The sequence below is a fragment of the Megalopta genalis genome, chromosome 6 (genome assembly GCF_051020955.1).
Source record: "Megalopta genalis isolate 19385.01 chromosome 6, iyMegGena1_principal, whole genome shotgun sequence".
Taxonomy (NCBI): domain Eukaryota; kingdom Metazoa; phylum Arthropoda; class Insecta; order Hymenoptera; family Halictidae; genus Megalopta; species Megalopta genalis.
This window is the reverse complement of record NC_135018.1, coordinates 4,154,379-4,571,077: the sequence shown is the minus strand read 5'-3', so window position 1 is coordinate 4,571,077 and position 416,699 is coordinate 4,154,379. Positions and strand designations below refer to the sequence as shown.

General features: G+C 41.6%; 3 protein-coding genes across 10 annotated transcripts; 2 read left to right on the top strand and 1 right to left on the bottom strand.

Moving 5' to 3' along the window:
- Positions 1-1,189: 1,189 nt before the first annotated feature.
- LOC117223796 (transient receptor potential cation channel subfamily A member 1) lies at positions 1,190-7,768 on the top strand. Of its 2 annotated transcripts, none has more exons than XM_076522702.1 (9): positions 1,190-1,734; positions 1,808-2,063; positions 2,814-3,016; positions 3,103-3,321; positions 4,934-5,262; positions 5,346-5,619; positions 6,071-6,265; positions 7,121-7,374; positions 7,501-7,768. In XM_076522702.1, exons 1-9 carry the CDS (start codon positions 1,351-1,353, stop codon positions 7,676-7,678), a joined length of 2,292 nt encoding a protein of 763 aa, XP_076378817.1. In that variant the 5' UTR covers positions 1,190-1,350; the 3' UTR covers positions 7,679-7,768. The 2 variants fall into 2 exon arrangements, with proteins under 2 accessions (XP_076378817.1, XP_033332207.1); XM_033476316.2 differs by having other exon boundaries at positions 1,192-1,734; positions 6,071-6,361.
- Positions 7,769-12,972: 5,204 nt separating this feature from the next.
- Positions 12,973-406,559, top strand: LOC117223795 (protein pangolin, isoforms A/H/I/S). 7 transcript variants are annotated; one of them, XM_033476315.2, is made up of 12 exons: positions 12,973-14,460; positions 14,612-14,690; positions 56,751-56,854; positions 365,157-365,391; positions 377,330-377,417; positions 381,053-381,148; positions 382,311-382,448; positions 386,548-386,633; positions 386,736-386,866; positions 387,970-388,135; positions 393,511-393,580; positions 399,470-406,559. In XM_033476315.2, the coding sequence occupies exons 1-12, from the start codon at positions 14,311-14,313 to the stop codon at positions 399,927-399,929; spliced, it is 1,803 nt and encodes a 600-aa protein (XP_033332206.1). In that variant the 5' UTR covers positions 12,973-14,310; the 3' UTR covers positions 399,930-406,559. The 7 variants fall into 7 exon arrangements, with proteins under 7 accessions (XP_033332206.1, XP_076378816.1, XP_033332204.1 ...); XM_076522701.1 differs by having other exon boundaries at positions 12,980-14,460; positions 365,157-365,304; XM_033476313.2 differs by lacking the exons at positions 12,973-14,460; positions 14,612-14,690; positions 56,751-56,854 and adding exons at positions 359,431-362,459; positions 396,159-396,399 and having other exon boundaries at positions 399,470-399,609.
- A 661-nt stretch (positions 406,560-407,220) lies between these two features.
- LOC117223777 (uncharacterized) lies at positions 407,221-413,751 on the bottom strand. Its single transcript, XM_033476276.2, has 2 exons — positions 413,629-413,751; positions 407,221-412,914 (listed from the first exon to the last, which is right to left on the bottom strand). The coding sequence occupies exon 2, from the start codon at positions 412,905-412,907 to the stop codon at positions 407,379-407,381; it is 5,529 nt and encodes a 1,842-aa protein (XP_033332167.2). The 5' UTR covers positions 412,908-412,914; positions 413,629-413,751; the 3' UTR covers positions 407,221-407,378.
- Between the last annotated feature and the right edge of the window lie 2,948 nt (positions 413,752-416,699).

Here is a 416,699-nt window from a genome sequence, read left to right as displayed (position 1 = left end):
AAATTGTACTTTACAATCGATCTAAAACTGACTAGCACTTATTCGTAACATTTTTTCGACCGTTAGAAGTGTGAAAAAAATCATGGAGAGATTTAAGCTACCTTGATAAACATATTTTTATCTTATTTCTTGAATATAAGATGAAATATCTTGAAAATTAAACGAAAGATCACAAAAATCGCATTGTTTTTAACGCTCTGGAACAGGTTTCCCTCTTAAGCATGTTTCTCTCTACGTTCGTTACATGCATGCGCTAGTAACGGTCGTGTAATGACAATGAGAGCTAACGAATCAGTTCCAGCCGACGTCCTAGACGAACCGTTAGCCATTGTTGACAGATTCAACATCGAATGTGCATACTCAAGCGCCGGTTTGTTCATGAGTATTCAGCACGATGTATTGCCGTTGCATTCGTAAGTAACGGAGCAGTAGCATCTGTAATGCGATCTAGAAATAACGGAGAATGCGCTAAACATAAAAGGATAAAGTACAATATACTATTTATATCAATCTTTTATGCAAATGAGGATAGTGAGGTACAACCAAAAATTACCATAGAACTTGGAACAAATTTTGTACTAGTGAACAGAGGACCTAAAGAGATATCCACGAAACATGAGGAAATACAGTAAATTCTCCTCAGTCGTCTCTCAGCTTCTAAACAAAAATGGATAATTCGGGAAGAGGAGATACGATTATTCGAGCCTCGCGGCTCGATTTTATTTTGACAATGGGCGGCTATAAAAACGAGCCGCGAAAAATTGACCACTTTTGTATACAATCTGAGGGACAATTGGAGAGAATTTACTGTATTGGGAGGAAGTAATTCTCACAAAAACATTAAAAGCATGATCTATCTAATTTTTGTGTGAGACCATATTTCGTTAAATATCGCGGATATTATTGCAACTAAAGAGATAATATAATAACAAAGTTGAAATATTTCTCAATAAGGAATTCATTTATCAAGTATGAGTTTAAACATCTTTATTTATTAATATAATACAGTAAAAGTAGTAGTTTTTGGTTAATTCATCAATTCAAATGTTAATCTATTTGTTCAACTCAACAACAATACTATTGTATTTATTCAAGACAAAATAAAATTGTGTATTATGTTTGTCTAATCGCATGGCCCAAATAATAAGGAACTGATAAAAGAACTGTTGACTTACAATTAGGTTGACGCAAGACTTGGTATAGAGTACAATCACAGTCTTCGGTTACCACATCCTGTCATGTCTAACTAAAAATTCAACGATATCATTTCAGTTAGTAAAACTAAACGACTGAACGTAAACGTCTAGAGCAGTAGGTCGCACATTGTTCACGCGAATTTAAAGCACAAAAATGGATATTCAGGACGAAGACCTTCATAAACTAATAACCGACATGGTGGATGATAACATAGAATCAGTGAACAATATTCTCGCTACCAAATTTGACAAAAGACTTCTGCACCAAATTGGGCGACTGCACATCAACGTGGTTCACATAGCAGCTTGGCGAGGTAGAATGGAATTACTTGAATTATTCCACAATCATGGCGCTGATATTAATGCGACGGATGCGATCGGAAGATGCGCATTGTTCTACGCTGCCAATCGTGGAGACAGTGACATGGTGAATTGGTTGTTGAAACAAGGAGCATACACGGAAAATAAAATTCGTGTCGAGAGGTGCTACAGGAATTTCAGTGATTTGTTCTTGGCTCAATGCCCCATAGGCCATAACGTTAGTCTTGAGAATCATTTCAAATTATCGTATTCATCTACCGAATGTTCATCTATCGAACGTGCTTTTCTAGTTACCGTCCCCCGAGTGTTTAGAAAGAACGGCCTTGCACCAAGCGGTGCAGCACAATCATTCGGACGTGGTGAAAATTTTGGTGGAAGCTAACGCTGACGTGAACGCTAAAGACGAACGTGGATTCACTCCGTTACTCTTGGCAGGCTCCAATGATGAGATTCGAAAGAATCCCAAGGAGATGTCCAAGTACGTCGATATTGTCAAGTCTCTCGTGGCAGCGAATGCTTCAACGGACGTCTTTCGCAAAGATACAGGTGGAAACTACAATTCAAATAATACGGGAAGCTAAAATCGAGAGTAGTCAATTCATTTTGCACTATACAATTACGCAAAAACTATTACGTTTACAACAGAAATATTTATACGAATAAACAATGAGAACCCGACATAGCGTTGCAATCGTTCCATGCACCACAACATGGGGAACATAGTAACACAATATTTTCTTTGGATTCAAATATTTACTAAAATAGATAGTAACTGTAAATGGAGAGAAGTTAAGTAAGCAAAATGTCAACCAAAGTCTAAGAAGTTATACCATATCTATCCGATTACAGATAATAGTTATAACAAACGTATAAATCACGATGCTTAGTACCATTTTTCGCATCCCCAACCACGTTATTGATTGGTCCATTGAGTGAAGCACAACTTAATAGATTACTTTCGTTTCGTTACTTTCGCCCTTAATTACTTTAACTTTAATCTTCCTTAACCCCTTGCCGTACTCTTTAACGAGTCTAACTCTTAATAAAGATTTCTAGTAGCAACCTGTCAAGTACGAATGTTATTCTGTTCATTCAAGTTCGTCTAAAATTCTGTTCTTTTCACCACGATATTTAAACATTTAAAGAAATGTAGGCACACAATAAATATAAATTTCCTTCTCCTTCTGAGAAATTATTGTAATCGAGAAACTTCTAGTCATTATGACTGTAAAGAAAATGGTACAGCAAGGGGTTAACAAAACCTTAAAACATAGAGTAATGAAAGTTTTGGCATAGGTACCACAGTGTTGCACCGCGCAGCAGAATTAGGAAATGCGGAGGCAACGCAAATATTGTTGGACGGTGGTGCATCGCCTTATCATCAATGCATAAGATATGGGAACACTCCCTTGCACACAGCTGCCTCAGTTGGTAGCTACGGCGTGCTGTTAAATATTCTGAAAAAAATGTACACGTCCCAAGTCGATATTACTAATCACGTACGTATATATTTAACGCTGGGAGGCAAGTCCATTTGAAACTGACTTTGTGTTCTGTTCACTTTTTTTATTTCGCCCGTAATCAGATGAAACAGACAGCTCTTTATTTGGCTGCATGCGAAGGTCACGATAAATGCGCCAAAGCTTTAATAAATCATGGGGGCAATTTGGCCGCAAGAACAGATTACGGAGAAGCAGTTGTGGACGTCATATTCGCGCACATAAGGAGACCAGAAATATTTCTCAATGACATCCTGGATTCGGGAGTGCAGATGGTGAACAAATCGACGGGTGAAAATTTAGGAGTAATTGCAAAATATACATTTAAACAAAGTTTACATGCACGGGACGTTTCAGAACTGGTAGTGCCAAAGAAAGGGGAATGGATCTACATGCAAAAATAAGTCGTGAAGAAAGAGTAACATTTTCGTTCGTATTCAATCGTAAAAGAAATACTTAGGAATCGATCATTTTGACTCGTTCGATAGTTCATGTGTTAACACATTACCGTCCGGATGACTAAAAATAGTCATTTTCTTGACTAATTGTAAAATGCCGGATGACTAAAAATAGTTATTTTCTTGATTGACTGCAGTAAACAAAGTAGAACTACTGTATCTTGCTCAGAAGAAGTCCGTCATTTCAGCAGAGGGGGGCAAGGGGGTATTTTCACTCGTTCCGCCTGACCTGCATCCCCGTATAGTCTCCATTCTTCTATGACCTCACGATACCACTTCTATTCGTAAACGAGAAGACCTACAAGCTAATCGACGAGAGGGGCAAGGGAAATCGATCTCCCGCTCCACCTATTCACGTCTCTTGTTTAGCGCCTAACTAACAATAATAATAAAAAGTCTAAAAAAAGTTGGAAGTGGTTAGGTGAAGCGAGCGACCAATTCCCCTTGCTTCTTACGTCGTTTAGTTTATGCGTAATGTTTCATTTTCTCGTTTCCCGATATTAGCTTCAGGTTCTCAACGTTATACGTTTACACGTACATAAATATAAAAAATATGTGTACAGTGCTATAATCCAATGAAAAGTTAATCAAGATGCTAATTAGTAATCAGTAATTACAAATAATTATGTGTTCATCGGAAGAACCTGAAGATGATGCTTTAGGAATAAGTCGACGCTCTTGCATCTTGCATTTGTTGCGTCTGCTTAATTTTGTCTCTACGACCCCTGACTCCCCTCGTGCGCCTTACTCACCCGTGGTCGCGTAAATGAAAGACACACATCCACATAGAGCACAGGCACACGCGTCTGATGTGGCGAAAATGGCGCCACGGGGGAGCGAGACGCTTACGGGAGTCAGAAGTCGTGGAAATTCCATGTACGTGCTAATAGAAAAGCCAATAATCTGTCAATAAGGAAAACGCGGTTACCTTACTTCTGCGAGGCGTTAGAATGATTAGGTTGGTGGGGTGGGTCCTACACTTCTTTCAGCGAACTCCTTCTGAGCAACGGACAGTATTTACATCTAGAAACATTGCAAATGTAGCTCATCACAGATGCATATATCTTATAACACATGCATTATCACAGATGCATATATTCAATAAGGCAACATATCATATAATTTAATTTAATTGTCTGATATTTTATAAGTTATATCCATTTTTGTAAAGTGATGCGACAACCTTAAAATATACCAGCCCGGACCGAATTGTGTTAACAGCAGGTGTAATCGCCAAATATTTAAACTTGATTTTCTTGAACACGAGGTGTCAAACGAACAAATGTCATTCTCTTTTTACTACTTATTTTTGTATGCGTTTTTGCACATACAGTTCACCTCCTATCAGCTTGAATTACCAGATCCGAAACACCCTACATATCTCACTTACAGTGGTCAGTAATGTCGATACTATTTTCTGTTTGTTTTTTTTTCGTTTGATTACATCTTTCTGGTGCAGATCATCGTTAATTTCAATGTCCTAACACCGGAAGTTGAGAAACAAATGACGGTTGTCATGTCCCTCATCGCTGCGGCATCCAACGTTGAACAACTGACGATTCTGCAACACCCATTGCTCGAAACATTCCTCTGCCTAAAATGGTCAAAGCTTCGAATGTTCTTTTTTACCCTTATCCTCGTTCACGCGATCCATGTGTTCTCGCTTACTGGTTACACGATAATGTTATTGCAATACGAGATGCCTTATACTCCTTTGAGGGTGATTTTAACTTTCTGCTCGTCAGCCCTTCTCCTTCACAACCTGGCGCAGGCGTTGATGGTGCCAAAGTAAGATAATTCCTAACATTCCCTCAATTGTTAGCGACGTTCATAAAACAGAATTAGTAAGGAAAGATCGATTACCGTTGCAGATATTATCTGAGACAGTTCGAGATGTGGATGTCATATGCGTGCGCGATTATAACCCTGGTGATTTCGTTGCATGGCGTTCCCGTGACAGAAAATCCGCCAGTGGAAAAATCATCAACCGTCCCCGTGCACACTGCGCACTCAGAGTGGATGCTGCATTCTCTTAGCGTAGCAATCTTACTTAGCTGGATACAAATGATGCTGATAATCGGCCGTCTACCGACGTGCGGATATTACGCACTCATGTTTTCCACGGTGCTCAAGAATTTTTTCAAGGTGAGCGCAAGAAACGATCGACGCATGGGGGTATACCAGACGAAAATTAACGAGTGTAACGACGTCACAAGAACTCCCAATTTTCCCTCGTGACGATAGGCACGGTGGAACACGCGCCGTGAATAAAAACCAGACACATTTTAGCCGGTAAAACGTTTTCACGGCGAGCCTTAACAGGGGCAACGTTAACCCTGATTTAATACCGAGGGTGGGTTTTAATTCCGTCTGTGCGACGGAAGATCCGCATTTAGTCTCGGCGAAAGGCAAGAGGGAAGAGGCTCATCCCTTCGACGAATATCGTTAGAAATGAAAAGCTGGGGAGGACCAGCGTTCTAAATGTCTCCTCGGCGATACGGCTCCCATCAGGACCCACTTGCCTACTCCAACACGCGAGCCCACCACCCTCGCGATTATGACAACGTGCATCCAGGGCTTTTTACTTCCTTTTCAGGTTCTCGTAGCGTTCATCTTTCTGATTGTCGGATTCGCGTTGAGCTTCACCGTTGTGTTTCACCAGAACGACCAGTTCAGCAATGCCTGGCTAGCCTTCGTGAAGACCTTGGTAATGATGACGGGCGAGTACGAGTACGAGGATCTGTTCCCGAACAAGAAGGGGGACAGTTCTCCACTACTATTCACCAGCAAGGTCGTGTTCCTTGCTTTCATCATGCTTGTTAGCATCACTCTTATGAATCTGATGATCGGTCTAGCGGTCAATGATATCCAGGAACTCGAGAACCAAGTATGAGACACGAACTCTCTGCCTCAAGTTCAAGCTATTATATCCATCGTTTATGTCAAAATAGGTTTATTAGGGGGAGGTTCCGGTCTAGGAGGTTAAAAAGAAAGTCATATTTCGATTTTTTTACAACAAAAGTAAATAAGATGATAATCTGGAGTTTTCGGCACTTTATTATGTATCTTTTAACACAAGATACAACAACTTATATAATTTCTTTCTTTTTTAACCAGTAAGAAAAATTCTCTTTAGACACTGGGTCGTTTAGCTCCTAGTCTGCAATTCTGAAACAGAGCAATGAAATGTATTCTTAAACTGCATGATATTTTTGAGGCAATCCTTTGTTTTATTATTTTCTGGCATTTTAGAGTCAAACATCACTTTTTTGTTGTTGTTAATTTTCCACAATTCCACATTCCTTAAAATTAGCCTAAATAGGTTCACTGTCAGCGGAAAAGTACACTCTTCAATTAAAAAGAAAATCTCGCTTGTATTGATCAATTACATTTCAAGATATTTCTCCCACCAGTTCGAGAAATGATGTTTCCAGAAAAACGCGTTCAAAGTTTTACGTGGTGAAAAGAACCCATGCTGCATCTGCCATTTAAAGGCCTGTAACTTTGGTAAAATTCTTAGAATTTTGAAATTTTCTTTTAACTACATATTCTTGAAGCATCATTCAAAGTGAAAAACTATCGTACGAAAGTATGCACATTGCCGATTCATATGCACTGATGTAATATGTAATGATTTCCACTGCAGGGTCACATTGATAAATTGCTGAAGCAAGCCGAGTTCGTGAGCCATTTGGAGAGGTTGATATCACATCCAATCTTTCGCAGCAGTTGCTTGCCTGCCCGGGTACAATTGTTCCTCAACTTGAGACGCAACATTCCGAACACATTTCATTTCCATTATCACAAACATAATTCCGGCGAATTAGCGGCAAACATTTCGGCGTACCAAAGAGAGGCATTAAGCTTGTTGGCTTTCAAAAACTCCCGCAATAATAAATGGTAAGCAAGTTATCGCATGTCCGATGGAGAACTTTCGTCCAGTATCGATGAACCGGGAACACTTTGCCCATTAATTAATGATTCCGCTTTAATTACAAACTCTAAGAAAGTGTGTACTTTTTTTAGTTTGATAACGAGCGACGAGAACAAGAATAATGATAACGACACGGAGCTTGCGGCGGTACTTAAGGAAGTGTTGTTACAATTACAAACGTTTTATAGTTCTAACACAATGCCGCCAAGATATACAAGACTTTCTGACAGAAGACATACGATGCATCGAAGAAAAACTATGAATGTATAGATTATAGGCAAGATGAAAAATTTAATTAAGTATACTGTTCAATTTTATAAATTCGTGCACGAATAAAATTGTATTGCAATGTAAGGTCAATATTGACAGAATCCCTTTTCTTTTTAAAAAGTATTCCTCAAATTTCTGGTAGACATAAATTTGTACACTGATAAGATAGATAATTCGGAAAGAAACTCAAGTATTTCACTTTTAAACGGAAGTAAATTGACTGGTATAATACAGTTTAAACTAAACGTGCCATTTTTTAAGAATTTAATTAACTTTTTATAAAACATTTTTTAGTTAATTTCGTGATTACAACAGACAATACTGTGAGAAAATTGTTTTTCAATAGATTATAAAGACTTATATTGTGTGTCATAGATATTTGTAATACTATTTCATTAAATTTCTATTAATTATAATATATAAATTGTATGCTCTCTCTGTAAAATACTGCATAGCATCTGATTTTCAGTTTATTGGTAAAGATGATCAACCAATTTCCGAATCTCAACTTTTTATTTTATGCTATTATTTACGATAACAGAAGTATAGAAAATGCATTGTTTAAACATGATTTTTTGCATTTTTGTACTATTTTCTGTAAGCGAAAATAGTTCTCTGTAAGCGATTGTTATCCTTAAGAAGAGGGCGCTGTATCTAGTCCTGAACTTCTGATCGATAAGCCAATCACTTTGAGTAACAATGTATTCTCCTACTTTCTGAATAGTCTCATTCATCTATTTATTTATACAATCGAATAGATATTTCGAATAAGGGCGTTATGTTTGAAATACAGATTTAAAATACAGAATAATAGTTATTAAAATACAGACAACATTGACCCTTATCCGAAGTTTCTATTCAATTTTCTGTACTTCTACAATTGATATATGGCACCAAGTGTCGATATCATCAACATCTACTATTACCGACGCAGTATGATGATGAATTCAATATATATACTACTGTTACTCCACCAGATGCCTCTGTAAGATCATTTTCACAAAATAAACTTGAAATTAATATTTAAAAGAAAAGTGTCTAAAAACCTATGCAGCATATTCACTGAAAGATGTAATTTCTTTTATTTCCCTAATTTTAAGTCTCTTACTTCAAATTAAGTGTTTAAACACCGTTAAATCGAGAGTTAGATATTAAAAAATTATCCTTTATACATATATTCTAGTCCATATTATGGCACAATTTTATTAGTAATTTGCACACAATACATGTAATAGTTTCGTTTTCCATATGATTCATAATTGTTAATATAGCGTCCAAAGTTTTCCAATAATCTTACTTTTATCTTGAACGATTCCTAAAACGAATTGCATAAATGTTTCCTTTTTGCAATACCTTCATTGAACGTAAAACAATAATTCTGTGTGTATTCTCTTCATAATTACGTTAAACAACTGAAATTTCATAGAAATCAAATATTGTACATGGAGTACAGAAATTGTAAAGTGTTACTTAATTATTTATTTCCGATATCAATTGCTCTAAAATTATTTTGGAACGTATTTCTCTTAATTCCAGCGTAAAATACAAAATTCTGTACAAAATTCATTATATATTAGTTGAAAATTTATATGTCGCAACAAGAAGATGTACTGCTACTAATCAACAAAATTTTAAGTGAATAATGTGCTTTCATTTTTTAAGAGACAAAAATTATCAACTATAATCATCAAGTACAATTCTCGCTGGTATGCACATGAATGCTTAGACTTGTAGACTCCATACTGATTGTGTTGCGAATATGGTTATTCTTATACAATACCGAACAAAATATGGGCACTCTTTAAAACGCAGTATCTATTTTATAACTTGAACTAAATAACTAGATTTTTTTTTAAATGATAGACTAGTTTACTACACAATGACTATAATGCTTTTTTTTTAAATTTTGCTATTTGTATTAGGAATGACAAAAAGGATAAAAATACTCATGTTTTTTAACTTTTTTATCTGAGCCTATAACGAAAATTTAAAAGATACGTTTTGTAGTTTCTGGTCACTTGTATGCGTACTGAAAATTTCATCGAAATCGGTTAACGCAAAGTCAAGTTACAAACATTGAAAGATCTTAAAAACTGCAGATTTCTCACACTTATTGATCGAAAATGTCAAAAATTGGGACAAAACTACGATGTTCGCGATCTTCAATTCTTTACAGCTCGTCTCAAGATCGACCGATTTCGATGAAATATTCAGCATGCACTTAAGTTGCAGAGTTCTACAAAACCCATGTTTTAAATTTTTGTCATAAGATCAGATGAAAAAGTTAAAAAACGAGAGTTTTTTATTTTTTTGTTGTTCCAAATAATAGCAAAATTAAAAACGAAGCATTATAGTCATTGTCTAGTAGACTAGTCCCACTATCATCAAAAAAAAAAATTGTAATCGTTTAGTTCAAGTTTTAAAATAGATATTGCATTTTAAATAGGATCCACATTTTGTCCGGTACCGTATGTATGTTTCACCAGATCACATCGTCGTCGATCACTTCGAAATTACCAACTAAAGAATCAAAATAAAAAAGGGAAAATAGTATATATAAGATCAGCAACATGTACAAAGAAGCATGTATATAAACACAGCAATATCGCCCGTATCTATAGAACCATATTTTTTAAAACCCTTAATGTAGAGATGTGCCATTTTTCAACTTCCTTGGATCACATTGGATGAAAAGAAAAAAGTTAGTAGCATTGTTTTCATTATACATATCGTAAGGATGGAAAGAAAAAAAGAGGCATCGCGGTATAGATTAAACTTAAATATGTTCAATATGTAAATAATATATGTAATAATAATAAATATGTAAAATTCGTCAAATAAAAAATATATGTACAGGGAGAAGAGAATCTTCACTAATGTGCTGCTAACAGAATATATTATTAACGATTCAACAAGGAAGTTGAAATTATGAAACAGTTTCTCAAGAAAGTCGCACCTTAAAGTGACTGCGTTATTAGTGGATAGACATCATTTGCAAAAATAAGTTAACACGTTAAGCGCGGAGCCGATTTTGCTGAGTTTTCCGTTGAGGCGGCAGGCCAGCATTATTTTTTACATCAAACGATAATTAAGCGTTCTAACAGAAATGGATATTGAAAAGGTATCACGATCTTGTGAAGATTGCGTCTGACAGAGTCGATTGTAACGTTATAATCGACCCTGATTGACGGTTTTATAATCGTCCCCGTCTGTGCTTTCAAACTCTGATTATAAATTGTTATTAACACGTTAATAACAGTTCTTCGTTGAGACGGCAGGCCAGCATTGTTTTTTAACTTTTATACTGCCGGTCCTATGCGTCAATGACGTCCAAACGATAGGTTCGCTGTCAGTTCCTAAGAAATGACACCGCCCTAAAAAGGTACACTGTCAGCCCAAGAAGACTGAAACCGACCAAACGGAAAGTCCACTATCAGCCCCAGAGGGCTGACGCCGCGCTTAACGTATTAAGTACAACCTTATTTCTTCTATAAACAATTCGAATTATTTGAAAACAATGCAACCATATTCATACGTGCTTCTAATGCTATTACTGTTACACGTTTCACCTATTCATTCCTTCATCCTATTCATAGACATAATGGTAATAATGTTGTTTTTTGGAACATGAAGGTACAATTGATAGCGATAGCGAAATAGAATGATACCTACAGTCAGTCAAAAAAGATTTCGGTGCTAATTCTACTTCACGTAAGAAGTTCAACTTCTAAACAAAAATAGGGAAGCTCAGCTAGCCTCAGCTTCTAAACAATAATCAGGAAGAAGTGAAGATACAATTGTTGAAGCCTCATGGCTCATTTTTATAGTTGTTAAAAATCGGCGACATTAAAACCGAGCCCCGCGAGAATTGAATAATCATATCTCCTCTCTCCATTTGAGAGAATTTATTGTACATTGTGTATTTCCTTTCGGGATTCAAAGTATGGACTCTGAAATTCTTTGTATTATACACAAGCTGCGACTACGGCCAATGTGCTGTCTTGTCTATCGCACAGGAATTTAAGAGTGTACAATTTCTTACGCTACATTGAATTTTGCCGATATGTGTACGTATAACCGAAATCCAGAACCGAAAAATAACAGTTATAGAACCAATATAATACCGGTTCCCAAGAACCAAAATCGAAACCGATATAAGCCAGAACAGATATCCCTCATAACTGTTATGAAGTTTTTTTGGTTTTCTGTTTCAATCGGAATCGATATACTAAAACAGTTTGAAAGAGCTATCTCCAGAATCTTTTTAATCCCTGCTAGTCAATCTATCATCTAAAAAAAATTCAGGTTATTTAATGAAGTTTTAAAAAAGTTCTTGCGTTTTAAAAGGTGTACTGTTTATACCAGTAGCTGAGCCACGGGTAGCGATAACAGTAGTGGTACTGATAATAATGGCAAATTTCGTATTGACAGAAGGTATGTGCATAACAAGGCGATAGAGATTGCAGTGGGTGCAAGCTGTAGCAGCAGCAATACGCAACTATGGCGATGATGACAATAGCGATATCTTTGATAGTGACAGTAAACTACGTATCTGAAAGGAACGGGAGGAATTACTGCGATATTCATGATAGTGTTGGCAGCAGCAGGGGCGGTAGTATTAACAATTACGACAGCGACGTCTTTGGTGAGGTTGGGAGGGGTTGCAATCGTGGTGGTGATAGCGATAGCGTTGACAGTTGCAGCTGTAGCATGTCTAATAATGTTGGCATATTTGGTGGTGTTTGGTCCTGTTGAAGTAGTGGCGATAACAGTGACAGTGTTGGCGATAGTGCTGCCGATACCGGTAGCGATATTCCTGATAGGGGTGGTAGGAGGTCCAGTGGCAATAATAGTTACATGCATGACGGAAATGATTGCGGTGGATACAAGCTGAAGCAGCAGATATTACAGTGGCGCCTGGTAATGGTGTTGGCCATTTTTGTTGTAGCGTCGGATTTTTGGCGGGGTTTAGAGTGGTGGTGTAGCGGAGATTATGTTGATAGCAATGGTGGTAGCACCGATAGCGTTCATATTGGCAACAGCGTCGACGGTGGCGGTGGCGGCAGCGACAGTGACAGCGGCGGCAACGGTGGTGGCAATAGCGTTGACAGTGGCGACGGTGGTGGCGATAGCGTTGACAGTGGCGACGGCGACGACGGTGGCGGCGACGGTGACGGTGGCGGTGGCGATGGCGGTGGCGGTAGCACTGGCGGTGTACTTTCTACGACGAAGAAAACGTATCGCTGACGAAGACAAGGCTAAGAGTTCGGGTTCGCTCGTTGTGGCTCGGGAACAGTCGTATCACCGCCTTGCCTGCCATGACTGGCCGGCCTCGGCCTCGCGGGGGGTGAGGTACCGCGACTACGAGGGAAGCTTCGGCGGTGAATACGGCGTCCTGATTGGTTGGCGCGTGGGAGAGCCGCCCGCCCGAGCTCTCTGTGGCCGGCAGTCGGCACCGAGCATCCAGACAGAGCACATCGAGCCATCGGAGTCGGTGTGATAGACGGAAACACGCACCTCGGGACCTTATCACGGGCACGATGGCCGTCCGGCGCGTGCACCGTCAACATCAACAACAAAAAACAACAACGTCGTCACCGTTGTCGGGGTGCGGTACTCGTCGCGCGTGTAATCCCCATTAAATCTGCATACACGGGAATTATAGAAGCCACATCGTGCACTTGACAAAAGTATCGTGGGCCACCATCGTGCGGATACGTGGCGCGCAGATGGTGCACGCAATAAGAAACGAAAACAGAAAACGAGATCGCACGACGCACGGAATTTTCGCTACGCGCTTTAACCCGACGTACACAATCCGCCACTATATGCTACGTACTACGTCACGTTCCACGATATTACCTCCTCCTTGCCCTCTCGTTTCCAGCGCCCGTAACGCACCTCCTCTCCTTCTTGTGCGTCGGCCTTCCCACGCGGTCCTCGTATCATCGGTGAGATTACGTTTCGGTTAGTACGCGAGAAAAACGTGGCGCGACCGTTTTGAGCGTTGCTCGTTACCGTGCGTCGTCTAATTATCCTCGTCGTAACGCGTAATTTCCGCACATCCGTATATTTCGATCGTTGTGTTTTGACTGGTGGTGCATTTTAATTATATTCGTTGATCGCGCGTTCTATCCGGTGCAACGTTCTTGTGCCCCCCCCCCCCCCAAATTGTTCCGGGAAGTGTGTAGCCTTAACCTCCTCTGTCAACGACGGTGGCGACGGTAGTGTAAAGGCAAAAAGTGACGGTGACGGTGAACCATTATTTCTCTGTGTTTCATTCGATTGTATTCTATTCATCGTTCTGTGCGGCAAACAGTGAGACAAAAGGGCCCTGGTGTGTCTTTTCTGACGGTGGCAACGTTACCGAGTTACGCAAAGTATCATCCCGCGGTACAGTAGTCGCGGCTCCGTCGGATCGCTCGCAACAGCTCAACGTCGTCCCAGTCGATCGGAGACAGCGGTCATAGTCTCGCGGCCGGTTGCTGGATCGGGGGACCGGCATTCGAATTTCCCGCGTCGGCCGGTTCCGGCCGCCTAACCTCTCGTTAGTCCGGCGGACACACCTCTCGCGATAAATCAGTGGACAACGAAAGACAGGAAAGACGGTGGCCGTCGCTCGGCCAGCAATAATGCCGCACGTGAGCAGCAGCGGCGGCGGCGACGATCTCGGCAGCGAGGACGAGGTCAAGGTCTTCAAGGATGAGGGCGAGGACGAGAAGAGGTCCTCCGAAAACCTTACGGAGGAGAAAAGTTCCCTCATCGACCTCACGGAATCTGAGGTGCGTTCGGCAACTCCTTGTTTACCCGCCAATGATTCTCCATGCGAATCGCCTAGCGTCGCCTACGACCAATCGACGTCTTCCTTTATCCGTCTTCAAGCTCGTGACAGCCTAAGGACGTCGCCATTAAGTGCGTGCATGTGTGTTGCAGGAAAAGGGCTCGCTCGCCGGTGGAACTTATGCGACGACAGGCAAGACGTCCACGAGATCCGACCTCAGCCCCGTTTTCGGTAAGTCGAACCGAACCTTTTCCGTTACTCTAGTTTTTATGGTAGCAAAGGGAAAGAGCGTATCGTTATACACATTCTAGATTCTCGACGTTGTTAGCCTTTTGCGGACGACACATGCGGGAATCTGTGCGGGGATGTGTTTCATTCAGAAATATATGTTTTTGTTTACCGTAGTGAACGCAGTTTCAGTGTCGAGTATCATTCGATACTGCAAAGAATTAACTTAGAATTTACATTTACCGTAAACCTTAAAAACGCTTCGATGAAGGAACACGAAGGGTTTCTTCTTCCTATGAATTGAATAACTATTTTATTTCATTTGTGCTAATTTAATTTTGTACATATTGTACTTTTAAATGAAATGTGCAACTATAAAAGCGTTGACTGCGCCACCGAGACTGATAATAGTTGATAACATTCAAACAATTTAACCTTGGCTCAATCGACAATTCAATGCTGTATCATTTTGAATAACCTTAACAAAATCACAATTGCAGTTATATTACAGTTTCGATTCCAATTCAACATTACAAGATAGATCAACGCTTTGATATATTTATTTTCGAATATGTTCTCGCATTGTATTCGGGTGGCGGTTAATATTCTTTGAAGTTAATATTCTTCAAAATAAATACCCAACCTCGCAGAGAAAATAGCGGTCTACTTGCTAGTTCGTTCGTTAAATACCTGGTAATCCATGTGTATAATCCAAATAAACTTATAATACGATCAACCGGAAGTTCCACGCTATTATCGCAACATCCGGCGGTAGTAGTTCGAAAGCGCTTCACCAAATTGACAATTTTTCGTGCACGCTTGGCAAAGAACTCGACTCCACGGAAAAGCGCGATTTCAGATACGCGATCGTATCACCGATAACGAGATCAGAAAGTCGTCAGACGTATATCTCCTGTCGGACGTTTATCGTTGGCTCGGCTATGAAATCTGATAACGTGTTATGATATTATATGCGTGTCGTGGGGGCCAGCTCTGATTCATATAAATTAACGTCATTGTAGGTGGTTATCTTACGATCTTGTAACGTAATCTACTCATGGCAAATCGCTTTTATGTCCTAATGATAATTTAGACGCTCGATTCAGTGTTCCAACGTTCCTGTCCACGCCGCGATCAACGATATCATAGCGGGAATAAGATTATCGGCGTCGCGTTATCGTTTGTTGCACCGTATCTCTAGAAAACTACACTTTCCCGCGTTATTCCCCGTGATCTCGTTGGTGCATTCCCATTGAAAACGCAACTACCGGCTCGTCTCTTGTTAAATACACGTGCGTTTATCGTAGCAACAATTATTCTACCCGTGTTGCGACGAGTAATTGGAATTTCGCGACGGAACATCGATAAAATGCCGGTTTCATATATTTTTTTTTCACCATATTCTCGTTCCGGCGACATTACCTTGTTACCGTCATGATAGTTGCGCCGTGCCGTTTGAAAATATCAACAAGAAAACTCTGTTGGTGCTGAACCGTTATTCTGTAACATTTTAGCGGCACTTTCTGCGTTTGCTGCGAAAAGCCGCTTACATTGTTAATCGTTCGAGTCCTAAGCAGCGCGATCTCACTGTTTAAATTTCGTGTTGAAAAGTCCCAGGAGATTTGAACGCTATGAACACAAACGATGATGCGCTCACAGACTGTCGAAGTAGCGCGCTCAACTTTACTATAATGCACGTACATCGCGTAGCTGATTTTTTTTAATGTAAATAATACAACTAACACATTTTATATTTCACTGTTGTATTCTTAATCATTTTTATTGAACAAGACTTGAAATATTCATAAATTAATAGTACGCATATTAAGACACGCGCTATCATGCTGTTCGGCATTTTTCGACCATGTTTGTTCAATGACCCCTGGGACTCAATAATTCAAATATAATTCAAATTTCTCATATAATCTGTAATAGATAAACTATTTTATGCCGCTTTAGAAGAAGCTTCGTTACATTTTTATCTAACGTTCTTGTGCAATGCAGAAAGTTTATGGGAACCAGGGAAATATTACTTGCAGTGAAATGTTTGAAAATAACAAATGTTTCCATGATGTAAATAACTGCGTAAGGTTTCAGTTTTCAAATTATCCACAGTTATTTTCATTCATCAAATTGTGATCAAACCGTATCTGTGAATTCCTTTCGGTATACTGCACCCAGAGTCCTAATGGCGACTCCGTTTTTTTGTTCGTGGAAACTGTCGAAGCGATCGCATTTTTCGAAGAAAACTGCTAGGCTTCAATGTGGCCCTGTCCCTGCTTTTACAAAGGTACACAATACCGTTTCTATCTGTCGCTTCCAAATATGGCGACGCTTGGGTTCCCAGAAACGGCAATAAACTGCGTGCCTCCCCGACGTGTATCGCTCAAAAAAATTTCGTAGTTTATTGGCATTCGAAACACAATGATCTTCTCTGTTCCATTTTTTGCCTCGACACGATCTCAAAAGTTTCAGAAGTTTGTGCACAAAAACAAACATCTAGACATTTGAAATTTCAGAAACAGATCGGTAGTCCCTTGATATTTCCATTAGGAGTTGCATAGCGCTTCATAGTTCACATCTATGAATTTTTAATAAAATCTTTAGTGAACTATTCCATTACGATAAATACTCGTAAGATGAATTACATAGTTAAGTTAAAATAAAGTGACAAGTAAATTTACATAGTTTATCAACATTTGCAATGAGATGCAGTCAACCGTCCCATAACAAGGTTAATTGTTTGCGCCTTAAAAGGAACCTAGAACTAATACAAATCAGGTTAATCTGTCCCGTGTTTATTCTCCGAGTGCTGTGTCGTACATTAAGAGAAATTTCAAAACAATAGAAATTTAAAAAATTTGTTTAAAAGTATTTTTAATGATTCCATATAACGGCAACCAACATTGAGTATTTTTGTAAAGGACAAATTCCAACAGTGCTCAAAACTTGTCAGACACTCATATACGTCTGAATGCACGTCTAAAGTGAACCCTGTCACGATGGAAACAATTTTGCTGTCGATATGAACTATTCCTAAAAAAGAAAAGAATCGTGTTATTGGACTACCGTGTTGTAAACGGACTGTCGCAATGTTTTCACTATGTTGAAACTGTGTTCCCAAAATCATAAGAGCGCCTGTACTTTGAAAGAGACACGCAACTTTGTAATTCATAAAAGAACATTGTGCAAAATTATTGGTATCGGTAAATGAAAAATGAAAGGAAAGTCTAGTCAGTTCGATAAAACATTTTAAAATTTCCCATGATCATTTTTCATCTTCTAAATTATTTACTCTTATGGTATAGTTCCTCTATACATTTTAATACTCTGCAGAGAGCAATATTTATTCTCCAGAAGGTTGATTCGAATTTTAATGCGGCAACAATTATGTATATCGAATTATAAAAATTTCTCAACATGCGTTTCTATTTGTAAAAGGTTTACGGTATTGGCAGAATTTATAAACGTTTCGAAAATTCATTATAATTCTCTTTCACCGTTTAGCACGTCGCGTATTCAAACGAAAAATAACTGAAAGAATGGAAAAGTAATGACGCGACGAGGGGAAAATCGAATTGGCGCGGTTAAAAGCGAAAAGGGTTTTCGGCGAGAAACCGCGGTGAAAGTTAATTCCAATTAGCCGAGGGAAATTGACCGAAGTTTACGGAACGCCATTATTCTCGCGACAGGTTTGAAACAAATTGTAACTCGTTAACGACGGCTATACAATGAAACACTCCGGATCTGCCGGCTGCTCACTGCTTCTTCCTCCCCGTACCGACTTTGTCACTGACAAATCGATGTCGTGCCGGCGAACGCGCTGTCACCGTGTTGCCAAAACACTTTAACAAGTTACAAACTGTTTCACCAAGATTTTGACTTGCCCGATGCTCGAACACGCGGGACAACGTGCTCGGAAGCGTCGAGGAATACGCTTAACGATGAAAGAAAATATCTGGCAGTGTCGCTTGATCTCGCATACTTTGATCGCTTCGCGATGTAAAAGGTACTGCGAGGGTTTCGCTCGATTCTGTAGTAATCCGATTAACACGTTTGAGACGGCACTGACAGTTTGGACAGAGTTCCAAGGTAAGAAAAGCCATAAATAAAGCTTGAAAAATCGTCATCGATTGATGCGTCGCTGCTTGTTTTGATGTTCTCAACTCCTGAGTTACGTTTTTGATGTGCCGCGTTTTTCTAAACATCACGCTTGACACTTTTACGACAGCTTTAATTATTCTAGCTTTTACCGCTTGGTAATTGAAGCTGTTGACGCTTGCGCTACGTGGCCTGCGCCGGGTCATTCCTGACCCGGGAATCGAATTTTTCTCAACAATTGTCGAAGCGATTGCGAATAATGTCCGAATTTGTTTATCAGTTGTATCGGAAACAAAATAGAGCAACTCTGACGGGAACAATGAAATTTCGCAGACTTGAAGAAGAGTCAAAAATATTCGATACGTATCTCTTTTCACATGTCGTTTCAAAGTTTACGAGCACTTGCCGTCCTTCAAAACTTCAGCGCTTAACTTCCAACTTTAGAAATGATTACGGATAGAGAAGAGTTTGATCAATAAAAGTAGAATGATGTTTTACATAAAATGCTGGAACCAATATAAAATACTTCCTACAAAATTATTTTAGTGATATTTACTTGAAAACTGTGCGGGTGACTAAAAAGATTTTTTATTATAAAATCAACAGTACACGAATATTTGTATTATAAAATCAACAATATACGAACATATATTTGTGTATCTAGTTCATTGGTTAACACAACAAATTATTTTTCCCGTAGCCAAGAATAGATTCACTTGAATTTATAATAAAGAATGTTGCATTCTTCGTTACACACATAGTCGCGGTATTTTGGCAAACGAGCATAATTGGTACAGTTTTTCAACATCATTGAAACCATCCAATTTTTGTTGAACACATTTTTCTACATCTCCGAGTTATCGCACAAGGAATGGAACGATATAGGCTGTTCTTACCACTAAAACTTGCCTTACCACGACCAACAAAATATGTGCGCACTATTTGGCTGTTATTCAAGGTCACAGAGTTTCATCCGAATCGGAGTCGGATCGTTGATGTCAGTTGCCCTCGAGAATGATCATCCGTCTTCTAGTACTACAAATTGCGGTTGTAGCCGGCGTAAGTGATTCCTGACGATGTATTTTAGGAAAACCATATGTTACGTTAAACGGCGCCCTCATACATTGTCAAGTTCCATAAAAGTGTAATCGAATCCGTGGAGTGTTAAATTATTGTAATTTGTCTTGTCTGGACGGTAGTCGCACGCGGCAGCCAGCCACGACACGAAAATCACTTTCTGTGACGTACAATTACGCGCAAATAATGCGCGCGGATCAGAATTCGTTGCACTCGCCGTCCGCCGTGGGAGGGTGGGTGAGTGTGAGTGAGTGACTGAGAGGGAGGGAGAGAGAGAGAGAGAGAGAACCAGAGTGAAAGAAAGAGCAGGGTAGAGGGGACGGGAAGTAGAGAGGGAGAGAGAAAGAGAACGTGCAAAATATTACGTCGGGATCCGTCGTAATCGCTTAAGTGGTTAATTATGGTGCTTCGAGGAAGGCTAGAGGAGGCTGGAGGTGGGATTAATCTTGGCATCAATTACTTCACTGGACCCTTTTTTATGCAGACTGAAACTAGTTTTCCGCTAGCAGCCTCTCCTGAATGGGTGCGTGATACGTCCGATGACGGACTTTTTTTTTCAATTCATTAGACGTTCCACTGAATGTCTATGTACCGCAGTATCCCTCGTTAGTACCTAGCATTATTTTCTTAACGATTGTTCGATGAAACCTTCCGCTTTTCTCAGTAAAACGCACTTCTTTTTCAATGCTGCCGGATGCTCTTTTAAACGAAGCGTGTATGAAAACACGCGGATCCTGATTTTGCAGTGACTTCTTTCAGTATAATGACGAAGAAATTGATGGGTTGGAGAACCATGAAGTTTTATTTAGAATATTTATTTTTAGAAATGTCCCAGAACCTTTTGAAAAGTTTATCTTCCTTCTAAAAGTAGTTATGATAGCCTAAAATGCAAAAACAAAAATACATAGTTTATATTGTGATAGGTATCATTTGGAATAGAACAAATAAAGAATAACGAGAAACTTCGATATCAGAAAAGTAAAATTTCGATCGATTGTAAACAGATTTTGTATACCTTTTTAACACTCAGAACTGATGTAATCACACAGTGATGTCAATGTTCCAAATTTATTTATCACATTTCCGAAGAGTATTCTTATCATGATTGAGAGTGCAATCAAAAGACTCTGATTTTTTGAAGTCTCCTCGAGTTGTTTCCCTCTGGAATCACCGTATTCAGCAATTGCCTCGGACATTCCGTATGTTCTTTGTATTCAGGTTTTCTGAACGGAGGACCGAAGGGCCGAATTTTCGACCATAATTTAGAAGCATTGCGTGTTCCGCACCGAAGGTGCACTAACGATGTATCGGTATAATAACAGAAAACGCAAAGAAAAACGTTCTCTCGCCCGTCGTGACAGTGCGTGCTTCTGGTTGCCAGGTAATTTTAAAATACACGAATGCGTCCAAAATTGCGTCTTTCGGCGGTGCGCGGGTATCGACACGGTAAACCGTGCTTCGGGAAATTATTATTGCATACAAACAAGAATGCTACAACGCCCCTCGGTTCCCGTAAATTTCGCGTTTCTGAGAATTTGAATGGGAGCAATGCCTTCGTGTTATTATCGAAGCTCATATTTATTACGAGTTACCGAGTGCTCGACAATTTTTAGAATTCTTACGATTTCCCGGCGATGATTTAAACAAATTGGCAATAAATTCATGAGACAATAAGCACGGTGAAACGCAGGTGCGTGCCATAATGTTGTAAGTAAACCGCTTGTACGGAATTAATTTCCGGAGGAAATCTCACGACCCGAGTATAACTGTACACATATGTCGATCCGATGTACGCATATGTCTTTTTTTCAATCGAATTTTATTATATTGTAATGGTAGCTTTGACTTGATGCATCTTGATCTGTCTTGTGGTTAATCTTTTCATTTGTAAAAGGAAACCAAATGTTGGAACATGTGTACTGAACGTTTTCAGTCCGATGAATCTGTCGTAAAATTACATCCTCATGAATTTCAATGAGACGTTCTTCGACCATTCTGTTGCGACTTATGTCAGAAATATGGCAGAAAAAGTATACAAAAGCGACAGTTGGATCCCATTTATCTGGAAACAACTGAAGTACTGTTTCGTATTATGAAAAGTGTATTATCATTTTCGATGAAACAATAATGTAGATTTAACTGTTAATCTATAAAGAATCGAAGTATTCAAACACGGTATAATTGTCGGGGTATCATTAATCTGGGTTAAATAATTTAACTAATTTGATTTGTGAGTATCGAATTAGGATCGAACTATACTTAAAAAAGTATTTTTAAATTTTGTCGGATTTCATTATGAATTGTATCTTCTATTTACGAATTGAGTAGCAGTCGTATTCATGGAATTCTAGAAAGTCAACTAATACACTTGTGAGTTGCCATACTAAATGATTAATATTTATGATTCCATCTGAAGTGATATTTTCTTGCGGATCGTTTATTAAAATTCATTCAAACGCGAACGCGAATTCTCGTGAACATTTCTCTCTCTCTCTCTCTCTCTCTCTCGAAATTCTCGTGACTGATCGACACGAGACGCTGACTCGACAAACGTTTTTATTATTATACTTCTTCTGCAGTTATTCAGATTCGCCAGATTAGCTTGGTTCGTTGCACTTCCAATACAAGGGTCTAACAACCACTGCCAACTATCGGATATGCCAAATTTGACACGGCTATGTCTAAGTATGTTTATCTTGTGACGTTATCCATGCAGGCCTTGATCGCGCGAGGAACATCACAATACAACCGTACCGTGAGAAAATCGTCGTCAAGTTGGTTCGGGATTACGAAAGATCACCCACGAGAGAAAATTCCGCGGCTCGTGTTATCTCCATTGACGACACCAGCAAAATAAATATTAGAGAATTACATGACCGGGTAAACTTCCGTCACTTCTAAGCATACGTTTAGTAACTCCTTCCATCTCTTGGCCGAGGAAATAGTATTCGCATCAGTGTTTTTCTTTCGATTTATCAATCGTAATGCGTGAAGAATCCAATCGTGCATCGTTGTCTCCAGATTTTTCTGTACCACTTCATTTATCGAATCCTAAACGTGACCAATGCATTTTATGATAATTACAGGATTAAAATTATTTAAACTTCGTACGATTTCTATTGTGATTTATGCTTGAATATAATGAACTTTAATCAGAAAATTTCTCATACCGTACATTAATGTATATGCACCGCAGCCTGAATATACCGTCGCATACACGACCGGTTGCAGTTCGCGACCGATCCCCATTTCTCACGCGCATCGTTTGCCGCTTTCCTAAACCGCTTCTACATATATGTCAGAAATTTGCAGGGTGCGAGAGTCGACGCTGTTCCGCGAATATTCCGGTGGCGTGAAAAAAGGAAGAATTAAGTTCGGAAACACGAGCGTATCGCGTCGGAACGCATTCCAAGTGGGTCGCTCATTTTCCGCGAGCTCGAGCTCTCTCGAGCACGATATTTTCCGTGCTTTCGTATCCGGAGACTCGCCGCGGCGCAGAGCGGAGCGGAGCGGAGCAGGGCAGAGCAGAGCAGAGCAGAGCAATCCTCTGGTAGCAGCCGAGCTGGCAAAAGCGCGCTCGCCGCCCTGATATACACTTTGTCGCTACTTGGAAAGTGCCTCCGCCTCCGGATTGCACCTCGCCGCAAATATCGTATGCAACCCGGTTGCGTCGACAGCGCCGTGCTCCGCGACGTGGAAAGAGAAAGAGGGATTAGCAGGGACGAGGAGACGGCGAACGTGGGAGAAGGAGCGGGAACGAAGGACCGAGGGAAGAGCCATAAACGATGTGTCTCGTTGTGCGAAGTAATTGACGAGTTCGCGTGTAGGCGGTTGGGCGCCTAGATCGCCTCGAGCATACCGTAGGCTTATCCTCGGAGACGAAAAACGAAACGAAACGAAATGAGCAGCCCTGATACCGCGCCGCGCCGCGTCGCGTCGAGAGAGGAGCAGAGCCGAGCTGAACCGAGCCGTGTCGTGCCGGGAGAGGCGGAAAGGGCAAGGAGGTAGGTTCGCGCGGGTCGACACATACACCGAGCCGGAGGAAACGAGACGAGAGAGACGGGCTGCGTTCGAGGAAAGAGACCGAGAGAAATTGATAGAAGAGTCGGTTAGTCGACAGGAGAAAGAGAGGCTGATAGAAATTGAGAGTGGGTTAGGCGGCGGTTGGAGAAGGAGATAATACGAGTGTGCGCGCGATAGAAAATTAGTGAAAGAGAGTAAAAGAGAGAAAGAGATGGAGCGATAGAGAGAGAGGAAGGGGGGAAAGAGCTGCATCACCCTGAACTTGCCCGAATACCTTCCTCCCTCCGAACCTTACACTGTGTATCCGCTCACCAATGCACATGGCACCCAAGCGAGTTCTTCTATCTTCCCTCTCGCTCCGTCTTCCCCGTCTCACTCCTACCCTCCTCTTCACGCCTGTTTCCTCTCTCTCTCCTACTCTCGTTCCCGGTCTCACTCGTTCCTCGTTCCTTCGCTCGAATCTCGCTCTCGCCCTTTCAGACCGCTTCCTTTTCTCGTCTTACTCTTCGCCTTCTCTCGCGGAGTTAACCCACCCATTTCTTACGCTCTGCATCGTATACCGGGTGTCGGCGTAATATCCGAGGATATAGATAGCACCGAACGACCGTCGGACGGGACACGACGCGCCGCTCCGACTACTTCCGGTGCGATGTGGACCAGACGGAGTTATTGCTCGTGACCCTCTATCGCCCTGCGGTAGGTGGAGGAACGGTGGATCTGTGATTTAACGAGGCTACCAGGAACCCCCTGCATCGAAATAGACTCGTTACCATTTTTTTCTCGACGACTCCACTCGCGATCCTTCAGCCACGTTTTATGTGTTCTAACCGAGTTTTGCGGAATGAACGCGCACGGTGGTAAACCTCGCGAGCAGCCCCTTTTGGCTTACGATTTCTATCGATGTTGCTCTTGCCAAAGTCTCATACGTTTTCATTATTTTACGAATTTGTCATAAACGTATGCGTGAGTAGTATAGTGGAGCTCAATTTATACAAAACGGTAGGAGGACAGGTAAGTCCACATAACCGGCTTGTTCACTCCAATTATATGAATTACCAGTGGTTGTTCGGATAAAGAGCTCGCCTAGATTCAGTTAAACAGGTACTACAAAAATCATTGTTCATATCGACGGAGTACAGTGTACTTGCATTTGAAATGAGGCACCTTAGTTAGTGAATGTATCTTTCTGAAGTACATGTGAAAAGTTCACACTCGTGCGTGCCGATAAGAAAAGAGGTTTATTATAAAGTGTCCTCGAACAACAATATTTGTATAGTCGAAGCTCTTTTGTTTTCTGTATTGTCCAATTGCTCCTCTGAAAAGTTACAATTTGAGAATATACGATAATTTATAAGAATCGCTCGAATTCCCTAACCAAATAATACAAGAAGACGCTTCGAACAGTGGCGGAGGGTGTTAAATAAGAGCCAGGGTAAAGTAAATAATAAAGAAGCGAGAGTGAAGTTGTTCGCGTAACGGCCGTTCGGTTTCACGAGAATTATGGGAACACCCGGTATATGAATACAGACACACCGACTACAGTCAGCATTATACACCTACCCTGACTCGCCTCTACCTACCTACCTGCTCGCTAACGAGCCTACCTGCCGGACTTCTTGCATTCGAAGAGGTTGCCCAAGAAGAGGGCCCCAACCCTGGGCCCGCACCCATCCCCATAGGGTCGGCAACTACACCCCGCGGTGGTGCTTGCATCTTCCTTTATAAACGGTTAAACAAATTTCCCTGTAAAACGGCGTTTCTAGAAAAGAATACGGCCGCGGGAGAGGCGTCACGAAACGGAGACAGGGGTCCAGAAAATATGTTTGCTTTTGCTTGGCGTGTTTGTGGTCATGCTCGGATCTCTCGCGCGAGAGATCGGAGTTTTTCGAAATTTTATAACCGAGCATAAATTGAATTTTTTGACACCGAATTTCGGTGCTCTCGTGCTGGCGTTTACGATCTATTTTCGTTCGACGATACCCGTCGTTTCTTCGAAATGTATGGCGTTTGTAGGTTTCTACGGTGACTTTTAGAATTGTTTATAACGCCGAGCGAAACGTTACCCGAAGAATCGAACGAGCCTCGTGTTCCATTCGAGAAGAAAGAGACAGGAAGTAGAGAAACACGCCTTTTCGAGTCTCCTGCGGATTCCATTCGAACGCGTTGCTTATTTCTCGCGAGCGGCTCTCGTTGCTTCGGTTTGGTCGGTCGACGGGACGTACCGTGGTCGATATCATCTAGTCAGACAAAAGCGAAAAATTTGACCGCGAGGAATTGTAAAACAATGCGGCTCTGAATTTATGAGATTTTTAGTGGTGCTTACATCTCACGGCCCCTCTATCTGCAGATAACTTTGGTGCACAGCAAATGTTGTTAACATTGTTATGTCATTAATTTTCTTTTGGCGATGGATGAAGAGTTTTTTTGCGTTCTTTCGGTGGCGCTGTTTTACGTTATACAGTAATGTCTTCCTAATTGACGCTCAGATTGTCTACAAAAATGGACAATTTAGGTAGAGAAGATACGATTATTCGAGCATTTTGGCTCGTTTTTATATTTATTGGCAATTGGTAACTATACAAATTTATAGTTATAGTATTATGAAATTTGCAAATTTTATGATTAATCTGTTAAATAATTTCATCCTATTGTTATCTATATTTTTCTTTCCGCTGCGTATTTCCGCTTTCAAAGAATCATTTTGTGTTCTCTAGGAAGTAAAAGTCGCAGACAATAACGTCCTATTGAAATCCACCCTTACCAACACAGTTTCTAAATAAGTGAAACTATTTTTTTACACGAAAGTGCTTTCAAATATATTAAATTTTATTCACCCAAATAAGCTGTTTCAACTGTTATACTACGTCTCAATTATGTAACCGCTCACACGGCAGAGTTGGGTACTGTTCGAATTGTTTCGAATTAATATTTATCTAAAGTAATTGTCCGAATGAATTCGTTTTAGTTGACTATTTCATTCGAATAACGATTATTCATTATTTGCCATAAGTTATTCTATCAACTTATTCGGATAATCTTTTATTCGCAAATTATAAAATTATTCGAATAATGATGTGTATAATTGATAATGACTGTTTCTGTTTTCACGTAATTTTATAAGAATATATTTATACGAATAGATTCACAGAATCAGTTCAATTTTAACTGCTTATAAAATCAATAAAATTGTCGATACTTTCCTGTATCCGTAGAAAAATGATTTAGTTGTGCATCAACGGTCAATCCATCCAAAAGTAACAAACTTTCCGATGCAACATTTCAAAAAAGTATACGGAAGAAATAAATCGATAAACTATGGAAACGACACTTTGTATTCTATCATTTTTATTCAAATCGATTATTTCTCGTATATGAATTCCTGTACGAATAAATTCTTATTCGAATAAAATCGTATTCGGATAAATTTTTATTCGATGGTGTTGAATAATATTTTATTCATTAGTCTTTATCTCTTATTCATCGTTCGAAAAATTTTGCCTAGCTCTGTCATACAGGATCAACGGAATGCAAAGTTCACGCTACCGACTCACTGACTTCCCATTATCGACGGACGTCCAAAAATCTGCGGGTCCCTGACCCGCGACACGTGTTCGTCAGTTGCTTTATTTTCAGTACCGTTGTCACACTCGCGAAAAATCCGTAAGAAGCAAGATCCCGCAATCGTGACCGTATTCGGTTCGCGTACACGTTTTCACCTATCGGCAGGGAATCGGTCAACAGACTTATCGCGAGCTCCGAGTGCGTCGACAAACATGTTGAACATTCGCGATTCGCGATAACGTGCAACGATACGACGTGGACAAACATTTCCGTCTGGAGGACCACGATCCACGTGCCGGCAGCGTCGTTCACGTGAGATCGGCGTCGAATCGCTAGAAAACCGTGCTAGGCGCGTCGAACGCTTTAGCAGCGCTAATACCCAGACGCGCGGCGGTAATCGCGTGATCCGATCAACGCCGATAACAAGATAAGCTCGGATACGCTCATGCGATGGGTAGCCAGCCGGTATCGCTGGTCAGTCTTCTCGCGAAGGGTCGCATCTTTCACCGTGAGGTCACGTAGCGACGTGATTTTCCCGGTTTGAGGCGGATTTAGCGGTGATTGAGTGTAACCGTCATGCGTTCCGGTGACAGCAGCATCTTTGATGCTTCTTTACCATTTGTGGATGGTTCTGGACTGCTAAGTGGCTATCATCTTACTAATGATAGCACGTACATACTCGTTTATCCCTTGTTGACTTTATTTGTCTATCGGTGTTGCCAAATCCATATAAACCTGGAATACAAAATATCATCTACGACAACAATTACATATTGCACTTAGAAATGCAGCTACGGTTTATAACAGATTGACATGACGGTGAAAATTCACCGTGATGGAAAGATGGAGAATTAACTTTAGAAATTTCTTCTTTGATAATGAAACACTATGGTTGGGTGTGATCAATTGATATACCATATGTGGAACGTACTATTTCTTTAGTATTGGTGAAAAATGCGCTATATCAACATGAGAGTACAGTTGGAAATATTTCATTCAAATAACGAATACAATTTCATTCGAAAGACTAGTCGAATAAAATTTTATTCAAAAAATGCATTCGGAATGTTCCAATAAGATTTTATTCGAATAATGCCTAACTTTGAGTGACGATTATGAAGGTGCGAGTCCTGACGACGAAAAAATATTTGTCGACTTTGCTATTACAGTACAGTATCAGAACTATCTAGGCCGAGGCAACTTGTTGTACAAGTCGGTAAAGATTCAATAAAGTCAGTAAAGACATAAATTGTAACTAGTTCCAAAACTATTTCAGTTAACTGAGTTATCATTAACTAAAGTAAAATGCTTCTTTTTGAGCAAATTTGGATTTTTCTCCAGTACCATTCCTTTGCGTTTCTTCATAAATCACTGTCACATTCCCCATTGCGTCGTATCATTACAAAAAATATCGGTGTCCCTGGGCGCGATCGCTTTCAGCACCGAGGATGTCCAGGACTCGGTTTAAATAACGTTGAATGGCGTGATCTCGTAATATCGCGGCGCGGGACGCATGGCACGCGCTGTTTACACGCGATCGGTGTACTTTGACAAGATTAATAATAGCCGGAATTGAATAACTTATTACGCGCGCACGTAGCTGCAACCGCCTAGTTACATCATGGATAAACATTAATGCTATTTAAAGGTCGAGATCCGTTCACTGTTGACACACGCGCTCACGATTCCCGGTTCACAAGAAATTGAATTCCGGAATGCGAATGATGTTCTTCAATTATGATTTGTACATTCCCCATCGGCGATTTCCTTGAATAAATAATATCGCGTTCCAATGCGTCCGGACAGCGATATGGATAATTCGTAGTCACTTATTGGAACTGTAACGGTCCGGGACAAATGTTTTATTATATCGTCGGATAACTCGAAGGGAGAAACGGCCGCGTCTATAAAGAGCAACGTCGCGTGTCGTAAAGTTCTATTCGCGAGCCGTGATGACTCCCTTTACGCTTTTATAATATCCGCGATCATCAAATTACTGGCTATGGTACCCTAATAAACGTATTAGCGTTACGACGCGCGTTTTATTCGAAACAGCGGAGAGCCGAGAATCGGAGTGAGGCGTGGAAGAGAAAGAGAGAGAGAGAGCGAGAGCGAATGGAGGAGAGAAAAAAGGGGAATCATGCCAGCGCAGAAGAATGAAAAAGCAAAGAGGCACGTATGATAATCAGGCATGCCCCGAAAATACCGGTTTCCCTCCCGGACCCGTGGTTACGATTCAGGTTTGTCCTGGCTGTTTCCGAGGCTCTGTCGAAACGATTTTCGTCAAACAAAGTCGTTCGACCGTACGGCTCTCCAGTCAATTAACGCCAGAAGACCGTCGTCGACCTGTTGTCAAGCCCCGCCGCGCTTCTCCCGAGAAACAAGAAATTTCTAAGGGTCGATCGACGAGACAAAAAAGCTGCTGCAAGAGAACGCCCGCGTTCTGATCAATCGTCGCCTGCTAATTGCTCCACTTCCGTCGGTTGACAATTTGTGATTCGGTTGCCGCTTTTGGTCGTGTTATCAGAGCGTCTACATTTCTTTTTTTTTGTATAAATATTAAAAATCGAAAAATGCTCTCTGGTTAGACCACATCTTCAGTATCGTTCTATTGTCTGATCACCATACATACCATCAAGATTTAAATATGAATATTGAACGTGTGTAACATAAATTCTTATATTTAATTGCCCGATTCTCAGTGGACTCGACGTTCACGTATGATCATGAGTATATTTTGACACTGACATGCCTAAACATTGTCTCTTGAACATAGACGGTTAGTGCAGGATTTTTCGTTTGCTCACAGAGTATTGAATGGCAGAGTGTTAACAGCCCCGGAATCTGTCATCTTCTTAAACTGCGAGTATTCTTGTACAGGAATGTATAAACAGCATCTTCCGACAGAATGCATTTAGTATTATTTAAATATTGTTATGTAAACATCTCGCAGCACTGTGTTCGTTTGTATACCCTTTTAGTTATTGTTAACTAAGATGCTTTAGCCCGTAAATAAATATCATTATCGTAGTTATTATCTCCGCGAAAGTTAAAGCATCTATTGAATTAGGAAAATACGTCTTAGTATAGTCGAAGAAATTCTGGACCGTTGCGAGCAACAGGGACACGGCAAGGTTTAGGACCGAACGAGAGGAGCCAGCAGAACGGAAAGAGGAGAGCAGAATGGCGTGGATAAAACAAGGAAGGGAACAGACAGAATGGAAAGAACGAAAGAACCGAAGATGACTCGTGCAGGAGGAAACAAGACAGGAGGGAAGCAGAGAATAACGAGAAAGGACTAAACGAGGACGGTGAACGAGGCGCGCAGAAGCGGAGAGCGAGAGCGCGCGGGCACCCGTTGAACGAAGGTTAGCAATCTGCGTAGTGTTTTACGACAACTATAAATATGGCTGTAAAGCTCTTTGTTTAGAACAGCTAGTCCGGCTTTCGAAACTCTGCCCTTCTGCTCGGCTCGCGCGGCCATTTAGGCTCGGCCGTGATGCCTCCATGCGAGAGCGATATTCATTTTCGGAGCTGCTTTCCGATCGAGAAATTTATTCTGGCTGGGAGAAACGGAGGATTCGAATTGGAAGGGAAGAATGGAAGAGCGATGCGGTTCTCGATCCTCTCGGAATTGTTGGTGTTCGCAGAGAAACGCGCGCGTTTACATGTGAAAATTATCGACGACTGGGTCCATTAAAAAGGAGGAAAAGAAACCGCTCCGTTCAGTGGCATCTGCTAACCATATGCTAAAATGACTGAGCCCGGATAACACCCTGTCACGCTAATGTCAGGTTAAGCGGCGAGAATGATTTACAAGCGGCGAGTTGGAGCGAACCGGCAACGTTACACCGTTCTTTCGGAACGCTGGTTTGGTCGTTCGTTGCGTGGCTGGCTGGACTGGCTGGCTGGGCTGCCTGGGCTGGCTGACTTGCTAGCTCGCTCGCTCGCTCGCTCGCCTCGTACCCATGATAGTCGTTACAACAACGTTATTGCTCGGGCGTAATTAACGTCCGCTAGATACGCCGCGCAGATAGGTTAAACGCGCGAGACATGTCGCGTGGACACGACGCGTTGAAATAATTTATGTCTTCTCCACGCGATCGATTTGCGCGACGGATGCGCCCGTTCGTCGATATTCGATAAATACAGGGTGTCGCGAGATTTTAGCGTTCAAACTTCCGGTATCCTTGAGGTCGATATAAGATTAAAATGTCGTGTGTAATAAAATGTGCAAGAATGTTTCATTTATAACCGTTAACTGCGGACGTTGCTGAATTTGCGACAACAATACGGGCACGAAATTTGTTAGACTTTAGATTAAAGTTCAACTAACTTGATTGTTGATCGACCCTCATAGTTGCGCTAACGATTTCAGGATAGTACTGTGTTTGGTTTACAGGGTAAATCTAACATTTTAAAGATGCATATTTCACCGTATTTCTCCATGACAAATTGAAATAGCTGTCAGCATTTACTATTTTTGGATTCTAAAAGTATTCTTTAGACATTCTAAAATGAGGGTGAGAACGGCCTTTTTCTTAAAATTGCACACCCTAAGCGTACGATAAAGGATAACACTTGCGTAACAAAATTGTGCAAGAAGCGTTAATAGTTAGCGGTTTGGATTTTACGATTAATATACGAGCTATGTTGGCGGATTATCAATTGTTTTCGCGCTTGAAAGAAGCACATTTACATTCCGAAAGGTTGAAACCGAGACGCGGAGAATTACATAAATCAAGACACCTCGAAAGGCACCACTTTTATTTCTCAACCGAAGTTGGACACAGACGATGCCCACAAATCAAGTTTCACCATAGTGAAATAAGACCGTCTTTTTCGTATCAATTGTTTTAAAAGCGATCATTTATCGAAGCCAAGCTACGGTCTGGTGCTAGAGGAGCAGTTTACAGCGAATCATATGTGCCGGTGATTTTGAAAATGGTGTAAGTCATATACATTTCATTTCAAGATATTTAGACATTATAGGACAAAATGTTTTATAAATTGTATAATCATTCAACGTCAAATTTATATATCGGTGTAAAATTTTTGAAAGTAAAAAGCATGAAAAGCTTTGCTGTGCCTTTGATTTGTGTTCAGGTCTAATTTACTTTACATTTATCGAATAAGACATATCGAATGAATTTGTTCAAAAATAAACCAAATAAATGATTTAAAAAATCTGACCTATCTTATTCGATAAATATATGTAATCATGCCCGAAAACAAACCAAAGGTACAGTGCAATCGGTCACCGCGCACAGTAACTGGCTCGACTACCCTATCGTTCCGTAATATCCAGCAAACCGGAACGGTCGGTGTACATCAAAACGAATAGAAAGTGCGGGAAGTATCGGAAAGGCATAATAAAGGGCGGGAGAGACCCGCGAAAAAGGTGATACGGCGAGGGAACAAAGGCGAGGGCGGTGAGGAGGGCCCGATCAATCGGATCCTCTGCCAGCCGACGGTCAGTTAACTAGGACTAAATAAGGTAGCCGGCCGGTCTCGGTAAATAATTGTATCTCGTAAAGCGACTAGGTAACTGAGGATTTATATGGGCGTAGCCGACGGGGCCGACACTTGCTACTTCGGTACACGACGGCGCACCGCACACCGGCCTCCGCTCCTCCCTTCCTCCGTCTTCTCCTCCTCAGCTGTTGCTCTTCGCCGTCGCCTCCTTCTTTCCTCCTCTTTTTCCTTTCCTCCTCCAAACATAACCTGCGAGTACCGCGGTGCACACGTGGCACGAGACGGTTGCCGAGGAGACCTGTCCCCTCTCCCACCCGCGCTGTTCAATGTTGTATCAAAGGCTTAACTTCAGTTATGCAAATGAATCGATGATAACCGACCGAACGACTAATTATGTTTGCAAGATTGTTGTTGCGAGTCGCCGATTTCTCGTACGGAGGTCGAGTCCTCGCCCGATCACGTTCACCGTGGCTGGCCCCATGGGCGCCACGCCGGATGGGGATGGATGTCCCGTGCGTGATACTGCATCGGAATTTCTTAGATAAGCGTTCGTTAGACGCGAGAAATTTGCTCTTAACACATTAAAGGCGGGGGATCTTGACGAAAGTATGCTAGGTAACGCGGCGACCGCCCCGCCTCGTTTTTCGTCCTAGAGCGGGCGATATTTTGTGTAATCGTAAAAAAATTTAGACTTAAAAAAGTTTATTTAAACTCTTAAAACTAAAAGAAATATTAAAAAAGAACTAAACACTAATTACAAAAAATGTTTTAAAGTACATATTTATGAGAAGTCGAGATAAATCGTAGCACTACGACTCCCGCCTTTAACCCCTTAACGCACAGTTTTTTCTTTAAAAACCGGCCAAAAGAAATCAGTTTTTATATACTGCGCTTTTGTTCCATGGAAAAAGGTTATATTTTATTCTTGAATAAATAAGTGTTATAGCTTATAATCCCATGTAAATGATAAATATCAATAGAACGATTTTTTTTCTTTGCTTTCACAAAGCAAGGTTATTTTCAATTCTCGATTATATTCGAGTGTGAAAAATTATAGCAGCATAAAATACAACGCCGCTCGAATTATCTCGAGTGTGCACAGTTTGGCCTGTTTAGCGCGCCCGAATTAACTCGAGCGTACAAGTTAAGGGGTTAATGTGTTAAGTTGTTCAACGGTTTACATTGCGTAAAAAGATCTCAAGCGGGTTTTGTGATTTTTACAATGGGAAAAGCTGACGAGCGAAGAATTTGTCTGAATTTTTGCATTTCTGACGACATTTCTCTTGTGCCGATTTCTAGTGACTCTACGTTCGGTAAACGTTCACCAACATAACCGGTGGTGAAACGTGGGTTTACGAGTACGACATGCAAACAAGTCAACAACCTTCAGAATATCACTTTAAAAACGAACGGAAATCCAAAGTTTGCGCCATAGTCGCACAAAAATCAAGGTCATAGTCACTGTTCTCTTTATTATCGTGGTGTTGTTCATTCGGAATATTATAATATTAATATATAATATTCTTGTTTATAATATAATAATTATTCTCATTACAATATAATATTAGTAGTCAGATTTATACAAAGACAATTTTGCAGCATTTTAATGTTGCGCCATTCGCATCGATCTTGGTACGCGAATCAGAAAAGGTATACTTAATTATATTATATTTTTCCAACAAAATAAGATTTCAAGTATCATTGCTTTCTGTCCCAATTTTTAGAAAAATTCATCATTGTCACCGATTCATACGCATAAAAATGTTACATCATCGATATGATAGAGACTCGTTATTCATATATTGGAAGAGAACTTGTCATTCTCCGCCCACTGTATTCGTAACTAGACTGTGCATATGAATGCAAATATCTGCCGCTAAGATTTAACACGTCGCAATAGCCGTTGCATATAACTTGAATCCAAAGTGGTCGTAAAAATGTCAAGTTTGAAGTCTAGAAACGAGTTGCACGTCAAAGACCGAGCTCGAAAGCTGAAGACATCAAAACGTGCGACGTCAGTCGCGATGCCAATTCTCACAATTTTATTTATGACTTTCCTTATCTCGAGACTCGCTTCGAGTTGTCAAAGTTGTACCGAACTTATTCAAGAGGAATTTATGTACCACATACACAAAGTTACATTAGAATCCAAATAAGTCGAAAAGTAGTAACAACGGATTCTGAAAAAATGGAGTATGTTACAATCTCATAAAATTCGCAATCTACTTGTTGGATTGTTTCAAAAATTATTGGACGCTGAAAGTTAGTCATTAATGTAATCTCGATACGCTTCAGGACTGATAACATGCTTGCCTGTGATAAAGAAATAGCCAGAAAACGACAGGGCTTTTGTAGTTTCTTGACAAAAGTGATCTTTATTCAGTGTTGTTTTCAGCATAGTTTCTGGAAAAGTTTATGAAATTCTCAAACGAGAAGGTGTTAACCCCTTGCCTTGCGATTTATCTTCGAAGAAACCTGCGGGTGCGTACAATTGCATTTAGCGTAACTCTGTGTGCGACGAGTTATCACATAATGAGATAAAAATATACCCGCAGTCTGATCATAATAATTTTCTTTAACAGTCAGAAGAAATTTATATGCTTTTTAAACATTTCAATATGCGGTGGGTGTCGGCCGTCGAATTCGAGCTTGGCACAGGAAATGTTTTGCGGGCGAATCTCGTCATTTTCATTTAACAGTTCAATTGACGTCACAGTCTTGTTTCTGTTGCACATTACACGTTTGCATCAGGATCTCTTTCGATTTATTCCCGCTAACGTAATAAAGTTAAAAAGTTGCCATGCCGCGCATCGTTGAACCCTTTACTCCCACGCGGCAGCAAAAAATAGCTCACGCGGGAAAAAGAAAAGCTTCGATCGTTGATCAACGATCTGGGAAATTAATTATCGTACACGACGAAACCACCCGGAGATTATTAGTCACGGCTTGTCCGCGATCCGCTCTGGCTGCGAGGGTCCTTCGCGTGTTCTCACTGATGAGTTCACGCTTGTGGGTCTGCTAATCTTGTCTACGTTCAGATAACGTCCCATTCCGCTGATAACATCGCGGCTAGATTCCGCTTTTTTAAAGGTGCGTCATCCCTATGCGCGCCAGAACATTAATCCGGCAGCCGTGGCGATAGATCATTTCGCAGGCGTCGAATTTTTTATTCAGTGGAAATCGCTCTACCCGTACTCCGGCCGCCGGAAGTCACGCGTGTACGTGTCCTGTGCCACGCGTGACCATCCTCTTTTCTAGCTTCTATGGTAGATACCGACACTGCGTCTTCATCGTCGTCTCGATCGCGCATGGCGCCCGACAGCGGTTCCGATTAACACAGCTAACATTTTCTGATCAAAAACCAGTACTTCGTGGCTTCAGATTCGATCAAAAGCACGAAACAATTACTCAGTTACTCAAAATCTAGCGATTAAACTTTCAAAATACATACATATTTAGTATTGGAATTAATTTCTCCCGTATTCAGAACGAAATTAGAATTAAATATTGAATTGATCGTGGAATTTGCGGATCTAGTAACCGATTTGAGACGTGTGTCTGTGAAATGAAATTACAACGACCGAAACAAGTGGTGATCAGATAGTTAAGATAAAGCGAATAAGCTACGATGTGCGCACAGTTTCTTGTTTCTTCACCAGCAACTACAGAATCCATGTGGGTGTCTCGAATTTTAGTTTTGTTTCCTTTTTCCTTTTTTTTTTTAAACTCGAGAACAACTAACAGAATATGCGGATTATTGGGCGATATTCTATATTTTATTGATTTATAATTAGCCAGTGTTTTATGAACTGCTACCGTGAGAAACCGCAAGAGCGGAAGAATATTTCCGTTTGAATAACTGCGTTAGTTCGACGAAGTTAAGCGGAAAGAATTCACTTCTACAATTTCCAATATGCCCGAGCCTTCTGTTGCCTCCCTGTACAAAAACAATAAATTAAAATATATTTTGCAATATATTTTGTTCGTTACAGTTTAAAGAACTGCGTTGATTATCCGTACGATAAAGCTTCAGCAGACTTCACGAGTGAAAAGAAACATGAGTAACGGTTCTATAAGCGATCATTGCGAAATTCCCGTGGAAACAATGGTTCTTGTATCGGGCGGCGCGCGCGAACCTACGCGTATTCGGAATTCCTATTGAAATTCCGTTGGCCTCTCCTCGAAACTGGTTAATTCTAATATGTCCATTCTCGAACGATTCACCGGAGCGAAATGGGGGCCCCGAAGGAGTCCGCGGCGCCTGAGGAAGGAGGCCCCTAATTTGGGACTTTATCGTCTTGTTATCCTTGCACCTTATGATGCTGATGACCGAGCTCTGGATATCTCTCGGTGTCACTGTGCTCGCCACCTTTTCGTCGACAGTCAAAGAGGAGCCTCTCGCTACGGGCCGAGAATGCGCCAATACAACCGACTACTAACGCGAATATGTACGCGTGAAACAGGGCGAGGAGGAAGGTGGGGGATGAAGTCGCGTACACAGAGATCGAAGCACGAGAACGAGAAAAAGAGAGAGAGAAAGAGAGAAGGGAGAGATCGTGGGAGGGAGTAAAAGATAACGAGAGAGAGAGAGAGAGAGAGAGAGAGAGGGGGAGAGAACGAGAGAGAGAGAGAGAGAAGGGTACGAGAGAACCCGAGAGAAGAGAAACGGAAAGTGAAGCGAGAAAAGAGGGAACGAGAGAGTAGTATTCTGGTAAGAGTGGGTGCCCGTGTGTCTCCTTGCCCCCTCTCCGTGGACACAGGCCCAGTGGGGCCCCTACCGCCGCCCCGCAGTCCCCCTCTTCACTCGGGCTGCCCGAGGCCAAGAACGCAGGGCCGTAGGCCCCAGTCTCGGTGCCGCCGGTTACTCGTAGCTTTGCGGTGTTGCCGAGTCTCCTCCTCTTTCGATCACTTGCCCTCGCACTCTCGTTTCGACGAGAAGGGCCTACTTTTGCATAAATTACTCGACCGTGCTCAGCCTCACCAGCCGTTTCGACGAGTCGCACATATTCGCACGTTCTTCCATCCTTTTGGCGGGAAAGACCGTTTCGTTGCGACGACGACGGCGACTCGCCCGATCTGTGCATGTTCACGATGCTTCAAGGGAACGTTTCCTTCGTACGTCTTCTCGGAACGCTTGACGCGTGTTTTCTTAGGGAATATGGGCGGACGACGCTATAGTATCGCAAAATTTATCGAGGACGATCTTGTCACGAGACCCGGTGGCGCACAGCTGCCAGCTCCAGCAGGTGGATTTGTGTGCTCGTTAGCCTGTAATGGAGATTGCCACCTTAGATTTCAACGACCACCCGGGCTTCCCTCGAATTCTCCGTTTCTACAGACTTCGTTTCGATTCCGTCACTCTTCCCGGGAACTATACCTGCGAGATTGAAGTTAACGTGTGCTGCCTGAAATTTCAGGTTTCCAGCTACAATTCGACGCGTTAACTGCTCGACCATAAAGACCTCACAAAACCGAAATAGTCTATTTAATGAAACAAAAATCCTAAGTATAGTCATTACTACGTCAGTTCTGTTTCCTGTTGATTTCAACCGAATTTGGTGTGTTCGTTCTGTCCACACAAAACGTAATTTTCGAATTTGTATATCCTACACGAGATTCTTATCTCGATGCATAAATACAACTGTGATGTTGAAATAGATAATTATAGCTTTGTTTGTTGTTCTTGTTTCTTTCGTTTTATATCGTCATTGATCACGCAATAGAAATTTTCATATAATTTTGCCACAAGAATGGATTATATTTTCGGACGTAACATAAAGCATAAGAAACATCAAACCTTTCTAATTCAATGATTTTTAGCGAGACATAAACCTATTGTAATAGGAAATGCTGATAATGGTGTAACACATTTCCTGTTATATTGTAACACTTTGCACATTCATGTAGAAACGAAATTACGTAAAAAGCAACGAACGAACAAATGAAATAGAATAAATTTTTACATTTCCTACATAACCGTATAAAAAAAATATATAGCACAACATAACTTATAAGAGTATTCACTTAGGCAGGCTCTTTATTTATGTATAGATTAATTATAATATTAGTAAATAAATAAATTAATAAAATAACATATACTATATTTTCAACGTATAAATTGTAGCAGCCCCGTCGTAACATTTATCACGAATTGACAAATTAAAAATGGAATTTTCGTGGGTCATTTACATCTAGTTTATTTTGCTATACGACTAACAATTTACATATTGTTAAAAAATCGCTTTAGACGATGATTTTATCCTTTATACATGCTTATCTGTTTTCTAAAATCGAAATACAACGGTGCTCGAGCGAAACCAACGAGCTGCTAGACGGACGAGGTTCAGTATTTTGATATTTCGTGCGACTTTTGAAGCAGATCGTCAGTTTGCTCATCGTGCACTCGGTCGTCGAGATTCGACTCCGTAGAACTGCGAGTGGTACGAGCGGATGCGGGACTCGGAATACATACTCCTTTCCGCACGGAAGATCGTCAGACCGAAAATATCGCGTATGCACGCTCCGAGCGAAATTCCTCGGTTGGTTTATTTCTTTCTGGAAATTACCGGCAGTCGCGTTTCTCTGCGCGGACGTGTTCGCCTAAACAAGGAGATCGCGCGCCACCCTTTCGCGTGTTCTTTTCTCTTTTTTCGTTGCTACGCCTGTGAACCGTCGTCGCGCGTCGGTCGATCGTCTCCGGCAGCCAGCGCGTTGGTTCGAATCCCGAGGCTTCGTTCTGTTCACGTTTCTGTCAAAACTCGGTGCTCTCTCGTCGGATCTCGTGACCGGCTACCTGAGGCCGCGCGATGCCCCGAAGAGAACTCCGAGGAGGTCCATATTGTGGGCTCGATGAGACGGATCTGCACGGTGTAGTCGCAGGAATCGCCGAGTCGAGGAATCGTTTAACGCGACACCGAGTTTCCAGGCAGGTTATGGACCTCTTCTGAATGGCTGTGATCTCGAATAATGGACCGCGAGTGCCACTTAAATTGGTATATCGGCACTCGAAACCTTTTCCTTTCGAGGTCTGCCTCTCGGGTTCTTTTTTGTTCAGGTATTGTTAGAGGTAAACGGTGGCGACGATCGAATTACCGATTTTATTCCTGCGAGACTCGCGGAGCAAAGCATTCCTCTTGGCACTCGCTCCTGGAAATAAGGAAAACGTGAACCCCCGAGCTTCCTCTTTCTCTCTTTGCTGTCACTCTTTGATCGGTGGACTGTCCAAAGAGATCTCGCTCGATTAAAAACTCATCGCCGAGCAATAACGGACGGTTACTTTCCTTTCTTCACCGTTATCACGGACAACGTCTCGCTCTCGCTTTCTTCTCGTGGCATCCCCCGGTTATCTCAGCTTTATCTCGCCCCATTACCGTCATAAAATTCTCAGCTATGAACGGTGGGAAGAACGATTCGCTTTCTCGTGTTATTGCTGCGTTCCACCGTGCTCTCCTTCTATCTTGATCTTTGTTCCGTGGAGTACGCGCCCCGCGAACCTTATAAATCCCGCCTGAACGTGCGCCATGAAATTCTTGCAGTTACGATTCGCGTTCGATCGATTTTTGAAAATAGAATGTAAATTGCATCCTGTGCAAACGTCAAGACGTCGTGTATCTAAAAAAATGCGATCAGTGTTGAGCAATCGAAATGTCTTATTGTAGCACGCGTAAGAACAATTGAAATTGTTCACTTCCAAGCGAGAAGGTGGTGAATTTTTGTACTTCGTTGCAGATCAGTCGTTGAAATTTCTGCAAAAATTTTCTTCCTCCCTGTAACCGTGGAACGAAGGTACCGAAGTCGCTTCGATTTAATAATAAATTGAAGAGAACAGTCAAAGTTTAGCTATGAAATCTGTGTAAATTCATGTGACTGTCTATGGTCTCTTAAATTCTGTATGCAAAAACATTTGAAACAGAAGTTCCTTGGTGATGATGATATCACATGATGGGCTATTTCGATTTTTACTATTTTTCTCACATCAAGATTTGTAGATTGATGCACAATATTTTGTGCATCTGTGTGCATCTTAGTGTCTACCTAAGATAAGATCGATGCTACTACGCATACATTTTTTTGTGTTGTAATTATTTAGAATGTAGTGTAAATTGGAAACCTCGATATTCAATGTATATATATTTATAGTTGAATTAATTTCACGAACTGTTCGGTAACAAGTAAAATACCGGTATGATAATTGCGTATATGTTGTGCGCGATGCAAATAACTTGTAAGACGACATGTTTATGGATATTGTCTTCTATGTAACAGGAAGAATATTACAAACGTGGTTAGTCCTCAGGATTTAAAGATGATTCAAAGAAGAATAGTGAAAACGAAACATTCCATAGTGCGATTCTTTGATACTGTGAAACTTTTGTTTCAAATCTTCACATAATAAAGAGCAAAACTTGGAAGCAATAAATCGAAATGTGGATGATGGAACCCTTAATACCATTTGGTTGATTTTAGTCCGATTTGGAGGGACGTTAAATCCAAACGGAAAACTTCCGTGTACGTTAATGGAAAGAATTCGCTGGACAATTTGACATGATTAATCGGTCAGTATTGCTGGAGAAATACATTTATTTATTAATTTTTAAATGGGTTTAACTCTTTCCTGCAATGACAAATTCAAATGAGAAAATATTACACAGGACCGTGGTAAGAGGCTAGTAGTCACAATAATTCTAAATGAAAAGTGGAAGTTAAAACGCATGGGGATCCGCCAAATCTGTTTACATTGTAAAATATTCTATTGAGACTGTTGAAATGACCATAATCGGCTTTAGGGAATTCTGGCCGATACATCAAATGGTGTCTCAATAAGGTCAGCGATATATGGAATTTGGATACAATATCATGACACCTGTAGAAACCATTTAAAACTTTGAGAGCAAAAAGGAAGTCAAAAAGTATTCTACGACGCTCAAAAAAGATCGAGAGAGAGAGAGAGAGAGGAGGGGAAGTGAGGGAGAGAGAGTAGCTTAAGATGAGTTATAATAGAAGCGAATAGTCATGACCACAACAGGGCATATTACAATTTAGCTTACGGGATACCATACGGAACAATCGATGTTGTATACTTTCGAGTTTAGAGCGAAGATAGCGATGGTGAGATACCCAAACAACAGAACATTATTCTAAACACGAACGAACTAGGGAGCAAAACAAGATTCATAAAGTATTAACGTTATTGAGATGCTTTGAGATATACATATGTAGGGATTCGGTTGGCGGGAATTGGGCGATTCCGGCAATCGTAGATGGTGTTTCGAAGCTGCGTGGACTGGCCAAAGCAGCCTTGGCAGAAGGCGCTGGCACGGCACCCATTGTCCGCGCCGTCTCTTGTTACGAGACGAGACGAGCCAGCGGGAGCGAGAGAGACCACCGCTCAGGAAAGAAAGGGAGAGAACGAGCGGGAGAGAGACGGAGAGAAGCAGTCGAGCAGAGAGGCAGCCAGGCGGCGGTCAAACAGGCAGACCCAGGCTCTTTCCTCCTCGTTCTTTTCCGTCTTCTTCTTCTCCTTTCGTCCTGCTCGTCCTCTCTTTCTTTTGTTGCTTTCCTTCGCGCGGGTCTTGCCATGCCGGGGACCGTGCCGAGTCAAAACCACCTATGTGCTTGGCAAGGAGGCCCCCGGCAGTAGGTCTGCTGCCTCGAGGCCCCTGGCCTCTTCCACCGACCACCTTTTTCTCTCTCTTCCTCTCTCCCTTTCTTCCTTTTCTCTTTCTGTCTCTCGACGTGTCTCTCTCGCCACGTTCCTCGCGGTAGATTGCAACGAGGCTCTCCCTCGGCTGGGTCCAACTTGACCTCCGGTCAACCCGGGGCCCTCGACTTTTCGTACGCGGTTTCAACGGGAACCGATGACAGAAATTGAAAACTTTTCGAGAGTTTTAATTCCGTTTGGCCCACAGGAAATTTATGCGCCCGGTCGGGCCCGAGTGGGCACACCGTACGTACACCGGAGTCAGTTTCAAGGATCCTCTTCCGTTCGATTGAATTATGGAAATCGACTGGTCCCGCGTTTGTGTCCGCGTCCGTCTCCCCGTCGGAAAGATTGCGCGCGCGCGTGTTTTGTAATTCGTCGGGAATACTCGTGGAATCGTATTTCTCAACGACGTTTCGTAAATCGCCGAGAGCGCGCGCGACTACTCTCTTCTTTTGGTTATCCTCGGCAGATGCGATCTCGCCGGATTTCGTTTCGGCCGGCGTAATCCTCGGAACGACTTCCGGCTGGCCCGGCAGATTTCATCGCGGTTGGGAATCCAGACGGGAATCGACGAGAGCGAGTCCCTTCTACTGGGAGCAGCTTTTGATTGCTTTGATTTCTCTCGGTGCTGTCGGATTCTAACTAGCACGTCGCGGGGCCCCGGCTACGTGACACGCTCCTCCGGCCTCGGGGCCTGTCAGGAATCTCCGCGGGTCCCATTACGAGGGTGCGCCTACTTGGCCGTCTTTTATACGGAGAAAACCCGTTCCGTTGTCTCGGTTCATCCAGCGCACGTGCGCTTTTCCGACCGTCTTTCATCCCGCACGTCATCGCGGAGAACTAGTTTTCGCCCGTGCGCCTTTATATTATGCAAATCCGCGGCCACGATAATAGGATTCCAGTCTTCACCTCGCCGAATAAATAATCGTACGCGCGTGCACGCTTTCTAATGAACGCCGACCCCGGCCCAGCCTGAAAATCGTATCTCGTCGCTCTTCCTCAGCTTTTCATCGAACCGCTGCCGATATTGCTGCAGTTCGTCGATCCATCGTGCTTCGAGTACGAACGACCGGACCCTCCGAAAGACTTGGTTCCGTCGTTGGTCGAACCGGCGAAGGGGACAAATAGATTTCCGGGGAAATTCATCAGAGTCAACAAGCACGCCGTGACCACGACACTTGTTGCACAAACCAGCCAGTCCGAGGACGAAGTCTCCCGGTGCCCCTTCGGCTCGGCTCGAGGCTTCTCTCCCTGGTACCCTCTAATTTCTTGTACACGGACCTCCCGCGTCGAGGGTCACCAGGTTACACGCCGCCACGCATTCCCGTTTCGGTGTTTCACCAAAAGCGTCTTCCGCGCTAGAAACCCGACTCCTGAATTTCTCGGAGCCATTCACCAAGCCCGTCTGTCTTCTACCCGCCTGATCGCAGAGATACCCGCGCAAAAAATGCCTAGCGTGGACCGATCTTTCGCGAAACTTTCAATACCAACTGGCCAGACTAAACAAATATTTTTAATAAATTTTTTTTTCGTATAAATATGTTGCCTACTTATCGAAGGGAGCTGAGAAAATGTACCTCGGGGCCGATAGTATAATAATATACATTTGGTTTTAAGTTATCAAGACGTTTATTCGTAAAAATTATAATAGTACATAAAAAAAGACAAAATTGGAAATACAGTATGATTATCATGTCTTTTTCTCATTATTCAGTTTCGCAGTAATTATAAACTTACAAATTATTTTTAATTTAACGATCAATATTTTTCGGAGGAAATTCTAATTAGAGATTTAAAACAAGAAGGAGGGATGATACATTTGCTAAAAAAGTATTGGAACAAAAACTGGTATTTCTACTTAGAAAAATAGAATAATATTCATACTCACCTGATCGTTACTAGAAATCACATCATGTCGACACTTTCTTAATTATGATTTTGCAAAGAAGCGCCATTTTTCTGTCCAAATAATTTAATATATGATTATTTCAAGGACATAATATAATACGTTGAAGATTATTGTTTAAGTAAGTTATTTGGACAATGCCTAAATCTATTTTACTGTTGAAACACTGATACTTTGAGTCTGGATTAGGATTTCAATTTTGTGCAAACGGTCCTAGAATAACAACCTTAGTCAAAATATGCTTGCGATAGAGTTATAGAGCCGAATAATATCCAATAAATTTGGATTTCCACTTTCAATGTGCATGTAATTTTGACTCGTCCTGTCATTCTTTGCCGCCACCGACTACCGTCCTTCAAGAGCCGTGACTAGCAGCCAATATTAGAGGCTTTTAGAAGACGGACGTTGGTGAAAAATGTTTGGCGCAAACAATCGGCATCTGCAGCCAAGACGAGGCACTTGTTGCACAAAGGATGCCCGGGCAGTGAAAATTTTTTCCCCCTGATTTCCGTTCGACCAGGAACAGGACTCCCCGCGTCGAATGGTCACGGAACGGTCCTGGCCGAGGGACATAAGTACTGATTTCTATTGACACAGGCCAATAGGTTGCCAGGCTCCAGTCTCCACAGGAATCTGTGTCCTTTTGGCGATGCTGGCGAGGGAGTGCTGCAATCCTTGGCCCTTTTTCCTTCAACCGTTTACTCCCGTGAGAGTCGGGCAAGCCTGATGAATCCCCGCAAAAAATGCCGTAGAAATCGTATTCCCGGCACGTTCACGAATCTGAGAATAAATACGCATTCGTCGAAAGCACTATCGAGTCGGCTGAAAAATGAACATCGCCGGGGAACGGTGTCGCCGAAACATATTGTCAGCATCACGCTTTCTGCCTTTCTGCAATTGACGAACGAGTCCAATAGATTCCGAACGTTTTCTCAGTATTTATTTCGCAGTTAGGGGAGAGTGGGATAATTGCTGACTCCTTAGCAAGAATTCAAATGAAACGAAAGCTGAGAAGGAAACAAGTTCATTTATTGTTTATAATTATAGCTTAACTGTTCATTTATAAACCACAATAATTAATATTGATAGCCTTTTGCAATCAAACGGGCTTTTAAGAAAAACGAAACCTTTAGTGTTTGTAATTGCTTAGGAATATTAAGGACATGTGTACGGGGTAATCTCGAACAAGTTGCTAATGAAATCTATTTATCGTAGAACTTGCATAGAAAAGCTTTAGATCAGCTTTCAGCACCGCTGCAGTTTTCATTTGCCCACGAATTACATTTGTAACACATGATCCAGTCATTGCTTGGTGGGTTTTACAATTGCAATAAATACAATAAAATTAATTATTAATCTTTCTTTTGTCATCTTCTTTGATAATTCTCTTATTTTTTATATTGTCATTAACAAATCTAAGATTTCTGACTTCTTTCGTCCTTAATCTTTTAGTCTTAATGTTTTTATGTCTCTCTTACTCTTAACTTCTACAGCTCCTATTGAATCCTCCAGTTTGTACTTCGTTTCTGCCTTTCTTGTATAATTCCGAAGCATCTGAAAACATTTGAGCAAATTTCTAACTAACCTAAAAATAATTTATTGATATACGTGGGTAGTATCGAACGTTCGAGACTACCCCATCCAATTTATTCATGATAACCCCGTTACGTAATAAGAATAAAACATAATTTATCTTAGAAATTCGAAAGGTGAAACAACAAAATTTGTCGGTCTCGTTTGAATTGTATTTATTACAATGTGCATAAATCTCAAATAAATATCACTCACTACGAAAGCTGTACGAAATATCAGCATTGCGAAAAATTAGATAAAAAGTAACTAAAAGTTTCAATTGTATTTACCTTGAATCGTGTTCGCTGCTTCTGTCTTCCGCTCGTCTGCTACCGAACTCGTTGAGACTTGTCGAATGTTGTTTTAACCTATCTGCTTTTCTTATTTAACAGGCAGAAGTTGTTGCATTGGCGATTAGTTCGCGTTCGCAATTACCCTACCCACCTGCAGGCATTTCTCTTGTTACCGTCGATTCGACTGGCAACGGTAGAAAGAATAGCGATGATTTAGCTGGATTTGAGAACCGTCGGGCCACGGTGCCGTGTCGGCAGGTCGGTAGGCAGGCGTATAGCGTTGATGGACCAGAGCTAATCTAAAAATCGCCGGAACTTCACAATTATAGTAATTTACCAGCCGACAACAAGCTGTACACACAAGCTTGCCCATAATGGCATTAACGGCACGCTCTTTCGATCCGTGTCCTTTTTAGCCGGAATCCAGACCTGATTCGAGGCCCGAAACCAACCCTGGCTTTACGATCGAGGTTCGACGCGATCCCCGATCCTGCGCGATCCACCGGCGCGGTATAAATCTCGGGCCATCTTCTGCCGTTCCCACCGGTTCTCGATCTTCGCAGAAAGAATATAATTGTTCTCGTTTTTCCTCCGTTCTTCGACCGCGAAAGAGACGGCTGGCACCGTTTAGCGGAGAGTCTCCGCGCCAAGCATCCGGCAGCCGGGAAATTTAGACCCGGAGAGGCTCCTTGTCCAGTGTCCGTGGTCGCAAACGATGCCGTTGTCCCCGCGTTATGACGACCGTCGACGTCCCCTTACTGCCAGGTTGTAGCATATAAAGCAAAAGGAACAGTCAGATTTATCGTTTGTACCCGAGCGCTGGCTCTGACGAGTTTTCGTTCTCATCAAACGAAAATGATCCGTGCGCAGACAATGCTCGCAAGAACACTCCGCTCGAAATCGAGGCACATACTTGGAACCATGCGAATCCATAATAATCTCTTCGCAGCTTCCGCTCTTTGCCTCTATCTATTATGGCGCCAGCTTTCCACGAATCGTCGCTTCAGAATCGCCGTTAACTTGGCACATGGACCCGTACGCCGCGCGGGTCTTGTTGCGATTTCCCCTCTGATTTCCCACCTGGAGATCCAATTTGTGTGTAACTTAAAAATTCTGGAATTTTACCCTTTGCCATGTCGCCGTGTTCTCGATTGCGAGGCGACCCTCGGTTCGCCGTGTATTAACCCGAGAAAGATAACCTACGTCGCAGAGGCGCCTGCGAAGACTGTTGATTTTTGTTAATTTTTCATAGAGGTCTAGTGATTTAAGTTTAAAATTACTTAAAATATAAAAAAATATAATATAAATGCATTTTATTTTTACAATAATGCCAAACCTTTAAAATGACTAGATTAACTTAAATAAATATCCATTGTTAGTATAAAATTGACGCCTTAGAAAAGCATGCGCCTCTGAAGCGTATGGTTATCTTTTACGTACGTTGTCATATGGTTATCTTTCTAGGGTTAAATTAATCTAACTTGTGAAACCGAAAGCAGAGAAAATTGATTGCTTTTCGAACTGCACGCTTTTCAAATCGTAATTTTATGCTGAACGGAATGTGTGTTGTAACATGTAGGCATAGGTATAAGGTACCTGGCCTGACGACTAGGAATATTTTTGTCGAGATCATACATTTTAGACGTAAACGTGCAACAAAGTTGTACATTTATTGCCGCACAACTTGTATGTCATATAATTACAGACATCTAAACATATTGCTAGTTATATTTAATACTAGAAATCAAAATAAGATCGTAATTTCTAAACAAAATTTTGCTTGGATCTGACGCAACTTTGGCTGCAATATCTGCACGAATGATACAGATACGATTGTCTTCCAACGAAAATTGACTACAATAGCTATCAGGTGTAGAGTTTCAAACATTTTTGTCATTTTCTTAAATAAGTTATGTTTTACACTGATGGCAATACATTTCATAGTAATCCTAGTTACAGTAGTACGTCGATTCTTTCTATCTTTGATATCTAACTTCCTTATTATCTAAATACAATGTACATGAAAATAGCTCCGTCTGAGATAGTGCGTCTAAAAAAAGATTTAACCTGTAATCGAGACTGTTCCGTTATCCAAACGCCCTCGTCCTCTTAGTTAGTCTTAGTTCTAATAGCAGAGTTAACAATTAGTCACCGTTTATATATTAATACGTTTAGTTTAATAAATGGATTGGTATGCTTTGGTATGCTTACTCGTTACACTTGTTCTGCCATTTCTCACATACTCTCTCTCTATTTCTCTCTCTCTCACACACACACATAGCCTATATCGTTACATATTGTATGCCTAAACGTTTCATGGAGAGAAACTTCATTATTATCAAAAACTGTCTATAACTTTATATAAGTAATATTTTTTGGAACCACGTTTATATGACCTTCTTTTCATTGTCACAAGCAACAGAATACAGTACCTAAGTTTCATCACCTACTTTCTTCGTATCCTGTCACAACTATTGGTTTTATTTGATTTAAACGAACAAACTAACTTTCAGCAAACGCTTGTAGCTCGAATTAAATTTTGTAATCGATCTAAATATCATATTTTCACGAATCATGGAGATGTAAAGCCGTCGATTATTATGTTCGTCGAAAATATTTCTCCGAATCTAATTGCAATCAGTAATGAATGCTATCGTGTGGCGTGGTTCGAAAGTCAATATCGTGATTGCCCACAAGATAGAACGACTATGAGTATAGAGCGGAGTGCCAGAAGCTGGGCTTCTGCAAAGACCCCGAGCCACGAGGCGCGTATAGAGAGTTCGCTGCAGCGAAAGCAACAGTCGGACGAGGATAACAACCTCCACAGCCTTGAACCTGCTTCCTAAATCAATTAGCTCCGACAGCGGCGCAGCTTTCCGCAAGATTTCCTGGAAAAGAATCGCGCGTCGCCGTCGCTGGCAAAAAGAAACTCGGCCTGAAACTCTATCCAAAATTCGGCCGAGCAGAAAAAGGGAAGCGTTGTCTCGCGGCGCGGTTGTGCGAAGCCGGGCTCGTTCCTCTCATTCCGAATGCATATCCTGAGTGCACATGTGCGCCACACTCCTCGCGCCAAAGTTTATTGCCAGTTCTTCCCCGCCCCCTCGCCACCGCGACTCCCACCATCCTTTCCATCACGATCAGCGACTCAGCGTGTGCCTCCTCCTCCGCTCGTCCTGCTACGTTCCATCGAGCTTTCATGCAACACGCTCGCACTCGCTCCAAGTTCTTGGCCGTGTTCTCTCGCTCGCACTTTCTCCCCTGGCCACCGCATCCGTTCCTCTCCCTTCGTCACGCTATCGTTCTCTCTTTCGATTCTCTCCTGCAGGTTTGTTTACTTCGCAGTCTTGTTGGAATAATACTTCAGCACGGTAATTATAGATACTCCGGGCACACAATGCCCGACGACTTCGTCGCGCATTTGCCCGACCCGGCTTGACTTCACCCGAACCGACTCTGTGAGCAGGAACAGTCTTGTCGCTCCTCGGAACACTGAAAATTTTCTATTTTCGACACGTGCTCTCGCAGTCACGGGAAATCCGTCCGCCCCTCGATACGCTCACGGCGCTTTCAATTTCCGCTGGAAGATTCGTTTGGAACGACGCTCCTCCGTTTGTTCGCCAGTTTCTGGCCGAGTTCACCGGTTTCTCTCCTGTTTGACGTTCGATATCCCCAGATGGACAAGAACAAGCCATTCGGCGCCCACCCTTTGCCACGTAATGTCTCGGAGTGGCAAACTTGACTATTTGGAACCTTTCGTTATGCTATTCGTTATTATATTGTTTATTGACTTATGTAATAGAAATTTTATATCGATCTTAACCAGTTAGCTGTTACGACCAGAGTGCAGGCATGAAAATTAACTTCGCACGAGAACGAATGCGCAGAGCGTCTATCGCGTGAACATTGTAAAACCATCTGCAGTTCTGCGTCGCGTCGCTATCGTAGTTTCGAATTACGATGTTCACCCGGTAGACGTCCTGTTTATGCGTCGTCGTGCTTAGTTAATTTTCATACCTGCACTGGTTGTATAGCGTGTACGCAAAAAGTAAGCGATGACGAGTATACTACACCTAACCCGGCCACTACATATGTGTATACAGTTTCTCATAATAATTATTGATATCTTTTTATTTGTTCGTTTTATTTCGTCTTCGCCTTCAAATATTGACAACAGCTCGATATTTACGAATCTATTTTAGTTTCCGATAAAATTGTAATTTAAACAGCAAAGTTTTACGCATGGCGTGCACACCGATCATAACGCAAAATATTGCGATTTCCTCAACACAAGTATGTATACTCGTCAAGAACAGCTAACTGGTTAGGGCAACGGAATTTTATTTCCCACCGTTGCGTGTACAAAGCGCAAAATTCAATTAAGCGCTTAGTACGGTTCTCAGTCCGAAAACTCAAAATTAATAAATTACATGGCGAGAAGTTAAGCAACTCATACAGGAATTAGGATCGTGTAAAATGTTCATAAATGTGCTCTTGCGATGTGTACTTGTGTAACGCATTACAAACCAGTCGTTCTTACTGCCGCCTGGTAACTCTAGTGTTAACTGGTCGTCAATTTAATAAATCGTTTCATGATTCGGAAAATTGCACGAAATTGTCAGTGCACACAGCGCGATAAATCTTGATTCCCACAGTTCCTGTCTTTCTTTAAGATGAGGATTTAGTATTCCTTGAACCTCTTTGTGCGATGATTTGCTGATTTCAAGTTCACAACGAGAAATACTATTTCTCAACTAGTTTTGTGCTGTCATAGAGTAGATAAACTTTTATGATCATTCCAGCAATTTGTGATGGATACCTGAATATATTTTCAGCCTTGAATGTTATACAGTCCAAATTTTATTTTTGACACGTCATTGTAAAACGCCAACCGCTCCTCATTTTTAACTTTTGAACGACGGACATCTTTGAGTAGTTACAGCAGCCATAGCTGAGTTCATTCAAATCTTTACGATTAATATTCATTTGTATATCTTTAAACCCGTTTTATTCGGACCAAAGTTAATCTTTTCATTCGACTCAATATTAATAGTTGACAATTACAAATGACTGCCACAAAATTAGGATTTAGATGGAATCTTTATAGCTCTGGGTCAAAATGGACCTGACGCCCGTCAATAGAGGGTTAATACACATTTCCTTCTACTTTACAAATTTCAACATCTTCTCATGTAATATGTGGTTTAATGTAATTGTGGGATATGTTTCTGACAGCATGCAAAGTTTTTCCAATAACTATTTCGGGTGAATAACTATTTTGGTGTTTAAGACTAACAGTTTTCGGAAAATATTTTTCAACGCGACATGCAGACATTTACAGAATAAATGCGATTTCAGACTTTTCACTGATTCGCAGATCACGTTTTATATTAAATTCTGTGTCCCATTAGGAATCGCTAACCATTTCAAGCACGTCTTTCTGGTATTCCATTTTCCAACCATCCAATTTACGGAATGAACAATTTGCTGCCACCACACCTTGAATTTTATCGCGCTCGATAAAACTAAAGTTACGTTTCTTCCCTGGCTCGTCTCAGAAAACTCGACAATATTCAAATCTCTTTTAGTGCTACGTTATTAATTACTAACTTGCGGCTATTATGCATGATCAGGAAGATTTAAAGAATTAAAAGATGTCAATATATTATTTCTAATTTGATAAAATTATTACAGAGAGAAAGAGCTCACTATTTAGAATCTGTTTCTTGTAATCGAGGCGGACAATTTTTATTTTGCATAAACATCCGCGATCCGTCAATTAAAAACAAAACCTTTGTTAAAAAGTATCAGTTGATCTAGCCTAACGTGTCTGCTTAAGAAATATTAATTGCTTCGTCACATTGACTGTTCTATCAACCTAAAACAAATGTGAACTTTCCATTATCCAAATAAGCTTCGCATGAATAAATTAGTTCAATTTAAATCAATTCATACACGACACAATGTATTATAAAAACCAGTGAACAGTAAGAATCGCAAAGAGTAAGAATTGTTGAGAACACGAAAACATGGAAACGTTTCCACAGAACGCTTCAAGCAGAATGCTTATGGTTTTCAGTGTAACGGTTAAAAACACGCAACCAAAATTTCATAGAGTTCGAAGACGGTGACAAATTCGTGCAGTTTTTCGGTGATCCGAGCCACTGAGCATTTCGAAGCGGGAACAAATACGCCGCGACTGCAGCGTCACTTTTATCGCTGGAGTTGACAAGCTAAGCCGAATCCGTCGAGTGTCGACTCATAAGCAGATAAAACTTTCATTAAAAGCGTAGCCTATTTGCTGAGGCGAGCGGCGCGCAGCACGGAACGGAGCGGCGCGACACGCTCGCGCCGGCCCGCTCCGCAGCTCGCGGTTTTCATCGACGCAGTCACGATTAAACAAGGAACGCTCGCGATTCCGGCGAAACTCGGCCCGGTATGCGTGCGTGTGTCGTGTTATTTATAGAGTCGCGTAGCTGACAATTTAATCGTCCGCAGTCGTGTGAATTGCGCCGATCCGTACGGTTCGTTCGGCGCTGGCTACCGAGCGAAGCGGAGAGGAGCGTGAGCGCGTGTTCGTGTCTTAATAAGTCGTGGCGAACGGCCGCGGAGAGCTGTGTGTGTCTCGCTACTCGGAAAAGGTCAATGGTCTTGCGTCGGGGGACGATCGAGATCATCGCGGAGGAGCCTCGAACGGAGAATTAACTCTTTCATGGTCGGTGATGCTCGCACGATTCCACTCGAGTCAAGTCGTAGCCGAGTCGCGGTCAACTCTGCTGCACCCGCGCGTGCAATCTCTATCTTGCTCTCTCTCTCTCTCCCTTTCACTCTTTCTCTCTCTCCTTTCCTCTCGCCATCGAAGTATTAATTAAGCACGCGGCTCTCCGACTGATTTATCACCGTTTACCGCTAGAATCGGTCTCGCGTTGCTTTTGTTGCGGTTCGTTACGCCGCTATTACGACCCATTTTCGAACGTCGATAAGAAATCAAGCGAAGCTCCGTCGGAATTTCTGATCGCGAGAGGAGAGGCGATCGCGGGAACCGATCCGCCACGCCGGTTCTCGCGTCAGGTGTTGCGAGGATATAATGCTCAGGCGTGGCTCGCAATCGCCGCGACTATCGAGCTTCGCAGAAACGCTTATCGTGGTCGTACACCGTCGTTCCCCTTCCTCTTCGGGCTGCGAAAAACACGATGGATTTTTGCACGGGTCCGACCGCCTCTGTCTGGTAATGCCCAGAGCACACGGGCTCCGGGACCACCGCGATCATACCATCCCGTCGTTACATTACTCGATTCTCTAACGTTATTGCGGCTTTCAATCTATCGCGGTCGGGCTTAATAGCCTACGCTCGACCGCGAAAAACCCGCTACCGGCGCACGATCCCGGTGATACTTCACCCTCACGGCCGGAATAATGGCGTTGCCGATCACCTAAAGATCCTCGTCGGCAGGTGATAAGATCTAGACCCGCAGGGTGGTGGGAGTCGCGCGATGGCTAACTCCCGCCGGTCGGCCTGGTTGGCCAGATCGGGAGACGATACTTATCAGTTCGAATCCTGAAAGCAGGTTTCTGCCTCTTGAAACGATCGAATTTCGCGGAACAGACGGACTCCTCTCTCTCTCTCTCTCTCTCTCTCTCTCTCTCTCTCTCTCTCTTTCTCTCTCTCTCCTTCCTCGACCGCTGGTAGTTCTCGAGCGGGACAGGATCCGCCTTGAGCAGATCCGGACGACGACGCGACGCTCTCCGCCGCTAACCGAAGATGATCGGTATCGCTTGAAGTTCTCCACGCCGATTCTTGTTGCTCCACGCGATCCAGTTTGCTGGGACGGATAAACTCGAAACATTTTCTCTGGGAGTCGGCATCTATCCTGAAAGTTGAGAAACGCAGGAGGCACCGGTTGGTGGAAAAGACAAGAGGACGATCTGTGTCGTTTGCTGCTCGTTGGACGATTCTCCTTCGCATGGGCACAAAATTAATCCTTTGTACTCGAAGCTATTTTATCTCTAAGTCCGAAAAACAGCTCTCCTGACTTACAAATTATCCATTTTGTATGAGCTTGTGTTGTTGAACTTCTTAAGGTGCAGGTTAAATGAAAAAAATCTATCTGCGCATTAGATTGTATTACATAGTTATACTTTCTCTTCTAATTTTAATAACCATGGGTTCCAGAAACATGTGCGATCAGTGTTCACTGCAGAACTAGCTACGCAAAGAGTAGGGTGGCGACGCATGCGCAGGTAGTCCCGCACAGCGGCGTGACGCGTCTACCGGGTGAGCATTGTAATTCTGAACTATGATGAGACAGAGAGGACTTACACGCGTCGCGAACGTAGTTCAGAATTATGATGTTCACGTGGTACACCTACCGCGCCGCTGTCCGGGACTCCCGCGTATACGTCACCTACTCCCACTCCTTGCGTAGTTAGTTTTCCTGCGAACACCGTGCGATCCAGGTGAACGTTGGTCGCCAGGCCGGCCAGCGATAAGTTTTATCTTTGAGTATCGTGATGCACGTACGATGAATACCGACCGGATATGTAATTTAATTGGAGCGTTCAGACGACGATACTGTACCGCGGTACTCTCTTTCTCATGTTAAACGCTGTATCGCATACGCATGTTGCGATGCACGTATCTTCGCGTGAAACGCCTCTAAGAGCAGCCGGATACGTGCGTCGCGATATCCGTATGCGATACAGCATTTAACCTTTTAGGTACGGCTGAATTCTGCGCGAGGCTATTTCTCTGGACGGCAGAGTCTGATGTGTACTGTACAGAGTCTGTGTACTATATATACAGGGTGTCCCAAAAATGTCTCGCAATCCGAAAGTGGCGGGTTCCCCAGGCCACTTGAAGCAACTTTTTCCTTTACAAAAATGTTCTCCGAGGCATCGTTAACGAGTTATTAACGAAAAACTGTGACCAATGTGAGACGAGCTCAGCTGGCGCGAGGCGACCGAGCCAATCAGCGGAACTGGGATTCGACCGCTCGACCGTTGGCTCGGCCGCCTCGCGCCAGCTGAGCTGGGATTCGACTGCTCGACCGCTGGCGCTGTTGGCTCGACCGTTGGCGCCGTTGGCTCGGCCGCCTCGCGCCAGCTGAGCTGGGATTCGACCGCTCGACCGCTGGCGCTGTTGGCTCGGTTGCCTAGCGCCAGCTGAGCTCGCCTCTCATTGGTCATTTTTCGTTAATAACTCGTTAACGGTGCCTCGGAGAAAATTTTTATAAAGGAAGAAGTTGCTTCAAATGATCCGAGGAACCCGCCATTTTCGGATTACGAGACATTTTTGGAACACCCTGTAGACTGTTGTAAATCGATGTGAAGACAAAAGAAGTGCGAAACAATGCATATGAAGACGATTATTTGATTCAAACGATGAGCGAGTGAGCTGCTAGAGCAAGCCACTATAGTTGCGCGTCGTGCCTAAAAGGTTAATACGAGAAAGAGTATCACGATACTACTGTATCGTAATCTTAACCATTGAATTACATGTTTGGTCAATATCCATCGTACGCGCATCGCGATACAAGCAGTTATTAGGGACCCCGTAAAGAGGATGTGCAATAAATTCTCCCTAATTATCTCCCAGCAAAAATGGACAATTTGGGAAGAGGAGATATTTCTTGTTTTTATAGTTACCGATTGTCAACGACTATAAAGACGAGCCGCAAAGCTCGGATAATCGTATCTCCTCTTTCCAAATTGTCCATTTTTGTGTACAAACTGAGGGTCAGTTAGAGAGAAGTTACTGTAGATAGATATATTTTCCTTAGTAATAATCTAAAATATGTAAAAAAAAATTATGAATGAATTAATAGATTTATTCTTCCCATAACCTGATAATTCTGATAAGTATATCTTATGCACGCGAAATTAAGTCTTGTATATCATGCAACAGTTTTAACAGTTCTTTGAATATAAGCAATTTTGATAATGTAAGTGCAAATGGTTAAGTTTCTTTTCGGAAACACTTCTTTTTGATAACGTAAACCAACGTGACAATGCTCAATGATCAGTAAATCGCAACGATTTTACGATGTTTCACGTGGACGTAGAAAACTGCAAAAAGAAATGTAGAAAATGAGTACACAGGCGTCTTTCATATTTTTAATTATTTCTTGCGCCAATAGTAACCTTTAGCAATATTACGAGACGTTTTCTAGACATGTTACCTGTACATAAGCAATAGAAGCTTGTTTCAATTTCTGTCTGATAGATTCCCATTTACTAATCGGGTGATTAATATCCGTGACGTGATCCAGGGAAGAAATAAATGAGAATCGAGGTTGATTTCTTTTCTTATTTTTCGGTGAATGGGATGCTTGACGTGTTTCTTGTTGGTTTTATAGGTAAGGTGGATCCGACGCCGCATACTTCGTCGTTCAACATGGGCTACCTCGTCTCGCCGTACCCCTACCCGAATGGCGCCGGAGGACCTATTCCTGTTTCAATGGTGAGTCGATGTTTTTTTCTTTATTCTTTTTTTAAATTCCCGCGTTCTCATTAACGAGGATAGAGCGAGTATTAGGTAATCTTCACTATGTTACACGATTGTGTTAAAATACCAACAGACGCGTATCCAAGAGATTTAGGTATTATCCTATGTAGGAATAGTCCGCGTAACAGCAACTATACCAGCGGTATTGTTATATAAAAAAGACAAAAGTATAAGTCTTCTGTCAAAACTACTCATATAAATGGAGCGATGTACTTCCATTCAGATTTGACTATTATTTTTCAATCTACACAAAAAAAGAAGCAAACTTTCCGATGGAATGTTTGAAACAAGGAATGTGGAAGAAATGAATCGATAAACAATAAACGAACACTTTAAATTCTTTCATTTTTATTCAAATCGATTATTTTCCGTACGAATTTCTGCACGAATAAATTCTTAATCGAATGAATTCTTATTTGGATAAACTTTTATCTATAGATAAATTGTTATTCGATTGGACATTTTTTTCTATAGTGTCGAATAAAATTTAATCCGCTGGTCTTTGTCTCTTGTCCGTCATCCGAATAAAATTTTGCCCAACTCTGCATTCTTCAAATAAGCAATGCTGACTAGAGAACTTCAAACGTAAAATCTTGCGACTTTGTAACAACAGTCGTTAATTAGCTTTCGACTAAAAAAGAAGAGCAAGTATCAGCGTGCGAATTCAAATTCCCTGTTGCAAGATTGTCGCATAGCGGGCAGATTATTTATCAACCCGTCCGTAAATGATTCCGCAAAGATAAGCAAAGTGTTCCCCGGTCCTATTAAAATTTTAATTGTGAGGATCGTTTTCGAAACAAGAGCCGCGTCGCGGTCTCTCTTTTGTTTGCGGAGAGTCCAACTCCGAGGCGTTCACTCCGCACCCTTTGAATCGTGATTCCGGTATTGATTTATGATGCCCGCAAATTGGATTCACGATTTATTTACGAGCGAGCGTTCGCGCGCTCGCGGCCCCATGACAAAGTGCCGCTGGAAACTGCGCTGGAATTGTTTCTCTTTCCGCGATGCTCGCATCCATGAGCTTTTAAATAATTAACCGCCTTGTGAGAGGAACTTGGCGCCTTCTAACAACCGTGCACGGGATTCCTCTTTGATATTTCCATTGCGCGGCGGCCCTTGTTAACGCGGCCATCGAACTTACCCGGTTCTGTAAATTTCTGCTGATTTTTATACCGTCGATTACTAAGTTGCCGATATTCGAAATTGCCACTTGTCCTATTGAACTGATACGTATACGGCTGCTAAAACTAGTTGTCTTTATTGATAAATTAATTTGTACAGATTTAGCAAGTGTATGAAATTTAGGTAGCCGGAGGCATGATCGTTTTTTATGAACGATCTTAAATTTTAATTTTTCGTTTTCACAACTAAATTGTTTTGATTTTCTAATATTTGTACGGCTTCTGGATTGACAGGCAATGTGTTAACTGTTATACATCTTACTACTTTTCAATGGATTTGATCAAAATATTTTTTTTTTAATTTTGATACAAGCTACGGAAGCTAAGCTACGAATTTTGAATATCCTCATATCGTAAGAGGTATTTTCTCAGTACTCCTTGTAAGGAGGTCAATGGCCCATGCTTGCAATGTTTACGATATTTTATTGGATAAAATCATGTAACCAAGTGGTTCTCAATCTTACCAAAATCACAAGAACAATGTTTTGATTACGAAGAATATTTGTATAAGGAGAGTGCGTACGAACGTATCTTTTAATAAAAATTATAGAACGCAGATTACATATCGCAGTAAACGCAGAAAACATTGAACAAAAAAGAAATAATATCTGTAAAAGTCACGATTCTACTTAGTGCCAATAGGAGAATTTTTTTTACTGTCAACTTCATAGCAAGCAGATTGTGAGCAATCATCTTCTACCCTTCTTGGGATGAATTAAATGAAGAAATGAAAAAAAATTTATATTAACATTTAATTTTTTTCATTTTTATTTCTTTTTATAATTTCGTTTAGTTTGATACGAGTGCTGCTATCTATTGTTTATTTATGAAGAAATCGCGTATATTCGACTCATCGACCGAATGATTCTACGACGATGTGTTTGCACTACTCGTTAAAAAAGAAAAAAACAGTGCACTTACATTTATTGGCTTCTGAACCGTCCAATTATCATCGAATCGAACAGGTTGCGAATGGGAACCAGTAAATATTTAGAGAACCCGATTTTATTATATTTCACGTGTATACGAAGTCGTCATACTTCCTACGGAGCAGCATTCAGCCGTCAAAGCAGGCTATTTTTACCGCGCGCGCACGTAGCGCGCGGTGTCTAGGAACGGCGAGAAGGGAGCGAGGAAAGTAATAGAGCCCGAGTGGGAGCAATTCGCTAAGCTCCGGAGTTCACGCTACTCAAAACCGATCCAACGAAAGTAGACTGAGGGTATCGCGGCGTGTCAGGCGTGCAATTAGCGCCATTAGCGATTACGCGAATGGAATTCGCTCGGCGGTCGAGCGTGGCCCGGCTTCGGTTCTCCCTTACACGGTCTCTGTATCAGGAAAGAGAAAGACGGCGCAGCGTTCGTGCTATCGGAGCCGCGCTCGAAAGAACTTGTTTTGCGAATGATTGACATCGAAAGTACGTGGTACAATAGCGATTTAACGAGGAGCAGCATGTGATCGGAAGAGGGTAACGATGCTACCGATGGTGTCGAGCACGGCTTTAAAAAGTTGAATCGATCCGGTAAAATCACGAGGCCTTCTCTTCCTCTTTCTTGTTCTCTTTCTCTCTCTTTCTTTCGCTCTCGCTCATTCCACGTCGCGTTGTCACGGGACGGCATGAATGAAATTTGCAGATTCACGTGTACGCGTATATGCTCGCGGAACGAGCCGCATTGTCACGTCAAATGGATCCGCGCACACGCGTGTCGCCGAGCCGGGCGGAGCCGCGACACGGGCTGTTTCGACGGACGGCTAATTTGACTGCGGTGAATCATGGCGTTGCTAAATAGTGGGCAAAATTGGGCCGATCCGGTGTTAGAGTGTACCGCGCGCACGGCTGATCGACGCGTTGTGTTGTCGCGACCGCGCCGTTGCGACGCGCGCACACCATTTTCTGCGCGATTCCATCGCGCTTGGGCTCATTCACGCAGCCGCAACTCTTCACGGTCGACGAGCATTTATCTTCGCAGATCGAGCGGCGCCGATAGATCGGGAACGGCCCGCGTAGATCGGATCCGGTTCGATCGATTGATTGTCACTCTCGCATTCGTAATCGCTCGTAAATTTGTTCGCACGTTATGTCAGAATGAAAAATAGCTGTACGTGTATTTATCAGACGGCTAATAGCATAACTGGATGGATAGGTTTTATGCAATTACCGCGTAATACGGATAACGTAATAGAGTGAGAAAATTATTAACTCGACAGGTGGTCTTCGTAGATGCACCGGCCGAAGAATTTTCATCGCGTGCGGATGCTAAGAAAGAATCGCCGACGAAACCTGGATATTTTAATTTGCTGGTATAGATATTTACAGGATCGCGTGAATAAATAAGGTTCCCTTCGGTTACATGAGATCCAACGTAAACGTATGCGGTATACTTGAATCGAAGAATTTTCTATTTAGTTAATCGGTCGCTGGATTTTCGCGAATATAGAGAAACGTTCGCGTGACGTGTTGTTCCCAAATTTTGCCATGTAACGAACTTCTATTATCGTAGTCGATTAGCTTGTGATCTGTCATCTTATATTTTTATTAAGCGATATTTTTAGTAGAAAAACAGGACTGTAGGAAATAGGGAGGATATGCGGTGGATTTGTAGGCAGGCTGGAGTCTGTACATAACTGGTTCCCGGCTTTTTCTTTCTCAATTACTGGAATTGTACGAACGTTTCTATGAGAAGGTTTCTTATAAACTTCTTTACTCAAGCATATATTTCTAATAAGAATTGTACAAAGTTCGAGTAAATTCAATATTACCATTGTTATAAAACAATATCCATTGGTCGCGTTCAATACTCTGTATTTCTAGTATTAAAGACCTCTTTTACAACGTCAAGTTTCGTAAAACTTTTCGTGCAGTTCCAAGCTACATCTGTGACGTACAAACTATCAACCAAGAATGTAGATGCATAAAAATCATTGATAGCCCTCTACGAAGCGGTAGATTGAAAACGATGTACGCAATTGAAACCCGAGGATTATTGCTTGCAGAATTAACATTTCTCGCAGTCGATGAGCATCACGACACCTAGGCAGGCTATCAATCAAAAGGTAAAGGCGATCGATTCGAAACGCGTCACGTAATGCTGTCTAGAGCGATTAACGGGCCCCATAAGACAGATTATCCAATAAACTGCATCAATAAGCGTGAAGCATCGTTCGCAGCTCGACAAAAGTCACGCGACGGCTCTTTTCCACGTCGACGAAGCGAGCCACGCGGTACGGGTATCGCGAGCGATCGCGATCGCGAGCGCAACTCGCAACGGCTAGGCATAATTGCCCGAAGAAACTCGTTGTGCAGGCATTAGACTGGCATCGGTTCCAGAAAGCCAGCAGCCAATGCTCTTTCCGTGAATTTTCTAATGGAATCGCAGACCGATCGTTGCCGGCCGGTAATAAACCGTAAATAAAATTAGACCGCGTTGCCGATAAAGGGTTGCGTGACGTAGCCAAGAACTCGAGAGTGCCTATTGAGGCTCTCTTCAACTCCTCGGAACTTGATGAACCACCGGCCTACCCAGGATGGTCACCGACGCTTCCGACTCGCTGCCTCGCTGCGTCGGTATACATCGTCGTTCTCTTTCTTCTTCTTCTTCTTCTTCTTCTTCTCCTTCTTCTTCGTTCATCTTCTTTGCCTTTCTCTTTCTCTCTTTCGGTGGCTCTGCTCTCTTGGATACATCCTCTCCCTACCAGACTCAGGCACCCAGTCTGGTTTCTCTTTCCTTTGTCCTTTTCTCTGTTTCTCTCGGCCCTCGCCCCCTCCCCCTCCCTCTTTCTCACTCTCTCTTTTTCTCTCTCGCTCGCTCGAACGGTCCCGTACCTTACCTCGGATTTACCTACCTCGGGCACTCATCTTCTACCATGTCATTATGTCGTTATTTCCGACAACGAGCGTGTCTCGACTAACCCTCGTACGCTTACCTCCAACAGAAATGGGCGCGAAAGCAGTTTCGCCCGAAATCCGACTACAAACACGGCTCGTGAATGAACCCCGCTCTCTCTGCCCGTCGCGCCAGATCTTCGGAACCACGGGATCACGTCAATGGGAACGCTGTAGCGATTATTCTTTTTCCATTTTCTCCTTTTTCTCCTACTTCTTCTTCTTCTTCTCCTTCTTCTCCTTCTTCCTCCTCTCTTTCTTCTTTTTCTTCTCGTCCCTCTTCTTTTTTACTCGGAATCTCCGCGACGACGCTAGAAACGCTTCACCATGCTTCTTGCCTCGCTAAGAGGACCCCATTGTTCTCGCGAGATTACTCGCCTCGCGGTTTTTTGGCCCTACCCGCTGGTAGTTCGTGCTCGTGCCCGTACTCGCACTCGTACTCGTACTCGGTAACGGACTGATAATTCTTTCTTTTTCGTGGGCGAGAATTCGCACGGCGGAAACCGGCGCTTCGTGCGATTTGCGTCGCATCGATTCGTCGCCGGTCGTCCATTTTGCAGCCTCTGCATTTACAATTTTTATTGACTGCTGCACTTTTATATTGAACTTTTATGAAACGGTGTCTCTTGTAAAGGCAAAATGATCGAATATCGTTGCGATTTGTTAAAAATCATTCGTCGGAAAATTTGTTACTTTCGTGTAGATTGATAATTCTATAATCTATAATAATTCTATAATCTAAAAAAATAAATCTATAATCCTAAATGTATTCGTATAAATATACTCTTATAAAATCAGGTTCAATAAAAAACAGTCAACAATTATTCGCATTATTATTGGAATAATTTTACAGTCTCTATTCGAATAAATTATTCGAATAATTTTATAATCTCTGTTCGAATAAGTGTGCGAATAAAGAATTATTCAAATAAATAGACAAAATAATTTGTGACAAATAATCGTTGTTCGAATGAGATATTCGACTAAAAAGAATTCATTCGAACAATTACCTTAAAGAAATATTTATTCGGAACAATTCGAATAATGCCGAACTCTGGTTTATGCTGCATGCAAAATTATTGTACGAGTTCCCATTGTTACCATTGTGAACTCAGCTTATAATAGAGATTAAAAAAGACACCAAATGACAGATCAACGTTTACGCTTTCAAATTGTATATTGCATAATGAGTATGAATTTGGAGTATCTGACGTAAAAATGTTGCAACTATAACAGATCGGGGAATCAGCTATCTCAGCGGAATAATATTTTATTCGCGAACGCATCGATCAGAAAACGGCCATAAAGTCACGGCGCAGTCGCCCCGAAGAAGCATTTCTCGCATGTCAGAAGCCGAAGTTAGCATTCCGGGCTTGTGAACGCGTTCCCTACCCCGTGTCCCCTGGCTCGTTGGTGCCGATTAAAAACTTGTTAACGATTCGACGCAGCGATTCGAACGCGTTCGCGAAGAATGTTGGAACACGCGCTATCTCGACCACGTGCGCTGGTTTGACCGCAGCGTAGTCACGAGATCAAACTGTTTCGAGGGACTATCGAGCAGCGGCCGGGTCTCGGTTGTGCAGGTGCGATCCCGTGCTGATTAAGCACCCGCGGTAACGACAATTTGCTAAACAACGCGTGTCCCGTGGCCGTGTTCTTTGCGGAATACAAAGTGCCTTGGCAACGCCTTTGAGAGGCATCGACCAACTGAGGTTTCGTGGCCGGGGCTTTCACGATAAAAGACCGCGCGTGAAATGGCAATTAGGTGACCAAGAATCTACCCGCGGATTCTTGGGAAATCACGGACAAATTAGACGCTGCGGTTTTCTCTGGACGGTCACCCGTTCGTTTCTTTTTTCACTCGACGCTCGTCGGCCACGGTCTCGTTACTTCGAGATTACACGGACCTTCCACAGACGGAACAGTTTTTAATGGTTTTAATCCTTCGCTCGGGCTTCTCGGATTCATTTCGACCCTGTGAGACTGATGAGGATTTTGAAAATGCCGGCTTCCGGCTGATCTCGGCGTCATCTTTTTTGTTCTTTTCAGAAAACTTCTCTCGCAGTTTGCTTTAAATTTTCATCGAGTAATCTTCTCTTCGTTGATCTGTCTCTTTCGTTTACCTTTTCAAACGTAATTTGCATACGCGTTTCACTGGATACATTAAATTATTCCAAGAGTTAAATAAGCGAAAGACTCTGTTAAAAGATTTACTCTCGGGATTCAGGATTTTATACCTTCACTGGTATTTACTTTTACGTTTCTTTACGATCTGAGATGCACGCGTTTACAATCGTTCTAAAATTTAAAATCTTAAGATTTTAGAAAGCTAAAGAACACACGTAACGCAACACGTATCCTTTACACTCGTGCCTACATACAGGGTGTCTCACCTAACTCGAGCAACTAAAATATTATGATAGATAGGGGTAAATATTATGATAGTAAAAAGAATTTGTTTAAGGTTATATCTTTTGAGTTTTGAAGGTCATCGAAGTTGTTTTTAAATGGAACGATACATTTTTATTATCGCTATATCGAGTTAGGCGAGACACCCTGTAGAATGCCTACGCAAGTGTTGTCGATATGGTTCGATCCAGATTTATCGTATAATATTAGCTCTACCGGAAAGTTCTGTCTGATAATGTTATTGCAAATTTCGATAGGTATGCACATGTTCATTTAAGACATATATTTTTGAAAAATGTTGCTCGCAAATTGTCATCACGCTGGCAAGAGGTCATAAGTAACGACGGAAATTATATTGTACGATATAAATATTCCTGAATTTATGAAAAATCTATTATTTCCTTTCATTTATTAAACGGACAGAACTTCCCGGTAGACCTAATATAAATAACTCATATTATATACATTCTTCTCCTGTTATATCATGTTATAGTCGTACTATATAACGTGAAAAGAATTTAATATTAACACTTTAGTATACTTATACGCGTATCATTGTTCATCACAGCTTTATCTGCTGAACGTACTATACACGTGTTTATACAGCAGGGAAAGAATTTTTAGAACAGCCTAATACAGTTTTGACTTCACTGAAACTACCATCGTGCATTTCACCTATCGGCGTTAAAACGTGTAAAAATCAGTGCAGATCTCGAACAAAGAAACAGCTATCTAACAGGTCACTTAGCACCGAAAGAGTTCATCGATCCAGCAACTCTCACCAGCGATCAAATATACCATACCGATTCTCCGTTGACCGCACGGCAGCAGCGGCGCAATAAAACGATCAATCTCGATCGTTTCCCGAGGGTAATCGATCGGAAGTGCCTGCGACGTGCCAGAGAAAAAACGAGAAAATGGAATACGGGGCTGCTCTGGGTGCTTGCCGCGGAGACGAGGTGGCGTTATTCGGTAAAACGGTGCTGGCCACAGCGCCGACACCTTTCTGCCAGGATTCTTTAACGCAATCATTGTCGCGACAAAAACCGGCAGCCCGAAACAATTGATCCGAGCTGTACACACCCCGGGTTTCACGTGCCGTGTTCCGCCATTAACGCGCGCGCCCTGCATTCCGGAGTCTGTCGAACTCCGGTGCCGGGATCGACAAATGCCTGCTCCTCCTCCAGCTCCTCTGCCTCCACCTCCGGGAAGAGTAGTCGCATGCAAGCCGGTGACAAAGGAACGATGTCTAGAATTCGTGCAGTCGTCGAAAAAACAACGGTCGCGAGAGAACGAGAGAGAGAGAGAGAGAGAGAGAAAGAGTGAAAGAGAGAAGGGCGGTAGAGAAAGGGGAGCGAAGGACAGAGAAAGAGAATCGGGCAGGCCTTCGCGAAGCCAGGAAGAGAAGGGCAGAAACGAACACGCGCGTACACAGAAAACGAGAAAAAGAAGATGAAAAAAAATCGTACGGACGCCGGGGTGTATGCGCACGGAAACGCGCAAACGTTCCACCAATTAAAAAGAACTCGATTCGACGGGGTTGCTGAAAATAACAGGCGTATCGGAGCGCAGTTTCGCGGGAAAAGGGAGAGAGAGAAATAGAAAAAGGTAGGAGGTGAACTGGAGGAGCGAAAGGGGTGTGCAAACAGAGAGAAAGAGAACTAGAGAAGGATAGGGGACAAGGGCTACGTTGCGTGGAGAACGTGACGACCTATAGGAACGACGGTGAAGAGAGAGGAGCGAGAGGAGAAAGAGGAAGAGGAGGAGGACGAGGAGGAGGAGGAGGAGGAGGAGGAGGTGGTGATGCTGGTGGTGGTTTGGGCTCGGTGGATGCACGTGAAATCCAAAACCCTTATATTAAAACACAGCCCAGCCAACCAGTCACGGCGCGCTTAATTCAAAACAATATAATGGGCGCAGCAACATAGCTGTAGTCGTTCCTCTCTCTCCATCCACCCTTGCTTCTCGTTCCTCGTCCTCGCTCGCGCAGTCCTCCTCCGCCTCCTTCTCCTCCTCGTTCACAGCCCCTCCCAACCCCCGCATCGGTCTCTCCATCGTTTTCTCGACAGTCCATCGTGTGTACGTGTGCGCGAACCACCGGCGAAAATGTTCGTATTAAGAGAACGCTTATAATGCTCTCTCGGGTTGCCGGATTGGTCGGTCCGGTGCTCTGGTTCCTTGGCCGGACCAGAGGCTCGAACTCGGAGCGAGGATGGCGACGACGATATGGTGACGATGGTTTTGTCGTGTTGGAACCACCCGGGCTTTGTCTGTCCGTTCCGGCGGAAGACCAACGCCATTGTTCTCATTGTTTCGTGACACGAGCGACGGAGAACGAAAGGGAGGGTTTGGCCAAGCCCGTGGATGCCTGCGAGAGGAGAGAGCTGCGAGGGCATCGGGGTAGAGAGGGCGGGAGGGAGGGGGGGAGGGAGAGAGAGAGAGAGAGAGAGAAAAGCGCGCTTAGATGGCCGCGTGATACACGCCTGTCCCCGTGTTTAGTACTTGATCGTGCCCTTCTAGCACCGTCAGCACCGTCCTCTTTGCTAATTGTTTGCCAATCAGTCCTGCAAGTCTAGCTCGTGGGAAGAGAGCCTCGGCCTGGCTTTTCTTAGCCATATTGGGTAGCTCGTTTTCTGCCAGCTCCTCGAGTCTAGGTTTCAAAGAACCACTCGCGGTTGCCAGAGATTTCCACGGGATCGCGTGTCTGCCTCTCTCTCTCTCTCTCTCTCTCTCTCTCTCTCTTTCCCTCCCTCTTTCTCCTCGTCCTCCTCAGTCTCCTCAGCTTCCTCAGCCTCCTCTCCGGTTTGTTGCGCTCAGCGATGTAGATCGAACTATCTTGATCTGTGAAATCGCATCTTCTTCTTTACGCTTCTTTTTCTTCTCTTCGATTTTCGTCGGCAATAGGGCCTCTACCCGTGGGAAAAGGATTTTTCGTTTATCTTCGTCTGCTGTTAAGATAAAAAGTACCTATTATGAAACACAGTTCAACTGTGATCCCTTCTTGTAACAGTAACACAAATAATACAACACAAACGGGCTCGAACATATGAAAGTGGATGTAAAAATTCTACCCACATTTGTTAATATTGTTCTTTATAAACTCGTTCACGCGAATACCGTTACATAACAGTCAGCCGTAAAGAAAGAACGTTTATCCGGAAAACAGTGCCTTTCGAATTATTCGGCGATGGGGTACGAGATTCGGAAAGTCGATATCCTACCGCAAGTTTTACCTGGTGCGAAGGCGCCATTGGTTTCGGTATTCGTGTGGTTGAGTACTTTTGTGTTCGAGGACCTGACCAAGAGCTCCTCCGTCCGCCGCGCAGCTTGAAACCCGAGGACTGTCCTTTTTCGAGGGATAATACCGTGTGGCCTGTTAATGCCAAGATGGCTGCGCGATACGCAACTCCATTACGTACGGAACTTAGACCCCCATCTTTGGACCCTGCTAATTGTTGTTCTGTCGTCTTTAACGTGGGAATATCTGCGCGATGCGCGCTCCCCGATACCAATCGCTCGACCGAAACTGGCCCCCGAACGGTGTACCGTGAAATCTTTGCTTGTTCCATGAAATCGCTGCAGATCTGCGATTGTCGAGCTTTCAGTATGGTGGACACTCGAAAAGGGTTAACAGAACGTTTAGAAATATTTTATCATGTTCTCGTTTGTTCGTGAATTTTTACTTATTCTTCGCCAAAGTTTCCCAGCTGCTTAATAATTTGACGATAGAAAAAGAAATCCGTGTACACTATTTCAAACTTGTTTGAAAGATATCAAATACTCCTGACAGAAAAATATTTACTTTCCTCGTTACAAAGCGACCCGATATCGCAAGGTAACGCGATCCGAGAAGCACCGAAAGCCTCGTGTACAAATAATATTACAAACGTGTCACAAATAGCGCCATTGGTTGCTCGGATACGTACACGTGAAGTATTATTATCTACTATTTTAGAGCAAGACGTTAGCATCTCGGGGTGTGTACTCGGATTTCTGGCGGATTTATTTGCTCCGTTACATTCCTCCAACATTTACGCAACCAGTGCACGGACCGAGTAGTTCAAAATACATTCTATGCGCGGGAACCGGAAGTCGCCGGTAAATTTATTTAACTTCGCTCCGAATTTACGTTCCGCGGCAAGTGCCAAATCCTTTGCGGTGTTGAACAACCAACGAACGACCACGGGAAACGAGTCCAACGTGCTGGGTGGGAAAAACAAAAACCAAGATCGACAAAGATCGTTGTTACGTTCTTCGGAGAGATGATTTTTCCGTGTAAATATTTTCGCTCATTACGAGCAGCAATTTGATGAGCACGCGTCACGTGAACAGCAGCCGACTAGAATTTATAACGTTCCCGTTCGTCCATCTCGCCTCGAAATTCTCTGCTCTGCTCCGCTAAGTCGTTTGACATAATCGGCGTACCGAATTTCCGGAATCTCGTTCGGCCGACGATATTACGCAAGCCGCGACCGCGCTTGTGCGATTTTCCCTCTTGGTGGCTGATCATTCATCTAACCGAGACGGCCTGCCCTATTACTTTTCAGCGAGTTTCTCGATCTTCGAGCGACGTTCTTTGACGTTACCCTTTTGACTACCGGCAGCGGAGCATTTCGTAGTGAATCGCAGATCGCGGTTCGGAAGAAGAAACAGCGTTCCCGGCGCTGCACGCTATTAACAGTGCGAATACAGTGGTTCCAAAAAGTATTCGTACATTTTTAAAACGGCACAACTTCCTTAAAACTGAGCTTGTATTTTTTGAGGACGTTAGAGTTAGTTCTTTTACTATTTGGAATGATAGAAGAAATAGAAATGCTCTCGTTCTCTGATCTTTTGATCTGAGCTTACAGCTAAAATTTAAAAAATGCGCGTCGTAGATCTCGGTCACTTATATGCAGATTGAAAATTTCATCGAAAGCGCAAGCAATGATATTGGAAGCGTTCACATCTTCTGAAAATTGTTAATATGAAAAAACTAAATAAAATGACACTCTGAATTGTTTGCGATAAATGCAGCAATTGTTTCTAACTGTTAAAGGAAGTGTCGGTAAAATGTATGTGGCGTTGAGCATACATTTGAATTAAATGAATTTTGCCGGTCCGAATTTACCTACTGCATGTGCGTGATCTTGCTGAAAAATCTTCTCGCGCAACGACTCGATGAGAACGCACAAGGGGCATAATACACGCAGCGTTCCAGAGCAGGCAGCCTGGAAAGGTTAACTTCGAAGTTTGCGAGCCGTCCGGGTCCTTTCATCGGGCTGATAATCTATTAAGAACTCTCCTAAGAACTTCCCCCGACTTCTCGGACTCTGTTGCTCGCGGAGCTTCTCCCCGGAATTTCTGGGCGAGCGGATTCCAACGTCGCATTAAAGACGGTCCACTACTCGTTTTTAGTTAACACCTGAGGCCTCTCCAACGAGCGGGCGTTCCGAGCTCGTGAAGGGGTCGGAAAAGGTTCCCTTGCGCCTCGAGAAACGCCTCGAATGACGCTGCTTGCTGCTTCCCCTTGCCCCTTCGAGGGACAAATGAGCCAGAATAAATAGCCGGGGTGGCTCGTGAATATCGGAGAATGTCCAGAACTAACCAGCTTGAAAAACGGAAGCTGAAATGTTTGCGACCGCGGGGGTTACGGACACCGGAGGCAAAGAGGACGAAGCGATCGTCTCTCTTCTCTGCCGGTGACTTTTTCTTTGTAAACGGCGACCGGTAACTCCGCAAATAGATCGCGTTTCCGGCTCGACGGATTCTTTGGATCCATTAGGGTTTGCGTTCCCCTTGGCCCGACCTCGAGACGATTTGTGACAATTACCGGTTTAATCACGCGCGACGGACTTTCTTTAAACCGACACGAGCAAGCCCGTGAACCCGCGCGATTCTGAATTACCGCAGAATATTTGCCAGCACTTGCGACCTAAAAGCTACCTTCCCTCTTCCTTCGATTCAAACAGTCACGTCAGACTGCATTGTTTATTGTGAAAATTATTGTGAATCGGGTTGCAACTTCGTAATTTCTAGCCCCTTTCAAGTTTTCGCAGACTGTCCAGCAACACACTGTACAAAATATGCGTCTTCGGCGTTATTTATCAACTCTAACATTTATTTAAGATTTTTACCATTTTTATTACAATGTAAGCTTGGACCAAGGAAAAGAGCAGACTTCACAGTTTCAACGATTTGAAAATAAATGGGCGACCGGTCATTTCGGCCGACACGATGGTAGGGTTTGGTGTTAAAATGCACATGTATTTCGTAAAAATGTGAAAAACAATTGTTTTCCACAAAAAGGCAAAGCCTGCGCATCTTTATGCAAAATAAAAGCTGCGTTTATTAATTGCAAGATGCAGGAACTACATAGACATTTGTTTCTAAATCAGTTTAGTGTGTTGATAGCAATACAATATAACATTATCAAATTGTTTCAGTGTATGTACTATTTTCGGTAAATAGTAAAACATAAATTCTGTCATGGCGATGCAGAAGACAAATCGTTGTAACAAAGTAACGTACCATCGATAGCATCTCTCAATTTCGACCCTTCTTCGAATTATCACTTTGTTCATTTACGCTGTTTTCGAAAAATGTTGACTCATTTCTCGGTCCACAAAGGATTAAGCCTCCGTCACGAGGATAGGTCAGGTTTTCCACCTGACCTGTCTAAACTGCTCGAAAAGGGTTCTCGAAGGTAGAAAAAGAAGCTACCCTTCGAGAGAAACTATAAAGTCTGTCTAGATGACGCAGGGATATTCGAGGGACAAACGAGCCAAAATAAATACCCACAAGGTGGACGATCGTAAATATTACAGCGGAGGAAGCGAGTGGGGATCGGACGGGAATAATTAATTTATTGGGTCATCTAAGTACTTGGGGGACGAATTCAGGAGCACGGCTCTCGATCGCGGCCGGACATTATAAAACTCGTTCTAGCCGGTCGGGGCCCGGAGTAATACGCGCGTTCATTTCCATTTAATTGGGAAATCAATCTAGCGCGGGGCATCGTTACGGAATATTTATAAGGGCCGGTATGCGGGTAATACGAGTTTCAATTTCGCGCGCTCGTTCTTCTTCGCCCGATCTTTCCGCGGTACTTCTTTAATCTCCTGCGCCGGGAACACGTTCGCGCCCTTTTGCCGTTTTCTGATTAATAATTCAACATACGATGAAGAATTACCATCGAGTCGGCACAAACACGCGCGCGTGCGGACACACGTACACACACGGAAGAGATACGCTGTTATCCGTCGTCTCTCGGGGTTCTCTAACACGCGACACCGCCGTCTCTCTGTGTACATCGTCATCGATGCGTATGCATATTAGTCCATCATAAAGCTCCTCTCCGGGCCATTATATCGGGTCCGCTTCAAAGCAGCCAACCCCCGCCATTATTGCTAGCCGATACCTGTATCATAGCGTCGCCGTTGCGTTTCGCCTCTCGATCAAGAAAATAATCGTAATTCACGACCGCGTTTACGGCTCGTTAACGGTGACATACAAGCGACACGCGAAAAACCGTTCGTCCGTTTCTGCCGCGGTAGAGATGCGCGTAAATCGTATTGTTGCAATGCGAACGGAGAAGGTAATGCATCCCCGTCGCTGTCGTTGCCGCTGTCGCAGTCGTTGTCGCCGATCGAATCTAGGACAATGTCGACCATAATTTCAACGCTGGCCTGACATAGGGAATGCACTCGTCCCGTCGCTCGACCGACCGTTACTGCTTCGATCCACGCCTATACACCGTTTATTTATTAATCGATCCGCCTGTCGATCGATCGATCGGCGGCTACCACCACGCTACCGTTACCACGCGTTATAGACAGGATCAAGTGGGTCACGTCACCCGTGGAACTTGCCGCCACGTGACCGATGTTTGAACCAGAGATAATCCTCGCTCGACAGCTGCGAGACCACTGGCCGACGGACAATCAACTCGATCTCGCCTTCGGCTTGTCTTATTTGGCTCCGTGTCACTCGGCTCGCTGTCTCGTGTCGTTTAGGCTCGCTACGGAACCCCGTTCTCATTCACATGCCTCGCTACCCCATCTTCTTGCCGATTTTGTTGCGAATCTCTCCATTCAGCTTTTCAACGAGATTATTATACACCCAGAGCACACTGTTTTCCTCGCTCGAGGTCAACCGGGTCGAATAAGGAATATCGAACTACCGGTGAATTCAATTCGAAAGACTACCATGACCTGCTTGTGTATGTGTATAATGCAGACTAGAGACAGTTCAGGGTTGCAGCACGGTAAAAGCAAATCGATGAATCCATTTGTTTATGCTTGTTGTTGCGAGTAAAAATTAACACGTGCCTCTCCGTGGTTCACAACGATGTACATAAAATATTGTGGCACAACCTCCTGTACATTGACACAAGATTATCGAGTACAATAGATTGGCGTGTAACAGAGAGAAAATAGGTTTGTCGGTTGTCAGATTTCAGACAGCAGAGCCGCTAACGAACGATGGACGTCCGAAATAGAAAAATTTCGGCGGCGACTGATTACAACGGGGACATGTTTTCTGTTTGAAGAGCGCTGCCGTCTGTCTTCTCTCGCGTCTTCCCACTTGGGACCGCCTGTTCGTGACCAAAATCGTGTTACGCTATAAACTTCCTGTGGCAAGCAGCTTAAAATAGTCTGCTCGGGAAATAAGAAGCGGAAATGGCTAGGCTGCATCGTTCTTGCACTTCGATTAAAAGGTTCTACAGGAACGGGGAGTAAGAGATTCGGAGACACCGAACCTCGATCATATCTGTATCTTTCTGAAAACGAGATTATTTTCTCCGATGTCGATCGATCGACTGGCCATTAAAACAAAGGCGCCGGCATGCTCGTTGAAACAAAGGTAGTCCGAGCGAGAATCCCTGGGAAAGGTTGAGGAGACGATCTCCTCGGGGACGAGAACGAATCCGAAAGCTGAAAAAATGTTCAGAGACGCCTGCAGTTCAATTTGTTCGCGGTTCACGCTTCGTTATTGGCTTTAAATCACGGACGGCAATTTCGAGCTGCGGGTGGTACCAACTTCTGTAAACAGGTTTCCCCTTGATCGTCGTTTTGCTTTCTTAGCGAGGCTGTCCCGATGCGAGTAAATTGAATTTTCTGCCGAAACAAAAGCCCACGCGATGCTGTAAATTTTCTTATTGAACGTCCACAGCACCTGTCGAACACATTATCTTCCGTTACTTTATGTTACTCCGCTTTACTTCGTAACTGTCTTTGGAAGCGTCTGGAAACGCCTGCTGCAGCAACTATTTGATTATTTAATAATTAATCACTTCGAGGAGCAATATTTACCTTTGGCGTCATTAGAAATACGACCGTAATCGAGTAATAATAGATAGGTCTAAAAGTTCATGTGGTTTCAATTTCGATTTAAAATCGCACAATAATTGCCCAACAGTTACGTCTTATCTGTTATAAATAGCTCTGATTTTCTCCGGTTGTGCGATTGTTTACTTGTTCGTTCTCCGTGCGAGTAATACAGCGATTCATTTTTGAAAACTATCAGTGTCAAGTTAGCAAGGATGAACATCTCTGACATGTTTTGCTGTTTTGCCGATTCAAAACTTGTCTCGGTTGCTTTGTAACGATTACGAAATTCAATTTATTTAGATCCTTTCCAATTGTTATATTAACATGTGTTGGGAATGTATTTAATGTGGAAGTATTTTAATCATTTTAATAATCGTAGAATAAGAATTGTTGAACCGGTCATTTGATCGGTGATGGTACGACTAGTGTTAATACACGTTTTGTTAACGCGTTGAACGCCCACCGTGAATCGGTAGAGTTTCTCCGGGCGCCACGAAGCACAAAAGAAAAATTTGCAAAAGACTATAAACGTATTGTCCTGAGTGTCCAAAGTCACTCCAATTATGTTTACAATGTTTCAGCGAATTTCATCGTAACTAATAAAATGATATAATATTTTTAAAGCAAATTTAAATATAAGTATAATTTGTTAGCGTAAGCATATTTTATATTCTATTATTTTATTTTATTATTAGTATAAGTATATTTTTAATGTTCGTTTTTGTTTACTTTATACTTTATCGTTACCCTATATATGGGTGACGTGGCGTTCAACGTGTTAATACTTTCCTACAGTTGTCTACGTTAACTTAAAATTTAAATGGTAAACGAGATCTCCCTTGCAGCTTCGGACACATAACGGAGAATTCATCTTCAACAAAGCAGTCTATTATTCATCAAATTATATTTCTAAAATAAACGGCCTCGGAATCTTACTTGAATTCGACAAATTCAGTCGCCCGAATAACTAATTTCTCACGTGAAAATCGAACCTATTGTCTGTATCCTGAAAGAAGATACCCGAAGTTGTGATGGCTGTTCACCGTACTGCTGCGTTGCTATTACGACTTCAGGTGTCGCCCCTTGAAAAACAGACCACAAATACGCCGGATTCTCGGGACAACAACCAAACACGGCCGCCTCCGATTCCCGGTTCCAGTGAAAAGCAAACAAGAGCCCCTCGAACATCAAACATCTCCTGTGACTCAAAATCGCGTCCATAGATCACGGCTGGAAGATTCGCTGCACAAGGTCGTTAGTCCGTTTCACGGTGCGCCACGGAAAGCGCAGCAACAATGTCCCCCTACCGGTCGATTTCTTCACGGTTCGACAGGATCTCGCGGCGGAGAGGGGTGCAGAGAACAATCGGTCAGTTTCGAGAAATCGTAAAGCAGAGTTTTTACGATGGAGGGCAGGTGCATGGTAAGCGACGAGTACACGGCGATGGGAGGACGTCGATGGGTTAAAGAGAGGGTGGGAGGAATTGAGGGATGGACGGGATGGGGGGGAAGAGGATTGCAGGAAGGAGGGAGAGGGAGGTTTGCGCGAGGCTTTGGCATTTTGCCTTCTTTAAATTGTCGGCCGACCGTCGATACCTAGCCGTGGACACAAAACAAGCCCATGCTACTCTCGCTGTTTCATTCGAAAGGACAGAAAAAAAAAACGGAGGAAAAAGGAAGAGAAAAAAAGGAGGAGAACCGGGAGCGGTCTCGCCCGTGGAAATGCTACTCGACAAGTACACAGGGAGGCGGGGTTGATTCCCTCCGTCCACCCCCGGTGCCTCTCTCACGGTTCCTCCTTCTTTTTCCCGACGTTTTGCAATGGAAACGGCTCCGACGAGGCTCGGTTATTACAGCGCGAACTCCCAACAGCCCGTTTCGACTACGCGCCTTGCGCACAGAAGCGGTTTAAACCGCAGACACTCCGTAAGAGAGGAGAGTCTTAAGGGGCTGTCGCGACCTCCAGGAATTTCGAGGCGATAGCGAGCGGGAGCAGCGTCGTGGCTGTCGGATAGCATGATCGATCACCGGCACCCTTTTCATCAGAAACGAGCAAGATAGAGACCCAACGGCCGCGCAAGAAAAAGAATCGTAGCCCCCGACGTAATTTCAGCGACGCCGCGCTCTCCTCGCGGGTCTCTTTCTTTCTTCTAAGAGATCGCGTTGCGGGCACCACGGCGCCGTCGGAAGGGGTTCGGAAAGTAAATGGAAACGACGCGTTCATTATCTCACGGACGGAGATTAAGTCGTTAGAAAGGCGGGCTAATGAGCCACGTTCCTCCGCCGGGTGTGATTAATCGAACACGGCCCGCGCGCAGGTTTTATCCGCGCGGTCGCTCGCGCGGGCTACGCGACGAGAGGCTCGCGACGATACGCGCGACGAGACGAGACGCGGAGCGGAGCGACCGGTCGGCCAAGTGGTCGCGACGCGATTAGATAAAAATAGTGTTTGTCGTTTGCGTTTATTGGGCACTCTACGGCTACGGCGGCAGAAGTGAACGGATGCAACGAGCCGCACGCGGCAGAAAAGACCGTCGACCGCATTGGCATTTGCATCATTCACCTTGAGAAGTGAATATAGTACGCTGGAAAGCCTTGTGTCGCGCACCGCGGATTACGTTTGAAGGAATTTATTGTGCGGTTGGTAACGGCCGCAACGTCTCCCCCCTTCTCTCTCTCTCTCTCTCTCTCTCTCTCTCTCACCCTTTCTTCGTCTTTCTCTCTATCGCTCTCCGTTTCTCTTTATCTCTCTCAGCGCTTGTTCTATCCCTATCTTTATCTCTCTTGCCAGCCAGCGAGGGCTGTTGTTCGAAACCGACTCTGACGCTTATGGAATACGTCGAACTAGCGGGGTAATTTGAGATCAACGCTCCTCTCGTCGACAGATACGTCGGATGTATCCTGGATTCCGAGTCGACGACCCTGACGACACTAACCCGCGGCTGGATTTAGCGAAATTTCCACAGTGGTTCTCAGTTCGACGCTTGATAGCTTTAGAAATCGGATGTTTAACCATTTCCGCTCGTGTGGCGGCTCTGAGGCACCGTTAACAATTGTTGTGTAACATTTCAAGAGAATTTGTAAGTTATCGGTAGACCGCGGATCTCTGTGCATAATAAACGTTGTCTATCTCGATTGCGATAAACAGAAGTCGTATATAAATATATTTCGTCTGTTGATAAATTTAGAAAGTTGAGAATAATATAACGGTGTTTCTAGAAAATCTTTAACTGTTTCGATCGTTTCGTGTTTAATCTGTCTTATGGGTTACGAGATTCGATCGCATAAAATGCAAGAAATCGTATATAACGTAGGAAAATACCATAGATCAAAAAATCTATTTGGGATTCAGAGTTAAAACAGCTCCCGAGTGTAAAGGGTTAGTCTTTGTACTTCACCAGCAACATATTTGTTCAACTGGTCAGCAAATTTGCCTGCTGAGATTTGACGCATTCTCGCAAATTTATTGCTGTCGAACAACATTTGTCGTACCAAGCAAAGCCACGATTGCAAACGTAATTGAAATTATGCATGGAAAGATGATCGTTTTATCTCTCGGAAGATCTATTGATAAGCTTCTCGAGGACTTTATTAGAAAGAATCTTAATATAATTTCCTTTCAAACAGTAATCCTGAAAGAAACGATTAAATTATGCCGTTCTGAGCGACTTGCTGAATTACAATTGCAATTGTTACAGCTATTGAAAAATGTATTTCATCAATTACGCTACAATAGGCGCAATATTAAATAATGGCAAGGTATTATGGTAACGATTCCTTTATTATACTAAGTTCGACTCAATGTTCCGAGGAAGATATCGAAATCTTGCTACAATCTAAAGAGAAAGTAATTCGGGAGCATCATGGACCACGTGAATGGTCAGAATTTCATTTAATGGTACTGTAAAATAACAATAATATCTACCGGAAAGTTATATATTCTCGAAGCATAGATAAAACTTTAGCTAACATGTACAAAGCTATTTCGAAAAATCTGGCTTTCTAGATACGCAGCAGGTGTACATCAATTTATTGAACCGTGGAAGAGTTTAATGACTTGCTGGTAATGGAGGCAAGTATTTTGATCATCAGTGCACATACCACACGGTATGCTTGTACATGTCTTTTGCGAGAGTACAAAGTTCCACTGGATTTTATGCGGAATTTACACTGATTGAAAACGTTATCGCAGAGTCATTAAAATCGGCACTTATCCGTTGCATTTGAATCTGCCTACACGTATCCCATTACGCAGTGAGCATCGATAGTAGAAACCAATTCTTCACGGTTTTTTTTCATTTGTACATAGTCGGTAGTCCTATAGATAAATACATTTTCACATTTTGTACAGTTGTGAATCTGTTGGTAAAGAAAAATGGCTATACATATATACAATAAATTCTCTCTAATTGACCCTTAACTTGTATACAAAAATGGACAATTCGGGAAAAAGAGATACGATCATCCAAGCCCTGCGGCTCGTTTTTACAGTTACCGATTGTCAACAACTATGAGTTGGATCGTATCTAAGAGAATGCGTCGAACAGATTTTTACCGATGCTTCTTCCCAAATGTCATTTTATATATTTGATTAATCCTAGCACTTCGACGTATAAAAGAGATAAAACCATTTTTCCCTCGTTTTCTATAAAAATATTCTATCTATTTCTTAGCACATTATCTGCTGACGATCATTTTATATTTTCCGAAAGTCTACAATTTACGGCCAAAAGTTTAATCAATTGTTTAGTGGCACTAATTGTTCGAATCGTACACCAACATGTTGCCCTAGTAACATGATCGTAATAATTTCGTTTGAGACTATCATGTCGACAAAGATTGTTTGGATTTCTCTGAGTATAGCATAGTGATTGAAAACTGTGTATTAAATCTCTATTGACTAAGATAACCTTTATTAACAATTGAATCGTGTACAAGTCAAATATGTTGTACACCATTTTATTTTAGCTATCCCTTCATTATTTATTGAAGAAAAAAAAACGACGTCTCTCAGCAAACTATTTATTAATAACAGAACAAAAAACGATAGACAATCTTAGTCCGTCTTGAATTTCAAGGATCACCTAAGGGTATAACATACTTCCGGTGAAATGTTAACATTATTTATTCGAAATATAACACTCTTATTTGCAAAACGATAAACCAAATGGTGTTTCATATTTGGCTACTCGTTCGGTGGGCCCTTAAGTCTCGAAACCCGCAGAAAACAGTGCACATGCAAATCGTGATAGATTTCATAACAAAATGCCGTCGTCCCGAAGCGGAAATGATTTTTCCAGGATTGGAGCGTCTAGGTCGGCGCCGTTATCAAAACCTGGCGGCGCTTGCTCTCCAGCGATTCATTTTTAAAAGAATCTGCGCTCGTTTGCTCGCTTTGTGGATCGGGATAAAGGCGCGACGTTTGATACCGCTCGAGTAATTTCATCGCCGCGGCGGAAAAAACAAAAAGAAGACGAAAAAGAAATTGAAAACGGAACGCACACGCGGGCGCACACGCGTGCCTGCGAGCGTGCGCACACGCTGAGAATGATTGTCGACCGCGGCGAAATAATGGCCGGTATGTTTCGAGGATTGCAAGGAAGGGGTGCACGCGCGCGATGTCCACTTTGTTTCCACGAATCGTAGATACCAGACGCGCCACGCGGAATTATATAAGCGGCTGGTAATGCAATCGGGGCGATCTTCCAATTAAAATATTCTGCCTGGTGGCTTTAAACAGTTTCTAGGAAGGGGTTGCCCGCTGAAAACCGCGCGGCATTACCGGAGGCGTGTTTTGCTTCCACGCAAGAGCAGATTCTTTTTGTTAGCCGCGAACCGAGAAACAGCGAAAGAAAGAGAGAACTATCGTCGGTGTGTGACTGGTACATGGGGCGGGGGGGAGAAAAAGAAAGCGGAAAGAAAAAATTGCGTTGCCTCGCTCTCGGCAGCCCTCTAACTGCGGAACAAGTTTTCCCTCGCAGCCTCTGCCCTTCCTCCCCTCTGTCCCTCTTTCACCTTTTATTTTCCTTTCTGTTTCGTAAAGGAGCAGGTTGTGGCGAGTAACGTTTCAAGATCAGAAAAAGAAACAGAGAGAAGAAAGAGAGAGAGAGAGAGAGAGAGCTAGAGGACGGAAAGAATGAAAAACATGACGGAAAGAAATTTCCCTAACTAGCGGGCCGGATTATCCCGGCGGCCGAACCCGGGAACAATCATTTAAAGTTCAAGTCATTAGTCACGTAACTACTTGCTTAATAACTGTGAAATTGTCCGGGGGTTTTTTGTCCCATTGAAAATTACACGGTATCGGAGCGCGACAAAAAGCGGGGCGGCGGGCCACGATAGCGAAATTATTCAGTGTCGCGCGGCCGAGTGGCATCAATCCAGTTAAATGGTCCTCGATACGCGTTTCATCGGCCCTGTTTTTATAAGCACTCCGCGGAAAACAAAATCGGCACCGGAACTATACCACCAACGTGGCGTGTGTTCATTCACAGATCACTATTCGCTCGGATTTTTCGACTACGGCTAATCATTTTTCACGTAATCGATAGATCCTTAAGCGAACATCAGTTTTTCTACGCGAACTCCTCTCATGGAGACTCGTTTGGACTGTTATTTTTGTTCTGTTAATCCTCCGATCCACAATGCCCAAAAATGTCTCGTTTATGAAATCCTGTGAAATAAGCTATTGGGCTTATGAGTATTGACATTGCGTGCGTGAAAGGATTAAGAGCGTTTGACAGACAGAGACTAGAGGAACGTCTAAACGGAGTTTTATTAAGCTCTACTTTTTGCTGTACACACAGACGTCACAAGTGCATAAAATTTGCAAGCGTGGCAATGAATGCTCGTTTGTAATAAATACGTCGCGCATCTCTTTATAATATTTGATATTTCTATGGAGTAGTTTAAACGGCAAGAGATGCACGAACGTTTATGTTTATTGTAATCATTCTCATTTAATAAGAATAATTTGAGGACATTCGTGGAATATTTGACATTTTGCAATATGCATATCCTACTCTGATCACGTAAAATTCACGATCTGACAATTAATTCTGTGCATTTGCGATGAAAACGAATAGATCGAATTCAGAACAGCAAAATCATTCGAAGAATTTGATAACATTATTGTTATTTGGAAACCTAAGGTTGGCTGCCGCGTGATAATAGCGCAGAGAAGAAACACATTTCCCTGAAACATTCTAGTTTACGCTTCCCCTGTTTACGTTGTTTGCATCCTAAGAATCAGATTGCATCTGCACTATTCGCGCGTCTACAAACTATGCAGCATGAAACTGGAAACTTTTCAAGTTCCAGAAATTTAGTTCGAACGTCGAGATTCGCGGTCGCTGGTCGAACGAACCATGCAATTATTGGTCCATCGAATTTACGATGTTGCGAGGAGGGAGCGTTCGCGTAATCCGTAGGAAAAAAAGTATTAATCGCGCGAGGTAGTATCAGAGACGGTAAGGTGCAGTTCGGGGTAAAGAGGTGATGAGAAAGAAGGAACGGCGGCGAATGGAAAAGAGGAAGACAGAGTAAAAGGATGAAGTGGGAGCCTCGATGGAGGGAGAGAGAAGAAGATAGCGGAGAGAAATGTATTAGCGTGGTGGTGAACGATGAGAGGGGCGTGCCAGTCACGGTAATAGCTGGTAAGCTGTGCTATTATGAGCAGCCAGCAAAAAAGTGACGTCACGCTAGGCCACTCCTGTGGTTGACCAAAACGAAAAAAGTGTATTACAATTCGTCACTTCTTATTGTTTACCGCAATTGGCTGGCGGACTGTATCCTGTCCTTCTCAGTTATTGTTTAGCAGCTCGCGCTTTACACCGCTTTATTATGCCCTTTGTCCCCGAGAGGACAACTTTCGGTCGTCTGTTTAATATTTAGTTCTTGCCGGTGGTGCACGCCCGCAAGCATTATTCCACGGTCACATGTGTCGCGAGTCGCCGATAAACTGCGAATTAGACCCCCCGCTACGCTCCTGGCGGGCGATTGTTATCCTCGTCGATGGTAAAGATTAGGCCAACTGGCCAGTTTCGATCGATAGTCCGGGCGAGACGGATTTTAATTAATATGCCCGCAATGTTTGACGGATTCTTTCAATTCGGCAGGTTCCGAATTACTTTTAGAATTTTTTTAATACCAAAAATAAGTAAGATGATAATCTAGGATTTTCGATATTTTATTATGTATCTTTTAAATAATGCAACGAATTATGTAATTTTTTATTTTTGTCCAAGCATTAGGAATAAACGGGCCTCATTTTATACGGGTCGTCGAAAAATCCTCTTTCGAAATAATTTCGAAATAAATTCCGAAATAATGAAATGTATTCTTAAACTGCATTATCTGCACAATACAGAGTTTTAGCTGCAAAAATATCAACAAATAGACTTCGTTCCGTTTTTAAAGCTCTGTCAAAAATATTTTTGGGTACATATCTAGTAGCATTATCATCTAACTCACAACTTAAACAATACAAAGATAATCAGTCAATCTCGGTTGTTAGTTAAATTCAAACTTAAACATACGTTAAGGAATGTATACGTAAATTGTTCTTTTTTGTTGATAAACCAAGTAATTCATAAATACATTTGAAAATAGTAAATTCACTAAATTGTGTAAACATTAAAATAAGGGAATCATTTCTTCTACTGAACAGAAAATTCTTTATGGTGAAAATCAAATATGAGCATTGTTATTCGCTTAACATTTTCTTGCATACCATAAATGCACAAAGATCTGCAGTTTGCTAACGAAAATTCATAAAATTTCATAAATTCTAGACGTTTTTCACAATTTTTGTTATCTATCAAGTCGACCTCGACGTGTCGGTTCTAAAGGAGCATCGAAACTGTTTTGTTACAATCAATAACACGCTAGGAACACGTTTCGTGTATCTGCATCCGTGGCGATGGTTCGCGTTATCGCGAAGCGGTCGCCCACGTAAGCGGTCTAATGTTAGCCGGCGCAAAAATTAGCCATTTCTTTGAGACGCTTACGCGTTCTTTAACGACGCCGCGGGAGAAGATTATGATGGGTCGAGCTGGGAAGAGGCGCTGGAATTAATATTTATAGAGCACCTCGTCAGTCGATCCTCTTGGTCTCCCCGTATGTCCCCCTTTCTTTCGAGAAACCGAACGCGACAATGTGTGCCACGTTGCGGGAATATAAATCCCCCGTCGGTCATTTCTTTATACTGGAACGTATCGGACGACCTGGCGGATCTATTAAAACTGAATGTGCGAAAAATCGATCGCTCCGCGTTCACCATCTCGACGCGAGAGGTACGCACGCACGTTTCGCAGTCTCTCCACGATGTGCAGCGAACTAAAGAAATGCGTTGTCGAGATATGCGTTCGGAATCTTCTACAGGCTTAGCCCGTATGATCCGTCCGCGTTCTTAGAGTTCAGAGAAAAATAAAATTTCGTTCTATGGTTCTTACAGCGTCTCCGAAACGAGCCTGATCGTTTGCTCCTGTAGCGGTGGCGGCGTGTTTCAGGCAAATCTTTTTGTAAACACGAATATTCGTATGATATGTGCATTACGTATGAATATTATCTTGTTTTTTGAACATTTCGTGCACCAAGATTTTTCTTAGAGACTTAGATCGTATATCATAGTTTTATGGGGAAAAACAAAAATGTACATCGCTCTTTAGTTATATAAATATTTAAATTATCTGTTCGATAACATGAACAAAAGTGCAGTTTGAAAGTCGAAGCTGATAATATTGCATCACTCCATACTCACGGAAATGGAAAATATATTTATTAAAGATTGTCATATATAATTTATATTTAATTTATATAATATTATATTTTATATTCTATATTGTATATTAATTTTTAACCCTAGAAAGATAACCATATGACAACGTACGTAAAAGATAACCATACGCTTCAGAGGTGCATGCTTTTCTAAGGCGTCAATTTTATACTAACAATGAATATTTATTTAAGTTAATCTAGTCATTTTAAAGGTTTGGCATTATTGTAAAAATAAAATGCATTTATATTATATTTTTTTATATTTTAAGTAATTTTAAACTTAAATCACTAGACCTCTATGAAAAATTAACAAAAATCAACAGTCTTCGCAGGCGCCTCTGCGACGTAGGTTGTCTTTCTCGGGTTAAAATGGTGCATCTTTTCGTGTCGTTATACTTGATATATTTTGTATTCCATAGAAAGAAAGTCGAACTGTTAAAATATTATTCTGCGAATGCAGTTATTTCATAGTATGACACGCAGCATGATGTTAAGTACATTCAAGTTGATTGATTGAAAATGTAATAGAACGTAATACGTAGTAGAAAATAGAAAATGTGTACGTAGGGATTTGACTCGACTCGGCTATAGCTACCATAAGATCGTCGGGAAAGACGAGAAGCCAAGACCATTGAAATCGAGAAAAGTGTCCGGAACGCAGAGGGCACCAGCAAAATTCTACATGTTCGCGATGTTTTTTTTGCAACGAAGGTAAATCGCGTGGCGAAGACAGCCAGCAGATAAACGCTTGTTTCGATAGACCGGTGAATCACGGAATTCCACGGTGTCGCTGACAAATTAAATGCCCGCGAAGACCAAGGGCGTGGAGCAGCATATTTTCTTGCACGGCTATGTGTAAATCGCCGGCGTCTCAACACGTTGTTACAAACAGTTCCACAGTGCGCATTGCTGAATTACTGAAATGCCGGCGAGTTGTTGACAAATTACCGCGCGGCGCTTGCCCGCGCCTGAATAGCCAGCCGCCGAATTGAGAAGCTTCGAAGCTCCCGGGGAGCTTCTTCCTGAAAGCGATGAGAACTTCCCGAGCTTACCGAGCGCCTAAACGCTTGATATATAGCTGTTCCCGTCACACAAAGATGACAACTCGGACGTATTTAATTAATGACCGCCTTCGAGTCAACGGAGGGAGGCTCGTTGCCGAGGATGGGGCAAGTTTCGAGGGGTTAGACTCCGTAGTCGCGTGACTCGAACCTCTATTTTGCGGCCATCTAGGCGACTATTTTACGTGTCCTCGCGTCACGTGACAACCACCCCTTCCCGGTATCGTCGGGAAATCGCAACCAGTTTGAATTTCTTTCCTTTCGTCGCGTTGTCGGCTCCTTTCGCGCTGATCTCTTTATGGATCGGCGGTCGTGCCAATGGCTTTGTAACTCCTGCTTGTTAGCCGTCCGGGCACGAACTAGCTAGAATCGAGACTAACACTTTCGGATCTTCATTCTTTCAGTAGGCTACTTTATATTGGAGCTACGATAAACGATAAAACGATGCGAGCGGTATGCTCCATGTTGTTGAATTTGAAAAGAACGATTCCCCTCAAAATCGCTGATCTCTGAGAAACCTTAAATGACTGAAACTGTGTACTATTTAATTTCATTTAATTCGTTTAATTGACAGAAAACAATTTTTCCATTACAAGTATAATTACAAATATTATGTACGAAATTTTTACGATGACGGTAATGCGGTAATACAAAAGAATGATAAAGTAGAATAAAGAAGAGCGTGTGATACAAATGAAAGAAAGATATTGCAGGAAAATTGGTAAAACGAAGTCAAAATAATGATTTCAAAATTGAAAGAATGATATTAAGATTTTCAATTACACTTACTAGCCAAAATAGCAGAGCGTGTCAGTGTTTATTGCCGCAGCTTTGCTGTAACCGCATCAAAGAAATGCATTTTGTAGTTTTCAAGTATTTAGGGTGAGCTGGAATTCGTAATTTGCTGCGCGAAAAAATAAGAAGAAAATTTGGTGTAACATTTTTTTATACGGGGCTTCGTTTTTGGATTTAGTTGTCGCGTATTCTTCTATCGCAGTTGCCTCCATCCGAGATCATTTTTACGAACATTGACAATGATGGAAATATTCCGTTTATAACATAGTTCGCAACAATTAATGTTTGCAAACACTATTTCGTGTATATGGACACTTTTTAAAACCGAATAACTTCCTAAACACAGTTTGATCCAATGTGTCCAGTTTGATCCAAACTATGTTTGGTCAAACATAAGCCCTAGGATAGAAACAATGGTAGCCCTAGAATAGAAAGAATATTCAGAAAATATTAATATATTATAGTACTTATTCAAAATGAATAAGTACTATTCTTGTATTCGATATGTTCCAGTTGGCTTCACCGATATTATTTGAGTTTCCAAATTTGAAATGTTTCCTAGGTTGGAGCAACGTAGAGACACTCGAAGGCTGGCATTAACTAATTAGAAATTACAAATTAGGTTCAATCCGGACCTCTCAATTAAACTACTTTCTCCCATTCATACTCGACTCTCGCGCTCGAGCATCCGTAAAGGGTATGTGATGAGCTTTTCTAATAAATTCGAAACTCTTACCGTTCGCGCAAATAGTTCGCTTCGTTGAAATTTCTATCGCGAGGTCGTCAAGTTACAATACTGTGTTCCAATATGAATTCGAGTTTAATCGGATTTTCCGATTAAAAAACTGTCAGCGATCGTTACCGTTCCCCGCGAGATATAATTATCATCGCCGTACGCAGATCGCGAAGCTATTACAGTCGTATAATTACGTTCGCCGGCTTAATTAAAAGAGAATTACAATACGAGTGTCCGGCGTGTCTTAATTCCCCTCCTGCTGGTGGAATATTGAAAACGGCGAGGGCTTGTATGTACGTCTCTCGGGCGTCGTTTCTCCTCGCCGAGGTAACGCGAAGTTAAACGCCTCGAAAGAAATCTCCCCCGAAACCCCTTATTGCAGATTGTTTATCGATACTTAAGTTGTACCTTGCGGATCCTATTCCGAGCGAGGGGGCAGACCCTCTCGGCAGAGATAAGAGCTATTGCTGAAATTTAGCAATATTCCTGGATGTGGGTAGTGGTGGTACCGCGATGGAGGTAGTGGTAGTGGTGAATCGTTCTATGGTCCCGGAGCGTCTTCCGATGAGCAACCGATATGGTCGCTATTAGTCTGATGCTCAGAAGCACTATGGCCCATCTTCTGTCCAAGTGAAACAGAGGATGAGGCGAATGAACCGTGGAGGAGGGGGCGCATGGCTTTTCGAGGCGTAGATAATAGCGAGAGAGTGGCCATTAAGGGCGAATCCCGTAGCAGGAAGAAGGCTTCCCGAAACTTCGCACCTGCCTTTCCTCGCTTCGGATACACATTCATGAATGAATGAGGAGGACAGCGTTCAAAGTATCTCGTCGTCTGCCCGCCCTTTTTCTTCCTGCTGTTCGGTTGGTGTTATATTATCCTGATGCTTTTTATTAGCTTGATTTAATAACGGGCAGAGAGAAGGCTCCTGCGACCTAGGTGTATTTAGGCCGTATCGAAAGGATCATTCGTCCTTAATTCGAATGCTAATGCCACGCCTCTGGAGCCGAGTTCTCGCGGTGCCTTCTCCCGACTCGGAGCAGCTCGCGAGTGGTCGAGAATAATGATATTATTGCGGATCCGCTTACGGCTTACGGCAATTAAAACTTTGGTAATTGCTGCGGCGAATTATGTAATTATGTAATTACTACGTCCTGAAGTCGCCGCTGTGCAGTTACAATGCTGTGTATTATCTCAGTTTTTGCTCCGCGACTTTTTGGCCGCCTCTGCCGATGTCATTCTTGATTACCGGCAACGGTCAACGATGCCTCTAATTAAGACCGGCCAGCAGACGGTTTTACAGTTCTGACAAAACGAGATTTCGTCCTTCTTCGCGGCACGGGGTATGGTTTTACTTGATCGGCCACGCAACGCCCCATAACCGGTTGCCACTTCGCTCGTTGTTTATTCCCTTACCGCTCCATTTGGCCCGGATCGACGAGATCTCTTTGTCAAACATATCGTTTACGTCGATCTCATTTGTTCGCTACCACCGATTTATGCCGATCAACGGACACCGAAATTTTCGACATCGGCATATGCTCGACTGCGAAACTAATAAGACTGGTTCTTTTTTTTTTAGCAATATCGACGTTTCATACTTTTTGCACATTTTAACGTACAGCGTCGGTATAACTGTACGGAACAAATAGATACAGTCTCGTGTTTCATCTTTGTACAATAAATCGGTTTGCATATGGATTGACTTACATACGTAGAGCCGATCGAATGTGAAAAGTATTTGATGAACATAAAATTCTAATATCGAAAGTTCTATTGTTCTTCGTTTTCAACATATTGTTGGTATATTACATTTTTATTCCACAGGACGAAAAGTCCTGTCGAGTATATCATCCTGTATACACCTAGTTTACCAGAGATCATCTAGTTCTCCCGCTCAATTTCCATCTAAATTCAACGATAAGCGTGTGCAGCTCGGCTAGAATTTCTCGCCTGGTCGCCGACAATACCGAGCGAAGACAACGGTATCATTGTTATCAGAAACGTAGGACGTGTGCCCTCTGGCCGGCACGTCCTGGACGCCCACAGCTTTAAATCGCTTCGCCTCGACGAGAGTCTGTTAAGCCCTTCATGGTTAACCGAGGCTCGCCCTATACAGTCGTCTCTTTGTCGATTAGCACGGCAACTCGCGCCGGGATATCGAGACCAGATTTCTGTCCAGGTCGAGATAGCCGGTTCGTGTTCTTCTTTTTTAATTACGAGGAAACCGTTTCGCAGTCGTCGCGATTCTTTTGCTCTCTACAGACTATCCTGGCCGAGGTGTTGGGGCATTAATTTTTCATTGCATTCCTCGGGGCCCGGACACTTCGTTGGAATTTCATCGAGTTGCTCGATTCGCTCTGGATTATTGCAGGAACTCTAATCGCTGCGTAAATGCATTTGTCATAGGAAAAACGAGTTCCTCTCGAACCACTCGAGTCACATTCTAATCCCGATCGTTCATTTCTATTATTATTATTGTATATACGCGTTGTTTCAAGTGGAATTAAGTTGAAACGAAGTCGCTGGTTGCTTCTATGTACATTTTAATAATATTACAGTCTGTATAGCTATGGCGTTAGCGATGCGTTATTTGTGGTTTCGATGTGCGTTCTATCTGCGTTCTCAGAGTTCTATATTCTTGTCACCTCGGTTTTCTGCTGATTGATGGATGGTGGGTTTTGGTGGAGGAAATGAAGCGTTTTTGATTGGAGATGGGTGTGTCGGAAGGAACTTGAAATGAGGAGTGGGAAACTGTTCGAAAGTTCGGGTTTGTAATTTCTTCGTTTGTCAAATATGGAATTTATGAGTCTGTCGCATGTGTTGTCCGTTCGTCGGGTCGAAGAGTACTTTCGTTCGGATGCATTTTTTCTGTCGCAGGTATACTGCTTAATTGCTCAAGGGATGGCCAGGGACGTTCGACCTTAGGTCTTGCCGTCGCAACAATTATTATTATTATTATTATTATTATTATTATTATTATTATTATTATTATTATTATTATTATTATTATTATTATTATTATTATTATTCAGAAATTTACTTAGATTGCAGAAAATAATGCAGACTAATAATTTAGTTCGAGAGTGCATATTTTGTAAATTGCCTTCGAAGATTTGGATCACAGAAAAAATGAACGTTGTTGCTGTGACAGTATACATTTCTAATGATCCGATGGATTCGATTATATTGATCATAGAGGGTAAACGTTTTAATGCGAAACATTCTCGAGTTATGGCGATTTTTATTTAGTTGTCAGTACCAGCAATGGATATTTCAATGGTTTCTAAAACAGGTAGATACATTCGATGTTGGCACAACACGGTCCGAGCTGTTTGTGCAAAAGTTTTTGCGAGCAGCCGGCATATTTTAAGGTTTCCAACTCTGCTGCGTCACTTTACAAAGATGAATATTTTATTACGTTCCGTTTACTAGGCACTTTCGATGTAGTTACTTACGATGTATTGTCCGCACTTTCCTTTTTATCACATTACATGTCGCCGGCATCTAATGCACAGTGGGCAAAATTCTATCTACAACCATATTTCTATATCTCCGGAATGTATTTTAAAAACAATTGAATCGATTTACGAATTTCTTTGATTTGCAGTCACGTGCACACGGAACATTGTCTCACTCGCGACAATAACAAAAATACTAGTATCCAATTTTCTCACCTCGAATCTCCTTGAAGCGACAAACTCGCCGATGTTCGACCTTTTACAGGTCCTCGACTGTTCGCTATCACCTACGGAGGCCTTTTTGAACTTCTGTTCGAAACCTTCTTGTGCCTGACTCACGGTAGGCGTCGTAGCGTCAAAGGAAGGCAAGTTCGCAATTCGTCCGATTTCGGAAAAAATTCGTCTCGCTGGTCGGAACAAGATGGTTCTTGTCCACTTGCCTCCCAGAATAGATCTCCGCGTACGACTTTCGACCTTCGATTCGCGTACGCAAACGGCCTACCTATACCCTAAGGTACAGCCGTACAAAATCGTCAAGAGGCACACGCACGCGTGCATGATGCGTGTGCACGGGGCGACGGAGCACACGGAGGTCTGTTTATATCGGCGCCCAGCGAACTTCCCGGCCACGGCTTTATCATTATCGGATGTGACTAATGTGGCGTTTAACGCAACCTCATGTTAGTTATTATTATAGCCCTTGGCAACCGGGCCCTGATCCTCTGCCTCCCTCTATCTCGCAGTCTCTCTCTCTCTCTCTCTCTCTCTCTCTCTTTCTCTCTCTCTCTCTCGCTCTCGCTCTCGCTCTCGCTCTCGCTCTCGCTCTCGCTCTCGCTCTCGCTTCGGCTCTCTGTAGCTCTCTCTTCCCCCACTCGCCCCGTCGCCCTTTTCCGTTCCATCGCGCGCGGACGAAACGCCCTTTCGACCAAGAGTCCACAAGGGCCCCCAGGCACCGGCCGAACTCTCTCGGACCCTGGACACGCTGGTTTATTCATTCAGTGAACTAGGGACCGACCGACCGACCGACCAATCCACAGGTTTCGGTTATTGTTTCTCGGGTTCCACCGCGGGGACCGAAAAAAGAACGTCCTTCTCGACCCAGGCATCCACGAACCATCGGGCTCGGGGGGTCCGTGTTGGTTTTCGACGAAATCCACCGAGACTTTATTGTTTTTTTTCTTCTATTGGCCGTGGATCGTTCCTTCAACGACGGTCCTCGGGGCCCGCGGAAACTGAAACGACCCGAAACGGATGATGACTGGCGAGAGCATTGCGTGTGGATTTTCGTCCGTGAAATCTTTCTTGAAAAATTATTTCACCGGGGAACGAACTATTGTTGGAAAGAAATTTACCGATAATTAAAATAAATTCTTAGTTTTATAAATGTGTTTCTCATTTATTATTAACAAAATTTAAAAATTATATTTTCATAAGAATTTCTTCTTTCATAATCTTGCATTTGATTTCAGATGAACGTTTCTTTCATCGTTAAAATTTGATGGGATTTGTTTTTTTAAGGTCTGCTGAAAGTTGATTTATATGAAAATATGTATCTCAGTTAATTTGTTACTGTGCCGTGGATCAGATTGATCTTCTTTCCTTAATGTTTCGCGATGTCTCCGTATTATACCAGACATTTTATATCTACGTAAATATTTGTTACCCTCAAATACTTTATCGGAATCGGACTAAGGATTCAGTTGTGATTCTGGAGATCCATTAAGCATGTTGATTATTTTTGTTGCCGGCCGAGAGCATACTAGCTCGTTGGTTAAATAAATCTTCTTGAAGCGAGAGTTTAATATTGTTGAAATAGACGAAGTTGAAACTCGATTTCGATCTTTCGAAAAATCGATTCAAAATTGATATTTCAGATCTACATTTTAATTGATATCTCAGATAATGAGATATCAATCATACGGAGATTTTTTTCTTGAATAGTTTCGATATACGTTTCGAATCGATTTACAAACATGAAAATTAAAATTACGTAATATGAATTGCTTAAAGCGTTGAAACATTAAAATTACTGAAAGTGTTATGCTACCTTAAGTGTTAAGCTAACAACTTCATACAGAATTGTATATTTTCAGATAAAAAGTAAGTTGAAATCTATTTCTAATTAACTCTTTAGTTTATCTTTCTATAGTTTTATAATTTATGTAAAAAAATAAGTTAATTTCATTCGCACGAGATTTTTAATTTGTAGTTTGATTTGTGAGCTTATAATTCAACATAATTTTCGTTAATTATTGCGATGACACTAATATATCGAAACGATGTAATAAAAATCAACAGATCTGCTAACCAAAATATCTCTTTCGGATCTTGACGATCTTAAGGGAAGTGATTTCAATCCTTTTGAAAAATATTCGACAGTTTTTTCATAGTAATTTTAAAAAGAGGCCAACACAGTTGATCCACCCTATGATTGCCTATACGAGCGATTCAACCGGACGAATAAATTAACAGAAGGGGGGATAGAGAGAGAGAGAGAGAGAGAGAAAGTAAAGTAAAACATTGCTACAAGTACCTGTTCCATAATCTTTAATATCCGACAAAATATTACAACATAGTGTGCTGCAACTCTAGATCCGAAACTCATAAGATGTGGATTAGGTGATTTTAAGAAACAGATTAATGATCGTATTTGGCCAGCAAGCATGAAGCCACCTTTCCTACTGATCGACGAACATCTCGCGCCGATTGCATGGCGCATGTGAATTGTAAGAACACGACATTTCATGTGCGACGAGCATGCAAATAATTGAATATCCAGGAAACACCTGGTGGAGGCTATTTATTCGACAGCCCACACACACACAACACAGACGCGTCGAGACGCTGGCTCTGACACTGCGTTATCGAATACTAGCGCTACTGTTTACGAATATCTTTCGTGTTATCATCGACACGGGTACGAAACTGTGGCTGCGCTTATCTTGCGAGACGACGTTCTTCGAAGTTCTCGCTCACTCTTTTACCTGGTAACTCTCTATCTATCGGTTTTCATCGGAACACCCGATAGATGATCGCTGGGAGAACGAGTCGCGGCAGCGTGAAGAATCCTCACGCTACCGTGACTGCTAACACGGGTTAATCTTGCTTAATAACACTCGCAGCACCGTGTGTGCCTCGCCCTTTGGCATTGTTCATTATCGTTCGCATAATTTTTTACGGTTCTGCCTCGAATAAACGATATTAATAATACCGGTAATTAGACCAAGATAATCATCCGGGGAGTATTTGTTAATTATCGATTGGGGTCGTGTGATAACGAGGAAGAAACAACGAAGGAAAAAGCGTAAGGCAATATGGCTAGTTTTTTACGGTATAGTTCAGCCCAAGGTGAACGGTTTCCTTGGCACCCTCTCTGCCTGTTTGCCACTGTCCCCAACTTGTGGATCGAGTTATATCGTAAATGAATATTAATTATTTAGAATAACCGATCATCCGCTGATTATATTTTACAATTAACCTAACTGGCGACGCGCCCGCTTTACGTTAGTTCACAATAATTTATTGGCATTAGACAGTCACGTCGAATACAACCGACAGAATTTCTCTTTGCCTACTGTCGAATCAGTATACGAATGATAAATGTAAGTAAACGTCTTTGTTGTTGGTTCGCCTCTTAATACTAAAATTATCCGGTGCTAAAACGCGACAAATGTATATGTATTGTTTCGTACACAAACTGTGTACGATCTTTATTACAATAAAATAAAGAGGTTTTGCAACATATTGTCTATGGAAAGATTCTTATAATTTTGTATGTAGAAAAATGTTATATTATAATGTAGAAAAAAGCTTTAGAAACAATTTTGATTAGATTTGTAGTTCTAGTAATAATTCAGCTGAGCTGATGCTAAGCTGTTAGCACTAACTCTTTTCGAAAGAAATGCTGTTATAACGTTCATAGGTTTCATAAGGCAAGATTTGAGTGTCACAAAATTTTTAATAAAAGTTCGATGTTTTCGTGCAACGTTTTCACAAAATGGCAAGCAAACACATGTTGCAACAGCGAGAGAAGTCATCGGTGACAATGTACACTGTCAATTAGTCGAAATTACTACAAATAAGACCCTGCAGTTCCTGACGCGTTTCCACGCGATTATTCTATTGCACGAGGAACGCTAACAACACGCGACAGGAAAACTATTAATGAGAAATCCCGGGAGAAGTAAGAGTGAGATGTTCGGGACTTTGTTACTCAGGATAGAGTTTTGATCTTGAGAGTAGGTAGAAGAAACGATAACTGTTAATTGACGCGAATGAACAACAGCACACATGACCGATAAAATACATCACCGAGAACAGGATTGTTCAGATTAGGAAATAACTTAAGAGAAATTGGAAGACAAAGAGAGACAAATTTATTTACGAGAATAGAGCTTGACAGCATTGTCGCACGAGTATTTTTAATAGGACGACTTCATTACAGCAGCATCAATCGCAGTCGAGCGTCGATCATAATTAGAATCGCAGTAAGCCAGGCGCAATTACAATTATGAAAATAGTGGATCGGTCACCTGAACACATTAATTTTCATTGTTTAAATACACGCGTGTCCGTTCCGTTCCCCTCTGGAACGTTATCGCGATCCACAGCGCGAGTTCACAATGAAAAATAAATTGATTGGTCGGCGCGTTGCCAGCAGGAAATCGAGTTCGATAAAATCAACAAAAAAATACTGTGCCAGAGAGAGAGAGAGAGAGAGAGAGAGAGAGAGAGAGAGAGAGAGAGAAATAGGGAAGAGAGTCTCCCGGGTAAATAATAAATCCTCGAGGGTTTATTACGGATACGTAACCGCGGCCTTACGCGTTTATCGAACTGATTTATTCATAACCAAAAGCCAGTTCGTTTTAGCATCTCGTTAATCTTCCATGCCGTTGATTACCGCGCACCGTTCGTTCGCCGGTCTGCGAAAACGTTGCCCTCCTACACGGGCTTCGCCTTAAATCACCACCGTCCGATAATTGAGGGGGTCCTTGCGCTGCAACGGCACCTCGTTTTAGGCGCACCCCGCGAAATTGGGAGAACGACCGGTGGCCGCGCCCTTGTCCCGCCCTTCGTGCGTCGGCGCCAAGCTTCCGTGATGCCGGACCCTCGCCATCGCTAAATCGCTCCTCTGTTGTCCTATTTCTCGAGACGTCCTACTCTTTTCTCGGACAATCCTATGACCTGCCTAACATCTTCGTCAAACCCATCTATCGTACTCAACAATACTTTCTCACGTTCTGTTCAATTCCGTATACAGTAAATTCCTTCCTTTAGCTTGTAAACGAAAATGGAAAATTTAGGAAGAGGAGATACGATATTATTCAAGCCTTGCGGTTCGTTTTTATAGTTGCCGATTGTCAACAACTATGAAAACGAGGCGCAAGATTCGAGTAATTGTATCTGCTATTCCCAAATTGTCCATTTTTGTTTACAAGCTGAAGGACAATCGGGGAGAATTTACTGTATCCGCAAATATTTCCACTTCTGTATTTCCACGAATCTTTCTTCGACCTTGTCTGTTTTTGCGAAAATCTTTCTTTCAACTTCTGTATTCCTACAAATTTTTCTTTCCACTTCTCTATTCCTGTAACACTTTCTTTCCACTTCTGTAGGATAGTGGAGCTGGTTACTGTGGGGTTATCCATTGCTGTGCCTTTGGTTTGCTTTCGGGGCATAATTAACTTTGTATTCATCGAATAAGCCGAGTTAAATTTTTTTATTGGAAAATAAGCAAATAAAAAGAATAAAAAAAGCTTTATGATTTTATTTTTAATGATTATTTCACAAGAAATTATTGCTTTAGATTATTCCAAATAATATCATAATATTATAATATTATTACCATAATAATATGAAAATATAATCATAATTTTCTGAATTATAAACGTAATTGCCGTCGCTGTACAACAGTTCTTTCTCTTTTGAATATTTTCACTGCCAAAGTTGGAAAATCACTCACAAAGTTGAATTCGTAAGAACATTAGCATAATGATTGCAATATGTTATGACTAGAAAGATGATTTCAAACAGTTGATCAAGGAACATACCTATCCAATGTTTTACAGAAAGCAAACGAGCTATCATGAAAAAAAAGACTCGTTTAAACGATCACACGATCTGCCGTATTTCCACCGATTTTCTATCCGACACCATAATTGTAGCATCAGAATATACCCGCTCTCGCACAACTTCGTCACAACGAATTGAAACGTCTGGTATCACGAATGAATCAAGATTTCCGTGACGAGGCGTCGCCGGTGCAACTCATTTGAAGAAGTTCCTCTGCCAGTGACAATTAAAGCACGCGCCTCCGCGAGTGTATCGTCCTTATTTGCGGCCCGTTCATCAGAACTGCCTAAATTACTCCGGTTGCATGTCGCTAAACGCCGGCTGAATTGGATATCGTCCCGATAACGATCACCACTCGTCCCTGTTCTTCTCCTTCTTCTTCGACTACGCGTTCTCCCTCCCGCCCCCTTTTCCCGCGACTCGGTGAACGGATAATACAACGTAGACGACGACGCGGGATTGTGTACCGGTGAATTTCACGTGTCATTACCTGGCGATGCGTTTCTTCGGCTGGTGTCGCGTCGCAGCCGTCGCTGTCGGCAGGACGAGGCGGAAACAAATTGTGAAAGGAGGGTTCAGCCGAAAGGGAGCGTTGCGCGACGAGAACGAGGATACTGAGAAAGAGAGAGAGAGACATGCACACATAAACACACACACGCGCAGAGAGAGAGAGAGAGAGAGAGAGAGAGAGAGAGAGCTCGCGCGAGAGAGGAGAATCGCGTGGCAGACATTTTTGCCGCTTTCGCTCCTTTAATGGCATCGGTGCCCCTTGCAATTTGTTCGTATCGTTGGTCTCCCGGTGCTCTTCTTCCTTGCGAGCATTTCCCTCGTCGCTTTTTGCCGATCTCATCGGCACGTGGTCGCGAGCAAGCGAGCGAGCAAACCGAGTATACGAGCGTACCCGCTTCGAAAACCCTGCGTTAACTACAGACGGATGACTCGGACGCAGAAAAAGCTTCATTTACCGCAGGCCCGTATTAAATGCTAATGCGAGCGCGAAGAAGCGCAACGGAACCCAGTGCCTTCGCCTTCCGACTATCGTAATTATATCGCGACCTTCCGATTTCCCGTTTCCTTTGCTGCGGTTCAATTCTCCACGGTTCTATCCTATAATCGACCTCGGGAAAAACGAAAACTGCTGTTACGATCATTGCTGTCAGTTATCGCTCATCCTCGGGCATTTTTACCCCTATCTGATCCGGATCGGTACACTTTGACAACAGTATGTGTTCCAGACAAACAGAATTTTTTATCTTACTTTAACAGAAATCAGTAACTTAGATTTTTAGTACGAAGGGAAATCAAAGATAATTCTTTTTTATTAGAAAATGTTATATTCTTTGTATTTTTAAGAAATTACACTTTTATGTGAATTGTTATAATTTTTTCTTGGAATTTTACTAAATTACATAAAACAGGTTAGATATATTTTGCTCAGGCACACACGACTATTTTGGTCGTCGCTAAGAGTAAACGCGTCCAAAATTCTCTGTTCGAGAGAAAAATTCATTCAAAGAAGAACTCTTTCTCTTCTTTGTCTTCGGGATACTATTAAACTTCACGTAAAAATGCGTATAGTCGTCGTCAATGTTCCGACAAGAATGTTTAACACTTCTCCATTAATCTTTCCGTGGCTTTCCGGATCTATTCAACTCAGACTATGTTTCACCTTTATATGCATAACTGACCACCTTGTTGCAGACAAAATAAATGAATTTGGAAATAAATTTTTACTTCGTTTTTGTTGGATTTTTAAATTAGCAGTTACATTAAAGTTATATTAATTATTTTTAAAAAGCGCTTAAAAAAACTTTGCGTTATATAGCGATCATTTCAGTAACGTGCACGTATCTTTTTGGTCGAGTCTATATGTCTTGGACACCATTAGCTTTCTATGAACACCGTAGAGGGTTCACATCTTCTACTTTCTCTAAACATCTACTACTTGTTTCTTAAACTAAATCAGTGTAACAAATCGGAATACTGAAGTAATTATTTATAGGAATACCGGCTATGCTTTCCGTTTTACCTCGATCTTGACTTTATTACAACGATCCTTTAAGAGCTCCGATAAGATCTGATCGATTAGCGAAATATTGCTAGCTAGGAGGCCCATTCTCGGTGTTGAACGAATCAATTCAGAACACCGGGAACGATTCGAAGGTTAAAATCAGGCTGGTTCGAGCGCTATAGCCGCGCGATAGATACTCGCTGCGACGGTGAACCTTTAATGCGTTAATGACAGGAAACGAGTTGACTATGCGAGCGGGCTCCGGCGTCCGTTTATGGATGCGACCGGCAATTTGTCTAAGGAGGGGCAGGAATCCTAAAGAGTCCACTGGTTACAAAGGAACTGGGGACTTCCAGCAAAACTTTTTTGCGAGTCGTAACGCATACAAATGGTGAACGCTGGACGAGTTCCGCGGCTGGACGATCGTTGAAATCTAAACTCGACATCTTTGTTCCTACCGTTCTCACATTTTTGTCTCGCGATAGGGATCAATTTGAGGAATTCATGCACGGACCACCGTATAATTCGTGCAAATACATTTCAGTCGGCGCTCGATTATTCGAGCTGATAGACACGGCTCCCCCGAGCCTATCTCGCGAGATCAACTGATTAGGTAATGCTAATTGTTAAGCGAAATTATGCATCGGGCGAATTCTAATTTGCTTCTTGCTCTAATTAAGAAGTTAACACGTATTGCTTGGAATTTTACGTACAGTTCGTTCTCTTTAGGATTTCCTTGTACGGTCGTACGAATGCCCGATGATTGCTTTCACCAACTTCCTGTTAGCAGTTCGAATTAGCCATTGTATTTTATCAGTTGAAAATGAATGACCGGCCCTACGTTTTTTTTGCATTGTGCATTTTATATTCTTGTGCGAGTGCAGAAATGAAAACGAATAATCATATTTGTTAACGGTATCGGTATGTCTGTTCACAAATGTACGCGATAATGTTATTTAAATCCATCGCGAACAGTATGCAATAATAATTTTGGGCATTAGGACGATGCCGATTCTCGTGCATATTTTATATGTTAGAAACATCTTTGTCCTCGTCGACAGCTGTGGTACGTGTTCACGAATCCAGTCTTGACATTCGATACACCTAATCTGTCCTTTTATGGATCCAACAAGTTTACTTTCAAGCATCCTTTCTTGATGAAGGACACCTTCCTTTTGTTTCTTCTTGATCTGCTTGAGTGCCACTTACCTTTTTGCAAGGAACTATCCGCTTTCCTGTTCGAGACGCGAGTGATTTTCATATAGCGACTTACCGCAGCTTTAGCATGAACATCGCACAACTGAAAAAAATGCAATTCCCGAGTTGTCTCTACAGAAATGTTGCAAAGATACACTTCGACCAATTATGAACCAGTTATGCTACACTCTTCTGTATCCTGCAAATACGTTTTATTACTAGTTACGCGCAGCTCTTATCGCTTGAATTTGTATTACGAATGACACAAATCCTTGTTGTTCAAAAATCTGATTAACCCCTTAACGTGCACGCTCGAGTTAACTCGAGCACGCTAAACTGGCCAAACTGTGCACACCCGAGTTAATTCGAGCGGCGTTGTACTTTATGTTGCTATAATTTTTCACACTCGAATGCAATCGAGAATTGAAAATAACAATGTGAAAGCAAAAAAAACCAATCGTTTTATTGATATTTATCATTTACATGGGATTGTAAGCTATAACACTTATTTATTCAAGTATATAATATATCCTTTTTCTACTTATCACTTACGATTTATCTCTTCCTTGTGAGCCGCTTTCCGACAGCGTATTCATATTCAGATTCTGATTCGCTCATTTTTCAATATATATTTTACTAAAATATAATGTAAAATAAAATATAATAATAATAATAATAATAATAATATTCTGAAAATTAGAAATCATACCAATTGTATAAATATTTAATATTTTTGTATTTTTGTAATTTTCTTGCCAAGACAACGTTCTAAATTGTGTTTTTTTACATTTAAAAAAATTGATTTTTTTTGGCCGGCCTTTTTCAAATAAACTGTGCATTAAGGGGTTAATACATTGGCTTCCACATCAGACTATGTATATGGGCGCAGACCATTATAACCTGTTTAGGACAGTTCAGGAACACTACAATTGTTCCTCCAGACCATGTAATAGCGATATTATTCATGAATATAATGTAAATTAGCATAAGTTTATGTCGCGTCTGGTAATAATATTTCAAGTAACGAAGCTTCAAATATTGTTTTTTTTGTATTTGGTTGTACTTACATACGAGTGGGTTAGAATTACAGTGGCGCCAGTCAAAATGTTCAAGATTTCTGAAAATTAACACATTAAAGGCGGGGGATCTTGACGAAAGTATGCCAGGTAACGCGGCGACCGCCCCGCCTCGTATTTCGTCCTAGAGCGGGCGATATTTTGTGTAATCCTAAAAAGATTTAGACTTAAAAAAGTTGATTTAAACTCTTAAAACTAAAAGAAATATTAAAAAAGAACTAAACACTAATTACAAAAAATGTTTTAAAGTACATATTTATGAGAAGTCGAGATAAATCGTAGTACTACGACTCCCGCCTTTAATGTGTTGACTTAAATCTAAGTTATCTCAACGATAAATCTGGTCAGTAAACGGTACACATATTAGTGTACGGTAAGACTCGTTGTTCCTCGCAATGAGGAAAATGTGTCTTAGGCCTAACCCGCTCGTAAGATGAGTACATAATGGGGGAAATGTTTATTCACTGTACAAATCGACTGCCCTTGAAAGCCCTATTCAATCCAATGATGCCCGCCCGTATAACAGAGTATCGGTATTGGCTTGACACGTTGAGAAAATCCTGTAACGTTACGACGCGCGAGTAGATGCATGGGAGAGAAAAGCAACTAATTAATTAGTTTACATGGCGTGGCGGTATCGCGCGCACCGTGTATCACAGCGGTGGCGGCGGCGGTGGCGGTGGCGTCGCGTCGGAGGTGGCGGCAGTGCGCCCAGTGGGGTGGAGGAGACGGTGCTGGCGGTGGTGGCGGTGCCGGCGGTGTGCGGCGTTGATGTAGGATCAGATGGAGGCCGTCGGAGTGCGCGGCGTTGCCATACCTCGCGCACGCACCAAATATTTGACGCTAACCATCGGTGAAACACGCTCTCGGTCCCCCGACCCGACCAGGCTTACTATCCCGCACGAAAACATCGCCGCCTCCTGTTATTTGCATTCCTATAGCTGGCCGGGCCGCGCTCTCTCGCGCTATGCGTGTCATTGTCTCTCGGTTCTGGCCGTCTTCGGCCCTCTTCGTCGCGACCCTCTTCCTTGCTCCGTCCTTAACTGGCCTCTTCCAAAGCCGGGTCTGTGGAGCACACCAGAAGGCTTACCCATGAATCAGCTACCTCCCGGAGACAATCAGCGAGCGAGCGGTCCCCAAGAAAGTTCGCTGTCTGCGAAAATTTGTTGCTGCGACCGACTAACAAGGGACATCACTTAAGGGGGCATTCCCGTACGGAGCCGTCGATTTTTCGCGATTTATGGGACAAACGATTTTTCGATTATTCATCTTATTTTTCCGATTAAATCTGGCGTGCCACAAGGAAGCGCATTAGGACCCATCTTATACACTCTGTTCACAGCGGATCTCCCAAAGAACCCACGTACAATTACCGCCACTTTTGCTGATGATACTGCAATCTTAGCATCGCACAGCAATCCAAAAACAGCATCTCAATACGTGCAAGAAAACCTCGACTCCGTACAAACATGGCTGCTGAAATGGAGAACAAATGTGAACGATACCAAATCCACCCATGTAACCTTTACACTCGGGAAAGAGATATGCCCACCGGTAAAAATAAACAACAAACAAATACCACAAGCAGAATCAGTGAAATACCTTGGCATACACCTGGACCGAAGACTAAATTGGAGGAGACGCATCTGGCAAGAAAGGAAACAACTAGGCACACAATTGCGCAAAGTGTACTGGCTATTAGGACCCAAATCAAAATTGTCAATTCAAAGCAAAATAATAATCTATAAATGCGTCGTAAAACCGATATGGACATATGGTATACAGTTATGGGGCTCATCCTCCGTGTCCAACATCGAGATCCTCGAGAGATTTCAGGCAAAACTTCTCCGCATGATAACAAACTCCCCATGGTATATAACGAATAATAACATACGCAATGACCTTCAGATACCTACCGTCAAAAATGAAATTAAAAACTTTACCGACAAATACACTCTCAAACTCGAACTTCACCCAAACATGTTAGCAAACGAACTACTAAACGAACAGACTGATACGCGCAGACTCAAAAGATTCAAACCGCTAGACAATAGACACAGATTCCAAGAAACGTGATAAAACCTTTATAGCAATTATATTAGCTAGAAGAAAACCAAAGAAGATATGAGCCAGTGGGCGAAATATCTACACATTATGAGTAACTAGCTAAAAAATCTTGCTTATTGTTATTTTGTAACAGATTGCAGATGTACTTATCAAAGTAATAAAAAAAAAAAATTCATTTTATTTGATCGCGAGTCATGGCTCTCGAAAGTTTGCGCACGTGTTTACAATATGACGGGAATTATTGTGGGCTGTACTGTACAAACATACTATACATTAATTCATCAGAAGGATATAAACTAAGCTATATATGTAATTATATCGAATTTGCAAAGGTAATGTACGCGAGGATCGCGCTCCAATTCATTAGGACGAACGTAGCAGCGATCAACTAAAGATTTAACAAATCCCACAAAGTGTGGCATATAATTAATAATTAATTCAACCATAAGCGAATTGAATGACACGAATTTGCTGTTCACAATCATATGGAGACAAGCTGAAAAATTGATTTACGGTTCTCGAATGACGCAAATTCATGAAAATTACTGCGAGTTAGACGATTAATCAAAGACGAAATGAAAAGCTTTTGAAAAATGACAGCAAATACTAACGATGAGGGGGTAATGGTGGCCAAAATACAGATTGTTGTATATATCGAAAAAGTTGAAAGAAATCTTAATCTATATGAGTGTAACCATGCAGGGAACTAGAACGAAGAGAAGCAAAATTTTTTAATAATGAAAAGCAAACTATATACGATATACTATCTTTTTGTGTGTATATTTTGAAGAATGAGATTTCGAAGATGTATCTTCGTTTTTGTGTCTTGATGTTGTCAAAACTGATGACGTTATGCATGAGATTTGAATGAGAACGATATCGAGAACTTTAATCACGTTTCTCCCGAAATTATGTTCTCAAAATTGGCTGTCATGATATCTCGAGATCTCCCTGTCTGATTGACTTTAAATTTGGCGTGTGTTCACAGTAGGTACACCTGTCGCTGTAGCCGCTACCATAATTAAGTCACAAGTATCTGCAGTAAATGTTCAGTTTCGCTACAGGCGAACAAATTTCCATGAACAAATGCGTTGATTTTCCTTTGCACTCGCGGAAGGTGCAAAATTCAAACCAAACGGATTCGTTACGTGTGCATTAGAAAAAGTTGATCTTTGCATTTTCCTCGCATTTTCTGCACGTCTTGTATGTAAATTTTATTAAAATCGACCTGTTACGCTCAAATAAGAGTCTGCCCGGGCGCTTTAAAATTATTGAACGAGTAAGCGAGACCGGTAAATTGAATTATTTTTCGGAAGTCCATCAAACAAGAACTTTTTGGATGTTGAAGTGGCAGTCCGCGATTCTTGTAAAAAGAGTATGCAGGAGAGGTTCGATCGAGTCTTTCGTGCTGGTAAAAAAAGAAAAAACGTGTCACGACTTAATCGTTATCTGCCGGTTTTGCGAAACGAGTGTAGATAAAAGATTATGATAACGAAGATAATCCTCGGAGGAACGGTGATCTGTACGCGCGTTGATCGTTCGTGCTGGTATCGGTAAACAAAGACCGTAATCCAACTGTTTCGTTTGCAAGGTCCACAGCAGCCTAAGTCTTATCAACGTAGCCTACTTAGTAGCCGCGGCAACGAATATTGTCAACATTAACTAACCAGATCCTAGGAAGATAAGGTAGCAGAGCTTGTAGAGTTCTCCAACATCTAAATTACGAAGACAAGAGGGTTATTTATTGATTCCCCTGGATATCCCTGGATGGCCCCGCGAACGGCACCATCGTCCCACTTTAAGCTCGTCATCTCAAAGATCGGAGAACCAATATACCGTCTAACGATCGACGCGAGTGGCCCGATGGAATTGTTTCCAGCCAGGTGGCGGATCAATCAATCGTCGTCACGCGCGTTTTCCCTGGTTTCCGTCCGCAAAGACCAAAACTCCGATATAGGTTTTTGATTTCCGTTCGATTGCGCCGTGGCTGCGTTTGATTCAGCGGCTGTCGATGCGTTCTTGAGTCGAGTGCTGGCTCAATTAAGTATATTCGCATGGATATTCACTAGCAGATAAGCGAATCGATCCCCATCACTCGTGTGCGCCAGCCGGTGTCGTTTCGCGTCAATTGCTCTCCCGGGCTCGTCGAAACAGCCCAATTAGTCGTCGAACGAAGTTGTTACGTCATTATCGCGAAAACGTCAAGTAGTCATTTACGACTGTACGGTCGGTGTACCGCCGCCGCGGGCACATCCGCGCGGCTCTCTCTCCCGTCCCTTCCTTTGCTCCACGTTCGCGTACCCGTCGTACCGATCGTACCCGCCGCCCACTACTCATCCCTCATCCCCCGTGTGCCCCTCTCAACACGTCAGATCCGGCCGTGTTCAAAGAAGAGAAGAGCGAAGGTGCGACCCGGCCGCGCGTATGCGAGTGTCGATGCACCTCAAGGATTCATGGGCTGCGTTTTTCGGCGCCGTGGCACGGAACGAGAGGAACGGAGCGGGAAGATTTCGCGCGCGAGCACATACACCCAGGCCCGGCCCTGGCTACAGTAATTTATGAGCGATCGTTCGTCGAATTCTCCGATGATATTTTGCCTCGCGGGGCAAGCTTGGTCGGCCGAGACGCAGCTGCATCGTCGTATATCGCCGCGCTCGCCGATTTCGACACCTTTCGGCGATCTTCGACGAGCTTCCTCGCGTCGACTGTTCCCCGTAAAACACCGGGGAACCTGACCGCGGCCTCGCGATCGGAATGATACCAGCCCGATACCGTCCTCTACGTTCCGTAAATTCTGTTATCCGTGTCCGCGGACCGATCATCTAACGGAATCGATACTCAGCCTCGTATCTGGCCGAAAGAGGTATCGGTGCCTGCCGATTACATACAGTGTAAAGCATGTATAGTATCAATGGCTGGCATAGTGCTGTCCATTTGAAGCGACCGCATTTGATGCAGTTTCATGGGAGAGACCGTGCCAATAGGGGACTCTCTTGAAACAGTACCCATCGATGAATTTTGCGACCGTAATATCCCTTCTGCTTTGTGATCGGCACGGTTCGATGTCTCTCTTAGATTACGTGACGGTTTTCATGGCTGCAATATTTTCTCGAATCTCGCGCGTTATGCGGTATGTCTATTTTAACGTGACACGTTGGAGTGCTTCTTTAACACGTTCCGTGCCGAGCTTTTTTTACTCGAATCTTCACACTTTGATATTTTACTAAAACTTGATGTATTACGTGCAATTATTAATTTTCGTACACATAACAACGTAACAAAAACTTATCAACGCCCATTCTTGCGGTGGAAATTGATTCTTCGGTTCTAAATTTCTTGTAAACAATTTGTTCAGTTCACTAAGTAAACATGCAAGCGTGTACCATGGATGGTACACGTGGCACGGAACGTGTTAAAGAAAAGAACTTTTTGGAAACTTTTTACAAAAGTTGCGAAACTGTTTTTGTTACGATTGAGGTTGTTTCGATGCTAAGTGTAAAAAATCAGAAATTTCTTCCTTGATAATCACAATGAGATGAGAATAATGTATTGATATCTTTGTACTGTCTTAATGTCAAAGTGCCATAGATATTGCATGCATCATGGGGATATGCAGTACGATGAGATTTCGTCGCAAAATAATTAAGAATTGATCGACCAATATGTCGTAATTATTTCACAACTCGTCAAAAAAAAAAAAAAAGAAACGAGATAATATCTTACATCTATCTCACCATACATCAGAAAATAGAAGCTTTCATTATATGGAATAAAAGCGGTTCTAATATTTTACCAATGCTAATTGCGAACAACATGCAGTTTCAATTTACATTCGATTGTGCTTCTCACGTCTATATTCGGCTGCAGTACATAAAACTTATCAGCTCAATTAGAACGATTTTAAATGATAATAGTGTTTCCTTTCCGTATAATCATTGCCATGAGTGATGAATACCGAACGAGTGTATCGATCGTAATCGCTCTGAGAGCTATCATTATCTAAAATTAGTACCAAACTTGCTTTTGACACTCTGTTCAGTTCCGAACGATTATCTAAGAACTGAATCATTTAAACGGTATCCATATGATATCGGAACGTTCGATAGGTATTGCTTTATGTCTTCGTGACAGTTTCGGGCATCGCCAGAATGATTTCCGGCAAACATATAATGCCACTGATGAAGCAATTTATCGGTCCGAGCAGATGTCGCCAATTTGTCGGCTTATATCGGTGTGCCTAATTCCGATTCCTCCGAAAATCGAGTTTCCCTGTTTCTGCCCAGGAGACATCAGATTCGAATCTGGTAAATTCTGATTTTTGGCGCCGGGATCGACAGGTGTACCGCTACACCTGGGAATCCGTTCCGAAGGCAGATACAGGCTATTAGCGTTTGACTAGCAGTCACAGTGACAAGAGGTTAATTAGGGCATCTTTCTTTTACAAAGGAACTATGCCACTTCTTACGTCAGCTTTTTATATATATATTTAATATTACGTCAAGGAAGTATTGATTATTATCATTTCTTTTAATTTCAGCAGCCTAAAAATAATAATAAAAAAAATGCTTTTGACTTCATTATGATACGAACTATAGCGGCACATGTACTAAAAACAATTGCTAAATGTGAACGAAATGAGATATCATGGAAGCCATTTTAGGAAACGTAGTTTCGCAGAAAACGCTTTTCAAGTTTTTGTGTATCATTTGGATCAAAATCATACTTGCAACTACATAATCTGCCAGCCCAGGACCATAAAGTTGACCGTCCTCTTATCGTAAAAGGCCCCTCAGTTTCCTCTTATTCTGTTGATCTATGCACTATGTAGTGTTATATTGCTAACTGTTAAAATAGCTACGTACAATTTCGCCATATATATTTGAAGGACCATATTCCTTAGAAAAATTCAATTAACACGTTGACTGCCACGCGTATTTACAACAAAATCTCCTACAGGCCACCCGTGCTGCTATAGGAAGCGTGCGCTGTTAATTCATATCTGTTTCTGTTCCTGCATGAACAGTTGGAATCTTTGCCGAGTACCGAATGGTATAACTTAAAATCTCTGCCCTTATTTTTTTTCAATGATGAAAAGAGATCGGATTGCCCGGAAGGAGAAGCATAAATAAAATTACATCGTCAGATTCTGATTTGGATACTGATAAATATAATCGTAATTGTTGGGATTATGGAATGAAAATGAATATGATTCTAATTCCTTTCTTAAAAAGACTTTATTTTATTCCTTTATTGAGAGAAGGTATATGGGCGAAAACGATCGAGCGACCAAACTCTACTGAGAGTCCGGTAAGAAAAAACGCTTCTTTTATACCCTTTTTGGGTTCGTCTTATCCACCAATCAGAGACGTTTATTTGTCGCGTTTCACATTGTATACGTGACGCTGGGATCCCCAAGTTATGAAGATACTATTGACGAGATTTTACGAGAATTGGTCATGGAAGAAGAAAGAAATGTTGATGATACCGAGGAAGCTACAGTTCAAATAAAAGATACGAAATGGATCGATCAGAGGCACGAGCATATCTGAAAAAACAAACAACTTTTTGTCCAAGCTGTCCTGATCAACCTCAACTTTGCAGAGAATGTTTTAATGTTATACACTGCGAATAATTTTTTTAATAAACCATTTTTATAAGAATTCAATAGTTTCATTACCTCCTGTAGAATATTTGTCGAAATATTTTCGGAAATCCTTTGTAAGTAGTCGAATCAGCGTCACCCGAATACGGGTGACGCGGCAGTCAACGTGTTAAAGATGGATCTTTTTTAACGTTCTACATTAGAATACCCCGTTAACTGCGGAATTAGTTGATCCTGACACTGATGCGCGGTTTCACAAACGAGACCGACGCTGAGCGCCGCCCGAGAGAAAGCAAGATCGAGAGCATTACGAAACGATACATTAAAACTGGACGGGAAGGAAAATCATGCGCGACGGACGAGAATGAATTTAAAGTTGTTGTGCGCGCGGCGAAATGTCCTCGCTCGCACACGACCGCGACCAATCCATCTTCGCCGAATCATGACTGACTTCTTTTATCATTTCTACGCTTCACGCTCTCATCGCTTACTCCTGTTCGTCATGATAACCGGGATCGATGTAATTATACAGTGTTTTGGCTCGTTAGCGAGATATTCTCGAGACGACAGATGTTTTTGCGTGTTCGTCATGGCTCGACGGAGAAACGGGAAAGTCCGTTTTCATGATTTGAAACAATCGTACCCTGCAGCAAATCTTTATCGCGAAAACAAAATGGCATCGGACACGTTGTGTTCGAAGAGTTCACAGAGAACAATTTATACGTTTTAGCGGATATCGGCAAAGATCTCGAAAATTGTACCTGGAAGTCGATAAAGGGAGTTTTCTTTGCAAATGAATCCTCTTTAGTCATTGGAATTAATTAGTACTTCCTTGTTGTACATAATATCCTAGAAGGAACGAAAATGTTGTATCCATCGTATGTCTGTATCATCTGCAATGGCTAAATATCGATATCAATCGATTCTTATTTCAAGTTAAAGGTAATTAAGAACATACGTATGTGATAGGTTCAAAATGTTCATCGTACATCTGATTCGAGGGGTTATGTCATAGGGTCAGTCAAGGGGTTAATCCGTATACCAAAGAATCTTTCAGATTCGGATCCCAGTTTTAATTTGTAGTGATTTGACTACTTACAAAGGATTTCCGAAAATATTTCGACGAATATTCTACTGGAGGTAATGAAACTATTGAATTCTTATAAAAATGGTTTATTAAAAAAATTATTCGCAGTGTATAACATTAAAACATTCTCTGCAAAGTTGAGGTTGATCAGGACAGCTTGGACAAAAAGTTGTTGGTTTTTTCAGATTTGCTCGTGCCTCTGATCGGTCCATTTCGTATCTTTTATTTGAACTGTAGCTTCCTCAGTATCATCAACATTTCTTTCTTCTTCCATGACCAATTCTCGTAAAATCTCGTCAATAGTATCTTCATAACATTCATTATCACTAAGATTATATTTATCAGTATCCAAATCAGAATCTGACGATGTAATTTTATTTATGCTTCTCCTTCCGGACAATCCGATCTCTTTTCATTATTGAAAAAAATAAGGGCAGAGTTTTAAATTATACCATTCGGCACTCGGCAAAGATTCCAACTGTTCATGCAGGAACAGAAACAGACATGAATTAACAGCGCATGCTTCCTATAGCGGCACGGGTGGCCTGTAGGAGATTTTGTTGTAAATACGCGTGACAGTCAACGTGTTAAACGTTTCTTTTTATGTAAACAAAATGTAGTACAAAATGATAAGTGGCGATTGATATCACAAGTGTAGAATTTTATACCACGAATATTGTGTTGGAGTTTTACGTGATCCCATCAAAATTTTGTTACAAGGTAATTCTAAATATTTTCTTAACCGTAACCCTTACCTGCGAACATTCAAATTTGTCGCAACAATACGGACACGGAGTCTGTCGGTCTCTCACTACAATATATTGTTCATAAAATGATTATAATATTAATATTTACATAGAAATTAAATATAACATGTATTACACATATTAGGGATGACAAGGAGAGAGCGAGGTACACGAAATAATAACTTCTAGATCCACTTATGGTAGACGGTCGCAGTTGAGGGCCTAAAAGTTCTTCAGAAAATGTTTCATTATGTTTCTTCTGGCGATATCTTCCGGCCCGAGAAAACAATTTTCGGGTTAAATGGAAATACGATGTTTGGTGAAGCGAAAGGTTCCTCATGGTTGCAAAGATTTTTCCGCAGTGATTCAAGTGTCCTGGGATCGACGCCGACGACGGGATCTTGGCACGTGAACAGTGGCCGCTCTGCACAGCTGCATTTTGCTCCGGTGTTTCGGCGCAATTACGTCTGTTAATGGCATCTCGCGGCATTATGGCGTCACACGGCTCCCCGCGAGAGCACACGAACGCACACGCGCGGCTTGGAGAGAATGGGATGGAAGAGGAGAACAACGTGAAGAGCCGGAGAGGAGAGAGCAAGAGAGGATGCTGCATAACGAAAAGTGCGAAGGCACCAAAGTTACAAGAGGATAAAAGGATGCATGCCTCGAGCTTTTATCGACGGCCGATGGTGAAGTGTGAACAGAGACGGAACAACGGAGAGAAGAACAACTGTGGATAGCGTCGAGCGACAGAGAGGGGACACACGCATTATCTAAATGCACGACACTCTGTCGTACACGCTGTTCACGGTACCACCTCCTCCTTCGCTGGCAGAAGCTACCAAGTTTCTCTCTCTCTCTCTCTCTCTCTCTCTCTCTCTCTCTCTCTCTCGCTCTCTGTCTCTTTTTATCGTCCCCTGCACTCGTATTCCCCCGAACCCCGCCCAACAGACTGAGAACCGCGGATTTCGAGTACTGTCCGACGACCGTCAAGTGGACAATCTTCCGAGTTGTCCTGCGGTTCGGACCGCAAATCAACCCTCGCGCGGAGAAAAACTCCCTTTTCAACGGGGGTACCGCGATCCTGGCATTTATGGATTCCAAGGATCTCGAGTAGCTCCGACGCAAACAACCCCGTCGAACTGTCGCGAATATACGCCAAGATTTCCGACGGTTTAGTCCCACTTGTCTTTTCCGATGCAACCCTACATCTTTTAAACCCACGAATGTTCATTCGGCAATACTGCGGAATATATATTTCGTTCCAATAAACAATAGGTGATTTCTGTGAGTTCAAATCAAAAGTCGAATCTGTTTTCCTCCATCTTCGGGTTTTTAGAAAATTTAGTTGTAAAGAGGTTGCAAAATTATCTATTCGAACCCACTATCGCAGTGGAACCGGTTACTATGGGCCGATCGATTGCCGTGCCTTTGGTTTGTTTTCGGGCATAATTAACTTGATATTCATCGAACAATATATATTCAATTCTTTTGTTCTTTTATCTTGTTTATTTTTTAATGAAGAAATGTAATATGTCTCATTCGATAAGTATAAAGTTAGTTATGACCGAAAACAAACCAAAGGCACAGCAGTTGGTCACTCCACAGTAACCGGCTACACTACTCCATCTGCTTGCCGGGTCAGGTAATTTTTGACACGGTTTTCAGTTTTAGATGTGGTTTAGATAGAACCGTGATTTAGATACGGATCGCAGATGACCCGGATTGCGCACCGGGTTACGAATGCGATTAAAAAATACATTAATGATGTTATTTAAAAATAATGATTGTCACTTCAAAAATACGTTAATAATGCTATTCCTATTTTTTTTAAGTTATGATAGAGGTCTGTTCTTTTTATTATCGATGTAGCCATACAATAAATATAAATTTTCTTTTCCCTCTAAGAAATTATTACCATCGAAAGAGTTGCCAACGGTAACAGATTAAGAGTACCTAAATTTTATCAAATTATTATTGAACTCTTCGGTAAAGCTCCGAGGTCCCTTAAGAACTCTTAAGTAGCTTTGTATTTCCGAAGCATTTTTTGTTTCCACCGATTGGACATGCGAGAGAATTCCGGCGAAAATCCTGAGACGTATACACAATTTTTTGCCGCAGACAATAAACTTTACTGCAGATTTTTTCCCGCGCAGCTCTAGAGGGTACGGAGATTTATCTTCCATCCTAACTGTATTATTCTCTCTGCCATGATTTACAACTGGTATTTCTTCCAGTTATTGTGCAATAGATTCGTTCAACCGGGAATAATATTCAAACATCCAATTACCGAGAGATTAACATGAAAATTCAATGCACTTGAACAATGCAGAATCTGTGACTGCTTATCGGCGAAGGCTACCGTACGACGAAATAAAAACGAATCGGATTTAAAAGTACTCGAACAGGAACATCAGTTGCAGCACAAAAGGTTAAAACCAGCCGGCGATAACTCGTCTCATTATCTGCAACCCGATTCCATAAATCGGTCCTTCGCGATGTATCTCTGCTGGTTCGACGGGCGAACTTGTCGCCGATTCGGTTTTTGCGATCTTGATTAAACGTATCGGGCACAGAGCGAACACCTGGGTCCTTTGTGCGGCGCCGGCCTCGCGGCTCCGATACGGCTCGCGGATACGTCGAAAATTTATTCGTATAGCGCCCTTCGCAGACGAATGCGTCTTCCGATTCCCGGAGCGGCGTTCCCATCGTTGCGCTTCTTATTTCATGCGGCCGACGCTGGTCACCGCGGCGACCACACCGCTGAGAGAGTTCAGCTCCTTCGACGTTGTCTTCAAAGTTGCCCGGCTTGTTACTCGAGGGAGCGACCTCGGTGAACGGCACGATTTACGATAGGTAATTACCGACGGCAGTAGTCCCTCTACTAGACTGTACCCGGCTTGTATATCAGTTCGACGCGGCTTGCACCGAAAAGCCTCTATAGTCCGGGCCTGGTCATTGTTTCTATTCGTTGCTCGTTCCGGCGATGCTTCTCCACCGTGTTAACCTTGAATAATATCGATAACCGTAATGAATAATAATAATAATAATAATAATAATAATAATAATTAATAATAACCGAAATTAACCTTTTAGGCACGACGCGCCACTATAGTGACTTTCGCGGATGTCATCTTTCTGGACGACGCACCACTATAGTGGCTTACTCTAGTAGCTCACTCGGTCATCGTTTGAATCAAATAATCGTCTTCATATGCATTGTTTCACACTTCTTTTGTCTTCACATCGATTTACAACAGTTTACAGGATGTCCCAAAAATGTCTCGCTATCCGAAAGTGGCGGATTCCTCAGGCCATTTGAAGCAACTTTTGCCTTTATAAAAATTTTCTCCGAGGCACCGTTAACGAGTTATTAACGAAAAACAGTGACCAATAAGAATCGGGTACGGCTGACGCGAGGCGGCCCAGTCAACCAGCGCACGAAGCCCAGTTCCGCTCATTGGCTCGATCATCTCGCGCCAGCTGAGCTGGGATTCGACCGCTGGCGCCGTTGGCTCGGCCACCTCGCGTCAGCCATACTCGATTCTTATTGGTCACTGTTTTTCGTTAATAACTCGTTAACGGTGCCTCGGAGAAAATTTTTGTAAAGGAAAAAGTTGCTTCAAATGGCCTGAGGAATCCGCCACTTTCGGATTGCGAGACATTTTTTGGACACCCTGTATATACAGACAGAATATACAGTATCAGACTCTGTACAGTACATATCAGACTCTGCTGTCCAGAGAAATAGCCTCGCGCAGAATTCAGCCGTGCCTAAAAGGTTAATGTTGATAACCGTCGCTATATTGTTAACATTTGTTAACAATCGCCGACTTTTCACTGACACGTGCATCACCGATATCACGCGTAAGTGACGACCACGATTTTCTATTTCGCAAAAAGGTGCATCAAATTCGTTTCGCGAATGTCACTATTTAAAATTCTGACGCGGAACGTGATATTTACAGCTTCCCTTTGATGATATTTTTATCACATTTTATAAGAGAATACATTGCGTTTGCTGCGATGAGTAAAATAAATACAATATGGCTTTCATTTCTTTAAGCCGTTATATTCTCCGAATCTCATGAAACAGTTGTTTCTTTGAAATTTACTGCATTTAACGTAGACCTTGAGAAATTACACAAAACATTGTGAACGTATGAAATATTATTTTCTTGGTTTCTTGAAGTCTTAAAGTCTTTCTTAGTTTCCAAAGCTCATTGCACAAATCGAGTCTCAATGAATACTTTTTACTAATTAAACTAAACCTTTTACAAAAGTTGGACACATTTACAACAACTGAAAGTTCTGTCTTCAATATGGCCGCAGGTAAAATCTGTTTGATTGTAATGAAATTTAAGTAATTTTTGAAAACTTTAGCAATATCTTGCAAACTATATGAGCTGCAAGTCTGTAATTTCGTCCTTGATTTTTGCCGGCACAGAACAACTCTAGCGATTTAGACAAAATCGGCGACTACGCGGTAGATTCTGTGCGATTTGACGTGGAATAACTCTCTCGGCCGATTAACGTACGACAAGGAAAGGGAGATTCGCTTCCCCCCTTTCAGTTTCGTTAAATCGGCGGCCAAAGAAAATACGCGTCGTTTCCGTGCACCGATAAATCCCGTTTTAACGAAGTAGTCTCTCGGCTTTCCTCATTATCCGCGATCAAGTGCGGCCTTTCGATGCAGATCGCGCCGGATGAAAAGCGACCGGTATCTCTAAACATGGAATAAAAACGAGCCAGCCCCGTGAATACGTATCCATTATCGAAACAAAAGGAAAACGGACGATCTTTTCGGTTCGACAAAGAGCGCTCTCAATTATATCGGCCGTCTACTTGTGGCTCGGGCAATTCCGATCCTCCGTCTCGAGGCCGGAATCGTCGGATTGTTAAACTTCAAGAGGTCCACTTCCCGATCCTAGGAGATTCTTCGGGACGATGTTCCGGGGATGTCCGGGGATCGTAGACTACGAAGATCGACGCAGACCGACGCAGAATGTTAACTCAGTCGGCGGATTTCTAAATAGTTTCATCGTATTCGCTCAAGGACTTCATTAATCCTCTGACTGCGACCTACGATCAAACGATATTCACTGCGATTATCCGAAATAGCAATTTCGCATTCGACTACGATCATGCAGAAATTTACAATAAATATTTGCATACTAATCGTTGTCTCTTCATATTCCTTGAACGAGCCCTCTCTATTTTTCGGCATAAGTAACATTGTTGATGGTTGCGTTATATTAATGTATATATTATAGTAATATATTATATAATTATTATATTATAATTATATAATTATATTTATAATTATATTTATAATTATTATATTATTATTATATTATAATTATATAATTATATTTATAATTATTATATTATTATTATATTATAATTATATAATTATATTTATAATTATATATTATTATATTATATTTATAATTATTATATTATAATTATATATATAATTATTATTATATAATATATTATATAATGTATATATTATAGTAATATACTATATGTATAGTATCTATTATATCAATGCTTTAGTATTTATTTACACGTTTGCAGACGAATTAAAGATTTTGTGGCGAGGCGATCTCAGGGGATCGTTCTAGGGCTAATCGATATTCTTAGAAGTATTTTGGTAGATCTTGTGGGTGTTTTTGGAACGGATTCGAGACCGAATAATACAGACCTATATCTAATTGAACAACAATTATCGTTAGAAATGTACTCTATCTAACAAATTGACAGACCCCCCGACGAATCTCCAGAAACACAGAAATGAAAACAACGGGGTTGGCGCGTGATATAACTTCAGAGTATGCACTCAGTTCCAGAATCTCTGCCTAAATCGTTGAATTCTCGTTCGCTACGCCCTGAACGAGAACTCGAATGCAAACTATTGCGATATATTATTCGTCACAAGTTCGACTAAGAATAAGCGAGCCCTAAAAATAGTCGTCTGGCTGAAGCGAGCAGCTAATCGCGGCGACATTGTTATTCAGTGAACGTTGATAACCGAGCCTAAAGGATTCTACGGTCAGGACCCAGGATGCAGAGAAGCCGTTGTTGTCGTAGTCGGGTACGCTTTCGCGTAATTGCATTTCGCCGGCCACACCCCGGTTCTTTCTTCATTCCCTTTAGATCTCTCGACCTCGACTCGCCTAATGGTAATACACGGGGCTGGGGCCGCGATCAGCCTCGTGGATCGGCGCGCTCCTAGGCGCGTACTGGATCGTTCGTGACGCGGGATTGCGAAATCGGTTCGCGAGCACCGAAACCAAGGTTATCGACGACAGAGCAGCAGCAGTAACAGCAACAGCAGCCGCCGCCAGTGCAAACGGTGTTCTCGAGTCAAGGTTGCACGATCGAAAGCCGTGAAACGAAAACCCTGCTCGGATCTTTCCGAGATACGCTGGGATTCGACTTGGTAATGGAAGGGAACGCTTCTGTTCTTTCTCGTGAAGGCCCAAGTACCATTTTATTTAGGCTCGTAACGGTATTCCAAATGATATATTGTCCGAGCTGTGCTACGATTATGGGAATCTTCAAAATGTCCCTCGTAGGTTGGGAAATGCGTGAAAGACCGGTTGGACGGGAGAAAAGAACATTCATTTGGAAGCGTAGTTAATTAGGTAGGACAGGGCATATCTGTAGAGATTTCCTTCACGCTGTTAGATACTATTGCATCGCTAGATTATTCGATAATCGTTTCCGAGGATCAGGCGGCAAGTCAAGATTTATCACTAGAGAAGCTATCCCCTAAATTGTACGGTCGCATCTTAAACGTGTAACCCGCATCGTTTGAACATTTGTCGACGAATATTTTCGAATTGTATTTTAGGGAAGGTATGCAACGAGTTACATGTGTGTCGAAGAAAATTTAATATATTCCTCATTAAAATTGATGACATTCGTAAGAAAAGTCTTAGCGCGACGCTTTAACTTCTTTCTTTTTTCACAGTTCAGATTAAGCTTCTCATTTGTTACTCGTCATGCGTATACTTTTGAATAAAAAACCATCGTTAGATGAATTTAGATGAGAACAGCATCGGATTCGATGTTTCATTTAAAATGAAGAAAACGTAACTTCTCCATGTTCAAATAATAATTTGTTTCTTGTTGTCCAATGTATGCTCCATTGTAATTAGCGAAGTGAGCTTCGTCGAACCTACTTCTCCTTACTCTTGAAACTTTTTGGATAAACTGTTCGTTTCGTTGTATGTTTCGCTTCAAGCAATTTTGTATGTTTCGATTATTGTTATGTGACATTTGTTCCATCAACGGCCTCATACTTTTGCTTCTTTTATCATTACGTTCGGAAGTGTTATTATTAGATTGCGGCTTGATGCGTTTATGACAGAAATAAGCGGATGACTGTAGTAGGAAACACTAGAAACACTAAAGAAACTCTAAAGGATACCATCGTACCAGAAAGTGCGAAGTCTTTAAGCGACTCCTGATTCTTGCAACAGATGCGTGCAATTTTTCTTTTTCTTAAAGATCCGCGGTCTCTGATCGTGATATTTCACTCGTGGTCACCGATCACTGGATATTTCGTTAGGGCATCCGCCTATTTTCTCTTTCATCCACAAAAAAATAGCAATGCATCGAACACGCGCGCAATGTTATGACAAATCGTGATCGCGTCGATCTTTCAACTCCGATCACCCGTGTCTGAATGAAAGCCTTGCTCGTCACGACCGGGCTGTCCTAATTTTCTACCAACCGGCTCCTTCGTTCTTCGGATGAGTGACGTCGACCTTGTCTAGGAATGGCACCTGCCTTCTCCCTCGATTTCCTATTGCGTAACACGGAAACTGGAGTAGTCGAGTGTACAGGTGGAGGAGGGTGGTGGCAGGGAGCTATAAAAGGGGGAATAGCGGTGACCAGAGTCGAAGAGGAGAGGAGCGTAGGTGTCTCGTTTCAATGTGGGCCCCACCGGTCGAACACTATTATTTGGGCCGAGGGTCGACGGATTCGCGTTATAAGCGAGAAAGAAGCGAGGAAGGGTCCCGTTAGCGAAGGGTCAAAACTCCTCCGCCCTCTTTTTCGAGGATACCTTACGTTCCTCCTACTTCTATCGTTCTCTCCCGTTCTTCCCGAGGAGTCCTCCGCTGGTAGAGAGCCGATGCTTTCTCATCTCGTTCTCGAAGGCGAAGACTGAAGGCCCCAAGGCAGGTATAATATAACCTCCGACGGTCGTTCTTCTCCACTTCCCCACCCGTTTCCATCGCGCTTCTGCCCTTCTTTCTCCGCCTCGCTCACCGACACCGACGCGATCTCTTCTCTCCAACCGTGAGTCCTCCCTTGGTCCCAACCAGCCAAGAGGTTATTTATTACAGGTTTGGCGTTTATATTGGATTTACACAACTTAAATACCGAGCCCCATTGGCGCGCGGCATCAACATAAATATTGTATTTCCTTCATCGTCGAGCGGGGCCCCGGACCCGACTATCGCCTCGGCCGTAACGATTTCCACGACTGACCCTCCCCGAGGACCCCTCATCGCAACTTCCGCTCCGCCAAATTACCGTGAAAGCGTTTTCTCTTCTAGTCGGCGACGCCCGGCCAGAAAAAAAGAAAGAACCCATTCATACGGTTCAGCTCGCGGCCGTTGACAGGGTTAACACGATCGCACAATCGATTCATTATACGCTTCTGATTTCGAGATTACGCAACAGCGAATCGAAATTTCTGGTGTCGTTCAACTCTTTCGATTGACGAAGTGTATATATTGGGTTGGCAACTAAGTAATTGCCGATTTTAGTTATAGATGTCTCTCACTCCCATTTTTATGATATCCGTAAATGTTATATTATAAAATTATTATTATTATTATTATGTTATTTTTTATTATCCGTGAACGTTAGCAACTGGACAAATTGAATGCAGCGGTCAAGGAAAAGCGACCAGAATTAGTCGATCGTAAAGGTGTCATTTTCCAGCAGGACAATGCTAGGCCGCATACGTCTTTGTCCACTCGGCAAAAATTGATGGATATTGGTTGGGAATTGATGTTACACCCACCGTATAGCCCTGATCTCGCGCCATCGGATTACCACTTATTTCGATCCCTGGACAACTCCCTTCGTGGTAAAACTTTTAATGATGATAACGCTGTAAAATCTCACTTTACTCAGTTTTTGGCCGAAAAGGATCAGACTCTCTACGAGCGTGGAATTTTCAAGTTGTCAGAGAGATGGCAAAAGGTCATCGAACAAAATGGAAAATACATTACAGATTAAACTTCGTTCCAAGTAAAAAAACTTTTTATTTCATTGAACAAATCGGCAATTACTTAGTTGCCAACCCAATACATCGACTTCCAGACAGTATACAATTTCGACAGGAGTCTTATCGTATCGATAAAAGCATTTCTGCCAACTAGAGTAGACCAAAAACTTGCAGCCACAAATCTGTCGGGATTCTAATCTTCCGCCTGGAGTAAGTCACTAAATATGTACAGTTATTCACAAAATTGCGCGTACACTTTCCAAAATGCGATAACTTTTTTAAAACTGGACTAAGTTACTTGAATTTTTGTTTTTTAGATGATAGCGATACTAGCCTACTAGACGATTATCGAAGTGCTTTTTTAAAAATTTTGTTATTACTTGGAATGACAAAAAAAGGAATAAACGCTCGTTTTTTAACTTTTTTATCTGAGCCTATAACGGAAATTTAAAGAATGCCTCTCGTAGATCTCGATAACTTAAATACATGCAGAAAATTGTATCAAGTTATTGTATTGAGTTACAACGAATTAAAAATGGCAAAATCGCAGTTTTATCACGATTTTCACCAGAAACTGGAAGAATTCTGCAGTTTTAAAAATCTGTCAATACCTATATAGCTCGACTCTGGGTTAACTTTTATTTCTTTTTTGTTATCCCAAGTAATAGCAAAATTAGAAATTTTAGTCATCGTCCAGTAGACTAGTCCCTCTATCACCAAAAGTCCAGTTTGAAAATCCAGTTTTAAAAAGGTTATATTATTATTTTAAAAGGTGTACGCTCAATTTTATGAGTGAGTATATGTAACCACCTAGTCACTGGGCGACACGACACCTCTATGTGGCTATGTGTAGATGTAATTTAACCTATCTTCATTACATTGAGTCATTAAGTATAGGTTTTATAGTAACTGTTAAAGGTTTTACTTAGGATTCAGAATGCCATGCTTTCACTGGCACTTTTATTACAATCTGAGACGCACGAGTTTACAGTTGAAGATCTCTCTTTTTTGGAGGCTAAATATTGTCACAGCGTTTCTCTGCATCAAAACAAAAAGTTAATTGATTATGGTATATTAATAGAAATGATTATGTTTGTTCACAATTTGCAACTAATCAATTGACGTTTCGTGTCACAAATTAGTTGCGTAAAAATGTATTATTCGGTAGATATTTATAACATGTAAACCACTGTATATTTCAATGTACAATACGTGCACCCGCGTACTCTTGTATTATCTGTGTATGCGATGTACGTGTATCCGTGTACAAATAATCGCACGGATTATAACACGGGCATGTTAATCCTTTGCACTTGAGCGGTGACTCTCAGTCACTATTGGAAAGATGACTCTCGATCACCACTTGGCTTTACTCGGTGACTCGAGCAGCGACGATGTTTATTTGGGTTTGGTTTCTTTGGGACCCGAAGCATGGTCTGGTACTATCGCTTCATATGGTGTATCTCTAAGCTATTTGTGTATAATCTTATGAAGTGTCCAATGATACCCTTTGAAATGACTCTAAGACTTATCTGAAATTAGTCCGTGATCGCGGTTCGGATTCCGTCTTCGGCGTTAGTTCGACCTCGACAGTCTCTCTCGTGGCGATAGGAATATTATTCTCACAGTTTTTGAGCCCTGTAATCATGGAATGTGGTAATGAAATTAGTTCAAGTTTTTCGTTGTTGAAGAACGAAATTACGTCTATGTATAATAACACTTGACGATAGAGAGAAACAAAGCAGCGATGAGGAGAGTGGTGATGAAGCAAGAGGTGTAAAAAGACGAAAAATCTGGGTAATATAGAGTGAATGCTGCGAAAGCTACTTTCTAGAGTCTGGAGATCTGTTCTATCAATTCTTATATCCTTTATAAACCAGTGAAGAAGCAGAGAAATGAACGGCCGCTTAGTCATCTGCAATATGTAGAAACTTTGGTCGACCAATTGAGAGGAGATTTTTCTCAGACACGACATCGAGTTTCTAATTCAACCTACAGTTTTGATGAAATCCGATTAAATGGGAAGCTACATGTTATGCTAACAGAAGTTAGGAAGGATTGTCAGGGTTGCTGTCAACGAAATAGACCTGGCGAAAGACACCAAACCACATATTGCGATACTTGCCCCGACAAGCCGAGGATGCGTGTTGGAAATTGTTTTCTAAAATATCATACAAAGCAACGATATAGAGCTTCATGTTTAAGAAAATTCCGTCTTTGGTGTATAAGTTTTATACGTTAATTTGTGTGTGAAAGCATTTTAAGTTAGCTGCAAGAAATTCACCAAATTTGTCCTCGAGTGCTGTACGTTAATTACAGCTATTTCTAATCAAAACCCAGCGTTCCATTCCTGTATAATGTTGCTGCGTTAATCGTATTTCAATGTTGATTAATACTGTATAATACGTTGTACAGCTGTATAATACTGGATCGCGTAACTCAAAGAATACCTTGGCGAGATCACACGTTTGTTTTCAGTTAGCCTTCCAATTTAACCTCGAACCGACGAACTTTGCCACCACAAAAGTCTTCGAAACACCGAAAAAGCAGCTTAGTCGCGAGGGTTGGCTTAGCCTCGCACCCCTACACGATCGCAGCAGTTGAATCGCGTGAGACCGGCGATGTCCGACAAAGGCACCCGCGAGAATCCTCACCCCGAGATTGTCTGGAGAGCCGGAGGATTTCTGGTCCCCGAGGCGGTCAGCCGGGTATCCCTTAAACGGCTCCGCTAACATATTCCACGGGCCAACTCGCGTGGCTCGGGGCCGCGTCGGATCAGTTTTTGCGATAAGTGGTAACAACGACACCGGCTACCACTGCTAGGAGACATCGGTCGCACGGAGGCAGGAGGAAGAACAGGCGGCGTTGTCGTCGTTGTCGTCGTCTGGTTTGTCGCGCGGCATGGCACGTCCTCGTAGCAAGCAAACCAGCCAGCCAGCCGGCTGCAGCTGCAACTGCGACTGCAACTGCAACGGCCGGCCGAGCGGATACGAGCGCGCGCCGAGAGGGCAGCAATTCCCCCGGCGCGCGTTTAGAGCAAACCAGCCGCGTATAGCAATCATTCGTCTCCTTATCTAGCGACGGAGGCAAACGTGTAGGCATTCATCCATCATCCAGTAGCGTGGAAAGCACTCATTTAGCTGCTCCGCTTTCATTGCCCCGGCAAGCCTCGAGTCCCGCGAGGGTATCCGGCACGAGGCGAGCGCGCGCTTGCATTCAACTCATTTCTACGGCCCGCCGATGCGATATGCGCGTTCCTCTCGTGTCCCGAGACGAACCTACGAGAGAAGAAACACTCTGCTACCAATAGAACCGCCCACGTAAACGATCCACCGTACCGTTGCGTCGAAATCCCCGTGCGATTACTCGCTTCGAGCTCGCTACAGCTGCAAAAGTACCGCCGAGAAACTCCGGGACACTTCCCGATCGTTTCTAAGGATAGCCGAGATTTTCCTAGTCGCTGCAGGGGTTTCGGAACACTTCAGCCCCTGGATCCATTTTCCTGCTCTAGATCGTTCGCTATTAGGCTCAAGATTGCTGATATCGAACAGCTGATTTCAAAAAGGAACCTGATTTCAAAGAGAACTTGCTTCTTTCAATGGAACCTGCGTAAGGAAGCAAAGGAAATTGTCTTGAAATTCTAGTAAAGAGACTAAAAAGCGGTGAGAATCTAATAACTAATTAGTGGACTACGGATTTTTAAGCAAAATCAAATATTTCCGAGTCGATAGTAAACAATAGAAGTAAGATGAAAATGTATTTCTTGTTTCGACGATTTTAATTACAATCTTTTTACAATTATGTTTTCATTTCTTCCGTTTTTATCAAAAATGTATAACATCCGTTGTTTGCTAATTATATTAGTATATAATTTATTTATAGATTGTATATGTCGAATACGACCTTACCGAGCTTTTAATCATTGGTACAGTAAAACGTCGTTAACAGTAAATCTACCGTGCCGGTCAAAATGACCAGTTTCGTATTCTGCATTTCAAGGTTGTTGAAATCGTAAAGTCCCTTTCGAAGGAAGAGATTGAACAAGTTCTTTAATCCAACCTTACATTATAATAAAAATTCCCACGCTACAGTCATGTTTAGGACTTTATGTTTAGCGTTAAAGACCTATCCCGATTCTAATGGCCTTTAATTATCTGAATTTGCTCAATGATCTGCACTCTTGTAGATTTACTTTTCATGCTTACAGCTAACGAAACCATTTTAACTTATTATATGCTAGGTAATTGCTAGGTATTGTGTACAAAAAATATCACCACTCACAGAAAGTGCGCCTTCACGTGGCTTTCCGTCAAACGGCGCGACATCGGTCGATGAAAGTTAGATCGCTGTCCTCGATGTATCGGCGACGGACGTTCCGCCGTCATTCGGATGTGTCGTTTATTGGTAACGTAACAGGACAATGTATACGAGCGTCGTTTGCCCAACATTCGTTGTTACATCGGTTGTCCATTGTTTCCTGAGCGCAACGGCAAATAGACGTCGCAACGATGCAAGGTGCGCCAGTCGGTCGCGTTTTCGAGCCGCTTTATCGACGCGGCCAAATAAACCTTGGATTTATTTATCGAGTCGAGTAACGTGGTTTCGTGTTCCGATAAACTGTTACGAAGTGGCGACGCCCACGTAGAGGCCGGCCACGCAGCATCTGACGCTCCAGAAACGTTCGATGTGCACGCTGCCAACTACTGTTGTCCTTCGTTCCGTTTCTCTTCCTACTGGCTCGGTCTCGCGACCCTGTCAAGACCGGCGCATTTTCGCCAGAAAATGTAAATGAACTTTAACCGTTACTCACTCGCCCACGAGACCGGCCAGTTCCGCCTCGGAAAACGATCATACGCTGCTGGACCGCTCGCACAAAGGATTGTAACATCAAAAGAACTCGGACGCGTGTATCCGATGATAACGTTCCGAGACACCGTAGGCGTTACTAGATTTTTTAATGTCAACCTTATTGGATATTTGGATAATTCAATTAGCGGAACGACGTTCGTCAGGCGACAGATTCTTCGTTTTCTTTGGATTAGGTAGACGGAGAAACGTTCAGCGTTCCATACGATCTTCACGCGCTGATGCATGCGAGCAATTAGTTCGGTGATGAGAGTATTAGATTATTGGCAGATTTAGTAGTTCAACACGTTGAATGCCACGCCGGTTTTACAGAAATTGTCCGTGGCGCCACGATGAATTTACTTTTATGTGACACATATAATGTTGAAATATTTGCAATAGATAAGTTACAGTGTATAATCATGTTTGACATGCTAATTGCGACAAGGGTCACTGTTTGAATCGACGATGGTAATAATACAAAATTTTAGATATTGACATTTGTTTTACATTATGTATATTCCTATCAATTTGGGCGCGCCGGTCACCGGTGGCCCCCATGGCGTCACCGCCAAGTTAAGTGCCGGTCACCGGTGACCCCCGTGGCATTCAACGTGTTAAATACGGAGCTGCTAGATCCACCTAGGAAAAGGGAAGATCGAAGGTTTCCCCGATTTTTCCTAGTCATTCTACGCCTCTTATATTTTTGGAGGTCCAGAACAAAACAAATCTCTCCGGAAAGGGAAGCATCAATGACGGTATGGTCATTAACCCCTTAACGCGCAGAAACGTATTAACACGGGCGTGCAAAACCGGCCAAAATGTGCAGACCCGTATATATACGGTCGGCGTCGCAACTTATGTCATGTTACCTATATTAATTGAAAAACAGTACGATGGGTACAAAATTCGATCTGCAATGCGATTCAATATTCACTATAATTATTTATCCACTATTTTTATTGAATTTTTAGTAATTTTTGCATTTTTTTACATATTTATTGAAATTAAGGTCCAAATATGTATTTTCTTAGATAAAAAAAATTGACTTTTTTTGGTCGGTTTTTTTTTTTAAATTGTGCATTAAGGGGTTAAACGAGTCCTATCGAATGATCCTCGGTCGAACGTAATGATACATTCAAAATGGAATATTGCTTATAATGTAGTTTATATTGGTTTGAATCGTGATCTCCAGTTTGAATCATTGGATGACCAAATCTGAGTCGAACTAGACCCAGAGCAGCAATACGTTCGAACTAAATTTTAGCTTTCTAGTAGCTGGATCAAGTTATTATCTATTCGCATTGCATCCCCAGTAAGAATATCGATGATCTCGGTAAAGTTCTAAAATCCAGCCGCATCAACGATGAAACCGTCAAAACCGTTCGTTCATTCCGAATTAACGATCGAAATAAAAAGTTTCCCGTGTCACTCAAACGATCGTATCAGTATACGAAGCGTATTAAGTAAATCATGAACCCATCCGATCGATCGTCCAGGCGTGAAATAATAAGACTTCCAGCCTGCGCTCCTCCCTCGTTTACTAATTTTAATCATACGAGACCGGTACAGATCTCGCGATAGTATCGCACCAAGCCGATTCCAACGATCCATCCAAGACGACACGTCGCGTCGGAACAAGAGACCGGTCCGTGTACGGAGCGGTCGAGACTTCACGGAAGAAACTCGCCTCGGTCTCTCTGCCTGCCTCTCCGGCTCCCTCTCTCTTTCTCTCTCGCTCTGCCGGCGGAGCGATTCAATTAGCCGCGCGAGCGCAGGCGTTACAAATCGTGAAGCACGCGACGAATCCGTGAAGTGGCTCTAACGGGCTGCATACGCCCCTGGGTTCGCGACGGTGCCGCGTGTCCAGACGCGGCAACATTGTAAACGGGTAGAGTATCGGCCGGTCCCGCGCGCCCAAGCGAGCGAGAGCAAGATAGGGCGCGAGACGGGCATAGAGCATAGAGAAAAAAGAGAGAGCGAGAGAGGAGAGAGAGAAAAGCAAGGAGAAGGAAGGAGAAAGAGAGAGAGAGAGAGAGAGAGAGAGAGAGAGAGAAAGGCGGCGGAGAGAGGCTTCCGGAGAGGAGCAAGCGAGCGGGACGAGTCGGAGCCGGCGGGCCATGCGCGAAAAAGAGAGACGAACTGATTTCGCGAACAGAGCGTACGAACGAAACGAGATAAATGGTAACGTACGAAGAAATATGGCTAGACCGCGCGGAAGATGCTCGACGAGCGAAAGAAGGGGACGAAAAAGGAGAATATACCGGAACGGACGGAGCAGGGTCCATGGTGTGTGCGTGTGTGTGCACACGTAGCGAGTGTCGCTTCTACTGCCGCCGACGTCGCTGCCGTTCCTCGTTACCGACGCAGTTGCCGGACGCCCTCCGCCAACCCTCGCGACATGATCTATCAGCCTTTTCTACAACTACTCCGCTCTCCCTCCTCGCCACGTTCTCTTTGTCCTCTTTCTTGCACACTCGTGCGCCGCTCCAGGCGGAGGCAGCGTGCTTCTCGCCATCCTCTTTTCTGCACGCTCTAAAGCAGCAGCCGCACTCTATGGCTCCTCCGCCTGAGAATAGGGAGAGCTTGATAAGCTCCCTCCACTTCGAGATTTTTTTCGGATCTTGGGAACGCCCGGCGAAGCCAGGGGAGAGACCGTAATTGGAGTCGAGGACTGCAGGGAGAGCCGGGGATTATGAAATTAGTTCGATTTCGATTGTGACTGTCGCGCCATCTTGTTCGCGAGCCGCCCTTCAGCCAACCGGGGGGACACCTGTACGTCTCGCGTTCTTTTCGCTGTTCCAGGGAGTCCTAAGACGGCGGGCTTGAAATTGCCGAATCCACGAAAAGCGCCATGTAAACATCAATTTTGGGAGTCGAGTGGTGACCGTCGGTCACCTCTAAAAGGTTATTGTATCACATTCCAAAATATAATACGTAGTTTATTTTATTTGTTCACACATTAACCCTAGAAAGATAACCATATGACAACGTACGTAAAAGATAACCATACGCTTCAGAGGCGCATGCTTTTCTAAGGCGTCAATTTTATACTAACAATGGATATTTATTTAAGTTAATCTAGTCATTTTAAAGGTTTGGCATTATTGTAAAAATAAAATGCATTTATATTATATTTTTTTATATTTTAAGTAATTTTAAACTTAAATCACTAGACCTCTGTGAAAAATTAACAAAAATCAACAGTCTTCGCAGGCGCCTCTGCGACGTAGGTTATCTTTCTCGGGTTAAAGGCGGGGGATCTTGACGAAAGTATGCTAGGTAACGCGGCGACCGCCCCGCCTCGTTTTTCGTCCTAGAGCGGGCGATATTTTGTGTAATCATACAAAAATTTAGACCTAAAAAAGTTTATTTAAACTCTTAAAACTAAAAGAAATATTAGAAAAGAACTAAACACTAATTACAAAAAATGTTTTAAAGTACATATTTATGAGAAGTCGAGATAAATCGTAGTACTACGACTCCCGCCTTTAATGTGTTGATATTTAAAATATCGTTACATGAGTTTGAGTGAGTATATGAGAGTTTGTACACGAGCGTTATTATGTATAGAATGCAGTAAATCATATAAAATGGAGATACTATAAATCAGAAAAACTATTTTGGAGTTAAAGTTGGAATGGCTTCGAGTGAAACGGGTTAATTTACGTAAATGTTGGTTGGATGATCCTCGGAAGAATTTCGAAGCTAGGCGTCCATCGTGTTTCAGTTAGTTGTTGGTACATTCTTGTCTTGTGGAGCACGTGTTTTCTCCTCGAAAAATGGATGAGATTGAAATTGTGTCCGCTTGGTTTTTACAGAAAAAGGATAATACGAAACGAAAATTGAACAGAAATTATTGGGCCTATATCGTGTAATGAACTTCGAGGCGATTCTCGCAAGGTTTTCAAGTATTTTCTATTGTTTGCTGATTCGTTTGAGGGACTCTTTGCAAATATACGCGATTGTATAATGAAACATGACATACTTATGCCAGCAAGTATATCGTCAATGGGGAGATTATAATTAACATTGAGGTAACGCATGATATATCGAAGGCAATACGTTCAGATGTGTGTCCATCTTTTTATTGAATAAAACAGAAAAGAACAATATTATAAAAATGTTAAAATTAATTTATTAAAAAAATAAATTGAAAATTGTACAACTGGGAATTGCGTATAGTATTTGAAGGTGAGGCTGTAGGAGGAAAATTCGGATTCTATCTTATATGAAGAGGTAATGGACAAACGTGATTACCCTGGGAATAAGAATCATTATATGAAAGATATTGGACAGGTGATGTCGGAGTAGAATAGGGGTCATAATGTACAAGATATAAACCATTTGTAATGCCATCAATTCTGGCAATTTCAACGCTAGCTTTTTCGCGATGGTGGAATGTCTGAAAAATCTGGTAAAAGTGAAAGGAGAAAAATCCTGTCAGGATCTATTGTACCAATGTGTTCGTTTTCTTTTGTTTCCACTTCAGATTCTTTTCTTCAAATAGATGACCAAATGATCCTCAGAACTCGCTAATTTTCCTTTTTTAGCACTAGCTCTAGCTAATGTGGCTGATGAGAAATACGAAGGTGTTTCACTTGCTCCAACCACGCAACAAACAACATTTCGAATAAAATTTGTTTCGACTAATCTCTCGAATAAATTCTTCGAATCAAATTTTCTTCGTTATTCGTTATTCGAATAAAATATGCCTGTTTGCATTTGAAAATATGTCTGTTTCTTAATATCATGTACCGCTACTTCCGCAATGATTTCACCGACGAAACTGGAGCTGTGGATAAAACAGAAAGTTGGACGCGAATGATTGATTCGTGGAACTGTTTGATACTTTAACCCAATATGATTTTCGTGGTATCTCTTCTTCAGTCTTCTCGGACCCATTGCGGTCAATTGCGAACACTAAAATACCAATTCACGAAATAAAAATCATTTCTCTTAAATCGAAACGCGTTCGCGAACGACCATGATCGTCGAGGAGAACACCAATGATGCTAACCGTTGTCTTCAGTCAGCCGGTCGAACAGGAAGTTCAAGTTCTAGGAACGATCGCCCGTTTCGATTTCATGAGACTGGTAGACGAAACCGCATTATCCCTTCCAGTGCACAGTCGACGAAAATTAACCCTCTGAAACAAAAAATTGCGTACGTTCGATACGCCAACCTTGGACCGCGGTCTCATTCTTCAGAAAAACGAAGTTCTAGATGCTGAAGATTTTAAATCGGCTAAGGAAACTTGACTCTTTAATCGCGGGTGATTATTTGTACTCGAGTACCACTATGGTGTCTCTTATACAGTCGAGGATCCTATGGATGTGAATACACGAACGAACTATAAGTCGAATCTTGATTTATCAGAATTACCGTCTATGGAACAATTAACTCTTCGTTCTGCAATTTTGGTCACATAGAGAATAAAATTAGTTACCGAAACGTCGATTATTTGATGTTGCGAGCGTTCCGAACGAATTTATTTTCAATGCATCAGTGATCTGCTTTTTTTGTTCATCCATACTTCCTCTATCTCTCTGATGGTCCTTCTTCTTTCTATGTTTAAGGAGTATGCGTTGCCTTTTCACGTCACACGTGTGATTCCTCTTCTTCTTTGATTATTCTTTGTATACACGTACAATGTTTCTGTACTATTGAACATTTCTAGCTAAAATGAAAATGTTGTAAAAGATCGAGAGAGCCTCGTGTCATGGTGTTAATTCTGTATTCTTAAATACTCGGAAGTAATGATTGCTTTGGAATCCATACTAAGGTAATCAAAGTACTGATACAATTCGTTCATTCTGGTCGAAAAGCTTTGCTTACTTAATATTACGATACGCGTCTATAAAATATTTCTAATCTTATGCAATAGATAAATAAAGTTGTTATATAATAATTACATAAATAAATGTGTAATTATTAACGAATCAAATTTTATTAGATATTATCGAATAAATATCCAATCGAATAAAAATTTATTTAGATAACAATTTAACCAAATAAGATTTAATTCGAATAAAAATTCCTCTGAATAAGAAGTTATTTTTGTTATTGGAATATATAAAAAAAAAATTTATTTATACAGGAATTAATTTGGAAAGTAATTGATTTGAATAAAAATTATAGAATATATTGGCTTTTGCAATGCTTTTCTATTATTGTAACTATTATTATATTCTTACTATTATAACTAGATAATCTTTCATCGGCAGCAAAGAAAATTATTGTACATTTCAGGATTTATATTTACACAACACATGTTATATGCCTAAAAAATTACGTAAAGAAACGGTCAACAATTATCGGAACTATCATTCGAATGATTTTCGAATTCTGAAGAATGATTTGAATAAATAGATAAAATTATTTGTTGCGAATTAATCGTTATTCGAATAAAATATTATTATTATTATAATTATTTTACAGAAATATTGATACGAAACAATTCGAATAATATCCAACACTGTGCGAAAGTAATACACAGATTCTTCACATGTATATTGTACTTTCGAAATTCACGTTTTACCGTTCACGATACTTTGCATATTCCGAATTACAGTAAATATTTCCGATAGTTTGCTCGAGAGTGGGAAAAGGGTGAAAGACGATGGTTCGCAAAATTCGGTGTACGGCCCTGCGCTCTTCCTCCCGCGTTGCCCTTCCCCTTATCCAGCGTCCCTTGCCCCTCTGTCTTGCTTCCCTTTTCTCGAGCCCTCTCTTCGTCTTTGCAAACGCCTCCTCCTTCTCTGCTCCGTCGATCTCTCATCCCCACCGGACGAGCCTTTCAGTGGTTCCCAACCGGGATATCCCGCGAGTCCCTTCGAGATTCAGGAGGGCCGCGTTTAAAGTCTCGTGCGTCAAAGAGATCTCGAGCGCAACGAGGCCGATCGTGTCACGTGCCGGCGAACTCGTTAACTACCCTAACGACCAGGAATCTCCACGTGGCCGGCGTGGTCTCGTCGATAATTGGTGGTGGGCCGGTAGATTGCCGCCTTTTCGATATGTTATACGTATGCTGGCTAGTAGCTCGCGACACACGCGAATTCGGCTCCACGAATGTACAGACGCCTCCGAAAGTCGTTCACAATTGCAATGTTCGAACAAACGATGTGTACAGAATGTTTCGTAAGGGTGATTTGCCATAGCTAAATCAATCGAAACTGGCAAATTCTTGCGTTTGGGAACTCGTTTTCGAGAAGTCGGTTTGCTTGTTCGATCATCGCTAGCTGATTCTACTTCTTGCGAATAGTGATTGTACGCGACGATATGATCGATTCTCAAATTCAGTTTTTTCGGTAATATATAGAATTATTTCCTGACCGATTGTGTCACGATTTACGAAAATAATAACAGCAAAAGCGTGCAAAGAACAATTCATAGAGTCGACACTAAACCAATCGAACAATTATAGTGACTAGTGCACGATGACACGTAAAACTGAGCAGATCGATTTCATTCGGGTCTTGTAAAGATTTTGTTATAAAACTTGCACCAATAATGTCGTTTTCCCATGAACAAGTCTGCGAAAGTTTACAGTAATATCAAATTCGTAAACCTATTTCTGAGCATTTTTTAGAAAGCTATTTAGAAGATCGGTTTTATTAACAGCATGTGTTTTATTAACACGTTCCGTGCCACGTGTACCATCGATGGTACACGCTTGCATATTTACTTAGTGAACTGAACAAATTGTTTACGAGAAATTTAGAACCGAAGAATCAATTTCCACCGCAAGAATGGGCGTTGATAAGTTTTTGTTACGTTGTTATGTGTACGAGAATTAATAATTGCACGTAATACATCAAGTTTTAGTAAAATATCAAAGTGTGAAGATTCGAGTAAAAAAAGCTCGGCACGGAACGTGTTAACAACCTGTTCATACAGGTAAAAATAATGAAATATATATCGATATGTGACGTCCATACCGATAAAAATATTGAAATATTTACCGGTATAATACCGGTATGAGCCTCAGATTTGGTTACAATGTTACAAGAATCGATCGTACCGTAACAGCACGACTGATCGCGGCGCCACCGCGGTCTTCTTTTACTTATAAAATTTAGCAAAATGGGACATGAATTAACTCCTGGCACGATTTCATTCTAACTTAAAAAGTTTCCACTTTTTATTTAATAATAGCATTGTTTTCTTGATCTGTTCTATAACGAATGAGATAGAGTATCCACAATTTATATAAATACAGTAAATTCTCCCCGATTCGCGCTCAGATTGCGCACAAAATGAACAATTTGGGAAGAGAAGATACGATCATAGTTGCGGCTTTGGCTCGAGCCTTGTGGCTCGTTTTTCTAGTTGCCGATTGTCGACAACTAGAAAAACGAGACGCAAGGCTCGAATAATCCTATCTTCTTTTCTCAAATTGTATATTAAAAAGAAACATTATAGAAAGAAATATATTTTAATATTATTTTGTGATATATACTAAATCGTAATGCAAAGGATTAATCACATTAATTGCCAACAAAGTAAGATCTCAAGCATTACCGATTTTTGTCTGACTTTTTAGAAACTTCCATACCGCTGTGCGCCGTCTCCGATCGTTTATCGTTAAACGTGCTCTTACGATTAGTTCTATCCGCTGTGTCGGCGAACCGAAAACGAATTGGCCGTTTTTCGTGCAACCAGCGTGAACGGCGCCGATAGTGCGTCTCCAGGCAACGGCGCGTATCGGGGCGAACGTATCCGCGCGAGGTCGCGCATATTACATATGCGAGACACATAAATCTTGCAGCGAGGTAATACCGGCGACGCGGTGCGCGGCTATGTCGGTGCGCTCTCCCTCGTTGCAGGCGCGCAGCCACCGACGGAGCAAAATCTATGGCGCGGGCCCGTTAATTCTTAATGCTTAATCAGTGCACCTTATCGCGAACGAGCGAACGAGCGAGCGAGAGCTCGCGACCATGTGGCCGCGCGCGCGCGCGCGCCTCGGTATCCTCTATCTTCACGGACTGGCAAGTCTGGCTGGTAAATAGAGGAAACGCGTTTGCCGCCTATCTGCCATCAAAGGGGCCGACGCCGCGGCTGTTTTATACGCTTAATTTATGAACAATATACACCAATGTCGACCCACCTCGATTCTGGCACCTCTCTTTCACCGCCCACCCCCCCGCCCCCGTCCCCCCATTTTGTTCTCGCCGTCAAACACTTTAAAACCGGGAGAAACCCGTGGCTGCCGATAAGGAATTCTATCCTTTTATCATTTAGCGAACCCGGTCGGCGTTACTATGCGCCGCCTGTTATCTCGCTGTCTGCCGCGTTCCTTCGTTCGAGCGTGGCCAATCAGATTGCCAACGCGCTAGGCCACGTGTCCCCGCGTTCTTCGGGTGCCCGCATTTGCGGGCGCGTTACGTTTACTTCTACGTTTAACACGTTCCCTGCCAGACCGTTTTTTGAAGACTTTCCGTTCAAGCCGTGTGGGGCGTATGCGCCCCACGCTTTACATTTGTATTATTTTGTTTCTGGCGTATGCTTTACAATAATTAAAATAGTGCAAAAATCATAATTATCAAGGAAAGGTTGTATAGTTTAACATGCATAACACAGCAAACCAATAAATTTATTTTTCTAGGAATTACTTTAACAAATACCTGGCTGATCATTATTATGCCAAGCGAGTTGCATCCTCACATATAATTTTTTTTATCATGCCTATATTAGTTTAAAATATAACATTTTAGTTAAATTCAAGTTTGTATGCGATTACAAAGGGATGTTACGATGAACTTTGTTAAAACATGGCAAACATAAGTGTGGTTTATCCACACAACTATCGCAGAATGTTACAACTTTTACAGTACTATAGAACTATAAATCAATCCCAGCTTCAGTGAAGCAGTAAGTATTGTGTCAACGACACGCGAATAAATGACTGATCGGAATAAGAGAAATGCAGTTAAAACAAGTTACAGTAAAGAAAAATTGCCCATCACGCCGCGTGGGGCGTATACTTCCCACGATTAAATGAGGGCATCAGCAATAGTATTAAGATGTCCATAATTGACTGCATAATGAATTTTTAAAAAATTCTTCATTTTACAATGATAATACCAAATGGCTTGAACGGAAAGTTCAGCGTGGGGCGTATACGCCCCACGCGGCAGGAAACGTGTTAACCCATATGCAGCCGTCGAGAGACACAAGGAGACCAATTAACCGCGACGTTATTATCATAACGATGATCGCTTTCGGCTCATTTCGGCTTCGGCCTGCCGGAATCTAGAGTTTTGCGCGACCGCTTCGGAAGCTGGATTGCGACGGCCGAGGAACCTGCCGAATCTCGTCGCGGATGCCTAAGATGGTCGACAATGGGTAGATTCATTTCGATTAATTAGAGGAAATGGAAAGTTTCATTTCGACCGTGGTTTTAGATTGTTGCGCAACGTCGAGGTAAGCCGAGTCTGCAAGACCGCGCGACAAGTGTTTATAGATCCGCGTTTTTACGATTTCAAATTCGAGTAAAGTGGTTGACAATGGACGAATTAATTCGACTGGATCGAGGGAAATAAATGTTCAATTATGCGTCAAACGGTTCCCCGATATCGAATCACCGATTTTATGAAAAAAAAAGGACTCTCGACCGGGTAGTGACCCGTCGTCCCAAAACAGCGACGCGCACGCCTGTTTCGTTTCTGAAACTCCGTTAGCTTTGCGATAGACGATAATTGAGCTTAATTGGAAGGAAAAAAGTTTTTTCGACGGTGAAAAAAGGGTCGGCGGGACACGCGAGCCGGTGCGCCATTTAAATCTGCACCGCGGGATAATTAATTAATCTCGTATCGTCATTTCCATCGGTGCGCGTAAAGCGCGGCAGTACATTATTTTAAAATTCTGTTTGCATAATTTTTCAAACGTGAATAAACGAATTCCACGCTAGACTCGTTTCCTGGGTAAAAAGCTTGCGTCTGCCCCGGCGATACATGGCCGAAGCGCTGCGCCGCTCTACTCCGCGCCGCTTCCACGCCGCTCGACTCCGCTCCACGCCTCGCCGCCGGACCATTGCGATTCCCTCTGCTTACGCCATTGGCTTTTATCAAGGGGCCGTCGACTAACTGGCTTTTTGGCGCATTTTATTATATCGTGTAATGAGTCCCTGCTCCTCATCACGTTGGTGCCCCGCATCTCAAAGGGACGCTCCATTCAGCTCACAAAACGAGGAGCTAGGGAAGGGGTCCGGTAATGACGACGATAAAATATGACGTGTCTTGCACAGTTTCTCGGCTTCTAGCCTCACCTGACGCGCGCACCGGTCACATCCTGATCTTTCAGGGAGCTAACGATACTACCAAGAGCTCCACAGCTCCTGGAAATTCCCTTTTGCTTCATTTCCGAGGAAATTTCCATTCGGTACTGATCGTCAAAGACTCAGTTTTTAGAAACCGGGAAAGCAGCTTTAGAATCTACTTGATGCGCGTATCAACCAAACTCTGTTACCAGCGGATACAGCATCGCAATTGTCAGTCATTAATCCCTTGCAGTCGAAGGCATTTTAACTCGAAATCCAAAACAGTTCTTCTGACCTATAGTATTTCCATGTTAAGTAACTTGGTGCATTGTATACCTATGAAATTGAATTATGCGACTCGTGCAATAGTTACACTTTTAACAGTTTTTTAAATATAAACTAAATTTGATAATGTTACAATTATTTCGAAACATGCTATCAAAATTTTTAATGCCGACTTAGAGTCGCCACTCGACTCCAAAGGGTTAAAAGTTGTACTCAACCCCAGAATAACACCTTGGGGTCTCGCCGCGGACATCGCACAATTTTTAATTTGTCTACAGACGTGTAAATGAATCCAAATACATTAAGGTTATTTATTTTATAACCTGTAGTATATGTATAATATGTAATAATAATAACAATATTATTTTATAATAATGTATAATAATATATATTATAATATACATCTTCAACCCTAGAACCGGCCTCCTTCTATTTTTCTATTAATATGCTCCGCAATGTTACATACGCCGGGAAGTACAAGGGGATCGTTCTAGGATTAAAGATGTAATGGCGGTTATGTAACGTTGATTTCATGCTAGGTGAATTTGAGGTACTTTCATTCACACAGTTGAGATCATTTTGCCGTACCTTCTTTCACATTTGCAATGATTAGAACTTTTTCGACTGCAATAATTTGTCCGAAGAAAAATAAGATTGAGATATTTATTGTTTGCCTAAATTTTCTCGAATGCTTAAATATTGATGACAAGAGAACAACATTTTACTTCGACCTTTCCTTTGGGTTTAACCCCTTAACGCGCAGAAACGTATTAACACGGGCGTGCAAAACCGGCCAAAATGTGCAGACCCGTATATATACGGTCGGCGTCGCAACTTATGTTATGTTACCTATATTAATTGAAAAACAGTACGATGGGTACAAAATTCGATCTGCAATGCGATTCAATATTCACTATAATTATTTATCCACTATTTTTATTAAATTTTTAGTAATTTTTGCATTTTTTTTACATATTTATTGAAATTAAGGTCCAAATATGTATATTTTCTTAGATAAAAAAAATTGATTTTTTTTGGTCGGTTTTTTTTTTTAAATTGTGCATTAAGGGGTTAATGTCGCATCGACTGCAGGGTCATTAGCTACGAACAGGTTCTTGATAGAAATCTCAATTATAAACAAAATGGGATTTTTCATTGGTTCATAAAAGTCTGAATAAAGGAAAAGTTCCTTTCGCCAACTACAAAATCTTGCCGCAGAAAATACAAAAAAATATTAGTCGTTTCTGATATATTTTCCTCTAAATTTCCACTTTCGTTATTTTCCATTTTATTAGGTGATCGACATTTTCACTTCGAATATGGGAAAAATCTTACGAGCACGTATTCTCCTATCTATGTATGCGTCAGCTCGAACCAGAAACGTGTCGAATACATCAACCCCCAAAAATGTAACTTTATCGCAACTGAAGGGATTAATCGATCAACTATACTATATGAAGTACCGATGGATCCGTTTACTATTCGAGCTCGTTTTTCAGAGAGATAATCTGCGGAGATGAACGAAATGATACAAGCATTGTTCTTCGCGGCATTGTTGCATCCTTTATGCGTCATTCTACAATATTATTCGAAAAGTCATGTTTCTCTCATTTTCGTGAACAAATGATTTTTTTTTTTTCAAAAGAACTTCCGCACAATTTCATGGGCTCAAAATACGATATAAAATTTATTTCAACTATTTTTGTATAGCTTTGGTCGTTTATAAACAGTTACGTTGAAGTGCCGGTTCGAATGAAAGTGTTGATTTTTCTCATAAAGTAAATACTCTCGGGCACCGATGAAATACGGTTAAATTATTAAAAACAGACCTAATGAACACTCGTGGTAAGTTTCATCAAAATCGGCGTGTATCAGCTATGGGGGTTCGCTTGTTAGAGCTGGTATCTCGTGCACACGATTGCTCCGTTTATCCGGGACCGTATAAAAATTTATAGTTTCTTCGGTATAATCAAGTGTCGGGGGACTAGTGGACGGGAGTGTAGACACACCGTTTATAATTTACATCCAGTGTTGCGCAACGGCAGTCGCTCGAATCTCGGTCTCAAATGTTTACCTACGTATCGTGTGCGTAACGAGTCGCTCTCAGCGCAGCGCAGCGCAGCAAATAGAGTCGACGGGTCGCGACGGGAAGAGCGTCGTTACCGCGGCTTCCAGATGATGGCGAGAGGAGAGAGATTTGGGTATCCCACGGCGTGGGGAGGGGTATTAAAACTATAACTGGGCTGTCGGCCCGGTAATACGACTGTGGGGGCCTTTGTCCAAGAGTCGATGGACTCTTACTTAGCCTCGATATAGGTTCGTCAGACCATAATAGAATGAGAGGCCACGAGAGTGTTGGTCGAAGCACGGGTTGTGGGAAGGGTGCATTAGCCTAATCCGACGATCCTCGTCGACTGTGAGAAGTATCGTATTCACCCTACCGAATCAATCAGCATCTATCCGTAACGTCTACCTTCGTGGGTGGCCAGAACGGGTAGTTTTCTCTGGCTCGCTGTAACCGCCGTTAAGTGTAACCTACTGCAGTTACGAGCCTGTTCCGTTTCTGCAGAGGCTCTGCTCTCTTGCGCCACGGCCCGATTTGCATTCACCGGTCGCTCGTATCTTCGGCGAACACGAGAAACTCACGGCCATTCTGGTCGCTTCCGGCACGCGCGTTCGTTAATCGATTCGGTAAATGAAAACGCGGCGACTTCTTCCGATATTTATTTTTGCGGCGGCTACTTATTGCTAGACAGTTTATCGTCAGCACTTAAGTAAATTATAATAATATAATATAATGTAATATAATGTAATATAATATAATATAATATAATATAATATAATATAATATAATATAATATAATATAATATAATATAATATAATATAATATAATATAATATAATATAATATCATATAATATCATATAATATCATATAATATCATATAATATAATATAATATAATATAATATAATATAATATAATATCATATAATATCATATAATATCATATAATATCATATAATATCATATAATATCATATAATATCATATAATATCATATAATATAATATAATATAATATAATATAATATAATATAATATAATATAATATAATGTAATATAATATAATATATGATATGATATATTATATATGATATTGAATAAGTAATATAATTATTACGTTATTGTTACGCGTATTAGCGACAATTCAAAATATAAAGCGATGTAGACACTAGTGAAATTTACACATATTTCGTGTCACGTGTACAACCGACGGAACACATGATTTAATACGTTAACTCCCTCGTCTTACAATCTATTTTCAATTAAACTTGTGTGTGCAGACAATTCAATTCAGCACATCTTTATGCGAGGAGTTATCGCAAAAAATAAGACTAAAACATTTCTATTTTTATTTAATATATGTATATATTTTAAAGTTACAATGAAATTAAGAAAAATTTACAAACTATTTAAATTACTTGTTGACATTGTTTATTTTCTAATACTTCATTGTAACTACAATTTTAGATAGAAAAGAAAGGCGAGAGACTGCGTAAATATTATGATAATTTTTGTGAACAGTTAGAAGAAATCTGTATGATTTTTACACATTTAAATATGGAGCGGAAGTCGTCGCCCGTCGAATTCGTGTGTTGGCACAAAAAGTGTTCGCAGGCGAGAGTCGTCATTTCCATTTAACGGATCAAACAGATATACTTTGCAATGAGTTTAGGACAAGTGAAAAGCGGGACAATATAACTTTATAACTTTATGCGCGGCAATATAACTTTTCACTGCGAAGAAAAACGTCACCATTGTGAAACGAGTTGAACGAAAGTTAATTCTCCGGCTAACAGGTTAAAGAAAGGATCACACTAACACGACGAAATCCATCCTCGAGTATCACTCGAAGATGTATCAATTCGAGGCGTATTAACCTCCAGCATGGAGTTCAACCCTCATCCTTGTTAACGAAAGCCTATCTCGAGGCCACCCCCATAACGAGCGTTAAATTGAAGAAGCTTGGCAACGATCGGCAGATTCAGTCGTCAATCCCGACCCACGTTTCCACGGATGCTCGGTCCGCCGGCGGTTTGTCCTAATCTGAACAAATCGTTCCGATCCCCCATGTGTATCGTTTCCCGTTCGACCGACTGTGAGAAGTATCGTGTTCGCCCCAGCAGGCGTGAAAACGGCCCACTTCGCCGTGGCACAATGGGGCCGCATCTCGGAGCCGTGCCGGGGCTTGGGGAAGAACGCACCCCCTCGCCACCAGCAGAAATAATAACTCGTGTAATACTCGCGGCCACGGAACCCCATCGACCTCGGTACGTGTATTAAATAAATATAACGCGGGTAATGCGGCTGTTAGGAAAGGCCGTGAAGCGCGGTCGACCCTGTTTACACCCCATCAATTCCACGCTGTCTATCATCCCCTCCTATATGCTCTAGCCACAATATAAAACCACTATCCGCGCTGGGTGGCTTCGATGGGGACGGGTGCACGCGCGCCACGATCGCCTCGTCTGCACGATTCCGTGCAAAAATCCGAAGAAAACCGCTGGTTCTGTGGAAATTTGTGTCTTGAATTGATATTTATATTATGTGTTTGAATAGTTAGTCGTGAACTACGAACTGTCATCGATAGATTACGTGTTCTATGTATTCATGTATGATAACAGATTTTGATCAAAATGATACTGGACAAGTGTATCGAGAAACATCTTCCCCAACTGTTATAGTTGCGTATCATCTCCCAAGTCTATTGGAATTCCATAGTTTCAAGTAGCATCGTTGCGGCCGTATATTGAGGCTCGCGTGATTAGAGCTGTGGTATCGACCGGGTCGTTGACATGTCGCTTGTGATGTATGTCGTGGGTGATACGAAAGGTCGATACGTGTATGGGTCGCCGTTCTTATTTCATCATTCACGCGGTGAACGCTTTGCGAACATTCCATTATTTATGATAAATCTTAGCTACCGATGCAAGAATGTACGCTATCCGACGTGGCCTTAAGAAATGAACACATTTTGAGAGAAGACGTATAGACAGTGTTCGTTTTATCTGGAAATCCAGACTATCTCGGAAACTGCGAAAATTAGTAAAGAAATGTTTTAACAAAGTTATTTGGTATGAAAGGGGCCATAACGTGATATGAACAGTCTTCTTGTCGGCAAAAAATGACAGAGATTTCAAGGTCACGCTAGTTTTTTTTTTTTATTAAAATGCCGTATCTGTGTACACACTGTATTACAATACAATTTAATACGAATCCAATGCAAGGTGCAATCGAAGTCGTCTCCGTTAACAGAAACGCGGCAACTCGTTCAATTGAGCCATCCAATGCCGCCCATCTCTTTGCCAGTTACACTATGCGTAATTAGTGATTGTGAGTGCGTACTTGTATTTATAACGACGGATGCTGGTTCCAATAGTAACATTAACTGTCTTTTAAATTTTGAGATTTTCATTTTACATGATATAGATGAAAGGATCAGAGAACGCGGTAGCTAGTAATTCTTTTGTACACCTACCTTTAAATAAATAAGACAAAAGAATTCTACATGGACGCATGCTGATAACTGTAACATTGGTCAGATGCATTAGCCACGAGGTGCCAAAGGCGCGATGATTCGGAATTCGTGGTATAATCGAGCAAGAGATGTTTCTACGTGACGATATAAGAAAAATATTTGGTATAACATCTTTTTTATCCGGGAATCCGTTTTCGAGAAAATCGACTTCGAAGTTTGTTCATCTTTGTGGAGGATTTCGTTGTCGCCTATTCTTCTGCCGCAGTTGCCTCCGTCCGAGACAGTGTTTACAAACATTGATAATGGATGGAAACATTTCAATTTTACTAGATAGTTCGCAACAATTGATGCGTGACTTAACCTTTTCGGCACGACGCGCCACTATAGTGGCTTCCGCGGATGTCATCTCTATGAACGACGCGCCACTATAGTGGCTTTCGCGGATGTCATCTCTATGAACGACGCGCCACTATAGTGGCTTCCGCGGATGTCATCTCTCTGAATGACGCGCCACTATAGTGGCTTACTCTAGTAGTTCACTCGGTCATCGAATTAAATAATCGTCTTTATATGCATTGTTTCACACTTCTTTTGTCTTCACATCGATTTACAACAGTCTTAACACGTTCTGTGCCGAATTGTTTTTACTCGACTTTTCACGCTGGCCATTTGATATTTTACTAAAACTTGATATATTATATGTAATTATTAATCATCGTATGTATTAATAAAACAAACTTATCATGACCCATTCTTGCGGTGGAATTAATTCTTCGGTTCTATATTTGCTACAAACTATTTTGTTAACGCATTAAAGAAACATGTAAGCATGTACCATCGATGGTACACATGGCACGGAACGTGTTAACAATATACAGACAGAATATACAGGCACTCTGTACGGTACATATCAGACTCTGCCGTCCAGAGAAATAGCCTCGCGCAGAATTCAGCCGTACCTGAAAGGTTAACTTTATATTTATCGTATATGACATGCTACAGGTTTTTACGAAGAAATCAACGAAATAAAAGAATGAACAAATTTAATATATCTTATTCGATAAATATAAAGTTAATTCTGTGGCTGCTGCAAGGAGAAACGCCGCATGTCGCACTTTCGACAGATTTAAGTTATTGCATTGATCGTACTGTAGATCGTACTGTATTTATGTATTCCCAAAAAACACATCGTGAAAGCAAATTCTGTAGAATTCAAAAAATTATGCGCTTCGAAACGCTACTAACACGAAGCATTAGCGATCAGAACTTTAACCTTTTAGGCACGACGCGCCACTATAGCGGCTTCCGCGGATGTCATTTCTCTGAATGACGCGCTACTATAGTGGCTTTCGCGTATGTCATCTTTCTGGACGACGCACCACTATAGTGGCTTACTCTAGTAGCTCACTCTCGGTCATCGTTTGAATCAAATAATCATCTTCATATGCATTGTTTCACACTTCTCTTGTCTTCACATCGATTTACAATATACAGACTTACCTTAACAATATATAACTGTTAACAATATAACTGTATCTTAACAATATACAGACAGAATATACAGACACTCTGCACAGTACATATCAGGCTCTGCCGTCCAGAGAAATAGCCTCGCGCAGAATTCAGCCGTACCTAAAAGGTTAATGTTGATAACCGTCGCTATATTGTTAACATCTGTTAACAATCGCCGACTTTTCACTGACACGTGCATCACCGATATCACGCGCAAGTGACGACCACGATTTTCTATTTCGCAAAAAGATGCATCAAATTCGTTTCGCGAATGTCACTATTTAAAATTCTGACGCGTAACGTGATATTTACAGCTTCCCTTTGATGATATTTTTATCACATTTTATAAGAGAATACATTGCGTTTGCTGCGATGGGTAAAATAAATACAATATGGCTTTCATTTCTTTAAACCGTTATATGCTCCAAATCGTTGTTCACAGCTTCCTTAATTGCGGGAATCGAATATAGAAGTCGAAGACCGTGGTGAACCATTAATTACCTCCATATAGGCGTCGCGGTTCTGTTCCTCGAAGGGGAACGGAACGAAACACGAAAATCATCGGGGCGCAAAAATGGTCGTTGTGTGTTGTTGGTGGCCCATTCGACGCCTGTCACGATTATTCGCGGTGATCCGTGATCCATGATCCGTGAATGGGAGTCTCGGTAAATATGGCGTGTCGGGGTGATCCACCGGTTCGCCACGACGACGCCCGGTTCCCCTCTCTTGCTCGGTATGAATATGATATCGCACCCCGCCACTTACGAAATGATTTATCAATTGAGCACCGGCAACCCCGGGGTACTGGTGTTGAAATATTATAACATCATTCCCCCCGCAGCTCACCCTAATATTATCCCCCCGGCCGTCCGCCATTAACATAACAATGGTCGACCTAATTGCGGCCTAATCGGCGCCAGGGGCAAAACCCTGATCGGCTACACCGAATCCTCTTATTCCTTTTCTCCTTCTTCCCTCAGTTTTCTAATATCATTTTCTCCTATCCTCTCGCTTCTCGTTTCGCACTTTATCTTTCTCTGTTCCCGATGCAAGTGTTTCCTTCGACGAGTTCTCGTGCCAGCTAACTCAGGCGCGCGTCGTTTCCAATTATGATTACACATGCTCGACTCGGACTACCAGTTGCTAGTGGCAAAACTCCGTAGCGACTACTTACTACCGGTTTGATAACAGGAGCTAATAGGCTGGAGATTTATGCAGTCGCATGGGTATTTTTCTCTGTGCAAACTACTTTACCGAAGCAACTGCGGCAGTTCGTCTCTAACTGTGATCTGATGGTCGTTACAGCAGATTTCTTGAAAATTAGGGAATCTTTCTGTTACGTAAGTATATAGCTTACGCTTTTGAAAATTGTTAGGTAATCCTTTACAGTATTAAAATGATTGAAAATAAGAAATATCTGTATAATGCGTAAACGTGTTATTTAGTGTTTACACTTATTATAGGTTTATCTATTTTATATGAAACTATCTTTAGTGAAAATCATACACAATGGTGATAGTCGTAATCTTTGCGAGAAAGCAGGTTTGAAACGTGAACATAAACAAATAGAAAGAAGTTATAAGAACTAGCCGAGACAAGTCTTTCTCATAGAATTAACATCTCCAATGTTTGACATACAGTGGGTGTAGAAAATATTTGTACACCGATCAATTTTGAACGTAACTTCGTGAAATAGTAGTTCATTAACAATTTTATTATAAACAATGAGTTTGTACATATTTTTGGAAATCTCTAGAATAGATTCTATGCAAAGGAAATTTGTAACTTGCATAAATTGCGAAATCAACTAGACATTTAGATATATTAGTTATAATTATATTTATATATATTATGTATATTATATATATATTATATAATTATAGTTAATATATATATTAGTTATAAGTTATGTGTTAATGACGTTCTGTAGTTATGTATTTTCTAAAAGTAATTCAGTAAAGTGTAGAATGTACCTACACGGGCTCACGAAAGTGTTCGAACACCTTTTAAAATTCAATAACCTTTTTCAAACTGGACTAAATGATTTGAAGTTTGTTTAGATGATAGCGGGACTAGTCTACTAGACAATGACTGAAACACTTTTTCTTAATTTTGCTGTCACTTGGAATGACAAAAAATGTAAAATACTCTACTTTTTTAACTTTTTTATCTGAGCCTACAGCAAAAATTTTAAAAATGCCGTTCGTAAATCTCGATAACTTACGTGCATGTACGTACCATTTCCTCTCAATTTCGAGACTGATGATGAAGCACGATATTCAAATGAGTCTGAGTAAGCAATTGAGCGTTTTCTTGTATTATTTCCAACAAACTCCAACTCTTCCAACAAATTGTTAAATGTACTAGTGTAGATCAATGCATGTTTGCGGTCTCTTTCAACAATTATTAACGCATTTAGGTTAAAAATTGATTAGTTTAGAAGTTATGATTTTTCTTCTGAACGCCCATATAAGCAACACACTGTGCACCGTCTCGAAATTCATAATCGAAGGGAGTTATCGGATCAAAGACACGTCGGGATTTTTGCCAAACGTTCGTTTAAATCCCGTATGAATTATTTATCACATAATTTGACGCAGGCATAAAGGACACTCTTTCGCTGCGCGCTACGACAGAGCACGTTTTGCAACCCATGCCCGGTCGTTAAGAGCGCTCGGCGCGAGCTTTACTTTGCAGATTAACGTTTAAATTGATTATTTATTGGACACCGTTGACAATAGCCGCAATGATTACATGGCCACAGCCCGCTCATTTGTCTGTATGCATATAGTATCTCTGTCCATCGCGTCACTCTGTCCAGCGGGCGCGGATCGCATTGCGCGACTGTTTTTATTTGCTCGTTCTTTGTGCAAGCGAATCGGTCAATGAACAAAAAAAATGGGGGGGAGGGAAGAATCAGAAAAAATAAGAAAAAAATCAGTGAGAGGCGAAACACACTGGTGATCATTGGACAATAATTAACTTAATGACGTTGCTTTGCCCACTGCACTGCGCCGTTCTGCTCTGCTCTGCTCCGCTCCGCTCTGCTCTGCTCTGCTCTGATCTGCTCTATTCGGCTCTGCTCTGCACCACGCCTCGCCGACTGTGGTCCGAAATTTTCTACGCTGAATTATTCAAGTGTTTACAACATAAACGCGTTCCGTCGGATATGCGCGTACCCGTTTCCGCCCAGTATGAATTTTACAGCGATTTATCGAGCGTAAAGTATGCCGTACCAATGAGCTTTGTCTTCGCTAATGAGCTTTTCGATCGAAAGGTATCGCGAAATCACTGAAAAATTCAACGTTGTTCTCATCGATCGCCTAATGCTTCTACTTAAATATTTCACAAAAAGAAATCAGCAAATTTTACCCTTTCACGTTATAAATTCAGTAGTAGAGAATTTACCGTTTCAGATGTAGTGCAATTCAATCATTAATAATACAGAAACAAGGTTAATTCTAACCCTTTCAGCGTTGCTTGAAATGAGAAAGTGTAGTGGAAAAAATATCTATGTTTCATATTAGTTTCACAGTTTTGTATTATATTCGTGTTATATGATCATATCAGAATATGATCATATAAGAATCATGGTAGACCATAAATCTTCACAAGTACCACAAATTCAAGAAAATGATTGAAAGATTATCTCAAGAAATGAAATTATAAAGAACTTTTGTCCTTTTTATATCCTCCGCTATCATCTATCAAAGAAGCTTGAAAGTATTCGCCATGTTTTAACCCATGGCTAAAGAAAATATGTGCGTAAGAATCCAGCTTCAATCTTCAAAGGGTTTCGCATAAAATTTTATTTGAAAATCGCAGCTCCGACGAAGAGGTTTCGCAATATTTTCCGAACGTTAAAGGCGTTTTAACCCTTTTAGGACCGAGCAAAAGAAGCGTACCTAGGCGAACAATACCGGGCCGAATCGGCGAATTTGTAGAGGTTTGCGAAAATGCTCGTAAAAACCAAAGTAGGCGTGATATTTACAAAATTCAAAAAGCAGCATATTGCGAAAGGAATGGAGAATAAATCAATACCAATGAAGTTTCGATATTTGTTAAAAATCATAAGAATAACATAAGTATAAGACAATAAAAATCGTACAAAGTAATTTCTCTTTTTCAAAACGTAATTGCACATAGAAAAAATCAACATGTTCAGAAATTGGTACGTAAAAAATAAATCGAAATATTCTATTGGTTTGGATATGTTCGGTGGCAAATGTTTAGGGCCGGGTATTTCCGAAAATAACGGGCGCGGGTTATATTGGCTATCGTTTTCAACATTTACTTTCCTGAAATTCGTGAAAGATTCACTCTGGCATATACAGACCCTCGGCACGAAACAACATAAGATATAACAAAAAGTTGATCTAATAAACATTTTTTCACTTGTGTTGCATCGAATATGAACCATTTTAACATTTTATGAAGTTATACTTAAACACAGATCTTTTGTGATGAGTATAATAAGGCTCTAACAGAGGCGCGACGATATATCGTCGTTCGGTGCTAAAAGTGTTAAATCAAACTCAGAAATTGAATGTTTTGTTGCGTGCGTAAGGATCCGCAGCTTATTTATGCGGAGTCCTCGGATATTGCTCTCGCGATTAAGTTGAACGAAGTTCAACGGCCATCTGGAAAATAGGATCACGACCAGTTCGGAGGAGGCAGATTGGTATCGACATTCCCGCGATTCAACGAAAATCCGTACGATCGGAAAGCGTGCTTACCGCAGTTACGCTCCGGAGCGAGGCAAAGCGAAGCAAAAAAGCGCCAGTACCTGGCTAGAATTATTACCGTGGCTAGATATCTATCTGGTGGTGGGCAAACCGAGAAAAATTCCAAGTACTGATTGTCGACCGGGGAGGGAAAAAGGTTCGCGGCGATGCCAGCTGGAATTGCGGTAAGTGGTCTCCGAGGAGCGAATAAATGAAGAAGAAACGCGGCAGAGAGGATGAAGAAAAGGGCTGCGAAAAGATTCTTAGTCGGCCTGGCCACACCGCTGATTCCCCGCGAGTACTCGCGACCGCAAACTCGTGCCGATCCTCGCCGTCGATCGTTACTGCGTTCCATTTGTTACCGTTTCATCGCTCGACTTTGTAAAATACTCCATGTACCCCCTACAGTCCATTAATAGCAATTGCAATAATAACGCATTCGCGTCGGATGCTTCGTCAGAACTTATATTTCTGATTCTTTTGCCAGAATCACGGATACGCGATTCTTTCGATTCGTCCTACTTGCATTGAAATTAACCCGTTTTGATTGCCGAGTGTATTTCTTGCTTCGTTCGTCTTCAGCGTCGAAGACAGATTCCCAAATTCTAACCATATCATGATAAAATTACCGTAATATTGGGTATATATTCACCACAACCATAATAGACAGAAATTTTTGTATATGTGCATTCATCGTGTTCAACCACTATTCTAATATGGTATGCTTTGAACATGTTTTGGTTAATTTTTATTCCAGAATTGCCTTCAAAAGCTTCTAGATTTATGTTTCTGCCCTTGTTTATCCAAACATTTTCATTTTCCGATTGTTCGGATTTTATTTTATTATTTTATTTAGTTTATTTATATTTATTTATATTTATATTTATATTTATATTTATATTTATATTTATGTTTATATTTATATTTATATTTATTATTTATTATTTATTATTTATGTTTATTTTATTTAGTTGCATAGTTTCACGTTTGCGCATAATAATCTCGTCATCACTATCACTATTTCGGGCACACCCTTCAAAATTTTCTAAATAGTTACCATCATGCACACTATCTTCAGAATCAGTAATAGAATTACCGTCGTTATCGCTCGATATATCGGACAAATTGTCTGCGTAACACTCCAGGAACTCATTTTGTTACACAAATTAGTGTTCTTTCTTGACATTATTGAAGGGAATTTAATTTTCTTTAAATTGAAATTATTATATGAACACCAAACGGTGTTTAACACAAGCTCAAGATGAATGTATACACTAAATACTGCGGACCGTAAATATGACTAGTAGATTATCAGTGGCAGTCAGAAGTGACTCCAACACGGGAGCACGCTTCAGTAGCCGGAGAGTTAATACGTGCATCACTTCTCCTATTCCATGAATTCGTGTTGAAAATGGATGACACATTCAGTTGCGAATCGATCCGAATATGTTAATTCCTTGCACTATATCAACGAGCCGGACTCGTGAATTAATATGACCTACTAAATGTGAATGTTATACTTTTCTTCTAAATCGAAACAAAAATTGTCGGAGAAATTATTAAAAAGAAAGAAGCGTTACTCAACATAGTTATGAATGTAATCGCAATGCAGGGGGATAATAATATCGTCATTAGTGTACTGTAGCGTTTCTGTTGAAATTCAACGAATATGGCAAAATAGAATCATAATAACGCAAACTAGGAAAAATGGCAATAATTTCAATAAAGCTCAAAATCCTTCATATTCTTCACAAAAGTTGCAGTAGGAAATCTGCATAACTGTATCTGATTAGTTGTAGAATGTTAACCATCTATAGCTCAATATAATCTAATTCAATTTTTAGCAACAATGTGAAAAACATGTTTCGCTCTATTACTCCTCTGTTACTTCTTCTTAGTAATCAAGAACGTAACGCGTCACAATTTTCAATTTTCACTTCACACACTAGAGTAACCTTAATCCTTTTTTAAAATTCTAAAGTCGTCATTAACCCTAGAAAGATAACCATATGACAACGTACGTAAAAGATAACCATACGCTTCAGAGGCGCATGCTTTTCTAAGGCGTCAATTTTATACTAACAATGGATATTTATTTAAGTTAATCTAGTCATTTTAAAGGTTTGGCATTATTGTAAAAATAAAATGCATTTATATTATATTTTTTTATATTTTAAGTAATTTTAAACTTAAATCACTAGACCTCTATGAAAAATTAACAAAAATCAACAGTCTTCGCAGGCGCCTCTGCGACGTAGGTTATCTTTCTCGGGTTAAGTTACATTTCGAAATTTATATTTGCCGGTTTTATATAAATTTTGTATGCCCATACAAAAATTCGGATCGTAGAGGATCAATGCGAAGTCAAATTTTTGTCAGAAAATTGGTTTAAAGTCGAAACAACCTTTTATAAGTTCTATTGCGATTTTATTGAGAAAGACATTTAACGAAGTCATTGACATATTGTTCTCAGAGATCATGGAGTAAACTGAAAAGCAGTTTCACAAGTAATTCTCCGCTTTTTCATCCAATGATCGCAGCAAACGGTTCCGAGACGAGAAGGGTCTCCAAACTGAAACGGATTATTCTCTCTTTCATCTTCGACCGCCTTGGTCCAATTACGAAATTTATCCGCGATACGCGGGAAAACTCGTCCAGTTATTTTTACAAGATTGGACCCTCTTAACCGCTTGTACTCGCGCTTTAAGACGCGCGCCTTTGAGCTGAATGAGCGCGAAGAACCAACGAGCCAACGCTCGTACAATTCTATAAGACAACTTTTTCTTCTCTATTGCGTTATATTGTCTCACTTTGTCTTAAAGAATAGTGTTAAAGAAATTCTCAACGATTTTCATGAATCTTGAATACTATTTAACGAACAATGCTATAACGATCTTAAATAATTGTTTCAGTTAATGATTTGAATACGTCGTTCGTTTGTAATATTTGATAATTCACAGTTGAAAGCTTGCTTGCGTTTCGAAGATAATTTATCGTTGTAAAACTTTTATTTAACGATTCTAAGAAATATCTATTCCACGAAATTTTGGAAAAGTCCTTAATAGCATAACATTTCTTGCGAACACAAATTCTACAGACAGAGATATTATTTTAACCGTAACAGATTCAAGCAGAATTTGTTTAAAAATGAAAGGCAACCGTTTATTCCCACCCCGTGAAAGACAATATTTACTTGTACATGAAAATTCAGCTGCTAATTGCGGTGACAACTGCGCGGACCATTCCTGTAGATGCACAAGACCGTAGTTACCGGTTTGAAATGTCCCGTGAAATTCGAAGCTCACAGTTCTTTGTGGCTGAAGTGCCGACGTACCGACATCGGTGGTCTGGTGAGGGATAAATAATGAACTCGGGCCGGGTAGAATTTATAGAACACCGTTCGCCCCGTCGTCATTAAATCATATACACCTAGGAGCGGTCTTGCAACTATTACTCCCCATTCCGTATTAATCACTGCATCATTCTCATCAGTATCAGAGCGGGCACGCCCTGTTTCTCGGGACGAACGAGCCCACCGTCGCGTTTAATCTCACTTAGCGGACTCTGCATCCCCATGGTCTCGCGGTGGTGCGTACTCACGGCTATCATCAGCGCGAATAAGCCGATGGCAGCGGGAGAAAGAGAGAGAGAGAGAGAGAGAGAGAGAGAGAGAGAGAGCTGATCCCGTCGATTCCAGTTCGGTACCAATGGGGAATAATCCGCGATCGTCGATAACTCGATTAATCCGGCGTTAAGCAGCCCGGGTTGCGCAACAATCGGGCTCCTTGAACCTCCTACCAGCACGGCTTCGTAATTCATTATTTCCGCGCGGATGCGCAGCCCGCGTCTACAACCGGCAGCAAAGCTTACCAGCGGGCCGACATTTACGATGACCATTGGACGGTCGATCCTAGAAAGAGGGCAGTCCCCGCGAGCGAGCGAAAGAGAGGCGAGACAAGGCAAGGCGAGGCCGCGAGCACGTTACGCTCGCATGATGTATCCCCGGTATGTATGCAGATAATGGATGTGGGGGAATACAGTTGGACGTATGAAGACCCCACGCAGGAGATACGACGGAATGGAGGCCATCTCTTCACCCTCCATCTCCTCCTACGCGTTTTATGCTCTCTTTCCCTCTCCCCCCTCTCTCTCTTCCTCTATTTCTCTCTCCTGCTGGTGGTAGTTTGTTTGCTCTCTTTCTCGCGTTTTCTCTCCGTTTCTCTTCTGCCTCTCTCTCTCTCTCTCTCTCTCTCTCTCTCTCTCTCATACTTATTCTCGCTCTCACTAGCTCCTGTACGCCCGTGTTTATATATAGGAAGCAGAAGATCAAAGAGCGAACCTTCGCTTAGCTTAGCATCAACGCCGCTCCGCTTGGGGAACCGGCCCATCGTCACCGAGATAGCTCGGGTGCTGCGGATGATGACGATGGGTGGTAGCAGCGACGGCGGTAGCGCTCTGCCTTCTTCCGAGGGGTCCAAGAGAGGGACTGAGTTACCGATATAAATGTTATGCCGGCAGAGTGCAACTCTGGGAGCGACCGAGAGAAACACGGCCGGCAGAAGGACTGGGGCGAGAAAGCCAAAGAAGAACGAGTAAATGGACGGCGAACCCATTGATCTAACGAGTTGCATACATCCGTCGGACAGATCTCGGAATTGAAGCAGACGTCGTGCTCCCGAGATCCTGGAAGACCCGGCTACTTCGCCGTTTCTAATTTTCTTCCGCGAGCTCGGCACGAAATTCTTCCCGGCCCGGCAACTTTTAGGCGCAGGACGGTTCCCACGAATGCTGCCTATCAACCGAACCTTCTGATTCTTCTGATCTCAGTTTCAACGATTTGATCTCGCCAATTCCCTAATGCTTTCGTTGCCCTTCGCTCTTTTCCTCGCCTAGCAAAAACTGTTTCCGAATACTTTCTCGCGATCATCGGAGTCTTCGTCCGATAGCTTGTGAGACTAAAGTGCTTGCTACCTGATCTTAAGGGCCATTCATCAAGAGCTACTATTTTGTAAATAAAAAACACGTTTGAATTCAGAAGAATCGAATAAATTTATATTGTAACTTTTCGTACGATCGTTTATAATTACGTATGGAATACAATATCAGTCGAATGACCACCACCCGCGACCTCTGCTTGCACTCAATCACCCTATTTTCTAAATTTTTTGATGACGTTCTTGCACATTGGCTGTTCAATCTCTTCGATGACCTGTCGGATGTTATCTTTCATTTCATCGATAATTTGTGAATTATTACTGTACACTTGTCCTTTGACAGTCTCACAGCGTGTACAGCAATAATCCGCAAACTACCGATGAACTGATTCATAACATCCAACGGGTCAAAAGCATCAAATATAAATTTGACTATCTATATTAATAGAGCGCATATGAATGATTTCATATATTTCACGTAAATATGTTTAATAATTAGACTGTGGTTCATTAAGCAAAGTAAAAATTGTTTGCATCTATTAAAAGAAACAGAAGATCGATAAGAATGTATTTCTTCTCTTAATGATTTCAATAAATTGAGAGTACCATGACAGTGTACGTTAATTTTTCCAATGTCTTTGACCGTTTCATAAAATCAGCAAACCAATAATAATTGTACCGAACTGCAATTTCTGGTATTAAAGATATCTATCGTTTGAAACGTAAAAAAAGAAATTGGAAATAATTATAAAGACCATTACGAGAACCGTAAGTGGTAACGAACATAAAGAGTTGTAGATCAGAGTAGAAAATTAGTTTAGAAAATAAGTAAAGCATGATCTCGAGGTTTTTCTATAATTATTCTTCGGAACGTAATGATGCAGAGCATGCACGCGACTTGAAGGCCTCAATTGTTTTTCTTTGCGATTGCAGCACTAATATAGAGCGTTTAATACGCCGTCGATGCGATTTAATCATGTGTGAATTTCAGCAGGGAATTAGCTTCCCATCGTAGTTGGATTAGCGGATAATAGGGTTGTAATGCACGCATTCCGGCCCTTCTATTGTTTATGCAGATTGTCCGGAACGGTGTCGGTTACATAAGTTGGAAATTAGCGTAAACTTACCGGTCATAATCAGCTTCCGCGGATCTACCGTAATTCGACATCATCGAATTGTCAAACGCACGGGTTTTTCGCGTTATCGCCGGACAGAGAGGTGGTGGAGGGAGTAAATCAGTAATTTGATTCGTCAATCCAAGAGAAAAATTCATTTACACCTGCGCCCGCAAAAATGATTAAACCAGCTGGACGAGCCGTGCTCGCGAAAGCAAAAACTACAAAAACGGCCGGCCGGCCATGAAATTGAAAATCAACGTTTTAAATCACTCTGCAGAGATCCGGCTTTTTGTCCGTTAATCTCTTCACGCCGGAAAACATTGACGTTTCCCGATTTGGACAGCGGGAACGGCTTTTTTTCTTTTTCAGCGATTTCGCTATTCCCGTGTTTCGCTGTCTTTCACTGATTGAAGTCGTTGTTATCTCGATAGATGATTTACACTGCTATTACTTCTCTCTTTTTTTTATAGAAAAATGTGGTACGGTACGAGACTGATTGTATTCTACAGTGACACGATGGATTCGCGAAGATCATACAAACATTTTCATTCTCGTTCATAGGGGATGTAGACTTCAAATGAGATTTATCAAAATTTTTGCAATTTTCCATTTACATACTTCTAGCTCAAAGCCACGTAAATTCAAGTTAATCGGTCGTCTGATTCTTTGATGCATCATTAATATAATTTTATTTCCCACGGAATTACTAATTTGTTGAATATGTCTAGAATACTTTTGAACTACAGTTACGCTCATTAATATTCGGACATCTTTTAAAATGCAATAACTTGTTTAAAACTGGACTAAACGATTTGAATTTTTTTTTAGATGATAGAGGGACTAATATACTACTTGGTTACAATTTTGCTATTACTCAGAGTGACAAAACAAAATAAAATTCTTCGTTTTTAACATTAGATCTAGGCAAATTGTGCGCATGCTGAACATTTCATCGAAATCGGTTAACGCAAAGACAAATTACATGCGTTAAATGATTCTAAAAACTGCAAAGTTCTCAAACTTATTGGTCGAAAGTGTCCAAAATTGGGACAAAACTGTGATTTTTGCGATCTTTAATCGTTTACATACCTCATACCAAGGTCAACCGATTTCGTTGAAATTTTCAACATGCATGTAAGTTACTAGGGTCTACAAAACACAGTTTCTAAATTTTCGTTATTAATAAAGACAAAAAAGTTAGAAGATGACTTTTTTTATTTTCTCTTGTCATTCTAAACACTAGCAACATTTAAAGAAAGCATTCTAGTTATGGCCCAGTAGACTGGTCCGTCTATCAACTAAAATAAATTCAAGTCGTTCAGTCCTGTTCTAAAAAAGTTATTGCTTTCTAAAAGGTGGCCGAATATCAATGGGTGCCGCTGTATTTGAATGGATCAACTTTCTTGACCTTCTGCACTCTGTTGGTAAATATCATAGCCTGCTGCTCAATAATAACAATGACAATTCTATTTTTGTTTACGTTAGAATACAGCAGGCCAACGAAAGTCGCCGAATCGAATAAAAAGACAATCTTTTACCAATATTTTCTTCTGGTAGCACAATTCTTGGTTCTGAAGTCCCCCCCCCCCCCCCCAGAACAGTTCGTTTCGTTGATGGCACGCAAATTGTTCAAAGTGCCAACGCAACTGCATCAAGCTGGCGGTGGCAGTTTTGCAAATGCAAAAACGGTGTGGATCGGTTTTTACTAATACGAAAGTTCGACCGTGTCTTGTGGCAATTAAATACTGGAGAAACAAAGAATACCGGGGACCGCTGTCGACCGATTGGTCGACGCAACATCAAAGGATTCAATTATACCGCATTTCCGATCGAACCGCAGATCAAGTTGCCTCCGGTGAAACTTTGGTCGGCGGGGGTGCGCGACGCGTAGCCGACCAAGAAAAACTGCATCAGCGCAGCGCGGTGCAGCATGTTCGCGAGATGCGCGGCCGGTAATCGCGTTGAAACATCAAAAGTAAAAACAAACCGTGTCCCGGGTGGTTCTCGTAGCCGTGGAACGACGTTAAACCGATCGCGCCTGCGTCGCCAGCTAATTAATGTAATCACGCTGAAAAACAACTCGGTATCGAATTTGACGCAGCGCACAGAGGAAAACGCGGCGTGCTGCAACAGGGCGAGTTGCGGGACGGTGGAGTGGTGTCGGAAGCGTTGCAGCGACGGAGGGCGGACGCGGAGTTGGATGATCACGCCCGGCTACAAACTACGAAAAGTTTGATCGAGTCACGCACACAGGGACGCGCGTACGCCGTTCGGTGTAATTCGATATCGTTAAACAATGACTATCGAAATCCGTTTCTCCGCGTGCTGTTCGCGCGAACATCGCGTTTTTTTTCTGTCTATCTCGGCGGTTGCGGTTTTGAGGCAGGACAAAAATTAATCGGAGAACTGTATCCAGCCCGGGACTTTTGCCTAGACACTTCTTCGCTTCTACGATCTTTCGCAGGTCGATTGGAAGTTTCGCGTGAACTGGATTTAGTAACGGGCAGATCGAGTCCCGCCGGAGTCAACCACTGTAATCGTCGGATTAATTTCGGATGAAACTCCTGACACTCGTGAAACTCGTTAGAATCCACCGTGCGCCGCGGAGTTACGCGGCGCGAAGCGGAGGCTGGAAAACAGACCGGTTGCGCGCGAGCAGTAGGAGGTCGCGGGATAGCAGCCGCGTGGGTGGATAGGTCGTGGCGGGGCGGCTAGGGGATGGGAAATAAAGCGGGCGCCGTTGGGCTCGTTTAGAGTAGCGTACTCTGAAGAGGCTAAATTTTAAAGATAAATGATTACGAAGGAATCTCAACGGCAGCCGGGGCGTGCAGGCCATTTTCCTACAAAATCGAGAATAAAATAGTTACGGGTTTGTATTTATTCATCCCTCGGCACGCGGCGGATTCTATTCTGTCGATTCTCTAGTTGATGTATTCACCGAGTTCCGCCGCCGGAATGAATGGCCGTACACATTCTGCCGCATGAATCGGCCCTTTTACCGACCGCTGAAACTTTTCTCGCTTTCACGGGGCCGCGAGTACTTTTTCGCACGCATCTACGAGCCCAACCGCCCGCGTCGGTCCGCTGCAGCCTGCTCGGGTTCGCCCGCCCAGCCAACCCGCTCGGCCGGGCCCGCCGGCACGTCGTTAAAAATACCGTTCCAAGCGGTATTCATTTAAAGACCTCCTACCCCCGACCCTCTGTCAATTGTTCGATCCCGTCGTACGTTAATAATTTTTGACTAATGAGTACGAGAATGGGTCGCCGTGGGTCACGAGCAAGCTGAGCGGAGCTCAGCCAAACGCGCCGCTCCGCCTGGCCTCCGCGCGATCCCTTGAATAGACGAACGAGTTGAAAAATGTCAGCGGTGGAACGATGGCGCGGCGTATCGTTGGACATACCCGAGTTTCTATGAGCCGCGGCGGGTGCAACGATGCCGCCGTCGCGCCGCGCCGCGGGGACGAATTAGTCGCGCCGCGATTCGTAATTCGCGCCATTAACCGGCGCGGCGCGCGAGCCTGGAAATCTCGTCGCGACCGGAAGCGTTCAATTTCTACGCTTTACCCGGTGAAGGTCGTCGAGGTAGTATTCTGCTCTAGTCGTTTATACCCATTCGTTAGTCTCGCCTCCGCCGATCTTTCTTTCTTCTGCTTTTAATTGCTCCACGGTCCGCCGTCGTTCATATTCTCGGTGAGATTATTTTCTTAGCAGTTTCTGCTTCTTATTTCTTTCCAAACTTCAAAGATATTATCCGTTATCACCCGATGGCGCGATATTCGCACTACAAAGTTTATATAATTGTAGCAAAAATTATTCCTAAATCTAAATCCTCCTCTTCTTCTTTCTCTTTAATAAATTCTCGCTCTTTCGGCAGAACGTACACTCTTATCGTTTTTCAACAAACTATCTTTTCGACAATATTATCTTACAATCATGTTTAGTATAATCTTTCCCGATCCTGCGCCGAGGCTGGCAGGGATACAAATGAAAATACATTCAGACAGTTTGATCCGATTAAACATATTACAAAAGGAAATAAATATATATGTAGATTCTTCATTCTACGATTGATATAGACAATTTTTGTTTTACATAAAAATCTGCAATCTATGTGTACAATGCTTTTTTCTATTTTATATGGATGAAGTGCATAAATAGGACGTCTAATAAATGAAGGACGTCTCCAATTAAAAGAACATTCACGCAATTTTTGAGTATCGCATGCGTGATCAAATTATGCTACACATATTCAAATTAACATTTAGAACAGTGTCGTTAGTTACATTTATCAGACGCTGATCAATTATTCTTAACCTTTTAGGCACGACGCGCCACTATAGTGGCTTCCGCGGATATCATCTTTCAGAACGACACGCCACTATAGTAGTGGCTTTCGCGGATGTCATCTCTCTGAACGACGCGCCACTATAGTGGCTTGCTTTAGTAGCTCACTCGCTCATCGTTTGAATCAAATAATCGTCTTCATATGCATTGTTTCACACTTCTTTTGTCTTCACATCGATTTACAACAGTCTACAGGGTGTCCCAAAAATGTCTCGCTATCCGAAAGTGGCGGATTCCTCAGGCCATTTGAAGCAACTTTTGCCTTTATAAAAATTTTCTCCGAGGCACCGTTAACGAGTTATTAACGAAAAACAGTGACCAATAAGAATCGGGTACGGCTGACGCGAGACGGCCCAGCTAACCAGTGCGCGAAGCCCAGTTCCGCTCATTGGCTCGATCGTCTCGCGCCAGCTGAGCTGGGATTCGACCGCTCGACCGCTGGCGCCGTTGGCTCGGCCACCTCGCGTCAGCCGTACTCGATTCTTATTGGTCACTGTTTTTCGTTAATAACTCGTTAACGGTGCCTCGGAGAACATTTTTGTAAAGAAAAAAGTTGCTTCGAATGTCCTGAGGAATCCGCCACTTTCGGATTGCGAGACATTTTTGGGACACCCTGTATATACAGACAGAATATACCGTATCAGACTCTGTACAGTACATATCAGACTCTGCCGTCCAGAGAAATAGCCTCGCGCAGAATTCAGCCGTACCTAAAAGGTTAAAACTTGTGACAAAGAGTAATCTGATTTCTTCGGCACGTGCAAATCATATATACGTTAGAAAAAGATGAAAATTTAATCTTATAATAACTGACAGTAATATTATACATTTTCGTAGAGGTTTTCGAATAATCCGAATCGATCCACGATACAAACGCATACACGTGTGCACCATCGTGCAAGGAGAGTGCACGCGCGCACGCGTGCGCGGGCGGACGCCTCGTCTAAAGTCCCTGGATCGCAACGACGTGCTAATTACACGATGTTCCGCGTAACGAGATGCGGGTCCCGAGGGGGTTGCCCTTTTCGAATTAGATGCCTGGCAGACGGAAGGAGGAAGGCCAGTCAGCAGCTCTAACAGTTCCCGGTATACGGTATCCCTTCCTTCTTCTCGACCAATGGAGCCGAGGACGCCTCCTACGTCTTTCTTCGGTGAGCCACTTAACCGATATCCTTTTCCTGGCCGGTTCTCACCGTGTGTTTTTCGACCGTGCTGCTGTGCCGCCAAAAATTCACAATTTCGGACCACCGAAATCACAGGCTGCGGCCCCGGCCCCGATGAAGGAACGCGTCGACCAGGTCGACCCGGCCCACGGCTCGGATCCTACTCGTAGTCGTGTAATTTATAGCGGAAGAGCTCGCCTCTCTCCCCTCCACGTTCTTCTTGTAGCTCAACCAGCTCGTGCCTACATCCTCGATCCCTAAAATGCACAATTAATGCTGCCTGTCACGGCTACTTTCGGGACCTGTCAGAACTGCTGTAGATCCATCCGATTCATTGGCCCCGGTAGAATCTGGAGGCCGTTTCCTTCGGCTGGAGTCCTTCTCCTCCTCCTCTTGCAATTGATTACGACTCGTCACCTGCGTGCTTTTTGTTATACATAAAATATGGGCTGCCGGCGAGAAAGATAGCTGCCTTGGAGATAACGCGAAACAATAGAATGTGTCTAATCGTTTTTCGAAGGGCGTTGTCCAATAAAATCTTTTATGGTTTGTTAGGTATCCTGTGGCATCCTTGTCTTTTGTCGCGAGATATGCTTCAATTCGAGAATTAAATACAAATAGAGGGCCTCTGGAAATTTTGCTTCCGATGGGTTTCATCATCTATCTTTGACATATTTATTCGATCAAACATATCAACAATACCTTTTTTCTACCAACATTTATCAAGGAAGCTTGCTCAGGGCAGTCATGTGTAATAAATATGCCGCGGATCTTTATGCAAAGCACAAATTTGCTGCATCCATTGAAATGGAATAGGAGCTTGTACATTTTGTTTGTTATTTGAATAAGCTGACGATAACGTGACAATGTTGTTCACCGCGAAGGATAGTTATCACTAGACGGATTTCTGTGCGATATAAAAATTGTCTGCGCTAATTACAAGATACAGCAGCCACATGGACATTTATATTGTTTCTTCATCATTTTAATGAGTTGAAAGTAATGTGACAGTATGTTTAAATTCATTAAATGTTTTTGCTCTGTTCTGCATTTGACCTAATCATTCTTGTTCCAAATGCGGTCTAATTATCGTTAACTAGGTGTGCTATAGCAAATCTAGATTGAATTAACCACGTCTCAGTGTTTGTAAACTTCTTAATTCTCTCCAAATGAATTGAGAAAAATAAACGGAGCACAGTATTTCCAAAATATTATATTCAGGTGATGTCCAGATTTATAAGAACGCGCCTGCATCATCTTTTCGGCGGGAATTGTCCAGTTTCTTATCACTGACTTGGCATCGTCTGTTGCTTGGCAATAATTGAAAAACCAATTGAAAACACCGAAGAGGATGAGTAAATAAGAGGTACGAATAAAATAAAATGGAAGAAACGATTGTTCAGTAAAATATAGACGAAAGCCTAGAGCAGAGTGAATACAGAAAAGAGACACCGACTTTTAGCGTGGCATGATCCTACATGACGAGTCCTCGGCGGAAAGAAGCCGTACGAAGGAAGATATGCCCCCTTTGTCAAGGTTCGGGAGAATTCTTCGACCCGATTAATCGGCGATACCTATCCGAGACACCGAGAAGCTTCTGTTCAAAGCACCCCCGGCGTGGGAGAATATCCAGCGAATCGGTTCAATTAAAAACGGCCCCGTCTCGTCTGCAACGCGGTGCTCAAAGGAAACCCGCAACGGTAAAGGACGCGATTCGATCGGCGGCATGCAATTTCCCGTCGCAACGAGATTGCTTTTCCCGTTGGATCCCGGACGTTGGGTAGCGAAAGGGGAAAGGTAGGGATAGCAGCGAGCGATTCAGCGGGAAGAGAGGAAGTATTTCGGGGGACCTGCCGGAGCCCTAGGGGACCGCTGGGTACATCGTACGGCCCTGGCCAGTGCGCTCCTTCTTCCTCTGTCCCTCGCATCCCTGGGTGCCGACAAACAACCTGCTGCTACCGACGCTGCCGATGGAGGTCGTGTATTACCCTCTATTAATATCATAATATAAACATAACTCGTATGTGCGAGTCAGCGAGCCCAACGAGCCGGCTGCACGATGAAGCGAGACGCTGTTAGACCGCAGGGAGACGAGCGTGTACAGCTTGATTTTCTGGGGTCGATCCCAGGGCTGAAGGGGCACACGGGAGGGGAGCAAGTGGCGCGTGATGAGTAGGGTGTGTTACACGCACATTATGCGAGGTCCTGGCTGTCCCCCACCTTTCCTCTTGCACCCCACCCTGCGGTGGTCCCTCTCCGCGCAACCCTGATCCTTGCATACGCGGTCGCTCGCTCACTTGCGATCTAGCCGGCTAGCTAGCCCCCTCTGTACATCCATCCCTACTCGTCCCCGCATTTTATATATCGATGAACTGTCGAGGGTTACAACTATATCGGGTAATCGTTTCTGCGTAGCGCCAACCCTCGAGAAAACGGTCGTCGACTTTCCACTTCCGGGATACGAGCAGACGCTCCCGCGGTCTCGCCGAGCCAGTCTCCGAATTCGTTAGCTCTGTCGCGACCATGGTCAGTTCATCCGACCGATCTGAGTGCGTAATCCTTTCACTGCAAGGAGTTCTGCTCGTGCCAATGGTTGTTTGCCAATAAGGAGGAATGGGGAGTCTAATCTCTTAGTTCTCTGGAACCTGTTGTAGCAATGTTGCAGCGATAGCTTTTGTTGGATATACCAGAAACGCTCACGGTTGCAAATGTCTGACAGATTATCTTGCAACCTAGCGAAATTAGTTACGTATTGATGTTAATCGTTTGGGGATAAGGATCGAATAGCTTACTAATCGTCTTGAAAATTAGGAAGCATATCCATGGTCGTCGCTGTTTGATGTTCTGTATGAACATGTATATATAACCAATTAACATTAAAATAATATATATATATATATATATATATATATATATATATATATATATATATTATTATATTATATATATTATTATTATATATATTATATTATTATATTATTTATATTTATATATATATGATGATAATGCAATACAAAAGTGAGAAGAAAAGGTAGGAAATACTATAGTGTATATCATAAATATGTAGTAAATATACTAAAAATACGTATAACACAGGAAAATATAATAACTGAGAGATTGTCAGACGTACGACTAGCGTTATTGTTAAAAAGAAGAATAGAAAAGAAAGATTGATAGAGAACGGGAGATATTGTGCGAGCATCTCGAGGGCCCTTCGAGTGGTCTCAGAAAAAGCTCGAATATGTGTGGACTGAAAAAACGTCCCGTCTTGGCATTCGGAGCCTGTGTCAACACTGCAGGATCGTGTGCGAATAGACTCCGGAATCGTACGATTGGTTCCGAATTCTGCCCGGTCCACAGTGTCATGGCGCCCACAATGTTCACGTCGGTCAATGGTATCGGTTGGATCTCGATAATTACTTAAGCACTTGTGCGCGACCACTTTGCGTTTCCCGCACCTCGACACAATCAGAAAACACGTTGCAGCGGCGGGGTTCACACGCAATCGCGTGTCGCCCGGCGTCGCTCGCCTTTCCGATTCGATGTCCTTCAAACGCGGCGAATCGAGCGCGAACGAGCGCGCCAGTCCAAGATCGTCGAACAATCACAGTCAATTAAAACGCGAGGAGGCGAGCAAGCGAGCGAATACGAGCGCGATCGAGTCACGTGCACGCACGGCCGTAATTCCGCGCGGCGCGCGTGGGGATGCACGCGCACGTATGAACCGTGACACGCACGTGCTAAATTGCGGAGCCGCGCCGTCGCTTTTGAGATAACCGGAAACGTATCTCGACGGTAACGATCGTCTCGTCTCAAGAACCCTGAACGACGGGGGGATTTGCCGACGTTCGCTCGGCACCGAGCGAGCATAATTCATTATAATTAACTTCGCCGCTTCTCTTACGAGGCGGATGATGGCGGCTCCTTGGACCGACGCGTTTCGTGCTTTTATTTTCATCCATTGCTGAAACGGCGGTTGTTCCTTCCACTCCGGTAATCTTATTCGTCGAATTTTAATAACTGCGTAGGGTAGTGAAGCCAGTTACTGCGGGATGACTAATTGCTGTGCCTATTCTTTTGTTTTGTTCATTTTTGGATAATGCAATTTAATAGGACTTTTCCGATAAGTATAAAGTTAATTACGCCTGAAAACAAACCAAATGCACAGCAATCGGTCACGACGCAGTAATCGGGGACCCACTACTCTACCATTCGAAGACGATGGAAAATTAACATTGTTGCGCGTTCTGTTGCAAATTGATCGATCGTGTCGGAAATGTTTATCCAATACGTTCGCGTTCACGCTTGAATTCAATATAGTAACTGTGTTCCCTTTCAACATCGTCACCTAAGATATTACATCTTTCACCCGTGTATATTGGTTTATATATAATAAACCATAGTAAATAATTACTATTGTCTTAACAAGTGAAAGCCGATGGTCCGGTGTAAGTTTATCTTTTTATATCATCGTAGCAGAGATTAGCAGAGAGAAGAAATTTGATGGTCAAGAAATTACAACTACTGCTAGCATAACAGGCTCGACGTCGCTATTAATTCAATATTTTGCATTCTACTGTTCTGTGTTGAAGCGCAGAGTCACGCCGGAATTTAGTGGACTGAATTTTCTGGACAGTAGAAATTATTATGGCAATTCGGAAAGTAGAGGCTCCGGTTAATTGACGGGTGGCCCGGAAACGTAGGTCCGGTCCACCGCGAAAACCATGGCCATTCGTTCGACGATACGTTCGACTCTTCGTCACGTTTCACAGCGTCGAGTCGACCATTCGATCGGCATCCGGGTGATCCGCTGTTGCGAATGGAACAGATCGCGTCGCAAGTAATGCAACCTCGTGTTGTAACTGCGAGAAGTATCATCGAGAGCCGGCGTTCCCGCAACGCGGGTTGCACACGCTCGAAAAATCTGGATGATCCCCTGTCACTCTGTCCGCGCATTGTTTTAACGATCCTTTAGAGTCACCCGGTACATGAGCTCGCGCAGTGGCGCACTTGACTGTAGCACGCTCTTCATGCACGCAGGGGTTGAGGGTTGCATACGTTGCGGTATGGATTAGTTAGGCGGACACAATAATTTTGCCAGCACCCACCGGCGATATTCTCTCTCTCACTCTCTCTCTCTCTCTCTCTCTCTCTCTCACTCTCTCTCTCTCTCTCTCTCTCTCACTCTCTCTCTCTCTCTCTCTCTCTCTCTCTCCCTCTCCCTCCTTTTCTCTTTCGCTTTCCCTCCCTCGTTCTTGCTCACCTCCTTCCGTCCCTCTCTATCTTCTCTATCACTCTGTGTCCCTCCGCCCTTCACCGCTTGGGCGGTCTCCTCGCGTAGCAAAGCCACAACGTTCCGAAAGGGTGTTGCGAATCTCCTACCCCTACGTCAGCTCGTAACACGGTCTGCACCAGGTCTGGTCACCGACAATCCCAATGAATATAAACGTGGTTGTTCGCGGAAATTCTGTGCGTTATTGTCGCTGGCTATTAAAATCGTCGTGGAATAGTATAGCCGGGGGTTCTAACAATTCCCTTTGTCCCTAAAACCTGTTATAGAATAGAAATTCTTGGTTATTGTAAAAAATAGCTGGCATCGCTGTGTTCTGCAAATAACAGTATCTACAATGTACTTATATGACAAAGTAGCATATTGGTCCGCGTCTCGATCGATCTTTTTCTATATAGTGTCTTTCGTGCGGTTTGATTTTTGAAAGAAAGAATACGCTTATATTTGCAGTATTTACCGGTCCAATCATATTACTTCATACTTGTAACATACGAGCAGCTAAAATAATCCATAAACGTGTTTCTGTTGTCCTTCTGAGATATTTAATCACATGACAAATTAATACGTCAACAAAATACAGTCAATCTAAGATGATTAAGATTATCGTACTTCCATTCACTTCTCGTTCGATCATATAAATAAAAAATAAATCACATAAATATAAATCGTATAGATAAAATATTCATCTGTACACTTCATAAAGATCACTCTTACGAGTGTCAAAACGTCTGAGAATTATGGTTTCGATGAAAACATCCGAACATGGAAATCGTCTCATGTTGAGTAGCTTAGAGAGAGATATTTTAAACTTAGTATTTACAAAGACGTTTTGAGATTACCAAGAAATATAGCGGTGGATATTTGACTAGGCTTTTCAAGTTTCACTTGAAATGTGATGCTTTCGAATAAAATCACACGTATGCTGCAGTGACTCGCAACACTGTTCTTGTTAGATATACAATATCTGTTATATCGTGCTTCCATATAGTATATCCAATAGTCTCCTTATCGCTAACTTTAGCTATGATCATGTGAATTCAAAACAAAGTAGTCTAGGTTATCCATATCTTTATCAATATACCTTATTAAATGTAAAACTTAATGGTAGCGTAAAAAGTACGCAAACCTATCACACAATTGCCAGAATAGAGTACACTGATTAATGCAACGTTGAAAACATGAAGACGTGATGACTACAGTTTCTCAGTCCTTCAGTTTACAGATTTCTGCGATTACGCAGTTTCTGCGTAGGTCTTTTCCCTATCAATAAAGTTCTGTCTCTCTCTCTCTCTCTCTCTCTCTCTCTCTCTCTCTCTCTCTCTCTCTCTCTCTCTCTCTTCGGTCACAGAAGTAAACTACATGCATTCTAAGAAACCATCCCGTGCGTCATAAACGAATCGACAAGCAGTGTCAATTAAATAGAATAATGAAATTCCAGTGTCAGAGTAGAAATCCGCAGGCAACTCGTCGATCTAATCCCCTAATTCGGGCCTCGCACGGAGCCAGGGGCTACGAAGACTCAAGATCCTCTGGATGGATGTCGTCCGCGGTTCTCTGGACCAGCGGTGGTCGAGCCAAAAATAACGTCCGTAGAGACAGCAGCTGCGGACATTTGGTCATATACGAGACAAAACTTCCGCTTGATAATCTTCATCTGGCTGGACGTGTTCGCGGGGAGAAAGGGAAAAAGGACGACGAAGGTAGTTTGGAAGGGCGACAGTAGTCCCCAACGATACGAGACTCGAAAAGGAGGGAGTCTAAGGACATGGGTAGTAAAAGACCTGGGGAGAAGCGAGAGGGAAGCGAAAGAGAGAGAAAGAGAGATAGGCGAAAGAAGAAGCGGGGGAGAACCCCTGGCCACCCTTATTAAGATTCCAGCTGTGGAATTCTACCTGCGCCGAGCTCGCTACTGGTCTTAAGTAAATAAAACACGACCGAGCCACGTCGCCTCCGCAACGGCTCCGCTCTCGCTCGACCGGGTTTGCGTAGCTGCTCTTCGTCGTCGCTGTTCCTTCGGGTGGTTCTCCGTCTCTCTTTCGCTTTCCGCTTCTCGTGCTCTCCTCCGGGTCCCTGGGTCCTCGGCTCGCCTCGTTCCTGTTGCTCTTGCCTTGGCTTGCCTCGACTCGTCCACGTCTCGTTTTCTCGTCCATTATTACGGCTGCTTTGCCTACGTTTCGCTCCCTTCCTCCTTCTCCGTCTTCCTCTCTTCTCGTCCGCCATCTCCGTCCTCTTCCTACTTCGCTCCTCCATCGATTCTCCGTCTCGTTCTGCCTTCCTACGCGGCGTGGTTCCAGTCTCTCGTTCCTGTTCCCGATCCCGTTCACGTTCCGCGCCCCTCGCGCGACCAAAGAACGCGTAAGCTCGACTCCGACTGGGAATTCGGGACTTCGATTCAACTCGATCGGCCCTCAAGGACATACCAGGATTCCACAGGATCGACCTCGATACACGCCCAACGATCGGAAGCATTTTCGGCGACGGAACAGCCCTTTGAACCAGCGGCGCGCGCAAATTCTTCCGTGAATATTAGAACATCCCCTCCAATCGCGTTTCCTGGCCCACACAAAAAAGATCTGCAAACTCTCCGACTGGTTAATCAGCTTCTATGGTTTCTTTTCACAGCTTTTCCGATTCGAATTTCTTCGTCGGTTATAAGTTCTTACGAGAAAAAGGAACGTACTGCGTGCCGATATTGAATTCACAGGTCAAATATTGACAACAGAAGAATGAGATTGGAAATAATCAAGGTGCATTTCTTCGGAACAATTCTAACATGATATTATTAAGCAAGGGGTGAAATACGAACTCGCATTTCTTAGCTAATTTTAGGCAATTTTAGAGGAACCACCTGAAGAAATGTGTTTGAAACTATTAATATCGAAGATAATATTGTAAACGATTCCAATCCTTAAATTTGCTGTAGAATTGCTGATTCCTCGTTTATCCGAACATGAAATTTCTCGGTCGAAGCATATTTGTAATTTTGTCAAATGTCGATGAATCCTGCAGGGTCTTAAAAATATAGCTGCAACAGCGAATTAAATATTTTGTCAACTCTCGTGTCACCCTCGTTTAGATCGACGTTAAAAATCTTCGTAATCGCTGTTGACAATTAACATTACACGACGAGAAACCATTCGGACCAAGCATTCTTATTTAAATAATGAGATAATGACAAGGTTGTGTAACACTTAAATGTCAGTTTAAATGTAGCTTTTACATCTGTTTTGATCCAGGGCCACACAAATGACTCGTCTATAGTTTGATTTTCCGTTAAACAGTCCGATTCGTCAATTATTCGTACTACATCCATTGGAAGTAGGTTTGAAATAAAATTCACGCTGGTACTTTATGGTATAAAAACACGGCACGTAAGAAGGATCTTTATTGAATGAATCATTAGCAACGTCTGACGTTTAACCCTTAGTGGACGACGACTTTTTCGGCAGAGTCAGGTAGCAGGACGAGACGATTTTTGCAAATATGTCAAGGGTCTTTTGTGGTACAATAAAGTGATCTTACATATAAATTATCTTAAAAACACGTCGTGTTTCGTTAGTTTATCTATATTCACACTTTTATGAATATAATTTTACAAAAATTATGATTTGTAGTTTCGTTCGGTGCGATAGTTTATAAAACATTGACCAAGATGCATTCTTGGTTTGTCTGGACATGTATTACAGAAACAGGTCGTCTCATGTCTTCCCCCTGGTTTGTTTCGACCGGAACAAACTTTGCACTCTTTCTTTGTGACAGTAACAATTACATGCAGTTTCCCGTTTAGACGAATTTCGTCAGAGTTGGATGTCGAACTTGAAGATCTATCTCGTGGTTGACAAAAATCTCCTCTCAATTTGTTGATCAAAATTTTGCGAAAGTTCAAATGTGTAACTGGCTGTTCGTTTCTCTGTCCTTTTACATGTCTGTAGAGAATGTACGAATCGATTAAACAAATTTCCAGTCCCCGGAAAAATAATTTGCGCCACCACTTCAGGGACTTTCGCATAAAACAGTAGGTCGGATAATGTTGGAGATAACGAAATCTAACATAAACACCGATTGTCGCCTCTCACTCGCCATTCGTCCTGCCGCGCGAAACGCCGTGGCGACCGAGAGTCGCCTCTCGTCCGCTAAGGGTTAAACCCCGAAAAAATAATACGCGCCCCCGTCTCTGAACTGATACGGTTATACCCCACAGTCCTTGCATTGAGATCGAGCGTCGTCACGTCCCGACTCATTTTTGTTTCAAAGATGGTTCTGTGAACATTGAATGGTGTTAGCCCTCGGTCAATAACTTTGTATTAATAATCCAATAACATCGAATAGACCATATAGAGTACTTATTCCTCGAACACCGACGGCAGTCGGTCGGAAACGTTTCGAACGCAAACTCGAAGGAACCGTTTAACTCGTCGAACCGAAACAAGCCGGCCCGGCGCGTAGCTGCGCGGCCGAACACGTGTCGGCGACTTGGACTCCTCGTGTATCGGGACCAGCGTCCATTTATCGGTCCCCGGGGATCCGTCGCGAGCGGTGGCTCTAACAGGGAAGTCCGCGTGAACGCGTCAGGTAGGTTCGTTAGTGTTGGTGCTGGCGGTGATGACGATGGTGCGCGTGTCGCCGCGCGTTACTCGTCCGCGCGAGTGCTTGTTGCGAACCGATGGGCGATGACACAGAACCTGGGGGCTTGTTATTCGTCATGCTTACGGTGGCGCGCGGATGCCAGCGGATCCCTTCTGCCTCATACTTCTTCCACGGCCGACAGTGTCCCACGGAACGTTTTTAATATTCCCCGGGGCGGTGTTTGCGCCGTTGTCATTCAAGGTTTCCCCGTGCGAGCGAGAATGATGGGCGGCGGCGGGAACGGGGGCAGAAAGAGAGAGGGATAGGCGCGAGCAACAGACACGTCCTCCGCACACAATGCATCGGTCCGTGACGGTGACGGGTGGACGGTGACGACGGAGGCTGTTGCTGCTGCCGTTGCTGCTGCTGGTGATGGTGCTGATGCTGATGCTGCTGGTGAGGCTGGCGAGGCTTGTGGAGGCTGCGGCTGCTGATGCCATGGTCGGTGGTGCGCCCGCCACCGCCGCCTTTAGTAATGCCGGTTGCTGCTGGGTTCTTGTGCTCGGTGATGTGCGTGAGGATCGGTGTGCCGCGTCCCGATCGCTCCAGGCTGCGTGATAACCACGCCAGACCCGCGCCGCGCCGCACCGCGTCGCACCACGCCGCGCCGCGCCGCGCGCTCGTCGTCGTTCCGCTTCGTGTCGTCCTCCTTACACAAGTCGGCCGCTAGCTCTCGCGTCCCTTCTCGCGGAATCAGACACGGAGGACACACGAATACCCGGCAGAGATAAAGAGAAGACTTCCGGGCATAATCCGAAGCGTCGCGCGGCGAGCCCAGGCGCTAGAACAATCAAGCCGCTTCATTGTTCCCAGCCCCGGAGCCAGCTTCTTCCTTTTTTTCCTTCCTCTTTTTTTCTTCCCTTTTTTCCAACGACGATTGGCGCGAATGGGGCTGCTCCCAACCCTCGCCCGCCCCCGCCGCTCTTTCCGCTGTTCGTCAACGACGAAAAATTTCGCGCTACCGTTGTCCTCGCCGGCCGACTCGGAACGCTTGACGCCGGATTTCGTTCATCGATCCTTTGCCGCTTTGCGGAGCAACGAGCCGGTCCTCGATCTCGGCTCTGTTTTGCTCCTGAAATCAGAACTCGTAACCAATTAACCGTATTTTGTTGGCAAACTTCGGAGTATTTTACGATGGGTCATGCTATAAACGGAATACTGCGCATCGGAAACAGGCTGCGGTCTGATTAACTGAATGGTTAATCGAGTTTGGGTACATATCGCGGATGCTAGAACTGCAAAAGGTCACAGAATCGATTTAAAATTCGATATTTTCTTGTATAGAAGTACAAGAGGAAGTACATGTACAGGTACAGAGAAGTACTAACGAATGATTTCGTTATTCCATTTCTCATTGCAATTAACCTCTTGCAGTAAGATCGCTTTCGCAACTACATTGATTAGCATCGCCTTGTCCTTTATAATTTCCCCGATGGAACGAAACAATTTTTGTCTCTTGCATGCCTCTATTTCTTTTCACACCAAGACTTTGATAACGGATGATTCAAATTTTGTTTTGATTTAGCAGAAATGAGATCAAAGTTTACTAATGCTGCCGGAGCTGCAGAAATTTATTTTACAGTTGCTTCGATATCATTTATCCAACACATATTTGAAAACATGAACAACGTTTCGAAGAAAGTCGAACCTGAATATTCTGAGCACCGCTATTAATATTTTAAGCATTTTAAGCGAAAGCAGCCAATTTGTAAACATAACTTCAAGTGCTTCGATCCTAAGTACGGTTTATTTTTATCAGAAGAGTTAGTTGCATCAATTGTAGTCTTTATATGATGAACACGTCCGTCCAACGGTTTTTGCGAAATCATTTTACCGGTCAGAAGAAATGTCGCATTTAGAAAAACGCGTTCTAAGTTCTTCGGATCATTAGTCTTCAGAGACGCGACACAAGAATGCTCGCAGTTCCGTTAACGTTGCGATTTTCGTTCGAATATTTTGCGGATACGTTTCTCAGAAATAACGAGAAAATGCAAAAAATTTCTGTTTTCTGTTGAAAAAAAAAGAAACTGCAGAATTGTTGCACGAAGTAAACGATGTGGCCCCTGACGACCAGTTGAATTCGTCATGGTGTATGTTTGTGGGACGGATTATAAAATCCTCGAATGTGATAAAAGACGTTGCAGTCTCCGGTTCAGAAGCTGCGGCGACTTCACCGGATGCGAAATTTCCTCCTGCCGACGTTATTATCCCATTAAATCCAGCTAGGGAAATATGCGATGCAGATTAGAAGGATTTATTTAAAATTCTCCCGTGTCCTCTCTCTCCCCCTCGCCGGTTCTCCCGTGCTTTTCCTTTTTGTTTCCCTTTCGCATGCCGGATAATAGCCGAGCGAGGGGTAGAGCGAGAGAGGTGAAAGAGATGAGAAATTTCCGGAGATTTATTATAGGGAGCAGAGCGGATTGAAGCCACGCAAGGTGATGCCCAATCAGTCTCCGGCGCTGCTCCATCACGATCGAGGGTGATCCCGCTCTCCTCTCTCACCCATACTGGCCCGAGGACAATAAAAGTCTTGGCTGGCCCGACGTATCGTGATTCCTTGTCGTACGAGCGGCACCCTAGCTAGACCATCTCGAGCCCCGCCTGTCTACTTTTCTGTTTGTCGCGATTCATCCTTAATTCATAATTGCACGGTCTACCGTACTGCTCGTCGTTGATTGAAGATTACAGCCGTCTTCTCCAACGTTTCGTTCCCAGCGTAGTTCTTATTAATCACCGGTTCTTCTCATAGAACGGATCGACAGAAAAAAAGAAACGCACCAAACGATGCCAAACGACATTCGACGGCAGAAACGAGAACAGTATTCGCTTCGTTTTGCTTCATTTCTGCGCTTGTTCGCGTCTCCTCGCCATCTTCCCGAGAGACAATTCGGCGTCAAACCCTTCTGCCGATTTTGTCGAAATGCAAAATCACTTTCTACTTTGAACTCATCTTCCTTTTCTATCGAGTTTTGATCCTTATGCCATGAAAGCTCAATATTTAGTATCAATAGTTCAATATGCGGCTAGATCGCTGTTATTTGGCACATTTCCTATCGTCATCTGTTTCAAGCCTACAATTTTGTTATCAGAAAAGTACTACTATTAGTATACTGAAGTCAATAACCGGGGCATTTAGGAAAAGGGTGTAAGATAGCGAGTGTAGGAAGGAGTAGGAATTCTCCTGGCAGTTAATAAAAATTACATTTTATTGCGGTAATAAATATAAAATAAATAAAAATTAATATATGTATAATTATATATAAAAGTTCAAATATAAAACTTTCCTCTCAGAGTGCAACACTTTGTGTATAGTATTCTTCCGCGCTACTTTGTCCTCTCGACACGGAGGAAAGATACATTGCGGAAATACGATGTAAGGTTTTTTGGATGGACACGACCTTTTCTACAAGCATATGTTTCTTCTTTCGAAATACTTCCCAGTAAGCCCCATGTGGTAGTTTTACGAGGATTTACCAATGTCCAACTTGAACGGAGTTGCTGTTTCGAGTCCGAGTATTACATCGCGATTCCTAGAAACCCCAACCTTTGGTCTTCTTCTCGGTCCCACTGCCAAGACACAATGCATTCCGGTCCCTCCCCCTATGGCTACTCCCGACTGTTTGCCAAAGTCCTTCGTCCTACGCATTTTTTTACGACACAGTTAGGCAAAGCTGGCTTTCTCCCGGCCGAAAAGTTGGTCGAAACCGTTTCTGACCTTCGATAGTGTTCTGCTCAATTTTTCTCGACTCCTTTCTACCAGCTCGTCCGATCTGAAATTCAAGGGAACGTTAACTATGAATTTGTTTATTCGTGCAGGTATTATAATATCAGATAACATTTATTTATACAATTTTAACGCGTTTGTGTTCTGAAAAATCGCTAGAGCGAATTTACGTTTCCGTTTTCAATAGTCTTTGTTGAAGTCGCGTGGTGAAAAGTTTAAATGCTTAATCGAAAGTTTAACTTCGCTTTTAGAATCTATGTGTATTACATTTCACAATACAGGTCTGTACATTATGACTGTTTAAACAAGAAGAAGAAAGGATAAAACGTTCAGTTCCTACATTCTTAATCATGTAGGAACTGCGCCTATGCGTTGTGCACGCTTCGACAAATGTTTCAAGAATTTATTTTATTAATAAAAATTATATGACCCAATGAAGTTTTTCACGCATTATTGCTTGCTTCTGCATAATTTAAAAGTAATTGTGAAAAACATCAAAAATTCAAATTACCATCAGATTATAGTAACATTATATTGTACATTCCGTGTCCCTGTGTATTCGATTCATTTGGAAATCCAGTACAAACCGGGGTTTATAAAGTGATAATATCGAATGAGTATGTTTCCATTTGCTTGCATTAGCGGTTGGGAATGTCAGCCTTGGCTTGGAACTGCCTTATACAGCTTGGACGCACAGAAAAGCCTTCGGAGACTTGTCGCGGGATTCTAGACAGAATGGCAATTAGCTCCTGAGAAGAGACACACATTACGGAGGCTCGCTCGTTTCTATCGCTTTGCGCTGTCAAGCCGTGCAGCGGACAACGCGAGGAGGACAGGTCCGATTGACACTGACGAACAGTCCCTGATGAGCTAGTCGCGGACGACTAACTCGAGTTTGTTCTACGAAGGAACGACGATCGTCTGTAAAAGGTTCATCGGCTGTTGCTCGGGAAACATCCTAAGGAACACGATTAACCCTTGTCCGATGAAGCCGGAGTCTTCTCTGAATTCCGTGTTTGCTTTTAATCTTTGTCACGCGAACTTTCGTTCGACGTTTCCGTCCGGACAGCGAAAGAACTATCGAGAGCCGAACAACGGATTCCATTGTTCTCTCCTAGAATTCAAATGCGGTGTAAAAAGATCACTGTGCACGCGTTTCTGTACGTTCGTCGATTGGAAAATCTCAGTGAAACGTTAAACAGACTCCTATTAAACTCTGCAAGTACGATTTTAAATGTCGGTTTGTGACACGTTTGAAAATCTTGCACACATCTTTCAATCAGAAATATTGGCTGGTGCATTCGTTTATTTTGTTCTATATTTCTGATAAATGAACACGTTTTCGGAAAAAGACGATGATCTGGATGCAACGAAATAATCACTGCCTTTGTGAACCTTTTGTAAGACATGTATCAGTTAAACAACGTTGGAGTGACTGGAACAGACGAAGAATAATCGATGCTATAAAAGTCGTGTTTATATTGCAACGTTGTTCTTTAATTGAAATGCGAAAAAAATTCTACTGTCGAAGAAATCTTTCTATTCGACCATGAAATTTTTTCCTTACTCAAGTTTGAAAGTTTACATCCGCAAGGAACTCGTGAAGCTAATATTTATGAGATCAGAAGTTTGCTGAACACGACTTCACACGTTAGTCTATACGTATCATCGTTGGTGTCGGGTACGAGTCGCCTTTGTCGCTGAAACAGTTGATGCAAAATTAACTCGACTTAATTGAGTCTCTACGAAGCGAATGGTCGATCAACAACGCCGGCGAGCCTTCTAATATATCGTTTTGGTCGGATTGCCGTGGCAATGGTGTGTGGCGCGGCAGCAAAAGCGCAGAAACCCGTGCCAGTCGTATTTTGGCAAACTCTAACGGGCGAGCGTCGCCTCCAGTTTGAAAATCAATTCCGCCCTCCGCCTCCGATATTGTGTAACGAGCGCATACAAGGGTGGAATAACGTAGGAAAAGAAAGGTTGGCGCGGGGGCCGGTCGGGGAATGGTCGGTATCGGTCGGGGTACTCGAACGAGAATGTGCACCAATGGCGGGAGGCTGGGTCAGGAGGGACGAGAAGAAGAAGGGATGGCAGGTCGTTGAACATAAAAGTGGGCACGGAACGAGTCACGTGTACCGGGCGCATTCAGACGGATCGGCAGGAAAACCGTGCGCGACGTTGGCAGCGGTAACAGAAGCTCCTGCACCGGTAGCTATGAACGAACCTAGGCTAAGCTGGTTGACTGGTTGGTTGACTGACTGGCTTGCTTGCTTGCTTGCTTGCTTGCTTACTTGCTTACTTGCTTGCCGTTAACTTCTCTCCCGCTCCCACCCTTGCCAGCCTCCTCCTCCTCCTCCTCCTCCGTCTCTTTCTCCTTTCCTCTCCTCAATTCCCCACCGCCCCACAACCCCGCACCCCTTGTACCCCTTCTGTAGCGATGTTTCGCTCTTTCCCTTGGCTCACGAGTCTCCCTCCGGGTTGCGCCACCAGTAATTGCTTCCTTTGAGTAGCTCCGGAGGTGTAATTTAGTCCCCGACCAACAACCTTAACTAATTAACACACCGAGTAGCGAACGAGTGACGGAGAACGAGCCGCGACGGCTTGACTGACGGACTGGCTGGTTGACTGGCGGGTTGGCTGCCTGACTGATTCCTTCTTCTTTTCTGTCCTCCTTTCCCCGCCGACTCTCTCTCTCTCTCTCTCTCTCTCTCTCTCTCTCTCTCTCTTTCTTTTTAACTCGATCTCCCTTCAACGGGTTGTTGCGCCTCGATAATCGAACCCAGACGAAACGCCGCGAGGTCTCTGTGTGAACCACCGCGTTGCGACCCCCGCCCAAGTTTTGTTTCGACCAGGCGCCTTCGGGTCCGCTACTCACCACCACCACCACTTTTTCTTTCACGAGCATACCTCGTGACCTCGCGAGTCGCGTAACCGTGCCACTTGAGGCTAATCAGTCACTCGTCGGTCTCCGATCGAACCGACCGCGCCACCAACGCCGTTTGCGGCCCACGATAATTACGGGTGTTCACCGGATAGCTAATACCATCGCTCTGCTTTTCACTCTTTTCTGAACGATTCTGAATGATTCGTTCCTCTTCTCTCCAGACTTTTTATTCATTCAATTTGGGCAGATAACACGATTCATTCTTTTTTCATTTTCAAGGAATATCGGATTTGCGAATAATCTTCGTTCATGTGGTTCTGTCAATGGTAATTCAGTTCCAAAATATTCAGAGTTTTGGGGGGATTATATTATCGATGGTTCCGCGCTGATGTTCGAAGATCGTTGCCAAACGATGTTATCCATCCAGTTTCGATGTTGATGATACTTTCCATGAAGAACAGTAATTTGAGTCATAATCAACTCTTTGCACTCGAGTGACAACTCTAAGACACCACTAAAAATTGCTATTCCACGGTTCAGAATCATTTGAACAGTGCCAGATTTGTTCGTATCTAAAGAAAACTGTTAAACGTACAAGTATCAATAGGTTTCATTTCATTTATGTCAGTTGCAATAGACCACGTAAAATGGAAATACTGCCAGTCAAAAAACATGTTTCGGATTACGGATTAAAATAGCTTCGAGAGCAAGGGAGTAGACTACAAAACGTCGACAACGATCGTTCTCTTTAGTTTACCGTGAATTGTCGTAACAATTGATTCGAACATTGAATCAAATTCATCCTACGATTTTCTGGTGTTTATGAAACGATGATGCTTGGACTTGTTCAATCACAGATAGTCGTACCGAATACCCCTTGCAACGAGATTCTTCTCGTACCATGTTCCGTTCATCTTCAGGCATTGTTTGCGCCGTTCGATATCAACACAAGGTTTGCAGCTTTTAAGCTAATAAAATACGCTTCCTTCGTCAGCAGGCATGTAAATGTTCAGATACGTTTGGTCCAGATAGCGATCTTGGCACAGTACAAAAAAGTGTCAAACATCGTCATATCGAGGCACCTTTGCTTCAGACAGAGCAGCATTCAAACCACTTATCCGACTGGTGTCCGGTACAAAACGATTCGTACGGCACACCTGTCGCCCGGTGTGGGCTCAGCCTAAGTCTCTTCTTCCTCTGTTCTTTTCCTACGAGTGCTGGAGCCGATGCTCGGTCTCGTACGAACGGAGGTGTGTGCGGCAGAAAGTCGAGCGTCCGAAGGATGCCTTATGAGGAGGAAGAGGGGGAGAAAGAGAGAGTGGATAGGACGGGAGAAGGTGAGAGAGAGAGAGAGAGAGAGAGAGAGAGAGAGAGAGAGAGAGAGAGAGAGAGAGAGAGAGAGACGGAACCGTAGACGGAGCTCTGCCCGATACGGTGTGGTGGGAATACTCAAGGTGTGCAACGATGCTCGTATTTAACACCTGATTAAAGTGGGAGAGAGGGGTAGCGTTGGCGTGACCAAAGCGATTGCTACGAGATGAGCCTACCTCCCCACCATTGGCCGGGCCCACCGGCCATTTCGTCTTTTACCCGTCGTCCTCCTCGCGCCTCACCCGTTACCCTCACAGCTCGGGCTCGTCCCTCTTCACGGTTTGAGGACATAAGGTGGTCCAGTCGGTTCATCACGCGACTACAGTATGCGTTCGTACGTGCATGACCGTGTTCGTTTCTACACGGATCCTCGTGGACCCTGTGGCGAGGTGGAAGACGAAGAAGAAGAAGAAGAAGAAGAAGGCGAAAAAGACGAAGAAGTACAATCGGAGAGGAGGGGAGAGAGAGAGAGAGAGAGAGAGAGAGAGAGAGAGAGTTAGAGACAGAGAGGCGAAAGAGAAGGAGGGGGTTGGCAAGGGCCCCGAGGATGGGAGGACGGGCCCCGAGCGACAGCGTAATCACCTGGACGAACTACCACAAGGCACCGTGGCCGCAGTGGCGTAGCCGGAACGAAACGGGCGTGTGTGTCACCTGAAAATTGTGGCTCGCCGGACCGGGTCCCCGGGTCCCGACGATTTACGAGGGGTCCAGGGATTTCGTGGCCGTCGAAAACGCGACGGGGACACGCCGCGCGTGATTCAAATGTAAATTGGACGTTGATCGTGCGGAGACGCGAGTCTGCGAGCCGTTTGGTATGACGTCGGCGCCACGTGGATCGTGTTTCGACCGACGCCTCGCGCAAGAGTTATCGTCCACCGTTCCTGCTTTTCCACTCGTCGTGGGTGCCCGTCCAATCGGAATGGCTGGCCCGTCTCCGACGATCGACGTCGTTCGAATAGCAATCCTCTGACTGATTAAAAACTCGACTTTTTGGTCCACCGGTTGGTTTTCTTCTTGTCCCGTAGAGAAACTTCGCGCTCCCAGATTTCGAGGGTTTGTCGTCACCGGTGGTTCGATCTCTGTCCATGCGGCGAATTCTCTCGAAGCATGTCTAGCTGATATTTTGCATCACCAGGAATATGGTCTATTTTCCGATGACTTTTGTTGCAGCAGGATATTGCATACTATTTATTGTTTTGCTCTTAGTTTGACTGAATTGCAATTTTCCGTGGTGAAATGTATAAATTAATTTAGCTTGAACGAGTACAGTACATTTCATTGTCGAAACTTCAATACCTAAGAAGTCAATAACTAAAAAATGACAATAACTAAAAGCAGTTTTCGTGCTTTGGGCGATGCAGTTTTCTATTGCGCAACATAAAAGGATCGAATCTTCGTTAATTACTCGATCTCGACAAGAAGTACATAACGTTTAAATTGAACAAATATTTTCTAAATTCCTCGTCTTGAGACATGCTAGGAAATTTCTCGATAACATTAGTAGTTTCCTCGTGTTTGTTCTACAGATAACGCACCATGTATAGAAACTTCATCCTTGTCGTCTATTCCATAGAGCCTAGGCGAATCTTCCTGTTCTCGAACCTCGCTTACTCTGTCCGCACCCTGCTGTCACTAGCGAAACTTTTACGCGCAACCAGGAAATTCCGAAAGGGTTGTTTCTCGCGAGGCCAACCGCAGGTTCGAAGGGTTCTCGAAACGCAGGAGGCTTGCACCTGTCTCGTCATTATACCCGCTAGGATCTTCCGAATATGAGCAGAGGAAATCCACCCTCGAAATCGTCTTCGTAAACGATTACGATGATGCATCCATCGAGCGAAGGAAGACGGAGCGACGAAGACAGGGGGTGACTCAGCCGTACTCTCTTAACGTCGCAGCGCCGTTAATCCACCTTAATGACGTCGTCGACGAAATTCATGATTACAAAACGGAGACGAGACGCGATAGGACGGGAGGAGGACTGCGAACAAAGTGGCAAACCGTTCGTTCGCTCGAAACCTTTTTCCGTCTCCCTTCAGCGGCGGGTCTCTTTTGCTCTCCCCCTCTTTCTGTCGTTTTCACTCTCTCTCTCTCTCTCTCTCTCTCTCTCTCTCTCTCTCTCTCGTTTTCACTCTCTCACCCGCTCTCGCGAGCAAGAGGTTGTACGTGGCGAAGAGCTCGAGCCCCGGTCTCGCTCGCACGCTTCTCTACCGATCCTTTGAAAATGAAATATTCCCTCGTTAATTTCCGGCCGCGAGAAAAGCGTCGCTGGGAAAAATACGTGAAACACAAGGACACGCCGGCAACAGGACCGTGTGTCCTTCCGCGCCTCGTCAAAGCGCCCGCCACCCGGGAAATCCGTTTGCTTTCAGCCTTTAATTTTTCACGCGCAAGTACGCCAGCCCGCGCGCGCGGCCACCTTCGTTAACGACGTACTTTCTTCGGTTAACGCCGCTTCTGTGCGACGCTTAACACGAATTCTACCGCCGTGCCAACGCTCGCTAGATCTCGCAATTGACGCATTATCCTTGAATATACAGCCGATCGCAGTCTCTCTACGTCTAAGTCAAGTTTAACGAAATTTAAGAGGAACAAATTAAAATTTAACGAATTTCAATCTTTTCGTGAGACTAAGGATGATTGGAAACCGTTGGACAAATTCGACGACAAAAATTTAAACGTTCCTAAAATCATTCATACTTTCTGTTTGGTTGATGACGTACGATGGAAACTTCGCGCAATTGCCAAATTTTTGACATGCCGAAATGAACAACAGTATTGTATAAATTATTTTTATAATAAAATCGAGGGAAGTTGAAGATCGTCGAATAAATTCGGAAACAAACATTTCACGTACCGATTGTTAGTATAACGCATAGTTCGTGCTAGATTAAATGTGTAATTTTGAGTAGCAAATTCAGTATTATTTTTTGACTTGGTCCTGTGTGAAATGTTAAATGTCTGTGGATTAATTCATTTTACTAGAATTAAGCAGACTCTAAGAAATGATGGCGTTTCTTACGATGGTTTACCAAAATGTCCAATTAAATCAGAAATTAGCAGTTATAAAGTACAGTCACCTAAAATTATCGCATTAACAAATCGCCGCTACATTTTCTAAATTATTTGACAGTCGTTAATTTACGAAAAATAGGAGCTCGCCGTCGGCTCGTATGCGTGGTTCTGGTAGCAAACTTACACATAACAAGATTGCGTTTCGGTCGGGGGCAGAAAAATCAGGTTCAATTTGTCGAGGCAGGCCTTTGTTTTTCTCGATTCGATTCGAGATTCAATTATCGTCGCCGAGGGGGTCGATAATTATCTCGCTGAACGATCGTCCTGTAATCCCGGCGATTTCGAGTTTTTTATAATTTGTTCTTATCATCCGGTGGCCCCCGACCTTCTTCGAGGCTAAACTATTAACGAAACGAGGCAAGAAGACGCATTAATAATATGATCTCGTCGGTCATTCCACCGAGACGGACGGATGGACAGACAGACGGGAGGGACGGTGTTAGGAACCACATTTTTCAAGTCATGCCTGTTAATGCGGTGAACAAGGGGCTGAGTCGAGGCTCTCAATGGCGTACGCATCGAGGGGCCTCCTGTCAGACACGCCGCGCCGGTGAAAAAAAATTAATTACGCCCTCCTCTCTGACTCTATAATTCCTGATAATCGATGATTGACACTTCAGCCGAGTAAGATTTCTTACTGCGTCAGTAGTGTGTTCGTCGCTTTCTCAACGAGAGAACAAGCTGTCCCTGAGAACTCTTAATTAAACAAAGTCTGGAAGATCTGTTTTTCTAAACTCTGTTCTAAGAAGCGTGAAAATTAAAAAGCCCAGGAAATTCTACGGTTTCGTAGACATATCTTATTTATTTATAACTAAGAAAAGTGTCGAATCTTGAATTTCAAGTTGCTCATCTTTTGTTCGTTCTTAATCGAAAATGTTTTCGATGACAGCCTTTGGAAGAAATTTCTAGGGATGAAAAAATTTTTTTATTTAACACGTTGAATGCCACGGGGGTCACCGGTGACCGGCACTTAACTTGGCGGTGACGCCATGGGGGCTACCGGTGACTGGCGCGCCCAAATTGATAGAAATATATATAATTTAAAACAAATGTCAATATCTAAAATTTTGTATTATTACCGTCGTCAATTCTAACGGTGACATTAACATGTCGAACATGGTTATATTGTTATATTACACTGTAACTTATCTATTGCAGATAATATTTCAACATTATATGTATCACATAAAAGAAAATTTATCGTGGCGCCACGGACAATCAATCAACGTGTTAATTACATTCTTTCATCTTTATTAATTTGTGCTGCAAGGGGAGAGTTTAAATTCCTCAAATTCGATGAATTTCTACGCTTCAAGTCCTAGATAATGCAAATCGAAGCTGAATTTCTCCGAGGAGCATGGAAAGGACGAAAACAAGTCCCTAAATATTAATCAGATTGCGCGCGAACATGGTACGTTCCGGCCCCCGATTTGACCTTCTTTCCGAGTATAATGGAAACAAAAGGACAGCACAGAAGCCCAGGTTCTCTTCATTAATTCTTTCACGAGGAACAAAGGCAGATCGATCCAGCCGTCGATCCCCTTATCGAACCAAAAGACCAGCTTCGTTTCAGTACGTTCAGAGACCGAGCGTCCAACAAGGCGGTGCATGGATCCCATTACGTTCCCTCCCGTAATCTTTTCGGGCAACATCTGTCGTGGTTTGCGGACGCCGTCGCCAGTGATTCAAGGTCGCGAGCGATAAAGTCCGGTAAAAAACACGAAAAAGTGAACTCGACATGTTTCAGAATATTTTGCGCTTCAGAAGAAAACCTGAAACTTGCGCATTTTGTCCCTCGAAGACTCTTCGACTATAAAGTGCTTCGATAATTGAGTGGAAACTTCGAATACGATATATATATATATATATATATATATATATATATATATATATATATATATATATATATATATTTTATTTTGCGGATAATTGAAGATGCAGGATTTAAATAATATATAAATAAATGGAACAAATTAGAATAATTTAGATATCAATTTAAATATAATATATATATATTATATTTAAATTGATATCTAAATTATGTCAAGGTTATGTCATATATTATATTTAAATTGATATCTAAATTATTCTAATTTGTTCCATTTATTTATATATTATTTAAATCCTGCATCTTCAATTATCCGCAAAATAAAAATTGTTTACACTGATTGTACGGCACAGGAGCCAAATAGAAATTTATTTCTTCTTTTAACCCATTTTGTGCCGTAACATCGATATACCGTTTTAGGCTACACTGTTGTGTTCTTACTACTTTTAACAAAAAAAGAGAAAAGAAAACAGTTTTATTTCTTAATTTATGATCCTATTTCGATTTTCTAATTATCAGATTGTACAAAATTTTTATTATTTTCATCTGAAACATTATCAAACTACATAAAAAGACAGGCTTGGTATTTTTCGCTGAGTCTCGCACAACTCTCTTGGCCGGTACTAAAAGATTTCATGATTTTAATAAGCAGAAATTAATACAGTAGAACCTCGATAACTTGGGAACCTCTATAAGAAGAAAATCGCCTTCATTCCCTTTCTCGTTCAGCTGTAAAAACCTCCAGAACTCGAAATAAAACTTCCTCAACTCGAACCATTTATCGCTTGTTAAATTCTCTATTTTATAGTCAAGAAATTAACCGCCACACGAAGTTTCTACGAATTTTCGTTTGTCGAACCTCTGTAACTCAAAGATTTGTTCCTTCCCCTTGAAGTTTCAGTAATCGAGGACCATCGATGTGTTCTCGAATTCTTTTAATTCACTTTAAATTCCACTGAAATTTTGCACTTATATCCAAACGTGTACCGCTTTAAATAGTACCGCTTTGCAAACGTATCGAATTCGCTGTCTAGTTATCGTAAAGCGAGCAGCTACGGTTGAAAAATTAGACTAGCCAACCGATGAACTTGTTCTTGTTGCAATTTCCTGTATCGTGATCCGAGGAAGATGATTTACGACTCGTACCGCAACAAGGAAGCGGTTAAGTATCTGGGACGAATATTCGAGCCGATCGGTATTGTTTCCCGGAGATGCACGATCGATTACTATCCGATGGCAAGAGAGCTGGCCTCTAGCTCCCCGTGGCAGACCTTGTCCGGAGACAATAACCGAGGTCGAGGCAGACGGAAGAACAATCCGGTGCAGCGCAGCGGCGTGATCTCCATTCCGAGGCGCAGGCCAGCGAGGCGAGGCGCGGCATCGAAGTTTGAGCGCGCGACGCGGCGTGGGCCACGCTCGGCCTCAGCTCGCCGGTGAAACAATGCATCGCGTGGGATCTCGTTCCCCGTAGATCATCGCCGTGCCACTTAATACTTCTCATTTGTCTTCGCGGCCGGAGGAGCAACGCTCGACGCGCGCGCTTCTTTGTGCCTCGTCGTTCGCGCTCTTCTGACCTTTCCTCGTAATTAAGGATCGGTCTCGCGCTCGTTAGAGATATTGCCCCTCCAGAAGATACTGGCTCCTAAAGGATGCCAGACTCTTTTTTTTTCTGTCGAATTTTATCGACGACGAAAGCTTTGTCTAAAGTTGGCTTCCATATTTAGAAATTGCCAAATGAACGGGTTAGAATCATAGTGGCGCAGTCACATTTTTCTCATTGTGAGAAACAAGGAGTGTTATTGTTTACCAACGCGTGTATTGTTTACTGATCAAATTTACTGTTAAGATAATCTAGAGTTATGTTGGTTTTTGGTAACTTTATAATTTAGTTTACTTGTTTGCTTAACGCGTTTCATTGACATATATTACGTAGATTAGAGGTAATTATAAGTCAAAATACATACTAGTCAGTACATACGAGACCAAATTTTCGAAAATCTGACTTACGCCACTATAGGATTCTAACCCACTCAAAAGTATAGATGACCGATAATTAAACTGCGGATCTTTATGCATTTATTTGTCAAATTGTGAAACAGAAGAACACTTTCACACTAACTCTTTATCAAATTAAATTGTACTTTTGCGTAAGAATTAGAAGTGAGACAGTTGTATTTTCGTGCAAACGTTCGGACACAATCTCATTTAATCAATCGATCAATATTTTGGAACCAGTTGACACTCATTCCTTCACTCTTCTCACGCACATGGTACATCAGAGACACGCACTTCCATACTACGCTACTGCGCTTCTATTATCAATATTTAAACATCAAAGTAAAGTTCTGCATGCGATAAATTTAATTTATCTATATATACACGAAGTGCTAATGAACATAGCTGTGAAAGAAGTCGTAATGCAAGAGGTTCATAAGGAATTTATTTTAAATATTAGAGGGACTAGTTTAATGTACAATGACTAAAATATCTTGTTTCAATTTTGCTACTACTTGGAATCATAAAAACAGCAAGAAACTCTCGTTTTTTAACTTGTTTGTCTGAACCTGCAACAAAAATTAAGAAAAATGCTTTTCGTAGATCTCGGTAATTTATATGCATACTGAAAATTGCATCGAGATCGGTTGACGTTATCGTAAGTTACAAATAATTAAAGATCATGAAAATTGCAGTTTTTACGAATTTCAGCGGGAAACAAATACAACATTTTCCATCTTTTAGTGGCTGTAGGTTGACTATGCGTTGGTAGACATCGTCTAAAAATAATTCAAGTCGTTTGGTCCAGTTTTAGAAGGGGGTTGAATCTTCGTCTCTTGATTTTGAGCGAAAGAATTCGTAAAGTTGATAAACATGACTATGCCGAGTTAAGAAAATGAGAGATTGGCGAGAGTTAACAAGACGCCGGAGCCACGGAGGTCGCGGTCGTCGGAACAAATGACAACAGTGAACGCGCTAATGTGACAACTTTCTGGTCGGCGCAGGAGGGTTAATGAGCATCCAGCTGGGGAAGTGTTAAGAGCAACATTTACACAAGAAAGAAAACAGTAATTCGGCTCCTTTGAACCGCGAACGTAATTCGTAAGTCCACGGGCAAAGGGAAGAGAACGAGCCCCGGCAGTTCGAGTAACAGTGTTAAGCCCGGCCTTCTTTCAACCCCTGGTTGAGGCAGTCCCGGAGTGAACGGCACATTTTCAAGAGGTATTGTTACCTGACCTGCCCTTGCTCTCGAGTTCGAGGCTACCACGGTGGCTCGTGTGCCCCGTGAATTCCTTATCGCCGCGAAAGAACTGCGGAATCGTTCGCCGATGCCTCATCCCCCCTTGTTCCTCGGACAATTTGCATTACGGCTGAAAGGGGTCGAGCGGGGACGGCGAAGCCGAGGATGGGGGAACGGGCCGTGTCTCCCTGTTCTTCCCCATTTATTATGAAACGATCGTCCAGGCTGTGGGAGGGACGTGAAAACGAGTCCACGATTCCGCGACGACTTTTCAACACCGGGGAAAATTCTCCTTGATCGGTCGACTTGAATAATGGATGCCGATCGAAGCGAACCTGTATTCCGTGCCGCGAGCGCGTTTAAACTTTAAGTAGTTCTTACGCGCGAACGTTGCCATTATCGGGGACGCTTTTTCCCATCGCGAGGAAAGCCACGCTCGTCGACCGGAAACCACCGCCTATTCCACCGCGAATCCGATTCACGGATCGAGCCGTTGCCGCCGCTGCAGATGGTTTTCCAGCCTCGGCGAATCGCTCCGAGAACTCGCTTTAGACGGATTTATACCGCCGGAACCGAGCACATAACCTTGGCCGGTGAATTATTCAGCGCGCAATTTGGCACGCTGAAGAACCTCGCATTGCCCCCGGTGCTGTCACCATTCGCCGCTTACTTTTTACGGGCCTGCTGCTTCAGCTCTTTCCGGGGATGTTTCCTGTAAATGGAAATCGAATCGATCTTCACGGAAGCTGCGTTTAGCACTTCGCGATGCAGCTTCTCGACGCTTTCTTCGCATGTCGAATCTGTATCGCTGGCGCCGCTTTATTTTACTGAACACGCGGGGTTTTCACTCCTGTTTCGTAATGACCGGTCGTTTTTTTAATATCAGAAGTTTTGGACGAGTGGACGAGTGTTTAAAGAATGAGTTATGAAAATTTTTGTAATTATGGGGATTATTCTGTTACACTGATGGGAATTATTCGATTTGTTTCGAATGAATATTTTTCGAAGACAATTGTCCAAATTAATTCTTTTTAGTCAGATATTTTTATTCGAATTATTTTATCCATTTATTCGAATAATTCTTTATTCGAATTAAAAACCTTGTTGGGCTCCAAGATAAAATTTTAATTCACTCGGTCCTCTATAAAATAAAAAGGAAAATTTACAAAATAATTGTTCTAGTTATCTACTATGGACAGTATTTGCGGCCTTTCGTACAATTTAAACTATGCTTGTACAATGTCATTAGCTATAATTAGCTTATTTATTAATGACGTAACGAAACTAATTAGTTCTTGTTCTTTATTGTTTCAGGTAAGTGTCAATGCAACTACATATTATGTACCTACTTGTGAGTGCTGACTGAAAATGTGATGATGGGTATGTAACCATTTTATTCGAATAAATTCGCATCGCTTTTGCGACGCGTTTATTGAACTGAAATGTCGTTTGTAAAAATCAAGATTAAATTAGGACGATGAGACTAAAGAGGATTAAAAATTAAGAGAATAATTCGGATTAAATTTCAGCAATTACGTTTGTAATTCATAATCAGGTGTTCAACAACTTTTTGTTTATGGAACTACATTAAAATCTCGGGAAGATACTAATCCGCAAGCGGATAGAAGACAACTAACTTCGTTAGAATAAAACGTTGATTTCATTACAATTTGCAATTCGTCTCTATATTGCGGATTTTACGCATTTATGAGATAGAGTATCTATATATTATTGCGAACACATAAATTATCGAAAGGAAAAGCAATTATTTATTAGGTTCAAGCATTTTGCAATTCACATAGACAATCTTTCTTTCGCATAAAGATCTACAACCGATTCATCTCCAACGGGCTTCGAAGTTTGAAGTAACATTTTCAACCTGCCTCCGGATTTTAATGCCAATCATTTTAATGTTTACATCGAAAAAGTTTCAAACTTGAGAGCAACATCCTCAATCTCTTTGTATCCAAAGAGCCACAAACTTTAAAAGATCGCCCACAATCTAACTATCTCCGAATACACGTTTTTTTAAATGTATGCATCCAGAAAGCTTCACACAGCCTCATCCCCAATCCAACCATCCCGGAACACCGTTTAGCACCGTATCGAGTCAGCGATCAATTTCGATCTACATATAAACGTCTATCAATCTTTCTGCAAAAAGCCCTGCGAAATGCAACGTGTCCAGGACAATTCGCTGAACGGTTCGTCATAGCACACCGGGTAGAAAGAAGTTCTGGAAAGTTACTTTCCTTTAAATTACCATTCTCCGACGTAAAATAAATTTCTCGACGAACGACGTCCGTTCTTCCTTCGACACGGCGAAACGCGTGTCGCTGGGACACGGTGGTGCAACAACCGTGATTGATTGTGGCTGTTGGATTACCCGAAGGGATTCCGCGCCGCAGGTGGAGAGTCAGTTCGCCACGGACCTTCCGTAGCTTTTATTCGCCGTGTGTGCGTACACGTACGTGCATCCGTGACTGTGTTTGCTGTCGCGCGAATCCTTGAACACTGCGTGTAATCCGGAGCGGGAACATTAATGTTGCATCGCTCGCAAGGGATGACTTTGTGTCATGGACAACGTGACAACTAAATGGGCATTATCTTTGATCCCCGACCGAACCTCGACGTTCTTCCCTGAAAGTTGGCCAAAGCTGGTGGACACCCCTCGGTGTTTCCTTTCGTGCGTCACGAGGTCGGTGATTTCTTGGATCTTTTTCTTCTCCACCCTCTATCTAGCTGCGTTCGCTTTGAACGTTGAGGTCTCTTTTCACGTGTCATAGTTCGCTTACGACCTCGTAATAATATTATTTATACTTCGGTGTAATATGTGTCTTCCCTTTCTTTACTTCACATTGCTCAATCTGTAATTCTTCATTCTTGTACGGTCATTCTTTTGCCATCTTCTTACTCTTGTAACTTTTGTTATTCCTTTATTTTCTCCATATGCGGGGTACGGCATTCTTAGTACTTTTCTTATTCATTTTCTTGTGCACCAAAGAGTCGTTATTGACCGAGGGCTAACACCATTTAATGTTCACAGAACTATCTTTGAAACAAAAATGAGTCGGGACGTGACGACGCTCGATCTCAATGCAAGGACTGTGGGGTATAACCGTATCAGTCCAGAGACGGGGGCGCATATTATTTTTTCGGGGTTTAACCCTTAGCGGACGAGAAGCGACTCTCGGCCGCCACGGCATTTCGCGCGGCAGGACGAATGGCGAGCGAGAGGCGACAGTCGGTGTTTATGTTAGATTTCGTTATCTCCAACATTATCCGACCTACTGTTTTATGTGAAAGTCCCTGAAGTGGTGGCGCAAATTATTTTTCCGGGGACTGGAAATTTATTTAATCGATTCGTACATTCTCTACAAACATGTGAAAAGACAGAGAAACGAACAGCCAGTTACACATTTGAACTTTCGCAAAATTTTGATCAACAAATTGAGAGGAGATTTTTGTCAACTACGAGATAGATCTTCAAGTTCGACGTCCAACTCTGGCGAAAGTCGTCTAAACGGAAAACTGCATGTAATTGTTACTGGCACGAAGAAAGATTGTAAAGTTTGTTCCAGTCGAAACAAACCAGGGGGAAGACATGAGACGACCTGTTTCTGTGATACATGTCCAGATAAGCCAAGAATGCATCTTGGTCAATGTTTTATAAACTATCACACCGAACGAAACTACAAATCATAATTTTTGTGAAATTATATTCATAAAAGTGCGAATATAGATAAACTAACGAACATAACGTTTTTGTAAGATAATTTATATGTAAAATCATTTTATTGTACCATATAAGACACTCGACATATTTGCAAAAATCGCCTCGTCCTGCTCCCTGACTCGGCCGAAAAAGTCGTCGTCCGCTAAGGGTTAACAGATTACTGTTATAATTAGACTTTGAAGGAAAGTATCGGCGTTATTATGTATTATACGTATTATCCTCCATTATGTACAATGACTTATTGGCATTGATGAGGCTAATTCGGATATGGTGAATCATTAGGACGATAAATGCGTCATTACAACTTGTCCCCGTAAGTGGAACTATTATTTATGATTAATAATAATTATGGTCTGTTTTACGAACGAAGAAATCCTATTTCAAGCAATCAAATGTTATTGATCTCGAGTAATTATGATGAGGTGGACAACTATTATGACTAACACAGTACATCAAATCACTTTACGCACAATTAGCTATAAAAGCCCTTTTTTTGTAACAAATGAAAGATTACATGTTTTTGAGATAGGATATATCCTTGAATTATATGGTAGGTACTGCAGTTATACGAAAATTCTTAATTACTTTAATTGCACGGTTTTTAAGTTCGCCTTTATAATTATTCTGAGAAGAATTATTTTTCGCATTTGGCAAAAATTTTGTAGTTCACACACGAATGAAGTTTCAGTTTTCCTCCGAGCCAATGAATGATGTTATTCGAGAATTGTATAACAAAAATTGTGTATAGTATGGTTTTATGTCGTCATTAGCGCAAGCTATTTAACATTTCGAGTACTAACTAGAATCTATCACTATAAAATAAAATCAAATAGTGACATGGAAATATAAAAGGAGGTTATTGCCGATCTGCTCTCATCGTTTGACTGTAATTATTCGATTGTTTCATTTCATAATACGTAATGTTTCTGTTGTACAAAATGTTGGAATCAGTCGTGATCCCAGCATACCAGTCGAGGGTTGAACAAATTGTTCTGATTTGATTTGTCTTTCATAGACGCTAGTGCGACACGTTAATTCGTGAATATTTCTGTCAGCAAGTTGTCTCCCGGTGTCGTGTCCTATGCGGGTGAACACCGTAGCCGACGGTTATTATGATTTTCTAGATTCGATGACCATAACTCGCAGCCCGCGTATCGCGCATCCTCCGTGCCGCGTTAGCGTTGTTTGCGTTCATTAGTACACGGGGCATGCACGACGTTAATCGTAACCTAACACGGGCCACGCTTCTGTCAGTAATTAAATCGTCAGCGCGCGGACACTCCGCGCTTTCACATTAATTATGTAACTTGGAAATTGAATCCCGCTCTGCCGCGAGTTTTGTTAATACCGGTTACAAAGTAACCGGCCGTAAAATTATTCCGCGACGCCAGCTGTCATTTGAAATTCGACCGTGCTTGTGTGCACGAAATTAATGGCGAGCCGTCCATACGATGATTTTTAATCCGCCGTGCTGCTGGATTTTCCAACGTGTGATCACCCATTCGGAATCGTCGATACAGTTACACCATCATTTTTTTTTTTATCTTCACCGATGAATCGCGCCCTTCAATGATTTAACGATGCGTCGAATAGAATTAATGTTTACCAAATGAATAGGATTAACCTGCTTTTATATACAGCTCAAATAAGCAATGTAAAAGCGAAATTGACAAGAAACTGATTCGGCACATGGTTCGATTGAATTGTACTTCCCATATACACGTTATTGACGTGTAATTAACGTAAAATACTGTTGACGTTAGATATTGAGAAACGCATACTTTTCTTTACTTCTAACCCAAATTTGTATTGTTTCACACGTTACGAAACCGACGAATTTGTAAGCACCTGTTTACAGGTGTAAAAATCGGTGCTTTTGCCGATTTTTTCCATAAATGCTAGCTGCAGTACAGACAGTAAGCTGCACCACAGCTGGACTATAATATGACGTAGATTTTGCATGAATTATTCAGTAACTTCTGCGAAAGTAACGATGAAACTATTCTACCGAATATTTGTAAGCAAAATATCACGAAATCAAAAGCGAAGTTATCGAGTCTACAAAACGTATTTTTTAACTCTTCGTTACAAGCTCGGATAAAGAAGTTGCTTATAACTCTCTGACATCTTAAAACAGTCGCTTTTAACTCTCTAACATCATAAGAAGATATTCAGATCCCTTGGCCTAATCGAATACTTTACTTAGTATGTGTATATAAAAGAGACAACGACGACATCGCATGGTGATAATAATAATTCGCGGCAGGCGTAATATACAGAGTATTCCAGTATCGGTGGTATGTCCGAGGAGGGGGTGACTCTGCACGAAAAAAATAAATGGAAAATAATTGAATAAAATTGTTTCATTCGGAGCTTCGTTGTCGAGAAAATCGACGTTGAATATTCAGCGAGTACGCGTACAAGTAGCTATGATTTAGATGCAAGGATCACGATAGAAACCATATATTACGTATAAATACATATAGTACTAATACATATAATCAGTATCAACATGAACATAAGAAATGTAATTCAGTTACTAACTTATTTTATTAATGCCAATTTTCAATATAAATGCCGATAATTGTCGATTCTCACTATAACGAAGCCTCGATTGAAAAAAATTTTCTTCTTTATTTTCGATTGGACTTTTTATGTAGAATCACTCCTATCTCGGTTGTACCACCGATGCTGGGACACCTTGTATATTAGTAGGAACAGATCCACCGATCATTTGTAGCGATTACTATATTCCGAACAAGACCGATCGATGTTCAAGAGATCGCGTCGTCAAAGCCATAGAAAGCATAATTCACAAGTATAAATTTCATGGTACGATTGACGGGTCGTGTGAACGTTGCTAAGGAAAGGAAAAACGAACGCGGAAGAAGCGCAGGCAGGAGGAAAAGGAATTACTCGTCGCCGGAGGTCGCGACTGGGCAAAAGAACAGAGCTCTCCCGCGGAATTAAAGGTGAATGATGGAGGTGTGCCTATGTATGTTTAATCGCGATTGAGTATTCCGTTTGGAGGGCACGGCAGGCCCTTCGCGGACAGGGGTCGGCGGAACAAGGGTGGGAAAGGCAACCAAGGTCGGCGCACGGGGCCCTTGGTGTCCTGCGAACTCGATATGTAATTTTCCCTGCTGCACCCTTATCTCTCTCTCTCCCTCGCCCTTCATCAGTCTATTTCTACATGCATTTCTACACCCGCTGGGGTGCAAAACGTTCTCCACACCCCCGGCTTGCCAGGATACGTGTTTATCCGCGCCGGTCAGCTACTGGATAAGGTGAACCATGACTGCGGGCCTAAATGGTATCGCTTAACGAAATTAAAGAGCCAGATTAAATCGAAGTTACGATCGAAAACTAGCGGGGACTTAGATAATTATGTCTTGATCTGGATCTTATATTCCATATTAAGCTTTTAGATGAATCCTAGTCTTACTTACACGTATAATATTGGATGCACAAATTATTTTGTAGTTGTTTCTTTATGCACGTTTCTGTACAATAATAAATATTGTCGATCTTAACAGGTTGGCTGTCGTATGGTCAAAAATCCCTCAACTTCAGACGGCTTAGTCGAAGATACTGAAATTTCTTTGAAATTTCTCTACTATCAGCGGTCTCACAAACCGCTAATGTTTATTTCACAGTCGATTGTCCTTACTTTGCACATCAATAATGAAGAAGTCCAACTTGAACAGTTTGATCGAATAGAAGCAAGCATATTATCGGAATGAATAACTAATTAGTAGCAGTCTCAAAGATCGACAATAGTAATTAAGGGTTAATGCTACAAATGCTAATAAAATCTGCTCGAATAGGTGTTAACGCTTCGTTTATAATTTTAATCACAGAAATGTGTCGCTGTAGCTTCGTAGAAAAGAATCATACGATCATCTAGCTTATCTCAATTTAATGTACGAAGCTTCTATTATTACTAAACTACGGATTTCATGAATTTACGACAACAGTGAATAGGTGAAATAAAAATTTGTGAAGATATGGAAAGTATTTAAGAATACTGTTGCATCGTTTTGTCGACTTATTACAATTATTTAAAAATCAAATAAGCTTTATTTCGCTTCTGTTACCCACAGTTTCGATCTGGATCCGCTGTCGAGTTATTGCACTTTTGAACTTTGCTCTAAAAGCATTATGTTCGTTTTACGTACACCTGACAAACACCGCAGAATCAATCCTTTCTCTGCCGCAAGCTACATGTCCAGCATTATTTTATCAAAGAATTAACGCAATAAAATAGTAAAAGCCTTCCTTGCAAAAACGCTGCATTAAGATCCATTTACTTGACATGACCCGTAACTTTGTCAATTATTCGAACTTTGAAGAATCCTTCTGCATTATCCTGCGCGTAAGTGGCTTGAAACAGAGAGCAGACAAATTTGATTAAGTTTTCGAAACCAAAGACAACAACCTTTCCATGGAACATTTGAGCCTTTTATTGACCGCGTATAATTAAACGAGGAAAAGCCTGCAACGGACGCCGAAAAAAATCAACTTAGGGCGTTATGTGTTCGAGAGCGTAGCTACTAGCGACAGGACAATTGGGGAGTGAGGCGAAGTGCAGCAGGGTTTGCGACGAGACAAGAGGACCGTAGTCAGAAGCGTAGCGCACAAACGGAATTTTTGATGGGGAACCGTTATGTACGGATCTCTCTTCGTGCCATTGTATACGATCACCATGTCGGGGGGCTCTTGGCCGGCGAAGCAACCTGTCCTCTGGGGTTGATCGATGCTACCTCTGGGAAAAAACCATGGTAAGGGAGGACGACGAATCGCTAGCATGCCCGCTCGCTAGCTTGCGCTAGAATCCGCTCGAACCCGCTCGAACAGGGCTGATCGCGACGCGAGATCGGGGGCAGCGCGCATCGAGCGGCTCGTTTAGGAATTCTCCGGCCCGCCTCTGTGCAAGAGAGGAATCTTTGTCACCTTTTAACTCGCGATCGTTAGGTTCTGTCACGTTTAAAATCCTTCTTTTTTTCAGGCCCTCCAACGGCCGACGTACGCGCGGCGCCCCTCGGCGTGGAATTCGATCTTTCGCGAACGGCGCCAGCTTGTCAGAGGCGTCGTGTTCGCTAGCCTGCGCTCTGCTCTTCCATCGCTGCTTCGTTCTTTTTCGTCTTTTTCTTCTGTTCGCGTATTATATTTGAAGTTTCGAGTGGCAGCTCGCTGTGTCGCACAGAGTCTGCATTCGATGCGAGGCAAAAACTTTTTACGTGCACTTCGGATTGCATCGATCTTTGGTATGGACACTAGTGCGACGTTGATCAATTCGAAAGAAATTGTATTTTTCGACAATTTTTTGATTCGTACGTTCATGGGAACTGGCAATATTAGATTCATTAGTAGTTTTATAAACATATGGAGGACTCAAAAGTCGATCAATATTATTATTTATTATATTATTATCCTATTTTATTTATGTAGTCTTTTGTACCTTTGGAAAGATTGGCGCTTGTTTGCGTGCTGCGTGAACGGAAGATCATCTCTAAAATAGATATAAAAAGATATTTCATGAACTATTTGAGAAATTCAAGAAAGAATTATTGCAATAATAATAAGAAAACCATCAAAAAACGAAGTTCCAGAAATACGAAAATGGTTGATAAGATAATTATTAGAAACAAGAAAGACAGCAGCGGTTGAAAATTTCTTAAATGCAAGTTCACCTAATTTCTTACATTCCCTATTTCCACAAATCTGAATATGATGTAACCTACCATGTATACTCAATTCAAATAATGTTCAAATCTCAAACGTGTAGATACATGTCTAAAAATTTGGCATATTAAGGATGAATTAGCCGTCTGGTATTAACTAAAAAAATGATAAAAATTTAACCTGCTTACTTAATACTTTATTTACTGGAAGCCAGTTTTTCAATGTCTGGATTGAGTTTAAGAGAAGCTCGATAATTTTCTTTTAAATAATAATTTCAATTAATTTATATTAATCGATATAATTTGATGAATTACGAATGAGATTATTGTAGTTTCTGAACAATTTTCTAAAAAAATTCTTAACTCTTGGGGTCTTCGATTTTAAAAGATCTATTAGAAAATTGCCGATAAATGTGAAACAGGTGTTACTTAAATATGCAAATCTTTGGAAGATAAGAGATCAATAAAATGCCATCTGTCGAACAAGTCAATTTAGCAAGTCAAGAATCAATCGACCAACATCAGTCTCTCCTAGCATAATAGAAACGGAAGTAGGATTTAATTAATGAAGCTAATGCTAGAAAGTTAAAATTTATCATAATAGATAATATTTTAACTTTGTTCGTTCCTAAACAATCTAATAAAATTCAGTTTGCTCGAATATATTGCGATGAAAATGAATGATAAAAACTAATCAAATAATAGAGCCTCCCCCATATGTGACCGATGCGGCACTCGACGCGTTAAATAGCAAAATTCATGGTATACAAACATCGTTCGTAAATTTCTATTGGATCTTTTGTCATCAGGAATTGCAAAACATTTGTCGTTTGCGAAACATGCAACATATCGACATGAACCGACCATCTTACGTTAACTCGTCCAAAACTTAATGTGATACGTGAAAGCTACGAAATATTAAACACGCTAAAAGGTGACCTCGGCAAGCATCGAATGCAAGACCTACTCGAATTTTTGGGAAAAAACCGAAATCCTGAAAATGATATTGCAATGTTCTCGTTGCTAATAACCATACAACGGATGCGATGTAAAACCTTTGATTAAGAAAGGAAAAGACATTGTTCGAAGCAGGCGCTTCACAGAGCGATTTCGCGTGCGAAACGCTTAGATAGGGGGGACTGAAAAGTTTTCGCGAGCGCGCGCGCCGGCTTCCCTATGCGACCCGGGGTCCGGGAACAAAAACAGCGGCGCCCGATGAAATAATTATGCGGCGTGATTACGATCTCCGGGGCCCGGATGGAGGACGATTAGCGTGTGTATGCGAGACCGTGTCCCCGCGGCTCGTAGATACGCGCTCGATCATTATTAATATTCTATGGACGCCGCTCCCAACGCCATTCCTTCGCGTCCCCGCGCCACCGCGCCATCGCGCGCCGCTGTGCTACGCCGAGCCGCGCCGCGAGTATTCCACCGGGGCTTGTTTCTTTCACAACGTTACAAATTCCACGTAGGACGCCCCGAGGATTTCCAGAAAAGCTACGACGAGTCGCGGCCTCGAGCTCGCAGGCCACAGCCAGGCCACAGCAGGCCGCCTTTCTCCGGTCTTTCGGCCGCGATCGAGGAAGTCGATAGCCGCGCCGTAAATCTCCTCGCACTGTTCGCCGTTTTTATTTTTCTCCGCTGGTCCTCGGGGCCAGAAATCTCCCACCTCCTCTTCTTCTTATCCACCTTTCCCTCCCACACCCTCTCTCTCTCTCTCTCTCTCTCTCTCTCTCTCTCTCTCTCTCTCTCTGCTCTTTCCCCCGATTTTTGCCATTTGCATGCATGGAATTCGAGGCCTCCGAAACGGCCTGATAAAGTGCGGCGTAAAATATTGATTGCGGAGGATGGCACGCGGAACGATACGCCGATGTCTGAAAACGCTCGCAGGATTCCGTGAATCGTTTTGCACCTGTCGGGAAACGTTTCGATAGCCGCGTTCCGGGACACGGGAAAACTTGGTGCCACGTTCCGCGGAAACTCCTGCGCGATGAGGAGCACGGTACTCCGAAGCTTCGAATATTTTTGAAAGCCTGGGACTCTGTTGATTTTGGACGAGATATATAAATGCATCGAAAATATAAAATCTATAGACACAGTGGCGTGCAAAAGTTCTCGGACAGATTGTTTCGGTAATTATTTTTCGAGATGAGAACCCTTATGAAAATTTTATCAATATCATATACAATTCTATATTATATATCATTCTATATACTTTTGCAATGTTTAATTAAAAAAATTTTGAGCAACAAGCGATCACAGGCATCGTATTGAGATGTAATGTTCCCTATTTTCACATACCTACGAATCCATTCAGTTAGCCTGCTACAGATTTTTGGAAATTATACGCCGTATTGAGCTCGTCCGGTTATTGCCCGTCGCGGAATGTTTGATTCAGTGAAACTCTATTGATACCTAGTATTTACCATTACCTGTCTGTATAATCCCGTCATTGAGTTTGTATCGTTAATATGTTTGCGTCCAGTGGTGGCTCGATATGCACTCGAGTTTAGAGCTGCGGTGTCAGGTATATTTAGAGATCAATGACACGCGTGCTCTGCTTCTTCTCTCACAGGGCTTGTACTTACCGGACGCTGCACGGCAGAAATGAATCTCGGTTCCAGCGGTTTCATCGGTTCCAATGGTTCCAGATGTTTGATAAGACAGGCGAAAAGGAATAACGCGGTCGGCCGCCGAAGCCGGTGTCAGTTAAGCGATACGATTGCGACGGAACACGTTTGCGTCAGTCGGGTAACATCATTCAGGATATTTCTCGGCGGGGCGCCTCCTCTTCTTCGCGGCGAACGGCCGGAAACCGCGACATCGGTCGATTCGATTTTCTTTCCGTTCGACGCTGGACGGATTAACGCGCGGGCCTTGATCGCGCGTAAAACCGGTACAGGCCGTATAATCCGGTGGTTTTCTTTCTGTCGGCTCGTCCTTTCCACTTCCTCGACGCGGCCATCCGCCGGGAGAATTTTAAGCCGCGCCTTTAGCAGCAGCTCGAGTTTTTCCCGGGACTCGGCTTTCTTGGATCAACGCGCGCTCTCCGCCTCGCGGTGCATGCTAATGCAATCGATGATCGCGCGTCACGCCGAGCATTTCACGGCACGCATTAACGATGCAGGCCGATAAATAACGAGCAACGTAATCGACCGCTGGACTATTTTTAGCGGAGATTCCATAACGCCCTCGGTAATCCCTCGCATTGCCGATTCTTTCGTTGCCGTTGTCGCCGTTTCGGTTCGTTTCGCGCGACCGAAATCCCTTGCCTCTCGCGCGCAATCGTCCGAACAGTTCAACGGAAATTTTATCGGCCGTCTGCGAACTTGTATAATTGCTAATGCAGTTGCAGTTCGAATTAAACGGTTGGAATCATAGTTACCGAAGGTTCCGAAACCTTTACGGCTTGAACTCTTATTCAGAGTCATATGAAGCGGAAATTCGCAGGTATTTTCATTCTTGTGTCCTCGAAATATGTATGGATGATTTTGCGAACGAACCTCTTTTTTGTGAGATTCAATGTTCACGGAAAAAATCGACATATTCTAAAATGCTATTTAGGGAGTTTTCAAATACAATGATTGTTTACATTTATACATTTGTACATTGTTCTCTAATAATAATGGATAAGACGACACGCTTATATTTCGTCGTGCTCGTCTAAAGATCAACTGACAATGATGTTGGCAAGTTTAGCTTGGTCGTGACAGCAATACGTATAGTATTTACCGGAATACTCGAGCGTTCGAATAATCGAAGCTCTATTTGTATTTAAAAAGCAGATCTGTTAATGTTGACATGTTGAAGTTTAATATATGCGACATTTCGTTTTTCAAAATCAGATTATTCAAAATCTGATTGCGCAGCGCATCGTTTGATCCATCAAAAGATTAAATGTTTAATTGCTTTTCTTTTATGTGATCGTAATGTTATACTGTTTTTCACTACCAGTATGACACTTTAATACAATATCGTTTGTTTACAAAGAAAGGTAATCTTGTACAGATGCTGAAAACGTTGCGCATTCTGATCAACATACTTACGTTTTGAGCTTCTTCTACTATATAATATAAGTTAATCAATATTTCGGCAAGTATTTGATTTTACGACCTATACTGTTTTATAGATTTTACTCAGTTTTACATACTCTCTCTAGTAGAGTATAGTGAAATGTTATACATTATGATTAAAAAATTCAAAGTGACCTTCAAGTTTTGATAGAAAAGCAATGTACATAAAATAAAATCAATTATTTCAGCGTTTATGTCCCATTCCATATCCTACAACTTTTGCTCGAGACATTTTTCTATAGGAGAAACGGTTTTCGAGTAATTTTAGATGGTAGATTTCGATGGACCATAATTATATAATTATAATATAATATAATAATAATATATATATTGGAATTATATGTTATTATATTATATTATAAGTGCTGGAATTATATGGACCGTTTATTTTGAAAGTGGTGTAAGTCCTTTTTTTTAAAAAAATGAGATATGACGTAATTTATGCTTAATTTAGTGTAAACTTTTTGTTTACAACTAGTTAGTATTTAATATCTTAAAAAATGCCAATGCTTTGTTCAATTTAAAATTGGCCGGTAAAAGAAATTGTGTAACCATTGATTATGAAAGTGGTGTAAGTCCAATTTCCATCACGATGCCAAGCCTATTACATACGAAAAATATAAGGATATGCAGCAGCTATTACCTTATATACCTCCTGTGCATCATGAATATTTAAAAACACTGTCACATGAAGAGCATAAATAATTAATAATACCAATATCTTGTGTTAAGTTTAACAATATATAAATATAATTAACGTTCAAAATAAAAAATACTAATCCTATTTTATTTCTTGTTATTATTTATAAACAAAATTGGATTAATATGAGATATATTTTAAGTGATATTTGTTATTTCAAAATTGAAATTAAATGATATTTACAATTGACTAATTATGAAAGTGGTGTAAGTCCATTTGCAGCCTGGAAATTGTATATTATTTTAGTTAAATTCGCCTAAAAGAAATGTATATAATCAAATTACATATTGATAAATTATTACAAACATTCCCAGACTTCACATAATCAACCTATATTTTTTAATTGTCAGATCAGCTAACATTCAATTTTCTCGAAACGAAAGAAAGTGGACTTGCACCACTTTCAAAATAATCGGTCCATATATATCATTCTCAGACGTGATTTCGCAACCAATTTCAAACGGTTCCGAAATAATACACTCGTCCTAATATACCACGCGCCTAATTAATAATACATTACATCTGAACGTAACGGTGTATCGGCAGAGTAAGTAACCATTAGCGCAAAAGTCATTGTCTAGCTTGCCTCGACATAGGACCGCCAGAGGATTAACACATTGCGGACGGGGCTCAGCGCGTTCAACACGCCCTTAAAGGCCGCACATTTTCGAACGCTCCAAAAACATGCTTGGCAAGTAACAGGAAGCGGATACGCACATTTCTAATTTGTACATTTAGTATTCTTAAATAATACTATATATACATAGTTTATATATCTGTTTATTATATAAGATTTTTTACATTTTAACTATTATTTATTATACAAATTTGAATATTGATTTAGAGTGGCTATAATGACTGATCATTTCTACATGCTTGGAATGATTCATTTGTTTCGCTAAAATTACTTAGGAATGCGAGAGGCTTCGTTACCATGGTTACGTAACAGAAATATTTGCGGCTGGTTGCTTAAGTTGCCGATTAAATAAAAAAAACATGAAAACGAGATATCTCGTGACCCGTCCGCAACGTTCAATTTGCTAAAAACGAGATATCTCGTGAGCCGTCCGCAATGTGTTAATATAGCTAATCATCCATTAGCTCTCTTCAAACATTCATCATTCCCTCTGATCAAACTTTTCAAATTGAACGATGTTTATTTTCTGCCATCATATGGAAGCGGGTACCAAGACGGGTGTCCCATTATTATATAGCGATAGTCCAGTTTGAGAGCCATAAAGAAATCTGACGCAAGAACTTTCCTCGGCTGCGAAGTCTGCGGAAGATGCTCCGGGCTTCGATGCCAAGCGGAAGGGAGAAAAGCGGATCGCACGGCAACCGCCGCGAGGTGTGGCTCGCAATTAGACAACTAGCTCGTGCACACAGACACCACGAGCGATACGAAGCCGGTGCAAGCATCTGAAAGCGGACGCGAGCGGACCTCTCCGCGTCCGGTTTCCTGCTCGCTACTCGCGCCCGTCCTTGTCGAACGCGCTCCCACACGAGCCGCATTTTGCCAGAGATCGGACAAACTTTTCTTGCCCCGTAATAATTCCAAACACGAAGCTTTTTCCCCGCTCGTGTTACGTCGTTACTAAAGTTCTCCAGGCTGTTGCTCCCGCGTCGCGATGTACGGCCATCGATTGCCGTGTACGCGCGCGTCGTCTTCCGTCCTCCCCGGCCGCGCGGCAAGTGTGTGACGAGTATACTCGTCGCAGCGCAGTGGATTGCTTTCGCGACGAATTCTCTTCAATTAGCGGTACGAAAGGCCTGTATGGTCCTTCGCGCCGCTGCGACCGAGATTAGACGCGCGAATATGCATCCACATGTTTATACGGGGTGACTCGAGACGGATCCTTTCTTTCTTCTCGAGCGACTTATGGATCACGAGGAAGTAATACGCGGAAACTGTGGGGGCGAGGAGTAATCAGGGATCGTAGCCAGGGATCTTGTAGATCTCATTTTTGCTTCTTCTTCTTCTTCCGTTTATCCGGTATTTAACCCTTAAATGCATGATTTTTTGTTTCGAATTTTAAAAGATCGTTTTTTATAAGAATGTAGTCATAGATCACGTAAAAAATAAATAAAAAAATCTAGGTAATAATATTGAGTATTTATTTTGAAAACAAGTTGTATGTAGACTTTTGGCAACAGTATGCGTTTTATTACTAAAATTATTGTAGACGTAAACAAATGGTCATGTATCTATATTATCTATTAGTACAGGAATTTTCACATTATTTATAAATGAAATGCGGCAAAGCTATTGCGATTTTTGTTGTGACACGAAGCAATTAGATAAATCACTCCTTTATAGGAAACGCGAAAAAAGGAAATATCTCTCCAAGTAACACATTGAAGGTTATCACCCACCACATTCAAATGTCAAAAAACATATAACTTACTTACGCCAAAAGTAGTGTCATGTCTTTTATTTCACACATGGTCTATTGTCTATTGTTATCGACGTGTGTTCGGAAACGCACATACTCAGGTTTTTGAATAAAATTCAGTGGAACTGGAATGTAGACGATTGGCAACAATATGCGTTTAAGGGTTAAATCGCTTACGTTCTATGACACGTTGGTCCATAAGTTCGTGCGATTTTAATTTCAATTTAAATCTCTCGCATAATGGTTACCCGACAGTTATGTCCCATACGTCACCCGATAGATTTCGTTTATTCCTGTCGAGGGATTATTCGCATGGTACACATAAAGGATTGTAATACTTGAAATGAATTAGACGAAATAGCTTCCATTGCTATAGCTTGCAATTTTCTCAATGTACTACGAGTTCTGTTATTTTATAGAATGAGCATCAGGATCTCTAAAAATTAATTGAATAAATTTTAAGTTTACTGTTCGCTCTGCGAAGATCAACTGCATAATTAATATGACCTGCAGCGTATACTACTAAATTCCTATAAAAATATTGCACGAATTTGCATCAAATCACTGAATGAAAAAAAAACACTGATCACGAAAATGTAACTCACGATTAGAACGCCGATTTCATGGATGTGTAACAGAAAATGCAGAACGGTAAAATTATTTAAACAATTCCAAAGCACACGTGCATTATTTTCAACATCGATAAAATGGTGAACAAACATTCATTGCGATTAACGCAGGCGATGGTTATGGTGCACAAAAATTCTCGGTGCACTCGTAATTAGAAAGTGAACGGAACAGCAAACGACAAAGCGACGTTTACGATTTCAAATGATAAATTGCATGGTAAACGTAAATAAAAAACGCGTGGCCCAGGAACGAGTCCAGCTCGTAAGAAATCGCGGCTTTTCAGATCGCAAAGCCGCAATTTATTCCACAGGACAATCCAATCAATTTCGCCGAGAAATCCGTGACAATAGTTTTCAAAGATAATAAATGCAGTACGCATGGCTGGCCGCGGACGCAAGGTTAAAGGTAATCGCGCGCCGCGCCACAAGAAGCCTCATTATTTTCTAATGCACTTGTTAATTGTCCAATCGCGGAAACGCGCCTCCCACACCGAGTGGGAGGCCTCTCTGCCGCTTCCTAGTGTTAACCGGGGCCGGAACAATTTAATGATCGGCTCCCGTTACCCTTCGCTGGTTCGCCGGCGATTATTACGACGTGCCGCGCCTCGCGCGACGCTTTTCCTACACGGTTCTCGAGGCTCAGACTTGCACGGTCCTTCTGCACTCTTTTTCGTTCCCTCTTAATCCCTCTCTTTCTTGCGCTAACGGACGACCGCAGGCGAACCTTTAAAAAATTCGAGATTCGAGCGCAGCTCTCATCCGCGGGAACGCGAAGCGGAACCGAGCGAGTTCGAGGCCGGATCACGAGACGCTGACGCCCCTTACCCGCGCATCATTTCATTCGAATGGCCGGGAACAGACCGGAACCAACCACTCCGGTTTTCTGAACCACCATTTCGGAATAAATCACCGTGATTACCGGCGGACTGGGTTTTCCCCCGGCCGATTCGAGAGGTTCGTTTTTTAAAACGAGCGCGGAGACGCGAGAGCACGAGACTATTTCCCTTAGGTATCAGGAGATCCCAGGTTACCGTGATGCACGATCATTTCTCCGTGTTTAGGAGTCACGTGCGGATTTTATTACCGTAAGGTCGCCGCACTTGCCGCATTTTATGTCTCATCAACTGCTTGTGCGATTTCGCGGATGCAAGGTGTCGCGTGAGAACGCAGCCACGGTGTCCGCGAAGAGACAGGATCGGTGAACGAAATTTTGAAATCGGTTGAAAGCGTGTTTGAGATATTCTCGAGCACTCGATGGATGAACAGCCGCTAGATTTTCGAATGTTCCGTAGCACGATTCTTGATCAGATTGTGCTGTTCTCCAGTCGAATTATCCCGTTGCGCTATAATAACGAGTCAGGCTCGTGACGATGATGTCATACATAATCTACGGAATTATTACTTTATTATTATTTATTTAGAGTTTATGGGTCAAAGCTTTTGTTACGAAGTTAAAGCGAATACAATAATTTTGCTATGCATTGTCTAGTATACCAGCCCTTCTATAGTTTGAACAAAATTCAAACCGTTCGATCGAATTTCAGGAAAGAGATTCCGTTTTAAAAGGTGTTCATATGTATGTATGTGGTTAGGATCATAGTGGCGTAAGTCATAGTTTCCACGCTGCGATAAACAAGGATGGTTACTGTTTTATAACATGCGTATCGTTTACTGACTATTGTTAATATAATTTACAGTTAAGTTAAGTTATAGTAACTTTACAATTTATTTCACTTGCCTTTCTAATAATTTGGCATGTATAGAGTACATTTTATGTTATAAATAAAAAGTTTTCGAAAATATAACTACTTACGCCACCACGTCACTCTTACACTCTTTTCGTATGTACTCGTTGCCTATCGAACACGTGCAAGTTCTTTTTTGCATCTATCGAAACGAAATTTAGTTTCTTTGTTATTGAAATCTAGCAATAAGAGTATATAGAGACATACAAGAAACAAAAATTCTCTCGTTATATTAGGGAAATTATTAAGTGCTAATCAACGCATTTGTGAAAGAAATCGTAATACAAAAATCTGTCAATAAGCCTGTCGATCTTAAAATAAATTGATCCAGTGTTAAGATATCGTGATCACACTTTTCAAAAATTTATCAATTCAATCAGCCGATGAATCGCTATTAATTCTATCAATTTTGCTGGAATTACGTTGTAACATTCAAGAAATATTCGATCCAAGATCGAATATGTATGTAAGGAATTCCAACCATATTGGCGATTTTTCAACACCTAGATCATCTGTAACATATGATTCATGTGAAACCATACATTTTCGATTAATGAAAAGCGATTGGTTTTTTAGTTCAAGGTTGTAGTCAACCACGATGAATGGTATCTGACCATTTATTGGTTGGAATGCAGTTGTGTCTACAATCTATGTCGAGGAACTTCCAAGATCTCGCGCTAATGAAACGGGAATTGATGTTGGAGATTTATGAGCAAGATTTTCCTTCTGAGAACACTAAATTAGTGCTAGATTCAGTGATAAATGTCCGCTGCTTAAAACGTTTTCTCTCCTGACATGTTCGATCTTCTAAAGTAGTTAATGAAGCCTTTGTAGCGTGAGCCGTTTGTAATGTGAAACTTTCATTTTCAACCATTGAATCGATGCGAATCATCACTTTTGAACTCTTTCAGTGTTTGTTATTATTAGAGACTGACGTAAAAACATTTCTACATTTTCAGTAATTCCTCTGGCTCAGGAAAAAATATGCATCTGTTTTACATGTGTAATATATTTTATTTTTCCTTTCTTTATTCCAAATTGTAATGTCAAACAGGAAATATGTTCCTGTTTACAATCTTAATAGTAAATATTCTTCGTTTCTTGCGTCACTATGAGCCCTACAATTTTTAAAGCCTCGGCGTTGTGCTCAAAATGCCTATTGAACGAACTATTGACCTTTGTGCAGAAGACAAATGGCATGCACATCCATTGCAAGAAATATGAATTAAATAAGTCATTTGAATTATGTCAACTCTTTGCACTGCAAGCTATTGTAACTCCCGAACGAAGACATTTCTTTCGATCTACACTATTTCACGTTGTAAAAGATTGTATTTAAGGATTCATTCAACATAAATAAATTGAATGACATCAAAATTTAAAGAGAAAATGGTATAAGCGACAATTTTTAGTGTCGCTTCAGAGCCATAAAGAATTCATAGAAATAATGTATTATCTTCTTACTATTGTATTTATAATAGCTTAAATTAGCTTAGATTAGCTTAGATAAAATAGCTTAGATTTATAATAGTTTAAATAACTATTATGTTATATATATAATAGTTATAATAGTTATTTAAACTATTATAAATCTAAGCTATTTGATCTAAGCTAATTTAAGCTATTATAAATATAATATATATATATATATATATATATATATATATATATTATATTATAATATATTATAATAATATATTATAATAATATAATATATATATTATATTTATAATAGCTTAAATTAGCTTAGATTAGCTTAGATAAAATAGCTTAGATTTATAATAGTTTAAATAACTATTATAACTATTATATATATAACATAATAGTTATTTAAACTATTATAGTATATATATTATATTATTATAATATATTATTATAATATATTATAATATAATATATATATATATAAAGAAATGCACAAAAGCCGCAGTGCGATCACAAATTACATTTTTACTGTCCGTTTTCATTTGGTCTGACGTACATAGCAGTAAAAAGGTTGTAAATTCTTTTCATAATCTTCCTAGCATTTCAACTATCATCTACTTCATTCCATCGCATGTACATAAAATCCGCGTCCCAAACATGACCTTACGCATAATAAATGGAGCGATCGTCTTCCTGCGTACATATGTTGCGCGTACAGCTCGAACGCCGAAACGTCAAGATTTTTTCTATTCGAATCACGGATCAACCCGGGTGGCATTCTCCTAACCAGTGAAACAGAAGCGTTTCCCGTCATCCGTTCATTCGCGGAATGGTAGGAGGCACGATCGAAAGAAGGAACAGTAGCGTGGTCGCGAATGGACTTAAGAGTTAGCTGCGCGACAGACAGCGGATGGAATAATGACCCGCGTCCCCCAAATGACGCGAGATGCATATTTAATGGCTCACGAAACGGCGGCTAACGAAACGACGGAAACAGAGAGGAAAGACGGGTAGAAAACGCGGCTGTGGATGTTATCACTGGTCTATGATGGAGAGTATGCGATTTAAAATGTAATACGAAATGAGAACATTGGCACATGCCTTTTACGTAGCACACAATAATAAAATTCTTTGTTTCTTTAGGTGATTGTTTTTCATTTAACATTAATTACGGTTAAATTTCATTTCTGGGTTGTTGTGGCATCGTGCAGGCCCTTTTTCTTCTGTTTCCGTTTATGCAGCGCTATAATAAAATTGTTTACTTCTCTAGGTGATTGTTTTTCATTTTACGTTAATTACAGTTTAGTTCTTGGATTGCTGTGATTCGCATTTTTGACTGAAGAATACACGCTAAGAGCGCCGGATATCAAGTCCAGAAATTTCCGGAATATCAAAGTCATTGAATTAATGAAACTGAGGCTATAGAAAGTTAAAATTTGCCTTAGGAAAAAATACTAGTTGAACTTTTCTTTATTCTAAAAATCCCAGTGACATTCAATTTCTTCAATGTATTAGAATTAAATCGAAATCTCAAGGAGATTGTTTACAATCATGGTGCTGGATTTAATAAAAATGTTTTTCTTTTGTAGAATTTCGCAAATTTAATTGTAGCATTTTCGAACACACACACAAATATTCTTAAGATAAGTGTGCAGCTGTAAAAAGAAGCGAACGAATCGATAATTTTGAAATTGTTCTAGTAAGGTACGTGTTTAAATTTCTTCCTCTTTCGACTTTTTTATATTTGACGATGACGAAAGTTCTAAGAAACAGTTTCGAAATTCCAAACGATCCAATGATACCTGTAGATAGCAGCGATTAAATGAAATTGATTCGGAGAAAGAGATTTCGTATACGATAACAACGATATCATTTAACAATCTCAGATTACTCTGTTATGCCAATGTCATTAAATGGAGGATCAAACATCGAAAGCGGTACTTTATCTAGGTGGTTGATAATAAAGAAATCTGTAGTGTATCAAAGAATTTGGGTATCTTGCTGGGTCAACAGTTCTCAGTGTGTTTAATCTGATCTGATTCCACGAATTATGGGGAGGGTTCGATAGAGAAAGGTTCTTAGATTTTCTTCATTGCATACAAACATATAAAAAGATTTAAAATCTGCTCTATAATAATAATATTGTTGTCTGTGTTTTGTTAGATTGGACATAAAATGAAAAGCTTCCCATGTTGCAAACGCATAAAAATCCTTTCTTTCGATATTGATTATATCAGTTACATTTTCAAAATAGCGTTTACCTCACGAAATTTGTGTTTGTATGTAACAAATTACTAGTTGAATAAAATGCAAACAAATCTTATAGAACGAAGATATTCTAGATCAGAACAAATAGAGTGCAAAAAGTACAATTTCAATCTAGAAATACACAATTGTTTATAAATTGAGCTTTTTATGAGGCGTGAAATGAGGCGAAACTGAAACTTCGAATGTAAGATGTGTTCTGATTCTCTCAGTATGTGCATATAAATTGCTTGAATGTTAAGACTACTCGTGCTTCTATTCGTTCACGTATGCGATAGTAATGGTAAAGTGTACGAATATTGGTGATAGAAAGAAATAGTTAGTTTGAAGAAACGTCTTTGTCTATGGTACGTGATGTGCACATGATGCGCAGCAGTTTAGATCGATTGACCGTATTTGAAACGGTTCCAACAAATTTTTAATAGAAAAAGTATTTTCCATCAAACATGCAATATTTAAGCCCTCTGGTACGGGGTCCATGCGTCGCATGGACATAGATTTTTGTCCTAGCGAACGAGCTCGATCTGTCACATGGACTGCTTAATTGGTTTCTCAAAGCACACACACACACACACCAGTACCGTAGTTTTATACCAGCGTAACTGTATCGAACTCGGCGACATTGCGTGTATGCTATATATGGAGACCGTCTTCAGAGCAAATCCTAAAAATGCGAGGGTGCATCACAAATTTTGGGTCTGCTTGTCAAAAAATTAGCCCGGCCAATAGAACAGAAAAGCTTCAATTTCCCTCGTACCTGGAAGGTTAAAAGTTGGCCTGCGTCTCGATCGATGTATCTCATGTCATCATATCTTATGCCTCAAATCGATACATCAATTTTATTTCGACTTTTATTCAAAGTTATCCTATCCTTTCATGGTCGTAAAAGTCCTTCGTAAGAATCTCCAGGTAGCCAAGCTTTCTTGCATGCGTATTTTTCTACGAGGTGGCTTCGATAATGGCGTCCTGCGCGCGATAACTTGACACACACACTCTGCTGTATGTGTACATCGTCACGCTTCTTTCCCGCAGCGTTCTTTTCCCTTTCTTTTGCCGGGTCTCTCGGCGCCCCCCCCCCGGGGGGGGGAGGGGTGTATCGAGTGGCCTTAAGTGGTTTATCGCTCCCCGGCAGTCTTGTTTTTATTAAATGACGAGTCGTGATGCGATTTCGCTTGAACGAATAACCAATCGATTTACCCGAAGACATTAGGAGGGCGTCTTCCGGTAAACGTCTTTTAATTTCCTCGATCGTTCCGGCCGGAAAACGGCCGATCCACCGTAACCAATCGCAACTTAATTTCTTCCCGTTCATCGATTCCTTCGTATCCATCGAGCCCTGCTACTCCGAAACTCCGTCTACGAAATCTAACCCTTCGGGGACGAATGTTGGCTTCTCCATTGACGACACAGTATTTAACCCTTTGCACTCGAATGGCGACTCTGAGGCGCCACTAAAAATTGGTATACTATTTTTCAAAATCATTCTAAGAGCATCAGACTCTTTTATACTTAAAAAAAAACTATTAAAATTGCATTGTACTTGCCAATAGGCTCAATTTCATACGCATGAATCGCAATAAATTATATAAAATAGAAATACTGTAGATCAGAAATCATGCCAATAGGCTCAATTTCATACGCATGAATCGCAATAAATTATATAAAATAGAAATACTGTAGATCAGAAATCATGTTTTGGATTTCGAATTCAAATAGCTTCGACTGCAAAGGGTTAACTCTGGCCGTACCACGTTCGGGTCCTTTTGGACCCAGAGCTCGAGGCCTGACTTGATCGTTTGACAACTGGCGTCGTTTACTGCTTGTTAACAGAAAAAAAGAACGGTAAGATAATAGTTATACTAATAATGATGATAATAACAACAAAATCTGAGTTCAAAATGTTTGTATATATGAGGAGTAGAAGAACTACGAGATCTCAATTTATGATCTTTATCCGTCGTTCGTGTCGATTTTTATCATTTTATCATAGCTTTTATCATTCTTTTATGGTTTTTACTATACGTCATTTCTTTATACTTACGTTTTAAATTTCTTAGCAGGAATTTACAAGGTGAGAAATCATTTGTGTTTTTGTTATATTGATTTTCGAGTATTGTGCGAACTCATAGTAAGATTAGACATTATTTTTGAAAATCATTTTACTGAAAAACGAATATAGAGTGCTTCGTCATAGAAAAAATCGGTCCTTTGTAGCGTATAACAATACACGCAATTGACAGTGAAAAATGTATTGAAAGCAAAAAGAAAAATCACAAAATAGTCGAAATTCAAAATAATATTGAAGATCTACGGGGGGTTGCGAGAGAACGTACATTTAATCGTGAATTCGAGGATCAGTGACAGAGCCACGGGGATTACAATGGGGGTTCCTTGCGGGTGGTACTTCATGTTCATGGTGAAAGCGACTCGGAGCAATACGATCTGATTTTTGCCAAATCAGCGGAAACCGAGTCGAATTCACAGTACGGCGGTCGAAGACCGTCGTGTGCCGGCTTTGCACCGAGGATGAGCTGGTTTTATTAATCTGCCTCACAAAGAGCTTTCGCTTTTTCGTAAATACTCGCAATATCGGTAACTCCGACGGCCAACGGGGTACTGAACCGCCGCCCCCACGAGCGCCATTGTTGGACGCGCCAATATATCTGAAGTTGCGTCGTTCGTCATTGCGTCAACCACGGGGAACAGTATTATTAGGCCCCAGATAACATTTGAAAAGCGGCTTCTAATGAACAAATTTAATAACTCGCATATTCATTCAATCATTCGGTCAATACACGCTAGATCTTTCATTTTTTCAATTGTACGCAAGATTATTTTGTTTTCGATGATGTTGTACACGCCAGCTCATAAGTGTTAGGACACCTGTGGTTTTTATTAAACTTCTGATATTCCATTTAAAATGTCCATTTAATTTATTCAAAATTAAATTAATTTATGAATAAATTTAAATGTATAACATTTTAAGCTTTTTTTCTTTTGATATTTTTAATTAGTATACCAAAACACTTAAAATGTTTGGTGTTTTAATTTATTCATAAATTAATTTAAGTTAAGCTTTGAACAAGTTTTTTATTTTTTAATTTGATGTTTTTAATTATCATTATTATTATTATTATTATTATTATTATGTTTATTTATGTTTATTTAAGTTTTTATAAATATAAAGGATGTTGTTGTTTAACTGAAAAGTAATCACATAGTATGTATAATTTCGTATGTTCAATATTAGTTTGACGATATAAAAATGATGATTGAATAATCCTTTATAGATTTTATACTAATCTGTTGTTTTTTTCTGCTTGTTTCAGGTGAGTCCAGGTTATCTTTAGATCCAGCGTGCAATCTGAATTTCGTGAGTACATAAATAACTAAACAACGAGAAACAGTGAAATTTTGTTCGAGCAATAATTTATCAATTTGTATTTTATCAGTTTGTTGTGATCTTTTGTAAAGAGAATAATGTGACTAGTTCAAGTTTGTTATGCGGTTTTTATTTGCGGAATTTGATTACACAAAATATGTATCTATATACGTTAAAGTCAGTATCTTAGTAAATAGTAACATTTCCTCCGAGTGCAATTCAAATATTATGATTGTTGGACTGCGGATTTTATGCATTTATAACAAAAATCACTGGATGCAATTTGAAGCACTGAAATATTTGAAAGGGTGAAAATGTATGGGCGTATTGCTTTCATGCTGTTCAAATTATTAACCAGTTAGCTGTTGAATTCTCTTTAAAAGTTGTTCACGTCACTGTAATTATACTGTTTATGTTGGATTTTCTTCATACTTTGTTTAAGTACAACACTTTTATAAAATATACAATTTAATAGAAAATATCAAAATATACATACTTTTTAATCAGTTAGCTGTGTTTTCGACGATTAAACTCGTCATGAAGAAGCAGCAGCATTTTGTGTTATAAAGAGAGAAAGATAGAAATTCTAAAGCGGCTTATGTTGCCAGTACCTTGTAGTTGGACAAGCTTTTCATTTCGCATCAAAATTCGCAGTCTAATTATCATATGTACATGAAAATACAAATCTAGTTTGCTAGTTACGTAAGCTAATTGTTTACTTTTCGACTGGCGATAGTCAGACGTCAATGCTTCGAACAGAATCATTCGACCATCGCTTACGACACAACATCTAACACGATTTTGACATCCGTCTCATCCCTAAGTGCCTGATCGCAACACCGTCTCCTTCTTTAACACCTATTTCGTGTTTCCTGATGTCTCGCGTGTCACAACCACCAACGATTGCTAGGTTCCCCGTTGACAATGAAACTCGTGTTCCCCCGTCCCCATCGATGAATACTTGATGCCTCGGTGTCAGCGTGCCGCCGCGTACTCCACCTACAAGATTATGCGACAGCGACGACGATTTCATGCGTGACGAGGCTGCAATTTGTGAAATGCCACGTATCGAAGGCGAATGACCGGCATTTGCGACGCTTCGACCGAGAATGATGGATAGGTTCGCTGGGAACGGCAACGATTTCGTTCGTGTCGCCCTCCTGTATCGCAGAAGCAAAAAATATTTTGGTCCTTCGTTTATAATAAATCCCCTAAATAATGCTGATCGTACCGCTTATTTTCTCCGATCGACTTGCGGAAATGGTATGTTCTCTCCGGGAACTATGGAAATGCTGTTGTCGGTCTGAGAAACGGGTAGGATAACAATATCTATCGATATCGCAACTGCTAGGCTCAGCAATTTTATAACTGGAATAAGAATCGTTTTGCATGCGCATTAGAAAAATCCTAGTGCGTGACAAGGTAGTATTACGTAGGAACTACTGACATTTGGACAGGGGATCTTCTTGTTAAGTATCCTAAGAATATTCTAACCAGACCATGCTCAGGATAAGTCCAGTTTAAAAGAAGTTATTGCATTTTAACACGTTGACTGCCACGCGTATTTACAACAAAATCTCCTACAGGCCATCCGTGCCGCTATAGAAAGCGTGCGCTGTTAATTCATATCTGTTTCTGTTCCCGCACGAACAGTTGGAATCTTTGCCGAGTACCGAATGGTATAACTTAAAATCTCTGCCCTTATCTTTTTTCAATAATGAAAAGAGATCGGATTGCCCGGAAGGAGAAGCATAAATAAAATTACATCGTCAGATTCTGATTTGGATACTGATAAATACAATCTTAGTGATAATGAATGTTATGAAGATACTATTGACGAGATTTTACGAGAATTGGTCATGGAAGAAGAAAGAAATGTTGATGATACCGAGGAAGCTACAGTTCAAATAAAAGATACGAAATGGACCGATCAGAGGCACGAGCATATCTGAAAAAACAAACAACTTTTTGTCCAAGCTGTCCTGATCAACCTCAACTTTGCAGAGAATGTTTTAACGTTATACACTGCGAATAATTTTTTTAATAAACCATTTTTATAAGAATTCAATAGTTTCATTACCCCCTGTAGAATATTTGTCGAAATATTTTCAGAAATCCTTTGTAAGTAGTCAAATCAGCGTCATCCGAATTACGGGTGACGCGGCCTGATGAGAACTTTTGCTGTCACCCGAATACGGGTGACGCGGCAGTCAACGTGTTAAAAGGTGTACGAATAGTATTGTCCGTCACTGTGTATTAACATATTGCCCCCTAGCCTGACACGCTGTACAATTGCTGTCGTGTGGCACTTTGGGGGCAAAGCAAACCACAAAACTCCTTACACGGACGCGGAGTTAAGACTGGGTCTTCCGTACCCAGCCTAATGAACGATGAGCGAAGGCGGCGATTTACCCACGTTCGGACCCCTCGTAGGTGTTCCGTCGGGGGGTAGGTACTAAATTTCTTGTGTATGCCAGATCTGGCGAGGAAACATATCTGCGCCACCTTCGCGGTGGCCAGATTTGCAATAAATGTGTATTAACATAGAAGAAAATGTAAGAATACAAATTATGGGACGCAAGCATATTTTGAAGTTCGCTTGTGAAATTCGAGTTGCTGATGGAGCAGGCAAAACAGCTCTGGCGGTCCAGCGAAAGTCAGTGAGCACGAAACGTTTTTACAAAGCGCTCTTACCTTGAACAGGTGGCACTAGTCATTTCGCTCAAGCAACCTGTCAAAAGCAGGCCTGGTTCACGAATCGCGGTAAGGCCGCACGACTGATTAGTTCTGCAAGAGATTCTAGGCTCGGCCGCGGTGCGTTTGAATCGGGAAATCCCGAATCCTGGCACGCATCGTTGCTTTTTCATAGCGGGCCACACAATACCAGTGTCGACAACGGGAACGACAACGCGTTCGTGGGGTAGAAAACGGTACTCGAGAGGAGTCGTCTTTTTCGCACGGCTATGCGGTTTATAAATTGCGGGAGTTGTGCACACAATGGCCGGGGCCAGGGTAACTCTGTTATCGCGGTTCGCTAAGCTGCCGGACAATGTCCTGGCCCCGGCTCTTCCGTCTCGTGGAAGCCTTCTCCTTCGCCGCCGATACACGTCCAAATATTTGCCCGAAATCTATATCGCTCCCCCCCTCGTTCGTCAAAAGATCGCGAGAGAGGCCAGCCCGTCTTTATTATTCCGGAATAATCGTAGTTCGCTTCATCGACTCTGGGAACCGGCAACCCCAGATTGGTTTATTTTGCCATTGTACCGGGCTCGATACATGTCCACGGATGGACACGTCTTCAACGGAAACCGGGATTCTTCGTTCCGTGTTGATCCTTTGGTGGCCTTCGTCATTTTCTACGTTCTCGTTCGTCGGATTTCAAACAGCGAATCGTCTTAATTGGGTTCCTTCACCTAGAACTTTGAAACGATCCATTCTCTAGTGCTTTTTCTGTGCTTCTTCAGTGCTTGCTTACTGTAGGATTTAATTAATTTCGTAAAAATAATAATGTTTAGGGTGTTAAACTTTAGTTAGGGCGTGAAACTTTAAATATGAATTTAGGCCCGTAAAACAAACACATTTTTTCTCTGAAAATATGCTTCCTCAAGTGATATTTACCCCTAAAGGGAGTACCTTTAAAACACCAACAATTATTTCATCAATAATGCTCACATCGACACCGCAATTCGCCGGCATCGTTTATATACGGACACATTGAAATCATCAACAAATGTTTACATCGGTTCTCGTTTCACCGACAAAAGTTATTATTGATGTTACTAAACGTCGATTGCAAGGTAAAGCAATTTAAGCTGACGTTTGTACGTGCAAAAGTTAAGTTTGTTAACGTTAATTAGTTAATTATTACAAATTGTATATTAAACAGAACTATAAAAAAAAAATTCGACAATTTCTCGTTGAAAATATTTTAGAAGCGAATCATTTTCAAACATTTAAAAAACGTTCGACGAACGAAGATATTAAAAAGATCGCAACTACTTGAAAAAGTAGTTAACTTTCCGAAGAATGAAGTGTAAAAATACGAAATACGCGCTCGGAGATCGATATACAGTTAATTTACAACTTGTTTGCCGCATTCCAATTCCTTTCTGGATCATTAACGTAATGAAAGAAATCGAGAAGTTAAACGAATAACCGTCGGTTCGGTCGCAAACTGGATTTCCAAAGTGCAATCGCATTTTACCGGATACCTGAAAGACCGTTCTCATATACGCATAGCCTGCCGGCAGACAGGAGATAAAAACGGGACTTAGGATTGAACGCGCCGAGGAGTAGGAAACACCGGAAACACGCAACGAATGCACGCTTATTAACGGAATCGGGATGGAAAATGCATCTTAAGGCGTGAACCATGGCGGGTTAATTACGCTCTGGAAGTTGCTTGCGCCTCTATCATTTCCGTTCATGGCTGAACCTATCATTTGTATCATTTCCATAAGTCCATGCCACGGACTCCGCGTGGCTGCTGAGAGTTGTTCGTTTCTCGCGGTTTCTCGTTCATCGGCTTCTCCGCTCGCCATAAATGTTTTCGTAGCGTCCTATGCGGGGTCGCGGTCCCAAAAACCACCCTTCGCGTTCGAAGACGAAGTTCGGCTTGCCAGTACAGGAGCGCACACGCGTACCACAGGATTCTGCTACCCCAACGTGTGACTCGATGTTTGCTTTAACGTCTCGGCGGACACCGTTCCTACGGTTCCTCGACTTCTTTCCTTCCTCCGTAGTCTAGTGTTTGCCGATCGCATACAACTTGTGTTTCCGCGGTGAGTATCAGCGTCTCGGGACACACACAGGGGTTTTTAGGCACCCCATGGGTTCGAGATTCCTCTCCATTCCTCCCTCGAACGCCTACCACCGGCGACAGGGAACGGCGACAGGGTACGCGGACACGGGGTACGCAAGGTTCACGACAGCATCGACAGCGACTGTGACGTTGAATCACGTAGACTCGATGAACGCGTTGGGGTAGCGCGTACAGACCGACGGAATTTATTTTTACGAACTATGCAGGAGGGATCGGGCTGGCTCGTCTTTGATGTTCGAACCGACGCATGGGCATACCGTATAAATATTTAGACCTACGGTCGTTGGCCAGGATATATGGGCTTCTCTCAATCGACTTTCACCGGCACGATATCACGCCTTTGTCGAACGCCTTTTACCGATTGGAGGCGGCTTTACTGTTCTTGGATAGTTCGCGACTGTAGCCAGCTCGGAGAAAGAATGACTACAGGAAAACCCGCCTCTCGCCATTTGCTGTTCTAACGAGGGCAGGTTTTAACGGCGATGGCGATTTATGGTGTAACGTATTGTAAATTGATACGGGCGCTGCTTCGAGGTGATTATTCTAACACTGTCGTCGCTGAACAAGCAAGCACGAGACTTATACAAATTTTCATGATTTGTTTAACCGCTTGTTGTATGAACTCTTCCACAGTTGCGGTTTCTTTATCCTTGACACCTTCCTCCGGGAAAATGGTAATTGGACCTGGGCAAATTTCATTTGGCGTTAAAATAAGAAATAACTGTTTGAAACGATGCACATTTCGAACCATTATTTCCAACGCCGTTATTCGAAAATGAAAATAATATTGATCCATCCGAGGTAATCGCAATGCCAAATAATGAATTATTTCGTTATTTTTATTCCAAATATGACAAAAGAGTTAATCCACAAAATAATATACAACGAAGAGATATTAATTTAAGAAATCGTTACATCAATTTACTTTGAACAAAACTCTTCCCTCAAAATGTTCGTCTTTAAAAGATTTTTATCCGGATCCATCTAATATCGTCTTGAAAGAAAATAATCGTTTCACTGGTACGGAAGATGAACGACGGGCGTTATTCTTCGTAACAAAATCGATTTGGACATTAAACATTTGTAGCGAAGCAGGAGCGTTTTTTATAAAGAGACAACATTCTTCCTGCACCCTGTGTATCAGAGTAGTGCAGTCGCTAATGATTCCAATGTTGATAAACTAAAAATAATAAAATAAAATAGAAGATGGATGAGCGTGAGAGGGTTAAAACCAGAGCAGAATGACGATACTTAGAAGAAATTCTATCGGTCCGGGAGTTCACAGTACCGGTTGTCAGCCATAATCGGCTAAATCGGACGGTCTCTGGCGTGTTTTGCGATGGTCGGGACCGCACGATGCACACGCAGGAATCCTACTCTCGGCAAGAATACAAGGGGCAAGAAGGCGATAGAGCCAGAAGAGGAGGGAACAGAGGGACACGGGTCTGGTGTATGGAAAGTGAAAGAGACACACACAAGCGTCTCTCGCCGGCTAATGCAGCTCGGTGAAATATTCATCAGTCTGCCTGTCTGCCTCGGTGGCGCGGGCCAACCCACCCTTTATATTTCGTAATTACCCTCCCAGCCCCGTTCTTCCACCTCGAGCCAGCCGCTTCTCCACCCTCCTCCGTCACCACCTTCACCCTGGCGTGTCCCCTCTTCGTCATCGTCGTCGAACTCCTCGTCTCCGGGCCCCTAGCTTGCTCTCCTCGTCCCTTAAACCACCACCATCCCCAGCGAGCTGCCTCGTTTTCTCTGGCATTTCCAATCCCTGGTCTTCCGTCACCTCCCCAATGAGCGACGCTCTAATTTCCGCGCCGACAATATGGACCATGTGCATAGAACAAGCTCTCTCGCCGCTACCATGTTTCGCCTTCCTACGGTTCTCCTGCGGAAATACATATACAGCGGCCTGCAAAAGTTCTCGGACCCCATTTAAAACGGTACAACTTTTCTAAAACTGGACTAAACGGCTTGAATTTTTTCCAAGATACCGGAACTCGATTACTAGACAATTGCAGAAATGGTTTCTTTGAATTTTGTACTATTATGTACTTGGGAAAACAAAGAAATATGAAGCCCCGGTTTTTTCACTTCTTTTTTTTATCTCTGGGCCAATAAAGAAAATTTAAGAAATGCGTTTCGTAGATCTCGGTAATTTATGTGCATGCTGAAAATTTCACCTGTGCTCGTATGTACTGGCACAAGAAGGAATCAACGCTGCAAGTAGTCGTAATTTCGGCGCTGGTCCGTTGATGATTCAGGCTGCATTCAGAGCCAATGGAAAAAGAAACACCAATCTGTTGAAGATGGTTTTGATACCATTGAGCGTAGAAATTGAGAGCGACAACTTAATTTTGTAGCATTATAACGCCGCAGTTCATGCCTCAGATATATATATATATATATATTCGATGCATGAAGATATTTGACAATTGAAAACCTTCGGGGAATAATTTCGAGAAAAGTAGAACTGTTTCTGCGTTTCGAACTGCTGTGAACGATGCTTGGTCACCTATGGAGAGTAGAAACTTTTCATAATTTGATTTCATCAATGCCAATCGAATTTTCGACGTTATTCAAAAACGTGTCAATTATACCAAATATTGATTACGAAATAAGAAAGAAATTGTTATCGATCTTAATGTTATACACTTAAAAATCACATAAATTCACGTTCTTTTATAGATAAAAATTATATCGACGGATGTAATCATTGGACAGCGGAATTTACGTATTTATCGTAAAAACGGCGAAACATAAAATAATGAACAGATTAAAAAAGGAACTGAGCATGTTGCTGTAGTAATTCCGACTTGAAAATATGTTATTGCACTTTGCTTCTACGATTTAGAATTGATGCAGATAATTTTTATTTCGCATAAAGATTTTATGCGAAAATTTTTAGCTAAAACGCTATTCACGCATCACCCTTTCATTGCTATGAAATCATTGTAAAATTACATCGAAATATCAGGTAGCTTTACGAAAATTTCGAGTACTGTATAATTGCACAAGCCATCCACGTTCTATTCGGATTTCCGCAAACTGCGAATATTCACGGTGTCACACAACCTGCCGCAATCACTCTGAAAATTTGTCTTTCGCCGGAACAGTTCTCCCCGTCTATCGAAATCAAGAATCGTCTTGGACTGCGCTGGAGCAGCAAAATTTGAATAACTTCGACAGAGATCGTTCGACGTAGGGTTGGGCTCCGGAGAAAATTCCAATGTTCGGAGGTCGAGCTAGGGAGAGGGCGCCTGTTGGACAAGAAAGCTGTAGAGACTGTGGCGCAGGGGGTGGGTCCATTTTCGTCGGTGGTTAGTCGACGAATACGGAGCCCTTCGGTACCTGGCCCTCTTCACCGCCGAATATAAGCGCGCACACGCGCGCGCGAACGCACCCATACAGTCGACGGGGGTAACGCGTGCACATCACCCTTTGGCAAAGCCCTAGCGGAGCAACGGGCGAGCCTATCGACGGCAAACGGACTACCACTTCACGTCTGGCGACCCTTCCGTCGTGCACATTCGAATTTATTGGCGCGTGTTCGAATATTCATAAAAAAAGGGACTCCGTCGACGGAGCAACCGGGTTTCGTGCAGCCCCCCCGCCTTCCCCAGCCCCTCGCCGGTCCCCGTCCTGCTTCCTCTGCCGATCTCTCTTTTTTTCCACCCTGTATTTGGTCCGACAACCCCGTGCCCCCCACCCCCTCGCCGTCCCCGACCCCGTCGCCGCGACGAATATTATTATTCGGATTTTTTAAGTGGCGGGAGACGGCTGGTTGCGGTAACTGCAACCGGTACTCGTTGTTATGATCGAGAAATCGATTGTTCGCGCGGACAAAGTGCTCACTGACTTCGCGGTCCCCGCAGAGGGCACCATTGCGTTCGCCGCGGACAAGCCTCCATCGCGAGCCGGACTCCGCTTTTGCGCTCTCTGTTTTCCTCCGCGTGACTTTTCCATGGGATCCTATAGAACGAATTTGCGAAAATCTGCCGGTGAGCGCCGTCGAGCGTTTCAGGAAAATTCGTATGCACGGCACAATAAATTCTTTTCAATTGTCTCTCAACTCGTAAACAAAAGTGAACTATTTTGAGCAATCAATGCACTCCAAGTGCAATTGGAAAGAATTTATTCGATATTTCTTTTTCGAGTGACTCTTTTTTCCGGTGCCGTGCAGTCGCTATTTCGCGCATACGGCCCTCGCCCCTCGAAACACGATCGCTGTCAATCTTCTAACTGATCATAATTGACGTCATCTTGTTAGCTGGTTATTAATTTATTAACCATTTTTTCCTCTCCTGAATTCGGCAGTTTTATGTCTTTCTATCGCTCTGTTGTCCATAACAATCATTCGACAGCCCTTTACCAATCACGGTGAAATAAAGGTATTGAAATAGAGGTCGGTTTCGAAGTTGATAGATGTCGCTGACGTATTTATTTTGAAGAGAAATCACGACCTGTTTCTCGCTTTGAGATTGTTTGGCCGTGAAATTGCTACCGGGGTCTTTTTTATGAGGGCACGTCGACCGTGCCGATTTATAAGCGAGCGAATGCGGCCGACGTACGCGTGCGCGAACGTGTTCACGATCGTTTTCTCTACTTGCACGTGTACGTGTGAGCGCGAGCGTGTCAAAGCACCGACGTCACCGGTTCGAGAAGCCCGAAAAATTACTGGCTCCATAACCCGTCCGCGAATTTATATCGTAAGCGGGCAACTCGTGAATGATCACGAGTCAATTACTGTCGCGGAACCTGTTCTTCCTTTTCTCGAAGCATCCGACCCGATGCCCATCACCGGCACATCATAGCTTCAAATTAATCGACCAGCGATCGTGTTATGGCTATTACTCGGAGCAATTTTGGATACGGTTTTCGCTAAGTTAATGGCAGACTGGCGCAGTGTTTACGGTTGGTTACATCTTGTCGCCCACGGAGCTTCGATCGGGACCGTTTTGCATCGTTTTTATAGCGAACTGTTGTCATTTTGTCTTTTTTCGTAAACCGATACTTCATAGGATTATTTTAGATTCGAAAGTATTGAAGAATAATTCTGTTAAAAAATATAGTATCTATAAATTATAATGTTTAAAAAATTTTTGTTTGGACACTTCTGTCGTAACAGTTTGTATTATTAGCATTTTGACTGCCGACAATGACCAAAATGCTTCTTTTAAATTTTGCTATTACTTGAAATGACAAAAAAAAAATTAAAAGACTCTCGTTTCTTAACTTTTTTTTTATCTGAGCTTATAACGAAAATTTAAAAAATGCCTCTCGTAGATCTCAATAACTTATATGCATGCTGAAAATGTTGTCGAAATCAGTTGACGTTGTTATGAGTTATAACAAATTAAAGATGGCAAAAATCGCAGTTTTATCACGATTTTGAGCAAAAACTGGAAGAAATCTACAGTTTCTTAAATCTTTTAACGTTTCTAGCTCGACTCTGGGTTAACCGATTTCAATAGAATTTTCAGCACGCATGCAAGTTACCGAGATCTACGAGTGACATTTTCAAATTTTATATATATAGGCTCAGATAAATAAAGTTAAAAAACGAGGGATTTTAATTCTTTTCTTTTCATTCCGAGTAATAGCAAAATTAAAAAAAAGCATTTTGGTCATTCAGTTCATCTCAAAAAGTCCCTTAGTCCAGTTCTAAAAAAATTATTGCGTTTCAGAAGGTGTACGAACAATTTTGTGGCTCACTGTATATGTATAATTATATAAATCAATATTCACATGTACTTGGAGTACACTTTATTTTAACGATTTAAATATAAATGCTACCAATAAACGCAGTTACGATACAATTTTGTGGGTGAAATTTAAAACGCAAGAAATGTGAAATGAATTTCAGATGAAAAACTTTCGTAAGTTAATACAAACTTGTATTAATAATAATATACAATGTAATATATAATGCTGTGTATATGACATACAACATTATAGTTCAAACGCATACAACAGAACAGTTAAAATACATAAAACAGAGATCCTTATTCGCGATTCCTATCCAATTCTGGATCACAAAACGCCACATCAGTGTCAGCTATCGACTTAGCAAAGTATCGCTTCTGTTGCTTCAATTTCAATATATTTTCGCGGGAAATCGCGAAAGACTGATTGAAGGTACACCAAAAGATCCAATAGACAGACGGCTGGTATTCGACTGAAACTGCTCATGAGTGTTTGGATAAGGGAGGAGAAGGGTGCGTGTAAGGGCATGCCGTGGTAGGCGGTCGTGCACCCGCCCGCGAGCGCGCGCGTGTGTTTCTCCGGATGCATGTGTGCGCGTAAGCTTGACGGTGAGTCACCTAGCGCCCGTATTTTGCCAGTGGAATTCAAAGGCGAGCCGGGTATTGTTTTTGGCAAAGATCAGTGTGATCGGTTCGCTGGTCTTCCGCATGGAAAGCCCGACTAGGCTCTCCCTGCTGCATTATTTGCTTCGCTAAACCTAAAGAGGTCCATCCCTGTGCGACTGCCTTCTCTCTCTCTCTCTCTCTCTCTCTCTCTCTCTCTCTTTCCTTCTCTTCCTCACTCCCTTCCTCTTCGTCTCTCGTTCGCTCTCTCTCTGTCTCTCTCTCTGTCTCTCTCTCTCTCTCTTTCCTTCTCTTCCTCACTCCCTTCCTCTTCGTCTCTCGTTCACTCTCTCTCTCTCTCTCTCTCTCTCTCTCTCTCTCTCTTTCCTTCTCTTCCTCACTCCCTTCCTCTTCGTCTCTCGTTCGCTCTCTCTCTCTCTCTCTTTCCTTCTCTTTCTCACTCCCTTCCTCTTCGTCTCTCGTTCGCACTCTCTCTCTCTCTCTCTCTCTCTCTTTCTTCCTCTACCACGGTGTTGTATCCACCTTCTTTGGCTCCTCGAATAAAACCACTGTAGTGTCTCCGCGTCCCTAATCAGCCTGTTCGTCTCACCGATTAGTACAATCTGGCCAGAGAAATAATAAATACCGATGGCTAGAATTCCACGGGTAACAGGCCTAGAATTTTTCGTTATAATTATTTTTCTACCGTGCCGCTGTTTACGCGTCTCCTTTTGTTTTTTTTTGTACCATTTTTCTTCTCTTTCGCCGGGCCGTCAACATTTTGCAGGGAGAGAAAGATCAGAGGGATACAGGCAGCGCTGGAAAAATCGTCGGAAATTCAACGAAGAGATTTAAAGTGTTTGATAAAAAATAGAATTTTTTCATTTAGATTTCGATGAACGCCGGTTGAAATGTTGAATATTCATGGGAGCCTCGGAAAGCATTAATTAGTATAGAAACGAAACTGCAAACAAACCGATCTTTTTAGAGGTGGATTTTCGTACGATTACCAGACAGTAGTACGCGCGAATTTCATTTCTCTAGAATTACAGGTATGTATTATCTCGTAATACCGAGAGTGGTCACGGATCAAACGGCTTTTTAATAAAATCGTATCATACGGTCTATCATTTTTCTCTTGTTTCGGTGATCTATAGTTTTCCAACGTAATTTCAGAATTCACTTGCTTGCTTTACTTCTTTGCGATTATTGCAATAACTTGAAATAAATAGTTGTACAGTTTGTACATTCTTTAATTTTGTATGTTTTTTTAAAATACATGTGTGCGTTGTTATTTAACCTTATGAATGTCTCGAACATTACGTGCAATGAAGTTCACGTTGTGTTACAGCTTCTATAATTTATTATTTAACGGTTTATACTTTAGTTTATATTTCATGGATAGGATAACAATATATTCCTATTTGCCACGGTAATGTTGTTCATATAATACAAAACTAAACATAAAACAAATTAAAAATATGATTCTGAACCTAACTCCGTTTTTTGTATTAGATATGAGTTTCAATTTTAACATCAATGTGCGTGCTGCTTAATCGATTCCTAATATTTTATATTTAAAATAGGCTTTATTAATATTGGGCTTATTGAAGTGTTGTTCGTGAAGTCCATTTTGTTCCATATGAACAGTATACAACAATCTTAGACGCCATTATATTAAAACTAAGCCTGTAATAGTTCATTTTATGATGTTTACACGATCTTACGATTTAACAGGTTTGCTATCACAACTTCTCTCTCTATCTCGATCGTTAAATTATTTTATTAAATGCAACAGTCTTGCTTTATAAATGTTGAAATAATTAACAAAGAGAAGATACGGACTCCCTGAATATGTATTGTACAATGATCTTAAATAACATCATATATAAAATTAATGCGAGAACCATTATGGTAATATGTGAACCAATAAATCGTTTATGTCATAGTGAACGCGTTAAAAAAATTTAAACAACAATATTATACTATTTATTACTTTCCTAATACTTTTTGTGTTTTGGATTTAGCCGATTTGATAATATTTGCAATTTTGCAATATTTGACTTAGGCGGCAACTGTTACAAACGTTTCGTCGAATAATGACAACTCAGATTCCGCTAACAAGACAATGCTACACAGGGTATCCCAAAATTATGGTATTTCCGAGAAAGTGGTTCCCGAAGTCATTTGAAGTAACTTTTTCCTGTACAAAAATTTTCTCCAAGGCATTGGTAACGAAATTATTAATGAAAAGCAGTGACCAATGAGAGGCCAGCTCGGCTGGCGCAAAGCGGCCGAGCCAATGAGCGGAACTGGGCTTTGGCTCGGCCGCCTCGCGCCGAGCTGATTTCGCCTCTCATTGGTCATTGTTTTTCGTCAATAACTCGTAAACAAAGCCGCGGATTGCATTCTCGCTAAGGAAAAAGTTACTACAAATAACCTCAGGAACCTCTCATTTCCCGGAAGTACCATAATTTTGGGACACCCTGTATAATAACGAGAGTCTAAAGTAGTCCTGATCGCAGCGTAGTGAAAATTCAACAAATTTTTCGGACGGGATCGCAAAGCAGTAGGAGTAGATGAATCAACTGGTCGCAACCTTCAGCGGACTAATAACGTCGCAAAACGGGCAAAACGGTCATCGACGATCGCAATTACCCAGCCGAAAAGATACTGGACGATGAAAGGTGGGATCGCGCGCAAAAACTACCGGAAGTGTATTCGGGCACGTAATCGGGTACACTCGAACAAGAAGACGATGAAATTTGCCGACGGACGAACGTAGACGGTAGCCGTGTGCCGGTTCAGATTGGTGGTAGGGGGTGGTTTAGGGTGGTTTGGGGTGGTTTCGAGCGGACGGGGTTCACGTGGAAGGGATGCGGAGAAGGGGTGGCCGGAGATCCGCGAGAAGCGTGGAAACGTGCGGCGGTTCCGCGCGGCCTCTTCGTGGCCGGTAGAATTCTGTAGCGTTAATATAGCGAACGCCGAGCCAAACTGCCGAGCTCTTTGCCACTCCACCGAGCAGAAATTGATAGGATAAATTCCGGGTCTGAATTGGCTCCGTCGAGCTGGAAACCCTCCCTTCTCCGCCATTTCTGCTCCTCTTCCGCTGCGTCCTCCTACACCGGCGCTTACGTCCCCTTAAATCCCCCTCGCACCCTACAGTGCCCTCCACTCGGCCCTTCCTCTACCTTCGCCGTGTCCTCCTCCTCCTTCTCCTCCTCCTCCTTCTCCTCCTCCTCCTCTTCTCTTCTCTCCTCTCCTCTCCTCTCCTCATGTATGTCTGCACACACACGCGATTGCGAACGTGGACACTGGACCAGCCGCTCGCATGTTCGTGGAGCGACTGCTTCGATTGGGATTCGAGCATTATGCGATCGGAATTGAGTTGAAGATTGAAACTGGGTAAACAGTGTTGCTACGTAGGTCAGGATGAAGAGCAGACAATTAAAGCAATTTCCACGGAAGAGATAAGCTGATGATCTGGCACTGCGAACGCGCGATTATCACAGCTATGTGTATAACCAGCGTTTGTGTCGACTGGTGAACCTTGAACGGTGCAGTTTTCTTAATATTAACGATACAATGAAACGATGCTCGGAGCATTTGATAAATTTATTTGTCGGTTATTCGCAGACATAACAGTGGTTATTCCAGTTTTGAACCATCGTCTTTAAACGATACTTACGTTTCAAATTGATGCTTCGTCTGTAAACGTTGTTATCTTGAATTTGCAGACATGGGTCTTTCGTGTCTAGTATACTTTGCAGGAGGTTGTGTTCTCTTAAACTTTGTGCTACATCTTCGAAAACATCTGCCCTTACCCATAACGTTCTTCTACGTAATAACTTCTTTTATTTGCGAATGGAAATGGTCGGGTAAAGCTCTCTATCTACTAGAACTTGCAAGAATCCAAATTCTGTATGACACGAAATACAAAAACCGAAACACAAAATATTCACGTTTACAGTTCATGAGATAATATGCATATTGTATATTGTTATTTGTTTAATTAAGAATCGTCTGTAATTATTTCCAATAGCAATAAATTTGTCGAATAAAATTTTATTCGAGTATAAATAATCTTAATAACATTACGTATAATCTTCAAATAAAACTCCATTCGAACAATGTGTGATTAAAATTTAATGAGAAATATGTCAAACGACAAATCATTTTTACAAAATGACATCTGCAAGACTTCTGTAGATACATATAACTATTTATTTATCTTATTTGGACGTGACGTGACCTATTAGATAGAGTAAATGTAGCTTGAATTATAACGAGATGCCATACGAGATACATTATTCACGTTAATAATTGTACGATTCATAAAATTATACAGTTATGATACAAGTACGGTATAAATTTTAACACTTACCACTCCAACCGACAGTCATGCTGCCAAGCTTAAGCCAGTGTTCCAGCGTTCTATAAAATTCTTGGAGCGATAAGGGTTAACGTGAAAAATCTGGAGGTTTCATTCGTTCGATAGATCGTTCTACGTTTTCCAAGCCCGATCAACGTCGAATTCTAGTGTTCACAGGACCCATAGTTTCGATAGCAGAACGAACAATTAGAACAGCACCGACCTAGCCGAATCGTTTCCCAGAAGGTATCCAAATGATGCATGGTGTATCGCGCGATGAGCTTTCCCGCGATAAGACGGCAGCGTCCGTATCGTCATTACAAGCAGCAACAACTTGTCGAGTATCGGGTAACCGAGGCAACATCAGCTGGCTGACACGAACGGAGTCCCGAGGCGGTTTACAAGCGTTTCCGCGGCATTCCAGTGGCTTTTATCGGCCACCAAATCGACGATCAATCTCTATTCACGTCCGGTTGCTGTGGCCGGCTCGGCGTGGCGCGGTGATGGAGCCAAGCTCTCTCCATCGCGGACCAGGATTATTTCCAGCGAGGATCCACTCGGGAAAGCAAAAATAAGCGAGCCTCGATTTGTAATGTATGCGCGGTGCCCAGCGCCTTAAACCAGTTTAACGCCGAGCCGGCTCATTAAATAAATCTCTGTCTCGCATGCCGATGATCGCTTCATTCACTCAATCAACCCACCACCATCGGCCGAGTGTGTTCTACGCGATGTAATGAACGATAGAGGATTTCCTGCATGCGGACCTCGAGGAAGGCGTTTATCATCGACGAATGTTCGATGTTTGGTTAACTGCCGATTGGAACTCTTGCTTGTACCGGCATGATCGAATAAAACCTAACAAACCTTTTCATTCGATTATTTATCGCCAGTTGCGGAAAAACGCTTGATAAATTTCAGATATTCTGACATTTTTGCAAGTGCTTGAAGACATAAGATCCTGAAATCGGGGATTTAACGGTTTTGAAAATTCCTAATTGAAACTTTTACGTACAACCGAAAATTTCGATTCCGAATTTTGTTTGATTAAAAAGTAAACAAAATAAAATAATTTAATATGTCTTATTCGATAAATACGAAGTTAATTGTGCCCGAAATCGAACCAAAGGCACGGGCAATTCGTGATCCTGCGGTAACCGGCTCCTCTACCATATTGGTTCTGGAACGATTCTAGTCTGCACTACGATTAAGTCTGGTTTAATTTCTCTTTTTTATATCTTATATTAGTTCTTGCAGTGCTAACTAAAATGGAAAAGTATAATAGAAAAGAACGTATGCTCTTTTATATTTTGCTTATGGCTTTACATTATATTTGTATTACAACACCTGGGAAAAAGTATTTATTCACCTTTTAAAATGCAATAACTTTTTTAAAACTCCATTAAATGACATAAATTTGTTTTAAATCTTAAACATATTAGTTTGCTGTGCAATGACTTGTGACTTCTTGCAGTGCTAACTAAAATGGAAAAGTATAATAGAAAAGAACGTATGCTCTTTTATATTTTGCTTATGACTTTACATTATATTTGTATTACAACACCTGGGAAAAAGTATTTATTCACCTTTTAAAATGCAATAACTTTTTTAAAACTCCATTAAATGACATAAATTTGTTTTAAATCTTAAACATATTAGTTTGCTGTGCAATGACTTGTGACTTCTTGCAGTGCTAACTAAAATGGAAAAGTATAATAGAAAAGAACGTATGCTCTTTTATATTTTGCTTATGACTTTACATTATATTTGTATTACAACACCTGGGAAAAAGTATTTATTCACCTTTTAAAATGCAATAACTTTTTTAAAACTCCATTAAATGACATAAATTTGTTTTAAATCTTAAACATATTAGTTTGCTGTGCAATGACTTGTGACTTCTTGCAGTGCTAACTAAAATGGAAAAGTTTAATAGAAAAGAACGTATGCTCTTTTATATTTTGCTTATGACTTTACATTATATTTGTATTACAACACCTGGGAAAAAGTATTTATTCACCTTTTAAAATGCAATAACTTTTTTAGAACTCCATTAAATGACATAAATTTGTTTTAAATCTTAAACATATTAGTTTGCTGTGCAACGACTAAAATACTTGTTAATTTTGCTATTACTTAGAATGAGACAAAAAAATAAGAAACACTTGTCCTTCAACTTGTTCATTCGAACTTGGAACGAAAATTTAAAAATTGCGATTGCAATTGAAAACCGCATTCTTTTACAAATTTAAACCAGAAACAGGTAATTTTTCCACATTTCAGTGGCTGTAGCTTCACTATACGTCAACCGATTTCAATGAAATTTGAAGTTTGCATATAAATCACCGAGATGTACAAAACGCATTTTCTAAATTTTCGTTCCAGGTTGAAATAAAAGAGTTAAAGAACGAGAGTTTTTTGTTGTTGTCATTTCATGTAATAGCAGAATTAGTCCCCTTAGCAATTAAAAAAATATTCGAGTCACTTAAGCCAGTTTGAAAAAAGTTATTGCGTTTTAAAAGGTGATCGAATACTATTTGCCAGGTGTTGTATATGATTGTCGTTCTGATCATATTACTTGTAATTATACATATCCATATTATTATAAAGATCATGATACCAGATCAAATTTTTCATGCATTCCACCAATTCAACAATTCGCCGGTATTACGTACGGGCCACACATTGAAAGAATTGACTGCCACACAGAATACGTGAAGATTGGAACCAAGAAATCGGAAATTCTCTTCACCGACTTACTATCGTCTACAACAATTTTCTAAAAAAAAAAAAACACGCACATTCCCAGAATTGATATCGATATAAATTTTGTGCTGCTGCTTGGAAGCATAAACAACACAAGAACAAGAAACAATCGTTTAATTTATCGTACAGCCATCGAATATCGTTTCCATTGGTGATCGATGATCCAGGTTCCTCCACTCGTCAAAGTCAACGTAAACAAATCTCGTTGGTTGTTTCGAGTTTTCGAGAAGCCCGCAAGAGTTGTTGGTCGCTGCCGAGGGGGACTCGTCCTCGATCCTCGTACAATGCGCCCAACTGTCGAATCCATTATGCGCACTTAATTAGGCTACGGCGTGTCGTGCACGGAGTATTAACGGGGGACACAGGCTCATGCAGACCGGAGACATCGACGAGAAAAAAAGACGAAAGGAAGAATGAGAGAGACAGTGGGCACGTATTTGCTCCGTGGCGAGAGGGAGACAGTGTTCGTTCGGTTAGTCAATAGCTGAACAAGATACACACAGCCCGCGTACCTAGCGTATACACGGATAGGGTGAGCAAGGTGAGCCAGGGACACGAGACTAGACCGAGGATGACACGGGACAGGGGTGGAGAAAGCTTACCCCTAGGGGGTAGACAAGATTATAATCGGTCCCATTATTGTGCCATCGACGTCCCGGGGGGGATTTTTCCATTTGACAATGCAGTTACACTTTTGTGCATTTAACATCCGTGCACGGTTCCGCAGCCCCTGCGCTACAGGCCTAGCCAGGCCTCCATCTTGTCCCGCACGAGCCAAGTCTAATTCATCCCCACGTACATAAGCGTAGCATGATCGAATCCGGATGGATCACTGGGGGTAGTAGGGATAAAATGGAGATCGGGACGAGCCAGGCAGAAGTTCATCGGGTCGCTAGGGTGGCTCATCATCCTGCTAAACCGAAAAAAGGGGTCGTCGGCTATAATCCTACCTGCATATGATGTTCTCAGCTTTGTTTGCCACGGTCACTACGACATACGCGTCCCGGACAGGGGGTGGCCACCACCACCCGCCCCCTACGTTGACAAAATGTGCTTAAACGGCGCTCGGCTACTCGGCTACTCGGCTACTCGCCTCCTGCCAGCAGGGGCTGCGGATAGACTCCATTCGGGAATGACCTGATCGTGAACACGATGTAGTTTTACTTTGTACGCTTTCGAGGGGTTGTAAAGTGCACGGAGATTACGATTTTTATCTTAGGTTTATGATTTTCGTTTAGCAAATGAATTTTTGTTTTTGAAACTCCAGCGACGATGGTGAAATCGACGTGGAGAGATAAAGCTGTTGATTGGTAGTGTAGTCTTTTGTACCGTTTGCAATGAAATTTTTAGATATTGTTATGTTAGTCTGATAACTTCTAGACTTTTATGAATGAGAATGTCGAGGATGTTGATTAACTATTTATGAAGATACAGGTTTCGAGGACAAAGTAGATAAACATTCTCTAGAATTCATTCGTAAAAATATCTGGTAATTGTCAGAGTAATATAATAATATATCGAAATCGAAAATTTTCAGCATGCATTTAAGTTAACGAGATCTACGAAAGGCACTTTTTAAATTTCCATTACAGGCTGAGATAAAAAAGTTAACAAACGAGAGTTCTTTATTTTCTTTTTGTCATTCCAGGTAATAGCAAAATTTAACGCTTAGCTAATCGAATGGGCAGATCTCCTCGTTTTAAATTCAGTCGATTGATGACCGATTGGAGAAATCTTCTACGTCTAATTAAAAATGACTGCTTAATTTTATTAAGATTTGCAAGAGGTACGAATGTTGAAGAAGTAATTGATGCCATATAAGTTTGCTTCATAATTTTTGTTTAATTGAATGAAATACTTTAATTTTATGAAATTTTTGAGGTTTCTGGCGCGGTTGTGGAAGTGTCAAGAAAAAGCATTTTAGTCACTTAGTCCAGTTTTTAAAAAGTTATAGCTAAAGTTATCATTTTGAAAGTTTTACGAACACTTTTATGGGCCACTGTATGTACAAATCTATGTATCATGGTTGTTTATGAGGAATCTTTTCATGTTTATAGTGGTATTTTGCAAGTTTATGTATTTTACAAAATCTTCGTTGTGATATTATATAAATAAAAATTGCGTCAATTTTAAAATATGCTATCTTTTTGTGCCGTAGTGTATTTGTAAAATATGTTGCGAAATGTTTTTCAAGGATTTCGATTACATTAAAAATATCTAGAAAATGGTAAGTGTATAATTATTTCCATAAATAGTATTGCATAATGCATTCGACCTTTGCTGAGTAGACAAATTTTATATGCCTAATGTGCGCAAGAAGACAAATAAATGAAAACGGCAGATAATTTCGTCTGAAAAAAAATGCATTTCAGATTAGTGGAAGCAATTAAAGCAGAAGCTAGTAAACAAACACTATAAATCATTGCCAAAGAGAATTGTTATTAAATGTGAAAGAGGAGTTACAAAATCTTCAGCATTAAATATCATTCATTGATTTATTGGTATACATCAGAGCTGCTCAACATTTTGCCCGTATGGACAGCGATTTTCAATCTAGAGTAAACATCGATCGGCGGACTCTAAACCTTACTCCCAAGGGTAACAGTGTCCCTTCCTTAGCACGTCGTGGGACCCCTCCCCCCCTCCCCACTGATAACGACACGTTATTCGACTGAAAGATGGTGACAGAGATCGAATGTATTAGGGTGTCCCATAAGTTCTTTCCTTTTTTTCTGATGCGAAATGGTTACGCGATATTTGTTGTTTAAAGTTGATTTATCGAGTTATATATGAACCGTTCTGCTCTATTACCTTCTTCCATCTTTCGGGAAGCCTCATTATGCCGTCTTTCCAAGATTGTTGAGGCTTATTTGCAAAATATTGATCAAGGTGCGTTTTTATTTCGCTTACGAATTTAAACCGTTTTTCACGGAGAGAATTTTTCAACGAGAAGAACAAGTAATAATCGGATGGAGCAATGTCTGGGGAGTACAGAGGATGAGGTAGAACGTCTCAATCAAACTACAATAATTTTTGTCTTACGACCAACGCAACATGCGGTTTTGCGTTGTCGTGATGAAAATTTGACGGTGTGGAACTTCGAATCGATTCACATATCCCATCTTGATTAAATGCATATGTACCGTTGTCCTGGGTATGTTAGTGGCATCCGCTATCTTGCGCACACTATATCGCGAATTTCAGCGAGCATATCTTTGATAAGGTCCGCGTCCGTCGTTGTTGGACGGCCGCTGCGGTTTTCATCTTCCAAATCATAATTGCCAGCTCTAAATCTCTTAAACCAATCGCGGACTGTCCTAATAGTCGTAGAACCGTCACCGTAAACGGTACAAATCTCGTTTGCAGTGTTCTTTGCCCTATCACTTTTTTTTAAAGCAATGAAGCATAACATGCCGCAAATGCTTCTTTTGGCTATCCATATTGAACGGTGTAGAAAAAATTTTATAAGGAACTTTGTCACCAACGAAACGTACTCTAAAAGAGCTCTGGGATGACTGAAACCGATACCCTAAACAGCCAAGAGGTAAGTCTGCGCGTTTATATAAACACAGCCAGTTAGATTCTTTAATAGCGCGGCGCGGAAAGAACTTATGGGACACCCTAATAGGTCGAGATTGACTGAAATAAAATCAGCATCGCATGATCGTCATATAATGGCAATACGTGTGTGTGTGCGTATGAAAACGTAAACCTACTTCGCTCTCTTTTCTCACGTCTCCAGTCCGCTAAGACGCTTGCCCGTAGCTTTACCCTTAGCCCGTAGCTTTGCCCTTAGCCCGCAGCTTTGCTCTTGCCCGCCGTGAGGCCTGTTGAACAGCTTTGGTATACATAATCGTTAGATAAATGTGCTACCATTTTATCCCACTACATTTCCATCAAAATTCTTTTCCAAATAAAATTGTTTGGATTGACGAAATTCAATTGTCTTTCATTTGTGAGTGTTTATAGCGGCATTTTGAAAGTTTGTAAATAAAGATTACGTTAATTTCAAAGTGTGCCATCCTTTTGTTTCGGAGTCCACGACGATGGGCTGATTTGTACGACACAACAAGCAGCCAAAACGAGGCATACGAAAGTATGCTAGGTAACGCGGCGACCGCCCCGCCTCGTTTTTCGTCCTAGAGCGGGCGATATTTTGTGTAATCATAAAAAAATTTAGACTTAAAAAAGTTTATTTAAACTCTTAAAACTAAAAGAAATATTAAAAAAGAACTAAACACTAATTACAAAAAATGTTTTAAAGTACATATTTATGAGAAGTCGAGATAAATCGTAGTACTACGACTCCCGCCTTTAATGTGTTAATACACAAGAAAGAAGTATCGATGCGACATTCGGGATATCTACGGGGTGCCCCATAATTATGTTAACACCCGGAAAGGGGTGATTCCTGAGGTCATTCGAAGTAACTCTTACTTGCGGCTTTTTTACGGGTTATTACCGAAAAACAGTGACCAATGAGAGACGAACTCGTCTGGCGCAAAGCGGCCAAGCCAATGTGCAGAATTGAGCTTCGACCGCTCGTTGGCTGAGCCGTCTTGTATCAGCTGATCTCGTCAATAACTCGTAAACAAAGCCGCGGATTGCATTTTCACTAAGGAAAGAGTTCCTTCGAATGACCTCAGAAATCACCCTTTTCCTGGTATTAACATAATATTGGACACCCTGTATAACGGAAATAAGCTAGGGTCTCGTGTTGGGCAACTTTTCACTGCCGCGTCAGTTGTTCGATAATAGCAACCAGATAATAAAAGTAACTATGCAAGACTAGACAGGTGTCTAGATAGTGTCTAAGACGCGTCTAGATAGGTGTCTAGATTTTGGACGGCGGTATAATTAGGATGAGTAAATAACGCGCCGAGCCATTCGTGAACAGCGATACTAATCGGAATTATGCGGTCGATAGGATTGGTTGGATTGTGATCGACAAGAACGACGTACCCGCGTAACAGGCCGATAACCCGCGCGCGGTCTACGACTCTGCGCATCGGAGACACACAAGACAAGCATAAACGCACGCACACGCATGCCAGCACACGCGGCTCGTATGTCGGCCCTATTACACGCTACATTACCACTGTCAACATACGCACGCACGCACAATAACGGTTATTAGATATAGCCCGGCCGGTTACGGGGTTTGCCCTACGCATTATCCCACGTCACCCACGGAATCGAGCGTCTGAGAGCAGGTTTCCTAGGAGCGTCGCATCCGCTTCGCGTCGGCCATGCGGGCCCACAGGTGTTTACTCGAGTTTGGTTTACCTTCGGGAGAAACAACGGGGAAAGTTTGCCCGGGTATCTGGGTCGTGTGCAACTGGTAAAGCGATTTTGTGAATGGGATTTTCAGCAGCAACTTATTTCGCTGAGGTTTTGATAGCGATCGAGGATCGCAACCGGTTTTAACGCGCTGATATTACTTCGGTACTACTTTGACCAATTATTTTGATTACTCCAGAGAACAGTGTTATTCGAACTCTGTTAATTTTCACGGCAATAGGATTGTCTGTATCTAATCGCAAGATACGGGAGTTGCTTAGATATTGATTTCCGTCGGATTTATTTGATAAATATATATAAAACATGAACTTATATATTCTTTGTATTCTTAAGACAATGCTACTTTCGCGGCGGGTCGTATTGTGTGATGTCTGTTCGTGAGTGGAAAGGAGGAGGGGAGACGTTTCGTCCGGGGCCCGCTAGAGGACTCATCAGTAAGGCTATCCTAGCGGGCCCTTGCCTTAGACGTGGGGGTAGTAAGGACGAAGTCAGTAAGGACTCTCATCTAGGTTGTCTATATTAGGACCGACAGGGCCTGCGATATACAGGGTTCCCCAGAAAGAATCATCCGATTTCAAAAATTTATATGTTAAAAAATTACACACAGAAAATTATAATTCAAACACGAATATAACGGGAAAATGTGCGAGTTTTACTTTTTACCCCATTGGCACTTGGAGGTTCGGAATTTTCTTAACACGGAACTACCAAACCGTTGGATTGGTCGCAGTTCATCCGATAATATGGTTCTACACAGTTGGCCTCCGAGATCACCCGATCTAACTCCATGCCTTCTTCCTTTGGGGATTTGTGAAGGATCTTGTCTTTGTACCACCTTCACCTACAAGTGTAAATGAACTGAAAAAACGCATTTGTGATGCTGTACAAACAATTACCAGAGATACATTACACCGTGTTTGGCAAGAACTTTCATATCGCAATGATATCATACGTGTAACGAAAGCAAGTCATATTGAACACTTGTAAACAAAAACTCACATATTTTCCCGTTATATTCGTGTTTGAATTATAATTTTCTGCGTGTAATTTTTTAAAATATAAATTTTTGAAATCGGATGATTCTTTCCGGGGAACCCTGTATATCAAAATCGATTCAGTCTTGAACATGCCAATACTCTTGCTGAAGAATTACGCTAGAGAATTGATTGCTAAGAATTATGCTAGACCTATTACCAGATATTATTTTTCATGCTTCATTTGAAATAGTAATTTATTTCTGTATTAAATGAAATAGTTGGTGAAATATTTATTTGATTTTACAAATATGTGATAAGGATTTAAAATAAATATTGTAATAAAATAGGTATTGAAAAATACTTAACTCAAGTAAATATTTTCTCTACCACGCGTGAAATGAAACACTTGAATATTATTTCTCAAAACAATGTGCGAAATAGAAAGAGTGAAATTGAACGTATTTACTTATAATTAGACTGTGAATTTTATGTATTTCTGATAAAATCGACTATGTAAAATTCAGAACAGCGAATAGATGAAAAAGAATTTAAGAATATCGGTATGCTGTTTTCTATAATTTTCTGCGTGTAATTTTTTAAAATATAAATTTTTGAAATCGGATGATTCTTTCCGGGGAACCCTGTATAAACTAAGCTTCGCTTTGATTCTGACCGAGACATTTTTTCGCTTGATTTACATTAGTGTGTTCATACTGTGCGCGCCACTCTCGTGCCGTGCCGTGCCGTGCCATGTCGTCCAGCACCGTCCAAATGTGTTGCTTGGACTCTTGCTTCGCCCGTGAGTCGCACTGTACGAAAACAAGACGAGACGGAACTACGGAACTGGTACGATGCGGTCAGAGTACGCAAATCTTTCGTTCTAGCGTCGTTGACAGCTAACACACAATGCAAAGAATGTACGTGCAACAAGATTTTTTACATTGTCCTACCACCTCATATTATTCGAATGAAGTTGTAAAACAGAATCGAGAGGTTTCCAAAACAGCTGAATAACGCCGTTTACACTCTTAAAAGAATTTTAGTAATCCACTCTTGGCCAATGACACTATTTTTATAATAATCACACTTGCGCGTACCAGTTCGTGTTACTTTCAATAATTTTATTAGCAAACGAAGTTACGCGCAACAAATTTATTGCCCTGCAAACACAAGATTTTATTCCTAAATTGCAGTGTATACTTTTACATTCTACTAGATAATCTACAAGTGCTAATGAATTCGTAATATTAACACATTTTTCAAAAAACTGTAACTGTATTGTTTAAAACGACGTATGTGTTCAGTTCTTGTTGGATCCCTGATGAAGTTATTGAAAATCAACTGAGTTGGCGAGTTTTGAGTTTTCGATACGGAAGGTCTTTTGAAATATTTAAGTTAATATTAATATGAAAAGTATATTTATATTCTTTTCATAAAAATCAATATGATCTTACAAAAATTGTATCGTGTTTGGTCTTATTTGAATCAGAAAAAGCTCACAATTGCATTGGGAAAAGTCCCGTTAAGGAAAAATAAAAAAGTTACAAATTGCTTTATTATCTATATATCCTTCATTTGCTATCCTTTTCTACGTTCGGATAAGTACAAAGGCGAACGCCGAAGTCCCAAGGTTCATACAGTATTTCGTCGGTCCTGCCTGACACGATGCTCGCACGGCTAATGTGAACACTGTTAGCCTAGCACGCTGCAAGCATTCGTTTTTTGAAATGAAATCATTATTTAATAGCCTAATTTTCAATCATTTATTTTTGAAATAGTTTGAAGATCTAAGGATAATACAAATGTTTAAATAATTTCGTTGAAGATTTTTTACCGTTTTGCATTTGATCTACTCATTTGTCAATATTAGTCGATAGACTGAGGACAGTTGTAATTTATGATGAGAACAAATAGATAGAGTCGAAACTGTGAAGACGCGAGACGAATTTAAGTCGGTATATTGTTACATTATTTTTGATTCGTTAAAATGATTAACAAAATTTAATTGTTCCGTTATCAACATATAAGAATGAAAGTAAATGAAGATATATTTCTTATTAGAGGGAAATGGTTAGGGATGAAGCTAAGCGTGGTCGAACACCAATGAACAGATTTTAATTAATTTCAGTTTCGCAATCTACAAATAAACATGAATCACAGAGACAATTTATTTTTGTCCCATTTCTGTTTCTTGCAATCGATGTAGGAAATTTTCATTTTTGTATAAAGATCCGGACTCCAGTAATTAAAAACGAAAATGTGTACTCGGACACACGATTTTAAAAACCAAAATTACTCGTTCAAAATTGTAAAATTTTTTACACATCACTCACTGCAGTATACAGTTTGCCGATACTTAATTTCGTGCAAATTATAATCAATGGAAAACATCTGTCTCGATAGCGACAGCAATCTCGAACATTTGCATCGTATTTATGGAATCAGCGGAGAGTGGAATATATTCAGAAATTCTCACAATACATTTTTCGTCAGGGATTGCTCAATTAACCATCCGAGGAAACAGGTGTACGCAATCGGAGCAAATCCGGTTGTTCGATGATGCAACGTTAAATCGCGACGCCTTTGCTTTTCGAATTTCGACAGCGATGGATACCTGGACACACGTGACAACAGATGAGGGTCAGCCGGCATAACCTGTATTTTGCAACGTAACTGCCGGCTATCTGCGGTCGGGGGATGAAAACAATGGGACGTGAAAGGGACGCGATCACTCCAGGCACAGAAAGAACTTATGATTTCCTCGTTGGTCGCTGTACGCTTACGGATCCGAGTCTTAGATCACTGGAACTGCGATTCGTAATCACTGTGCACGTGTCGGTAGTGTTCGCCAGCGAAATTTCGTTTGGTTCGTGGTCGACTTATCTAGCGAATGAGCTTGTTCCGTCTTGCAACGGAATTTTCCAGCTGTGTCCGCCCGACTTTCTCCGGGACGGACTACCTTTCTTCAATCCCTAAAAAACAGTTTGTTTACGGGGAACCTTCGGTGCAGCGTGGCAAATTGACGGTCCTTCAACGAACGACGTGCAATTGACAAAAGTCACATTCGTTGGGCCTCCAATTTCGTAGAGCCTTCGCCTGCAGTTTCTAAATTTCTAATTCTTTCGAGCCGTCTCCTTTCCGGCAAGTAATTTCTGCAATTTCGGATAACGCACACTTCATCGGCAACATTTCCTTAATTTATGACAGGGTCGCTAGCACGCATCCCTTCGGTCGCCTTTTCCGGGATTTCTTGCTAGCTGTGACACTGGGTACGACCGGGACTCCTAAGGTCCCTTTCCACCTCGCGATCAACCAATGATCTTCAAGTTTTCTCTCGGCGAGAAACATATAAAAACGAGAACTCTTGACCACCTCGTACAGTCATTTTTTACTCCTGCGTAACCTCGTTCATATCGTTCAACATCGCTCGTCACTCTAGTCTACGTCTCATTCAGTCTATCAATTCACGAACTATTAAGTAAAACAGTTGTTCATTTTTAAGTAAACGAACAACGATATCGTCCTATTCCGTCGCGCAGCGTAGTCGGCCTTACAACCCGATAGATAGTTAATATCGTGGAATAACGATATCAGGTGCTCACACGACGCACCTCAACAGAGCTTCTATTTATTTCGAGATACATGTTTCTGTGTACTCTTCTGTAGTCAGTCGATCGTGTGGTGTTGCAATCTATTGTGTTAGGCAATTAATCACTGCGAATGAAGTCATTGTACCTCGCAAAAACTCGCGGATCTGCAAGAACTATCCTATTCGTGTCGGTGTTGAAATAGACAGGCATTGGTTTTTAATTACGATAAGTTCTCCCTAAATGACGCTCAAACTGAACAATTTGGGAAGAGGAGATACGATTATTCGAGCCTTGTTCGAGTTATTGACAATCGGTAACTATAAAAACGAGCCGCAAGGTTCGAATAATCGTACCTCCTCTTCCCAAATTGCCATTTTTATTTCCAAGCCGAACGTCAATAAGGGGAATTTACTGTACTATGAATACAAGTGTTGTGTTGTGGAAGAATTTTGTGTTGGAAGTTTTTGTTGTGAAAGTTTCTAATTATTTTCATTATGCTTTAATCTTGTTGTCGTCATTTACTTAAGCTGTTTTGTACATAATTTATTGAATGAATATTTTATGAGAAAATTCTTGAATGATTATTTTATGAGCCGATTGCTGAATCATCTCATAGATAAGCCTTGTTTACCTTTTTTAGACCTAATTGTAAGTGAAAATGTTTTTCATTCTCGAATTTTGGTAAAACTCACCAATTTGTAAGTTTTTTCGCAAATGGTTAAAAAATCTTTACCATGAAGATTTTATTATTCGTATATATATACATTTATCACACACACACTGAGATTCAATAATCAATGGAACTTTTCAGGAAATAATATAATAATAATAATATATATATATATATATATATATATATATATATTTCCTGAAAAATTCCATTGATTATTGAATCAGTGATAAATGTTATCGTCACAATGGTAGTTATCAAACAGCTGTGTTAAATCGGTGACAGGGATCGATAAGTCGACCACACGGGTTCGAATTTGCGCCGGTTGCATTTGAAAATTAAAAACCTCCGTCTTTTTTCAGTATTACATAATGCATGCAGATAATGGAAAGTATACCAAAGAAATGTGGCTCTTGCCCTTAACACGTTCCGTGCAGAGCTTTTTTTACTCGAATCTTCACACTTTGATATTTTACTAAAACTTGATGTATTACGTGCAATTATTAATTCTCGTACACATAACAACGTAACAAAAACTTATCAACGCCCATTCTTGCGGTGGAAATTGATTCTTCGGTTCTAAATTTCTTGTAAACAATTTGTTCAGTTCACTAAGTAAACATGCAAGCGTGTACCATCGATGGTACACGTGGCACGGAACGTGTTAATCGAAGAAAAGTGGAAGTACAGTTACAATAAAGAATGCCAAAGTTGCAGAAACCAGTGTCGACAAAACTATTTGGAACATTACTACGAGTAGGTAGCGGATTTTATGTATTTATAGCAAAAGTAGTTAAACAGAGAAGATAGAATTAATGAAGACCCAACAAGATTTTAAGGGATTCTATTTGTCAATACTATTTAAAGAAAAGCGGATTCTTATCGAATTCTCCTACTATACAATCCACGAGGAAAATTTTTATTTTGTATAAAAATCCGCAGCCTAATTATAAATATTGACTGAATTATAATTTCGTCGTATAACAATTTCTAACGAATAACATATATGTATGTCTCTGTGTCCGAGACAACACACTACGCGTACAGTAAATTTTCTCGAACAGAAATAAACAATTTGAGAAAAATAAATACAAATTCTCTTCCCAAATTGTCGATTTTTCTTTACAAGCTGAGGGACAATTCGAGAGAATTTATTCTATTTATCGCCCAAATTTGCTTAAGGTCATCCGCTCCTCCACAACATACCTTCAGTTTTCTTTGTGCAGCGCTGCGACATGATTGGATAATTGGCTAATGATCAAGCCAATTAATCGGTCGGAGAGCGTTCCCCCTCCATTTTTGAGAACATTTTGTTCGGTCGTGGCGCAGGGATGACAGCTTTATGGATACACAGGGCCGAACGGTAGTGGCTCGCCTGGGCACCGTGTAAACCGGCCCATACGTGGGCAAATATAAACGGTTCATCGTGCTTAGTCCGAGCGTAGAACGCTTGTCAACATGGGAACGGTAAACACGGGATCGGGCACGGATATAGATAGTATTGCAGCCGGGTAAATAATCGAGGTTCATCCCCGACTGCACGCGCGCGCGTGTTATGTCAACCCGAACACGCGAGACATCGCTCGAAGATGACTCCCCTTTTTGAGCGTCGTTACGCTTCCCGTTGCAGGACGAGCCTGTCTGCCGAAAGCGCATCGAATCGGTTTCTTTGTGAAACCTATTGTCCCGCCAATGTACAGTTTCCGTTTTATTTTCAACGAATACTTCGAGTTTTCCACGGAAAGCTAGTGGCTTCGATCTGTGGTTTTAGTTCTTAGACATTGGATCTTTATGCAAGATAAACGTTGTTTGCATCAATTGTAAAAAAAACGGTAACTAATTAGAAGTTTCATTCATCTGCTAACAATATTGATAGGTTGAGAATAATCTGTCGACATACTCAAAATCCTTTAATCTTGTTGCTATTCTATATTCTTTCTACTCATTTTTGTCGTAAATGCATAAAGTCCGTTGTCTATACTGATGATCGACTCTACCGATGACCTTGATTTATCTTGCACCCGAAAGATGTTCTTCGTGTACGTCACAAATATTTTTCAACGACGATTTAAACTGTAATGCCTTTTTAAAATCAAAGTAGTTTAACCCAGCGAGTTCTACACTTGATTAATGTATATTGTTTTATAACTGGACTGCGGATTTTTATGCCAATGAAAAGTTGTGTAAATTGATTGCAAAAAGCGCAAGTTAGATGAAAATGTCATTCTTCTTTTACTAATTCTAATGCCTTTATAATTTTGTTTCTGACCTAGTCGGTTTTATAAAAAATGTATCAAATTCGCTGTCTATAACAATGTCATGACTGGATTCGGTGGAGAAAAACGGAATCTGTGTCGGAAAGAAGTTTATTTATTGTGTATAATTATAGTTAAATCATTCATTTATAAATTACAGTCATTGACATTGATACAATTTTAGAATAAGAAAAAAACGAAACCTTTAGCGTTCGTAATTATTGCGCGTCAGCTGGTAGGTAATCACAAACACTATATGGGGTAACATCGAACAAGTTGATAACCACAAATCTATTTATCGCACAGAACTTGTATATTCTAAACTTCTTCAAAAGAAGTTTATCCAAAAATTTTACCGTAGAAACGTTTTTATAATTCCAGCATCTATAAGAGAAAGAATCGGAATCGATTCTGATCCGACACCTTTAGCGTTAACACTTTATCGACCGCTAGTCTATTAATCGGCTTTTCGATTGCCAATGCTTATCGACCGATAGCCTATTAATCGACTTTTAGCTATCGACGGTTTTCGCTTCTTTACTGTTTTGTTAGTAGCTGACCTCCTGTATGCTGACCTCCCCATATCCTTATGAATTATAATTATAATAATTATTATTATTTATTATTATTTTTAAAGGAATAAGCACAACACAATGAATAGCGAAAATTTAGCCGGTACTGGGAGCAAATGCGCGCGCGACTAAACCAGTCCGTACTGAGTGGCAGCCTCAACCACGACCGGACGATAAAGTGTTAATTGTTAAATAATACACGCTCTGAATGGTCATTTTAGAGTGACGTGGGGATACTTCGATGGTCACAGAATACCGTTAACGCTTCTTGTACATGCAATCATTTTTTACGAGAATCGTATTTACGATTACGATCGAATGTTTCCCTACAAAGTAGTAATAATAAGAAAATTCCGACCCCTTTCGTTTCTGAATTCAAAAACCTCGTCCACCGAACCCCCTCCCTGCTCCTAATCAGGTACCCTATTCACCAGTTTCTGCTTGCTGTTTTAACACTGCCTTACGTTTGTTTTTAGGTGAGTCCGAAAATATGATCTGAATGAAACGCGAGGCCGGGGGCGATACGTAAGTAACTCGTAAACTAAGGAAGAGGTCGCATTCATCGCGGCGGTTTTCGTTTCTTTCGACGTGGCCCACGCCGTAAAACGCGGTATCAGCAGCTCTCCTCGCAGATCGACACGAATAAGAGTCGATAAATCCCGGCTCTGCCCGCTTAATATACAAATTCTAAACGGCGTCGCGCGCGCTCGCCCGGCTGAATGGCCGGCGCCGCGATTAATATCGTTGAACCAGAGCTATCTGGATACAGAACTATGGCGTCCCCGGATCAAAGCAACCGGATTAACACGTCGACTTTCGAGCGTGGTTTCTACTATTAAGGTAATCCACCGTGAGGTCACGACCCGTGACCGTCACGTTTCGATTTTCACGGTGATTTCACGTCGGGAAATTGCTTGCCCGGTGGAGAGACGGATGCGCTCGAAACGTTCGTTGATTTAACGTTATCAGCCCACCGTCAGAGCTGCCCACCTACGGGACACGCGAATGTTTCGAACGCCAACCGGCCGCGATATTTTTGGCTATATTTCGATGAGAACACGAACTTACAGCGGTGTTGCCCATTATACCGCCGTTTTCTTCGGCTTAACCCGAGAAAGATAACCTACGTCGCAGAGGCGCCTGCGAAGACTGTTGATTTTTGTTAATTTTTCATAGAGGTCTAGTGATTTAAGTTTAAAATTACTTAAAATATAAAAAAATATAATATAAATGCATTTTATTTTTACAATAATGCCAAACCTTTAAAGTGACTAGATTAACTTAAATAAATATCCATTGTTAGTATAAAATTGACGCCTTAGAAAAGCATGCGCCTCTGAAGCGTATGGTTATCTTTTACGTACGTTGTCATATGGTTATCTTTCTAGGGTTAAGAACGCGAACTAATTTAGAACGCGTTTCTTTTTCATATTTTTGTATAATGAAACTATGCAACTTCTTGCATCGACGTTTTTCATATGTAGGGTGTCCCAGTTTTTTTTCTGCAAAACTTTAGCAGCATATCTTACAAGTAAAAATAAGAACAAAATTTATATAATACTATACTGACGAAATAATCTGTTCTGTACATCGTTTTATTAGTTGTTAACAACGGGAATAATATATAAATTAATATAATATAATAATAATGTAATATAATAGTAATATAATAATAATACAATAATAATAATTATTGTATTGTAATAATAATAATAATAATATTGTAATAATAATTATTGTAACAATAATAATAATTACATTGATATATAAAGTGTGAATTGTTACCTTCGGGAACGTCTGACAATTAATTTAGTCCTAGGCATGGAAAATGTGGTGAAACATTAGTGCATCTTTACGAAAATTTTGTCTGAGCTGTTACATCTCTGTCATCGAATTATTGATTGTATAACGTAAGCAGAATAATTTTGAAGAAGTTGCACCAACTATCCTCCCATAATTTGTATTCAGTTTCATTCGGTACTCATAAAGGCAAGGATATATTGGTTAATGATTGTAGAACTACGAATATAGTATCGTAATAATAATAATAATAAGTATCGTAATTCAAATTGTAAATATTTGGTTTGCTTTAACTTTTTTTGAGTTGTCGCAATGTTCACTAGATAATATCTAAAATCGTTTCTGCAACAATTGCACTCAGTTGGAATGATAATAAAAAATATATATATATAAATAGTCACGTTCCTCAACTTTTTTAGATTACACAAATTTGAACATGACTCCGATTGAAAAGTTGTAAAACTCAGTTTTGATCTTTGATGTATCTTAATCCCGTTATGTCTGTTTCCGCAATTATTTCGCAGTATCATGATTCGCTTCCGACTTCAGCGGCAGAGCTGAATAATAAAGATATCGGTAACAGGTACGGTGAAATGGCAGTACTATGAAATGCGTGCGTACACTTATGAAACATGAAGTAACACGTGAGATGTCAGGATACGGCCGCGTTAAAGCCCGACCAACAAATCAGAAGAAATTCTCCTTCCGTGTCAAACAAGTTCTCAGAAAGATAAGAGTGTAAATTACCAGCCACGAATGTCTGTAAGTTCGGACTGATATTAGAGAGAGGTTATTTGTAAATTCTCTCTGTGATTCATGGCCAATTTTCTTCGTTAGAAACGGAAACGGGATACTATCCCCATTGGTGGAAGGGCGAGAGGAGGGCAGTCTGTGCCCCTATACCATGCCCAACTACCAGCAATTTGGGCCCCATTAATTTAAAAGGAAGAAAGGAACCCAACCAGGAAATACCAGTTTGTTCACATTCTCGGGGACCCAATAATTCAAGCTTCATTCACAAGCTGTTCCGCAATAAGAAAAGAAGGGACGATCAAGCACTTCTAATCTTTCGACAGGCTTTCTACGACCCTCTGGTGATTTTAGCCCGCATCCTAATCTGTTTTCGAAAATAGAAAAAAGGTCGAGATTATATGTATTGAAATGCGAAATCGCTGGTTTCCGAGCTCTCTCCAACTCCCAGCAATTTGAACTTCATTGATCAGCTATTTCCTAAGCAGGAAAGAAGGTCTCGCATCAATTCAAACCGTGATTAGGAACTGACTTTCAACCGTGAACGACGGGCAATTTACTAGTTAATTATTCCGTCGCGGTTAGAAAGCTCTGACGGTCAAACTATGTTTATAAACAATTTTCATAAATGCAAATAGCAAAGCAGTACAAAAGTATTGGTAGTATAAAAACAAGGTAGCATAAATTTGCTACCGAATGATCGCTGTTTGCTGCCAAAACTTCAATGTGTCTTTTTCTGAAAATTATCAACTGCGAATTTTATACAATTTCATTACTTTAAATATCTTCGAGTTGATATTTTAGCATCATTGTATTTTGATTCTATTTTTTATCTACGGAACGATGATTATTTCTCAGACATAATTGTAAGCACATTGTTCGTAAGTTTTATATCATATATGTTACGAGTTCTAAATGACATTGAAGTGTAATGTAATGATTAGACCGCGGATTTTAATGCAAAATAAGAATTTGCCTCCATTAATCGTAAGACGCAGGAGCTAGACATCTATTACTTTTTCTAATAATTTTTATAAGATGAGCACAATGTAATAGAATTTTTCAACTCATTAAATATCATGTTTCTCATTCGATCTACACGTTTCTGTCATTCATTCATAAAATCCGCAGTTTAGTAATGTTACATAATTACAAATACTTTTCAACGTACCTTCGATGCAATTCGATTGGAAAAATCCTAAAAAATTGTCGTTGCCAATTGACCCGACACGACAAAGAGCAAAGAAAATCATACTCTATGTATATGTAATATGTATTTTGTGTGTTTACTTGTTTCCTTTCGGCTAAATTAAATTTAAAGATTTTCTTTATATTTTTACGAGTAATTTTAGTCAAAACTTTGAACAATATTTCTAAAATAACGAAATACAATTACGTATAAACATGAAATGAAATCATTAAAACGTTTAAACTTTAATGCAAACACGACACGGGTTTCCGTTGTTCGGTTGCTTCGAAATTCATTTTCACAATTTATGAAGGTAAAATTTGAAAAAACTATAAAGTCAAGAAACAAGAACCACCCTAGTCTTTACATCTTCGGCTACCAACGACAAGCTCGCTAGTCCCGAACGAATTCAATTCTCTGAAGAACGAAAGCTCGCAAAAAGTCGGTGAAATCGGCTGCGACCGAGGAGCGTCGCCAAAATCGCGACGTCTCGTGCTTTTTATTCAAGACAAAATCTACCCCGCGCCGCGTGATCCTTGATCATTATTCGTCGGCGCACGGCTCTCGTTCTATTTTACGACATCGGCGTTATTTCATTAGCCCGGGCCAGGGCAGTCGGCACGTCCGGTGATCGTTGTCCAGTCCACGTGGCGTGCCGGCGTTATTTCGTTCACGTACGCCAGCACGCAGTAACCGATACACCTATGCGACGCCTGCGTGAAACCACGGGGGCGTACCGAGAGCCAGCAGGAAGGACGCACGCAACTAGTCGCGATTAGCGCGGAGAGGAAGAGCACGGGAGAGCGAACCGAGCGCGAGCGAGAGAGAGAAACAGGGGAGAGTGATAGTGTGGGAGAGGGGGAGAGGGAGGATGCGGCACTAGTAGCTGCCGCCAGCACGATAATGAGCTAATGAGCGGTGTCTGGCGCTCCGCGGCGCCGCAATTTTCCGCTTGCAAGGACGCTAGATCGTTTCCAAGCATTTACACCGACGTCTTTTACGCCTTGTCGTCGATCCTGTTGGCGCTCAGTTAGTCGATCGTACTTCCTTGCTTGTCGTAGGCTACCGCGGGTATGCGTCATCGGTGGACCGTAGATTAGCGCACGTACACAGGTAACGCGTACCCGATAAATTGATGTGCATCATTTACCAAGATTTCTCCGGCGCTCGATGTTTTATTCTTAATTCGTGATCGAGCGAAATCTTTAATTGGAAAAACATGTTCCTGTTCGAACGGCTGCTTTGCAAATTATTTCGCCGTGGTGCGAGTTCGTTTTACGGTGTCTGCGACGCGACGGCTGTAACGAATACACGCGTATTGAGAGGAGCCGGCCGGTGCTACGGTAATAGCGATATGCAAATTCTGGATCTTTATGCAAAAGAAAATTTAACTGGATGCGGAGTCAAGTAAAAATGTATTTCCACTCTTAAACGCTTCCTGTATTAATTCGCTCGCGGCCACGACTAGTAGAATTTGTTGTCTTTAATCATTTCCTTCTGGAGAAAGAAAATGTATATTTACGTGCTTGCATACTCTTTGCTGTGAGTAATGCAAAACGAAAGTTTCGTGTCGATTCGAAAGAAATGGGGGGAACAGTTATCTTTGATGGCAATGACGGAACTTTCAAAATCTCTATTAACCCCTTAATGCACAATTTAAAAAAAAAAACCGACCAAAAAAAATCAATTTTTTTATCTAAGAAAATACATATTTGGACTTTAATTTCAATAAATATATATATATTTCAAAAAAAATGCAAAAATTACTAAAAATTCAATAAAAATAGTGGATAAATAATTATAGTGAATATTGAATCGCATTGCAGATCGAATTTTGTACCCATCGTACTGTTTTTCAATTACCAGTTACTATTTTGAAGGGGAAGGAGGAGACGAAAAAGAAACTGAAAAATATTTAATTTTACCTAAATTTGTAATAATATAATAATAATATTTATTAGCTAAAAAATATATAATAAACTAAAACTATTCAAAATTTTCTTTTGTATGGTAAATTTCAAAACAAGGTGCAGCACATAGCCCAACATTCCTTATTTCAACATTAGAAAACATACCTTTTATACACTAAAAATCCAATTTACTCTCTATAAAAATACACCATAAAACAAAAACGTTTTTATATGTTGACACTAATAATATTTGTAAAAAATAAAAAACAATTGTCTTTGAAGAAATTCACTTTGATAACGTCTACTTTACTTCCATCCTAAAAGTGCATATTTTATTCCTGAATAAGCAAAAAATAGAAAGAGATCGGAGATAACTGGAGAGTAATAAATAAATTAGTCATAACAAAACTCACAAAAGTTCCAACGCTAATTAGATACGCAATAATGGATATAGATAGATAGAAACAATTACCAGGTCAGAGATGCTTATAAGTGTCACCCTAAAAGGCCATATTTTATAATCCCAAATAAACAAACTTTACAGCTTACAATACAGAATTACACGATGAATATCAATAAATTGAATGTTTTCCTTGGTTTTTATTAAGTTATTTTTACTGCCCGGATATATTCGAATCTGAACATTTTAGCGACATAAGTTGCGACGCCGACCGTATATATACGGGTCTGCACATTTTGGCCGGTTTTGCACGCCCGTGTTAATACGTTTCTGCGCGTTAAGGGGTTAATTCTTAGGTATTTCTGTTTTATAGGATACTTCATCCTGTGCTGCATATTATCTCTGTTGCATAACTTTCTATTTTCTAGTTTTGTGTCCAGCATCGTATTTCACTCATCGAGTACAAATTCAGCCATTTTTGGTTTTGGTACTACTGCAAAATACTTTATTTCCGACTTTATCCCTACTCCTGTGATCTTAAAGATTTACTTCTGTTATAGTCCGCTGGATGCTCTATGAAACTTGATGTGTTTCCATCGTTTTGTATTACACTTGCTCATTTTTGCCGCAAACACAGAGAATCTGCAGTCCATTCGTATTTATTCAAGAAAAGAGATACCTAAAAAAGCCAAGTTCGAAGAAGCGAACTAGACTTCTCCCGTTAAAATAGAAGCAGACAGAATGTTGTAACATTGTTTTACACGAAATAACATAAGCCTTCGCACTCGAACGTATCTGGTTCACTGATTCGCAAGGAACGCTTCCAATAAAATACAAAGTAATTAATAAAAATAATAACTATATTTAAATATCATATAATAATGACCAACGATCTTCGTATGTTCCCTGAAAATAGATTTTTAAAGGGTTCAGTGCTCAGACGTGACATTGAAAATGCTGAGAACATGTATTTCTTTGCGCAAACGTCGATTCTACAGGAAGCGATTATCAAACCATACAATAAGGGGCGAACCAATGTAATTTTTTTTTTTTATTATTTTGATAAGTACATCTGCAATCTGTTACAAAATAACAATAAGCAAGATTTTATAGCTATTTACTCATAATATGTAGATATTTCGCCCACTGGCTCATATCTTCTTTGGTTTTCTTCTAGCTAATATAATTGCTATAAAGGTTTTATCACGTTTTGCTTTTGAGATCAACTTATTTCCTACTTGTCTAGTATTGCACATCAAGTATCTTGAAATCTGTGTCTATTGTCTGGCGGTTTGAATCTTTTGAGTCTGCGCGTATCAGTCTGTTCGTTTAGTAGTTCGTTTGCTAACATGTTTGGGTGAAGTTCGAGTTTGAGAGTGTATTTGTCGGTGAAGTTTTTAATTTCATTTTTGACGGTAGGTATCTGTAGGTCATTGCGTATGTTATTATTCGTTATATACCGCGGGGAGTTTGTTATCGTGCGGAGAAGTTTTGCCTGAAATCTCTCGAGGATCTCGATGTTGGATTGTTGGACCTGTTTTGTCCGTACGTTCGGTTAGTCGCCTAACGTACATGCGCGACCGAACTATTGTACGCTCGATTCGCGCTTCCTACGGCAAATTAATGACGTGGAAGGGTCTCTAGTAGTCTTAGAGAACTTTATTTTTTGTGTTGTACTCTCTGCGAGCGCTGGTGGAAGAATGCTCTTCCAACGCTGGAAAGTCGTGGAAGAGCACCCGTGGATGGAGGTAGATTGTTTATTATTGGTCAAGGCACGAATCACCCCTTGGAGGGGGGTGTCTGCCTTGACCCTTGTTGGGGCCTGAGAGGGTTTCCCCCAATGGTGGGACCTTTTTATGGCCCTTGTCTCTGGACGCAACAGGACCAATGAAATAATGGCAGAATCGTGAACCCTAAATCATCGTCACAAGCTCTCGAAAGGTGCGTTTATCTGGTGACACAATTGCGTTATAAATTTCTTTGGTATTCGAAATTCCGTGTGCATTTGAATTTCCACGATCGGACAAGAGTTCGTCGATAAGGTTCGCGCGACGGATCCGTCACGAACACATGGAACAGGTCGTGCGTTGTTGTTCCTGGTATGGAGGCGTGTAACGCGTGGCATACCGTACAGGTATACTCGTGCATCGGGGTAAAAACTCTTGTTCGTCGGCCACGAACGTTTCCCTTCTTCGTGATCACCGGCAGGCAAGAAGCCCGCGCCCGAGTTGCGTGAGAACAAGTCAAGACGGGACGCGAGGAAAGAAATTTTATGGCTCCCCAGGGTCTGCCGATTGGCATCGCCAGAAAAACCAACCCCTTCCACGCAGACGTCGTTTGCCCTCCTCAGCCACTTAAATTGTAGGACTCCGCCGGTGCCGGAAACGGGCCGGTTCGTGTTCGCACTTCGTGCTCGCGATCCGATGCTACCGTATCATTGAAATCTCCTCAAAGTGGATGAACAACTTCCGAACAATACCGAAGAACGTGTGCACTCAACGCAGGATTAGTTTCGCCTCGGATTTTCAGATTCCCCTACTACAGTTTCGGCTCATAGTTGCCTTATTTACTGGCTCTCATGTTTTTCTCGTTCGTGAAAACAGGAATACATAGGCTGTACATGAAACGAGAATATGGCAAGCACTTTCGTTTATTATTATTAACAGATTTCGTACATAAAAGCGGCGTGTATCTCTATTACGTTTTACGAAACCGTGTAGGTGTCTCGACCTGTACAGGCGACCGAGAAAGAATCGAAGACTAATACTTTTTTATCTGCGTCCGAGTACAAACCGTAGCATGTGTAGGATAAGTGTGTCAATAACTGTGCTCCCCCCGGCTACTGTGCCCTCGCAATAATTTTACTCATATTTATAAACAACATTACTAAACTAAAGATATTCAATTGTTTAAATAAAATTTGATGTATATAATTTTCATAACCGAATGAAAACTTTAATTTTTTAAGATCAATTAAATGCGAAGTCGACCGTTTTCTGATAACGTTCGTCGTGTGTCTGCCTTGATCTTGTTAAAACATTTAAAAAACATTCATAAAACTCGGCCAAATTACAGGTAAACAATAATATAATCGACTTCTTTATTGAAAGTAATTCAGTAACCGAAATAAATTTATGTCTTGATTCTATTCCTGTGGACTGCAATCGGATTAAGTTTTTATGTCTTCTTCGATGCATGACAAATCTCATGCCATACCACATATTACATATAAACTTACTTTTTTGGTTCGTGAAATGCGTTACTTATGGTTTTCTTTCCTCGGATATAATATTTCATGTATTTCGTTATAGGATTATTTACCCAGAACTAATCACAGTAATCGAAGCACAGTAATTAGAGAATAGTTTACAAAAACACAGTAATTAGAAAAGGTTCGGTAACTGACATACAGGAATTAACGTTTCATCTTTTTAGAGGCACAGTAACTCGCACAAATACTGTTATTTATATTAAAAGTAGTATTCTGTAACTATTTGACGAACATCAACGCCACTGCAATTAAACTAGAATACAAATCGAACACTTGCAACCTTTTCTTAAAGTATTACATTTCTGTAACTACATACGTTTATCACATTTGCAGTTTCGAAAATTCAAACAAACCGTTCGTACAAAACCGTTCGACTAGATCTTACATGATTCAAGTGTTTTTAAACATGACGATAACTTTTCTTTTCCCGGAGTAGATGCTATTTCGAGAGAACAGTTGCAATAAAATCTAAAATATGCCCCGCTGAAAGAACTCGCCGGAGTTACCACAGATCTACAGCGTCACACAAGTTACACACAGAAACCTGTAAATTCTATTTCTAGAAGTTTGTCCAAATAAAACGGCAAAGACGCTCTGTTGTGGGAGCGATCTCCGGACTGAAGAGCTCTAAAAATGGCACGGAAATTACGCTAGAACAGCCTGTAAATTCTATTTCCAGAGTTCTGTTCCCGGAACGAGACAAACGTTCCTCAAAAATTCCCGCCGCAAGGTAAAAAGCGTCGCGACGAGATGTTTTGCGCCGGGTGGTGACCGCGAGGTGACCGGGTGGTGGCCGAGAGGCTGTCGCAAAAAACCGAGATTCTCCATACGTGTCCGGCTGCTTGGTTTTTAAGCGGCTACCGGTCGGGCCGGGTTTGACCCAGTTGTTCATCGCCGGGTAGGAACAACGCCGCCCGGTTCACCGGTGAACTGCTTTTCACCTCTTGTTGCCGCGTCTCACGTGACGAGACGAGACGAGGAGACGCGCCGGTAGAAGCCGCCGGTGGACTCGTGGGTGGCCCACTCCGCGTTCGCGGCACGCCGCCCGTAATTATAGGTTCCTTATTTACCGCCTGTTACACACTTCGTTAGCACATCACTTATAAAGTGGTCGTGTACCACTTAGTAGGATAGCCGTCGCTCTTTCTCGCTTTTCGCCTCTCCTCCCGATCACGGTACCGAGAGCCGTTCGTTTGGCTTGTCCACGCCGCTCGGTCGGGATCGCGGACGACCACCCTGAAGATGAGAATAAGACCATGTCCAGATACTGGGAATTTTCACCATTAGACCATTCGCTCGATACGTTTCGAGAATACTGGATTATCTAATTCTATCGCAAATCGATTGCTTTTTAAATGGCAATCTGGTTTACCAGTGATCGATTCTATTCTCATCGGGTGTGAATGTACATTCTTGTCGATCTCGAGGTCGAAATTTTAGTGCACAATAATTGCAATAAATATTATTATTAACATTATTGTACAAGTGGAGTAGTATACTAGAAATATACAGTACGGGATAGTAAAAAATATAAATTCATTGTTATTATTAATGATCTTGTGACCATCTTCTAGTACCTTTTCTATAGCTTTGTGATAAAAAATTGAAGATATAGAGAAACTAATGAAATTGTTGAGAAACATTTTGGTACATACATATTGGTACATATTTTGGTACAACATACAGTACATATACAAATATAGCAAAATATAAAGTACAAGATAGTAATGAAAAGTGGCCTAACCCAGCAAGAAATTATTTTTTCACCAATTGCCCTGAAGTCGGACAAAATTTAGGTGTGTAAGAAAAAGTCGATATATTTTTGCTTTCGGATAACATGTTTCTTATTAATACGACGTTTGGATTAAAATTTAATGAGGAACCTATTGAATGCCAAACTACATCAAAATGATGCACGCTTTTAATATTTAACACGTTGACTGCCGCGTCACCCGTATTCGGGTGACAGCAAAAGTTCTCATCAGGTCACGTCACCCGTAATTCGGGTGACGCTGATTTGACTACTTACTACTGTGATCAAAAAGTAAGGTGAATTTGTTTATAAAATGTAAATTCTTTATTTATTCTTCCAAATCAATTTCATCCCCTTCAAAGTAATCCCCGTCCGATAAAACGCACTGTTTCCGACGCTTTTTCCAGTCCTCGAAACAGTCGGAATAGTCTTTTTCCGGTATAGCCTTCAAGACCTTCTTCGATTCGGTTTTTATCTCCTCAATCGTGTCAAAACGGCGTCCCCGCATTGGCTTTTTGAGTTTGCTGAATAACCAGAAGTCGCATGGAGCCAAATCAGGCGAATACGGTGGTTGCGGAACGATATGAGTCGAGTTTTTGGCAAAAAAGTCGCGAAGAACCAATGCAGTATGACATGGTACCAATCGAGACTTGACGCGTTTGAGACACAAAACATCCTTCAAAATGGTTTGGACTGAGCCAAATGATATTCCAACACTATCAGCGAGGTCTCTCATTGTCAGTCGACGATTTTCAAGCACCAAATCTTCGATTTTTTTGGACGTGGCCCTCGTCGGTAGACGTTGATGGTCGTCCAGAGCGCGGTTCGTCTTCAACGCGTTCTCGGCCCGCTTTGAACTCGTTGTACCACTTATAAACGTTTTTTGTGCCATAGTTTGATCACCAAAGGCCTTCCGAAACATTTTCAACGTGTCCGCACAAGAATATTCGTTCCGCAAACAAAATTAGATGCAAGTTCTTTGCTCAACAAAATCACCCATTGTAAAAATCGAAAAATTCACTTTTGGTCGTTTACTAAAACACGTGTAACTCGGAGATAATTAAACCTTTTAACAAACAGACGCTTGGCAATTGTTATAGACAGTCCTACCAACCTAGGAAAAAAACAATTGCCTGCCTTCCTAATGTCCGGGAGTTTTAAATGACAATTTCACCTTACTTTTTAATCACAGTAGTACAAAGGATTTCCGAAAATATTTCGACAAATATTGAATTCTTATAAAAATGGTTTATTAAAAAAATTATTCGCAGTGTATAACATTAAAACGTTCTCTGCAAAGTTGAGATTGATCAGGACAGCTTGGACAAACAGTTGTTTGTTTTTTCAGATATGCTCGTGCCTCTGATCGGTCCATTTCGTATCTTTTATTTGAACTGTAGCTTCCTCGGTATCATCAACATTTCTTTCTTCTTCCATGATCAATTCTCTCGTAAAATCTCGTCAATAGTATCTTCATAACATTCATTATCACTAAGATTATATTTATCAGTATCCAAATCAAAATCTGACGATGTAATTTTATTTATGCTTCTCCTTCCGGGCAATCCGATCTCTTTTCATTATTGAAAAAAATAAGGGCAGAGATTTTAAGTTATACCATTCGGTACTCGGCAAAGATTCCAACTGTTCATGCAGGAACAGAAACAGATATGAATTAACAGCGCACGCTTCCTATAGCGGCACGGGTGGCCTGTAAGAGATTTTGTTGTAAATACGCGTGGCAGTCAACGTGTTAAGTGCAATGTGAGTGCTCTCCAAAACTTCGACAATCCTAATTTTGAATTATTGTTACTCGAATGTAACAGAACAATGAGGATCGAGTGTCCCGGTCGACCGAACGTGATCACGGTGATGGGAGAGCGGTCGAGCTTCCTGGTTATCGGAGGCACGGCTCGATCGCCGCGGAATGCGATCGAATGACGTTTTTAGAAAGCTGATTTGAATAGAATGAGGGGTCTTCGGTGACTTGTCGAAGGGGATTTGGTTACGTTCGCGGTGGCCTAACGTTCGGCCAAAGTCGATGGGACAAGAATCGTGCGTCATTCGAAGTTGTATTCCGTCCAAGCAATACTCAATGCCGCATCATTTCGGCGTATTTGTATTCTTCCCTCGCAAAACGCATTTAGCGGAACCTGGCCAAGAATATTCTTTCGATTTCAATGGGGTACCTGACTCTTTTGACTGTCTAGAGGTCGCACGGCCCATCGGGACGGTTACTTCGACAATTATTCTTGAAATACGTATCATTTTCATCGCTTAAGAAAATAAAATAACCGTACAGCAATGATTTTCAAGTATTAAACGTTGTTATCTCCTTGCACTACGATTTCTTTTACAACTGTCTTAATTAGCACTTCTCCGACCTCAATAACTTTCCCGATAGAGAGAACGAGACGATTTTTGTTTCTCGTATGTATGTACTTATTTACTTTCGCTCCTGGATTGCGATAACAAAAGAATCATATTTCATTTCGATTTAGAAGAAATGAATAACATTCATATTTAATAGATCATGTATGAATACATAATATTGAATCGTTAATGTACTATACAACGTGGAACTATGAACAAAACTGTTTTCAGTATTTCAACTTAAAAATAAGTTCATGCCGCGAGCATGCCCCCATAATGTAAAGAAATATTAATGAACAATTTTTCTAACGATGACTAAACATATTTACACCAACATTATTTACTATTTATTTGGATTGTGTTTTAATTACTTTCATAGTAAAATGTCCGTATAATCTCAAAAAAATTGGTTGAATACATTGTTCAAAACAAATTTAAAAAAATATTCATAAATTTTAAAGCAGACCCCCCATCGGGAGCGTTTAATTTAATTATAATATCTTTATTAAAGAAGTTCTAAACGAATCTTCGCAGAGAAATTGCATTGTACAGTCGTAATTATGTGACTCTGGGTTAACAAAAGATCAATATAGTATCTTCTCTTAGATTGGATCTTCTTTTCTTAAGTTTCTGTAAACAAGTTCCTACAGCGTCTTGCAAGTTATACGAAAATATGTAAATATGTTTCTCCCAAAACGTTTTTACAGTAAACGGCTCTGCTGTTCTCATTACTTTAATGCCTGATGGAATCAAAATAATTAGAAGTTGTTGTAGCTCCGACGAAAGCAAACTGCAAACGAAATCCTTGATTTCGTTATTCATCGTTCCGATGATCTCCGAATAAATTTTCTGCATCCACGGAGATAATCTTGATGGATGCACGGTGAAGGTACAGCGGCGTTCGATCGACGAGCGTTGCTCCGTCGCGTCGCCGTGGATTTTATGAATGAATCGCGTGCGTGCCAACTGGCCTATTAGTGGCGAGACCCTGCCAACGGTAGCCAAGTCGTGTTCGAACACGAGAACGTTTCTCAATTACTCCGCAAAGCCTCGCAATAGGTGTATATACCTACCGTCGTGATTATTACCGAACCGTGACGTGCCTGCTCGCCAGCAAGGCTTTACGAAGGTCTCGGCCAAGGTACACCACCATCACGATCCGCTTTACGCTTCTGCCGGATATTTTTTCCTGTATATGTATATGGCGATCTGGGACAATCAAGATCTTATCAGGATTTTAATATCAGCCCCGACGCTCCTTTAACTTAACTTTATTATCCTTATCGGACCATCTTGCCGGGGTTCTACGGTTGCCTCATAAATCCAGGAATATAATTCTCGGTTCCGACATGCGTTGTCAAGAAGCTGCCTTATTGTTTGGCTTCGACGAAACGTACGACGAAAAGTCAGGCACCCGTAACCTTCGATTGCGAGCACATCTCCGGTTTGAATTTTTTATATGGATATTATTAAATGTATATAATTCTCTAGATGTAAAATAACGACGAATACACAATTTGTTGAAATGTTGAATTTATCCTGATGTAGAAAATAGCAGTTGAAAATTACGATAACCTCCTTGATAAGAGGGCAAGATAATTTTGCCAGATTATCGCTAAAAATGAAATTAGGTTTCGAAACCTGTATGTCTATAAACCGGCATGTCTCTCTATATGTGATTTAAAACATAAAGTAAACTATGGAGGGTTGGGAAGTTACCTATTTGGACTACTTAGAACTTTGAACTACTATTTTGTATGAACTACTTAAAACTGTACAGTGAAGATCGCATGCTCTGTATCAGCATCGATCAGCTCTGTATCAGCAATAAGAGCATAGCTTTTGCTCTCACTTAGTGTAATTTGAAAAACTATTTTTTACATTCTTCTAGAGTATCCTCCGACTTCTTTCGACGCGTTTCTAATTATCAATGTTATCCGGTCATAGTTTCAAACCAGAATAGTTTGTTGGACGCAATCAACCGGCTGTAAGCTCTATAGCTCGCATTTCATGCAACTGTATTCGTCGCACTTGGTTCTCCGGTACCGCAAAAAATCAGCGTAATTCCTCAACTTCGAATGCGAGGTACGCCATAAAAAAAGACGCACTTGCGTATCTTCTTAAGATCCACTTGCATAATGCTTCTTGCTTGCTGCCCGAACTGTACGAGCCTCGAGCTACTCCTCAATCGGCACAGCCTCGTCCTGTCTTGCAATTCCACGACTGCATCCGGAAGTCTTGGGCTGGTCCTGTTGGAAGTGTCTCGCGTGCTCGCTCGTCAGTTCTCGCGGCGCGGTGTTCACACAAAAAGAGGGTCTCCGAAACGGCGAAGCAACGGGCACTTCATCTTCGCTGGGCGTGAAGGCAGCGGTCGGAGAAAATCTTGAGTCTTTTCAGACATCGACAGAGGTCGGCTGGCGGCCGGGCGGGGGCTCGATTCGGCCGGAGAACTCGCGGGCGAACGTTTCTTTCCACTTCCGTCGGCTGCGGGTCCTCTCCCCGGGTGCTTTTCTTGCTCGGGGTCCTCGCTAGCTTCCGTCTACCGGTAATGAGGTTTCGAAAAAGCGAACAGAAGGAGGAAAAAACAAACGGAAGAGGGTACGCCGGTTCGCGAACGGTGGATTAGACCGCGGACGCATGGCGAGCGAGCATCGTCGCCGTCAGGCGTCCTTTTTCTCGTCTCCGTCCTCCTCTCCACCTATTTGTCGTCGGTGGAAGGATGATCACCGACGGTACGTGTCGTCAGATTGTTAGTCCGCGGGCATTCAGGCAAAACTTTCTTGGGGGGATAATTGCGATTGTAATTAAAATTCTCGGGGTGAAAAGAAGAGAGCCTCGCCGGTTGGTTGGTATCCGCGTAGAAATGAGCAAGAGAGGAAGGAAGAGCAAGGGATAGAGAGACGCTGGCTGGTTTCTGGGGGATGAGAGTGGAGAGCAACCCGGTTCGAGCCTCGACAAGCCGGAGTGCCATAATTGGAACGGTCGCGTGCGCCTGCCGCAGGACAATGGACTCGTCCGAGTGCAAATTATTAACGCGCCCCTCTCCTTCTCTCTTCATCTCTCTCTCTCTCTCTCTCTCTCTCTCTCTCTTCTATCTCCCTCTCTCTTCCTCTCTTTGTCCGTCTCTTCTAAACCACCCTGGTTTCTTCTGCTGCCGCCCTTCTCCGCTACTTGCTTCTATCGAGTCACCTCGAGAAAATCTCATTCTTCGTGCCCGAGATACGGTTTCTCATGGTACCGATAGAAAATATTCGAACGTTTCAGCGGGGAGAATTATTTCTGAGGGGCGGGGGGGGGGGGGTGTTCCTGGGGGAGACACGTAGTGAGCTACTTGAGGATCGAGTAGGGTGTTGACATGCTCATTTGCAGCCTATATGGGTGATTCATGCGTACCGGATACGTAACAGGGATGCAGAGATGATTTATATGGGGTGGTTCAGAGATCTGTATTTATATGGGGAAGTGGTTTCTTTGTACAGGAAATTATCACATTATGTCGGAGTAATGGTAACATTATTACGTCAAACAGATATACATGCGAATCGTCGTTATCTTTTTTCTTGGCGGTGGTAAATCTGCAGATGTATCGTTATAGCAAATATGTTAGAAAATATTTCTCTGTTGTGTTTATAATTTATAATACAAAGATTTAATTACAATTTTATTTCATGCGATTAGTCACAGTCCGTGGCTTTATTTCTTCATAAAATAACGTATAATAATTGTCGTAATAATATAAAGCGTCTACTTCAATAGAGAGCGTTTAATTTATTGCAGGTATAAAACATTTTTGTTCTCACTGTTATTTATATCTGCAGATGCACGAAAAATGCCACACGTCGCATATTTTAGTTTCCGAGTTTCATTATTTCTTTGGGCCCGTCGAATTTGTTTCAGTGATATTTTTCTGATAAATAGATACATCCATAGTCGACTGCTTAGACAGCATTAATTAATGAATGAACTTTATTTTCTTGAAATTATGACATGTTGCGTTTTTCGTTAAGGCCGCAGGTATATGTATTAATCAGTGGAAATGTAAATGTATACTATGCATTTTCACACATTTAACTGCATAAATTCAGACCTAACACTACGAAAATGTACTAATCGTTGAGTGTGTTTTCAGAGACACAAAACCAAAGCATATATTCGCTTAAGCACGCAACACTGCTGGTCTAGTGATTTAATGCTTACAAATCGTTGTTTGTTTTTTATTCTTCGCATGCTCGCCGCCAGTTTAATATCTTCAATTCTGCACGAACATGATGAAGTAATTAAAGATCATGGTGAGAACGACGAACCCGATCTTTCTCGAAGACTGAAGCAACGATGGCTGTGTGCGAGTTCTCACGCGTTTACGTACAAATTGTTTAAGAATTACAACTCCATCGTTCATTAAAATTTCCTGTTATTTTATAGCTTTTTAAGAGAGCACTTATTTAACGTCTTAATACTTTTCGCACGTTATGTTTCTTTGAAGAAAAGATTAGTTTCTTGTTTATGAACATGCAAATATCTGCCACAGTTACGACGAAATTTATTTTGATGGTTCTTAAAATTATTTTAAATAATTCGACATAACTTCGATTGTAAAATTGCTCCTTAAAAATGGTTGCGTAAATAGTATTTACACTTCGATTCGATTTCTTTTCTTTCTTATTTCTAATTCTATATTTTGAGCGAAATACATCAAACATCGTTATACCATGCGAAGAAAATCGAATTAATTTCATACATGCGGTTATTTCATATTGTAATATACGGAGGATTCATAACGTTTTTCGAACAGTATTCTCTTTCATCTTCAATAAGAACAAGTCCAGTTACAACAAAGAATCATACAGGAATAAAAGATTTTACAGTACCTATTATAAAATAGAACACTTAAAATACAAAATAATTTATAAAACATAACGACAGAGTTTCTCTCACTGCACCAGCATAAATATTCCTGTGACCAACGGACAACAGTTTTTTTTCTTTGTATTTACGCTGTTGAACCCCATACGAGGTCACTATCAATATGCATATTGCTATGCATATTAAACTTATAAATACGGTGTTACATATTAATTACAGAAATTACAGAAGCTGCATATATGTTAAAAATAATTATAAATACAAGCGATGATTTTTAACATATTTATATACGAGTAGTAGCGGTGTAATTACACGGTTCGTTCAAAAAGATATCTATCGTAAACGGGGGAAGAAATGCCCGATCACAAAGCTTCCGAATCAACCAACTACAGTTCACAAATAATTTCTAATTACAATCAGAACCACGCCGATAAAGAAAACGTATCTTTATCCCATAATTTTTCTTCAATTATCCCACGCGTTTTCAATTATCCGAAGCCGTCTCATTCCACGTTACCTCGGATAATCGAGATTCCACCGTACTTTCATCCGAGGCGAAGCCAACGAATGAATCCCGCGCAAATAAATGATCGAAACGAAGTCCAACACAAGTATCAGTTTTCATCGAGCGATTCCACGAAAACTCTTTGCGGATGCACGTAGTCGGTTTAATTATTTTCGCTCGATTTATTAACATAATCCCAGGTTTGGCGAAAAGAAGAAGAAGAAAAGAGAGTGAGAGGCGAGTAATTGGCGTCGGCGTTGGGAGGGGGAGGAAGATGAGGATGAGGATGAAGAGGTGGTGGTGGTGGAGGGCGTCACGCGTGTGCCCGCGCCGTGGTTAATTCGAGCCGGTCTGTTTCCGAGGCGGGGGGAGGATATTATGAACGCGTTCGCTCACGCACGGTGTCTGGCGAACGCAGGCGCCCGCACCAGCGTCCGCTCGCTCGTCGCGAGAGCGCGCGCGCGCGCGCGCGTATTGCCGGCGCGTATACACACAATGCCCACGAAAGCCGTAATTTTTTCATTATATCCCGGCGGCGGAACAAATACCTGGCTGCCGCGGTAGCGATTTCAGCTGAAGCGTCCTCTTAGCGCTCTCTCGTCCCATCGCCGGTTATGCACACACTTCGTACGTTCTCTGTCTTTTCCTTCATCTTTTCACCCCTCCCTTCCTCTCTCCCCCCGAGCCCATCCCCGCGGTTCCGCTTTTACTTTTGAAATCCTCTTCCCGCTTCCTGTACTCTCGTCCGCGTTCCTCCGTTCCCCTTTCTCTGTCTCCCTGACTATTTTCATATATCTATATATCAAGTTCGCCCTTTCTCTTTCCCGTTCTCTCTTTTTCATCCTTGAACGGCACCTCGAGGACAAGTACAATAACGGGAGAGGAAAGCCAGAGGCCTCCGCGCGGCCCATTAAAAACTTGCAATTAGCATTTAAAATATAAACCTTCCCGCGGACGCGGCAACGGAGCCCGGGGTGTGGGGCTAAGAGAGACAAAGTGAGATTTCTAATGAAAGAGGAGGCCTTTTGGATTGGCTAAATGCCTTTCAGCCGCGGCTGAGCACCCTGAGCGCGGTTTAAATGGAACTCACCCCTGATTGGCCGCCCGCCACCACCGCGCCGGTGAACCGCCGGGGCACCATTAGCTTACCAGCGTCGAAACGGCGCCTACGCCTAGCTCCCCGTTAGTTTTGCTCCTTCGCATTCCTTCACCTTCGACGCCATTCACTCACTTCCGCCGAAGAGAGGACTCTTTCTCTCTCTTTCTCCATTTCCCTGCGGGGTGGTTATGCGGGGGCAGGCAAAACGTTCGTATAAAGCTCTCTACGCGTGCGGCACGGAAATGGGCGAGAGAGAGGCCCGCCAAGGGGTCAGAAGGATTTTCTGCACTTGGATTCGTGCCGCGAGGAGAGAGCCGCCATTTCTCCGCTTCGTCTCTCTTTCATCGCTTCTGGCCCTCCTACCACCGCCTCTTCTTGCTCTCTCTCTCTCTCTCTCTCTCTCTCTCTCTCCCCCTCTCTTTCTCTCTTACTTTCTCTCACTGCGCTCCGTGCCCCCACCTGCCTCTTTCCCGCTCGCACCGGGCCACCCCCGCCCACCTTTTTTGCGCATCCATTGCTTTTCTCTCTTCGCCGTTGATCCCGGATAAACAAAGGAGCGGCCGCTCCTAAGTATCGAGAACGCGAGGCTCTTCGGTATTTTCGAGCAAAGCTCGTCGACATTTTTTTATTTTCTCTTCGCCTCTTTCGTTCGCCCGTTCGTTCGTTCGGTTAGCTCGCTTCGTCTTTTCATGGAGCAGCCGCACGGATACGCAGCTAGCTATCGCGGGCTCTCTACACCCGTCGCGAGCGGATGTATTCAACATTACCAGCGATTTCCGGGATTACCTTGGATACATTGGGAATTTTAAGTTCCCGGCCGATGGTATCGGAGTGGCGGAATAATTCGAGTCCGATGATCAGGGATTTATACCGCGAACCTAGTTTCTCCTCTCGGCTCGGTTTACCGGATCCTGAATCCGTTCGAAATGGTTGAAAGGGGATGGACGGTCAGGGTTTTCTATGACAGCACCGCGTTAAATACACCAGTTATTCGCAAACGCCTGATATATGTGGATTCCCCTTGCTCGGAATGCTGAACCCACGACGGTTTTCAGGAGAATTCTAATGCGTGACAAAGTTTCTTTTGATCGAGGGTGGCTACTTTCAGGGACCACTGCTGAAAGGTTTGGTCTTTTATCGCGATGATGCTTCTTTCAAGCACAATTTTATGGTTTATGTCGTTTATAAATCTATGTATATTTACCCTTCTAGTTTGTACATCTTCCAGTTTTTAACACGAGCCCTGGTAAAACAGTATTCGAACATGTTTTAAACCGCAGTTACCTTTTTAAAGCTAGATTAAATGACTTGAATTTTGTTTAAATATTAAAGAGACTAGTTTACTGTACAATTACAAAAATACCTTCTTTTTTATTAATTTTGCTATCGCTTGGTCTGGCAAAAAGAATAAAATATTTAACTATGTTTAAAATTAACATTTTTAACTAGAATATAAAACTTGAACTTTTTTGTATGAATCTGGAACGATAATAGGTCTCGGTAACTTTCCAAATTTCTGTTGCATTTAACCTGATTCATTTAAAAATTTCTCAAGGAATAAAATGGGGACACGCAATTTTTTAACAGTACATAAAAAATTAGATATTATAAATCGATTAGAAAAATGCTGAAGGAATGGTACAACTATACGTGAATTTAATACACATTTTAATCAATGAACCTTCATATACTACATCATTTTGAAAAACTTAAATTATATTGTATATTCAATACGTACATTATTTCTTTTTTTCAATAAATTTCAGATATGTATAATTGTAACGGGTATCAAATTATTTTCACCATTTCAAGCAGACTACAAATTCCGATATTTCGTCATATTTGATAACCCGGCACCGCTGAGGATATTATTCATACTGGCTTATCGAAATTGTACTGTACTCAGATTTCGCGTGATTATTACTATAATTTTGTTGGCATAAAGAAGCTTTTTGGATCGTTTCACATCAAAACGTCTTTACAATTTCAATCATTAATTTCGGTGGATACTACTATCGCGTGGATACACGAAGTGAATTATATAGCAATACAGAAATGGTGTTACCACGCGTATTACCTCTTTATATATAATATACGTTCGAGCAACACCAAGGCTTGACCTGGTCTGAGAACATGTGTACAAAATAACTCGGTCTAGCGTGATCCATAACAGGAGAAGCAATAGGATTTTTACGATTCATCGTATTTCAACGGTCGTTGTCACAAGAAAAAGATCTAACCATAATTGAATAAGAATCCACGAGGTACAGAGGAGAGCCTATGCAGCAGCGATAGTAATTCATTTCAGCCGAAGACCGTGACTAAAAATCTCGGGATGTGGAAGCCGTCTCTCCAGCCGCGGATCGTTCTCCGTGTTTCATTTCATGTATCATACGTTCGCCGGAAAGCAGCGTCGAATAAAAAGCCGTCCAGAAGAAGGCGAAGTAAGAAGTAAGAAACGGGACGAAGAGAAAGAGGAAGTGGGAGAGGACCGCGGGCTGAATGGGAGGAAGAGGAAGGGCAGTGCAAGTAAGGGTTGCGAGAGTCGGCGTAGGAAGCCCACCGCGGCGAGGAGGAAGAAAAAAAGAACCGCGGACGGTCGCATTATTAGCACGTCGAATGCTCGGAAACTTTAGTTAGAAAAGCACATTCATATTTCAGGCTGAATGGTATTATGAGAGCGGAGGGACAGGGCCGCGTGAGCTCACGATAACGAGGTTGTCACGACGTTCCCGCTCAAGGAACAGACGCGGCAGGAGCGAGAGAACGTTCGAGAGAAAGAGAGACTGTGAGAGTGGGAGGGAGGAGAAAAAGAGTGAGAGAGAGAGAGAGAGCAAACGACAAAGAAAGAGAGGAGAGAGCCGGGACAACGGTAGGAAGAGGGCCGGGAGCGTGTGCAAGAGGCTTGAAAAAGAAACGAAAGAGAAAAAGGACAACGACATTGACGCGAACCACCGACAACGACATCGATGGAGCAGGAAAAACGCCGGAGGTAGGGAGCAGAGGAGACTTCTTCAGGATCCTTGGTACACCCCCCGGCTCCGGGACGCACTACTGAAAGGAACAACTCGCCGAGGAGGAAGAGGATTGAAAAGTGCCGCGACTGAAAGCCCGATTATTTTCCGCTCCTTGTCGTTCCCGCCTAATCAGCGAATTAAAGCAAGCCTGCGGGGGCTACCATCTGTCTTCTGCATCGGCTCGGCTCGTCTTCTTCTACTTTCTGGTGAACACCGACCGCTACGCAACCGACCTGCTACACCCACCCACAAACCCGCCCCCTTCGCGGTCCGCGCGGGGGAGGAAGTTGATTGTGTCGGTCTCCACGGACACCGAGACGGATCGACTCCGGAGGAAACAGAGGATCCGGGATCCTTCGGTGAAAAGTCACATTGGATGACCATTGTGATCTCGAAATTCTACTCTAATTTCCTTTCTGGGACCGGACGGTCTTGTCCGGGATGAACAGGCGCGGTGCGTCGGCGAGGTCCTTAACCCGAGAAAGATAACCTACGTCGCAGAGGCGCCTGCGAAGACTGTTGATTTTTGTTAATTTTTCATAGAGGTCTAGTGATTTAAATTTAAAATTACTTAAAATATAAAAAAATATAATATAAATGCATTTTATTTTTACAATAATGCCAAACCTTTAAAATGACTAGATTAACTTAAATAAATATCCATTGTTAGTATAAAATTGACGCCTTAGAAAAGCATGCGCCTCTGAAGCGTATGGTTATCTTTTACGTACGTTGTCATATGGTTATCTTTCTAGGGTTAAAGTTGATCGGGCAAGAAGTTTTTGGAAATCATTCTGATGAATCATGAGTATTCGATTTATTCTTTTTGGTATTTTACATATGCCGATTGTTGGATTTCGTTATCATAGTAAATGATCAAAGGGGTTGATACGCGTTAAGTTTGAAGAGTTGGACATCAGGCTCGAACTCGTTCGTGTTGTTATTATGTGAACAGTGATCAGTGATCATTATGTGAACAGTATCTTAACTCAGCGTTTTAAAAGCAATGTTTAGATAGATACATAATTAATTAGATTTTGGCTATTTAAGTTGACGGCTATTGAATTATTTAGTTGTTGAACTATTTTAGTTGATAGCTGTTGAAGTGAACCTAGTGAAAAGACTAAATAAATACTAAAAAGTTGTCTAAATAAAGCATCGCCATCTGTGAATGTCAAATAATTAAGGAACCATATACAGTAACATTTTTAGAAGCGAAAAAACTGGAATTAATGGCTGTGATTACTTGAACGACTTTTCATCAAAGTATACTTTAATAGTTTTATCATTTGATATATATAATTCACACTAATAAAAAGTTAGCCGAAAATTATATATATTTTTAGAAAGTATAGTAACGATAAATAAATTGTTTCGCAAAGGATAAACGAGGCAACAAGGACAATCTCGAATCTGTCAGTAAAATTGTTAGATTGAAATAACGTTTTGTTTAATTTCTGACTTTTGAGGACATGTTGCAAGCGTTATGGATATTTTACATTGCACTTGAGAATTATTGAAAGTTAAGATACATTTTTACGTTACGTTATTCTTCCATTTTTTGTCCCTTCTATGAATTCTCTCCTGCAGTATTCCGTATTAATGTAACATTTTATAATCCGTAATTTTAAATCAATTACACTGTAAATCGTAATCTGAATTCATTCACATCGTAATTCGTAAGAAAATACAAGATAATTCATTTACAATGTATTTGAATAGTAATACAATTGAATTGCTTTGTAATAATAATTCTTCGAGTAGTTCGATCGTAATTCTGCACAACTCTGTTTAGAACTATCAATCCGTCCATGATACTTCGGAATTGTAAAATATAAATCTGTAAAATGACTGCAAAAAAGATTGGATCTATTTAAGTTATCATTTTTTTTTTTTAACTTTGATTCCTCACTGCGCGGCGAGACCCCTTGAAACATCGCAACGGAATTGCAGCGAAACGAGAGGCCGGGACGCGTGTGCGTTTATCCGTCGCGGAGCCAGCGGCTCGTGAACTAATACGGTTAAACGTCTGCAAGAAATTGCGGGATGGCGTGAGTTTTCTATGGGCCGAGCCGACGGGGGTTGGTTAAAAGGGATTGGGAAGCGAGCCGAGGGGGCCCCCTGTAATTCGCGAGTAGAGAGCTGGCTTAACGGCTCGTGGGAGTTTTCGCGCGATAGCCGGGGCCACTCGTGTTTAATGTAAATTCGCAAATTGGAGGAGCCTGGGTAATCAACTAACCACCAACGAGTAACTCCGGTAAACTCATTGAAATAGTTCATAACTTCGCCGCTAGTTTTGGAGTTCTGCCCGGGCCAACTTCCGCGGAATTTCCCACATCATACCAACCGACCGACTGGCCCGGCATTGTTACGACGTTCCTGCCAACTTCGCCGCACCGTTTTCGCCACAGTTCGACGATACACTCGCGAAATCTCGGGGAAACGCTCCCTTCGCCTCCGCTTCGATCGATTACGTGCCATCGTTCTTATTACGTTACCCGTGGTTAAAGGCACGCTAAAATTTAGGTGTCTACAAAATTATCGGAAATATTCCCCTTTCCTAACAAAATAAACGAGAAAGGTGACTGCGAATTTTGCCGTTCGTTAATAGGGTCCTTCGAGATATGAAAATAGTAGAATGACAGGGTAGCTTTTATTTCAAATTTCTGAATTTTTCCGTGGCACCTTCTGCTTTCTACAACAGTTACATTTAATAATAAAAATACACTGTGCAAATGTTTAGCACGGTCGGATACATTGTCCTTAAACTTAGCGAACGAGATGCCGATCAAATTGCTTTTTCCAGATTATCTTCTAAGTTGTTGGAAATAACGTTATTACTCAATTGGATCTTTCAACTGCTGTCTCAATTTTGCCGCTTATCAGTATTTACTATCAAACATAAGAAAAACGACTTACATTCTCGTATTAACACTGAACCTACGAAGGCGCCGATAAAAATGGCGGAAGGTCTAAATAAATACAGTCTTTTCGCCGTTGATACGCAATAACATTCACTTTCGGATCTCTGTAGGTTCGGTACGATTTTTACTGAGGTCGGTATAAGCTACGGGACACAAACTGAAGGTTCATCCCTTAGGTTTCTTGTTTCGACGAAGCGATCGAAAACGAGTTTGCGGGTAAAGTTCACTGAACCGTTCCGCGAAAGGATTAAAGCGCCCCGGAGTATATTAAAACCGTGAAGCACGATTTAGGGATATCAATCACCGTCGTTTATTGGACCAGCGGAGAGAAAGAAGATCCGCCGAAAGAACGATGAGAGACCGGTGCCAGGACACCTGACCTCGGAAGCGAAGCCAATCGAATCGATTCGCAATCCCGTCGCGAGATTCTTGGCACGGATCCAGCGACCGCCGTGAACCGGCCCACCTCGAGCAACCGTGTAAATGAATAAAACCGTGGTCTGGATGAAGAAACCGAGCGCGCCTCACCGCGGGAAATCAAGAACATCGGGATCCTCGAGTATCGCGAATCAACCGACGAGAAAACAAACGAGCCAGCGGTGTTCCCCGATAAAATCGGGACGTTCGAGATTCGTTCGAGTGGAACCGCTTCTTCTTCTTCTTCTTCGTCCACGAACTAAGTTTTTCGAACGATTCAAATATCATGGGAACAACTGAAAAAATCGAACATTTTCGTTTTATCGTCGAATGATTTAAACCGAGTTGTTTATTTAACGCTTTGAGCGTTTAACGCTGTGTAGAACGGAAACAAATGTAGCAAACACTTTATGCAGAACTTTCATCGACTTCTCGGCTTGAACAGGATGGAATTTACAAGATTGGAATTTACAAGTGAACACACTATTTATCAAAATTGCGTGAATATTCCACGATCTAAAGGATGCAAAATGGAGAACTATTTTTAAAATACATGATCTTTTCTATCACTAATACGATCATGTAAATAAATTTTTAATGACGTTATTTATTTAAAAAATATGTGTGAAAGATTTTATATTATATTATATTATATTATATAAAAGGATTTATGTAACTCGAAATCAGGAAATATCAATTTTTTGCATATAAATTAAAAACGAATTGACAAGTTCAATTTTATTGATTTATTTTATTAATCTATTTATTGCATTTTATTGAAGGAAAACAACAGAGCAAGATGTTTTTGAAACATTATGATTAAAAAACATAATAAATCGGTATGTGAATTCAAAGTTATACCGAACCACACAGAAGATTAATATACATTTTCACAATACATTTAAAAATAGTAATACTGTGTACGCTAATATTTTGATTTTCAACAGTCAACGGTGGCACCCGAAGTACTAAATAATCAATTTTGCTCTTAAATGAGACCCTAACGCAAAAGCAACTCGCCAAAGTGATCCCTTGATCCACTTTCGCTGTCGCGTTACGGATTCGCTTGCAACGTTCACCTTGCCGTATGAAGACATTAATTTCCCGAGCGTACGGTGCACAATACACCGAACACTCAATAGAAAACAGCCACTTCCAGTCCGAAGAAGGTCATGGCATCATCTGATGCTGGTCCATCAGAATATTAGTAGAGATATATCCCCAGTCTGGCGGAGTCCAGTGTTTGGGGTACAACTGGAGTGTGCCCGACAGAATTAAGGAAACCGAGAGCAGCCGGCTATCTCATCAGATTAAAAAGTTTCAGAAACGTAAATAAATGGGCTGCCGTGCACAATGAGAAGACGCTCCACGGGGATGTAAAGAAAAAAAAGAAGAAGATGACGAAAGAAAAGAGGAAGGTGGAGAGGAGGGCGAAGTGTAAGAAGAACCGGTGGTGGAAGAAGAAGGAGAAAGAGAAGAAGGTGGAGCACGGTGGTTGGAGTAGCAGAGGCAGCAACAATGGAGAAGCAGCACCAGGACCAACGACAGGCGGCAAGCAACAACGATGCCAAACAGCGGGGGACTGCCCGTCGGCTGTGGGCTTGCGGATCCGCTCTTAGTATATTGGAATCAGCCTCCCTTTAGCATCCATACCGTGTTCCCTGTCGTCTCCGCTCGTCGTCCTCCCTTCCGTCTTGCCTTACCATTCGCTCCCCTCTCCCACTCCATCTACCTTCCGCACCCCCTCACCCGGTCCTCTGCCCCGCGACTTCTTGGTCCTCTTGACAGGGCCAAACTCATGCCTCTACTTTTGGATTCCCCCTCCTCCCGGCTCTTTTGCTGGATGTTTTTTGTTGGTCCTCTTCTTGCGTCGCTTTTCGTATTTCATTATGCGGACCTATCCTCTTTTTCTCTTCTTGACTTCCACCCCGCCCACTCTCCGCTTCTCACTCTTTCTCTCTCTCCCCCTCTCTCTCGCTCTCTCTTCCTCTCAATCTCCTTCTCTTTCTCTCTCTCTCTCTCGCTCTCTCTTCCTCTCAATCTTCTTCTCTTTCTCTCTCTCTCTCTCTCTCTCTCTCTCTCTCTCTCTCTCTTTCGCCTTTTTCTTCCACGCGATGTTTTTGTACTCACCCTTTATTGCCTTTTGGTTTTATACCCTCCACACATTTAGCCCTTAGTTACCGTTTTTTGGAAGCTTGCGGTGACTTCGGCCCCTGGTTTACTGTATTGCCTTCGCTCCAAGTGTTCCCCTTTTTATTTCTGCGTTTATCTTGGCGAGCTGCGCTCCTCTCCACCTTTTCTCCATGCCACATTATAATTCCGTGTCATCTCTTTTCAGTATTCATTGTTTTCCTTTTTTTACCGATTCACTTCCGTTCTAATTGTTTCCTGTCGGGGGTTGGAAGCTGTTGTAATTTCGATTTCGGTTTTTGGAACGACTATAAAGAACTGAAATTTTCAGTGCTTTAAGAGACATTTGCAAACAATTTGATATATTGTCCAGAAACTGCAGATTTTATGCACTTGCAGTAATGTTGAACAGGTACGTCGACACTAGGTCACCGGTTACATGTGCTTCTATCCTGTTTCAATATTCTATTTTCATCGATATTCTAATTTCACCGACATTTTGTGCTCGTAGATTATTGAGATACACGATATATATATATTATACTATATAATACAAAATATTTATAATACATTAGATAGTGATGTTCATGTGGATACATTTTGTACATCATTATGAATTGTCCCATATAATTGCGAAATATAAAATATACAATACACAAATATGGATTTAATATCATTGTTGGTTCATACCATATTCTTATAAAATTGACGGGTGTATATGTACAATGTTGATTATGTTTGCCTTACCGACAAATCCACAGTCTAGTTATTGAGCGTGATAATTACACAGCTCACCCCTCTATTATAAACTGCTGAAATTATGATTATGATATCTCATCAGATGATATGATCATGAAATTATGATCTTTCTAGAATGTTTTTAGGTCATCATAAGATAGTGTTGTTATACGTAAACATGGAAAGCTTGGAATGGTTGCACAAAGTGATCAAGGACGTTTGAATGAAAATACCAACACAATTTTTTGTACGGGTTGTCCAGGAAGGTTGGGACTAAACTCTTATACTATGTATTACTGAGATCAAAAATGGATGACCAACCTAAATCCATTAACCTTAAAATCGAGACGAATAAAGATTTTGCAAATTAGCTGTAAAAAGGATAACAATACCATTAATAACGCGAAGCAAATTTTTATTATGATTAAATGAAAGAAAATAATTAATGTTAATATTTTTATTATTTCATTTAATTCTTTTAATTTTTATTCCTTTCATAATGTTTTTTCTTTAGTTATTCCGTGGTGCTATCTATTGTTTATTCATGAAGAAATCAACTGTATCGATTTATCGACCTTACTTACTTACTTTCAAGGAAAAGTGGACTTACACTGATTGTCTTCTGAACCGTCCGTATCCATTTTATAAACACCATACGAAACAAATATGGTAGACCGAAAAGCTGTCTCCACTTGCTTGGCACTTCGTTAAAATTCCGCGGCCATTGTAATTTGCAAAGACCGATCGTATCTTGTTCATTTAATTTTCTTTTCCTTCAAAACGTATTTTGTCGGGTATCCTCCCTGTTTCTCATTTTTTTGTAGTGCGCGTACATTCCCGTTCACATTTCTTCGTGCCTTAAATTTCTTTCTTTCCAGCTCTGTCTCTCCTCTCCGGCTCGATTCCTCCGGTGTGTCCCCCAGTTTCTTGTCTCCTTTCTTTCCTCAGCCCTATCCAGCTATCCAGGACCCTCGACCACGTACACAAAGCCCACGGGTCCCCGGCTTATATTATACGAGAGATACGAGATAGCCGGCCCATCCTCGTCCCTGCACCCCCGCCCGCGTAGCGAAACTCACGGTGACGTTCGAACGCGCCACTGTACAAGGCCTATTGGCAAACTTTGCGAATCTTGGATCACGCCGGATTAGCTACCTCCAGCAATATCCCCGAAGCCCGTGGAATTCTATGAAACGCCTCGGCTCGTTGGGGGAGGACCCATCGCTCTTTCCAGCCTTCTCGATCCATTCAAATATTCTCCGAATCCGCTCCATTCTTCGGCCGGGCTCTCGCTAATTTTCTAGAAAGGTGATCGGGAAAATAGCTTGTGCATTAAACCGTGGCGCTCGAATAGATTAAGAGGATTAACGGTGGAAACGAAATGCCTCGCGTAAGGAAATGGCATAGTTTAGTCTTTCAGGGATCGGTTTCTGTTTTGGGCTTCTGCGCGTTGCTGTCGGCAGTCATTAGGTTAATGTCTAGTTATAAGCACAGCGGAACCAGAGCTGGATAAAATAGTGTTTTAAATGGAAAATAATAAATAGATATTTGATTTTAGATCGTGCATATATTTCTGGAAATGAAACAGTTTGTTCGTTGTAAAAAATTCATAAGATAATATTTCAAATGGTATTTTATTTGTAAAACACTGAAAATATTTGTGCCATATAGTTCGGAATATTTTTTTTATTTTATTTATTATCATCAAATATTATTATTTTCGCAATATAAAACGAACGAAGTGCTTTTACTCTGCATTAGAAACGTGCATAAAAGATGCACTTTCTTACATGCGAATAGCTGTATTTAAAGAGACAATTTTCTTTTCCAAACGTTATGAGTTTTTACGTTCTCTCGTTTCACTTTACGTTGATCGTTTCCAATAGCTTCGATTTAATATCGTACAGTTTCTAGTCATTTTTAGTATTAATAGACGAACGAAGAATTTTTTTTAACGAAATCTTTTCCTCCGCTTCGTGAAGAAAATGAGCGGATCGTATTTTTGTCAAACAACTGTTACTTCATAAATCATGAATTTTGTCAGGAAACGTTTGTTTATCTTAGTACACAATATCATGCAGCGGAGCCTCTATTAGCTAAACGTCCGATATCTACCCTCTTTATTGTTCGAACATCCATATGCAACACAATTCATCGTACAATATTCTATTATCCGAACAGCCATATTTTATTCATTTATTTTAACTGGCAAAGTACTTTTACAGTAGGAATTTTATGTTAAAATGATAGTGACGATTTTCTGATGACTTCAGAGATTCTCCTGTACATTAAAAAGTGCAGTTAATTTTTATCAACACCTACGTTGTTGCACCTTCTAAGTAATTTAATCGTTTCATTTATAGACTAACGACGAGTTTTCTTAGTTGCATTCGAAAGAGTCGAACACGATTTCTCGACAGACTTAAATCGATTAGTGGATATCTTATGGAATGGAGTCGGGTCCAGCAGGCATGGGCAAGTCATTTCGGCCGCGGGCCACAGGCTCTACTACTCCATGTATTAGGTCTACCGGAAAGTTCTGTCTGATAATATCATTGCAAATTTCGATAGGTATGCACATGTTCATTTGAGACACATATTTTTGAAAAATGTTGCTCACAAATTGCCATCACGCTGGCAAGTGGTCATAAGTAACGACGGAAATTATATTGTACAATAATTATTACTAAATTTATGAAAAATCTATTATCTCCTTTCATTTCTCAAACGGACAGAACTTTCCGGTAGACCTAATATATATAAATTTTCGATTTCGTTACAATTCTTTGTAAGTAAACATAAAAATGTCATTCTATTTGGACTAGCTGTCAGATTCGTGTCAATAATTGTATCAATATCCATTAAATGTTCAAAGTCCTCAGTTTGGAATATTGAAAATTTACCAAGTATCGATATCAACGTGTTAAACGAACAAGAAAACGCAACAGAATAAACGAGTGAAACAATTGCTGAAGGACTGAAAGTGGAAAAATACGATGTTGCACCTATTGTTTCGCTGTCTCCACCGTTCTATTCATTTGAGGTTGAATGCTATCGATGTCAGTGGCCGGGAATCGTCATCGGCGACTATATTTTATAACGCTGACAAGAAGTAACAACAAATTTTGTTTCAATCCCATATATTTATTAGGTCTACCGGAAAGTTCTGTCTGATAATGTCATTGCAAATTTCAATAGATATGCACATGTTCATTTGAGACACATATTTTTGAAAAATGTTGCTCACAAATTGCCATCACGCTGGCAAGAGGTCATAAGTAACGACGGAAGTTATATTGTACAATATAAATATTACTAAATTTATGAAAAATCTATTATTTCCTTCCATTTCTTAAACGGACAGATCTTTCCGGTAGACCTAATATATTGCTACACGCAACATGGACAGCTTCGCATGGATCACGGAAGACACAATGTCATATCGGTTCTCGTGTCGCGTGAGTGTATGATGGACGAGCCACGGGCTGCGACTCGCTCATGCCTGGAGTACGGGAAACTGATAAACCAACGAAATCAGATAGAATGGAAAGCCCTGTAAAGTGAATGAGGATCGGGCACTGCTCTCCTGTCATTCCCGCAAGAATGGGCCGAGACCGGCTGTGAGAAGTTGTCCAAGTAAATTACACTTCCTTTTTTCTGCGATCCGCCGAAATATAAGTTCTGATCAATCTCTCGCTACCAAAAGCAGTCTGTTGACTCTTGCTCAACAAGTTGAAATTTCTGGATGATCCTTGTGCCAGTGAATTTGTGAAATGAATGACTGTTTGTCCATAATATTACGTTTTAACCCTAGAAAGATAACCATATGACAACGTACGTAAAAGATAACCATACGCTTCAGAGGCGCATGCTTTTCTAAGGCGTCAATTTTATACTAACAATGGATATTTATTTAAGTTAATCTAGTCATTTTAAAGGTTTGGCATTATCGTAAAAATAAAATGCATTTATATTATATTTTTTTATATTTTAAGTAATTTTAAACTTAAATCACTAGACCTCTATGAAAAATTAACAAAAATCAACAGTCTTCGCAGACGCCTCTGCGACGTAGGTTATCTTTCTCGGGTTAATTAAAATATAACACAGGTTTTAAAACTTCAGTTTGGTCTGTCTTTCGTAATATTGCGCTGTACTTTTACTACTAAATATTTTTTCTGCAATTTGATTTCAACGTATGCAATACAATATTCAACCACTGTGTACCGAAGTATAGAATTTTGGAATGTCTTAATGGTTAATTGGACAACTCTGTCCCTCGCTAGTTAACACTTTAGTAAAGCGACCTTGACGGTTTTATTGATACTACTTCAGAAGAAGTTATTATCACGTAATATCAATCCGAAGGATATGTCGAATTATGGATCAAATTATTGTTGCCTTTGAGAAATTTTTTTAGAAATTCTCAACTGATCTTCGAATAGGGCTATTGGAAAACAGTCGGTAAACAAAGTGTTAATGGAAGGTCCAACTGCAATACTATTTTTCCCGGTATTGCGATTGTGGAAACTTAAAAAGTCGCATTAAAAATCAAATAAACAAAATTGTAAACAAACGAAGTTTCCAAAATCACGCGTTCAACTATGCTTAGTAATGTTACGAACATAAATAAGGGCGTTCATCAAACAAATTGCAAAGATTGTCGTGAATTAGAAAGGTTCGAAAAGAATGCTATATTCAGACTCTGAAAAATATTTCGTCAAAGAGCTATGAATTACGCGCAAATGAAACATTCCTTGCTTTCATCAAAGCTGGCAACACAGCTTTGCATTTTTAACATTTTCCTGTTATTCTGGTCAATCAAGACGTGTAAGAGATGAAGTTATTCAAAAACAAAACCAGTTATTTATTGAAACGCTTAGCATCGGCAGACAATAGTTATCGAAGAACCACGAACCACCAGCAACGCTGTGTAACAAATCTCGCTGACAAATCTTCGCGACAACACTGTCCCCGAAACCAGTAGTTTAGCAACAACGTTTCGCACCAGCCAGCTGTAAATAACGAGACATCGTTGCGGCGATTTGTTCACACAGCCGTGTTGAACGGTGTGTGTTCGTCAAGCCATTTCTTTCGGAGGTCGAAAACGGTTTGTGCGCCGACCGATACGAAAACGTCGCTACGTAAAAAATTCGATATGCGGTTTTCAGAAGTTTCTCGTGCAATTTTCACGGGGCTAGGGACATAGGTGCGAACAAAGTGGGATAGCCAGGGCGACGAGGAGCAGAGAGAGAGAGAGAGAGAAAGAGAGAGAGAGAGCGGGCGGGAGGGAGAGAGGGAGGGAGCGAGACTGAATGAGAAAAAGAGAGAACGAACGGGAGGAAGGGAAGTTCAACGCGAAGCTGTCGGGCGCGAAAGCCAAAACCGCAGAATGAAATTACTCCTGCTCAATCGTTTATAACTGTAGGATAAACGGATTAAATCGTCGGCGCACAGCTCGCAGTTTATTTGTCATCGTGCGCAGAGTTCCGTCCGATGACCACCCTTTGTTTGTGTACCAAAAGTCGCGCGACCTTGACATCCGATGGCGTTTTCGATAGTTTCCGAAGGATCGTTAATCATCCTTTTGCTGGAGGTCAGATCGGCGCGAAGGTATGGATTTTATTGTTCATATGTGACGATCGACGACCTTTATGCACAGATTTTCATACATTATCATTGTACCTGTTGTAGATTAACTTCGTACAGAGAAAAGAATTTGCATTTAAAGAATTTATGTGAATGTTTCGTTCTGCATAAAGTGCTTGTTAGATCATTGTGGGTAAGCAACTGATTGCGATTCCACAGCATTGATTTATTCTGTGTTGAATCCTTTTGTGTTTTCTAATGGAGATGCATTTTGTTTTACACAATTTTATAAATATGGCGACTATTAGCGACCAATGGTGGCACAAGAAATATAATGTGTATTTGACTATTTTGGGTATTTCACTATTTTGGGTATTTGACGAGTCAGTTTGTGATGAGTCGTACCTGTGAGACAGTATAAAAGGTAATGACCTACTAATGTATGTCAACTACAATCGTGTGCATAATCTTTGTAAACTGTAAATATTAATTTTAATGTTGAACTAAATGATGTATATAAAATGACAACACACGAGAAATGAGATTAAGATACATAGCAATGCAAATACTATCTCAATTGAACATCATTAATAAATCGATTTTACGGATTTACAAAAAAAAAATGTATATATATATATATATGTGAAAAACAGAGCAGTAATAGCATTGGCAGGAACAATTAATGGGCAGCTTAAATGATTTAAAAAAAGCCAATACCATATCTTTAATCTATCAAAATTATTAAAAGAAAGATCAACTTTCTGGTTGGTTTTATTTCTCTCAATCGTATATTGTGCGACGATCCGCAGTCTTTTCATGAATGCATAAAATCCGTAGTCTTAGGTTGCAGATTTTGTGCATTCGGGACAAAATTGAGTAGAAGAAGTTTCAACTGATAAGGTGATTCAAAGATTGGTTCTTCAGAGGAAGAACCAATCGATGAACCGATGAAAATCATTGGTCCAATCATTAATCACTATTTGTCTGCGACTGTGTAACAATAGTCTGAAACGTTGGGGCTTACCGCAGCAAACCCTCGAATGGTTCCTTTCGGGAGTATTACTTAAACGTCGCCTATCGGAGGTTTTTTACGCGACACTAATTACTCCTTAGCGACGAACGCTTTCATTCCCGCGTGTCCCGGCATTCCTCGGATCCCCGTCCGTGCGCAACGAGAAAAGAATCATTTAGCCGACCGCCGGTGAAGTATTGAAGGCATTACACGTGTACGTAACGAACCTACCGACTGAAGTGAAATATTACAAAAGCCGGCACGAGGGCTTTTTCATCCGGAAGGGGGAGGCTTTCCGTTTGCGAGCCACTTAAATGGCCGAGAAGAGAGAGAAAGAGAGAGAAAAAGAGAGAGAGAGAGGGGGAGGGGGGCAGAGCCAGGGTGGTATATGCATTACAGACTCCCCTGTAAAAAGAGTCCTGCGTACGATAACCAAACCGCGGCAAGCTGTAAATCCCCAAAGTAATCACTGCGAAGTGGCGTGTTCATACATTTACGCGCTGATAGGTAGTCGCCGATGACGATTCGCGACCACTGACATCGATAGCATTCAACCTCAAATGAATAGGACGGTGGAGACAGCGAAACAATAGGTGCAACATCGTATTTTTCCACTTTCAGTCCTTCAGCAATTGTTTCACTCGTTTATTCTGTTGCGTTTTCTTGTTCGTTTAACACGTTGATATCGATACTTTGTAAATTTTCAATATTTCAAACTGAGGACTTTGAACATTTAATGGATATTGATACAATTATTGACACGAATTTGACAGCTAGTCCAAATAGAATGACATTTCTATGTTTACTTACAAAGAATTGTAACGAAATCGAAAATTTATATATATTAGGTCTACCGGAAAGTTCTGTCCGTTTGAGAAATGAAAGGAGATAATAGATTTTTCATGAATTTAGTAATATTTATTGTACAATATAATTTCCGTCGTTACTTATGATCTCTTGCCAGCGTGATGGCAATTTGTGAGCAACATTTTTCAAAAATATGTCTCAAATGAATATGTGCATATCTATTGAAATTTGCAATGACATTATCAGACAGAACTTTCCGGTAGACCTAATAAATATGTGGAATTGAAACAAAATTTGTTGTTACTTCTTGTCAGCGTTATAAAATGATTTTACGATTTGAAACCGATAAATCAGAGTATCGTTGTCAGCTTTTTTAGAACGTATGAAATTTTTGTTTACTATGTATGCGATTATTTAGTATCCTAATCCGTTGTTTTTCTATGTTTTAGGTAAGTCCAGAGTCATTTTAAGAACACATAACGACCTGATTTTGTAAGTACATAAAACGTACATAGATAATTAATACTAATGACAATAATAATAACTACATGGATACAAAGTTTCAATAGATACTTCAAAACTATAAATCGTTGAAATTTGTTTAGGATCCATTGAACATAATTCTACAAATTCAAATTTTGCTAGAATGTACTTGTCAGATTTCGAGCTTTTATTTCTGAAATCGCACAATGACAGTATATACATCAATCGTCACAAATGAAACACATATGATCAAAAAGGAGATTCATTTTAGACCATAAACGTTTGATGGTTGCCAACTTTCGGGGTAGGTGATACATAACTAACTGTTTTGTCCGTACGTTCGGTTAGTCGCCTAACGTACATGCGCGGCCGAACTATTGTACGCTCGATTCGCGCTTCCTACGGCAAATTAATGACGTGGAAGGGTCTCTAGTAGTCTTAGAGAACTTTATTTTTTGTGTTGTACTCTCTGCGAGCGCTGGTGGAAGAATGCTCTTCCAACGCTGGAAAGTCGTGGAAGAGCACCCGTGGATGGAGGTAGATTGTTTATTATTGGTCAAGGCACGAATCACCCCTTGGAGGGGGGTGTCTGCCTTGACCCTTGTTGGGGCCTGAGAGGGTTTCCCCAATGGTGGGACCTTTTTATGGCAACACTAACTGCCAATATGCCACGCGAGCTTTTCTCACTACTTGAAATCAAATGCACAAAGTGGGGTCAGTAACTGGTGGTATCAACGAGGAGGGTCTTTCAAAAGGCTCCGTTTTCGTTAAAAATGCGTTAAAAAAATAATATTATTGAATAGAAATTCTTCTATCAACTCTACATCCTACATAAATAGATTGCAAAGTTATTGTCTATGACGACTTATGCACGTATGACAAAAATACAACAACCAATACAACATTTTTAACTTGTTACAGATATTAACAAAAGGTAGAAATCTTTAAGTGACTTATGCTTTCTGCAACAAATGCAAAAAATTTTTATTTTGCATAAAGATCCACGGTCTATACATAAGTCGCGAATCTGGCGGATTTTCTAACTCATTTTTCTTGAAAACAAAGCCATTCGTCCTATTTTTGCACGTAGAATTTTTTGTTGTAGAAAACTCTTCCAGCTGTACCACCTATTTCTGATCACTCTGTATTTTTGCCAGGTAACAGAATATAAGGACGCGCACATTGCGTTCCCAATTGATAGTTACGTGATATGACACTTATCAAGTGGCTATGTTGTGTAGCTAAATGCAACATGTTAACCCGTTCAACGCCATATGAGTTATATTTAACTCGTGTTGCGTACGACACCATCGCGCTAACATTTTACAACACTATTAAAAACTCGACATTTTTGTTAAAGATAAATTCACCCCCAAAAATTAAAATTTATCTTTCGATAATATCTTTCTTCATCCACAGACATCTGAGTCGGTTGCTGTCGGATGCCTTTAACACGTTCCGTGCCGAGCTTTTTTTACTCGAATCTTCACACTTTGATATTTTACTAAAACTTGATGTATTACGTGCAATTATTAATTCTCGTACACATAACAACGTAACAAAAACTTATCAACGCCCATTCTTGCGGTGGAAATTGATTCTTCGGTTCTAAATTTCTTGTAAACAATTTGTTCAGTTCACTAAGTAAACATGCAAGCGTGTACCATCGATGGTACACGTGGCACGGAACGTGTTCATAATTAACGAATAAGACATTACATTTTTGTATTCATAAATAAACAAAAGGCACAGCTAAATAGAACCATTCAACGAACCATTCCGTACCGTAACGTCTCGAATAAGTAGCAAAATTCACGCCTCGACAACGTGTTCGCCACGGTGGCTCGCTTTTTGTACGAGGTCACGTGGCGCTGCTCACTTTCTCGAGCCAATATTCGCGTGACGAAAGAAAACTCGGCGGCCCTTTCGACCGGGAACAACGAGGCCCTGGATGCAGTAATGAAAAACGCCACGAAGGGATGGCTGGTTGATACGAAAAGGTGGATAGACAGTGGCAGAACGGGAACGTTGCTTGGACGGCCCGACGCGGCGGCGTGGGCGGAGACGAGGCACTAGGTGTTCATAACTGCGCGCGTGTGCGCGCGAGGGACGCCCGAACAAGGGTGCGAGAGTAGCCTGGGTATTGTTTGAAATGCGAACACTTAGTAAACCGGCAAGTGAAAAGAGACCAGATGAGAGAAGGAAAGACACATTTCGCTGGTGGATACGTGCGCTTTAGGGGAGCGAGCAAGAGAAGGAGAGCGAGAGTGATAGGAGCCTAGCGACGGGGGAGGGAACGAGAGTAAAAACGAGCAAGAAAAGTACGTGTATCCCCCCATCTAGTCGTCCCCCAAACGAGTGGCCATGGCAAAGGCTTTTGCTTTACGCATTGCAATTTTCCTGTCGGAGCTTCATCCTCTTCCTCTCTCTTTCTCTCGCTCGCGGTCTCTCCTTCTCGCTTCCTCTATCTTTTTTTTTCGTCCTGCTGAAATGTTGATGGACACGCGGCAGCGTTATCACGAAATATCTGTAATTGCGATGATATTTTTTTTAAACGCTTGTAACCAACCGTACCTGAGCGATCTCGTTTTCGCGGCGGGGTGTAATAGAGGGGACGTGAAAATATTTCAGCCTCGTTTGCGCAGCTATCGTGTGATTCGAGGCAAATCTTTCGCTGTTCTACTCGTTTGTTTGCGATTATGCCAGTAGCGATCGCGTGGTTTTTCATTCCATTGGACTCGATTAGAACCAATTTCTTTCGGATTCTTTATCTTATATTTTCACATTCGTCATTTGACATCTAACGGATACTGTGCATTCGTTCGTTCTCAACGCCCTGTACTAGAATTTCCTTTGGCGACTCTATTAAAGCAAATTCAATTTACCGTCTGTTTTGTGCGTTTCGAAGCTGTTTCACGTTGAAAAATTCAGGACCATAATGCCAGGGAGAACGGTACAAAGCAAATTTTAATAGAAATTGGTTTTCTTTATCGTAACGTATTAACAGTTCGACCAATTTTATATGTTTCAACCAAGTTCACCGAAGAATTTCATAAAACAAATGACATGCATACTTTTGTCTTCACCTCTGTTTTACTTTCAGTAAATTAAAAATACAATTCAATTATATACATATAACTCTTGTAAATACATAAAATTCAATATAACCTTTATTAACCCTTTCGCTACGGCGGTTCAGTCCGCCGTAGCGCCCCTCCTGAACGGAACCACCCGCCGAAATTGTGCACATTGCGCGTGGATAGTGTATTTGGGAAGAAAAGGGATTTTTCTTTAAAACAATATAGTTATAATTTCTGCATAAGGTATAAAGTTATTTAATAGGTAAAAAAAGTTTCATTAACAATGGAAAAAGTGAAGAAATAATATATAATATACAGTAATAAAATAAAACATGATATTCATAATACAAAACATAATACATAATAATTAGTTCTAAAGTTAGTACTTTCGATTTTCTATCCCTTTATGACATGTAACACAATAATAATGGGAAATGCAGGTAGAACAAATATAACTTGAATGGTGTGTCGTTTATTTCGGTCTGTCGTTTGTTTGTTTCGCCAAAAGATTCACGCAATAGTAACAAGAGGCGGTGCAGTCCAAAAATTAGGTCGCAATTTTACCAGCATGTCGGATATATCCGGCGTTCGTCCCCAGAGGGCGATCATGTGGATGTCGGATATATCCGGCGTTCGGCTCCGCGAGTTTTCATATGGATGACGGATATATCCGTCGTTCGGAGCGAAAGGGTTAAAAACAATTACGACATAGAATAGTGGAAATAACTATAACAACAATTCTCCATCGTTTTCATCTAATTTCAAAATTTCTAAAGATACATAAAAGAAATCAGTAAATCAGTAGATCAGTGTGAATTTTCATCCGAGATGCGTGTAAAATTTGAAATTTAGTACATTTCATCGTGAGAGCATAAATGTCCGTAGTCTAGTTACGAAGTATCCCCGTTAGCTCCATATTCGTTGCAAAGAGCGGCGATCGAAGAGAGAGGGTTGTCAACCCCTTGGGCAAACCAGCCGACGTAGCGAAAATCCACGTTTATGGCTTTCACAAGCAGATGGCAGGTATGACTGACGATGGGATGGGCGGTGGAGCGATGGTCCATCGTGAAACGTCTTGCGGATCGAAAATTCGCGACGCTAAGTGCTGGCTGGGTTGTGTGCGCACCTGGTCTAACGACGACGATCATTGTCGTCGTCCGTTGAACAATGACTCGGGTTTTCATCCGGTATATTAATGCCAGTCTTAATGTATGCACATAAGGAGCTTGAAGGGGGCAGCGATCACAATGGGGATTCCGGGATAAATCGTAGGACGGCTTAACCGCTTTGATTTTCATCCTCGAGATAGCATTCTGGCTACCAGATGCTGTAATCTCATCGTTATCGATATTGGATGTGGTAGCGAATCGTTTTTAGGGTTTGATCTATGGATTAAATGGATCGAAGGAGATAACTGTCGAGAGGTTGGATATCTTGTTTGCGTAAGAGCGACTTGGTGGTCCAAGAAAGATTTGCTGATAATGTTACGACGATTACTGCTCAATCTAATCCCAATTTTATTTTCAGTTTCTTTTAACAATTTCGACGTCCCATTTAATTAAATTCTATCGTTTTACGAATGTAGTGCACAGGCGAAGTAATTTGAACACATTATAGGGCAAAAGGTGCCTAATATGAGACCCATTTTGGCTTTTATAGGAAATTTATTTCTTCGTCTTCTCACACGTAAAAATTAGTAAATCTTAAACTTCATTGAATGCACTATACAATAGTATTTATGAAAACAATTATACACCAATTTTAAAGATATTTGCAATATAATCGAACGCTTTCGAAAAATTTTCGCAACGCATTTTACAGATATAGTTGCAATCCATTACTACATATGTTTCTAAACATAAATATGCAATATAAAAAATATATTTTCGGAATCGCCTGATCTTGACATAAATTTCTATCCAGGTACCATTGGACTACCTGTTTACTATAAAAATATGCTTCTGCATAAACAATCGCAGCCCAATGATAAACCACCAAAAAAGAAAAGGTTATTTTTATAATATAAATAATATATATTTTCTTTAATCAAGAAACTTTGTTTGGGCAAAAATTATGCTTGTTTAAAGTCATTGTTCAAAATCGATCATTTAGGTCAAGTACCTAAAAATGAACAATTTGGATAACGAAACTAATTTCTATGTAATGATACGATGATAAGCTTAATAAAGAAAAATCGTGCGACGATTGAACATTTAAGAACGAGCAAAACTTGGACCGGAAAACTGATTCGTGTCTCGACTTGGTACGTAAGAGTCGATACGACGATGATCACGACCGATGGGCAAAGGGGCGTGTATAGGGGCTGCGCGAGCAAGCACATCAACCCCCAACAAGCTTTCCACCGTCCGATGGAAAAGGAAAAGCAACGCCGTACGTCGACTTCCGAAAAATAAAATGGCGGCGTTACGGATTTCTCGAGATTTTCTAACCACTCACCGAGTCCCCGACTTTTCATTCGGAGTGCATTTTACTATTAATCCGCGATACTTCTTTGTCTCCTCGCTGCTCCTTTGGTTGGCATACTCACTCCCTCCGTCGCTGTCCTCCTTGATCCCCGTGTCTCCGTCCCTTTCTCGCGGTTAAACGGGTATGTAAATCGTGTGTGAGTGCGTGCGTGCGACGGAATCGTGTGTCACGGTGAATTTAACTTAAGCACGACCGGGGAGGTGTTTCCGAGGCGTCCCATAACTTCGTTTGAAACGTCGCGTGAATGGGAAGCTACGAACAGATTCTTCTTTTTTTCGTCGCAACGTTTTGCCTTGGCTGGAAGGGCAGAGAGCCCAGACGCTATTAATTCTGTTCTATTAGGATTGAAACCCGAAGGAGTTTTATAATGGGGCTGATAATTGAGCGGCGAGCGAACATGCGATATCACGGTTTCATGATAGCATAAATCGGAATCAGTGGAAAAGTTATTCGATACCGCGGAGTACTACATGTGAAAAATTTAGTCGAGATTTTCATTGATATTGAAAAATGTTTTCTCGACGTTCTAAGCAACTTTTCTTACATAGAGCAGAAAAAGTGAATGCTGTTAACCCTAGAAAGATAACCATATGACAACGTACGTAAAAGATAACCATACGCTTCAGAGGCGCATGCTTTTCTAAGGCGTCAATTTTATACTAACAATGGATATTTATTTAAGTTAATCTAGTCATTTTAAAGGTTTGGCATTATTGTAAAAATAAAATGCATTTATATTATATTTTTTTATATTTTAAGTAATTTTAAACTTAAATCACTAGACCTCTATGAAAAATTAACAAAAATCAACAGTCTTCGCAGGCGCCTCTGCGACGTAGGTTATCTTTCTCGGGTTAAATACGCTCTATACTTTTATAATATATCGTATTGGAAATTCTATATAAAATTCTAATTGACTCGTTAAACAGTAGTCGTTATTTGTCGAATAAAATTCTAGAAAAATAAGGATTTTCTTTATTTTTCATTGCACGTATCTTAAATCCGCTTCGAATCTTCAAACGTTGACATATAAAGGAAATTGGAAATACTTTCGTTATCGAAACGTTGACATTGAAATCAAGAGCACTAAAGCATTACCTTAGTATTACTAGAGCATTACCAAGAGCACTAAACTCGTGAGGATGTTTCTAATGTACTTTACTACCTTCTTCGTTTTTGTAAAAAATATGTATTAACACATATTGCTACATAATATTAACCCTTAGCGCTCCGAAGGCTCCGCTACGGAGACATTTGTCATTTGTTCCGTAACTCCGAAGGCTCCGCTGCGGAGCCAAATGTTTTTAGCATACGTTATCGTCGGCGTTACCAATTGTTATCTGTAGTTAAAACGTGCCAAGTCTGTACCATTACGATTAAACCATTTTTTGACCTTTTTTATGGTTAGCAACATGGAGAAAAATAAATGTTATGATGAGAATTTAGAGCCGAGTGATACCGAAGACGTATTTGATTTCGAAGAGTGGAAGACAATGTTGGTTATGATTCTCTGACACTTCAAGTAGTAGTAGCGAAATTATACTACCAGAGAGACGAAGAATGAGAATTATTGAAAGTGAAAGCGAAGATTCGTTACAAGACTTGGATGAATGGCGCGATGTTACGGAAGAATTACATATTCCAGATAGAATACCTTTTAGTGTATTGCCACAGGTCATTGGATCACAAGTTCCTACAAACATTGAACAGCCGATACAATATTTTAAATTATTTTTCACGGACGAATTGGTAAATGAAATTATAAAGGAAACCAACAATTACGCAGAAAATGTTCTAAACTTGAAAGAAATATCTAGCAACTCTATTTGGGGCGAAGTGAATACTGTGACATTTGTCCAAGTAAACCCAGAATACACATGGGAGATTGTTACCAAAGATATCACACCATGGTGAATTACAAAATTAAAAATTTATCTTTTATTTACAATAGGAAAATGTATATTTATAAGATAAATCAAATCAAATGCATTCCCAAGGACGTGTAATCTTTTCCGCTTAAAATAAGACTTCCTTTATCTCAGGCGCTCCGCTCCAAAAATGTGCCGGAGCTGCTGGTAGGCAGTACTCGAGAAACGCGCGGAGCGCTAAGGGTTAAATATTAGTATCTAGTGAAAATTACACACAGACATAATACATAAATGTCAATACTTAACGCAAGATACATAGTAACGTTAGAATTAAGCTCCCTAATGATCATCGTTCAGAGTAGTTCGCGTATATCGCCAGAGTATTTAGTCGTACAGTTTCGGAATCAAAGGTCATTTTAGATACATATATGCATGGATGCAACCAATGCTAATATTACATCTATTTATCACACTGTTAACATATTCCAGCAAATGATTAGACATGAGGTATAGATAGATCATTATAGATCATCAGACATGAGGATTAGACATAATTTATATAGTTGACACAATTTATAGTGAGAATATTTATTGACGGTTGTTCATTGTAAATATAAAATGACAGCATACATCCAATTTTCAGGAGTTCAGGAGTTCAAGAACAACAATTTACACGATTACATGATCAAAACATCGCGATTTTTTAAATATCGAACAACCCAGAACCCTTTACGGCTTCCATTCAAGCGTTAATTAAATGGTTATTAATATAAGTAAAGCCTACCAATTAATCGACCGCGGTTTAGGCAGTCCGATCAATCTGTTAAATTATCGTTATGTTGTATGTTTCTGTAATTTCTTGTGAATCGTTATCTATGCTCTCCTGTGTTAAGCTAAAATATTCACATACCTCGACTTGATATGATTTATACTCTATATTTTGTCAATGACGTCCTTCCCGTAAAATGTAAATAAACAAATAAATAAAATGGAAGGAGTAAACGGCACGAATTTATGGGACAACCTCATACAATAAATTCTTCCTAATTGACCCTCAGTTTGTACACAAAAACGGACAATTTGGGAAGAAAAGATACGATTATTTGAGCCCTGCGGTTCGTTTTTATAGTTACCGATTGTCAACAACTATAAAAACGAGCCGCAAGGTTCGAATAATCGTACCTCCTCTTCCCAAATTATCTATTTTCTTTTTTCAAACTGAGAGTCAATTAGCGAGAATTTATTGTAGTTCGAAATTATTCATCGAGTTTTGAGTACCGTTCTTCGTATTGGCGTGTCGTATGGAAGCAGCGGCACTACCGTCAGTGAGAGATTGCCAGGATCAGCTCGTATCCGACGTATTGGCAGTGAAGTAGCCAGCGGGGGAAAGCCGCGGCGCGGCGGCGTTGCTGTGTCATCGCTAATGAGCGGGACTTGCAGACAACCCTATGTCGAAACAGTGTCGTCCATCGACCCGGAGCGGAGCAACCAACCCTTGGAATATGAAACCACCTGCCCGACCATTAACATTTGCCAGAGGATTCAAGTTCCATTAATTCGGCAAACTGCCGTTTGCTAGCTCGGCGTATTTCGGCCAGACCGACGCTGATTGGGGATTAAAAACGACCTTTTTAACTTGTTCAGGATATCGGAACTAGACAATTAGTCCAACGTTCACAGGAACAAAATCTCTCGAAACGATGCAAACCATCTCTTTTATCGCGAGATCGCGCGTCCAATGTCCGTGGATCTATTACAACGACCAAACTAGACGATTATCTCCGATTTCATTGTTCTTCCCGGCTGTTGCAATTACCACGCCAATGAAAACACATCTGTACGCTATGCTCGTCTAACTATATTTGGATCCTTGTTTTCAATCTCCTGTGCGATATTGTTTCTATCCATTTCTATCGAATAAACGTTTGAATACCCTTTCGCAATAATCTCAAAATAGTCGATTTCAAAAACTGTTTATTTCGATATTATTTAATGTAATGTAATGTAATTTCAGAGTTGTTGTGAGAACAGAACAGAAATTATTTGTTTCTCCGAAAACATGACTAGCGACTAATTTTTTTTGTACTGTTTTCATTGATCTCTTTCGTATTTGTAACAACTTAAAACATATCGAATAAGTTGTACCATTACTCTTAAGAATGTACTGTAAAATATCTGTGCTATTTATTTTCGGGCAGATCTTTGATCTAGAACAATCTCTTTACGACAGTTTGATCGAAAAATCAGTTTGTTCTTTCCTAAATTAGCCGTTTCCTTTGCAGATTCGACACACGCTTCATTTCACCCAATCATCCTCAATGATTAGATACAGGATAATCCAATAACAATAAGGGTGATTCTGCATACAAATAATTGGACAAAAATGTAGAATAATATTTTTTCACCGAAGGCTTCGTTTTCGAGAAAAATTCGATTGAAAAAATAATACTATTGAATAGAGGAATCAAATGACGCGTCTGGGCATGATATATGCCAAATCTACTTCTCGTCGTACTTCAAGCCACGCGAGCTTGGCGCATTTTCCAACTCAGTTTTCTCGAAAACGCAGCCTTAAATGAAAAAATGTTATTCTTTCCTTTCGACTTATTTTTGCATGTAGAATGTCTTTTCTTCCGGTTGTATTACCAGTTACTGACCATGCTGTATATCTTTATTCAAGCTGCTGTTCTAACAAAATGCACACATTTTATATTATATAACATAATAATATTATATAATAATAATTATAATAATAATAATAATAATAATAATAATATTGTAATATATAATAATATTATATAATTTACATATTATTATTATTATTATTATATTATTATATTTATATTATTTACATTATTATTTTAATATTCCGGTCCATAATAATGCGAAGAAGTCTCAAGTGGACAAGCCCTGCAAGAACCAGAGAGAGGCGGGGTTAAGACAAGGAGAGGGAGAGAGAGAGAGAAAGAGAGATAGCGTGCCGAGAGTTTCAAACAAAAGCTTCGACGAGATTGTTTAATACGTGAAAAAGGTAGGGTTAACGACCCGCGGCGAAGGACTGTCATTCAATTACCGTCGAAATTAAATATGGCATCGATAATGGGAGCCATCGTTCCCGAGTAAACACGCCTCTCCTTTGAAGAATCACAAAGCACTTCTTGGTGACCAACTGCGGGGTTGGTTGCTGCCGGAGAACGGGGGGGTGCTGATCAGGAGTAGCACCGCGAAATATGCATCGTTGTTCGCGGCTGCCGGGAACGTTCCGTTTGACGGGACGAATTCTGCATTAAGAGTAAGTCAATTATGCGAGGGAATCGATAATTACCGAACTAATTGAACGAGCCCTTACCGAGCCTGGCCGGGTTATTGATCACCCGAGGAAACTCGAAAGCGCCCACTGTTTTTCCACGCGAGTGTCCTCGTCCATGAAAACGCTCCTTAATCTTTCCCCTTTCTCCATCGAGTCACTCCCTCTCTCTCTCTCTCTCTCTCTCTCTCTCTCTCTCTCTCTCTCTCTTCCTTCTTCTGTCTTCAACTGGCGTCTCTCTCTCTCTCTCTCTCTCTCTCTCTCTCTCGCCCCTTCCCCGGCGCAGTGTACAAGCTGAAGCTGGTGGTCGCGGGCAGAAAGCGCGGCAACTTAATTGCCAGGCCGTATCAAACGTGGCACAACGTCACAAACGCAGCACACCGGATCGTTCATAAAGGCCCCGCTGCTGCTCGGTCGAGGAGGTGGAGCAATTCAATAGGCGACACGAGAAAACGGTCGGGCACCGTTCACTACTCGTTATTAAAAGATTCGTGAATAGGGAAATACGCGGGGGCGAAAGAAATATAAAACCGGGCCATTGTATCCAGCAATTAAAGTAGCTGCAAGCCAACCGGCTAACCCCCGCCCCCGGCGCCCATCGACGTCATTCACTCGGAGCCACTAATTTGTGTTTTAACGCCGCGACCTGGCCCGTGAAATACCCGCCGCCGAACAATCCGCCACAGCCATTACCAACGGGTTCTTTCGCGGCCCGCGACGACCTCGCGCGCACCCTTTGTACCCGACACATCCGTGTATAGGTTCCCGCGACACTTTCCAATGCTTTTCCGGTAATGTTGCATAATTGGAACAATCGCCGAGGTTATTTTTCACGGTTGATGCTAACAATAAGAATATTTTACACAAAGCGCTGGATTATGTATAGAAGACTTAACCAGCTGTTGTAATCTCTTTGAAAAGTGCGCAAGTTATGGTAATTACACTGTATATGTTGGTTTTTCTTCATGCTATGTTTAAATACAATACTTTTATATAAAATACAGAGAATATCAAAGTATTAGGTTGCCGGGAAAGTTCTGTCGTATTTTACTACCTGCAGGTAATTTTACCTGTCAAGTCGAGACAAGCAGGTAGAATGCGTCATGTGGGGGGAGGAGGGGGGTTCTTATTCTAGCGTGGCTCTCGTGGGATGTAAGAGGACTACTTTCAATACCCTTCATCGATTAGCTACGAAGTACAGAGTGAATAGGATGGCAGTGGATAAAGTGCATTTAAGACATTGCATGTAGTATGGGTTACAGAAAGGAAGCGACGCATCGGTGGCTTGTGAAAACTTATGTGACACGTTGGGAAGTGAGGCTGTAAATGTTCGGACCTGCCAAAGATAGTTTGTCAAATTTCGTTTAGGAGATTTCAGTCTCAAAGAAGATCGTCGATCTAGGCGACTGTCCAAGGTCGATAATGACATTTTGCGGCCCGTATCGATCGACAAGCTGCTTGAAAGATGGCAACGAATGGTTCCAAATAATAGATATTATATTATTGATTAAAATGTAAATAAACGTTATTAAAACTGATTCAAATGTTCTATTTAAAGTACGACAGAATTTTCTCGCCAATCTAATACAATATCCTTTTCTGAATCAGTTAGTTGTTTTCAACGGGTACGCACGTCGTAAAGAAATGGTAACATTTCGTATTATGACGTATGTACTCGTCAAAAACGGCTAACTGGTTAAATAAGGGAAAAGTGGACAATAATATTTTATTATGCACATAAACAAATTTTATGCTTGCAAGTATTGGAACAATATGTGCAGTTCTGAAGTTATCAACATGTCGAAATGCGTCGTCAAAGGGTTAACTTTTTGTACTCGAGTGACGACTCTAAGGCGCTATTAAAAATTGTTGTTATCACGTTTCAAAGTAATTTGAACATCATCAAATTTGTTTGTATTTAAAAGAAACTGTAAAATGTGTAGCTATTGCATGCATCACAAAATTCAATTTCATATGTATAAAATGCACTAGGTTGTATAAAATGGAAATACTATAAGTCAGAAAAACTATTTTGAGTTTCCAATGAAAGTGGCTCCGACTGCAAAGAATTAACCATCCGATGGTGGAACCTGCTTCTATTTTTACCGAGAGTATAGTCACTTAATTAACGCTACACCCGCCGTGCCGATCAAAATAATCGGCTTCACATTGTTTATTTTAAAATTATTGAAATTCTATAGACTTTTATAGATGAAGATTGAATAAATATCCTAATTTAAACGTTTTATAATGATATAATATTGACAATAACTCTAAATAAATTCAGTATTCTCATTCTTATAAGACAACACACGTTAATCACTAAGAAATATCTTTTAAACATTTAGTGAATTTAGTTGAACGTGGTTCTAAAAGTTAATAGCTTGAATGCCATGTCTGTGAAAGAGTCAATTAAACAGAACTGCTTAATCACACTAGAGGCTTATTTATTATTGCAGTCTATTAAATAATAAACTAAAATTTGTTATAATATGCAAGGTGCAGGAGTGTCAATTTTCTAGCAAATAGTTTAAATAATTAGTTATTTACATTAAGCAAGGATCGATTATTGAACATAGTAACAGGTTCCATTGAGCACGTACCTTTCTTTAAAAAAAAGCTGTCTCTTATTATAGATTCCAAGAAGAATAGATGAAGCAAACTCCTTACACATGTGAATCTTACAATGAATAGAAACTGAAAAATCTTGTTTCATAACACGAAGATATATATTGTTTATTATATATTATATATATTGTTATATATTGTTTATTAATATTAAAGTAAAATCCACGATTACTCGTCACGATTTTATTCTGCTTCGAACGAAGTGTCAATGTTTCAAACTTCCCAACAAGAAAAAGGATATTTAACAAGTAACAATAATATAAAAATACCAACGGCTAAGAAAATGATAGAGCGGGAAGAAAATGAATTGTGTCAATTGTTTTCTCTTTAAACGGGAATTAGAAATGGTTCATGCCCGGATTTTCGATCAGCAATCGAAAATAATTCCTATCTAACAATTGCAGACCGCCCAAAGTATCGATAAAGCGATCGCAGATTCGGATTGACTTATTTTTTCACCTCGGCAACGCGTCGAAAACTGTCCGAAATCATCGTGGTTCGTTTTCATCGGCGTCCACCGGGTTTCCACCACCGTTCGTAACGAATTCGACGCTCGTACTTTTGAAACGGGAACATTCCGTCGCCGCTTGACGAACTTCCAGCAGGTTTAATTGAATTTTCGCTCGTCGGACGATCTGGCCCGCTTTCTCCGGCGCGGATGTCGCGAACAAAAGCGAGACGTCTCGAGGAAGGAGATCAAAACAAATCGGCTTTCGCCAGGTTTCCGGGAGCCGAGTCCTCGGGGTGGACGTCGAGGGGTTATTCTTAATATTTGTAAGGTTTTCATCTCGACGGGATGGAAGTCTCCAGAGAGGAGAGGGAAAGGCCGGGGACTGGGACCCTCGAGCATCGCTCGAAATACGCAAATCCCGGATTAGGGATTTCGCGAAGGGCGAAAACGCTGGATGATCTTCACGCTTTTTCCGCGTTTCAAACATTTGTTACATCCGTTCAGATAAATTCGATCGGATTTTGTCCAATGGAAGAAAGACATTGGTGACGTCGATAACGACGATAATGACGATATGGCGACGACGATGGCGCTCACGATGATGATCTGCAACGACGGAAAGAATTAATTAACGACTGGCCTCCGTGATGTTCGATCCACCGTCGAGAGGAAATTCAGTGATTCTGGCACTACTTTGACAATTCGAACGTTAATTTGTGGGAAACCGGATTAATTAATTAACGAGAGTGCGGATCACAGTCGAGAGAACTATTGAGTCAACTATATTAGTATAAAACCTCGGTGTTAGTTTCTGCATTCGTACAGATTCGTACTGCATTATTCGTACTGCATTCGTGTCTTCCTCTATGCAGGGTGTCTTGTTTGGATAGAATTTGTATACAATTGTCAAAATATATTTGTAAAGAGAATTTGTTAACACATTAGATACTTCCTTTATACATTGTTGTAACCGCAAATGAAGACGAATTCAATGATCTGTAATGGTACCTCTAGTGGACCTCCTTAACCCTTTCAGCGCCGCACAGCGATATATCGTCTCGTTAGCATTTATTATTTCTTCTTCCCTTTTGAATTTTCTAGCTATCAGGTTTTACAAAATGTTTGTAATTTCTTCTCGAAATTTTACCAAACTATTAAACATTTCGCACAGGTACACACGACGTTTTTGGTCGCCACTAAGAGGGTTAAGTACAATCAGTTTTCTCCATTTACATGAAAACATCAATATACTCTAGCTTGCGAAACATCTTGTAAAAAGGAATCTACTTGGACACAGAATCGAAAGCGCAATCTAAGGACAATGTGAAAGCACAATGGCGTACTCTAACGATTAAAGTGTGCAGTAATCCACGTGTTTAACACTGTACCGCGTTCTCCTGCAATTTTCGGTCGTCGCTTAATTGCTTTTTCTCTATTTTACGTTCCTTCCGGAAAATCAACCGCCAGAGATTGCGTTCCGAGCAAAAAAGGAAGGGGAAAACATTTCGACCAAGAGTAATTTCGTTTTCCCAGTGGTCATCAGGATCGAGATACTGGGGGCGCCGAGGTCGACCGTGGTTTCCGGCGAAATATTCGTATAACGCGGCGAAGTTGTATTATGGCTGGGAGAGAGAGGGAGAGAGGGAGAGAGAGAGAGAGAGAGAGAGAGAGAGAGCCAGAGAGAGTCGAGCGTCGGTTGGAAGTTGAGAAGTCTTTGGTGTCAGTAACAGCAGCCCCACGTGCCCCTTTCCCTTCCGCACGGCGAAAACCTGTCCCTCTCGCTCTTTCTGTCTCTATCTCTCTCCCTCGCGCTCCGTTCGCGCTGTTTCTCTCTCTCTCTATCTTTCTTTCCTTCCTTCTCTTGCCAATGAACTCGCCCAGTTGTTCACGGTAGGATCAAGTAATTAGTTATGTAGCCGTGAGCCTTGTGCCGCGGCAAGCCCAGGGCAGCCTAAAACCTCTTCGTCTACGGGCAACAACAACAACAGCAGCGGCAGCATCAACAGCGGGCAACTACAACCACCGGCGTCATTCTCGGCCGAGGCAACGACGAACGAGCTGCCAACAGCCACCGGTTTCCATTTGTCACGTTCGCGGACTCGGCCGCTACAAAGCGTTCGCCCCGTCCACGAAATTTCCTTGACCCCCCTCTGGAAAATCGTCCATTCTCTCGTACTCCGACGAAGATCATGGTAACCGGCCACGGTAAACGTTCCCGATGAATTGATCGCGCCCTCTGACGATTCAAAAAGATGCCAGTGTTAACCCTTTTAGCACCGAACGACGATAATTTGGCACTCGCCAAAAATACCAACGACGATATATCGTTGCGCCTCTGTTAGAGCCTTATTATACTCATCACAAAAGATCTGTGTTTAAGTATAACTTCATAAAATGTTAAAATGGTTCATATTCGATGCAACACAAGTGAAAAAATGTTTATTAGATCAACTTTTTGTTATATCTTATGTTGTTTCGTGCCGAGGGTCTGTATATGCCAGAGTGAATCTTTCACGAATTTCAGGAAAGTAAATGTTGATATATATATCCCGCGCCCGTTATTTTCGGAAATACCCGGCCCTAAACATTTGCCACCGAACATATCCAAACCAATAGAATATTTCGATTTATCTTTTACGTACCAATTTCTGAACATGTTGATTTTTTCTATGTGCAATTACGTTTTGAAAAAGAGAAATTACTTTGTACGATTTTTATTGTCTTATAGTTATGTTATTCTTATGATTTTTAACAAATATCGAAACTTCATTGGTATTGATTTATTCTCCATTCCTTTCGCAACATGCTGCTTTTTGAATTTTGTAAATATCACGCCTACTTTGGTTTTTACGAGCATTTTCGCAAACCTCTACAAATTCGCCGATTCGGCCCGGTATTCTTCGCCTAGGTACGCTTCTTTCGCTCGGTGCTAAAAGGGTTAAAAGACTATTGTCCAAGCTGCCCAGAATTCGCACAGACTTTTAGACTCATCGTAACATGTTCACGAGCATGCGCGTATTCAATGCCTCCACGCTATGGATCGTGTCTCCTTTGCAATATCTTTTTTTTTTGCTAAGTATATTAATCGTATAAACATATCAAACATAATAAATTAACCAAACGAAACATTGTCTTAAGAAGTAACAGATGATGGTCAGGTATAGACTTCATCTGTTTCTATAATTGTAGCAACAGTAACTAGCGTGCTACACACGTATGTGGTCGTGAATGTATTAAGCCATTGTCTCGCACTTTAACCCTTATTTTAACAAACGGGTACCTATTTACTATATTCCTAGAACAATCTTTCGTGTTCTTCAGCAATTATTATCTAGCACCAAATGACTCTACCAATTGTGCGAACGTCGTCAGAAGGAACTCATTTCTACACCTAATATATTAACCCTCGTGTCAGTAATCAAAATTGTCGATGTTGCGCTATAACCCGGGTACCCTATGATGGGCTCCTACATAACGTTACTGTTTTATGTAATTTTATAATGCAGTCCCTTACATAATTATATATATATATATAAAGATTAATTTTGAATATTTCATATTTATTAGCGCAACAAAATATTATTTTCCCTAATTGTCTGGAGAGTTTCTACTCCTTCCTACACTGTCTATCCTCTTCCCCTAGAAAGGTAGGCATCCGAATACCCCGGCCATTGAACAAACGTATAACAATCTTAATCATCCAATTACAGTACTTGTCCCGTAACGAAATTATAAACTCGAAACAGATACCGATAGGAAATGCGGCAAATAACGTCGATCTATCCGGATATTGAAATATTTTCAAGAGAATGTGCAAAGGGGTATCCGGATATTGACGACGCTAATCATCGCAACGAGAAAAATCGTAGAAAATGAATTCCACGAGAACCCGAACCCTCTTGTGCCCCCCTAACCCAAAACGGAGAGAAGCAACCCCGATCATCCACGGAGATATCACTCGACACGACGCGTCACCTCCATGTCGCGCCACTTCAATCATTAAAAAAATTCTGCCTGCTGCCCCTCAGACGCCTCACCGCACAGCAAACTCTCACCCGCCGACGAAAACAGTGCGTAGACGGTCCTCGGTGCGTCTAGCACTCGGCCGATCCTCGTCCGCGCACTCAGATTGAAATGACGAGGATTCTCGCGAGAAGCGTCATCGGACGCGAACCTTCCTTCCCCGCGTTCCTTCTTTCACTCTGTCGAATTACTACTGGGACACGGGGAGGAATCGCGCGGGCCCCGCCGTGCGAACGGTAATTCGCGAAAGCTTTCATCCGTTAAACTCCGTGACTCGTCGCGAGGACGTTACGGTGGGAGGGTGAGACAGAGAGGCAGCGCTGGCAGTCCGGTGTGTAATCACATCACGGTCTCCTCGAGCGAGCGCGAACGAGAGGCGATACGCCGTCCTTAAACCGGAACGCCGTTTGCCACGGATTGAAATCACCGCAAATGGATCCGCGGCAAAGGGAACCGGTTGGCGAACGGTGGGCGAGATAGGGTGGCGGGTGGGACGGGTGCAACGACGCGTTCCGGGAGCGGCGAGGACGAGGTGCGGAGGCGGGACGAAGAGGGGCAGGGAAAAAAGAGTAGTAGGAAATTCCTTTTCAATGACAAAACCGTCGGTGGCCGCGCGATGTATATGGGGAACTCCTCGTTCTCGTTTCTGGCCACATCAGACTGACGTGTTGTCATATCGACCTCTTCTATCTCTTTCTCTGTCTTTCTCTCTCCATGTCGGAATACGATAGCAAGGTATTTATACCGGACAGGTCAGAGGAGGAACGCGAGGGTGAGGACGCAAGAACAACCGCTGCAGGAGGCGCTTGGAAAGGACGGAGGATGCGAACAGGGAAATACAGGGAAACGAACCAGCGGGTTTGCCGAGGGAATGAAGCAAGTGGGGATCGATCCAATTTTACAATCTCGGCTCCGAACCACCTCCCCGTATTTACCCCTCCTTCGGCCTCGTATTTGAATTCCAATGCAAGCCTTCTCGCGGTTCCATCTCTCTCTCTCTCTCTCTCTCTCTCTCTCTCTCTTCCTCCTCCTCCTCCTCCTCCCTCCCCAGGCAGACCACCCTCTGCCATCCTGTTGCCACCCTCTACCCGACGCTGGACCACCCTTCGACGCGAGCGTCGTGTACCTGTCCGAACGGTTCCTAACTGAACTGAATTGTACACACGGAGACGCGACGACGGCGGGCTGCCGTGTCGCGACAACCTGCACGGTAAATGTTTAAGGTTGTCGCCTAACGATCTGAACCAATGTTTTCTTAGCTCTAGTACGCGAGCTGATGCGACCCTCGCTAAGACGCAACTCTTGCTCTCTCTCTCTCTCTCTCTCTCTCTCTCTCTCTCTCTCTTTCTCTCTCCCTTCCTCCGCCTTTATCTCCTCCTCTATGTCCGTGGACTTTGGAAGTTCGAGATGTCCGGTATGGACCTAGCTGGATGTATTTTCTTGGGGGACACTTGCGGTCGGGATTTTGACGAGGACTATCGTTACGGTCCAGCTGGCTAGTGAGAATTAACCGGTTGTGGAGATATCAAATGAGATAATGGCGATTCAAAAATGAACATAATAAAAGAATAAACAAATTTAATATATCTTTAGTATGTCTTAATCGATAAATACAAAGTCAATTATGTCCTGCTACGAGAACGTGTCCTGCTACGTCACTAGGATAGGTGCTCGTGAACTGGCCGCTGTCTATTTCATCAACGGGGCATCACTAGGTATAGGATAGAGATTTAGGGTTTGACTGCTTCGTATCCTTTACAAGAAAGAAAATGAAGATACACCTCGAGCGGTAAAGATGTGTCTCTGTGAATTTGTACCAACTACTGCTTCGAACCAGGAAATGAAATAATTGAATTTTTGACAACTTGGTAGGCTGGGAAAAGATAGTACATTACAAGTTTTCAGTCTAATATAATTGTGTGTAAGTGTATCGCGGATTCTAGATTGCGGTCCCAGTTTGTCGCACTGAGTAGTCGGGGGACTTATAATCTTTGTAACGATGTATGTACATACTCGGTTGATATGCTCGAAAGAGAATCAGACTCAATCACGCTATAGCTTTCCTTCATCAGTAGCTGACTTAAAACTAAGCTCGCTTTTTAGTCGAGCCCTTTATATATCCAAAATTTCCTTGATAAACGGTAGTGGGGGTGTCCGTATGCGTCCCAGTTCCAGAAGGTTCGTCATCGTACCCCTTCGAAGGTACTTGACTCACGATAATACAGAGCGAAAGCCACCGGCTGGCGTCAGCCTGGCGTACGCCTTCACACACACACACACACACACACACACACACACACACACACACACACACACACACACACACACACACACACAGAGAGAGAGAGAGAGAGAGAGAGAGAGAGAGAGAGAGAGAGAGAGAGAGAGAGAGAGAGAGAAAGAGAGAGAGAGGAAGGAGTAAGAAAATACACGTTGGAAAATTCTCCGTACGTTACTGCCCGAAAACAAAACAAAGGCACACAAATTGGTCGGCTCACGGTAACCGACTCCACTACCCTAGTTCTAACTTTAGTTCATTGTTAAGAAAATTGTGGCATTTGCGAATTACACTTACGAGATTTGTGAGATTTTGCGTTCAAATTTGACTTTGAACACGGTTGATCTCCGAGTTTGAACAAAGAATTCAGTTTTTAAGTGGTCTGCATTGTATAATTGTTCATATTAAATCAATCTATATACATATTTCTGCAGGGAACGTTGCAAAAACGAAGGTGTGTTTTTAGGTTGAAGTGACCTGAGTAAGGAGATTAAGTAGAAGCAGATGCACGATTAGTCGTAAGAAATTCAATTTCGACATTTTCTTCTTTCGTACGATGATTCATCGTCAAAATAGTTAAAGTAGAACCTCGTTCGATAAGACCAGTTCGGTTCCGATAACCAACGAGTTTGTACGATGCCAACCAGAGGTGTTATAAGTATAGCTAACGTACTCGTTGTATCTGCATAAAGGTTATCGGCATCCTTAGATCGCGAGCATCTACAGAGGATGTGAGCAAACATCAGGATATTGTAAATGATCGACTAACAACGCAATGCGTAATATAATCTTGGCAACATAGAACGAGTATCTCTCTAGATTGATCGAATATGCTGATTTCGACCTTGAAAATTGAGGATAGATCTTCAGTCGTTAATCAAATATTTTTTCAACGGAATGGAAAATGTCTATAAAAAAATTATATTATATTAATTTATCACTTGCTATTAGTCTGAGACTATTACAGGTAACTTACAGATCACTGCACCTAAAAAATTAACAAAAATTAACAACCAGTCTTCCATTCGGTGTGGACTGGTCGGTTTATACGTAGCACAGACATCATCGCAGAAGATTTCGTATTTGGATAAACCACCGCGTCTGCGAACAGGGCCAGAGGAACAGCATCGATCTTATTTTTGAAGGATACGCAGGGAATGGTTCCGGAGGTCGGCACCGCAACGTTTCCCGCGCATTAAAACCAGAGGCAGCGCAAAAAACTCCCACTAATCCCGATTCCCTCTCATCTCATCAGCTGAGAACAATCTACCAATCTCTCGATATCGTCATTGAACGAGCCCTCGGCGTTCACTGAGCGCATCCCGACTAGCCCCTCGACCAGGAAGAGCATGTTACGTAAAGCTCGCATCGCCGTCGAACCGTCAAGATTCCTCTATCAATCCGGAACGCGATAGAAGGACTCGGAATAAGAGCGAAAAGAAAAGAGAGGAGGCGTTCGACGGTCGGATGGAGGTCGGGGGGCGGGGATGGATCGATCGTATTTTCCAATCTCGGCGGAAACCTATCTAGCCTGGAAAGCCCAGCAGCCCCCGCAGTCACTCTCCCCGACGACTGTATTTGAATTCCAGCGCGTAGCTCGGACGCGAGCTACCGAGCCGAGCCGAGCCGAGCGCGTATAGAGCATAGAAGCAGCTGGTTACTCACCCTGTCGACGTTCATCCTAGGGGGTGGCCAGGAATATCGGTGGCCGTGGCGTGTCAGACCTGGCAGGATCCTGGTACCCGTGATAGCTTGCACCAACACCGCTCTTCTCTACCCTATAGCTCTGGTCTCCTACCTTTCCACCACATAGGCGACTCGTCTCCGCGTCCTCTCCTCTCTCTCGCTCTCTCTCTCTCTCTCTCTCACCCCTTCTTCCTATGTGCTCCTAGTCCTCTCGCTCGCTTTATGTGGGTAACTGCGGCCGGTGCTGCGATTGAATGCTAGGAATTTCATCATGAGTTGAGTCGTGGAGACGGTGGCGGCGGGGCACGACGTCGGCTGAGTGAGCGGAGGATGAGGATCGTGGGGATGCTGGCGGAGAACCGCCCCCGGGGTTACTACCGCCACCCCTTCTCCACCTCCTCGTCCTCCACCTCCTCCTGCTCCTCCTCCTCCTCCTCTTCCTGCACCACCTCCTGCTGCTGCTGCTGCTGCTAGCCCCTTGCTTCACCTCCCCCGCAGCACGAGCCCAGCGGACACGCTGCACGAACCAACAGGGCCAAGCAGCAGCCCCTTGCTTAGCAGCCGGCCGGTTCCAATCATGATTCCACGCTCCACCGTTTGAAGTCTCGATTGAAAAGGGGTGGAGGTTTGACTAAAGAACGAATGCTACGGCTATCGTTTATTCCTGAGCTATCTCGCGCGTACGAGAACACGTGTGTGTTCGAGCGCCCTTTCCTTCCCATCTCGCTCTCTTTTTCTCTCTCTCTTTCTCTCTCTCTTTCTCACTCTGTCTCTGCGCGTCTGTATCGGATACTACGGATATATATCGGCACGGTTTGCGGGACGAGGTAATACACGAAGTAAGTCCGAACGCTGCTGGATGTAATCGGATGGGTCTTCTCCCAACGATCAACGGGGGGAGGGGGAGGCGCCCCGTTCGGTAATGAGTTCGCGAATAGCGCGTAGCCGATGCTTTAAGTTTCGATGCTAGAAATTGGGTTGGCGCCTCTCGTTAACTGGGGAATGTTATTGATGCTGTTGCGCGTACCGACGATTACGGAACGAAACGCGAGTATTGAAGAGAGCGGATGTTATAAAAAGTAGGTAACTAGCCAATGCTTGTCGAAGGAATAACATTAGGCTTGATATTGTGAAGAAATGGAACTGAGAACAGGGGTGACGACGTGCAACGGGAGCATCTGTTAGGTATTCTTGTATCGTACGCCAGTGGTTAACTATTATTTTGGGCGCGGTCATGTAAATCCTAAAGAATAGGATCTTCGTGCAGAATGGAATAGTCTTCTCTGACATTAATTTTGATAGTGATACATGTATCTGGCCATGCCTGGCAAGAGAAGCATCCCATACTCTTAGTTATTATGTGATATGACATTTAGAGGAGTGTATTAACAAATTCTAATTAAAGTTACGTCTGTTAGCGGAAAACTAATGCTTGATCACATGAAATGATATTCCATTAAATCTTACTTACCGAGAAGTGACCTATGAACGTAAGAATTTACGTGATCGTTTGCAATTTAATTATAACCAAACAATTGTCACGTTTATTCAAATCAAAGTACCATAAAATATGTATAACTGTTATGTTGCATATATGTGTATGTCACGCAGTATGTACAAATATCGCAATCAATTGTTTAAAATTCTGCTTCTTCTTCTTTATAATATAACCATAATGGATAATAAGAAAATAGATAATAAGTACGCTGCCAAGAAGAGTCAAGATCTGGTTGAGTAGTATCGGACAGCCAATAATCAGACACGGTGCCTTTATTTCCCTACGAGTTACCGATTAAGCTATTCGCACAAAAATTCCATGTGTTTTGATTGTGCTGTTTATATTTAAAGACTGAGCCTTATCTCTAACAGTTTTAATTATTTTAAGCTATGGTTCAAAACAACGTAGCCACATCGACATTTCCTTTAGGGGAGACCAGAAACCGATATAACACAAGGGCGCTATAGAAACACGTTAAACACGTTCTTGTTTAAAATCTCTAATTTCATTTGTTTTTAAGCATGTTATTAACGCGTCAAGCGCGGCGTTTAGCCTCCCGAGGCTGACAATGAACTTTCAGTATTCGGGCGGCGTCAGTCCTTTTGAACTGACAGTGTACTCTTCTTTGGCAGCGTCAGTTCTTAGGGACTGAAAGCGAACCTATCGTTTGGACGGCATCGACACATAGGATCGGCAGTATCAAAGTTAAAAAATAATGCCGACCTGCCGTCTGAACGAAGAACCCTGCAAACTTGGCTCCGCGCTTAACGTGTTAATGAGAATTTATAATTAGAGTTTGAAAGCACAGACGGGGACGATTATTACACCGTCAATCAGAGTCGATTGTAACGTTGCAATCGACCCTGTCAGGCGCAATCTTCACAAGATCGTGATACTTTTTCAATATTCATTTCTCTTAGAACGCTTAATTATCGCTCGATGTCCAGTTATAACATGTCGTGACGGTAACATGACATGACAGTTTGTGATAAGTAAATTCCTACAACGTAATTACAGATTTAGAGATTTCTGCGTCTAATTTTCTTAATCTTATAATTTAAATAAATGCCTATATTACAATTGCTATAATTTAATATCATGATTAAACTTTTAGAATGCCTCGTACAAAAATAAGAAAAATCAATGAAGGAACCATAGATATAAAAGTATATGAAGGGAACTTGTAGCAAAAACAAAAATGCCATAATTGCTAATGTTTCAAAATGGGGAAAAGATATGATCTTTCATTTTTTATTATTTATTTTCCAGTTTTGTATGTATCAAAACATCTACTTTGTTTTTTCCTTGCACTATATTACAATGTAGTTTATTAAATATCTTGATTTCCTAATATTGAATTTATGTAACATTTCTTCCCATATTTTATTAACAACTTGGATATTCCTCGATGTATAACGAAACCACTGTAATTGAACGATCTCAGATAAGTAGGTAACAGGTTCGTAAAATAGCTGTTATTGTAAATACAACAATTTGTGTGTAATCGTGTTCTAAAAACGAAGTGTTACAACGGGATCCTGGTCTCCTCTTTTGTATAAAAAGGTCGAGCAAATGTCCTTGCCTATTCTATCGGATTGCACTTTACTATGGATATAATAGTTGCTTCGCTATAACCCAATTAATCTAACAACCGTTCAGCCAAACTAATAACCTAAACAACAATCTCCACTATCAGTTGTTACCGAGTGACCGAACTCTCTAAAACGTTTACGCAGCTTTCCTCAATAATATCCATGTTGCACAAAATTCCTTACAGTTCAGTCTCGCCAATCAATCAAATCAAATAACCTATCAATACCATAATGTCCACTTTTAAAATCTCAGCGCATCTCGCCCGGTCGGTCTCTCCAGAGTTAATCCGATGGTGAATCGAAAAACACGGGCCTCGGTGACTCGAATCATCCAACATGATCACGACCATTCGGGACCACAGTAGCCATTGGTAATAACACTGCCCGGTAAAAGCCGTGCCACCCCATTACCGATCAAAGGTCAAATCAATCCACGCGCGGCACGAATGTGCACGGCAGAGCGGTGAAAGCGTAGATGATAAAAAAAAAGGAAGAAAGTCGAGAATAAAAGGGAGCGGAGCTCATAACATCCGGACCGGCGTGTGTATATCGGACCCACTCTATTAATCATCCATACCCGGAAGCGAATCAGTGCCACAGTTTCGATCCGGGAGACCGGCGATTCTTCCGCTTGACCCCGTGCCGCGTTGCGATTCATGAAGCCGGCGCTCGCTGGAACGCCTTATTAGCGAAATGGGCTGGCCCGAGCGTGTTAGCAGCCGGAGTCCTTGGAAAATAGGGGGTCTTCAGGCTTGTATTGCGCGGTGCGCGTCGACACAGAGGAGCCCAGTGTGTATCATTGTGCCGGATCTCATCACAAAGAGTAGCGATAGCATCGGCCCTGCTGTCGATCTCACGTCGCAACCCCTACAGAGCGCAACGACCCCTCAGACCCCGCTGTCCTTCCGTTTCTTCATCCATTCAGCCGTGTTTCGGTGAACCCTCGCGCTCGTTCCGCGATCGGCATAGCCGGTGCCGACCGGTTTGCTGTCGTTCGTTCGCACGCGGGGCGACTCGATCCGGTAATCCCCGCGAAATTACATATTATTATGACGTGTTATTAAACGGATAATAACGGGCCGACGGACCGCGCCAGGTGGCCTAGAAACAGCGTCGTTGATGGATCTCTGTTTACCAGCCCTGATAAGAATCTTGACGTAAACCTAGCCTGCAAAATTTAGGGAGCCCCAGATTCGCAGCGCGGTCCTGCCCCGGCGATAGCCTTACGTGAGAACTCGCTGGTTCAGCGACAGAGACGTTAAGTTTGAACGTTAAGTTTTTCGATGTGTCTGTCGGAGGATTGTATCGAGTATTAACGAATTTGGAAATCAAATTTTGCGTAAATTGAGTCTGTCGTCTGTGAAATGTATGAGGGTTGAAAGAGGAGATTAAATGCTCTGTGTCATGCTAATCACCGGTGACTGAGGACACTTTTATTTATGGTAATATATGTGCAGTGGATGCAGAAGGTATTCGGGCAGCTCTTAAAACGATATAACCTTTTTAAAACTCGGTTAAATTACGTGAATTTTTTTAGAGATGTTAGTGGGACTAGGTTACTCTACGATGACTAAAATACTTGTTTTAATTTTGCTATTGATTGAAATGAGAACACGCAATATACAAAACTCACGTTCTTTTCTTCAAGCTTTTTATCTGGGCCTGTAACGAAAATTTTGAAAATGCGTTTTGTAGGGACAAGATGACAATGTCGGAAGTTATTTTAACTCGTTAACTGTCATGTCAGCCTCGTGTGTAGGTAACATACATAGAGGACACTGTATATAGGGGACACTATTCTTCGACCAGATTTAAGAACTAATTCATGCGTTGTTGTTAGCTAGATCTTGGCAGTTGCAATTTGATAATCATCGTGTTAATGAACTTGAAGAAATTCAGAAAATAAACTCGAACATCTCAATTTCTCAGTTTTCTTCTTTAACCCGAGAAAGATAATCTACGTCGCAGAGGCGCCTGCGAAGACTGCTGATTTTTGTTAATTTTTCATAGAGGTCTAATGATTTAAGTTTAAAATTACTTAAAATATAAAAAAATATAATATAAATGCATTTTATTTTTACAATAATGCCAAACCTTTAAAATGACTAGATTAACTTAAATAAATATCCATTGTTAGTATAAAATTGACGCCTTAGAAAAGCATGCGCCTCTGAAGCGTATGGTTATCTTTTACGTACGTAGTCATATGGTTATCTTTCTAGGGTTAATTGATCGCTTGGATTTCATCTGATCAATATAGTTGTGTCTAATTGTTGCTGCGATATAATACTAGCCGACGATAATATTGCTTTCCTTATCGAATGGTCGAAAATCGTAGATTTTATGTTATGTTATTTAGATGCAACGAGAACAAGCGTTTTATTTTGACTTTGTTGTCCATACACATGTAAATGGCAAATACAGGAATTATACTTGAATACAACATCAATTCTCTTGTGAAATAGATCGCATTGAGCTTAATTGCATGGTTGCTAATCTGGAAAGCAGGTTACACGATTTACTACAAACAGAATACCTAATGCAACATGTTAATTATCTCTGAAATTATTAAGGATACAGAGAAGCCTTTGAACAAGCGTGTCGTAATTTCAAAAATTTAATCATGACTTGTTGCAAATACGCATGACTGTTCTTAACAGTAAGGAATTTTTCAAGAATAAATTACACTTGTTTACGTTATGATACAGTATATATAACGCGCCGAAGACTATTGAAAATTGTAGAAGGTGTGCGTCGCAGTGAAACAATAATTTATGGTGAGTTGATAATATTTTAAAATCCGACGAATAATTGGATTTTGAGAATGAGAATATTAGAGTTACTGCAACTAAAATTTTTAGTAAAAACAGGAGATTAATTTCACCAGAAACTTCTAAGCAAAATGTTGTACTCATCATTTTTAGATAATAAAAATTATCGTTATTTCTGCAGCAACCGAATAAAAGAAACAAAAGTACATGTGCATTTTATGTGCACCTTGATCCAATGAAATCTGCCAGTATCACTCTGTTCGGTCCAGTTATTCGGGGTTCCGCGGTATTAAGAAATGTTATTTTGGTGCATATGAAATATCGGATTTTTAAGTAAATAGTAAAAACTTGATATCTTTTCGTGAAAAATGTTTATTTAATCAAAATATGATCCACTTGCTTCGAGACAGATGCCATTTCTAAAGAAGTTATGCTCTTTCGAGTGAATAAACTCGGCTTATAAAACAATTACATGAATATCCATAGAATGCATGCTCGTACAGAGCTGAAACTAAATGACAAAAATACAGAACTTCGAAAAAATTCTTTCTGACAAAGTACGACGCAGACAATACACACAATTCTTATGCTGTTATCTTTCTGAAAACAAAGTCCGCGATAAAAACGAGAGCCCGTCTAATCACGGTTTTCGTTTCAACCGTGTTGCCGATCTTCCGTTTCCTGCGTGATCTCAAGAAGAAAATGAACGCGAAAATAAGTCTTCCCTCGCGTTACTCATCTCCCCTGAAGAAGGACAAGATGGAAGAGAGGAAGGACGAAGAGGTGTATCGGGGGCCGCACAAAGTGCCGAGCTAGTTTGCGCTATAATCTACTATCTCGTCGTTTGCAATTAACTTCTCTTGATGATGTCACGTTTCGTTCGCGCCTCATTTCCAGCCGTGCCGTATAACAATCTGCCCGGTTTCCCTCTTCTCCGGGCGATCCTTTTAACGCTCGCTTCTAAATTTCGTAATCAAGTTTTTCCTCGTCGAGGGAATTTGTGAATTTCGCTCGCTCGCTCACTCTCTCCCTCTCCCTCTCTCTCTCTCTCTCTCTCTCTCTCTCTCGCTCTTATTCTTTCTTCCTCGTTCTCTCATCCATCGTCGGTTTCTTTTCGTCTCTTTTCTTAACCCATCTCTCTGTCTCTAACACGCTCACTATGTTCTCACCGGCTCCTACGATGGATACCACCCTCTCCCGTACTTTGATGTCAAGCCGTGAACATCACCAGCGGACCGTTTAATTTATCGGTCGATGTGTTTGAAAGACTCTCCTCCCTTCTTGATGCCCATCAGATATCCGTTTTTCGATCGCGTCGATCCGCCTGGTTCCACTTGCTTCTACCGCGTCTTTCATTCTTTCGATTATTCATTTCGATTTCGGATCTGCAATCTTCATACTTCATTTCAAATGAAAATGATATTGTCTACAATCACGTACAAGCATTTCTCTACGTTTTCATCCTCGGTCAGAGATAATCATCAGAGATAAAAATCTGCATTCTAACGAAGCATATTAACTTAGGACGAAAACGGAAATTTAACTTTGCCCAACTCTCGTGTTTTCTCTTTGTCAATAAACGATCGATGTACATATAATAAACAATGAAAGACGGGCTGTCACGCCCGAAATAATAGATATCACATCTGTACTCTTTCGACGAAAATCATTAAATAGCTGTCTCGTTTTTCTTTATCATTTAAATCACACAAACTTCTCGCGTGACGTCTTTTGAGGCAACATTTACCGATGCACCTGCATCGATATCGTGATTCTTTGTTCATCTTATTTTTATAACAATGTAAGCACATTCGCGTAGAATCGGCCTCAAAATACATATTCTAAACATCTTGAAATTTGAGAATATGTTTTTGTTTCCTCTAAAACTACAATTTAAATAGCCAATGGTCGCTACTTTTTACGCAAGACGTAAAAGTATACTCGTTATGACACGAAATACTGTCACTTCTCCATGACGAGTATGCTCGTCGAACACAGCTAACTGGTTAATCGTTCCAATGGTAACGCGAGACAGATGCAATATGTGCAATATCATGCGCCCGACGCAAGACCGTTCGGCAAACATAAAAAATCGACGATCAAATATTCCAGTACTTTTGACGTACTTACACACAGAAGATCGAAGAATACGATTATGATGGGTTTCGCGAAAACAACTTGATTCGCGTCCGGATGGTTTTGCATCCAATGGCTCAATTTGTAAATTCAGTTAAATTTCATTCCCGACCCGTAGACTCAATATCGAGAGGATCCCCGTTCGAGACCAAGTCCAAATGTCATCGAGGGTCGGATAAGTCGTATCCGAAGAACGAATCAAGCGTGAAAGCATGGTCGGGTACGCGCATCAGCATCCGCGGGCGTCAGGCGAGTGGTCGTAATTGATTTCCACGGCGCGTCGTCGCGCGTCGCTCGTTAATCATAAATCCAAGCTCACGCCTATCCGAGTAAATTATACGCCGGTAGGACGAGCCGGAACGGACAGGCGAGCCGAGCTAGCCGGTATCATCGATTCCTCGGACGCGGATGAATGGCGTGGCGAACCGGCGACATTGAAAAGTCTCGCAGCCAGTTATATATCCTCCGGCCTGTCGACGGCTGCCAGCAGTAGCCGTGGCTACCTGCTAATATACCTGTTCTGGCCGCGAGTAAGTGATTCCGTTCGATGAATGGATATATCGCTCGCCGGCTCTTGCGGAGACTGTCAACGTCGCGAGTCCGTCTGTCATTGATCGCAAACAAGGGGGATGCTGAACATCACAATGGTCCTTTAACCCATCTGCAGTGTATTCGGATCAATTTCATACAATGGATCTCTGTTCTTAATTGTAACGTTTCCCTTTTGGATTACTAGGGACTCCAATCAGCAGATTCTATGGGGAATGATCATAAATAATGTGTAATAATTGTTGAAATTTTAGCCTCGAACAAAAATTAATCTATAGTTTACTTAGTACTAAGATACTAAGATATCGGTTTACATTTTCGCCGGATCCGTCAGCGGGCAACGACGGCGATGTAAACTGTATATAGTAGATACCGCGATACATCATCACCGGTACCATTAGATACACATCGTGCCCTGACTGTTTGGGGGTCCCAGCGTCACGTATACAATGTGAAACGCGACAAATAAAACATCTCTGATTGGTGGATAAGACGAACCCAAAAAGGGTATAAAAGAAGCGTTTTTTCTTACCGGACCCTCAGTAGAGTTTGGTCGCTCGATCTTTTTCGCCCATATACCTTCTCTCAATAAAGGAATACAAATAAAGTCCTTTTAAGCAAAGAATTAGAATCATATTCATTTTCATTCCATAATCCCAATAATAATAATAATAATAATAATAATAATACACACATACATACATACATACATATTATAATAAGAGACATTTTAAATTGTATTTTTTAATTAGACTGTTAGACTGGAATCGGTGTTGGTAATAATGAAGTTACATTTAGCGATGAAGCCAATTTAAAAATATTCTTAACTAATGGTGAAATTATATTTTTGTTTCAGGTGAGTTCTCCTGGTGACTTCTATTTCCACCTGGTGGTTTTAATCCACTCATTGTGAGTAATTTGTCTGACACTTTTAATCATAATCAGCACCAACCTGGTTCTAACCATGAATTCGTTAGAAAGCCCATAAAATGGATAGAAAAATGTATTGCTCGGCAGTGAGGTATACCTATATATTTCTTTTCGTTTAGTTTTAATGGAAGTGTTCAGATCTGTGCAAGAGTAACAACATAAACGAAGCTCAGCGCCGAAACTTCTGCTAAAGTGACGTTTCTGCCCTGAAACGCTTTGAAATTACAGTCGGTCGTAGGTCGATAGAGCTTGGATTTAAAATAGTTAGTTTAACGAAAACAGTTCGCGAGTGGAATATTCGATTAAATCATGCAGATTAAGATTATAATGGAACGCGCGCGGTAATACAGTATCGGTAATTCGAGCTGTCGAAATCGAAATCCTTTTCCGATTCTTTTAACGCGCGATAATAGACTTCGATAGAGAGAACGGCCGGAGAGAGGTAGAGAGTGGACTGAGAGAGAGAGAGAGAGAGAGAGAGAGAGAGAAGAAGAGAGAAAGAGAAGCTCTCGAGTTTTATTAACAGATTCTGTATCCTTGATCGGCTGGAATCGTGCTTTTTCGTCCCAATTGGATGGAGCTTTTTAATTTCGTTTTCGATGGTTCGCAGGAAGTAGCGTCGTGTCGCGTTACTCACATGGAAATTGATTTTCCGTTAAGGACCATATAATTCGTGCACGAGATATCGGTTCCATTTCGATTTCCAATAATTAATCTGTGACCTTATTTGCCGGTACCACGATTTAACGCTGCTTTGGTCGGCCGGGCGCGTTCGATTGTCAAGAAATTAATATCATTCTTGAACGTGTTCCGACCGGTTAAAAACGTGCGAAGTTGATCGACCTCGGCGACACGGAAGTTATGTGCTGGTGTGGGAAAAAAAACAGTTTTAGAAATAATTTTACGCAGTACATTACGCTTATTTTTAGAGATTATATTATTTTTAGAGATCCATTGATTAGGAAGTTGAAATTAGAAAAGCGTTCAAAGACGCAAGCACGATATTTATATGTGCAGAAACTATGTTTCATTTTGTTTGACATTTAATTAACAATTCGTTCATTTTATATTACGATATAATGTTCAAGTTAATTATATTTATAGCCAAAAACAGCAGAACAGAAATTTTGGTCAATATCGATCGACACTTTTGATAATAAGAATTTCCCTAAATCGATTATCATGTCCATTCTGTTAATAGATGTTAATGAATATTTATGAATAGGATCTCTTGCCAGAGAACTGACATTGCAGTTCCATATGCTTCTTTATGAAATTAATCATTCTAATTTATACCAATTTGCTCATTCACCAGAGATCTTACGTTTATACTTGCTGGCGACAGTATTTTATTTATTCTACGTTCACTTTACAAAAACGTTTAGAACTAAAATAATGTCCAGTTAAATCGATAAAAATTCTGCTATCCTCTTGGAAGAAGTCAATTCGTAACGAGACGGATCAGCCCTCCTAAAGGGTTGCAACGCCTACACTGCGACCTCTTTGCAGTCGACAGAATGCCGGTTAAAATATGACGGCCATAACAAGACCCGTTTGGCTCCTTCGCCGGATGACCTTGGGGCGACCTTCGTCCTGCGGATCCACTGCGAAGATACTAACACAAACCGAAGAAAGTTTGCCGGAAGTTTTGACATCCGATGTAGCTCGATATGCATCGGGGCTGCGCGGCAAAGTATGCCAAAGTCGAGGGCAAGCGAGGAAACGGCGCTGCAGAATCAGCGAGGAAAAGCGAAAGGCGGATTACTGTAGGAGGTGGCAGATACGGGGGCGGAGGAGGGCGGCGAGGCAGCGCGGGGACCCAGAGGCATAGCAAGTGGAGCGAAAATCAGATTTGCTCGTTGTCGCCTCCACCCACGAGCATCGCCACCCACCTACCTCTGGTCTGCCGGCTCCATTCGAGCCTGCCTCCCTGCCACCCTATCCCTGGCACCCCTCTGGCCCCGTTCCCGTTCCCGTTATCCGTCCATCCTCCTCGCCACCCTCACGCCCCGTGCCACGAAAGCTCGAACGAGCACCGCCCTTTGATCCTGCCGACAGCCACCCTCCTCGACCCTCCGCCGACCGACCTAACTCCATCCCCTATGGTCCCCAGGCCCTCGAACTAAACCACCCTTCTTCCCCTGCTTTCGTCCTTTCGCTCGCGCTATCTTCCTCTCCCCGATCGGACATTCTTTCTCCACGGTTGATTTTCTGCGCTTTCGCGGAGGACTTTCTTGCCCGCCTCGTTTTCCATCCGATTTTATCCAGCCCGCCCCGCCGAGCCCGTTACTACCCCCGCAAATCGTTCCCACCCTCCTCACGGAATTTCTCTTCGCGCGACCCGTAATGGAGATCGCTTGGGGATGACACGCGGTTCTCCAAACATACGTTCGTTAAGTTCGGATGCCTCTCAGGGAGGGCCATTTAGGCTTGTTCCTCCATTGCCGAGCATCCGGCGGAGTAGTTCAGATTCGCGGCCCCGGCATATCGTTAAGTGGTCTTCGATCGTGGACCGAGCTATTTTGAATATATCACGGGGACGCCGAAACGTGGTCGGTGCCAACGGATTCGTGTCTACTGCGTTTCGAACGATTGTCGCTTTTAACAGGTGGGTTTTAATCTTGGTGATATACAGACACGTTTCATCAGTATTGTTTTCCTAGAATTCGATCGAAGTATGGATGGAAAGAAAAATTTAATACATGATATCTAATCCTTATGTACTACTGTGATCAAAAAGTAAGGTGAATTTGTTTATAAAATGTAAATTCTTTATTTATTCTTCCAAATCAATTTCATCCCCTTCAAAGTAATCCCCGTCCGATAAAACGCACTGTTTCCGACGCTTTTTCCAGTCCTCGAAACAGTCGGAATAGTCTTTTTCCGGTATAGCCTTCAAGACCTTCTTCGATTCGGTTTTTATCTCCTCAATCGTGTCAAAACGGCGTCCCCGCATTGGCTTTTTGAGTTTGCTGAATAACCAGAAGTCGCACGGAGCCAAATCAGGCGAATACGGTGGTTGCGGAACGATATGAGTCGAGTTTTTGGCAAAAAAGTCGCGAAGAACCAATGCAGTATGACATGGTACCAATCGAGACTTGACGCGTTTGAGACACAAAACATCCTTCAAAATGGTTTGGACTGAGCCAAATGATATTCCAACACTATCAGCGAGGTCTCTCATTGTCAGTCGACGATTTTCAAGCACCAAATCTTCGATTTTTTTGGACGTGGCCCTCGTCGGTAGACGTTGATGGTCGTCCAGAGCGCGGTTCGTCTTCAACGCGTTCTCGGCCCGCTTTGAACTCGTTGTACCACTTATAAACGTTTTTTGTGCCATAGTTTGATCACCAAAGGCCTTCCGCAACATTTTCAACGTGTCCGCACAAGAATATTCGTTCCGCAAACAAAATTTGATGCAAGTTCTTTGCTCAACAAAATCACCCATTGTAAAAATCGAAAAATTCACTTTTGGTCGTTTACTAAAACACGTGTAACTCGGAGATAATTAAACCTTTTAACAAACAGACGCTTGGCAATTGTTATAGACAGTCCTACCAACCTAGGAAAAAAACAATTGCCTGCCTTCCTAATGTCCGGGAGTTTTAAATGACAATTTCACCTTACTTTTTGATCACAGTAGTATATACCCTTATGCAGATACTCTTCAAAATATTTTTGTTCCCGATTAAATATTCCAATATCCGGCCAGATCGTCGTTATTTTGCACATTTCGTATCGATATCTCTGTCTCGAGTCTACAATTTTGTTATCATAAAAACACTGAGAAATTGCAGGATAAAGTTTGATATACGTTTGTTCGATAACCCCTTAGATAGGGAGTGTAGAAAGGAGTAGACACACATTCTCCAGACAATTAATAAAAATAACATCTTGTTGCGGTAATAATTATAAAATATAAAGACGAATGTTTATATAACTGTATAAAAGTCATGCAAAACGGTGACGTAATACAGAAGCTCGTCATAGGAGTACTCGGTTACCCGGCTTATAGAAGGATCTCAGAAAGCATCTCAAAAGATGTACGATTAGTTCCACTTGGAATGGCAGTTCGTTTCAGCATGCGTCTCTCTCTCTCTCTCTCTCTCTCTCTCTCTCTCTCGGATTTCGAAGTCAGAGTTATAGCTTATCGATAATGGTACCAGTTGAAATTTCGATCGGGCAAAGACCTAGGAAGAAAAGGCAAGCAAAGTTATTTGCGCCGCGGGTTGCGTCGAGGAAGTCTCCGGCAAATGAAACTGCACCCGGTCCTGCGCTAAGCCCGTAATTGCTACGAACCTCTATTAACTCCCGCGTTTGATCCGCGCGGCTCCACTCGTTCTTTGTGCAAACTAACGCGAAGTTCGACGGCGCGGCGCGGCGCGGGCGTAACAAACATATTAAACTTTTCTTTCGCCCGGCACCGCACACCGGCGCGCTGCACCGCGTGATCTTGATGTAAATTTTGCTCAGAGAGAGAGAGGTCCGTGTGTATTTATTTGTGTGCGTGTGCGCGCGCGCGTGTCTGCGAGTGCGTACGCGTGCGTGTGTGTTGCGTTGATTGCTCGCCTCTGCGACAATTTCGCACGGAGCACCGGCAAAAAGTACGAGGCGTGTTCGATGCAAGACGCTCATTTAGACAGGGCATATGTAATCCACTTGAATATGTTTATATCGTGACGAAAACTTGTTGATTGAATCGATTATGAGGAGGCCTTATGAAATTCTATTTTTGGTGAAATATAAATATGTAGTATGCACGGTGGCTCGCGAAAGTGTTCAAATACGTTCAGTTACGTTGGAATCACGGTTCAACGAAATGTAATCTGATTAACGATTATAGTTGACGTGAAATCATGTTTACGATTAATAATTACGATGACTAAGTAATGTAGCAATCATGGTTAACACGTTCCGTGCCGAGCTTTTTTTACTCGAATCTTCACACTTTGATATTTTACTAAAACTTGATGTATTACGTGCAATTATTAATTCTCGTACACATAACAACGTAACAAAAACTTATCAACGCCCATTCTTGCGGTGGAAATTGATTCTTCGGTTCTAAATTTCTTGTAAACAATTTGTTCAGTTCACTAAGTAAACATGCAAGCGTGTACCATCGATGGTACACGTGGCACGGAACGTGTTAATGTACAACTGAAATAATGAAAATGTGAGCAGTGAAAATGGTGGACTCGGTATCATTAATCACGAAGCGACTACGTTCTTGATTATGATTAACTCAGAAATTTGGTATTATATATGCTAGTTGTGATCTTCCATACAAGTTACTTATTAACGATTATGGTGTGTATGACTGCTGACTTATTTGAAAAACTGATGAACGTTATCGCTCAAAGTAGTCACGGTGATCATAATTAATTACAAAAGTAATTATATAATAATCGATACTGACATCTATTTATTTTTATTTATAAGAGAAAATGCATCGTCGATTTTCCGTTTATAATTCGTAAGAAGAGAATTGACTAGATTATTGAACAGAAAATATAAACTAACATTCTCTTCTCAATGCGTGTTTTAAAATACATATGAAACGCGTGTAATGGTTCGCAAGTACGATATTAAACGTTGAAAAAAATGCAGTCAGCTTTGATGAATAGTAAAGATGTAATCTCATTACACAAAATGTTTGATCTCATTTTCCAGAGATAACTGCAGAAGAATTTCACGTAATAAAGTATTAAGTCTCATCCCTCATTATACCTTAACGTTGCATTTCAAGCATGCTTCATACATGCTTTAATTCCTCACTGGAAATTTAAAACAGAAGCTCTCTGGAAATACATTTCAAAAGATTCCTTCACACCAAGAAGCGATTTTTTGTCTGCTCTTTAATGAAGTGACAATTCAATATAATTGTCTCTGGATGCCGAGAGAGACATGTAGTTTTGAAAATAAAAATCATCTATTAAAAATGTCTACACTAACAAAATCTGTGAAATGTAAAGTGAAAGTAAATAATAGCATCAATAACTGTAGAAATATTTTAAACATTCTGGTCTTCCTAAGAAAATTAAATTCGAATAATATTAAATGAAACATAAGATTGATTCATCGAAGTATGATCCAATTGAGTTAAGTATAGCTTTCCAAGGTCTAGAATTTTTATAAAACGATGCCACTTTGAAAAAAAGAATGCTGAAAATTACAAATAATTGCTGGTTTCTTTTTAACATTGCAAGAAAAGGAAGAACTGCATCAAAGAGCTCATACACTTAATTACGGATGTTGGGTTACATTTCCAGGAATCAGTATCATTTTTTATTTCAGAGCTTCCACCGTTATATTCAGAACATTTTCCTCGCGGAACGTGTGATCGTCTATTTAAAAATTAAATAACGGGAAATGTGAACAATGGATCGAGATTTTTTATCACGCACATAATCAAATTATATATTAAAAATATTCGGAATAAGATATACGATTCTGATAGAGTCACTATGCGCTATGAAATAGTTACGTATATTTCATAAGAAGTTCACTAACATTTAAAAAAAGGCACCCGAGAGACCATTTGTTTTTTTCCATTGGATTAGCCAACAAACAAAAAGTATCTCATAATGTTTTAAATACCAACAGTTTTCGGTGGTTTCGTAATGGTGCCATGTGATTTTATCACGCGGATCGCGCCTCCTCGATTCTCGTCGCCCGTTTGCGCTGTCTTCCTCTCACTCTCACTTTCTCTCTCTCTCTCTCTCTCTCTCTCTCTCTGTCTCTCTCTTCCACACTCGATGGTTCGATCGTTACGCCCATCTCTCTCTCTCTCTTCCTCTGCCTCTCTCTCTGCCTCTCTCTCTCCCTCTCTCTCTCTCTCTCTCTCTATTTGTCTCTCTCTCTCCCTCTCTCTCTGCACGAGCGGTATTGAGTTTTCGCGGTAACTCGTTTAACTAAGCAGCGCACCGATATCGGTAATCTGCCAATGGCCATTTAAATACCCGTGTACTCCCGACCGCCTCCGCCCCTTTTTTTCTCGCGCGCGCATTTTCACCGGCAAATGTCATTGTTGACTCTGGCGGAACGTTTAAAAACCGGTCACCACCGGTATTAAAAGCTTCCCGCCGGGAAAAGAATGAAATTATTCGGCCACTCGTGCCCCCTGCGAAACTTTAACACAAATTAAAGAAATTAACGTGCGCCGGCGCCGAGCGACATGCCTCCCTTTTTTTCTACCATCGGATTACGCCGTGTGTGAAAAAAGGAGGGAGCTGACAAAAAAGTGTCGAAGCGACCAGACGAATTCGAACGACCGTGTGTAAAATATGTATATCCTCGCGGCAACGCGGCCATAATGTCCTCGACGACTGTGCTCCGCTAGTTTTTCCGCGGGCGCCCAAAGCCGCGTTTTATATTTATTTGAAAACAAAATCAACGTAATTTGTTAAACGCGTCAGTTTTCCCGCCGCGGCGCCGCTTTCCCTCCTCGTTAAAAACCAGTTAATGCGACGCGCGTCAAATTAATATTCCCTCCTCCGAAGCGTCTCGCGCTCGGAATTGCTGATCGCGACGCACGAATTCGAATGGGAATCGTTTTAACGGCGGAAATCGGTTGTAACGGGGTTAATTTTTTGTCGGGGCAAACGGAATATTTGTTTTAGTCATTTCGCCCGCAGTATGATAATTCTATAATTACGAAAAATCTGTGTGTAATGCGAGTCGGATCTCGCTCGGATCGGAACGCATGCGGCGCCACGTGTATTTCGTGAACAGGATAAAATGTTTCGAATATTTTTCGCCTTTTGGTCATTCGGAGCGATGGAATTATGCAACAAAATTGAACGATTTTGTAAAGAAACACTTTGTGCAGCCGGCACGTGCGCAGGTTATTTTGTCGTATATCTTTTGCAATTCCTGCATTCTACTTCTCATTTCGAGGGATTACAAAATTATATTACCTGTCTCTACCATGGATTTTAGCAGTGTGAAACTTTTGGAAGCGTATGAATGGATTTGGGGCTCCATCGGTTTCATTCAGAAGTCATAAGTTAATATTTTCGTCCTTTATGAATAATTAGGATAAATTGCAACATTAGAATAGTATCTAGAGAAAGAGTTTATTTTAAGCGAGATTATATTCTGATGTTTGGTGGTGGTATGTGACGTATTTTCGCGAAAACCCTGATTTTACTTTATAGAATCATGGAATAAACAAATACGAAGAGGATAGCAGGCGTACATTTCAAAACAACTTTGAACTCAATTCATTCGAAACGTCAGTTACGTTTGTAACATAACAACCTTGATCCTCTCTCTACACTCTTCAGTTCTCAAATTTCACGTATTTTCTTTTTTTTTTTAATTTAATGTATTTATTTCGCTGGAGAACGCATCTTTCTATAAACATGCAGAACAGTAACACGAAACACTACTAAATATTTCAATTGTATTCATATGATAATATTATGTTTTACTTGTGTTGTATTAAAGGGTAATCATGCGAATATGATTTACGATGCGTATATATTTCTTCTAAACGGTAGCTACCACACTTTCAGTATATAAAGTATTTAAAAATATTCAAGCATATATAATTCTCGAATAACTGAAACGCAATCATTTCTACATATTGATTGATACGGATTTGTTCATGCGTTCTCATATTCCAATTACGAATATTGCTGTTGTTGATATCATTGATATATGTTACAAACGCAGTATTTTACATTGGTTCTTTATATTACTACGCAGATATTTTGTTATTTTGATATAAATAACGTTGAAATGAGTAAGAACGTCCTTTGGTTCGTATTTCATCATTTCCTAGACCTAGACTTAGCCATTTATTTGCGAAATGAACTTTTGCATATCTAATAAAATGTTTCAAGTTTCAATATATGTATAATGAGTAGACTGCAAATCTTTATGCAAAATAAAAATCTTTTGCATCACTTGCAAGATGCAAGAGCAGCATAGAATTTTCTTTTATTAATGATTTTAACAGCTAGAAAACAGCATACCGATATTCTTAAATTCTTTTTCATCTATTCGCTGTTCTGAATTTTACATAGTCGATTTTATCAGAAATACATGAAATTCACAGTCTAATTATAAGTAAATACGTTCAATTTCACTCTTTCTATTTCGCACATTGTTTTGAGAAATAATATTCAAGTGTTTCATTTCACGCGTGGTAGAGAAAATATTTACTTGAGTTAAGTATTTTTCAATACCTATTTTATTACAATATTTATTTTAAATCCTTATCACATATTTGTAAAATCAAATAAATATTTCACCAACTATTTCATTTAATACAGAAATAAATTACTATTTCAAATGAAGCATGAAAAATAATATCTGGTAATAGGTCTAGCGTAATTCTTAGCAATCAATTCTCTAGCGTAATTCTTCAGCAAGAGTATTGGCATGTTCAAGACTGAATCGATTTTGATATACAGGGTTCCCCGGAAAGAATCATCCGATTTCAAAAAAATTTACATTTTAAAAAATTACACACAGAAAATTATAAATCAAACACGAATATAACGGGAAAATGTGTGAGTTTTTGTTTACAAGTATTCAATATGACTTGCTTTCGTTACACGTATGATATCATTGCGATATGAAAGTTCTTGCCAAACACGGTGTAACGTATCTCTGGTAATTGTTTGTACAGCATCACAAATGCGTTTTTTCAGTTCATTTACGCTTGTAGGTAAAGGTGGTACAAAGACAAGATCCTTCACAAATCCCCAAAAGAAGAAGTCGCATGGGGTTAGGTCGGGTGATCTCGGAGGCTAACTGTGTAGAACCATATTATCGGATGAACTGCGACCAATCCAACGGTTTGGTAGTTCCGTGTTAAGAAAATTCCGAACCTCCAAGTGCCAATGGGGTAAAAATTAAAACTCGCACATTTTCCCGTTATATTCGTATTTGAATTATAATTTTCTGTGTGTAATTTTTTAAAATATAAATTTTTGAAATCGGATGATTCTTTCCGGGGAACCCTGTACTTTCCGCTTGACCAGCAAACGGCGTTCAGCGAACATTCAGTCATAGGGAGTACAAACTGCAACACCGTCCGAACGGAAAGTACAGTGCCGATCCCTGGGTAGCAACACTCGAACGTGTTAACAAGTCAAATGGTTGTGAGTTTGATCCGCGTCGGCGGTTTCTCGCGGAAATTTCAGTCTCTCCGCGAAATTTGACGACGCGGGCCAAAGGGAGGAACGCGATCGCGGCACAGAGCGGCGTCGACTCTAACAGCGCAGAGGAGTTCCGGATCAAACGCGCAAGTTAATTGAGCCTCGTGGCAATTACGAGCTTAGGTGGCCGCGCTTAATACATTTTCGTTTACAGAGATTTTCTCGACTGGCGCCCGCTGACGGCCGCGTTACAGATACACTCTCCGCTCGCTTTTTCTCGTCGTTCTCACTCTCTGACGGCGGGCCCTTCTCCCGCGCTGCTAAAGGAGTCGGTGGACGGGGTAGGCGAGCCGACAGGGAAATTTGCCGGAGAAAAAAGACCGCGGAGAGAACGAGGGAACGAGAGAAACGGGGACGAAACGTGACGAAACGAAACGCGGCGCGGAAGAGCGCATAGAAGAAAGAAGGAGAATTGAGGAAAGTGGAATTAAGGGGTTCGGGGCTTAAAGCCGTGGGAAAAGTGCGGGGGCCGAAAGAGAAACGGGAAACAGATGATACTGGAACGAAAAATAGGAGGTGAGATGTTGAGTCAAACCGTGCTAAACGAAATAAGGGTGGGCGAGGGGGAGGACAAGAGAACCTCGAGAAAATTCAACTTCGGGAAAAAGGAAAATTCAAAGGGGAACGGTGCGAAAAAATCGAGTTGCGAGGCATGAAACAAAGGAAAAAATTTAACGTCGCGGATTTCGTGGGATGAAGGGGGGTTGTCGGCGTTGCGAAGGCGAGAGGAAGGAAAGAGGCGAGAAATTCCGTGAGAGATCGACAACGGCGTCGGGTTCGTGGGGCCGGGGGCTGAGTGGAGCGGTCGAAACTGGCACGATGGAAACCTCGTTTGCGACGAGCCGCGATTTTGCAGATCAAACGCACCATGCTAGGTGGCTGATTGCTCGGCATCCGGAGCACCGTCGTCGATGTCGCAGCTTTCTTTCGGTTCTTGAAACATGCGGAACGGCCTCGGTGCGCGCCAGCATCCCCTTCGCGTCGCGCGCGGCTCCCGGTGATGCTGAAACACGCGCGCAACGCGACACGACTTCCGATTATACTGGGTGTACACCACCAACCAACGTACGCGGCCTAACAAAATCTAGGAGAACAGATTCTATACACATTGCTATACGTAAATTTGCGAGCGAATTGCAGCTACTTATGTTTTATGAAACTTGTTTTTACGAATTGGCAATGAACAGTTTGCTTTGTGACACGGGACCTAACTAATCCTACCGAGCCTGACGATTTGACCGGTTTTCAAATGTTTGTTTCTCCTTCCTTTTAACCCTTTGCGGACACTTGTGGTCACAAATATGCACTTGCCGAACTTACATAAAAGCTGATAACTTAATAGTGGACAAGAGAATGTGTTCTTACTTATGGGTACAGTAAATTCTCCCCAATTGTCCTTTAGCCTGTAAACAAAAAATGGTCAATTTGGGAAGAGGACATACGATTATTCAAGCCTTGCAGATTGTTTTTATAATTGCTGACAATCTGCTGCTATAAAAACGAGGCACAATGCTGGAATAATCGTATCTCCTCTTCCCAGATTGACCATTTTTGTTTAGCAGCTGAAGGACAATTGGGGAGAATTTGCTGTTTATGTATTTGGAAACAGTGTTCGCAAAAAATGTATATGCTCATTGCATATATTATATATGAGTAACACCATCTTTTTACGGAAACAAACAATTGTTTTAGCGAAGTAGAAACCGTAAGGGCACTTGTGAGAAATAATCGAACAATTAATTACCAATGCAACACGTTATAATTGGTGATAATAATCGCTGTCGAAATAACAAGAAGGCACATTGACAAAACAATCGAAATTTGCAACGGAGGCGGTCAAAGTTCGGTTACCAAATGCGTTTGATAACGTTCGACGACCAATTCGTAAATCCAGGACTGTACGAATGTGTGAACTTGTATTTTATAATACAAGAATAAATATCCTGTACATTCTCAATAAATGCACTGTTGCAAGGTATCGAAAACTATTTCCATCCAACCTTCGATACCTCCTGCATCGATACTACAAGTTTCAAACTAAATGCTCCAATAACTATGTTCATTATTCCCGGCGCCATCTTGACCCTCGAATTCTTCTTTACATTAATTCTTGTCTTCGCTCATCGCCTTTGTTTCCCGTATCTCCTTCATCTCGCCGGCTCTCGTCTTCCTTATCGCCATCGTACACCTCGCTTCCATTCTCCTCGTCGTTCCCGTGTTATACAATATATCATCGATATCTTCGCGCTCTCGATCTTCGCCGGCCACGTTATCTTACTGCTGGCCTGGCTTATCCACTTTGTCTTCTTCGTTTCGCGGTTTTCCTCACCTCCGTCCGGAACACCCTATCTATCTTCGAGAAAGCTGCTCAACCATCTTCTCTCCGTCTTTCGCACGTACTTCGCGGCACGGTTCCCTCTCGAAGTTTCCGTGTTTCCCTTTCGCTTTCTCCGACCGAAAGAGAGACTCCGGGCAAACCGGATTGTTTGTCGCGGAGCCCTTTATTCCTTTGGTTCACGCGCGGCCGGCTACGCGAAAGAATGGAATACACCTGGAGGATCCACCTCCACGAGATCCTATCTAGCTTCATACGTCTTTCTCTGTTCCGTAACGAACGGCAGAAAGAGTACAGGTCCAACTTCGTTTCCCCGGGAACTAGAGGAACATCGCGGCGATAAAAATGTATGCTTGTTTTTTCGTTCTTACTACTCGCATTTCGAGGACCAACAGATACGATCAGGGTGAAAGAAAAGAGGTGCACGCGTAAAATGGATGCGACTCGGGATGCTCGCGCGGCCTTTGATGCCATCCTTGTTCATCAGCTCCCCGTATCCTGTGTCCTTTATTCGGCCAAATAGGTTTTCCAGATTAAATAAACTGTTTGCACCCTCGAAGGCAGCCCACTTTTTCCCCGAACACTTACCAAAGTGAGCGAGCCGCCACGCCCGGTGGCCGAATAAAAAGCTTTCTCTGCGCTTGAAACCGTGGTACACGCGGAAATACCTTTTCACCCCGGGTACTTCCTCTTTTTCTTTTCAATTAAACCATGCCTCTCTTTCTCAACGTTTTTTTCGTCGTGTATCCGGCTGGAGGAATGCGAATGACATTCCTTTTAAAATCGAAACGGTTGCATGTTCGCTGCACCTCGGCGAGTAGTTCGCTTTTTTCGTGACTTCGATGGTAATTCCTTGCAAAAGTTCTTTGATCATTATTACTTTTGTATCGGATATACGGTATGCTGCTGACGTGATTCAGTATTGTTTCTATCGTATCGTGCCAAAGTAGTCAGACGAATAAGACAATGTTTTGAAATCATACAAAATTAACTAATTTCTGTATTTAATAATGAAAAGCCTTCTACTAATACGAATCTCGTTTAAGCCGGTTTCATACGTCTCTTCGGCAATTGAAGTATTTCATTCGGATAATTAATTTACTTATATATCTTATTAATCTTACAAACTAATTAAAATTAAATTAAATAAAATACAAACCAATTAAATTAAATTACGTGTATATCTTAATTTACTATTTACTACTATCTTTATTTCTTCAATCTTCCACGACTTTTCACTCGCATAAATTACATTCTATAAGATAAAAACGATTTCAGCCAAAAACGAATTAGGAATATTATTCATCTTTATGAACGTGCACGTTTCACTGCACTCTATGTGAATTCGACCCACCAAGGACCGAGAAATTGTCGGCGCCGATCTAACATTTTAATCGTTTCATTTTTCCACGACTTCAGCCACAGTTCGCCCTCCGTTTCATACCGTGAAGAGTACTTTTGTCGCAAATATCGTCGGGTTAATTGAAGAGTTCATTTCCGTGACAAATTGGGAACAACTTGACGGGAGTTGAAATTTTAATTAGCAACCGGTCACCCACCACGGGTGCCGGACATTTTTAACGAATTAATTACGGCAACTGTGTGTGAACCGCTCTAATTAGTTACATAGTTGCTCGTCTCCTCTACATGTTTTTTTTTCACTGGAAACGAAAAAGGTAAAAACGGAGACTAAAAATCTCTACGCTTAAACGGAAGATACTTGATCTGCTCGAAGCGCGTCCGCTGAACGGACAACTTTTTCCTCATGGTTACGGCTGGTCGATGCACACCGTTGTAAAATGAAGCATAAAGTTGTTGGTAGATTTGGGGGCGGCGAAAACGGGGAAGCAAAGTGAAAGTCGGGGCGCGTTCTCCCGCTCCCCCCGAAACTTTATGGCCGACGCGACGCCGACGCTCGTGGAAACGCGATCCTCGTGATCTGTTTACGATCGTCTGAGAGCCGACGACGATATTTGAGTAACCATTTATTCACTTCTAAGTAGACTACGGATGCTTATGTACTTGCTACAAATTTGAATCCACAAAAGGAGCGTAAATCGTATTAAACGATTTCTTCAACTCAAGTCTTCGGAATCCTCTTTCAACTATGCAATTTATTGCGGTTTGCTTAATTTCTTAAGACGAAATTGCTTGCTTTGCTGATAATAGTAACTTAGGTGTGAGAAGGCACCGTTTCTGACAGCTGATTCACGAAGAAAATGTAAACATTGTTAAAATATTTGGGAGGAGTTAAAATCGTTAATTACCATATATTAACTTGAACTTATAAGTGAATTATACCAAATCTAGTTTTCTGCTATGTAAGATGTGGTGATAACATAGACGGCAATGCTATAGGTTAATTTTTGAAATCATTTTAACAACGGTATTAGGCTAAAGTTTGTAAACGTGTTTATGTCTTTGAGACAACCCACTTGCATTTTAAATTTGACGCGATGTCTTTGCCTGATGTATTATATTTCTAACTTTTGAACTGTGGATGACTGATTATGCTTGAAACTCATAATTAAGTAGTGCACGACACGCAGCATTCCCATGGTATATTCGAGTAAATGTGAATTAAAATTTACAGTGTGTAATTTACAGTTTACAATGTGTAATGAAGGAATGAAATTGACCTCAAAGCTTCTGGCAGACACTTTCTTGAAAAAGTGGACGTATTTAGGATATTTAATGCAATAAATGTTTTAAGTCGACGTTAAACTTGAATTTCTTTACTTGGCAAGTTTACCAGTTACCAAAAGTTAACGATCAAATGTTGTTTTCATTAGGAAAGCATGATAACAATTTAAATAAAATTGTCAAATTTTGTCATGCTTCTTAATATTTCGTTGTTTGAAATATGTAAGAAATTACCGTAACGATATAATTTTTAATTTCAATTACAGGACGATTTGTGCTAAAATGTCTGCGAAGTTTGAAAAAAATCAACTATATTGAAACTAATAACGAGAACATTCAAATTAAAAGTCATTAAGCCCAAGGGCTTGAAAATATATATTAATTGTTAGTTAGGATGCTCCCCTAAACAATATCATAGTTGTAAAATAAAACTTGTGACACTGAATAATAATTCTCAATCTGCGAAAGTAGAATAAGTTCGTTATAGTCAGACGACGAGCACCTGTCCCTACTGTTGTCGAGATTACCGATAACACTGATTTAAGAAAATTGTCTGCGAATTATAACCGAATTGACAATTAATACAATTCATTTCATATATTACAAGAAAAAGTATTATTCGCGTTTAACTAAGAACTTGATTTTTTAAATAGTATTCTTGATAAGTTACTCTTTCGATCGCTTAATATATCAACTTACTAGCCTAATTGCAATATTACAACCAAGTTCGAGTGGAAAAATGTTTAAAAACATTTCCCTCGTATTGGGCATGTTAATATTTTACATTATATTTAAATTTTCAGTAATGTCCATAAAAGACCAGATATTTTTCCATTATAGTGTAATAATCTTTCCCCTAAATCCTCTCAAATTGATATTGCGTAATTACATATTTCATGGAAATATAAAGGCAATGGCCAGCGTATTGTTTCTCGATTGTTCAACTCTTGGACATTTGTTAAGCCCATAATCTGCCGTTTCATTAGGAGATAAATGCTCTGCTGCTACATCATAGTAATTTCAAGTCATTCAAAATGTGAGAATACATTTTCACTTCAATTTTGTTTCCTACAAAACACTTTCTTTGACAGCACAGCGTAATCGTCGTTATCATTGCACTATTGTATACTTATACGTACACATTTCTACTGGGTGTTATGTTTAAAATTAATTACTCTGTGAGCATACAAGAATTACGCTACTAATTTAATTGTCTCCGGAATGCTCATGTTTGATGACTATGTTTGATCACTATGACCGCTTGATATACATCAGTTCTTGCAGTGTCTACGCAGTTTTGTATTTCATCAACTCCTATTTGTCACAAATTTGTAAAATTCGCGGTCCAGTAATCACAATATCATCAGATTCAATAAATGAAATTCCATCCACGATGGAGTTCAAGGGTTGGACTTCGATTGACCCATATTCAATAGGAGATCAAGTACCTGCGATAAATCCGCCAAATTCGATTGTTGACGTTCATCGAGGGCAAAGAGAGCCTCAACAAAGCGATCGAAAGCCCGGTGTCTCCCGGATCGAGCTTCTGAAACCGGCGCGGCGGCCGCAATTTAGCCGCACTTATCCTGCTACTTTCCGGTGAATGGCTTCTTTTGTACTTCGCGCTGAGAAGAATAGGGGCGGAGGGCGTGGGTGCGAGGGTGGCAAGGCGCAGTCTCTCTACAAAGTAGAAGAAGAAGAGCGGGCCGAAACTCTCGCCGCGGGAAGAAGCAACAGCTCGCTGCTGTTGGCGCATTCGGTTTTAAGTTTGTCACAGTTATACTCGCCAACCCCCTCCCCCCCACTCCCCGGCGTCAGCGAAAGTGGGTTAAACGAAGTTCCATGATACTTCGCGGTAACACGGTTCGTCGAGCAGAGCCGCTGATTCAGTTCCTGCCGCGAGGAAAGAGATCACAGAGGATCCGAGATCGTCGATTAAACTCTTTGACGCTCGAGAGAGAAACCAAGGAAGCGAACGTTGCTCTTTTCTGTTTTGTTTCCATTTATTTAGCAAACGAACTCCAAAGTTGAAATTCTCCAGAGGCGAAATATCGAATCGTGAAATTTCCATAAATCCCACCGACCGAGAGATCATCGCGTGCAAACCGGATGTTCATTTCGCTTGAGAACTTTGTGTTCTTTCTCGCTGAAGACGCTGATGTACGTTCGATTTCGTTGGAAATTCTTAATGAATTGTTCAACTGTCAGTGAATTATACAGTTCGTTGGAAATATTTTCAAAAGACCCTGCGTTATTGACCCTTTGTGGATGGATGTCAACGTATCGACGACACATCGGTGCTATATATTTTCTCCCAGAGTTTGCAAGCAAATAACTAAACATCAGGATAAATTATTCATTTTGCCCATTACTCAAGCCTTCGAAACATGATCCAGTTGTGTGAGAAAAATGGTCACTTTGGAACATCTTCGTCTTCAAAGGGTTAAATTGTCTCCAAATTGTTCTGCTTGCATTTTTTTCTTTTTTACATGTTTTCTGGCATACTTACTGTTATATTCAGAGATTCAAAAGAGAAAATACCGCGACCTCGTGCGAAATTTAATCAACGAGCAGAATTGATTCAGGAAAGAATCATCCTGGAGGAATAAAGCAGACAAGTTGATCACCAACAACGACAATCCCGTCGAGCGTGTAAAAGCGCAACAGAGTTAAGAATACGCAGTGAGAACGTCCCCGAAGCGCATTACATACAAATACCTCGAGGAACAATTCTTAAGTAAACCGTTTCGCGCTTTGAATCCGCCGTACGTAGCAAAAAGGGGGTGGAGAAACTGGAAAGAGCCGAAACAGGAGAAGAAGAATATCAAGGATTCGCAACCACGCCTCTGCTGCGAGGACGCAGCATCGGAGGACGGCCCTCCCGCTTGTAGACGCCACGAAAGAAAAGATTCGTCGAGAATGGGTATAAAGAGGCAAAGATAAATCGTATTAACACCTATCTTACGGCACATAGACGCAGCCGCGGCCCTTCTACATACGAAATTCCGTGCACATAGGGGATACATAAGTGGCTCTCTATATAAACGTACATGGAACCAATGGAGACCGGGGGTGCAGGGATACATACATCAATCCACCCCGTATGTGCGAGGTATTTGCACATTCCATAGGTGCACAAACACGCGGCGGTCTCTCGCGCGAGCCCGAACCGAGCCCGAGCCCGAGCTCGCGCGCGCGCACGCGCTCGCCCACTTGTTATATATTTAAATACATAGAAGAGAGGGTGCAGGTGTGGGAAGGGTGTACGTTTGTGCGGAACGTCTGCATGCAAGCCGGTGGACGCAGGCGCCGGTAGCCATGGCGACGATTCCTTCGGATTGGCCGCAGCTTCCACTTGAATCCCCGGCCCCGACCCCCGCAGCCGGCCTCCGGCTCTGACGTACTATCCGCCACCATCGATAACCCCTCTGGCTTGTAGCTCTCGTCCACCCCCGTTGCCAGTCTCGTCTACGATTCACCCTCTCGCTTTCTCTGCCCGTTCCTCGAGCCGGCTCGCGCACTCTGCCCGTGTCTTCCTCGGCCCTGCTGCGCTCCTCTCCGACGTTCCTCCTTCGTTCGACGAAGATTCTATAGTTTCTGGTCTTAAACTTACCATTTGATCGCTGTCTTCCGGTTTTCTTCGGCTAGAGTTGTTCCGTTGTCTCCGGGAACGATCGCTAGTCGCCATCAGTCGTATGAGGATTTAGGAGAATGACGGCTTTACCCTTAACTCGAGAAGTAGAAAAATGTAAGTGGTAATGTTCCACAGACCCATCCGAATAATGTGGTATATTATAGAGATTCCTATCTTTTTAACCAGTGCTAGATATACCGTTTAACTGTTTTCGGTTTGAATTGTTTCGTTTCATTTCAGAATTTGATGCAACGTTAGATAATTCAATCAGATTTCCATAGGTACCTTTGTAATCATTTTTGGTACGATTATAAATATAAGGGAAACGAGTAAAAAATATAACTATTAATGCGAAAGTCGAGCTTGCGGAAACCACGTTTTGTTAAAAGTTACACAATTTTTAATCTGTAACGGAATTACTTCGACTCTGCGCGATTCGTTGAAGTAATATCGTAACTCTGGGTTGGGCAGTCAACGTATTAAAATAGCAGACTCGATAATTAACTTTATTTCTATGGAAATAGTGAAATCTAGCGAAGTAGCGTAATACTATTTAATTGTGTTAGTTAATGTTGGGTGTTTTGAAATGAACAATTACGAACATTGTTAACCGCGAAGGATTGCACTCGAAGCAATAGGAGACAATATTATACAAATACATTCGAAAAATACATAAATAATTGAAAATTTGTCAGTAGAGTGGAAGAACTTTCGTAAACTATTTACAAAAGCACTCAGATGCTTGATATTTTCATTCATATACTTCGCTCGAATGATAATGCTTTTACTTAATACGATTAGCCGACTGTACGATCTAACCGCGTGTGGTTGCACGTGACCACAATCAATTAATGGCCGAACCACTTTACAGCTGTTTTATAGAGGAGACTTCCAAAAATCTCTATTAATTTTCCTGAAACTTTGCGAAGGTACTGTTCTATAAAATGCTATAATATATTTCCTAGAACAAATGAAAAACTTCTGAAAAAATAATATAATACATTACAAATCAAATAAAATGAGACAAAGTTTTTGAAACTACTAGCTTTAAGTTTAAAAAGAGATTAAGTAATTGATTCTATTTGACGAGTAAAATTAACTCAGACACGTCTCTTCTTAATTTCTTATTTCGCATAGAGATTTATCAGTTTAATTAATCTTCATATAATCTTCAAGACAAATTTCATATTAATTACTACAGTTGTTATTGGCGTGAGTCTTTTTTAGTTTCGAATATTATTTATTCTTAATTCCTAATCCAAGCTTATCCTTAAGAAGTTACAGTACTTATTCAAGAGAATAAAATCCTTAATCTTCCAAAGCTGATGGACAACTTTATTTTGACCTCGCTTTTCAAAGGACTCATATAACTTCCCGGCTTATGATGGCTAACTTAACTTAACAATTATGTACAAACTACGCACCCTTGTGCAAACTTCTAACTTCACAGTCAATTTGATAAAAATCGGAATCAGTACAATCATTAAAATCAGAATAAGTACGATGTCATGAATGCATAAAAACTAGCAGTCTAAGAGTGCATTAAAAAATGCATCTGCAGCTAGGAAACTTCTGAGTCAAAGTTAACTTGAGTCTGAATATATGATTTCGATAAATCAAAATCCGATTAACAAAAAGAGTGTAGGAATGATCTTTAATATTTCAATTTATGTAAACTAAGTTTACAGCTAACTAAGTTACTAGCAGTCTAAGAGTGCATTAAAAAATGCATCTGCAGCTAGGAAACTTCTGAGTCAAAGTTAACTTGAGTCTGAATATATGATTTCGATAAATCAAAATCCGATTAACAAAAAGAGTGTAGGAATGATCTTTAATATTTCAATTTATGTAAACTAAAGTGCAACATCACCTCGTAACAATGTACGCCCCCTTTGGATCCTCGATACCAATTGCATTTTTCGAAACTAGCGTCAGCAATTGTTATCGAACCTTTATCGGCAATTTTGCGCGCCCGACTCTATAATAAATTACCGGATTTTCTCAAATTATTGCCGTACAACGCAGAAACTTCCGCAAGTAACACATGAAAAAAAAAACAAAGAAAACATTATTGACCGTACCACAGGGATCGAAGAAGGAAATAAAAGGATAGTTGGGTCAACGTCGAGAATTAATTAGCTCCCGGTGCATTACCAGCGTTATTAGTGTCCTGCAACCGCGACACGGCTGCCAGATAAGGCCAGGTTAACTTCCGCGTTCGCAGGCACGCGGAAATGCGTGCCCTCGACCAATTAGCATTCTATTTAACGCTAAGATATACTCGATTTGCTTCTTTTCATTGTCCCTCCCCGTCACCCCTATTGATCGCACGCTTCTCCATTATATCGACTGATAAAACTTCCGCCTGTTGCATGCCCGGATATACAATTATCCGCTGAGCGCAAAGCAAATACCGATGAAAGAGAGCGTAAAGGGTTCGAGGAGATCGGCGAGCAATACGTCGAAGAGATTGAATAGTATAAACACGATAATTGTGAGAATCAGAACGGCCGGGAGACGCATTACGTCGCGTCGTGTTTTTAATTAAACCCCGCCCCCCGCGATTTTTCATCAAGTAAAAGTCCTTATTTTAATTAGCGTTTTAATTAACGACATTTTCATTAGGAAAATGAAATGATAATCTGATGCTGAGTAATAAAGCAGACGGTAACAATGGAATGAAGAAGATTGTTCTTCAGTCTACGAGGCAGCACGTCTTAAAATTGGACCTAACCATTTGAACTATCTTGAGAAATTAGGCTAATTAATTCATTCATTATTCCATTAAAGAAGCTTAATTTTTTACAGCTAATTTGTCCGAGGTTGTAAGAAAGACTTATAAGTTACGTTTTGCAAATTTATGTCGGTTATATCTACAATTTTGGTTGAACGCGAAAATTAACGTTAACAGGAGCTATAAACGGTTAAGAACAGCGATAAACGTAGCTTTTGACGGTTTACGATTCTGCAACTGTCACAAATCTAAAAACGAGCGAGCTAGAATCATAGTGGCGTAAATCAGATTTCCGAAAATGTTGACTTACATCATAAAATGTGATCTAGAAATGCCGAAATGTTAAAAAGGCAAGTGAAATAAATTATAAAGTTACTATACATACATTAACTTCACTCTAAGCTATCTTAACAATAAATTTAGTCAGTAAAAAAACAGTACACACATAAGTAAACAATAACACTCATTGTTTCTCACAATGAGGATAATACGAGTATAATAATCGAATACCATATATTTGCTTTATAATATTTTGAAGATGTCGTATAAGAATACGTAAATATAAAGTCGTCTTCTTAGAAATTTTCAGATGTTTAGAACTTGATAATTGCTCGTTACATTCACCGGAACAGAAAATTAACGTTACAATTTTCGCCTTGCCGTGGGAACAGCGACATAGTATAATAGAAGTACCCAAAGAGACACGTTGTGCGCGTTGCTCATTAACCCTTTTACGGCGTATCGTTGCGGCAGGGATGTCTCACGTGTTCTGTTCCTTACCCGCGAACGTCGATTACACTGAAATTAATAGCGCGGAGCTAGTTGAGGTAGTTTATGTTTGAGGAGCTACTTTATATTTGACACCGTTTTTGTAATTGCGACGAAAACTGTACGAATTTCCACGTGTATTTGGCGCACTGCCGGTGTCGCGACCAGGGATGCTACGGGACGGCGTCCCATCGATTTTCGACACCTTACCCTTCCCCGTCCCGGCCACATGTGTCCCACCGGGCGGCCCGTCGCTTCTCCCACTCGTCCCGTCAGGCTGCAACGGGTGCCCGTACAGAACCGATTCTCCCCGTAAGGTGATGCGCTTAAGAAGCGCGTCGCGTAGTAGAAAAGAACTGCAATCACCCGGTAGTCCGGCCAGGTAGTCTCTGCGGGAAAAGTGGGGAAGCGAAGAACCGCCCGGCGGGCACATGTGGCGTGACGGATAAGGCAAGGGGTTTGTACTGGCAACGCTGGTCGCGACAAGCAGAGAGACGTTGCGAAGCGTTTGCCGGGCCTTTCAGCCTTTTGTTCTTTTCGTTCGTTACTTAACATGAGGTCGAGCACGTGAGCGGTCGAATATCTATTGGGTTGGCAACTAAGTAATTGCCGATTTGTTCAATGAAATAAAGAATTTTTTTTTACTTGGAACGAAGTTTAATCTGTAATGTATTTTCCATTTTGTTCGATGACCTTTTGCCATCTCTCTGACAACTTGAAAATTCCACGCTCGTAGAAAGTCTGATCCTTTTCGGCCAAAAACTGAGTTAACACGTTCCGTGCCACGTGTACCATCCATGGTACACGCTTGCATGTTTACTTAGTGAACTGAACAAATTATTTACAAGAAATTTAGAACCGAAGAATCAATTTCCACCGCAAGAATGGGCGTTGATAAGTTTCTGTTACGTTGTTATGTGTACGAGAATTAATAATTGCACGTAATACATCAAGTTTTAGTAAAATATCAAAGTGTGAAGATTCGAGTAAAAAAAGCTCGGCACGGAACGTGTTAAGTGAGATTTTACAGCGTCATCGTCATTAAAAGTTTTACCACGAAGGGAGTTGTCCAGGGATCGAAATAAGTGGTAATCCGATGGCGCGAAATCAGGGCTATATGGTGGGTGTAACATCAATTCCCTACCAATATCCATCAATTTTTGCCGAGTGGACAAAGACGTGTGCGGCCTAGCATTGTCTGGTGGAAAATGACACCTTTACGATTGACCAATTCTGGTCGCTTTTCCTTGACCGCTGCATTCAATTTGTCCAGTTGCTAACATTCACGGATAATAAAAAATAACATAATAATAATTTTATAATATAACATTTACGGATATCATAAAAATGGAAGTGAGAGACATCTATAACTGAAATCGGCAATTACTTAGTTGCCAACCCAGTTACGCTGTGCAATAAACGTATAGTTTTCTTTTCCGTTCAAAGCTGATCAATTTATAGCAATGTGTTACAAGTGGTATGGAGGTCTGTACTCTTGGCTGTTTGAAAGTCGGCCGTGGTCTTCTCGTTCTGAGTGTATGAAAGATAAAGAATTTCAGTAGAATGGTAAAGAATTCGTGCGTTTATATTGGTTAAGGTAGGAATGGTAGTGATAGTAAGATATAGGAGTTATGTTAATACAATAAAATGATTTTGTTGAAATGTCTTTGCCTATATACACGTGATACGCAGCTGCTTAGGTTGTTTCACGATGTTTGAGGCGGTTTTAGCGGTCGATGATTGTTCTGACTAATCGCTATTCGCGTTAGATCGGAACAAATCCTTACAATGCTTAATATGCTCATTTCTAATATGCTGCATTTGCTACACTTACGAAATATCCGGACGACGATATATCGTCTTTAGACGTTTTAATAATTTAATCAGAGTATTAATTTGATTTGGTATTTTTCGCTATAGCCTTTTCGATCAGCACTAAAAGAGTTAATGAACAAGCGTGCGATCGATAATTTGAAAGAAGAGAAGGAGGGAATGATTTGAGAGCGATCTCCACGATTCTGGTCGAAAATTGTGTTCCTGTTTCGAAGAACGATGAAATGAAATTTTCCCGCATTCCGGGATATATATATATTCTGCTTATAGCGAAAGTTCTAACAAGGTTTATGAACAGTTCTATAACTTGATCGTCACTGATTATGGAAGAATTGATACCTGGGTCTTTTAACCGACAGGTATCTTCGCTTTTTGGAGTCATGCTGTAGACGATGATTCATGTTGTGTACTTGTTTAGTAAAATTGCTGTATTTCATTGCAATTTTTGTTATCGAAACTGTTCCATCCTTAAGTTTTATTCTGACATTAAATGTTCATTTTAGTCAAATGCTAATACAAATAATGTCTGAACAGCGAGAACAGACATCAAATTCACTGTGTAATACAAATATACACTATCCAAAGAAGGTTTGTATGAATACAGAATTTTCGAATTAGTCAACACCTAAGAATAATCGTCACGTATAAAACATAATCCAAAAGCATCCTGCTAGAGTATCCTCATAGAATATTCTCAGCTGAGAAATCGATTTGTATCCCAATAGAACCCCCAACAGTTTAACAGAATGATACATTTACGTCAACCTTCCTTCATTTATAAAGAATCGGTATCCTGGCGTTTTCCTGTGCGTGGTCGAGCTTAAAACTCGATTTGAAATTCAGAGGATCTCCGCGTTCGACGATCTCGTGATATTTTCTTGCAACATTCTCCACGTTTACGGCGATCCCTTTTGAGATCCCTTTTGAACATTCTCTTCAAATGGAACAATACCTCTCTTTCCTACTCTCAGGAAGTATACTTTTCAAGTCTCGTGAATACACATTGCACCTTCTGGCCGGGTGGCGGCAGACACTTTCACGATCATCGTCACTTTCCAGTATTCGTTGCCTCACGTTCCAGTCTCTTCGAGTATTATAGCGACCCAGGGGCGAACACCGCCATCCGGGAGGATTCTCATTTCCGGTATTGAATATTCTCGCTCGGTGGCAGTGCGCTCATGTTACACGATTACCGATTCCCCGACACGATGCTCCGACAATTCTTTCTCTAGTCCTGATTGCGCCGATTCCTCTCGTCCTCTCTTTATCAATCTCTCTCCCTCGCCTCCTGTCCCCCCCTCTCTCTCTCTCTCCCTTCATGGATTGGATTGAATTACTCGGCTCGGTAATTCTAGAAGTTTGCAACGCGCTACCGGTTTTCGTGCGGAACACGCCGATGATCGATAGTTCTACCGGAGACTGGCAGCAACGGGTCTCCAAACTGTTCAGATTTTGAACCTGGCGGGAAGTTCAACAGGCTTGATAGTTGCATATGTTCAACAGCGAGTCTGCTCTAACAGTTGACACTGGAACCTGGTATTCCGTCGTGTTAGAGGCAGTTGTAATATAATAGCGTGATGTTTGTGCCTATTTGAACCATGCTGCTACCGCAGGTTCTAGTAGAAGTAGGAATCGACTTGAAGGTTGGAATCACCCACTTTGCGAGCCAATATTTTAACTTTAGCTACTTTCGTATCTTCGTAAATAAAACGATTTAACATCGAACTATTTACGAATACGCTTTACGAATTCCTAAAGTTTTGCAAACCAATAATTCAATTATTTACGTAACGAATGACCAATACATATTTTCTCGTATTTGAAACTTTCGTAGTACGATCCAGTTTTTCGTGTAAAGTATTTTTAGCCTTTTAAACAATTATCAACCTTAATTGATCAGATGATTATTATATTCTTTACATAGTAACGTCATCGCGTATCCATCGATTAATATGTGCAAACTATGTATCATTTACTTGTAACTTATGTATGACTATGTTATAATGTTTAAAACAATGTATACGTTACTGACAACATTTCGTTCAATTAACGACTGGTTAATGTGATTCTATAAAATCGTTCGAAGGCTATTATCGACACAAATGGTGGCGGCGAATGTGTTAATGATGGTGTAAATGGGTTAAGCGGCGATGTTCCGGGATTCCAGAACAATGGGTACAACTTGTAACGGACTATTTCCTCTCCGATCGAAACTACCTCCCTTACCCTTCCACCATCACCAACAGACCAACTATGTAGTACCAGAAACACGAACATCACTGACACTCAAGCAATGGATACATACAGATAAACAGACGAAACACGACCGACTTTCAAACAATTGACACTTTGACACACAGTTTGCAGCATACATTGGTGTGATTATTTAATCAAGTTGCTTAGAAGTGTCGAATTCAATTATCATAGAGTATCCATTTCCAATTGGTTTTGTCATACTGCTCTTCGCTCACTATTATGTTTAAGCAACATTTGGTTCAGCAAAATTTTTTTAATATAATACTTGATCCTCATCTCATACGTATTTTGTTTCGTGTATTTTTATCATCAGATTTTCATATATTAATTATAGAAACGTAATATTTAACCCCTTAATGCACAATTTAAAAAAAAAAACCGACCAAAAAAAATCAATTTTTTTTATCTAAGAAAATATATATACATATTTGGACCTTAATTTCAATAAATATGTAAAAAAAATGCAAAAATTACTAAAAATTCAATAAAAATAGTGGATAAATAATTATAGTGAATATTGAATCGCATTGCAGATCGAATTTTGTACCCATCGTATTGTTTTTCAATTAATATAGGTAACATAACATAAGTTGCGACGCCGACCGTATATATACGGGTCTTCACATTTTGGCCGGTTTTGCACGCCCGTGTTAATACGTTTCTGCGCGTTAAGGGGTTAAAAGATTATGGACGTTCAGAAATTATTTCTGATCAAGTATGAATGTGTCTGAGAAAGTCTCCCAGTTTTTTTTTAAATCTAAAAATACATTTTTTAGTTAATTAATCTATTTGCATTACGTTGAATGTTTCGTTTAATTAAAGCGTAAGCACAGTGGAGATTTTATAATTTTCATTTTATTTTCAAAGAATATTGAGACATTCTTACTGGTGTAAACAAACTTTTTTCATATAAAACGTAACGAGCAGGTAGATAGAAATTTCATTCTATGTTCAATGATTTTAGCAATTTGTTAAAAATATACGCATACATACCTATTGTACAAAAGAAGTACGAAATATTCATTCAAAAAATTCGTTTCATATTTTCGTTCACAAACAGCAACGATTACTGTATTTTTATTTTCATGGACAAACTATATATATCCATTTACCATATCAGTACCATAAAAAATTTGTAGCGTTGACATATGGGTTGAAAGAAGATTTTTCGTATAACGCGATTTTTGCGGTACCATATTTCCGTCGTTACCTACCTTCGCTTCGTGCAGGGTTTATCCGTGCACGCTTGTTAGTTTACTCGATCCGTCATCGACTTGGCGTAAAAAAAAGGTGGTGGATGCGGAGGCAGATAGACCAGCGGATAGGTAGGCGCGCGGATGCATATGCAAGTAGGGAGCGGTGTGGGCGGGTGCACAGGTGGGTGGGTGTAACGTGCATGAACCGTATAGTCGAATATGTACGACGGTAAATATGTGGGCCGCAACTAGGAAGCCGTGCACGCGGGAATCGTGTCCGGATAGTAGTCGTCTTTAAAAATGAAAAACATCGGATGCGCTGTAGAGCGACAGGGCCCGCGCGCGCTGCTACGCCTCTTGCTTTAAATATGAACGCTCGATTATTTTCTGGAGCTGCAGCAACATCAAACAGTGGCGAACAACTTTTCGACCGCGCAGCTATATTCGGAGAAATTTTCAAGCGGCACTTTGCCTGCATTTTTTCGACCGGATTGGATTAAATTTGCGCTGTACTAGAGAGCTACATAATTAACAAGGGAAATTCTTATTTCTTCTTTCTTAAATGAATTCAATTAGTATTCATTTAAAACTTAAACGAAAATGGTTTATTCAAAATAGTCTTTCTCGGAAGATATAATCTGTCGAACTTGCTTCAGTTAACTGATGTTGACTACATCTCTATCTTGTTGGCTATTCCAACTGAGAAGCACACTTGAAAAAATGTGGCGAATATTTACTCGACAGCTTAGATAAAAGCTGCAAACCGCAGAGCGAATTACTTCATATTCTCGGCGGTTTCGTGAACCGGTCAGAGAACGAATCGATGCTCAACTATGATCGTTATACTCGAAGCCGAAAGGATAGACCACAGGTGGACGAGCGATTAATCCTTTCTGGGTAACCGATTTTTTTGTGAAACCAAGGATTTGTGTCCCTCTGTGTATTTTTTTTTTTATCTATTTCGTCGGTGTCTTTCTTTTTTTTTATGCGATTCGAATCGATATTTGTAGAAAAATCGCTGCGGCAGGCGCGCCTCCATTGTTGATTTTGCAAAATCCTCCGTGCGCGGAGAACAATTGTACAACGGTTACTGGAAGCGATGAAAACTCGATAGATTTCAAACCATGCCGCTGATAATTATTTATTTTTCCGAATTTTTAGCGCACTGCATTTTTACGCGAATTTATTAAAAGGGTGCGCACGGAGAGGGCAAAATGGCGAGGGAGAGAAAAAGAGGGGTGGAGGCGCGCGTGGCTCGCGTTTAATTGAAAAAGCTGGCCGCCACGGCCCCGTGAGTTCAGCGTTAAATAATTGTTGTGTTTTCCAACGCGGCGGAAGAACGTAATTTCAAGCGCAGCCAGCGAAAAAATGCAGTGCCGCTGAATAGTTTCTGCGGGCCGCATGCGTGTCGAAACAATAATTATTCGCGTCTCCTCTCGCATGATTCTCGACGTTCCTGCATTGCTGTTCATTTCAAGATATCGCCGATTTCCGTTAACCCTCTATAGGCCCATGTAACTTTCAAGTCACAAGCTAATATATCCACGTTTTACCAAATAGTTTTAGTATTTTTCACAAGATGATGTATACGTCTTAATTATATAATGCCTCTGAAATAACCAATAACAATATTGATGACGGTTGGCAGCATCATCAACCTGAAATGTCAAAATAAATACCTTGCAAGTTGTCTGAAGATAGAAACCAAAGGGGTCATCTTGTGCAATTGAGATTATTTGTGTTTTTATCGGCGTTTACTAAATAAAAAAAGCGTATATAATAGCTCTGGGTTCGTATATCGATAACAATTTATTTATTTGCATTTCAATAATCATTTTGTTACTATTTGTATATGATACAGTTTTGTAACCTTCAGGTTACATTGGACTATTGTGGTAGATTTGAGTGTATTTAGGATAATAGTTGTGCTTTCTTCTATTTTCAAATTTATATATCAAATACTTAAAATATGGATACAAAATCATATAAAAATAAAAGAGGAATTAGAATTAGACACATTAGCGGTAACAGATCCGAAGATTCTTTATTAGATTCTAAGTCCGATGAAGATCGTCCAGTAGCATTTACCAGACGACGCATAAATATTATTGACAGTGACGATGAACTTAGTACCGAATTATCATCGGATGAGGAAAATTCAAGACCACAAAAAACTATTTGACAACCAGTTTCGAATGCAACGTACATCAATGTTTAACGCCAAATTCAAACTGTTTTATGGAATTTCACGCTTAATCACTTACGCACAGAAGTGGAAACATTGCAAGCCATTGTTACTTCAAAGATACAAATTGAATCAATTATAATAAAGTTATTTAAACTGTTAAATATTTTTTTAACTAGCATATACAGGTTTATAATAATAGATTTCCCGTTGCATAAATTTTGTTATATTTAAGAAAAAAATTCGGCCCATAGAGGGTTAATATCGATTCACTACTCGATACTTCGGAACCGCTAATGTATATTCATGGATATCCACAAACAGTTGCAATAATTTGCTAAGAGCGTGACAGCTGAAGTTCGATGATAATGCCAGACTTACACAGGGCGGGCCAAAATTCGTAGTACAACCGAACAGGGGGTGATTCTACATAAAAAAAATAAGAAAGCAACTTTAAAGTTTGTTCATCTTTGTAAAGGATTTAGTTGTCTATTTTTCTACCGCAATTGTCTCCGTCCAAGATAGTGTTCACAAACATTGACAATGATGGAGACATTCCGTTTGCTACTGCCCGTTGCTCAGAAGAAGTCAGTTGTTTCGCCAGAGTGGCAAGGGGGGTATTCCACTCGCTCCGCCTGACCTGCACGCCCTTAGTCCCCACTTTTCTATGACCTCCCGAAACCCACTACTATTGGTAAACGAGAAGGCCCACAAGCTAATCGATGCGAGGAGCATCGAGTCGGTCGCCTGCTCCACCCAATCACGTCTCTTGCTCAGCCGGCAACTTAGCCAATAATAATCAAACATAAAATTCCTATACTCGAATTATATTGCAAGCCTGCGATCATCAGAGTAATACTGGATGAGCAAAACATGATTATTTTCACTTATACTTCATAAATATTGAATACATATTTAAGGCGTGTATGGTAACCGTTTAAAAAAATCATGTGATGCAACATAAATATAAAAAATATGTGCACAATACAGCATAATTTGCTGCATAATCCAATGGAAAGTTAATCAAGATGCTAATTAGTAATTAGTAATTATAAATAATAACGTGTTCATCAGAAAAATCTGAAGTTAATGCTTTAGAGATAAGTCAACGCTCTTGCATCTTGTAACTGTTGCATCTCTGTTTCACTTTGTCTCGATTGTCCTACACCTCCTACACCTCCAGCGTCTCGCTTGCCCGTGGTCGCGTAAATAATACATACAGGCACATACGTCTGATGTGTTCTTAGCTGAACATGCAACCACAGGGAAGCGAGACGTGATGAGGTCAGGAGATGTTTATTTTTATTCGGCCGAACTCGAGTCCCTCGTTTCGAGGAAGTTCAGTATGGCGGCTAATATGGGGCTAACAGGAAGGGATTCAATTCTGCCAATAAGGGAAACACGTTTACCCTACTTCTGCGGGGGCGTTAACGTGAGTGACTTGGTGGAAATCGGTCAATCTTTTCTCAGCGGTCTTCAAACAATTAATGTTTGTAAACACTATCTGGGACGGAAGGAACTGCGGTAGAAGAATAGACGACAACTAAATCCTTCACAAAGATGAACGAACTCCGTTTCTCGGAAACGGAGCCCCGGATTAAAAAAAACGTTACACCACATTTTTTTTCTTATTTGTTTTTACGTAGAATCATCTCCTGCTCGGTTGTACTATGAATTCCGACCCACCCTGTACAGCTGTGTAGGACAAGTATACTCGCCGTGGAGAGATGGCAACTTCAGATGTTAGAACAAGCACGACTGTCTTGTTATTTCAAATCAAATTTCAGACGCTTTAGAGGAACTTACTCGAAGGAACTGTAGATCTGTGTACTTTGGTCTTAGTACGTTAATTACTGCAGCAATGTCCACAAAAAACATAAGATCAGAGCAAACTTATTTGTATAAGATAAGAAAAAGGCAAGATTTATTGTACAGTAAATGGGTTAATGGATCATGACAGAGCATGGCTCACTTAATAGATTGCAATAAAAATGAACTTTCAAATGTGGCAAAAATGATTACATACTGAGATCTTGCACTGAATGTGTTACACATTTTTTGGTCCAGCTAAGGAGATTAACAACCCTCAAATGGCGGCCCTTTCATGTACTTCTTCTAGACGCGTTAGTTTTTCCATAGACCCTGATGAAACATGGAAAAATTGAAATAAATTACCAATATCTAGTTTTTAGTAATGTTTATATTTTCGGTCACAATACAAGGAAAATTGATGCGATACGTAAACAACATCCGTACTGGTGCATTTGAATGTTGACAAATGATTAAGAAAAATGGCGAGTTCGTCGTTCCCTTCCTGCCAACAGGTTGAATTTCCGAGATTGCAATCGGAGGTGCTAGCTGCCTATCAAAATTCGGTTCGATCAAGGGATCTCGGCGCTGTGAAACAACCATGGGGATAAATACCTGAGAGCAAATAGGGGTGAAAGACACACAGGCGAATAACTCGGCTAACAAACAAGGTGTGCACGGTCCGAAGTACAACGATAGCCGGTCGTTCCGGAACGGTCTAACAGAACGGTTATTCCACCCCTCCGCCGATTTCTTGCACCCCCACCGGCCGCGCAACCACCCCCAGGCTCCCAGGGAACCCTCTCCTCTGCAACCCTCGTGGCATGGCCCTGGTCGACCGAACGAACGAACCCTTCCTCCCTGCCTGCGGAGCGCCTACGCCTCCCACGTTGCCCCGGCAACCCCAGCTTGGGGTTGGCCACCGCCTCCTCCGTGCACCGCGGCTCCATTCACGGCAACCCCCTCTCTCTCGGCAATTTCTCCTCCAGCTTCTCCTAGTTCTCGGCGGAGAGTGTCGTCGCTTCCTCTTCCATCCCGTGTCCGTTTTCTCTCGTCTCGTTTGCCCTCCACCCTCGCGGAGAGCAGCTTCGGCTCTCGGACCAACCCCCGCGCGCGCCCCCGCGTTCGTCAACTACCCTCGTTTCCCTCTCTTTCTCTTTCCCTTTACATTTCCCTTGCTCGCGTCTCCCTTGCTTGCGAATACGCCGAAGGGAGAGCGAGAGAGAAACGGCGACAAGAAGTGGCAACCATTCGTTCGAGAGGGTGCGAGGGAAACAGCAACGATTCGGGAGGGGGTAACAGGAGAAGGAAGGTCGATGGAGGATTTCGGCTGCTCTGGAAGCCAACCGGATTAACGTATCTCGAATAATTTATGCATACTCGCCACGATGGCGAGAAACGAACGCGCGTTCCATGGAAGACCGGACCAATTTCTGCTCTCGCAACCCCGCCGCGAACCTACAACCCCCCCCCCCCCTCTCCATCTCTCTCTCTCTCTCTCTCTCTCTCTCTCTCTCTCTCTCTCTCTTTCTATGCGTATAGCGACCGATGCGACACCAGAGAAACGCGAGCGTTCTACCACGTGAGTATCGACGACACGTCGGTGTATTGAGAAAATAATATCGATTCGGGCTGGCCTCCAACTGGATAAAGGTGAGAATTTCGGAGCGCGGTGGCCTCTTCCTTGTCTTACGCTCTTTTTTTATCGTTGTCTCTCCAGCTGTTTCTATTTCTGTTGGTACGGTTGGAACGATGTGCAGTTCGGGGATGAATCGAGAATAAGAGAGGGAATTCTGCCGGGGAAGAAAAGTTGAAAGGGCAAATTGAGATTGTTAACATGCGACGAATGCGTAAGTTGGAAACGGAAGGGTGGTGTTTACGCAGCCGGGGTGAAATTGTTAGGGGTAGTAATGGCACTTTTAAGGGCGAACGTTGCAGCTACGCAGACCTCCGCGAATGTTTTCTTGGGGACTGCTCGAGACTAACGCGTTTATCCTGATATCTGCTCGTAGAAAAATTCCTTGTCGGCACATCGTACCGCACAAAACGACCGATTATACAGTTTTTTATTTTAGAATTGTTGCGATTGTAAAGGCTCTTTAATAGAAAATGATTGGATAGATTTCTCTGAATTCGAGCACACGTTATAATAAGAATGGCGGAAGGGCTAAATAAATTCAGTCTTGTCATTTTTATAGAACAACACACTTTAGTCACTCTTAATGCACCGAAGGTTTAATGTTAACACTAGGTCTGCGGAACACGTCGTTTGGATAGGTACACCATTTTTGAATTTATGATTATTGAGATTATAAAGATGTGTTTAATTATTCTATTTTGTCCCGTCGGGACATACAGTGACTCTTATTAATATTCGGACACCTTTTAAAACGGAATAACTGTTTTAAAACGGGACTAAACGATTTGAATCCTTTTAAGATGATGGACTAGTCTATCAGACAACGACTAAAATACTCTTTCTCAATTTTTTTATTACCTGGAATGGAAAAATAAAATAATTTTTAAAAGTTAAAAAATTTTTTAACCTTTTTATCTGAGCCTAGAACGAAAATTCAGAAAATGCCTTTCGTAGATCTCGGTAACTTATATGCGAGCTGAAAATTTGATCGAAATCGTTTAATCCAGAGGCGAGTTACAAGCGTTGACAGATTTAAAAAACTGCAGATTTCTGATAGTTCTCGGTCAAGAGTGTAAAAAATCGGGACAAAACTGTGATTTTCGTAGTTGATGATAGTACGTGATCAACTTAATTTATTGTAAAACCTTGATAACTACGGAAAAAGGGTTGACAATTAAACCATATTGTTTTAGCTTAAAAAAATTTCCAATCGAAGCACAGCATAAATTAAGCTGATCATGTTCTGCATTCATATTATTGATCATATACAGATCATGATAGATCAAATATTAATGTTCGATATTACACTGATTTGAACATAATTGATAAAATTTTTGTAGAAATCTTTTATTATCGAGTACCTCCTAATAAATATATAATAATAAAAATTGTTTATTTCACTGTAGTTGTTTAATTTTATATTTCATTACCTAAGAAACGATATAAAAAAGACAAAAACAGTGCATCGAATAATTGCATCGTCTTAAACGATTGCTAATTTGTGATGTAATGCAAACAAAAGAAAACGCAGCCGGCTTTGATAAAACGATAGCAATGCATAATAAAATAACGGGCACTCATATCGAATATTATGTCAGTATATAAAACTTTGATTTGATTTGAAAATATGTTCGTGTTTAAAATTTCAGTAGAAACTTTTTTTATCCATTTAATTCACAGATATCGTTATTTAACTGTTAATATTAAATCATTATCTATAAATTCACTATCCAAATTCTAAATTTAATGGACTTATCCTGCCAAGATGCAATAGTTGGAAACGAAATAAAGTCATAGTATTATTGGCTCTTTGGCGTGGAATCCACAATTTTTGCCACAAATATGACAAATCTGTGCCCGAGCATGATACGACACTAGTCAGCGCCGCTTTCCCACGGAAGTTGGTCGACGCTTTGATTCGTTCGATTGAGCGCGGCGCGATTGATTCATTAAAATCTGTCACTTCGCGTCCATGACATTTGTGAATCATTTTAAACTAAAATTTGAAAGCGGGTCAGCGTGAACCTTTTATTTCTTCGCCTATTTATGTATATATTTACATTTGATATGATGATATATTAATCCTGCTACACCTTTTAGATAATTAAAACTTCAAATCAACTAATTTATTTATCTTTAAAAAGTTTTTATATATAAAGAAATTAATTCAAAGTAATTTAACTCAAAATTTCCACAGCCATCATCGTTTTAAATGGACAATTAAATCGAGGACCTAGAAAATAAAGGTAGTAAAAGCAATCTTCATAATGAAAATTTTAATTTACTAAATACGTTAAAAAACGAAATCAAATTTTATTTGATAAATAAATCATATAAGCATCGTCCAGCAAACAAGATAAATAAAAAGTAATGAGAACATTTTGCTAAAATTATGTAATCTCCTGATCGTGTTAACGTAGCGAATTTAAAGAATTAAATCTATTCGTGCCAATTATTATGTCAAAATGACAATTTGCTATTGTGTGGCAATGCTTTCCTGTGATCTGTTTTCGTAAACTTTATTCGAGCATCCTTATTTAACCCTTGCCACTACGATTTCTTTTACAGATACGTTTATTGTCACGTCTTCGTCCTTAATAATTTCCCTAATAGAACAAGACAATATTTGTTTACCGTACGCCCTCATTTATTTTCATTTCAACATTTAGACAGCAGAAAAATCAGATTTTGCTTCGATTTAGAAGAAAAGAACAATATGTGTGTTTAGCAGATAATGTGTGACATCTTCATCAAAAGTCCAACTCATTGTTATAGTGTAAAGGGTTACCTTGTCTCTCTCGATATCTCATATTTTTAATTCTTTGCGGATGAGTACTAGAAAACTTATCAAACGCATGAACAATGAGAAAACTGAACGTTGTAACCAGATCTTTTGTTACGTACATAAGTAAATTACATGATTGCTGTTTCTGGAATAAGATGTACAATTCCCTTTGTCAATATGCCGACATTCGCCATCAAAGTGTTAATCGATGTAACTACCGTAAAATTCATAAAAGACACACTTTCTAACTCGTTGCATTATACATACTTTGCCTATCTCCGAGAGTCGCGCTCAGTTCTCAACCGCCTCGTTATCTCGAGCGGCGCAGAAAATATCGGAACGCCTCGTAATAATTCTCCCCTGTGCCTAAAAGAAAAGTCCATTCTATGTACAAGAAGACGAAAAAGAATTGAACAACACCGGCAGCCCCTGCGCGTTCACCGAGTCGGCCGCCTAGCCCCGAAGAAGGAAACTGGCCGTACTCGTTCCTGACTAAACTATTCGAAACCAGGGAAAGTGGTAAACGGGAAACGTTGTATCCGAATGACGTGTTTTCTTTGGCCGGTGTGCACGGCCGTGTAACTTTTAATTGGGTTATCTGTCCCGGAACGCCGTCAATCCGCGCGCGGTTATAGCCCCGATACATAGAGAGCTTTTCCATGTACCGCCAGTGACCCGAATAACAACGTTTTAAAGACGGCAATCGCGTATCCGCGCGGCTGAGCCGAGCCGAGCCGAGCCGAGCCAGGCCGAGCCAAGCTCTTTTTCCATTCTGTCATCGACAGAGGAAAATTAATAACAGAGCCAGGGCACCAGCACGTTACAGCGAAATAATCTAGTGTAACGTCGGCAACGTCGCGGAAACAGGCATCCGATTCTTTATATTCGATGTTCTTATTTAGACTCATCCAAACCGTTCCAAACTTGTTAACCAACTTACATTCTATCCTAACAGACAATTTACTCTACGATGTGTTACTACGTGCAGTCCGCTTCAATGTAGATTCTGCCGATTCATTTCTTGAGAAGTTGCTCATTTAGTCATGTTTGTAGAACCTACTATTATCGATTCGTGCGGAAAGTTGTTTCGTTTTTATACAAAATTTCGTTTAAGAAAGCACTTGATCCAGGATTTTGGCAATATAAAGAAGCATATCTACGAGCATAAAATTTCAAAGCTATATTTCTTTTTATACTAAAAGAAAGTTCCGTTTTATTCTTAACATTAAACGAGCGTCTTTCATTTCCTCGTAAAAGACCGCGTTTCTATGCATTTATGGCAAAACTGTGCTGCAATTGAAAGATTAAAAGAGTTAAAAGAGGTACAAATGATTGAATATTGGTCTTAACGTTCGTTAAGATCTTTTTTGTACAAATGAATCATTTTGCAAACCGCTGGCTTTGTTTATGGACGTAACTCTTGCAAAAGAAAGTTTACAATATACAAGATCGATGCTCAAATACAAGTGTAACAAATTCCTTTAAATAGCAGCTAAATTCCTTTATATTTAAACCATTTGCTTATATACATGCTCAAATACAAGTGTAACAAATTCCTTTAAATAGCAGCTAAATTCCTTTATATTTAAACCATTTGCTGTTAAACCATTTCTTCTTAGATATGACGAATACCAATTTTTGTTCATAGACGTATGTCTACTCCGAATCTACGTATCTTCAATTTTGAATTGTATTATTTTATTTTGAACAGTGTAGAAGATTATTGCGAAAAAGCTGGCAAGTAACTGTTCAAATAACAAACCTTTTTGTTAAGAATATTTTTTTCCACGAAAGCAGGTACAGCAAATTCTCCCCACTGTCCCTCTCAGCTAGTACACAAAAATGGACAATTTGGGAAGAGGAGGCTCGCTTTTATAGTCGCCGATTGTCAACAATTATAAAAACAAGTCGCGAATAATCGTATCTCCTCTTCCCAAATTGTTCATTTTGGTTTACAAACTGGGGGGCAATTGTGGAGAGAATTTACTGTAGTACTATTTTACAACAGTATTAAATGATATTAAATGATATTATTATTCTATATCATTTAATTTGATAGAAGAATAACCTTAGACGTGCGCCAAAATAAGGATGCACGATTAAAGTACCTGTGTCAGAGATCTTCAAAGGTCGTCCCAGGGGAATTTGCATGTTTGAATATCCGACGATCGAAAATCTACTTTAACACGTTGACTGCCACGCGTATTTACAACAAAATCTCCTACAGGCCACCCGTGCCGCTATAGGAAGCGTGCGCTGTTAATTCATGTCTGTTTCTGTTCCCGCATGAACAGTTGGAATCTTTGCCGAGTACCGAATGGTATAACTTAAAATCTCCGCCCTTATTTTTTTTCAATAATGAAAAGAGATCGGATTGCCCGGAAGGAGAAGCATAAATAGAATTACATCGTCAGATTCTGATTCGGATACTGATAAATACAATCGTAGTGATAATGAATGTTATGAAGATACTATTGACGAGATTTTACGAGAATTGGTCATGGAAGAAGAAAGAAATGTTGATGATACCGAGGAAGCTACAGTTCAAATAAAAGATACGAAATGGACCGATCAGAGGCACGAGCATATCTGAAAAACAAACAACTTTTTGTCCAAGCTGTCCTGATCAACCTCAACTTTGCAGAGAATGTTTTAATGTTATACACTGCGAATAGCTTTTTTAATAAACCATTTTTATAAGAATTCAATAGTTTTATTACCTCTTGTAGAATATTTGTCGAAATATTTTCGGAAATCCTTTGTAAGTAGTCAAATCAGCGTCACCCGAATTACGGATGACGTGGCCTGATGAGAACTTTTGCTGTCACCCGAATACGGGTGACGCGGCAGTGAACGTGTTAAAGGGAGTTAACAAGAAAAATCTTCCGGCCGTTGAAAAAACTAACCGGCAGTGTTTCCGTAGGACGGAAGGGGCATTGTTGGTATCTCGGTAGAACGCAGGTATTATCGATTATGCTCCGTGTTCGAGGCGACCATTACCGAAGGGTCATATCGAATTATCCCGTGGAAGGTGGATAGTCCCGGATTCGGTGTTTCAGAGCGATGACGACGAGGATCCCTCGTTGCCCGTCGTAGTTTACCATCGATTTAACCCCCTTCGAAGAGGAAGACAATATTTCCCTTCCTCGGACGACTACGCGCGAGAGTCCTCCATCCGGAAGATCGAATCTGAGCGTCGTTCAGCCTCTTACGCGGCGTCAATTCGATTCACCCTTCTCAAAGATAGAAAAATGCGCCGATGGAAACCCGGGTTACACCCTTCCGGTGAGACTGTACCAGCTATGTAACATCGTAAGAGACTCCACGGTGACTTTAAGAGGGACTGTCGCTTTTCGGGGCTGTCGCGGGGTTGGAAACGCGCTTTCTTTTCGCCTGCAGTCGACGCACGTGGAAACTCGATTCCGCTCGAGTTTCGCTCCGTGTCGGTGCATTTGAACTAACTGGCCGTGGCCGCAACGTGCGATTCCGAAACGCACCGGTATCCTATATAAACTAACATAACTTCTCGAAAACGAATATTTCAACTGTTTTCTTACGCGAAACTTATCGTTGCCGTCCAAATAACCAATCTCACATTACTTTATCTTCAAACTGTTGTATTTATGAAAATTCTTTCTTAAGAATAATAATAGTAATAATAATAATAATAGTTTAGTCAATGTATTGACGCCCTTTACTTCACAATGTACGAGGGTATTTCGAAGTACAGCATGCAAAGAGAACTACGTAAACAAAATGTGAGACACAAAGATAGAAGATACTGGGGATACATAGGTTTAAAAATCGAAATTAGTAGAGTAGTAGTAAAATTCTTGACCCGTTACTCTATTATAGTGTTATATTTAACATTCCAATTTATAAGTCACATTATCATGCATTCAATTCTATATAGCATTTATTTTTTTAAATCATTATGCACTTTAATGTAACAACTAGCTGGTTCGCTGAGTATTTTCATTTTATTTCGTCTTTTCTTTATTATCATAAAGAAATCTCTTTGCACAAAAGAAAAAGATACGACTATTAAAATGCGATATTCCGTGCACTCGAACAAAATTCGTTCAGTCAAAATCTGGATATCAGAGAATTAGTTTAAGAACAAGTCATCTGGTTATTTTTACAGCTTCGTAAAAAACCATGAAACAATTTTAAATAAATTACAGTAGACAGGTATGCGACCAATTAAATAGGGGTTGAATTATGAAACAGGAGGGGAGGGGGAGGTCGCGGGAGAACCATATTCTCCGTTTCCGACGTATTTTTCTACGTATAGGGTCGTTAGGGATATTAGCACTGATTACGAAATACCCTGTTCGCCGATGGCACAGCGCGGTTCCGTGGTCTTCGGGAGAGACGGCTGCGCGGGGTTCGCGGCATTAGATCAAATCAACGCCGAGGCCTGGCACGGTGGTATGCGAACCTCGAATTCCGGACGCGGCGGAGACAATGTGCACCGGAAAGTAATCACGCGTACGACCATACAGAGGACCGATCGATTATCCTGTATCCGCGGTGTACGTACGCGCGCTGCCGCCGCGCACCGCAACTACGTGACAAATATTATCGCGATCGACCAACCAGCTGCGTTTGATGTGGACGCGTTTATGAAATGCCGACACGCCGATAATCATGCGCGACCAGCGCCCAAGGCTAAATCCGATTTGCAATATTAAGCGGCCCCCATCCATCCGCCAACTCCTCCTCCGCATCCATCCTCCTCCCTTCCGAACCTCCCCCGACCCTCGTCGTCGTCGTCGTCACCGCCGCCATGCTCGCTCTTGCGCCACCCGTGTAAACGAGTCGACATTTTTCGGCCCTCTCCTAATTAGTCCGGTCGATTAAACTGTTTTTCAGGGGTCGTGGCCGATGCGTAGCCCATTGAACTTCCTCTTCTTTTCAGCCTTTCAAAATATTGATAAATCAAAAAGCTTGCCGGTTGAGGCGCGTTAATGGTTGCAATGTGTCTAGAAGGTTTAGAATCTTCTGCCGCAATTTAGGGAGTGTTTAGAGTATACGATCTTAACCCGAGAAAGATAACCTACGTCGCAGAGGCGCCTGCGAAGACTGTTGATTTTTGTTAATTTTTCATAGAGGTCTAGTGATTTAAGTTTAAAATTACTTAAAATATAAAAAAATATAATATAAATGCATTTTATTTTTACAATAATGCCAAACCTTTAAAATGACTAGATTAACTTAAATAAATATCCATTGTTAGTATAAAATTGACGCCTTAGAAAAGCATGCGCCTCTGAAGCGTATGGTTATCTTTTACGTACGTTGTCATATGGTTATCTTTCTAGGGTTAACACCTTACCCTGCAATACCGTGCCACACTCGTTTCGAAGATCTGGGATATGATCCATTCGTCTTTCAAATCGAAATCAAATTCTACCCTTCCATTATCAATTTCTTGAACGTTGAAGTAAACGTTGGCGCACGCGATAAATGCAAATGTTCTCTTCACGGAGGAATTTATTAGTTACGAACAACTGTTGACACTAAACCTACCTCGAACCCTAACAATGATTGGCGTACGTTGCTCTATCAGAATGACAAGATTGATTTTAACATGATTTGTGTTTATGAAAATTGGTTTTGATACGGTTACTCCATGATCTCTAATTTAAACAAGCGAAATGAGAACTCTGTTGCCTTCTGAATATTTATTTTTCCTTCTGCTTGAAGCGTCACATTTTATTATATATTCACTTTCACGAAACGTTGATCGGGGAAACTGAATTAAATTTTGTATTCGCAAGTGTTATCGAGAAACGCGAAGGAACACATGCAATTTAATGAATCCTGTAAAATTGTAAATCTTTTATTATTAGTTAAAATGGGCAACTTTCCAGAGCACTGAAGCTGTAAGCGACAGAATATTTTGCAACTGCATTATATGCAGGGTGTCCCAGTAATCACAGTAGAACCGGAATGAAATGATTCTACATAAAAGATAAAGTTAAAAGTATACAATAAATACCGTTGCCAGAAAAATGAGTTTAACAATTCATGAATCTCTCAGGTCATTGAACAGGTAACAGCGGACGGTGTCTGAATCTGACTTACCTTTTCTACTTCACCTGAAAACAGTACGTTCTGCTTGATACCAAACACCGAAATGTTTTCTTTATTTCTAATGATATACATTTTTAATACGTTCTGCAGTACGTAGTAAAATGCATTCAAATGTTTTCAATTTATCAATCATAGAAAGTACAGTAATTTCTCCCGGAAATGCCAAATTTCGGGTTGCTGCGAATTTCCTGGTGCTAGTTCTACGCCTATGTAATTTATTGCTACGTCGATACTAAGGGTCGACGGAGTCGGTCAAGCGAGTGATGCGGCACGTGACGCGAATTCCCGGAAAACAACACAAAATGGTCTGTTCGGGTATGAATCAAGGAACGTGGTAGGTACTAGGTACGTGACCGTCGAATCGTGGCAAAAAATTAGAAATAAAAGTGTTAAGTACATATCGATGTACATCGGCATGCTGGCCGCTGCCTCTTTTTTGCCGACTGCCCCGAGTTTCTATAAAAATGAGGCACGAAGCCCGACGAATCGCGACTTGGTATCCTCAGATCTACCGGTTTCAATTCCGATCTCAGAACATTTCCGGGAGAAATTACTGTATATACAGAAAGCTACATACCGTCGGACAGAGAAGTTTTATTTTATATATCATTCAAAATCTGATACATCGTTCACATTATTAAGACGTTGGCTGCCGCGCGAATTTTACGTGACTTGCCCAAGGCGCCAACATGAATTTTTCATTATGCGATGCATATTATGTTGAAAAATTATTTACAGCAGATAAGTTTAGTTGTATAAACTTGTTTTATGCATTTTTCGTGGCGGGGGTCACCGGTGACCCCCAAGGCGCCGCAGACCATTTTTGCGATTATATTTCAATCTCCGAGTTTAGGATGAAGTTAGCGATGTATTTAGTGAAATGTATTGGAAATGGGTAGATAAATAAAAGTAAAACGCAGTGAATTAAACTTATCCCTTTTAGTTTATTAATTTGATGTACGAGGAAGGACCGTCTTTACTCTCCTGATTGCTCCAGGAGACTGAAGACTATTCACAAAGACGAAACCAAAAACGTCACCTAAAGACAAAGAGCACTCTGTTCTATATACATATGAAATCATTGTTTATCTAATGGTACTCTGGCGAGACTCTCGGCGTCGATTCGTTTTTGTAACTTATATGCTAGAAGGAAAAACTTCTGAGTATTCAAAAGAGAGAAAATAATCCAATAAAATGTCCTAATGATGAAGATTGCACTTCACCAAGCAATTACGTACAGAAAAAACGTCGCCATGAACTTAAAAGGGAACCGGGAAGTATGCGAAATATAAGGCGATTTTGCAAATTGTGTTACGAAAAAAATGCAAACCAGCTAGGAAGAATGAGAGCAAAGAATTGCACTAAGAAAGTGGCGGCATATTGTGCTGACTGTTCTGGTTCACCTTTTCTGTGCCTACCGCGTTTCATCGTTATGCACAAATAACATGTATATTTTCCTCGTATTAATGAAATTATTTTTGCATGTTCTGTACGGCATTAATTTCTTTAAAGCATTACAGAAACAATGGTATTATTTAGAAATTTATAAGTATCGATGTGTACCCTAATTATGTATTTTAACTATTTGTCGCGTCGCCGGTCACCGGTGACCCCCACGGTAGTCAACGTGTTAAAATCATATTTCCATGTAGAATAATCTTCTCTCCGATCGCCTCACGAATACTAGAACACCCAGTCCGGCCAGGTGAACGAATTACGACATGTGAGGACGTTAACCCGAGAAAGATAACCTACGTCGCAGAGGCGCCTGCGAAGACTTGATTTTTGTTAATTTTTCATAGAGGTCTAGTGATTTAAGTTTAAAATTACTTAAAATATAAAAAAATATAATATAAATGCATTTTATTTTTACAATAATGCCAAACCTTTAAAATGACTAGATTAACTTAAGTAAATATCCATTGTTAGTATAAAATTGACGCCTTAGAAAAGCATGCGCCTCTGAAGCGTATGGTTATCTTTTACGTACGTTGTCATATGGTTATCTTTCTAGGGTTAATGTCGAATGACACGTCGTCTCAAACATTCTCCAACGGCAAAAGATCGACATCGCATAGAGTCATCATTGTGTCAATGATTTTTTCTGCAGCTTACAATAGCTCTGCAGCCAGTCGCACCCTCGGCCGTTCACCGAATCGAATACCGCGAAGGTGTTCCGGGACGAAGAGACAAGGAGAAGGTCGTAAACGCGGGCAAAGTCATAAACGTTATCATGCATCGAGCACGGTATACCGTCACTCTCGGATTCGAGAAAGCTCGAACAAGGGGCCGTGCCTCGACGAGGTGGAACGCAGTTACCGGAATAGACGTTCCCCTTGGAAAAGGGGGGCGATCGAGCGAGTCGGGTTCTATCGGTGTTTCAATTTGCACGGGACAGAGACACGCTTCCCGCGCGACTCCACTTTTTTTCGCAACTGGAGCGAAAGATCAGCGCCCCGAGCGTGTAGACGTGTTCCGTAATGTTGTTTCAGGGGAGTAAGACCTAACTGATCAGACGCCGGTGTTTGGCGTGTCCTGCGAGCAATAAGGTTCACGACCGAGCGATTCGGAATAGATGCTGTGCTCGAGTTTTAACGTCGCCGTTTACACACTCGTCGCGAGAAATGTTCAACCGAAAACGACGAAACGCGATTCTCTTTTACCTTGTCGTTTCTTTCATGACCATCGAAATTGATGAATCGTTCACGATATTAAATATCTTGTCAAGATGCATTCATTTATTAGGTGCAATCGGAGAGATGTATTTGTCCGCGAGAAAATAGACTGGCAATATTTGTGGTTAGTATGAATGCATTAGAATAAATGAAATTTATGACTGCAATAATTGTAGGAATCATAATAAATTGACAGTTTCGGTTTCTAGGGAATTTATTCATTTTAGGTAAATGAATGTGAAATATGTTATCATCGTTTAAATAACGTTCCATTTTTAAAGAACAAATCGCACGACTGGAATTAAATATGCACAACGCCTCTGTTTAATTATTTCATATTTTTTTCAATTTCATTCTTTTAAAATGATCAAATAATTGAGCAGAATGTTATAACTGCATATCACGTTACCATTTGCCATAAATGCGATACATATGGCAATATTAAAACGGAATGAGATATCGTGACTTTTAAGCTAGTTTTATTATGTATAGAATACGCAACGTCAGAAATTGATTAAATAAATAGGGTTTCAATAAGAATGTTTGATAATTGATAGATCTCAGAAATATATTCCTTAATTTGCATTTTCTAGATTAAAATTTATATTCTGTCACGTGTTATTTTTATATTACAATTCACACGCAATGCAAATATACTGTCCAATACATTAGGTAAAAGTAATTATGCGAATTTTTTAACTAATGTCGTATTTTTTACTCATTTTTTTATTTTATACTTAGTATGTTCGCTAAACTTCCACAGTCTAGATATGAACTAAGACTATTACCAATAGATAGCCATTTTAGATAACCTACTGCCAATGGATAGATCAAATACAACATAGTGAAAATGCCTGAAGAATTTAAAGACAAGGGTACATTACTTTTAACACATTAACACGTTGAATGCCACGGGGGTCACCGGTGACCGGCGCGCCTAAATTGGTAGGAATATATATAATTTCAAACAAATGTCAATATCTAAAATTTTGTATTATTAGCATCGTCGATTCAAACAGTGACTCCTGTCGCAATTAACATGTCAAACATGGTTAAACACTGTAACTTATCTATTGCAGATAATATTTCAACATTATATGCATCACATAAAAGAAAATTCATCGTGGCGCCACGGACAATTTCTATAAAACCGGCGTGGCATTTAACGTGTTAAAACGTTCGAGACAAAACGTAGTAAAACAGTTTTATTCTGCATAAAGAACCGCTATCTAGTTATTAGAATACTCCAATCCAGGGGTGTAACTACTTAGCTGCTTTTTATATTGACTATTGACTAATACTCCGTAATTATTAATCATTCTCCTACTCACATTTTGCCCAACTGTAGCGGTTCCCCTACTATCATAAGACCCACTGAAACCATATAGACAAGATTTATCAACCTATACTACTGTCTGACCAATAGCTTTTCCTAAGTAGAGATAGTATAAGATGTGTTCTCTTTTACAATTCAAATGAGTCGGTGAGTCAGTAGGAGTAGCGGTGTTCTTATTACCATAAGATCTATTGGTATCGCGTAGAAAACATGTGTCAGTCTATATTATTGTCTGATCAATAGCTCGTTTAAGTAGCAGTAGTATGAGATGTCTAAAGTTCCTACAACAGTGGGAACAGCGGTATCCTCACTACCATAAGTCTCGCTCAAGCTGTACAAAGGAAACATGTCGTCCCATACTACTGTCTGATCACTAGCAGAAACAAGTAGAAGTAGTATAAGATGCATTCCCTTCTACGGCTCAAGTTTGTAGGTACAATGGTGATAATAGCGACGTGAATAGCCAATGTTTTTTGCGCGATCAATTGCTTAGGCTTGCTCTAAATAGCAATGAAGGTATCAACATCTCCGAGCGGGGATCATTCATTTCGGAACCACCGGTACATTCAAAGCGATAGTAAAAGCGCCAAACGTGATGGCACCGAAGCAATCAAAGTTTAAACTGTAACATTCATTATCACGAGGCTCTGTGCGAGCTGACAAGGCTGTCTCGGAGGAGTTAACACGTTCTGAATGACCGTGGCAACTTGAACACAGTGTTGTCAGGAAAATTAACTACGCAAGGCGACGCATGGGCAGGGAGTCCCGCGCAGCGGCGTAGAACGTCTATCGGGCGAACATTACAATTCTGAACCATCGGACAGAGGCTCTGTGTCATGTTGCCATCGTAGTTCAGAATTACAATTACAACTTCCCGCGCATGCGTCTCGCCTTGCGTTAATTTTTCTGACCGCACTTCTTGAGCCTCGAGATAAAAAATATTGTAAATACAGTAAATTCTCCCTAGTAGACCACCAATGGTCTTGCTGGGATTGTCCCTGTGCTATTTCTACGCCTATATACGCGTTATTGCTACGCCGATGCTAAGGCTCGACGGAGTCAGTCAAGGTTATTTTGACTCGAATTCTGTTTTGACTCCTTTGACTCGAATTCCCGGAATGATAACTCATGATACAATAACACAACTTATTTTACTACCGAACTTTTTTTTTTAACATATTGCTGGCAGTTTTCTAATTAAAATGAGACCAAACATGATATAGTTTGGACAGATATTTCTGATTACATCAAATAAAATCAATCACGGTGTAATTTAATAAATATAGTCTAAGATATGTCGTGGTTGGTCTCATTTTAATTGGAAGAATCTCTCTAATATGTTACAAAAATTTTTATGTGTAAAAAATTAGAAATAAAAAAGTTAAGGCATCGTTTTTATTCTGGCATTATTGTGTATTTGCATTAATGTATACCGATATGCCGGCCGCTAACTCTTAAGTTTGCCGACTGCCCCGATTTTCTCTTCTCTCTCTCTCTCTCTCTCTCTCTCTCTCTCTCTCTCTCTCTCTCGATTCAAAGAATCGTGACTGAGTTGCCTCGGTTGTCAAAGAAAAAGTTGAAAAGAAAGGAAAGTAAACCGCTATCAGGCAATTAAAATTCTTAATGAAGAATTTATAATTGACGTTTGTCGATGGTACATTTCTTCCTGCACATATATTTAACCCTTTGCAGTCGGAGCTCTATTTTAATTCGAAATACAAAAGATGCTTTCCGATCTGCAGTATTTTTATTTTACACGATTCGGTGCAGTTGATGTATCCGAAATTGTGCCTATTGGCAAGTACAATAATTATAATTTTAACAGTTTTTTAAATACAACAGATCTGATACCGTTACAATTATAGTATGAAAAATGGTATAGCAATTTTTCGTGGCGCCTCAGACTCGCCGCTCGAGTGCAAAGGGTTAATACGTTGGCTGTGGAGAGATGAAAGAGATCTTCGTCAAGGTCGTAAATCAAAGCACAAAAGAAGCGACATCGATTGTTATCGCAGCAGTCAAGACCGTTTTGTTTTGGATTGCGTGAGAAGTGCATTGACACTACCGGGATTAAATTACACACGCGTACACGCATACATTTTCATACGCGTCAAGTAAGATTTACCTGACACGTATGCTTACGCAATAGCTTTCGACGCGTCGCCGTTGAGCAAGGCGCACTTTCGCATGGCCTTGACTTGGCGTTCCAGGTCCTTATCTCGCATACGTCTGACTCTCCTAAGCTGCTGTTTCGGGAATCGAATCTTGCGTATTTGAACACTCGCCTGGTTCTGTTGGCTGAAATCGAGCCTCGAGATAACGAAAGTCATAATTGAAGTTCTACGAATCGATATCAAAATCGATTCCGAGGCTGTTGTTTCGATATCTCGTGCTCGGCTTCGCTGCGCGGCGCCTCTCATACTGTCTCACGCTAGATATTTTCACGATCGCTTTGAATCCACCGCGCGACGATCGCGATCCAATAGGCGGCCATCCATTCCGAACTCATCGATCGGTTTGCTCGGCGGACATGACTAATGAAAAACTCGCGAGTCACTCTCGCTCTCGGCAGTAAAACTGTTTACTCGTGAGCATATGTTAACACTTTATCGACCGCTAGCCTATTTATCGGCTTTTCGATTGCCAATGTTTATCGATCGCTAGCCTATTAATCGGCTTTTCGATTGCCAATGCTTATCGACCGATAGCCTATTAATCGACTTTTAGCTATCGACGGTTTTCGCTTCTTTACTGTTTTGTTAGTAGCTGACCTCCTGTATGCTGACCTCCCCATATCCTTATGAATTATAATTATAATAATTATTATTATTTATTATTATTTTTAAAGGAATAAGCACAACACAATGAATAGCGAAAATTTAGCCGGTACTGGGAGCAAATGCGCGCGCGACTAAGCCAGTCCTTACCGAGTGGCAGCCTCAACCACGACCGGACGATAAAGTGTTAACCACGAGTGCTCGACTATGCGCGTCAAATGTATCAAAGAGTGATTCTACGCGATCATCGAAAATGCTATGTTCTAATGGGACACACGTCGCATAGTGACAATATCGCAGAATGCGGTTCGTTTGTTTTTTCTTCCGTTGGTCGTCCTGGCAGGACACGGGACACTCCCCGATCCATTAATAGCGTTTTTCTCGGTCGCGAACGTAGAGCTCCGGTATCGACGGCTTTAAACGGATCATTCATGATTTAAAGGTAAGAGCCGCGATTCTCGGTAGCGTTCGTTTGTCTCGTAACACCGCGGCTCGGAATATTTGACACAGTGCGATCGAGTGGCGGTGTATAGACATGGAGAAACCAATAAGTCGGCCATTGCTCGTGACGAGAATAGATACGAATCGGTCTGACATTCCTCCGGTCGGTTAGCCGGCCGTCTCCGCTCTCTGGGTTGGTTCGATTGAAAAATGCTGGCGGAGAGAACTGATAAATCGGTGATGTCATAGCGCTGGCAGCATCGGGGCTGGCGTAACCCAGTGGTCCCAAACGAGGTTGTAGCACGCGCGTAATGGAGAAGCGTCGTGCGTTGATGTCCTCGAACTCGGTGACCGTACGTCCGTCGCTGGATACTGTCTCCGTCTTACTCTCTCTCGGCTCGGCTCGCACTCTGTTACTCTCCCGGATTCCCTGTTACCCTCCCGCACGTCCTCGTCCCGGTCTGTCTCTGTTAGTTACCGTGGCGCTCGCTCGCCCGTGTTCCCGTTCTCTCGCTCTATCCTCCATGCCCCCGCCTCCGTGGCATGCCAACCAACGAGCCGGGGCCGCTTTCGCTTTGTGCGCGCCGGGGCGGCGGTACATCAAAGCCTTCTAGTTCCCGCTCCGGCCTTTGACGGCTGCGTCGCGGCCGTTCGCTCAGTCATCGCTCGGTAGGCGAAGCCGGCACGCCGTGGATGAGCGGTCGCGCGCGCGCGAAAGCTCGCCGAATCCTGAGGATTCGTAAATTCGGCCCTCTGGACGGGCGGAAAGAGGAGGCACCTCGACGGAAACCCTCGGTTTCCGGCCGATCCGTCAAGGACAATGTCTCCCCGCGGCGGCAAGTGTACGCGTGTCAACAAACTGGCTGGCAAAGGTGGGCGCGCGCTTCGCGGCCATCAACAACATCATCATCATCATCATCATCATCGGTATCGATCCTCCTCGAACGAGCCGTCGGCGGAACCGGTGAAGGAAACGACGGGCATCGGCCTGTCCAGCAAACCTAGCACGAAAACGACGACGACCACGACCACGACGAGAACAGCCAATAAGTCTGCGGTGGCGGCGTGCGAGGGTCGATCGCCGTGGGCGGCGCGCATGCGCCAGTCCCTGGAGAATGGCCTCGAGCCCCATGAAAACGGCACCCTGGCGCAAAGATGCTCGGCGAGACGGCACCGCGATCAGATCGACGCCACCAACGAGGCCAACAACGATCGACTCGACGAGACGACCCACGGAGATGGTACTGTATCCTCGTCGACGCCTTTGTCTTCGCCGGCGCTCTCCTCCTCCACGGACGTATCCTTCAGGTGCTCCACCTCCCCTCCATCGACCGTTTCCTCGCCGACGCGCTCGACTTCTTCGACTTCCGCGTCCGCGGTCTCCCACGAGAAACCGTCCGAGAGCCACAGGCCTGACAACAAATCGGTGGACTCGGGTCGGCACAGTGAACAGGATCGGATCCGAAAGCGGAAGCAGGAGAGACAGTGTGCCACGAGGTCACGGGATAGCAGAGGCTCGCCGGAGAAGTCCTCCGTCGTGACCACGACGACGATCTGTGCACCATCGTCCGCGATATCCTGCTCTTCGCCGTTCTCCTCTTCCGTGTCCACCACGTCCGAAAAGGTGAACGAGCAGCTCGCACATGTCAACGCGAGAAGCTGCCCGTCCTCGCAGGCGTCGGCCGTAGAGGCTCTCCGCAGTGTCCTAGAAAGCTACAGCCGTAACAGAATCTACCTTGCACATGTGTCTTTCTTGGATTGGCGGGACTTGCCGGGACGGCGGCGCGCCACCGTCGCCACAGCTGGCAACGCCGAGAGAGTGTGGGTGGTGGGGGCGGCTGATCACGAAGGACACCACAGAACGCGACTGTTGGTAACTGGTCGTCACTGGCGACCGCGTTGCCTCACACGAGTAAATATGTTGAGCCAACCGGTTATCTACGCTGGCGGCGGAAGAGGCTCCCTCACCGTCGATCTTTTCTTATGGTGGTTCCACAAGGAATTCGCGGTGACAGCCATGGCGATGCACCCGGACGGCGCGGTGCTGGTCGCCGAGACCGCCGATTACCTGCCGCCCGAAGCCGACTGCGTCGCGGCCGACGGTTTGGTCAGGTTGTTCGTGGTACCCAAGGACTGCCTGGAAACGGGGATCGTCGTGAAGGAGATGAGAGTCAGATTAGCTACCGGTGTACTTTCCAGAGCCTCCTACGGCGTCCACCAGAACACGGCGTCCGCGGAAGACGATGCTTTGAACGTCTTCCTCAGGAGGTTCACCCTGAAGGAAGCTTTCGCCGATCTCCACAGAGCCTGGCTGAGCGTGAGGTCGGAAACGTTCGCCAGGAGTTGGATCCCCGCTCACGAGGACAACTCGGTCGGATGCTCGAACCCTGGGCCGAGTTTGTCCTCCAGGGTACAGGTGTCAGCTGATCACGAGGAGGACAGGATTCTGCTGATCGAGTTGCAGAGTTTAGCCAGGGAAGTGGGTCTGGAGGTCAGCGACGAGGAGCTGAGCAAGTGGATCCTCGACGAGGAGAGCGAGCTGGCGCGTTGCGTAAGGAAGAAGGAGCTCGAGGAGGATCATTGCCGCGTAAAGATCGAAGCCGAGGAGAGGTGGACCGATTATGGGGAGGAAGACGCCCAGGAGGATGAGGAGGAGGAGACACCCGAAGACGAGCCCACCGCGGAAGAGGCGGTCGGTCTGCTGTCGAGGGTGCTGACTTGGATGGAAAGGGAGCCTCTCGATCCAGGACTATTACTCGCCGTCAGATCGATGCGCGATACCGCCGCACTCATGGTAAGCACCGACTGATAAGAGACAACCACTCGAGCTATCGATCGTTGCACCGACGACGCAACCGTATAGAAGAGGAAGCAGGAAAGGGTAATAGTGGGACGCGGAGGGGCGCGGACCGACCGATCTTGTAAGCTCGCGGCCAGATTGAACTAATTCCATCGACTGTCGCTCGACTATCCGCGACTCGCCGCGACTCGCCGCGACTCTCCTTCTCCTGAGAAAGGCGGAAAGGGTCGAAGGGACGCGCGACGGGTCGTGCGAGAACGCTCGAGGGTCACTTGAATTCGGCGATACCCGCGTCGTCGAGCCGGTCGTCGAGCCGGTCGTCGGAAAAGCCGAACGAACCCTCGAACTGCTCGAGGAGCACGCGCCCGTCTTTGCAAATTAATGCTCGAGCTCGTCCTCGATAAGCGCTCCCCCTTCGAGGGTTTATTGAATTGTATAATATATTTCCTCTGAGGGCTTTTTAGCCCGGTGGGTCCTGCCTCTTGGCTGAGGCCAGAGACCGGATGGAAATGAGGCTAATGTCTATGTTAAACAGCAGGGATACGGAATGGTACTCGACGCGATCAAAGAACTCGATACCGATATCTCGATCGTTAAATCCGAGTGATCATTGTCTCTCTGTCTGCTCGCTGAACGAAAATAATTTTCCTATTGTATCCACCGCGTCACGCTAATAGACGCTGTTTCGATTGGGACAAGTGAAATTTTGCATCGGGCAGGAATGTTGCCTAACCAAATAACCTATGGTTGAACGTGATCATCATCATATCAGTTGCTGAGCCATTTTGACAACCTGCTTTGATATGTGATCAATCGGAACAAACGTGAAGGATTTCTGAAAGTTAATCCTTAACGCTTTATGGTTCGAAGCAGTTTTCATCTCTTATTCGAAAACCAGCGCGAAAGTTACACTGAAGTATGTTATTGAACGATATATTTCCAACATTTATACATATACAGGGTGTTCGGAAAATTGTGGTACTACTACATGCAAAAATAAGTCGGGAAAGAGGGATAACATTTCTATTTTTATTTAAAGTTCCGTTTTCAAGAAAACTGAGTCGAAAGATGCGTCAAATTCGCGTGGCTTGTAATATAACGAGAAGTAGAATTGATATATCATGACCAGACGCGCCAGTTGATTCCTATTCAATAGTATTACTTTTTCAATCTAATTTTCCTCAAAAACGTAAACCTTAAATTAAAAAATGTTATTCCTCTCTCTCGACTTATCGTTGCATGTAGAATGAAAAAAGAAAGAACCCCCTTACCGGTTGTGCCACGATTTTCCGAACACCCTGTGTTAGGACATTTAGTATGAAATGCATACGTTACTCTATAATTTCACTATAAAATCTATGCATTTCATACCGAATGATCTAATAACATAAAGTTATGTACAAATGTTTTGTACTTGGATCAGGAAAAAAGAGAAAGATGCGCGTAACAAATGTGGAAAGGCTGATTTTACATAAAGACATAAGTCGAAAATATTGTATAAAATTTGTACGTTTGAGGCTTTGTTTTAGAGAAAATTAGATTTGGAGAATGCCAAGTTCACGCGTGTAGGTCATAATCAGACGGGGGGCCGAACAGCGTGCATGTTCGTCTAATTTTTTTAATTGTGTTTTACTGGTCTGCGGATTTGATGTACTTTTAGCAGAAATTAAAGGATTGCAAAAATTTTGGTATGTAAATTTTAAAGTTTTAAAAATGATCGAAGGGAGAAAGATCCTGTTAGATCCACAATAACAATATAGCTGCTATTATTATTACACACTTTCAATATACTTGCTGCCTATTTCATACATATATTACTTGCGCATGCTTTTATATTTGTGCATATGAATATTTGCACAAATATAATTTATGATATAAATTACCAGTAGAGTCTAATTATAGCCGTTCAAGTGTCTCAAGTCTTTCCTTTTGGAAAACAGGCTATAATACAATCGAATGTAATTAATGAATAGGCAGAATGAAAATGCTATATAATCTTAAATAATTACCTAATAATCTCAGACACACGGTTCCAGTATACAATATTACTTAAGTATCTTTCGAAAACTAACATCGAAATATTTCCTTACTCAAATTACAATTATATATTTCTGTAGAATTATAAATGCCGATATTCTTCATATATGACTAGACCGAGAAAATGAAATTTGAAGCAACAGAATTAAAAGATAGATCCGTTGTCCACTAATTTACATGTTGATAAATCTTGGAAAAGGTGTGATTATAGCTTAAGAAAGCCCGCTTATTTGGGCAATAATTCTAATGGAAATATTATCTGGTTGCTTCTCAGACAGCTATCGCGCGAGTACGCGGCGCCCTCTGAATTAGAGGCGGTTTTATAACGACGTCGCTATCGATCAGCCGACAGAAGGAAAATATTAATTCGTGTCACGCAAACACCTATCGACGCCGCCACGCTGGAAGGCTTCCGGATCATTGGTTAATTAATTGATAATTCTCGGTGGACTGCTAATTAGCTGGCCACATTAACGGACCATTAATAAACGTATTATTAATTACTTAATAACGATAGTGCTACGCCTATCACGCGACACGCGCTGCCCTACGCAATCTACTTACGAATTACAATTATTAAAATTGTCTCAATTAACTCGGTTATTTTTATGCCAACGGTGGACGCGCTAATGCTCGATCTAATTTCTGTTGCAGGCAAGCAAGATGGGCCTGGCAGGGACACATCCAAGCGGGCTGCCATTCTTCTGCCCAAACGGGGACCATCTAACTCAACCACCACCTGCCCATATGGGAATACCACCGTACGGGACATTGGATGCGGGCAAAGCGGCCGCAGCGGCCGGTGAGTACTGGTCATCAGCCACCCCTGGACAACCACCCACCCACCCCGAACACTGGAAACGTCTTCTAGCTGCGGCAGCCTCCACAGGTTAGCTCCTCCCCGAGGTTCCTCGATTGGTCCTTGATCCTGTGATGTAACCTTCCTGCTCCTTGGAAATCCCCTTCCTCGTTAAGTCACAAGGATGGAGGACACTTGGTCTACAATCTTTCGGGGGAAAAACGTGCCTCTTTCTGAAATATCTTCTTTTCAAATGTCGTTTACCATTAATTAATTAGACTATAACCCGTTATAAGAGTATCACGTATTCGAAATTGGCGGAGACTTTCGTCGTTTCTATTTGAATTTGTCTGTTTTGAGTCTCCGTTTTGATCAACTGCCTGTAGTGATTCGAATGAACGTTTCGTTGGTTGTGCATTTATACTTGGACTTAAATACTGTTATTTCACTATCTCTCGCGTTTCCGACATTTGAAATTTTCACATGACTTTCTAAACATATACGTTGCGAACAAATTAATAAATGTAATTATAAATGTTCCTACGCGTACTCGATTATATTTACGTTGAAAGAGCTCGCTGATCGATTAGAACATGAACATGAACATTTTGGTTCATGGATTAAATAAAAATTTCTTCCGTTTTTTTTTTTTTTTAATAATTGTAATAAATTGAGAACAATATACATAGATTTAGAAAAGAATTTTTATTTCTCTACTATTTTTGATTATGTACATTTTTTGTCATAAATGTACTCAATCCACAGTCTAATCATATGTCTAATCAGTATACAAATAAAATGGTCAATTAGCATTATGAAAGATTTTCTCATGTACAAAGTTAATTTTTTAAGTGGTTGCTTCAAAACGAATGTATACTAATGATACTACTCACGTTAATTTAATTATACAATATGTAAATCTAATGATCGACGATTTTGTCAAAAGAAGCACGTTTTTCAGTGGTATAAGGGTTTTGATGGTAATTTATGACACTTTTGTATACACAATTTGGCTCTACAAATGGTGGTAGTAGCTAAGGTGGAGGTTGCTCTCGCGTTTCCTGTGTTAAATCAACTTTAACATGTTTCCTTTTTGCGTATGCAATACACTTTCTAAGACTGCGCTCGATGAACAAAATAAAAGAAGTTAATCGTTCTTCAATTAAATCAAATAACTGATTCGAATTCTGTCTTACCATTAATACTATAAACCAGTGGAACCTACTACGTTAACAGCAATCTCGAAATCTGGTGACACAAATTCGCAACCGCGTGTGTATTTGATAAAACAACGAAACGAAATAATCGGTCAAAATAAAATTACGGGTGCACTCGAATATTTTTACAAGTACCCCGATCGTTTCCACATTTTTTAATCGCCCGCCCATTTTATTAGATGCAAATGTTAATTGATCCTGGAATAAATCTTAAACAGTGGAATTCATTGGTGTTCACAGTAACCATTACGTGGGTTGCCATTCACACGCCAATTATTATAATTGCTCTAAGGTCCATAGTACGAAACTTCCTGCGAAAGATATATGCAATACGTTTCGCTGCCAATATCGTTTGAATCAATAATTCGTTCACGAACTTGAGCCGCTAGTGTCGACGCAAATATTGACAACCCTCTCGAATTGTAATTGATGGAATACTTCTGGTCTCTTTTCGTATCGTTTCAGTGTACCGATCCGCACAAATATCAACACACCCGTCATATTTTATACGAGCTAAATAAACACATTTTGTCTGCGGCTACATACAGCGAAACAACGCAACGACCCACTGCGGAACATTGCATTAACCCTCGCAGTACCAGCGGTTGGTCGTTCATGCTCAATGATTGGGTCCAAACAGGCCCATGACCTTACGCATATAAACATTTTGAACTAAAATTTTGTTATTATTGTCATCATTATTTTTATTACTATTCTTATTACTATCATCTTACCGTACTTTTTTTTAACAAACGTGAAGGCAGGCCTCGAGCTCTGGGTCCGAAAAAAACCGGGCGTGGTACGACGAGGGTTAATTTATCTCTATGAGATACCACGATACTTATGAAACTAATGTTAGGTAAAGTAAATTGTAAATTGCTTTCAGTTCGATTTGACGATCAAAGTTTCTTTTTTAATTTTGATTATATAGACCGATCGATTAAAATAATGGAACATACTTTTCTTGCTCGTATATCTATTTTATGATTTTTTATATTTTATAGTTCGAAAACACTATCTAAATTAATTAAGCACAATATTTGATGCTAGACATTATAATTACATACTTAAAAAAATAAAATGTTTGATTAGAAATGACTGAGTAACCTTATCGCGTATAATATTAATATTTTGTACTAGTCATTTACACGAAGTAATAATTTCATTAACAAATACGATAGATCTCGAAGGAGGGTAATTTCGCATATATCATGGAATTTTTGTAAGAACACACGGTTTTCAATCTTTTCTATTTTAACATTAAAAATTTTATTGACATATTCACGCAATAACCTGATACAATTGTCTTACTTTCGGTAGAGCCGTCGCTCTCAAGGATGTTCTTAAAAATTCTTGAACTGTGAGATCGAGCGTCTCGTGTCAAGAGCTAGCCTCGCGCGCAGCCACCCTCTTGGTTCGCAACGCATCCTCGAGTAAATAATACGAGTTGCTGTGCTCTCTCAGCAGATTCGTGAATTGTCATTCGGAAAATAGCAATTGATCCAACGTAACAGTTCCAGTATAAGCCGTGTTAATCCCTAGCTCGCCAGTTTCCGCGTTGCTCGAATATCCTGGGTTCGAGGGTTGAGCTTAGCTGTGCCATCTTCTTAGCCCGCCGTACAGCCTCCGGTAAGAGTTTCCATTGACCGTGCTCTCGCGGCGAATTAAAAAAGAGTCCTCGGTCCGTTGTTGGTAGCCGTGCAAACATTGATATTTCAGCGGGCTCCTAATTGAAGGAATATTTCTTATCGAGTCAAGGGTCTGAGCCGAGAGAGAGAGAGAGAGAGAGAGAGAGAGATGCCGCGGCTCGAACGAGGGATGTGAAGAGGCCGAGGAGTCCCCAGAGGGTAAAATACAGGGAAAATGAAGGAGAGAGAGAAAGTGAGGAGAGAGCCGGAGAGAGAAAGGCGGAGTGGGAGGGGGGTAGACAAGAAGAGGGGAAGAGAACGAGAGAGAGAGCGGAAGTGGCGGTGGGATAAGAGAGAGAAGAGAGGCTCGCGAACTGGCGTCAAGTAGGAGAATAAGAGGAGGACTCACCATTAGGCTAATCAGCCAGGCATGCAGCCTCCCTCTGGCGCCGGGTCAAGGGGGTTTCAACCTGCCTCTCTATTTCTACAGCTTCTCTCCTTCCTACCCTCGTTGCACACGCCTCCCAGACCGCCCCCCACCCTGCAGAGAGAATCCGTAACTATGATCTTTGTAGTCGGTGTGGATTAACAATCAGTGACCGATGGGTTTCTCCTATATGAACGCGATACGTGTCACGAGAGCCTTATGCCACTTCCAATCTAGAGCTGTACAGTAATTAAGAGTACAACTATGAGAGATGATAATTCAGTAGCTACATTCTAGAATTCAGTTTTGAAAAGATGATTCTTTTCTCATAGAAAAATTCCTGTGATAATTCTTTCAATGCTTGCCTCTGTGAATAATTTGGATAACTTCAAGTAAGATCACCGAATGTGTGGTGGAACTGTTATGTTCGTATCGTACAGTTTCACCGAATCTTAAAGAAATTCACGTTTCCTTTTCAAAGGTTCTGCAGTCTGTTTACATTCTTCAATCTGGTCACGCCGAGACTAATCCGCGGCACCGACTTCTTTCACAGATCGTCAACAGTCGGTTTCTCCGATAGCAACAAAAGACTGCTCGGCTTCGATGACCGCTATCCCCATCGACGCGGTTCCAAAGATGTCTGCCGTTTCCGGCGTCGATAACACTAATTACGGTCCATTAATCCGCCCACGAAGGTTCTCACAATAAAATCCTTGAAACTGAAGAATTCTAATTTAGTTCGGGTAGTGTCCTCCTCCTCGTCGTCGTCGTCGTCGTCGTCGTCGTCGGAGCTACTTCTCGGAGGGCTCCGGATATCTTTTCACCTCGACGGAGTCACGGCCATGGAGGAAAGTGAGAGAGAGAGAGAAAGAGAGAGTGAGAGAGAGTGAGAGGAGGGGGGAGAGGGCGGGCGAGAGGACGAGGAGTTGGGACGTATTTGCGCGCGCGCTATCTTTCTCTCCTCTCGTTCTGCCTCGGGCCTGCCGCCCTCGTCCCCTTCATCGCCTCTGTCCCTAGAATATGTAGATGGGGTTGATAGCGTTTATGCACAACTACGAGTTCGTACGGCGGCTCGGGTTCTTTGTCTTGCAAACGAGCGAGCATTTTACCCCCACCGGATTCGCGGACCCTCCGGCTTCCTTCCTCCACCCCCGTGTGGCTCGAGTTCACCCTCGCTCCGTTCCTCCATCGCTCTCAGAACGACGGTGTTCCCTGTCTTCCCGTCCTCTGCACCCCGTTCCGCCTAGAGAGCAGCCGCCACCTCTGACTTCCATCCCTCTCTCGTTCAGGTCTCCGTTAACCACCCTCCTCGCGTCCCCCGTCTATTCATCTTCCTCCATCTTTCTCCTTTCGTTACAACGTCCGTCTCTCTTGCTCTCCCAGCTCGCGATTCCCTGTCCCTCTCTCGCTCTGAGTTTCCACGGTGGTTCCAGCTCCCTCGTGTCTACTCGGCCACCCCACCCCCGGCGCACGGGTCTCCTGCTTCCACGAATATATTTCTAATTAGCTCCACTTTTCGATCTCCGTCGCGTGTTTATTTCAGGATTCCGTGGAAGAGCAGACGCGAGAAGGGAGGGTAAGGGAGCGAGGGCCCGGGAGGGATGACGATTCCCGGCGAAACGCCGGGACTCCGCCATTGATCCGCTTAATTTTTCTCTTCTCTAGTCATCCAACCCCCCGCGCCGCAGCCCCCGGCGATCTTCTTTTTTCTACCGCGATTATGAGGCGTTCTTCCTTCTCGCCGATTTTCCTGCAGTAATCCTCCATCTCCTGCTTGGTTCCTCTCGCCTGGTCTCAGCGTTGTCGGCTCGATTTCTCGAAGTAAATAGGCCCACTGAATTCGGATTTCTGTGAGTCGATTTCGCTCACGTTTTCCGTTTTAACGTCGCTTCCCCGTCTATAACGAAATAAGCTGTAAGATTTTTAATCATCCGTGATTCGCGCTGCTTTGCGAGAACGCTTGCTAATTGCTCGGTATTTTTCATTTTCAAACAATTTTAGGGGGCTGAGAGATTATTGGGTTGCCGATATTGAACGTCTCTCAACTGGTAATACGGAGAAAGACGAATCTGGACGAGTGCATAAGTGATAATGTGCGGGTTGAGTCAGCCCATTAGAAAATGTTAGTCACTGTAGAACAGTTATATATGCACGAGTGTACAATGGTCACTTACGTAGGAACTTACAGTGATGTACGTTATTCGAAATAACAATTATTATGTAATAAATATTTATTACATATGCAAATATTTATTATGTAAATTTATACTTTGTAAATTCACTTCATTCCAAACTGTGATTTATTGTAATACAAATTATTCCTACACCAATTACATATTAATTACTTCAAATTTTATCTTCTTTTCTGTTTTGCATTTATAAGATTCTACTATCAGCATGGCTACTAAAAACGAATTATGATTGATTAAAATCAAAAAGCTTGCATTTAATATTACTATTATGTAGGGAAGCAATAATTCTTCTTCGTAGCTCAAATTCAATAAAGACCTATTAAATAGTAGTAATAATAATTCGTATGTCGTTTGCAAAACGTGTTTGCAGAACCGGTGAAGAAGTTATTTTATATAAAAAATAACTTAGTCAAGAATGAAGGATGGTTTATTTTTATAATTAATTTTTAAGTTTCCTTATTTTTATTAAAATGATCATTTACCTGATAAGTAACTTACAAATTATCTAAATAAATTAATAACTGTGACGTTAAGAGATTATTGATAAAGTAAAAAGTCGTGAATCAAGCATTATTCGTCCCTATTCGAGCGGAGAATCTTCGACGAGAATGGCCTCTCCAGATTGCCGTGGCATTGCAAACGGTCACTTCGACGTCTTTATCAAGGTATCTTTATATCGCAGCTTTGTGCCGACGTAAATACACCTTTACTCCGATTCGAGTGTTAAAATACCACTCGAACGTATCCTCCTTGTGAGAGGACCTCGAGTGCTCCTCGAGAGACCAGATTGAACGCAGGATTCCACCGGAGGTTATTCTTCGGGGCAAGGAAGGATTTCAGGCAACACTAATATTCGAACACGATTGCTTCTAAACCATTAAGTGGGATCGTCGCAAATAGGGTGGCAATTGAAAGAAGATTAAATGTTTCTGCTGCAATAATCGCAGAGCTAATGCTTCTTCCACAGTCGCTACGATCTTGTACACAGTAACTTATAAAATTGATAATAGAATCTGTAAATTTATTGGGATAGATAGCAGTGCATGGTATACGTTCGCGAAACACGAAAGTGTACCCAACAAAAAACGAATAAGAACCTCAAGAAAGATTTACCCAATTCGTACGGAAAAATATTTGAAATAAACAAATTCTCAGAATTTCAATGCATGTATTTATTTGCTCAGGCCACTGCAATCATTTATTTCCCGCGAGAAACGAATGTTCGCGAAAGAAGAGTACTTCCAAGCTTGAATCGTGCAGCCCCTGAATCACTTCCATCCTCGTCAGGATGCGAGTCGCAGATTAATTCGTCTAAAAACTCGCTCAACCATAATATAAAAACGAACTGTTCAATTCCTTGGTTCTAAAACCATCGATCTGTTCGGCTGAGACGACAAAAAATGCTGCCAAGCTCCCTAAAATCTCCTCCAAACCAATCCCGACACGGAAGCAAGAAAAAACACGGTCTTTCGCCACCAATCGGAAGACCAATTAAAACTTGAAGATAGTCGGTAGCCAGTGAATCGTGTTCACGGTGGAGCATCCCTTTGTCAAAATCCTCCCCCGGAACCCCTCTGCGTTTCCTCCTTCATCGAGACACGCATGACTCCTCGTCCCGGTTGGAAACCACGGCTGAGTAAATGTTAACGATAGCCTCTAATAGAGCGAAATAGACACAGAACCGTAGCGGATTCTCCCCCTCTTCCCTCGCCCACCTTTCTCTCAGATAAAAAAATGTCGAAAACCATCGAAGTCGTCGAGTACAGGGATGATTGAGGACGAGAAAGGAAGACGGAGGCAGGGGTTGGAAAGACAGAGAATATCGCGGTGTACGGAACACCGGGAGCTCGAGTTGTTCGAGAATAAAAGAGTAATTTTCCGGGTGGTGAGACCCCGATAATGGGGTTGCAGACTGCCGAGTCGACTGGAAAGTGATTAAGCACACATGACGGAGCCCGCGGACTCGCCAGGATATTACGAGCCACCCCTTTCAACCCACCTCCGCCGTCCTTCTACCTTCCAGCAGCCCCGTCCTCCCACCCTTTTTACCTCTCACTCCCTTACGTCATCCACCTTTCTTCTGTTCTCTTACGCGCCGGATCGTACTTCTAATTCTCGTCCTTTACCTTATTCGTACACGATATTGGACAGATAACGACTCTTTCCTGCGTTTCACCCGAGTCGCCGAATCCAACCCTCTCTTTTTCTCTCTCTCTCCCTCTCTCTCTCTCTCTCTCTCTCTCTCTCTCTCTCTCTCTCTCTCACTCTATCATTATCTCTCTCACCCCCCCCCCCTTGCGCATTTGTGGATCCGACGACGAGCGGGGGTAACCGGTCTCTCGATATCGACTCGTCGTCTCCTCTTCCGGGCCTTCGATTCTTCCGGTCCTAGTTACTCGGGAATCCCATCTCCTTGCCCCCTCCCAACCCTCTCTATACCAACTCCTTTCATCGTAAAATGTAAATGAATTGTCTTCGGCGCGGGGAAAACTGAGTAACAGCGGCTACGGGGGAGGATGATTTCTTAAGTAATTCTTTGAGAGAGAAGTCGTTCAAGGAAGATCGGGATTTGTTGCACCTCTTTTCTGTGATGGTCTTTTACGGCACGGTCGCGGCTTTAGGTACTTCCGATCCCTTTGCGGTGATTGCTTTGCGTGTGAACATAATTTTAAGTATATTGCATTATAGTTTCAATTTTTTGGAAATAGGGTAGTGGAGCCCCGGTTATTGTGGGGTGACCAATTGCTGTGCCTCTGATTCGTTTTCGATTATAATTAACTTTATATTTGTCGAATAAGGCACATTAAACTTTTTTGCTGTTTTATTTTGTTTATCTTTGAATAACAAGATTTAATATGTCTCATTGTATTTAAAATGTAAAATCTACTCTGTTTTGTTTAATTTTGAATAAAAACATTTAATATGTCAATATAAAGTTAATTACGCCTGAAAACAAACCAGAGGCATAGCAATTGGTCAACCCTCAGTAATTGGCTTCTCTACCGTAATAGCACTTAGAATTTCGGATCTTTATGTATTTGAGGAATATATGCATTTTCTGACTACAAAATATCATAGGTTATGGTGTACTTACCATAAGAAATATTTTAGTTGTAATCGAATTCATTATGGAAGCGAGAATTTGCATACCGAGTCGCTGTCTGCTGTGCAAGTTACACTGATGTTTGAGTTATCCTGTCATAATTGTCTGATACCTACTATTACCAGATTTTCGCGCACACTTTGATTTATATCTTAACAATATCCGCATGTTTTTACTTAATAGAAAGATCGAGCTTGTAATAATGAGGAAAATAACAATTGAAAGAACAACGGTATTTTTAATATTGAATACCGGATTTAGTAACATATTTTTTTATTCTTTCACGAAATTACACCATTGAATGCTTTTGATTTATTTGTAATACTTCTTTGAAAGTTTGGTACTTATCTAGAATTTAATTGTAGTTTCGAATTAATTCAACCATAAAATTGTTCCATATTGTGAGAAAACATGAGAAATATAAGTTCTTGATGAATTTTAACTGGGTAATAGAAAGGTCAAGGAGGCTCCAATAATAACATATATTTAAACAAACGGAAGAGAAAGTGTATAATGCATAAATACGATACAAAACAACGAAACAAACAAAATGTCCAAATTATTGCCAATTTAATGAAATGTAACGATTCGCTTGTGGACACAACTTGCGGAAACTCTTTTCCAATTATTAAATTTCTATCTTAATCGACTTCAACACACGAAACATCAATGTGAAACTGCATTACGATAATACATTCGCTGTCATATCGGTGCCCATAGAGGTCACACAAAATCGGGACAATATATTTCACAGCAAAAATATAGAAAAGACAAGATTCTTTTATAGCAATAAGTACTGTATAACACTGTACACTTTATAGATCCTAACAAATTTCTCTTTACTCGATAGAATGCAATAAAATTTGTAATCATGCAATAAAATTCGGCAAAACAAAAATTGTCACCCGTATATGAAAAAATGAGATAATGAAATACTTTAAAACCTATGAATAAAATTAGTTGCAGAAGCACACCGGTGCACATAAAAGGTATGAAAAAAAGTATATTTACAAGTACTATTTATAAACATATCTATAAATATTCATGATATATTGTACAGACTATTATAACGATAAACAGTCCAGCTATTTGTATCTTTGCTGTATTATAATTATAAATATGTTATAAGACTATAATTATAAGAACAAATAAAATTGTTGCTCTATCATCTAAGGATATTGAGTGTTGAAAATGCTAAACGTATCTCGGGGAAGCGTCGTCTATCGAATCAAGTCGACGTTGAAGCGGTTCCGCAACGGTTTGACAAAAAGAGGGTTGGAGACCGGTCGCGTAATCGGCAGAGCCCGAGGACCGATCTCTTTACGGGCCGCCGACGGAGACGGTCGTTATCCACGAGGGTTTGGAGTGGCCCTATCGTGGAAAACCACGCGTTGACCGATTTCGTAGAGGCAAGCAGAGACGGGGCGGGTTGGGTGATTTGCGGAGGAACACGCCTCCCGGACATATTCAGCCGCGAAACGCAAAAAGGAGTCGGAAGAGTGGGTCTGCAGGATGCCTGGCAGAGGGTGGGTGGGGGGTTGAAAGTGAAAAAAAAAATAGTCCATCTATCCGGTCTGTCCATACGCTACAACGAGAACGGTATAGTAGAAAGGGGTGGGACAGGGGGTCGAAGAGGATGAAGTATTAGCCTCGTCAAGCGGTTTCAGGCTTGCCGATATTCCGGCCGCTTCTCGTCGACCCTTATGAAGCCAATTACACTTTGCCTTGCCAAAGGCACCCCACTTATACTAGCCAGCCGTTGTTTCTGGGGTTCTTCGGCCCGCGACCGATTCCGCAGCACGTACCGGCTTGTATTAGATACCGCTACTATAAAAGCTTCGCCACCCCCTTTCCGTCGCTCGTACTCTCCCGGCGTGTGTCTCCTTGCGTAACGATGATCGAGCAACCTGGGGTTCGTGGTATAATTATCGACTCGGAGGGGTAGTTTCGATTTTGGGTAATCGCGTCTGTTGCAGCAATTTGTTACAGTTTTCCAATGAAGACAGTTGTTCGTTTTGTAGAATTCGAAGAAATGTGATGAATTCTGTCTTCGTTCAGTTTACAGATTGCTCTAACTAATTTGATTGAAATCTTATTCCGGTATTTTATAACGAACGAATTCTGCATTCGTGGTTCGTCCGAGTCAAATGAGAATGCACATTTCTGGGATTTAATTTCGAATTTAACTATAAGTAACAGAAGTAATATTTAGAAATGGTTCCAAGTTAAGTTCTATCGTCAACATGACTTTAGGTGTCGATTATTCCACGAATATTTGATGTTAATATGCAGACCGTATCGGCTTAAATGCTAAGTTACGATGATCATTCGACTATGTCTCTGCATAAAGAAGGAAATATTAAGTATGAAAAAATCCGTTTTGGCAATTCCGGCTTATCGACAACCAATAGTAGAAGAACAATCAATGTGATTTTTTGTTTAAAGAATGGTTTGAATAATCCTAAATGGTACAGCAGGAAAAAGGAGAGAAAATAAGAAAGTGTATTGTTACAGTTCTCGTTTGACACTTTATTCGCTGGCAGTTTTCTGATCATATTGTTAAACTTGTTACAAGCCAACAGTTAAGAATAAGATTAAATACAATGTAACGAGCTTTTTTACGGCTATTTAAACGGAAATTATCGAGCTTCTCTTAGACACAGTTTGGTCATTGGAAAGCCTAATAATAGCGTTCCGGTAAATAAAGTGTTAAATGACGTTTATCAGTACTCGTGTTCCTTTTTCTCAATAATCATTCGACCGATCGAGTTGAATATGTATTTTAGCTAAACACATTTTTTTTTAAATTCGATCTACAACCAGATTGGCAGTAGAACCTCGATTATCCGAGCTAAGTAGAGGGATATAAATGTTGGGACAATAGAACGGTTAGTCAGTTACAGTGGCAAATTTCGTCCTTAGATTGAATTGCTTACATACGAAACGTATTTCGATAACAAATGATTCATGGTTTCACATTTTTTGTTTCCAAACTTTCGATATTACAAAGATTCTTTCACGCATGTAATGATTGAACAAATTTCCGAATTCAAGCCTACGTTATAATGGAAATGGCGAAAAATCTACGTGTAACTTCGATCTTTCCATTCTTATGAAGCAACACATGTCAGTCACATTTAGTACTCGTTTAGGTTTAGTCTAGAATGACCATTTATTTTAATCGAGGTTCTACCGTATCACCAATGTCGAAGGTAAGAATACAGAGAAGTCCGCATATTGACAGGCTTGTATATTTTATTCTATTTAATATTCGAAGATACCTTTTCGTTAATCTGCGCATCTAGCATGCCACTAGCTGCAGTAGATACTGAGAAAAAGGAACGAGTATTTCCTGTGTACCGAAAAGAAAGTCCACTCCCCTTTGAACGATTCGAAAAATCGAGACCCCGTTCGCACACGATCCACGAGATTCAAGCAGCATATCCTGATTTCTGTTCCAGGTCTGACGAGAGCGCCGATGTATCCCTTCTCCACGGGTCAATATCCGTACCCCATGCTTAGCCCGGAAATGACGCAAGTCGCTTCCTGGTAAGTTCAATACACGCTTTCATCGATTGAAAAACGTCGCCGACAAACAGCTCGATGATAAATCTCATCTTTGTCTTCCGAGAGGGTTTTACCACCGGATCGATCCTACCCCCTGACAAGCTTGTTCGCTCACCGGATAAAAGGAGCGGTTAAACTCGCGGACTGCTCGACATACGCGAGCACACGCGCGCTCGTTCTCGCTCTCGTTTCTCATCCTCGCGCACGTGCAGGCCCGAATTAACGATTCCCGCGACGGTCCACCGGTGGGAGTCTATTAATCTCGTTACCGCGAGATAATCCGCCGGTTGGTCAGAGTTTTCATTCTTCGATTAGCAGAGTCGCGGATTTTTGTGTCGGCGAAATTGTACGCAAAGAAGAAAACCGAGACCTCGGAAGGGAAAACGTCGGAGAAATGTGGACGGGTCGGGGGATGCGGGGAATGAGAACGTCGCGAACCGAGTGGCCCCGGTATCGATACACTTTTGCCGTAATAAAGTCCCGGATTCGATGTCGAGTACTGCGATTTACATAAGAAACGTCCGATTTGCCGCGTTCGAACAGTCGTTAAACTGCGCTCCCGCGTACTAACGATTCAACAGCACTCGGCAGAGGGGGCACGTGATTTTGATTTACCCGCCGGTAATTTTTCTTTCGTCCCGGTTTCTTTCACTCCGGCTGCCATTTAATCGTCGAGTGAACGATTACACGCTTGTCATGGGTCGCGGTGATCATTCATTATTATCGATCGACTAACGAGAGAGAACAATGGTAGTCCGGAAATATCGATTTTTTGACAATTTGCAGGTTTGTAGGAAAGAATGAAAGCATTGGCTAGTTTTGATCATGGCTCTTCTTCGGTTCTTCGTGGTGTACACGAAGTCCCTTGAACGGTGGCGAGTAGACCACCGATTTTGTGCATTTTGTACAAAAAGGCACAGACGAATTAAAATCAGTTTAATATATACATTATTGTCAGCCTACTAAAAGTATTAAATGTAGACATTTTTACTTGTTTTTGTATGTTGTAGTTAATGTAGACAATTTCTTTAGGGTATTACTGGATTTTACTAGTATTACTATATTACTAGCTATTACTAGTATTACTGGAAGTTCATTATGCATATTGACATTATGTAAGACAAGTATATACTCTACAGTTTACATATTGTTCACTTTTATTAATGCTTTAGCTGCCAGGCGTCTATTAATTTTTAATTACTGTGCGATACCTAAAAGAATTTTAATTTAATTCTCCTTTAAATAATAGCTATGAAGTAACTGTGGATTTTTATAGTTGAAACCAGTTGAAAGTAACGCGAAGATATATTTTCTTGAAATGTTTTTGCTGTTTTGTACGTGATCTACTCGTCTGAAAGAATGATGATAAATTATTATATGACTCAAAATGGCCTGTTGGTCTGAGCATGAAATTACTACCGTTACCTAACAATTTATTAAATCTTCAATTATTTATTTTCGATTTCAAAAAGTAAGGAACGGGTAAAGCCTCATCCGTCCCTTCTTTCACAATAGTAAAAAACCAATACATCGTCATCATACGTAATTAACTTCATAGATCCTTTAACAAATTTCTCATGTTGCCAATAAAATGATATACAAAATATACTCTTTGTTGACTAGAATTTTTTCAGTTGTTATAATCTCTTAGGAAAAAGAACTATAGTGTGCCTATATTTGCTCGTATGCTTAAATATTAATAACAAGAGAACGCAATATGCTTTCGTCTTAAAAGAACGAAATACATTCATACTTAGCAGGTCGTTCTTAAAAATTTCAGTCACGGGCCAGGAACATCAAACCACGGCACAAATAATGCCAAGTAGATAAAGAGTTTACATCGAGTATCGAACAATAACGTACGCTACAAATGAATAAAATTTGATCGTCTATTTGTGACTCGAATCAAAGAGGTCCGAAAGTGTCCATGCGACGGATTACCGAGGGATAATAGCCGTGGGTTGGATTCCCTATTCGGATCCCGTTTCTTCAAGGAAAATCAGAACGACCATCCCTCCCTGATTTGGTCAGCCGGTCATCCTCTCTGTTCCGGTCTATTAGACAGAGCCACCATCGTCAGTGGTGTTCAGACGCTACATAGAACGCACAACGACCGCAGAAACCTTTGCTCTCGCGACCGGATCCCTCATCCTCCCCTCCTTGTTATTTGCTTTCTGCCCGAACCGCCCCAAATTGAGATTTTCCACAGATGATTAGGCCCGTTCTTCTCAATTAGGAGGGCGGAACCGTGGTCTTTTTCTCCGGCCGGGAGGGGAAAATACCGAAAGCGTGTATTTCGATGCACGAAGAGGTTCTCGTTCCTAGGTTTTCAATGGAACTGAGAAGGTGAAGTGGTTGCGGTGGGTCAAGAAACACTGTTGTGAAAAGGATAGGTGAACCATCGTTGATGCTCCTTCCACAAATCGTATTCAAAATTAATTTTTCGTGCCGGTTAATCTTAAAACGAAATTAGATTACTTTTCGGGACAGTATTTTGTCGCTTCGAGTCACGAATAGACGAAATTATGTTACTTTATTTAGAATATATTATCTAGAGAATTACGACGCTCTTAGAGAATAACGAGTCAAGCTCGTGATAAAGATTTCATACATAATCTGCTAAATATGAATATCATTAAATGCGAAGTAAATCGAAATAATATTTATGAAACACATGGGTAAATGTAAAAGAATTTAGGGACATCTATGTATTATTTTCAGTTCACTGAAATTATTAAATAAAGAAAAAGAAATGTCTACTGGACTCATGTTCGTTGAAATTGGTGAAGATAATTTATGTTGTGAATAAGAATCCGCAGTTTAGTTATCAAAAACTAGGATTTAATGTAAATGAATATATACAAAGAACGAAGATGATCTGGTTATATTAGGGAAATTATTCAACGGGCTAATCGATCTATGTATGTGTACAAATAAGTTTTAATCCTCTATATTTAATCTATCATAAATGTTATTTTGACTAGGAGTATCGAAATGACTGTTAGGATATTCATTTCGACGAAATTGAATGTATTAAAAAAATGCATCGACGACTTTATCGATCCGAATTTTTTTTTTAACAATGGTATACGTCATTTGCCTGTTAGATGATGGAAAGTCCAGGAGAGCAACGGGGATTATTTCAATGATGAAAATAATTTGTACATTTTCAGAAGCAGAAATTGAATTTTGCAACAGAACGGTTAGAAATTATTTGTACACCTGGTAGGTAGAGCTATGAAAGAAATCGTAGTAGAAATGATTGAAAGAAATGAGTCGAAGGAGATGCCTTAACCCTTTTAGTGCCGAACAATGATGTAGCGTTCTTGGCTATACTTGAGAAAATCTTATTTTCTTAAATTTTTAATAAACAACAGTTTCATTTCTAAATTTTTTTCCTTTTTGAATTTTCTGATTATGAAGCTTTACAAAATTTTTATAATTTCTTTCCGAAATTTGATTAGACTACATCGAATAGATTTGCTATATTTCGCACGGGTACACGCGACTCTTCTGGTCGGCTCTGAGAGGGTTAAACGTGTTTATACAAGTATCGGTGATTGCCGATTTAATCTGTATCGAAATTGATTTTCTGATATGCAACACTTTCGTTTCAGGCACACACCAAGCATGTACCCCATCTCCCCGGCAAGCGCTGGTTTCCGTAGTCCGTATCCCACGAGTTTGCCAATCACAAGTTCTAGTTTACCAAGGTTAGTAGGTGATCGAAGTTGACGTTATCGACCTTACTGTGTTTCGAAAATTCGAATTCCAGTTACGTGTTAAATTGCTCGAAGTCTATTCAAATGCATTTGAACGTCCGGTGAACTTGAGAAAGCGAGAACTCGAGAGTTTTCTTCGATTCTAACTGTTTTCCAATCCTTTGAAGTTTAAATTCTAAGAAACTTGAGAAATGTCCATCTGAAAGTTTAAAAACCTTTACAGACGATTGTGGAACTTTTAGAAAATGCAGTCCAAAATGCCTAGGTTCGTGTAGAGACAACTGCGTTGCCCGATTTTGAACAGATTCAACGAAGTCGTTCGAATTTGCATTTTTGCATCTTCTCTTCCGCCGTGTCAAATGGGCGTCGCACAACGGATGAAAACAAAAATCATTTGCACGAATCAATAGAATGAACTGCGCACTTTGTGATAGTACAGCAGAAGTATAGCGGGGAACATAGTCAGAGATGACAATATTAACCCTAGAAAGATAACCATATGACAACGTACGTAAAAGATAATCATACGCTTCAGAGGCGCATGCTTTTCTAAGGCGTCAATTTTATACTAACAATGGATATTTATTTAAGTTAATCTAGTCATTTTAAAGGTTTGGCATTATCGTAAAAATAAAATGCATTTATATTATATTTTTTTATATTTTAAGTAATTTTAAACTTAAATCACTAGACCTCTATGAAAAATTAACAAAAATCAACAGTCTTCGCAGGCGCCTCTGCGACGTAGGTTATCTTTCTCGGGTTAAAATAGGTACTGAGAAAGGTTAGACTGTTAAAAACGACAATTATTTTCACACTGAATTATTTAAAAGCAGTTTATGAACGAGGATTGGAAAACAAGTTCAATATCCGGACACTTCAAATTCGAATATATTTCCACTGAAAACGTGTACGAAATGAAATCTGAAATCTGTAAAGTCCTCAAGATGTAAGTATGCAAATTCAATTTTCCAGGTGACACACAACTTCTCCAAACAAAGAAGTTTCGAATCAAATTCGAAGTCTTGAGTGCTTTTACGATTAATAATTCCGAAAAGGTCACGCTCGAACAAATATTTGGAACATTTGATTTCCGATTCGATGAATCAGCTCGCTCTAATGCGCGCAATTACAAATCACATTATTTTTTCAGTGATCTTTACCGGTTTTCGCCAACGGGCCTGATGCCCCCGCATCCAGGACTGAGTCCACACGCACACGCGCTAACGTCTCACGCATTGGTGCCCTCGACGCCGAAAACAGACCATTCCTCTTTGGATCACAATCACAGGTTCGTTCATTTCGACCTATTAGCGACACCTGAATCACTCGCGGCGAACTGAACGTCGTTTTCGTTCAGTAACGCGTTCGCATTTATTCTTAATCTTCCCGATCCCTGATACACCTTATGGTCCACGATTTACCAACGCGACCAAACCATCGATTTCCCATTGCGAACATCCGGTATTTAGCTTGTTTCAAGACAACCAGATAATCTTACCGGCGTATTTATGGCTTCGATTTTTCGACGAAACACGAAGGAGAGAGCAAATTAACCGCAGCAATGGAAATTCCAGTGTAAAGAAATTGAATTTTAAATTCCGACAAGAAAGCGTGTATAAGAATTGCCATAAGTCGATTGGAAGTTTCGAATGTTCTTTATCGTCGCATTATCGATAGATATCCTGTCAAGTTTCCCTCGAATCAATTTATTAGCAGAGAAGAAATGGATCCTGCAGAAATATGAAACAGCAGAAACACGTTATTATGAATTAATATATTATGAAGTAAGTTTTGCTGCTTTCGCTGTTGTCACCCATAGACTTTGTAAATATTCTATCAAAGGACGACTAGGTGGTGAATTATTTAATAGTTTCCTGAATACGTGTTAACTACGGATATACAAGAAAATGAAAGCTAGAAGTTCGTCAGAGAGAGTACCCGATGATACAGGGATTTCCTTCTCGATCGTTCGTTGAAAACGTGCGAAAGTGCACATTCTCAGAAACAAACCCTAATCAATATCCTACACTCGCTTAATTTTTCATGTGCTGCAAATAGTCGAACGGATATTTGATCGTTTCAAGATCACCAATACCTCCCAAAAATTCACTGAAATAGAAAAACCAACAATATATTACTAACGACAATGGAACCACGTTCTTCAGCAAATAAGACCCGCGTGCATGCTAGGTGTGCTTCCCCTAGACGGAGTCTTGCAAAAGACAAAGGAAACGCAATAAAGCAGGCAAGATAATTTGAAAAAGAAGAATCCTATAATCGATCGAGAAGCTGCTGAAACTGGGATAACATTTTTCTCTGTCATCGATAAAGGGCGAAAAAGTAGTCGAAGTACCAACAGTCATCGTCATTTCATCGGTTGATAAAGAAGCGTGGTTCGATCGGAGGTTGACGGCTAGTTTCATGGCCGACCATAGGGGGTAGCACGTCCCGGGAAGTTCAACCCCTCGTGCAGTCGTTTCCCCCTTCGGCGTGGAGTCGCGTATAACACTTATTGAATGACTCTCTTCGCACAGCGTCTGCGCCTGCCGGCCGCCACCGCCGCCACCGTCGCCGCCGGTTATGTATTGATCATTACCCTCTTAAACAGATTTCTAATTTGCATTAGTACCAGGCCGATCGGCTGGCCCCCGAGCACCGTATACAAAACCGCATGCACGCTCGTCGGATTCGAGGCACGCGTACGACAGCCATGGACGATCAGCTGGCCTGTTCCCGTTGTTCTCGAGGCGGGGAGGATCGTCGTGCACCACGGGAACACGTCCGGACATCGACGGGCTCGTACCACGCGACGTAAACGACGCAGACGACGCAGACGACGTGGACGACGTTGAAACGGCACACGCGCGGGTCCGAGTGGTCGCCACGGTAGTTTGATCGTCTCCATATTGACCTTCGGTTCGGCCACGTGGCTCCGTGGACGTGCACCTGTGCCTTCTGTTTCCGAAGAATCGAGTACACATCGTCTTTATCAAGATTCGGGGAGCACGGCCCTATCAAACGGAGAGAGAGGAGCGTGTCGATTGATCGGGTACACGTGTCCGTCTGCGCCGAGAGCGAGAGGAAAATCGTTGGGGGTGGAGAATCGGACGTATCCTCCCCGATTAGAGTATATCATGTTCGTACACGATAGCGAACCGTTTTCGAGGATGCTCGGGAGCTGTTCGGGGGAGTCGATCCCGGCATGAACGTGAACCAGCTGATCGAAGTACAATATTGGTTTTGCGTGCGTAAAGCCAACAAGACGGTCGGGGAACACCGACGGCGACGGTAGCGCCACGCAGCCCGCCAAAAAAAAGGCATCACGCAGGGAAAGCAGAGAGAATGCAATCTTCACCCCCCACGCGCGAATTATACATCGGCGGATGGTAGGGTGTCGTTGCTGCGGAGCCATGAATCGCGATGATGGCCCCACGGTGCAACCCTCCTCTCCGCCGCCCCTTCCACACTCGCGGATAATCAATCGTCGTAACACCGCTCGGTGATTCCACCGACGCCAGGAACGACGCGTTTTGCGCCTGGATGCGGAATAACAGGGTACACGCCGAGTGCGGAGAGATTAAAGATATATATTCGGTTCTCGTCGAAAGGTTGGAGGACACGGCGTGTGTGCCGCGGCCGGGAACGCCAGCCGAGACGAAGCCGAGAGAACCGGGGCTGGTTTTTATTTCGTGAACGAATAAAGGGAAACAGGCCAGGAGGGGAAGGGAGAAAGCGGAAGGGAGACGACGCGGGCAGACGTGCCGCCCCTGGAGACATTTTACGGTGGCATTCGGCGAATGGTCATGAATGTTGAATACCGTCCACGATATGGAGCCATTAAGATCGACTAGGATACGCGTGAACAGTGTCTCGTTCCGTGGTTACGTGACCAACAACACCGTACTCGTTCTGCACGTCGTCCTCTGTGCCACGCTGACAATCGTGTAGAATTCGCGCGCGCGCGCGCGCGTCCACATGTGTGTGCCTGCGTGTGGATCGGGTTTGCCCGTGTGCGTACTACATGTGTACATACGCTGTTTACCAAAAGACTGTTCCGTGAGGACTGTACAGCATGATAGAGCACGAGGTGTCCTGTAGAAAGTGCGAAATCAATCGATCGATCGGTCGAAATTGACCGTGATCCTGCGGGACAGGCGAGCGATCAGACCGATGAACACCTCGGGAGGAATAAGATAGCGAAAACATGGGCACACCGATATGAGAACGGTGCGTGATACGAGACTATCGGGGCAGTTGTAATTCGATGGATCGGCCTGGATCGTTCCGGTGGGCATAATCGGACCCACGGAGTGTGCAAACAGCACACGTAGACCGCGTGCACCGGCGATGGAGCCCGAGTGTCTGGAGCCACTGAACCTGGTGATCAAGAAGGACGACGCCGAGGAGATCGAGGAGACTGCGATCGAAGCATCGTTTCCCAGGATCATCGACGAGGAGGAGAAGGCCGAGGAGAAGATCGAGGACAACATGACCATACTCCAGGAGGCGGTGAAGGCCAGCGAGGCGGGACTGCCCACCGCCGATCACAAGATCCTGACCGCGCTCTACATGAGCAGCCTGATGCAGATGTCGAACATGAACGCGCCGAGGAGCGTGACGCCGCCTCCTTACGGTGTCCAGCACAATTTCGTGCAGCTGCTGGCCATGGTCGAGGCCCGACACCGCATGTGGCAACAGATGAACTGGCCGATACCGCAGAATTTCCACAGGAACCCGCTCGCGCTACCGCAGCCCTACTTCGACGGGCCGGGCTCGAATCTCGCGGAGCAACTGTGCAACACCCAGAACTCCACGCCGGCCTATCCCCTGTCCTGCACGAAACCCGAGCAACCCTTGAACAACGACGCGAAGCAGCCTTATTTCAAACGGTAACGCCTGCGGTCTGCACAGCTCCCGAGATATCCCTCTGCTCCTAGGACTCCTCGCGATCACCGTCGAACCCGCTCGACGCGGTTCTCCATATACCGGATGCTGGTGAAGTGGCCACGCTTCGTAGAGACGAATCGATGTTACCCTCGATAGTCGAGCTTCCGAGATTCCGATCGATCCTGACTGTTGTTCTCCGCTTACCCCCCGGAAGTTGGTCACAGTAATCGCGCTGGATCGTATAGTTGTCTTGTTTTTGTGACTACTATTTCAGGAACATCCTATACATAAATACATCGAGTCGATGCTTTAGATGTACCGATAAATCCAAATTCGGTGTTCCATTTTAGTAAAATTCGAAATTTCTTGCAACTCGCTTTGCTGCGTCGCCTACTTGTTGCTACACCTAATAAAACGTTTCTTCTTACGTTGTTCCAGATCTGCTTTGTTTTTCTCATCGATTTATACAGGATAATAAGCTGATTTATTTCTTTCGGCAGGTCTACGGTAGAACAGAAGAATTCCACATCGCTGGTGAATCCGGACAACGGGAAGTCTGTGGATTCGTCACAACAGAATAACCAAGGTAAGGATCGCTTAACGAATCTGGGCATCCGTGATCAGTTTATCCTATGATTTTCACTGTAGAGGTCACCTCTCATACCATACGTCGATGATGTTTGCACAGATAAAAAGAAACCCCATATAAAAAAGCCTTTGAACGCATTTATGCTGTACATGAAGGAGATGAGGGCGAAGGTCGTGGCTGAGTGTACCTTAAAAGAGAGTGCTGCTATCAATCAAATATTGGGAAGACGAGTGAGTAACTGGCACATATTTCTATTCAACACTTAACGAGATCTCTATTTTCGGATGCTTTTGCATCAGGGCCTTGTTCTGCTTCGCTGAAACAATCTTTCGCAGATTGTTCTCATTTCACGTATTTAACATGTCATATTCGATCTAATCAAGTTCGAAAATTATTTGTATAAATTTGTAAAACTTTCGACACAGTCGGTTGACTGTCCCGACGATGAAATGTTCCCAAGAGAGTATCGTCCGCTGTCTGTGAAGATTAAAAAGTTTTCGACAGAAGTAGTAATGCCGCATGGCCCCGACGCAAAGGCAACAGACATATATGCCAAAGTCAAGATTTTCTTCTGTTTCCTCCTTTTCTGTTTTCAAACGCGTTGCCGTCATTCGATGGATTCGTGCTACAGTCTGGCCAAACAATGTCGACCGTTCAAAGCCACTTCCTCCGCGATAAGTCACGCCGAATCTCTAAATTCATACCTCGACAGAAGCTCTAGCTTAACGCGAACGTAACGATAAACTTTGGTAATTCTGATGGAGGGTGACGGGACGAGACAGTGGCCTCGAGCGACCCAGTCGATTTCGACCGAACTGGAACTTCGAAACTGAGGAATCGAAGCGAACTAATTGACGGCTCGCAATTTCCAGCGAGCATAGAAAACAAAAAGAGAAACGATAAAAGAAACCTCCTATGTTCTTCGGATTGCCTTCATGCTCGGAAGCAAAATGTTGACTTGGCGACCCAGAAAATCACTATATACTGTGTTTATCATCCCCAGATGTGTAATCTGTAAAATTGCATGCGTTTCAAGTACATTCGAGGCACTGATATAAATTAGTCCCGAAGTAAAACATATGAGAGCATCGTAGGTGGGATCTATGGAAAAAAAAAATGAATCGAATCACGGCCGTAGGAGGGTTGGGGCCGTCGATCGAACGGAGGGGTGGGTTTGCGACGAGGACACCGGTCGCTAGATCAAAAAAACGCTTGTAAAAATTTCCGGATAAAATGTCGATAAACGAAAGAACGCGTAAAAGCGTGGAAAGGAACACGGTGCACGGCTAAATACTGTGAAATTGAGTCTGAATTTTGGGGGTATGACACGCAGTGGCACTCGCTAAGCCGGGAGGAGCAGGCGCGGTATTATGAGGCTGCCAGGCAGGAGCGCCATCTTCATCAGCAACGATATCCCGGCTGGAGTGCCAGGGATAACTACGGATACGGCAGCAAGAAGAAGAAGAGGAAGAAAGAGCGCTCCGCAGATCCCACCGGAGGTACCACTTTCCAGTGCTAGAACAGCAGGCCCTTAATAATTCATTATAATAATTCATATATAGATTACCTACTGGTTGATATTGAAACGATCAAAGTTTCTCTGTGCGTTTCATTTTTACTTACACTTTTTTGTGTTCATTTACTTATAGATTTTTTTTCGTTTTCATTTTATTTATTTTTTTATTCAATAGTAACGTTTTTTTTCTCTTTTTTTTGTTCGTTGTTGTTGGTTGGTCATCGTTACCAATTGTTTGTTACCTTCTTTCGTTACACAGTTGTTTTATTCTCACTTGTTTCACGACAATTTGATTTCGTTCCTTTTCGTTCAGTTTCCATTCGTTCGTTCGTTTGTCATTCACGAGATGTTGATCTCTCTTGAGTTTCGATTCTGGCAAATAGTCACTCTTCGACGTGTACGTCATTTTCGAATCGACGGTGAAAAATGAAACAAACCATAAAGCAATAAAGAAAAATGTAAACGACTGCTCTTGCGGAGCGCGCGCGCGCGCACGCGTCTGTACGCATCCGTACTCACGCGTACACCGTGCTCTTGTAGTACGATTGTTTCCGATTTTTTCGACTTCGATTTTGTATTGAATTATTGGATTGTCTGTTGGGGAAAAAATACCTGCAGCCTCTCGGACTCTTGATGCGTCGGGCGCAGCAGAGGAAAAAACGGACACTCTAGCCGCGGATCCATGCGACCATCGTTTCACGATGAATCAATTTTTGTTTGTATTTGGCCAAACTCCCTAAAGCGGTATCCGTTCACGTTTTTGAAAAGAATCGTGTATACAAAAGAAACGATCACGTACGTGGTGAAATGTGCTTCAAACGTAGAGCGACGAGTCTAGCGACGACTCGATCGGAGATCTAAGTACGGAATGTCTGGTAGAGTATAGAGGACGAAGTTCGCCCGGGAATTTTTTGAACGGGACCGCTGATCCTTGCCGGTTCTTCGACACGCATTTCCTGATCTATTGTAACCAGAGGGATATTTTACAGTCCGGCGATATGTCTGCGCTGGTTCTTATGCTCTGACTAACGTATTATTATCCGCAATGTCTTCTGATTCATCGATCTCCTTCTAGCGTTCCCTAACATTTGATATTCACAGCGCGATGGGTAAGTGTCGATGCAGAATGCTCTCTCTCTCTCTCTCTCTCTGTTCATTGTAAATGGATAATATGTATTAGTTGAGAGCATGAATACACTGAAAAAAGAAGTTATTGCAATTATTTTACTATATATATATATAGTGCTCAGCGTCTCATTAATCGTCGTAGTTAATTAACCCTCGTACAGCACTCAATGGAAATGACGTTAAAGGTCCTCGTTGTCATTTCTGGATCACTTAAGTTAAGCGAGACATAACCATTCAGCACAGGCATTCATGAATATTTATCAGTTACTTCAATTATTATTATTATTACAGTAATTGGATACTACGTCCCTTTATCTCTGCACATTATACTTTGTTTGTTATTATATTTTGCATTATACGTACTTCTGAAATGTCACAATATTTTCAATTCTGTTCAACGATCACTTTCGACCACGAATAAAAATGATCAAGTACTGATTCTACGTGAAAAATAAAATTCACACCGGTCAGTAATGATCGGAGACCACGTAAGGGTTAAGAGAACAATGAGTGTATTAATGAGGACGTCGTGCAAATTGGACAAGTTTTGAAACATATACATGGTCCACTTTTTATCGATCGTAGATTCTTCGAAATGCTGGAATACTTGCAAAATCCTCTGTGTCCCCGTAATAAATTTTGTAAATTTTGTGTGGCACTCGCATATAGAAGAAGATGATTTGTATAGAACGATGCATTTACAGTATATTTTTTCAGTGTATAGACCAGTCGAGAATCGTCGTTCCGCTGGACGCGCGCTCGGGACAGCGGTTCGGCATGTTTGTGCGGCAGAAATGGCGAACCTCGTCGCCGTTTATGACAATCCAACCGATGTTGTTATCGTTGTAGATCCTCTATCAGACACGCTGTACGATCTCAATATTCATTTGATAAACGACGAATAGCGGTGCGACCGAGGGGGAGGGGAGAATCTAGGCTGTTCTTCTAGCACTTTAAACGGAAAGTAGGGACCCCAGTGTTACCGAGATGCTAAACAAATGGGTTGCGTCGAACGCATAAACCATACATATATATAAATATAAACAGTGTAAACAGGAATCACGATTTTCCAATCGAGCACAGAATTTATATTTATATATACATGTATATCTATAGATGTATATATAAACATAACAAGACATAAGGAATCTTTGAGTAACTCCGAGCAAAAGCAATCCCAGGAAAAAAAAGAAAAGAAAAGAAAATCGGTCGATTGAAATACCGAAAGATCCAATTAGGGTGGCGGCAGTAGCATTAGTGAAACTCTTTTTTTTTTTTGTCTTCTTGATTAAAATGTTGTTTAGCCCACGGTTCATGCACAATTACAAATAGTGTTTGGTTCTCTCTCGGTAGTGGCACGCGCTAGGGCGAGAGGAACAGGCCAAGTATTATGAGTTGGCGCGACGGGAGAGACAGTTGCACATGCAGCTGTACCCTGACTGGTCTTCCCGCGCAAATACCAACCGAACTAAGAAGAGGAAGCGCAAACAAGACACAAACAGTGATCCTGGAGGTACCCACATGCCTCACTCCACACATTCTTACAGAATACTCCTCCCCCGACCCTCCACCCCAACCCACCCCATTATAATACAACAGCAACAACAAGAGATTTATTGATAAACAACCCCTTCAGCAGCCCCCTACCCCCTCATTATTACATATACTATATTATAATTATTATATACATTCTTATATTGCTACACTACATTATGTTGCATGTTTTCCCCCCGTCTTGGGGTTTTGGGTCGATATTATATTTATTATTATTATTATTATTATTATTATTATTATTATTATTATTATCATCATTATATTATATATATTCTAAATATATAAATTATTATCATGTTACCATTATATACATGCACACGCATATATATATATTAATACATGTATGTATATATATATATACGTATATATATATATGTATATATATACGTATATGTAACTATTCGTACTTTTTTGTTTCTTATTTTGTTCTATATGTATACATATTGTATATGTATATATACATATAGATACTCTTTTATTTTTCTTTTTGTCTTAGTCAAGATAAAGAATACCGTGGTAAATAGAAGTATGATCGACGAAGAAGAGATCGAAGAGTATATAACGGCGATACTAATCGCGTGACGCGGGCGTGCACGTACGCATGCGCACGTGCGTGTCCGGTGTGCTTTGTTCAGACAGATTTCCATTATATATAGATTGAGTATATATAACGGGAATATATAACGTGGAAAAACACGAGCGCGCGTATTCAGTACACGTACACGCACATGAACACAGCATTTATTAATTATTAATTACGTATACAACTTTGGGGACGCTGGCCATCTTGCATTTTTACAGGGACCTACTCCGCAATCAGACAATCCTGAGCGTTTTTAATTTCCACTCAGTCTATTTCTGTTTCTATTTCTCGCTTTCCTCAGCCAATTCTTCTACTTCCTTGTCTTTCTCTTTCTTTCTTTTTCTTTCTCTTTCTCACTTTCTTTCTCTTTCTCACTTCCTTTCTCTCTCTCTCTCTCTCTCTCTCTCTCTCTCTCTCTCTCTCTCTCACTCTGTATGAATTTTTTCTCTTTTCGTTTCCTTCTTTCGTCTTTCTGTCTCTCTTCTCAACACCTTTCTTTTCTTCCTCTGTTTATCGTTTATTTTCACTCCACGCCCTATCGTTCACCTGCTCTTTTTCTCTATATGATACGCTGGTTGGTTTGAATTTATTTTTTCACTGACACCCCCTCCACCTTTGATCGTTTCAACGTTGCCTGTTTTAACCGTCTTCCTGATTGATATTTTACTTTCTTTCTAATCTTGTGCGTTCCCTCGTATTTTTTAATTACGGCGTTTTTTATTCTACACGAGACCTATTTTTCTTTTACTTCTTCTTTATTCTCAAATTCGATACTTTAAGATCATCCTCTAGCCACTCAATTATTCTCAATCCCGTACATGTACGAGTCTTTCACGACGCTCGAACGCCTCGAGCGTTCCCCTCTTTTCTTCCGATTAGTTTGTCTATATTTTTTTTTTTATTTTTTTTTTACTTTGACATTCGTCTCCGATATTTTTCATTGTCTAGAGGCTTGCGTTTTAATACAGAATCACGACATTAATGAGTAGATATGATCTTTGATCGTGTTTTTTATACGCCGTTTAACGTTTTTATGCTGCATGCCGTTTATTACTCAGCTTGACAGAATATATCTCTTTGTTTTACCGATAAGCAGGATCCTTCTTGGAAGTCCTTTTCCAATTAGATTGTTGTTTTGTTTTTGTTTTTTTTTTGTTATTGATTCATTGATTGATGATTAGAACTACTGTCTTCCGAGAAGGTCCCGTATTTCAAATCTATATATTTATATATTGTCAGATTTCCGGACTGTTTGAGCTTGAAAACGAAAGAAAACGATTCATGGTAGAACAATTGCGGAACTATATTTTTGCTGCTAATTTACACTCGGAACAAGCTTGACGGCCGGGTTAAAATAATGTTTCCGGTGGAATGAGGGTTCATCGGCAAGCCACTGTCGTTAATCGGAAAAATCACTACCTGTCATTAATCAGATCAAGCTCAATCGGTCGCGATCGTCCTGTTACACGCATGACTAGTTGACAAACGTCGAATTCGGTCCACGTTCTCAGTACTGTTGACCATCAGATAAACATTGTTCTCTTCCGAAATAACCAATTTCATGAAGTTCTCTATAATCTGTGTCATTTTTATTCAAATATTCAAAGTTCATTTACGATCATCTATCACGTAGCTCTACTGCATACGATGATAGAAGAAGAACATTTAAATCAATGTTTAACTTTCGAGACAAACATTAGAGTCGTCGTGTTAGACGTTGAGAAATTTCTATCGCTTCCGTTGAACGATAGTTTCAATTTCTGTAGTTGATCGTGTTGCAACGCGATCGTTATCTAAAATACAACTGTGGAAAATCAATACCAGTTTCGTTTCAATCATGCGATTCGATCAGATTATACAGACGAAATCAATATACTCTGTTCGTCAAAGAATCTTGCATTAATCCTACAACATAATAAAAAAGTATTACTGGTCAAGAATTGAAACGTGAATTGTCAATGATCGTCATTCGTCTGGCAAAACGTGAGAAATGTGGCAATGTATACACGTGTGTATTCGCGCCACTCCCCTCTTCTAAACGAGAGAAAGAACGTCAACTGGCGGCTAATCGACGCACATTTCTCGTTTTCTAGGTAACAACATGAAGAAGTGTCGCGCCAGGTACGGATTAGATCAGCAAAGCCAGTGGTGCAAGCCGTGCAGGTACGTGTGCATCGTGTAGAGGGTTTGACTCGCTGCTTCTTGAGAGGAGAATTACATACCGTCTTGTCGACAAGCTGAGCACGCTGTTCCGGTCGCGTGTATATACGTATTCGATCTTGAGAAGTGTTGAGAAGGACCTAGAAGTCTCACGTCAGTCATGTAGTTCCACTAGAAGAAGTTACTTTATATGTGGTGAATGATGGTCGACTACTTTACGAGTTAGCTGAGCTGCTCGATCACCTTCGTGACTCCACTTTCAAGCGATCTTTAAATAATTCATTCCAGTGCCCCGATTAAATAATCGGATTTGAACTGTTCGCGGTCATAGTCGATAAACAGTTGAAGGATGATGCGAGTCCAGAGGCTAGAGTTAACCATTTTTCTGGGTCTCCCGAAAGGGTAAGGTGCTCGAGCAGGCCAAGCGACCGGATCAAGATGTAAAATACGTGGTGAATCGGGCCGTCACGTTCGAAGTAAGATACTTGCAACCCGGGCACGAATATAGTATTCTCGATGATCACCACTTCTTTATTCTAATCGTCTTCTACTCCGTTCCGTCATCCACATGTTATCGTGGAACTTGCACGTATACAGTAGCTGAAACACGAGATATCTCGTACGGTGATAGCGACGTTTGACGTGGAACCGCTTGATTCCGAATGAGTGCAATATACGGGGATCGAACAAAACGATGCACCGTCAGAAAATGTGTCTTCCAAAATGCAGAGCATAACGTTAGGACCGTAGAGATCAGAGACACCAAGAGGAACATCTTTCTCCGTCTCGTTTCGTTGGATCGGTCCAACGACTGTTATCCGCTGTACTTTGCTTGTAAATATATCTCACTAGAAACCACGCTGTAGTGTTTGCCCATGGCGGCCGTCTCGTCGCGAAGGCCACCCATGTTTTTTTTAGCGCCTCTAAAACAATGTTCACTGTACATTGCCGCACAGTGCGCCCGAAACGCCCTGACTCCTGGGTTTGTGAATCATATGGACCTCATTAAAGGGGCGAGAGCGAATCCCAACCACAAACGACACTGGGTTCAAGACATTCGAAGATTATGTTAGTTATTATTCAACCTTCGTTCCGAGCGGGAACTAGGAATCGGCCATTCCTTTTATAGATTCTCTGATACTTTATCAATTATTCAAAATACTTATCGGCAGTTTGAGGTAATCAACCGGAAATAGATTTTCTACCGGTGAAATAGCGGAAGAGGCGACTGTCAAAATCCTCGGAGAACATTCCGGACTATCTTTCATTTATTTTTGTTGACAATTTGGAAATAGGCACTTTAATCCGTGAAAGCAAACTTTCTTTTCTGTGGCTCGTTTTATCGTTTTCAGTGTGAAAGGCTATTTCAAATAGTTCGTTATTGAAAGTTACACACAGAATACTGAAACAAACAGTGTGAAACTTTAAAAAATATTGATTAAGACATACTTACCACGGGGACAAGTTCAGGGACACAATATTTAAATAGTGCAGAGTTTCACCTGATTTACTAAACGGAATAAACTCTCTATTTTGTACAACGACTTTTCACCATGTCTGCAGAGACTGCAGAAACTTGTTCGGTTACTTGCAGAAAATCGTTGAGATGACTCCGCGGAGATATGAGAAACCACGAAACTTTCTGGATGATCCAGTAGTAATAAATAATGTCAGCTGTTAAGGCTTCGATAGTTTTAACAATGCCTACAAATGACACATTCTGTCAAGCTTTATGTCAAAAAATTGCTTCGTAAGAATTATAAGGATAGGTTTTATTCGAAATTTTTACAATTTTTACAATAGTATGTGCCCGAATGAAGAAACATATTCAACAATTTTTAATGGAAGCAGCTTTATTATCTCAACAATTATGAAATAAAAAATGTGAATCCGGTCATTTGACCGGCGGTGGTAGGTTCAGTGTTAACTCACGCGACCCTCACGAACGATAATTAGTAAGGTTGTGTCTCCGCTGCTAGAGTTTAGCATTACGATTCAGTCACAAAATTCTGAAACGAATCAGAGCAGCCTTTGATCGATGGCGACGCAGCGGTGTCCAGGAGATAAGCAGTGTCCAGAATCTCATAATTGCGGACATTTGGGAGACATATTTTCTGATACCAGACAGCAGAAAGATCGTTATCACGTTCGGTTACGTCTTGATTTCTCGGATCGAATCGACATCGTCCGATGTAAGGTACCAGGAAAAGAAAACCCTATCTTCGGAAACTAAAACCTAAGCCAGCGAAACTCGAAATTCCGAAATAGCAAAACTTGAAGTTTCTCGATTAGCCGCTGGGAACTTTCTCCGAGTCCTTTTACATTCGATCTTGAAATCGCGGCGAATCCTTCGAAGCTCGAGTCACCTGGTGCCTCGACATTGGAAACGATGGTCGATGCTCGGACTTCGCGAAAAATCTTCGCGGCGAGACTGAAGGGTTGATAGGAAACGCACAAGTCCCGAGAACTGGTTCCGATTGCGTGTGGGTGACGAGGACACGGTGTGGGATTAAGGTGGGATTAAAGTGATAACGTCGATGCGTCGAGCGCCCCTTTAATGGCTGGTGGTTGGTTTTGGCAGCCCAGTGGAGCATGGAGCGGGGATGGGCATCCACGCGAGCATAATCCATCACGGTGTGGGAAGTAGCGCGGGGGCAGGGGTCGGGGCTGGAGGCGGTGGAGGGACGGTAGGGGCACCGACTGCCCCCCCAAACACCAACACTGCCTCCAATGCCTCCTCGCCTCAGCAAGAACCCACTTATGTTAATCTCTAGTCAAGCCTATCGCCTCCCTTCTACTGCAACACTTCTTCTTAAACAGTGGTCAGTCCCGACTTAAACCTACGGGATCGCTAGCCCTCACTATCGTCAGCCAACTCTGCTCGTTGGTACCGAAAATATATGACCAAGAGGAAGATCGAACAAAGATTCGAGAGAGAAACGGTTGAAGGATTTTCATGAGATCTATGATCATCGCATATATGCTGTATTGGAATTCGAAATGTTACTCGATAGAGAGACGGGTTGTCTGTGAAAACGAGCGGGGGTGGCATAGTGAGCGGCCCAGCGACGCCCTAATGCTCGCATTGTTTCTCATTGTTGTGGCTCTTTGCAGCTTATTATTGTTCTTTGATTTACCCTCGTTTAGTTGGACTTTACTCAGTGTTGCCCTTAGCATGGCTGGTCTGTAATACATATGATACATATATATATACATATGTATATATTCTATATATACCGTGTGTATGTTGATCTATATATACAATATATATGTATACCTTTTTTTGAATATATGTATATATAAATATATACATGTCTTTTTACGTACGTCTTATATACTGTTTAACGTGTATAACCAGATTTTTTACTTGTTCTCTCTTTCTTTTCTTATTTATTTTTATTTCCGTTACGTTTCTTTTTTCTTCTTATATTTCTTTTTTATTGTTTAAGTTGCGTTTGTTTCCTCGGTTCGGAACGTTTGGCATACATACATAGACAAGTATTGAACGATTAATCCATTATATACTTTGTGACTCTGATTTTTTGATGGCATGGCAGCTCGTCACGGTTCACGACGACCATTATGTGTTGTAACCGGATTATGTGTTTACCTTCTCTAGTACGTGGACATTCCATTGGTTTTTCTTTACATTTATCTTTTTCTCGTTGTTTTTCCTTCGTTTTGGACTTTCGTCGGTCGGACAGTCTTTTGTTTTTCCGCTCAGTTTTACTCATTGTGTTGTCGTAACTGTTAAATAGTCGCGCGTAGTCGTTGAATCTCGACCGCGCTAGCGACCTTCCCGGACAACCGGAAGTCGCCGTGTTCGGACCTTGGCCAGACCAAGTCTCGGCGAAGCTTCCAGGTAGTTGGTCGAAATTTTGGAAATCGATTCCGCGCGATCTCGGCGGACGATGATATGCCGCGAGTTTCCTTGCGCTTCGCAGACGCTTGGAAAGTCATCGCGTTGATTCGTGCTGTTCCAATCGTTCGCGACGGAAAGACTTATTGCTACCAATCATCGTTACGTGGTCCCTAGAATATCGAGCACATATCGAACCAAAGTTTTCTGACTTAGTAGACATGCGTTTATCTTGGTAATGGTTAAAGTATGCTGGATCGAAAGGTAACAAAATTTCGAGTAACTTGTTATTTTTATTAGCAGACTGTCGATCGAACTCTACCGATTGTCAGAAATCATTCTTGCCTTTAGATACTAGCGTACGTTATTCAAATAGAAATCACGCAAACTTGATGTTATCTTAGCAGAAATCAGCTAAGAAAGGTTGATTGAACACTGTTCTGCCTATAATTTGCTTCTTTAAAACTTACTTCGGTAACCTATTCTTCGATTTTACAAATTAATGAGACACACGTATAAAACTTGCCGTCGCAACTTCGTCAAAAAACTCTTCGTTATCTATGTGACTTTCTTATCATTACGATATTCTCATTCTTTCGAGCATAAGCAAATAAAGCAAATAATTATGTAATACAAAATATTCTACTTTTAAGCAATAAGGTATGTAAAACTGTGGGATTGCAATGCGTATGTAATAGCGGCTTCCGATGAGAAATTATAGAAGCTCCGAGAATAAGAACCGCCACTGAGAGGGACCCCAATCGATCGATGAAAAACAGCACGAATCAGTTTTCTGTTGGAGTACGCAGAGTTGCATCTAACGCTTGAATCCAGACGTGCCCGCGGAACTCATACAAGTCGACGTCCCGTCCAAGAACCGTTTCATATTCACGCAAAAAGACAGTCTAATTCAACTGGCTAAGAGATGAATAATGAGAGCCAATGGCAGAGCGATTGAATGTCTCGACTGCGATGCAGTTACCACACGAGGTCGGTCGGGAACTCACTTTTCGGGAACTTTGCAGTAGCTTTCCTTCGTTCTCGCGACTCACGATGACGAAAAGATGAACTTTTCTTTTTCACACGCGTCTCTATTTCTCTATCTCTCTTTTTTTTTCTATTTCTCCCCGTTTACTTTCTCTTTCGACTCGGTTATACGGAGAGGAACACGGGAATATCGATCACGAATGTTCCAATTTCCACGTAACATCCATTCGATCCGAATCGCGATACACTTCGGTCGCGATAGTTTTGTCTAGCACAAGCTTCCATAGCGATCGAGTCGATCTATAACCGCGTGACTTTCCGTTGTTTGTTGCTCGAGACACGTAGTTCTCGCCTGTGCAGATGATAAAACATCGTTCCCCATTCCACAACCACCCCCCACCCAGCCCACCTTGTGCCCAGGCATATTTCAATTGTTTTTATTCAGACTTTCGTTTTCCACGTATACGTTTATTACACAGTTATTTGCTTGTTACGTCCGAACGTTTTGAGCATGGCATTTGCAGCGAGTGATCCGTGTCGAATAAGTAAAACCGAAGCTGGTCGCGCGGAAGTGCTTGGAACGGGCCACAGTTGAGGCTGGAGACGTTAGCGTGGATCCTCCGGAAGTCGGAGTGTCTCTGTACCGAATCCACGTTAACGGAAGTCGCAGCTTTACGAGCATAATGTACGCTGCGATCTCGAACAATTCGAAACATCCGTCTCAACTGTGCTAACGACGACGATCGATCTCTCCAACAGATCGAATGTAAGGCCCAGAAGAAAGTTTCAAGTAGGTACTTCTGCGCAGCCAAGCTTGCAACGACTACGAGTGAAAGCATGTTCTTTTAGTTGGTAATCATTCTGAATGTAACCTTACTCGATGGATGGAACGTTGACCCCCCCCCCCCTCTTCCCCCAAGCCGGCTGAACGACAAAGACACACCGTTCGTACTTGGGGGCACGGGGTCAACGTTGAATCCCGCGATAACCATCAGCAGAAGACGTACCCCGGAACGCCGAACTAATTCGTTATCGCTTGTTCGCAGACGTAAGAAGAAATGTATCAGATACATGGGGGAGGGAGGAGACGGCGACGGCGAAGGTGACGGCGAAGGCGAGGACGATCACTCGGAGGACAACCTGGGCAGCGTGGGGGAGGCAGGCACTCCCGAAGAGGACGAGTCCCTGAGCAGTCCCGGGGGTTTGTCCGCGTTGTCTAGTCTGGCCAGTCCGTCGCTGGTGTTACCGTCGCCCTCGAGTCTGGCCAGCCCGTGCCCGTGCCCTCTGACGCCCCCAGTGCCGCCTCCGCCCCTGTCCAGCAACCCGAACAACCAGCAGCACAACCAACCGGCGCAGCTGCCGCCCCCGCACCGCAACCCCGTCGGCACGAATCCCCACGACATCAACAATCCCCTTAGCGTGAACCAACTGACCGGACAGTGTATAAAGAGTGAAGTGGTGCCGGCACCGTCGGGCACGTCTAACCCGGCGATCAGTGTTACGTAGCCCCGGCCGGACCCACGTGACAAGACTGTTGCAATACACCGTGTCATCCGCAGGGTCCGTGTACGTGTACAGACGGGAAGTACGGTGATGGCCGTCACGGCCATTCGGGGAACAGAGAAAGCGGCGGCGTGCTGGTTGATTTTCGTCGTGATCCTCCACGAGCCGGGAAGACACCCTCCTCTGGGCAGCAAAGTCTTTCCGGGAGACTGGTCGTAGAGTTCGATCATGACGACGGTCCGAGGAGCAGCTTCTGGGTCCGTGAACGTCGAGTCTTCGTGGATAGGGACGACCTTTGGGCGGACATACCGGAAGCTGGACCGGTCGCTCGACTGAATGTCGGACTCACGAGTAATTGTGTCTGGGCCTCGCCGCGCTCGTTCGCCAGGTTTTACGCCCGGTGGCCCCGACTGCAGTGTGGGTCGCCGGGCAACGGACGTTCATGCGTGTAACGGAAGAACGAACGAACAAATACGAGAAACACGAACAAATTGAAGATGAGAAATACTCAGGACCAAGTGTCTGGCTGTAGTCACCCGCTCGAGGAAATTTTGCGTGCTAGAGAAATTAAGAGCATCTGTGGTGGTTTCTTGCGTGCATGGTCTGTGTGTCAGGGAGAAAGAGAGAGAGAGAGAGAGAGAGAGAGAGAGAGAGAGAGAGAGAGAGAAAGCGTGAGAAAGAGAGCTAGTGTAAGAGTAAGTAAGGATAGACCGGCGAGAAGATGCGCGTGACACAGCTTGTAGTCCTTGTTACGTTGTGATGCCAATGACTGAGAGGTCATGTTCCTGTGCCAGGTACTATATTCTATAAAGTAATTATACCGCAAACGTATAAGCTAAAGGTAACACGAGCAGAATACGTGCGAATGTGAGAGAAAGGCAGCGTGAACGTAACATGTGCGACAGGAAGGGAGAAAGAAGCTGGACGGTGGTGTACGAAAGCGGGAATGAGAGAAAGAGAGATTGAAAGAAAGAAAGAGAGAGTGAGAGATAGATAGATAGAAAGAGGATCGAAGACGATGATAAGTCGTAGAGCGAGACATTTTATTGTCATTCATTTATTCGACCTCACGGTGTCAAGATACCTATCTTCTGTATGTAATTTGTTATTTTTTTAAAAGTCTATACACAGTGCGATTAATTAGCGTGTAAGATTTCTTTCGTTTAAGCCCCCCATACTTTTAGATCGCGGCCCCTTGCCCTCCTTCTACCGGAAAATTTTCGATTATATCTGATCTTCGTCGTTGCATTCTTGTACGACCTACCCTTTCTGCATTCGACGATCATGGTCGACGACGAGACTAATCTGCTGAAAGTCAAGGTCACTTCGACGAACGACTCGGTGATCTAGAACATGACCGATTCGTTTGACTTTCGATGCTATCGTAACGTGATCGAAGAATGAAACGGCAATCGTAGGATTTATTCGCGGGAGCTTTGCAATCCATGAAACGTGTCCCGATCCGCGGATCTCCATCGCATAATACGATATAATAAACGAAGCTATCTAGGTGAAATCTCTCAGGAATAATCTGTCCAAACTCGAAATCGAAAATCGAAATCCTTCGTGAACGATCATCAACCTTTCGAAAAGTCACGTCGGTGATTCTTGCTTCATTCTTCCTTGGTTTTCTCGTATCGGAGGGATCGACATCTCGTCGACGATCGAGAGAACGATCGAACATCGAAGACAATAACCACGGGCGAAAAAGAAACTGTTCTGAGTGTCGAACGCGCAATCGAGAGCTTCCATTTAGAAATCGTGTGTCCGGGAGGTCGCGTTCAATCGGATCCGTCTTCACACTGTTGATCGTTCACGATCGAAAAAGAAAGAAACACGTTTCATTATTTATCGGGCGTCGTCGTCACGAGAGCGAGGATAAGCTTTTTCACGCGGAATCACCTATCCCCCCCCCCCCCCAGCGGACTTCGTATTCTTTTCCTCCCCCGTCGATCTTCCCGCCGTAAATCTATCTAGAGCATCGAACCATCCGGATACGTTCTTTGTAACTTCTCTTTTCTTTCTTTTCTTGATTTTTCTCTTTAAGGTAAGATCGTTAAAATGTGCGGAAATGGGCAAAAATGTCTCGAATGAAAAATATTAATACGATTATATAACGCGAAATTTTGATTCTAAAATTACTCGACTCTTCGTTTCGAATGGGTTTTATTTGAAAATTATGCATCGAAACGACTGTCTCGGATAGGCCTTTATGCGAATGAAGTTATTGTAAACGGAAATTCGATGAAATTATTCGGAAAACGTTTTGCCCATGTCTGGCTGTTCACGGAAAACACGAATTTGTCAAAAATGTGCGAAACATGTTGCGAGGAACGAGATGAATCATTATCGGACTACGGATGTTTATGCAATCGAAAGAGCCACTTAATACGAGATATTTCAACAGAAATTTAATTCCGCTTTTAAAAATTTTGTTGTGCTGCGTGAGATGCGTACGTTATAAATATAAAATTTTAATCGATGTTTTATGTTATGGCATTGCGCGTAAATGTCCGAAGTTCAATTAGCGACATTTAGTGAATTGTAAAAATTATAAAAATTTGGAAGCGGATCAGGAAAAACAATCTCTAGCGCCTCTGGAATTCAAAGAATTCGGATCTTTTAGGGACATTGTCCTTCGACACGCAGTTAAGAATCATCGAACACCAGCTAGCGTTGATTGCATCGCTTCCTTATCTTTCCATCTTTTATCTGTTTGCGATTTCGTTTTACAATTCTTTTCTTTCTTATAATTAATCGTCGCGCGTCTCTACGATCTTTCTTGCAAATTTAGCGGAACCGGCAATACTATTTGTTGTTATAGCAGAGAAAATAAAGCGATAAATTTGTCAGAATCGTGCACCGATTCAATTTCTCTCAATGTGCATTTTATTTTCTCTATTTTGGAACCTTGTTACTATGGAATAAATGTACGAAAGTGTGGAAGATTGTACGTCACTACGACGGTTTCTTCCTCTTAGTTTACTTCTACTCTTAAAATTCTAATCGTAGAAAATACAATTTCAACGGAAGCAGGTGGATCGTCCATGTAATTTTGCGTGTAATTGTCGTCATGCTTTTCCTACTAGAAATTCTAATTTTTCTATCTAATCTGCATTTTCTGTAGAGGATATCAAGTTTCGTTAATGTGTTTTCACTCGAATTTTTCGTCTGATAAAATCGTAGTAAAACCGATCGGATCATTTAATTACTTCACGAGAAGCCTGTGCCCGTTGTAGCGCGCAAATCGAATTGTTAAACGAGAAATCTGGCGTGGCAAGTTCGTTTGCGTTGGTTAAATTAATTGCCGTTCTATCACACGAATCCTCGGTGCAATCTGATTCCTCGCCCCCACCACATTCTTCCCTCTATTAATTGATCGACCAAAAAGGAAACACGCAATGATGTCGAAAAACGAAAACAAAAAGACAAAGATCGAGTCAAATAATAGAGAAATTCAATGGAAAATAAATTTGTTTTGGTGCGTTTGCGTTAGGGAGCAGCTTTTGTACATAAAATAAATACATTTTAAGGTGCATTTGTTGCGTCGAATGGGAAAGTGCAATGGAGGACTTTGATAATGATGATGATGATGATGATAATGATGATGATGATGACGATGATGATGATGGTGATGATGATGATGATGATAATGATGATGATGATGATAATGATGAAGATCATGATGACAATGATAATAATGATAATAACGATGATAAAACAATGATAATCGTTCGGAAAGGAAACGAGCATGGAAGACAAAAGAGTGTTTTAACGCGAAAAGAAGCAGACGAAGTATGAACGTGAGTGCATGTATGCGTGAGACAGAGAGCAAAGACAAGAAGAAAGAATTTTTTAGCGATGCGTTCTCCTCTTTATTTCATCATTTTCTTTCTGTTTCTTTCATTTTTCTTTTCCTATGTTCATTTGCGATCTTTACAACCACCCACCCACCCCGCCCCCAAACCCCTTTTGAATCACGACTGAGCTAAAATACGATGTCTGTATAGCGAGAACTTAAGATAAAACCTGTAAACGCGTCAATGAAACAGTAAACTGAACGTGCCATAACGACATCATGCCAATATTATTGATAATACATATTTTTTACAATTAACGCTTCGTTCCCGAGTTCGTTCTGTCAGTGATCAAGGCGCGCGCGTTCTTTTGCCGTGTTTTTACGTGTTATCTCTCTTATTCGTCTTGTTGCTTCTCGATCGAAGACACGCGACTTCGTCTTTAACATCCTCGAAGATCTGTGCTATGATCTAGATAATTTGTGAATCGTTCCTGAAATACTCTGAGGATCTTGAACGCGAGGGTACGGACTCAGAGGACACCGTAAGCTCTTTGTTCCAAGTACCCGATGGTATTGTACAATTAAGTTCTACCCACGTTTGGTGACAATTCAGTGTTCGTTTAAAACACTTCAATTGCAAGTAGAAGTGATATCCGTTTAATGCATCTCTGGTAGAACGTATTTCTTGAAAAGATATTTGAAAAAAGGATTCTGAGATCGCTGGCACGACTAAATTCTTTGCGATGAGTAGACAATTTAGTTGTTTATAAAATTCTTGTAGCTGGAATAGTTTCCAAGCATATATACAAAATGTATGAATGACGGTCGATAAGACATTCCTATTACTAAAGTTACGTGAAAAATCAGCAAATGTTATTTCAACTAGTTCAGCATCGTCGTAAATATCGAAGAGTCGACGGAAGATTAGAAGACTAAGACCTTATCAAATTACCATCTCATTTTTTAAACAAGATTAACAATTACTTTTCATACGGGTTCACCGTCACACTTGGAAATTTCGGTAGAAATAAATCTGATTTGAGTAAAGTACCTATCGTTGCCGCAGACTCAAAATAGACCTCTTCACGATCTTTTAAGTTCGACCAAGCCAAGCGCGCTTTCAATATTCTCGAGAGAGATTCTTCAGGAATCGTTCACCGCGAGCTTCCCCAAGAATTACGCAAGTTATAGGAGTATGAAACACGATAAAAGGGGATCGATCGATCGGTCGAGAAGCCGAGGCAGCAAACGAGTAAGTACGGGCAAGGACGACCATCGGTTCACGAAGACGAGCGCGCGAGAAAAGGACTACCGGATAGAGTACTGACAGACGTTAGCCACAAAGAAAAGACTATTAAATCCGTGCGATGTATTATTCCGAGTGTATTGCGCGCGCGCGCGTGTGTGTGTGCGAGTGTGAGTGCGGGTGTGTGCATGAGACAACGATCACTGTTGTACGAGGAGCCGGGTTGCGGGGGCAGAGAGATTCCCGGCGTGCACGCCGGAATGCATTTAAACGCATTTCTTCGCTGGACATTGCATCGAGTCTGCCGCGAGATAGCGATAAAGAATAGTAATAGAAACTTCGGGGAAACTTCACCCGACTTCTGAACGTTTCTTCAGTAATTCCGCAAACGTTTCTTGTCGGTATTTTTAACCCTGCTGAGACATTTGGCTTAGCTGAACGAACACCGGGATTTTAGAAAAGACAGTCTCACCGGTGAACACTTCGAAGTCCCGAGAAAACTTTTACTTCCAAGAGAAAGTTAATTTATGTCGTTACTTGTTCTAGTTTCGCCCATTCTCGTGTCTGATCACACGAATCATTTGTTGTGCGTTACGTTACTTGATTTAGAATGGAGCAATGAACAGACACATATACGTTAAAAATTATAACATATCAGCAGCAACTTCCGGACGTATTTAAATTATTCAAACAATTAGCAGCAGGGTTCAAATACGTCAGTAACGATGCAGTGAGAGTTTTTACTCATTCACGGACCCATAAATCGAAATTCAGACTGTTGCAAATACTTTCTACGTTAATCTTTTTCAAATCAGTTCTAAACATTTTCGAGATGCTGACGTCGATGAGGCAAGCTTCAGTTTATGGCTCCACGAGCTTCAGTAGCTTCCGGTATCGTTGCATTTATATAGTCTTAAATCATTTCCGGAGAATTCTCGAGAATGTTCAGGCTTGTTAACGGTTCTTTTGTTGAACACGTTCTTCACCTCGACTCTGCCCTGGGAACTCGGAACATTAGTTCACTTTTGCGATGAATAAGACGACGTCACGAGGGTGGTCCGTTTTGGTTCCCACCGATGGTCAAGGACGAGGAAGCTGTTCTCACGATTCGTTGATCGATTCGTTCTCGTGCGATACAACAAAATGGAAAGGGTGTAGCGGAACAAAATACGGTAGCTAGGAAGAGTGTTCGACGTGGTACAGCTTCCGAGATCCAAGTAAACACGGCCTACAGACCGCGGTAGACGTCATCGAATCGCTCGTGTAAGCCTAACCGCGGCTGATCGCGAAACATCTTGCAGGACGACAGGAGTCGATTTCGAGCCCAGTCGCGGCCAGGCTCGTCTCGCGTCAAAGGGAGTGCTTGTAACATATTGTAAAGTATCGCCGACAGTTTTCAGCTGCGTTGTACAGTGTTTTCTAAGTATCTAGTTTATAGCGTGTAATTGAAGACACATTGTATTTACACTAATAAGTGATCTGTATCAAATTCATTCTCGTATAACCTGTATCTCCTACTCATGTAGATGCTAAAAGTGATTTGTGTCATAAAGAAACCTATAAATAAAATTAGCAATTTGAGAATGTTGTTGAGCGCGTCGATTCATTTTGTACGCCCACCTATGGCCGCCTGAATGCATGCAACATGATTTCTACCAAATTTGCTCTTCTGTCTTTATTATCGTTAATTCTACAATATCTTGAAAATTCAGCTAAAAACAGCGAATTTAACCCTTTCGCTACTACGGGTGACTATAGTCACCCGCTACAAAACGACACCTGCATACGATGGGTGACTATAGTCACCGGTCACAAGATGCCACCTATACACGACGGGTGACTATAGTCACCGGTCGCAACAATGGAGCCAAAAGTTAAAACAAGCGCTATCGCCTCGCTTTCCTCTGTTCGCAGACGCTATCATCTACCAAAAACTACGATCAATTGTAATAAATCTGGTCATATTAATCCAACGTTTTTGAAGCAAAAGACTTGGCCCCGAATGCTGAAGACTACGCGCGCTTAATGTTCCTGCTTTCGGCAGGGTGCTCCGTTCTACACGAGGGACTCCGCGGCAAGGCCCGCCGTAGCGAAAGGGTTAAAGTTTGCCCAACGAGACGAGAGATTAGACATAAGCATGTACACGGAACAGGCTCGCAAGATCGAGATACTTAAGAATTAGAAAATAACAAAAAAGAAATAGTGATGGTTTTTTGAAAATCACAAGAAGATAGATTTTCTAGACTCAATAATTTTAAATTCCTTAGTACAATATATTTTCAAAATACCTTTTTGGTGCACGCGAAGTACAACGATACAAGCCAATAATTGTGTTCCACATAATTATCGAAACTTACGAACTTCATCTGAACTGACAATACAAAGACACTGCCGAGGCATCTGTTATTCATTGTTCACATTTCGGTGGACAGCCAGTTTTGGCATCCGAGAAGAAGAACAAGCTTAACACGTTCACCGCGTTCAAGGTGTAAACGTTCGGAGTCTTCAGGTTACAGTTCGCAACGAACACTTTTGCCATCTTCATGATGCTCTCGCACTTCATCACGCAAGCCGCTCCGTCGAAGTTCGGTCTGCCTTGATCGTCCCTCGCGCATGGATCGAACAGGTAGAACTTGCCGTAATGCTGCATCACAGCGACCGCTACATTGGTCGTGTGAAGTATGCCGGCGCAGTTGAACTTAAAGAACATGGACAACGATTCGGACAAGTCGAAAGCAAGGAGTAAACCAGCAGCGGTATGATTATGGACGTGAATCGTAGCTCTGAAGTCACCAACGATGAACACCGTGAGGAGTTCGCTGGGCGATAAGTTCCTGGAGCCTGGACGGGCGGCACGCACGGTGTCCAGGTGCAGTAGATTACCGTACTTGAGTATGGCGTCGATCAGTTCGGGTGTCCAAGTCGAAGGGACATGAAGCAGGCCCACGACTATGGCGACAGCAGACATAGCAGTGCTCTGGTAGCCTCTGCTGGTGCCACTCCAGGTACGGTGGTGCATGTGCAAGGTGCCGCGCAGCACGCTGAGCTTCTCGTCCACGAAGTTGTATTCCGTTACAGTTTCCACGTCCAACGTCGTGTTCTTGTCCCCATGTGTCACAGGAATAGGTGGAGAGACGCAGTCGAAGTGTGGTCTGAACCCAGCTGGGCAAGGCAGAGGTTCGATATTAGCGGTCTTGATGATGACTCTGCAGATCTGATAGCGACCATACTTCTCCTGTTCGTCGATGTTGGTGAACAAGACCTCGTACATAGGCTCGATACAAGCAAACCACATGACGCAAGAGGTTCCGTAGAAGTCAGCCAGACCTTGATCGCTACGTGCTCTAGGGTCGTACATGAAGTAGATCCCCATATCCTTCCATATCGCCACGGCTCCTCGATCGGTGACCAAGACACCGGCTCGATTGTTCTCGAAGAACTTCTGGATTCCTTGTTCCAATAAAATGGGCGGAGGAGGTGGCGGCCGAACTCTGGTAGATCCTCTAGCTTTCTTCGACGACCTGCCAGCTTTGGCCCTCCTCGTCCCGCCACGTTTCTTCTTTTTCTTCTCTTCGGGCTGAGGAGGGGGAATAGCTATTATGCCGGTTACTGTGCTAGCCTCTATGTCAGCAGTCAGAATATTCACTCCTACGTAGAACACTCTGATAATGTCCTTAGGTTTGATTCTCACGATCGTCGGCTTCGCCTTCTCGGTAAGCCTGTGCACGTTGGCGCCGATGGCTAGAATCTCGTCCATCGTTCTCTTTGTCCAGGTGATCGGGTTCTTCACGACAGACATGCCAATGGCGACCACACAGTTAGCGGCTGTCTGCTTGTTCCTGAACGATTCGGGAAAGATTCTGTCCCCCTGATGGTAAGATCCGCGAAGAATCGCTCTAGCCTCGCCCTGCACTCTCCTGTAAGCATTCAAAGGAGGCAGGTTCGAAGGTCGAACAGCCGCACTGGGGTCGAACTTCCATGGAGGGAACTTGTTCCAGTTAAGCACGTCTATAACGATCATTTCGTAATCGCTCTCAGTGCCTAGAAAGTTGATCAAATACTCCACCAGAATCTCGGTGTTGGCCATTCTTAAAACTTTCGGAGCACTCGATGATCCATCTGCAGGATCGGCAACCCAATCAGGTATTAGAGTGTAATAAACGTTATCGAACTTCCAAACTGGGATGTTTCTATTCCCGCTAACAGTTAATGCGCCGGAAGAATATCGCGAGAAGAACTTATCTACTCCATCCTTCAGTCCTTGCACCTTCGGCGGCTTGGCCGTCAAGCTTCCGGCTTCGACGCAATCCTTGATGCTCAGATTGATGCGGCGGGTTGAAAGAAAGAACTCGGTCATGATCTCGTTGATCCTAGGTATCGCACCTCCGCCTAGTCTGTCGACGCACTTCGAGTGTAGCTTATCGCCCGTAACGATCACTTCATCGAGGACTGCTTGGGTCCAGTATCTAGGTTCGTAAACCTTCGCGAAAACGACAGCCACCACGGCTATTGCCGCAGTCTGTTGATTCCGGTTCACTTCTTCGAATCTCTCATTGTCCATTTTAATCGTGCCATCGATACCCCAGACGTCGTCCTTCATCTTGACGAAGTGGTACCAAGCTTTATCTCCCGAGGTCGGCTTGGCCGCTCGTTCTTCCTCGGCTACTCTGGTTTCATAAGCGTTACTCAAAGTAACCGCGTCTACGATGTAATCATCGCCAGTGGCAACTTGTGCAATCGCCGCTGCCAACGACGCGGCATCCGTGAACCACATTATAACAGCTGCGCCGTCTTTCTCGCGAGGTTCGCCTCTCGAGTCCCTTCCTTTAGGGTCCATAGCGAACAGAACTTCCCCTTCTCTCCAAATGGGCATCATGATGTTGTCCTGTCTAAATATGCCCATCGTGGTCGTATCGAAGAAAGTGTCCAACTGGGTCTCCAAATCCGTCATTTTGCCAGTGACGTTCTCAGTTTCCAGCTCCACGTTCATTCTGTTTACCCCGACGTTGAACTCCTCGCCGATTTCTTCGGGGAGTAGATAATTCCTAGGCGTCTCCTCCTCTTCTGTCTCCTCTATCGGAATATTCTCCAAGTTCTCAGTCGCAATCTTATCGCCTATCTTCAAGATATCATCAACCACTTCTCTGTACCATAGGTGAGGATTGTACAGTTTCGTCATAGCCAAGGCCGCCAAGGCGCTGGCAGCCTGCTGTTTATCCCTGGTCTGACGTTTGAACATCATCTCGTTGGCCTGGTTGAAGCTTCCCATCAAAATGGCACCGCTCTCTCCCATGTTTTGGTAATTGTTGAGATCAGGTTTCACCGGGATCAACTTGTCTGCGTCGATCTCTTCCTCGGTCATCTCGTTGCCGATTTGTATACTCTTCATAGCGTGTATGACAAATTCGTCGCCGGTAGTCTCTTCGTCTTGCTCCGCGTTCGCTTGTATCAGCTTAGCCAAAACCGGTAAATCCAATGTTCTTACCACACAGGCCACAGCGACTTCTTCCTCGTCCATCTCCGTCAAACCGCGATTGTTCCTTGGGTTAGGATCAAAACAGTAATAGACAGGCTGCTGAATTATTTCCTCCTTCTCTTTCACGTCTTCTTCCGTTTTCCACACGGCTACGCTCATGTTCTTGACGTCGACGATACCGTAGTGATTGTCTTCGAAAAACTGCTTCAAGGCTCTCGTTAGATTCAGAAAGTCGCTGTCATCCGCTGCCGACAAATTTCCGATCACCGTTCCTTCTTCTACGTCGATCTTCACCTTTCTGTTCTTGTAGTACAAATTCTTCTTCAAGTTAGAGACGAAGAAATACCTCGCCTCGTCTTCCTCCGTTTCCATCGGAGGATTGCACCAGGTATAATACGCGTCACCCTCCTGTAGAGCAACGTCGATAGTCTCGCTCGTCCATTTCGCAGGTGGGGTTTCCTTAGCAGCGATCAAACCAACCACCGGCATAGCCAGACCCTGGTTTCCCCTATTTTCATCCTCGAATTCTTCATCCTCGTTGGACGTGGTACCGCGTAGCACCCAAGTTTCACCAGGTGTACCTGATTGGAAGTCGTGCCATGGCCTGGACCCAGGAATATCGTCGAGTATAGTTATGTGCCTGATCGTGAATCGATCATTCTTCTTGGACAGTTCAAGATCCTTCCAGAAGAGGATAGCCAGAGTATCGGTGCTCGGGAACCTCATTACACAGCAATTTCCTTTTTTCTTGTCTTCCCCGTTTTTACCTTTCCCTTTTTCCTCCCGGATCCTGACGCCGTTGGTGTCGCATTGCCGAGGATCGAACATGTAATAGCAATCATCCTGGCTCCAAATCGCTACGGACATCGACGAAGACTCGATGATGCCTTCCGTGTTCACTAAGAAGAACTCTTCCAGAGCCTGCTTCAAGTTCAACACCGAGGGAATCTTGGAGCTGACGGTGCCAGCGACCGTGATAAGATCCACGTCGATTACCAGCTTCCGATTCTCCAGCTGAAGCTTCACGTCAGACAAATCCGACGCCGTCATGGACTTGATGGTCGGCTTCTCGGCCTTCACATCCGCGTAAAGAGCATCCCCATGAGTCAGAATCTCGTCCAGTTTCGGTCTCAGCCACGTCTTCACCGGATGGACCTTCTTCATCGCGATAGCCATCACGCAGTTCGCTACATTCTGAGCTCCTTTGCCTTTGTAAACGTCGCTGTGCTCGTGGGTCAGCCCATGGAGGATAGCCATGTAACCGGACAGCTCTCTGAACGTCGACGGGACATTCGCGTGCATGTTTTCGTAGGTGTAGCCTGTGTCGAATTTGTTTTGATCTACTAGAGGCTGGGTGGCGAATTTCTTATCTATACTGTAGTTCGAGATGGTGATCGATAAAGGTTCCCTGTGGATCTTGGCCTGCGTGACAACCTTCGCTTTGTCTCCTTTAGGGGCTGGCTTGGTGCAATCCATCTTGTTCTCATCGATATCAACGGGGTTGATGGCGCGTAAGACACTTTTATCGACGGTTAAGCGGTTACTGCTTGGAGTACGGTCGATGTAGCCACCACCGACCTCGCTAACCCGTAGGACAGTTACCTTGTCGATGCAGTATCTAGAATCATAACGTTGATCCATACTCTTCAGAAAATGGTTCCTGAGATCGTTCATACATTTGAACCGCATGACGCAGGCTACGCCGTCAGCGTGACGAACACCATCCTCGTCGCATGGTGCAGGATCGAAGTAGAGGAAACCAATTTCCGGATGTCGCCACATAGCAATAGACGTCCCTTGCGCAGTGATCACCGCGGAATCGGATGCCTGGAAAAACTTCCGCAAACCGTCCGCGAAATCAGGACAACCAACTGTCTCGCTGAAGAGGTTTCCATAAATTCCAGTTTCCTCGACGCAGACCATAACCTTGTAGTTAGATATATAGAACTCCGGGTGAATCAGTCTGGCCTTCATGTACTCGTCCTCCTTCACGTGGTTCCTCATGGCGCTCGTGCGGTACACTTTGTCGGCGTTCTCCAACACCTGGTCCACGTAATCCTTGATCCACTCTTTCGGCTCGAACAGACGACCATAGACGATGGCCACCACGGAAGCTGGAGCTGCTTGCCGACCACGACTTCGGTATTTGAAGTGAAGATCGTTCATCGCGAACGATCCACGAAGAATCGCGGAGTTCGGGGTCAAAGCGCGGAATTTGTGCCATCTTCTGCCCACAGGTCGTGCGACTGGCTTCTTTGGAGAAGTATCACCCTCTCCTACTGTTCCTGGAGCATCGTCCTGCTTCTCTCCTTCCTTCTTAACGTCCTCTTTTTTTTTAACGCTTTCAATTTTCTTAACATCTTCCTTCTTTTTTACATCCTCCTTTTTTTTAACGTCTTCTTTTGGTTTAACGTCTTCTTTCTTTTTAATGTCTTCCTTCTTAGCGGCTGGTGTAGCCATGTTGTATCTGGACTCGCGTCACCATTGTAAAGAGGAATTCGTTTAATTGGATTGGTAAGTTTTAAGATTAAGGAAATTTGTTTAGTCTATGATACATATGGCGAAACGTTTGTGAATGTCTGTGCTTCGATTTGGTTAAAATTGTCAGAATGTGGGTTTATTTCAGATAAAAATAGGGGCTGTACATTGATTGCTGCTTATATTACATGTTGTTTAATTTTAAAAGGAGATATTTAAATTGTAAAATTTTCTTTGAATTTATACTAGCTTACAAGATTCTAATTTATGACAATTAAGATTACAAATGCTGGAAGTTTCTATGGGAAACTAATAAAACGTAAAAAGATTGTTAAGGCCAATATAACTATCTTCTAATAAATTATTATCTACTCTGTTGTATCTAAACTTTATAGAATTTTACGGTAGAAAAGTAAATAAGAATTTGCGAATGCTTATTTACAAATTGCGTAAATTCAAAGTTTTGCGGGTTGTTTTATGATGTATGAATGTATACAAAAAATTGATTTCCATTGTTATAATGTTATGACATCGATCAACGATAGAAATTAGGAAGTTATAAATTTATTTTTATTATTATTATATACTCTGATATTCATAAGCTTGGAGAATATCTGGATAGAACTATATATTGATCTTATTTTCTCAAAGAACACAGTTTCAGTTTTGTTTGTATTGAGATACATATGTAAGATACACATACTTGCTTGTTGTTTTCAATAGTTACTAATTTCGATGCATTGTTTTTATAATTTTGGAATTTTGAACATTAAGAGTTCTGGTTTCTTTTACTTGTCAATTTTTCTACTCATGTATGAAAATGAAATTTGTCACGAAACGTCAAATACAAACGAGATAACAATTGAACCCCGTATCGATACGTCGAAAAGCCGCTAATAATTACAGCATACAATAAATCAAAATAATTTTTAGACGAGTATAAAGTTTGTACACATAATGAATTGGTAAAACTTCAAGCACATTATGAGCAAACGCGTTGAATTTCGAATGCATAAAATACAGAAATATTATATTCATGAGTATCTTGATAAAACCTCGTTTTTAAGTTTTGCCAATCATGAATGTCACATCAGAGATACTATAAGTTATTAAGTTATTAAAGATGCTTACTTAGCATGACATTATTAAATTTGTAATTTGACTTACCTGGCGAAACATCTCCCAAGTTCTAGTTAGGACATAAATCATACGCGTCGAAGAAAAATGGGTAAACTCATGATACATAGGCGTAAATAAACAGAACATAAACTTCAAAGGAATACAATTAATAAATAAATGTACGGAGTATAATAAATAAATCGTAATATAGAAACTGACGAAAAGTTGGCAGTCGGGTTATTATGGAAGCAGTTATTGCAAAGAATGTCAGCTGGAGCTTTATTACATATATTAACATACGAAAAAACGTAATAAATATTATATATATACAACTTGTTGTTGCCTTTTATTGTGAGTATGCGGAGAGGACTAAATGACAAATCCTTTTAATGAAATTAATCGCGAAGACTCGGACTGTCTATGTACAAAATATATACAAGAAATCAATTGAAACGAAATTGCACTGAAATTATCAACCATTTATCGATAATGTAGGAGTTTGTAGAGGCTCGAATCATCGAACAAACCTGTTTATATATATTATATGTCTCATTGTATCGATACAAAGTGGTCTCTACATCTTTCTTGAATTACCCTCCTCTTTTCTTCAAATAGTCTGACAAGTATCTACGTGGGCGATGAAAAGCTCTTTCGCCAGCTATTCTTGTATTTACAACACATATTTATATTTATATATGTATTGCCCGATTATTGCAACAATTTACCAAAAAATATCTACACGTAAAAATATATATATGTATATACATATAAACACACATACACATGTATGTCGCACGTGCGTACGTACGCGTGCCGACCGAAATCTTCGTTTGTCACGATTCGTCGATTATAGGGAATTGAAACCGAAATAATTATGATAACTATTCGAGGCTTTTGATTTCAGTTATAATATTAAACAATATTAATTCGTTTATAGAAAAATTTGTTCTATAACCACGTGTGTTACTATCTTCAGCGATAATATTTCGGTTTCTATTCCCTGGTCTGTTCTAGCTTTTCAGCATCCAAATAATATATCTTTTTACACTGTCGCGTTATTCGTGATCCATGTGACAAAAAATAAAATTCATGCAAAACTTCGTTCACAAAAATATTCTATTTAGAAGTGTAGAACCAAATGTACAATTGGCTAATCATAATTTCCACATTGTTGTTTACGTTTACAAACCTTAACAGTATAATACTTTTGTTAAATTGTTAGTGTTATAGCGTTTATTGCAAATAGGAATCGATAGCTAACTGCACACTAATTTTTTCTAATAGTTTCAACCATTATTTAGCTTCACAGAAGATTCGATAAAAAAATAAATGCGAAGTGTATTACAGTTACAAGTACATACGCCACCAAGAAATTTCTATATGATAAATATGGGATAAAAGAAATAAATAATTAAGATATTGATTGTTCGAAAGAAAGAACGAGTTCATTCAAAGAATTAAAACATGTTGTTTCTAAGGAGAACACATTGGCCATTCATTAGGTTCAAAATGGTTTTCAAATTAACTATGGGTGCAATGTTCATCAACCATACTCTCATAAGATTCGTTAACTCTCTGTTTAAAAATTGCTAAAGCAACTGAATATTATAATAAAATTAATTGTAACAATCTAGTACGCGGGTTTAAGAAAACACAGTGTCGATTGTACAAACAAGTTCTGTTTGCAATGGTCATACAAGTGTTAAAATCATGTCTGTTTGACGAATTTTTCAAATTAACTTGTTAATCGAACGATACGAAACGTCGTACGAAAACAATTTAGTTCTCCACTTTGGTTTGTTTTTGCATGTAATATTAACTTCCTTATCAACTGCACCACGAATAACACAATCTTCTCTACGTTACAATATCCTTCCGGTTCATGGAAGAAGCGTAATTCTCCCTTCGTCGTGTGCGTGTGAATAATGTTCCCCACTTTGTGCGTGCACGCGCGCGTGTACACATAGGGGTGGCGATACAGTGAATCAAGAAGTTACTGTCTTAAAACAATGGGGACTGTCAACTCGTCCGGGTTTGTGAAAAATATGTTTAAAAGACACAGTTACAAAGCAAATACATTTGACAATAACACGAAACAGAAAATTGGTAAATTTTCTTAAGATTAATCAATTAAATTATATCGATAATTTATAAATATATCAACATCATAGAATGTCACAAAAAGTAAATAGCAAAACATCCAAAAGCAACAATAAAAGAATTAATACAGCTCTAAACCATCAGCGAGAAACATTTTTACCTACCGATCTATAATAAATTATTTTGCAACTATACCTTCACCACTGACAGTAATTGCATTAGGACCAATTTTTTAAATATTTAAAGAACAGTCCTAAATCTAAGGACTTTGAAAAAAAAGAAGTTTCTGTTTATGTCGCCACTGGATTTGCTACGTTAATACATCGTTGTCTCAACTTTGTATGGTTACACAAAGCTTATCGGGCCCATTGGATTTACTATATCAACGCATTACCTTCAAGTGTACATGGTACAGAAAGCGCGCGTGCGCTTGCACCTTCTCATCTTTTTGACTCAAGTTCGCCGCGCTTTTTTCTTAATATCTCACTGGCAGATTGTGACAGTTGCTCTTACTAATGGTTGGACGTTATTTCTAAACGCTCGATCGAAGATCGT

Bases quoted from the DNA above. Each gene is read 5' to 3' on its own strand.
- LOC117223796 (XM_033476316.2), top strand. From the start codon at position 1,351: ATGGATATTCAGGACGAAGACCTTCATAAACTAATAACCGACATGGTG. The intron at 1,735-1,807 runs GTTAGTCTTGAG...GTGCTTTTCTAG, and splicing joins AATGCCCCATAGGCCATAAC to TTACCGTCCCCCGAGTGTTT. The intron at 3,017-3,102 runs GTACGTATATAT...GCCCGTAATCAG, and splicing joins AAGTCGATATTACTAATCAC to ATGAAACAGACAGCTCTTTA.
- LOC117223795 (XM_033476310.2), top strand. From the start codon at position 360,486: ATGTCTCCCCGCGGCGGCAAGTGTACGCGTGTCAACAAACTGGCTGGC. The intron at 365,392-377,329 runs GTTAGCTCCTCC...TTTCTGTTCCAG, and splicing joins AGCTGCGGCAGCCTCCACAG to GTCTGACGAGAGCGCCGATG. The intron at 386,634-386,735 runs GTAAGGATCGCT...ATGTTTGCACAG, and splicing joins GTCACAACAGAATAACCAAG to ATAAAAAGAAACCCCATATA.
- LOC117223777 (XM_033476276.2), bottom strand. From the start codon at position 412,907: ATGGCTACACCAGCCGCTAAGAAGGAAGACATTAAAAAGAAAGAAGAC.